We start from the raw sequence: 576,716 nt of genomic DNA, 5'->3' as shown, positions 1-576,716 counted from the left end.
TGCTGCAGGAAATATGTACTATGATTGTGATACAAAGTTATTTCCTTGAAATAATCTGTTGTAATGCTGAAAGTTTAAGACAAAAGAAAATAGAATTAGATGGTCATGCTGAGAGTGGTGTGACATGTACACCCCCATCCTTAGCCAATGAGAGACAGAGTTTATTCTCATACTGAAACAAATGTGGGTTGGACATTTGGGTTTTAGGGTATAAATGAGGTGCCAGTGGGTGAGGTTAAGAGAGGTAGCGGGAGATCGTTGCTGTTGTCTGTTTGCAGATAGAGGCCACTCGACTCTTCTTGAGGGGCCTTACTGCCCTTTGGCCGGAGGGGAGATTTCCCTGATTCTTACTTGGGTTAGTATAGATAATATTCTAAATTTGAATTTGCAAATGTATTTTGTCTTTGAAACCTTTCTCTCTTCGCCTATCCACTCCCTCAATGCATTCTTGATTTGACATGAGTTTGATTCTGTACATTACTAATACTTTTTCTCTGTGATAATCTATGATTTGCATTTGACGGTACTTGATGAGCATTTAATTCACATTATTTTTCGATAAACATTATAAATTACACACTGAGTCTGATATTATTTAGTAGTATTGATGAGTACATATTATTGCAATCAACTATTTAACTCCCAAAGATCTGTCGCCAGAAACATATACATTCTATAAGGAGAAATGCAGCTTCAATTGTGTATTTGGTAAAGTTGGGTATAAACTGTATCACACTTTTTTTTTTTTATTTTTTTTTTAACTGTATCACACTTAACCCAGTGTGAAGGGATTAATTGGGTAAAGTAAATGGGCCTTTGTTTGTGTAGGAATTCTGTTTTTTTTTAAACGTTTTTATTTGCATTTTATCATAACTTAACAGTACAATCATGTAATCAGCAGTATGCACATCCATATCCCCCACCCACCACCCTCCCCACATTACCTTTGTTAAATATATCATTCCGATCCTGCCCAATGTCCAAAGTGCTGTGTTACGGTTGTCTGTAGGTTTGGGACATCGGAGTCCCCGGGGTGTATTCATACAGTCATTTAATTGGCTACTTTTCAAGTCCCCCTCATAGCCCCCCATCCAAACCATGATAGTGTCTCCATTTTCCCCAGACCTTACGGAACTTCTTCGGGCATCCCCTTGCTTTGTAAGTGACCCTCTCAGCAGTCATATGTAGGTTTAAACCTCTCCTCCATTCATCCAGCCTTGGCGGTTGTGATGCGCCCCAATACTTGGTTATGTCTCTTTTGGCCACTACTAGCGCCAACACCAGAAAGATCAGTAAGGGGCCCGTTAGGTCCACATCATTGGTCATACCCAGGAGGGCCAACCATGGCTCCGGTTGGAGGTGAATCCCCAGCACCTCACTCAACTCCTCAAAGACTTTACCCCAGTAATCCTGTATCTTGCTACATGACCATATGGTGTTATAGAAGTCCCCTTCCATGTCTCTGCATCTAAGGCACGTCGTGTTCTCCGTCCTCCCCATTTTGTGTAACCGTACCCTGTCATAGTAGGTTCTGTGGAGCACATTAAACTGGATGAGGCCCAGTCGGGATTTAATTGCCACATCTCTGGGATGCATCAGCACAATGTCCCAGTCGATATCCTCCATGTCTCCCACCTCGGTCTCCCACGTCCTTCTAAGCTTAGCCAGATCGCCCAACATGTTATTTGTCAAGGTCTTATACGTAACTGAGACCGCCTTTTCCGGGATGCGCTCCTGTAGGAGGCGTCCCTCTAGAGGTGCCTACTCTGGCAGTTCGTTTGCCTGGACATCTTGGGCCTGCCAAGCATGTCTTAGCTGCGCGTATTTGAAGAACTGTGTACGGTGCAATCCAAAATCCGAACTTAGAGCCGTGAATGATTTTAACCCTCCCCATGCCACTATATCCCCCAAAGTAGAAATACCTAGGTCGTCCCATCTCTGGAAGCCCTTTAATTTGTTTAATTCTGTTAGCCATGTACAATACCATATCGGTGTCTGTCTTGTGGGTTTCCTTCCCCACCAGTGCGTTTCATAGCCTTATTCCAGATTTGCAAAGTAAGTCCTGTAGCCGGAAGTATCTGCCCCCGTCTGACGGGTGCGACGGAGATTTAATCTGGTGGCTCTCTCTGGAAGGAAACCATTTGGTTTAGTTGTACCAGGTCTGATATCACCGTGCGTAGCCGTAGTGCCAGGATTGTTGCCAAGAGTTTCGCCTCCGTATTCAAGAGCGATATGAGGCGCAGTCTTCCTGCGGTTTCCCTTCTTTATGTATTGGGATTATCGTTGCCGAGCATAAATCCGTGGGGAGTCTCCCATCTTGTAAAGCACCATCGAAAAGTCCCTTCAGATGGCGTGTCAGGAAATCTGCCGTGCGCTTAAAAAATTCCGCGGGGAATCCATTCGGGCCCGGGGTTTTACCCAGTTGCAGTCTGGCTAGGGCTCCCGATATGTCCTCTATAGTGATGTTAGACTCTAAGGTTTGCTGAGCCTCAGGGGTCAGGGCAGGTAGCTCTATTTGTTCTAAGTATTGTAGAGCCACCTTGCTCGTCCCCAGGTCCCTGGCCCGGTAGAAACATTCGTAGTGATCAGCAAATACCTCCGCGATCTGACCATCAGACCCAACAAGCAATCCCTCCGAGTCCCTGAGTTGCTCCACCCATCTGGCTGCGCGCTCCTTTTTACTGAGCCACGCCAACAGTTTGCCCGATTTATCCCCTACATCATAGAGGCGGTGTAGGGTGGCTAGGGCCTGGGTTCTGGCCTCCCCCGTTACTAGTTCTCTATATTGCTTCTGCTGGTCTGTTAGTTTCCTAAGTGTTCCATCGTCTTTTGAAAAATATGTGAGAAACCAGGACCCCCTGAATAGAAAATAAACAGATCCTAGGACAGGGAAAACAAATATGAGAAACAATTCCTAGGCAATCATAATACAAGTACAGGGAACAAGTATAGACTGGAGGACATAAAGGAACAAACTCTAAAATAAAACCATATAGTATTTAAAGGACAATTGTATTAAAATATAAATCTGGTCAAAATTCATATAAACCATACATAAATAATTATACTGTGAAATTCAAACCATAAAGTAAAAACAGAATTATAAGAAAAATACAGGTAATAATAAATGTGGCAATTAATAAAATCGACGCGGGTTTCGGCATTTGACAGAACGCCTTCTTCAGGAGCCACTTAATTTTTTTAAAAACAAATCCCAAATCTATTGGCAGTGCAAGGAAGAACATTAAGCCAAGCGAAATAGTCAGGGAAGATTCAAAATGATCCTGTATTCCCCTAATCTTTCACCTTTCGTATGGAAGGTCCAGTTTTATAGATAACGAACTGCTCACTATAGTGAATCAGGATAATTTGTGCACTATCCGAATAGTAGTTCTCCAAATAGTTGCAATTGGTATATCTAGAAGTTAATTAACGTCCATATATAGTGGAGAAGTTTTAAAATAGCTCAGAAATTGATGTTCGGAGTTGTAGTTAAAATGCTGATGCAGATCGCAAATAAACCGTCTCACTCGTTCAAGTTACGAGGGGCCAGACTCAATAAATACGGGCCGAGATAACGGCTGTATCAAAACCGGCGGGGCACTCATGCAGAAGGTAACCAGCAGCGTTTCACCCTGAATTACGATGATAACCATCGTCTTTTGAAGCCTGATAGTCCCTTTCCAGGTCTAGAATAGCCGCCTCCAACGCAGTGATTTCAGCGTGGAGCTTCCTCCTTTCCTCCGCCAGCCTGCATTGTACCCTGTCCCGCATCACCGTCTTTAGAGCCTCCCAGAACGTCACCCTGGAGGGGACCGTCCCTTCATTTTCGGCAATATATACTTTTACGTCAGGTCTCAGACCCTTGAGAACGTTTGCATTCTGTAGATCCCACGCTGTCAGTCTCCAGGATCCTCCCTTCTTATTTCACCCCAGTCCCACCATTGCTAATAACGCAGAGTGATCGGAAATCCCCCTCGCCTGATATTCCCCCGTGTCATCTACTGTCAGGTTTTGCAGAGACATAAACACACACTCCAGTCTCGAATGTACTTTGTGTGCCCCCGAGAAAAAGGAGTAGGTCTTTTGATCTGGGTGGAGCCATCTCCAAACATCCGTGAGTCCTACATTGTCCATCAGTACGGACAGGGGTCCGATCCCTGGACGCCATCCCCGTCCGGTCCAGTCCTGTATCCATCACATCATTAAAGTCTCCCCCAAGAATCTGTGTGGTGTCGGCTGTGTCTAGGAGTATCTCTGCCAGTTTCTTGAGCGTGTTGGCCTGTAGTTTTGGAGGAGCATACACTGACAATATCGTGTACGTGCGTCTGTTCCAAGTCCCCTTAACTCCTGCGGGTCTGTCCATGTTTGGGCTATATTGAACGGCGTAGTCTTTTTAATAAGAATTGCCACCCCTCTCGAGTCCGTGATATATCCTGCGTGTGCCAAGACCTTGTACTGACCCCTGGCCAAAAAGGCACAGTTGGCCCCTTTAAGATGGGTTTCCTGCAACAGTATTATGTCGGGGTGCAGCCTTTTAATGTATAAATTCACCAATCCCCTCTTTATCTTGCTGCCAAGCCCATTAACATTCCACGTCAGGACGCTGTATCCCCGGCGGTCTCGGCACTGTCCCACCTGCTCACCCGCCATCCTGGAGTGTGTGTCTCATAGTGTAGTCAGTCATCTGTGTATGAGGGTGTCTTCTGGAGTACAGAAGTGTGCGGCCACTGTAACATGATTGTCCCCCCCTCCCATTCCCAACTCCCCCCCTCCCTCTTCCCTGTCCATTCCCCAACTTGGCGCCCGCCCCAGCCCCCGGTTAACTGGAAATGTCCATAACTGCCCCCACACCTCCCACCCCACCTGCCCCCTTTAGTCTCAACTTCCGCAGAACCAAGACTGCTGGCGGAGTAGGCCTGTCACCCTCCCCTGTATTCCCCCCACTTAAGCTAAAGGAGGTATTTGCGCAACCGCTGAGCTTCCCACCCTTGCCCAATCAGCCCAACCTGTGAACAAACATAGCATAGGAATAAATTACACACCAAACTTAGAAACTGTGTAGGAATTATTTATCCCTGATCTCTGCATCAGTTTGGTAGCAGAGGATGGTTACTTATTGATTAGTTTGGCAATTATTGAATATTGATTTATTGGTTATTAATATGAAAAGTTAGTGTCTTCGTTTTATGTTGTCTGGAAGTATGGGTACTGAGTTGCCTAAGATCCCTGAATAATGTTATTTTAGCCTAAGTCTCCCCCATCGACTGGGAGACTGAGAGGACGCCTCAGGGAAAGCGGCTGGAAGCCCTGAAGATAGACAAACGTCACAGTAGGTCCTTCTACCTCTGCCCTCCCATGGAGCAAGTAGGCTAGACTATAGGAGTCATTTATTAGGATACTACACCAAGAGGGTTATTTGCATTTCACAGCTACTTCACACACCAGAAGCAGGTCCATATTTTCTGACACTAGGTGCCGGAAGGTGGAGCTCTAGGTAATAACCTCCCCTTTGGTCCTGAAGAATGCAAGTATCCTTCGGGGTCACGGAAGCAGAAACATGTCGACCCTTTGTAACACGGCGAAGGGAAATTAATGTCCCACATCACCGACCACTTCTTTTAAATACCATACGTTTGATTCCTGAATAAACTTAGGATATGGACAAGGGTAATGCTTTTTAATACACTTTTCACTCCCCCACGGCCATCACTTACATTTAGAAGTGCATCCCTGTCTCCGGGTGTATACCCGGCCGCTATCAAACCAAGTTTTTAGAGGGTGAGGACAGCCGATGATGAAGCATGACACCGAGCGGTGTGTGAGGCCAGTCCGTACATTTTTATGAGATGCCCCCATTGGCAACGTATCTCCCCCTAAATCTGTAGATACCTTTAGGAAAACATTATAGGGGCAGTCTTCTTTTGTGGATTTATTTTAGCCTAAGTGGCAGAGGAATAGTGTGGAAAGGTATCATTCTATAGAAGTACTTTGTCGTTTGTCATAATATCGAACAGTGGAAGGCTGTTGATGTTATTTTAGGACTTAGAAGATTGCATGAAATAGTGAAAGGTCCGCTTCTGAAACTTTGGCCTTACATCCCCAAAGGAGTACTAAGACCTCTTTCTGAAAGGAAAGTCCTCTTCCGAAACTTTGGCTAGTATCCCCAGAGGAGTACTAAGACCTCCTTTAACTTGATTGAGAGTAGAGTAGCGCTGTCATTATTTTATTAGAAATGAAAGAATCTCTTTTTGAATAATGAAACTATCTCTTTTACTCGTGGAGCAGACAAAGTAGCATTGTTTTGTGTTGTTTATAACAAGAATTTAGTTAAGAGAACTTAGAAATACATTGCCATTTTATTTTGTAAAGGAAGGATTGGTAGCAGGAGTAATGCTGAGGTCACAAACAAAAACTCGCTGACATTGGTCAGGCAGCGGGCGCTTAGAGAGCCATGATTGGTTGGTCGCTGTGAGCGGTGCTAGTATTGGCTAGTATAGTGGATACGTAGAGAGCTGTGATTGGTTGGTTGGTGTGAGTCGCGCTGGTATTGGACGAAAGCTAGCAAGTAGAATAAGCAAAATTATGAAAGGATTTTTTTTTGTTTGCTGAGATAGTTAGCGTAAATGAGTTGAAAAATTAAGATGGTAAAAAGAATAAAAGATTTCCTCCTCCAAGGTCGCCTGCTTCTTTTATGATGTTGAAACGTGGGTATCATATGTGTACATGGTTGGAAAATTGGATGAGTTATACGGAAGATGATGGAGTTTTAGCTTTCCCAGAACATACTACATTTAACATAAGGATTTTGGAGAATTTGAGGGAATGAATGAATTCCTAATAACCAAATCCTAGACCTATGCAGTATGAAGCGCTTTAGGAATGGGAACATGAGGCTTATAAAAGGGAGAGAGACAGGAATGGAATAAATTTCAGGAATATAACATCACGGTATTCTGAGGCTAGATGGAATGATCAAATGAAAAGATGGAGGAGAAATGTGATAGCAGATGGATTATATCCAGTAATAGTTGCTGAAGATGAGGCTGGAGGCAAATGTAAAGAGAAAAAGAATAACCTAGAGACTTCAGAACTTGAAATAGACCCGAATGAAATTGATGATGAGTTAATGGATAACATACTATCATAAAGACCGCCACCATATGAAGAAAGTTCAGGGGAAACAATTCCAAAAGCACCACTAATTGAAATACAAGTTACTCAGGTTCCACAAGCTCCACATTCCATAAGTTTCACAGGTTACGCAAGTTCCGGTAGATTCACAAGTTTCATTAGGTACTCGAGTGTTGCAGGAGAGTGAGATTGACATATTGAATAAGGCGAGAGAGGAGTTAACTCAGAGAATTAGTCAGATGAGTGTGAATGCAGAAGCATAATCGGTTCCAGTAACAATTGGTCCTATAGTTTCATTGTATAGTGAGAGTCAAAATATATCGAGAGTAGATGCATTGACAATTCCCGTGAATAATGTCAGGAATGTTAGTGGATCGGAACAAGTTGAGTTGAGTACTTCATTGATTGATCTTACAATAAGTGAAAATGTGACTGAAACACCAAAGAGAAGTGTATAGATGTATCCTAGAAAAATAGTGCAGAATGCCAGAGGAACAACTCCAGTGTCAGGGAATTCAGTGGGTCTTTCGCCAGAGGAGTTAGATGACTGGATAAGAGGAATGGAAAATAATAAGTCTAATTTGAGTATATATGTAGGTAGACTGCGAGTATATGTGGAAGAAATGATTATTGGTACAATAAGTCCAGAGAGATTGAGTAAGTACTGAGATGAAGAGTTGGTATTTTTGTGTAAGAATATTACATGGAAAGCAAAGAATCTGCTTGAGAAATTGGCAGAAGTTGCACAAGAATATGGAATGGACATAAAGAATTCTAAAGTTTTGTAAAAAACGTATAGACTGGATTTTAATGATAAAGATTTAGAGAGTTTAAATACGTCTGGCAAACAATTGCAAATAAAAGAATTAATGAATACTTTGAAGAAATTGGGTGATTTAGAATGGTGGACAGGTAGATGGGCGAAAAAGAAGGAAGAAATGCTTGCAAGTAAAAATGTGTCTCCGTTTCCATTAAAAGGAACAGGACAGGCTGAAATGGTAAGCCCGATGAGAGACGTTCCAGGTGGTGGATATGTTCACGGTTCTTGGTCAAGACAAGATATATTATCCTTTACAAATTATTTTCCCATGTTGAGAGAGAAACATGCTGAGTGGTATAAGCAAGTAGAGAGGTTTGCAAAAGTTTCAAAAGTGTTGTTGAGAGATTCAGATGGTTTGTTTGAGATTATAGCTCCAGCTGATTTACTTTTGATTGGCCTAAAGAAGAATATCCTAGAGATGTGAAAACAGGAGCACCTTCAGAAGAAGTGATGAGAAAATATAATCAAGTAATTACTTTCTTGAAAAATAAGATTTCTCAGAATGAAACAGATCGGGTTAAAATTGACACGACTACTCCGGAACCCAAAGAATGAGTACATGCTAATTATGAGGGGTTGTTACAGGTGTTTAAGCAGTATAGTCGTTTTGAGAGTATAGGTGACAAAGATATGGGACATTTTGTATATAGGTTTGTTTTTGGATTAAAACCTGAAATCAGTAACATGATTCAGCAACATTTGATTTGTTGGCAGAGTAAAACAGTCAATGAGATTCTGAGATATGCTAAATATTGTAGTGATGCTATTGTGTCAAGCATAAAAAGCTGAAAGAGAAAACTATGTGGGCAAAGGTGAAAGTGGCAGAACAGAAAGATGGAAACAATAGTTCTCAAGCAGGTTTTCAGATGAGAGGACAAAATCAAAATTCTGAGAATGACCAGGTACCAAATGGAGGTAGAGGTAAGATGAATAGAGAAGGATTGAAAAAGAAATTTCCTTTTCATGCGTGCGGAAAGTTCGGACATTGGAGGAATGAGTGTAAATCTTTGTTAAGAAATAATGGAATAAATCAAAATTTCCATCTGCAGATGCAGAATGAGATGGTTATGAATCAACAACAGCAACAATGGCAGCAGGTAGTTACATCACAGGCACAACAAGTACAGGTGCCTCATGTTCCTATGCCAAATAATGTGAATGCTCAAGTATAGAGATACAGTGCGAATACTGGATTTCATGCAAGTGAACAAGTTGGTAAGAATCAAAATGTGCAAATGGTTTCACAATATTTGTTGCAATGTCCTGAGAGTGATTCAGACTCATCTCAATGACGGTGTCTGAGGGGGGAGTAAGAGTGTGTGCTTGGCGGATCTCTAGAGGTAGATCAATCAGGTCCTTTTGTTGATGGGAAAGTGGAAGGTAATGATGTTTCCTTGTGGACACTGTTGCTACCCGTTCTACTGTGAGAGCAGCAGAAATTCCAAACGTACCCCTCTCGGGAGAAACTATCCAAGTTGTGGGAATTTCAAATAAATTTATTAGGACTCCAATAACAAGACCAATAGAAGTTCATATTGGAAAATTCAGAGACACGAATCGGTTTGTGGTATGTGATACAAGCTAGGGTGAACCTTTTAGGCAGGCACTTGTTATGCAAGAAGAATTGCACCATTTATTGTACACCAGGTGGTATTGCTTTTCAAACATCAGATGAGGATGTGGATTTTAAAATAATATTAGCAAAGCAAGGGACAGAAGAGAATGATTTGTATTCATTGCTTACAGAAGAAGATTTACCTGCAGAGTTGAGAAATGCAGTAATATCTGATATATGAGATTTAGCAGGAAAGAACATTGGTTTGATGAAGGGTGTGGACCCTATTCAGGTCAGAGTTAAACCAGGTGCAGAATATCCAAACAAAGCTCAGTACAGGATGAGTCCTGAAATCCCAGCAGGAGTGATTCCTATAATTGATCAAATGATTGAGCAGGGTATTTTGAAAGAGATACTAGGTAGTCCTTGTAATTCACCTATTATAGGGATTAAGAAACCAAGTGGAAAATACCGAATAGTGCAAGATCTGCACAAAATTAATAACCTTGTTGTCCAATAGTGCCAAACCCAGCAGTGATTCTTTATCAAATTCCTTGTGATGTGGAATGTTACACAGTGATTGATCTGTGTCAGGCATTTTTCTCGATACCATTACATTCAGATAGCCAATATCTTTTTGCTTTCTGGTTCGGAGACCGTGTTTTAGCATGGTGCCAAGTTCATCAAGGATATACAGAGATTCCTTTGATTTTTAATCCGATTTTGAGAAAATGTTTGGAGTCATTGATTATGCCAGAAAATTCAGTGTTAGTGCAGTTCATTGATGACCTGCTAGTGTCATCAAAAATACGAGAGGCCTGTGTGACAGATACAATTGCCTTACTGAATCATTCGGCAGAAGGTGGGCATAAAGTATCACTAGCAAAATTACAGCTTTGTCAAAAAGAGGTTCAATATTTGGGGCACAAAATTGAGAAAGGAGTTAGAAAAGTAATGCAAGACAAGATTACTGTGATTTAGCAAATGGGTCCTCCTAAGACTCACAAAGAAGTTTGAATGTTTTTGGGAATGGTTGGATACTGTAGACAGTGGATCAGTGGGTTTTCACTGATTGCATAACCTTTACAGAGGTTGACTCATAAAGGAATGGTTGATCCGATTGAGTTGGATGAAGAGTGTATGAAAGCTTATATTGAATTGCGCGATAGTCTTTGGCGAGCACCTGCATTGGGATTGCCAGATTACACAAAAGATTTTGCATTGTTCTGTAGTGAAAGAGATGGATGTGAACTTTCAGTCCTAACACAAAAACATGGAATGGCACGTTGTCCAGTGGCATATTTTTCTGCTACTTTGGATTCAGTAGCTGCAGCAATACAAGGCTGTTTAAAAGCAGTGGCTGCTACTTGTGTGAGTCTAGAGCAGAGTGAAGTAATTGTTATGGGTCATCCAGTGAAAGGATATGTACCAAAGTATATGTGCCACATTCTGTTGAGATCCTATTAACAAGGACCCGGACTCAGCATATGACATGTAGTCGGCTGACTAGATATGAAAGAGGGATTTTGGGTGCTAAAAATGTGACAGTAACGAGATGCACAACATTAAATCCAGCAACTTTATTGCCAAGTCCAAGTTGTGAAGAAGTGAAGAATGAAGCAGATCATGATTGTTTGGATGTGACAGAATTGTGCACGAAACCAAGACCTGACATAAAAGATACACCACTAGAAGAGTCAGATTGTGTGATGTTTGTGGATGGATCTTGCCTGAGAGATGAAAAAGGTGTATTGAATGCTGCTTATGCATTATGTACAGTGGCTATGGTTCTTGAAACATCCTTTCTAAAGGGGATACATTCTGCACAACATTTGTAAGCTAATTTCTCTGACTGGAGCATGTATAATTGGCAAGAATCTGAGAGTAACCATATTCACTGATAGTCAATATGGTTTTTGGGGTGGTGCATGATTTTGGTCAGTTTTGGATGAAACAAGGATTTTTGACTTCTTCAGGCTCCCTAATCCTGAATAGTAAAAATGTGAACGATTTATTGAATGCATTACAAATGCCCCAAAAGATTGCTGTGGTTAAATGTTCAGCACGTAAGTCAGGAAATGACTATGTGACAAATGGAAACAGATACGCAGACCAAGTGGTTCATTTCTGTGCACAAAGTTCAATTTCAATTAACAGAGGTATGGAGAAAAAAGATACAAATTGCCACTTGATGTTTTCTTTTTTGGATACATGGTAAGAAATTAGACAGTTGCAGGAAGAAGCAAATGAGGAAGAAAAATATATTTGGATAAAATCTGGTTGTAAAAAGAGAGCAGAACATGAAGTGTGGGTGTATGTTGATGAAAGACCAGTAATGCCAGATTGTTTGCTCTCACAAATGGCAAGGATGTACCATGGAATTGCGCATGTTGGAAGAGATGCTATGATCAGACTCTTCAAGCAGTCAGGGTACAATCCAAAGTTTAGGGTCATTGCAGAGAGTCTATACCAGAGGTGTATAGTTTACCAGCAGCAAAATCCTGGAAGAAAGACAGTCGTTAGTTGGGGTCAAATTGGAAAAGCAGCCGTACCATTTACTAGGCTACAGTTAGACTTCTTTGAACTTGAATATAGCATGCTACAATGCATGTAATCACATCGCTTTCCTTAACAACGTGATCGTTACAGCAACGCGTTGTTAGAACACAATGCCATTACTACACAAGTCATTACATCGACTTGCAGTAGATGGTGCTGTAACATTAGGAATAGTATAATTTACTATTCAAACTCCAGCCTACACAACAGTAGGGAAGATGTTGGAATAGTAAATTATATTATTCCTTTTGTTAAAGCACCATCTGCTGCAAGTCGAGGTAATGACTTGCGTAGTAATGGCATCGCATTCTAACAACGCGGTTGTTGTAACAACCGCGTTTTAAAAGGTATTGCGGTCTAATGACCGCATTGTAAAGGTTGTTTCCCTCAAACTTTCCCCTTGTAATGGACTGAAATATGTGTTGGTGGTTGTTTGTTTTCTCGTTGGGTAGAAGCATATCTAACAAGAAGGAATGACAGCTTAACAGTTACTAAATTGCTCTTAAGGGAGATTATCCCCAGATTTGGATTTCCAGTGTCTTTAGAAACAGATAGAGGAACTCATTTCAATAATGAAATAATTTGAATGATGTGTGCAGCATTACAAATTGAGCAAAAACTGCACTGTGCCTAACAACCTGAAGCATCAGGAGTGGTCGAACAAATAAGGGCACTATTAAATCCCGACTATCAAAGGTGTGTGCGTCTACAACACTGAAATGGCCAGACGCTTTACCCCTGGTATTGATGAGTCTTAAAAGCATTCCTGATAAAAAGACTGGATTAAGTCTTCATGAAGTTTTGATGGGGAGAGCCATGAGACAAGCAATTGTACCAGCAAGCAAAATAATGAATGTTACTGATGATCTAGTGCTTGATTATTGCAAAGGATTGGCTGATCTGGTGCGTTCTGTGTCTCATCAGGTTGGAGAAATTGCAACCACAACACAACTTGAACAAGCACATGATTTGAGTCCAGGAGAGTGGGTTCTGGTGAAGAAACATGTGTGAAGTCGTCTTTAGAACCCAGATGGAACACACCATACCAAGTAATATTGGTAAGAATGACAGCAGTAAAGTGTGGTGGCTTGCCGAATTGGATTCATGCAAGTCATACAAGAAGAGTCTTACGTCCACTTGAAAGACAAGAAGAAGAGCAGCAACTGGTAAAGAAAAGAAAAGAGCTAGAAGCTGAAGGACACAAAGCTATAGAATCTAGTGTTACACACTCTGAAAGGGCTGAACATGAGGAAGAACCAAACACAAGTCAAATAAAGTAGGCACCAGCTACTGAGTCTCAAAAGACTGCTGTTGAGAAGGTAAAAGAGAAAGTGATTGATGAAAATCAAGAGCAAGTACAACAAAGAAAAGAACCGAATAAAAGTACTTGTGAACTTGATAGTGAATGTGAAAAGCTGTTCAAGTTAAGAAAGCAAGAAAAGGTGATGAGTGGCCAAAAAGAATGAAAAGACTGAAATACACTCTAGAGAAGAAAACGCCAGATCCCATAATTGAAATATCAAGTCAAACTGAACAAAGTGACTCAGAAGAAGAATTGGTACAAAAAACAAAAAGAAGAAGCATTCCGAATAAGAAATACACAGCTCCAGAATGAACATGTGGTGTTGGAAGAAATTTTAAATACATGTCAAATCGAAGAAAAAGCTGGTACTTATCAAAACAACTAAAACGACCTTAAAAAGAACTGTGAAAATTAAGGTGTAACAATTTCAATGAAAAATATTTTGGAAGCGTCAAAAGACTTGAAGAAGAAGAAGATATAAAAAAGAAAAAGAAAAAAGAGGGGGTAAAGAAGAGAGGCATAAAGTGTAAGGATACACTACTTTAGATTGTTTTTGGATACGTTTTTCAAGTTTTCTGAATTTTAGGGTTTTTCCTTACATTTAATTTCTTTTTATATAGTATCTAGAATGGCAAAGGTAACAGAGACTAGACATCAAAATCATAGTTTTAAACGTAGCTGTATTAATGCTTGCTTATGTAGTGTTTTATTACTAATATTGGCGTGGTTAACACTGATTGTTATTGTGCCTGTTGTAATGGTGATTAATCACAAAAATAATACTAATGATATGAGAAAGGAGATAATGTATTCTATAACTAAAGAAAATGTAACCACCAATCTAGAAAAGATAGAAGACGATAGTATTTGTCATCATGATAAATCAATTAATGATTTTTCGTTAAATGTTTTTACTAAATTGTTGTATGAATATGTTAACATATTAAATGCTAGAGATTGTTAAGTGTGTATGCAATTACCATCATCTTTAAATTATGGTGTGTCTTGTAGTGTTTTAACCAGTTTGTTTCATGAGAGTTCAGAAATTCATATTAGGAGAGATTAAAAAATTGTTTATGGTCCGGTTTATGCAGCATATATGGGAGATTTTTTCATTAGTAACAAACCAATAGATACACTAAATGCACATAAAAATAATCTAACCTGTAAACTACGACACAAAGAAATAGAATTTATGAATATGGTAGAAGATAGAAGAGATTTCAAAAAGAAAGCTGCTGAGCAAAAGTATCATGTACCTCCATGGGCTTTCAGAGAAGGTGATTATAAAAAGGGTGAGACATATGCTACCATGACTCTAGATTTTCAACATAGAGGAAAACTTTGTGTGTTTAGAGAAAAGACTAAACTTAATAGTTACTTCATTGGTTCTAGTGAATGTGAAAATACTTTCTTGATAAAAGGAAGCTGGGGATTGAAAGGAGGAACTGATCCTGTTTTCCCTGGAATTTATTATCTGTGTGGTACAAAATGCCTATTATAGGTTACCTGCCGGTTGGTATGGATCTTGTTATTTAGGCATAGTTTTTCCTAAAGTGTATCATATAGACAAGAATAATAGAGTTAATGAAATAAAACATGGACTAACACGTGATAAGAGAGGAGTGAGTTATTCTGAAATAATGGGGGATATTTTTGGAGCCCTGATACCTTCAGTTGAAGTCATTTTAAATTCACATAAAATTAGAAAATTGGCCACAGTGGTTGATCGTTTATCAACAGATACTGCTGGTGGGTTCTTGATGATTGATACTGAAATGGTTGCGATTATATCACTGGTTTTGCAAAATCGGCTTGCCCTTGATATATTATTGGTAAAAGAGGGTGGAGTCTGTAGCATGTTGAAAATACAACAATGCTGTACTTAGAGTAAAAATCTTGAGGGAAATATTAGAAATATTACAGAATTTCATGAAAATGTGACTGAATTGAAGGTTGATGGTGCATGGGAGAATCTTGGTAAGAGTTTTTCCTCAGTGGGAAATTGGATTTCTACTTTAGGGAGTAGCCTAGTAGGAAAACTATTAATACCTATTACTTCAGTAGTTGCAATGATATCAATGATTATCTTGTTTTATAAATGTTACAAATTCAAATGTAGAAAGGAGGAGACATCAGATCTTAAACGTAGAGCTAGAAAAAGAAAGACAGAAGAGATAGAATTAGAGGACATGAGAGGAAATAATATGAGAATATGAAGGACTTAGATGGAAGAATGATAAAACAAAAAAGAAGTACAGGGTTTTTAATAAGTAGTAATTTGTATTTGTTGGGTATTTTGATGATGGCTCAAAAACGCCATCAAAGGGCGGATTGATGAGCAGGGTTTTGCAAATAAAAAGCCTGCTCGGATTAAACCTTCCGAAAGATTTATTAACAGTGTGCTGTGAAAATGTTATTAAAAGAAAGCTAAAATAAGGGGAAATGCTTTTGCGCATGCGTGTACTAATGCATGGAACTAGGCAGCAAATGCTTTGGCTTTATGAAAAATAAAGAACTAATGCTGCTTTTGTGCACGTTATTAAAGTTTGCTAGGAAATAATACTATGGGTTGTGCATGGGTTAGTGCAATGCTGGGATTGTGTGCAATGAAATTACATTTCATAAAAATAATAATGTTTATTTTTGTTTTCTGTAGAAAAGCAAGCATGGGCCTACTCTTCTGCATGTCAGTCTGGGGTTAATAATTGGTGAAGAAATAAAATGACCAAAAGAGTATTTCAAGAGAGAAGAGAAAGTGCAAAGGTTGTGCGTGTCCTTGTATGACTGCCGAGCTACGGAGTAAAAAGATAATCAGTGGAAGCGAGCAACTTCCTTCTCAAGATGACAGAGGCAAACAATAGAAGCATAGAGACTTACAACATGAAATGTGCTGCAGGAAATATGTACTATGATTGTGATTCAAAGTTATTTCCTGGGAAGAATCTGTCATAATGCTGAAAGTTTGAGACAAAAGAACATTAAATAAGATGGTCATGTGGTGTGACATGTACACCCCCATCCTTAGCAAATGAAAGATGGAGCTTATTCTCATATTGAAGCAAATGTTGGACATTTGGGTTTTAGGGTATAATTGAGGTGCCCGTGTTTGGGATTAGGAGAGGTGTCACTTAGAGGTAGCGGGAGACTGACGCTGCCGTCGGTTTGCTGTTTTAAGATAGAAGCCTTCTTGTTTCCTTATTCCTGACTTAATCTTTGCCACTCAACTCTTCTTGAGGGGCCTTACTGCCCTTTGGCCAGAGGGTAGATTTCCCTGATTCTTATTTGGGTTGGTAGATAATATTTTAAATTTGCATTTGCAAATGTATTTTGTCTCTTCGGCTATCCATTCCTTCAATGCATTCTTTATTTGACATGAGTTTAATTCTGTACTTTGCTTGCTAATACTTTTTCTCTGGGATGATCTATGATGTGCATTGTATGACTGTACTTGATGAGCATTTATTTCACATTATAAATTATGCACCGAGCCTGTTATTATTTAATAGTATTGATGAGTACATATTATTGCTATCAACTATTCAATTTCCAAAGATTCGTCACCACAAATATTTACATTCTATAAGGAGAAATGCAGGTTCAATTGTGTATTTGGTAAAGTTGGGTATAAACTTGTATCACACTGAACCCAGCATGCAGGTAATAATTGGGTAAAGTAAATGGGCCTTTGTTTGTGTGGGAATTATTGATCCCTGATTGCTGGATCAAAACTGCACGCACAAACTCTGTAATGGCAGGGCTGAGGCATGTTTAAAGGGCTACTGGGGTTGGTGGCACAATCAGAGTTGCAGGCCCACTAGTAGCATTTAATTTACTGGCCCTTGTCACATGTAGTGCACTTTTGTAGGAACTTATAAGTAAGTTAAATAGGTCAATTGTGGACAAGCCAATGTTACCATGGTTTAGGATAAGCCTGGACGGAGTCCGTGTAGCCAGGCTACGTGGAGTCCCACGGAGTTGGCAGCAAATTCCCTGGCACTCCGCGTAGCTCTGCTACGCTGCCCGCCTCCATATTATTAATATAACTTTAAAGAACATTAAAGCATATTAAAAAACTTACCTTTAAACCACGACATCCCCGGGCTGCCCTTCTCGTCTTTTTCGGCATTAGAAATACTGATAAGAAAACAGTGCATTCTTACGAGAAATGCGCATGCGCGGGCGTGCGCGCATGCGCAGTTTTCTTTTCAGTATTTCTAATGCCTAAGAAGGCGAGAAGGGCAGGACAGGGATGCCACGGTTTAAAAGTAAATCTTTTTAATATTCTTTAATTTACTTTTAAGTTCTATAAATAATAGGGGGGTGGAGACGGGTGATGGGCCAACTCCGCTCCGCTGCGGAGAACACGGAGTAGGCAAAACTCCACACACTCTGCGGGCGGAGCAGAGTTCTCCGCCCACGGTTAGTTTAGGAGCTGAACATCTGCACTTTAGCAGTCAGTTAAACAGGAGGTCAGAAAGCAAAAACGGCAGGGGAAACCATGCCAAGGATGTTAAGTCTAAAACCTCCCTAAAAAAATCTGGAAATCCAGCACCAAAGTATGGGAAGTAGTGAAGCAGGAGTACTCTTTAACATACTTATGTATGCCTTTGTAAAGTGCCCCAAAACATCCAACTCACTAGTAGTAAAAGTGCAAAAGATACAGTCCTTCCATTTGTACTAGTTTCATATGCTAAGCACCGGTACACTTCTTTGAGCAGCTGCTCACGCCATAGAAGAAGTATTTCATTCATTCATTCATGAATGTTCCATGAATATTCCCATTTTAAATATTAAGCATACATTAATTATATTGAAATATCTTCTAAATTTTCTAAAATGGTGGTATATATATTTTTCATTATACATTTAAAGTAAAATTGGTATTTTTGTTCTTAATCTAAATTCTAAAGACAATAATTGTCCATTCCTATTTTAAATGTTGTAGTTATTAAATGTATAACTGATATTTTTAGTATATGTGTCTGTAAGTATACACACACAAAAACACACAAAGAAGGGAGAGGTGTGGTCCAGCGGCCAAAGCGGCTGACTCCGGAGCACAGGACTCGTGGTTCGATCCCCTGCGCCGGCGGCAGCTTAGTTCAGCACCCTATGACTCTGGGCAGTAGTTCACTTACTCTCCCCAATGGTACCCAGCGCCTTAAGACCCTCAGGGGTAATTATTTTGCGCTTTATTAATACCGGATACACACAAAACGCAACACAATTGTTTAAAAGACAATATGGCATAAAACAATATTGCATTTTTAAAAGAAGAGAGTTTCCCAGAAAACCAGAAAGGACTAGGAACGTTTTTAACAAATGAAAATAAAATGTTGAGAGAAAGAAAGTCACTCTAGTGTGGTGTAATAATAAGTATCTGTACAATTTGTCTGTTTAGCTAGTAGTATAAAAACTAAAAGTAGACCAGAAGGTCACAAAGCGTAAACAACACAGAAAGGAATCTTGTTTTGTTATATAAAACAATATTGCATAACATCGCAACACAATTAAACAACCCCATAATAGCAATACTACATTTCAACATAATAGCAGAACAAACAACACAACTACAAAATAACACAACACCAGAACAGAAAGAATGAAAAACACAGCACAAATGCAGACAACACTAGAATAGCACAACACACATAGCACAATACTATGCAAAAGCACAAAATATCATTAGAGCAAAATAGCACAACACCACCACAACATAGCTTCACAATAGAACAGCATAATTCACTTTAAAACTCTCATTGTGCAGTCAGAAAAATATAAACAGCAATAGCCTGACTTTTGACCTCTGTCTTTGAAGCACTGCAAATGTGACAAAATAAACACAGAACGAAAAAAGCATCGTTATGTACTGCTTGGACTCTCCCGACTCACCAAAAATTGTCTTGCCACCCACAATTTGGGAAACGCTGACCTAGAGTGTCTTGCTGTCTGTGGCAGGTTGGCATCAGGTCCTTCGGCCAACCTCACTGTGAATAGCCTAAGCCTGTGCGCAGCAGGTGTTGGGCACACATGATGATTTTTTTGCAAGGCCTGGCTGTTGTCTAGGCCCTGCAATGATCTGCCACCTCTGAAAAATCTGCCAAGAGCCAAAGCAAGTTTTGAAACGGTTTGTAATTTTACCTTATTATGTAAACATTAATGATTTTTTCATAGGTCTATGTGTGTTCTATAAAACTTCAGGTGTGGCCATTTCTGTTTGCATTTACATCAATAACCATATAGATAGTAAAATGGGGAGAGAGCACAAAATGTGCCAAGATGCATTGTGGTAAATGCTGTGCTTAATAACACTCACTTTAGTCGAAAGTCTTCAGTATTCACCTTTGTTGGTGCAGCATGTGCTGTGTATCTCTAAACATGTATTTCATCATATTTGTCTTTCTTCAGTAGAGAGTAAAAGATACATTTGGGGGTGCTGGCAATGCTTCTCACAGTTGTTTCAGGTTTCTGTACCACTCTCTCCCAGAGCGCTGGTGCATCCCAATGAGCTTGTCAGCCAAATAACTCAAAGAAGCCAATGACAATAGGGTGGGGAGAGTCAATACAGGGATACAGAGATAGGCAAGGATATCAGCTCCAAATCTTACCCACAGTGCCGCACTAAGGACGATGTATTTCCCCGCTGATGTGAGGGTGAAATCACATTTAAAATGAAAGCTACAAAGATGTGAAGCACTCACAGAACTTTAAGCTGATTTATTGTAAGCAAATGCATTTCTGTGTTTCCTCCTTCTTCAGTGCTTATTAGCCCAGACACAAACATCGCACATGTTTAAATACCAGCAACATGATTTCACGGGTTAAGCGAAGGATCATGGCCAACGACAAAGTACTGCCACAATTGTAGTTCCCAATACAAAAATCACGGCTGCCATCTCTGCGTGTGCTTTATCTATTTCAGTTCTTAGGGTAAGTATGTTGTTCGAACAGCCAGGTCTTGAGAAGTCTCCTTAAGGTCAGCAGGTCCTGGGTCTGTCGCAGATGGAAAGGGAGGGTGTTCCATGTCTTGGTGGTGAGGTAGGAGAAAGATCTGCCGCCGGTGGTTGTCCTGTGGATGCATGGAAAGGTGGCGAGGGTGAGGTCAACGGAGCGAAACTGGCGGTACAGGGTGTAGAAGGTGAGTCTTTTGTTGAGGTATGCTGGACTGGCGTTGTGGAGTACTTTATGAGCGTGGGTGAGGAGCTTGAAGGTGATCCTTTTGTTGACTGGGAGCCAGTGCAGGTTTCTCAGGTGGGCTGGTTCCTGCATAGTGGGCATTGCCGTAGTCCAGTCTGCAGGTGACGAGGGCCTGGTTGACCGTCCTTCTGGTTTCAGTGGGGATCTATCTGTAGATCTTGCGAAGTAGGCAGAGGGTGTTGAAGCAGGAGGAGGAGACAGTGTTGACTTGCTGGGTCATTGAGAGCGATGATTCCAGTATGAACTTTAGGTTGCGTGCGTGGTCGGTGGGCTGTGTTGCGGTTCTCAGAGCGGCCGGCTACCAAGAGTCATCCCAGGTGGAGGGGGTGCAGCCGAGGATGAGGACCTCTGTCTTGTTAAAGTTAAGTTTCAAATGACTGTTCTTCATCCAGTAGGCAACGGCCTTCATTCCTTCATGGAAGTTGGTTTTGGGGGTGGCAGGGTCCTTGGTGAGTGAGAGGATCAGGTGTGTGTCGTCGACGTAGGATATGATGTTGAGGTTGTGTGAGTGGACGATGTGTGCGAGCGGTGCCATGTAGACTTGAAGAGGGTCAGGCTGAGGGACGATCCTTGTGGCACGCCGCAGGAGATCTTGGTGGCTTCAGGTCGGAATGGGGGAGGCGGACCCTCTGTGTTCTGTCGGTGAGAACGGAGGTGATCCAGTCCAGGGTTTTTTCACGGATCCCTGCATTGTGGAGGCATGTGCATAGGGTGTGGTGGCAGATGTTGTCGAAGGCGGCTGAGAGGTCCAGGAGGCTGAGGGCCGTGGTTTCGTCTTTATCCAATAGAGTTCTGATGTCATCCATGACAACGATGAGGGCGGTCTCAGTGTTGTGGTTGGTGTGGTCACGTGACCAAGCCAGTTCGTGTGGTGAAACGCGTTGTGATTACATTTCCATTGACTGTTCCTTGGACTGGTTGTGTTGTCTGTTCTGAGAGCACGCTGTATTTTGTGGCAAATTTTGAACATTTGATTGCCGGCATTCTCCTCCGGCGTGCGTGCCACTCTTCTTGGGTCCCATATATATATATATATCCACACACAGAGTGATATATATATATATATATATATATATATATATATCCAAAGCAAAGCACTGGGTCCTGCTGGGATTCTTCTCCCGGGCCAGGTGGCGCATAGAAATCGGCGGACCACAGAAAGCCGATACCATATAATCCAGGGATCGCCTCACGGCAACAAACATATGCGCACTCAGGAATCCATTTTTAGCATAAAGAATTTATTCTCAGGTTAACACGCTACGCGTTTCGACACAAATGTGCCTTGATCACACGTGAACCACCCTGCTCGGTGTGGTTAGTTATGCACAACAAAAAACATAGAAGAGGTGACTGTCATTGTTAACGCGCCAGGTCATTTTCACAACAAATGGTACCGCCATATTGGAATGGGGAACCACGCGCTATTACTCAGTTATGTCATAAGCATTGCCATCAAGTATTGCAGTACATTGTATGTTAATACGGCAAATTACACGTATAACTACATTTTTAACTCTCAATCTGGTGCAGTGCCTAAGAGTTGGGTCGGGTTTAGGTATAAACCAGTCTTTCAAAGAAAACTTTGTAAAGCAAGCAATCCATTCGGTCTAGTGCCCAAGGACTCTGTATTCACATCATACAGATTGTCTAATTCACCCCTAACTAACTCATATCATAGTGCAAAAACGAGGCCATACCAGCAGGGACAGAGTGCACATCTAGGTGAAATAAAGTCCGACTTTCATACAAGTGAAGGTGTCTTTCATCCAATTAAAAGGAAAAAGGTCAGGTGGACCGTGAGGTGACTGTGATGGAAGAGACTTCTCATTCTCATTTTCCTAAAAAAACACATAAAGAACAGTTGTTAAAATCTCTAAATAAAATCAAGCTTATCAAGAGTTATAACATATTTTCAGTTACGTCACACATGAATTTATCTAAACATTCTGCTACGAATAAATGAACCTGTTACTTTACACCTGGCATCTCTTGTATTGCTGGGGTAGGATTTTATTTTGTTTTAATTAATTTAAGGGCAGGTGGACATTTCATCCCTCATGGAGGTGTGTGGCAAGCTCCTCATCAAGGTTGTGCCTCCCGGGGAATTTCGTTTCGAGCTCCATAATCCATTTTGACTCTTTCTTCCTGAGAGCCAGTTCCCTATTTCCACCCCTTCTACCTATATTGACCTGTTCGATGGCAAAGTACCTAAGGAAGGAGTTGTTGGATTGATGGAACTCTTGGAAGTGGCGCGCAATTGGGTATCTGACATCAGCGTGTGTTATTGCTCTAAGGTGTTCCTGTACCCGTTTTTTGGCCATGCACGTCGTGCTTCCCACGTATCGGAGTTTGCAAGGGCATTCTAGGACATACACCACAAAATTGGTGTTACAAGTTAGGAACTGTTTAATAGGTCTGGGTTCCTTTTTACCTGGAATCTCAATATTTTTCACCATCACGCTTGATTTACAGGCTTTACAGTGGCCACAAGGGTAAAAACCCTTAAGGCCTTGGATATGTTGTTTTTTAGCTGTGATGTCACCTTTTACCAGAATATCACGAAGGTTTCTACCTCTTCTATAGGTGATGAGTGGTCTGTCATTCAGGAGGGGACCCACTGCATTGTCCGATTTCAGGATATTCCAATTATCGGCCAGGATTTTTCTGACTTTGTTGGACTTGCAATTGAAGGTAGTTATAACCCTCGTTTCATTAGTGGAATCTTTATCTCTGTCTTTTGGTTTAAGAGTGTCAGCCCTGTCTACTTGTTTGATTTTAGAGACAGCTTTGGAAAGAACCCCCTCCGGGTATCCTCTCTCTCTGAACCTTTTTAGTATTTCCTCTTGCTCCTTTTTATATCCTTCATTGGTGCTGCAGTTTCTTCTCGCTCTCCACTTTAAAGGATATGGGTGCGCGCTGAGAGCGTGGAGCAAACTGTCGGCAACAGTTTGCTCCACGCTCTCAGCGCGCACCCATATCCTTTAAAGTGGAGTATTCCATATGGCGAGCTTCTGAGAGCGAGAAGAAACTGCAGCACCAATGAAGGATATAAAAAGGAGCAAGAGGAAATACTAAAAAGGTTCAGAGAGAGAGGATACCCGGAGGGGGTTCTTTCCAAAGCTGTCTCTAAAATCAAACAAGTAGACAGGGCTGACACTCTTAAACCAAAAGACAGAGATAAAGATTCCACTAATGAAACGAGGGTTATAACTACCTTCAATTGCAAGTCCAACAAAGTCAGAAAAATCCTGGCCGATAATTGGAATATCCTGAAATCGGACAATACAGTGGGTCCCCTCCTGAATGACAGACCACTGATCACCTATAGAAGAGGTAGAAACCTTCGTGATATTCTGGTAAAAGGTGACATCACAGCTAAAAAACAACATATCCAGGGCCTTAAGGGTTTTTACCCTTGTGGCCACTGTAAAGCCTGTAAATCAAGCGTGATGGTGAAAAATATTGAGATTCCAGGTAAAAAGGAACCCAGACCTATTAAACAGTTCCTAACTTGTAACACCAATTTTGTGGTGTATGTCCTAGAATGCCCTTGCAAACTCCGATACGTGGGAAGCACGACGTGCATGGCCAAAAAACGGGTACAGGAACATCTTAGAGCAATAACACACGCTGATGTCAGAAACCCAATTGCGCGCCACTTCCAAGAGTTCCATCAATCCAACAACTCCTTCCTTAGGTACTTTGCCATCGAACAGGTCAATATAGGTAGAAGGGGTGGAAATAGGGAACTGGCTCTCAGGAAGAAAGAGTCAAAATGGATTATGGAGCTCGAAACGAAATTCCCCAGGGGGCACAACCTTGATGAGGAGCTTGCCACACACCTCCATGAGGGATGAAATGTCCACCTGCCCTTAAATTAATTAAAACAAAATAAAATCCTACCCCAGCAATACAAGAGATGCCAGGTGTAAAGTAACAGGTTCATTTATTCGTAGCAGAATGTTTAGATAAATTCATGTGTGACGTAACTGAAAATATGTTATAACTCTTGATAAGCTTGATTTTATTTAGAGATTTTAACAACTGTTCTTTATGTGTTTTTTTAGGAAAATGAGAATGAGAAGTCTCTTCCATCACAGTCACCTCACGGTCCACCTGACCTTTTTCCTTTTAATTGGATGAAAGACACCTTCACTTGTATGAAAGTCGGACTTTATTTCACCTAGATGTGCACTCTGTCCCTGCTGGTATGGCCTCGTTTTTGCACTATGATATGAGTTAGTTAGGGGTGAATTAGACAATCTGTATGATGTGAATACAGAGTCCTTGGGCACTAGACCGAATGGATTGCTTGCTTTACAAAGTTTTCTTTGAAAGACTGGTTTATACCTAAACCCGACCCAACTCTTAGGCACTGCACCAGATTGAGAGTTAAAAATGTAGTTATACGTGTAATTTGCCGTATTAACATACAATGTACTGCAATACTTGATGGCAATGCTTATGACATAACTGAGTAATAGCGCGTGGTTCCCCATTCCAATATGGCGGTACCATTTGTTGTGAAAATGACCTGGCGCGTTAACAATGACAGTCACCTCTTCTATGTTTTTTGTTGTGCATAACTAACCACACCGAGCAGGGTGGTTCACGTGTGATCAAGGCACATTTGTGTCGAAACGCGTAGCGTGTTAACCTGAGAATAAATTCTTTATGCTAAAAATGGATTCCTGAGTGCGCATATGTTTGTTGCCGTGAGGCGATCCCTGGAATATATATATATATATATATATATATATATATATATATATATATATATATATATATATATATATATATATATATATATATATATATATATATATATATATATATTCACACACGGAGTTACAGGTCCCAAGAGGTCCAGTAGGAGTAACTCTGTGTGTGAATATATATATATATATATATATATATATATATATATATATATCCACACACAGAGTTACTCCTACTGGACCTCTTGGGACCCGAGAAGAGTGGCACGCACGCCGGAGGAGTTATATATCTATATATATATATAGCAACTAATGAAGGACCATTTTTTGCACTTACCCTGGGTCCGGGTCCGTATTTTGGAGGCATCCGATTGAAGACGGAACAAAGTAATATCTATATCTATCTATCTATCTATCTATCTATCTATCTATCTATCTATCTATCTATCTATCTATCTATATATAATTCTTCGGTTTGCCTCCTTGACATTAAATCGCTGCCACAAGCGTGAGTGGTGTCGTCCGTTCGTACCTTCAAGGAGCAGGTCCGTAATATAAAGTACAGTGTTTCCCAGCAGGAAAGGACGACACCATGTGGGGTGTATCCACATCTTTATTTGGCTTATGTCGAACGCGTTTCGGAGCTCTTCGCTCCTTGCTCATCGACAAGTGAGTTTCACAGAAAACGCAATTTAAAAATCTGTCTCACGTGACCACCACCCAAGTATGAATAGTTAAAAAAAACTGCATTACAATTTAGGTTAGCGCAACTCCTTCACAATACATGACTTCATCGTATTGACAATTTGTCTCTTACGCAATTCAAAAGAAATATCGCTAATAAATCTATCTACAATATTTACATAAATTACATTGCAACGCCCAATTGCAAAAATTGTGACTCCTGCTATTGCTATTTAAAGCTTTCAAAAAGCATAGCTTCAGACTGTTTTTAACTTTTACCTTGCCGAGCTATTTACATGATTGGAATTGTTCAGGACCTGTGTCCAGTTTCTGCCATAACGTATGTATATGGATAAGTATACACATATATAAATATACATATATACAAATACTGCCCAAGTGGGCAATGAAGATCGCCAAATATAGCATTTCATTGAGGAAAATTGTATATACCATTACATGGACAATCTTTTCTCGGCATATATGTCATAGCCTATCACATTACAGATTTCATGACATGAGGTAATTCTTAATAAAGTCCAAGTGGGCATTTGCCTCAGGGGTCCTTCTGGAACTATTGCTTTTGCGCTTACCAGATTGCAAATTAACCCATTCTACCTTGTGCAACACGTAATTATCCTACCTTTTTTGCAGTTACTAGTTCCTATTACTGCGTGTATAGATCTTCTTACACATTCTGACCTTCAGGATACTTCGAATTCAGTTCGATAATACAGCGGAACTGACGTTTTCTAGATTTCTTTACTCTATTGCCACCGCGTTTATCTACTGGTACCGCATCAATCACATAGTAGGTCAGACCCTTACTATCCTTCTCATGAAATCTCTCAAAGTGTCGAGCAACAGGATATGTTCGATCCCTGTTTTTAATTGCTCGAACGTGCTGAAGCACCCTTTTATGTGCCTCCAAGATTGTGCTGCCTACGTACCTCAGGCCACAGGGGCACTGAAGCAGAGTAGTCTTCAGAGCTCTGAAGTGGATACAGATTTGGAAGATGACCACACTGTTAAAACCAGCAGATCAGTGCCAAAAGTAGTGGATGAATTTGCTTTTTTAAGGTAAGAAAGACGCTTCAATTTAAGACCAAGCCCACTAACACACACACATTACACGTGACTGCATTCTCGTGAGTCGGTTTCGACTTTAGCTACAGAGAAGCACATAACTACACAAAGAGATGCTTCAAATAATGTGGTATGCTTTAAAGATGAAACTTTGGTGTATTTGAAAATGAACCAGGATCACTCGCGACAAATAATTGATTGCATTTACAAACTTTCAAGTAGAGATTATGTCGCCTACAATGAATAGAACACTAGGACTGTCAATTTTGTTTTTAATTGTTGGTTTAGAGCGGTGCTCCTTAAACCTGAGCTGCTGCCAGGTGGGGTGAAGCACAACAACCACAACAAATGGGTGAGTGGTGTAAATGAGTGCAAAATGTATATTGCCCGTAATAGAATGTGATTCATGTACAATGACATTCCCTGCTGTATATGACATAGTGTGTCATTTACTATGTGTTTGTTTTTTATTTTTCTTATGCTCCTGCGAGTGCTGGGTTCACACTGCGGTAACAGTATGTGGTTGAACGTATGACCTGGAATTACAGGTGATATTCTGATTTTACCTTACTTCACATTTACAAAGCAGTAGTTGAACAGACATCTGGTCCTGACGAAGGCATTGGAAGTATTCCATTTTTGCTGAAACATGCTGACCGCTACTAGTCACAGATATTATTTCAAATCTGTGTTTGCACTTTGCTTTATAATCTTGGACAACTAGGGGAGCACAATAAAACTTTATATCCACCTAGTTTTATCCAATTTTACCCTTATCACTACACCTTCTTTACACTGCTTTTTCAGAAGCCACACTTAACTTTAAAACTTTCAAACCACCCTCTACTGACACATTTTCATTTTACATCTCAGAACGGCCACTATAACATCTAAGGGACTGTTCTGATCCACCTCCTGGGCAAGGAGTACCCAAATGATGTAACAAAGGGCGGTACAGAGTGGCATCTGATGGGAATTTTTCGCCCATATTTTTGAGTTTTCCCTTGTTTATCACACTTGGTTGCATGGTCTGCCTTTCCACTCTGTTACCCTAGTGGTGTTGGGACCTATATTCGCAGTTGAGCTGTAGTGTTCCACTGACCCCTAGGTACTTCTTGTGTAATGAGTATGAATATTGGGGTATGTACCTAGTTTGGGTCGTAAAACTTGCCCTTGGACCCTCTGATTAATCGGTTTGGTTTACACCAACACAGACAATCAAGCCTCAAAGAGGAAAAGGAAGAGGCAGAGGAAGAAGAGGCGGAAAGACGCAGCAAGGAGGAGAATCGCAAGAGAAGACGAGGAACAACAAATAAATGACAGTAATCCAGCCTCCATAGTAAATCTCACGAACATTACATTAACAGATCAAGAGCGAGAAATCCTAAAATCGGGGTTATCTTTTTGTCCAGAAGAAGACATTGATTATGTGCAAACAAGAATCGACCTATTTAAATTTGTACGAACTCTGAAACTACGCACACATTTTTTTAAAAATCCCATGAATAGACAACAATCAAGGGCACAAGGAGAAGGAACAACACAGGGAGAACTAACAGTGGATGATATGAACCTAATGCTGGAAATGAGAGAAATGGAAAGTGGCCAGCAACCTGAAGCACGAGACACTATAGCCCCCTTGATAGCACTTGAAGAAGGTGTAGAGATACAAGGAGCGGCTGCAACCAATTTTAGGCCCAACTCCAGGTTCACTCCATTAACTGGTAGAGACTCTACTGATGTGTATAATGAACTGGTTATCAATAAACTGAAAAAGTTATGTGTGGACACTGGCAAAGAAAAAAAACTAAAATAAAAATTCACTGAAAGCACAACAACGGTCAGCCTACTATGCTTTAACAAAAAAGCTTAATGATAATGACAACTGCATAGTGAGGAATGCGGATAAAGGGGGCAATGTTGTCCTATGGGACAATAAAATGTACCTAATGGAAGCATCAAAACATTTGAATAATAGAACAAGTTAAATTAAAGTTAGTAACACTGTAATGCTTGAAAGTCACTGCAGCTATAACATGTTTTTGAAAATAGATCAACCAGTGACACCAGTTTCTTTTTTGAAACCCACAATTCTTAAGGATATTAACAATCCCCCAGGTCGCCCTATTATATCTGCTATAGGAAGTGCGTATGAAAAAACTTCTAAATATGTAGATTCTTTTTTTATCAGAGTTAGTGCGAACTCTTCCTTCATTTATCTAAGATTCAAGTGACTACCTTAGAAAGATCTATGATCTCCCTTGGGAGGAAGACTATCTCCTGATCACAATCGTATGTGTCAACGCTATATAGTAGCATCAGGCACACTGATGACCTACAGGCGGTTAAACATTTCTTAGGCACAAGACCACTCAGATTGTGGTCACATACAACCATGATTTTGAGGATGACAGAGATATGTCTGAAAAGCAACTTTTCAATTATACCCTGTACCATCAAATCTGCAGAACTGCCATGGGCACCTGCTTCGCCCCCAGCTATGCTAATTTGCATATGGGCTGATGGGAGGAGCAGGTGATCCAGACGCAGTTCTAGGCAGAATGGGAGCATAATATAATGCATTGGAGTCGTTATATTGACGTTGTGTTTCTGGTATGGAAAGTGTCAGATAATGAGGCTAAACTCTTTATTGAGAAAATCCAACACAATGATCTCAATCTCAGTTTCACTAGTGAGATTAGTAAACATAGCATGAATTTCTTGGACCTAACAGTATACATCCATAATGGCAAGGTAGCGACAAAATTGTATAGAAAACCTACAGCAGGTAATAGGTTGCTAAATGTGACCAACTTCCATCCTATCACTCTCAAAAGAAGCATTCCTTATGGTGAATGTCTGAGAACCAAACGGAACTGTAGTGACAATGATGAAAGTAAAAAAGAACTTGCCCATTTGCATGATAGGTTCAGGAGTAGAGGGTACCCTAAAAATGGATAGATTAAGCTATGGTTAAAGTGGAGAAAAAGAAAAGGGAAGAGATCTTGTTTGACAAGAAAAAAGACAATGCACACAAAAAGGACAAGTCAGACCAGGATAACCAGTGTAGGTTTGTTACGAAGTTTAGTGCCCAAAAAGATAGGCTAAGAGATATTGTCTGTAAACATTGGCACATAATAAGGAATGATCCTACTTTGGGTAAACTTGTACCACAGAAACCGCAGTTTCGACAAGTGAAATCTTTCAAAGAACTATTGGTAAGGAATACCCTGAAACCACAACCAGTGAAAACTACATGGCTTGACAAAAAGAAAGGGTTCCTGAAATGTCCAAAATGTAAGGCTTGTAAACATGGAGTTAACACAACTAGATGCAGGTCAGGTCTATCTACAGAAATGAAAAACGTCAATGGCAAGTTCACGTGCAAGACTGATTTTGCTGTCTACGTGCTTCAATGCCCCTGTGGCCTGAGGTACGTAGGCCGCACAATCTTGGAGGCACATAAAAGGGTGCTTCAGCACGTTCTCGCAATTATAAACGGGGATCGAACATATCCTGTTGCTCGACACTTTGAGAGATTTCATGACAAGGATTCTAAGGGTTTGACCTACTATGTGATTGATGCGGTAGCAGTACATAAATGCGGTGGCAATAGAGTAAAGAAATTGAGAAAACTGGAGTCCCGCTATATTATCGAACTGAATTCGAAGCATCCTGAAGGTCTGAATGTGGAAGTAGATCTATACATGCACTTATAGGAACTAGTAACTGCAACTAATGGTATTAAGTAAGCTGTTTTGAATTTGTAAATAGGATAATCATGTGTTGTACAAGGTAGAATGGATTAATTTGTAATCTGGTAAGCGCAAAAGCAATAGTCCCAGAAGGACCCCTGAGGCAAATGCCCAATTGGGCTTTATTATGAACTACCTCATGTCATGAAATCTGTAATGTGATATGCTGTATGCTATGACCTATATGCAGAGTAAAGGTTGTCCATGTAATGGTATATACAATTTTCCTAAATGGAATGCTATATGAGGCGATCTCCATTGCCCACTTGGGCAGTATTTGTATATATGTATATTTGTATATTTATATATGTGTATATTTATCCATATACATATGTTATGGCAGAAACTGGACACAGGTCCTGAACAATTCCAATCATCTAAATAGCTCGGCAAGGTAAAAGACGAAAACAGTCTGAAGCAATGCTTTTTGAATGCTTTAACTAGCAATGGCAGGATTCACAATTATCTCAATTGGGAGTTGCAATGCAATTTATGTAAATATTGTAGATAGATGTATTTGTTATATTTCTTTTGAATTGCATAAGAGACAAATTGTCAATACGATGAATTCATGTATTGCGAAGGAGTTGCGCTAACCTGAATTGTAATGCAGTCTTTTTTCACTATTCATACTTGGGTGGTGGTCACGTGAGACGGAACTCTAATGATTTTTAAATGGCGTTTTCTGTGAAGCTCACTTTTCGGTGAGCAAGGAGCGAAGAGCTCCGAAATGCGTTCGACAGAAGCCAAATAAAGATTTGGATACACCCCACATGGCGTTGTCCTTTCCTTCTGGGAAACACTGTACTAGATATATATCCTACTGGCGATTGCCAGTAGGTAGGTATAGTTAGGACCTAGTTTCCATAGGAAAATAGTTTTTGGAATTGCCTATATTTTTGACGCCAATAGACGAATCTCCACAAAATTCTCCAACAAAAAGTGCATTGGTGATTCTAGTTGTGCTTGGAAAGTTTTGGTGATTTGTCAAGTGGGGGCTGAGAAAAAAGGGGTGGTCAAAAAATGGCCGTTTCACATAGGAATTTTGAACTCGGCTACAGCCTGAACCGCTGAATGGAATTACAACAAATTTGGCAGAAAGCTAGCTCTTGGTCCAGAAAGAGTGCTTTTTGTTATTTGGTGTAAATCTGTTCAGTAGTTCTTGAGATTTTAAACAAAAAACACATTTGCATATCTAGCAGATTTGTGAATCCACCCACCAACAGCAATGCCGTGATTGGCTGGCCGTAACCTGAGAGGAAAGTTGCGGTTGCCATTTTGTTCATCGGGACTCAGTTTCCAGCGTGGGAAATAAAGTTAAAAAGTGATAGAAGGGATCAGGTAGAGATACCGTGACCTCATGGGGCCAATGGAGGGGTCTGTGAGAGACCCCTCATGGCCGTTAATTTGTCCCAAACCCTATATATTTTAATCACGCGCAATCCGCAGATCCAGACCACAATTAAAAAAAAATAGACTCATTCACAGATCCCACACCTACTCACAAAGTCACCACAAACCCAGTTAACATAACACTCATTACTATGCGCATGTTGTTCGATGTATTTTGGAACTATAGGCTTATCAAGTCCGTGTACCGACCATTTGCAATGATACTTCACGGGCAGACATTGACCCCTTGCCGCCGTTCCCAGGGCCATTTTGCAATTTCTGTATGTTGGGGGGAATGAGCGTACATTGCTCATTATCGTTGTACTTGGAAGGGTTGCTGGTAATACTCGCACAGGGCAAAGTTGCATATTCTGCGTACTGGGTGAAACGAGCCCCTAGTGTTTTTCACTTGCCTGTACGAAGGGACCTCCATAGGCTTGGGTGAACGCAGGCAGGCGTACTAGGGACAGTTTGTTGACCGCACCAACAGACGACTATTCCTACTTACCTTGTGGCCTTACACCATTTTCGAGTGCATTATGCCTTAGTGCTGTTTTATCATTCAGCTACATGATTGCTCCAGCAGGATAGACAGTGTATCACCTTGCCTCAAGTAGGAGATACACAGATTTTCTGTAGCTCTTCGCATACGGAGCCCGTTATTCGCTGAAACAGCTAGCTTACTAAATCCAGACCTGCTGGTCTGTCTTCCATAAATTTTGTTTGGCCTTGAAAAAGTCCATAGGATGAAACACGTGTCGGCTGCCAGTGTTTATGTACTACTTCAAGAAGAAGGAAAGCAGAAAATAACGAGAAAAGAAAAATTGAAATGGACTTTTTGTGATTATTAATATGGTCCCTGCCTTTTAAACAGTATGGACTGCCTTTTGTGTGCCTCGGTATTTGTGTATACAAACATACCACTCAATACTAGTTTAGAAATAATATTAATTATACGTATGCAGCAGCTTACCATATATGTTTGTCTCAGAAACATTTATGAAACACTTTCACTCCCTGGACGATGTTATCAGTAATGTCATTTGAGATGGCATCAGGGATGTCATCAGTGATGTCACTGACCATGTCATGAGTGATGTAATATGTAAGATCATAAACAGTGTATTGTGGGGGCGTAAGCTATAGTTAGCTCAGGTAACTGTAACTATCGAATTTCTCTGGTTTTGTATGAGCAAAATCTGAGCCTAACTATACCGTCCCTGTAACCTTTGTTTTTTTGTACTGAGCTTCTAAGGTTTTTTCAATTCTATTTCCTAACTATGGCGTTCCTGTAACTTTTGTTTTTTTATGAGAATTTCTATGGTTTTTTAATGCTATTATCTAACTATAATGTCCCTGTAACCTCTGTTTTTTAACTCAATTTCTAAGGTTTTTTAAAGTTTATTTTCGTGGCTGTAACCTGTAACCTTAGAGGATGAGTGTGTGAGTGACTCTATGTGTCATAGAGTGGGTGTGAGTGGCTATATGAGTGTGTGTGTGGGTATGTGATTGTGTGGGTCTGTGAGTGGTGGTATGAGTCTGTGAGAAGGTGTGTGAATCACAGTATGGGTCTGCGAGTGGGTGAGTGAGTGTCTGTGTAAGTCTGAGAGTGGGTGTGTGAGTACTTGTATAGGTCTCCGAGTGTGTGTGGGAGTGCCTGTGTGGGTTTGTGAGTGGGTCTGTGAATGGCTGTGTGGGTGTTTGAAAGGGTTTGTGAGTGCTTTTTTAAAGTGTGTAGGTCTGTAAGTGGGTGTCTGACTAGCTGTGTGTATCTGTGAGTGGGTATATAAGTGTATGAGTGGGTCTGTCAGTAGGTGTGTTCTGGGTCTGTTAGTGTCTGAGTAGGTCTGTGAGTGGGTGTGAGAGTGTCTGTGTAGTTTTCTGTCAATGGATGTGTGAGTGTCTGAGGGGGTCTGTGAGTGTCTGAGTAGGTATATGATTGTCTGAGTGTGTCAGTCAGTGTGTGTGTGTGTGAGTGGGTCTGTAAGTGGGTATGTGAGTGGGTCTGTGAGAGGGTACATGAGCCTTTCATTAGCTCTATAAGTGTCTAAGTGGGTCTGTGAGTGTGTATTTGACTGTCTGCATGAGTCTATGAGTGGGTGTGCATGTCTGACTGGGTCTCTGAGTGGGTGTGTGAGCCTCTGAGTGGGTCTGTGAGTGGTTGCCTGAGTGTCTGAGTGGGTCTGTGAGTGGGTGTGAGAGCATCTGAGTGGGTCTGTGAGTGGGTACATGTGTCTCTCATTAGCTCTATGAGTGGGTGCATAAGTATCTGAGTAGGTCTGTGAGTGGGTGCATGAGTGTTTAAGAGGGTCTGTTAGTGGGTGCATGAGAATGTGAGTTGGTGTTTGAGTGGGTGTAATGGCCGGATTTTCTGTTTAGATGGGATCAGCCCCCAGGGGCCCCTGTGACCCAGCCAAAACGTACTCACCTTCCCTCCTTAGATCGTATTCACAATGAGTAGATATACAGATAAATGTACAGGTCGCACCTAAGGATGGGGAATGACAATATACATATACGGATTTTCTACAATATCTTATTCACATTAGTTGGTCTCGCGGTCACCCCGACCCAGACCGTTCAACCCTAGGGCAGATCTGACACACAATCCGGTGTGTCTACACATGGGCCTGCAGAACCCAATGCTCCCTTTTCCAAACTGTTCGCGATCCTGCGAAACTAAGCGTCAGTATCCTCCCTGGCGTTCTCACTTATTCAAGCCACAATCCAGTGGGTATCGGCACTGGTCTCCCACCCAGTGTTCTCATTAACGCCGCATATCAACGACGACCACATTCCTATGAACCATTATTGGGATGATATCTCAGCAATCTACTCGGGACAAAACTAAAATAATAACTTTGAATATGGTTCCAGATTGTATAGTGTACTCCCTGCTCTTGGCATCAAAGGTCCACTCACTCCCTCTTTATTCGATCACCATTTACCTGATCGGGGTTTCTCATCCGTTCACCTAAACAGCTTTCAACTAGAAGTGCGGTTTACCTAGATTGAACATGAACACCAGGTACACAATAATTCTATATGAATTAGGGTATTTATTAACAATAGACATAAATCACATTACTATGCAGCATAACATTTGCAAGAAAAAGGTAAAGATTAGAGTGCACAGTCTACGAGCAATGGACAGTCATCACCTGGTTAATATGAAGTTTGGACTCGGCAGTCATCTAGGTTCCCTTCTCGTCTCTGTGTCCTGGCTCGCCTTGCAGTCACCCTCAGCCGTCACAAGTACACGTCTGCACCGCTAGGCTCAACCTCGTCTGCTTCCCCTCAGGACCTCGGAACCTTGCTGATTATTGGCTACCGTCTCTCTCTCTCTCTGTATCAGTGCGCTCCGCGCCACTTCTCGTTCAGTCTATCTCAGAGAGTTTCGGTCTTAAATCTTTCTCGAACTTCAAAGATGGCGACTTGTCCACCATGAGATGAATAATGGCAGAGATGCTAACGGCTAGATGCCGCCTACGGACTAACTGACAAACTGACTAACACCTTCGCTAATATCAAAGCCCGTTCCGTCATGGAAATTCACGGCCAGTAACCTGCCGCCCACCAAATTCTTGTACCTCCCCGTACCAAGGACACTTTCCCAGCCGGCCGGCCTGAAGTTGTGTCTTCGGAGTGGAGAAAAATACATTCCTTCGATAAGGGTCAGCCTGAACCGGTTCTCTCCAAGCGAACAACAGCTTGAAACTAAAACATTACGCTTGACCTAGAAGGCCTTCTCGAGCTACCGGGCAGAAAGCAAAATGGAGTCTGTCTCGTTTAAGGCCTACGGAGCCCATAATATGCATGGCTCCATGAAAAACAGCTCAGCAGGTTAACAAATGAGCGAATCATGACTAATACTTATATATCTATCCCCTAACTTAAATTCATAAGCCTTACTCTAAGGAAAATAATACGAAAATGCCCTTATATATGTAAGACAGGATTCCTGTCTATCGGCCTAATCCCTATGCTATGGGGGTGATAGGCTGGAGTCACTCTCCATCATTCTCCTTCTCCAAAGAGCTAGCAAAAAGACAGCCATAACAGTGGGTACATGAGTGGGTGCATGAGTGCCTAAGTGGATCTGTATTCGGCAGCATGAGCTTCTCACTAGGTGAGTAACTGGGTGCATGAATATCTGAGAGTGTCTGTGAGTGGGTGCATGAGCTTGAGAGTGGGTGCAGGAGACTCTGAGTTGGTCTCTGAGTGTGTGCATGAGAATATGAGTGGGTCTGCGAGCAGATGCATGAGTGTTTGGGTCTGTGACTGAGTGTATGAGTCTTTGAGTGGGTCTGTGAGTGCATGCATTTGTGTATGATTGAGTGTGTGAATGTATATTTTTTAAACCAATTTCAGCAAGGTTCGCAAATCCACCATGGCATTATACAGTGGCCATGCTACGCATCACCATTAGTCCGTGACTCCAACCATGTGACAATAAAAGCCTGTTTGGGACATTTTGAAACTCCTAATGGTACCCTCAGAAGCCCCTAAAATGCCCGTTCTATACTTTCTAACCTTTTTTTACATCCCCGGGACCCTGTCCCACGTCATAAAATGGCAGCCACAAATTTCTACACAGGTTGCTGCCAGCCAATCACATCACTGCTCCTGGCACGTGGGTTTGCGAAGCTTTGCGTAAGCATCGCAAAGGATCCACGTCCCTAGATATCCAAATTTGGATTTAGTTTAATAAGTCTAAAACTACTGAATGGATTTACATCAAATATCACTCTTTCTGGACCAAGAGCTAGCTTTCTGCCAAATTTGATGTAATTCCATCCAGCGGTTTGGCCTGTAGTCGTGTTCAAAATCCCTATGGGAATTAACATGTGAAATGCACTTTTTTTGAGCCCCCCGCCATGTTTTTCAGGCCCTGCTTCATGGATCACCCTGAAACTCTCCATGTACAACTAAAATCACCGGCACACTTTTTTTTGGGAAAATGTAGCGAAGATTCGTCAAATCGCACCAAAAATATAATCAAGACAAAAAAGCACCTTTCCTATGGCAACTAAATCTCAACTATAACTACCTACTGGCAACGTATATATATATATATATATATATATATATATATATATATATATATATATATATATATATGTACGAAACACTTCGTTATCCAACGAAAAATGGACGGCACTCCAAGTCCAGCAAAAGAATTTTATTTGGCAGACCCCCTGCCCCCTCGACAAACGCGTTTCGCCACTAGGCCTTCGTCAAAAAAAAAAAAAATAATAAAAAAAAAAATTAAAAAAAAATATATATATATATATATATACACACATATATATTACCTACTGGCGGTCGCCAGTAGGTAGTTATAGTTAGGATTGTTTTCTATAGGAAATCCGCAACATTCTATTGGGAATAACTTTGGCGCCGGTTGAGGAATCTGCCTGTAATTTTCTTTAAATTTGCCTCGCTGCGCTCCGCTCCTTCCCTGAAAGTTTGGGGGGGATTCGTCAAGCAGGGGCCGAGATAAAAGGGGGGTCCCAAAACATGTTTTCCCCATGTTAATTTCCATACGCGGTTGGACTCACTTTTAGCCCGAACGGCTGAATGGATTTCCACAAAACTTGGCAAAATTGTAGGGACTGGTAGCCCGATGTGCCTTTGCTATGTCTCGAGATATGTGCTCCAGTGGATTTTGAGTAATTTAGGTTCAAAACAATATATATATCTGGGCGGAGCCTAACCACACATCTGATCTGATTGGCTGTCAGCACTTCATCCAAGAAGTGTTGGCAGCCATCTTGGGACCAATATAAATGATAGCACCTCATTAAAAAGCATTGTAGTTAATAGAAGGTTTTAGGACTTTAGTTACATTATAAATCATTTGTTGATGGTACCATACTCATTTTAGGAATTGTGGTGTGTTCTAAGGTGATTTTACCATGTGAAAAAGCCTTCTGCTGTGATATCATGAATCATGTTTGAAAGAAAACTAATATCTCATGATTTTCCCACAGTGGTTTGGAAGGAGATCTATAAGCTAAACTGAAAGCATATTTTCTGTAAATTCACATTATCTTTCTCAGTCATGTGAGAATGAAGTCTGACATTCTCAGTAAAACATGTACATCCAACAAGGACAGAGACTGTCAGTTGATTCCTTTGTGTTGTACTGCAGCCTCCTAGAGTGTTCTAAAGAACAACTAGAGCGCTAAAAGTCCTACTTATTACAAAGGTATAGCACACCTGAAGCCATCGTGATGGGAATAAAGTGGTAACTCTTAAAACATTTAATTTAAAAAGGAACAAAATGAGGGGGTATATTTTTTTTTTTCCCAACCAAGTGAGGGGGTATATTTTGCCATAGAAAGTATGATTAGTGCTTCAGAAAGAAAAATTAGGGATCATTTTGAGTGACTTTTCAAATCCTCTTCTATTTCATTAAAACAATTCTGACATGCAGACTGAAACATGCACTTTGAATACCAGCAGCAGACTTCCCTGGTGAGCAGTAGCTTTACTACAGTGATCTAATGAGCAACTAGAGTGCTAACATTCAGAATTTATGGAAAATGTGTGACACATCTGAATGCCTTCTTGATGGAACCAAAGTAAACAAGCATTGAAAATGCAATAGATCTCGCCCTCGTTTAAGTTAAAGCCATTCTGTTTGTAATGATTTGGCTTTTTAGATTTGCTTTTATTAGTGTTTTTTAAACTTTCATGTAAATAACATGCATCTGTATGCATATATGTATATGTATGCATGCATTTATATTTGTATTTATATAGATATACAGATTATATATGTTTATATATGTATGTATATATATATACATACACATACATATATATAAATGCATATATATATGCATATATATATGTGTATATGTGTGCGTGTAGAGAGAGGTAGAGAGGTAGAGGTGTAGAGGTAGAGAGGTAGAGGTAGAGAGGTAGCGGTAGAGAGGTAGAGACTAGTAGAGAGAGAAGTAGAGAGAGGTAGAGAGGTAGAGAGTAGAGAGTGAGTAATAGAGAGTAGAGAGTGAGTAGTAGAGAGTTGTAGAGAGCAGTAGAGAGAGTGGCAGAGAGTGAGTAGTAGAGAGTAGTAGAGTGAATAGTAGAGTGAGTAGTAGAGAGTAGTAGAGAGTGAGTAGTAGAGAGTGAGTAGTAGAGAGTAGTAGAGTAAGTAGTAGAGTGAGTAGTAGAGAGCAGTAGAGAGTGAGTAGTAGAGAGTAGTAAAGAGTGAGTAGTAGAGAGTAGTAGAGAGTGAGTAGTAGAGAGTGAGTAGTAGAGAGTGAGTAGTAGAGTGAGTAGTAGAGACTAGTAGAGAGTGAGTAGTAGAGAGTAGTAGAGAGAGAGTAGTAGAGAGTAGTAGAGAGTGAGTAGTAGAGTGAGTAGTAGAGAGTGAGTAGTAGAGAGTAGTAGAGAGTGAGTAGTAGAGAGTAGTAGAGAGTGAGAAGTAGAGAGTGAGTAGTTGAGAGTAGTAGAGAGTGAGTAGTAAAGAGTGAGTAGTAGCAAGAGAGTAGTAGAGAGTGAGTAGTAGAGAGTAGTAGATAGTGAGTAGTAGGGAGTGAGTAGTAGAGAGATAGTAGTAGAGAGTAGTAGAGTAGTAGAGAATGAGTAGTAGAGAGTGAGTATTTGAGAGTAGTGGAGTAGGAGAGAGTAAGTAGTAAAGAGTAGTGGAGAATATTCCAAAGTTTGGCACAGCACCACTTGCACAATAAGTCCATTCAAATCATATCACTTAGAGTCCTTATTGAAGCACTGAATCTTGGTGTATATTCAAATGCTTTTATTTTCCCTAAATTTATGTACCACAGCCAGCCGAAACGTTTCGTTCTGTACAACAGAACTTCTTCAGGGCGTTCTTATTTCCTTCAAGTTATGTCGGTATCCTGTTGTCATATAACTAGATATTTCTTCCAAATGTTAGACGAGACGTAAGTACATTCTTATTCAAAGTGACTAGGTGTCAATTTTACCCACACAATTCGGGCAGACTTGAGTAATTTATAGCATCCTCAAAGTCAGTCTTTCAAAAATTCCAAAGTATAGGACTTGATAATCCAAATCCGAATGTTTCTCAAGAAAAGTCATTTTCAATCGTTCGGAATATCGGTGTTTGGGCAGATATGACCCAGGGACCCCCAGTATGCAAGGTGATTTAGTCCCCCCTCTGCAAACGCGCCAGTGGCCTGCGTTGCAGAGAGGTGTAAAAAGGGGCATAGCCTCATTACACCTTTGTGCAATGCAGCCCCCTGGCGCATACTGGAGGTTCCAGGTGGGCTAGTTGGCCCCCAGGGACCCCTAGTATGCCAGGGGAATTAGTTCCCCCTCTTCAAACATGCATGGGGGCTGCGTTGCAGAGAGGTGTAAAAAAGGGTGTGTCATGAGTGATGTCACTGACCATGTCATGAGTGATGTAATATGTGACGTCATCAGCAGTGCATTGCAGGCGCGCAAGTTATAGCGAGTCCAACTAACTATAACGTGGGAATTTCAATGGTTTTATGTCCGTAAAATTTCCAGCTAACTATAACTGGTGTGAAACCTATGGTTTTTTCAGTGAATATATATATATATATATATATATATATATATATATATATATATCCACACAGAGTTGCCCCTTAGAAGATTCCACACATGAAGGGGTTGCTGCACAAATCATCGCAGGCGGCAGGTGTTACAGCGCGTGGTAGCCCCCTCAAAGCCAAACGCGTTTCGAGCATCCTGTGTGCTCTTGATCACTGGCAGTAACTGACATGAAGGCGGGCTGATTAGGAACAAACATTTTATTGGATTTCAGAGTCCCGCCCTAATGAGCGTCAGGAACGGCATTGTGGGTAATGTAGTCCAAATTAATGCCAACAGACTCCCAAGTTCATCAATCCCAGTGGAGATCACCTGCCAGAGTCAGTTTATCAAATAAAGTACCCAGTTGGGTGAGAGCGCTGCCCTCCACGCTGCAAGCCGGCCAATATATACCTTCGACTGAGGCCCCCTCCTTCCCAAAGCGTGTCCGCACTTTCAGACACGCAGGGTCCGCTTTGCAGGCGGCGGGGAATCTTCGCGACCGGGCCGGCCGCTTGAAATTATGTCCACACAGAGTTGCCCCTTAGAAGATTCCACACATGAAGGGGTTGCTGCACAAATCATCGCAGGCGGCAGGTGTTACAGCGCGTGGTAGCCCCCTCAAAGCCAAACGCGTTTCGAGCATCCTGTGTGCTCTTGATCACTGGCAGTAACTGACATGAAGGCGGGCTGATTAGGAACAAACATTTTATTGGATTTCAGAGTCCCGCCCTAATGAGCGTCAGGAACGGCACAGTGATCAAGAGCGTCTTGCTCGAAACGCGTATGGCTGCATGAAACGCGTGATGCCTGACAACCTTGCTGCCGCCTGCGGAGTGGTGTGTGCCCTGACGTGTGTGACTCCTCATCTTGGGCAACTTGTGTTCTTAATATATATATATATATATATATATATATATATATATATATATATATATATGCAGTACTTGCTGGCAGAGGCACGCCGAAGATAAATCACCAATGACTTCCACTTCAGGAAAATAGTACGCACTCACAGGATCTTGTGTTTCTCGATTCTTTTAATTAACCAGCCGTGTCCAGTTCAAGAAATACCGACGCGTTTCGTTACCAACAGGTAACTTGCTCCCGGTTGATATTACATTACATTCAAACCGCCCTATAAAGGAGTAGTAAACCAAACATGAGACTTCTGATGTCACTACATATTAAGTTGCAATGACTTATGGTATGGTGCTTGTAGTCATGATTACATGTATGTGTCTATATTATTTTTCAATACTCACAGTGGCAATGACATATTTCAAGAAAGACCCCCAAGCAGTACTGTTTTTACATCTTTGCATCAACCTATTTCATTTTGTCACGTTAATTCTTTCGTTTTGAGTTCGAATCGTGTCATTAAGACGGACAGGCATCCTTTTTCTATCCTTCACTGAGTTTTTATGTCAACAAAAACTTTATTGATTTATTTAACTATGTACATATTTGACACAAACAACTATGTGAGGTGATTATTACTCGGTCCACACGATGCCCCCACCCATCTGCATTTTAGAGGAATCTTGTGTATTTTAGTTAGGCGGAGTTATAATTTATACATAAACACTGCGCTTTACTATACGTCATTTTGACCTATTTTAATCGAAGTTCCGATTTAGGGCCTTATTAGGATGGCGGACGTCCGCCACCCCCGAGGTGGAGGGACCGTCCACAGGGGCTGCAGCGGTCCCTCCGGTGCAATTAGGATGTGACCGCCACCCTGGCGGTCACATCCTGGATCTTTAACCTTGCGGCGGGTGCTGCTTGTAGCAGCACCCGCCGCAAGGTTAAAAACGTGCGTACAAGGAGGTTTTGGGTCCAAAAACCTGACCAACCAGGACCTCAACAATTGCGAAAACAGAAAAGCAATTGGCTGGCCAGACTGCTTAGAGTTACAATTGGAACACACACAGCCAATAAGTGCTGCGTGGCCACGCCTTTTTCTTAGCAAAGCATTTATTTATAGTTAAAAGACAAATTTTCAAAGTTCATGAGAACATGACATCAAAGGAAAAACACACCGTCAAAACAGTTAAATCAAAAAACAAAAACATGCAATTGTGTGCACCATGAATACAAAATATACAGGCATGAATAATAAATCATTATACATTAAATAGACACCATAAAACAGCTTAGAATTCCATACATATAATCTAAATCAAATGAAAATGAAGAACATATAGCATGCAAAATCAAAACGAAACCAGTCCTTTGAATGGAATACCGGTGGACAGGCGGAATACAAGGTGGAAAACAACTGCCTGCCTATCCACAAAACCTGTGACTATTTGTTCTGTCTGGTTGCACACAAGGGCCCACGTCGGTGGGGTGAATTGATCCCAAGTTGCACACTTCCTTCTTGTCACAGGCTGGGGGTCTACGCGTTTCGAACCGACATAGTTCTAGGTTCTCCTCAGGACAGGGACTGGGTGGAGTGTTCACTGTGGGGACAGTTTAAAGGAATGGTGTCAAACTGGTGGTCTCACAATGTATAGAACCTCTCTATCTCATTGTATTTACATGAAAAGGAAAAGATTACCTGCACCACGAGCACAATGGGTTGCACTGGTAGCAGCAAAAACTGTAGAACAGGGTGATAGCTGTATATAAAAAATGAATGAGAGGGAAGGCAGTCAGGGCGGATGATTAGTAAGCTGGGCACACTGACTGAGCTTGTGTATAAACAATAATGGCTCGATTACCTGCACAAAAAGATCGGTGTCAGAGGTTCAGGGCGTCCGCCCAGCTGTACGCTGTTGTGGAGTGTGTCAACACTCACATCCTTTTAATATGCTGGGGAGAGAAATTCAAGGAGTTGTCAGTGCCCGCAGGGATCGACAACCACCAGACAGAACCAAAGTTAGCCACAATACAATGTATTCAAGTACGGCGAGAAGCCTACCTGAACGCCGTCTGAAAACGCGAACGGCTTCAAAGGTTGTTTGACGGGTGGGGCGGGAATCAATCTGCCGCAGGTACTCACTGTGAAAGGCGGAACCCGGGCATATTAGGTATTATATAAAAGAGCAGATGCTTGCTCTGCTGTGGACGCTGTCAGCATTCGACTTACATATTAGTTGAAGACCGAATCCGCTAGTGAAGGCGTTCCAGGAGTCCTTGGTGCGGGCTCCAAGGCAGAGTGTTAAATGCTCACTCGGTAGGAACCGGGAAAGCGAAAAAGGACACTATTGATGACCGGGGCTGTTGGTACTAGTAGTCCAGAGGGGAAAGGTGTTCTGTAGTCAGGCGGATGACGAGTGTACAGCTTAGTATGAAGAGCGGGGGTGATATTTGTATAGTGGTTTGAACATACATATCAGCCTGAACAGCACATATTAACACGCGCTTTTAAATTTCCTGCACCGGTTGGGGGCGTAGCCTGAGTGTGTGCGACGTTACGCCAATGCGGCATTTTAACAAGAACCACGTATTATGACATATTCTTTTTGAATTATTTTGAAAGCAAGGCTGGAGTGCCTTTCGACAGAAGTACACATCAGTGATAGCAATGGAAAGGTCAGGAGTGATGATTATCACAGACAGCGCATCAGTGCACCAGCCAAATGTGAATTCTATATACATACATGAAATATATTATTACATTTCATTTCAAGGTGGACTCGTACCATTATTTACAATGCCAGGATGAGATCGAAAAGCAAATAGGAGCAAGCCTCCAAGGTGCATCTGGTGTTATAGAGATTATATAGATTATATACAAGCACTCGCAACATTGTGTGGTTAGATGTACTTAAACAACATACAATTGGTGCATGTAGTTACAACTAAGCATAGCCACTGATGGCCAGTAGACCACTTCCCAAGGCAGAATGTAGAAGTCATTATAAGTATTGAAAATGGATTGGTTTATGAAAATGAGACAATTGAGAATCAAAATCCAAGCAGCACGGCTAGAGCTGAGCGCAGAAAAAAGGTTAGAATTGCAGATTACCAATTTCGGACATTTCGTTCAGCCCAGAGTTAGAAGTGTCAAATTTCAAAATGAGGTAAGCCTCTTTCTGAGCGAGGCGTACATCAGGGTCTCCAATGATGTACGCCTGTCTGATGACTGCAAGCACGGTCCATTTAATGTCTTTGGCTGAGTGTTTATGTTGCATGAAGTGAGAAAAGAGGGGGGCTGTCAGAATTTTGTTATTTATTCTCGATCGATGTTGGATGATTCGTTGGCAAACCTCTTGAGTAGTCTTCCTAATATACAACTTTTTGCACGGACATTGGATGGCGTACACTGTATTTTTGGTTTTACAATTCGTGTGCTCGTCGTGTCTCCAAAATTTTTTGCCATCTGTAAACAGGGATCCCTCCATAGTTAGGTCACAGACTGTGCATGTCCGCATTTCCGGTGTCCCTTCACAGGATTAGACCCGAAGATGGTGCTTTGTGGATCTTTTTTAATAGGTGGCCGTGTTGATGTAATCATCTGGCCAATGCTCCGGTTCTTTTTAAGAGCAAACAGAGGAGCCCCCACATCGGGTAGTACTTCTTCCACCAGGTGCCAGGACTTCTTGATGATTCTTTGGAGCTGGTTGGTGTGGGGTCCAAACGTAGAGACGCATACCATCCTTTGGGTTGCTGGTCTGGATCTTTTCTCAAGAAGGTGCTCCCTGGGCGTCCATCTTGCCCTTTTCATCGAATGCTTCAACAGCTTGTGGGGATACCCTCTTTCATGAAGTTTATTCACAAGTGCTTGGCCATGGAGATCAAACTGCTCAGTGGACGAACAATTCCGTCGCACCCGGAGGAATTGTCCGTATGGGAGGTTATCCCTCAGACTCCGGGGATGGTAGCTTCTGTAATGAAGTGCATTGTTTTTGTGGGTTTTCTTCTGGTACAGGGAGCATGTGAGTCCATCTGTCTTAGCTGACACCTCAACGTTCAGAAAGGGTAGCGACTTGGAATCATAGCTGAGGCTGAATTTGATGTCGGGACTTCTTTCGTTCAGCCAGGTGTGAAATTCTTCCAACAGAGCAGGGGACCCATTCCAGACACACCAGACATCGTCTATATATCTGAGCCATTGCTCAATATGGCCTCTGTAGGGATTGTTGGTATACACATATCTCTCCTCGTATTGACCCATATAGAGGATGGCCATTTCAGGCACAAAGGGGCAGCCCATGGCTGAACCTTTGATTTGCAGGAACATTACTTCCTCAAAGGTGAAAAAATTATTTTTGAGAGCCAATGTAGCGAACGAGACGATGAGATCTGTGGGGACCCTGTGTGGACGAGGTCTAGTCTCCAGATAAAGTTCAATGACATCAAGACCATCTTGCTGCGGAATCTGCGTATATAATGAAGATACGTCCATGGTGACGAGCAATTGAGAATTGGAATCAAATTTGAGACCTTCAACCCTGTTGATAAAGTCCATAGCGTCTCTGAGGTACGATGGAACTTGGACTCCAAGAGGTTTGAGAAAAATGTCCACGAATTGGGAAATTGGTTCAAATACAGAGTCGCACCCCGACACGATGGGACGTCCCGGCGGTGTATTGGAGTCTTTGTGCACTTTAGGGAGAAAGTACAAATGGGGGGTTCGTGGATATTTTTTCACCAGGTATTCGGACTCCTTTGGGCCAAGTATCCCTGCTTCTCTGGCAGTCTTCACCAGTCTGGTGACCTCATCAAGTATCTGGGCTGTAGGGTCATGTGTGATCCGGCGATGCCATTCTTGGTTGTACACATGGCTACGTCCCTCAGTTCGATACAGATCCTTGGACCAGAGGACTACAGCTCCTCCTTTGTCTGCAGGCCTTATAATAGCCTCCTGCTGGTTCTTCAGTTCACATATGGCTTCTCTTTGTTTCTTGGTGACGCTCCCAGGCACAAATGGGCGTCTCTTCTCAAGTATGTTCAGAGATGACATAACGGAACGCTCAAAGGCAATGAGATTCTTCGAGATGTTGTGATTAGGAGGGCAAAATGTAGATTTGTTGCGTAGCCCTGAGGCTTCTACAGAGACCTGGTCCGGCGACTCTCTGAAGAACCACCTAAGTCTTATTTTTCTGAAGAATTCCATCACCTCTAGTTTGATTTTGGTGAAATCCATAGCAATTCCGGGGACAAAGGAAAGGCCCAGTTCCAAGACTTCTTTTTCCGCTTGAGTAAGAATTTTTTCGGAAATGTTGATGATGGAGGATGATTTTACGACTTGTAATGCTGTTTGCGTGTCGTCATCTCCCACTGTGGTTTGAATCTTGTGCGTTTCTGCTGCTGGCCCTGGCCTAAAAAAGGCCTCTTGGGAGTGTTTCTATTTTGTTGGTTTCTGTTGGAAGGGCCTTCGCCCGCATCAGAGTCTTCCATTGACTCAGAAGAGGATGTCTCTCACAGTGAGTACCTGGGGCAGATTGATTCCCGCCCCACCTGTCAAACAACCTTTGAAGCCGTTCGCGTTTTCAGACGGCGTTCAGGTAGGCTTCTCGCCGCACTTGAATACATTGTATTGTGGCTAACTTTGGTTCTGTCTGGTGGTTGTCGATCCCTGCGGGCACTGACAACTCCTTGAATTTCTCTCCCCAGCATATTAAAAGGATGTGAGTGTTGACACACTCCACAACAGCGTTCCGCTGGGCGGACGCCCTGAACCTCTGACACCGATCTTTTTGTGCAGGTAATCGAGCCATTATTGTTTATACACAAGATCAGTCAGTGTGCCCAGCTTACTAATCATCCGCCCTGACTGCCTTCTCTCTCATTCATTTTTTATATACAGCTATCACCCTGTTCTACAGTTTTTGCTGCTACCAGTGCAACCCATTGTGCTCATGGTGCAGGTAATCTTTTCCTTGTCATGTAAATACGATGAGATAGAGAAGTTCTATACATTGTGAGACCACCAGTTTGACACCATTCCTTTAAACTCTCCCCACAGTGAACACTCCACCCAGTCCCTGTCCTGAGGAGAACTTAGAACTATGTCGGTTCGAAACGCGTAGACCCCCAGCCTGTGACAAGAAGGAAGTGTGCAACTTGGGATCAATTCACCCCACCAACGTGGGCCCTTGTGTTGTGGTAAATATTTTACCGAATCTATTTTTCCGTATAATTATCATTACAAGACAGCTCATAAAAATAAGAGGCAGAGTCCGTGGTATCTGAGTTTTACGGGGTTTATTAGAAAAACCTCGAGGTTGGAGATCATGTTCCGTCACCACTAGGGTTCGGGAAGGGATAGTCAACGTTTTATTAACATTACACATTATATATAGAAGAATAACGTCATTGAATCCTATACAGTAGGCGTAACAGGTGGAAAGAAGATGATAAGAACACATGTGCGTAACAGGAGGCGTGAAAGAAGGCGTGTAATAGGCGTACACGGAGGCGTGCACTGTACATGTCAGAGAAACGTCACAAGAATCGTCACATGTGGGTGGGTGCATAGAGAAAGTTGCAGAATCAGCAGAAAGTGTGGATGCGCGCGCAGCTAGCATGACGTGACATAGATGTGCAACTGGGGAGAATTTTAACACTAGTAGAAGAGACAGAAGTCTGGGATGTCAGAACGACCTGGACCTATAGCATATCTGGTATCTTATGTTTGGAGGACGTATTATCTGGAGTAAAAGGTCTCTCGGGCAGAGGCTAATCTATATTGAATGCTAGTGCGTGCATATGTGTCTGCGTGTCTACGTGCAGAGGCCATGGGCCTACTATGGTAACGGGAGCTGTAAATTACTTGCATGGAGACAGGAAAGCTTGCTCTTTGCTCTGTAGCCGGGGAGATGTTTACCTAAATCACTAGACAGGAATGTATTTTCGAGGAGGCTGAACAGATAACTTGAAGGCAAAATACTGTTTTGGCAGGCAGGCCAGGTTGAGCCAGGCACCGCTTCTCTTGGCAGAAAGTAAGGCAGAGGTCAGGAATACGCGTCCATGCTGCAGCTTTCAGAGGCAGGAGGCAGAAAGGGCTCGAAAGCAGAAATCAGGGCCTAGCTCGGCGGAGCCAGGAAAAACGAAAAAGTGTACCATGTAAAGACGTTGGCATGGTATGGTTAGGAACTGAATTATCGATCCATTCATGGTGGATCTGAAAGAGGACATGTTAACGTTGGACGCAAATGTATTTGCGTCTTCATATTTGGTCATAGAGGGAAATTACATGTACTTAAAGCACGTACACGGAGCCATTGGGGTACACGTTAGGGGACACACTTGACCATAAAAATTTCAATTACCTCATTCCCTCCTTGTCCCCTACGGACCCTTCATGATATATCAATCTTCATGAGTCCATCTATCTGTTCATATAACATCATTTGCTCATCTTTTTTCATTCAAGATTTGGAACGCGGACTGGGACTTGGATGGGGAAAACATGATGTGGCACACAAGCCACAAATCGCTGGCCCACATTGTAGACATAGGCAACAACTGAATACTATGAGGAGGGCTATTCCAAGGAAGGATAGGACTTTCCATCCCCAGGCTGATATCACGCTCCAGAGCCAACCGGACCAAGTCCAGGTGCCTGGATTCTGGTGTATCTGACTTGCAATCTTGTGGAGCCGAGTTATGGCTCTATATACTGACGGTGCGTTGTCTGGAATGAAAACACAACAACTGGATCCGATGACTCTACAAGCCCCGCCCCTATCTGCCAGGATGACGTCAAGGACGAGACGATTTTGAAGAACGACAAGTCTCATAGCAGACTGTTCGTCTGTTAAGTTACCTAGGGCAAAAGTAGTTTCATTCACTACAGCTTCGAGGGTTCTGGTCAATCTACGTATCAGTTTACTATTCGAGACAGTGCCTAAATAAGGAAAGAATCCTTTATTGAAATCTGTGTATTGTTCCCATGTTGTTTCAGTATAATCGACAATCGGGAGATCTCTCTTGGGTCTAACATGAATGAGATGTGAATTTCTATGGTAATCAGGTGGGGCTAGAAAAACAAGTGGCAATAAGAATGCAATATAACAAGTACCATCCCAGTCTGGAGGTAAACTTATATAAGCTGTATGGCCACAAATGAAATAGGAATGTCGGGAAGCTTTGAATGTAGACTTGCCTTCATCACTGAATTCAATAACTGTATTACAATCGCTGTGTCCTAGAGGTATTGAACCTTTCTTTCTAACGCATAGGTCACCTTTCACTGGCAAAACTGTAATTGAAGGTGAGTTCGAACTAGTTTCTGACTGGACATTCAAAATCATGAGGTTAAGTGTAAAATTTCCTAATCCATATACTTCATTTTCTAGATCGGTACCTGTCATTCGGGGAAGACCCTCCTTGTCAGGGAAACATGCCTTATGCATAACGGTATTCAGGTCTCCCCATATCCAATTACCTTGGGAAACTTGGGACTTACTATCTAATGAGGACATTAATGTAAACCATGCACCACATGAACCATTATGTGTAAACGGATAAGGGAAAAGAGGCAAGGCTCCCGTCATTTTCTGGTAAGGAGGGAGTCGGCCACATACCCAGCAATTAGTGGCATTGCTGGTCTGATGGGAATGGTGTAACATACGGATGAAGGAATTGTTACGCAGTGCAAGTCGGTAAGAAAGCTCATGCGGGGGCAGATCACTAAAGGTGTGGTCTGCAGAGTTATTGGAAAAAGAGTGTGAGTGTATAGGAAAATATACATGTAAAACATAGCTTAGGCATATAATCGTAAAACTCAGGATAAACATGACAATTAAAGTAACGATACATCTGCTTCGCAGATTCTTGCAATATTTCTGTTTCTTGATCTCCTGTCTACCTCTCTCATTATGGGGGTCTAGCTTGTACATGTCAGGAACTCGTCTAACCGCTTCACCCAGGGGGGACTTAAACAATTAAACTGTCTGACTTACTAGACCTCAATTTTGATTTGTACTCCTGTGACGGAGTTTTCTCTACCAGGCGGAGTTTAGTACAGTTTCTGGTATGTGCAAGTCTTGGGAATCAGTTTTTGGCGGAAGTCCATGGAATCGTTTGATATGACTGGAATGTACCCAGCCTTTCCTCCCCTCTATTTTCACTGCAGTCCTGGTTGTTAACAAAACAATCTTCGGCTCCTTCCAACGGGGCTCCAGAGGGCTTGATCGATCGAAATTATGGACCACGACGACATCTCCTGGAACCAGTTCATGTGGTTTCACCTCGGTGTTGTCTGGGAAGGCTGCTGCAACCTGCGAACGACATGATTGTAGTGCAGACATCAAGGAAGCAAGGTAATCTGTCAGCATGTTACTATCAACATCAGTTATTTTACGTGGCAGAGGCGTCCCCCACATATTCGGTGGTCGGCCAAAAACCACCTCATACGGGGATAGCCCTGATCTAGAATGGGCTACCATTCGCATATAGAAAAGAGCAACTGGAAGGGCTACTATCCAGTCTACCCCTTTTTCTGCACAGATCTTGGCAAGACGTGTTTTCAGAGTCTGATTGTGTCTCTCGACTAGGCCGGCTGCTTCGGGATGTCGGACACAGTGAAACTTCCACTGATATCCTAACAAAAGGGAAACTTGCTTCATGAGCTCGGACGAGAATGGCTGTCCGTTATCTGAATACACGACACGAGGCAAACCATACCTCGGGAAAAATTCACGAACCAACTGTTTGGCAATGGTCGGGGCAGTGTAATCTGGGACTGGATATGCTTCTGTCCATCGGGAAAGTGCACATACAACTACGAGGACATACTTGAATCCTCGGCTACGTTCCATCTGGATATAATCCATCTGGAAGACTTCAAAAGGGTGATCAGGAGGATGAAATCCACCTTGCTCTACGGGAATGCCTTTGCCTGGATTGAACTGACAACAGATCATGCAAGTACGCACTTTCTGTTTTGCTGCTGCTCGTAAATGTTTATTGAACCAGAGGCTTTGAATACTGTCTAACATAGCTTTTTCTCCTAAATGTGCAGGACTATGTGCTGTGTTAATGATAACTTGAACCATAGAGTCGGGGAGAAACCAAGTGGATTTTCCCTTCGTCATCCATCCCTGTTCTGTCTGGATCCCTCCTAGTTCTGTCCATTTCTTGATTTCGTCTGGGGTAGCATGTGTCTGTATATCAATTACATCTAGGGCCGGATCCCTTACTGTCATGCAATGTGTTGGAACTACTGTCTTTGTCATATCAGTCGTATGAGTATGAGTCTGAGCTGTATGCTTGGCTGTTCGATCTGCCAGGTCATTACCCTGGGAAATGGTATCTGTGACTTTCGTATGTGCCTTACACTTCATGATGGCTATGGCTGTAGGCAAATGTATTGCTTCTAACAGAGCTTGAATGAGGGGACCGTGCTGTATTTTGGCACCGTGGGAAGTTAGGAAACCTCTCTCTTGCCACAGGACTCCGAAGTCATGTACAACTCCGAATGCATAACGGGAATCTGTGTATATGTTAACTTTCTTGTTCTTGGCTCGAATACAGGCTTGGGTCAGAGCGATGAGCTCTGCTGCTTGGGCAGACAGGGTGTCAATACGATGTGTTTTTATGACTTCGGTTTCAGTGGTCACAGCATATGCGGCCACTAACTCTCCTGTACTTGTTCTCATACATGAACCATCCACATAAAGTGTCAGGTCTGATCTGGTAATGCGATATCTGTCAAGTCTTGTCTGGGCTTCGTCATAGTGTTAATGACTTCCACACAATCATGGGACAAAGGGTCTGTTGTGCTTACCGGTAAAAGTGTAGCAGGATTCAATGTATTGCAACGTCTGATTTCTATGTGTGGCTGGAACAATGTCAATTCATAACCTGTCAATCGTGCTATAGTTAAGTGCTGAGTCTGTGTACGGTTTAAAAGAACTTCCACCGAATGTGGAACTTGTACTGTCAATTGGTGTCCTAATACTATGGAATCACTTTGTCTGATTGCCAGAGCTGTTGCTGCAACTGATTTCAAGCACGCAGGCAAAGCCTGGGCTACTGGGTCTAATGTACTAGAAAAATAAGCACATGGTTTGTGTGAACCAGCTTGGTCTTGGGTGAGTACTGACAATGCAGTACCTTCGCGTTCTGTGACAAAAAGTGTAAAAGGCTTGTTATAACATGGTGTCGCTAGAACAGGTGCTTGACATAGGGCTTTCTTCAAGTCGTCAAAGGCATGTGTATGTTCCTGAGTCCAAGGGAGGACAGTCGATGTCGCTGCCTCCTGGGTTGTCAACTGTATCAGTGGCTTGGCTAGATATGCGTACTGAGGGATCCATTGTCTACAGTAAGAGGTTAGGCCTATGAAGGCCCGTACCTCCTTTTGTGTCTTGGGTTGTGGCATATGTACAATCAACTGGATGCGATCAGGTGTAAGCTGTCTCCCCCTCTTGGACAGCAAGTGACCAAGGTACACAACTTGCTGAACACAGAATTGCAGCTTCGAAGGAGACACTTTGTGTCCCTTGTCGGCCAGAAAAAATAGGACTGTCAGAGATGCTTGTTCACATTCTTCTTCACTTCGAGCGGTGATCAATAGATCATCGACGTACTGAAGTAGGGCAGTGTTAGCAGGCATGTGGATACTGTCAAGTTGTCTTTTCAGTGCTTGGCTATAGATACTCGGACTTTCCGGGAACCCTTGAGGTGCACGTGCAAATTTAAAGCTTCGGCCATTTAAACTGAATCCGAAAAGGTACTGGCTTTCCGGATCAATGGGGACACTAAAGAAGGCATTCTTCAGATCTATTACAGTGAAGAACACCGCTTCAGAATCAATAGCTGTCAATAGGGATGAAATATCTGGGACTACCGGGAACTGAGGTATGATACATTTGTTTAGTTCTCTGAGATCAATCACTAAACGATATACTGGAGGTGAATTTGGATCAGTACGTTTGAGAATCGGTATGATTGGAGAATTACAAATATTGGAGTCAGTTTCTACAACTACTCCTTGAGCAATAAGCTCGTCAATGATTTTCAATAAGGCTACTACAGCCTCGGGTGGCAATTTGTATTGTCGGATTCTGAGCAGAACAACTCCTGGCTTGAGTGTAACACGATACGGTGTAATATGCATGCAACCTACATCAGTAGGGCCTTGTGCCCATAAATGCTGTGGTACTTTCTGTAATCGGGGATCAAAATCTCTCAACACATAGTGACCCTTAAAGTCACGCAAAAACAATCTCACTCCTTCCGGAGAACAACATATTACAGCTCCTAGAGCCTTCAGCGTTTTAATACCTAACAGGTTTTCTGGACATGACTTCGTTAGCAGTAAATCTGTAGTACGGGACAATGGACCAACTGTAAGGGGAACTGGTTTCGATACTTCATTAACAATAGGTTTTCCTGAAAATCCAAGGGAAACATTCTGTGAGCCTGAGAGGGGTGCCCCTGGAACCTCGTCATGACTAATGGTAGTTCTGCTTGCCCCTGTGTCAATCAAAAATTTACTGTCTTTCCCCAATACCTGACTATGTACATAAGGACCATCTTGATCAACAGGAATTTCGATGAGAGGCAAACCCACTTCCCTCTCTAGGCTATTTCATGAATACTGTTGATAATCTGGATACTCTGACTGTGCATACTGGTACATCTGCTGTGTGACGTGTTGTGTTGCGGCAATGGGCTGGGATTGCGGAACAGCTACTGTCTGTTGCTGTGCATGTTGTGGAGCAGGTTGCGGATTCCGTTGAATATTTTGTTGAACATGTTCTGGCCTAGGCTGACGTGGTCTTTCTTTCGTTTTACCTGTAGCAATATTGTGTTTCAGAACGGCACAATCACTAATAAAATGACCTGGCTGTTTGCAATAATTGCAATTTCCTTTAACGGGACCTGTAGGGTGACTAGTCTGTGTGTTTTGCATGTTACCCCTCTTCTGACCATCTGCTGGAACAGACTGGGCAACTAGTACTTTCATTTTAGTGTCTTTCATGCGTCTTTGTTCATGATCGTGTTCCTCTCTGATTCTATTCTGGTGGTACTGTAACATTTGTAACATTTGGGAAGGCGTATTTGCTTGCCAAGTACTTTCGACTTTCAATACTCTGTTCTTAACCTGGGGTAAGGAATTCTCAACTAACTTGGTTACAAAAAGATGTGGAAATGATTCGCTACTTGTTTTCAGGCCACTATTAATAATAAAACATTTCTCGAATCTAGAATAAAAATCACTAGTGTCTTCGTCTGGTTTCTGTTTGCAGGCTGAGATTGCATCCCAATCTTCCTTTTTAACTGTCAATAATCTAGGCAATACTTGTACTAACAATCCTGGTAATGCTTTTGTTTTGTCCCCAAGACCTAAACCTGGGGTACGTCCTTTGTCTTCGTCCTCTAATTCGGTCCAATTAATCTTTTTATCTCCCACCTCCCAATCCTTTTCTTTTAGTTTCTCGTAAATCACTGCTGGCAACAATACTTTTAACATTTTAAGAATGTCGGTATATGTGTAATCGCCCATAAGTAACATGTCTTTTAATTCACGGTGGAATCCTGCAGGGTGTTTATCGTGACAGGGTACAATTTTCTTCATTTCTAATAATTCCATTTTAGTCAAGGGAGTGTATACAAACACACGTTCAAGCGTATCATCTGGTTTCCGAATTGGATGTACTTCTCGTAAGGGGTTCTGTCTGTCTAAGTGATATGGTTGTCTTGCTGGGGGTGGGACTGAAACATGACGTGGAGTCAGGAACGTACTATATTTGTGACGTTGTTCTAGAATGATGTCAATTAAATCGGTACCTAGGCCTCTCCATCTTCTCAGGAGCAAGTCTTGCAGTAAATTATACAGCGGACCTGGATCGGACTGATTGTTTTCATACTGGATAATGAGATGTTGGGTCATATATATACCAGCCAATCGCTGTTCTTCTGGAGTAAGACTTAAAAATGTTTGCACTACTAGATCATCTTTATATACACTGTCATCCTCGGCCCATTGGACTGCTGACCGGGCTAGTTCCTGGTCACGTAAGGTAGTGAGTTCATGATAACCTATTCTATCTTTCAGGATTTTGTCAGTAACTTGGAAAATATGTTCAAGAGAACATTGCTCCAGTATCGGGGAAAGGTAACGTTTCTTGCTTTCTAGACGAATGGGTCTGTCAAAAGGATTACCTAAAGGGTATTGTTTAGGAGGTTTCGTTCTACCTACATACGCTACTATATCTTGAGCTACTGTAGTACTCTCTGGTTCTTCCTCCTCTGAGGAGTCTTTATCGTTTGACTCTACTGCCCTATCGGCATTCTGTCGGGTATGTATGGCTATTATTTCCTTACGGATTTTTCTAGACATGACCTCTATACATTTCTCTTTGTCATGTTTACAGTCTGCAATATTCTTACTCCATTTAGTCAATCCATTCATCTCTTCTTGATCAAAACCTGGTCGGTCTCGTTCTCTTATCAAACAATTAATCAAGAAACGTAATATCAAAGCTTGTGTATAAACTTTCTGATATGCCATGGCTTCACGAACACATTCAGGACCTACTCCTGTCTGAATAAAATGATATATCCTGTCTAATTGTTCGGGCATTCCTGGTAATGTAACCAAAAAGTCTGCAGCACGTCTTAATCGTAACGATGCTAGCATCATAGGTCCGGTTTTGCCAGGTACTGAATCATATCTACAATCTGTAAGATATTCTTTAAGCTTTTCGGCTGGGGTTGCTTTCGGGGTACGCAGCGTAGCTAATTCTCTCAGTGTCACTCGCTGTATTTGTGGCGGGGTATGATAGGGACCTCCCGTGGCACCTCCTGAGGCGGAAGCATGGGCATAACCTGACTGTAGCGGGATTGTACCTGGGGCCGCATCCATCGAAAAAGGATTAATAGGGGGAACAGTAGGGGAAGTGATAACAGGTGCGGGAATTTGCTGGCGTGGAGGGGTCGTGGCTTGGGCTTGATCAGCAGGAATATGCTGTGGCGGATTAATATTAGTATGACGTACGTTGGTATATGCGGGAGCTACATCATCTAAATAGGAAGAAAGGAAAATATCTGCTGCGGTCTTATGGTGACGTACTTTAGTCGGGACCAATGGTGGTGGAAGGTTACTGGGTACTTCCGGGGTCGCCCTGGGCAGGCCCTCGGCAAGAACTGGATACATGCCTGTAATAAGTGCATTTCTTTGACGATCTAATTGTTCTGATCTGACCTGTTCTCCTTCTTCTAGTAACTCTTTTTCTTTGGCTTTTTCGGATTCTTCTCTACTTCTATCTGCCTTTCTGAGTGCTTTCTCTGTTCTTCTATGCGATTCTTTACGCCACAATTCTATGGCATCTTTCTGAGATTGTCTGGCTTTCTTTTTCCATAATGCTTCTTCTACTCTCATGATGCATTCAGCATCCCATGTCCCTGAGGCAGGCCATCTAAACTTCTCTTCTAAGTGCTTGGTGTAGTCCACCCATAAATCTAAATACAACACAGCGTCTAGGCCGTGCTTGTGGTACATAAAATACCCTGGAGTGTCCCTAGGCGGGACAGGCACTGCTTCCTCGAGTATCCCTTTTCTAGTTCCTATCTGGCGTAACTTAGTAAATAACGGCATTGTGACTCTAACTCGAACACGATAAACACAGTAATAAAAATCAAACAGTCATTCATACCACGACATGAAACACATTAAACATTTCGAATAGATGCTATCTAGTACATAAAACACAATACTGGGAATCACGAAAAATAATACTTGAAGGCTTGAATCACTGAATCACTGAATTACTAGATGCACTGCTAAACAGTACAGACCGGTCCCATAAAGAGACACATCATACCGCGCTCACCTAGGTGAACACGTACGGACCAGGACTGTGTACCCGGACCTGTCTTGACCGGACACAAACTAATGCACCCGTCTAGATGCGTCCCTAGCAACGGTACTCACCAGGAGCAATACTTGAACTTGAACTTGAAGGCCTCGGACTGGACTGGACTTCTACTGGTACTGCTACTACGTATGCGCCTCGTCACATCGGAACAGGTGGGCCTCTGGATACCTCGGACACTGCTACTCTCGGCTGGGCTCTGGTCGGGATCCTCCGCACTCCTCACCGCCTCGTCTGGATGTCGACCGCAGCCTCAGTCACCTCCGTAGGCCTGAGGGAGATACAGGAAAACCTGCAGATGCGCATGGATGTCCGTCACGGCTGTGGCAGGGGAGATAACCTGCGACGCATCTCCGGCACGTGGGGTGGGGGAGGAGTCCCTATTCGAGCGCCAAATTATGTGGTAAATATTTTACAGAATCTATTTTTCCGTATAATTATCATTACAAGACAGCTCATAAAAATAAGAGGCAGAGTCCGTGGTATCTGAGTTTTACGGGGTTTATTAGAAAAACCTCGAGGTTGGAGATCATGTTCCGTCACCACTAGGGTTCGGGAAGGGATAGTCAACGTTTTATTAACATTACACATTATATATAGAAGAATAACGTCATTGAATCCTATACAGTAGGCGTAACAGGTGAAAAGGAGAAGATAAGAACACATGTGCGTAACAGGAGGCGTGAAAGAAGGCGTGTAATAGGCGTACACGGAGGCGTGCACTGTACATGTCAGAGAAACGTCACAAGAATCGTCACATGTGGGTGGGTGCATAGAGAAAGTTGCAGAATCAGCAGAAAGTGTGGATGCGCGCGCAGCTAGCATGACGTGACATAGATGTGCAACTGGGGAGAATTTTAACACTAGTAGAAGAGACAGAAGTCTGGGATGTCAGAACGACCTGGACCTATAGCATATCTGGTATCTTATGTTTGGAGGACATATTATCTGGAGTAAAAGGTCTCTCGGGCAGAGGCTAATCTATACTGAATGCTAGTGCGTGCATATGTGTCTGCGTGTCTACGTGCAGAGGCCATGGGCCTACTATGGTAACGGGAGCTGTAAATTACTTGCATGGAGACAGGAAAGCTTGCTCTTTGCTCTGTAGCCGGGGAGATGTTTACCTAAATCACTAGACAGGAATGTATTTTCGAGGAGGCTGAACAGATAACTTGAAGGCAAAATACTGTTTTGGCAGGCAGGCCAGGTTGAGCCAGGCACCGCTTCGCTTGGCTGAAAGTAAGGCAGAGGTCAGGAATACGCGTCCATGCTGCAGCTTTCAGAGGCAGGAGGCAGAAAGGGCTCGAAAGCAGAAATCAGGGCCTAGCTCGGCGGAGCCAGGAAAAACGAAAAAGTGTACCATGTAAAGACGTTGGCATGGTATGGTTAGGAACTGAATTATCGATCCATTCATGGTGGATCTGAAAGAGGACATGTTAACGTTGGACGCAAATGTATTTGCGTCTTCATATTTGGTCATAGAGGGAAATTACATGTACTTAAAGCACGTACACGGAGCCGTTGGGGTACACGTTAGGGGACACACTTGACCATAAAAATTTCAATTACCTCAGTGTGCAAACAGACAGAACAAATAGTCACAGGTTTTGTGGATAGGCAGGCAGTTGTTTTCCACCTTGTATTCCGCCTGTCCACCGGTATTCCATTCAAAGGACTGGTTTTGTTTTGATTCTTCATGCTATATGTTCTTCATTTTCAATTGATTTGGATTATATGTATGGAATTCTAAGCTGTTTTATGGTGTCTATTTAATGTATAATGATTTATTATTCATGCCTGTATATTTTATATTCATGGTGCACACAATTGCATGTTTTTGTTTTTTGATTTAACTGTTTTGACGGTGTGTTTTTTCTTTGATGTCATGTTCTCATGAACTTTGAAAATTTGTCTTTTAACTAAAAATAAATGCTTTGCTAAGAAAAAGGCGTGGCCACGCAGCACTTATTGGCTGTGTGTGTTCCAATTGTAACTCTAAGCAGTCTGGCCAGCCAATTGCTTTTCTGTTTTCGCAAGGTTAAAAAAGCATGTTTTACATTTACATGCACAAAGCGGCAGGCACCGCGTGGTGCCTGCCGCTTTGTGCATGTAAATGCAGGGGGGTACCATAGGTACCCCCCATGTGCACCACCCACCCCCCCTTCACCCTCGGGGCCCACAACGGGCCCCCAAAGAAAAGACTGTATGCCTTTTCGTGGCGGCATTGCCGCCGCGGAAAGGCATGTCCCAATGCAAATCCTAATATGGCTGGCGGTGTCTGATAGACACCGCCACCATATTAGAGCTTTTCCGCCGCGGTCGGAAGGCGACTGCGGCGGAAAAGCCACGGACGGGTTTCCATCCGCCGATGACCCCCCAACCATCCTAATCTAGCGGGGGGTCTTAAGAATCACCGCAGCGGTGAATCCGTATCCTCCGGGCTGGCGGTGGCTTCCGCCGGCCCGGAGGATGCGGATTCACCGCAATCCTAATCAGCCCCTTAGTACCTATTTTTGTCTATTATAAACGAAGTTTCCCAAAAAATCCGCTTTAGGGATTTTATGGGTGTGGAAACTCATAACCCATATTGATAATGTTTAAGGATTATGACTGACATCAACCTCAGTTTTCTATGTTGTCCTGTAATTATGCCCTCTAGTGGGCTTTTCATCTAACAGTCGTCTCATTTTGTTGTAAAGACAAGAACACTTTTTCCTGTTCCGACTGCATGGCTATCTCACCTTTATTGGCTTTTATTCTGATTTAGGCCCTCTAGTGGGCTATTGTACAAAACGAAGGAGAAAAAACATTTTAGAAAAAAGTTTTTCCTTAGCGGTGGCTACAGCTCGAACTGCTGAACGGAATTACACCAAATTTGGCAAAAAGGTAGCCCTTGGTTCAGAAAGAACTCTTATTGTTAAATGGTGTAAATCCATGCAGTAGTTCCTGAGAAATTTGAAAAAGAAAAAATATTGATATCTGGGCGGAGCCTAACCACACATGTCATCGTGAGATCTTCATCACTTCATCCTGGAATTGCTGGCAGTCATCTTGGGACCAATATACATGATAGTACCCCATTGAAATGCTTTGTAGTGAATCAAAGATTTTGAGGGTTACCAAAAGGAGAACTATAAAGGGTGATAACCGACTTTAGTTACATTAGAATTTATTTGTTGATGGTACCATACTAATTTCAGGAATTATGGTGTGTTCTAAGGTGATTTTACCCTGTGAAAAACCTGCTGGGTTATCATGAATGAATGATTCCTTTGTGTTCTACTGCAGCTTCCCAGAGTGTTCTAAAGAACAGCTAGAGCGCTTACAGCCTTACTTATGACAAAAGTATGGCACACCTGAAGCCATCTTGATTGGAATAAACTGGTAACACTTAAAACATTTAATTTAAAAAGGAACAAAATGATGGGGTTCATTTTGTCATAGAAATTATGATTAGTGCAATAGAAATAAAAATTAGGACGTTTCAAGTGTGATATCAAATATCTTCCTGTTATATTTCAACATGAGCAGCCTGTCAGTTGTTGCTTTTGTGTTTTACTGCAGCTTCTCAAAGTGTTCTAAAGATCAACTAGAGCGCTAACAGTCTTACTTATGACAAAATTATGGCACACCTGAAGCCATCTTGATTGGAATAAACTGGTAACTCTTAAAACATTTAATTTAAAAAGGAACACGATGAGGGGGTTCATTTTGTCATAGAAATTATGGTTAGTGCTGTATAAAGTAAAATTAGGACATGTTTTAAGAAAGATCTTAAATATCCTCCTGTTATATTTCAACAGGAGCAGCCTGTCAATTGATGCCTTTGTGTTCTACTGCGACTTCCCAAAGTGTTCTAAAGAACAACTAGAGAGCTAACCGTCTTATTTATCACAAAATTATGGCATACCTGAAGCCATCTTGAATGGAATAAACTGGTAACACTTGAGGGGGTTTTGCCGTAGAAATTATGGTTAGTGCTGCAGAAAGAAAATTTAGGGCATGTTTTAAGTGAGATCTCAAATCCTCTTCTATTTCATTAGAAAATTCTGACATGCAGACTGAAACAATCACTTTAAATACCAGTAGTAGACTTCCAGTTTACTCCCTGGTGAGCAGAAGCTTTACCACAACGATCTAATGAACAACTACAGTGCTAACATTCTGTATTTATGGCAAATGTGTGACACATCTGAATGCCTTCTTGATGGAATCAAAGTAAAAACCTGAAAGCATTTCCTACTGAGGAGACTGCAGTAAATGAGGAAATTAGGAAATTTCATGACAAATAAGTATCCCAAGATGGCCACCAGAGAAAAAAGAGCCCAAACGTAGCACAAATATCACCCAGATGTAGCACACATATAGCCCAATGACAAAAGTGTGCAAAACACTTTTTATTTTTAGTTTTTCTGCAGTTTTATATAGTGCAGACTGGTCAGGTATTGGAGCGTTACATCTTACTTGGACGACTTATTGCGTATTTTGCATGAAGTACATGAGATTGATCGTGCAATACATTGAACTTTACGATTCTGTTAAAATGAAGCTGCTCTGAGCTGGGCTTTGTAACACCCGTTTTTACCAACTGGTTTTAACTAATTCTCACTGTATTGTATTAGGAAAGAGGATTTACTGTTTTTATGTACACTTTTATAATCTATGTTTCTAAATCAGATCGAATAAAGTTTAATGAATTCTATGGCAGGACAGAGGCGAGGATTATGCATATCTTTCCTCATTTTATTTGCATAGCAGTTCAAAGAAAACATAACACAACAAATATTAAACAAAAGACTACACAACCCATGAACCATTAGGGGGGTATTCTCCAAGGCAACTATAGTCCAATCATATTACAATCCATCGTATATAATATTGTGACGTTCTTTCCGCTTCCTCTTTCTTCACTGCTCGTCAGTTAAGTGCATTCCTTACATTCTTGGCCCAATCTGACGTTGTTGCTGTTTGTATAGCGGTTTCTTGTGCACGTTATTAGCCTTGGTATTCTTTCATATCCCCTGCGCAGCAGGCAATTGCCCGAGCACGTTCTCCCCCTCGCAGTTTCTCCCAATGTGCGCTCTGCGTGCGGTGAGATCCTGTCAGACACGTCTGGTCAGAGCGAAGCAGCTCTGTCAAGAGCTCCTGCTGGTCTTTACGCGCGTTTGGGAATCCAGTCACTCCTTTAGTGTCCGCTTGATTCCCGACCAACGCTCACCTAATTTTAACACTGCTACGCAGTGATTTCCCCACCAGGCCACATTAGTGACCAGCGCCACTTGGTGATGGTAATTGGTATTGTGCCTCAGTCTATTTTTATAACAGCTTTAGGTAAAGCCCAGCTGTTGGAGCACCGGTGAGGGGGCTGCCTTAAGGATTTTAAGGGCATTTGTTCTGTGCTCACACACTCTGCTATCATGTCTTCTCCAGAAGATCATTTTTACTCCTCCTACCAGGAAGTGGAGGAGGAATGGCCCCCCAACTTCTCCCTCCAGCAGTAGACCAAGCGCTCTCTCTGGCTATTTCTAGGGCGCTGGCTCCTCTTAGGGATCAGGTTGATAAGCTGGCGAAAAGCATCCCTGGGGTGTTCAGTGACCCAGATCTGGTGGTGGCGGGTCCCAGTAGCTCCCAGATGGGGAATAAAAGGGCCGTTAAGCATAACACGGGGTACTTGGAAGGATTTGATAAATTTACGGATACCTTCCTCAAGAGTGCGCGAACGCTAAAACATGCACCCTGCTGGGAGGAGGAGGAACCCGGAGAAAATTGCGGCGCTGTTACCACTATTGTAGACCCCGACGGCTGGTTTCCCTTAGAGGGAGAGGTTGTATCGTACGACGATTTCTCCTCCGCAGAGGATAAGGACTTAGGGTGTCCCTGGCATCCAGAGTCCCACTCCTCTCAGTCCCCGGTTGGGGACGGGGTCCACTCAGACATATTGGAGCCTACCCAAATTTACCATTCTAGGTCGGCGGAGTGGGACCCTGACTCCAAAGAGGAAGAGTATGTGGTGGGCAAAATCCATCAACCCCTTGAAAGGGAGGTCAGGAATAGGATGAGGAGAGAATGCCCCAGGCAACTCACTGAAGGGGAAGGTGGCACACACGCCTGAAATTGATGAAAAACTATGTACCTTTTTCTCCAAGTATATGAGGGATCCCAAAAAAGGAATTGATAGGTCTTGGACGTGGTAGGGCCCTTGACTCAAATTATTCAATTGGCAGAGCGTTCAAAAGAGTCAGGATCCCCTTTGTCCATGGATATTGTGGCTGGTTGGGCGCACTACCCTAAAGCCTAAAACACTACCCCCTCCACCACCAAAACACCACTGCACTACCCTAAACCCTAAAACACTACCCCAGCACGACATCCTACACTACCCAAACATAACTGCACTACCCTAATCCCTAAATCACTACCACCAGCACTACTCCCTACACTACCCAAACACCACTGCACTACCCTAAATCTACCCGCAGCACAAGCCCCTACACTTCACAAACACCCCAGCACTTCCTTAAACCCTAAAACACTACCGCAGGACGCACCCCTTCACTACCTAAACACAACTGCACTACCCTAAACCCTAAAACACTACCCCGAGCATGACCCCCTTCACTACCCAAACACAACTGCACCACCCTAAACCCACAAACACTACCCCCACATGACCCCCTACACTACCCAAACACCACTGCATGACCCTAAACCCTAAAACAACCCCCTACACTGCACAAACACCACTGCATTACCCTAAAAAACTAAAACCCAGCACGACCCCCTACAGTACACAAACACCACTGCACTACCCTAAACCCTAAATCACTACCCCAGCATAACTCCCTATACTACCCAAAGACCACTCCACTACTCTAAACCCTAAAACACTACCCCCAGCACGACCCCCTTCACTACTGCACTACCCTAAACCCTAAAGCACTACCCCAGCATGACCCCCTACACTACCCAAACACCACTGCACTACCCTAAACCACTACCCCCAGCACGACCCCCTACACTACCCAAACACCACTGCACTACCCTAAACCCTAGAAAAGAAACCCCCACCCCATGCCCAATCCCCCTTACCTCTCACTCCTCGTGGTTCCTCTCTCTTCATTGTTCCTGCTTCACGTCGTCTCTGAGGGGCGGTGCACATTGCTGTGAGGAAACGGAACAGCCTCTGTTTCCTTACAACGACGTGGATCATCTACATGTTTTTTAGAACGCATGGTCATTTACCATACATACCTTTACAACAAAATTTGTTGGAAAGGCATGCGTGGTAAATGACCATGCGTTCTCAAAAAATGCGTAGTAATGACTTCGCGATGTACAACACATGCGTGGTAATGCATGCATTGTAATGGTATCGCGAAGTAAAAAAGTTGTTGTAAAAGCTGTTTACCGACCGAAGCTGGCCCCTGTTCTTCAGTGAGACGTTTATTTGATTAATTAGGAGGAAGGAATGTGTTTTTTTTACCGAAAAGTTGTTGTATCGTGAAAGTCCGCGTGGCCTGGTTTCACTTCCGGTGAGAGAGTGAAGGAGTCTGCTTGGATCTAAAGGAGTTCTGTTGTTGGACAGGCCGGCGCGACAAGTCATCAGAAAACATAGCTAATGGAATGCGTTCTCCCTGAAGTGCGGAGCAGTGCCATGAGAGGTCAACGAGTGTGCGTCCCACCGCAGTATGACCGTACCGCGTGACCCAGTGTACGGGAGGCAGGAGCAGCATTGCAGGTCCTCTTGAAGACCGTTGTAGCACTAATTCTACATTTTGGTACTGGGTCATTTTGACTTTGTTGTTCCTGCCAGATACAAAAAGAAGATCCTGTGTTATTCAGTGCCCTAGTTAACTTTTTTGTGGGTTGTGATGCTTGTCACTTTGCTGCCCTGCTGGTGCACATGACTCATGTGCCATCTGCAGGGCCTCTGCCCTTGGATCACTGGTTTCGGTTTCTGGAAGGGCAACATAAACAGTTGCTCCCAATGGACTAGCCTGAACACTTAGGTGAATATCCCCTGCACCAGCATTCCACGGAAATTCTTTCCTAGCTCTCCCACTTCAACGAGGACATCATAATATCAGAGCTCTGCTCGCGACACCGTATGACGTCATCGGAGCCATAAGAGGACCTCATTGGCGTGCTGACGTCAGTTCCACCCATATTTTCCGTGCCACCGAGGCAAACAAGCGGACTGAGACATTTTCACATGTATACATAGTATAATAAATATATATATATATATATATATATATATATATATATAAATATATATATATATATATATATATTCACTGAAAAAACAATAGGTTTCTGGCACGTTATAGTTAGAAATTAGGATTTAAAAAACCTTGGAAATTCACTGAAAAAACCATAGGTGTCAGGCACATTATAGTTAGAAAATAGAATTTAAAAAACCTTAGAAATTCACTGAAAAAACCATAGGTTTCAGGAGCTTTATAGTTAGTTGGACATTTCACTCGTACAAAACCATAGAAATTCCCCAGTTATAGTTAGTTCAGCTAACTATAACTTGCGTGCCCGCAATGCACTGCTGATGACGTCACATATTACATCACTCATGACATGGTCAGTGACATAACTCATTACATCACTGATGACATCTCAAATGACATCACTGATGACATCATCCAGTGAATGTCTGTTTTTCTGAAAATTAACTATGTTTTATATATGTATATCTCAAGGTCGATGGAAGAATAAAGGCAATATATTTGATGATCAAGGCACTTGGACCCCGCAAATACATGCTAAAAGAAATGTCTTGGCCAGATCCACATTTGCAGTCCTAGGTTTTGCATGCAGGTAGGGGCCAGACCAATGCAAGCTCTCTTAAAAATATATGGAGCCAAATGTATTTCTCTCGCAACGTATGGCGCAGATATTTGGGGTTTTAGAAACGCAAGGGAAATTCAAGTAGCTGAGAATAAGTTTTTAAGAAATCTATTATCGGTCACACAATCCACGCCAGCTTACATAATTCATCAGGAGACTGGGACCGGTTCTCTGGAATATTTAATTGCTATAGCACCTCTTCTGAAATGGATTTTAACTTGGTTAAACCCCGAATTAGAGTTGAACCGTGAAGTCATGAGAGATTGCCTGGCTCTAAATCAAGTGAATCGTATCCCCTGGTTGAGTTACGTCCATAGGCTGGCAGTGACATTGGGACGGCCAGAGTTATTTAACTCACCAGACAAGCTAGTAAAAGATGATATGAAATGAGCGAAGGAATCTTATTTGGTCATGGCTTCCATGGAAAGAGAAGAAAGGGAGCTGGCAAAACCAACGGTACGTGCTCACCAATTGTTAAAAACATCCTGTGCAATTGAACCCTATCTGAATGTAGTATCCAATCCTAACCACTGTTTTCTCCTTGTAAGATTCAGGTTGAATCAGCTTCATTCCTTTCTTGCTGATCCCCCGGGATGGAAGATGGTGGAGGATTTGGGGGTATGTTCATGTGATGACTTTTCTAATCAGGACACATTGCACTTTATCTTTTTCTGTGAGCACTCTTTGCACATTCGGAAGCGTTTTATCCTCCCAAACCTAAAAGATAAAGGTTTCTTACAAGTTAAACCAGCACTTTTGCACTTACAGCTGCTATCTAATGTTTGGGAGATTTTTAGTATAGCTAGCTTTCTTACTGCAGCAGTTAGAATAAGGAGGAAAAAATGTAAATGATTTTTATGATCTAGTTTACATCTATTAATTTTAAAAAAGAATCTGAGGTTTTTATAATGTAATTGATTTCTTCTGATGATTATTTAATGTCTGATATTTTTTGCTGCTAATTACTGTTTTAATAATCTAAATTTGTGTATAGAATGCTTTTATGTTTTTTAAATTAACCGATTAAAGTATTTTTGACTGACTGGGTATATAAGTGTCTAAATTGATTAATTCTTTTTTGTAAAATTGATTGTATAACTGACTGATTAAGTGTATCTTAGTGAATACATGGGTTAGTGAGTAATGTATAAATATGTAAATATCTGTATCAGTCTCTCACTTTGTGTATAAGTGGCTGCATGGGTTGGTTAGTAGCTACATGAGTGTCTATATGGGTTATTAGTTTTTTTTTGTATCAGTAGGAGTGTCTGAGTGTCTGCATGGTTCAGTGGGGGTATTACATAGTGCATAGATGCATGAATGAGTGACTCACTGTATGTGTTGAAGACAGCATGTGTGCAGGACTGTATATGTGGAAGATTGTATATATGGGTGTGTTAGTGAGTGAATTACTGTCTCAATAGTGTCTTTATGAGTAACTACACATGTTTTAAACTAGTATATGTGAGTATTGGTGTATATGTGAGAGTGAGAGATTGGAAGAGTTCCTGTACAAATAAGTAGGTGTTTCTATAAATGATTGTTTAAGAGAGTGAGTATGTGTACGTTTCTGTAGAAGTAAGTGTGGTAGTGTGTGTATAACTGTATATGCAAGCAAATGGATGTTTCATACTTTGTTAGTATGTGTGACTGTGTGTGAGTAACTCTAAGGATGAGTCGCGCTGTATAACAGGATGTATAGGTGTATGAGTACATATGATGAGTGAGTACATGTATGAGTGACTGTATAGGGACTGTTGGTGAATGAGTGGATGTGTGTTGTAGATCCTGGAATTACTGAATAGGTGTGTTGTAACTGGTATTGATATGTCCATTGTTTTGAAAATGTTAGTTTGTATTTTTGAGTTTGTGTATCGAAGGTTATATTAGGGTGAGAGGAGGTCTGCCACTCTATCACAAGGATGATGTCATCAGTGATGTCATTTGAGATGTCATCAGTGATGTCATGAGTGATGTCACTAACCATGTCATGAGTGATATAATATGTGAAGTCATCAGCAGTGCATTGCGGGCGCGCAAGTTATAGTTAGCTGAATTAACTATAACGGGGAAATATATATATATAAATATAAATATATATATATATATATATATATATATATATATATATATATATATCAAAACACGGCACTTTCCAGTTGAAAGAAGGTGAGCCGCACACAATTTCATCACTTGGAACCCTTTATTTCAAGTTGCAGCGCGGCCAGAATTCCGATGCATTTCGGTCGATTCACTTCGACCTTCGTCAGGGAAGGGGGCCAGGCTTCACACAGGCTTAGCAGTCACTATTCAGCGCGGCTCCTTTAAGCTCACTTTGCCATCCAGTGGCCACCCCCACGGGTTGTCTGCGCTTAATGGCATGCTGGATCTTGTAGTGATGTGCTTGTCATAATGGTGTTACCCTCAGGTGGGTGAAGCCTTTCTTATTGTTGCTGCAGTTCTGAGTGATGTAAATTTCCTGGCATCCACTTTACAGTTGTCAGGAGCCTTGCCAAAGTCCGGTCCTTGGCGGCTGCCATCTACCCTGGTGCTTGCGCGGGAACAGAGGTTTGTCCTTTGAAGTCGGGCAGTTTAGGCGCTCTTGCAGGCGGTGCGTGGCTCGAGGCAGGACAGCCTCTTAACATCAAAACACGGCATTTTCCAGTTGAAAGAAGGTGAGCCGCACACAATTTCATCACTTGGAACCCTTTATTTCAAGTTGCAGCGCGGCCAGAATTCCGATGCATTTCGGTCGATTCACTTCGACCTTCGTCAGGGAAGGGGGCCAGGCTTCACACAGGCTTAGCAGTCACTATTCAGGGCGGCTCCTTTAAGCTCACTTTGCCATCCAGTGGCCACCCCCATGGGTGGTCTGCGCTTAATGGCATGCTGGATCTTGTAGTGATGTGCTTGTCATAATGGTGTTACCCTCAGGTGGGTGAAGCCTTTCTTATTGTTGCTGCAGTTCTGAGTGATGTCAATTTCCTGGCATCCACTTTACAGTTGTCAGGAGCCTTGCCAAAGTCCGGTCCTTGGCGGCTGCCATCTACCCTGGTGCTTGCGCGGGAACAGAGGTTTGTCCTTTGAAGTCGGGCAGTTTAGGCGCTCTTGCAGGCGGTGCGTGGCTCGAGGCAGGACAGCTTCTTAACATCAAAACACGGCATTTTCCAGTTGAAAGAAGGTGAGCCGCACACAATTTCATCACTTGGAACCCTTTATTTCAAGTTGCAGCGCGGCCAGAATTCCGATGCATTTCGGTCGATTCACTTCGACCTTCGTCAGGGAAGGGGGCCAGGCTTCACACAGGCTTAGCAGTCACTATTCAGGGCGGCTCCTTTAAGCTCACTTTGCCATCCAGTGGCCACCCCCATGGGTGGTCTGCGCTTAATGGCATGCTGGATCTTGTAGTGATGTGCTTGTCATAATGGTGTTACCCTCAGGTGGGTGAAGCCTTTCTTATTGTTGCTGCAGTTCTGAGTGATGTCAATTTCCTGGCATCCACTTTACAGTTGTCAGGAGCCTTGCCAAAGTCCGGTCCTTGGCGGCTGCCATCTACCCTGGTGCTTGCGCGGGAACAGAGGTTTGTCCTTTGAAGTCGGGCAGTTTAGGCTCTCTTGCAGGCGGTGCGTGGCTCGAGGCAGGACAGCCTCTTGAAATGAAGTAAAATCCCTTGAACAATAGTGATTAAGCTCGAATTAGATATTCAAAACGCTTGCAATTTCTCAAAAGAACAGCGCTATGAAAAGGTTCAAATAGGCTCAAGCACCCTTAAGTTAATTCAAAAGTAAAATCGCCAATAAAATAATTGGTATATTTACCAAGGTAGATAGATGTAAACGTCCTTTCCAGTCCATTTGAGATAGAACAAAAAAAAAATAATCAAGTTTAAGTAAGTATCCCACGTAGGTTCTGCTCTTTGAATCCCGTCGCCAGTGAAATGAAGATAAATTCAAGGAACTTAAGGTAGATCCTTTATTCAGTCGAAGAGCACAGTACATGTAATCCAGCAAGATCAGCATCAAGGAATAACTGTCCTTTACAAAGGATGCACATCAATGTGACATGTATAACATTCTACATCCAGTAATGACATAACTAGAATGTGTATGATTAAAGGAACAGTACAATAAGTAAGCAACACAACACCTCTTAACATCAAAACAAGGCACTTTCCAGTTGAAAGAAGGTGAGCCGCACACAATTTCATCACTTGGAACCCTTTATTTCAAGTTGCAGCGCGGCCAGAATTCCGATGCATTTCGGTCGATTCACTTCGACCTTCGTCAGGGAAGGGGGCCAGGCTTCACACAGGCTTAGCAGTCACTATTCAGCGCGGCTCCTTTAAGCTCACTTTGCCATCCAGCGGCCACCCCCACGGGTTGTCTGCGCTTAATGGCATGCTGGATCTTGTAGTGATGTGCTTGTCATAATGGTGTTACCCTCAGGTGGGTGAAGCCTTTCTTATTGTTGCTGCAGTTCTGAGTGATGTAAATTTCCTGGCATCCACTTTACAGTTGTCAGGAGCCTTGCCAAAGTCCGGTCCTTGGCGGCTGCCATCTACCCTGGTGCTTGCGCGGGAACAGAGGTTTGTCCTTTGAAGTCGGGCAGTTTAGGCGCTCTTGCAGGCGGTGCGTGGCTCGAGGCAGGACAGCCTCTTAACATCAAAACACGGCACTTTCCAGTTGAAAGAAGGTGAGCCGCACACAATTTCATCACTTGGAACCCTTTATTTCAAGTTGCAGCGCGGCCAGAATTCCGATGCATTTCGGTCGATTCACTTCGACCTTCGTCAGGGAAGGGGGCCAGGCTTCACACAGGCTTAGCAGTCACTATTCAGCGCGGCTCCTTTAAGCTCACTTTGCCATCCAGTGGCCACCCCCACGGGTTGTCTGCGCTTAATGGCATGCTGGATCTTCTAGTGATGTGCTAGTCATAATGGTGTTACCCTCAGGTAGGTGAAGCCTTTCTCATTGTTCTATAGAATGCTTTTATGTTTTTTCAATTAACCGAATAAAGTATTTTTGACTGACTGGGTATATAAGTGTCTAAATAGATTAATTATTTTTTGTAAAATTGATTGTATAACTGACTGATTAAGTGTATCTTAGTAAATACATGGGTTAGTGAGTAATGTATAAATATGTAAATATCTGTATCAGTCTCTCACTTTGTGTATAAGTGGCTGCATGGGTTGGTTAGTAGCTACATGAGTGTCTATATGGGTTATTAGTTTTTTTTGTATCAGTAGGAGTGTCTGAGTGTCTGCATGGTTCAGTGGGGGTATTACATAGTGCATAGATGCATGAATGAGTGACTCACTGTATGTGTTGAAGACAGCATGTGTGCAGGACTGTATATGTGGAAGAGTGCTTTAGCCCACTCTGCCACCCCAGTTCAGACATGGCTATATGCAAATCAGTCTGACCCTGTGCCTCATGGGAACAGTCCAGCCCGAACTGCCAAGCAACGGTGATGGATTAAACCCAGATCTTTTGACTGCCATGAGGCACAGGGTCAGACTGATTTGCATATAGCCATGTCTGAACTGGGGTGGCAAAGTGGGCTAAAGAACGGTGATGGATTAAACCCAGATCTTTTGACTGGATGGGAGTGTTTGATTGATTCAGATGCTCCGTCCATCACCACCCCCTTTTGTACCGCTTTTGGCCGCCATAAGTGTGGCAGGGTACGCTCAGACATGAGTCCCTTGCTCACTTTGCCACTGGATTCAAGCAAGCCGGGCTGAAGACGGCTGGAATGGCAAAAACCGGTCCTCGGAAGCTTGTTTCCGGTCCAGGGAAGACATGGCTTGGCAGTTCGGGCTGGACTGTTCCCATGAGGCACAGGGTCAGACTGATTTGCATATAGCCATGTCTGAACTGGGGTGGCAGAGTGGGCTAAAGAACGGTGATGGATTAAACCCAGATCTTTTGACTGGGTGTGAGTGTTTGATTGATTCAGATGCTCCGTCCATCACCACCCGCTTTTGTACCGCTTTTGGCCGCCATAAGTGTGGCAGGGTATGCTCAGACGTGAGTCCCTTGCTCACTTTGCCACTGGATTCAAGCAAGCCGGGCTGAAGACGGCTGGAATGCCAGAAACCGGTCCTCGGAAGCTTGTTTCCGGTCCAGGGAAGACATGGCTTGGCAGTTCGGGCTGGACTGTTCCCATGAGGCACAGGGTCAGACTGATTTGCATATAGCCATATCTGAACTGGGGTGGCAGAGTGGGCTAAAGAACGGTGATGGATTAAACCCAGATCTTTTGACTGGGTGTGAGTGTTTGATTGATTCAGATGCTCCGTCCATCACCACCCCCTTTTCTACCGCTTTTGGCCGCCATAAGTGTGGAAGGGTATGCTCAGACGTGAGTCCCTTGCTCACTTTGCCACTGGATTCAAGCAAGCCGGGCAGAAGACGGGTGGAATGCCAGAAACCGGTCCTCGGAAGCTTGTTTCCGGTCCAGGGAAGACATGGCTTGGCAGTTCGGGCTGGACTGTTCCCATGAGGCACAGGGTCAGACTGATTTGCATATAGCCATGTCTGAACTGGGGTGGCAGAGTGGGCTAAAGAACAGTGATGGATTAAACCCAGATCTTTTGACTGGGTGTGAGTGTTTGATTGATTCAGATGCTCTGTCCATCACCACCCCCCTTTTGTACCGAAAAAGTATTCTTTTGGCAACAACACCATGATTCGCCACATGCAACGCCGGCACCCAAACAACTATGCTGCGGCAGAGGTCAGAGAACTGACCAGAAACCCTCCCCAATCTTCACTCAGCACCTCCCAAAGTAAGCAACCCACTCCATCGGGTCCAGAGACAAGTGAGATGGTCCCAAACATCCAAACCCAGTTTGGAGATTTCAGAATTGTTTGCAAATTTTGTGGAAGGACAATTTGCTATGGAGAGCAAAGTATTAAACTGATTAACCACACCCCTTTTTACACCTCTCTGCAACGCAGCCCCCGTGCATGTTTGAAGAGGGGGAACTAATTCCCCTTGCATACTGGGTGGCCCTGGGGGCCAACTAGCCCACCAGGAGCCTCCAGTATGCGCCAGGGGGCTGCATTGCAGAGAGGTGTAATGAGGCCACACCCTTTTTTACACCTCTCTGCAACGCAGCCCCTGTGCATGTTTGAAGAGGGTGAACTAATTCCCCTTGCATACTAGGGGTCCCTGGGGGCCAACTAGCCCACCTGGAACCTCCAGTATGCACCAGGAGGCTGCATTGCACAAAGGTGTAATGAGGCTATGCCCCTTTTTACACCTCTCTGCAACACAGGCCACTGGCGCGTTTGCAGAGGGGGGACTAATTCCCCTTGCATACTGGGGGTCCCTGGGTCATATCTGCCCAAACACACAATTGAAAATGACTTTTCTTGAGAAACATTCGGATTTGGATTATCAAGTCCTATACTTTGGAATTTTTGAAAGACTGACTTTGAGGATGCTATAAATTACTCAAGTCTGCCCGATTTGTGTGGGTAAAGTTGATACCTAGTCACTTTGAATAAGAATGTACTTACGTCTTGTCTAACATTTGGAAGAAATATCTAGTTATATGACAACAGGATACCGACATAACTTGAAGGAAATAAGAACGCCCTGAAGAAAATCTGTTGTACAGAACGAAACGATGCGGCTGGCTGTGGTACATAAACTTAAGGAAAATAAAAGCATTTGAATATACACCAAGATTCAGCGCTTCAATAAGGACTCTAAGTGATATGATTTGATTGGACTTATTGTGCAAGTGGTGCTGTGCCAAACTTTGGAATATTCTCCACTACTCTCTACTACTTACTCTCTCCTACTCCACTACTCTCAAATACTCACTCTCTACTACTCATTCTCTACTACTCTACTACTCTCTACTACTCTCTCTCTACTACTCACTCCCTACTACTCACTATCTACTACTCTCTACTACTCACTCTCTACTACTCTCTCTCTACTACTCACTCTTTACTACTCACTCTCTACTACTCTCTACTACTCACTCTCTACTTCTCAGTCTTTACTACTCTCTACTACTCACTCTCTACTACTCACTCTACTACTCACTCTCTACTACTCTCTACTACTCACTCTCTACTACTCTCTCTCTACTAGTCTCTACTACTCACTCTACTACTCACTCTTTACTACTCTCTACTATTCTCTCTCTCTGCTACTCACTCTCTACTACTCTCTACTATTCACTCTCTACTACTCACTCTCTACTACTCACTCTTTACTACTCTCTACTACTCACTCTCTACTGCTCTCTACTACTCACTCTACTACTTACTCTCTACTACTCTCTACTATTCACTCTCTACTACTCTCTACTACTCACTCTACTACTTTCTACTACTCACTCTGCTACTCTCTCTACTGCTCTCTACTACTCACTCTCTACTCTCTATTACTCACTCTCTACTCTCTACCTCTGTACCTCTCTCTACTTCTCTCTCTACTAGTCTCTACCTCTCTACCGCTACCTCTCTACCTCTACCTCTCTACCTCTACACCTCTACCTCTCTCTACACGCACACATATACACATATATATATGCATAATAATAATAATAATACTGTTTTTTCTATAGCGCGAACAGCTACCTCAACTAGGAGGTGTCCCGGCGCTGATATGCATATGCATTTATATATATGCATGTGTATATATATATATATATATATATATATACATATACATACATATATAAACATATATAATCTGTATATCTATATAAATACAAATATAAATGCATGCATACATATACATATATGCATACAGATGCATGTTATTTACATGAAAGTTTAAAAAACACTAATAAAAGCAAAGCTAAAAAGCCACCTCATTACAAAACAGAATGGCTTTAACTGAAACGAGGGCGAGATCTATTGCATTTTCAATGCTTGTTTACTTTGGTTCCATCAAGAAGACATTCAGATGTGTCACACATTTGCCATAAATTCTGAATGTTAGCACTCTAGTTGCTCATTAGATCACTGTAGTAAAGCTACTGCTCACCAGGGAAGTCTGCTGCTGGTATTCAAAGTGCATGTTTCAGTCTGCATGTCAGAATGTTTTTTAATGAAATAGAAGAGGATTTGAGAAGTCACTCAAAATGATCCCTAATTTATCTTTCTGAAGCACTAATCATACTTTCTATGGCAAAATATACCCCCTCATTTTGTTCCTTTTTAAATTAAATGTTTTAAAAGTTACCACTTTATTCCAATCAAGATGGCTTCAGGTGTGCCATACCTTTGTAATAAGTAGGACTGTTAGCGCTCTAGTAGTTTTTTAGAACACTCTGGGACATTCTGTCATTGGGCTATACTTGGCTACATCTGGGTGATATTTGGGCTACATTTGGGCTCTTTTGTCTCTGGTGGCCATCTTGGGAGACTGCATGTCAGAATTTTTTTATGAAATAGAAGAGGATTTGAGAAGTCACTCAAAATGTGCCCTAATTTTTCTTTCTGCAGCACTAATAATACTTTCTATGGCATAATATACCCCCTCATTTTGTTCCTTTTTTAATTAAATGTTTTAAGAGTTACCACTTTATTCCCATCACGATGGCTTCAGGTGTGCTATACCTTTGTAATAAGTAGGACTGTTAGCGCTCTAGTTGTTCTTTAGAACACTCTAGGAGGCTGCAGTAGAACACAAAGGAATCAACTGACAGTCTCTGTCCTTGTTGGATGTACATGTTTTACTGAGAATGTCAGACTTCATTCTCACATGACTGAGAAAGATAATGTGAATTTACAGAAAATATGCTTTCAGTTTAGCTTATAGATACCCTTCCAAACCACTGTGGGAATATCATGAGATATTAGTTTTCTTTCAAACATGATTCATGATATCACAGCAGAAGGCTTTTTCACATGGTAAAATCACCTTAGAACACACCACAATTCCTAAAATGAGTATGGTACCATCAACAAATGATTTATAATGTAACTAAAGTCCTAAAACCCTCTATTAACTACTAAACGCTTTTTAATGAGGTGCTATCCTGTATATTGGTCCCAAGATGGCTGCCAACACTTCTTGGATGAAGTGCTGACAGCCAATCAGATCAGATGTGTGGTTAGGCTCCGCCCAGATATATATATTTTTTTTAACCTAAATTACTCAAGATCCACTGGAGCACATATCTTGAGACATAGCAAAGGCACATCGGGCTACCAGTCCCTACAATTTTGCTAAGTTTTGTTGAAATCCATTCAGCCGTTCGGGCTAAAAGTGAGTCCAACCGCCCTATGGAAATTAACATGGGGAAAACAAGTTTTGGGACCCCCCTTTTATCTCGGCCCCCGCTTGACGAATCCCCCCCAAACTTTCAGGGAAGGAGCGAGGCAAATTTAAGGAAAATTACAGGCAGATTCCTCCACCGGTCCCAAAGTTATTCTCAATAGAATGTTGCGGATTTCCTATAGAAAACAATCCTAACTATAACTACCTTCTGGCGACCGCCAGTAGGTAATATATATATATATATTCACTGAAAAAAACATAGGTTTCAGGTCATATATAGTTAGGTATTAGCATTTAAAAAACCGTGAAAATTCACTGAAAAAACCATAGGTTTCAGGTCATATATAGTTATGAATTAGCATTTAAAAAACCATTGAAATTGCTCCTATATAGTTAGTTGTACTAACTATATTTCGCGCACCCGCAATCCTGTGCTGATGATGTCACATATTACATCATTCATGACATGGTCAGTGACATCACTGATGACATCTCAAATGACATCACTGATGACATCACTGATGACATCATCCAGTGACTGTGTGTTTCTGTAAAGTTTAAATATGTTTTACATATTGAAGAATGAGTGGATGTATAAGTGTCTGGATGAAAGATTTAGTAGGTACATGACTGAATGTATGAGTGAGTGATTAAATGTGTCTTACTGAATGCATGGGTTAGTGACTAAACTGTCTGAATGTGTGCATCCGTATGTCTGTTGTTGTGTAAGCTACTGCATGTGTTGATCAGTAGCTATATGAGTGGCTATATGTGTTATTGATTGGTTGCCCGAGTATTTGTATGGGAGACTGAGTGTGTGTGTGGGTAGCTGGCATATATAAATGACTATACATAAGAGCCACTGATTGTGCGAGTAGCTGTAAGGATCATTGTGCACTTGTATCAGTAATTGTATAACAAAGTAAGTATGTGTTAGTATATGTTTGAATAAGTAAGGTGTTGTGTGTATAACTGTATAGTTGAGGAAGTGTGATTGATTCTTTGCATGACTGACTAGATGTGTGAGTAACTCCATGGATGAGTGGCAGAGTGTGAATGTCTGTATAGGTGTTTGAGTGCAGATGATAGTGTTGTATTGATGAGTGACTGTATGTATTAGTGATTCTATGGGTAAATGATTGGATGTGTGTATATTAAAACAATGGGGTTGACCCAGTGAGTCACAGGACCTGGGTAACAGTTTTTATATAGAAACAAAGTGGTCCTTGACACAACTCAAAAAAACAATTAATGTAAATCTTATTTTTAGAATAAACAGATTAAATCTGTAGCTGGGGAGAGGAGATGTATTATTTGTAAAAAACTGTATTAATGCAACAAACCAACACAAACAAATCAAAGAACAGTTATACTTGATCTCTCTTTTATATAACAAATGTATTTACATATTCCTAAAATAATTGATCAAAAGAGAAAACTGCAAGATGCAGTAGGCAAAAAAGAAAGAAAAGGGGGTGCTCAAGTGAATTTAAAAAGCGAAAAATAGCTCAAAGGACAAAGTTAAGATAATTATGTACAACTAAAAATACAAATTTTCCAGTTGAACAACCAAAAGCCTACCCATACACTTATATATACATAGTTTTACCATACACAAGAGGGGGGGACAATGGCAGGGAAAATTAAAGGTGTAGGCCTCAAAATAATGGCGGCACAATCGTAGATGTTTCGACTATAGCGCAAAAAGGGGAAATTCACGGCCTCTGCTGCGGGCCTTCTTCAGGACTGGGGTCAGAAGGGAAGGGCAAGGGGACCGCAGGTAAAATGAAGGGGTCACGTCAATGCGACTGGACGGGCCACCTATTAATGATGTGTCAATGAATATCCAAGGATGGATTGACAAATTAAAAATGAGTTCCTCAACACCCACTTACTTTTAAAAGATCAGCAATACATCAAAGATACAGTCCCTGGAATTGGAAAAAATGGAGAAAAAAAACAGTGGGGCAAAATACGATGTCGGTCGGATCACACTTGATGGCCTGTCAGTTGCGATCCGACCGACATCTTTACATGCGGGTCGTCTGCCACATTATGATGCGGCAGTCGGAGGCTGGGGGCGGAGGGACCGACCGCTGCCTATCCGACAGCGTCAAGGAGGCCATCGGGGCAGCGAGCGGAAAACATTCCCCTAGAATGGGACGGTGCCTACTCAGGCACAGTCGTAGGGATTTCGATGCGCATTTCAGGCAAGCTTTCAATGGTGGTCCGACCGCCATTGAAAGACTGTCGGAAACTTACTTTAGGGTCCCTAGCAGGGCTCCCGTCCCTCAGAGGCCTCCGCTAAGAGGCCTAGGGGCACCGGTGGTGCCCCACAAACATCAATACCCACATGGTGCCTGGCTCACGATGCATGGATGTTTGAAAACATCAATTTTCCTAATGCAGGTTGTGCAGCAACCCTTTTCCGCCTGCTGCACAAGCCAAGAAAATTGATGTTTACAACTGCCTTATGGGTGGTCATATCTAAATTCATTGGATTGAACTGCTGACTACTTGTCGGCCGGTTTCCATTCCGACACAATGCCGGCCGGACACTCGTCCAACCGGCATCATAATTAGGACCAGTGTCTTTAGTCAGAGGAGAAATTAAAGTGGAACTGTGAGTGCGCAAACAAGGTCAGGAGGCTACATACATTTCTTTGTTGGTGGGATTTTTCAGGTATGTTTCTATTGTATTTTGGTGCAAGATATCCTGGTTGGTCTCTAAATATCGCCTCTGACCCTATTTAAAGCATTGTTATTTTGGCATTCAAAATATTACATGACAACTTCCCACTCTGGACATGGTTGTACTAGCTCCCCTTCAATGGTGGGAAAGGGACCTGGTCGTCTCCAGATCTGGGATGAAAAAAAGAAAGGAAAACAAGCATTAATAAAGATATTAGGTCTGGTGCTCTCTGCCATCCTCTTTCGACCTTGGCAATAATTCTTTTTTTTCGTGATTTTGGTAACACATTATTGTTGGTGGAATTGGTGAGCACTGGTCAATGTTAAAAAAAGAATTGGCTAAAAGTCTATTTTTGTCTAAAAAATCACTGTATGCCATGGTAGTCCTGACATCGAAAGGATCTATTATGAGGGTGTTTGTGCTCCTTGTGAAAGAGAAGAATGTCATATCAATTAAAGTGGAACTGTGAGTGCGCAAACAAGGTCAGGAGGCTACATACATTTCTTTGTTGGTGGGATTTTTCAGGTATGTTACTATTGTATTTTGGTGCAAGATATCCTGGTTGGTCTCTAAATATCGCCTCTGACCCTATTTAAAGCATTGTTATTTTGGCATTCAAAATATTACATGACAACTTCCCAATCAATTTTTTTCTATTATTTTTGATATGTATAAAAAGGTGAAAATATGTACTATTAATATCAATGGTCTTAATGACTTAAAGAAGATCGCTATGTTCCGAACAATGCTCCAAATTCTGAATATCGATCTGCTATGTATTCAGGAAACTCACATTTCATGGGATAAACGTTTTCTTCTGAATAATTTGGGATTAGAAGTTCTGATTACATCTAAACAAATGGGTATTAAGAGAGGTGTTGCAATCTGTATGCGAAAGGGAGTAGGGAAATGCTTAAAAACACTCTCTGATAAATGGGGCAGATGGGGACTCGCTGAGTTAAAAATTGGAAGCTGCAAATTTACCTTATGTTGTATTTACGGTCCCAATCTGGACGATGCCGAATTGTTTAATACTATGAATACAGAGTTATCCATCTGGACACAACCGATAATAGTCTGTGGAGACCTAAACATACATATGTCAGCCGACTGGAACATCAAATCAGGGAAGAGATATACGGGTCGAAAGATAAAAACTTATAAAGCACTTAGAGACCTGGTACTAAGTAATGGGTTAACTGATGTCTGGAATAAATTTCATTATAATGACCCCGGATATACTTTTTTTTCTATTCCTCATCAAAAATGTGTCCGTTTAGACTATTTTTTGTATCCTCAGTTTTTTTGGAGAAAATTCGTATTGAGATATTACCACAAGTCATCTCAGATCATAATCCTATAATTGCTGAGATGCAATTTTCTACTGATTGTCAAAACTCCACTAGATCCTGGTCATTTCAAAGAAATTTATTACTAGATGAAGATTACCTTCAATTTATGGTTAACATTATTAAAGATTACTTTCTAATAAATAACGATACTGCCTCCCCACAAGTAGTTTGGGACTCTTTCAAATCCATTGTACGGGGCGAGACAATCAGCTTTGCAAATTATAAGAGGAAAAAAAACCAAACAGATCTTAGGGATAGGCTAAACAAGATAAGGCAGGCCGAGCTGGAATTATCTACCGCATGTAAAAACAATGTTAATATAGAGGATGTACAAACACGATTAACCATTGAACGCTCAGGTCTTCGTACACATATTGCTGAAGAAGTAGCTGCAAAATTTAAACAATACAAAACGGAACGTTACGAACTTAGTGAACGTACGGGAAAATTTCTAGCACAGCGTTTACGACAAAAATCTTCTTTTAACGAAATACAATGTGTTAAAGATACAAATGGGGTCCCTCACGAAAGTAGGGAAGGAATATTAGAGTCATTTCATGGTTTCTACAAGATGCTGTATAACGATTATAACAATGAAATTGACAAGACTCTTAATCCCACAGATTATTTACAAAACATTAACCAACTTTCTTTGTGTACAGATGATATAGATTTATTTGCTAGGTCAATAAGCTGGGAAGAGATTGAAAAGGCTATTACGAGTCTTGCAGCTGGTAAAGCTATGGGGCCCGATCAGATTCCCCTTGAATTTTATCGGACATTTAGACATTTGCTGAAACCAGAGCTGCTTAAAATTTTTAATGTAGCATTCCAAGACAAATCTCCTGATTCTTGGTCCACAGCTACTATAGTTGTTTTTGTCAAAAAGAACAAGGATCCAAAGGAATTAGGCTCGTATCGTCCCATTTCCCTTATTACAGCAGATAGTAAGATTTATTCTAAAATTCTTGCAAATAGACTAAACGATGTTATGCCAGGTTTGGTTTCTCACACTCAACACGGGTTTATTAAACACAGGGACACTACAGATCACGTTAAACGCGTTATTGCACTGTTGGATTGGGCTCAAGCAAAGGAATCCCCAGTCGGAGTGATCCTACTCGATGCTGAAAAAGCGTTTGACAGAGTAGACTGGGGGTTCCTTTGGTCTGTACTAAAATGGAAGGGTTTTCCATCACAATTTATTAAAGCTGTACAGTCACTTTATTCTAATGCAAAGGGTGTAATAAGACTAGGCACGGATATCTCCAGACCATTTTCAATTACCAGGGGGACCAGACAAGGGTGCCCCTGCTCTCCACTTTTATTTGCACTTTATCTAGAACCCTATCTGAATAGACTAATTATAGAACCTGGCATCCCACCTGTCCGAATCCATGAGGTAGATCACAAAGTCTTAGCATACGCAGACGATGTGGCCATTGTAACCTCTGATTCTTCTTCCGCCTTACCTAAAATAATAGAAGTTGCTAGTGAATTCGGTAAATTCTCTGGATACAAATTAAATATCTCAAAAACCCAAATTGTACATTCCAAAACTGGTACACCCACTGATATTCCACTAAATGCTACTGCTACATACCTTGGTGTAACTATATCATCTAAAATAGATGACATTGTTGGACTAAATCTGGATCCTCTACTCATATCCACTAACAGAACTCTAGAAAGGATAAATAATTTACATTTATCTTTATTTGGACGGACCAATGTCATTAAGATGTTGATTTTTCCAAAATTTCTTTATTTTTTTCGCACCATTCCCCTATTTTTCTCTATGTCCTTTTTTAATAAAATAGATAGGATGCTGTCCAGATTTTTATGGGGGTATCGCCGCTCAAGAAGATCTTTAAAGTGGTGTACCCTACCGCAGGGACGTGCTGGGTTGGGATTTCCGAACTTTAGAATGTATTATTGGGCTATAACTCTTAAAACAATTAAGGTTTTATTATTTCATGATCACGTTAATGAAACCTTTATGGCACCATCTATTTTTGAAATGCTTATGGGTGCTCATGTGCGCCAATGTTTATTGATATTTATGGAGCCGAGTTATTACAAAAAAACTAAATTTAAGGTTCTTCTCTCTGCTTTTTTGGTTTGGAGACAAATTAATAAAGCTTTACGGATAACCTCAAAATATAATTTTTATACACCTATCTGTTGCAATATTTCATTATCTGGTATTTCTCAAGATATCCCCACGCATCGATTCCGTCTGGGACAGATTCATTCAATTGGGCAACTGTACCAAAATGGGGTTTTAATGTCCTTTTCCGAACTTCAAGATATATTTGGTCTCTCCAGAAACGAATTTTTTAAATACTTACAAATTCGTAGTTTTCTGGAAAAAAAAAATCTCTTATACAGTGACGCAATGGAGACTAATGATGTTTTGGAGAGCGGTAGGAGGGATAGTCGCATTGGTACAATCTATCAACTAATGGTTAACAGGTTGCATGATGACCTCGATCAACAAGCCCAGAAATGGGAAAGGAAACTGTGTATAGAAGGGATAGATCTGGCAAGGGCGTTCGAGATTAGCAATAAAACATTAATCAACAGCTCTCTCAAAAGTCAACATTACATGGCGTCTTTAGATCTTTACTATACACCTGCAAAACTGGCTAAATGGAAAGCTACGAAAGGTATCAATTGCAGTCGTTGCGGAACTTTAGCAGCAGACTCATGTCATATGTTTTTTAGCTGTTCTAAACTAATTGTATATATAAATAGGATAGAAAAGTTTTTGACTAACTTGCTTAATACTAATATCAAATTATGTCCATCTGTGACTATTTTTGGCTTATATTTTCCATCCGAGAGCTTATCTGCTGATCAAGAACATTTTCTTTTCATTGGAATGTCCATTTACCGTTTATGTATTACCTCAAGATGGTTAGACGTTGACCCACCATCATTTGAGCAATGGTTGGGAAAGCTGTTAAATGTTTATAGAATGGATAAAGCAGTGTACAAATTGAAAGGACAGAGAAAGAAGATATTTGCTAGGAAACTATGGTCTCCTATTGATAATTGGATCTAATTCAATAACGACCACATCTGTAAAAAGAGATATCTTATGTTTTATATGTCGTATCGGTTTATCTTTTTTTCCTTTTCATTTATTTTTTACTTAGTTCTGTTATTATGTATTAGCAATTATGCGAATGATTGTCATTGTCTAAAATGTTTTTTCTCATCCTTGTATTTTGTATGCCTCTGCCATTGAAAATAAAAAAAAATTTAAAAAAAAAGAATGGGACGGTGCCTACTCAGGCACAGTCGTAGGGATTTCGATGCGCATTTCAGGCAAGCTTTCAATGGTGGTCCGACCGCCATTGAAAGACTGTCAGAAACTTACTTTAGGGTCCCTAGCAGGGCTCCCGTCCCTCAGAGGCCTCCGCTAAGAGGCCTAGGGGCACCGGTGGTGCCCCACAAACATCAATACCCACATGGTGCCTGGCTCACGATGCATGGATGTTTGAAAACATCAATTTTCCTAATGCAGGTTGTGCAGCAACCCTTTTCCGCCTGCTGCACAAGCCAAGAAAATTGATGTTTACAACTGCCTGATGGGTGGTCATATCTAAATTCATCGGATTGAACTGCTGACTACTTGTCGGCCGGTTTCCATTCCGACACAATGCCGGCCGGACACTCGTCCGACCGGCATCATAATTAGGACCAGTGTCTTTAGTCAGAGGAGAAATTAAAGTGGAACTGTGAGTGCGCAAACAAGGTCAGGAGGCTACATACATTTCTTTGTTGGTGGGATTTTTCAGGTATGTTACTATTGTATTTTGGTGCAAGATATCCTGGTTGGTCTCTAAATATCGCCTCTGACCCTATTTAAAGCATTGTTATTTAGGCATTCAAAATATTACATGACAACTTCCCACTCTGGACATGGTTGTACTAGCTCCCCTTCAATGGTGGGAAAGGGACCTGGTCGTCTCCAGATCTGGGATGAAAAAAAGAAAGGAAAACAAGCATTAATAAAGATATTAGGTCTGGTGCTCTCTGCCATCCTCTTTCGACCTTGGCAATAATTCTTTTTTTTCGTGATTTTGGTAACACATTATTGTTGGTGGAATTGGTGAGCACTGGTCAATGTTAAAAAAAGAATTGGCTAAAAGTCTATTTTTGTCTAAAAAATCACTGTATGCCATGGTAGTCCTGACATCGAAAGGATCTATTATGAGGGTGTTTGTGCTCCTTGTGAAAGAGGAGAATGTCATATCTCAAAGCATGTAAGTCAGTGGTTTAAGTGGACTGGTCCACTGATCCATGCAGAATGCTGCAGGGGCGGTAAAGATGTGATAACACAAAAACAGACTAAGTTGATGAAGAGGGCTAGCTGAAAACCACTATAAGTAGATTATACATATATTTTTAGTAAAATAAAAAGTTGTTAATTAACACCTAGCCCTAAAATTGTACAATTGCACATCAAGATGTATACTTATTCATTGAATAAATAGGACCCTGAGGATCATGCCACATGACATTCCATGTAGGATGTCTTGAAAACTGCGCCAGACGTAGGCTTTCAAGCATACTACAGCTCTTAAATTATCAAGTACAGCAAGTCTGACTGTTCATATGAGTGCTAATAAAGGTGTAGATTAACAACTTTGCTTTATGGCTTAGGCCTTGAATGTAGAACTCCAGCTATTAGTACGAACAAATATAAATCTTCTATATTAGAGGCAAAAACATCCTACTTCTCCCGCAAAATCTTGGAGTCGGCCTCCAAAGCCAAAGACATCTTCTCGATTGTCAATGAGCTCTCCCTTCCCGACCGCATCACTCTCCCCCCTATGCCCACCCAGGCCTTGTGTGACAAGCTCAATGCCTTCTTCCAGGACAAAATCTCCACAATCAAAAACAATATCTCTCCACCCTCTCCCTCCCAATCATTCTCTCTCCCCTCTGAAAACCCCCAGCAATTTAATACTTTTCCTCCCATCTCCATCACCAAATTCCACAGTCTTCTGCATAAAGTTAGTTCCGGGTCTCCCAAAGACTGCTGCCCCCCCCCCACATTCTTAAAGAAATCTTTCTGACCTGCCCTGATCAGGCCTTGGCTCTTCTCAATACCTTCTTAGCCACTGGAGTAGTCCCAGTCTCCTTCAAGCAGGCCGTGGTGCTACCCATTTTGAAAAAGCCCAACGCAGACCCACTAGTTTTGAGCAACTATAGACCCATCTCCCTTCTCCCTTTTCTGGGAAAGATCTTAGAGACCTATGTAACTAGGTGTCTGAGCACTTTCATTGAGAATTCATCTTTCTTGGACCCCCAACAGGCTGGTTTCCGCCCCCTCCATTCCACCGAGGCGGTGATCGCGGCAGTCATGGACACTTTAAGAACAGGAGCTGATAACAACACTCCCCAAGCCCTTGTACTGTTGGACCTGTCGGCGGCTTTTGACACGGTCGATCACACCATACTGATCAACCGTGTCATCAACGCCGGCATTCAGGGTGTAGCCCTTGACTGGGTTCGATCTTTCCTTCAAGGCCGCTCCCAGGCAGTCCACCTTTCCACTTTTTCTGCTCCTCTTTCCCCCCTCTCCTGTGGTGTCCCTCAGGGCTCGGCTCTATCCCCCCTTCTTTTTAATTTATACATGCAACCCCTTATGGTTTCTCTCCGCCACTCCCCTGCCACTATCTATAATTACGCAGACGATCTGCAATTGATCTTTCCTTTGGATACCTCACCTTCTTCCCGCACTAATTTCCAAACCACTATGCTATACATCTCCGATTGGATGGCTCACAGCCAGCTCAAGCTGAATCCGTCCAAGACGGAACTTGTTCTGGTGGGTGGCGCGACCAATCCTTGGGATGACAATTACTGGCCCCCCTCTCTTGGCATCCCCCTTCGCCCGGTCAGCTCTGTGAAAAGCCTTGGAGTGGTCATCTCTGATGATCTATCTATGAAATCGCAGATCTCGGCTGTAACATCTTCCTGCTTCTTTCAGCTGCGCAGGATCCGTAAGATCAGTCGATTTCTTACCAGAGAGGCACTCATATTAGTCATCCTGGCTTTGGTCATCTCCAGGGTTGACTTTGCAAACATCCTATATATGGGGATTCCTGCCTACCAGCTCCAAAGACTCCAACTAATCCAGAACCAGGCCGCACGCTTGGTGTTCCACCAACCCAAACACCAGCATGTTTCCCCTCTTTTGGGGAGCCTTCACTGGCTTCCAGTGGCCAAACGGTGTTCCTTCAAACTCGGATGCACTATTTTTAAATCTCTTCATAACCGTGCACCCGCTGTCATCTCTTCCAAGCTAAAGCGGTATCTCCCAACCCGCAATCTCCGCTCCTCTGCTGACAATCTTCTGTGCATTCCATCCAACCGCCGTAAGAAACATGGCGGCCTGCGCTTCTCTTTTATAGGTCCTTCCTTTTGGAACTCTCTCCCTTCCTCCTTTCGTCACTGCCCCTCTTATGAGCTTTTCCGAAAGACTTTAAAAACTAATCTCTTCAAAGCTGCCTTTGAGTAAACCACCTGCCCTGGTCCGCTATGTCTCTTATGAGCGCCAAGAAACCGTTTCGGTGTACGTGCGCGGTATAAGCTTTTTAACATAACATTTAACATAACATCATATTTCTGTGCTGTATCCACAAGTAGTACTCTTCGTATTGCAAATCCATTTATTTTTAGCAAATGACATGCAGCACCTCAGATTTAGAGATGCCCACCGGCCCCACTGACATCTCTTATGATTGGGAGAAACCACCACCATGCCATCACTCTATCGCAACAGTGATGAAGTACCTACTCTGCCAAACTCTAACTCTGCCCTGTGATCCACAATGTGCACATATTATTGAATATGATGTGTTGTTACACATATATTCACTCACATGTGTTCTTATTTATTCACATGGTGCAACCACTGATAATTTCTGGCTTAGTAAAATGTATTTGGTGGTGCCCTATGAGTTAGATAACTTTTATCAGTATCTACCACATGCTGTTTCCAGGATCTATCCACAATCCACCAACCTTTAGGCATTATGCAATGTGTCCATGAGACTTATATAGTTCATATCTATCCATAGAGCAATGAAGTACTCTGCACTATGGAGAGTTTACAGTTGGCTGTGAAGACGTGGAGGAGGACAGGGCACAGAATTGACAGAGAGCCTGGGGCTGTGTTACAGAAGTGCCCTGGATAGCACAATGTGCATTCCACCCTTCTTTGCACCTTTCGTGGCACTTTTGTACTACAAATGTCGCAGTCAATGTTTGTCTGACCATTTCTGTAATATTGATAACAGTGGCACACAGTTTTCAGTCATTTAATCTCACAAGGGTGTGTATTACTTTACATGGAGCTCTGAACCCATGGAAATGAAGGAATGCCTTTTTCCCTTCATCTAGGCTATATTACAATTGTAGGCTCAGGAGTGAAAAAGACTTTCATAAAGTTTTAATTTTGATGCATAATTTTCATAGGGAGGTTCGGTGATCTTCCCCAAAAAAACGTTAAATTTCAAAAGCACAGCTGGGCTGGGATTTTGAATTAAGCAAGTTTGATTTAGATAACAACAAAAATTCAAGTTCCGAAGAAACATTTTTTTTTTTAAATGAAAGTGACAACGTGGTGATTTACAGCACAACTCGTTTTCATTGGAAGAGTTCGAATTATAAAGTAATTGGGAAAACACGAAGGAGCTTAACCAAAAAATAATGACGGCTGAGCATATTTTTCTTATTATGCAAGCTTATGTTTGCATAATGAGCATCACACGTAATTTCTGTTTTTCTTCATGGTTAAGCTGATCCTAAATTTCTCTCGCGGCAACTGTGAAATTGCGTGTTCCACGGCCTCATGTGCTGAACGCGGAGCGTTCACCGCATGACTGTACACACTCAATGGACAATACGTTGGAGCTGTTATCTCGCGAGTCTTGCTTACGTAAGAGCGCAGCTCGTGAATGATGATCACTCAGATGACCATAAGTGTACAATCGAATTATGTGTATTTTGCGTGGAAAACAAAAACATTACCACGTTTCTACAACCCCTAAAAATGGTTGCAAAATGAGTGAAATGGTTACATTCTAGATCACTTGTCGAACCCGAGTGAAAGAAGATTAGAATTTAGTCACATAACTTTTATTTTGTTACTTTTTTTTATTTAATTAAGACTCGAGAAGTTCTGTAAAAAAAATGGCGCCATTATATGCACATTTGGCAATTATATCAGTACAAGGTGGATAGCTCGTGGGTGCACTTATGTTACTAAGCCCTATTAGTGACTGTAAACTGTTATCTGAAATGTCCACTATGACTGAGGCTCCTCCAACTATCTGTCAGATAAGTGATGATGCGGCATAAGATAACTAAACAAGCTGGCCACACATTTGGGGGGGAGACTTACTAACATGTGCATAGGTGCGGCAATGGCCAGCAAAATTGTGCGCGGACCATTTGGGCCTTTGTATTGTATAGAGGAGATGGGCCAGCAGTGGAAAGCTCTGACTGGAACCACATGCCTGGCTCAGTGTTCGATCGGAGCATCAAGTACAACATATTGCGGGCAAAAATATCCAGCACCAAAATATTGGGAAGGTGAGTACATGTTGGTAGTATATCTTTACTTTATTTAACTTCACATATAAGTACTATCAAAGTTATATATCTCTTCCAGGTACATAGGTGTGGAGCTAAGAATAACTGAAAGCTGGAGTCTGGCTGTAGTCAGATACCTGGATTGGTATCCTATGATCACTCCACATGGACAGCTGTACAAAGTAAATCTGCCCCTTTGTGTGTCTGGCCTGGACTGTTCTGAGCTGCTGCTGCTACTGGCCAGTAACTGCTGCTGTGTAGCCACGCCTCCTCTGTGAAGTGCTGACTGTGCAGACAACTATGAGTGGCCTATTCTTCTCTCGCTTGATCACCTCTCCTGCTGGCCTATAAAAGGCTTAAGTGCGGTATATCTCTGGAGCTGCTGAATGTGGTTGGCAAACATATGTGACTATAATGCCAGAGATGTTCTCATTTGGTGATTGATCAGGGTGTGTGTCCTGGAACAATTTGGTAAATGCTGAAAACTTGGCAATACATGATCATATAATTTGCTTCCAAAGATGGTGGTGATGTTTGTACCCTCCCTATTAGTGACAATCGACAGCACAGATTCTGGCTTGTTGTTCAAATCAAGTGCCTTTCCCAATTCTGCTTTGTATATGATAAAACAACCAAGCATGCCCTTTACTTGTACCAGGATAGATCACATTTACAGCAGAGCTTTTGTTGAACGAATAGCACACCTCATGCATGAGCGTGTGATGAGGATGGGGGAAGCCAGGCATCTGCCCTTGGAATTTGCACAGGCCTGCATTTTACTGAAGGGCCTGTGTAGCTTGAAGGATACTGTGTAGTTTGGGCCTGGCCCCCTTTTTGGAAACATTTATGGAGATACCCATCGCCTTAAGAGGTGTTGAATCCAATCGTGTTGCAAACAAAGCATAATAAACTTTGTCGGGGTTTTGATAAATAATGAACATATTCCTGTTGTTTCATGCTTCGTAGTGTGGTAGATCAAAACTCCTATATACGTGCTTGGTGTATTGGGATTTCAAGCCTTCGCCCCAGCTCTGCGTCCATCACCCACAGCACATGCTTCCATTATGCTACCTCTGGAGGTGTGCGTCCTCGCTGGTTCATTCTAGGGAACATTCTGAAGTTGTGCTGCCCTTTTGCATCAGCTATGGGTTTGTACCTTTTGGGATGCATGGGTGTGACTCTCACCGGACTGCTTGTGTCTCAAGGAGTGCTCCCAGCTGAGGGGAGTGATCCACCGTCTCCTAGTGGAGACTTTGGTAGGGCTGGAGGACGATGCAGAGCTAATGGCCACAGCCTCCCTGGTACTGTGCTTATGCATGAAGAGTGAGGGACCAAGGCCCTCATCGAGGCAATAAGAGGTGCAGGGGACATCAGAAACCTTGCGTAGAGTCAGAGGAGCCGGCCATGAGAGCGCCAGGCAAACCAAACAGGGTGGTGGGGGAGCAGTAATGGTGTATGCTGGCTGGCAAGTGTCAATGAAAGGACAAAGGATGATAAAGCCACGGAGAAGAGTAGGAGAGATGGACAGAACACGACGGTTGTAGAAGATAGCTGGAAGGCAGAGACAGATGGCACTACAATTGGCACTACAAGATTACCCTGCATGGGCCTAGCTGGCTGTAGGCTAGCATAAAGGAGAACATCTGGGTTTGTGATGTGGTGTAATTTACAAATACCGGCTTCACAAGTTCAGCACAAAGCGGCTTTCCAAGATGGGAGTGACTGAGATATGCTGAGGATTTCAAAGTTAGGAGAGTAGTGGACCCCACAAAATCATGGGGGGACATTACAATGAGTAGAGACTACAGGACATGACCCTGACCAGACCTATACCAGCAGTGCGCACTGTAAGCACATGTGGATAGGCAAGTGTCTGGTGCATACTCAGTGCACTACTATGCACTTTTTATGCAGACCCAACTCTCAGTACACACTCAAGGCTCCTTAGGCGAGTATTCCGATATGTTTGCCTTGCAGAAAAGCTTTAAAGGTCTAACCGATACCTGATCTATTGTGGGCAATCAACTAAATATCAGTTGGTTAGTCTCTGCTAAGCATGGTCTTTAGCAGTGCACAACTATTCATGGAGAGCTGACCCTTCCACACATCCCAGACCCATTAGAGTCCAAGAATGTTGCAAAGGTTTACACCCAGTAGTAGTAGCAGGCAATAGAAAATTAGGTCAAGTCATACCTTGCAGTATGATAAGCAAATATCAAATTGTCACACTCATTAGATGATGTCATTAGTGATGTCATTTAACATGCTATAAGTGATGTGATATGTGAGGTAATTAGTGCAAGTTATAATTAGCTTGCTGAATTATAAGTTGTGGATTTCTTTTTTCAAAGCGTTCGTTTTCTTGCATTTTAACACCTATCTTTAACATCACTTTAACCTAATGTAAGCTAAGATAGTATTACCATACCTAATCATAAGGCACTTTAACCTTTGTTTGCCTAGGGTTTTTTTTTCCAGTGAATTTCTATGGGTGTTTGGAACAAACTCTGCCAAAACCTCTGCTGCACATATCCTTTTCCCATTCACAACTGGGGGTTGGAACAGTCTGGTGGCCAACCCTAGCCTGCTCTTCGTGTTCAGCTTGCTGATCTTGCCCTGCTCTCCTACTGCTTTCCTTCTATTTTCCATCTGTGTGCCCTTGTTCCCAACTCCTGTCCTCCATGGTTAGCTTGCTCCCTCTGTCCATCTCCTGCTTGCCCTCTGTTCTCCCTTTGTATGGACTGGATGCTCCTGCCTGTCATCAACTTGCTGCCCCTGCCCCGTCCACACTTCTTTATGTTGTTCAGTGTGCTGCCTCTACCCATGCTGGCATGCCCTCTATGGTCAGCTTACTACCCCAAATCAATGTCCCTGAGTCCTGTAACGGCTGCCACATCATATTGTTCAGGTTGTGACCAATCAATCAGAATTAACTTGTCCCCTTTAAAGTGGCCAATCAGAGTATACCTGGACACCACCTGTCTATAAAATCATACATTTTGAACCTTAAATTCTCAAAAACAACTGAACAGATTTACAACAATTCACAAAAATCACGCTTTCTGAGTATAAATCTAACTTTCTGCCAAATTGGTTGGGTTTCTGTTCAGATGTTTTTTTTGTATATTGTCTAAAATTACCCATTGAAACTGCATGGGGACATTTTTGGGGAGCCCCTGCTCGATGGATCACGCTGAACATTTCTGTTAAGGAGCTGAAGTGGATGAACTGTTGTTTGTAAAGTTTCGTGAAGATTCGCCAAATGGCTTCAAAGTTATTACTGAACCAAAAAACGTTGAACTACACAGTTGTGACATCACTGGATTATATATGTGACATTAATTGCACACCGGATCTTCTATCATCTATCCATTTGAAAAAACATTTTAAAATCAGTAGCAAAAAAATTAAATAAAACTGTCCCACGCTGCACATTGTTTTTCTCAATGTCAGGGTAATACAAACAAAACCCAGACACCTTAAAATGACTGCTTTTTTATTGCATTACAATACTACTTTATATTTAAAATGTGATATAATAATACACATTTTATTCATCACCACATTATCTATTTTCAAACAAAAACGCACATTTTTCACAGCTGCCTGAGATTGCATTCTTGACAAAAACTGTATATTAAAAATGAAACTGAGGATAACACTCAAATGCTCCAAATTTTGCTCAAGAACACTAAATCAATAAATAAAACATGTAATATAATACACAATTAACAATTCACATATATGTGTAATATCGTTCTGTGGTTCCATCTCAATGTTCAGCTGACATTTATAAACCAATCGGTCATGGGAAAATAAAATACAGGAGAAGGAGAAAAAGTGTATCATCCCCATATTATTTTAACCCCTTTGCTGCGGCGGGAATTCCGCCGCAGCGCTAAGAGGGCGGGGGGATCGAGCAGGGCTCGCATGCTCATTACGGAGCCGCTCCGTCACGAGCCGCGGTTGAGCTGTGCTCGTGACGGAGCGGTTCCGTCACGAACGCGCTCGCTCAATGGAACGTGCCGCGCAGGCGCGAAATTCGCCCCGCGCAGGCGCGCCGACCGGGCCATGACGGAACCGCTCCGTCATGAGCACAACTCAACCGAGGCTCATGACGGAGTGGCTCCGTCATGAGCACAGAACAGGTTAAAAAGAGAAGGGGATCCAGGAAACCAATGAAGGGGAAAAAAGACAAAGGGCTCTATTCCGATGTGGTTAGGAAGGCCGCCTAACGGCATTTACTCTGCCCGAATCGGATTGGGAACGTGTCTTTTCAACCAATTTGGAAAGGTTTCTGACTGACCGAATACAATGCCAGTTAGGCTTTAGGAATATCCCAATCAAAACCTGATGGTATTTGGAATGACCGAGCCGTTCGGAGCAGAATCGATTGTCAGTACGGGCCGCGTTTCTGAACGACTAAGTACGATGCTGGATTCAGACAGCCTATCCGAATCATGCCGTCTGACTGGAACTGACAGCCGGAATCAGACTTTGGGGGCCCTTAGCGGGCCGCTCTGCACCCAGAGCCATCCCAATCGGACCTGTGTGGGTATCCATGAGTCCCCCTACCCAGCCATTCACAGTGTGGCAGGCACCAGGGGGTGCCGGCCACAGGGTGCACAATTTTTCCCAGCCACCCCTTTCTTCAATTGGAGCCTATGCATTTGAACATAGGCTTCCATTGAAGTCAATAGGTGTCCGACCAAATCGGATCTGGAAGCATCCAGATGCATCGTATTCGGTCGGTCGTAATCTCCCGATCCGAGTTGGTGGGAAACCATTCTCAAACCCATTTGGTCGGGAATATTTCTAAACCGCATCGAAATCAGGCTCAAAGATGGAAGGAAAAAAAGGTTGGGTGCAAACTGAAGCGAATTTGAAGGCATGACTACAACCATTGACAGACACCTACATAAATTCTTGGGATTTCTTTAAACTCTACCTAGATTGCCCTGGATAAGATTTACACTATGGCTGGCCGTGTCTTGGCTGGTGCAGCATATTAAACTAGAATGCCCTGGAAGCGTTTGTACTGCATGTTTGTAGTGTCCATTGTCCTGTACGTCACCTCCTCTGCATATGAAGACTTTTAGGTCTCTTCTAAATTTGTTCCTCAGGTAACCTGCCAGGAGTGTAGACAGAGTGCAAGTTGCAAGATTCCACAGAACTCAATTGAGACCATCAATGGTGGTAGCCATCTTGGATTCATGAAGTATAAATTCAGCATGTTTCAGAGTGTTCTTTGCTAGGCAATCAAGATACTTAGTTGCTGCAGCCAGATCCTTGTTGCCAGCTTTTGGAATTTAAAGTACTATGGGGAATATTCACAATAAAGTGGCAACACGTGTCCTTAATCCAAGAAGGCTAACAACACACTTCGTCACTTTAGAAACGTAGGGCTGCACCATATTTACTAGAATATGGTGCAGCCCTGCGTTCCCCCCTGCACTGGTGCTAACTTTAGCTGCCTAGCGCCAACACAGGTACCCTTGCACCACAAAGCAAGGGTTCCTGTGTTGAGGGGAAGATTGTTTATGTGCAGTAAGGTCCCCCTGTGTTATTGGAGAATTTCAGGGCTATTTTGGGTCAGTGTTTTCACTGACCTATAACTAACTTTTAACTGTTTTTTTTAGTGAGTATTAATATGCCTCAAAAATATACATTATTTAGAGCTACTGCATATACTAAAAAACACACATTCTCACACATTCATTACGATAATGCAAAGGCCAAATTCCTTTTTAACATCATAGTATTACCCGATTGACACTGTTTTATTGCCTTGCAGATTGCATTTACAAAAATCCATCTGGCCAAGGAAACAAAGAACTCTGCTAAAATTGATATTTTTTTTTCTATAATGCGATTTGTCTTCATTGCATCAATGTATTCTTTTTCATTCTATTTCTGTTTCCTAATGTTTTGCAAAATACATAGATTTAAAAAATATATAGCTAATATAGCTAAAAAGATGCCATGATATAAACCATATATGTAAAAGTGCATTGTGTAATCAGCTTTTCAATACCATTGTTGAGTGATTGGAGGAAAGTCGACACCCCCATTCAAAAATGGTTATAAATGGCTATTACATTCTGAACATTTGTAAATGCACATATGCTGTGCATAGCAGCGGTTGGTGCATTGTAGGTATGATGCTGATGTCGCTAAAGGCAAAGTCCAGTGGTGCAAACTGCTGGCTGTTACTGTAGGCCCTGTGTAGCAGGGGTTGTTGACTACAGAAGGATGTGCTGTATATCATTAAGAAACCCCAAATTGTCACTAAAAAAAATATATGTTAATGATAAGTAATGGTTTCTTCGGATCATAAAGACCCTATGAAATTCTGTGACAGTAGCACAGTTAAGGATATGTTGTGGCTAGTAAACCACAACAAAAACTGCTAACCAGTTTGGTTAGCTAAGCAAACTATAATTTTAGTATAATGTGGTATTGTTGGGATCTATTACTTACTGGTATAATCACTGCAGAGGCCTGTTACAATCTGGAATGATATATTGAAATGCAAGTGTCGTACTTTGCTTTTATCATGGTAATTAAAAGGCATCATATGAAAAGAATAATTGGATTGCGTGAGATGCGAAGTCTAATGCCTACGTGATGCTGAAATATATTAAAAAACTAAAATTGTCGCTTGCTGCTTAGCTGAAAATTATTCATGGCAGCGTTCAAATTTGAATCACTTCTTGCAGCCGAATTGATTTCTTCAGTGCTCGACAATTCTGTGTACAATAAATCCTGAATCGTCAAAAGAGACTGAGAAGTAGATATTCAGGAAATGGAGAGGAAAGGAGTAAACAATCGCTGTCTAAATAATTTTCTAGACATTAAAGGCAAACTATTTGCTGGGATTGTCTTTCATGTTTAGAGGAGTGGAATGGGGAGGACAAAAAAAGCTCTTGTCAGTAGGTGAAATAGTATGCCTTGCCTGATTCGTCCCAAAAGACAAAATTGTGGCCTTGAACATGCCACGACCAAGTCTTTATTTCCTCGAAAGAGAAACGTTAATAAGTCTTGCAAGGCACGCTTTGGTGCTAACACTCCTACAGTGGGATTATTATGGTATCAGGATGTAAGAAGGCCCTCTGAAGTTCTTTCTCTTAAGATTACAGCGCTAAGTCATCAAATCAGGGGTACGTTTAACCCCCCCCTCACACACCCGCCAACACAGCAGAGGCACCCCCCCACATGGTCGCACCGCCCGAATCCCAATAACTTCAGACCACACAAGTTTCTGTTTTATGGAAGAATTGAGGCCGCAGTTTATTAGGCTTTTCCAACTTACAAGCGATCCTTTACACACCATTATTTTTTGTCTGGCGAGCCTGTGTCCTTACCCCATCAACTCTGCACTGTGCCCTACACCCAGTGCAGCTATCTTCACCAAGGTGACCTATCACCGTCCTTAACTCCCATTTGCTCTGCACTGTGCCCTACAATCAGTGCAGCTATCTTTGCCCTGGTAACCCATCATCTGTGGATGCACCCTTTCCTTTCACTCCGGGCAAGCTTCTGCTTCCAGCCCGACCGGGTAACCTTTTACCTCCGGTTGCCACGCACTACTTGGGTAAGCGTCTGCTTTAACCCAACCGGACGGCCCTTTTGCTTCTGCTGCCCACTCACTCCCTGGTAACCATAGGGTTCCCACCCGACCGGGTGACCTTTCACTTCCGGTGTCCACACATTTCCTTCCGGGTAAGCATTTGTTCCCACCCCCGCCCGGTTCCTCTTCACTTCCGGTGTGTACCCTCTTTTTTACCTAGGCAAGCCGATGTGCTTCCCGCCCGCCAAACCTGATTTCCTGTTCCCCCACCCAGGCAGCAGGCAGCGGCCAGTTGACAGAGTCGGTGGATCCAAGGCTTGCGTTGCAGGGCGAGATGGTGCTTCGATGCAGTGCTTGCAGCTTGCGGTGCGGCAACAGAGCCGGAGTTCTGGAGCTGGCGTCGATCAGTCCAGACAGCGGTGCGAGGCGGTGCCCCACTCCGGTGCAGTTACAGGACTCAGAGTCAGCAGCAGGGGCCTCCTCGGTCAGACCAGTACGAGTCGGTGTAGCTAGGCTTTGCACATCGCGGTGTCTACCAGTCGTGTGCAGGCTACAGCTCGGTGACGGCGTCAGGATGGAGTCGGTGAGCGCAGAGCTTTCTTTGTTTGAGGCGTACGTTGCTTGATGCGGTGCCTAGAGGACACCGGGTCAGTCGTGACAGTCAGTCACGACTGACCCGGTGTCCTCTAGGCACCGCATCAAGCAACGTCCGCCTCAAAAGCCACTGAAACAGCGTTTCCAGCAGCAATCCACAAAGGCTGGTGAAGTTTACTGGTCCTGAGACTTCAGTCAGGGGGCAAGCTCTCTTCTAAGCCCTTGGAGATCTTTTCACAAGTTGAAAGAAAAGCCCACAAAGTTCTTTCTCCTCTCTTTGGCAGTCAGGCAACCACCTCAGGCCAATCCCCCAAGCGCACTTCAGCTTGGGAATAGTCTCTCCTCAGTTTCTTCGGGTTCCTTCTCCTCAGCAGAGTTTTCATTTTGTAAGCTCAGAAGTGATCTAATTTTATGGGATCAGGGTCCCAATACTTATACCCCAAAATCCTTTGTTCTCGGAGGGGAGAGAGGCCTGTGCCCAGTTCAAGCCAGTTCTGAAGCACTCTGTTTACCAGACTTCTCCTTTCCTTTCACAGCGCAGGGCAGGTACATCAGACGCCCCCCAGGAGGTGGAGCCAGAATTGTGGAAGGCAAGTACAGTCCGGGAGCACTTTGTTGAAAGTCTTCCTTCTCTTCTATCAGTGTGCAGGGTAGACACATCAGACGCACCACAGGAGGTGGAGCCAGCATTGTAGAGGGAAGCCCTATTCAGGTCCCAGGTGCAACTCCTCCCTCCCTTCTAGATGCAGATCTCCCTATTCACCACCGGGCTGCCCCAGCCTGTTTCTTGGAATCCCCCAGCCCTGTCACTCACAAAACCAGACAAAGGAATACACAACCTCGCAGAGCAAGGCTCAAATGGTTAGGCAAGCAAATACCTACTTTCTAAAAGTGGTATTTGCAAACACAGAATATTAAAATAAACTTCACAAAAATATGTATTTTATTATTCTGAGTCCAGGCATACTAAACTCGAATTTCTACCATGTTATCTGAGTCTGCTAGGATTATAAACATGTAATAAATAATCTAGCAGCCCATTCTGGCCTATGGAGAACAGGTAGCGTTGCAAAAGTGAAAAGTGAAAATGGCTGTAATTTACTATTAGGACATGCCACACACATCAGGGCTTGTCCTACCTTATACTTACAATGCACCCTGCCCATGGGCCTACCATATGGGTGACTAATATGAAGTCAAGGGAAGGTTTAGGGACTGGCAAGTGGGTGCACTTGCCCAGTCAGTATGACAGTACCAGACTGCACGCAGGCTCTGCAATGGCAGACCTTAGACACATTTTACAAAGCCGCTTCTGTGGGTGGCACAACCAGTACTGCAAGCCCACTAGCAGCATTTGGATTTACACACCCTGGGCACACTCAGTGCACTGTACTAGGGTCTGACAAGTAAACCAAACATCCAATCATGGAACCACTAATCAATACATCAATTTACAGTAGGGAGCACTCGCACTGTGGCACTGAACAGCAGTGGCACAGTGCCCAAAGCATCTAACACCAGCAGAAAAACATGAGGCAATAGCAGCAAAGGGAAGGGAGACCCACGCCAATGGTGCCAGGTCTAACAACGAGGTAGAGGGAAGGTCCAGCCCTATTCAGGTCCCAGGTGCAACTCCTCCCTCCCTTCTAGATGCAGATCTCCCTATTCACCACCGGGCTGCCCCAGCCTGTCTCTTGGAATCCCCCAGCCTTGTTACTCACAAAACCAGACAAAGGAATACACAACCTCGCAGAGGCAGGCTCAAATGGTTAGGCAAGCAAATACCTACTTTCTAAAAGTGGTATTGCAAACACAGAATATTAAAATAAACTTCACAAAAAGATGTATTTTATTATTCTGAGTCCAGGCATACTAAACTCAAATTTCTACCATGTTCTCTGAGTCTGCTAGGATTATGAACATGTAATAATCTAACAGCCCTTTCTGGCCTATGGAGAACAGGTAGCCTTGCAATACTGAACAGTGAAAATGGCTGTAATTTACTATTAGGACATGCCACACACATCAGGGCTTGTCCTACCGTATGCTTACAATGCACCCTGCCCGTGGGCCTACCATAGGGGTGACTAATATGAAGTCAAGGGAAGGTTTAGGGACTGGCAAGTGGGTGCACTTGCCCAGTCAGAATGACAGTACCAGACTGCACGCAGGCTCTGCAAACGCAGACCTTAGACACATTTTACAAGGCCGCTTCTGTGGGTGGCACAACCAGTGCTGCAAGCCCACTAGCGACATTTGGATTTACACACCCTGGGCACACTCATTGCACTGTACTTGGGTCTGACAAGTAAACCAAACATCCAATCATGGAACCACTAATCAATACATCAATTTACAGTAGGGAGCACTCGCACTGTGGCACTGAACAGCAGTGGACAGTGCCCAAAGCATCTAACACTAGCAAAAACACATGAGGCAACAGCAAAAAATGGAAGAGAGACCCACGTCAATGGTGCCAGGTTTAACAACGAGGTAATGCAGTTGCAATGCACAGCTTTAGGGATAGATCAGAGATTCAATTGCAGTTACAGACCAGAAGCTTCAGGCATGGTAAAGAGACTGAATAGAACTATCAAGGTAAAGATGGGCAATGCCTATGTGTCCACATCTCTTAAATGTTCTACTTGACTTCCTCTGATATTGATGAGCATTCAAAGAACCCCCTGTAGATGGTCAGGATTGTCTCCCTCGAGGGGTTGATGGAAAGAGCAATGCTTATCCATTCCGTTACCGATGCTGCCCTTGTGAATGTCACAGATGATCTGGTTTTCAAATACTGCAATGGATTAACTGATGTGGTGTGTTCTAGCTCTCATTAGGTTGGAGCTGTCACTCTAGCTGGGCGAGAGTCTCCAGGTCACCATGACTTCAACCCCGTCGGTTGGGTCCATGTGAAGAAGCATGTCTGTAAATCACGGTGATCCTGTCCACCAGCACTGCTGTAAAGGGTGTTGGTCAGCCAAAATCCCTGTAGCTTTTGAGATAGGGTATGTACAATAAGGCAGAGATAGAAGGAGTAGTACCTTAATCTGGAATAACACATATTTACCTGGTCTGATTTAAGCTAACATGATGCAGAGATGCTGCAAAGTATTACTTGTACTTTTGGCAACTGCCATTTATGTCTCTGTAGTTGGGTGGATGTTAGATGTTCATCAACTGTGTGAAAATGTTTCCAGTATTCCTGTAAACACAACAATTAATCTTGAGGTTAGTTAAACAGTGTATGGAGGTTAGCCTTCACATGTTCCTCATGCTGAAAGTGTTTATAGCTATAACATTTATTTTTAACTGTTAGCTGAATATGTGAAAATCATGCAGGTAGAGGAATGTTTTGTTTGGTCTTATCTCCTGGCCTCTGCGGCTGAGGCCGGGTGCCTATTTCCACCTGCTTTGCCATATTCTTACTTGTGTTGTTTTCCTTAATCTATCAGCAAAACGTAATTCATTTGTTCTATACTGACTATCACAGACTCTTAGAATTTGTGCTGATAGTAACTGATACATATTTGTGGTCTGTTGTGCACTGACTATCTGTTTTTAGAGTGACAAGATCTGGGGATGTGCATCCAAGGAGAAGAGCTGGAGAAGCTGTAAGGAGAAGTACAACCCCATTGCTGTGTGGATGCTTTGCTAGGTTAGCATGCAGTGTCTACTTCTGCCAAGGATAGGACAAAGACTAAACTGGGCTGTGTATCCTGGTTGACGAAGATTTCAAAGGGCTTGGTGTAGATCTTGCTTCCTGTTCTGAAGTCTCAGAGAGTCAGAGAACTTCACTCCCTCTGTCCTCCAGCACCTGGAACTGTGGTTTTAGCTGCCACAGAGGAAAAAAGCAACAATAAAGCCAGCGAGTGATGGTGCGACCTGCAACAAAGCTGTGGGCACTGCTCATGAAGTGCACGACGCACAACCCTGACTTGCACCGCTGCCCCGCCACCTGCCGTTGCACAATTTTGACTCTGATGCCATCAATGAGGCTGCTGCCTGCACCAGAGCCGAGGGCATCGCTTGTGACACTCACGATGCACCGCTCCGACTCACACCGCAGCCCCGTCCTCACCGACGATGATTCTTCATCTTCACAGACCCAAGACCTAATGTGGGTGGCCTCCTGAACCCATCAACATCACACTGTAATAAGGAACCACCGCCTCGCCACCGCGATGTCACCCTCTCCTGACAAAAGTAAGGAAGCGACTCCTTACCTCCCCTGCATCGCAGTAAGGCAGCGACGCTTCACCTCTCTTGGGGTAGTAAGGAACCGACACCACCCAGCGGCAGTGAAGCATCACCTCCCTGATGCCGTGCAACATCTTTGTTTTTTTCCGGCTATGCTTAAGAAAAGCAATTACAACGAGGACGGTTTTTTGTGTACATTTTCTGATCCTAAGTTTTTATTTATTTATTTATTTATTTATTTAAAACATTTATAAAGCGCAGCTGTCACCTTGCAGGTATCCTGGCGCTGAAGACAACTCTCTAAGATGAATGCAGTCGGAAATGAGCAGTAAAGTGATTGGCATTTTGGATAGAGTCAGGTTTTAATCCGTTTCCTGAAAGGGAGAAGTTCTGTTATTTGGCGGGCATCCAGAGGCAGGCTGTTCCAGAGTTTTGATGCAGTAACCCTGAAAGAAAGTAAGGTTGAAAATCTTGCGGGAAGCGGCAGAGCTCTGGTATAAAATCAGGAGAGTTCTAAAGATTTCTTATTATGGATATAGGGCTCCTATTTGGGATGCCACAGGCTCACGCCCCTGGTCTCAGGAGGCATTGGCTACTCCGCTTAGAGCAGCAGGTTTAGAGTGTTGGGGAAATCTATTTCCGGGCGGAAAATTGATTGACTGGGGACAAGGGGAAGCCACCTGGGGGAGGGGGTCTTCAAAATTCAAGTATTTACAGATAAAAAGCTGGGCAAGTAAAACGGATGTTGTTGTTGGCCTTCAGAACGCTTTCGAAGATAAACTCTTTTCAAATCAAGTCTACAAGAAAGAAGTTGCTCTTTGGTATTGGGCAATGTTGGAGACGGAGGATGGCCTGTTTCTGCTTCCAGAGGCTCTGTGAGGCGATTGCTTGCCGGACTTCGCCAGGGAAGATCAATGGCAAGTAACAATGACTATGCTATATAAAATAGTTAAGTCTGCAAATTTAAGGCAAAATCTTTTGTTCACTTTCCACAGAGCATATTGGTCTCCCCGTAGACTCTCGAAATTTAAGGCTGGTGGTTTGGTGGAATCTCCTAAATGCAGAAGTATCAACGCGGATGATTTACATATGTTTGTGGACTGTCCAAACATTAGGAAGTTCTGGGAGGCCGTAAGTAAAAGCTTGTCACGGGCGGTGGACCTGAATATTGAGGTAAGCCCTGAACTAATTATTACTGGAAGATATGATTTGCAGAGCAAGAACATTAATGATAACGTTAAGCTGGTGTTTTATGGAGTCCTGCTTGCCCGCAGAGAAATTTGTAAATTATGGGTGTCGCCTATATCCCCAACACTTCTGGAATGGGTGAAAGCTATGAGATATTTTGCTAAATTAGACTCTATGGATCGGAAAAGGAGAAAGCACAGATTTTGGTTATCTTTTTTACAGCACTTTGCTTAAGGGGGGGGAACAGGGCTGGGAATAAGGCCTGTTAATAATAATCAAATGATTAAGGTCTTGGCCTATCTCGCCGGCGGTTCCCCCCCCCTCCTTTAAGAGGGATAGACAGACAAGTTAGCGGCTGCCAGGGGGTCATGGCCTCGGAGTCCTCGGCTAGTACGAATTGAGAGGCTTAGTATTTGTTGGTGAGCTGCACAAGCCTTGGTCTGTAAAGCTGGTATATGAGATAAAAAGCCCATGGAGGGTACCGTGTCGTTTTTTGAATATGGGTGGCGAAAAGGCTAATGAGGATAAAAAAATAAAAATAAAAAAAATTACTTTGTTTTCATTGTTGGCCAAGGTACTGTTCTTAGTGGTCCATGTGATTCCGGGCCTGTCACCGCACACCTCGAAGTCGGCACCGTACTTTGGGATTTTCATCTGTCATGATGTCGTAATAGCCCCAGGTGGAGCTATTTGTGGCTACAAGCTTTATTTTTGTGAATAACCAATATATTTTTTTTTAAGACTATTTTTATTGTTTTCATTCAACACATAGGCAGTGATGACAGAATGCAGATAATCACATATTTCAGTTAGGTTACATAATTTCTGATACATTTCTTTGATGAAATCAATACTAATCTGAATATCCCAGAATAATCCCTTCGGCAGTTCAATCCACACGTATCCCCTATCCACCCCTTTATTCATCATCAAAGCTATCTTCATCAGATTCAGGTATCGGATCACAAATGTCTCCCCGGTACACATTCCAAGCCGCCCATATTTTGGTCCATTTCCCGGGGCATCACCGATTTATATATACTGTCTTTTTAGTCACCATAGTAAGGTCCATATCTCTACACCAGGTTGCCAGCGAAGGCAGTTCCACTGCACCCCACTTCTGTGCTATATTTTTTGTTTCGCTACCATGAGTCCCAATGTGACCCATGTTTGCCTATGACGTTTGAGATCGTTAGGTTCCCATATGTTGAGTAAGCATCTGCGCCGTTACGGTAGAAATGACACTCCCACTGTCTGTGATATTGTTCCCAGTACCTTCTGCCAGCAATCCGCTATTGCTGAACAGTCCCATATTGTGTGGATAAAAGAACCCTCTTCCCCACACCCTCTGAGGCAATATGGATGCTGCGCCCTCCCCATTTTATGTAGTGTGGTCCTGGTATAATATACTCGGTGCACTAGCCGAAGCCTTGCGGGGATTCCTACCTCCTTGGGCGAAGCCAGGGCTTCCTGCCATTCTGTGTCATCGATGCCTCCCATGTCTGTCACCCATTTGCCCCGTAAAGAAACTGTTGGGTCTGGCTGATTGTTGATCAGTTTGCAGTACGTGAAGGATGTGGCGCGTTTCGGCATGTGGTCAGTAAGCAGTCGGTCCTCCAGTGGGGAAGCTTCGGGGACTTCAGTGTCTTGTGGTAGCACCACCAGCAATGCATGATGTATTTGTGTGTTACCTGAAAGCCTCAGTCGGGCCCAATTCGTATTGTTGCTGGAGCTGGTCAAATGGCAATACATTCCCTCCGTTCCACAAATCCCCCACAATGGAGATACCTATATTGTCCCACTGTTCAAATCCCTTGCTATTTCGCAGCTGTCCTACTTGTCTAGTGTCCCAGAGTGGGGTAAGTTTGGTAATGACCCCCTTCCATCCCAACCGTGTCTGTGCTGTGTGCCACAGCATGGCCGTATGCTTTGTGGGACCCTCCAGTTTCACTGCTTGCCCTTTGTTATATAGGACTGTGAGCATATTACCTGTTCCTAGTTTGGGTCCTATCTGCCCTGTATGCTGGGTCATCCTGTGGTGCGTGTATCCATTGGTTAATGACCTTGAGGTGTGCGGCCCAGTAATTCAACTGTATGTTGGGGAGCGCTATTCCACAATCATACCAACTTCTATGTAATTTTGCTTGCGCTACTCGTTCTGGCCTGCTACCCCAGAGAAGTGTGGACACCTGTGCAGCTATTTGTTTAAAGTATTGGAGCGGGACAGGAAAAGGCGTGTTATCAAGTGCGTATAGAAACTGGGGCAGGGCCATCGTCTTGTATAAAGCTGCTTTTCCCAGTAGTGTCAGGGGTAGGGATGCCCAATGTATCACGTCTCTCTTTAAGCGCTCCATAGGGGGTGCCAGGTTTTTGGAGAAGAAATCTGCTACATCTGTTGCGATATGTATACCTAAGTATTTAAATGAATCCCACGAGACCACAAGTGGGCAATCATCAGAAAGCTGTGGTGCGGGTCCCTTCAGTATATATAAGACCGATTTGGACCAGTTTATTGTGTACCCTGACACATTTTTGAAGTTATTACTTATGTCAAGGAGCACCGGTATTGAGTGTTCCGGATCTGTGAGGTACACCAGTATGTCATCAGCATATAAGGAGAGACTGTCTTCCCATCCCTCCATCCATCGGATTCCTTTTAATAATGGAGCACCTCTAATCAGTGTCGCTAGGGGTTCTAACACTAATGCGAATAGGAGCGGTGACAGGGGGCATCCCTGACGCGTCCCTCTCGCCAATGGTATTGCACCTGAACTTTGTCCGTTAGCTGTTACACAAGCTAGAGGCCCCGTATATAGGAGGCGGATCCATGCACAAAATGTAGGTCCAAATCCCAGATGTGGAAGGACCGCAAAGAGGTACCGCCATTCCCCCATGTCAAAGGCCATCCTTGCATCTAGGGACATGATGACTGCCGGCTCGGACAGGGACGGCGCCTTGGCAGGCGTTCCATGTAAGCGTCTGAGGTTTAGCACAGTGTTTCTATTTGGCATGAAGCCAGATTGGTCCGGGTGAATTAAATGTGGTAGGTGTGTCATCAATCTGTTGGCTAGTAGTTTAGCCAAAATTTTAGCCTCCGCATTTAGCAGAGATATTGGGCGGTAGGAGGTGCACTCGGACGGGGGCTTACTGGGTTTTGGGATCGCCACTATCGTGGCTATTCGTTGGTCTAGCGGTAGTTCGCCTTTCTCAAGGCTGTCATTTCACATCGCCAGTAAATGCGGGCAAACAGTCTCTGCCGTCTGTTTTACCATTCTATTGGGATCCCGTTGGGTCCCAGTGTTTTGCCTTACTACAGTGAACGGATTGCTACTTGCAACTCGTCGTCCGTAAGATCTGCCTCCAGTCCCAGGGAAGCCTCCTGCGACAGTTTGGGCATTTCTATATTTATTAAGGACGCTGCGGCCCCAGCCTCTGATATTTCCGATGCCGGTGTATAAACCTCTCAGAAATACTAGGTTAGGTTACATAATTTCTGATACATTTCTTTGATGAAATCAATACTAATCTGAATATCCCAGAATAATCCCTTCGGCAGTTCAATCCACACGTATCCCCTATCCACCCCTTTATTCATCATCCAAGCTATCTTCATCAGATTCAGGTATCGGATCACAAATGTCTCCCCGGTACACATTCCAAGCCGCCCATATTTTGGTCCATTTCCCGGGGCATCACCGATTTATATATACTGTCTTTTCAGTCACCATAGTAAGGTCCATATCTCTACACCAGGTTGCCAGCGAAGGCAGTTCCACTGCACCCCACTTCTGTGCTATATTTTTTGTTTCGCTACCATAAGTCCCAATGTGACCCATGTTTGCCTATGACGTTTGAGATCGTTAGGTTCCCATATGTTGAGTAAGCATCTGCGCCGTTACGGTAGAAATGACACTCCCACTGTCTGTGATATTGTTCGCAGTACCTTCTGCCAGTAATCCGCTATTGCTGAACAGTCCCATATTGTGTGGATAAAAGAACCCTCTTCCCCACACCCTCTGAGGCAATATGGATGCTGCGCCCTCCCCATTTTATGTAGTGTGGTCCTGGTATAATATACTCGGTGCACTAGCCGAAGCCTTGCGGGTATTCCTACCTCCTTGGGCGAAGCCAGGGCTTCCTGCCATTCTGTGTCATCGATGCCTCCCATGTCTGTCACTCATTTGCCCCGTAAAGAAACTGTTGGGTCTGGCTGATTGTTGATCAGTTTGCAGTACGTGAAGGATGTGGCGCGTTTCGGCATGTGGTCAGTAAGCAGTCGGTCCTCCAGTGGGGAAGCTTCGGGGACTTCAGTGTCTTGTGGTAGCACCACCAGCAATGCATGATGTATTTGTGTGTTACCTGAAAGCCTCAGTCGGGCCCAATTCGTATTGTTGCTGGAGCTGGTCAAATGGCAATACATTCCCTCCGTTCCACAAATCCCCCACAATGGAGATACCTATATTGTCCCACTGTTCAAATCCCTCGCTATTTCGCAGCTGTCCTACTTGTCTAGTGTCCCAGAGTGGGGTAAGTTTGGTAATGACCCCCTTCCATCCCAACCGTGTCTGTGCTGTGTGCCACAGCATGGCCGTATGCTTTGTGGGACCCTCCAGTTTCACTGCTTGCCCTTTGTTATATAGGACTGTGAGCATATTACCTGTTCCTAGTTTGGGTCCTATCTGCCCTGTATGCTGGGTCATCCTGTGGTGCGTGTATCCATTGGTTAATGACCTTGAGGTGTGCCGCCCAGTAATTCAACTGTATGTTGGGGAGCGCTATTCCACAATCATACCAACTTCTATGTAATTTTGCTTGCAGTACTCGTTCTGGCCTGCTACCCCAGAGAAGTGTGGACACCTGTGCAGCTATTTGTTTAAAGTATTGGAGCGGGACAGGAAAAGGCGTGTTATCAAGTGCGTATAGAAACCGGGGCAGGGCCATCGTCTTGTATAAAGCCGCTTTTCCCAGTAGTGTCAGGGGTAGGGATGCCCAATGTATCACGTCTCTCTTTAAGCGCTCCATAGGGGGTGCCAGGTTTTTGGAGAAGAAATCTGCTACATCTGTTGCGATATGTATACCTAAGTATTTAAATGAATCTCACGAGACCACAAGTGGGCAATCATCAGAAAGCTGTGGTGCGGGTCCCTTCAGTATATATAAGACCGATTTGGACCAGTTTATTGTGTACCCTGACACATTTTTGAAGTTATTACTTATGTCAAGGAGCACCGGTATTGAGTGTTCCGTATCTGTGAGGTACACCAGTATGTCATCAGCATATAAGGAGAGACTGTCTTCCCATCCCTCCCTCCATCGGATTCCTTTCAATAATGGAGTACCTCTAATCAGTGTCGCTAGGGGTTCTAACACTAACGGAATAGGAGCGGTGACAGGGGGCATCCCTGGCGCGTCCCTCTCGCCAATGGTATTGCACCTGAACTTTGTCCGTTAGCTGTTACACAAGCTAGAGGCCCCGTATATAGGAGGCGGATCCATGCACAAAATGTAGGTCCAAATACCAGATGTGGAAGGACCGCAAAGAGGTACCGCCATTCCCCCATGTCAAAGGCCATCCTTGCATCTAGGGACATGATGACTGCCGGCTCGGACAGGGACGGCGCCTTGGCAGGCGTTCCATGTAAGCGTCTGAGGTTTAGCACAGTGTTTCTATTTGGCATGAAGCCAGATTGGTCCGGGTGAATTAAATGTGGTAGGTGTGTCATCAATCTGTTGGCTAGTAGTTTAGCCAAAATTTTAGCCTCCGCATTTAGCAGAGATATTGGGCGGTAGGAGGTGCACTCGGACGGGGGCTTACTGGGTTTTGGGATCGCCACTATCGTGGCTATTCGTTGGTCTAGCGGTAGTTCGCCTTTCTCAAGGCTGTCATTTCATATCGCCAGTAAATGCGGGCAAACAGTCTCTGCCGTCTGTTTTACCATTCTATTGGGATCCCGTTGGGTCCCAGTGTTTTGCCTTACTACAGTGAACGGATTGCTACTTGCAACTCGTCGTCCGTAAGATCTGCCTCCAGTCCCAGGGAGGCCTCCTGCGACAGTTTGGGCATTTCTATATTTATTAAGGACGCTGCGGCCCCAGCCTCTGATATTTCCGATGCTGGTGTATAAACCTCTCAGAAATACTCTGCTAATGTGTCCACTATGTCCCTGGGGTCCGTCGTGAGTCGCCCCTCTGCTGTCCGTATTTGCCGTATTCCCCTAGTACTATTTTCGCGCCTATCCAGCCAAGCCAGCAGTTTCCCTGCCGTGTCCGCTACGTCATATATCTTATGCCTTTGTGCTGCGAGGTTAGTCACTGTTTTATTTTGTAAGTAGTCTCTGTATCGTTGTTCTCTGAGGTGCAGAGTGTGTGCCGGGTCAGGTGAGTGATCACTGCTCCATCAGGATTCAAGCAAGCCGGGCCGAAGAAGGCTGAAATGCCAGAAACCGGTCCCCGGTAGCTTGTCTCCTTTCTGGTGAAGAATTGGCTTGGTAGTTTAGTCTGCCCTGTTCCCATGATGCACTGGGCCAGGGACAGACTGATTTGCATATAGCCAGGTTCTGAGCTGGGATGGGGCAGTGAGATAAATAACGGTGATGGATCAAGCCCTGATCTTTGGACTGGGTAAGAGTGGTCTGCTTAACTCAGACACTCTGTTCATCACCACCCCCTTTTCTAAATCGTTTTTGGCCACTATAGGTGTGGCAGGGTATACTCAGACATGAGTCCCTTTCTCACTGCTCCATCAGGATTCAAGCAAGCCGGGCCGAAGAAGGCTGAAATGCCAGAAACCGGTCCCCGGTAGCTTGTCTCCTTTCTGGTGAAGAATTGGCTTGGTAGTTTAGTCTGCCCTGTTCCCATGATGCACTGGGCCAGGGACAGACTGATTTGCATATAGCCAGGTTCTGAGCTGGGATGGGGCAGTGAGATAAATAACGGTGATGGATCAAGCCCTGATCTTTGGACTGGGTAAGAGTGGTCTGCTTAACTCAGACACTCTGTTCATCACCACCCCCTTTTCTAAATCGTTTTTGGCCACTATAGGTGTGGCAGGGTATACTCAGACATGAGTCCCTTTCTCACTGCTCCATCAGGATTCAAGCAAGCCGGGCCGAAGAAGGCTGAAATGCCAGAAACCGGTCCCCGGTAGCTTGTCTCCTTTCTGGTGAAGAATTGGCTTGGTAGTTTAGTCTGCCCTGTTCCCATGATGCACTGGGCCAGGGACAGACTGATTTGCATATAGCCAGGTTCTGAGCTGGGATGGGGCAGTGAGATAAATAACGGTGATGGATCAAGCCCTGATCTTTGGACTGGGTAAGAGTGGTCTGCTTAACTCAGACACTCTGTTCATCACCACCCCCTTTTCTAAATCGTTTTTGGCCACTATAGGTGTGGCAGGGTATACTCAGACATGAGTCCCTTTCTCACTGCTCCATCAGGATTCAAGCAAGCCGGGCCGAAGAAGGCTGAAATGCCAGAAACCGGTCCCCGGTAGCTTGTCTCCTTTCTGGTGAAGAATTGGCTTGGTAGTTTAGTCTGCCCTGTTCCCATGATGCACTGGGCCAGGGACAGACTGATTTGCATATAGCCAGGTTCTGAGCTGGGATGGGGCAGTGAGATAAATAACGGTGATGGATCAAGCCCTGATCTTTGGACTGGGTAAGAGTGGTCTGCTTAACTCAGACACTCTGTTCATCACCACCCCCTTTTCTAAATCGTTTTTGGCCACTATAGGTGTGGCAGGGTATACTCAGACATGAGTCCCTTTCTCACTGCTCCATCAGGATTCAAGCAAGCCGGGCCGAAGAAGGCTGAAATGCCAGAAACCGGTCCCCGGTAGCTTGTCTCCTTTCTGGTGAAGAATTGGCTTGGTAGTTTAGTCTGCCCTGTTCCCATGATGCACTGGGCCAGGGACAGACTGATTTGCATATAGCCAGGTTCTGAGCTGGGATGGGGCAGTGAGATAAATAACGGTGATGGATCAAGCCCTGATCTTTGGACTGGGTAAGAGTGGTCTGCTTAACTCAGACACTCTGTAAATCACCACCCCCTTTTCTAAATCGTTTTTGGCCACTATAGGTGTGGCAGGGTATACTCAGACATGAGTCCCTTTCTCACTGCTCCATCAGGATTCAAGCAAGCCGGGCCGAAGAAGGCTGAAATGCCAGAAACCGGTCCCCGGTAGCTTGTCTCCTTTCTGGTGAAGAATTGGCTTGGTAGTTTAGTCTGCCCTGTTCCCATGATGCACTGGGCCAGGGACAGACTGATTTGCATATAGCCAGGTTCTGAGCTGGGATGGGGCAGTGAGATAAATAACGGTGATGGATCAAGCCCTGATCTTTGGACTGGGTAAGAGTGGTCTGCTTAACTCAGACACTCTGTTCATCACCACCCCCTTTTCTAAATCGTTTTTGGCCACTGTAGGTGTGGCAGGGTATACTCAGACATGATTCCCTTTCTCACTGCTCCATCAGGATTCAAGCAAGCCGGGCCGAAGAAGGCTGAAATGCCAGAAACCGGTCCCGGGTAGCTTGTCTCCTTTCTGGTGAAGAATTGGCTTGGTAGTTTAGTCTGCCCTGTTCCCATGATGCACTGGGCCAGGGACAGACTGATTTGCATATAGCCAGGTTCTGAGCTGGGATGGGGCAGTGAGATAAATAACGGTGATGGATCAAGCCCTGATCTTTGGACTGGGTAAGAGTGGTCTGCTTAACTCAGACACTCTGTTCATCACCACCCCCTTTTCTAAATCGTTTTTGGCCACTATAGGTGTGGCAGGGTATACTCAGACATGAGTCCCTTTCTCACTGCTCCATCAGGATTCAAGCAAGCCGGGCTGAAGAAGGCTGAAATGCCAGAAACCGGTCCCCGGTAGCTTGTCTCCTTTCTGGTGAAGAATTGGCTTGGTAGTTTAGTCTGCCCTGTTCCCATGATGCTCTGGGCCAGGGACAGACTGATTTGCATATAGCCAGGTTCTGAGCTGGGATGGGGCAGTGAGATAAATAACGGTGATGGATCAAGCCCTGATCTTTGGACTGGGTAAGAGTGGTCTGCTTAACTCAGACACTCTGTTCATCACCACCCCCTTTTCTAAATCGTTTTTGGCCACTATAGGTGTGGCAGGGTATACTCAGACATGAGTCCCTTTCTCACTGCTCCATCAGGATTCAAGCAAGCCGGGCCGAAGAAGGCTGAAATGCCAGAAACCGGTCCCCGGTAGCTTGTCTCCTTTCTGGTGAAGAATTGGCTTGGTAGTTTAGTCTGCCCTGTTCCCATGATGCACTGGGCCAGGGACAGACTGATTTGCATATAGCCAGGTTCTGAGCTGGGATGGGGCAGTGAGATAAATAACGGTGATGGATCAAGCCCTGATCTTTGGACTGGGTAAGAGTGGTCTGCTTAACTCAGACACTCTGTTCATCACCACCCCCTTTTCTAAATCGTTTTTGGCCACTATAGGTGTGGCAGGGTATACTCAGACATGAGTCCCTTTCTCACTGCTCCATCAGGATTCAAGCAAGCCGGGCCGAAGAAGGCTGAAATGCCAGAAACCGGTCCCCGGTAGCTTGTCTCCTTTCTGGTGAAGAATTGGCTTGGTAGTTTAGTCTGCCCTGTTCCCATGATGCACTGGGCCAGGGACAGACTGATTTGCATATAGCCAGGTTCTGAGCTGGGATGGGTCAGTGAGATAAATAACGGTGATGGATCAAGCCCTGATCTTTGGACTGGGTAAGAGTGGTCTGCTTAACTCAGACACTCTGTTCATCACCACCCCCTTTTCTAAATCGTTTTTGGCCACTATAGGTGTGGCAGGGTATACTCAGACATGAGTCCCTTTCTCACTGCTCCATCAGGATTCAAGCAAGCCGGGCCGAAGAAGGCTGAAATGCCAGAAACCGGTCCCCGGTAGCTTGTCTCCTTTCTGGTGAAGAATTGGCTTGGTAGTTTAGTCTGCCCTGTTCCCATGATGCACTGGGCCAGGGACAGACTGATTTGCATATAGCCAGGTTCTGAGCTGGGATGGGGCAGTGAGATAAATAACGGTGATGGATCAAGCCCTGATCTTTGGACTGGGTAAGAGTGGTCTGCTTAACTCAGACACTCTGTTCATCACCACCCCCTTTTCTAAATCGTTTTTGGCCACTATAGGTGTGGCAGGGTATACTCAGACATGAGTCCCTTTCTCACTGCTCCATCAGGATTCAAGCAAGCCGGGCCGAAGAAGGCTGAAATGCCAGAAACCGGTCCCCGGTAGCTTGTCTCCTTTCTGGTGAAGAATTGGCTTGGTAGTTTAGTCTGCCCTGTTCCCATGATGCACTGGGCCAGGGACAGACTGATTTGCATATAGCCAGGTTCTGAGCTGGGATGGGGCAGTGAGATAAATAACGGTGATGGATCAAGCCCTGATCTTTGGACTGGGTAAGAGTGGTCTGCTTAACTCAGACACTCTGTTCATCACCACCCCCTTTTCTAAATCGTTTTTGGCCACTATAGGTGTGGCAGGGTATACTCAGACATGAGTCCCTTTCTCACTGCTCCATCAGGATTCAAGCAAGCCGGGCCGAAGAAGGCTGAAATGCCAGAAACCGGTCCCCGGTAGCTTGTCTCCTTTCTGGTGAAGAATTGGCTTGGTAGTTTAGTCTGCCCTGTTCCCATGATGCACTGGGCCAGGGACAGACTGATTTGCATATAGCCAGGTTCTGAGCTGGGATGGGGCAGTGAGATAAATAACGGTGATGGATCAAGCCCTGATCTTTGGACTGGGTAAGAGTGGTCTGCTTAACTCAGACACTCTGTTCATCACCACCCCCTTTTCTAAATCGTTTTTGGCCACTATAGGTGTGGCAGGGTATACTCAGACATGAGTCCCTTTCTCACTGCTCCATCAGGATTCAAGCAAGCCGGGCCGAAGAAGGCTGAAATGCCAGAAACCGGTCCCCGGTAGCTTGTCTCCTTTCTGGTGAAGAATTGGCTTGGTAGTTTAGTCTGCCCTGTTCCCATGATGCACTGGGCCAGGGACAGACTGATTTGCATATAGCCAGGTTCTGAGCTGGGATGGGGCAGTGAGATAAATAACGGTGATGGATCAAGCCCTGATCTTTGGACTGGGTAAGAGTGGTCTGCTTAACTCAGACACTCTGTTCATCACCAACCCCTTTTCTAAATCGTTTTTGGCCACTATAGGTGTGGCAGGGTATACTCAGACATGAGTCCCTTTCTCACTGCTCCATCAGGATTCAAGCAAGCCGGGCCGAAGAAGGCTGAAATGCCAGAAACCGGTCCCCGGTAGCTTGTCTCCTTTCTGGTGAAGAATTGGCTTGGTAGTTTAGTCTGCCCTGTTCCCATGATGCACTGGGCCAGGGACAGACTGATTTGCATATAGCCAGGTTCTGAGCTGGGATGCGGCAGTGAGATAAATAACGGTGATGGATCAAGCCCTGATCTTTGGACTGGGTAAGAGTGGTCTGCTTAACTCAGACACTCTGTTCATCACCACCCCCTTTTCTAAATCGTTTTTGGCCACTATAGGTGTGGCAGGGTATACTCAGACATGAGTCCCTTTCTCACTGCTCCATCAGGATTCAAGCAAGCCGGGCCGAAGAAGGCTGAAATGCCAGAAACCGGTCCCCGGTATCTTGTCTCCTTTCTGGTGAAGAATTGGCTTGGTAGTTTAGTGTGCCCTGTTCCCATGATGCACTGGGCCAGGGACAGACTGATTTGCATATAGCCAGGTTCTGAGCTGGGATGGGGCAGTGAGATAAATAACGGTGATGGATCAAGCCCTGATCTTTGGACTGGGTAAGAGTGGTCTGCTTAACTCAGACACTCTGTTCATCACCACCCCCTTTTCTAAATCGTTTTTGGCCACTCTAGGTGTGGCAGGGTATACTCAGACATGAGTCCCTTTCTCACTGCTCCATCAGGATTCAAGCAAGCCGGGCCGAAGAAGGCTGAAATGCCAGAAACCGGTCCCCGGTAGCTTGTCTCCTTTCTGGTGAAGAATTGGCTTGGTAGTTTAGTCTGCCCTGTTCCCATGATGCACTGGGCCAGGGACAGACTGATTTGCATATAGCCAGGTTCTGAGCTGGGATGGGGCAGTGAGATAAATAACGGTGATGGATCAAGCCCTGATCTTTGGACTGGGTAAGAGTGGTCTGCTTAACTCAGACACTCTGTTCATCACCACCCCCTTTTCTAAATCGTTTTTGGCCACTATAGGTGTGGCAGGGTATACTCAGACATGAGTCCCTTTCTCACTGCTCCATCAGGATTCAAGCAAGCCGGGCCGAAGAAGGCTGAAATGCCAGAAACCGGTCCCCGGTAGCTTGTCTCCTTTCTGGTGAAGAATTGGCTTGGTAGTTTAGTCTGCCCTGTTCCCATGATGCACTGGGCCAGGGACAGACTGATTTGCATATAGCCAGGTTCTGAGCTGGGATGGGGCAGTGAGATAAATAACGGTGATGGATCAAGCCCTGATCTTTGGACTGGGTAAGAGTGGTCTGCTTAACTCAGACACTCTGTTCATCACCACCCCCTTTTCTAAATCGTGAGTGGTCTGTTTCGGCTGTGTGTAGATCTATCTCTAAGTCTAGTAGTTCTTTCTACTTCACTTGCTTATGCCCCGTGATAGATGCTATTGCTTGCCCTCTAATTACAGTCTTATAAGCTTCCCATACCATTGACGGGGAACTAACCGATGCAGTGTTTTCCGCAAAGACGTTTTTCGTAGCTTTACGGAGGTCTTTTCTGATATTTGGAATTTGGAGGTACCCGGGATAAATAGGATAAATCCTCCCACAAGACTTTTAGCGGTAGGAAAAAGTCAATACCACTGGTGAGTGATCAGAGATGCCCCTGGGTTTGATCGCTATATCCTCAACGTTTTGCAGGCTGGCATCTGGCATCATGAAATAGTCTATTCTGGACAGACTGTTATGTGCATTGGAGTGGACCGTGTATTGGCGTGCTGTGGGATGGGAGCGCCTCCAGGCATCAGCAAGCCCTATTACATCTGCGAAGCTCTATAAGTGAGAGATTCTTCCAGACGCATGTGTCTTAACCGGATATTTGTCTATGGTGGTATCCATTGTAGCATTGAAGTCCCCCCGATGATAAGGCCCCCCTCCGGCAGTGTAAGGAGAAAGTCGCTGAGCGCTGGGAGCGCCACTGCATGAAGCGCTGGGGGAATGTATACCGATAGCACCTTCATAAGTCTACCTTCCCATTGACCCTGCAGTGCTGCAAATCTTCCCTGGTTCTTAGTTTGGAGGACTATGAAGGGAGAATTTTTCCGCTCCAGGATGCCCGTTCCCCTGGAGCCCAACGAGAACTCAGAGTGTACTACCATCCTATACCCCCAACTGTCTAACGCCTTACATGCCGTGCCCGTGAGGTGCGTTTCCTGCAAGAGTGCTAATGCAGGGCCTTGGCGTTTCAGGGCCTGCAGTACCAGTCCCCTCTTAATCTTGTCTCCCAGTTCGTGGACATTCCATGTTAGTAGCACGAGGGGGGTTACTTGTGCTTCTTGGACCGTGTCCTGGGTACGTTCAGTTGGGGTGTGTGTTGCCATGGGTGCGGTGTGTAGATACTGTGAACTGCTGCCTAACTAATTGAAGTAACTACATTACACAAGAGTCAAGGGGAAACTCTGCATTTATTGACTGTATGTCTCCACAGCTTCCAGGAACTATCTTAGTTTCACAGAGGTTCAAACAGTGCCATTCTATCACTATGACAATGACATCATAAGGAGAGATAACTCCAAATGAGACTGAAGAGTTAACACATAGATCACTACACTAAGCCATGTGGAGACCTGCCGGTCAGTCGATAGTCTGCCCTGCCATCAGTGCTGTTACAAACTAGAACAAAGAAAAACATAATCCAAACTTCCCAACCCCTTGTCCCTCCCTCCCACCCTGACTCCCTGCTTGACGGACTCGAAACCGCCCCCACCCTAACTCAGCAGAGTGCTTCATCGCAAACCAGAACATTGTACTTGCTTGACGGGGGTAAGAAGTCCAAGAGGAAGCGTAGACCTTCTGAATAACCTATTTTTGATATCTTGATATATGTATGGTGGATTTTTGTCATTTTGGTCTTGTTTTGTTTAGATAAACATTTATTATTTTTTAAACTGATGTGGTGTCCATTTGTAGTGCTTTCACTGTTACTGAGTGTGCACAAATGCTTTACACATTGCCTCTGAGATAAGCCTACCTGCTTGTGCTAAGCAACCAAGGGGGTGAGCACAGGTTGTCTAAGGGCGTACCTCCCTTACCTTGACTAGAAGCAAGGCTCCCAACTTGGACAAAGGTGCAAACCATTGCCAACTAGAGACCCCCATTTCTAACACCCCCAAGTAGAGAAACTCTACTCAACTGCTGAGGCCCTTTGTAAATCAGGCCCATAGTGTAAAACCTATATAGTACACACAATGTTTTCTCTAAATATATGAACTAAGAAAGAAAGTAGCATATCCTGTTCTGATAATAAGACTCACCGCATCTAAAATTTCCTTTTATATTTCAATTTCAAACCTCATTTATGATGCTGGTTAGGCTTCAAAGAGACTGTTAACCCTAAAATGTGGCATGCAGGTTTCACGCCTACAATATATGTAAAATGCACGAGAAATACCCTTCAGACCGAGGGAATGCCTACAACGACCATATCACACTTACTTGGTATCCAAAGTAAAAAAGTACTCTCTTATTGATAGGCGCAGTATAAATTCAAATCTTTCTATAAATCACGTTGCAACTTTACAGCCATTAACATTTAGGTTTCAAAAGAGAGATCTAAATTTCTTTATACAATTCAAACTCCTAAAACTTTATTCTCACCAATTTCCAGAGTTCATTGGACTTTAACTCACCCTACCTTCTACCAAGCCCTCTATTTGTTGAGCGCCACCAAATTGTACTATGATGAACCAACTGCGTAGATATACTACAGTTCACAATCTCTCTGGAGTATATGGTTCCGCAGTGTTTCAACTTTAACCACTCACCCGTGCAATCCAGAAAGGGAGATCTGAGGGTTATTTATATATTTCAAACTATATTTTCCCTAGTCTACGCTTTTCAGCGTCCATTAGGCTCAAACACCCTCTAACCGATCAGGGCAACGTACTATAATCATCCATACCAACACTCATTCCTACACCAAAGTGAAAGGGGAGGAATGCACCGTATTTAAGCAATGTGGTGCATTCCTGTCCTTTCTGCCTGGTACGGGTGCCGTTTTGCCACCCTAGCACCAACATAGACAGCCTTGCACCATGGTTCAAGGGTGCCTCCGTTGCGGGAAGGATTGTTTTTGTACAAGAAGAGGCATACAGATTTCAAGCTTCCCCAGGTTTACATCATTTTGTAAATCTGGGGCAGTGTCAAATTCCATGGTGTTGCATTCGAAAACTCACCACAACACCCATGGAACGCCTTCTGGGTGCAGAGTCAGGTGATGCAGCTATTTGCGTTGTGTCACCTCACTCATGATTTATGAGGCCACACAAAGCCACGCAGGGCGGCTTTATAAACCCGAGCCCTGTGTCAAAAGTGATGCAGGACTCTCATAAATAAGCCACCGAGCAGGCAATAGCACATGGTCAGGGGGAAATACTTCTTTGGGAGGGGGCAATATGTTTCAGTTCCCTAGGGCTGGTTCGCCGGACTTTTTCCATGTGTTTTATTTTAACTTAATGACAATGTTTTCTGTAAGTAAGTTTCTTGGAAGACTAGACTCATACCAGCACATCCCCTCTGTCCTCCTGTTGGCGCTTAGTTATACAACTATTTACGTACAAAAACGTAATTTGCCACTAGTTTTCACACATACCCCTTGCAAAACAGAAAAGTAACTCTAGATAGAACAATTTGGTCGTCGTAGATCAACAGAAGGTCAGACTTTCATTTATAAACGCAATCATTTCAGCGGGGGCTACTGGTTGTCGTTAAAATGTGGCATTGTTGTAATCATTATAAAATAATCAATAAATACATATTTTGGCCAACTGTTTTATTCTTACACGGTTATCCTTTGCTAACCAAAACAAACAAGCACTGGCGTTGCCAATAGGTCTCGCAGTAGGAAAGTTGGAGCTATTGGTTTTGTAAATGACAAAGCCCTTTATGTATTTAAAATGATAACCAAAGTGAAAGGCATTGTTATTTGCAATTGTAATGGCTCCAACTGTCGTACTGCGAGACCTATTGGCAACGTGAGTGGTTTTTCGTGTGTGAGTGGCGTTGTGTGTGTGAGTGGCGTTGCGTGTGTGAGTGGCGTTGCGTGTGTGAGTGGCGTTGCGTGTGTGAGTGGCGTTGCGTGTGTGAGTGGCGTTGCGTGTGTGAGTGGCGTTGCGTGTGTGAGTGGCGTTGCGTGTGTGAGTGGCGTTGCATGTGTGAGTGGCGTTGCATGTGTGAGTGGCGTTGCATGTGTGCGTAGTTGAGTGGCGTTGCGTAGTTGAGTGGCGTTGCGTAGTTGAGTGGCGTTGCATAGTTGAGTGGCGTTGCGTAGTTGAGTGGCGTTGCGTAGTTGAGTGGCGTTGCGTTGTTGCGTGGTGTTGCGTAGTTGCATGGCGTTGCGTAGTTGCGCGGCGTTGCGTAGTTGAGCGGCGTTGCGTGTAGTTGCGTGGCGTTGTGTAGTTGCGTGGCGTTGCGTAGTTGCGTGGCGTTGCGTAGTTGCGTGGCGTTGCGTAGTTGCGGGGCGTTGCGTAGTTGCGTGGCGTTGCGTAGTTGCGTGGCGTTGCGTAGTTGAGTGGCATTGCGTAGTTGAGTGGCGTTGCGTAGTTGAGTGGCGTTGCGTAGTTGAGTGGCGTTGCATGTGTGAGTGGCGTTGCATGTGTGAGTGGCGTTGCATGTGTGAGTGGCGTTGCATGTGTGAGTGGCGTTGCGTTGTTGCGTGGCATTGCGGCGTTGCGTAGTTGCGCGGCGTTGCGTAGTTGAGCGGCGTTGCGTAGTTGAGCGGCGTTGCGTAGTTGAGCGGCGTTGCGTAGTTGAGCGGCGTTGCGTAGTTGAGCGGCGTTGCGTAGTTGAGCGGCGTTGCGTAGTTGAGCGGCGTTGCGTAGTTGAGCGGCGTTGCGTAGTTGAGCGGCGTTGCGTAGTTGAGCGGCGTTGCGTAGTTGAGCGGCGTTGCGTAGTTGAGTGGCGTTGCGTAGTTGAGTGGCGTTGCGTAGTTGAGTGGTGTTGCATGTGTGAGTGGCGTTGCGTTGTTGCGTGGCGTTGCGTAGTTGCGCGGCATTGCGTAGTTGCGCGGCGTTGCGTAGTTGAGTGGCGTGGCGTAGTTGATTGGCGTTGCGTAGTTGAGTGGCGTTGCGTAGTTGAGTGGCGTTGCATAGTTGAGTGGCGTTGCGTAGTTGAGTGGCGTTGCATAGTTGAGTGGCATTGCGTAGTTGAGTGGCGTTGCGTAGTTGAGTGGCGTTGCGTAGTTGAGTGGCGTTGCGTTGTTGCGTGGCGTTGCGTTGTTGCGTGGCGTTGCGTAGTTGCGTGGCGTTGCGTAGTTGCGTGGCGTTGCGTAGTTGCGTGGCGTTGCGTAGTTGCGTGGCGTTGCATGTGTGAGTGGCGTTGCGTAGTTGCGTGGCGTTGCGTGGCGTTGCGTAGTTGCGTGGCGTTGCGGCGTTGCGTAGTTGCGCAGCGTTGCGTAGTTGAGTGGCGTTGCGTAGTTGAGTGGCGTTGCGTAGTTGAGTGGCATTGCGTAGTTGAGTGGCGTTGCGTAGTTGAGTCGCGCTGTGTAGTTGAGTGGCGTTGCGTAGTTGCGTGGCGTTGCATGTGTGAGTGGCGTTGCGTTGTTGCGTGGCGTTGCGTAGTTGCGTGGCATTGCGGCGTTGCGTAGTTGCGCGGTGTTGCGTAGTTGAGCGGCGTTGCGTAGTTGAGTGGCGTTGCGTAGTTGAGTGGCGTTGCGTAGTTGAGTGGCGTTGCGTAGTTGCGTGGCGTTGCGTAGTTGCGTGGCGTTGCGTAGTTGCGTGGCGTTGCGTAGTTGCGTGGCGTTGCGTGGTTGAGTGGCGTTGCGTGGTTGAGTGGCGTTGCGTGGTTGAGTGGCGTTGCGTGGTTGAGTGGCGTTGCATGTGTCAGAGGCTAAATGTAGCACAGGGAGACCTCCAGTGGTAAGACAATCAAAAACAACTTAGAAAACATTTGACAGTATGAAGAGATCAAACTCATGAACAAGCGTGATACACCTCAGCTAAAAATCATGATAAATAACAACACACATTAGAAGTGAAACTGCAAGTACAGAAGGACCAGCTTTGCTTGTTTAAAACTCCCACTTCAGGCAGATGAGTGTAATGTGTAAAGCGTCTTGTGCACATGAGCAGATCGGAGTCTGGAAGCAAATACAAAGAAGAGGAATGACTGAGGCGCATTGGTGTGAAGCACATCAAAGGGCTTCTCCTCCCCTAATTAGCCGTTCTGGGGAAACTGAAAGTACGGCCGGCCTGCGGCCGGCCATGAATAATTAGGGGAGGAGAAGCCCTTTGATGTGCTGGGCTGGCTGGCCCTGAATGCGCGTGCATGTTATCACGTGGTTCACGGGCACTGCAAGAAAACCGCGGCTGAAAGCCCTTTGGTTTGAAGAGAAAATAGCCGACTTGAATTCTCCCCATTTCCCATTCCTGCGGAATGGTAAAGGCTCGACCTAAAAAACGGATAACTTTTACTGACTGAACTGCATCTCTTTTGAGGATTACATTTCAGACACCACGTGCTCCTTCAACCCCTCCTTTTTTGTGCATAGCTGTTCCCTAATTTATTTAAACACACATTCATTATTAATTAGTATGTTCATTTACAAACCATTTGAAAAGATAATAGGTGAAAAGTAGAAATGCAGTTTTGTTCGGAAAAGGCGTTTAAGGTAACTTATGCTAGCGTTGCAAGACTATGTACTTACAGTAGATGGCGCTGCTGCATAGTTAATGAGATAATTTCTTCCCACGTAGAAATGAAGCTGGCTAGTTGCTCGTAATGAAGATCCTTTGTGCTACTGAGATGCACATGACCGAGCCAGATTTAATTAGATTATACTTGGATAACTCATGTGACTTGGGCATAACTTTGAGGCGGGATGGGTATTCATATATGAGATCCCCCTGCTAGTAGACATTGTTTTAGTGACCGTGAGGAGGGTAGATCAAGTTGCATTCAGAATGCACTTTAAAATGGAGCAGGCGGCTGTAATGCTTCTGTGTCTGAACTTCGCAGCTTGCTCTCCTGCAGGACCTCTGCATGCCCAGTGCAAAGTGGAATGGTATGTACTGCTCAGTTTATGCTCATTTGTTCATGGCAATGCATGTTGTTATCATAAGAACATTCATTAAACATGTTTGTCCGGTACTACATTGTCAACCCATTTTAATTACATCAGAAAAAAGAGTTTAGATAATGTGTTAGTCCTGCCGTTTGAACATATTAAACTAACTTGAAATGAAAGCTGTTGATGTATGGATGTAAATGGTATTTCTATAGAGTGAACTTAGCCAAAAAGCAGAAGAGCGCTGTAACGGGTCAAAGAGAAGCAGAACGTCAAAGACTGACAGGAGTGGTAGATGGTTCTGGGTGGTTAATGCACTGTGATGTAATGTTCTTTAAAGAGGTGAGACTTCAAGTCTTTCCTTATTGGAGCAGGGTGGAGGCCATCCTGATGGATTCGGCTATGTTATTCCACGCACTGGGGAGCAGATTTACAAGCCCCTTGTGCCGCCGTTGCGTTGCGTTGTGACGCGGCAGCAGCGCAAAAGTTGCGCCATGGTGCGGGGTGTTTACAACGTGACGCATCTGGGAGATGCATCACGTTGTAAAGCCCTGCGCCATAAGGGTGCGTTCTGGCGTAGGGGGGGGGCGTTCTTGCGCAGGAACGCCTCCTAAAAGTGGCTGAGTGAAATCTACAAGATTTCACTCAGTCACTTTTAGGCCGATGCTCATCAAAACCCTGCGCCTGCTTGAAGCAGGCGCAAGGCTTGACGCAGCATTGGGGAGATAGGGCCCCCCAGAGCATTGCTGGAGCTGCGTCGCGCTTGCGACGCAACTCCAGCAATGCACCGCCTTTACAGCACAGATGCGTGATACATCTGTGCCGTTTTTGCCCCATGGTGCGCCGCATTGTAAATGCGGCGCATCATGGGTGGCGGAGCTGCGGCGCACAATTACTGGCGCTTCCCTGCTAATTTGCAGGGATGCGCCAGTAATTGTAAATCTGCCCCTGAATTCGTAGATGAAAGTCGTCTGCTGTCTTGTTTTCAGTTTTTTTTACACTTCTCAGGCTTCTGGATGGGGTTCTGGCTGTGCCGAGGACCAGCAGAGATGGTGAGCTTGTCTGCAAGATACGTGGGTGTGCTGATCGTGATGTCTTTGTAAATGATGCAGCTAGTTTTGAAGCTGGCGCCAGCCAGTATGGGGAGCCAATGGACTTCCATTAGGATGGGGTGAGGTGTTCATATTTCTTCCGGTCCTGCATAAGACATATCCCTAAGGGGTGTGAGTGTGGAGTCTTGGCGTGGAGCCGGGTGTTACCACCATACAGATGCCAGAGTATGAGGGCTTGAACAAGAGTTCTGAAGATGATGACATGCGATCCAGGCTCACACAATTCTTGGTGGGGCACAGGCCACACAACCAAATTTTGAATATAAATTGGGAAGAATTGCAGGTAGAATTGGAATGAAGTGGGGCACATGTCCAAATCTCTGCTTCTGCTCATTTTTGCTCACATACTGACCCTTCTGGTTCTGTGCCCCTTCTTCTGCCACACTGCTCCCTCTTTTCATGCACCACCCACTCCTGGTCTGTTCTTAACACTCACTGCTTTCCCCTCCTCTGCAACTTCTTATCAGACACTGTGAGTTCTGCTCCCTTTGCACACCGCACCCTTTGCTCCATGCCCAGCTGCTGGCTCTAACCCTTCTCTGGCATCTCTGCTCCCTGCCTCTTTGAACACTCACTGCCCTCTGCTTTTTGCTACTTCAGCACGTCCACTGCTCCGTTTGCTTTCTTTGTTTTAAGCTACACTATCATATTTTCTTCTGCATCTGTGTCGCATTAATTGGTGCCAAAATCCTAGATCATTAACTGACGTGAATTGTGGAGTACTGATGACCATCTCTCATAGGTTTTAGGGAGCAGACATGGGATTTGTTTTTAAGTTAGGCAAAACACTTCTCTAAATTTCAAAATTGTGAAAAAAGCCAATTTTTTCCAAACCACTTGCAGAGTGAACATGCGTGCGGTTCGTGAGATTGTGCGGTTCTGCCTAGCAGCCAAACATGGTCCATGGAAAACCACACGAACTGCATTCACTGCACAAACTGCCTACGAAATAGCAGTTCTCAGATAGTTTGCTGTTCCATCACGTCATATTAGACTAGAATAAGTAGTCTGCGTGACTTGTAAGATGGCGTCTATTGAATACAGAAGTGAGAAGATTAAAACAGTACTAGGGGCCCGATGTAGGTAAATCTCATTTACCGACTCTAGAATGCCGAATTTTGCCGATTCGGTATTCTAGATTCGGTAAATGAGATGTAGGAAATAATTTGGTAATTTTTACTGAATTGGTATGATTCGGTAATTACCAATTCGGTATTTACCGATTCGGTAATTGCCATTGAATCCTATGGGCCTTGAGGCCCATAGGAATCAATGTCAATTACCGAATTGTCAAGGGGGACAGGGTGTCACTTTGAGACCCTGTTGCACCCCTGATTCTGGCTTGTGTGCCATGTGACACACATACATGCCCTTAGGGCATGTATGTGTGCTACATGGCACAGGTGTACATGCACAGATGTGCATGTACAGTGGAATTCGTTATTTACCACAAAAAAGTATTTTGTGGTAAATAACAAATTCTTAAGGGCCTGTGGCACTGTTTTCAGTGCCACCTACATCTAGATTTACCGATTCGGTAGATTTACTGATTCAGTATTTTACCGAATCGGTAAATGTACCGAATCGGTAAATTTACTGATTCTGTATAATTTAAGGCCCCTACATATCAAAAAGCAAATATCGGTCGGTAACGGCTGAAATCGGCCGTTACCGACCAGTATTTGGTGTCCTACATTGGGCCCTAGGGCCCAGATGTAGGTAATAGCAAATTACCGAATGGTAAATACCGAATTTTACCGATTCGGTATTCACTATTCGGTAATTGCTATGTAGGTAAAATATTCTGTAAAAATACCGAATCGGTAAGATTCGGTAATTACCGATTCGGTAATTACCGAATCTGTATTTGCCATTGATTCCTATGGGCCTTGAGGCCCATAGAATTCCATAGCAAATACCGATTCGGTAATTACCGAATCGGTAATTTTACCGATTTTACAAGGGGGACAGGGTGTCACTTTGACACCCTGTTTCACCCCTGTTTCTGGCTTGTGTGCCATGTGACACACATACATGCCCTTAGGGCATGTCTGTGTGCCACATGGCACAGGTGTACATGCACAGATGTGCATATACACTGGAATTCGTTATTTACCATGGAATAGTATTCCATGGTAAATAACGATTCGGTAAGGGCCTGTGGCACTGATTACAGTGCCACCTACATATGGATTTACAGAATCAGTAAATTTACCGATTCGGTGTTTTGCAGATTCTGTAAATTTACCGAATCGGTAAATATACCGATTCTGTAAATATGAGGCCCCTTACATGTCAAATACCAAATACCGGTCGGTAACGGCCGAAATCGGCCGTTACCGACCGGTATTTGGCGACCTACATCTGGCCCTTGATCTTTTGGGAGAAAGTAAACATGACACAGACGCTTAAAGTGCTAATGCTTCTATTCCGACTCCAGTCTAATGAACTACCCGAGGACAGAGAAGCTGAAAGTGCCATTGCTTCTGTTCAGGGCCCAGTCTGTTAAACTGTTCTGTGACACAGGAGATTAAAGGGCCACAGCTTCTGTTCAGTGTCCAGTCTATTGAACTACCCTAGGACAGAGTAACTTAAAATGCCAGTGCCTCTATTCAGGGTCCAGTCTTTTGAAGTACACCTTCTGTTCAGGGTCAAGTCTTTTAAAATCATGTGGGCTTAATGTGCTAGTGCTTTAATTTGCCTCGAGTGTGTGAAACAAGCCTAGTAAACAGATACACATAGTCTGTCTTAGTAAACTTGCCTCTGAAGACACGTACAATGATGTAGGAGTCTGGCGAGACACAGATGTGTCTAGATCAGTTTTCCCAAACTGGGGGTCATGACCCACTGGTAGATCAAGAGCTGACTTTTTGGTGACTCCTGAAAGTCCAAACAATAAATAAAGATGCATTTAAATTACATTTGTATCTTGTAACATTTCCACACTTTCAGTTTAAAACAGCTCTGAATAGAAAAGTAAAAATCACATCTCTTAAATCTGACCAAACAGCATTTGCCAAAAAAAGAACATTCCCACTTGGTCCTTAGCAGTTATGATAGAAAAGGCCCACAAAAAACATCAACAAACCATGCTCCTCCTATTATAAAATGAAATACCTGCAGCTTCGGATGGGCTCTTTAGATCTGTCTCCACTATGGGCGGTTAACCCAGTCGAAAACAAGTCGACTGTGCGGTTTATTCCAGCAGTCAATAACTCACTTGCTCTGCATATGCCCTAAACTCCTGCAAGACCGCAGAAGATTGCTCCAGCATCTGTGGACTAAGGAGGGGACACGGACATTAACATTTGCCATTAGCATCTTACTGAACACTGCACAGCGGCAAGTGATTACCAAAGTGGTAAGATTCTGGGAGAGTATTGATAAGCAACTTAGAATCAACACAAAAGCCCAAAATGACCAAGGGGAGGAACCTTGAATCTTAATAGCCTCAAAGACTACCTTCAAATAGATACTTGATATATTGCTTCTTCATTGGTTTTTATCCAAGCATACCAAACAGTAATAACCAGCTATACACAGCAAAATTTAAACGAAAGGTAATACACAGCAAAATTAAAACGAAAGATCATGTTACCAAGCTATTAGTTGCTTATCGATTGCATTTAAAATGTTTAACAGTTGAGGAAACCTGCTGATGATCTATGGTTACCTGTCGAATCACCGACACTTTTGAAAAATGGTGACACTGCCTATCATCTTAATTCTACTGGGCACTAACGCACTTTGACAGACTTCATTTTCTAAATAAAGTATTTTAAAAGTAAAGTTGTAACATTTCCTTCGTTTTAAAGATAGAGGCCAAATGTGCGACTATGTCTTCTGACAAATTGTTATTTTTTAACATGGGGATTGATGTTTTCAAACCCCTCTCTCTTTGCAGTCAGAGAAATAAAAGTAAAGTGAATTATGCAGCATTACTTGTGGGGGTACAGGTGCGTGAAAGAAAAGGTTGTAGGGTGTCATTTTTTGCAACACACAATAAAATGTATTTACTTGTAAATGAACTATACACATACAGCAATTAGGAAAGCAAAAATGGAGCATCGTTTTGTAATTCTAAAGAGTGATGGAAACAAAGATTTTAATAGAATGAAAACAAATGAAGACACTAAGCTTGATGGTGCACAAATTATAAATGTTCACTGAAACCTGATTTTCACCACACATTATCCTTTGTGTTCACTATAGTTTTATCAGTAGAACTGTATATCTGTGAATTCAGAGGCCATTTTAATGGAACATTTGCTGTCTGTAAATGACAGTGCACTATCACACAATTATTTAGTTACATTAAAAAATCACCCTTCTCCGTTACAGCTAGGTGGGTCACGAAAGTTTTATCCTTCTCAAAATTGAGTTGTGATTCGGAAGCATTTGGAAACCAATGATCTAGTTTGCAACTTGAGGACAACTGTGTTTACATGCAACTTTTGGGTTTACTGCTGAGCACACCTCATTTCATCTGTCTTGATGGAGGACACGATAAAACTGTTCTACAATGGGCTTCTATTTAGTCCAATCCTAACTCTAGTCTGAATAGGGAAGTCATTTTCGATTACACAAAAACCGATAAAAGGCATACGATTCTGTGGCTAGAACATATTGGGGTTTTTACTGACATAGGATGGCCTAAGATGTTCTATAATTCAGAAAAGAGATAAGTGGGAGTTGTCTAAATGTTTTGTGAAAAGAAGAAGTCAGACCAGAGATCTAGTAGATGTCATGAAACCAATAGTTAGATATTTTTACTAATAACTACCACACAGGGCATGGAACTTTACTTCGACTTGGTTCCTAAATATAAAAATGAGATTTAGAGTTAGTATGCACCACCATCTTTAAGCATATCCTAACGTTGGACCTTTCCATTATTAATAATTTGTGTCCTTTAGACAAATGCTCAACACAATCCATGATACATTTAATGCTTTTTGCAATTGCAGGCACAAATTAACTATATTCCGTTACGGAAGCAAGAAAGCTTGACTATTTGTATGACAGCCTTTCTATATTTGCAAATATTATTTCTACATAGAGTCTGTTTTGCTATAGGCTACTTTTTGTTTTTAATTCTGAAATCTGAAAAGGTAAACTGAATACTGTAAGTTGTTGTGTGATTATTTTTTATTTTATGTAAGTATGCCATTTTACTTAAATACACTGTATGCTCTGAATTTACCCGAAATAACAGACAATGCACCCTCATTTCAACATTTTGGAAACTATTCATAATTTCAGAGAATAACACATGAGAAAAAGCAGTTCTCCCTAAAATGGTGCATCAATCGCTATTTGTGGTTCACCATTTTACATCAAGATTCACCTCTATTCCTAAACTCAGTGTGGCGCCAACAAACACATAGGGGCAGATTTACAAGAAGGTGAATCATTGCGTGCCGCAAGCCACTTGGCTGCGCTGCACGGAGTCACATTCAAAGCACAGGGATGCAACATATTTATAACAATATTTTGCATCTCTATGCTTCCCCTGGTGCTAGTGCACAAACTGCTGCCATGTGCCGGCGCAGGCATCCTGGCACCATGGTGCAAGGAGTCCTGTATCATGGGGAGATTGTTTTTGTTCAGGAAGAGTTCCTTTCTTGCACAAAAATAAATCTGAAATGCCGTTTTTCAACTTCTATGTGTGTTGCATTAGCACAAATAGAAGTTGAAAAACGTCATTGTTTTAATGAGTGTTCATGTGCAGGAAGGCACACCCGTGCAAAGGGGCCATATTTAAAAGGACAGGAAAAGTCATACAGGGTGGATTTTCCTTTTCTTGTAAATATGGATCGGTAAAATGCGCCGCCGGTATGTCACAAAAAGTGACGCACCAGTGGTGCAAGGGGCTTGTAAATCTGCCCCATAGATTACAACTAAAAACAAATATCAGCCTTTCTAAAATCCATGTTGCTTATGGAGAAAAATTGCTGTATGGTTCCACCTAACAATACAGCATCTATCATTTATGTAACCTTTCACTTATATGATATCATGAAAAAACAGAACATTTTACAAAAAGATCAAGAAAATCACAGTGAAGGGCACAGGTCTGGATTATAATAGCAATATATTTGAAGGGGTAGGTTGTTTCAAGGCTGTTTTTAGTCAGGAGTCAATACACAGTCAATGACTACCTGGTAGTGATCTCCTCCCGGGTCATTTTACCAAAAAGGCACAGTAATCATAACAATATACTCTACATTTAATAATAAACCTCAATTGTGTTACTTCTCTGAGCTGTTATGGTTGCTTTGTTGAGGAGCTTTGTGTGCAGAAGAAGGCACTGCATACACTTAACGGGCAAGCAGCCAAGACTTCAGACCTATTCATGATAATTTTCAGAACTACTGGCCTTGATATTAGAAACTTAATAGAGAAAAGAGAATTGTGGGCTGGGCATGGGAGAACTTAAGCAGCTAATCACAATTCAAAAGGCTTGTAACCTGGGGGCATAGGAAGATCAGGCATTAGTGTGACTTCAACTGTGACTGAATTCAAATGGTCAGTCATTAGACCAACCTGTATGCAGGTCACATCGGGCCCGGAACGCTAATAATTCCACCCACATGATCCGTAGCAATGTTGATTGCTTACACAGAATAGAATTAACGTTAATATGGTGTTCACCACTCAAAATGCAGGGAAGGCATTAAGACTTGAAAACATTTCAGAAGTTTTGTGTGAAGCTCAATTGGATATCTGGGTCGCTATATTTTGTACTCCATTCGATGCCATGTGGTAAACTGGTGGCAACCCATCCTCTTGAAAGGGAGTTGAGGGGCTACCCATTGTTCTTAAATATAAGAATCTCTCAGGCATTTACAGACTGATCTCAATGAGAGATATGTTGGCTAAAATAACCAAAACATGTATTTTACTCCATATTCATGAAAGCCTTCATGAAAAAACGATCATTGTCCCCCTCCAAACCGAATTTTAAGAGGAGTTGGCACTCTCAAACAAAAACCTCAGTTTTATTTACTGTATGTCATATATGACCAGCATAAATATTAGGTATTTTTCCAGGGCTTTGTATATCCTAGAGTGCAGTCTCTGAATTATTCTGCTGACAGCGTCTTTGTCCATATGGAACACTGGAGTGTGAGGACCTACGGTGCAGTGAAAAACAGCTATCCAAGCTGGCAGTGAAGTTTGGGTTAGTTTTGTACATGTTGAGGCCCTGTCCCTGTGGATCTTAAATGTGGCTTAGTGTGATAGCCATACTAAGGCTAAAACTCTCTCCTTTCCAATTAGACTTCCTCACTGTTAAACCTGGCATCTTCTGGCATGTTTCCTCTTTCTTTTGCTTTCTGACCTCCTGGTTTTGACTCTGTTTTTGCGGGTTTAGTGTCTCTGCTCACTTTCTCACCGCTGATCAGTGTTAAAGTGCAAGTGCTCCTAAAGCAAGCTACAACTGTTATAAGTATAAGTGCTTCATCTGGTCGGATCACTCTTATAGTCTTTAGGCTTCTGAACTCGAGGCATCAGAATCTCTTCAATTTCCATCTCGTCCAACTCTAGACCAACTGATCCTAGGACTTCACTTTCGGTCTTGTAGTGTAACATTGCATTTTCCATTGTTGAGGTATATGACAATAACTGTGCATAAGAGCCAGTGAATGTGTGAGTGGCTGTATGGATCATTGTGAACTTGTATCAGGGATTGTATAAGAGAGTAAATATGTGTTAGTATATGTTTGAATAAGTAAAGTTTGTATAACTGTATAGTTGAGGAAATGGAGGTGTGATTGATTCTTTGCATGACTGACTAGATGTGTGAGTAACTCCATGGATGAGTGACAGTCTGTGAGTGTCTGTTTACACTGATTGTATCTAAGGTTATATTAGAGTCTGAAGAGGTTCATCGTATTATCACATGAATGATATCATCAGTGATGTGATCAGTAATGTCAAATGAGATGTCATCAGTGATGTCATCAGTGATGTCATTTGAGATGTGGGTACATAGAGGGCAATTCTCCTTTATTGGTCTAAAAGCATAACATGCTGGAACTGGAATTCTGGAGGTGCTGAGTCCATATACCTCAAGATGACTATCAAACACAGACAGCACTCCAAGGTGGCCATGAAACGTCTACACTTTCCAATGTGTTCTTTTTCAGACTGTTCCTGCCAGGGGGTTCCTGTTCAGAGATCAGCCCTCCTAGTAATGTGGTTTCTTTCTTAAAAGTTTATAAAGTGCATCTGAGCGGAGTACCAATAAGCCACTTCTCCTCCAACTTGCTCCTGCTAGTGAATTTTTCACAAGTGCTCTGCTGCAGCTTTTGCTCTGCTCCAATCCTACAAGATCCAGCTCCTGTTCTGCTCCAGGCCTGCCAGCTCTGGCTGTGCTCCGGTCCTTCTCTTACTCCACTTCCGCTCCAGGCCTACCATCCTCAGCTCTGCTCCATTCCTGGTTTTACTTCACCAGGGCTCTAGTCCTGCACGTTTGAGCTCTACACAGTCATGGCGCTCTGCTGCAGGCCTGCCAGATCCAACTATTGGTGTGCTTGAGACTTGTCAGTTCTAGTCCTGACCTTGCACCACTTCTGATCTAAAATTTCCAGCTCCAGTCCTGGTCTGACTCCAGCTCCACCGCATGCCTGCCCAGCTTTATCTCTGGTCTAGTTCTGGTCTTACTTCAGTTCTGGTCTAGTCCTGGTCTTACCCAATTACAAAATATTAGCATTTCAAAAACTGTTGTACATTCAGAACCCAGAATGTAGAAGGCTTTTTGTGACTGTAGCTTTGTCCTCCTTTTGCTTTAAGGCACTGCTTGACCTAGGGCATATTCTCTTACAAAGGAAGAGAACTGAGACTGAAAGAATGACTTTCAGAATGGATTGCCCTTTCATCAGAGCCTCTAAGAAAAAGGTGTATGATTGACCTCTTGTGTCAGGCCCTTGAAGCATCTGTTTTAAGGCACTTTCTTTGGCGCATGCTGGAAGATAAGTATTGAGGTAAGATTAGATAGTCATTTTGGGGCCGAGGGTGAGGTGGTGCTTATCAAAGGCAAGTGACTGAGTGGCAAATCCAGAGCCTTTTTCCAGGAGAGCTCGGAGAGGGGACAGAGCAGCTTCAGCCTGATTAACTGTAGGCTTGCTCCTATGGGTGCTGCCCCAGTCCCTATCTTGGGCCCAATCTTGTGTAGTAGTCCTGGTTGGGGGGCACAGAGTGCTGTTGGCGTTGCCACCTCCTATGGAATTGATCCCCTGTTTCTTATGGTTGTGGGAGTAGGAAGAGGACACAGCATGAGTGCCACAGTCAAGATAGGATGATTTGGGGCTCTGAGGAGCTGACACCAGTTTTATACTGAGAGCAGGGGTGAACCGGGGCTTAGGAGCCCTTTTGCTATCTTAGAAAACCTCACTACACCTGGCGAGCAGAGTTGCCTCACTGGGCTGGTGTCAACACGGGCTCATTGGACAGCCCTGTAGTACGATCCGGACTTTGACTGCTCTTGCTGCCAACTAAGGCTGGTGGGCCAGGGTCTGCCACAGGCCCCCCCAGGACTCTCAGCGTACAATGAGAAAAGAAAAGGATAAGGGCACAGGAGCCGCCCGCCAGCAGTCCAGAACATGGGGAAGGCGGTGCGACTGTCTTAGGGGAAACCTATTAACTATACAGACAAGATACTGTCGATCATTGCTGCCTCCAAACCAGCTCTGGAATCACAAATTACCTCAGTGGCCATAGAGGTCACTTTACTCCACCAGAACTTGAAAAATGTAGTGGTATCGGAGGCAGAGACTCAGTCAAATCTATAACTGCCATGGGGCAATAAATTAAATGCCACAAACCATAAATTATGCTCAAGAGCGGACGGCGCAGAAGGGTGAGTGCGCTGCAATAATCTGCGACTGGTGGGATTCCCAGAAGGTATTAAGGGGAATGTACCAAAGCCTGTTTTGTGTCAGTGGCTAGATCTCTCCTCCCCTCGACAGACTGTTATCCTGTTTAATAATTGACCGAGCCCATAGAGCACTAGGAAACCGACCCCAGCCTGGAGTTCATCCCTGGGCCCTTGATTCCTAAACTACAGAGACAAGGATGTGATTCTATAATTCACCAGGATGCAAGGGAAGATGCTTTACAAATCCAAAAAGATCCTTATTTTCCAACATTACACTCTATTTGTGCAGCAATGTCGCAGAACATTAGACCAAGTAAAACTGAAAATGCATGTGATGGGTATCAGATACATGCTACTGTTCCTGGTCACAAGTTAAAAAGTATATATAATAGTTAATTTCTTATCATTGAGACACCAGAAGAGGCATGGTAGTGGGTGGAGGAGCACCCACAGTACATGCATAAACAGTTGGAGCAAGCTGCAGATTCAGATGGTGGTGTGGTTTGGAGGAGCACGAGAACCTGCAGACATAGTAGCGGAAGTAGACATTGCAAAAGAGGCTCCCAGTGGCCCACATTATCTGAATGTGCCAATACCCAATTGGCTCCTAATAATGTAATATCAGACTCGGAGAGTCCAGCAAATCTGTGTTACCCTGGAGACCGGAGGGAGGCTGCAGACACAGAAAAGTGGAGCACACTTTGTAGAACCTCCAGCTAACTTATTCTCTACTGGTCTTACACTAAAGGTGCCAGCGGTGGGCCCTTACTCAGCAAGCTAACCTAACATGGGGGAGTGGTGCAAGCCCGGCCACAAAACTTTCATTGTGCTATCTATACAAAAATGTTTTTGGCGGGTCAGTGCTTTGGAGTGACAGATACTTCTGGGGAGGAAGTGTGAGAAGAGGAGAGTGGGGGGAAATAGAGGTTCTGTGCTAGTCGTGTTGTTGTTTTGATTGTGTTGCAGGGGCGGTAGCTATCCTTGCCTTGCACTGTGTTGGAAATCAAAGTGGGAAGATTGTGGGGGAGGATAGAGCATGTGCAAGTCCATGAATACTTTCTTGTGATTACTAAATTAAGCATGCAGCAGTCTTGCTGCATATAAACAAAAAGAAACCCAACATTGTATTACTACAAGAGACCCACCTGCTGGGCAGCAACTGCACCTCCTTGGGCCGTCATGGCTGCACAACAGTGAGGTTTCAACAGAGGTTCCTGAATGGTTGCTATCCTCCTCAAAAAATCATTCTCACTGGTGGTGACAACAGCTGAACCTGATCTCTTGGGTAAATCCATAACATTAGTTGCTGGAGGGGGAACCATGTACACTAACCAAGGACACTCTTCAGACACTCACATTTGCTTTGGTATGCTCTACAACAGGCTGCACAGTGATTGGAGGGATTTTAATTTGGTGATGAACCCCTCTGTAGATACCAGTAACCCTGCTGCATCTACAAAACAAATATGTGTGAGACTGTGGACAACCTCTCTGGACTTGTTAGCTACATGGCACAGGACACACCAGAGACATAGACATTACATACAATACTCCTCCTTTGATGGTTCACACTCCAAAATAGAATATTTATTTCACCCAATTACAGACGCATGCAGATTTCACTCGACACAAGTCTGCTGTGAAGTTTATTAGACCATGCCCAGAAGAGTTAACAATGACCTCTGCGCCTCTTGGTTAGTGAGGCATTTGTCATCTAAATACTTGGTGGTTGGTGGATAATAGTCCAACATAACTCCTCCAGGATAGAACTGTTGAATACTTTGAACTTAATCTTGACTCGGTCTCTTCCAAAGCCAGTTTATGGGAGGCCTTCAACACAGATTTTTGGGGGTGGGACATGGCTAGGAAAGGGAAAATAAAAGATGGAAACAGGAAGATACAGGAGCTTTAAGATAGAACCTCTCACTTTGAGGGATGTCCCAAATGGACAGATCATCGGTTATCTCAGAGACAGTTAGTTCTTTGTAGGATCTAATAGAAGGGCCCGAGCCGCCCGACAGAGATCCTTCAGTATGGTTTATCAATTGGGGGACAAATCGTTGAATTAACTGTACTGGTTAACCAACAAACATTGTACATACCGACTAGTCTTCCCACATTACTCCTTGCAATGGTCCCATGATATTTTCAACATCAACGGTATTCATGCAGGAGCTGTATGCCTATGAGGTCTCCCGAATAGATCAGGATAATCCTATTTCGAAACATGTACTTATTCAAACGTTATCCATGCTGTGCTGAGAGGAGCTGGATGCCCCCATATGAGAAGGTGTAATCCAAAAGGCTATTCGCTAAATGGCCAGCAGAAAAGCACCTGGTATTAGCAGACTCCCACTAGAGTTCCTCAAATGCTACACCACTCTTCTAATGCCTCAGTTAAAGGATCTCATCTCTGAGGCGGTAGATAACACCCTTCTGTGAAATGATTTGAGGGCCACCACAATATCGCTTATATTGAAACCACACAAACCACCAGAGGAATGTGGTGCCTATCGCCCTAAATCATTTTTTAATATGGAAACAAAAAGTATGGCCAAGGTCCTATCCACCAGACTATCAAAATTATCCATACACTGGTTTGGGAGGCTCAAAATAGATTTATCCACTAGACTCTTCCCACGGTGTCTTCATGTGATCATTGCTAATAAGAGCAGGTTGCCGGACGAGAGAGTCCTTATTCTATTGGACATAAAGAAGGCCTTTGACATGGTCAATTGGTCTTTTTTCTTTTGCGTCCTGGAGCGTATGAACTTTGGTTTGTGATTTCTACACTATGTAAAAACTCTGTATACAGACCCATGGGCCTAAGTCAGGGTAAATGGAGCACTCCCAGCCCCATTTCCAATCAGAAGGAAAATAAGGCAGGGGTGACCGTAGTCTTATAGAAACAGAATGATACAGCACAACAGCTAAAGCAACTGATAAAATACTTTTTATATATAATGCAATAAAAGTGCAACTCATCATGTCTTCCACTAACACATCGTGCATGATAGCCTTGATGAAAATAAATGTTGGACAGATGTAAATATTGTCTTCTGGAACATTCTTCATGCAATTGGTTTTTGAACCTATATGTTCAGAGTTCAAACCTATCTACAGGTTAAAAAAAATACCAAGTATGCCAATTCGGCACTTCATAGAGCAATGATGCATTCAAAGAAGCAACTTGGGCCTCTAGTATCGTATTGGCTGCATGGGACTGCCCTGCACATATGCAAATATTCAAAAACAACAAGGTGATGGATGGAATGCTTAAAATAATCTCAGCCACTGGCACTCGTTCAGGCCGAGTCCCAATCCATCATTTTCGCTCACCATGCCATCTCAGTTTGGACCCAGCCATATGGAAATCAGTCTTGACCCTGTTCCTCAAGGGAACAGTCCAACCTGAACTGCCAGGCCCTCCATGAACCAGAACACACGCAATCCAGGACCGGTTTTGCCCTTGTTATGGGGTCTTCAGCCAGGTATAGCTTGGCTACAGATATCAGTGAATAATTACACTTTCCTTGTTCTTCATCTACCAAGCTATTTTCGACTCCAAAGACACATTTCTATTTATCAGAAATATTTCAACAGAATACTTGTATTTCCTTCTCCCTTTGTGAAACTCACAATCCGAACAACTTTATCGTCTCCTCGTACTTGCTTAAATGAATTTCACATCTAGAAACAGGGCATCCAAAAAATCACCCATCTTGGATGCCAAGTTTGCAAGTGGGGTTCAGGTGTATCTGTAAGGTTTGAATGAATGCAAATAGAAGTGCGTCTTCGGAATCGAAGAGTACACGAAGAAGAAGGAAAGTGTAACTATACACTGATGTTTGTGTTTACATATCTGGATGATAGTATTATTACCCCATTGGCCCCTCCTTGAAATAGTCTAATTTTTTGTGTGGTCCTGAAGAAGGTGTTTGGATAAAATTATTTTTCACACCGAAACGTGCGTCAACCATTTTTGAGGAGTGATTCCGGCTCACAAAACGACAAAGGTTAAAATCAAACAACTGTCCCCATTGTACTCTGTTTTGTGTATATGTGGGGTGGCTGAGCCTTGGTATATTTGGATTGAAGGATAAGAGGTGTGTTTTTTATGAATGTAGGAGTGAGTGCTCTTTCAGGGCCTTCAGGACTCTAAAATTGTGGACAGAGGTTTTGGATCCCAATGCTTTTCACAACCCCTTTTAACTTATTCTTCTTTTCCTAGCATCAGTGGTCTTAAACAAGTTTTGAACCTGTTCTCCTGCCAGCTCGTGATATTCTACTGACCTATTGTCTTCTTGCAGCTGCACCCCACATTCCTCAAGGTAGACACTCTACCTGTCTATACTTCCCAAGTACCACATGCCTTTCACTACTCCAACCTTGTATTGTATGTCCAGGAGGAGCCTTTATTCTCTCTTCCTGGGGCCCTTACAGCAAGAATAGGCCACTGATGTCCAAGAGGACTCGCTTTCTTTAGGCTCCCCAGCAAATCTTACAAGTGTCCTTCAGTTACAGACAGAGATTTATCCACACAGGCAGTCCATCTATTTCTTCTCTGTTCGCCAAAACCTCTTCTCTTGTGCAAAAATGAAGGTAGAGATTTCAAGAATGTGGAAGTCCTACCCAGTCTAGGGATGTGGCACCACCCAATCACACTTACAGGAAGGCACCCATGAGCTGCCCAATCTCTTACACAGATATTTCAAAATGGTAGTTTGAAATAGATTGGGAAAGATCTCAGAGATAGCCTCTTGCCAGTAGTTTTCTTAGGTGGCTGGTAGTCAGGTGACCAAAAATATTATTTACCTGCTGCTATTGATGTACGCTAGTCTTAGAGTCATGAAACCAACTCACTGTTTTTTGTTGTAGTTGCACTGAAGGTAAATACAAAACCTTCCCTTTATATAACAACCCATCATTCTCACCTCTGCCTTCCTTTCCTCTAGTCAAGCCTATTTATCAACATGCTTTCATTAGAAAAGTTTCAACAATGATTAAATCTAGAAAACGGTTGATTTGGGGTTCAACTGGCAAAATCAATGGAAGTTCTCATATAATCATGAACGGCAAAGTCAGATTTTAAGTCACAATTCCAATAATGCCACTTTTAGAAAGTTGCAAAAACCCCAGTTGATGGACATTCCAGCCGTCTTCAGCCCGGCTTGCTTGAATCCAGTGGTGTGGAGAGCATGGGACTCACGTCTGAGCATACCCATCCCACAGAGATCTGGGCCTAAATCCATCGTTTTTTTGCACTCCACACCACCCCAGTTCAGACATGGCCATATGCAAATTAGCCTGACCCTGTGCCTCATGGGAACAGTCAGTTGGCATTTTCTTGTCTTAACCATTTGGGGGCTTATTTACAAGCCCTTTGCGTCACTGGTGTGTCAATTTTAATATGGGACACACTGATGAACCAGCAGCACAAGGGGCTTGGACATAAGCCCCTTGGTGCCCACAACCTCTATCCTTGGCCAAATGACTGTAATTACCATGGTAGTTGACCTTTGTGTATTCCTCCCAGACAGTGAGACAAAGGGGGACTAGATGTTGGCAGGATAGGCCATTTGCCAGGATGGGAGGGACAGAGCTGTTCCGTGCCCTACACACATTTCAAAGAAGCTGAACACTCACCAATAACTTCACACCAGCCTTTTGTCACACTAAACCTCTGGAGCAGGGGCAGGGAGAAAGGAAATTCCAGAACCAACTGTGGGGGCGGAACTCTAGAAGTTTCTTCGACTTCAAAGCTGGCACCAGGTATAAATTAGACCCACTCTTCACTTCACTCCTGTACTGTGGAGGATAATTAGAAGGCCTACCTTGAACTTCAAAGTAATCCCCTGCTGCTTGAGGCCTGGCCCAATTCACCTCGTATATCCAAAACGCGCCAGGTTGCGATTTGCCATGACTTTCGACTTTGCCCCAGTCTCATGTACCTAGATGTCCACAGTTGGTGCTTGATCATTTATGCTCTAGTTTGTAATGAAAAAAGTAAAACATTTAACTCTGGTCCTACTTATTGCTGTTTGAGTGCTGCATACATACTTTACAAATTAAATTTAAGTTAAGCCTGAATGCATTTGTACCAGGCTATCAAAGGGGTAGGCACAGGTAAATTTAGTAATGTTTGTGGTTCACCCTGAAAAGGAATGTGGTTGTTTCTTGAGAGGTGATTTCATCCTGTCTCCATCAAAAACCTAATTTCTAACAGTTGATCTCTGTTTCATTAATTGTTTTGGTAATTTAGTTACTTTAAGTATTTTCACTATACCTGAAAATTCCATGAGTCTATTGTGAACCACTGTTTCTCTTATAAAAGTGTCTAAATCAGCAGTTCTTAATGTTTGACTTCAGTGAACCTGCAGTGATCCACTAATGCCGCCCGGAGACCCCAGTTTATGTTTAAATCATTTTTATTGTGCAACACAGAGAATTAAAATATACACTGCGTAGAAGGTGCAAGACCTCAAGAGTCCGAGGTGCCTTTAGTGTCACAAGTCTCTCCAAATGACATATCAAAAAGGAACCGATCAGCAAAGATACATAGATAGAAGCGGTGTTGCAAAAAGAGATTGAGCCCCCCCCGAACCCCATCTCTCCCGGACCCCCAACTCCCACAAACTCCCTTCCCCACCCACCCCCCGTCCAGTGCTTAGCTCTACCCCATTCTGTACTGCTGTGCCACTCTCTCTGAAACCAATCACATCCAAGGTCCACTCAGGAGGCTGTCCCCTCAGATGTCGTGAGTCGTAAGAGGCGAAGGTATTTGGGACAAGTGATTTCTCTGAATTCAGTGACCAATAGGGACTGAAACGGCTGCCAAAGGTCGTCAAACTGCTCTACATCCCCCGCTAAAGTGAGCGACATCTTCTCCATCCCCAACACATACCACAGCCTATGTAACCACCCTGTGATGGAGGGGGGCTCAGTAGTTCGCCAATGTGTAAGGATATTTTGCACTGCATCGCCTAAGGCAATAGCGATCTGGCGTCCCCTGCACGATTTCAGAGGATACATCAAGCGGTTCGGGAGTCCTAAAAAAATGTACGCAGGAAAGCCCGGCAGTTCGGTGTTGAAGTGAGTGTCAATCTCATCTATCACCTCCCTCCAATAAGAGTGCAGGATCGGACAGTCCCATAGTATATGTGATAGTGTGCCTATCTGCCCACAGCCCCTCCAACAGACGTTCTCCCGCTTGCGGTCCATTTCATGCAGTCGTTTGGGTGTATAATACCAGTAGGTAGATACCTTGGTCAGTGTCTCTGTGAGTCCTGTGTGGTATGCGGAGTGGCGAGCTCTGTGCGAGATCTGATCCCATTCTTTGTGACTAAGTGTCCTGCCCAGTTCCCGTTCCCAGCATTCCCTACCTGGGTTGTAAAAGTGTGAGGATGGAGGTTGCAAAAACTTGTAAAGGTCCGATATCAGTTTCGTATCGGAGGTACAGGATAATAACCACCTTTCGTAAGGTAAGACTTTCCTGTCCGCAGTTTCCCACACTTGCGGGTGCAGAGCCCAGTGTCGGACCTGCATGTAGCGTAGTCTGTCCGTCTCCGGCAGCGAGTACTCCTGCCTGATAAGTGGGAAGGGAGTAACGCCTTCCGGTCCATAAATGTGGAACAGAGTCCTGCATCCCGCTATCCGCCAGTGCGTGAAAGCCCCCATCTCCATCCCCGGAGTGAAGTCCGGGTTATTAACCAGGGGAGTAAGCGGCGAGGGGAACGTGGTGAGCCCCTGCGCGGTGTTAGTGGTGTCCCAAACTCGTAGGGGAACCTTTGGGATAAAGGAAGCATACAAGTTAGCAGGACGGTGGGCCTTACGCAAGAAGGGTATTTCCTGTAGGGGCCGACCGGCCACAGCCTGGTCCTGAAAGAGCCAGTGCTTGTCCGACTCCCACCTGCTCCACTCCACCAAGTAGCGTAAGTGTACCGCCTGGAAGTACTTGCATAGATCCAGTATCCCTAGTCCTCTGGCTTCCGGGGCTAGCATGGATAGTGCTCTCTTCAGTCTGTGCTTCCGACCCTGCCAGATGAAACGCGAGAGATCTGCCTGCGTTTGTTGGATCCACCCCACAGGTGGCTGAAGCGGAAGTGCCCTGAATAGGTAAAGAATTTGCGGCAAAACCGTAATTTTGACCGCAGCAATTCTCCCCAGCCAGAGAGAGTGTGCTACGGTTCCAGCGCCCAAGTTCCTCCCGGATCCTTCCTCCTAGAGCGGCATAGTTGGCCTGCACCATAGCTGGCAGGGTGTTGGCCAGCTGGATTCCCAGATATGGCACCTGGTCTAATGACCAGTGCAGGGGAAAAAGATCTTGCAAGTAGGCTTTAGTGGACGGCTTAAGCGACAGATCGAGAGCCACAGGTTTATCCACCTTCATCTTAAATCCTGCAATGGCGGCAAAAGTGTCTAATTCCGCAATGCAGGCTGGAAGGGCCGTTCGTGGGTTGTCTAAGGACAATATTACATCGTCAGCATAGAGGCTGACGGCGTGATGGAAGGCGCCAAACTTCACCCCCGTCGCCAGGGGATTCTGCCGTATCCGCTGGGCAAATGGCTCTATATATAGGGCAAAGAGCAGGGGTGACAACGGGCACCCCTGCCTTGTATCCCTCTCAATGGTGAAGCTCCGCGATCTATATCCGTTCACCCGCACTACCGCCGTAGGGAATTTATAGCAATTAAATACTAGGGAGCGAAACTTTTCACCAATGCCTACTTTCGCTAGGACCTGCTCTAGGTATGGCCAGTGCACTCGGTCAAACTCTTTTTCGGCGTCGACCGCTAGCATCATCCCCTCTCTGGGTATTCGGGAGGCTTTATCAATAAGGTGGATGATCCGTTTGGTATTATCCACCATCTGCCGCCCAGGTACAAACCCCGCCTGGTCCGGTTCCACGAGTCCAGGTAAATGGAGGGCCAATCGGGCTGCCAGTATCCCAGTATATAGTTAAGATCTACGTTTAAGAGCGATATCGGCCTATAGGAGCCGCACTTGGTCCTGTCCTTCCCTGGCTTGGGAATCACAGTAAAAGATGCTCGCAAAAGATTGGGTGGGATAGCGCCAGGTGTTGAGAATGAGTTAAACAGGCGGGTGAGGATCGGCACCAGCGTCGTGCAAAATGTTTTGTAGAAAAGGGACGTGTAGCCGTCTGGCCCAGGGCCTTGCCATGCTTAAGTTTAGCAATGGCTGAGATCACTTCCTCAATGCGAATGTCCCTTTCCAGGTACTCCGCCTGTGAGGGCGTCAGCGAGGGGAGTGTGACCGAGTCTAAATAATCCGCCGTCGCGGTATCGTCCGGGGGATCCCCAGTGTAAAGGACCGTATAAAACCTGTGGAAGGTATCTGCAATATGGGCATCTTCCGTGACTAACGTCCCGTCTGAGTCAGAAATCTCTTTCACCAGCTGCTGCTGGCGCGCTACTCGGAGTTTATGGGCTAGATGTCGGCCGCAACGGTCTCCTCCTGTATAGTAAGTGTGTCTCAGACGCAGTGCCGCGTACTCCACCCGGTCTATATCCAAGCCCGCGAGAAGTTTCCTCGCTCCTTTAAGTTGCTTCCAGATCCTGGGAGCCCCTGTATGCTGGTGCATTTGTTCAAGTTCATGTACCCGCTGGGTGAGCTTGTCTCTTTTGTTTTGCCGATCTTTGTTTTCTGCTGAGGAAAGGGCCAAAAACTCACCTCTAATAACAGCCTTCATGGCTGCCCATTGTGTCGCTAAGGATGTGTCGGTGTTGGCATTGTGTGATAGATATTCGTGGATAGCGTCTGTAATGTGCTTCACTACCGTCTTCCGGTGTAGTAATGTGTCTCTGAGGCGCCAAACCCTAGGTGGACAAGATGTCGGCGGTAGACTGAGTGTGGCGGAGAACGGTGCATGGTCCGGCAAGGAGATTACTCCCATCTCCGTAGCCGTAGCTAAGGCGCACACCGGCTCTGTGACCAGGAGATGGTCTAGTCGCGCGTATGTTTTATGTGCATTGGAATAGTAAGAATATTCCCTGTCCGCGGGGTGTGCGCGGAGCCAGAGGTCGTGAAGACCCAACCCCGCCATCTGTTCCTTACACCCATGGAGAATGCCCCTGCTTGTGGAGTACGTTGTGCGGACCTGTCCAGGAGTGTGTCAAAGACCATATTGAAATCCCCTCCCAGGATGATGTGTCTGTCTGGTGTGGCTGTAATGTCCATCAAGGCTGATCTTAAGAAGCGTTCCTGCTGCTCATTAGGGCTATATAAGGATCCAATCGTAAATGCTAGCCCCCCTATCCTGAATCTGTATGACAACACCCTCCCCTTCTGTTCCGCAAACTTGTATAATACCTCTCCTCTAAAATGCCTCGCCACTAGAATCGCTACCACTGCTGTCTTGGTGGTGCTAGATGAGAAAAATTGCGTTGGGAATTTGTGAGAGCGCAGCCGATGGCAGTGGCGAGATAGCAGGTGAGTTTCTTGTAGCAGGCAGATGTCTGCGTGAGTGCTTTCTAAGTGGGATAATACTGCACGCCGCTTAACCGGATTATTTAGGCCCCGCACATTCAGGGTCAAAACCTTAATGGTCGTGGCTGGCATTTAAACTGATGTGACCCATAGCGCTGAACCTCTGTCTGACCGAAGTGGTGTGTGTGATTGCTTCGAGGGTAGCTAAAACTTGAGCCCTGCACTGGATGGCCCCCCTCCCCTTCCGGTTCTATCCCTAACCCCAACTACTGTGTCCACAACCTTCCCCCCTATCCCCACCCCCCCTCCCTTGTCCTCCTCCCCCCTCCCTTCCCCCAATTCAAAACCCCCAATTGCATATCATAGTCTCGTGCCTGTCAACAACCAGGGCAGGTCTGTAGAAAGTCTTCATAGTGGGAAATGTGGCCGCAGAAACCCTTCTGGCTCCCCGCCCCTCCCCCCTCAATTAAGTAGAAGAAAGAAGGACTTCACCCCCCATAAATGCTGCTTAGGAAGGCTCAGAGGTGTCTCTAACCACCTCTTGGACGGCCACTGCCCGTTCCTGTGTAATTGTCTCGGGGTCGGGCTTGTGGCGCGCCCTTGTGCGTCGTCTTCTTCGGACCCATTGCCATCCATCGCGAGAGTGCTGTGTGGGGTCATCCTGAGATCCATGTGGTGAAGCTTCTCTGGATTTCGCTTCTTCCGGGAGCTCGAGCTGCAGCAGGGAACAGGTGTCACTGAGAGAGCGGAGCTGATGCAGTTTCCCCTGCCATTTAAATATAATGCGGAATGGGTGGCCCCATGAATATGGCACCTATTTGTCCTTTAGAAACTTCGTGACCACTTTGAATGTTCGCCGCTTCTGCAGCGTGATTGCTGATAAGTCTTGAAATAAGGCGATGGAGTCACCTCGAAACTGCAGCGGTTGTTTCTGCCGGGCCATCTGTAGAATGCGTTTCTTCAGAGGGAAGTTCGCAAGGTATGCTAAGATATCTGGTGGTGGGGCTGGTGTGCGTCTCGCCAAGCCCACTCTGTGCGCTCGATCAATACGGATTGCAAAGTCCGAGGGCTCCCCTAAAATTTCTCTAAAAAGGTCCTGCAGGTAGCAGGTCACGCTGTTCCCCTCTGCTTTCACTGGCACATTTCGGACGCGAATGTTGTTCCTGCGGGAACGGTTCTCCAGGTCTTCCGCGTGGGCCTGCAGGTCCACCTGTTGCTCCTGTAGGTGAAGTACCTCCTGTTGTAGGTGAACCAGCTCCTCATTGCGGGTATGGCCAGAGTCTTCTACAGCAGCCACTCTCTCACCCAGGCCATAAATATCTCGGCGGAGCTCCCTCTGTTCCCCAGCGAGATCTTGCTTTAACGTCTGGAAGTCCTCCCGGAGAGTGTTAAAGAGGGATTCTAGGAATGACCTTGTGATGGGCGCTTCCCCTTCTTCTTGCTGTTGGGCAGTGGAGTGTACCGTGGGAGATGTCGCTGTCGGGGCTTTCCCCCCCTTTGGAGTGTTTGTGCTGAGCATATCCGTGATGGTACGGTTGCCTCTTCGGCTTGCGTTGGCCGTGTTGCCACCAAGTCTTAAGCTCTCGCCTGTTGCAGAGGGTCGGGTCAGGGGTATACCACTGCGGTCCTTTCTAGATTTAATCGCTCCTCCGTCGTATCAAAGAGGGACGGCCTCTACCATGAAGAATCTACGGATGAATCTCCTGCACTCGCGTTCCTTGGTCTCCGGCCCCTGTGCCGCACCACCTCAGCTCGACCATAGCTAGGCCGTGGGTGTGCCCCGTTCTCTTGTGCAGATGGCGCAGTATTCCCAAGGTGCCCACAAATGAGTCCTGGCCCGTACAGCTAGCGAACGACAGCCAACCCTTCTTCTAGTACTGGCACGTAGCCCCTCAGTCCAACACCGCCGAGTCCTGGATCACGACTTGTCGTGTTGAAGACAGAGCTGGGGTAGATCTTGCTTAGGCACAAAGGGATATATAGATGCAACCTAAGTCCATTTTGTGTCGCAAAGCTGGGAATGCCCGGAGCACCTGCTTGGTCTTTTGCCTTCTCCTGTGCTATTCAGTGTAGTGCTCATCCGATCCTGAGGTGCCCCTAGCCAGTGCGTCTAAGTGAACCTCCCTGGCAGCGACAGTCCCTCCAGAGCTTGTAAAATCCCCGGGTGAGAGCAGCATAGTAGATCTCTCAATCAGCTGAAGGGGTGGCCAAATCAGTCTAGGTACTAGGCCGGCCTCTCCAGATCCTCACTTTACCCCGTCCTATGGCGGCACTCCACTAAGTAGGTGTGTAAGGCGCCCCCACTCTCTGCACAATCGATCTTCCCTGTCTCCGTGGCCAACCAGGCCCCCCCGCCGGGAGCTCGATTACGCTCCCCGAGTGTCTGCCGCAGCCACCTTCGGCATCGCTCCTCACCTCAGTCTGTTGGCGTGGTGCACCTCTACACCTCGGGCTCAATGCTGGACCGGGCTCGATCACCCGGGCAGTCCGCCTTACTGCTGCCTCCAAGGCCTTCCTCCTGTATCCAGAGGGGAGTGTGGCACAGCCCTGAGCTGCCGACTTTACTGCCCCCAGTGCATGCCTCTTCCCGCCAGTGTTCTGGGAGCCGCAATTTGCCTGCCGGCCTTATCCCCTCTTGTCCGTTGTGGCCCGAGCCGGGCCCGACCCTCCGGGCCTCGCCTCTTGTCCCTCTGGTGCCAATCCGATACCGGGCCGTCTACGCCCAGACTAGCGGTTTGGGCCTGAGTCCCCAATCAACCAGGGAGCTGGGCCCGGTGCAGCAGGCCTCCGCCTAGGGCCTCTATAACAGGAAGTCCGCTCCTTCCAGGCCCGACCTCGACCCTGGGTCGAGCACACACTTCGGGCAGGCCCAAAACCGGGTCCCGTTCTTTATTTTGCTGCTACCGGGAGTGTCCCGTACCTCACCGCTCCACTATGGTCTCTCCGGTGGCAATCTGTCCCGGGGCCGGTCCGCTTCCTCCCGCTAAGCTCCCCATGTCTTCAGATTTTCACTGGGCTGCGCCTCTCACAGCTTTAGTGCAGCCCAGGCAAGATACGGCGGGGGCGCAGGCTTTCTCTCACCACCAGGCCCGCGACTGGGCCCTCTAGTTTAACGCCTCCGGGGCCTCCGCTCTCCGCTCCCTGGGCGGACCGCGATGGTGGCCGCCAGTCTTTCAGCCCAGTAGCGGACCCGTTCTCCAAATAGCTGAGCTCCGATCCAGGCCACTCTGGGAGCCGATCTGCCTCTACAGCTGGGCTCGTCTGCGGCGCCGCGCTGGCTCCTCACTCCGCGATGGCCCGAAGCCGGGGCCTCGATTTTCGCGACCCCTTGCTGGCCCTCCGTCTCTCTGCCGGCTTGGTGTCAGCGGCCACCGACCGTATACTCCAGTTGCTCCTCTCCCAGTTTACAGGCGGCCAGCCCCTCGCAGGGCTGCTGATAGGGGCGACTCGGCTGGGACCTGCCCGATGCCGTCACAGAGCCCCTCACTGCTCCGTCGTGGCCGCCATTTCAGACGACGCGGCCAGACACAGCTGCCTTCAAAAAGTCACTCCGGGCGTTGCCTCCCCTCTGAAACATCTCTTGTGGGGTCGTACACGTTCTCTGTAACTTCACTGGTTAGGTGTGACTTTTGGGGGGCGAAGTGTGCTATTAAGGGCCTTTAGAGGAGATCTGGGCAGGGAGCCATTAAGACCTGCGTCTGATCAGGTCTCCATCTTGATGTTTCAGCCGCGGAGACCCCAGTTTAAAGAATTTGTGTGTTTTCAACCTCAAAACAATTCACAAAAATACAGAGACAAGTTTACTTCAAATAAATACATAAAATATTAATTATGTGTTTATTTCTTAAAGATGGAGTGATTTGCTAAATTCTAGCATATAACGTAGTCATTTTTGCTCTTAATGCATGCTCTCTTTTTGTTGGTGCATACCAGTGCTTCAATCAAGCCACCAGTCGTCCATACTAGAGTCTGTTTGCTGTACATCCTTCATATCCTACCATAAGAAGTGGTGAAGGCAGGGTATTCTAAATGTTCTCATAGAATTCTGAATTACATGCATATTGACCCACACGTTTATTATTCAGTGAAGGCACAATTACATTTTCTTTAAAAAATATTTTTTTCTTAAACAAGACAATCATGCTATACAAAGTCTGAAATGTTATTGCGAGCACACAGTTAGAATTCAGCATGTGTATTACATTATGAAGTGGTTGGAGCGCAACTTCTGAAAGGTTCATGGACAAAATTACAAAACCCAATTTAGTGTTGGGCGTGAGCCACCCAGTCACAATTTCATTTTCTGTCTTAAATTGTATGGGTTGCTAGCTGTTATAGATCTTTATGGGCTTTAATTTATGCGGCATGTGAAGTATGCATTTAAAAACTGAATTCACTGGGGGCGTGGCCAAGATGGCGGTGTGGTAGGATGCTGGTTGCTTCGCTCCTGCCTGCCGCCAGCCCAAAATCACTATTCCAATGGTGTGGGCTAGGCACAAAGGGATGAATTCCGCAGAACATCATCCCCAGATAGGCCCAGAGCTGTTTGGGCGACTTTGATGCAGCAGAAGCGGCAACGCAGAGCAATTACTGGGTAGCGGAGCTGCCTCAGCCAAACGCTGTAGCTGGAGCGGGCGTGGCCACTGGCTTGCGCAGCCTGGAAAACACGCGGCCTGCACTAACACCAGAGGCCCGGCGCCCGGCCTGGCTGCGCTACACAAATGGACCCACACAGAAGGAGGAAGAAGGCACTGCCGTATCTGGTTCCCGGTAAGGCCCGAGGTGAACTGAGCGATACCGCGGCAAGGGAGACAACAAAGATGACTGCCCGAGATAAAGCGGCGCAGACGCTGACTGGACCTGCAAGGAGAGAGTGAGTGGTCTGCTGATCCGGTGAGCAGTCTGGGACACATCGGAGAGATAACGGCCCATCCCGGCTACCAACAAGGTGAGTGGCATGAATCAAACACAGCGAGGGCTCGAACTGTGGTGAAGGCAAGACCACACAGCAATTAGAAGAGCGACGAGATGAAGGCCCTGATTCCCCCATGGCAGCTGAGGCCCTATAAGCTGTCAGGAAGAAAGAACATCTGTTACTGCGCACCAGGGGCGACTCCAGAGGCAGTTCTTTTCTGTGCCCCCTTCATCACGCAGTGGCGACCACCTCTGGGCCTCCACAGCAGGGCTCAAACAAACGTGGTCTTGGGATCCGGAAGCAAGAAGAGCACAGGTACACTGGGATCACAGCAGGCAATAGTAGCCCTCTGGATCCACTCTGAGGGTTCCGAGTGCGACCAATAGCACTTACAGACTCCAGGACGATCCCCCCAAGGCTGCGGGATCACCGACCACCCTAGGCCTCACCCCTTCCCAGCGGATGAGCTAAACTCAGTGAGCAGAGGCAGCAATGCATTACTCCTTGGGAGGGAGTCACAGAGGAGGGCACTGATTACAAGGATCACGGAGAAACAGCGGGAACCCACAGGTACTCGAGTGGAGGCGCACTTGGAAGACACGGCCAGTACTCTCACGCCCTAGACCTGGGCAGCCCCATGACGCATGGAGGACCGAACTGACCCAGGGAAAGAGCTTGTGAGAAGAGCCAATATTAGGCCACAGCATGCAGTAGCTCTGAGACAAGTGGATACCTGGACCGGCTGGGATTAACAGTAAGCAGGGTGAGCAGCAAATCAACCCTCATAGGGGCCATGGCAGCCTAGATTGGAAGAGGACTATGACCTCCACTCGAGGGAAGAAAGATAAAACACTGAAAGAAAAGAATTGTTCATGCATCCCCAAGGAGGTAGCACAATGGATCTCCAAGTGAGGAGAATCAACTAAAACCCAGGTTGAGAGCACGAAGGAGGAACCAGTGACTAGGGCTTTTCTGGTGTCATTGTTCATGATGCTCCGTGAGGATCTCCAAACGGTGAAGCGTGACCTAACGTCAGAAATTAAAGACATTAAACGTGATCTCGACGGGATTGTGGAACATGTGGCCGCACTGGTGGATAAAGGAGACAATAGAGACACCAAAATGGTGGCCTTACAGCAAGAGGTAATCCGTCTCCAGGATCAACACATAGATCTGCGGTGGAGAAGTGTGGCTCAATGATTAGAGCGGCAGACCCTGATGCAGAGGTCTAGCCTGGGACCAGGGTTCAATTCCCCGTCTCGGCGGGTCTTGGGCTCAAAATTCCTCGGTGCCTATTCCAATCATAGAGTCCCACTCTGAAACTCAGGGCAATAGCTTGCTTAATCTCCACAACGGCCCCCACAACGCTAAATAGGCCTGGCCTCCACCTTGGGGGTGCCCAGGAGTGGACGCCTCACAGGGAAAGCCAGGATGGGTTCCACAGCGGTATTCGTACAAGTGCCTTGAGACCCTTGCGGGTGAGTAGTGCGCTATACAAGTATCAATTTACAATTTTACATTTATCTGCAGGCATATCTTGAGGATCTTGAATACCGTTCCCGTCGACCCAACATTCAGATTAGTGAGGTGAAAACTAATGCGGAAGGAAGCGATATCATCGACTTCACGAGGGACTTGTTCAATAAAATCCTTGGTAACCCTCCCAACACTGATCTCAGATTGGATTGAGCACACAGAGTGGGTCCGCCTCGCACTGACAAAGCTCCACCGGCAGACATATTAGTCTGTGTTCGGGACTTTCAGACAAAAGAAGAGATCCTTCATAAAGCTAGGTCCATGCTCCCTATCACCTTCAGGGATCAGACACCAATACTGTACCAAGATCTCGCAATGCTTACTGTGCAAAAGTGAAGAGACTTCTAACTAATTACTGCACACCTGCGCCAGCAGGGTCATCTACTGACTAGATGGTAAACTCTGTGGTAAATAAAATTTACCGGACCATTTTTCATGCATTAAATAAACAAGAGGGATAGCTCAATCAAATGAGAGGCAGAGTCTGTGGTATCTGAGTCATACGGGCTTTAATAGGATACCTCGAGGCAGGGGACATCGGGTTCCATCACCACTAAGGTTCAGGAAGGGACAATCTCATAGTTTATTAACATCACACAATATATATAGTAAAACAGTATAATTGCATAGAATACAGTAGGCGTGACAAGTGAAAAGTAAGAGATAAGAACACATGTGCGTAGCAGGAGGCGTGTAATAAGGCGTACAAGTGGGCGTGTACGTGACATGTCAGAGAAACGTCACAAGAAACGTCACAAGTGGGTGGATGTATAGGAGGATTCTGCAGGGTCAGCAGAAACTTATGACCTAGATGCGCGCGCAGCTGGGATGACGTGTAACTGGGGAGAGCTGGGGGCTTTGACTTTAGTTCTAGTAGAAGAGTCTCGATGTCTGGGATGTCAGAACGACCTATACCTATAGCCTATCTAATATCTCATGTTTGGAGGATGTAGTGTCTGGAGTGAAAGGTATCTCGGGCATGGGCCATACATTACTGAATGCTAGGGAGAGTATACGTGTCTTGGTACAATGCGCGGGGGCCATGGGCCTACCATGGTAACGGGTGCTGTAAATTACTTGCATGGAGACAGGAAGGCAGGGCCCTTTACTCTGCAGCCGGGAATATGTTTACCTATTTCACTAGACTGGAATGTGTTTTCGAGGAGGCTGAACAGATAACTTGTAGGCAAAATACGGTCTTGGCAGGCAGGCAGGTCAGGCCGAGCCGGGCACCGCTTCGCTGGGCAGGAAGTAAGGCAGAGGTCAGGGATGCATAGCAGAACGGCAGCTTTCAGAAACAGAAGAGACTTCGGAGCCTCAATTCAGGGCCTAGCTCGGCAGAGCCAGGAAAACATGGCTTCGCGTTAAAAGTGCACCATGTAAAGACGTTGGCAACATAGGTTTAGAAACCAGATTAATGTTGCTTTCTTGGAGAACTTGGTAGATAACATATTAACGTTGGACGCAAATGCATTTGCGTCTTCATTTTCGGCCATGGAGGGAAAATGCACGGAAGTCATGCATAGACATGGGACGTTGGGGTACACGATAGGGGACATACCTGGTCATATAAAATTTGATTTACCTCAACTCCACCAGCTAAGATCACTTTCAGCGGCAGGACGATTGTTGGGCATGGAATTCCCTGAAGAGGATGAAGAAAAGGAGAGCCTTACCTTAGCACTGGCGATCAAATCCCCCGATGGCGGCATCAAGGCGACATTCGGAAAGACCTAACCAAGCAGAGATCACAAAAGGGCAACAAGCTGCATTGGTGTCTATTCCGGTGGCCCTGGCAAAGACACAGGCTGTGTGAGCATGCAGATGGATGTTAATCCCTTTTTCATTGTGCAAGGGTGGGCGGCAGGTAGTGCAGAGACCCGGCACTTGGCCACACTATGGACACTGTAAAGACATCCTGTCAGTCACAAATGGCTGATGGACTATTCTTTGAATTCCTATTATTTACCTGCATGCATGTTTTGCTAGTTCAAGGAGCGTTTTTGTTTACTGGGGTTCCTCATTCATTGTATCATTGCACAAAGTGGTTTCACAACAAGACACAGGGGTTCACTAGAGACAACGGTCATGAACAAGTACGAAGGCTTAGCCATAGACCTTGAGCTATAAACTCTGCCACTGGGCCCTCAAATTCACCCCACTGATCTCAAGATCCTCACACTGAACAGGAGAGGTCTCAATAACCCGATAAAACGTAGGGCGATTGTATCATACTTTGAAAGCCCCAAAGCTGACATTTGCCTCTTACAAGAGACACACCTCCTTACATGCGACTGCCACCGGCTCCAGTCTTGTATGTTTCCAACAGAGCTATTCTCATCTGGCCCCACTAAAGCTGCAGGGGTGGCTATATTGGTATCCCTGTCCTTCCAAGGTAGGGTGGTCAAGAAAGTGGCAGAAATTAGAGGGAGGCTGTTATCTTATCAGTTTTTAATTGGGGGTCAAACATTGATAATCGGGTGCTGTATTCACCAAATGAGAGTCAAGAGAGATTTTTTCATGAGGCCCTGACAGAGACAACAGCGACGACTGAACGTAAGATACTCTTGTTGGGGGGACCTCAATCTAGTACTCAATAACACCCTCGATAGATCAGCCTAGCAGTTTGGCCAGATGGGAGCGCTCTCGGCAGAAGGGTTGGACAGGAAGAGAGAACTGGGCTGGGTAGACCTATGGAGATCCCACCCTGACCTCAGAGAATATTCCTTTTTCTCAAATGCTCACAAAACCTACTCCAGGCTTGCTTATTTAATAGGCTCTAGGGTGCTAAGTGACCTCACCTCAGAAGTCAAAATCCTGGTGGTGTCCCTATCAGACCATGCCCTGGTCGTGGCCCCACTGGCACTTCTACCCATACATCACCCTGCGTCGCAGTGGCGTCTTAGGGACACACTCATACAGCGCTTAGACATAGTTGTACAAATCCTGCGTTCCATCGACGACTACCTCCTACACAATGATGATCCAGATACACTCATATCAAAACGGTGGGAGGCACTCAAAGCTGTGATTAGGGGCAAAGTAATCGCAATATCAGTAGCAGATAATGCTTGCTGTAGAAAGAAAAGAGATGACTTAGCTCAGAGGATACGAGAGCTGGACCAAAAGCACCAGAGGACGGGGGCACCTCGAATTTGGCATCAACTAAATGCAGTCCGAGCACAACTAGCAGCCATTGACCAAGACCGAGCAGAGTACACAGCCTTGAGACTGTGCCACTTATTCTACGTCAGAGGGACAGATGTGGGCTCCTTCTGGCACATAAGCTACACAAGAGTAGACAACTACAAGGAGTTCAGGATGTGCTTGACTCAGCAGGGAAACTGGTGTTTGAAGATGCAGCAATAGCTGTGACCTTCCCGGAATTTTATACCCAGCTATACTCGGGACGGACGCTCGATAGCACGGACGGGGACACTTATTTAGCAGAAGCGCGTCTCCCGACACTAACCTCAGAACAAGCAGAACACCTACAGAAAGACATATGAGTAGAGGAGGTCATAGCAGCAATTTCCTGACTTAAATTGGCCAAATCTCCTGGGCTGGATGGCTGTACAGTGGCCTTCTATAAAACCTTTTTTATGTGTTAGCCCCTCTATTGACCAGGCTTTTCAACACATTTGCAACTCCAGGGGTAATCCCAACGTCAATGCTGGAGGCTGCTGCTGGGGTCATCCTTAAACCTGGGAAAGACAAGGCCAGCTGTGGTTCATATCGCCATATATCTTTCCTAGATATAGATCTGAAACTATATACAGGGATTCTGGCTCACAGGCTCACCACATACATTCCCAGCCTGATTGACCCTGATCAGGCAGATTTTATCCCCCAGTGACAATACTAAGCAGGTCCTGCATATTAATGAGAAGGCCTCAAGGACTCAGGGAGAGTACATGATTGATTGATAGCTTTTATTCGATATGCAAGATATCTTATAAGCGTACACACAATACAGCCATTTACAATTTACAAAAAGCAACATTTAAGAAGGCAATATGAATGCTCCTCACCACTGACGCAGAGAAGGCCTCCAATAGGGTCCATTGGCCATATCTTGAACAGTTATTGTCACTCGTTGGCCTAGGCAAGAAAATGAGGACACAAATCTTAAGTTGCTATGGCTTTCCCACAGTGACCATCAGAATCAATGGGCATACATCGACCCCTTACCCCATAGGTAGAGGCACAAGACAGGGGTGTCCTCGTTCACCCCTGTTCTTTGCATTATATATGGAACCTCTGGCAGAAGAGTAAGATCGCACCCATATATTACTTGGGTCCCATTTGGAGGGGACGTAAACAGTATTAGCCTGTATGCGGACGATATAATGACTGATCCAATCACTGCACTGGTGTAGTGTAGTTCCTATTTTCCCTATAGGCCCTGCGCATTGGAAAAACATAAACAGCAGTGTAGACGTGGGACTGAGGTCTTCTAGGTCTCTACTGACTATGTTAGACTTAATTTAGGTTTGCGCCAGCTAGCTCAGAGGTCACTGGAAACTTTCTTGACTGAATAGGAAGTGATCAGCTTCCCTGGCTCAGACAAGAAGGGATTCAGCTTCCGACAACCGCATAAACATGACAACTTTGCTCCCTCAGAATAAGAGCCAATCTCTAGAGTCGTGTGAAACAATAGACAGCTATTTCACTCAGTCAGTTGTGCAGATTTAATTTCACCAGGGTGCAGAGAATAGAGAGACGGGCGTTTTCAATAAAAGGTATTATTTATTGAGCAGTCTACCTTCTCATGCAAGAGAAATTAGTTGCCACAATTGCAAGACTTGTTATAACGAAAAGTGCGTACAGTAAAAGGAGTATTACGAAATAATACTGTAAAAGCATTGATATGGTTTTTTAGCCATAAGATAGTTAAAATGAATAAAATATATACATATATACATTGGCTAACGACCTCAACTGGTGCTTCTAACTACGCCTACCCCGGTGTACCTGACCTAAGCCTAATTCGTGGGAGGGAGTAAGTAAGTAGCAGTTTAAGTTAAGTTGGTTTTGCCAAGAGTTTGATTCAAGAATTCTCTCTAAGGGTTTAGTCAGCACCGTACCTCTGGAATAGAATGTAGGAGGTCTGTTATCTCTATCCCAGTCACCCGCAAGGGTAGGCTGGAAACGCCGGAGCTGGATTTTCTCAGCAGGAGAAAAGACAGCGTCTTTCTCAGCGCGTCAAAGAGGAGGGGCAGCGTCCGTGGGCTTCTCGCATCTGCTGGGCTCTCTGCAAGGGGACAGCTGTTCTGCTCCAGTATTCACCACCACCGTGTGTTTGCTTAAGGCAACATTGGTATATTTATACCTGAAAGGTGCTGAGTTTGACGTAAGTTTTGGACATAAGACGTCAATAAAGATGTCACTAAGAACTGGTCGTTCTTATAGTGCTCGCAGGAGTTCTATTACTAATCAAAACAATGCAAGCGGGGCTTTCCCAGGTTGCTGGGGGTTTGGTGTGTCGAAAGAACTCAGTGTGCTCTCTAGGAATCTAAGGAAGTAGCTTCTGATGTGTCATGGACTGCAGAGGCGAGTTACTGAAATATGGCTCTGATTATTATGCCATTATAGGAATATTTATTGATTATAGCCGTATAGGGGCATAAGGTCACAATATTGATCGGGTTCCTAGATAAAACACATCACTGGGAGTCTTCCTTGCAGAGTTGGAATCCTTTGCAAAGGCCTCTGGACATAAGGTGAACATTGAGAAATCTGTTGCGCTTAATCTTTCCCTACCACCCCAAGTTCTGACCGATTTGCAGAGCATGCACCCCATACAGTGGACGAGTGGCACAGTCCTATACTTGGGAATCCAGTTAGTGATCACACTACAGGCTATAGCTTTGGTTATTTTATGTCATAAAAGATTCCCTTTGGGCACCTTAATATAGAGACACCAATTCTTCCAACCACATACACAAATATAACTTAAAACATAAAAGCCTATCTATTGAAGCAATATACAAATTATAGTAACACAACTCTATAACAAGAAATAAATTCAGTTTGTACAGTTTATTCAAGTATTATTAAAAAACAGTTAAAAATAGAAACATAATTAAAATAATTAAAATTGGGAACACAGACAATATATAAAGGAACAGGAAATATACAAGAAATCATATACACTTCCTATTGCTAGAAAAAGGGGAGGTACAACATAAGAATTAATGTTCCGCAACCGTCAGACCAATCCTTAATCAATGTGCATTGTACTTCTCCCTTTATTTCAACGCGTTTCGACTGACAATTAAATTATAGCCGCCTTCATCAGGAATATATTAGCTGTCTTCCCAAATACTTCTTACAAGCAAGACTGCCTTTACGCTAGGAGATTAAAGCATCCTTTCTTGATAAAAAGATCACGAACAGTGCGACACCTAGTTTCCAATTAGATTGCACAAAGATATCCTATTGATATTTCCACTAAAGTTTCATTCAAATATTTTCAGCCAAGAAATGGGTGGATATGTGAAGATCCTTATCGCGTATCAATACTTGGTATTAGTATCTGGCATTCCGTGGCTAAAACGTAGTCTGTGATTATATAAAAATGACACTTTAAAAAGTGTTATATTATGGTAAATGTGTATGCGGTACGATGGCCGTATGGGGAATAGAAGGCGTGTTAGGTATATCTACACACGTCTCATCATTCAAATGCCAATAATTAAGTTTAAATGAAGGATTCTGAACTTGGAAGATAGAGAGCTCTATCCAGCCTCTCAAATCTGTATAGTTAGAATTTATAGCTTCTCAAGTATGAGTCCACCAGCATCCCACGTACAGTCCCGGAAATCTTGACTAAAGAAAGAAAGCTTTGGTTAACTATTGGAAGGTGCATACCCAGGTCCACTCATCTGTGTAGGTGGAAACACTATCCTATTTCATGGCTAGCGAGAATAGCCGCAATCAAAATGACGGTCCTTCCAAAGATCTTATATCTATTTCAAACAATCCTCTGTGACCCCCCTCTGGTCCGAGACATCGCATACAGACGAAGGTTTCAAAATTTATTTGGCAAGATCGCAAACCACGCATGAAGAAAGCCATCAATTTCCTGCCACCTGGTGACGGCGGGTTGGGGATCCATGATTTCAAGCTTTTTTACTACTCAGCACAAGTAAGACATCTAGTGGAGTTGAACCTCACCGAGTCTGAAAAGCATTGGTTATTTCAGGATCGGGCGGTGGCAGGCACGTCTTTGCAGAAGATCCCATTTTTAAATAAATCTCGTAGGCCCCCCAATCTATACGCATCCCATATAACGCATACAACACTATCGGCATGGGACCAAACTAGCATTAAATATAATCTGACCATCTTCCCCTCCCCCCTCACCTTCTCGTCGATAACCAAGAATTTGGCCAAGGGATGGGTGAGACAGCTTTTGCGCATTGGCGCTCCTTGGAGTGCTGTGCCTTAGGACAAATCTGATTACGAGATCCTTGAGACAGAAAGGCTATGCTATTTACAACTTCGACACTGGGTACTATAGCCACCTTATATACCACAGGTGCAGAGACATCTTACACCTTACGAAAAATGGCTTATAACTAGAACTTCGAACAAGAAGCTAATGTTGGACCTCTAAACAATGTTTATTACACGACATACACACTCATACAACGCAAGCCGCACCCGCTGGGAGAGAGACCTAGGAAGGGAACTGAGCAGCATGGATTGGGAGGGGGTATACCATAGGGCACAACACACAGCGAGCAACATGGGACTGACCGAAACTTTGTCGGAAGTAATTACCTATTGGTATTACGCTCCAGAGCAAATACATAAGGTAGACCCCAAACAAAGTGCAGATTGCTGGCGAGGGTGTGGACAGCTGGCGAGGGTGTGGAAAGCAGGTAACACTGGTTCATATCTTGTGGTAATGCGAACACCTACAACAGTATTGGTCTTAGATACTGTATTGTATTGTACTGTAAGAACACTTATAAAGCGCACTGTAACCCTAAAGGCATCCTAGCGCTGTGATACATAAATGTTACCCAGAAAAATACTAAACGGTCATACTGAAGGATTATACTCTGGTGAAGAGCCAGGTCTTGATTTTTTTGTGAAACAGCATCAGATCCTGGACCTGTACTGGATGAGATTGATACGCATCTAGATACCCAGCTGCCGAGATTATCAGACTAAGTAAGTACTTCTAGGGGTACCAAACCCATTACCGCATCCCCTTAAGCCCAGGAGAGGTCGCCAGATTGCGATAGCCTTGGGCACAGCTGTTCAAAATATCTTGACTTACTGGAGAACTCCCCGGACCCCACTCACACGGGTTGGCTCCAACGCTTATGGCACGTACTGGGGATGGAGAAAATAACTCTCAAATTGTCAGGGAAAGGTTCAATGTTTGGGGATCATTGGCAGCCGTTCCTGTCACTACTTACACCGTGAACTCATGTGCCCTAAATACTTACCCTTATTGCCCTTACCAGAGACTAACGCCTCTGTGGCCACGTTCATGGACCAACAAGAAGCGTTACAATCCTAAGCAATAGAATTTCAGACGTTACAGTGAATGTCGGGGTACTATGTTTTCTTTTCCTTTTTTTTGTTTGATTTTGTTCTTATGCTAATTGTACAGGGCTATTTGTTGTCCATGACAAAGAATACACCTCAATGTGGCATTGTTTGTCTGTTTATCAATCTCAATAAAAAGATTTAAACCTCAAAAACTGAATTCACATGTAGAAACTGATAAAATATGATTGGTTTTGTAACGAATTTCCTAAATTATCTCTCCATAATACCTCAACCTACCCCCCCCTGAGTTTGCTACATCAACAGGACCAACCAACATCAACAGGACCAACCAATATGGTTATCTGACCCAATTAAGCGTCTAGTCCTTGGATGTCCAATGCTGTATTATTGGTGACTCTTGACGATATGAATATTATGTTGCAATGTTTAGGTTGTTCCCTGTTGTAATACTATGTCAACGATGAATCTTTTTGTAATGCTATGTAAAGCGCTCTGATATCCTCGGGTCTAGTCAGCGCTATATAAAACTCTCCAATAAATAAATACATAAACAATAAATAAATAGGTTACACAGAACACAGTTGAGCTACAATATACAGAGTTATTTTGCACTGTTATTCTTTTGCTCACGAAGCGTCTTTCCCAATTCAGCTATAACTTATAACATGTTTATTTTTTCTTCTGCTGGTACATTGAGATCTATTAATCCACAAAATACTTGATTGATGTTGTGTCATATTCTTTTCTAACATTTCCTGATGACTTTAGTATACAGGTTGTTGAATAGTTATTCATGAAATGGGATAGTGCTTAGGTGTGAAGGCAAAATGACTTTCATATGCTCTAGTTAGCTGAAGAAGTGACACTTTGTTCACACCATGATTCCTTTAATATGTAAGAATAAATAACAAAACCACTCAATTTTGGGGTGAGTCAGATTTTTAGGAGTATTCCTTGATGCTGTCCGTTTTTCTTTTGATTTTGCTATCCTTTTGCATACTCTGTATATCTCTGCATCAGAGAGACTTTGTAGCATTTACTCTGTTTCATTTTACTTCTGAATTTTGCAACAAAACCCTTTAACTTTTCATTGATCCATATCTTAGTTATTTATTTATTTTTTTTATTTTTATTTTTTTATTATTTTTTCTTTTTTTTTTTCTTTTTTTCCGTCCTCATTTGCCATGTCCTCAATGTGACCGATACCAACCATCTAGCGAGTCCTTCCCATAAGGGTCCACTCCGTAGTGGTTTTCCGTTGCGTCCTTCCTTTACCAGAACTCGAGATATTCTATGGGTGGGAGATAACAGCCAAAACCGTGAGGGATTTGAGCTGACTCCATCTAGGTGTTTTTCAACCTGTTGGACCATTATCGTATCGAGGCTAGACCCGGTCCAAGGAGTATTATCGGCTTAATCATAGGACCCGGGGAAAAAAAAGAAAAAAAAAGAAAAAAAAAAACGGATTCTATTTCCACTGGGACAACACATCCCAAAAAGCCAGATTTCGTTTGCTACATGTTCTGTTGAGGTCTACTTTAGATGTCTCGTATAATGATGTGAGCCATGCCGAATGTGAGGGGGCTGTTACCTCTGTCCAATGCATGCAAATTTGCCTTCTTGCCAGCAAAATGGCATAAAAAAGGAATGATCTTGCTTTGCCAGTAATGTTATCTTCCAGCCCAAAAATAATGAGTGGTAATGTTATTGAAAGTGATGTGTTCATAATGGAGTTTAACGTAGCCTTCACTTCTTCCCAAAACCGACTTATAGCAGGGCATTCCATGCACATGTGGACATCAGATGCCCCCGTGAGATTACATTTGTTACATTTTTTATCAGGGAGAAATTTGGAAAGTTTAAGTGGCGTGATATATGCGCGGTGTACTGAGAAAAGATGGTTTCTTCTTAACCATGAAGGTTTTACAATCTTGTGTAAAAGGGCAAAAGAACTTAGCCATATCTCTTCACAGCGAAGGCCAGTTACTGACCCCCACAGTTGGTCTGGGAGAGTAAAGTCACCATCTATTTCTTCAAGAATCTGTCAATACCACAAAGCTACCTCCTTTCTAGCCACTGGTTTTTCCACTAGTTGTTGTTCCAAGCGGCTAACTTTCCCAAGGTGTTTATCTTTTCTACCCTGGGCTCTTATCCAACTGTCCAGCTGAATATACTTAAATCTGGACATTCCGGGACCAATGTGTTTGTTTAACTCTTCCCATGTAAATAGTGATCCTTCCTTTACTAGTTGACCCCATCTTATAATCCCTGCATGCTCTAGTGTGACTGATAAGCTATCCTTCATACATAGTGGAAGCCCAGGAGATTCCCAAATTGGGGCGTAGTTTGAATAATAGGACAACCCCAGTCTTTTTCTTATAATAAGCCACGTTTTAGACCAAGATTGTAGTATTTTAAGTTAAATTTTTTTGAAAAACTTCTGGCTAGCAAATTTGAACATAAACCCATCCACTGATCAGTTTGCCCCGATTAACATAGGCCCCTCCATTGCGGTCGCTCACCCTGCACTCGGCTAGCACTACGGAGGCTTCTCTTCCAGCTGCCTGCCTGTCCTGAGACCTGCTGCCTGCCTGTCCTGACACAGCGCACTGCGCTATCTAAAGCGCCTGGTATCGTTATCAATCATTTTAAAAACGCTGTTTATGCTACATTGCACGCGCGCGCTATCGCTCTATCTAGCATTTAACTGATTTGCATACAGAGCATTGTAGTGAGGCTAAGGAGCGGGACTTTATACTTTATTAGTATACCTCACTCGAACTCGAAACCCAGCTCTGCCCCAGTTTCGATTTTAACAGCGAACGGCCATCTTATTGTTTATTTTCATTGGCCCGTGGCTCCTCCCCGCTCCCCGCCTCCCAGCTGACCCTCCCACACAAGGATAGTTTACTATCGCCCCGTCCTCTCCTTCCCTGTGACCACCTGGATCCCCTCCATTGCGGTCGCTCACCCTGCACTCGGCTAGCACTACGGAGGCTTCTCTTCCAGCTGCCTGCCTGTCCTGAGACCTGCTGCCTGCCTGTCCTGACACAGCGCACTGCGCTATCTAAAGCGCCTGGTATCGTTATCAATCATTTTAAAAACGCTGTTTATGCTACATTGCACGCGCGCGCTATCGCTCTATCTAGCATTTAACTGATTTGCATACAGAGCATTGTAGTGAGGCTAAGGAGCGGGACTTTATACTTTATTAGTATACCTCACTCGAACTCGAAACCCAGCTCTGCCCCAGTTTCGATTTTAACAGCGAACGGCCATCTTATTGTTTATTTTCATTGGCCCGTGGCTCCTCCCCGCTCCCCGCCTCCCAGCTGACCCTCCCACACAAGGATAGTTTACTATCGCCCCGTCCTCTCCTTCCCTGTGACCACCTGGATCCCCTCCATTGCGGTCGCTCACCCTGCACTCGGCTAGCACTACGGAGGCTTCTCTTCCAGCTGCCTGCCTGTCCTGAGACCTGCTGCCTGCCTGTCCTGACACAGCGCACTGCGCTATCTAAAGCGCCTGGTATCGTTATCAATCATTTTAAAAACGCTGTTTATGCTACATTGCACGCGCGCGCTATCGCTCTATCTAGCATTTAACTGATTTGCATACAGAGCATTGTAGTGAGGCTAAGGAGCGGGACTTTATACTTTATTAGTATACCTCATTCGAACTCGAAACCCAGCTCTGCCCCAGTTTCGATTTTAACAGCGAACGGCCATCTTATTGTTTATTTTCATTGGCCCGTGGCTCCTCCCCGCTCCCCGCCTCCCAGCTGACCCTCCCACGCTCTGCCCCCTCCACCATCCATTTATGGCCAATGCCCCCACGCGCAGCGTCCACGCGCTACGGCCACGCCGAAGGTGCGCCAAAGGTAAGCCCGTCTACGCCCGTCCGCGCCTGGACCGCGCCCAGCGCCTGACCCTCTGCCTCTCGCGCTGCCCAGCCCTCCCGCATTACCTACGATGCCACCACCCTCCTAGCCCTTAACCCCGGCCGTTCCCCCAACTGCGTCCAAGCCGCTCCTGGACACACCCATGGACCTTTCTCCTGCCACTCCTGCAAATTCATCGGTACCAACAACATCTCCGCTACGACCACAACACAGACCCCTGACCCCAACCACCTACAGTGCATCCTTCTCAACACCCGATCAGTCCACAGGCACGCCATTGACCTATGGAATCTACTAGACACCATCTCTCCAGACGTCGCCTTCCTAACAGAAACTTGGATGAACGCCTCCTCCGCCCCAGACATCACCATTGCCATCCCTGAAGATTATAAGATCATTCGTAAGGACCGCACCGGCCACACAGGAGGAGGAATCGCTATCGTCCATAAGAAGTCAATCCGCATCTCAACCAGCTCTGACGCCAATCTCACCAACTCTGAACACCTTCACTTCCAGATCCTCATCGACCCCAAGACCACACGTAGAGGCACCCTCCTCTACAGACCACCAGGACCCCGCGCAAAATTCAGTGAAGACATCACGGACTTCATCACTCCTCACGCGCTCCCCTCCAAAGACTACATCCTTCTGGGAGACCTCAACTTTCACCTTGAAAAGATCAACGACCGCAACACCACCACCCTCTTGGACAATCTCGCCAACCTCGGACTTAAACAACTGGTCACATCCCCCACCCACATCGCAGGTCACACACTCGACCCCATCTTCACCTCCAGCAATCATGTCTCCTTCAGCCACACTACGGAGCTCCTCTGGACTGACCACAGCTGCGTTCACTTCACCTACAACAAACCAAAACCCACCAACCACCTCCAACCAACTCTGCAAAGAAACTGGAACAAAATCACCACAGACCAGATCTCCGCATCGCTCCTTCTAAACACCCCAGCCCACTCTTCTAACGCAAACGAAGCCGCCGCCAACCTCACCCTATGGTTATCCAACACCGCCGACACCTTAGCACCACTGAAGAAACGTCAAAACAAACCTGCCAGCAAAAAGGCCTCATGGTTTAACGAGGATCTTAAGAAGTCCAAGAAACTCTGCCGCTCCCTCGAAAAGGCCTGGAAAAAAGACCCAACTACTAGCACCAAGGACGCCTTCAAAAACGCCACCCGCACTCACCACCAACTAATCCGAAAGGCCAAGAAAACAGCATTCAAGGATCGACTAGACAACAACGCCCACAACAGCAAGGAACTTTTCAACATCGTCAAGGAATTTTCCAATCCCTCGGCCAACTCCAACGACATCACCCCCTCTCAAGCCCTCTGCGACTCCCTAGCCTCATTCTTCCACAACAAGATTGCAGACATCCACAACAGCTTCGACAACCAACCCGGAAACCAACCCACCCTACCTTGTGCTGAACATTCTCCCCCCGTGAACACCCTTAACGACTGGAACCCAATCTCCACTGAGGACACAATCCGCCTGATGAATTCCATCCACTCAGGATCCCCCACAGACCCATGTCCTCACCAAATCTTCAACAAAGCAGACTCCGTCATAGCACCGCACCTCCGAGACGTCATCAACAGCTCCCTCAACTCCGCCACCTTCCCGGAAGACTGGAAACACGCTGAACTCACCGCCCTTCTGAAGAAACCCACAGCGGACCCCACCGAACTCAAAAATTACCGCCCCATCTCGCTCTTTCCATTCCCGGCCAAAGTCATCGAGAAAGCTGTCAACAACCAACTCGCCGCCTTCCTCGAAGCCAACAAATCCCTCGACTCCTCACAATCTGGCTTCCGAGCAAAACACAGCACTGAGACCGCCCTCATCGCAGCAACAGACGACATTCGAACTCTACTGGACAATGGAGACACAGTCGCCCTCATCCTCCTCGACCTCTCTGCAGCATTTGACACAGTCTGCCACAGCACCCTTTTACAACGCCTCAATAACATCGGAATCCAAGGAAAAGCACTTGAATGGATCACCTCGTTCCTCACCGGAAGAACTCAGAAAGTCCGCCTCCCACCATTCAAGTCGAGGCCACTGAAGTCATCTGTGGCGTACCACAAGGATCCTCACTCAGCCCCACCCCTCTTCAACGTATACATGAGCCCCTCGCGACCAACGCCCGCCAACACAACCTCAACATCATCTCCTATGCGGATGACACTCAACTAATCCTTTCTCTCACCAATGACCCCAGCACCGCCAAAACTAACCTACACGAAGGAATGAAAGAAGTTGCCGAATGGATGAAACAAAGCCGTCTGAAACTGAACTCAGACAAAAACAGAAGTCCTCATCTTAGGTACATCCCCCTCTGCATGGGACGACTCCTGGTGGCCGGAAGCCCTCGGAAAGGCACCCATCCCGACAGACCACGCACGGAACTTAGGCATCATACTGGACTCTTCACTCTCAATGAATAGACAAGTCAGCGCCGTATCCTCTTCCTGCTTCAACATTCTTCGCATGCTGAGAAAAACATTTCGCTGGATCCCCACCGAAACAAGGAAAACAGTCACCCATGCTCTGGTCACGAGCCGACTGGACTACGGAAACACCCTCTACGCAGGCATTACCGCTAAACTCCAGAAGAAACTCCAACGAATCCAAAACGCCTCAGCCAGGATCATATTAGACATCCCACGCAACGAACACATCTCCGGTCACCTTAAAGACCTCCACTGGCTACCCGTCAATAAGAGGATCACTTTCCGACTGCTAACCCACGCACACAAATCACTCTACGACATCGGACCAGAATGCCTCAACTCACGACTGTCCTTCTACACCCCCTCCCGCCCAACTACGTTCTTCCAGCCAAGCCCTCGCCACTGTACCTCGCATCAACAAGACCACCATGGGCGCAGATCCTTCTCATACCTGGCTGCTAAAACATGGAACTCACTCCCCGCTTACCTTCGCCTTACCCAGAACCACCTAGCATTCAGAAAGCAGCTTAAAACGTGGATATTTGACAAGTAATCTTCCTCCCCCCTCTAAGCGCCTTGGGACCCTCTGGGTATGTAGTGCGCTATATAAATTCTCTGACTTGACTTGACTTGACTATACATTGATCCAATCGAAAGGTTGGTTGGTGTTTTTAAAAGCATCCTCGAATGTGTCATCTGAAATGCCCAAGCATAATATAATAAGTCAGGTAATGCAAGGCCTCCCTTCTCTTCTTTCCTCCTCAGCTTTTTCCAAGACATTCTCGAAGATTTATAGTTCCAAATAAAGGAGTTGATTTCTTGTGACTTTTTTCAATTGCTTTGAGATCAAATGCTGAAGGAATAGCGTTAATATAAACGTGTATTTGGGGAGGATACACATTTTGACTAGGTTTACTCGACCTGTTATGGATAGTGGCAGATGTGACCATGATCTCAATAACTTTTTACATTCTCTATCAATTCTATCCAGGTTGCTTTGACCAATATTACCCACATCCTGGGTGATTCGTGTTCCAAGATACTGCATGGAAGATGACACGTTTATACCCAAATGTTGTTCTGGTATATTCCAAGTCATTATTTCAGTCTTACTTGAGTTAATGTTGTACCCCAAAATAAGCCCAAATTCTTCTGCTCGCTGTATAACTACAGGAAGTGTTGTTTTTGGATCAGCTGTAAAAATCTGAATATCATCAGCGTAAAGTGCTACCCGCCTCTCCCACTCTCCAAACCTAAATGATGGAATGTTCGCCTCTGCCCGCAAAACCTGAGCGAATGGCTCGATATATAAGTTAAAGAGGAGTGGGGAGAGCGGACAGCCCTGTCTTGTACCTCTGGTGATATGAAATGCCTCCGTCAAGACACCGTTGATCAATATCCTGGCCGAAGGAGCACTGTATAGTTGGAATATCGCTCTACAGAATCTACTTCCAAAGTTAAATTTTTTAAGAACATCCTCGAGGTAGGGCCAGTTAACTCTATCAAACGCCTTGGTTGCATCTAGCGTGAGAGTGGCCAGAGGTAAAGAAAAGGCTGATGCAATGTCTATGGCTCCTATCAGGTCGTGTGTTAATTCCGATAGTTGTCGGCCTTTAATAAAGCCCTTTTGATCTTTGTGTGTTATATTACTTATTACACTACTCAATCTTGTTGACATTATGGTTGTAAAGATTTTATAGTCGTTGTTGAGCAAGGATATGGGTCGATATGACCCACATTCCCGAGGCGATTTGCCTGGTTTCGGAATAAGCACAATTGTAGCTTCCCCCCATGATTTAGGTGTTGGATTTCCTTCTATTAAGATGTCATTAAATAAAACCTTCAGCACCGGAGTGATAACATCTTCCAGGGCTCTATATATCTCTCCTGGGAGGCCATCTGGGCTGGCCGCCTTCCCTTTTTTGGATTGACGTAGAGCTTTCCTCACTTCATCCTCTGTTATCTCACTCTCCAGAGCTTTATTCTGTGCTGTTGAAAGAGCAGGGAGCAGAATGTCGTTGAGCCAGTTATCCCTAGTCTGCTGGTCGTTGGGAAGTTCTTCTTTATATATTTCCTCAAAGAAATCATGGAAGGCCTTACCTATCTCTAAGTTTGATGATCTTACTGTAGCCTCCCCCTCTACCTGGATCTCTCTAATATATTTGAGAGCTTGATCTGACTTAATTTTCCAGGCCAGAACTTTCCCAGCAGCTTCTCCAAATTCAAATTGGGAGATCTTACTTGCTTCCCATCTTTTGTTGACTCTTTCTTGTAGGATATTTTCCAATTCTGCCTTTTTTTCTGTTAGCTTTATCTGCTCTAGTGAGGTTACCTGTAGTGTATCAATTTGTTGTTCTAATAATCTCATTTCCTGCTCCAGGTTGGCTATTCTTTCTCTATATATTTTATGCCTGTAAGAGGCCCTGTTAGTAATCTGGCCACATCTTAGTTATAGAGTGAACCCAATCTATTTCAATTTACATTTTTACATTGTATTTCTCCTGATTTTGATGCTTTGGGAGGCGCCTTAACGCGGTGACACAGTGCTTCATGGAACTGGAACTGAGGCTTAACACTCTCTTCGATCCAGCAATTCTGGAAACACTGTTCTAGGTAAATATTGGGGTGTCTTGATTTTGGGGGAGAGTGATAGGCTCCCACAGTGCTACTACTATTGCTTTCAATGTACAGACGGGCCATTTGCAAAGGATACGAGTCTATTTGAGAAGATAGTGGACATAAATCCTTCCTATTAAGACGTCAATACTTCTAGGAATTATTTTCTCATACCAAAATATTCTGTTATAGTTAGATTATTTTTATCTCTTGCTGGCTATGCAACTCGTGGTTTCTATTACGTCACTATTAACTAATTTGCCTAATAAACATTCCTTTCGATTTTAATGCTCAGACTTCGAAGTGGAAACTGACCCTATATTTTTAGTTTCTAAATGCAGTAGGAGATGCTCAAAATAAAGTGTGGCTGTTGAGAATCATGAAGAGTGTCACCCCGAATGAGACGGCGAATCAGTTTTCCAGGCATTAATTCCATTCAGACTGGCTTTGAAAACTCTCTTGTGCCAAGCCTTCAAAAAACCTTGGCTGCTCTTCTAAGGGCAGTGTCTGGGTGAAACCAGCTCCCACTGCTTGACTGTACCACTTTCCCCCAATTTGTCAAAGTAGACTCCTCCATCTGGTGCATTAATCTTTCGTCAGCTGTGCACTGAGAATTTGGGGCACTCTACCCTCTGAACTATGGCTGTCATTAACCTGCATCTTCTTCTGTAAAGATCTAACTTCTATCTTATTCAAGAGGGCTCACACCAGTATGGTCTAATCTCAAGGACCATTTCATTCCTTCTTCCACAGTACAAGGAAAAATACTCATGGGCCAAGGATAAAGACCTACTGAATCGCAGCCCACTCACATGCTAAAATACCCTTACACCCTGATGCATCAGGGTTGATACCCAAATTTCTGTGGAAGCCTGTCCGCTAGGCTCCTAGAATAGTCCTGTAGTCCCACTCTTCATAGACCCAGCAGAACCTTCTTACCATGCTGTTGGCTTTTGCAGTATCCAACCCTGACACTGCTCTTGCCTACAGCATTAATATCACGTTCTGCTGCCTTAAAAAATAAATACTGAAAGAGTAAACATAAAGCGTATCATATACACATTCACATCTGCCTGAAGTTAAGAAATGTTTAGAAATATTTCATTTAGTTACATAACAGAAAAATATCATATGTAATTCATAGCTAATGAATAAATAATAAAAACAATAAATATTATATTGCACATCTTCCTAATTCCCCCTTTTACATTAACTAAATCCTTTCAATCCCAGAACACCCTAAAGACTGCAGAACTTCGCATATGAACCTGATCTTAAAGCATATATTTTTTCCAGTTCTTTGACTCTATTTAGTTTCAACTGCCATCGCTGAAATGTTGGAATTATTTCGATCTCCAATTTTGTACACTTATTCTCGCAATCAAAAGAAAAATATAAGTTATTTTTCTTTCCAAAAGGCCCATTTTATATCAGATGAATACCCCATCTGGGTGTCTATAAACTGAACCAATTCTAGAACGTGAAGGCAGTATGACTCTATCTCATTCCAGTATGACCTGATACGCGGGCAACCAAAATATGTGGGCCCATGTCCCTGCCCACTCCTTCTTACACTGAAAACAGTTAGAGGATATTTCAGGGTTTATTCCTCATAAAAATACAAGAGTTCTACAAAGCAGCCATTGTGAGAAAAATTGCATTCCCCCAAAATGGACCCCTCTTATCGGAGTAAAATATATATTTTTTTAACGGAATTTTATATAGCACAAACTTGATCCGTAGGTATTGGGTATCAGAGCGCTTTACACAAGCAGTTGCATTACATGAGGACACATTTTTTTTTTTCATGCACAGGGAGATTAAGTGATTTGCCCAGAATCACAGGATGTTTAGCGTCATTGCCCAGACTCGAACCCGGTTCCCCAGATTTGAGGTCAAGCGCCCTGGCTGTTAGGCCAACTCCTCTCCCCAAAATTCATCCATCTTATTCCAGAAGCGTTGCCTCTGACCACCCCAAAATTCATTCATCTTATTCCATAGGTCAGGCAGAACATCAATATTTTCTTTAGTTTGCACACTTATTTTGTGCTTTGTCGTACACCATTGCACTTTTGTTTTGCCCATCCACTGATCGATCTTTCATTCTAGGTTTCAGCAATTTTCTAAGCTAGCTCCTGTATTGCCTGTATTCCGCGTGCATCTAAATCCCTAAAAAACTGGCAATAAAAATTAAAGACCGCTGTAGTATATTTTTATGAAACCTAATACCAGGTTCTACATATCCCCAGATCTTTCATGCTTTTCCATTTAAGAAATCTGATATCAAACTAAAACCCTTACATTCTCACTTTGAGACAGCATTCTTTTCTAAAAGGGGTCTTACCCTCTTATAAACATCTGTTAAGAGAGTTACGTCATTAATAATTGGAATTTCATAATGTTTAAATATCTGTGTTTTACATTTTATATGCCACTGTAAAGTCTTATATCTAATTTTTTGTTTTTTTTTGGTAAGACGTAAAATGTCTATAATATCATATTCTTTACAAAGCATTCCCCCCAAAAATCATTAAAGCCATAGCTGTTTAGGGGCTTGATGAATCTAAACATGCCATGTGCAAAATTTGCAAAATAATACATTTTTAAATTAGGAAGAGCTAATCCCCCTAAAGCGTCTATTGCTAAACAAGGTGCTTTATTTGCCAAAATAAAAACTGTAAACATGCTCCCTATTTCCTTAAAAAACTTTGGAGACCATTCCGATGGCGGGCGGACAAAGTCTGCCCGCCACCGTAAAAGTATGCAGGGCTGCCCGCCAGGGGTGCGGCGGTCCCGCTGTGCCAATTACAATGCACCCGCCACAGTGGTGGGTGTATCATGCATATTTTACATTGCGGATAGCGGTGGTGCAAGCAGCACCCGCCGCAATATAAAACAGCATATTGTGCATTTGCATACAAACGTGACAGGCACTGCGTGGTGCCAGCCACCTTGTGTATGCAAATGCAGGGGGGTACCATAGGTACCCCCAATGTGCACCCCCCATGCCCCAACTCCGTGGGGGGACGCTACGGGCCCCCAAAAGGAAAGAACGCATGCCTTTCCAAGGCTGCCATGGAAAGGCTGATCTCTGCCAACATCCTAATATGGATGCCAGTGTCTTGCTACACCGCCACCATATTAAGCATGTCTTCCGCCCAGTCGACGAGTCAACCGGAGGAAAAGCGGTAGACAGTCCTTCCTTCCGCCGCGGACCCCCCAGCCATCCTAATATAGCGGGGGGTCTTTCTGGTTTGGATGGCAGGCGGTTCACCCCACCAAGCCAGCGGTGTCTACCGCCAGCCCAGCGGGGGCGAACCGCCCGCCATCCTTATGGGCCTCTTTATCTGGAGAGCCAAGGGAATAGCAGCAAACAAGAAATTATACAAAGTAAAACAGACATCCGGATTAAAGCAGTACAACCTATTACAGGAAGAGGTAACTTGTTCCATCTAGTGAATAATCCCTTAACCTTAATAAATCAAATTAGTTATTATCATTATCTGTGAAATATACCCCCTAATATCGCTTGGGTCTAGAATTTATTCATGGAAAAAATTCATATAATAAAGTGTATTGTGTGCAATTACATAATAAAATCTCTGTTTTGGACTTCCTAATCTTGATCGCAGAGTTTTTTTGCTGAGAAGGTGGCAAGAATTTACTCCACCTTCCGAGACAAGGCCGTAACGGAGGGGGAGAGGGAGTGGATCGGCTTAGCTTTGAGAAGGCACAGCGCCCCTCCAGATTTGACCACCCATCTTACCACAAGCTTAAAAACACACCTTAGGCATAAAGTCTGGGTCACCAAGGGACCCTACGAAACCCAAAACCCTGAGAGGTAGCATGAGGATACTGATATCATATATGGGACACCTCCCTAAACTCTCCTTTGAATCAGGGATAGTCCCAAAGCGATGGAAGGAGGCAGTCGTCATCCCGATTAAGAAAAAGCCAGGGGTGAATGCGAGCCAGTCAGATAACTACCGACCAGTCTCACTCCTGCCATATTTTGCTAAAATTTCAGACAAGGTGGTCAGCACTCAGCTAACCACGCACATTAACAAGCACAACCTACTACACCCCACACAATCGGGTTTCCAGGCTACTTATTCTACTGAGTCAACACTACTCCAATCAACAGAAACAAGCCGCAGACATGTAGATGATGGCCAGACAGTGGGTCTGGTACTGCTGGACCTCGGCACCTCCTTTGACACCGTTGCCCACCCATTGCTCCTACAGCACCTCAAAAGAGGTGGACTGGACGAATTGGCCTTGGAATGGATGAGATCCTTTTTACAGGATCGAAGCTTTCAAGTGTCTCAGAGTACGCACTACTCTAAAAACATTAGGCTGGTGCAAAGGGTCCCCCAGGGCTCTATTCTCAGTCCCACCCTTTTTAATATGTATATGCCCCTCTAGCGGACCTGATTGCAAAATACAATATTAGTATCGTATCATATGCGGATGACACGCAACTAGTGGTGTCACTATCCCAATCCCATGAGCAGGCAGGCATCAACTTTTCCACCTGCTTACAGGAACTAGCTCTTTGGATGGCAAGTAATTGCCTCAAACTGAATGGCAGCAAGACAGAGGTCCTAATAGTAGGCAAGGCCCCTTCCATATGGCCCCACCCCTTCCCCCAATGAACAGGTTAAGAACTTGGGGATGTGGCTGGACTCGAGGCTCTCTTTTGACCACCACACCAGGACTGTTGCCGGGAAATGTTTCGGTATAAGGAAGGGCCTGCGGAAGACGCTAGATGTGCTACCCGAATCTGCCAGAAAACCCCTGGTCCATGCACTGGTAACATGTCGCCTGGACTATGGTGCACTCTATATCTTGGAGCAAGTGGGAAGTGTATACAGAGACTCTAATGCATTCAAAATGCGGCGGCACACCTTGTTTTGATTCTGCCCAGGAGAGCCCCGTCCAGGAACGCCCTCGCAGCCCTACACTGGCTCCCGGTGAGGGAAAGAATTCTTTTTAAAACACTATGTATCAGTCATCGCATCCTGCAGGCAAGGTGACCTAGCTTTAAAGTCCTATCTTAAGTGTGGAACACACTTAACCTCGATGAACTGTTGCTATATGTGGTTCAAAACGAACAACACTTGATTTAAACAATTTTTACAAAAATAAACATCAATCTTTTTCTGTTTAAACTCATCAAATTTACTTCACAGAATTACAATAAAGACTCTCATGTAACATTCCAACATCAACATAAATTTATTTCCAAAAAATTATCATATAGCGATTGTTAGACATCCAAAGACGGTAAATCTTCTCTGTACCCAATGCATTTCGAGCTCTAGGAGCTCTTCATCAGGGACCTGAAAATATTCCAAAACAACAGCAATCAGTATCCTTGGAGTCAACTGAACGGTGTATTGAACTTAAGGATCTTCAGCCAGAAATAATGAGCGCTTACAACAGCCGTGATCAGCAAGCTCTCTCAACTGAATCAAAAGACTTCTCCTGTTTGCCCTCGTGTTGTCTTAGCTATCAATTTACTTTTGTAAAAATTGTTTAAATCAAGTGTTGTTCGTTTTGAACCACATATAGCAACAGTGCATCGAGGTTAAGTGTGTTCCACACTTAAGATAGGACTTTAAAGTAGGCACGGTCAGGACAAACGTGCTACCTCAGTTGCACCCTTATGTTAAATAGTATACAACTTGACTAGTTGTTTTGAAAATTTCTTAAAAACAAAGGTGTGCTCCTCTTAGCCATTCAATACAAGGTGACCTAGCTACCTACATAGCCTTCTGGACCCTTACATCCCTACCCAGGCTTTGAGATCCTTGGGGACAGGACTGGTGAAATTACTGGCAATCAAGAGAGCAAGAATGGGAGGAAGTTATTTCTGTTGGCTTGCCGCTAAACACTGGAATGGCCTCCCTCAGTCACTTAGGTCAGAACCTTTGGAAAGGACTTTCCTAAAATAAATGTAAAACCTGGCTCTTCCACATATAGTTTCTCTGAGCCTATAGGAGCGTCCCATGTGACCAATACAAATTGGGAGGCTAGCTGCAGCGCGGGGAGATACTAGTTAGTATAACCAGGCACTTTAGAAACTTATTTATTATATTATTATTATATTAATCTTGTGACACCCCAAGACTTGACGTCTGAAAATTGAAAAAAACCCTTTTCTGGTTTTCTACATCTGGCTGTAAAAGCAATACTATATAATCTGCATATAATTTAATGGGAGTGATACCGCTTACTGGCGGATCTATATTTGGTGTTGCATGGATGGCAATACCTAATGATTCTATAAAAAGAGCAAAAAGTATAGGTGATAGGGGACAACCCTGTCTTGTTCCCCTATTCAATGCACATGTCCAGATGCCTTTGGCATTTGTAATTTTTGGGGCTTTTATTCCCCTACATAAGCTAGATATTAGCTGAATCCTTCTAATAGGGAATCTGAATTTTTGAAGAATAGTGAAAAGACTTTATCAGCTTACCAAATCGAAGACCTTTTATACCTTTAAAAACGTCACCTGTGCAGGTATGTTTTTCTGGCAAAATAATCTAGGGCTACTTTAAAATGATTGTATTAAAAAATAACTGTCTTCCAGGCACAAAGCTGCAATGATCTGGATGGAAAACTGTTCCCATAACTTGACTGAGCTGATTAATTAAAGGTGTTGTGATGATCTTGTAGTCTACATTTAAAAGACTAATGGGCCTATATGAATTGATGTTTTTTTTTCTTTTTGTTCTTAATGAAACTTAAGTACTGTTGTTAAGCGAAACGTAGCCAGAATTTCACCCTCCTCCAGAACATAATTTGCCAATTTTAGCAATCCTGGATTTAATACTGATGCACATCTTGTTTTAATCTTGGGATATATAATTTATTTTAAAAAATCATTCAGCGCCCTGGAATCATCCTGTTTTGGAGTTCTGTATATGGATTCATAATGTTTAAGAAATTCCTCCTGAATTTGCTCAGTGTCTTTAATACTTCTATTTGTCACTGGATCTTTTATTAAAATTATCTTATTTTTCTCTTGGTGATCTCTCGTCTGCCAGGCCGGAGCTTTCCCCCATACTCACTCTCTCCAAACATCTTTTGTAAATATGCATGGTTAGCTGTGCATCCTCATGCATAGTAATACTCCTGCATATGCAATCTAGCTTTCCTAAGTGCTCCCTTATTAGCTATTGTTGGTATATATTGTATGTTTGCATTTGCCTTATTTAATTTTGTCCCCAACTCCTCCCTGATTATCGACCTTACCCTACTCTGTGCAATCTCTTTAGATGTAATGTTTCCATGTATTGTAGCTATATAAGCCTCCAATATGTTCTCAATACTGGCCAAATTAATATTTAAAAAAATAAATAATTGCCTATCTCTCTTTGTATCTCATTACACCACTCCTCATCCTCATGATGTATTTTGTTAGAAATCCATCTTCCATTCCGCCTCTCTCCCATAATGCCTGTTATTTTTATTTTTACTAAGGCATGGTCAGAAAACACATTTTGAATATGGGAGCATGTTTTTAGTTGTATATTTTGTGTAGGGAAAAAAATCAAGCCTAGCAGCTGACTTATGTGGTACCGGAGGAGGAGTAGTATTCAGGATTATCTTGAATTTGTCTTCGCATAAATCTAATAGGAATCCTCCCTTACATTCTAACATGGCAGCCTCCTTTCATGATGTTTTCTGCCTACGCTTCTCCGAGGATGAATCCAACTCTGGGTGTTGTAGAAAATTAAAATACCTCCCTAAGATCAAAAACCATGGAATATCAAGCAGGGCATGATAAAAACTTGTAATTGTAGTTGGGCCACATATATTGTTGCAGTCGTAAGTTTGTCATTATTAATAGAACCAATAATAAGAGCCCATCTTCTCTCAGTGGAAAATGTTTACTCACATATTATGTGCTGCACTTATGCATGATCAACGTTGATATCCGGACCATTGCTCCAACATTTTAAAATGTGGTTCCCTTTTCTCAATGTAATGGGTTTCCTGGATAGGCACTAAGGGCCCAATGTAGGTAATAGGGAAAACCCGATTCCTAAATACCGAATTTTACCGATTTGGTATTTAAAAATCGGTATTTCAGATGTAGGTAAGAATTCAGTAAAAAAAACAGAATTCTTAATATTCGTTATTACGGAATCTGCAATTGAGATTCGGTAATAACGAATACCTACCCATTCATTCCTAGGGGCTTGGAGGCCCATAGGAATGAATGTGAAGACATTCGGTATTACTGATTCAGTATTATCGAATCTGTAATACCCAGAGGTATTTCAAGGGTGCCAGGGTGTCCAAAGGACACGCTGTTGCACCCCTGAAATGTGCATGTGTGCACATGTGGCATACATGCATGCCCTAAGGGCAAGGATGTGTGCCACATGGCACATTTCAAAAAGCAAAAAAGTGCTTTTTGAAAGGAAATCGCTACTTACCACCAACTTGAAATTGGTGGTAAATAGCGATTCCTTTAGGCTGAGGTGCACTGTTTTGAGTGCTACCTACATTGCATTTAAGGAATCAGTATTACCGATTCTTCAAATGCAAGGTCAATAAGGAATCAGTATTTACCAATTCCTTATTACCTATTGCTTCCCTACATCCCACATGGCTTAATTACGGTCGGTAACTGTGAAATATAACAAATTTCACTGTTACCGACCAGTATTGTCTCACCTACATCTGGCCCTAAGTCTGGAGAATGCCCTCTCACCCATACATCTATGGCCCTAGCCTTGTCTTTATTATTCAAACCATTAACATTAAGTGCCACAATCCAAATAGATTTTCCATATTCTGCTATTGATTTATCATACTAATATATCTAGAATTTCTATATGGAATCAGTCTCTCCCCTTGAGTGACCCCGTCCCTACTTATTTGTAAAGTTAGCATTTGCCCCCGAAAGATGGAGTGTGCCTGTAAACCAGATTGTTTTGTTGGTTTTTCCTTTCCTAATCATTGAAAAGAAGGAGGGTATCACTTGTCCAGTATGTTAAATAAAGAGCTGCATGTAGCTTAAATGTGCAAAGTGCTTATTTACTACATTTAGCTTAATACTCTCTTGTCTGATCGCCCTTATAAAGCACCTCAGAAAGCACCTTCCTTCCTGTTTTATAAAAGTGTCATAAACAACTAAAAAGTGCATTGTGCTCAAAAACTGTACCTACGTCCCATATAATGACTAAATTAATTCTTATATTTATGAACATTTTTCCATGTATCGTGCCTTGCTGTCTGTTCACTACATTGCTGTTAAATAAATATACCAAGAAAAAATAACCTCCATGCAACCATTACTTCAAATCTCTTTCATTTTCCATTGCCACCTCTCATTGCCCTCTTCCCTCCAAAAATCTCTAAAGCGAGGATTGCCAACACTCTCCCCCTCAATCACCTTGGGTGGCATGTTGTTGTACCCTAGTGCACTCGTGCCTATGGACTGTCCAGAGGACCCTCGTGCCACTCTGATCTCCAACTTATAATATATCTCAATTCATTAAATTCGGCAGAAATGCCTGCGCTTCTTCTGTGACTGTTAACAGATGAAAACGGCAAGAATTTTGAGTTTGGACTACTGTATAATTGATGCTTGACCACCCCTTTCTTTAAATGGGTCAGTCATTTTAACAAAATCCCTTTAGCTATGTGCAAAGATAGCTGACATACCTGGAACAATGTTAAATGGAGTTAGACCTGACATCCTTGGTGTGGTGGTTTTTCCCTGTATTTTTGCCTTTGCCTCCTGTGTTTTTACTGTGTGCTGGATTTCGTTTTTTTAGGTCTAGATGCTTTCGGCACTTTGCCACTGCTGATCAGTGCCAAAGTGCAAGTGCACGATCTGTAAATTGTGAATACGGATTGGTGTTTCCATGATTGGCTTGTTTGACTTACTACTAAGTCCCTAGTGAAGTACACTGTGTGTGCCCAGAGTCTGTAAGTCAAATGCTGCTAGTGGGCCGGCAGCACTGATTGAGCCATCCACTCAAGCAGCCTTTCAAAAGAGGTCTCAGACCTATCACTGCAGTGTCTGCGAGCAATTGTTGCTACCATGCCGACCTGACAAATGCACCCACTTGTCAGGCCCTAACCTTCCCTTGAATTACATGTGAGTCACCCCTAAGGTTGGCCCAAGGTACCCCTGTGGGCAGGGTGCAGTGTATGTGAAAGGTAGGACATGTACTGATGAGTGTGACATGTCCTGAGAGTGAAATACAGTGTATTACATTTTTCACTATTGCAAGGATATCTGTCTGATAGGATAGATTGGGAGTCTGTTTATAACAACTTTTAAGTATAAATTCCTTTTGGGACTAGATAGAAAGTTGGAGTTTAGTATGCCTGAACTCAGAATATAAAAATACATCTTTTAGTAAAGATGATTGTAATATTGTGTGTTTGAAAATACCACTTACTGTGTGCCTCTGCTAGGTTGTGTATTGACTGCCTGGATTTGGAGTGACAGGGGCTGGGGATGTGCATCCACTGTAGACAGCCACTATGGGGGTCGAGGTGTGTCCTGCCTTTCCTGGATAAATCAGGGCTGGGCTGAATAGACCTAGTAGTAGGGGGAGGAGATTTCCTTTCACTTGAAAAGGCCTGGTCTGTTTTACTCAGTGCTGTCTCCACCTCCTGCTGGGAAGCCAGACCAGAGAAGACAGAACTCGTTTTGACTCAGCAAAGACCTTCTCTGCCACATGAGAACAAAGAGAAATGCTTTATAAATATAGGGGCCCAGACCTCATAACTTTAGATTACTTCCGGACTTAAGAGGACCCTTTGCCGAGGAGAAGAGCTGGGAAAGATGAAGGAGAAGTACTGCCCCTTTGCTGTGTGCTGACTTGGGTTGGCCTGTAGTAGCTGTTTCTGCCAAGGAAAGGAACTGTTTGTGTATCCTGCTTGTGGAGTGTCTCCAAGGACCTGAAGTAGAGCTTGCCCACTGTTCAATAAGTCTCAGGAACAGCAAACACTTTGCCATCCCTCTGGGAACTGCCTCTGGGTTCCAGTTACCCCACCGGAGAAGAGTAGCTGCCTCTGGCGCTGGCTCTGTTTCCTGTTGGCACCGCAGAAGACACCTCCACACTTTGGACCGCAACCTTGGTCTCACCGATGCCGTTGGACAATCGTACCCAAGCTGATGCTCGTACTGTGTCATGTGGGCATCACACTCCGCACCGCCTCAATTCACTCTGCCGCACGGACCTCACTGACACGTCACTGCCTGACTGAACATCGACCGGCTCTGTCACCTGCACCGTGACCTGCCAGCACCGCATTGAGTGCAGACTCACTCTGCATCATAGCCCTGGTCTTACCGACGCAGCTGGACAACTGTCACTGAGCCGCTTCATGCACCGCGCCTTGAGGGCACTGCACGCCGTACCACTTCACTTCACAACGCAACAGCAATGGTTTGTCTTACCGACTCATACCAACGTGATCAGCCGCAACCAAAAGGTACAGTTTAAGAATCTGCCAACACCTCGACTGATGCGGTCAGACGCAACTGTTGAATTCTTCTGTTTTCAGCACCTACAACAACATTTTAATACTTGATGATTTTAATTTCTATTTCGATTAATTTACTTCACCATATACCCATAGATTTATGAGCAATGTAATTCCTCCAGTAAGTTCAACAAGTTCTCTTTCTGATGTATTCAATTTGAAATGTACTGTACTTTATGGTCTGGTAGTTTGTGTTTTATTTCCCCTCCTCTGTGGCCAAACAATTTTATTTCAAGACTCAGCAAAAAGCACTAGTCAATTACACTTTGGATGCTTAAATTCCAGTCTGACTGGTATTCAAATCATCAAGTCCAGAACTGATTCACACATAATTGCATTATCTAAATCACTATTAAAACAAAGGATAGTGAAAACCTGACCATAGATAGCACTATGATCCAGAGGTAGAGGCGGCCCACCAATGAAATTAAAAAAGCAACAAAAGTATCATTAATCAAGTAAAAAGTGCATAACATGAACAGAAAAAAAATCCACTTCTCCCCAAAAACTATACTGACACATTTTAGACACACTTCACATGAGAACTATATTATTTGGAAACTCAGTCTAAAGCACTTTATGATTCTATTGAATCAGTTTTCCTAGTTAGAATTTGGACGTTTTAGTCCAAACTTGCTTCATAGGGGAGCAAGCCCTTCTCCTTGGCTAGTCAAGCCTTACTGGGCTGAGAGGTGTCCCACACCTTTTCTCTATTGACAATTTGATTCCATCATCACCAGTACCAAAACCAAAGGCTCATCAAGGGATTCCTGCCATAAACATATATTTAAAGAGCTAGTGTGACTGCTTTACCTCCCTGCTCTTCCTGCTTTAACATTTCTCTAGCTTATCTTATGTTCCTGATTGGGTCTTTTCAACTCCAATTTCACAACTACACCAAAGGCTTGAAATTGATCTTCTAATAACATCCGTCCTATAAGACTCACACTCAGGGTGTGCAGCAAGGGAAGTTGACCACTTTTGTTAAACGGACCCCCCTACAAAGACTGTGATACTGGTAATAGGGGCCTCAGTAGCAACCAATTTGTTTGAAATCTCACTCACAGAAATGGAAACTAGTCCTAAACCAATTAATTATATGGGCATAGTCCTAGGCTCTGAGGTTTCCGGGTATGTAATTCTCCCAGTCTGTCAAATTGGTCTTCTTCCTTCAAAACCTCTCAGTTATTAAGATGCATTTCCCATAAAATGACATATGACATGATAAGTCATACCAATGTCTTGTTGTTAAAGGCTTTTGTCTCACCATTAAGCGATGTGTTTATCTTAATAGACCTTACTTAATTCAATCTTTTATCCTGTGTGTAGTATGTTGTCTACCCTCCTGCATGCTCATCACATGTTCTGGTGGTCTAAGTATTCCCGTAGTCTTTTGACTGGCAAAACGGGATAGGTTCTTAGACCACAAGCACCTCCAAAATTTATTGTTAATTGCATGTACAACGTAGTGTAGGTACACACTACTCTTTGTTCATTAGTTTAGCTCCCTGTGTGAACACATATCAACTGTCACATGGCTCTCTCTCTTGCAGTACTGTGAAACAATAGGTTCCTGAAGGAGTCACTTGTATGTTTACAGAGTTGAGATGGTATAACAATCACACTTATGAGATATACTTCTAATAAGGCGTGCCAAAAGTGAATTGTGCAAATGTTTTCTTTCTTTATATAAATAAGATTTCAGCAACACATATCAATACATTGTAAATAATCTATTACATCAATTTTAAATCAGGGCCCAACCTAAAACATTGTAAAGAGCACAGCTAACCAAGATTAATTACAAAAATCAAATTATAGTGTATTTTGTAATGATCAATGAGGATCGGTATATCCACCTAACATATTACAAACGTTCTGACCATAGTCCATTCACAGTTGAAAACATGGTTGCAAATTATCAAAGTTGACTAATGGAAGTGAGGGAGGGTGTACTGTCGATGTTTCGGTCTCAAATGCCTAACCAGCTGCTAGATCATCATCAGAACTGAGTGATGCAAACAAAGCCAAAAGGGCAGGCCCCTGGGGAACCGAGCAGAATACATAAACATCAATAAACCTTAAAAAATGAGATAACTGGACGGCAAAAAAAACCCATTAAATGTGGATAATGTGCTATCCAAAACCTAAAAAAATATCTACAAGTGTCTGTAACTAATCAAACATCACTGAAAATATGCCTACATATCCACAATGCATAACTATATCACCAGCATAAAACTTGCAGAAAATATCACTAGACATTAAACCGTGATCTATATATAAATATATCAGTAGAAGTCCCGAATCCAAAATAACTTCTCTACCCTGAGAGGAAATCACTGCTTACCCCAATGTATGTACGTTTTATGCCTTGAAAAGTTCTTCAGTCTTCCAGTGGTCTAAAAAATATAAAGATACGAAACTCAGGACTGGCAAGCACCATAAATAAAGTAACCACTTGGAAACCACTGCTTACTTACACATGCGGTCACTAAGAATTTAACCAGCGCTTATCCTAATCAATGGAAGAACGCCGTGTCAACTCGAGTACAAGAGTGCTATAAAAGCGTGCACCGGTCGGAAAGAAACTAATCATGTGACATGCCAGGAAAATATGGGCACCATCTTAGAACAGTAAATATTATACAAAACCCCTATACTTGCGATGGACACAAATACGAAAAAAGGTTAAAAAAAATCAAAACATCCCAATGGAAATGGACCATGAAAGAGAAAAATGTCTGTTTCAGCAGATACCCCATAAAAGAATCTACTTCGTTTGATGAGCACAATATAAAATGTGCTAAGGAATAATGCCTGACATATTAATGAAAATCATACACATAATCTGAAGACAGTTTAGATTGACACTCTATATATGTATCAATCAAGAATCCAACATATGTTCTCAAAAAGTAATATTATTAAAAAACGTAAGACTCATAAATGTCATAAGAATACCCAGAAAATCTCAAAGTTATTATACTAAGAGAAAATCAATAAGCAGAAAAAGACACTAACTTGAAAAAGGACCTCACAACAGGATGATCAGCACACACTGTAGCCAGAAATTCTAGTTGAGTATTAAAATTCGTCTTTCACATTCCAATTAATCACAAACAGTTTCATGGAGACATATTGTTACATTTTGAAATCCTTTATTCTTTTTAAATCTTCAAGACATAGCCTATGTGAAACTATTTGTGATTAATTGGAATGCGAAAAACGAATTTTAATACTCAACTCAAATTTCTGGCAATAGTGTGTGCTGATCATCCTGTTATGAATGCATGTGCGAATTTTATTCACTATTTTGGGAAATAGGAGTTTTGCTTCCTGTGATCCTTGCACCACATAGACAATATCCCTACAGCGTAACAAATGCCGTACCGTATGTCTAATGAAAAAGGACCTGTTTATCCAAACACCTCGGAAACAGACAAAACCTGCTATCTCATATCACAGAAAGAGGTATGGCCATGTAAAAAAAACAAGCAAAACAAAGGGCTAACAAAGACTACCATTCCACGTGTTGGTTGAGAGCTTTCTTAACAGTGTTTGCTTGGCAAATCCATCGATCCCCTTCAATGTGAGCAATCAATCCACATCATGTCTTCTCATGGTACGACCAATCACGTCTAGTACAAACCATTCCATTTGATTGACAGCATGTGCACGTTTGTTTATAGTGCTCAACAAATGGAGCATTCTGAACATTACATTGAATTCTAGATTGGTGTTGTAAAATATGATGACAAGCTTCCCGAGTCATTTTATTGATATACTTAAGGGTACAAGGACCCTCAGTGCCATAAATTATATTATTAGAGGCACATTGTGAAAACTGTTTGCCATGTTATTCCATTCAAAACACATGTTTTAACAATACTCAGGGTGGCAGACGCAGCACAATTTCCACATGGATGGTGTCCGGCAACAGGTCCAAGTCCCATAATTGTATCAGTGTAGTTGTTTGAAATTCTATATGTGTCTTTACCAACCTGTCTCTTATGTTTCTGGTCCTATTAAAGGAAAACATAGATATTTCCAATGTACAATTTTCAGATCCCGCAATTGATTGATTCATTTATTTTTGATTTCATTAATTGATTTATAAATTTTACATGTTAGAGATCATTCGTTTTGATACTCATAAATTATATTTACAAGTTTATTGAAATATTTTGAAATAAAATCCCTTGTAGTCACCTTTACCTGACAAAACTTTTAGAAATTTGGCATTTTTGGTCCCAACCCTTTGTGCCTTCTGCCAGTGTCTTGGGTCACATGACTTAATGGCTCTGCTGTTGTGATTTGTGTATTCCCCAAGACAGTGACACAAAGGGGACGAGGTGTGGGCAGGAGGTGTCATCCTGCATTGATGGTTGGAGGCAGAGCTGTTCCCTGCCCCACTTACACTTCAGAGGGCTTGCCTCCAGCACTCACACAACAGAACCTGACACTAATGGTTTTCACTGCAAACTTCTTGGAGCCTTGACAGAGTAAACAAATAACCTTCCAGAAACAGATGTTGGAGTAGGACATGGCGTATTCCCCACACACAAAGGCTGGCCCCAGGTATAAATATAGGATCCTCAGAACTATTCTTAAGTACACTTCAAGACCTGTGGAAAATTCCGAAGGACTGCCCAGCTGCTTGAAGGAGAGCTGGACTATCTCCTTGAACCCAGGACCACCAGAAGTGACACTAAGGGCTAGTTGCTAGCAACGTGTATGGCCATACAAAGGTTCTGAGGCCTTGAATTCTGCTACTGGCCTCTGCTTGAGTGAGTCCTAACATCCAAAGTGGTGCCCTCGGTTTCCTGGACCCTTGGTAGTGGTGTTGGTGTTACTTCTCCAAAAGCTGGTACTAAGAAAATGTTTCCTCCAAAAACATTTCTGGAGGACCGACTGAACACCATGACATACTTGCCAGATGATAGGTGAATTGCCCACCAGCGTGACTTTGTGGCTGCTTGTGCTACCTTCTTCTCTGCAGCAGCAAATGATTTTAAGCAGGGCTACCCAGCACTGGTATCTGGCCTTGTGGAACTGTAACAAAGATTAAAGTCTCCAAGTTGAACAGGCGTGAACTGATTGTCCGTAGAACAAGCTTATTCAGTTAATCAAGATAGGAGAACAATCACAGCCATCTTCCTCGCAACTGCTTCAGCTCCTAGTTTGAACACAAATATTCTTCCTTGGAGCAGCTCTTGCATAATACATTCTGTAGAGTAAGATGACATCTCAACATTCCATTTAAAGACCCAGATACCACACACCTCCCTTTTTTATAAACACAACGCGGCGATCCAGGCTGCGCATGCAGGCTTTGCTGTGTCCTTGCTGAAAAATCGTAAATCTTTTAAAAAGCACTGCTGATTTACCAGCACGCTGGTCTTATTATTTTTAAAACGCTAATGTGATTTTCCTGTTGTACTTTATGCTGATTTTAAAAGCACGGTAACAATTTATCTCTGCTCACATTGCACTTTGTTTATGAGACACCTAAGGGCACTCTCACCTGCCTGTTAACCCCTCGTGGCCCCGTTCCGCCCCGGCTTGTGCCGTTTGTGCGGAGGGTCAGTTCGAGGCACCACACTTCCTGGCAGTGTCATCACTTCCGCCCTGCACTGAATCCTTGCAGGTCAGCGGTCTAGTGCTGCCGAGCCTTCCACCTATTTAAAAACCTGTTTACAGCTTCACCTCATTGATAAAACGCGGCGATCCAGGCTGCGCATGCAGGCTTTGCTGTGTCCTTGCTGAAAAATCGTAAATCTTTTAACAAGCACTGCTGATTTACCAGCACGCTGGTCTTATTATTTTTAAAACGCTAATGTGATTTTCCTGTTGTACTTTATGCTGATTTTAAAAGCACGGTAACAATTTATCTCTGCTCACATTGCACTTTGTTTATGAGACACCTAAGGGCACTCTCACCTGCCTGTTAACCCCTCGTGGCCCCGTTCAGCCCCGGCTTGTGCCGTTTGTGCGGAGGGTCAGTTCGAGGCACCACACTTCCTGGCAGTGTCATCACTTCCGCCCTGCACTGAATCCTTGCAGGTCAGCGGTCTAGTGCTCCCTCCCCTCAGTTTTTAATGGCGGCATGGAGGATGCGCAGCGGACGAGCGCAGCGGGAGCACCGACTTCGCGCCGAAGTCGCGCACAAGTCAAGCCCGTCTGCGCCCGTCCGCGGCCGACCAGGCCCAGGGCCCCGTCGTAATGCCGATTTGATTTATTATACCCCTGCTGACCTAAAGAGCTTTAATCACGATGGCCCCATTCCCGCCCGAGCCGCCAAGGCGGCCCTGACATGTGGCATTCTCGTTCCTTCTGACCTCTCACCAACGGTTGGTTCGCACGACCCCACCCCCCCTGCTCCTCAGCCCACCACCTCTCTATTGATCTATTACCTCAACACCCGCTCCCTCATTCGACACCAGCTTGAAATTTTTCAACTACTGCACCAAAGCTCTGTCCATATCCTCCTCTTAGCAGAGACATGGATCACCGAAGACTCCGCCCCCGATATTCTTGCTGCTATCCCTACGGGATATTATATCATGCACGCCAACCGGCCTGCTGGAAAGACCGGAGGCGGTGTGGCGGCTATCATTCGCTCTATCCACACCTTCTCGGAGATCACGATGGGTCCCATCCCTAAAACAGAACACCTGGCGCTACAATTCACCTCCCCTAAATCATCTTTTGTCTGTGTCATTGTCTATAGACCCCCTGATCCTATGCCTCTCTTCCCCAAACTCTTCAGTGACGCTATCGCTCAACTGACTATCAACCATGCCAATATTATCGTAATCGGCGACTTCAACTATTGGCCAGCGGATGTCCATGAAAGCCACTTATCAGTGGAATTCACTGAACTTCTCAAAGGCATGAACCTTTCACAACATATTCACTCCCCCACCCATCTGAAAGGTCACACTCTAGACCAAGTCTGGACATCCAATCTCGACATCTCACCCCCCTCAGTTTTCCCATGCTCTTGGTCCGACCACCATGTCATCTCCTTTCACCTTCATCTTTACACCTCGTGTCCTTCCACTCGCACTAAGAACAAGATGGCTCGTAATTGGAAAAGGGCTAACCTTCCCGATTTCCACGCCTCACTGGCATCCTCGGCACCATTGCCGCTATCCTCAGTAGAGAATCAGGCTGAGAAACTCAATGAATGGTTACGCCTGGCCAGCGATAAAGCTGCCCCCCTGAAAACAATCAAAACAATGCGCCCCCACGATGCTCAACGCTGGTATACGGACCAACTTAAAGCAGACAAACTCACCCTGCGGCAAACAGAGCGCCGTTGGCGCCGCCACTACGACCCTCAACTTAAACTCATATACATTGAGTCCTTAAAATCCTATAAAAAATCTATTCTGGAAGCCAAGTCAGCTTACTTCTCACAAAAAATTCTGAATTCGAATAATAAAACAAAAGATATCTTTTCAATTGTAAATGAGCTCTCCCTTCCAGATCGAGTCACTCCCCAACCTCAGCCGTCACAAGCTCTATGCGATTCACTTAATTCTTATTTCATAGAAAAAATAATAACCATAAAACATAACATCCCTACCCCTGCATCTCCTTCGCCTCCTCCTCTGCCTCCCCCCAACACTAGCACCTTGACTAAATTCCCACCGATCTCTCTACAAGAATTCTCATCACTTCTTCACAAAGTGAGTTCGGGATCCCCCAATGACTGCTGCCCCCCGCAGGTCCTCAAAGGAGCCTTTCTTGCTTGCCCGGGCCCCCCGCTAGCATTACTCAACAACTCTCTTGCTACCGGAGTGGTCCCATCTTCCTTCAAGCAAGCTGCCGTTTTACCAATTCTGAAGAAACCTAATGCAGACCCTACCATACTCAGCAATTATAGACCTATTTCCCTCCTCCCCTACTTAGGCAAGATTCTGGAAACTTATGTGACCCGCTGCCTGAGCTCCTTCATAGAACAATCATCGTTTCTAGACCCTCAACAAGCTGGATTTAGACCCCTCCATTCCACCGAGGCGGTCATAGTGGCAGTCATGGACACCCTCAGGAAAGGAGCTGACAAGAACATCGCTCAAGCCCTTGTCCTATTGGATCTGTAGTGTAGTTCCTAGTTTCCCACTAGGCCCTGCGCATTGGAATAACATAAACAGTAGTATCGACGTGGAACTGCGGATATTCCAGGCCTCCACTGACTATGCTAAACTTAATTGGGTTGTGTTACCAACTAGCTCAGAGGTCACTGGAAACTTTCTTCTCTGCATAGGGAGTGATCAGCTTCCTTGGCACAGACAAGAAGGGATTCAGCTTTCCAACAACCGTGCAACATGACAACTTTGCTCCTCAGATCAAGAGTCAATCTCTAGGGTCGTGTGAAACAATAGACATAGATTTCACTCAGTCAGTCTAGTGCAGTTTACTTTCACGAGATGTAGAGAATAGAGAGACGGGCGTGTATCAATAAAGGGTTAACATTTATTGAACAGTCTTTCTTCTCGTACAAGAGAAATGTATTGCCACAATTGCAATAATTGTTATTATAAAAAGTACGTACAGTAAGATAAGTATTGCGAAATAGAACTGTAAAAGCATTGATATGGTTTCTTAGCCATACAATGGTTTAAAAGTAATAAAACATATATACAGTCATATATAAATTAGGCTAACATACTCAACTGGTGCTTCTAACTAAGCCTACCCCAGTGTGCCTGACCTAAGCCTAACACGTGAGAGGAGAGTAAGTAAGTAGCTTTAAGTTAAGTTGGTTTTGCCAAGGTTTGTTTCAAGAATTCTCGTCTAAGGGTTTAGTCAACACCATACCTCTGAATAGAATGATGGAGGATTGGTATCTCCTTCAGGGGTCTCTCTCGATATCCCAGTCACCCGCGAGGGTAAACCGGAAACGCCGTGGCTGGATTTCTCTGCACGAGAAAGGCAGCGGCTTCTCTTCAGCGCGTCGAGGAAGGAGGGGGGACAGCGTCCGCGGGCAGCTGGAATCTGCTGGATGTCTTCGCAGAGGACGACTGTTCAGCTCCTTAAGCGTACTGCACCATAGTTCGCGCTGTAGCGGCGATAATGGTAATCAGCAGCTTCACCACCACAGGATAGTAGGCTGCCGCGACAGAGTGCTAGATTTACCAACACAGGGTCATGCAGGCAGCTGGCATCAGCAACAGGCAACGAACTCGCATTGCTTAAGGCAACGTTGGTAATATTTATACCTGACAGGTGCCGGGTTTGACGCAAGTTTGCTGGACATAAGACGTCAATTAAAGATGTCACTAGGAAGTGACAGTTATCAGTTGCTCATTAGAGTTCCATTACTAATCAAAACATAGCAAGCGGGGATTTCCAGGTTTGCTAAGTTTTTATCTTGTTGAAGAACTCGGAGTGTTATCTAGGAATATCAGATAGTGACTGCTGCTCTGTCATTGCACTAATTGGTCGCAAAGGAAGTAGCAGAGAGTCATGCTGGAATGTGGCTCTGTTCGTGTGAGGCCAGAGATGACTTTTCAGAAAATCGCACTTGAACGGTTATGCCAATATAGGGAATAAATGGATTTATAGCCGAATAGGGGCATAAGGTCACAGTATCGATCAGGAACCTAGATAAGCACGCAACACCCACTCCACGTTTTCATGTCCATCAAAATTACTAAAACTAAAGCAATTAGATGCATGTGTAACATTGCCCACCCCAAAATACATAAATGCATTCGAAATAGGCGTACTTGTAATACATGGAATTTAGGTACTGTACGTTTTTTAAAGCATAGTAATCATTCAAAAAATTATTGCATATGAAATCAATGAACGATTATGCAAAAGGAATTACACATGAAGTATCTCTGACAGAAGAAAGGCCAGATAAATCATCACAAAAAAATGCATTGTAATAACATGTGTGCTAGAGGCTGGTGTTATGATGTTATGTCTCTAGATGTGTTTAGAAATAGAAGTGTGAAGCTTCTGTTCTCTAAGAATAGTTTTTACGTCAAGCAAAGAATTGTTCGTGCCAAAAAAAGGTCAATTATTAAAAATGTCCAATTCAAAAAAAAAAAAATGTTAATGCTTGAACGGGGAAACATAGAGTTCCAAAGCTTATTGCAGTCTTTGTTGATCAAAACTGAAGGCCGAATTCAGAGTTCATGGGAACGCTGTGTGTCGGAAAGCTTTTCAAAAAGATATTGTTTCTCTGTGGGTGAGAACATCGTATCAGACAGGCTCTCAAAGAATTGGTCTACAAATTCAGGTGATAGTTCAACCAAATTAGATAGCGCTGTAACTTGGCAGGTGTGAGAATGATTGCTGTCATCGAAGGCAGGACCAGCAATGCTCACAGAACGTTGTACCTGGATGATGTTGCTTTTGTCACTCGCTCCACTGTTACCACTTGGCTGTAGTACAGGAGTCTCCACGAATGCCGTCATCAGGATTGGTAGCCGCTGGGGACAACACAATGCGTGAGCCGTTATTGGACTGAGCAAAGTATCGACGTCCATTGGTACTGCTGATGGAAGTGAAAGACAGATGTCCAACACGCATTCATCGCCGCAAAGCATACACCGTAGCACAGGTAAAATGCAATTTTGCCATATCGGTCTGAATGAAAGGAACCAGGTCATGTTTAGATCTCTCAGCCTGGCCAATCCGAGGACGTTAGTTATCCTGTCCCGGTAGCGCATTGCTAGGATTGTCTCTTCCATTCCCATGGGAGCTATGTCTGAGCCGAGGCTTGCCATAACGTAGCAGGAGGGTCAAAAATAGAATCCCTGCAACGAGTCCCAAAAATAGTGGTATGCCGCCAAAAATGGAGTGCACAAAATTAGGAAAGATTCCCAAAATTGCCTTGAAGGGTGTTAGCAGTCCCGTAAAGACTGTCTTAAATATGCCTGGGATGCTTGTTGCACTAGACATGTTAAGGAGTTGGCTGAACATTTCTACGAAATGCACGGGGCAATTTGTTGATAAAAGGTCATGAAACTCAGTAGCCGTCCTTGCGACTAGAAGATCATACGTCTCTTTAGATGACGTTATAGGCACTGTTGTCTGTAAAAGTACAGATTTCATTTTGCTTAATGTATCAATTCGTATAGAATAGAGATTCAGACGAGGCCAGAGGGGAGTCACTATGTCTGGAGGCCCGCTCGGGAACAATGCTTGCATACAACATTTGACCATGGACGTAACTTGTATTAGATAACTTTTCCCTGGCGTCAGGCCACAACATCTGTGATCCGTTCTAAGAATGTAACTCCCGTTTGCGAGTTGCATAAAGAAGGGCTCTATCTGAGTTGCAGGTGTGACTAGCTGGTGGCATGAAAGGTTGTTTGAATTTCCATCACATGCTCCGTGTAAATTAATACCCTGACACAAAAGTATACCGCTTAGTGAGTGTTTACAATTGTCACCACTAAGAAATACATTTTTGTCACTGTCACTATAGCAAGAATGAGTGTATGGTAATTTCCATTCGGATTTTACATATCCCTTACCCAATTGTTCATATTGGCCAGCAGGTATGTACTCAAGGCACTTTTTAAATCGGAAAGTTGTTATCGGAATTGTGATAATTCCGTGTATTATCCATTCAATGACAGGACTCTCTGACATTGTCAATGGTAATCTCTCGAGTTTTTCGATGCTCAGGATTGTATAGTCTGCTCCTTTCTGTGCCAAACTGATCTGTTTATCAGTAAGGTTAAAACTGGAAAATAATGACGTTGTGTTGATTAAACGCCAAGGAACATAGCCTGAACGAAGATTTTGCAGCGTCCCTTGGGTGCGGCTGCTGAGGGGCGCCGAAACGACGGATCATTCTGCAGCGCCTGGAGGCGCATAAGTGGCAGCCGCCCCTGCTGCTGAGCGGGGGTATTTTGCTGGCGGGGGCTCTTACCTGTGGGGGCCCAGCTCCTCAACTATCAGCATCACACCCACTGCTGCTGCACTCGCTCTCCCCCCCACCGACGCCGCTCCTGACATCGCGGTCGCGGCGGGGAGAGACCAAAGACTTCAAATCCCGGCATCCCCTCACTACCACCGGGGGCGCCGAAACGACGGATCATTCTGCAGCGCCTGGAGGCGCATAAGTGGCAGCCGCCCCTGCTGCTGAGCGGGGGTATTTTGCTGGCGGGGGCTCTTACCTGTGGGGGCCCAGCTCCTCAACTATCAGCATCACACCCACTGCTGCTGCACTCGCTCTCCCCCCCACCGACGCCGCTCCTGACATCGCGGTCGCGGTGGGGAGAGACCAAAGACTTCAAATCCCGGAATCCCCTCACTGCCACCGGGGGCGCCGAAACGACGGATCATTCTGCAGCGCCTGGAGGCGCATAAGTGGCAGCCGCCCCTCCCGCCTCGCGGGACGCGCGCGGGACCAGCCGGGCTAAGCCCGGGCAAAGGGTGGGCCCTCTGTGGCCCTCGGAGGCCAAAGGAGGTCGGGACGGGCCACCCATCTGACATTTCCTTGTAAGAGGTACCGAAATTTCATTTTTCATATTGTGACTTTCCTAGCCATACTGTTTTTTCATTATGTCCTTCTGGGAGGATCTTAACGCACTATGTGGAACCAATTATATACCGGACACACTGCCCACCATAAGCAAGGACACCAGTCCAGATGATGTAAACGACACCCTGCTGGATCCACTGCTTCACTTGACTAAACACAAAACCATAGCCATTACACCTCCGGCGGGGTCTAACATCCGCGATGGCGATATTGTTAAAGAGAAGCAAGCCAAAAATCCAATTGTACGTACTTGTCCTGCTCTTCTGCCCTCCAACCCAATTACACCGATGGGGGAGACGGTGTATGGAAAAATAGAAAACCGTGCATCACCACTTCAACCATCTTTGTTGGCCGAGCTTGAACATTTGCTAACATCTCTCATATCACCACTGGTGACCAAAATTAACGATTTGGGGGACAGGTTATCCAGCATTGAACAAACAATGAAAACGCACATTTCACCAAGTATAAAACCGGTATTTTCCAACTGTCCTATCCCCCTCACTATTCCGGAAATACCTAAATCAAATTTCTGTAAGAACGCCTCCTCGCAAACATTGTCGCCTGCTACAGGCCTCAAACCGGCCAAAATTCACCCGCTGATAAAACATACTGAGGCCAAACCCGAACCTGTAAAAATGCTACGAATTGACTTGCCACCTGAAGCCGCCCCTTATGTGTCAGTCATATCTGGGGTCCCACCTTCAAGCCAGGGAAAATATGAAACACGTCAAGACCTTTTAAACAAGGTCATGCCCTGGCTACAGACCAACAGACCCCTGCCACCTAACTTGGATGGTGGAATTTTAAGTGTCAGGAGGGTGGGGTGGCTGGGCGCGCTGCCAAAAACCATCCCTGGGGATTTGGTGCTAATTAAATTCAAGCACATGAACATAGTCCCTTTTTTACGATCATGCAAGCACAAAGAGTGGGATGGCCCAATTCGCATCTGGGATTTACATGACTTTTATCCGAGCATCCCACCTATTACGTCTTCAAGAACAGCAGTAAACAATTATAACGTCTGGGGTGGGGGACCATGTGTACCTAGTGCCCCTAGCTTCCTAGCTCTTAACAGATTCGAACCTTTGTTCAAAAAACGCACTTTCCGACCTAATAGCACTGTGTGTCCTAGAGGTGTTCAATTTGACAGGACATTGTTTTAAATTGTTTTTCTATTGATTAGCTGTTCTCTCTTATCAATTTAATCGTGTTTTAGAAATTGATATATATTGTTGTATTTATCTATGTTTTGTTGTTGCTTTTATGATTTTAAATTCAAAAATCGAATAAAGCTAATCTGAATCTGAGTGTATTTTACATATCCCTTACCCAATTGTTCATATTGGCCAGCAGGTATGTACTCAAGGCACTTTTTAAATCGGAAAGTTGTTATCGGAATTGTGATAATTCCGTGTATTATCCATTCAATGACAGGACTCTCTGACATTGTCAATGGTAATCTCTCGAGTTTTTCGATGCTCAGGATTGTATAGTCTGCTCCTTTCTGTGCCAAACTGATCTGTTTATCAGTAAGGTTAAAACTGGAAAATAATGACGTTGTGTTGATTAAACGCCAAGGAACATAGCCTGAACGAAGATTTTGCAGCGTCCAGCCTAATTCTATAATAGAGCGTAATTGAGACTGGCCATGTTGTAACATTAGCAAATCTCTGTCTATCTCATCAAAGGCAGAGGATACAATATTGTCCAAAGAATATATTCTGGAAGACAGAGTCGTTAACCCATTGTCTACCACAGAAAGTGATTTCTCCAAATTAATACGATCAATTTCTCGTATTTTTTCAGCAGTTTCAATTTGCTTTACTTTCCAAGCCTCGTTGTAAGCAGCATAGATACTGGTCGCTATGAAACGCTTTTGACGCTGTTTGCGTGGTCCCAGAATGAAATCGCGCAAATCAGCACCATCTTTTAGTAAAGACAAGTGTTGCTTAATTTCAGCCAGTGTGGACGAAGTTAGCCATTCTAGGCAGAGTTTCCCTACACTGTATGTTGTTATAATCCCTGGATGTTGTCTCTGGGAGTATCTAGGGTCTAATCTGGTCATTTTTAACCCCTGTGTTTTATTCAGGAACCTATCTTGACAGCTATTTGTGTCTGTAGGCCAGATTAACCACTTTTTCCAATCAGGATGTGTTCTGTTGAAATGTAAAATTTGTGACACGTCTAACTCAATATCAGCAGTTGCATTTTCAGGTATTGGCTTTGGTATAGACGGTGTTTTAAGGTCTTTGATCTTAGCTAGGCCAAGACAAGATGTTTGGTGTATTGTGTCATTTAAAAACAACATTTGTTCAGGTATCATGCAGGTTCTAAATAGTGCTTCAATGCCTTGCACCTGCCAATCTTTTGTACCCCAAATTGTTTTCGTTTCAATATTATTTTTCCAATAATCAAAACCAAATGTCATCATTTTGTCATAAAATGCTTCTGAATATATCAATTTAGAATTTGTCAGCATTGTTTTCATTCCTGTTTTATCTAACAGTTTATAATAAAACGTTTCTGCATCACTGGTGTTAAACCCTGAGAAGTATTTGAATTTCTCAAAGAATGCTTTAGAACTGCTTTTAGGTGGTGTAGCACAATGTTCCCATTGATTATACATAAAAACATTTCTAGGCTGTGCAGATTTATGCAAGTAATGATCCCCATAGTGGGTGTAACAGAATAACTGCTCATAACTAGATGAACCTTGTAAATAATCATGATCTGTGAATCTAGCTGACATTACTAAATCAGACATCATGTCATTAATACTGTTAAAGTCCCAATCATCAGAGAATGTACTTGGTGTCACAAAGTCACTTAAGGAAACCTTTAGTTGATGTGGATACTTCAGGATTTCGACCGGACCATATATCTCATAGTCTGTTTTCTCCCATACTACCCCACCAGGTATTGGAATTGCTGTGACATTTACTGTTGACAGTTCTCTTTTCTTCACGTGGGATGATCTGTGTGGTTTCAGGACTAGGTTGATGTTCTGACTTGCTGTGTCCATTGTAATATATTTTCCTTCAATGAATTTTCCCAAACAAAGTACCATGATGAGCCAAAGCAGGAGGAAAAATACACCTAGACCGAACCAGAACTCTAGCCAAGGGGAAATTAGGTAGATTTCCTTCAGTTGATGAAAGAGTTCCGTTGCTTTTTCTTTAAAAGACTTTTTTGTTTCTGGCATCACTTCGGGGTCATTTAAATCTTCAGAGAAGTTGTCGAAGTTGATGAAATAACCAGAGGCAGTTCTGTCAATTGATGGGATTGTTCTTTCAATCTGTCTCTCGGTAGCACTTTCTGATGCCACATCATTGTAGACTGGTGTTGTTTCTTGACGAACTGTTTCAATGTGTGTTTCAAGAGGCATGAGTTCCATGGCTGTATTGCATAGTCCTTCATTGTGCACTGCAGGCTGATCGAATGTGATTAGTCTTTCAGTTTGAACCTCTTGGATTGTTGCAAGTTTGGGTATTCCGTTGTTTCTTGGGAGTCCACTGGGCCTACTGTTGATTATAGGCCACATGCTTGTGGTTTTACCAGATGATAGACACGACTCTGTTCTCCTTTTTACCAGCAAGGGGCGGTAGCACAACTGATCTTGTTCCGGTGACTGCCAAGACAGGTACTGCTTTTCTGTAAGAAGGCCCAAATTCCTTCTTAACCGCGATCTTTTCTCTGACTAGATCCCCAATCTTTGGAATCCAGACAGGCCTTGCTGGGGCTGTTGTGGGTGATGCCTCGTCAGTGGTACTTGGCTGTTGCTTTAACTTTATGTTGCTTAATGATTTTCTTGTTTCATTCAGTTCCTGTAAAACAGCCAAACGGTCTTTTACATCAAAGTGCGTTGTTTCTTCTTGTACCACTGACATCTGACTATCGAGGTCCTGAACGCGCATTCTAATTCCGAACAATAGTTCGTATGGGCTGAAACCTTTTAGAGAATGTCTTGGCATGTTGTTAAGACTAGTCTGGACACTTATTAAATGTTTGACCCACCCAGCGCCTGAACCTAATACCTTCGCTGTTATAGATTGCTTTATGTCACGTTTTTTTCTTTCTACCACACTATTCCCTTCGGGGTGCGACGGACAAGAATACCGCAACCCAATTCCCATGCTGGCCATGGCCTCCTTATAAGCTCGAGAGCTGAAAGCAGGACCCTGATCAGAATGGAACGTGGTAATTGCGTATATGCCGATATTGACTCGCAAATCTTTTATAACCGTTCTAGCGTCAGCCGAGCGCTGGAGGCCTCATTTTTTAAGTGCTTTTCTTCTTAACGGTGTACACTGGGAAGCGCTTCTCTTCTTTGATTGCGCAGATAGACCGCGTTATGCAGTCTATCAGGATTTCTGAAACTATACTTGCCGGTTCATCACTGCGATCTCTGTTGCAGTCTGGACAGTTCTTTGCGAAGTCATGAATTCCTTCACTCATGTCCGGCCACCAGTACTCTGATTGCAATTCTTTCAGAGAGGCTTTGATTGTTTGGTGTCTCAGACCCAATCCCATGTGTGCTTCCAGTAATAGGAAGCCCCTCCTGCTCCTGTTTGGAATTACTCTGTCCCCCACTCCAGGGATTCGAGCAAAAGGAACGGAGTTTGCATCGATTATGTATGCATAATTGAGTGGATAGTTTACGGGTAGTGCTGCACAGTCGCCTTTTACGGTCGTTTTTACTGCTAGCATGGTTTCCCCGTCTATGTACTTATCTGTACGCTTTTTTGTGGCTACGGAAGCCGGTTTAGTTGCTTCCGCTTTGGCTGTATTAGCCAATGAATTCCCTGCAACGTGAACGCCATCACGTTGAAGACTCTGTGCGTGAATCACGTGAGTCTTTTGTAGTTCTTTGTGTAAAAGAGCTACCTGTTTCCAGAGCAATTTATGCTTTATTGTGGCACCTGTGTCATCTTTGTAGTCGTTTTTGATCCAACTCTGCAGTTTATTGTTGTAAGAGTTGACGCAAAAATGAGAATCGCACACTATAAGTGTCGGGAATTCGCGTTCTGCATTTTCGAGCGCCATCTTTAACGATCTGATTTCAGTTCTTTGAACCGAACAGTTTCTTACAGATTCAGTTTTTGTTACTTTCGGTCTGAATTTACCGCACAGCCAACGACCTTTAATGATCGCACATGCTGCATCGTAGGATTTTCTCTCTACGTTGAAATGCTGTACAAAGCTATCTGTATAGATTATACAGGCATATTGTGGGAGAGGCAGAATTTCGATTGGCAGAGGATATTCTTCTTCATATTCTAAATCATTCAGTTCTTCAAATTGCGGAGCGAAATAGTATTTCACGTCTTCCGCTCCTAGAGAATCTATGCACTGTATCCATTTCGAATCCAGTGGCACTGTAGGCAGGTTTACTGGGCTGAATAGCGCTTCGAAGGCGGATTCCGCTGTAAGGATATTAATCCGTTTGCCGTGTGCTAGTTCTCGTTCATTTGCTAATGCGATTTGCACTGCTTTCACAGTTCTTTCTGTGTGACTGAATGCTTTTTCTGCTTCTGTGTACAAGTGAGATTTAATTGAAATAGGTACCTTTTCTCTCTCATTAGAGGTCAGGTACGTGAATCCGCATCTTCCTGGGATGACTCGGATTACAAGATCGATCGTGTTGTCACGTGTATCTAATTTTGTTTTTGCTAACATGTCTGTTTGCAGTGATCTCAAAATCTCTGTGTGTTTTTGAGTCCAATTGATTTGTTTTAAATCAGGTTTTATTAGTTCGTAGAGAGGTTTAACCCTCTCTGCGTAATTTAGGATGTAAGTTCTTCCGAAATTCAGAAAACCTAGTATGGATTGTAAATTCTTCAGCGTTTTTGGAGCTTGGAGTACAGCGCACTTCTCTAAGAATTTGTTCGCTAGGCTTTTCCCTTCACTTGATAATTCGTACCCTAAAAACAGTACTGTCAGATGGGCAATTCGGGACTTTTTAAAGTTGAATTTGTAACCCTCTGCTGCGAACCCAAGTATAATGGTGTTCACTCTTTTCAAGTGAGTATCCAAGTCGTCGTCTGTGAGATAAATATCATCTACGTAAGACAATGCTTCATCATCATAGATTTGTAGTAACTTTGTTACCCTAGCTGAGAATAGTCCTGGGCTGTTCTTGAACCCCTGTGGGAGTCGACAGAATTTTTTCTGTGACCCAAATGCGGAGAAAGCGGTCAAATATCTGCTTTCTGGTGCAATGTTTTGACAAAAGAAACCATTAGAAATGTCTAATGTCGTTTTGTATTTTTTCCTAATTATGTTATTCATTAGGGCTGCACTATGCGAGTTTTGTACTGCAAAAGTTTTGCAACATGTATTAAGATGTCTGTAGTCCAAAACTAGACGATATGAATTGTCTGGCTTGGAGACAGGAAACAAAGGATTGTTCATTTGAGAGGTGCATGTTTCAATCACCCCCTGGTACTCAAGTTGATCTAAGATCTCCCTGACCTGTTTTTTAGCTTCTTGCTTTATGGGATACTGCCGTTGGGCAGTTGGTTCACTTTTTAGTTGGATTTTGTGAGGCGGTGAATCCTCATCCCATCCTACATGATTTTTATACAATGCAGGTGCCTGGGCTACTGCCCATTTCCTTGCATATGTATATTTTTTGTGAATCGGAATGTGATTCGAGAAGGCAGGCATAATCACTTCTTCGCCACGAGGGCACTCCCTGACAAACTCTGGGGGCCAATCTTTTTCAGCTAACAGAATATCATAGCCTTTTGAGAGCTTATCCCAAAATAGACCCTTAATTTTCCTAGTCTTATCACCCTCTATACGCAATGTTATTTCGTATATTTTATGGGGCTCGCTAAGTCTGGCGTCGGCAGTTTCAACCTGAATGTATTCATTCGTGTCCACTGTCTCCAGATGACTCATCAAGATCTTGCGCGCTATACTGATTTCTGCTGCACTGTCCAACATTGTCAATGCCCACTCCCCGTTTTTCAACTGTGTCCTCAGTATTCTCGGCATGGTTGATTACTCTAATACTGGCTACCTTCTTTTTCTGAAATTGAGATTTTTTACTCTGAGCAGGTTCCTTGTCTTTGGACTTGGTGTGCTCTCCTGGGTCTGACCGTCCTCTTCTTTCCGAATTCTGTGGAAGAGATCGAGAGGGACGTGTATCAATACTTTGATATCTATCAGGTTTTTTCAGATTATCCCTATTTCTAAGGTTATATCTTTTCTCAGAGGGCTCCCTCTGGGGAGACTGGCGTTCTCGAGTCGGAGTTCTTTCCCTCCGTCGAGGAGACGTTCCTCTGGACTGGAAAACTTTTTCCTTGGGAGTGGATTGTTTATTTCCATCCCAGCTCTTTTTAGGAGTGTTTAAATTATTTTTAATAAATAATTTTTCAGGATTTTCGAGCAGTTGGGGCTTTACCGGTTTTCCACCCAAGCTGTCTCTACCTAATTCTTCATAGCATTTTTCTATGATTTTTGCAAGCTCAACAGGATCTTTTATATCTGTTTCCTTCAACTTCTGGCGGATCGCCACAGATGCTGCTTCTCCTCTAATGTTGGCTAATAATATAGCCGAGACCTGCTTGAAGTCTTTCAGTAATTTCATACCTAGATTTAAAGCGGGCTCTGGACCGAATTCATTTTGAATGTGTTTTAGCACTTCTGGTATTACCGCCATAGACGGAACACCGTGTGTTTTTGTGTAAATGGAAGCAAAGACTGTACCCCAAGTGTCACAGTCCTCCACGTGTGGTGCGATTCCCATAGGAAGGCAGATGGTCAGGATTCTGTGTTTCTCAATAGGGGTAGTATCAGGAAATACTGCCTCTATTTGAGTGATTTTCTGGGCTAACCAGAAAGGAATTTGTTCCCGTTTTACGGGTGTTTTACCAAGACATGACTGTATGTTCTGTGGTGTAATTTTATTTGTGTTCCCCTGATGAGGGGTCAGCTGGTGTGAATTAACAGCTGGCTGGACTGTTGCAGTCCGCATTACATATTGGACTAATTGCCTATGTATTTTAATTAGTGTTTTGAGCTGTACTAACAGCTCTTCCTTAGACATTTTTGCAATGTCAGGATGTGGTGTGTAGCTGGCTAGAACCGGCCACGTGGCTCCTGGTCTACCTAGTGGACCGAGCCTAGTTATTTGATCAGTATGTTTTAGGGCGCCATTAAACCAGAGCAGGTGCTCTTGAAATTTAAGTGGGATTTCAACCTCCTCGAAAGGAGCGTACTCTCCCGGAGGTTCCTCTATTTTGTAATAGTGAAACTCTTTTGTTCTAGCGTTTACTGCTGGAAAGTTTATCCATGAATAGAATACCTCTGTCTGCCGATACTCGTGAGCCTCTATCACGAAAATTACTGTACCACCTAGAGGTGTCAGTCCGTTTTCTATAAGTTTTAACGTTATAGATCTTCTTAAATGTGCCGGGATGATTATTGCATCCGGGTCTGTGTATTCGGGACCTTGCTGAGTCGCATCTGCTGCGCCCCCAGTGGTTCCGTTATTTTCTACTGACATTGTATAAATGCAGGTTTTGCAGAGTAGGTCTCCAAGGAGACAAAGATTAGGTGCACAATATTTTGGAACACTGTATCCTTCAACGTTGAATAAACCAGAGAATTACATAGGAATCTCTTCCTACTAAGGTCGGGCGGATTTTAACCTTTCACCCACTCCAGACGTCTATTGGAGTATTTACGGGAGAAAGGGGTGTGAAATATGCACGACTGAGTTACTCTAACTGTCTTGCGTTAGTTTATCGCCTTACCAAACGGTTGGGCGCTATGTAGTGTAGTTCCTAGTTTCCCACTAGGCCCTGCGCATTGGAATAACATAAACAGTAGTATCGACGTGGAACTGCGGATATTCCAGGCCTCCACTGACTATGCTAAACTTAATTGGGTTGTGTTACCAACTAGCTCAGAGGTCACTGGAAACTTTCTTCTCTGCATAGGGAGTGATCAGCTTCCTTGGCACAGACAAGAAGGGATTCAGCTTTCCAACAACCGTGCAACATGACAACTTTGCTCCTCAGATCAAGAGTCAATCTCTAGGGTCGTGTGAAACAATAGACATAGATTTCACTCAGTCAGTCTAGTGCAGTTTACTTTCACGAGATGTAGAGAATAGAGAGACGGGCGTGTATCAATAAAGGGTTAACATTTATTGAACAGTCTTTCTTCTCGTACAAGAGAAATGTATTGCCACAATTGCAATAATTGTTATTATAAAAAGTACGTACAGTAAGATAAGTATTGCGAAATAGAACTGTAAAAGCATTGATATGGTTTCTTAGCCATACAATGGTTTAAAAGTAATAAAACATATATACAGTCATATATACATTAGGCTAACATACTCAACTGGTGCTTCTAACTAAGCCTACCCCAGTGTGCCTGACCTAAGCCTAACACGTGAGAGGGGAGTAAGTAAGTAGCTTTAAGTTAAGTTGGTTTTGCCAAGGTTTGTTTCAAGAATTCTCGTCTAAGGGTTTAGTCAACACCATACCTCTGAATAGAATGATGGAGGATTGGTATCTCCTTCAGGGGTCTCTCTCGATATCCCAGTCACCCGCGAGGGTAAACCGGAAACGCCGTGGCTGGATTTCTCTGCACGAGAAAGGCAGCGGCTTCTCTTCAGCGCGTCGAGGAAGGAGGGGGGACAGCATCCGCGGGCAGCTGGAATCTGCTGGATGTCTTCGCAGAGGACGACTGTTCAGCTCCTTAAGCGTACTGCACCATAGTTCGCGCTGTAGCGGCGATAATGGTAATCAGCAGCTTCACCACCACAGGATAGTAGGCTGCCGCGACAGAGTGCTAGATTTACCAACACAGGGTCATGCAGGCAGCTGGCATCAGCAACAGGCAACGAACTCGCATTGCTTAAGGCAACGTTGGTAATATTTATACCTGACAGGTGCCGGGTTTGACGCAAGTTTGCTGGACATAAGACGTCAATTAAAGATGTCACTAGGAAGTGACAGTTATCAGTTGCTCATTAGAGTTCCATTACTAATCAAAACATAGCAAGCGGGGATTTCCAGGTTTGCTAAGTTTTTATCTTGTTGAAGAACTCGGAGTGTTATCTAGGAATATCAGATAGTGACTGCTGCTCTGTCATTGCACTAATTGGTCGCAAAGGAAGTAGCAGAGAGTCATGCTGGAATGTGGCTCTGTTCGTGTGAGGCCAGAGATGACTTTTCAGAAAATCGCACTTGAACGGTTATGCCAATATAGGGAATAAATGGATTTATAGCCGAATAGGGGCATAAGGTCACAGTATCGATCAGGAACCTAGATAAGCACGCAACAGATCTCTCGGCGGCATTCGACACGGTCGATCACACCATCTTGATCGACCGTGTCTCCAACGCCGGTATCCAAGGAGTGGCCCTTGACTGGCTTAAATCCTTCCTCCACCAGCGCTCACAGTCCGTCCACCTTTCCACCTTCTCTGCGCCCTATTCTCCCCTTCACTGTGGTGTCCCACAAGGCTCGGCACTATCCCCTCTTCTTTTTAATTTATATCTCCAACCACTGCTAGCCACTCTCCGTAACTTCCCGGTCACAATTTACAACTACGCTGATGATCTGCAGTTAATTTTCCCTGTCGATTCCCTCCCTCCTTCTTGCACCAACTTCCAGTCCACTATGCTAACTATAGCTGAGTGGATGTACCACAGCCACTTAAAGTTAAACCCCACCAAGACTGAGCTCGTCTTGGTGGGTGGCCCCAATCACCCATGGAACGCCTCCTTTTGGCCTACATCTCTGGGGACGGCACCAATTCCCGTGAGCTCTGTCAAAAGCCTGGGGGTGACCATCTCCCAAGATCTTTCTATGAGACCCCACATCAACGCGGTAACTTCTGCTTGCTTTTTCCATCTCAGGCGAATTCGCAAGATCAGTAGGTTTCTGAACAAAGAAGCCCTGACCCAAGTAGTCATTGCTCTCATCACCTCCAGGCTTGACTACGCCAACATCTTGTACGCAGGAATTCCCGCATGTCACCTTCATCGACTTCAGTTGGTGCAGAACCAAGCTGCCCGCTTGATTTTCTGCCAGCCCAGACACCAGCACGTCACCCCCCTACTCCGCAGTCTGCATTGGCTCCCTGTCTCAAAACGGTGCATCTTCAAACTGGCATGTACCACCTTTAAGGCCCTAGAGGACGCAGCCCCTAAGTTCATTTCATCAGCCTTATCCCGTCATATTCCTGCCAGAGCTCTACGCTCAGCATCTTTGAATCTTCTCGAGGTCCCCAGATTTAAAAGAAAAAGGCATGGAGGCCTGAGCTTCTCTGTTCTGGCTCCCGCTACTTGGAACTCCCTACCCCTCTCTCTCCGTCTCTGCCCTAAGTACAATAGCTTCCGTACTCTCCTAAAAACTCTGCTCTTTCAAGCAGCATATGATTAATTCCCCCTTCCTGGATCACCGCTATCTTTATCAAGAGCGCCAAGAAACCGAAGGTGATAGTGCGCTGTATAAATATTTTTAATAGAATAATAGAATAGAATAGCTCCTACCCACAAGGAACATTATAAGTAACATAAGGAGTACTTTAACAAAAAAACTCATAACACTGTCATGAATAGGGGGAAAATGTACTGTGTAGAAGAATAAAACATAAGCGCCATATAGATAAATCCATTTGTATGTATGAAAAAACTGAAAGTCAACCAACCTAATTTGAGGGTTATGTACCCCTCATTTCACTCTACTATGAGCTTCTATATACTTAGGTGCCCGTACAACTGTTTGGCTCCTTCTTGCTTCCAGCCAAACTCCTTTTTCATCACTTCACTTGCCATCATTCCCATCACACAGTGTCCCCATTCTTTCATTACCTCTTACAACAACCACTCTATTCAAGTTCCAAACACATGAATCTGACATGTTGACTGCCTTTAACAGTTTAACCAATCTTATGAAATTTGAGAACCTCACTCCCTGAACGATCCCAGGTTTTCTCATTCTCATCCAATCACCAACTCACACATTTGTCACCTTCACCCTTTTTTATCATAGAACCATCTCTTTCTCTCATACATTTTCCTCGCTTCTCTGTCTTGCCAATTCTCATCACCCTTCCTCTCACATTTAGCATTCACCCACAATGGAGACATCAGACTGCTCAGCTTCCTCCCCTTGAATTACTCAAATGGGCTTTTGCCCGTTACCAAGTGTGGAGTTAACCAACACACTTCAACCATTCTGCACACCTCAACTTTCCACTCCAAACCACACCTTTTAGCAACTTGTATAGTTTCCTTCAAAGCCCTATTGAAATTCTCAACCATACCATTGGCCTTTGAATGATATACAGCATATTTCTTTTGCCTAATGCCATTTTTGACAAGAACATCCTCCATCTCTTTGGAGACCAACTGGATTCCAGTATCTGTCACTAAAACATCCGGTACCAATACATACATTATACCGGCTGTATATCTCCTTTTATACTCAATCAAACCCACAAAATATCCTTCCAGTCTTATAGGTTCACCCCATTTCATGATGTCAGGTTTCTGCTGTTTTACCTTCCCTACAAGTCGTTCATTAAAGAAAATGTTGGACACCAAGGTTATTTGTGCTCTCCCCTTCCACCAAGATCTCATCAACAGGACTTTTCCTTTTTCCATTTTCAATCTGTAATACAATCTGACCACAGTCAATTTCAGTGTCACTCCCTTCTTTTTATGAATCCACTTTTTTACCCTTTCCTTCCCCTTCTTACTCTCACATTCACTTTGAAAATGACCTCTCTTCCCCCACTTTATACACTCAGCTTCTAAATTTGTGAATTTACTGATTCGACAGCTAGTCAAATTTAAAATCTGCTGTGTCATCTATAAGGGCTTGATCAAATTGGGGCCCACGTATCTGCCTGAGAAGTTTGTCCCCTACAATCCCATTCGCACTCTTCGTTCCAGCAATCAGTCCCTGCTTCAAATTCCTCTTATCAAAAGGGCGAGACTTGGTGGAAAGGCTCTTTCCTATTTGGGCCTTTGTCTCTGGAACCAACTGCCCACCACTCTTAGACTCTGCACCAGCCATCTGGCATTTAGGAAATTATTGAAAACTTTCCTGTTCCAAATATAGCTCCTTCTTCACTCTTGAGAGCCTCATTTTCTATCTGCTAGGCGAATTAAGCGTAGAGATACTCCTTCGGGAGTCGATTCTGCGCTATATAAACCTATAAATAAGTAAATAAATTAAAAAAAGGCAAATGGCTCATCCTTCCACATCTAAAGGATTTATTTTGAACCTTCAGTTTATTTTCCTGAGGACTGTACTTTTGTTTACCCACACTAACTGGTTGAACTGAATCATTCTTGATGCCATCCACACATCTCATAGAATGTTCAATTTTCTTAGCTATTATTAACACCTCATCCAGTGTAGGGTCATCCTTCTGCCACAACTCTTTTCTAACTTTATCAATATTGCAACCCAGCATGACTCGATCCCTAATTCTCTCTTCCAAAGTTCCTAAGAATTTATACAATGATGCCAGTTTTCTCAAGTCGCTGATGTAGTCTTCCACAGATTCTTCATTCCTTTGCACCTTCTTCTCAAAATCATACCTTTCAAAAATAGAAATAACGTTTAGTAAATTTTGAATGTCCAGTTTTCTAATGCACAGCTTATATTCATTTAAATTCAAAGCATCACTATCAGGCACATCAGGCAGATGATCACAAATTGTTGCCTTTCAGGACCCAAACAATGCAGCAAAAAAGCTGTTTTCCATTCTTAGTCTCAAAGAGGATCCACACATTCTAGCATATCTTTCAACCACCTTTTTCCATTTAGCCCATTTTATGTTGGACTTACCAGGAACTGGCAAAAGAAATGGATGCAATGTAACCTTCTACATTGTGAATGCAATAGCATCAATAAAGCAGAAGAGAAGAAGAAAGAATAACATTAGCAAAAATAAACCAAGAGACAACGCAGTGCAACCAAATTATAGAAGACATTAGACACAATATGTGGCAACACCGGCACCAGATAATGTGCCCGAATTCTCCCCTGCAAAAAAAGAAACTCACATAACTACTGCCCCAAATGTCTGAAAATAGGTGTGTCCATCACTGCATGTAGTTGATGCAGGCACAATTCTTCAAAGGTATGCCTATCACTGTATTTTGGATACTGCTTTTTATCTCTTATCAAATGTAAAGTAATTTCAATCTTCCAATATAATTAGTTCCCCCAATGTAACTTACATAGTGTTCACTTGTGGCGAAGTGCCCAAACTCCCAAAATAGACGAAACCAGGGCTGCGTCTTTTCCTGAAGGTGATCCAGCTTGCTTTAAACAACTCAGTAAGAATGCAGTCAGCCCAATCCTCCAAAATGATTGATACCAGTGCTGTGCTGTGTTTGATTGTACAGGGAATTCAGGTTGTTTCCACACAGCTATGATGACAAGGTAACGCACATGCCAGTGCACAATGATTGGAGCTTCTTTATTCTTAACCTTAAGACAACAGCAGCAGCGCGAGGTAAGCACATGCCTAATAGCGGTTGCCCTAAATGTATTAGGGGCCAACAATATGGGACAAAGTGCTCCAAGCCAGTACACACCTAACCCCAACACACTAATAATAGCACAATCTTTGATAACTACCAGTGTGGTAAAGCTAAATGCAGACCACAAAAGCTTGGGCTGCGACTCAGAACGCCCGAAGTCATCTCATCTCAAAGTTGGGATGAATACTCTCACAAAAAATCCTTATTTTCCTCTTCGCCTGTGTAGGAAAAACTAAACTATGCAAATTGAACAGGCATAACCTGGTTGAAATCCGTAAATACGTTTAGTCAGTTAATCAAGATAGGATAACAATCCCAGCCATCTTCCTCGCAGCTGCTCTAGCTCCCAATTTGAACACAAACATTCTTCCTTGGAACAGCCCCTGCCTAACACATTCTATAGAGTAAGATTACATCTCAACATTCCAGTTAAAGCCCCAAATACTACAGATACCTTTTTTAGCTACAGCTCGCTGGACATTTAAACTTCAAAAAGCTGTGCAAGTCCAAAGGAAAAAATCTTCACCAGGCTCAACAGAGACCGGCTCCCTATCTATGAAGATGACCTCCTCAGCCTGGAAATCCAGCATCTCCAACAAGGCTTCATCCAGTGGGTTCCCGGCATCAATCACCCCCCCCCCTCAAACACAGCCTGCTGCCTTGCTGATCTCTACTTTCTCAGGAACTTTTCTGCCGCCATTTTTCCAAGTCGGGAGGCAAGCTGGGTCTCGGCCCAATCCAACCCTTGTATCCGATCCTCGCTTGATCATGGTCGACCTTAACTTTTAACTTTGACCTGGTTTTACACAAATAAATACCTGCTATTCGGTGCTTTGATCTTTTAGGTGCTAGATTTCAGCAACACTTAACAAATTCAAAACTGTAGCTCTACTGATTGGATTTAATTTGTTTTGGAGTCATTTTATTTATTGCAATTTACTCTATTTTTCTAAATTGGGCTGGGACTTTTTTTGTGTCTTACTATTTGTGTGCTACATAAATACTTTACACATTGCCTCAAAGTTAAGCCTGACTGCTTTTGTGTCAAGCAACCAGAGGGTTAAGCGCAGGTTAATTAGTGACTTTTGGTGGTTCACCCTGACAAGGATTGTGGTTGTTGCTTGAGTGGGGTTACCACCCAGCTCAACCAATACACCAAATTGTGTGCAGCAATTGCGTACTAAGCGCTCTCATCCTAAATTAAATTATATTATTATTTCAATTATTTAGAACATACCATATAACATGCTGGAAATGCTATATGCATGTTACAAATAATATACCATTATCTGCCTTGATAGATAAGCTGCAGATGAGCACCTCATTGTGATTTGATTATGTAATACACTAATTTGCTTGTTACAACCTGCAAAGGTTAATCAATGATCTGGAAACTACAATATCAGAATCTGCAAGATATAGGTTATGAAGTACAGCCTATTGCCAAAGAGAAAGCTTTCCTCAAATTATACATAATGTTAATGAAAATATGTAATACATATTCTCGCGTTAGAGAGGTCATCGTGTTGTCAGATGCACAAGCTTTGCCTTCATCTCATTGTATGCACAGAAACTGTATCTCGCTAGATATTTGTTGCAATGCTAAATTAAACAAATTGAACTTTTTTACTTATTTTTAAAAGTAATTTACAATTTGAGACATAATTATAAACAACCTGTCAGTTTTTACTTCTTATGTCGTTGGTCATTCTTTTTTAAATAGGGACTTTTCCGTTGTAACAAAAAATTAGTTAATTAACTTATAAAGTACTAACTTTTTTAGGTCTCCCATTTAGAAAATAGTTAGCAGAATTGTAAAAGTTGAATTCAGGTAGCTGGATTCTAGTAGCCGGTGTTGACTGATGCCGGCTGTTCTGAAATGATTAAATGTCTGCGATGGAATATAACATGACATTAGAAGTCAAGACGCAGGGCAAGCGAAAATATTCTAAGCATCGGCAATGCCAGAGCACGTCTGAATGTAATTCCAGTGAGGGTGTTATCTGACACGAATGTTTAATGTACTTCCGCACGCCTATGCCAGGTACTACAAATTCCTGTTATACCATGGTCGTCAATTCACTAAAATGCCTGGGGTAACGGAATCGACATCATGTGCCCTTTGACCTCTGAATGACCAGCAGGAAATGACATCATATGGCCCTTTAAGACGGTTACATAACTGGAAGCAGTATTGTGTGACCTTTAGTAATACTGAATCACAGCAAGTGCCATCATATAAGTGGATGGGAAAATCTCACTTAAGCAGGGATGCACTAAAAACCTTAAACACACAAAAAATGCCACAAACTTAGCTAAAACACAGGTAGTACCTGACAATATGCGTTGCAGGGAAAAGCAGCCCATCCTAATTTTGTACGATTTACATGGTATGGAGACTTTGATTAAAAACTCTGATAAAGAGGATAAGAAATGTCCAGTCGCATCTTTTGTGAAAAGAAATCACATACATGCCAACTCTCCCGGTTCTGGCGGGAGTCTACCGATTTAAGGGCTAGTCTTCCGCCTCCCGCTTACTGCATGCAAAAACCCAGTTCCTTCGTTGGCTTCATCTGACAGGCACTGGTCTTGTGTGCACGTCATTTTTGTTATGTATTCTCTGCCTGCCATAGCGCTTTCTCTGTGCTCCTGACAGGTAAGGAAAAAAACGTATATTTGCATTTCTCTTTTCAGAACCCTTAGCAGCACACTATCAAGTCCAATTCGTGCCAACAATCGACCGGAATCCCACCTCAATAGAAGTCAATGGGAGTAATACATTCTCCTGATTTTTTTCCTCTTCTAAAATGGTTCACTAATAGAAAATCAATGACATAAATATCGATGCTAAAAATACTGAATAAAAAATATAGACTACAAAAATATTGACTCCCATACCTAAACAGGAAAGTATAAAAATATTGAATCAAAAATATTGATGTAAAAATATAGATGTAAAAAAATTGACTTAAATAAATATATAAAATAAAATAATATATATTAAATATATTAAATAGTAATATTATTTTTACCAAAATAAATTACATGTGATGTACATGAAAAAATATAACAAATACAATTATTTAAAAAAAGATAAACACACAAACATAAAAATGTATACATATATACACGAGATAACAGACTTTACATAAGGTAATTCCAAAGGGGCAACATTCGTGCCCCTGCTGCTGCACAGCGACAATGAGGAAACTTTTTCCAGCATAAACCATGTTTCTTCCAATAATCAATATTAATCCATAGTAAACCAGTATAGTAATCCAAATAATCCCAGTTTATCAAGTCACTCCGGAGACAACCAGATGGTGCTAGAATGTTTATTCTGCATTTTCAGATATCATATGTCACCAAACTTGCTTAAACAATGATACGTGCTTTAACATTCCTTCGAGCCAGCACAGTAAAAAGCCCAATGCATTTCGAACTCTTCTAAATTCTTCCTCAGGGGCACTGTAATCAATCAAAAAGAGCTGTATAAACAATCAGACTGAAGCGCAAATTATACTTTACATAAGAGCATGAAATATACATATGATTGTCACAATAATTAAGTGATGGTGGAATTTGTGGAGAAATGGTATTATAATATGAGCCACTGTTTAATTTGATACACTGTACATTATGTAATATGCCCATACAGGGCAAGATATCAAGCCTCATAGTAGAGGAAGTACATGTCTTAATAAATATTTTCTGATGACCTAACACAAGAATTAACTTACTCTGTAGGTCTTGTAGAAACAGTGTTAGCATGTGACATAATGTTTGAATCTTCCATATTGTAAATATTTCTCACACAACGCCCATTCAGGGATAGAGTCCCACATAATAAATTAACTAAGAATCTGCATGTAATAAGAATCATGTGTAATGCCCTTCAGATTTACACTATATACCAATGCAATGCAAACTGCAACGTAATGAAGTTACGATGTAGCCACCTTGTAAGCCGATATGTGCCCCTCGCTCTGTTTACATTGCTTCCTTCGTTTATTTTTATGATTGTCAGGTAATGACGTATGTTGTTCCGGAAATACTTCCTTGTTTAATGAATTTAAAAATGGTGATTTCTTTTGTCGACGTTCTACAGCAAGAAAAAGGCGCAAATTCGAAACGCTTCCTGTTTGTCTTTATTCGGAAATAAATACCGTATATCCACTTCAATCACGAGTGCGGTCTCTTCTCTTGCTTGCAGAGGGAATTTTTTACTTTACTTTTTTTAGAATTAATAAACTATTATCTTTAATTTATTTGAAAAGTTTGAAATTATATACAAATAAGATATATATATCACCTACTGGCGGTCGCCAGTAGGTATATATAGTTAGGACCTAGTTACCATAGGAAATCCCCTACATTCTATTGGGAATAACTTTGGCGCCGATTGAGGAATCTGCGTGTAATTTTCCTTAAAATTGCTCCGCTCTGCTCCTTCCCTGGAAGTTTTGGGGGGATTCGTCAAGCGGGGGCCGCGAAAAAAGGGGTGTCCCAAAACATGTTTTCCCCATGTTAATTTCCATAGGGACCTTTAGACACAGCTACAGCCCGAACGGCTGAATGGAATTACACAAAACTTGGCAAAATGGTAGGGCCCGGTATGCAGATGTGCCTTTGCTATGTTTGGTGAAAATCCCTCCAGTAGTTCTTGAGAAAATTGAATTTGAAATTTTTCAAACGGCATTTTCTATGGGACCTTTAGACACGGCTACAGCCCGAACGGCTGAACGAAATTACACCAAACCTGACAAAATGGCAGGGACAGGTATGCAGTAGTGCCTTTTCTATATTTGATGAAAATCCCTCCGGTAGTTGTTGAGAAAATTAAATTTGAGCAAATTATACATCTATATGCTCTCAACATTCTATTGGGAATAACTTTGGCGCCGATTAAGGAATCTGTGTGTAATTTTCCGGAATTTCGGCCAGCTCCACTCCGCTCCTTCCCTGAAAGTTTCAGGGGGATTCGTCAAGCGGGGGCCGAAAGGGTTGGTCCCAAAACGTGTTTTTCCCATGTTAATTTCAATACGGACCTTTAGACACGGCTACAGCCCAAAGGGCTGAATGGAATTCCACCAAACATGGCAAAATGGTAGGGCCTGGTATGCACATGTGCCTTTGCTATGTTTGGTGAAAATCCCTCCAGTAGTTCTTGAAAAAATTGAATTTGAAATTTTTCAAATGGCATTTTCTATGGGACCTTTAGACACGGCTACAGCACGAACGGCTGAACGGAATTACACCAAACTTGGTAAAATGGTAGGGACAGGTATGCAGTAGTGCCTTTTCTATATTTGGTGAAAATCCCTCCAGTAGTTGATGAGAAAATTGAATGTGAGCAAATTATATATCTATATGCGCTCACCGTACGCGTACCGAACGCACATGTGCGCGTACTCTTACATGCGCGAGCGAGTTTCTGATTGGCTGGCAGTCGACTGTCAACATTCCAAACTTTCCAAACTAGGAAGTGTTGGCCACCATCTTGTTTTTCAGGAGAACTGAGGCACAAGAGTGCCCAAAACAAGAGTGGAAAACACGAAAAGGGGACAGGGTAGAGACCCCCCAACCCTCTAGCCCTTCTCAGGGGTCCCATAAGGACCCCCAAGGGCAAAAAAAAAAGAAAACCGAAAAAATCGCGGGGTACGCGCACCGTACGCATACCCTGCGATTTAAAAGAAAAAGATTTTTTTTTGCACTTGGTGGTCTTTCTGGGAACCCCTGAGAAGGGCTAGGGGGTCAGGGGGTCTTAACCCTGCCCCCTTTTCGCGTTTTCCACTCTTGTTTTGTGCTCTCTTGTGCCTCACTTCTCCTGAGAAACAAGATGGCTTCTCAGGTGGTCCCTGAAGGATAATAACATATATAAACGTTATCCGCTGATAGAATTAACATTTACAAAACCTTTGAAATTATTGAAAAAAATATAGGTTTCACGCCTGATATAGTTAGGAATTAGCAATTAAAAAACCTTGCAAATTCACTGAAAAAACCATAGGTTTCAAGCCTTTTATAGTTAGGAATTAGCATTTAAAAAACCTTGCAAATTCACTTAAAAAACCATAGGTTTCAGGCCTTATATAGTTAGGAATTAGCATTTAAAAAACCTTGCAAATTCACTTAAAAAACCATAGGTTTCAGGCCTTATATAGTTAGGAATTAGCATTTTAAAAACCTTGCAAATTCACTTAAAAAACCATGGGTTTCAGGCCTTATATAGTTAGGAATTAGCTTTTAAAAAACCATTGAAATTGCTCCTATATAGTTAGTTGTGCTAACTATATTTCACGCACCCGCAATCCACTGCTGATGATGTCACATATTACATCATTCATGACATGGTCAGTGACATCACTGATGACATCACTGATGACATCTCAAATGTACCAAAATACAGAACATTAATAAACAAACGATATTTTCAACAACTATATTTTTGCAAACGATATTAAACACTTCAATTTTTTTAAAATCGATATTACTTACCTTACTATATTCTTGACCACAATAGTCTTGCTGTTGATATTTCTGAAGCACAATATTTACAACTCGATATTTGTGCAACTTGATATTTTTTATTTGATATTCTGTCTCTGCACCTTCTAAGATGCTGACATGTAATCATCTTTGCCTCTGGTAGCCAATGCCAAATATCATAGCATGCAGCAGAGAAAATAGTATGTTTATTGTCCAAAGCAAGACTCCGTTGTTTTGTTACAACTTTGTATAGACCCTATTACGTATAAATAGGTAAATAGTGACTCTCTGTGCAATACTTTAGTTGATTACACTATATAGCAAGGACAATAATACAATAGTTTTTCTCTCTGAGAACTGGGTCCATTCATTATGCAGAGCAACAATACTGAAAGAAGCATGGAATAGAAGTCTGCTCATTTAATTAGCAAGGACATACCGGTTCAGCATTGCACAGACATGGAAAGGTCTGATTCCACAGGATATAATGCAACGAAAAGGGCTCTATTATTTCAAACGTTTGCCATTTTAAATTTAATTTTTTGCGGAATAAATATGCATATAAAACATTACATCAGTCAGTTTTCCAAATATTGTCAGAGACTTCATGCGATCTCTGTCTGAACTAGATAAGCCCAAGACTGTACATCCAGTTTCTGATATATGCACGTAAAGCACAAATTCGACAGCATATTCTTTTTAATAGTTATGTGCTAGATGAAGTTTAAAGAAGCTTAAAAAGTATACCCCTAGAAACTTGTGTGGATCGAGGTTCCAAAATGTGCAAATGTTGCTAGGGGTCTGCACACACCTCCTCTTTTGCCCTCCTCACCAACACTTCTTGTCGCACCTGAAAATCCCACTAACCATTCAAAAGACAGATTGGAAGTTTATCTCTAACATATGCCTCTTTGTGCCTCGAGTTTTATTCCTGTGCTCTTGTCTGTGCCTCTCTTCCCCATATTCCTACTTACACCGCACACTGGCAGTCTCAGAGAGGAAACAGACTTGTTTTATGGTGCCCTGTAAGTGGCACCCTCCTTCATTGGCTGTTTATTTTTAGTAGACAAGGCCAGTGCGCATCAAGAGGAATATTTCTCTGACGTTACTCACGCTATAACTTATGTATCATAAGCACTCAGTGCTTGCACAGCAGACCCTCCCCTAAATCAAACTAGGTATTTAGAACAGAAGAAATAGCTATCTGCACAGTACAAAAGGAGGAGCCTGAGTGTTCAAGCTGTTTTGATTTTATGGTTATCCAAGAATTCTGGTTTACCTTTTATACTACTGGGCAGGAACGCCCACTCATAGGGGCCTATTAGTATGGTGGGCGGACCTGAGTCCGCCCGCCATCCTAGCGGAAACGAACGGGACTGCCCGCCTGCCATGCGGCATTCCCGCACCCCTGATCATGATGGGACCGCCACCGCAGAGGTCGCATCTGGCACTTTAACATTGAGGCGGGTGCTACTGACTGCAGCACACGCCGCAATGGTAAAATGCCATGTTGTTCATTACCATGCACAACGTGGCAGGCACAGCGCAGTGCCTGCCACCTTGTGCATGGACATGCAGGGGGGTACCATAGGTACCCCCAAGTGCACCACCCACCCCGGGGGCCCACAACGGGCCCCCAAATCAAATACCCGCCAGTCTTTCCATGGTGGCAACGCTGCCATGGTTAGGCCTTAATATCTCGCCATCATAATATGGATGGCAGTGCCTGCTAGGCACCGCCACCATAGATGTGCTCCAGCTCTGTCCGGCCGGCAATCGTAACAATTGTCGACCGGCGGAAAACTGCGGCGGGGGGCAAATCACGTTGCAATGGCGTGATGGTCATCACTGCCTGCATGGTAGTGGTGATCGTTACGCCATCATAATCACACCCTTAGAATGAATTGGTGGGGCAGAAGGAGGTATCAACTTGTGTGATTTTGTTCCCTTTTCTCCCTAACTCTGGGACCTAAATGTACTTATAGGGGGTACCTTTTGTGATATTCGGTGCAGGAGGAGGTAAACACTAAAAACAAGCAAATATAAATAAAAAAAGGGAAACTTAACTGCTTCGGCTGCCACCACCTTGCTTCCGATCCTTGTGCCCTTGCTAGGTGCCTGCTGCACACTGCACAGGCTCCCAGCTCCCAATCCCAGCGCTGCTCACATGCTGGGAATGCTAGTCCAGTGCTGAAATTGTTCTGAGTACTTCGGTTCGGAGCTCAGACATATATAGTAGGAGCCTGTGTTGGTTTCTCCAGCCAGCTGTAAAACGAAGCTAGGGTGGAGAAAGGCTAAGGGAAAAATTACGATGTGGGGCGTGCTTAAGTCCGCCTGACATTTTACGGTCCGACCGACCAATTAGGATGCAACCGAACAGTGTCCGGTCACACTCCTATTATTTACAATGGGAGCTTGAAGTCCAACCGAAATTCATACTCTCATTGTAAAACAAAGAGGTGCAGTTCATCCCTTCACCCCGTGGCAGGCATGATAGGTCCCCCCTCAGCCTACAACTGGAGGATGTGCATATATGGGGGCCCGCAGGGGGCCCTCAAAGTCAACTTCTGACAGCTTTTCTGTCTCAGAAAGGCTGTCGGAATCCGACATTGTAGTCCCTCGGGCGGAAAGGGCCGCCCGGAAGGAGCCACCCTTTGGATTACTGAAGTCATTCTGATAGGCAGATGGGCTCTCCTCCAAGCCCATCAGAAGCCAGTCGGAATGACCGGTTGGATTCCTTTCTGACCAACACTATCAAAATAGGTCTGTCGGAAAGGAATCCAACCGACTGATTATGATGCGTTAGAAACTGCTCCGACCGACGATCAGAGCCATTTCCCAACACATCGTATTTAGCCCCTAAGGGCGTAAGATGGTATGTCTGACTCAGAGGGCCTGCCAAACTGTCATGAGCACCAGGCAGTACCCAGCACTCCCCCCTCCTCCCTGGTGCTGCAGCTGCAGCATCGGGATGGGAGACCACAGCCCTCCCTCGCAACATGCACGTCTAAAAATACAATGATAATACAATTTTTTTATTATCCTATTTTTTTTATCCTGACTCCTTTGCCTCTGCTGGCTTTCAGCAGGGGTGGTGACGCTCCTCTGCCGTATTGGAGGAGCCGCCCCTGATACTGGAGTCACAGACAACATGCCAGGAGTCTGATGGTCAGAGGTTGCAGCTGCAACCTCTGGCCACCCCTAAATGATATCCATGCACGTGAAAAGAATGGATGCAAAAAGATTGGCTAGAAAGCTAATGATGAGAGTACAAACATGACTGATTGATAAGCGTGGCTCAAATCCACCCGAGTGACTTACCGCACTCACCTATAGGTATTCTGTAGAAAGTCAGCCGGACAGTGGAGAAGAATAAACAATAGTCTTTATTAGGCCAAACACACTCATATGAGAGGGCCCTGTCCGACCTCACTCCTAGGAGTGCGAACGAGAGGACTGACTCTCTGCATCACAGCAGTACATTATAATGCAACACAGTACATTGGGGTACGCCCCTTCTGGAAAATTACTGAAACCCAGACGGAGGAACAATGTCCTCATACAGTAGGCATCTGCACCTGCAAGAGATACATCGCTATCTTTACTCAAGGTCGTGGAGCTAGGCTTCAGCGTCTCTGGGGTATGAGAACATTACTGATAAAGAGACTTGTTAGTTTCGGCCACCGTTAGCTGAGAAACGAAAACTGCTGTCTTAGTGAATTTCTCTATTCCTACGGGAGGGGCAGATGAGCGAGTACGACTCGCAAGCTCAGGGGGGTATACAAAATGGAGGCACACAGGCTAAGCTAAGGAACTAATATCGTCACACATATAAGTGAATAATAATGTCAAAAGCAAGAGTAATGTATCAGTTAGTCACATGATGCTAACTTGCATATAAAGATGGGGATGAGTGAGGCATCGAAAACTCAATTCTATCAGACCCTCCTTTTAGCATCATTGGCTAACTGTGTGCCATTCATTTATTTGCCAAAAGGTAGCGCCTTCACAACCATTCTAAGGGCAGGGCATCATATTTATTCAAAAACATCATCAGCAATAAGCATCAACCAATGTGCATCAGGAAGTTCAGTAATAATAGAGGCAGTATATTGACCTGACACCTTCTTTTGTTGTCGCAAATTTGTGGCACACATTGAGCAACATGGGGGAAGACAGTATACACAAAGGCAGCACGTCAGTAGGATGCTCACCACATCAACTAAACCCATCAGTATTTTCCAACCCCAGGAGGAGAAAACACCCCAGAGCCACCCCTGTAAGGACCATGTCCCGTTATCTTGATGAAGTTCAGTCGCTAATCTATGGAGTTTCTGTACAGCTAAATTAACAGTCGGTGCTGAGTCAGGAATATAAACACAACAAGACATCCCGATGACGCGACAGGCCCCGCCCCTATCTGCCAGGATGACGTCAAGCACCATCCTATTCTGGATCGTAAATAATCTCATAGCCTGAATCTCAACAGACATATTTGTCGCAATGTCTGCCTCAGTAAGGACTACTTTTTCCATCACTCTGGACAGTCGTCGAATGGCCCTACTATTAAATATCGGACCCCAAAAAGGCAGGAGACCCTTAGAGAAATCAGTCCATTGTTGTAGAGAAGTGTCTGTCTGGTCAACGTCATCTACTTGAAGTTCCCTCCTTTTACGCTGCTCTTGTGGACTGGGAAACCTACGATGAGTCTTGTGATAATCGGAGGGTGCCACATATACAGGCGGAATCATATAAGCTAGGTAGCATACCCCACCCCAACCTTCAGGTAACCATAAGTGTCCATTATCTCCGCACACAAAATAAATGCTAGGGGGAGTAACCAAGGATGGGCTGAGGGGCAAACGTATTGATGCTGTCACGTTACAAGAACTATTGCCGACCTTGATGGGACCCCTACACTCTATACAAAATAATGGTGGCGGACCCACTACAGCCAAGGGTATCAAAGACTTAACACTGTCATTCCCCTTTGGTGGGTGTCTGTAGGACAGGGAGGAATTCAGCTGTAAGAAACTTTCTCTAACTTTGTCAGTATCATTTGGAATCAAAAAACGGCCCACCTTTTTCTCACACGTCTCTATGAATGTCTGATTAAAACGTCCGTCAGTATATATCCGTCCAAGGGAAGAGGGGGGCATAGGGCGAACTCGCATTGTCATTGTCGATCCCCTATTCTGCAGTCGAGGAGTCAGAAAGTCTGGCTGTTGAAAATATTTAACAAGACCTATGAGAGTGTACCACCCCACACAACTATTCACAGGTGTCAAGGGGAGTGCTAAAAATCTATCCTTTTTGTAAGCAGCAGAAGGCAGGAGCCCACAGACCCAACAATCTGTTAAGTTTGTGGTCGCATGAGCATGGTGCAAAGTCTTTATAAAAACATTTTCTTTGTAACCTCGTCTAAGCATTCGTTCACCATAATCCACAGTAACAACGTTATGTTCAGGAACAGCAGTAGGTGTGGGTGCAAACACATGAACGGGATAGGCTTTATCCAAGAAAAACAATATACCAAGAGTCACTAGGAAAGCAATGAGCACTATAATAAGGAGTACTATTTTTCCTTTCCTGGAAAGGGCCAACCAGGGAGAATCAGGCAAGGGTCTTGGAGGAGCCGCAAAGGGCTGCTCCTCATCAGGAATGGGGCGGCCAAAAGGGTACATGTTCAAATTGCAAAAATATATAAAAAAAATGAGAAAAAGATACTCTAAAAAAAAATAGTCCCAGACAATCCTGAAAAACCGGCCAGAGGGGTTCTTCAACCCTAAAAAGGGATCTTCTCCCTGTGTCCTTCAAAGCCTCACAGGCAGGCTTTTACCGTCCATACCTTAATCCCACGTCGCTTGACACACAGCAATTGAAACAGAGGAGCACTTAATCTGGGCCCCGCACCACTCTATAGTCTCATGGAACACAATCTTCGGCTAAACACCAGGGCTCTTACAAGTCCATCCCTACCACTAAATCTTCTTTTATGTCAGAATGTCCACTAAGCCCTTCTTCCAGTGTTTAGTCCAGTACACTTTCACTTTTTCCGGGGCCGCAGATTATAGCGAGTGCTCCCTCGCACTTCGGGGTCAGTGAACAAAACAGGTGTATCCGTAGCATGCACTGAACTCTCGGAATCAGCTCCACTAGTAGCAATGGGAGCAACGGAGCCCTTTGAAGCACTTTGTTCTGCACGTGACTTTAATTTTGTCTTGTCACCTTGCTCCTCTCCCCTCAGTGAAGCATCCGAGAAGGGAACATATCTGGGTATTTGCTCATGTTCCTCATCAGCAATTCCTTCTCTTACCCACTTGTCGTAGGGTAGCGGCAGTGGGACCCTTTTAACGTGGGAGGCGTGCGTCCACGCCTTCCTGCCCTCCACTCGAAGTGCGGTACGCGTCGTCAAGAGTACCTGTCGTGGCTCTGACCACCTGGGCTCCAGACAGGATTTCCGCTTGTATCTTCTTACGAGGACCCAGTCCCCTGGGTGAATGGAGTGTCCAGGCCCCTCCGGCAGAGGCTTCAGGGTGTCTGCTACCTGCTGATGAATAGAACGAAGATCTTTAGTCAAAGCATACAAGTAGTCTATCAACAGAGGGTGCTCTATTTCAGAAAAGCATTTGGGTCTGGGTACTCCCCAAACGTTGGCCGGGCGGCCAAATATCACCTCATAAGGGGAGACCCCCGTTTTGGAATTAACTGTCACTCTGGTAGAAAGCAAAGCTAGAGGAAGGGCATCTGGCCAACGGAGTCCCGTACTCTCCTGTATTTTGGCCATCTTCAATTTTAATGTCCCATTAAACCTTTCCACAAGTCCTGCGGCCTGAGGGTGTTGGGCCGCATGGAACTTTTGGGAAATCTGTAAACCCTTGCATATCTGCTTCATCAATTCAGCATTAAAGGACGTGCCATTATCACTCCAGATCACCCTAGGCAATCCAAAGCGGGAAAAGTACTCCTTAATCAACATCTTTGCAGTAGAAATGGCTGTACAATCTTTTGTTGGAAATGCCTCCACCCATCTGCTGAAAGCGCATACAACCACCAGTACGTATTTCAAATTATTAACCCTTTCCATCTCAATATAGTCCATCTGAATCACCTCAAAAGGGAAAGAGGGAGGTGCAAAATTTCCCACTGGGACAGGGGTACCCTTTCCTGGATTGTGCCTCAAACATACCATACACTGCTGGACCAAGTGAGTCGCCACTTTGGAGATATTTTTATTGCTCCACACTGGGTCCAGCAGCTTACATATCCCTTTGGCGCTAATATGTGCAGGCCCATGAGCCATCGTCACCACTGGGAGGACATATGCGTTCGGAAGTAACCATCGTCTCTTATCGGTCACATCTGTCCAACATTCATCAGCATCCAATCGTCCCCCACCATCTTTCCATGTCCTCAATTCATCCTCAGTCGCTTTTTCTTGTATGTTTTTTACACTCTGTACAGTATCTGCAAACATGTTAACATCTAGTACCCATCTAGCTGGGCCTGCCACAAACATCCGTGGTAATTTTGTCCGAGCAGTCTCTTTTGCCGTTTGGTCTGCAAAGGCATTGCCTCGTCCCACATCGTCTACTATTGTCTTGTGCGCGCTACACTTTATCACAGCCAGTCGCTTGGGTAACGTCAATGCTGTTAACAAACGTAATATCAGCGGACCATGCTGTATGCGTTGTCCATGTGAAGTCAGAAATCCCCGTTCTGCCCACAGTCGCCCATAATTATGAGCCACGCCAAAGGCGTATTGGCTGTCAGTATAAATGTTCACGTCCAGTCCCTCACTCAGTTCACATGCTCTCAGTAAAGCTATAATTTCTGCAGCCTGAGCCGAATTGTAAGCAATTCTAGAGGTCTCCACTACCGTCTGTAATGTCGTTATTGCATATGCTGCTGTCGATGTACCATCTGCAAGTTTGAAACAAGACCCATCCACATACAACTCCCCATCCGGCTCGTCTAAAGGCTTGTCCGTCAGATCCACCCTCCCTTTTGTCTCTTCCTCTGTCCGAAACAAACAGTCATGCATGTCATCGTCCTTTTCATCAGTGGGGATAGGTAACAATGTGGCAGGATTCAGTGTAGCACACCTTTTTATCGTCACATGGGGTGCAAAGAGGGTCATCTCATAACCAGTAAGACGAGCACTAGTTAAATGCTGCGTCTGTGTTCTGTTTAGCAAAATGTCCACAGCATGCGGTACCATTACTGTGAGGTCTGAACCCAATACGAGCCCTGCCGATTGCCTTATAGAGACCGCAGCAGCCGCCGTGGCTCTCAGACAACTCGGCAGCGCTCTTGCCACATTGTCGAGCATCGCAGAAAAGTAAGCGCAGGGTCTCTGCTTCCCCCCGAAACATTGTGTTAAAACAGACAACGCGCAACCTTCCGCCTCGTGTACATAAAGCACAAAAGGCTTCTGGTAATCAGGCGTTCCCAGAACGGGAGCAGAACATAAAGCAGTTTTTAGTGACTCAAACGCTTCCTGACATGCAGGGGTCCAGGGCAGGGGTTTGCGCACTTCTTTAGTAGTCAGGTACAATAGGGGTTTCGTTAGTAATGCATAATTAGGTATCCACTGGCGACAATACGATGTTATGCCCAAGAATGCGCGCACTTCTTGCTGCGTGTTAGGTACCTTCATGCTGGTTATCACCTTTATGCGCTCTGGCGTCAATCTCCTCCCCACTTTCGAAAGGAGGTGACCTAGGTAAGTAACCTCTGTTCGACAATATTGAAATTTTGGAAGGGACACTTTATGCCCCCTTCTGGCCAAATGATGCAGTAATTTTATCGTAGCATCTCGACAACCTTCCTCGTCATCTGATGCTATCAGGATATCATCCACATATTGCAGCATAACGTTGCCAGGTGGAAGTTTCAATTCGTCCAATTGTGCCTTCAGTGCCTGACTATATATGCTCGGGTTTTCTGTGTAACCTTGGGGAATTCTCTTAAACCTAAAGCTTTGGCCAGCCAATGAGAATCCGAAGAGATAACGGCTGTCTTCATGTACTGGGATACTGAAGAAAGCATTCTTCAAGTCCAAGACAGAAAAATACTTAGCCGATGGGGGAATCATTGTCAATATCGTAGTGATGTCCGACACCACCGGATATTGTGGCTCTACTACTTTATTCACATGGCGCAAATCAATCACAAACCTATAGACATCAGGGGTATTATCTGCAGCATCAGGTGACCGTCTTTTAAGGATCGGCAGTATGGGGCTGTTACATACGTTTGAGTCCGTCTCCTCCACCACTCCTGACTGAATCAAATCTTGTATTATCTGTAATAGGGCCTTTTCCCCTTCCCTAGGAATTCTATACTGTGGTACCCTGGGTAATTTCGCTCCCACCTTAACCTTTATTGTCACTGGGGCTATATCCATCTTTCCTACATCTGTATCATTGGTAGCCCACAAACTGTCGGGTATTCCTTTGAATTCGGGTGGTAGCGGATCATCTTTAGAGAAGCATTGCAAAGGGCGAGCAACAGTCGGGCCCAGAGTGAGGTACACGCCGTCCGGGGAACAATAAATGGTGGCGTGCAACCTTTTCAATAAGTCCAAGCCCAGTAAATTTTCTCCACAATTTGAGGTCAATAAAAATGGTGAATCAACAGTGAAAGGACCAATCGTTAGTGTAAGAGGTTTGGAAATAGGGCTAATCACCGGGGTACCTGAAAAACCCACAGAGATATTGTTCTTGCCAGACAGAGCCGCCCCCGGGACCCGAGAATGAGCCACTGAACTTTTCATTGCACCTGTATCCACTAGAAATTTTTGCTGAGACCCCAACAAGTCTGCCTCGACATAGGGTCCCCTCTGATCAACTTCCACAGGCACTGGTCCCTCGCTCTGTCCTACGCTGTCCTAGTTATGGGAGAACCCTGTCAGATCGTCCACAGAGTAGTCATCATTATAATACTGACCACCGCCCCTTTGTAGCTGTTGCCTGTCCGCACCGTGGTCAAAGTAATTGCCTCCTGGCCTCCCGCCCCCATCTGATCGCGCATTCTGTCTCCCGGAGTCACCACTACCTCTTCCTCGTCCTCTCCCTGCACCGGCATTCGACTGAAACAGAGGGCAATCCCTCCACCAATGCCCCTCCTGCTTACATTTCGCACACTGATTCGGTCCAAGTCTTTCTCTGCTTTCGCCTCTGCCATAACCGCCACCTCCTCGTCCCGGTGCAGCGCCTCTCCCTCGACCCCTCGACACTTGCTGTAACAAAACCCTTGTCTTCAAATCTTTGGCCTTCTTTTTCTGCTTGTCCTTACTCTCATTTTCTCTGTGTTCATAATACTGAGCCATGCTGAGAATACCGGAAGGAGAGGACGTCGTCCACGTACTCTCCGACGCTTGCAACCTTGCCGAAATCTCTGGTAATAAGTTCGATACGAACCTATTAACAAAGAGTCGCAACCCACCATCCTGTGACACATCCTGCCCACTAAAGTCCAGAAACGTCTCTTCAAACCTCGTAAAGAAGTCCGAGACTGCCTCATCCTTTTTCTGCTTGCAAGCTGTTAACTTGTCCCAGTCTATCTTCTTCGGGGGAATGAGAGAGTTCATGTACTTTATTATTCGCCCCGGCAACACCAGAATCTCAGCTTTCGGCTTCTCCCCTGGCTTACGTTCCTTATCCCAATCCTGTAACTCTTGCCACGTACCACCCAATTCTTCCGAATGATCCGTACCCTTCACCTGTCGCCATACATCAACTGGGACCAGAAGCCCAAAAAACAGTTCAACATCAGCTAAAGTCATCACAGTGGAAGACGCAGCTTCCGTCAACTCTTTATAATATGCAGTCGGGTTCTTTCTAGAATCCGGCAACTGGGCCTTTAAGGCCAGTACCTCACTTCTCTTCCATGGTGTATACACCCATTGCTCCTGGAAATGTGCATCTATCCTATTCCTGGTGACAGCCTTCGTGACCGGATCTACCACCTCGGGTATCTCGGGGTGAAAGATAGGGTGCACCTCATGCATTGGATGTATACCTGGGAAATGGGGTGTACCTGCAGAGGGCAATTCATTTCTATACTGTAATAAAGCGCGTAGACTGCGCATCACCTCCTTCACTCCAGTATTCGTTCTATAGGCTCCGTTTTGTATATCTCGTAAGGTCGCCGGAGCCACACCTCCATACCCCTGCTCCCACAATGATATCAGTACATTCGACATGTGCCATAAAGCATGTTGTTGCATCAAAGGCTCAAAATCTTTCATTGTGGACCAAATGTCCTCAAACGAATAAATGTTATTCCTAGCCCACTGGCACGCCTGGTTGGCTACTATACTTTTCTCATCCAAACCAACTGTAGAACGCGTGAGCAACTTCCGTACTTGTGAGAGCAGTCCGCTACCTGCGCCGCGACTCGGCGTTGACATCTCCTGGCTAGGGGTGGTGCTAGCGGAAACAGTAGGGAGTGCCAGAGAAAATGGGGAGGGGGCAGGTGAACTGGCCGAAAGCGAAGAAACGAGGGGCGCCGATGTGGAGGGAGGGGAGGCAGAAATCGCTGCGCCTAGCGGGGAGGGGGCACTTGCCAATGGACCCGGAACCCCGCTAGTAGAGGCGGGAGCTGGTAAAGAGGGATACAATGACTGCGGGGCATAAGGAGGAGGGGGTCGAGTACTCAAAATGTCCTCCATCTCATCCTGTTCATCCTCTCGCACTACGTAACTTTTATTTTCTTTCAATCTACAAAGCCTATCTGCGCGCTCTAAACGCTGCTCATTCTCATTCTTGGTGTGTTCTCTTGCTTTCTGCGCCATTGTCTGTGCGGACCTTTTAAGAGCCGCTTTCTCCTCTCTCAACTTACGTTCCCTGACTTCCTTCTGCCATACTCGTAAAGAATCAAACATACTTTGACGGCTACGCTTAGCAAACAATTTATCTTGCAAATAGTCCAATTTAGCTGCCTCGAATGAGCCCGTTAAGGGCCATTGTAAATCCACATTGTCAGCAGTATATCGGTGCCATAAAGTGCCAAACAAGATCGGGGGCAGTCCATGCTTGATATACATATCAAAGTTTGGAGTGCCCTCAAGAGGTGCAGGCTGACTCTCAGCCAGCCTAGAGTCTGATACACGACAACAACACCCAAAACATCGTAACTTACTGAAACACAGCATCTCTACTGTAATGAAAAATAAAACACTTCTCCACAAAATTCGCTACCTTGATTCGCTAACTCGAGCTCATTCACGCACATATAATATACATTAGGGAACCACACATACACATACACATATAAAAATTCTTCCAAACACGTGTTACCAAATGGGACAAGGCCCGTCGACCAAGTCCTGGGGAACCTGGACCCTACCGCAGACCGAACAGTACACTCGCTGTTCTGAGGGTGGAGAACACATCCGCTCCCCGGGCGGCACTATGGATCGCTGCGCACTTTACCACGGGAGACCCAGGACTCACCTCAACTGAACCACCACTCTAGGAGTTCAGGGTAAGTTCCAGAATCCACCCGTAATGAGCCACGCCTTCACCACAGTACCACCCGGTCGGATTACTACAAACAATATATCCAGATATTCTCCCAACCTCGTCAAGTCTCTCAGAGCGCCTGCTCGCACTCTGAGTTCCCCGGAGCACACTAGCCCCAGGAGCACACCGGCTCCTCAAACCACCGGAGACACCCTAGTCTCCCGGAACACTCTAGTTCCTTAAACAATCACAGGTGGACCCCTCACCTTCTGTACGCGGTACCGACCTCTACCGTTCTACACCTCCGGCTGCCAGGACCAACACGGTCAGCTCCGAGTTCCGCCTTCTGGACCCCGGCGTAAGATCCGAACCGGGACCTCTCCCGATCAGCAGGGTGGGGCAGCGCTGCGAGAACCAAGCTCGGCATCAGATGGGTACCCGGGCCCACCGTGCCGACCAGCGGGTCCCCGGTCTTCTGCTACCCACCTACGGGTGAGAAAGATCTTTATCGCGGGGTCCCTATTCGGGCGCCATCTGATAAGCGTGGCTCAAATCCACCCGAGTGACTTACCGCACTCACCTATAGGTATTCTGTAGAAAGTCAGCCGGACAGTGGAGAAGAATAAACAATAGTCTTTATTAGGCCAAACACACTCATATGAGAGGGCCCTGTCCGACCTCACTCCTAGGAGTGCGAACGAGAGGACTGACTCTCTGCATCACAGCAGTACATTATAATGCAACACAGTACATTGGGGTACGCCCCTTCTGGAAAATTACTGAAACCCAGACGGAGGAACAATGTCCTCATACAGTAGGCATCTGCACCTGCAAGAGATACATCGCTATCTTTACTCAAGGTCGTGGAGCTAGGCTTCAGCGTCTCTGGGGTATGAGAACATTACTGATAAAGAGACTTGTTAGTTTCGGCCACCGTTAGCTGAGAAACGAAAACTGCTGTCTTAGTGAATTTCTCTATTCCTACGGGAGGGGCAGATGAGCGAGTACGACTCGCAAGCTCAGGGGGGTATACAAAATGGAGGCACACAGGCTAAGCTAAGCAACTAATATCGTCACACATATAAGTGAATAATAATGTCAAAAGCAAGAGTAATGTATCAGTTAGTCACATGATGCTAACTTGCATATAAAGATGGGGATGAGTGAGGCATCGAAAACTCAATTCTATCACTGATGGCAAACGAGAGCCGGATGAGGAAGTCTGTTCTAGAGTGCTGGATGTATGAGAAAACATGAATGGGGTATTCAAAATTAGCAGAATTCATTCCTGCATGATTAGGCAACATTTCAGGAGAATTGTTGGAAATTATGCATAATTACAGAAAATGCAAATGCATTGTTGTAGTGTTATATTTTGTGTGAAACATGTCTTTGCATAAATATTTGACTGAGGCTTGGGTGCATTTAGCTGTAAAAGTACAAAAAAGCTCAAAAAACACAATTGGCATGAGAAACAGCTGCTCATGTTCTGCCTGTTTACGTTATAAGCACACCAGGTAGAATATTTTTACATGCCACAATTCTTGAGTGGGCAGCAGGGCTTCCAAAGTTGTGGGGGCTTCCTTTAGGGAGCACATGATAATGAGAAGAAGTGCCAAACGGCAAGGTTTCCCCAAGCAGGAAGCTCTGGATGCCGTTCTGGACAGTGAGGCACACTCCTGATCAGGCAGTAAATCCTGGCACTCAGCAATCAAAACTAAAAAAAAACTTTTGCAAGGTGCAGTCCTTCAGGGTCTGATCTGAGACTGCTCGGAGCAGACCCTTTAAGGAATGCCAAAAACCAGTTGCTTGGGGGGTGCAGGACCGTGTTGCAGCTTCGCTGTTTCAGGCGGCTGCAGTGCTTTGCAGCAGGCTGCACTTCTTAGAGGGTTGCTGGGAAGGGGCTCTGCAATCAAGGTGCTACTCACCTGATCTCTTCTGTAGTGCAGGGAGGTGTGGCCGGACAGCGATGGTAACCCTGCGAGTCCCGGTAATGCAGAGCGTAAGTCCGTAGAGAGACACGATCTGGGGCACAGGAAGGATTCTTAACAGCCTGATTCCCTCTCTTCCAGCCCACAAAGACCATTTAGTATGTAGATATAACCCTGTAACACCCCAACCTCCCAAAGTAATGGCTGTCTCGAAAGTATGCACAAAGCCTAGCTGTCACTCTGTACTAGATGTGTATTGGAGTCAGGCTGCAAAGCACAAAGAGTCATAAGTACATAGAAATTCCCACTTTCTAAAGGTGCAAAAGAAACAATTGATGGACGGAATGCTGGACAATGCAAACATTCACCTCCAGTCACAAGGATTTGGGTTAAATCCATCATTCTTTTGCTCACCACACCACCCCAGTTTGGTCCCAGCCATATGCATATCAGTCTTGACCCTGTTCCTTGTGGGAACAGTCCAGCCCAAACTGCCAAGCCAGGTCCTCCCTGGACCGGAAACAAGCATCCTGGGACCGGTTTCAGGGCATCACCCTTCATCAGCCAGGTTAGCTTGAATCCAATGGTGTAGTGAGCACGGGACCCACGTCTGGGCATACCCTTCCCACTTAGGGCAGCATATGCAAAAAAAACAATTGATGGACAGAATGCCGGACAATGCAAAAATTCACCCCCAGTCACAAGGATTTGGCAGTTCGGGCTGGTCTGTTCCCAGTGGGCGCAGGGTCAAGACTGATTTGCATACGGCTGCAAAAAAATGATTGATTTCGGCCCAGATATCTGTACTGGGTGAATGTATAACATTGTTCTGCATTCTGTCCATTAATTGTTCTTTTTGCATATGTTACCCTGAGTGGGACAGGTATGCCCAGATGTGGGTCCCATGCTCTCCATGCCACTGGAATCAAACTATCCTGGCTGATGAGGGCAGAAAGCCCGAAAACGGTCCTAGGATGCTTGTTTCCAGTCCAGGGAGGACCTGGCCTGGCAGTTCGGGCTGGACTGTTCCCATTGGGCGAAGGGTCGACTAATTTGCATATGGCTGGGTCCAAACTAGAATGGCATAGTGAGCAAAAAAACAATGGATTTAGGCCCAGATCTCTGTACTGGGGTGAATGTATGACATTGTTCTGCATTCTGTACATTAATCGTTCTTTTTGCACTTTTTAAAGGTGGCATTTCTACAATAGTAATGAACAATCCACCTAACACCAATAAGCAGGATTTATCACCACTACTTCAAACATACCAAAGGTGGCAATGATACTCCTTTCAGATCAGAAATGACCACTAACAAACATATAAGGGAATGCCCAATATTAACCTATGAGAGGAGTAGCACTCACTGAACTGAACAGGGTGGAAGGCAAAACGTTTGGGGCTAACCCTGTAGATAGGGCCAGGTCCAAGACAAGTCTCATTGGAAATGTACAAAATTATGTGAATTAGGCCAGTGTAATTTAGTTAACTTAAATTTCATCCGGGCATAAACATTAAATGGATATCATATGAATATACTTTCCCACCAGGCACCTAATGCAGAAAAGATGTATATAGGTCAAATCAAGCAGTGCATAGGAAGTTAGCATAGATGGTAACCCAAGAGAAGGTAGAAAGACACTATAATACTAATACAGCTTATGAGGAATTAGGTTATTAATTTAGGAGGATGGTATCTCAGCAAATTAATAAGATAATATCTTGCTAGGTTGACCTTGCTACTTCCTTCAACTGTATTGGAGCTGGAGGTGCGTGTCTGGGCTTATAGAGAGCTGAGCTGGGCTGGACTTATGGCCCCATCGAACCTGAGGAATATGACAAAGTCGAAGTGGATCAGCAAGTAAGGGATAGGGGTTCATGTGCAGCAATAAGATCCTGAGCCCGACTCCCCTTTATTTATACTCTGAACTTAGCCGCAGTTAGCACTTTCCTGCCACAGTCCCTGCGCACCCGCAGGCTGTTGCATGTTGCCTAACTGTTGTTGTTGATATTAGGTGCGGAGGAGAGATCCCTGGTCATTAGTGAGTTTGGGCCTGATGAGGTACTGTGGGGGTTGCAACTTGTGAGAAGTTGGCCTGGTATATAATGCTCACTAATTCTTAGTGATCACTTTGTACCATGCCAAGCAACCCTTATGATGATGGTTGTAATTCAACCTTGTAGACCAGTTATCCTAGTGGTAACGTGGACAAAGCAGTCTTAGGCTAAACTCTGAAAGGCATGTGAAGCCAGCTGTTATACCATACACAACCCCCTTGAATACCAAATGAAAGGGACACCACACAGATATATATTGAAAATATATATTGATTTATTAACTATTAAAATCCCCTGGACTCTTTATGAGCACAGAAGCACAAGCGTTAAATCACAAGACAGTTTAAAATACACAAAAGTTGCACAATATGGATGAGCCCTAGGGGCCACCTAAACCATATACTAAGAAAGTGGTATAAGAGATACCAGGAGGAAAGTGAAGAGGCCTAGGGCCTTGGGAATCGCTGGAGCTATTCGAGACTAGCAGTGACTAAGTCGGGAGAGGCCCACGGGACTCGGGTGCAGTGTTCAAAGTGCACGCACTTTCCAATGCAAAGTCTATGGTGCGTAAAAAGTACAAAGTTAGGAAGTTAGGAACCTTCCGAGTGACCTACGGAGTTAAAACTTAAGACACAGGCCCTTGGGATGTGTACCAGTGCAGGAGCACCGGCGGAGCTGAGTTACCTCACCCACAGGAAGCGGGTGCACAGGGTCGAAGTAGTGTCGGGTTTCGTCACGCTGGTCGATGGTGCTTGGAGCTGAAGATGCTGCAGGCGGCTCGATGAGAAGGGTTCCGGTGGATCCAAGGGTGGATCTGAAGATGTGAAGACCTGAAAGCAGAGGGGACAGTGTTCAAAGTCACTAGCCAGTGACTACCGTGGAACCAGATTGGAACCAGGCGATGTCGGGTGCAAACAGGCGTTGTCGGGTAGCTTCTTTCTGCAGCCACGTGGATACCCGGGGTCGAGGATGTCCAGGAGTCGGTCACGAGCTGTCCCACGCAGGCTTCTCGCTGTTGGCGGTGTCGGCACCTTGATCGGAGCAAACAGGCCTTGGCAAAGGCAAGCCAGGCAGAAGTTGAAAGATGCTTAACACTCGGTCCAGCAAGGTCAGAGCGGGTGCTCCTTTTCACAGGAGCTTGGGTAGGTCTGGAGCAACCAGACCTGCTGTGTAAATTGTCGGGTTCGTCGCCAAGATGGCCGCTGACCACGTGGCTAGTGGCCGGGATGGCGCGTCGAGTGGCACAATGCAAAAGGGCCCCACGCAGATCGTGGAGATGCTGGAGGGCTGATCTTCGGTGCAAGGGCTGCTCGGTGATGGGGGTTCTCAGTCCCTAAAGCACAACGTCGAGGATGCTTCAGAAGCTGCGCAGTCAGCTTTTCGAGTGTCTTCCAAGAGGTCCGGTCCCACGTCACTCGGTGCCTCCACGGGTCCCTTCTTTGCAGGGACTGTGGATCGGGCTCTGAGAGGTCTGGGAGTCTGGTTCTTGTCGGGCTCTGGGCTCGGGCTCCGGCGGGAGGCGGCGGCAAAGCAGACGTCGAGTTGCTGGTTGGTACCTGTGTTCACAGGGTGGCCACTCCTAGGCCACAAGGGAGATTCTCTTCAGTCTTCTGTGCAGCAGAATGTCGAAGTCCAGTCTTCTTCTTCATGTAAAGTTGATTCAGGATGATCTGCTGTGCAATGGCACTGCTCCCACTCTTATTCCCAATCTGAGGGGTGGATCACCTACTAGGTCCCTCCTCTGGGAGGAACCAGGAAGGGGGGCGGTTACACCCCCTTTCCTTTGTCCAGTTCCGCGCCAAGCCTGGGTCTGGAAAGTCCCAGGACCGGTTTGGACTGGCCTATGCACGGGGACACCTTGTGTGCCCCGGGCATGTCTGATTCTATTCAGCCCTGTCCTACCCAATACACAAAACCCTGTCTGGGGTGGTGCTCGCACCTCCCCAGGCAGGAAACCCTTTGTCCAGGCCACCATCTGCCGAGTTTCGGTCAGCAGCAGGAGGCCAGACTCGTGTCTGTGGTGGCAGCATCCATTTTGTGATGCTGAGGCTCTGTTTAACTTTAACCGGGGTTAAGGCTACACACATGTCGTGTCCCTCTAGAAGGGTGGAATGCTATCCCCGTCTCCAGAATTGGTGAGGGGATAGTATTCCAATTCGTATGACACCTTACTCGACATGTTTTGATAAAGCCAAACCAAAGATAGCAAATAACCGCGAGGATTATAATGCACTTAAGAGTATATGGTATGGCAATATCCCGGAACAGCTTAGGGAGTGGTTCCCGACAGCTGCAGACAGGCTCAGCTCATGCTAGAGCACCATCTCATATATTTCCAAGCACTCTGCCTCCAGGATTGATGAGGCCTTCCATAGGAGTGGCTGATAGGAACATATGTGTCCAGTTTAGGGTTAAGCGCAGACATACTGTACCTAAGTAAGAGGTGGTTACACCGACTTACCCCAGCTGAGTGATCAGCCAGTTGTGTCAAATATGGAGGCCAGGCCAGGGGTGGCACAATACATGATGCAGCCCCTGGTAGGCCTTGGATACACCTATGCCCTGGGCACCTAGGGTGCACTAGTACAGGGGCTCATAAGGTGAACCAGTTCCAATTCGTAATGCACCTAGAGTGCATTGGCAGTAATTTAGAGAGAGAACAGCAGGCTGTTGGTCTGATTAGCAGGCCCACAGCCACATTAAGTCAGAAACCAGTGAAGCAAAAAGCAAAAATTTGGGGTGACCATAGGATAGCAGACCCTACTCTCCTACATAACCCCCCCCCAAACGCAGGGACATTAGACTAACCTTGACCAGTTGTGTCTTCATGTTCTAAGTGGAAGTACCTGGAGAGACCATCTGCGTTTCCATGGTCAGTCCCTGGGCGGTGCTCCACTGTAAAGTCCATCCCCTGTAGGGAAATGGACCACCTGAGTAGTTTGGGGTTTTCACCCTTCATCTGATTAAGCCATAAGAGGGGCTTATGGTCGGTCTGAATCTTGAAGTGAGTACCAAACAAGTATGGCCTCAACTTCTTCAGGGCCCACACCACAGCAAAGGCCTCCCTCTCTATAGCTGACCAACGTTTCTCTCTGGGGGTCAGCCTTCTGCTAATGAAAGCAATGGGCTGGTCCTGGCCATCTACATTAAGCTGTGAAAGCACTGCTCCCACTCCCAACTCAGAAGCATCTGTTTGGACAATGAACTCTCTTGAGTAGTCAGGACTCTTCAGGATAGGTGCAGAGCACATGGCCTTCTTCAGGTCATCAAATGCCTTTTGACAGATTTCTGTCCACTGAACCTTTTTGGGCATCTTCTTAGATGTCAGATCATTAAGAGGAGTCACAATGGACCCATAGTTCTTAACAAACTTCCTGTAGTACCCAGTCAGGCCCAAGAAAGCTCTGACCTGAGTCTGGGTAGTTAGAGGGGACCAGTCCTTGATGGTCTGGATCTTACTCGCCAGTGGTTGAACTTGGCCTCCACCTACAAGGTGGCCCAGGTATACAACCTTGCTCTGCCCTATCTGGCACTTTGTTGCCTTGATAGTGAGGCCTGCCTTCTGCAGAGCCTCAAGCACTTCCTTCAGGTGGACCAGGTGATCCTCCCAGGTGGAGCTAAAGACAGCAATATCGTACAGATAAGCTGCACAAAAGTCATCCAACCCAGTGAGGACTTGATTCACCAACCTTTGGAAGGTGGCAGGTGCATTTTTCAAACCAAAGGGCATCACCACAAACTGATAATGCCCACTAGGGGTAGAAAATGCTGTCTTGGCTTTAGACTCCTTAGCTAACCTGATTTGCCAGTAGCCAGCTGTCAAGTCAAATGTGCTCAAATATTTGGCAGAAGCCAACTTGTCAATGAGCTCATCTGCCCTTGGAATAGGGTGTGCATATGTCCTGGTGACAGCATTGAGTCCTCTGTAATCCACACAGAACCTCATCTCTCTCTTGCCATCTTTGGTGTGAGGTTTGGGGACCAGAACCACTGGGCTAGCCCAGGGGCTCTCTGAAGGCTCAATGACACCTAATTCCAGCATCTTTTGCACCTCAGTCTTTATACAGTCCCTGACGTGGTCAGGTTGCCTGTAAATTTTGCTCTTTACAGGAAGACTGTCACCAGTGTCCACCACATGTGTACACCAGTTAGTCTGACTGGGTGTCAATGAGAACATATGCCTGTATGCCTGTAGAACTTGTCTGCAGTCATGTTGCTGATGTTCAGTGAGGCTGCCACCTAAGGCCACACCATCAACTGAGCCATCCTCAGGGTTCTGAGTGAGCAGGTCTGGGAGAGGGTCACTCTCTTCCTCCTGTCCCTCATCTGTAGCCATGAGCAAGCCCATGTCTGCCCTGCTGACATATGCCTTCAATCTGTTTACATGGAGCACCCTGTGGGGGCTCCTGGGAGTTCCTAGGTCCACCAAGTAGGTAACCTCTCCCTTCTTCTCCAGAATTGTATGGGGTCCAGACCATTTGTCTTGGAGTGCTGCTGGGGCCACTGGCTCCAACACCCATACCTTCTGCCCAGGCTGAAATTCAACAAGGACAGCCTTTTGGTCATGCCAAGCATTCTGTAATTCTTGGCTAGCCTCAAGGTTTTTGGATGCCTTTTCCATGTACTCTGCCATCCTGGAGCGGAGACCAAGTACATAGTCCACTATGTCTTGCTTAGGCTTTTTGAGAGGTAACTCCCATCCTTCCTTCACTAGACACAGGGGTCCTCTTACACGGTGCCCAAACAACAATTCAAAGGGGCTGAAGCCAACCCCCTTTTGAGGGACCTCTCTGTAAGCGAACAAAAGGCAGGGCAGTAGGATGTCCCATCTTCGCCTGAGCTTTTCAGGTAATCCTTTAATCATGCCCTTCAGGGTCTTGTTAAATCTCTCAACAAGCCCATTGCATTGTGGGTGATAAGGAGTGGTGAACTTGTAGTTGACACCACATTCCTTCCACATAGCTGTCAAATATCCAGACATGAAGTTGGCACCTCTATCTGATATTACCTCCTTAGGAAACCCCACTCTGGAGAAAACTCCAAGTAAGGCCCTGGCCACAACAGGAGCTGTTGTGGTCCTAAGTGGAATTGCCTCTGGGTACCTGGTGGCATGATCCACTACCACCAGTATGAATCTGTGCCCAGATGCTGTAGGGGGATCCATTGGACCAACAATATCAATCCCCACTCTTTCAAAGGGAACCCCCACCACAGGTAGTGGTATCAGGGGGGCCTTTGTTGTTCCACCTGCTTTACCACTGGCTTGGCAGGTTTCACAGGAGCGACAAAACTCCTTGGTGTCTTCAGACATGTGAGGCCAGTGAAAGTGAGGGACAAGCCTGTCCCAGGTCTTGTTCTGGCCTAGGTGTCCTGCTAAAGGAATATCATGGGCCAAGGTGAGTAGGAAGCCCCTAAATTGCAGAGGTATAACCAACCTCCTGGTAGCACCAGGCTTGGGGTCTCTAGCCTCTGAATAAAGGAGTCCATCATCCCAATATACTTTATGGGCACCTTGAGCATTCCCAGCAGCCTCAGCAGCAGCCTGCTGTCTGAGGGGTTCAAGAGAAGGACAGGTTAACTGAGCCTGCCCCAAGTCTGCCCTAGAAGGTCCCCCTGTCCCCAGAAACTCAACCTGATCAGGTTCAAGTTCTTCAGAGACAGTTCCTTCAGGGGTCTCAAGATCAGTTTCCTGTGAAGCCTGATCCTCACTTGTAGGCAGTTGGGAAGGCGCAGCCTTAACCCTCCTGTTCTTCTTCTTGGAAGGTACTTGGTCCATTGTTCCAGGATCCAAGACCTGAGGTTCAGAGAGGCACTTTTTGGCCTGTGACCTGGTCACAGCAAGGACATGTGATGATATCCCTAACATCTCTGGATGAGTCCTGTACTCAACTTCTGACCACAGAGAGTTCTTCAGGTCATTGCCCAACAAACATTCTACTGGGAGATCAGCACTAACCACAACTTTCTTTAGGCCAGTTACCCCTCCCCAGGAAAAGTTAACAAGTGCCACACTATGTGTAGTAGTGACATTGCTGGCATTGGTCACCAGGTAATCATCGCCTGGCATGTATTGTCCAGGGTCCACAAAGTTAGGTGTCACCATAGTGACACTGGCACATGTGTCCCTGTAAGCTTGAGCCACTTTATTGTTGATCAAAGGTGTCTGTCTGTATTTGCCCAGGTTACTGGGACTTATGTCAGGGGTCAATTCTATGTCCCCTTCACAAACCAGAACAGCCTGTGTGAGGGTTCTGACTAGGTCAGAATCTCCTTCAGTTCCCAAAGTGATACCCACTAATCCCTTGGCCTGAGGACCAGCACTGCTAACTGTACTAGTGGGTGCAGGTGCCTTAGGGGCTGCAGTGCTGGGGGCTCCACCCTTTTTACACTCACTTGTCCAGTGAGAGGTGTTCTTACAAGTTTTACACCAGGGTTTCTTCTGACCTTCTTTCTTCTTCTTCTTGGAAGTTTGGGACCCACCCTCTGTCTCAGTTTGGGGCCCTGTTGAAGACTTCTGGTCTTTAGCTTTCTGCTCCCCACCCTTCTGGTCTGTTTTCTTCTGGTCACCACCCTGGTTCTGGTTCTGGTTCTTTTGCTTAACTCTGGTTCTTACCCATTTATCTGCCCTCTTTCCCAATTCTTGGGGAGAGGTCAAATCTGAGTCAACCAAATGTTGATACAACTGCTGGTTCTGACAATTATTTAAAATTTGTTCTCTCATCAGCAAATTATACAATCCTTCATAGTCTGTAACCTTGCTTCCCAGCAACCATCCCTCCAGAGCCTTTGTGGCACACTCAACAAATTCAGACCAGTCCTGAGTCTGTGTCTTCTGGGTATCTCTGAACATTAACCTGTACTGTTCAGTGGTTAAGCCTAACCCATCAATCAGAGCACTCTTCAGGACCAGGTAGTTTCTGGAATCCCCATCACTAACTGTGAGGAGTCTGTCTCGGCCTCTACCTTCAAAGGAGAGCCACAAGATTGCTGCCCACTGCTCCTGAGGGATCTGCTGTACTCTGCAGGCTCTCTCCATTGCAGTAATCCATTTATGGATGTCATCCCCAGCTTTGTAGGGGGGCACAATCTTACTCAGGTTTCTGTTATCAAAAGACCTGTCTTTATCCTTGTGGATATTGCTGCCACCAGTGGGTTCTATTACCCCACTCTCTCTAGGCTGTCTTGCTCTAGCAAGTTTCTCTTGGGCCTGGGCAATTTCTACCTCTTGTCTCTGGACTCTCAATTCAGCCTCTCTAATTTGAGATTCTCTCAATTTGGCCTCATGTTCCCTTCTCTGAGGGCTAGTCATCTCCCTTCTGGAGTGACCATGAGAGCCTCTAGAGACATGGGAGGTATTGGATTCACCTGAGTGATTCCTCCTCCTCCTATGCCCCTGGTTAAGTCCATTTGGGTGGCTGGGCAAGGTCAGCCTTGCTTCAGTCCCAAACACACTTAAGTTACCCTGGTTCAGTCTACTGACCAGCACCTGACTATCTCTGTCATCATCTGACTCACTGCTTTCCACCTCCTCCTCCTCTTCCTCTTCCTCTTCCTCTACATCTACCTGAGGAGCTCCAGTGGTGGAGGCTTCCTCATCTACCAGGATGATAGGGGCAGGGGTGTCTACAGTGTCATCCTCTGAAGGATGGCCTCCTTCAGCATCCCCTGTGGGGTTTGCCTTAGAGGGCTTTAGAGTCTCAGACTGGTCTAAGAGCTCTCTTAGGTGGTCTGTAGTAGGGGAAGGCCCTGTCTTCAGACCCCTTAAGACACAAAGCTGTCTTAATTCCTTAAAGGAAAAAATAGCAAATTTGGATGGTGCCCTTGGAGGGTCACTCTCAACAGGAGTAAGTCCACTGGACCCCTCTGCTCCAGACATTGCTCTAGTGTGGTGGATGTGTTGCAATCTACCTACACTGGTGTTTACCTACTAAACCTATCTAGTAGTTGTAGCTAGGGTGTGCTACTCCCTTTACTCTACAACAACTAAGTTCAGTAGAACTTATGTATACTAGTCTTGTTTTATATGTACCTAGCAGGTACCTGTATGATCTTTCAGATGATAATCTCAAAGATTGCAATGGTAAAACAACAGCAAGCTCAGATCCCACCGCTGCCACCAATGTGAGAAGTTGGCCTGGTATATAATGCTCACTAATTCTTAGTGATCACTTTGTACCATGCCAAGCAACCCTTATGATGATGGTTGTAATTCAACCTTGTAGACCAGTTATCCTAGTGGTAACGTGGACAAAGCAGTCTTAGGCTAAACTCTGAAAGGCATGTGAAGCCAGCTGTTATACCATACACAACCCCCTTGAATACCAAATGAAAGGGACACCACACAGATATATATTGAAAATATATATTGATTTATTAACTATTAAAATCCCCTGGACTCTTTATGAGCACAGAAGCACAAGCGTTAAATCACAAGACAGTTTAAAATACACAAAAGTTGCACAATATGGATGAGCCCTAGGGGCCACCTAAACCATATACTAAGAAAGTGGTATAAGAGATACCAGGAGGAAAGTGAAGAGGCCTAGGGCCTTGGGAATCGCTGGAGCTATTCGAGACTAGCAGAGACTAAGTCGGGAGAGGCCCACGGGACTCAGGTGCAGTGTTCAAAGTGCACGCACTTTCCAATGCAAAGTCTATGGTGCGTAAAAAGTACAAAGTTAGGAAGTTAGGAACCTTCCGAGTGACCTACGGAGTTAAAACTTAAGACACAGGCCCTTGGGATGTGTACCAGTGCAGGAGCACCGGCGGAGCTGAGTTACCTCACCCACAGGAAGCGGGTGCACAGGGTCGAAATAGTTTCGGGTTTCGTCACGCTGGTCGATGGTGCTTGGAGCTGAAGATGCTGCAGGCGGCTCGATGAGAAGGGTTCCGGTGGATCCAAGGGTGGATCTGAAGATGTGAAGACCTGAAAGCAGAGGGGACAGTGTTCAAAGTCACTAGCCAGTGACTACCATGGAACCAGATTGGAACCAGGCGATGTCGGGTGCAAACAGGCGTTGTCGGGTAGCTTCTTTCTGCAGCCACGTGGATACCCGGGGTCGAGGATGTCTAGGAGTCGGTCACGAGCTGTCCCACGCAGGCTTCTCGCTGTTGGCGGTGTCGGCACCTTGATCGGAGCAAACAGGCCTTGGCAAAGGCAAGCCAGGCAGAAGTTGAAAGATGCTTAACACTCGGACCAGCAAGGTCAGAGCGGGTGCTCCTTTTCACAGGAGCTTGGGTAGGTCTGGAGCAACCAGACCTGCTGTGTAAATTGTCGGGTTCGTCGCCAAGATGGCCGCTGACCACGTGGCTAGTGGCCGGGATGGCGCGTCGAGTGGCACAATGCAAAAGGGCCCCACGCAGATCGTGGAGATGCTGGAGGGCTGATCTTCGGTGCAAGGGCTGCTCGGTGGTGGGGGTTCTCAGTCCCTAAAGCACAACGTCGAGGATGCCTCAGAAGCTGCGCAGTCAGCTTTTCAAGTGTCTTCCAAGAGGTCCGGTCCCACGTCACTCGGTGCCTCCACGGGTCCCTTCTTTGCAGGGACTGTGGATCGGACTCTGAGAGGTCTGGGAGTCTGGTTCTTGTCGGGCTCTGGGCTCGGGCTCCGGCGGGAGGCGGCGGCAAAGCAGACGTCGAGTTGCTGGTTGGTACCTGTGTTCACAGGGTGGCCACTCCTAGGCCACAAGGGAGATTCTCTTCAGTCTTCTGTGCAGCAGAATGTCGAAGTCCAGTCTTCTTCTTCGTGTAAAGTTGATTCAGGATGATCTGCTGTGCAATGGCACTGCTCCCACTCTTATTCCCAATCTGAGGGGTGGATCACCTACTAGGTCCCTCCTCTGGGAGGAACCAGGAAGGGGGGCGGTTACACCCCCTTTCCTTTGTCCAGTTCCGCGCCAAGCCTGGGTCTGGAAAGTCCCAGGACCGGTTTGGACTGGCCTATGCACGGGGACACCTTGTGTGCCCCGGGCATGTCTGATTCTATTCAGCCCTGTCCTACCCAATACACAAAACCCTGTCTGGGGTGGTGCTCGCACCTCCCCAGGGAGGAAACCCTTTGTCCAGGCCACCATCTGCCGAGTTTCGGTCAGCAGCAGGAGGCCAGACTCGTGTCTGTGGTGGCAGCATCCATTTTGTGATGCTGAGGCTCTGTTTAACTTTAACCGGGGTTAAGGCTACACACATGTCGTGTCCCTCTAGAAGGGTGGAATGCTATCCCCGTCGCCAGAATTGGCGAGGGGATAGTATTCCAATTCGTATGACACCTTACTCGACATGTTTTGATAAAGCCAAACCAAAGATAGCAAATAACCGCGAGGATTATAATGCACTTAAGAGTATATGGTATGGCAATATCCCGGAACAGCTTAGGGAGTGGTTCCCGACAGCTGCAGACAGGCTCAGCTCATGCTAGAGCACCATCTCACATATTTCCAAGCACTCTGCCTCCAGGATTGATGAGGCCTTCCATAGGAGTGGCTGATAAGAACATATGTGTCCAGTTTAGGGTTAGGCGCAGACATACTGTACCTAAGTAAGAGGTGGTTACACCGACTTACCCCAGCTGAGTGATCAGCCAGTTGTGTCAAATATGGAGGCCAGGCCAGGGGTGGCACAATACATGCTGCAGCCCCTGGTAGGCCTTGGATACACCTATGCCCTGGGCACCTAGGGTGCACTAGTACAGGGGCTCATAAGGTGAACCAGTTCCAATTCGTAATGCACCTAGAGTGCATTGGCAGTAATTTAGAGAGAGAACAGCAGGCTGTGGGTCTGATTAGCAGGCCCACAGCCACATTAAGTCAGAAACCAGTGAAGCAAAAAGCAAAAATTTGGGGTGACCATAGGATAGCAGACCTACTCTCCTACACAACTTGCGGCCATGGTGGATGCGTGCAAATATTAACGGCCATCAGGGTGCTCCGTCTGGTGAGCGAGAGGCCCTGAGGTGGGTAGGCAAGGGAGTTTGCTGGATATGCTTGCCTTTGAACTGCTCGGTTGGCAGCCCTATTAATCCCGACCCTGGTCCCCAGCTCCAGCTTCAATCCATGGCATCTGTCCTTGCACTTGACCTGCTCTGTTGGGCAGAAGGCAGAGGATGATAGTCTAGGGATAAGAGGAGGTGTATGGCCAGTCCTGGTGGATAGATTCCGTGGGTGGAGGGTTGAGCCCAGTGAAGTGAAGAGGTTGTCAAGCCTAGGTACCGGTGCTACTCATGCTCCCAGCATTTTCCTGGCCCGCACCCTTCCTAGAACACTCTCTCACACCATTTCCTCTTTGATCGAAACAAATTGACAGCAATTCGATATAGCGTATTGTTGCAGTCATGCAATCCTGTCAACTACTCTCCGCTTGCCTGCTGCTTGCCCCTTCTTGCCCGTGCTTGAAATGTCTAGCAAGGCCTCTGTGACTAGGGTCTATTTGGGTTGTCTTTTGAAAAGATGTGGTTGACAAGAATGAGAAGGTGGGCTAGAGGAAATGGTGCAGTTGGTCAATTCCTCATGTTGACAGTGATCAATGTAGTGCATGTTCTAAGTAATTCTATTGCTGTTATTACTGCTGCTATGACTATTGCAAAGCTGTTTGACTACACCTTCATCCTCAAGAGATCCCTACAAATATATAATAAACTATTGCCAATACTGCCAAAGACTTCCAGTACTTCCAGAAATAGCTTAAGACCTGGCTCTTCTGATCCACTCCAGTGGATATAGCTATGCCTAGGGTGGCCTATTTGTGCAAAGGTCTACTTCCATTAACTTGTGTACGTCACTGCCTTAGACATTAACAGAAAATTTGGGGCAAATTACGACTCTGGCTAGCTTTGACTGCCAGACTTGAGATGGCACAGCAGTGGTAGTACTGTTGCTGTCCTACTTCGATGCGGCCATTCAGACCACCACCGCTATACTGGTTGTGCCAGAGAACCACCATTTCTTGGCAGTGGCGCAACGGACGGGTGAACACAATATGCAAGGCAGGATCACCACGGTCTGCTGAGCATATTATGAGTTTCCTCCCCATCAGCCTTTTCATGGCGGTGAGCCTGCCCTGTAAAGGCTGGTGGTTTGGAAACAAAGAGGCCCCTACAGGGCCCCCATGCCCCTGCCGTCAACCAGATGCATTCACGGGGGCATAACATGTGCCCCCCTGTTTGCATGCGCCCCAAGTTCAAGCACGGCATGGACTAGCTGTGCTGGAACTGCTTTTCCATTCCCATTGCGGTGCCCATTTTCAGGGCACCGCCATGGGAATGGCAAAAGAAAAGTCTGCAAGACACGAGATGAACTCATAATCTGGCATGCGGATCACGCACAGCTTTGGCAGTGCGTGATCAGCACCGCCAAACTTGTAATCAGGCCCTTAGCCTTTTTGCCCTAATAATTACACACTACCAGATGTTCCTACTAAATTGATGAGTATTGGGACGAGTATACCTCGCAGCAGTATTTCACCAATTATATTAGAAAGACTAACAACTGCCAATCCCCCTGTGAATAACACCACATTTATAAATCAACATCCTCTTTGCTAGCAGAATTATTAGTTTTCCTGGCTGAGAACATGACTACTGAGACCTTATTTCAAGACGTTGTCTGGACTTTATAGTCTCAATATCCCTGTATTCCCTCAAACCGATATCAAGCTCTGTGCTATCATTATTAGAGAATAAAGTGGAGGACAATGATCACAACGCCTACTTATTATGGCTCATACTGGAAGCTTTCGCCCTGAAAACGATGAAAGCGGATATATCAACCCAACCTACTGCTTGCCAGTTCATCGTCCATTTTAAGCACCAGAGAAAGTCGCTGTACCATCCTTAACTCTCGAAATGGTGTAGGGCTCGTCACACCATAGGAGACAAAGTGTTGATTCCTGTCAAACCCAGCACCTCAGATTACATCAAAGCAGAACAGACCAATACCGATGCCAACAGCGAAGAGGCTGCGGAACATAAAAAATGAATTCCTCTGCATTTAAGCGGCAGCATGAATGAAACCAGTGCAACCACTAACCAAACCATCAGGGATATCTTGCGGGGTATGCAATGTGTTGCAGGCGGGAGAAAAAAGGTTCAAACCTTGAGTCATGGGAAGAGGCACCCCAAAAGCAATAAGCTAGCTGCAGCCAGTAACCAGATACCCATAAACAGAAAAGTATCAGCTATTAAAGAGAAACAAAAATAGAAAATGTAGCAAAAAAGTGAAAAGGGAAGATGCCCTGAACAACATTAGAACTGATGCCAATGATATTACTTCCCTTTAAGATCTATTCAAAGAACCTGCCAAAAGTTACAGGGATGGCAAGAGGCTTTACCCAATTATTAGAAGAAAAAACAAACCTTAACAAACTTTACTGTGATTAACCCAAACGTCGAGCCTGCCCCGCAAAATGTAGCCAGTGCAAAAGGAAAAGAAAATCTAATAAGAACAAGGTATTACTTAAGCGCACAAAAAAAGGAAAACAGCCAAGCTCAGAGGCAACCCCAGCGGGAAGCATTTTGCAAACACGCTCTTTAATATCTACATACAATCTCTTGCGGTGGTGGCAAAAAGCAGAGGACTGTCATTAGTGTCTGATGCAGTGGCGTAACGAAACTTGAGGGGGCCCCCCTGCAAACTACATGGAGGGCCCCCCCCCATTCTCCGTGCCAGTCTAGAGCTCTCAGGCCAGTGACCCGCCATACTGCAGGAGATGCGGGTCGATCGTTACGCCACTGTCACCAATCCAGCCTTTATAAGTAACACTGAATGGTGGAGGTAAAAATTGGGCTTAGTCTGTCCGCAGGCTATCAAAGGTGGTGCTCCATTCATTACAGGGCCCCTGCCATCAGTAGGCCGGGGAAGTTTGCCCAATTTTAGGTGGGTTTCCTGATGCAGACTCCTGTCTTGATATACAATATCGGGCCCACTCATCGTTCAGTTTTGACAAAAGTGCATCCACTGCTCCTTCTCGTTTCCATTTTAAAACATTAGACAAAGCGACAATGCAGTATTTCAAAAGCAGATGTAACTACAAAGAGCACATTTTGATAATACATTTTTATTAGTAGGCAATAGCAATCTAAAGAGGCATTGCATAGCTTCATACACACTAGGACCCCAATTCCATCACAGTCTCTCTCTCTCTCAGTCAGTCAGTTTCTCTCTCTCTCTGTCATTCAGTCTCTCTGTCAGTCTGTCAGTCAGTCAGTCTGTCAGTCAGTCTCTCTCTCTCTGTCAGTCTCTCTATCTCTCTCTTTCTGTCAGTCTGTCAGTCAGTCAGTCTCTCTCAGTCAGTCAGTCTCTCTCTCTCTGTCAGTTTCTCAGCCAGTCAGTCTCTCCATCAGTCAGTATTCAGTCTCTGAGTCAGTCAGTCTCTACTCTCTCCACTCTATCTCTCTCCATTCTCTATCTCAACTCTATCTACTCTATCTCTACTGTTTCTCTCTCCACTCTCTCTCCACTGTCTCTCCCTCCACTGTCTCTCCCTCCACTGCCTCACTCCGCTGTCTCTCTCTCCCTCTCTACTGTCTCTCCACTCTCTCACTCCTTCTACTCTCTCTCTCTCTCTACTGTTTCTCATTCTCTCTACTCTCTCTCCACTGTCTCCCCCACTCTCTCTCCACTCTCTCCTTCTCTCTCTCTACTCTCCCTTCTCTCTCTACTATCTCTCCACTCTCTCTACCCCTCCACTCTCTCTATTCTCCCTCTCTCCACTCTCTCTCTCTCCTCTCTCTCTCCACTCTCTCTCTCTCCACTCTCTCTCTCCACTCTCTCTCTCTACTCTCTACCTCCACTATCTCACTCTCCTCTCTCCCTCCAATCTCTTCACTCTCTCCACTCTCTCTCTCTCCACTCTCTCTCCACTTTCCCCACTCTCTCTCCACTCTCTCTCCACTCTCTCCACTCTCTCTCCACTCCCTCTCCCTCTCCACTCTCTCTCTCTCTCCACTCTCTCTCTCTCTCTCCACTCTCTTTCTCTCCACTCTCTCTCCACTCTCTCTCCATCTCCACTCTCTCTCCATCTCCACTCTCTCTCCACTATCTCTACTCTCCCTCTCTCCACTCGCTCTCTCTCTCTCTATCCAGTGTCTCTCTCTCCACTCTCTCTCTCCACTCTCCTTCCACTCTCTCTCTCTCCCCTCTCTCCCTCCACTCTCCCCTCTCCCCTCTCTCCCTCTACTCTCTCCACTCTCTCTCTCCACTCTCTCTCTCTCCACTCTCTCTCTCCACTCTCTCTCCACTCTCTCTCCACTCTCTCCCCTCTCTCCACTCTCTCTCTCTCTCCCTCTCCACTCTCTCTCCCTCTCCACTCTCTCTCCCTCTCCACTCTCTCTCCCTCTCCACTCTCTCCACTCCCTCTCCACTCTCTCTCTCCACTGTCTCTCTCTCCACTGTCTCTCTCTCTACTGTCTCTCTCACCACTGTCTCTCACTCTCTCTACTCTCTCTCTCCACTGTCTCCATCCACTCTCTCCCTCCACTCTCTCCCCACTCTCTCTCTCTCTCTTCCCTGTCTCTACTCTCCCTTCTCTGTCTCTACTCTCTCTCTCTCCACTCTCTCTCTCCACTCTCTCCAATCTCTCTCTCCACTCGCTCTCTCCACTCTCTACCCACTCTCTCTCTCCACTCTCTACCCACTCTCTCTCTCTCCACTCTCTACCCACTTTCTCTCTCTCCAATCTCTCTCTCTCTCTCTCCACTCTCTCTCTCTCACTCCACTCTCTCCATCACTCCACTCTCTCTCTCACTCCACTCTCTCTCCCCTCTCTCTCACAAAGTAGTGTGTGTTGCCATGGGCGTCCGCAGAAATGTTTCCGGGGGGGGGCACATTTTTTTACTTCATCACCATCCTCCTTGCACTGTACTCCCCCTCCCCCTTTCACCCTTCTCACCATCCCCCTTGCACCCTTCCCCCTCCCCCTTGCACTCTTCTCCCCCTCCCCCTTGCACCCTTCTTCCCCTCCCTCTTGCACCCTTTACTACCTTGCACCCATCTCCCCTCCGCCTTGCACCCTTCCCCCCTCCGCCTTGCACCCTTCTCCCCTCTCCCTTGCACCCCTCTCACGTCCCCCTTGCACCCTTTTCCCCTCTGCCTTGCACACTTCTCTACTCCACCTTGCACCCTTCTCCACTCGGCCTTGCACCTTTGTCCCCTCTACCTTGCACCCTTCTCCTCTCTACCTTGCACCCTTCTCCCCTCTGGCGTTGCACACTTCTCCCCTCTGCCTGGCATCCTTCTCCCCTCTGCCTTGCACCCTTCTCCCCTCTGCCTTGCACCCTTCTCCCCTCTGCTTGGCATCCTTCTCCCCTCTGCCTTGCACCCTTCTCCCCTCTGCCTTGCACACTTCTCCCCTCTGCCTTGCACCCTTCTCTCCTCCGCCTTGCACCCATCTCCTCTCTGCCTTGCACCCTTCTCCCCTCTGCCTTGCACCTTTCTCCCCTCTGCCTTGCACCTTTCTCCCCTCTGCCTTGCACCCTTCTCCCCTACCTGTTGCACCCTTCTCCCCTCTGCCTTGCACCCTTCTCCCTTCCGCCTTGCACCATTCTCTACCTTGCACCCATCTCCTCTCTGCCTTGCACTCTTCTCCTCTCTACCTTGCACCCTTCTCCCCTCTGCCTTTCACCCTTCTCGGCACCCTTGCCCCCCCTGCGGACGCCCACATGGTGCCTTCTAACAAGAGTGCTTACCTGAGGGCACCATTTTGCTGCCTCATCCCTTCTCATATGAGCTTTGCCCTGGAGAATGCGCTCTCTGGGGGCCCCCACTCCCACCCTTGTCAGGGTCCTGAGCAGTGCTCTTTGCTGCCTCCTGCTCTCTAGAGCCCCCACCCCACCCCACCCAGGGTCCCAGCAGTGCTCAATGCTGCCTCCTGCTCTCTGGGGCCCCCACCCCACCCTTTTCAGGGTCCTGAGCAGTGCTCTGTGCTGCCTCCTCCTCTCTGGGGCCACCACCCCACCCTTGTCAGGGTCCTGAGCAGTGCTCCGTGCTGCCTCCTGCTCTCTGGGGGCCCCACTCCACCCTTTTTAGGGTCCCAGCAGTGCTCTGTGCTGCCTCCTGCTGTCTCTGGGCCCCCACCCCCACCCTTGTCAGGGTCCCAGCAGTGCTCTGTGCTGCCTCCTGCTCTCTGGGGCCCCCACTCCACCCTTGCAGGGTCCCAGCAGAGCTCTGTGCTGCCTCCTGCTCTCTGGGGCCCCACCCCCACCCTTGTCAGGGTCCCAACAGTGCTCTGTGCTGCCTCCTGCACTCTGGGGCCCCCGCCCCACCCTTGTCAGGGTCCCAGCAGTGCTCTGTGCTGCCTCCTGCTCTCTGGGGCCCCACCCCTGTCAGGGTCCCAGCAGTGCTCTGTGCTGCCTCCTGCTCTATGGGGCCCCCACCCCACCTTTGTCAGAGTCCCAGCAGTGCTCTATGCTGCCTCCTGCTCTCTGGGGCCCCGACCCCAACCTCTTTCCGGCCTGGCACCTCTGACTGAAGAGAAATAAAGTATGTTGATACTTTGTTTCTCTTCAGTCAGAGGGAGGGGGCGAGGGGCTTGGAGCAGGCTGCAGACAGCCTGCACCTGCTTCAGAGGGAGAGAGGCTTGCTTCAGCGCAAAGCGAGCCTCTCTCACTGAAGGGCTGAGGGGGGCCTGGGGCCCTCTTCATTTACTGAAGGGAGTGGGCCCCCCCCCGCACCGCGGGGCCTGCGGGGCGTTTGTTACGCCCCTGGTCTGATGCTGATGACACTCAGCTCGTTATCTCCTTTTCCAACAAATCTAACAACAACTTCCAGGATGATATGCTGGCTGTAGGGGAAAGGATGTCAGCCAACTGTCTACAGCTTAATGCCAGCAATACCAAAATCTTGCTGTTAGGAAAAGACACGCATCTATGGACAGACCACTGGTGGCCGAACGTGCTGGATTCCGCGCCCTCGCCTAAGGAGGCAGTAAAAAACCTGGGCGTCTAGGTTGACAGCGCCTTGTCCTTCAATGCCCAAACAAAAGCGGTACTTTGGGCTTATACGTGGACTCAAGGCTCTGTTAGGGTTTTTTTGACCCACAAATATGCCAGATCATAATGCAAGCCACAATCCTGTCCAGATTAGACTATTGCAATTCATTGTATCTAGGCACAATGAAATCTGGGATACAGCATTTGCAGAGGGTACAAAATGCGGCATCATACACTTTCTTTGCGCTCCCTAAGTTTTGCTCATTATCGAAACTCATTCCTAAATTACACTGGCTGCCGGTAGACATGAGTATTCATTTCAAGACCCTTTGCATTGCCCACAACATTTTCATCCACCAAGCGCCCCATATTCTATCAGATCTCCTCTTGCCTTGTACACCATGCCGCACGCTGTATTACATGGAGTTGCATTTAGCATGCGTTCCTTGAACCCAAAGAGCAAGAGTGGGGGGGAGATGTTTTTTTTTTAAGGCACTGGCATCAGCCCTCTGGAACTCCCTACCTGTGCCCTTCAGGAGTATCCAGAATCGTGTGGCTTTCAGAAGGGCCATAAAAACCTTGCTCTTGCCGTCGATTAGGTGGCCCTCATTTTCTCCACCCTGCAATGTTATTTCTGGCTTTAGCGCTGGGAAGCCCCGTTGCTGAGGCAGCTAAGCACTTTATAAATTTAGTAACATAACATAACAAATCAGCTCAAGCCTGTGGAAAACAGAGTGCTAGGAAAGGAGCATCTCCTCATGCTCGACCTTTGTTAAACCCACGTGTGAGGGAATTAATTCCAGAACCACCTGATTCACCAACAAAATAAAAATCTCTAGGAGTTTATGGACTTTCAGACCATAACAAAGTATACTTTTATAGATCTATTTCCTGACCCAATGCATTTGCTACATATAAACCAAGCTCGTCTACTGAAAGATTTCCAATCTGTTGCAGCACTCTGCTCAATGGCCTTGTGAGACATAACATTTGTAAATCTAAGCGTGTGTTATAACTTCAGTCCACAGGCTACTAAGAATGGGGTGTCCAGCGATGTGGAAATCGACACACCAGTCACTCCGAAAATTATCGTTGATCACATGGACCATTTGCATGTGATTGGAATAGGCATGATCCCACAAAGCAGTGGACGGATGTCTGACCCGTGGAAAAAAAGCTATACAGAACCATGATCGATGAATAGCAAGCAAGAGGGAGTGTCAATAATCCCTAAAAGACCAGAAGGATCATTTAAGGGTTAATGTATAAGAGGGTAAAACAAGACTAGAGCCATTGAAATCCATCGATGAGGTAGACAAGCGTCTACAACAGAAAGTGGTAGCATCTGGTCTGGTTGCCGCCTGCTTCGATTAGTTCCAAGACCCTGACGATCATCTCCTGAGGCGAAAAGCCGGGAGAAGCTGTATTCTGTGTTTTTTTAATACTGCAAACTGTTCTTTGTTTTTATATTTGCTTATTTGCACAAGCAGGGGCCGTGCAGCGGAATTAGCGCGGTCACGGGTCCCACTTCCTGGTCTGATCGCCTGATAGGCTGCTGGCCACGCCCACTCACAGGCCACGCCCCCTCCCGCCCTCCCGCCCTCGCAAGTCGTCAAAAGCGCTGATCACGAGCGCTCTGCCCTGACGATCATCTCCTGAGGCGAAAAGCCGGGAGAAGCTGTATTCTGTGTTTTTTTAATACTGCAAACTGTTCTTTGTTTTTATATTTGCTTATTTGCACAAGCAGGGGCCGTGCAGCGGAATTAGCGCGGTCACGGGTCCCACTTCCTGGTCTGATCGCCTGATAGGCTGCTGGCCACGCCCACTCACAGGCCACGCCCCCTCCCGCCCTCCCGCCCTCGCAAGTCGTCAAAAGCGCTGATCACGAGCGCTCTGCCCTGACGATCATCTCCTGAGGCGAAAAGCCGGGAGAAGCTGTATTCTGTGTTTTTTTAATACTGCAAACTGTTCTTTGTTTTTATATTTGCTTATTTGCACAAGCAGGGGCCGTGCAGCGGAATTAGCGCGGTCACGGGTCCCACTTCCTGGTCTGATCGCCTGATAGGCTGCTGGCCACGCCCACTCACAGGCCACGCCCCCCTCCCGCCCTCCCACTTCCCTATATCAATGTGCCACTATAGGACGCGCAGCGGACGAGCGCAGCGGGCGCGCCGTTTGCGCGCCGAAGGCGCGCCAGAGGCAAGCCCGTCCGCGCCCGTCAGCGACAGCTCAGCGCCGAGCGCCACAACCCCTGACCATTTTCCTCCCAATCACTACCCCAGGAGGATATACAGCCGCAACCATCTACTGAGCTGGAACCTTTTGGGAGGATCAGAATGCAGATGCATATTTTCGGGTAATAATATGCCTGATACGTCCAAGGTATGTCTAACATGTCATGCCCACCTACCTGCTATCTTGTGGACACCTATTAAAGACCTAAGTAACCCCTACCAGATAAAAAACGTTAGAGAAGAAAACATAATTAATTGCCTCCTCATTAATGCTAGATCACTGGTCAAACACAGTTCTGAATGTGCCGACCTGATCCTAGAAAAGAAGGCTAAAATCGTATTTATCACTGAGACCTGGACTGATGCGGCCTCAGGGCCAGACCTAGTTATGGCCACTCCAACGGGATACTGCTGTCGGGTACAGGACAGACCCGGTCAAAGGGGAGGTGGGATAGCCATTATCTACCACGCCTCGATCCAAGGCACATTTCAGTCACTGAACTGCCAGTTAACGGAGGTACTAGGATTTAAACTTTCTATCTCTAACCATAATACTTTCCAAGGTTGCCTCTTATACAGACCTCCTGGTCCTAAAGCCTCATTTCTCGTAGAAATAGGTACTTACTTGGAAGAAGCCCTCTGCACCAAATCATTCACCATTCTTGGTGACTTTAACTTTCACCTAGAGGAAAACTCAGACCCTCAGACGGCAATTCTGGTAGACTCCATGCTGACAGCAGGACTAACTCAGATGGTAAGGGGTTCCACACATATAAAGGGACATACGTTGGATGGGATTTTTACAAATAACCCTGACCTGAAGTTTAGCCATGCGGAGCCTTTAGCATGGACAGACCATTCAGCAGTCCTTTTTAAAATTCAACCGTCTGAGTCAGTCAGAGCAAGGAAGGAAAGGAAACCTGCCAAGCTCTATATGCCATGGAGGGAATTGGATGGGAAAGCATTGGAGGAACGTCTGGCAGCCTCCACCTTTACCCCTTCGATTGATGTAAACGAAGCTACGGAGAGATACACCAACTGGATAAAAGATGCATGCACATCTCTAATTAAGCCCAAACTATCTCGTCCAACACGTACAATACCATCTGCCCCTTGGTTCACCTTGGAATTAAGAGATTACAAAGTATCTTGCAAAAAACTCGAACGCCAATGGCGTACTGAATATTCACAGGCAGATAAACAAAAACTCAAATCAAGCCAAAAGATATACAAAGAAATGATCAAAAAAGCAAAAATTGAATATTTCTCTGCTAGAATTGAGGGAGCTAAAAACTCCTCCAAAGAACTTTTCCAGACGGTGACCACTTTGTCCAGTCCAAATTCTGTCACTGTCCCTCCTAGTCTGGAGCTTTGCGAGACCCTTGCCAAGTACTTTTTTAATAAAGTGGAGCAAATCTTCGCAGCCCTTGAACCTCATGTGGGGCTCACTCTTACCGAGGGAGCACATACGACTACGCCAACAAATCCACATAGTTTGGAATTCAGGGAATTTGGGCCAGTTACAACAGAAGTAGTAAAGAAACTACTTCTGAGAACCAAATCTGGCTCCCCCCGGGATCCCTGCCCAGTCTCAGTGGCTCATCTGGCAGCCGCCCCTATATCTGTCTTGCTAGCAGATTTGTTCAATAAAATGCTCAAAGAGGGAGCATATCCACTATGTTGGAAACAAGTTTCAATAGCTCCTCTGCTGAAAAAATCTAATCTAGACATTTATGACCCTAGTAGCTATCGGCCTATATCCAGACTCCCTCTACCGGCCAAGCTTATTGAAAGGATCATGAACGTTCAGCTCTGTGACTTCCTCCGATCCTCTGGGGGCTTGGACCCTGCTCAACATGGGTTTAGGGAAGGTCACAGCACCGAGTCCGCCCTCATTAAATCCACTGAGGAAATCAGGAAGGTGATGGATGCTGGAGGACGGGCAGTCCTGGTGCTCCTGGACCTATCCGCAGCCTTTGATACGGTCCACCATGACATTCTATTGGACCGTCTTGAGGGCTGCGGAATCCAAGGAGTCGCATTGACCATGCTGAAATCCTTCCTAGCAGACAGGATACAAGTGGTGGCCATGGGAGATTTTGAATCGAGCCCTTTTACCCTTCCAGGAGGGGTTCCTCAGGGCTCCTCCCTGAGCCCTACCCTATTTAATTTTTATGTTACCTCCCTCGCCCCGGTGATTCGTTCTTTTGGCTTCGAATTAACATCGTATGCAGATGATACTCAAATTGTGGTATCTCTGCTCCCGGGGCGAGAGGAAGGAATTGCGGCCAGATTCCAGGATTGCATGACGGCAGTAAGTTCATGGATGGCTAAGAACTGCCTTAAATTGAATTCCTCTAAAACTGAGGTTCTTCTCTTTGGAAATGTGACCAATCTCTGGACCCCTGACTGGTGGCCTCACGAAATGGGAGCCCTACCCATTCCAGCCACTACAGTAAAAAACCTGGGGGTAATTATTGACTCCCAACTCTCCTTTAAAGCACCGGCTAATGCCTTATCATCCTCCATTCACTGGATAATAAAAACTATTAGGAAAATTCTTCCTTTCCTCTCCAGTGATAGCAGGAAAACGGTGGTGACAGCACTTGTGCTGTCTCGCCTTGACTACTGCAATAGCATGTATCTGGAGGCCCAGCAGGGAGTTCTGAACAAATTGCAAACGCTACAAAATGCTGCTGCCCGACTGATTACCGGTCTACCTAAGTTTGCATCGGTAGCTCAGGAATTAAAAAATCTACACTGGCTTCCAATACGGAAACGTATAATGTTTAAGGCTCTTTGTATGGTATTTAAGGCAGTAAATGGAATAGGTCCATCCTTCCTTCAAGAACACCTCCAACTGTACAAACCAGGGCGACAACTAAGATCTGCTAATAAAAGCCTGGTCATGACTAACCGTATTAGGAAAGCCCGTTGGGGAGGCCGTAGCTTCTTCCACGGAGCATCTAACATCTGGAATGAATTGCCTCTCGCCCTAAAACAAAGCAATGATCTCCTGACCTTCAGGAAAAATATCAAAACATGGCTTTTTAACCTCCAGTAACTTTCTTTGCCTCTTGGAGATAATGTATCGTTTCAGCGCCAGGACACCGCCCGGTAACAGCGCGCTCAACAAATGGTAAAAATAAATAAATAAATAAATAAAGATCCCAAGCCCCAAAAATTGCCCCACCACGACCTCGTTGATTTAATTATACTAATGCCAAGTCTCCTGAGTACGCATGTCACATAATGCCTAATAGTAATACTTCAACTAATGCTGATGGAATTACTGATCTGTCATGGAACATAGCTGATATATAATCCAATCTCGAGGACAATGATTGGGTGGCATATGTAAGCTCTGAAGAGACTAGTGGGATGCGTATTGCTTCCTGAATCTCAGTGAAATTGGATTGCACAGATAATAAAGTTTCATAATCTACTACTTCTTTATGAATTCTGTATGTGAGATTGTCTAAGGTCCAAGGAAAATCGTAGATGTTAATAATAGACATTATCACCGTTTATCTCAATTCCAACCAGCATGGCAAACCTGAGGATCAACAAACATTACTGAAATAGAGATTCTGCAGGATAAATACTTAGGTGCACGCTAGTACAACGCATATTACGATAGTCTGTGGTAACTTCCATATACACCTTCCAGCATGCCTTTGGGATAATTCAATAAGTGAAGAGGAGGCTAGTTAGGGTATCCCAACACCATATTTTGGGAGTTCTATTCAGCTCAGGGGGTGCAGGAAAAGAAGGCTATTTGCAAGCTTTGTATGTGATCTGCAATTGAGTTTTCTAAATGACCAAACTACTTTGGACAGTCCTGCGTCTCTAAATTACTATACTAATAACAGAGTCAGTTTGATTATAGGCTATTCCTGAAGGGTTCACAGGATTTGGTCATGGACATAAAGGTAGTTTAATGGCCTTAGAGCGACCATGATCCGTTGTACTTTAGATGCCGAATTCCAGTCGAAGTAAAAAAGAAATTGCTCACTTCACCGCCAGCATCTTCTAAGCAAACACCAGAAGAGTTGTAAAATGGAACATGGAAGCATTCCTGGAAGGCAAGACCACGTTGAAGGATACCATAGAAGGCCATCTACATGGCATTTGCGCTGCTGGAAAAAATCACCATAGCATCATATCAGATGATTACCATGTAGCTACAAGAATTAATGTGATTCTGGTCTGCCCCTTGGCTGGCCAAACACAAGGATAATAAAAACATGGCGGCTGTTTCATCAAAGAATGCAGAACATCGAAGTCTGTCATCTATTACCAACAAATGAGGTAGCCTTTAATTCTGTGTGGAGAGAGCCTCAAGTCATACAGAGATATAAGAAACTACTGTATCTTTAAGCAATCTGGAAAGATCTGACAACGGCAGCAAAGGAAAAAAACAGCAGAAGTTGTTTAGAGTAGGAGCAATAGCCAAGATTACCACATCAGCACTCAGACTTGGATAGACCATTCCAAGACTGTGTATCACAACAATAAATCGCTGCAAACTGAAGTGTCTTTGATTCCCTAATGCCTGAACAATTAAATATCTCATCGCTGGAAGTAGATAGAGCACAGCACAAAAGATTGACCAGGCTCCAGTTCCTGACCATGTTCCAGTTGACAAGTTTAGAGCTGATCCCAATGTTTTGTCAGTAGGCTTGGCCAAGATAATCAATGTGGCAAAGAACTGTTAGTGCCCAGTGTATAGCTTTCCCTCTCGGTAAAGGCCCTCTCCCACCTGTCTGGCAGTTTAATCGCAGCTCAGGGTGGAATGGCCTTGAAAATGTTCTGAGTTGTGTAAGATATGAGAGTAGAAGTTTGTCTTGTATTTACGCTGTTCATCCACATCTGTTTGGAAAATTCCCCTTGTGGGCGTGTTATCAGTTGACCGTGCAATGCATATAATTTATCTTTATACTTACAGTTTCCCAGTTCCCTCTGTAACACTCTCTCAAGGCTGTAGATGGCGCCCGCTCCGAGTGTGTACAATAAATGTTTACTGGAGTATATCTCGACTGTTTTCTCTGACTCTTCGTTTGGCATGGAAGGCCGAAAGGTGGACAGTGGTGACCCGGGTGGCCATAATCGGGTCACTTCCCTCAGCACCATTGACCAAGATATAAAACTAAACAGTGTGTGTCAAGTATGTCAAAGCAAACGAGCTATAAAGTTCTTACACCAAGACTAAGGGCCTGTCTTTATTACAGAATTGCATGGGAATGCAGTCCCCATTTTAATATCCCTTCTTGCATTAAGCAAGGATATGTACTTGCCCTCTTGAAAGATGCTGAAGAGTTTCTTTGTAGAGAGAAGTCTGATTCCCCAAAGCTGTGTAATAAAAAGATAGTTATCCCACTCCATGCCGAGAATATAGTAATACTGTCATGCGTGCAAAACGAAATGCCCAAATCACTTAGTAACTTTGAGAGCTTGTGGCAAATTAAGGACTTGCATATCAAAAATAAGAATTATGGTGATGTCCTTAACCCACCTTTAAGAAGTTGTAAATAATAGAAAACATATTCCTAAGGTCCCTACTGGAACTTGGCCGGGGTACGCTGCGTCTCCCACTGCTTTTGGAGCTGGGTTTGGTATCCATCCCTGACATCGCAGTCCTGGCCCCTGTGACGTGGTGGCTGTGGCTACACAGGAACCATAGAACTTGTTATCTTAAAACGGTTCTTAAAGTATCAGCCTCAGGTAAATTGCGGTATATTGCTTGGTCACTTCATTAAAAAAAATATTTGAACAAACTCGGCATTTGCCATCTCTTTTCCAACCCAACCCAACTCACACAGCTTGAATGGTCAAAGACGCTTTCTTGGATTTACAATTTAAATTTAAAGATAGCATTGAACACACATGCTTCTCGAAATTGACTGTTGATTATCTCCAAGTCAAGCAATCATTTGGCATAGAAAAATATTTGAATGCAATCGCCCCTGATGCACGTCGAACTTCATATTTAAAATTCTGACTAGGTAGTTTTCCTACCAATTTCTACTAGGCTAAATTTGTAATTGATTAATCCACAACTAAACATTGTGACTGCGAGATTGGAGGGGCAGGAGATGCAGTTACACCATTTGTGATTTTGCACAGAAACCAAACATCTACATCGTAAATGGCTCGTGCCTCTGTTTAGGCGGTTTCGATAGTACCTTGCTACGATGCACTTGTATCCTGTCTTAGAACAGATGTTCCAACAATATACATATCAGTGGCAAGTTAGTATTGGACTACTTGGGTTGGCATGAGAAGGTATCTGACTGTTCTGTCCCAGACTCTAGGTAATCCTCCCAGCACTTTATATATCTATGGTTGCATGTGCACTTTTACCTCCATTGTCATCCAAGATGGACTATTGCAAGCAGAGACTGGGGGTGTAAGTTCTATCCCTTGCAAGAATGACCAGCATGTCAATCCAAACAATTTTTATATTATGAGCTTGGATCTGTCACTTGCATGCTTTAAAAAAGTGCACATGTTAATTGAGCGCAATCGGTTTTTGATAGGATCTTTTTATGTAAAATTAGCATGGCGAATAAGTGATTCCAAAGTTTTGTACATAATGCCTTTGGTCTTTAATGTTTGCATATTGATTACTGTATTGTTCTTATATTTATTATGTCAAATTTGCTGAAACAATAAATAAGAAATTGCTACTGATTATCTTGCTAGGTTACAACAAAGTTTGAGGGTAAAAGTCTTCCCAATCTCTGGCACATCTGCCTCAAGCACCACAAATGTAAAACGAGAAATAAAAATGAAAAAAATCAAGAAAAATGTAGAATTCAAAATGACACAAAAATGACTAAAATTAGATGAAGTGAACTGGAGATACCAAATTGCAGAAAATGATCCACTACCAATCAATGGCATCAAATGAAAAGTGGATCGGAGTTTAGCATTTCTCCCTAGCCCATTGTGATAGAATTTGCTACAGAAACTCACAGACCATAATCACCAGTTACCTCAAACAAGAATATTTGTAATACAAATGAAGTAACTTTGTATACACCTACTAACCTGACTTGTTTTGTGTCACTTCCATTGCCAGTATGGTCTGCACCCGCTTTAGGGAAGGTGTTGCATTAAATCACAAGCAAGCTGGCTTGGGGGCAGGGATTGATACAAGTCTTGGTTCTCGCTGTAGTTTTAAATCAAGGTGCTGAAAATGCAAAACATTTAAGAACTACTGTCCATGCAGGTGGAATTAAGTAAAGATCTAAGAGCATAGTTTTTTTCAACGTAAAGTAAGATGTCCATTGCTGTGTGAGGCGTGGCTTTGGCACCCCACCCCAAGCCTTGCACAACCTTCGGCTCACAGCAGGCTGGAAGTAGGAACAGAAAAGCGTCCGGTATTTAGCCTAGTATAGGGATTCACATTCATTTTGTGAACTGGCGCAGTTAGTCCCCAACTTAGGTAGAATAACTTGTGACTGGACAGTGCAGGGGTGCTATCACAGAGTGGGTATTTCATCTTCCCTGCATTGCACACCTCATCATTAGGAAACAACTGGTTTGCACATCGGCTAGTAGTGCCCAAAATTTACCAGTGCTAAAGAATGTTATGTTATGTTATGTTATAACAATTTATTATGCGCACAGCGACTCCAGCGAAGGAGCATCCCGGCGCAGAGACACGGAGCAGTCATAACACAACATGGAGATAATGCCACAGAAAAGTACTAAAACAGGGAAGCTAAAATAGGAAGGTTTTTATGGCTCTACGAAAAGACAGCAAGTCCTCTATCAGACATATTTTGTATAGAAACACATTTGCTGTTTCTTTGTAGACAGAATTTCAGTGTTAAATTCGCAAAACAGTTCTGCATACAATATCTTAGTATAATTTGTACATAATTACTAAGCCTGGGCAGAGTGGACCTCCGCGAAGTGCAAAAAAAACCTATACCGGAGCTCCGGGAGCAGCGGAGTGCATTAGATAAATGTCATTCACCTTGATTTTCGGTGCTAGGTGTGCACTCATCGCAAGCGGCACCATGCACAGCGCAAACGGGCGCTGCTTTCTTTCTGCCACTCTGGTAGATTTTTACTCGAGCAGCAACTTTCTCAACGTGAATAGACTGTTTCTCAACGTGAGCAGTCACGAGCATACGTGACCACTTGCAATGACAAAATCTGACCGCCTGCGTTGAGAAATCGTGCCGGGAGGTTGATTTTCCATGCTCGCGCTCGTCAACTTGAAGTTGAAGATCCGAGCAAGGAAAAATCCTGCCGGGAGGTGGATTTTCCTTGCTCCCTCTCGCCAACTTGATGTTGATGAACGCGAGCAAGCAAAAAAACTCTGCTCCGTGTGGGCAGAGCTAGCCGGCAACCGAGATGGCTGCCTGAGTCCGGAGCTCCTCCGCTCAGAACGACAATCCTGCAAGAATCCTGCTCAGTTGCGGCATTACGAGAGGTGGACTGCAGCGCCGGAGAGAGCGTGACACCCGAGGTCTTGCCTGCGGTGTCTCTTGTGGAAATCGCGGCTTGTGAGGACGAGCTCTGGTGCCTTGCATTGGGGCGTGCGGCGGGCCTAGGAAGCAGCGGCCTCAAGTTTCGCGTCAGCCGCTGTTTAGGACGAGGCCTGGGGCACGGAGATCTGCGTGCCACCGCGCTTCGGATCGTGACGTGAATCCCCGATTGCGGCAGTAAGCGGGGTGCGAGGTCTGTGTGGAGGGTTGCCTATTAGTCCTGTGGGGAGCATTGACACTGGGGTGCCCCTTCCCCTCCCCCCCCTCCCTCCGGTGTGGAATTACGGAGTGCCCGCATTGGACCTGGGGTGCTGTGCCGCTGCAGACTACGGGGGATCGGCACGCCGGGAGGCGCACGGCCATAGAGGAGGCTTGTGGCTGGCCCTCGGAGAGCGTGATACTGGCGGTGCTACCACTGAGGAATGTGCGAGAGTGCCTGAGGCGACCCCATCCTTCCTCATCGATACGGCGTGCCACTGAGGGGCGGGAAGCTGCGGGAGCCGTCTTTCCTCCCCCCGTGGCTTTCTATTGACTGTTGCGGTGGCGATCTCTTGGCGGTGAGCGCGCCGTGGGGTTTGGCTGAAGCTCCTGGCCCACGCGCACCCTGGTTGCCACTATCCCTGCGTGAGGAGACTGTTTCCTGGATTCCTGGCCTTTCGTTGTGCGTGCTGGTGCTGCTTTTGGGGGTTAGAGACTCTGTGGACTGTCTGCCTGCGACTGGAGGGCTCTGCTCTGGGCATTGCCTATTTCACCCTGCAAGCGCTTGACTATATCCCTGGGACATTGCTGGGCGCCTTGGGACAGTGATACCTCCTGCTTCTCCTGGCTGCGCTGCCCCACCTGCGTGGCTATTGCTCCTCCCATAGGGTGCTCGAGTTGGGAGTGGGCTTGGTGGGACACCCGAATGCGGCGGCTGGCTTTGGGGTGCACTGTGGCAGTGAACCTGCGACTGTGGACCGGAGGTGTTCTCCTGCGGCACTATGGGGCGCCCGGATAGGACACAGCCCAAGCTTTCCTTCAGCCACAAAGGCTCGAAAGCAGTGGACGATGCCGGGGGTAGTAGTGCGGTGGATAAGATCACGACGGACGAGACGCAGCAGCAGGACCTGCGTGCGATCCTCCTTGCCATGGAAAAAAACCTTCAAGGGGGTATGGCTAATATAGGCACGAAACTGGACGCTCTCACCTATCGTATAGTTTGCATGGCTGAGTGGCTGGACAAGCATGCGGAGCGACTTGATATGTCGGAGTGCCGGCTCACTGAAGTTGAGGAGGCCCCCACCACACTGGAGTCGGATAACAAGCAGATTCGTAGGGCCATGCAATCTCTCCTGGACAAAACTGAGGACTTGGAGGCCCGCTCGCGCCACTGTAACCTGCGTGTCACGGGCCTTCCGGAGAGTACCCCGACGGGTAACATGGAACTGTTCATGGAGGGGCTCCTGAAGAAATTGCTAGGCGACAAGGCGTTCTCACCCATGTTCATAGTGGAAAGGGCGCATCGGTCTTTGTGACCACGGCCCAAACCGGAGGCCCCCCCCGCGGCCCATCATTGCCAAACTATTAAATTACAGAGATCGAGATGTTGCTCTGAAATTGGCCAGAGAAAAGCAGCCTCTACAGTATGGGGACTCAACCCTGTCCATATACCCTGTCTTCACGGCTCGGGTGCAGGAGGCCCGGAAGCAGTTTGCCCCTATGAAGCGCCAGTTGCGTGATCTAGGCGCGGATTACGCAATGCTATACCCAGCGAAATTATGCGTCAACAGACAGGGGAGATCCCTGATCTTGACGGACCCCAAGGCGCTACGAAAGGCTCTGAGGGACTGGCAGAGGGAAAAGCGTTTGCCGAGGCCGGAAGAGGATGCTCTGGAGGGGGGATCCATGGAGGAGCAGGACTGAATGCTGCATGCTGCGAACTTGCTGATGCCCGGTCGTCCCCCTCCAGGTTTTGTTGATTGCGTGTGGGGGTGACTGGAATGCATAGCCTCTTTCATTTTTGTTGGCAGGTATGTCTCTTCACCTAGTGGCCTTGACGATGCTGAAACTGGAGGGAACGACGCCTACTCTTCAGGTATTCGTTGTTATATTCTGCTAGGCTCGTGCCCTTCTACCTTAAGACTCTTTGTGATGACATTCTGTTTTCTGTGCCATATAACGGTTTGCTATTTGTCTTTTTTTGCCTCACTTGGCCTGTTGGAATTTGTTTGGCCTTCGCAGTATGGCCTGCAACCTTTGGGGAGGCCTGATTTGGTGTTTCTTGGATGTGTATGATCATTTATGATGGACAGACCTTTTCTTTTTTGCACCTGAGCATGGTGTGGTATTGACACCCCTTTTATTCTTTAGAGTTCTGGGGCGGGGGGTGACGGTGGGCATTGTACGTGCTATTGTTGTTGAGTGTCCTTTGCACTGTTATTGTTGGCTACATCTGCCCCGTGTGATTACCACTGATTCCAAGGTTCTTTTTCCTGGGGGGGCGGGGGGGATTTGAGGTGTGTTTGAGAATGTTTTGCTGATGGGGTGTGAGTGGGGGGTGGGAAAATGTCTGTTGGGGCGGAAGGATGAACGAGGCCTAGTTGGGGTAGGGCAGGCGTGGGAGGGGGGACGGGACAGAGATTTCATGGGGATTGTTCATATGTACTGTTTTGATTTGGTTCTGTTATAGGAGGCAAGTAAGTGGACTGGGCGGGGTGACAGTGATGTGCACACGATGTTTCGAATATTTGTATTATATTATACATGGCAGGTACGACTCTTTCATGCTCACTATGGCGGGAGACATGACAGTGGGAGCTACCACTCCTGACACACTACGATTCCTTACCTGGAACGTGAGGGGTCTGAACGTTCACCGCAAAGTCCGTAAGGTCCTCCAGTACTTCGCCAGACACAGAGTAGACATTGCGGTCTTGCAGGAAACCCACCTCCCACCGGATAGCCCCTTCCTCCGCTATAGGGGGCTCCGCGGTAATGTCCATGCTGCAGATTTTACCACTCACGCCAGAGGGGTCCTCACTTGGTTTAATCCAAAGTCCTCCCTAGCTTGAACGCCAATAGAAACTGATAGGGATGGTCGCTTCGCAATCACAGGCTGCTCCGGCAAGGGTATGGACATGCGCATAGTAAATACTTACGGCCCCAACTTCGACCTCCCTAGCTTCTATATGGCCCTGGCGCAGAAGGTACACACGCATGCTGGCAAGACCACTTTTTTGGGGGGGGGATTTTAATTTGACTCTGCACCCTGCGCTAGACAGGTCGGACAGCCCAACCCAAGCACCTTCAGCCTCTGCGTGTACGCTATCTATGCAACTTACAAATCTCGATTTACCTGACGTCTGGCGTCATAGACACCCGGCGCAGGGTGGGTTTACGCATTACTCAGCCCCTCATAACATACATACGAGGATAGACTATTGGTTTGTATTCTCCTATTTCCTTCAGAATGTACGCGTATGCGAAATCCTGCCGCAAACCTACTCGGACCACTCGCCACTTTTGCTTTCTTGCTCCATGCCTGTGTGGCGGATCCCACCTTTTGCCTGGCGCTTTCCCCCTTACTCCTTTCTGGATCCTCTTTTTAAGGAGGAACTATTAACGGCACTGGAGACTTTTTTCGATTCTAATGTGGGCTCAGTGGACTCGTTCCAGTCGGTCTAGGAAGCATTTAAGTTATGTACTAGAGGGGTCCCTATCTCCAAACATGGAGGGGTGTTGAAATCAATCAGGGGTCGCCTTGAGTTGCTGGAACGAAAGCTTAGAGACTTAGAGACATTGAGATTGCAGTCTGGAGAAGACTCCATTGACCAGGAGATTGCTGGGGTCCTTCGGGAATATAATGACGAGGCGGATTTGGAAATTAAACATCTGGGGAAGTATGCTACTGCTAGGACCTACTGTGAGGGCGAGCGTCTGGGCGCTGTCTTGGCCCGCTTGGCTAAGCGTGGTAGGGAGTGCACTTCCATTCCAGCGATGAGGTCGGAGGACTCCGAGCTCCCGCTCTCGAACGACACGATTGCGGCGCGCTTCAGGGACTATTATGCCGCCTTATACGCTTCACGGGGCCCTGCTCCAGAGGAACGTATTGTGGACTACCTGTCACATATAGAGCTTCCGTGGCTCTCCGATCTGCACCGCGAATTTCTGGCTCGTCCATTTGATAGAGATGAGGTGGTGCTGGCGCTATCTTCCATGAAGAGTGGGAGTGCCCCAGGCAGTGATGGTCTTACGGTCGCATTTTATAAGGCTTTTTCCGATCTTTTGATCCCTCACTTGCTTACTCTGTTCGACGACATAGCCAATTCGGGTTCCATGCCGCCCTCCATGCGAGAGGCTATTATTGTGGCGATTCTTAAGCCTGGCAAGGACCCGAATGAATGTGCCTCGTACCGCCCACTCTCCCTTATGAACGTCGATACGAAATTCTTCGCTAAGCTGCTATCTAATCGCTTGCAGCCTCTGGTCACATCCCTGGTGGCCCCGGAACAGTCTGGTTTCGTCCCAACGCACAATCTTATTTATAACATCAGAACTGTCTTTGCCGCTTTTCAGCACACGCGCCCGGAAGTGTCGGCTGTCGCAATATTCTTAGACATGGAGAAGGCATTCGACTCAGTGGAGTGGGCATTCCTGCACCACGTCCTGAGCAGGATGGGAGTAGGCCTTCTATTTTTACAACTTTTGTCGGTACTGTACTATATGCCAACGGCCCGCATACCTATTGGCCCGCTGACTTCGGACCCCATTGCGGTGGGCAGAGGTACGAGACAGGGATGCCCTCTATCCCCAATACTCTACGCCTTAATGGCCGAGCCCCTTGCATGTGCTCTACGTGAATATCATAGCCATTGCGGTATCCGCTTTCCCACGTATAATCTTATTGTTTCTACATGCGCGGACGACACGCTCCTCTATGTTAGAGACCCCGCTACTCATCTTTCTCCGGTCTTGTGGGAGGTAGTCCTATTTGGATCTCTTTCTGGCATTCAGGTTAACTGGACGAAATTGATCATCTTCCGGCTGACAGCGGCTACGGAGGAGTTTGAGCCCGAGTATCCACTGCAGTGGACTACTGAGGCGGTTTGGTACCTTGGTATTCGTCTCCACACAGACTCAGAAATTGTCCTCCGGGAAAACTATGGCTGTGCTATATCTAAACTAGAAGACGATATTGAGAAATGGATTTCCCTTCCGCTATCACTATTGGGATGCATCGCGTTAATGAAAATGGTGGTGCTCCCGCGCTTTCTCTTCCTATTCAGTACCATCCCTATGGTCCTCTCCATCCACTTTTTTAGTAGACTGCAATCCCTGATGGTGCGCGGGCTTGGGCAGGTAAACAGCCTAGAGTTGCTTGGCATATTTTAATACGGCCGTATGCGCCGGGTGGCCTGAACGCTCCGGACCTGGAACTCTAGTACCGCGCGGCGCAGAGTGCCCACGCCTACTCGTGAATTCACAGCCCGCTGGACGCTCCTTACGTTCGTATCGAATGGATAGTTGCTGACCCGACGCCCCCACCAGCCTTATTAACGCAGTTCCGTGATCGCCATACAGGCTTGCTGGATTCCTTACTTTCGGTGGTCCATGCGCGGCACTTCATGACGAACGCACAGGCATGTTTGTCATTGTATTCCCCGAGTGCGAAGCTCGAGTGGTGCCATTGGTTGGCTCCCTGTAGGGAGAAAGGTGTAATCTTAGCCCTTCGCCAACTCGGCATTCAAACTATGGGCGACTTGTTCGCAGGGGGCATGGCGCGCACATGGGACGACGTGGCCCTCGCGGTGGCAGATCCCCCCTTGATGGCGCGTTTCCAGTTCCACAGGGTGCGTCACGCCCTACGGGAGCTTCTTGGGGCTGACATGGAGGAGCCGGTGACGGTTGCTACCTTTAATTATGTGATTGCTGCCAAATCGCCTCTGAAATTATTATCTAATCTCTATCGGGTAGCCCAATCTGAACTATATGCTGAATATACGAAGCCGCAATTGGCCTGGCAACACGATCTGGGCACTGACATGAATGAGGAGCTGTGGAGCTATTGCTGTGCTAGTGTTAGTGTTAATGGCCGCCATAGTCTCACACATTTTAAGTTCCTGAACAGGACATATTACACGCCGGAAAGGCTCCATAGATACCGTCTTCGTGAGTCCCCGGAATGCGAGCGATGCAGGGTCCCTCTGGCGGACTTCCTTCACGTTGCTTGGTCATGCCCCACGGTTTTCTCCTTTTGGCAGTCGATCTATGGTGAACTTAATAGAGTTATGAATTTGACCTTAGTTCCGGACCCGTTGTTGACCCTTTTGCGTTATTCAAAACCCTTACGGCCTTCACAGTGGAGACTTGTTGATATGGCGTTCCTTATGGCTAAGCGCTGTTTTGCAAGGGCCTGAATGAGAGGCCCTTCCCCCACTCTTAACGTATGGAAGAGAGAACTGGTGTATTGCTGCACACAAACTGAGTTATACAATGATCTGATGCCTCCTAAGAACAGGCCTAAGAACTTCTCGGCTGCGATACTGGAGGGTACGTTTCTACCAGACATGCAGGATGATGCTGCTGAGATTGATGATGATGCACGGGAGGGGGTGAATGGGGTTACAGATGACGCTTCAAGTGCCGAGCCCAATACGACAGAGGGTACTGAGGAGTGTGCTATGATGTGTTGACCCGGTTGGGGGGGGGGGGCATAGCGGGAAAGATTGGGCGCGACTGGTGGTTTTTCCGCTCCAATAATATGTATCTACTGTAATGACTGATATGGTGCAAATGTCTCCAGTGCCTTACTGCCATTTCATGTACTGCCACTGCACTTATCCTGTTGATTGTCCTTTTGCCACTTGTGATTGCCTTATTCTTTGTATTGTTTTGGTTTCTTTTCTTGTTTCTGAAATCGCAATAAGCAAATTAATTAAAAAAAGCAAAACAAAACTCTGCTCCGCTACGCGAAGCAGAGTTTTTCAGAACTCCGAGGGATCCATGTAACGCGGAGTGCGGAAAACTGCCCAGACTTAATAATTACTAGTGAAAATGTATAGTTTGAAACTATATTAGGAATTGGTTTTATTGCTTCCATAATGATAACATAAATGGAAGCTGAGACACGAAGACAAAGTGAGGCTGACTAGTGACCCTATGGCACATTAATAACTTCTTGGTGAGTCCTGTGCACTGGGAAACTGATTGTCCGAGTAATATAGTTCAGCAGTAAATTAGTTTTCCAAAATATTTGAGACCTATATCAATCTACGATGGAGTGTTGCTCCTTGTATGAAGAACCTGTAACTCCTAAGAAGAATGCATAGTTAGATAAGACAGCGAGATTGCAAAGTTTTTACTTCCAAATAAGCAGCAGGCATTACTCATACAAAACAAACAGTAGTTTTCATAAATCATACTAACACTACCGGAAGCTTACAATTAATTATTGAAGAACAACCCAAACTACCATTTAACCATCCAAGTATAAAGCCGTATTTAAAATTCCAGTTATGCTCTTCTTGGAATTAATAAAGAATGCAATACCACTATAAAAATGCAACTTTTTAACAGCTTAGCTACAGCGTTGCACTATGAAGTAATACCTACTGACATTTAGAAAACTGATGTTTAAGGTTGCAGAATTTCTCTCCATGGTTTCATTAAATTACAGAAAATGTCTTTAGAGAAAACTTGAGAGAATGAAAGTTAAACGTGCAACTTGGGAATTATTATGTTATCACACGGTTTAACAATATAGACATTGTAAATATTGAGCCTTTATAGAACAAAGAGGTGCACACAAAGAAGTCTTTTTGAGAAAAATATTGTACAGAGTATTTCAGAAAAACTACTCTCAGAACAGTTCTATAGATTTAGAAACCATAGAAATCTGTTTTAGAACAAAATAACCTTACCATGTCTCTACTCAAAGGAGCAAATGCACCCATAAATATGTGTGACAAATTCTGACATCTTCACCTACAAATCCGAGCAAAGCACCAACAGCACAGCACAATAAGGAGAACAGAAATATACATATATGGGCAGGTACACGAATAGATCCAGAAAACATACACAAAACACAAAATTTGGCTTGCAAAACGGAGGACCTGATTATGACTCCTTTGTTAATCCAGTTTGTGCTACTAACCAGCTGAGGAGTAGCTTAGACAGTGAAATTCCAGGGATGTGAATCTCATATAGTGCAAATGACTGGGATCAGAGAGCGACAGATACAGGCCAGGAGTGGAGAGAGCGTGGCAGCCATCTTGGCATTGATAGAAGGTATCATAAGGTGGGGTAGTAGATATGGAAAGGAGTTTACTGAGGCGGAATTAAAAATTGTCTACAAAACACTGGTTATACACATTTCTACTGCAAAGGATTTGTTATCATATCAACTACACAGGGTTCACTATCATATACAGAATCAGGAGAAAATCACAAGATAGAATCGGAATTTGAAGCTAATTAAAGCATATTAGTGGATGACCAGGCAGGGTACAGAGTGTCTGAAGCACACAGAAAGGCCTACTTCTAAAAGTGGCATTTCTCAAATAGTAATAACAAATCAGCTTTCACCAATAAGTAGGATTTATTACTACTATTCCAAAAATACCAAACATGGCCCCGCTACTTTCATATTAGAAATTACCACTGAAGCGCATATCAGGGAATTCCCAATGCAAACCTATGAGAGGGCAGCCTCCCAGCGGTGAGAAACCAAATAGGCTATTTGTCACTGCCAGGACGTGCCAAGCAGCTAACACACCCTTTAAATGCCACGTCACTGCAGCAGTAAACTGCATAGGCAGGCCCTGCAGTGGCAGAGGCTTGAGACAGGTTTAAAGGCTACTTTGGTGGGTGGCACAAGCAGCCCTGCAGGCCCACTAGTAGTATTTAATTTACAGGCCATAGATATATGGAATGCCACTGTACAAGGGACTTACAGGTAAATTAAATAAGCCAAACACGTGTAGACCAATATACCAAGTTTACAAGAGAGAGCAGATGCACTTTAGCACTGATTAGCAGTGCTAAAGTGCCCAGAGCCCTAAAATAAAATAAAAAACACATCAGAGAAAAGGCAGGAGGAAGGCAAAAAGTTTGGGGATAACCTTTCACAAAGGGCCAGTTCCAGCAGCATATCTATTTAAATTATTGAGCAATGCACCCTGCATCTTGGTCTTTTTTGTACTTTGTATAAGGAATCAAGAAATCGGTTTATTAAACCTGTTTTGCTGGATACTCGACCATGTGATTACAGGGAGGGATATAAGTATTGGATGTCATTGTCCACTGCAGCTATATGCAGTGCTGTGCTTAGCTTTATTATGCTAGTACTCACTATTAGAAGACAATATTGAGCAGTATTAATGGAAACCCTGCATGCCTATTTTGATAATTAAAGCCACAGATGATTTTGTCTACAAATGTAGTAGTTAATTTTGATTGTTAAACTTTGCAGAGCTAATGTGCTGTACTTAGTCCCTGCTGTTTAATAGCACAAGCACGTTTTCATTTTAATTGTGTATGCCTACTCTTTCCTTTGATTGACCGTAACATTTTAATATGGAATTTAGATAATTCTGTGTAAACTTGATTTTTAAAAATTGTATACTTTTATGATTCTGTTGACGAATCGAAATAACGTTTAATGAACTGAACTGAGCAATAAGTGTGTAATATTGAAGTGAACCAGATCCCCTCAGTGGGGTTGTTACTACATGTACAATTCAAATATCTGTGCCTTAGTAACCTAATGTAATACATCCATGCTTATTTGAACTGAAATATTGCAGACAATAACCAAGGCATTCTGCAAATGAGCCAGTCAAATACAGCTGTGAGACATTATAGGAATTGTGCAAATGGTACTAGCATAGTGCTGTAATAGGTGGAACAGTTGAAACATATTTTGAGACAAATCTTAATATGTTTATCGTTTGCAGGCATAGTACAGTCCTTGCAAAAGAAGGTGCAGTTAGTTGTAGTAGTAAAGACTTTATTTCGGTTTCTGTACTAACCATAAAAGTACATATACAGTAATAAAACATTTTAAAACACATTCATTGGAAACATGTCAGATAAAGTTCCAAAGGTGCAGGGATGTGCTATCTTCCGTACAGTAGAAAAAAAGTAAATCATTCATCACAGGGGACCATTACCGGTCCATACAAATTCTCAGCCTCACAGTCAATTTTAAAAATTTGGTAATTTGGAGAATACTGTCACTATGTAAAAGTTGTAAATACATTAATGCCGGTCTGATCTGAATAAAATTAAGTTTTTTAAAAAGGGTAACCAGATAGCGCTTGCGTGGGAATTCATAAAACCTACATAAAAATATAAAATGCAGCATATCCTGCAGAGACTTTCCATCGCAGCCTCAGGGTGCTGCAAATTTGTTAAAAATATCAGTTTTTGGCCTGATCTGCAGATGATGGAAAAGATTGAACCTAAACCTTGTTAGCAGGAACTTTTCATGAGAGGTCAGTGAGCCCAGCAAATACGGCTCTGTAGTTTCACACGTTTTCAACATGACAAATGTTCTCACACTTTGTTTATGGAGCTCCACACCTTCCCTCTGGGTCTTCCTGTCCATAAGAAAGGCCCGTTTAGTTAACTCCAGATCCCCTTTTACAATCTGACTTGGGTGTTCAAACAGGTCCAGATGGCCAAGCCTGGCAAAGCTGGATTTCAGGTATTTTATCCATGGAGTGCCCATTGCCTTATCCTGGATAAAATAATTCCTCACAATCAGATGTGTCAGCTGTATATCCTGATTCAACCCCAGTTTTAACCAGCAGGTCAGCGGGCGTAAGGAAAAAATGTCACTTAGATATTGTGTCCCTAGCTCTTTGTGTACTAGAAAATTTGACGTACCTGCAGGGACACACAAGAGGCGCTTCATGAAGAAATTTTCAGCAATCTGCAACTGCTCACCGGCAACATACCCCCAGATTTCACTACCATATATAGCATTTGCCACTGATTTTGCATTATAAAGTTTCAACATGGCACTGGCAGGTTTTTTTCCCAGTTTCGATGCAAAATTAAAAATCGACCCATTAACCCTAACCAGTTCCCCTTTCTTTTTTGCAAGATGAGGTCCCAGGTAAGTTTAGTTTCAAAAAGAACCCCAAGATACAAGAACGTTTTTGATATGGGGATTACTGCATCATCAATTTTAAATGAAAAGTTCCTTCTTGGTTGTTGACCAACTTGCATAACAAATGATTTCGAATTGTTGACCAAAAGGTCTCTTTCCGTCATAAAAAGTTTAAAAGCATTTAAGAGAGCCTGAAGACCCCTCTCAGTTCTGGAGATTAAAACCGCATCATCTGCGTATAAAAGTACAGGGATTCCCCGCCTGCCGACTCTGGGGCAGTCAGCCGGCACATTCTGCAACACGCTATCTAGCTCATTAATATAAACATTTAAAAGGAAGGGGGCCAAGATACATCCTTGGGGAACACCCTTTCTAATGTCAAAATTATTTGTTGTACTCAGATCTTGAGAATAACTCACATTTGCTCTAGTATTGCTATGTAGATCGACAAGAAAATTAACAATTCCACTATCTGCACCCTTCATGGACTGCCACAACTTTCCTCTGTTTACACAGTCGAAAGCTGAGGGCAGATCCATGAAGGCCAGGTGGATGGTACCCCTTTGAGCAACAGTGTACTTACTTAATATTAAAAAGAGGTTAAGGCACTGAGTTATTGTTGAACGACCACTGCAGAAACCGTACTGGGAGATGGACATGATGTTGTTTTCCATCGCCGAGTCTGAAAGTCTCTGCAGTAGAATTCTTCCTACTATTTTAACCATAGAGTCTATTAGTGAAATAGGTATATAACAATGTGGGAAACCTTTGTCCCCCTTCTTGTAAACTGGGACAATCGTAGGGACCCCCCATGATTGTGGACAGCCATTTTTCACAGCAGCATTAAAAACAGACTCTAATATTGGTGCCCAAAAATTTGCCTCAGACTTAAATAAGTCTGGAGGAATCCCATCGGGACCGGGAGCTTTCCCGGCTGTTAGTCCTACAAAACCCTCAGTAACCTCACCTCCATCAAAACTAATTATTTCACCATTATTGCAAGGAGAAGGTTTGGATGCTTCATCCATCATGCAGCAATATAGTTGCTTAAAGTGTGCTTCCCACTCCTCCTTTGGTATGTAGCATTCCAGACCGTTACCCGGCTCCTGGACCAAGAAAGGTTTCTTCATTACCGCCCAGAATCTGGAGCTACACCGCAAGGTAGTGGGATCAAGGATCTCTCTCCATGCCTCTTCTCTTAGGGATTCCTTATGTTTGGCAATGGTAGATTTATAAACTTTCCGACACAGCTGAACTGTCTCCTTTATTCTTGGTTAGGCTACCAGTGCCAGCCTTAGATTTCTTCCTGCTTTATCGCAATCGTGGTTAAACCATTTCGGTCCCACATTCTCATAATTCTTTGCAGGAGCAGACAGCAGCTGGGAGACCTTGTCCGATAGATTTGGAATGCACTGAGGACCTTACACGGCTGCGACCCTTCTTGAGTGCAAACCGTAATTTCATCTGCACAGATGACTTTAATGTCTTTGTACAGCAGATCTGGGCTGATTTTAGACCATCTTAGTCGGCGTCTCCCATCAGTTGTGCTCACCCTACCAGTGATATGATTCGGTCCTTCTTTAGCTATCCATGGACTCCTCAGGGGAAAAGTGAGCGGGTTGTGATCACTAAATTCACTTTCTTCGATAGTGAAAGAATCCACAAAGGACTGCATTGGAGATGTAAGTAATACATAATCAATGAAAGTTCCTCTCCCATGTCCCTTAAACGTCGGGGTCTCAAAACACTTGGTAGGATCCATCAAAGCCATGGTCAACGTCAAATCCAGATCATTCAATAGATCATTAAAGAGTTCCCCCTCTGTCGTGTGTTCCAAATGCAAACCCTCGGATCGTGCACAATGCAAATCCGAAGTATTTTTCAAGAGGGGGTCACCACAAGGGTGAGCATTTAAATCACCCATGATCATAAGATTGTGGAGGCAAACCTTCATAGAATTACTGATAAAAACTTTCAATGCTGAAATTTGACTCGAAACTGAGCATGGATTGACAACATTATAAAAATTGACCAAGCTGGCCGTACAGTTTTCTCCAGTTAAAATAAACCAATGATTCCAGAATTGCTTGTTAGGACTCTACGTACTTTACAAGATAGTGCAACAGAAATGAACGTGACCATTCCCCCCTTAGGTCTTCCCCTAGTTGTTGCTATTGCAGGGACATAAAATGCCTTATACCCTTCAAGAAAATTGTCACATTCAACTGACCAAGTCTCCTGCAGACAGATAATTTGATACTGCTTAATATACCTGATCCAATTGCAGTCCTCCATCTTAGCACCCAATCCCGCAATGTTCCATGAGATTACATTGTTTTGACTCATTTTTACCCGTGTGATCTCTGTACATCCCACTTCAGACAATCTCTCCTTTCCCTGTCTCTCAGGTTCCTCACTTCAATCGCACGCTTCCAGACCCGAGAGTAAATCAAATCTATTCTGCGTAGCAACATTGAACCCATTCATACAGTGGTTATCAACATTATACAGATATGTTACTTCAGGGGCCGGAGGTTGAATAGCAATAAATGGTCTGATTTTCCTAGGATTAGGAGGGGCTTTAATTAGATGAGTGTAGAAATAACGAAGTGGGTGTACACATACACTGTTCACATTGTAAACCAAGGAGGCCGCTCTTAGTAAGACTGTCGCAACGTGTTGGGGATGCTTAAAGTTGACAATAATACAATCCCCACTAACTGTCTTTCTGGACGGACCAATCGAGTTCACCCTTCTCGTTGACAATATTTGATCAGAGTATGTGATTGGAAAGCCACATCTATTATTTAACCATGATACTGTTTTATTTTTTAGTGAATCATTGGATTCCTCATAGGGATGAGCAGAATGACAAACAGTGGGCGGGGCATTTGTTAGTACAACCACATAAGGTGCACAGTCAGGAGGAAGATTAATGTAGCGACATTTCTTTACTTGTCTAGTATCCAGGTTACCCTCTGGATCTACTGTAGCCTGTTTATTCTGACCAATTGGTGGTGTAAGATCAGGTGAGACAGTTTCAATTACAGTTGTTTGCTGACTAGTTTGCTGTGAGTTCACTCTAGCAGCTTCCTGCCCCTCTCCAGCAGAACCCTTGTCCACAGCCCTAGATCTTTTGGCAGAGGTTGAGGCCAAGTGTGTTGCTATCAATCCACCTAATCTATTAACTTCTAGGGCCACAGTATCCAATTCAGATGTCAAGGGTTTCAGCAGCTCGTCTATCTTTGCCTCTATCTTAGCTTCTATAGTACGAATCAATAGGGCAAATTGCTCCGAGTTTATGTTTGTACCAGCTACATTTTTATCTTCATGTAAGTTTGTTCCAATAGCACAGCCATTTGGGACTAATTGAGCTGTTTTTACTCTTTTTTTTACTGTACTTCCCCCCACGTTTGATTTGTAACTTTCTACGATTTCTCACTGGTCTGGGGGCAGGCGGTGGCTGCTCTATTGCCTCAATAGGTATAACAGATATATCAGGTAAATCCTCATTCAACTCGGCATGCACCTGCACTTCAGCCGTTATGACAGCCCTATCACTCACATCAAGAATATCAACCACGGCTGAATCCACCAGTGGGTTAGGCATAACTTCATGTAAAACAGGATTAGTCCATCGGCCTAGCGAGGCCCTACGATCGTTATTAATTTGAATCACCATTTTTACTAAATAATTGTCTATGGTACCCAACCCAGAAGCAGTTTTATCAGTTTTAGATTTAGACATCGTCCAAACTTGCTTTAGTACTTAGGTACCAGATGGGAGAACAGAACAAACTTCAAAAGCACTTTATCCAGGCAACAAAGTTAAAGGTCTCACTTGCGTATATAGGTCCTTTGATGCAGGGCCAAAGTCAGTGGCCCAGCCCAGCCTCTTCCAGCCTCTGAGGGCCATAGAGGGCCCGCCCTTTGCCCGGGCTTCGTCCAGTTCGCCCGCGCGCGTCCCGCGATGCGGGAGATGTTCTGCGCTGTTATAGTGCCTGCGTGCGCAGCAGGAGCGTCACAGGAGCGCCGGGGTGCCGGGGCTGCTGGGGGATGTAGTCCCTCTGATGAGGCTGGTCCCGCTGTAGCCGTTCCCCTCACTGCAGAGATGTACTCGTTGCTGGCCGTTCCCCTCATGGCTGGAGTGTCGCAGGATATCGGCCGTTTCCCTCACGGCAAGGTAAGGCTGAAAGATAATGCCCCCGCACCCCGCTTGATGCTCTGCGCTGTTATAGCACCTGCGGGCACAGCAGGAGCGTCACGGAAGCGCCGGGGTGCCGGGGCTGCTGGGGGATGTAGTCCCTCTGATGCGGCTGGTCCCGCTGTAGCCGTTCCCCTCACGGCAGAGATGTACTCGTTGCTGGCCGTTCCCCTCACGGCTGGAGTGTCGCAGGATATAGGCCGTTTCCCTGACGGCAAGGTAAGGCTGCAAGATAATGCCCCCGCACCCCGCTCGATGTTCTGCGCTGTTATAGCGCCTGCAGGCGCAGCAGGAGCGTCACGGGAGTGCCGGGGTGCCGGGGCTGCTGGGGCTGCTGGGGGATGTAGTCCCTCTGATGCGGCTGGTCCCGCTGTAGCCGTTCCCCTCACGGCAGAGATGTACTCATTGCTGGCCGTTCCCCTCACAGCTGGAGTGTTGCAGGATATCGGCAGTTTCCCTCATGGCAAGGTAAGGCTGCCAGATAATGGACTGTGAGTCTGGCTAAAGAGGAGTCAAAATGGTTTCAGGTAAAAAGCTTGTGAGGCCAGAGAGCGATCTTGAATGTGGTGGCACGGCCAGGGAGAATGGTACTTTCTGAAGCCGAGTCCTGTGGTCACGCCCGCTGGATGTAGAAAGGTTGGGGCCTCCTTGACAAGTACCAAAATCGTCCGATCTGTGTGGGCAGCAGGCCTGGAGATGCTCGATCCGGTCTGTGCAGTTATATCTGAGTGGTCCAGTCCTCTGCTCTGTTCAACCTATTGTGTAGGGTGATAGTTTGAAGTATTCCCTTTAACTCTTTTTTATTCAGTAATTAATTCATATCTGTGCCTCTAGGTGGGGGCTTACCCACCGTGATCACTTGCCAACGTAAATCATTGGCCCCAGGGAGCATGCAAAGAGGGCCGACCTCTGGGTGAGTATCAGTGTCTGAGAAGGCACTGTGGAGTGATTCTAAGGAGGATGAATAGGACACGTTACAACGCAAACATTTACAGCGCATATTATCACAATGCATTTTTAGAAACTACATTTACAACTTATTCCATTACAACGCATACCATTACACCACATAATAATTTTAGGGCAACAGTAGGATAAGTGTTGGATAGTGTAGGGGTAAAAATTACTATGCCCACTCCAGTGAGTGCAACAGTAGGGTAAGTGTTGGATAGTGCAGGGGTAGAAATTACTATTCCAACTCCAGTGAGTGCAACAGTAGGGTAAGTGTTGGATAGTGTAGGGATAAAAATTACTATTCTCCTTTACTTACCTTGTAATGCATTGTAATGGCATGTGTTGTAGTGCTATTGTAGTGACAGGCGTTGCAATGGCTGCGTTGTAATGGCATGCAATGTAAAGGCAGTTGAGTTGTAATGACTGCGTGGTAAATGTAGTGTGTTGTACTGACTGATTTGTAATTGTAAATTGATACTTGTATAGGGCACTACTCACCCGCAAGAGTCTCAAGGCGCTTGTACGAATACTGCTGTGGAACCCATCCTGGCTTTCCCTGTGAGGCGTCCACTCCTGGGCACCCCCAAGGTGGAGGCCAGGCATCCTTAGCGTTGTGGGGGCCGTTGTGGAGATTAAGCAAGCTATTGCCCAGAGTTGCAGAGTGGGACTCCATGATTGGAATAGGCACCGAAGCGAGAATTATCAGGTCCGTGGAATTTTGAGCCCAAGACCCACCGAGGCGGGGAATTGAACCCTGGTCCCGGGCTAGACCTCTGCATCAGGGTCTGCCGCTCTAATCATTGAGCCACACTTCTCCTGGTTGTTTCCTGCGGGGAAAGGGTTTTCATGTCCCTTCTAAGTTTAGGAGGGGAGATTTTGGTAAGTGGAGGTCCAGGGTGCCCTATGTCCAGCCCCAGAGTTTAGATTGCTCCCAAAGGGGATAGGTCTGTGATGAGACCATCTGCTGGTTGGAGCTTCACAGTGTCAGGACAGCTGAAAGAGGCAGCCGCCACAGGCGCCCCACCAGTTCTATTTGCTGGGGTTTACCACTATATATCGGAGGGTGCAGAGGCCCAGATGGAGGAGCAGGAGGTGGAAACAGTCCATAGTGGGAGGACCAGTGAGTCAGGGGTTACCAGCACTGAGAACAGAGCACCCTAAGACTGACCACGGTAACGCCACTTCTTTAAAAAAAAAATCTTTTTATTATTAACAGTGCTCATAAGACCATACAATACAGTACAATGTACAAATTGCACATTGGGGAACAGTTCAGACATCATCTGGGAATTACACAACAGGGAAACACAAATGTCTTTCATTAATACAATTTGACTATTCCTACACGAGGGCTCCCGCCTCTCTATATTTGCGCCATGGTGCCCATATTTTCTTCCATTTGTGTGTGCACCCCCTGCTTTTTTATACCGATTCTTCCGCTTTTTGGCATCAGTCGAGGTCCCATAGAGGGGGCGCCCACACCCCCCAGGCCCTAGCAATATTACTTTTCGCTACCGCTGCAGCCAGGGCCAGCCAAAGCTCAACATACCTCGACCAGTCACCGTCCCCTTGGATCATTAAGAAAAGCCACTTCGGGTCCATCGGGACCATCACCCCAGCTACCCTGGATATAGTATTCATAACTTTCACCCAGAATGAACTGATTACTGGACACTCCCACACGATATGGAAGAACGAGCCCACTTGTTGACAACCCTGCACACAGAGCGCCGACTGACACCTTCCCCATTTATACAGATGAGTGCAGGGATAGTATGTGCAATGGAAGATTTTGAACTGTACAAGCCTAAACCTAGACCAGATGGCGATTTCCCTGGGTCCCTGAAACGTATCCTGCCAGTCATCTGCATCGAGGCTCCCAAGGTCCTGGGCCCAGGCCGCTCTGAGACTAACCAAGAGATCGGGTATATTGTTTATCAATTTCTGGTAAATGGTGGACGTAGGTTTCTCCTCAATGGGGTAGAGTAACAGACAAACTTCCATTTGGTAGTACTCCTGGATTACTGTGCCACTTGGTATGTGGGAGTGAAGGCGTGCTGAAGGCGTATTTATTGATATCTCTGTGAGGTATGTAAACTGTACACCTTCTCAAGATAATCAAAAGTACGGATTCCATCCCCCTTCCAGACGTCCCCCAGAGAGTCAATACCTATTTGCTGCCATCCCTTAAACCATGTTAACATCGCCACTTCCCTCAAAAGGTCCCCCTGCCAAAGTGGAGTTCTCCTGGTTAGCTTGCCAGCGCAGCCCAGCCCAGGAGCCGATTTGCCACCTGCCAGCAGTGGATGACTACAGTAGTGTGTTCCGGCCATACCTTCTGAGGTCTACGGGCATACAGGAGAGACTCACAAGTGCCCCGTGGCATAACCATTCTGTCTGCTCTATAGGTGGGTTTGGCCCTGTCAGTGTACAATCATTAACTACCTGCAACTGTGCCGCCCAGTAGTATAATTTAACATCCGGGACCGCCAACCCCCGTCGTACACCCCCCTGTACAATATGTGTAGCGCTACCCTAGGGGACCGGCCATCCCATAACAAGGTCCGCACCGCCTGAGAGATCCTTTTGAATATACTCGCAGGTATTGGATATGGGGTGTTCTGCAGAGCATATAGTAGCCTCGGTAAGGCCACTTCTGACTAGGGAGCTCCATGCAATTGACAGGGACAGAGGGCTGAGGACCTGCACCAGGCAGACTCTTGCATGACTCAGACAGAGTGTATCACCCTTGAGGGGGGTGATTGTTCCCCCTGGAAGTCCAAGCTCATCAGTGCAGTACAGTATAAAATACTTTTATTTGATTTCTTTAAAATCAGAAAAGGGTGGAACGAACCACCTTGGTACATGAATTATCAAACAATTGTTCTGGGTTGAAATTAAGATAAACTCATTTGTAAAAGTGGTAAAATAGTGTTAGGACTATTTCCATATAATGACCGGCTCTGCTAGGGAAGAAAGCTTCTTGATGAGTTGGTTAAAACTGTACACAAGCATGAATATTTCTCCGGGGTATAATAAAGTGCTAGTGCTAAGGATGTATGAACTGCAGAATTTAAATTAATGAACAAGGCAATTCTGCCTAGTCAGGTTCAGTTCATCTATCGTTCTTTTCTAGTTCTTTTGCTGCTATGTTAAAAAATGGTATTGCCTTGCAAGACAATTGGACAGACGAGCCTCCCAGGCATTTTATAATAGCTGCTCTACAGGACCTTATTTGTTTTCTCCTCAGTGTTGGCCGTGAGTTTTCAGAATGTTTATTAGCACTGGACAGATGCATAAGAAGTGGAGTAGTGACTCTTCTCTGTGAACACAAAGGCAGGATTCCTTTCTCGACCAGGTCCGTTTCCATTTTGGGGTAAGGTCTTTCAATGGGATTCTGTTCTGAAAAGTGTTCTAGCAAATACAATTGAGGTTTCAGCGATTCATAAGATGGCATTACTGCCCACGAATGTATTTTGAGTGCCAAGGAGGCTTTATCTATTAAGAGTGATTGTAGCTTGATGGCTTTGTTGGCTAATTGTTTTGTGAGCCAAGCTTCCTTAAGACTGGGTACACTGACTTGCTCAACCTGGATTGCTTTTCGACCTCCAGCCAACAGTGGTAGGCTAAGGTATTTTCCTCTACTGCCCTCATTCTCCAGTAGTATTTGACCAGAACTCCTTGTCTTGTTGGCATCTGTTCTTTAAATCTTATCTGGGCTTTAGAAATGTAACATGGAATTGAGAATAATTACTTTAAAAGGCTAGATAGTGCTGTGTTTAAATCTGTTGCGTCCTTAGTGTTTAACATTTCTGAACCATATGAAATGGAAGGCAGGAATTTTACTACTATGACTTTTAATAGATGATTTGTTGAACAATGTCGGAGTTTTTTCTGCAACGTTTTAAATGCATATAGCGGTTGTTTTTCTTTTACTTGCCCTAGGTCCAGGTGTTGCTTATAGTTGAGCTGGTGGTCTAGTTGTACCCCCAAATATTTGTATGTATCCACCTGGGACAAGACCTTGTTGTTTAACGACAAAGAGAATATAGGGCATTTTTGGGGGTACTGGAAATGCACAGGACCTTCGATTTTTGAAAGTTGATTACTAATTGAGCTGAGATAGTATATTCTGCTAGTTGGATGATCAGCCGCTGCAAGGCTTGTGACGTTTGCGAGAGTAGGACAATGTCAACCACGTTTTGGAGGCTTAATATTGGGACTTTACCCAATTTTGGAGGGTCTCCTTGTGTTGAACGAAGGTTGTTCTCTAAATCAGCTGTGTAGATGTTGAATAGACTGGGGGCCAGGATGCACCCCTGTTTTAAACCGTTGGTGGTCGAAATGTTATTAGTTAAACTTCACCCATCCCCTTTTTAAATTGGACCCATGTTTTTTAGTAAAGATTGTTGTTTGACTCTAATAATTTTGTGGGAACTCCCCATAATTTCATTTTTGCCCATAGCTTGAATCTGAGCACTTTATCAAAGGCTGCTTTGAGATCCATGAAGCACTCATGAAGGGCTTTGATTTGGCGATAGCTTGATTGTCCAAGCAGGTGACTGCGGATATGTTTGCTAAAGTGCCAATCCCTGCCCGAAATCCTGATTGTGTTTTCGGCATTAGATTTGTGCTACTGACCCAGTTCTCAAGGTCTGTTAACAAGTTTGAAGCATAGCTTTTTGCCTCAACGTCGATGAGAGCTATCAGTCTATATTTGTATATGGGTTGTAAGAGGTTTCCTCACCAAGAGTCTGGAATGATGTGAGTCTCTAAGGCATATGTGAACAGAGAAATTATGTGGATGGATGAAAAGGATGGATATTTTCTAAATAAGGCGTTAGGCAGGCCATTTGGCCCCGGGTCCCCCCAGGTCTCAGCTTTTTTATGATATTCAGTACCTTCTTTTGTGCAATCAGTAGGTGGTGTTCCATTGGGTCGAACCTTATTGTTTCCCGAACTTCTGGATGCGATTTGTCATCTGTTTGATTTTTGTGGTGGTAGGGTGGGTTTTCCGATAATGGTGAGCAGATTTTAGTATCTATTTTCTGGATGTTTCTGGGTTTCGGGCCTTTGGACTTGTTGTCTGAATGGCGAGAATCCCGATCGATTTTAAAGCTTTGGAGATGTTTGGCACACCTGGGATTGACGTCATGTTGTATTTGACTTCTATGTGGGCTCTCTATGTGTGTTCTGGTATGTCCGAGTTGAAATGTTGATTTTTGCCATTTAATAAGAAGTTGATGTTTGCCCAAAACAGTTTGGATTTTTTTTGCTGGCTGGCGTGGAGCATTTCATCCAGAATTGTTCATTGTATGTTCGCTTTGTCGCCGTGAATTCTTTTTTTTGGATCTGTTTTCATCTTAACTGTTATTGTAACGGTGTGTTGTGTGGGTTGTGAGCCCTGGGATTACATTGATTTTAGGTGTTTGTTTAGTTTTTTTGTGTGATTGCTTTCTGCTCTTTCCTTTATTTGGAATTTGGGAATAAAAGGAAATAGATTGGGGTCCACCAGGGAGAAATCAATGGTTGTGCCTGTTTTATTAGGTCTCGCCCTGGAATTCGCATCCGAAGGATGCGTCCAGGGTCGGAGACTTATAATTATCGGACACGGGGGAATGAGGACAAGAAACTGTCACAAGCTTTTGAAGGCAGATTTGGGTGCGCGAACGCGCACGTTCTGTCCTGCGTCGCACCGTGCACTTCCCTCCCATACTCCCAGCAAGTCAGCCTAACGCGCATGCATGCACACACATGCGCACACGCACTTACACAGACACGCAGGCACCCAGACAGGCAACCCCCCCCCCCCCCACAGTCACACACACACACACGCATACACACAGACTCCAAGACACATACACACACACACGCACGCTCACACACATACACAGCCCGCCGCCGCACTCGCGCGCGTGCACACACATGCCCCCAGCCCTCGCAGCCCAACAACAAGGCGAAGCCCCACTCACCGGCTTCCTTGGTGCAGCGGCTCTCACCGGCAGCAGGACTCTTCCTCCCTTCTTCGGCACCGGGGCGCAGGGTAGGCTCCTGCCTGCTCCGGTGCTCCAAACAATCGCGGCTCTTCCGTGGGAGGCGGGGTAGGCTCCCGTCCTCCTACTTCCTGTTTCCGGTTGTCCCGCCCGGCCTGCCTGACTTCCTGGTCGCAGGCCGGCGGCGGACTGCAGCACGCGCTTAAGTTATGTCAACAATCACAGATCCTGCTGTCATGCTTGGTCCCGAGGTTAGTATCAGCCTCATATTTAAGGGTGTGTGGAGAAAATGTTGTGAATTATTAATAGAGGTTAAGAAATTTACATATTGGTGCCCGCAGGTTGTTAGTTTAACCTATTGAAGCTTCTCCGGAGGCGCCCCAAAATGTGAGAGTTGGAAGAATCAATTGTTCGTATGCATGGACAGCCGAGACTCAGTTTGAGGATGTTTCTAGATGACTGTGGATTGTATCTTATTAATGTGCTACGATATGCTTGTTTTAGAAGTCCACATGTTCTGCTTTTGAAGTACCTACTTTTTGCTGTCATGTTTGAGCTTGAGTTCTCATTCTGCTACAGAAACGAGAGCTTAGACACTTAAGCAGTGTAAACAGAATGTGGCTATGTTGTATATTATGTATAAACAAATGCAGTTGTAATAACCACTTGGAGGGAATCTCCAAGCTCTGACAACTGTGAGTGATGTTGCAACCCCAAGTTATGTCATTACTTTTATGTAAAATGCTGGGGCACCCCAGAAGGGGTCCCAGTGAAGAGCTAGATTGTCAAAGCTTTAAAAAAGGACAAGACCTCCCAAATTCTTCTCAGCAAAAAGACTGAGGGTTGGCCCAGGCACAGTGAAAGAGCACCCCCGTTCCCACCCTCAGATTAAATCTAAATGTAAGGTTTTTGTGGGAATAGGACATGGTGTGAGAGGCCGAATATCTGGTACTAGCCCAGTCTTGTTGCTGGTTGTCCTCAGCTGGTTAGAGCTCCCCACACTGAGACCCCCGTCACACATTTGTGGATGGAGTCACAGAGAGCCTGGGCGGTATCCATCTTGGCAGCAGGTGTGTTCAGGATCTCACACTGATCTCGTATTATTGCGCTCTCTGATACACTGAACATAATTTCACAAAAGTTCTTTAGAAAAGTTTAAGCTATTGCCATTATAAATTACAATAACTTTTATTTAAGTATTAGTTATTTAAAAAAATTAAACGCCATTGTTATTTGTAATATCAATACATCTAAGTCATGTAAATACAAAACATATTGCATTACAAATGCTATAGGTATCACATTTGCGAAAGTTATAACTATTGGCATTGTAAATGACAAAGCTATTAATTTAGGTATTTAAAAAAAAAACATAAATAAAAACTTTGCCATTTACAATACCAATAGCTCAAACTTTCCTAATGCGAGACCTATTGCATTGCAAATGCTTGTTTGTCACACTAGTGAATGCTCCAGGACTAGTCCATTTAATGTGTACAGTGAACGTTCATCCAATAAATCTCTTGCTCTAGGTTTCACGTCTGCTTGTGTTGCCCTGTCCTGCGGGTTTAGACCCTACTAGGTTTTTTTCCCTGACCTTGCAATAAGTTCATATTACAATCCCCGGACAATATGATGTTGGCCTATGGATGAGTGAGTTTTAGAGTTTTGAGTGCAGCTACCAGTTGCTGGATCTTATGCCCGTTTGCTTGGGGGTTGGATGGATGTAGATGTTCAAAATGAACAAGCTAGTCAAGGGCGAAGCTACGAGTTTGATACATTGCATCCAGGGGAAGTTGAGGTCAATGACTACCTCTTTATAAGGAATATCCATCGAGATGAAGGTCAATAGGTTGCCTTTTGTCCTTCCATGCTTTGCGTCCTTTATGGCTGGATTGAGGTATTCTTTGTAGTCTACAATTTGTGAGTTAATGGTCTGCCAAGTTTCTTGGAATAGCAGTATGTCATACTGTACGATGAATTCTACAAAATCAGCATCTTGGAGTTTTGAACCTAAACAGTCCATGTTCCATGAGCTGATCTTGCAACCCTGAGCTTTTTTAGAATCCTTACATACTTTAGTTCATGCAGCTCCGTGATTTATAGTTGAGGCTATTGCCTGAGGGTTGTCCTCGAGCTTTTCAGCTACGGAGTGTGATATTGTGATCGTAATTTGCCTAATTGTTTGGCCATCACCTTTCATTATGCTCAACTCGTCAAGTCCTTTTTCTCCATTTAAGACACCCACAGTTCAATTGGACTGTTGTAACAAGCTTGGGTAGCGGGATGCTCCACTTTTTTTTAGCTCAATACCCCATTTAGTAAAGGACTCCCTGTACCGCAAGATCTGTTCTATGAAGGAGTGATTTGTCCAGGTTGCTAATGTGATTTCTTGGCCGCATCGATTAGGATTGGATTTGAACTCAATTTTTTCCAGATCACTAGATTTCATGTGACTCAGGGCTGCGAGTGCTTCTAGTAATCTTAATATTGCTCTTCTGTTCAATATGTCATGGGCTCCCCTCAAGATGTTACGGATTCACGGCGACAAAGCGAACATACAATGAAACCAGCTCTATCTTTTTGTGACCTATTCTTGGAGAATCAGTTTTTTGTTTTTTGGCTCTGTTGCTCGGGGTCTCTGTTGTTGCCTCGGTAGGTTCTAGATACTGTAGGGCTACGTTTGCATGATGTCATGTACTGTTTTGCTGAGTGCTTTGAGGGTTTGTGGCCATTTTGACCTCGTGTCTCCCGAGGGGTGTGCTCTTGTTTTGACTTCTTTGTTGTAGCACCTCTCCTCTGAGACAGTAAACCTGTTGATGTCAGCCTCCTGTGGGCTGAGTTTGCTCGCTTTTGTCATTGTACCTTGAGGGATTGAAATGATGTTTGTTTTTTGGGTGACCTGGGTGGTAGTTTTTCTTGGTTCCCTCCTATCCAAAGGATTGAATATGCTATATATTTTCCTTGTTGGTGGATTTATACTTTTTTGTTGCGTGGGGCTTCCTGAGGTGGCAGCCTCTTTCGTGAGCGAAGTAGAGTGGTCCAATAAACAGACAGCATTCCTGATACTTTGTTCATTTTTATCCCTCTCAATTTCTTTATTATTGGTGGTGAGCGTTATATTTTGTGATGGCGGTGCATTAGACCCATGTTTATTTAATTTACTTTTCCTTGCTTTCCTCAGGCATTTCCGCTCCCTCTTCGTGAAGGAAGTTGTTGAGTTTGTTTGTTTGGGGCTTTCGTCTGCAGTCAATAGTGGATTGTGATGGTTAGGTGACACATCTGGTGCTCCTGCTTGAGATTGTATGCTCGGGTGCTCGAGCTCCTTCACGGCTTTAAGAATGGGTGAGCTTGCACAGGGGCCTTGTTGGTCACCTTGTCTCTTAGGATGTGGCTCCGAGGGGTCTGGGGACTCGCCGGCTCTTGCCAGTTTGGAATTTGTTTGAGGTTCCCTGACTGCCCCCAACAGCTCCGCCATTAAAGTTAGGTTCCGATGCCAGTTTGTCAATTATTTGGGGGACTTGACACTTATGGTATGTAGTGTCCCGTTCTTGCTGGACCTTCACTATCATGGTGTTGAGAACATGCAACTTTTGTTCTATCCCCTGAATGTGGATGGCTAGGATGTTTAGCAGCTCGACCTGGGTGTTTAGCTTGTCATCTTGGTATGTCATTACATTTCTAATAGTTTCCATGGTGTTTAGCAGGTGGGGCCATTTGAAGGTAGTTGGTGAGCAGATCGATGCTTTCATGTGGGATCGGTCTGATTGGTCCGATTGGTCCTTGATCTTACTTGGTTGTTCATTTTTGTGTAAAGCATTGGATGCAGTCGACAGGCCTTGTCTGGGCTTTTTCGCTTCCTGTAGTTAACACCCGCTTAGGTTCTGTTGAGGTGCTTCCTGGTCCATTTGCTGTAAAGTTTTGTATAGTTTAGGTGATAGGGCAAAGGTATTGCAATCTTGTGCGCAGGCTGTGGTAGACCCCGGTAGTTCCAAAGGTTGTGGGGCTGTCAGTGAGAAAGGAGAATGGGTTGGTACAAATGGACTTAGTTAGGATGCTGTCTAGCCAATTCGCTGAGTCGTCCTCGGTTTTTGGGTTGAAATTTGAGGTTGCTGTTGGACTGGTTGGAACATTTGACTGATTAGATTAGTAAACCCAGCTCAAATCTGGTTGAGTACGGATTAGAGCCTCTCCTAGCTGAAGGTGGTGCCTTTGAAAATTGGCAGCGAGTTTAGGTCATTAAGTATTGGTAGATCTTGAATGGTTGATTGCATGCTTAGGTCTTCTCTGATAAAGAGAGGAGATCATTTTGTTCCCTGCTCTGAATTTCTTTGTTTTTGTTGTAACAACTGCTGTGTAAGGGGCCTCAAGGCCTTCACATAAGGGGTCTGTATTGTTATTAAAATTGCAACATTCTATTCCTAATAACTTTGGCGCCGATTGACGAATCTTTGCAAAATTTTCAAAACAAATCCTTTGTTGATATCAGCGCATATGTTGAAAGTTTGGGGGTGATTCGTCAAGGGGTGCTGAGAAAAAAAGGGGGTCTCAAAACATGTTTATTTGGTGTAAATCTATTCAGTAGTTTTTGAGAAATATCGAAATTTACAGATATCGATTTTTGAGAATTCTGCCATCTGATTGGCTGAGACATTACGAGCACGAGCTTGCTGCTTATTGGCTGCGAGCAGTGAGAGCGGTTGCAACTAGGAAGTGTTGGCTGCCATTTTGTGATTCCTTTGAAGCGAGTAAGGAAAAAAAGGGCAAAAAAGTGGGAAATAGGAGAGTAGGAGCACTGTAACCTCTGTGGGGTGTTTAGGGTGTGCTATAGAGGTGGTGTGAAGTGAAGTATTCTCCCCTACTGGTGTGAAAGTGGCAGGTTATGGAAATTAAGTGAGGTATTGCCTAGAGTCTGTTGCTGCTAAGGTGGTATGGTGCGGAACTCAGGGATTAAAGCGTGAGCTCAAATTGTGTGTCTTATGCTGTGAAGTCATGTGCCGCAGCACTATACCTGTGGAAGTAGTGTCAGCATTTGTTTATGCCTACTAGGACGAACTACTGACCCATTCTGGCCTGAAAGTGCTGAGGTACGGAACATTTGTGAGAATTGTCTAGAGTCTCATGGTGCTGGCTGAGCTGCTGCCGGAATCGGGATCAAAGCATGAGCCTAAACTGTGTGTGCTATGCTGTGCCATACCTGTCCAAGGCATGTAATTATAGCTACTTGGATGAACATTTGTTTTGAACATTGTAGCTTGTGTATGGTGCTTAGGGGGGTGTTATAGAGGGAGTGTGAAGGCAAACTTGCTCGTATCAAATCAATTCGGTATTTGTGAAGTGCTAACTACTCACTTCTACGGGTCTGATGGTGCTGGGGGTGTATGCTGAGCTGCTGACGGACTCAGGGTAAAGCCGTTGAACTACCGACCCCTACCGATCTGAAAGTGCTGGGTACGGAAATTAAGTGAGTCATTGCGTAGAGTGTCATGCTGTTAAATTGAGCTGCTGCTGGACTTGGGGATGAAACCTTGAGCCTAAACTGTGTGTGCTATGCTGTGAAGTCATGCGCTCTGTGCGCTGTGCCACACGTGTTCAACTTGTTTATGGTGCTTAGGTGGTGTTGTATAGGGAGTGCGAAGGTTATTCAATACGCTATTTGTAAAGTGCAAACTACTCACCTCTATATATCAAAGCGAGAGGTCTGTGCTGCAAAGTGAGATGGTCTGGCCGCTGCGTCACAGCTGTGTGGAGAATACATTTTCATGAGGGTCCGGAAGTTGCCGTTATCTGGCCCTAAAATAGTGGACCTAAGTTGTAAGTTATAGGGTGGCTCTATAAAGAGACCTTGGGTTCATTAGTTCGAGCTACATATAAGTGCGGATGCACAGCGTCAGGTTATTCAGGAAAACTCGGTTTTCCTGATCTGTGAAGTGTACTCCATCACTTCTATATATATCCGCCATATCAAAAGGTATGTTGTTGTTGTAGTAGATGGAGCCCATTTCATAGTCTCTGAGGTATGCAGACAGAGCTTTGTTGACTTTCTTCCTAGATTTTTCAATTTGAGGACAAAATTGTTTGAACCATTTCCACTTTTGTCTTTGGCATATATTGGAATATACAAAGACAGATTGAGGCAAAAGTAACATCAATTGTCCAAAGGTGTCCTTCATAAGCATTTCCAAACCTACCCCAGTCAATGTGCCTAGGTCGTTTCCACCACAGTGCACAATCATGAGGTCAGGGTGTTGGAGATGCAAACAGGTTTTAACCAAAGGCAACAATTGGTGCCACTTCAATCCTCTCTGTCCAAACCATTCAATGTCCACATTTTGTAAACCTAGGTCTAAGTCAATACGTCTCTGTTCTATATACCTCATGCACCAGAAAATATAGCTATGTCCTACGATGCACACTAGCATTTTGAAGGTATGGCTGGGAGGTATGGAAAGATGTCTGTAGCTCATGCAGTTCCTTCGTAGAATAAGAGATATGTTTAAAGATGGTGAACTCTTTTCACATACATAACGGTACCTGATTGGGAGATGAAAAGCATTGTTTTTTAAAAGTAGGGTGCACATTCGTTTTATGGAAAAGCATCTTTTTGATTGATTAAGAAAAAGCAGTTTGAACGTGGAGTGCATATTATAGGATAAAATTTGATCAACTCAACCACACCTGCTACTTGCATTTAGAATGCAGTGTTCGAACTTAAAACAATTGTGAACTTTTAACCTGCATGTGTCGTTAAATGTTTGAGAAAATGCTGCAAAAAATATTGTTAGGTTTAAAAAAATTGATGAACTTTTAACCTCCATGTGTTGTAGAATGTTCTAGAAAGTGTGTTGATAGAATACGTTGCATTTCTGACTTCTATGTGTACTTGAATATTAATAAACTTGTTTACATGGAAAATTAGAAAGACAGTAATAGAGAGAAGTTTTGAAAGTTAAAAGAATCAAGGAACTATTCTAATTTGTTCTTTATTACCTACAGGAAGGTTGCCAGTAGGTAGTTATAGAGTTAGCACGAGTTTCCATAGGAAGAGCATTTTTTGTTTTGCTTTTCAAATTTGGAGACATTTGATGAATCTTAATGAAATTTTAAAAAAAGTAATTCTTTCTTCATAGCAGCTCCTATGTTGAAAGTTTGGGGGTGATTCATCAAGAGGTGGGCCGAGATAATAGGGGGGTCCCAAAACGTGTTTCTCCAAGTTAATTTTCATAAGAAAGTTTAGACAAGTCTATAGGTCGATCGGGTGAACTGAATTACCCCAAATTTGGCAGGGAGAAGGGTCTTTGTGTAGGAAGCACGCTTTTGTTTATTTGTTGTAAATCCATTCAGTAGTTTTTTAGAGATATCAAGATTTACAGATATCGATATTTGGGAATTCTGCCATCTGATTGGCTGAGGCGTTATGAGCAGGATCTTGCTGCTTATTGGCGGCAATGCTGTTGCAACTAGAGGTGCTGGCCGCCATTTTGTGATTCCTTTGAAGCGAGTAAGAGAAAAAAAGAGTGAAAAAAGTAGGAAAGGAGGGTAGGAGCACTGTAAGCTTTGTGGGGGAGTGCAAAGCAAAGTAGTCATTGTACCGGTCTGAAAGTGCGGTGTTGCACAGAGTGACAAGGTGCTGATATGATATGGTGCTACACTCAGGTATAAAACCGAGAGCCTAAACTATGAAGTCATTGCTGTAAAGTGATGTGGTCTGGTGTTTGTAGCATACGTGTGCAAGTAGTGTTAGTAGGCGTTTATACCATACAGGGAGTGAGAAGCGAACTACTGACCGCTACTGTGTGTTGATAGTATAGCGGAAGCGGGAAGTGAAGTACTCACGCCTACTTGTGTGAAGACTTGGGGATGAAACCAAGGTGATTGCTGTAAAAGAATGGGCTCTGGGTGCTGTAGTATACATGCGCACGTAGTGTTAGTAGGAGTTTATACCATACAGGGAGTGGGAAGAGAACTACTGACCGATACCGTGCGTTTATACTATACCAGAAGTGGGAAGTGAAGTACTCACGCCTACCGGTGTGAAGACTCAGGGATCAAACCAAGCTGATTGCTGTAAAGTAATGAGCTCTGGGTGCTGTAGGATACTAGCCACTTTAGTTTAAGTGTGTAAGTATTCTTAGTATGTGTTTATAGTATATAGGTTGAGGGAAGCAAACTACTCACCCCTACTGGTGTGAAGACTCGGGGATTAAACCGTAAGCCAAAATTGGGAGCTCATTGCTATAAAGTGATGTGCTGTGAGCGCTGTAGCATACCTTTGGAGGTAGTGTTAATTCGTGTTTTTACAATATAGGGAGTGGAAAGCGAAATCCTTACCCCTACCAGTCTCAAGACTTGTGGATGAAACCATGAGCTCATTGCTGTAAAGTCATGTGCTCTGTGTAGTATTCCAATGTAAGTCATAGTAGAAGTAATATGTAATTCTACTAGAATCTAAGTATTTAATGTTAGAATGTAGGGCTGTCATGAGGGGAACCTTGCGGAGTTTGTACACGGTGCTGGAGAAGACGGTTGCCTTGCTATCTGCTCCTGTTGGTGGCTGTTTCAGGTGTCTTGTTTTCCTGTAATAAATCTACTTATTGGATTCACTGCCGTCTGCCTCTTCACTAAATAAATTTGGCGACAAGCGGGAGAAGGTAAAAAGAAGGCACCACTCACCAATATTTCAAAATTGCTTGCGTTGTGCTGAAGACCCGTTTTCTTCGTGGAGCTGTTTCTACTCATGCTAGGGTCGTCGGCTCATTGAACTATGTCATCCGAATTCTGGTAGGATTTATATTTTTAGATTTTGCACTTCCTCTGCTTCTTCACTACATTCTGGTCGCTGTACTATACGTGTGTAAGTAGCGTTAGTATGCGTTTATACTAACAAATGCATCATGGTCCTAGGGATGGTGACCTGTCAGCTCATACAATGTCCCGGGTTGTGCATTCGCGGGACATTTGTGTTTGCTATTAGAGGGCTGGTACATGGCTTCCACCCTGTGATAGCAAATCCTTGTTTGACAACTTGAAGCCAGAGGAGGTAAACCTTGTATCCCTTTACTAGAGGGGGTATGGATGGTAAAAATGGAGAGACAAAAAGCAACAAAAAAAAAAGCGGGGTCTCACCCGTTCATTTAAATGAGGCCCCTGATGGGTAATGTTCAGTGGAAAATCCAATTATTATATTGCGGGGTCTCTGTAGGACATGGGATCTTAATGTCACATGTAAATTAGGCGCGGAAGGGCACAGAGACGTTTTTCAGCCTAGGGGACCACCAGCTTCCCGGGTATTGTTCACTAATTGTTCAGGGGGTTTGAGGCCAACTGAAGTCCGGGAATCACCACACTCCGGGGCTTTATTTAAATATGCAGGGTGGGCCTCGGCAGTCCCTGAAGCCTCGGTGGTCCTAGGCAGTGCCTTATTTGTTCTGTAAACACACAGGCAGTACTTATGGTGTTATAAAGTGATACACTCGTAGAACTCTTGCAGTTTTAGAATTACCCAGGCTTCATTTGTGTAATAGTCGGTTAGATTATGTTTGGTAGGTGCACTGTAATATTAGAAAGGTATGCCCTTAAAATCTCCTATAAACAAGTGATTTTCACAATAAATACTAGACAAGTGTTGTCAGAAAAAGAAGACCTGTACACTCAGTTATTTATTTGAAAAAAAGTAACCTTCATTAAAACGCAAATAAATAGAAACATACTTTTAATAGAACACTTTAATATAAAAAACATGGGTTGGACTCCAGTGGAACCAGCGTAGGAAACCTGCAAGACAAAAATGAAACATAAGTATGTGTGCTATGTGGAAGAGGTAAAGAAAGGTAGTCCGAATGAAAGGACGATAGTGAGAATGGGAGGGAGGGGGAGTGTGTGGAAGGGAGAAGGGGAAGGAGAGTCAAAAGAAGAGGGGGAGGAGGAGACAGAGCGTCGGCCTACTGCACCCAGTCTTTAGTGTTTACCCTCTCATCACCCGTTTGTCTAGGACGCTGGGGTCTGCGAGAAAGAGTGTGGTTCAGCAAGTTCTTAAAATGAAACACATGTGACCAGAGATTATGGGCCATATTATCAAGGAACGGCGATAACATTATTACCCCTTTAGCGGCAGGAAACTGCAGCTAAAGTGGCGATAAAAGGTTGATAATATGCCCTTGTGAATTTCCATAGAAGCCCAGGTTCTGGTATGAATCTGGCCTTCTATGGGAATTCGCAAGGGCATATTATCAAGCCCATTGTCGCCGCTTTAGCGGCAGTTTCCTGCCGCTAAAGCGGCGATAATGTTATCGCCGTTCTTTGATAATATGGTCCTACATTATTCGCTACGGGAAAATCGCCTGCCTGCAACCTGTGCACCCAGGGTGCTGCACCCCAGTCCCTTCCCTCACACTGTGCTCAATTGTAGGTCTTGCACACGAGGCTTCACTGCTCACATGCCACCACTGGTCTGTCCCACTACGTTTTGGTGCAAGCTCCGAGTCCGTGGTACGTTTGTACGGTAGGAGACCTGGTCTCCGGTCGGGAACGGTGTCTTGATACCACGATAGAAGGTGGCAGAATGCCCGGGGCATCATTGCGGGGTGAGCTCCCACTCCACCCTTCTTGAACCAATCAATTGAATGTCTGAATAGGGAGAAATAATTTAGTGGTGGAAACGTCTGGAGGTAAATGAAGGTTTATTTCAAGCTTGGAGTTGAGTGCATCCTTCGTTTTTGAAGTACGATCTACCAACTGTTAGTGGTAATTGTGGTTCAAAGAGGAGCTGGAGTGCTCGAGAATTCACAAGGTTAAATAATATTACGTTATACAAAGCTTCATATAGAAAGCAACAGAGTGCATGCTAGAAGCATAATGTGGGTGTGTAATGCAGTGGCGGAAGGCTATGTGCATGTACACTTAGTAACGAGCTCACTACAGTACCCTAAAAGCCAACGCCATGTGTCTGTAGGGCAGGGCTGCCCGCTGGCTCAGGCCTACAGTATGGTACAGCAGGTCCTTAAAATAAGGCAGATGTGACTGAATGAGGCTAGAGATCACATCAATTCGCACATCAACATCGCTTTTTGGTATGTGCGCACCCACGGTGATGCACCCCACCCCTCCCGCAGCATAACGCCCAACAGGTATCCGTAGGGCAGCCCTGCCCGCTGGCTCAGGCCTACAGTACGGTCCAGCAGGTCTTTAACATGAGACAGAGAGGAGACTGAATCAGGTCAGAGATCACATCGTTAGGCACGGCAACATTGTTAGTTCACATCTGCGCTGCCAGAGTGATGCATCCCACCCGTCCCGCTGCAGTGCGCTCAATTGGAGGCCCTGTGCACCCAGGCCGCTCTGCTTACCTGCTGTTATTTTTGTGTGAGCAAATACTATGGGCAGCAGTGCTCACAATTCAGATGGAATGATGATTGCAGGATGGTTTACACCTCATGGATACCTTTCGTAGACGACGGACAGTAGGGCTCACAATTTATAGCCCGTGTTGATTGCCAGAGTGGTGTACACCTCATGGATCCCTTTTTTTTTATTGCGCATTGTGATATGCGAGGTCGATGCGGCTATATCACCTGAGGCAGTGTGGAAGAAGAGGAACGTGCGTCGTCGTGGTTATGCTAATTATACATACGCAAAGTGGGCTGGGCTTGCGTATACCAGGCCAGTGTAGGTATGTGAATAATTATTCCAGGGACCTGGGCGTTTTTCAGTTCCTGTCTGGCCAGGAAATGTACTTATGTGTGTTTCTTTTGTAATTTTGGCCTCGCAAAGTGTGCAATTTACATTAGAGTAGCATGTGTCAGGAGGGCAGCAACTATCGTTAATAAGATGGTGTTTGAACAGATTGAATGGCGAACATCACATGTCGTTGTCAAGGTTGTGGATATGCGCTGACACACATGTCAACGGTGTGCGGTATTATTGAAAGTGTTGCTATCGCGAAGCGTGCACATGTGAATGTGGTCGGATGGAGGGAGGATCAGCAGGGAAGATACGTCATACAGAGTGATAACACTCATTACAGTCAAAGAATACATGTCTAATGTGAATCTGAAAGTCTCACATATAACACACTAGTATATTGGTAAAGCCTGTCAACAGAGCGTACAGCAAAACAAATTTACACATTGCTGTTTACTGTTTGTCACATGTGATCTAGGATGTGCACTCTGTCCCTGGCTCCTGATACTTCTTAGAGCCACGAATACCCAGGCCGAAAGGGAGCACAATAATGTGCACACACACACACACACACACACCAGGGGCATTGTGTAACACATATTTGTTTTTTGATGGAACGTTTGAGATGCATGGCAATCACACGTGAAAGGCTAATGTACAGACCATGAATATTGTTTAAGATGATCGTTGCATGTTGTGTGTAGTATAAGATATGTGTACACAGCAAAAAAACTTTTCAAAAATGCTCTCTCAGCAGAAGAGGTGTCTCTCATCAAACGCTGTAGAGAGAATGAGTAAAATGGGTGAGGTCATCCAACTGTTACAATGGGAAATGTTATGAAGCAATCAAATGCTTTTTTTAAGGTCACATGGCAATCGTGCACCGAGCACGCTAGGAGGCCGCGCCTGACTCGATTTTGACAAAATATATTTATTATAATATAAGTTTATTACAGTTAGAAATAGATAAATGTTTGTAATATTTTAGATTATCGCTTGCTCTCATATACTGTTTAAAATTATTTAGATTTACTTTTAAGACAAAAAAAAAACAAGGGAAAGGCTTACCTGGCGCAACACTATATGTCTGTGACATAACACAGGGCCTGGCAGCGTGTACTTGTCGCATACGCAAAGTGCAGCAGGCACGACCCCATATACACATGACGTAACTCGTGACTTAGTACTGTGTACCCGTCCGATACCAAATTAGCAGCTGGGGTGACTTCATGCGTATATGAAGTTACGTGGGATGTGGTGCAACGAAGTTGTCAGATACGAAATGCACATCATTTACGAGTTTAGCAATATGGCGGATAGGATTCACGTGGTAATGGAGCTTAGTACGCCACCGGTATGAGAGTGCAGTTTTGTCCGAAAAAAATATATATACATATTTTTTGGGGAAGATATAAAACATTACATCAATTTTAAAGTTATAAAATAGAAGTATAATAGAGTTTCAAAATATTTTTTTTTTAAATTGAAAAAATATAACTATTCCCCCAGAATGCCATGCCACTAATGAAGGACTTTCCAAAACGCGTATGGCGTATATGGCACACGTTTGCACCGTCTTGAACCGTTTCCGGAACCTTGCTGCAGCACAAATAAAAGAAGGTGAAAGTGATTGCTGCCTGGGTGACCCTAACTGCGAGCAGTTTTGTTTAGATATTAAGTGGCCGCGCTCTGGTCACGGGGACCACCCCACTGCTTTTGCGGGTCCATGCGCTCCACCAGAGGGGCGCGGAGAATGGAGCAGTGTACCTGTTTGTGAGGCGTGAGGAAAGCAGGGATCGTGCTACGCTGATGTGGTGCCCCGATGGAAGTGTTACAAAGGAGGGAAGGAGGCTAAGCGGCACCCATTAGGGAAACAATACTGTCCTGGACTACTGATCCCAGGATACATTGCGAACTTACCAGCCCAAAGGGGGCGGAACTGAGACCTTATAAACACTTGCAGTACTTTGAACGCTTTCCCTCAACTATGCCCCCAGAATGCCATGCCACTAATGAAGGACTTTCCGAAACGTGTATGGCGTATATGGCACACGTTTGCACCGTCTTGAAGCGTTTCCCGAACCTTGCTGCAGCACAAATAAAAGAAGGTGAAAGTGATTGCTGCGTGGGTGTCCCTAACTGCGAGCAGTTTTGTTTATATATATATATATATATATATATATATATATATATATATATATATATATATATATATATATATATATATAAAGCACAGCATCATATTTTTTGTTTGTATTCATATTTTTCAAGTGTACACATTTTGCCACAGAAAATTCATATTAGTGATTTACAAAATGTAAAATTACTCTCTAATAGGATGTAGTTACTGTAAAAATTCTTCCAGTATGGCAGTATTTTCCTTGTCAGTAAAGTTTCTCACATGATCAGGCTGTGGGTCTTCATTAGGATGAGATACATGTAAAAGATAATGAGCACCTGCACTTTAGTAGGTTTTTGGGTATTCACATAACTTTGTAGGTCCCACCTCAAAAACGTTTGCATCCTGTAAAGGGTAGGGGTAAGTTAGTTTTCAGGGAAACTTAAATAATTTGTGCCAGGGTGCAAAGTTTTGCTCAGATACCAGGACCTTGTATCTCAGGACTGCCAAATACAACGGCTGCATTTTCTTGATTACATCTCATGGCTCTTTCATTCACCACCAGACACTCCTTGTGCCTTTATCTCACTCTTGCAGGTTTTATTTCACCTCAGGTTTCTCCGTGGGTCACAGTTTTTCAATCTTTTTCTTGCTCTGGGTGAAAGTTTGATCAGGCGCAGCTGGCACAGGTAAGAGCCTTGGGGTGGAGTGTTAGGCAGGTAGTCGACAGACGACAGGATAGGTAAGATTAAATAAAATGAAAAAAATAATACTTTTCTTGTGCTTGCGATGCAGCGAGCACAAGGTAAGTGGTTTTATTTCTTTTTTATTTAATTTCACCTATCCTGATGTCTGTCGGCTTCCCCCCACCGCCAGCCCAACCGCTCTTACCTGTGCCTGGGTTTAATGAGGAAGAATAAATGCCTGTTCACAAAATTGAGTATACTCCAGCTGCAACCACTGGCTTACATTAAGCACTGAGAAGGAAGTGGAACACCACCATAAATGGTCAGGGTGACTTCTACATGGTAAAACATATTTCTCTGCTGGACAACGAAATTCCCTTTTTAATTTTCCATGTCCGTAAATACATATGCATGTGACTAGCTCAGAAAAGCTGCCGTAGAGCAGCCTTCTGGTAGAATTCCTGTAATGATGTACAATTTTGATGATAGTATGCAAAGTATAGGCAAGAGGATGTAGCCTTACTGCTACAGCAGTTGACCTCGAAACTGGGGAACCTGGTTTGAGTTTCTGCAATGAAGCTCAACATCTTGTGAATCTGGGCAAATCACTTAGGGGGTAATTCACAAGGACTTAGCTATGATTTATCCCCACCTTAACGCATCAAAAGTGGAGATAGATTGAACACCCCATTCACAAGCTGGTGCAAACTGCAGGCATCGCCTGTATTCCTGAAATAACTGCCCCAAAATGTATCTCCACGGTGGACACCACCAACTAACCCTAATGAGATGCAGAGTAGGCGTTCCCGTGCAAAAGCAAATGAAAAAAACACAACACCACTTTCACAATGACCTGCCAGATCTGCGATGCAAAACAAAAACAGGCGATAAGTCGCAGTAGCAGCAGTGAATTAACACCTGCCTTTTGCTGGTGTTAAGCAGGACGACTACCCACAGCATGAAAGGGAGTCCAGCCAAGAGCCACACCTGAAGACCCACAGATGCCATGGAGACAATGATCATGCAGCTCCGATACCCATGAGGGCCACAACATCCCCCGCCACCACCCCCAGCCCCCACCTCCCTGACATACACATACTGTGCACAACACAACAGCCACAACAAACGCATGGTGCTGCACACTGCTAATATAAATACACACATGTGTGGCCAGAAGAATGAGTAACAGTCACACAGCACTAAAGTAACAATCAAAAACTTTATTGAAACACAGCACAAAACACCATTGCGGAAGACTCCTGTCAGGTCTGTCAGGGATAATCTCGACGTAAAAGCCTGGAAAATAAAGCACAAAATCAGGATGCGTGTCATGCGCACATCAAAGGAGCGAGACACAGAGAAACAGAGAAGGAAAGTGAGCCCTAGAAAGAGAGAGAAGAAAAGGAAGGGAGAGAGAGAGAGAGAGAGAGGGAAGGGAGAGAGAGTGAGAGAGAGAGAGAGAGAGAGAAATGAAGGGAGAGAGATTGAGAGAGGGAAAGGTAGCAGAGTGAGAGAGAGAGAGAAGGGAGAGAGAGTGATAGAGAGAAGGAAAGGAGGTGAGAGAGAGAGAGACACCGCCACCCCTGCGCACACAGGTCCCACTATTCACCTTTTGCCACCGGTGTGTCCATCCGTAGGCACACCACGTGCCCGTGCGAGCTCGAGGCCCCGGTTACGCCACCATAGCATGGTCCACATCATGCGGGCACGCCCTGCGGCCCAGCAGGTTCCACTCATGCGGCTGAGTCTTGATTCATCAATGGCAGAGACCACATCAGTGAACACGTCATCATCGCAGGCTGCACACCCGCTTAGCAATTACGGGTGTCACTAACCCTGTACAATGGGAGTCAGCAACACGTGGTGGTAGGCCAGTGACAGACGCAAGGCCTCGGGTGCCACTAAACCTGTGCAACGCCAGTATGCGCCATGTGGTGGGAGGCCAGTGACAGCTGCAAGGCCTCTGGAGCCACTTACCCTGTGCAATGCCAGTCAGCAACAGGTGGTGCTAGGTCGGTGACAGCAGCAAGGCTTCGGGTACCACTAACCCTGTGCCAACAACTTATGCGCCCTTTATGATTGCGCACTGTGGAGCGTCTTTCATCCAGGCACCACCGGCAGAGGGGAATGTGACGTTGTCGGCCCCTCATATTTGCGGGGTCACATGGCCTGTGACACCTGTGCTGGATGGGTGTGGTGTGTGTGCAAACCTGCCCTAAGGGAGTGGCAGTGAAATGCTGACAGCTAGACCAGTGACCTGCACACCACCAGCGAGTACGCCTGCGACAGGTAGCTATGTGGGCCCCACTCAGAGCGTAAGCAGAGTGGTCTGGCCAGGCATAGGAGGGACCAGCGCAGGGCTTGAAACAATGACTCGGGGGTTCTGGGTGTGGTTCATTTCATGTCTGGACAAGGAAGTGACTAATGCGTGTGTCCCTGTTGCAGTTTCCACGGCACCCCGAACACAATAGACAATGTAGCATACGGTGACTGGCATCCCACTTGATAAGCATCATTGACGTAAGGGAAATTATTGTCCCTACATTCATCCAAACATTCATATATGAATGATGAAAGACATGACACAGCAGTGCGTCACTGGATGTTCATTGCAGTGAGTGTTGCAGCTGGAGCGGTACAGGGCCATGCCAAGCACACCACACAACATGGGCCCGTGGAGGGCCTGCCAGAGTCCATCCAGGGAAGACAGGTACTGCGGAAGAGGAAGGGTACAGTCCACAGTCTGCTCTCCATATCATTTGCCATCAAACAGGACATGGCGGTCCAAGGTGAGTGCAGCAGAGTGTATCGGGGGTCAGTGGAACGTCATGAGGCCATGTGCGTCACCAAGCAGAAACAGGCCAGGTAGTGGAAATTAATGCTAGTGCCTCCTTCTGAACACAATACCATCCACGTCCTCGGATGTGTGCTCTGCCCCACCTGTGGGTGTTGCAGTACCGGCTGCGGTACTGTGTGCTGGAGAAGGATTGTCGCCGCACTGTGTGGCAGTGACACATCAGGTGCCGGAGTTGATACGCCTGCCGCACTGTGAGGCGCCGACACACCAGGGGGCGGAGATGTGGATTTGTAGGTGCAGCAGCATTCATCAGTGTCACGCCTTGTGGCAGCAATGCCATGATGAGGATCTGCAGGGCATGCTAGATCCCAGCTACATTTTGCTGATGTGCTGCCATCCTTTCTGCCTCCATCCGCACCAGGTCCTTCATTAGCCTTCGCATGTGTGCCAGCTCACAACTGGAATCTCTGAAGCCAGTCTAAGCGGACAGGTGTTCTACTCTCTGCGTCATGACTCCAGCGATGTCAGTCAGGGCTCATTGGACACCATGGAGTGGGCCCTGGGTGTCCGTTAGGGAGTGGAGCTGGTCCCTAATGGGACCTAGACACCCATGGATGGCGTCCAGTTTGGTAACCTTGTGGCCGAACCCCACCTGCACCTGCTCATCCGTCTCCATCTGGCCCTCCTGCACACAGCGTTAGAAGGCCATGGTTTGTGCCTGGGGGTCTTGGATGACTGCCAGGGCTATGTGTGCCTCCTGCTGGGTGGTTTGGGTAGTCGGTGGAGTCTCCTCGATGCAGCTGGGCTGCCCTGATCCAGGAGGTGAGTTACGGATGATGTCCATGATGTGTTGGAGGGCTTGGGTGTCGATGCTGGTGGTGTCCTCCTAGTCATCAGTGAAGAGTGACTGGGACTGCTGTGCAGGAGGTGTTGATGGTGCCTATGCAATGTGAAAGGGAGATGGTGTATTACAATGTGTCCACATGTATGTAGCCGCATGGGGCATGTTGACATACAGACGGCATTGCATTTTACAATGTGACAGTGCGTAGATCAGGCCCATGACCCAGAGTCATTGTGGGTGTACACTGTGCTCTGCTTAATTGTGCATGTGTGCCATTGTGGCTAACTCCACCCGTCCCCTCAGTACCAGGTGGTCACTCATCCTATTGTGGTTGTGTTGTGTCCTGTCCAGCAGTGTCCTTCCCACCAACTCCAGACATAGTCTCCACACTGATGACTGTCGACATCAGCTCCTCCATGTCATCCAGCACGTGCTGTGGCACTGGGTTCCCACCTCCAGTCTGCATTGCTGCCTTCTAGTTGGCTGCAGGTTTCTCTTTGGTCTTTCACTTGATGTCAATCCATCGCCTCTTGTCCTCGTACATTGACCTCTTGTGCTCTCTGACGACATTCACCTTGTCACAATGTTCCAACATATCCCATTTTTGGTTCCCAATGACACATTGGAGATGATGAACAGTTGTTGATGGTGTTCCAGCACCTCCGTATTCAGGATCCTATTTTCAAGCGGACTGAACTTCATCTCCCTCTTCTTCTTGTCCTTGCCCTTCCCTGTCCCCGAGGTCCCAGGCTGGTCATCCGGGGTGCTTGGGGGGTTGCGCTCGTCCTCTGCGCCTGCTCCGCTGCCCTGTATGGTGCTTGGGTATTGGTCAGTTTGTGTTTCTGTGTTTTTTCTACTTTTATAGTGATTTTTCCCGCCTGCCATGTGTGTATTTCAAGCCTGGCGCTGCTTACCGCTGATTTCAACATCATGCTTTGGCCCATCGCATGTTTTTACGCGTTTGTGTTTTTATCTCCGCCGAGGTGGTTGTATCACGAACATTGGCCACGGTTTCGGCAGACTATCACATGCTACCGCCTTGTTGTGAATTCCATGTTAACACAGGGTTATTTTTCTGCGATAGGCTGCGATGTGTAAAGGTGCGTTAGAATTTTTTGGTGATGGTTAGCACACGTTCTTGTGAATATACCCCTTAATCTCTTCGTGCCTAAAAATATGAATGTGTCCTTCTCTAACTGGTGCTCTTGTAAAGCCCTCTGATACCTGATGTCGTGGGTCTAGTTCGAAAAAATAGGCGTAATGCTATCTGAGTCTTACAACTTCCTTTGCAAATCAGGCCTTAAGTGGCCATTTGAAATACAGCAGATCACTTAAAAATCTAAATCATCTACAATAAAAATAACTATTTGGCTTCTGTTCCGCTGATTGCAAGTGGTGCAACTTTATTTGTTTAGCTTGGTCAGATCAGAATCTTTGCAATACCAGCTCATATTGATCACCCTGCACTGTTAGCTGTAGTTCTTTTTTCTTCATAAAGGTTGACAGTTACTTCACCTTGAAACAAATTAGTGCGCAATTCTAACAATAAATAATCTTTGTCTTCAAGGAATTTTGAAGTCCCATGCTGGAACGTGTATGTTGCACTGGTATCACAAATAAAACTGTGGTCAACGGCGGATAATTGTCAACAAGGAGGGGAAAAGTGCTTATATACAGTAAGTTGAAAACATTCTGTGTACACGCTGATTGTTAATGGTTAAAATTTTGTTTAAATTTATGACACAGAAAAAGTATTCAGTACAGCTTTTCATATTTTAATTTAATTTAGGGCCATTAGTTTAGAAAATTAAACCTTGAAAGATGTAAAGAACTATATATAATTAAGTCTTTTATTAGCATTTGCTATAATTACACTTATAAAAAAAAGAAAAAGATGAATTAAGACAATGAATTATAGGTTCTCAATTATTTTGCTTTCAACCAGTATTGATAACAATGCGATTATATATCCGTAGCTTAATTGGGCTGTTGCGTTTTTTGATGTTTAATGTTATCAAAGTCAGTTTTGCATAAAAAAATCTTGCAAATCTAACTTAGCGAGCGAGTTAACCCTATGTATCATGCGCTGCAGTCCGAATGACATCTAAGTGCTCCGTGACTGTGGAAGTGATATCATGAGAGTTGCAATAGATGAACACATCATAGTATACACCTACTGGGGGCAGATTTACAAGTCCCTTTCACTGCCAGTATGTCACTTTTTGTATTTCCTTGCACCATATTTACAAGGACAGGAAAAGCCACCCTGTATGGCTTTTCCTGTCCTTGTAATTATGGCCCCTTTATACACAGCACTTTGCGTGAAAGGGGCGTTTCATGGGTGTTGCTTGGGTCGTCCCACGCAACACCCATGGAACCAGGCACATTTCCAGATTTACTGTGGGTGGCACAACAAGGAGAAATGTTTCCATTTGTCCTCGTTTTTTCCTCTTTCAATGTGTACTGCATTCTGTATAATGCATTGCAGGACGAAAATGCCTGTAGTGATTGTTTTTCTAAAAGCAATCTCCCCATGGCGCAGGCATGGTGCAAGGGTTCCTGCGCCGGGGCATGTCAGCTGTTTGTGCGCCAGTGCAGGGGAGAGCACAGGATTGTGATATATCATTGTAGATATGTCGCATTACGGTGCTCTGAAAGTGCCGCAGCATGGCGCAGCCAAAGGGCTTGCCGTGCCGCGCTGCGGCACTTTCTGGTAGATCTGCCCCACTAGTCTTTAATAAGATCTTGTGTTTCTCTGTGCAGGGTAGGAAGGTCCAGTGTATATTCTAATATCCATTGTGTTCAATGTCCACCTGTCAGATGTTTAGAATCCTGATGACTGATTGGCCAAAACTGAAAGACGCAGGATTAACATCCATGATCCTCAACCTGCATTTAGGTGCTCATATACGTATTTAAATAGTACCATATGTGCATTTTGTATTTAATAGTCCAGAGTGTCTCCTTTCCTTGTTTTAATCTTTGGCTGATGAGGTGTACTATCAATCTTCATTTGCTCCGTCCTCATCACCCCCAAATGCAATGCTCACGCCAGCTGGCATCCTTTTGTAGCTGGCTGGGCTGGAACCTGAAAGCGACTCATTCAGCTAAGTTCTCCCTTCCCACAGAGCGCACAGCCAAAGATCTGTATATGTTCAGGGATCCTGATTTGTTTTATATTGATGGGGGCAGTTAAGCTGCCCGTCAACTAAGATGTATGCTTACACTTCTGAGGCCTTTTTTGGGACTTCCTTTATAATGGCACAATTCTGGCATTTGTGTTTCTTCGAACAGAAACATTGACATTTCTGTACATTTAGATTTAATTTGGACTAACATTATAAAAATTGCGTTTCCACATGATGTTCCACATTTGTAGGTGATGAGTCAGAAATGTCTTTTTGATGGTGCAAATAGATATATAAATGAGATGCACGGAGGTGGCATACCATTTTCTGTTACCACTTCCTTGCAAGATTGGTGAACCCTGCTTTCCTCAGATTTGTTAGCATAACTAGCATTCTGGTGCCTGCTGTCCTATACAGCCAGGAACTGGCATCTTGACATCGGGGGCAGTATTACGTATACAGTGCATTTTCCTGGTTAGCAAAAGGTGCGCCCAGCACTAACCAGGAAAATGCGCCGCATTATAGTGAATGTGCTACCTCCAGGGCAGCTGCGAACTCGCGCTGCCCTGGGGTCAGTGCATTCAGGTGAAAAACAGAGCAGTTGCTTTGAGCCCCCTCTGTGTTCACTGTGCAGGCAGCAACCCATCTGCACTTTGAAGGAGGATTAGCGATCCCCCTGCAGGCCGGTGCTGTGAGTGACTGAACACGCCTGCAAGAGGATGTCTGGGAGGGGTCCATGGGACCCCCTTTCTCCCTCCACAGGACTGCTATCAAGGGGTGCACTGACATTGCGCCTCCTGACAACTTCTTTGCCTCTGCGCCCAGGTCTGTAATAAGGTACAGGCGTAGAGTCAAAGGGATTCCCTCATTTCTAAGGGGCCACGCCACCCATGAAATGAGGGAACGCCCTCTGAAGATAGCACTGGTGCTTTAAGTGTACTAGCCCCATCAGTATTAGAGAAGCGGACGCACAAGCATCTGCGGCCCCTTCTGTTATACTAAAGGGACCTGCGGGCGCGCAAAGCAGGCACAAACACCTGATGTGCCCGCGGGGTACTTCCATAATACGTCCCCAGGTATCTTACACGCTCTTATTTTGGCTCTCAGCCCAACAGCAAGAAACACTCTCCAGATCTAATAGAATATTGTACAGCACTCTATGCTTTGTTAATTCACATGCAGTGCAACACACTGCCACCCCCATGCTCTAGGGCCCTCCTCTGAATCCTGTGTCTCTCAGCTCCTGAGGAATGCACTGATTCAACTTTTAATTAGGTAAGAAGAAAATCCAATTATGAGCTTAAATAGTATCTGGTGACTTTTAAAATGGAGAACACAGTCTGCATTTGTGCACTTCTTTGTAAGGGACTCCTTTTGAAGTAATGATGGGCCTTTCTAATGGCAATACAAAAGCAAATATTGAGATAAATGACATAATCATTCTTGATTAGAAAGAGAGAATTGGGATACATTCACAAATATTACAGAAAGGAAAGGGGTTTGGGACAGCTCACAATAATTTTTAAAATAGTTTATTGTGAGTAGAAAGAAAGAATAAATATTTACAAATCTTTACAACAGCCATATTTTGCCATATGTGTCAAATGAGAAGGACGCTGACCATTTAAAATAATTTACAAAATGTAGATTTCGTGTTATGTATCCACATCTTCCCTTACATTTTGCCATTCCTTAGCGTATCAATATTACTATTCCTGGAAATCACCACATCACATTCCCTTCTAATGGCAGCTGGCATTCACAAAACCCCTCCTTTGGAATCGCTTTTTGTAGGCCTCAACTGCTTTTTAGGTTTAGCACATCCAAAAACCTTTTTCTTACTCTCTGTTATGCATTAGGCTTGTTGGTGTATCATTCTGCCTCCTACCGAGTGTTTCCATTGCAATGCATGAAGTCCACAGTTTTCAGGCACAAATTAACAATCCAGCTATCTTGCCAGAAATATGTGGCTCAAGCTGAGACTTCAGAGGGGAATAAGGGACCCAACGCGGTACCAAAGCAAGCAATTCACATAATAACTTTGGCTCCAAAGGCAAAATACTGTTTTGTCATGTATAAAACCCCTTTAGTGAAAAGGGAATGCCTTCCTGACTCATAAAAGTAGTTCTGCAACTCATTCCAAATTACAATTGAGAGGGGACATGAAAGATACGTCCCCTCATAAATATGCTTCCCAATGACATGTGGTAATAATCTGTATCTGCAATTGTGGTTGTAACGTCACATACACCAAAGCTGGTGTGACAACGGATTCACAAAGGGGAACCTTTTCCCCTGGGACAATCGGCACTTTGTTAATCATATTGAGTGGTCTTGGCGCAGCAGACATTGGTCCTGTGGATAACTGCTTTTCTCTGGAGGTGCATCTAAGATCTGGAATTCCATCCCACACTCCCTACCTTCTCCTTCATCCCATTCTATTTTAAGAAAAGAACTGAAACTTTTCCTGACTCAATGTAATCTGCAATCCTGGTTATTAAAGAACTGTGATTCAATACTGAAAGGTTTAATCTACATCACCTTATTATCTGTTTCTTGTGCAGTGCTTTATTCTCTCATGTGATAGAAAATATCTGGTAGTGCAATTCTCACCACTCTGTATGATAGTTGCCCTATGTAGATAGTACACACTATTCTCTTTTGACTAATAGTCATGCAAGACAGTATTTATTCCCTTCCACTGTTCCACTGTTATGTTTTAAACCCTATGTAGTTCTATTCTGTAACATGCCCCCTCCACAAAAGAATCAGTTATGTTTTGTTTATGTACTTCGTTGCATCATTTCTAGGTGAAGTGGTCTGATGACTGACCATTAGTGGAGAAGTGTGGCTCAATGGTTAGAGTGGCAGACCCTGGTGCAGAGATCTGGCCCGGGACCAGGGTTCAATACCCGCCTCGGTGGGTCTTGGGCTCTATTTCTTCAGACCTAATAATTCTCGCCTCAGTGCCTATTCTAATCATGGGTCCCACTCTGCAACTCTGGGCAATAGCTTGCTTAATCTATACAACGGCCCCAACAGCGCTAAGGAGGCCTGGCTTCACCTTGGGGGTGCCCAGGAGTGGACATTTCACAGGGAAAAGCCAGGAAGGGTTCCTAAGCGGTATACGGACAGCGCCGGGACACTTCCGTTGGAGGTAGTTGTGCGCTTTACAAATGCTGGCATTTACAATTACGAGCTGCACTTTACTGGGGCCTATTTTCCACAAAGTAAATTGTGCATGCACATTTGTCATATCCATGCAGTAAATCCACCTAGAACCATACAATTATGAGTTAAACCACATGGAATGCGGAACTATCATGTAGGACCAATTTTTCCAGCTGTACAACCACATGGAATTTGCAATTCCAATGTGGTTCTTATGCACCTGCTCAGAGCTAGTGTATGGGATGTGAGAGTAGGGGGAATGGGATATTTTTCTAAGCAAGGGGAAGTATTGTATGATTCTTTCTGTTAAAAATAAAAAGGAATGAGACTTGACTGATGCTGCAACCAAAGACAGCTGCGATTTTTCCAGCCACTTTTACGAACAGAAAAAAGCTAAACAGAAAAACTGGGTGTGTTAAAACCTAAATAGTAATCAGATGTAACGAAATTGACATATGATACCATGCCTTCATTTCGTCCTGCCTGCCCAACACAATTTTTACTTGAGGAATATTATTTTCCAGTGGAGGGAACAAGTAAAAGTGTAATTGCAGTCATTCAAAATTGATTTTTGTATGTACCCTATCCTATGTCCAACTGCCCTTGTGGAAAGTTCCAAACCTACACACAAGTCGGAAGTACGAAACATTTTCCAGTGGTAGACCCTGAAATCGGCAACTGTTACATGTTCAATTATTACTTTTGGAGAAGTCTGTGGAGACCTACAATTCAGAAATCGTAATCCATGCAAGTGACTAAGCTTGCGGTACAGATTTCTTTTGAGACTTGAGCATTACGGGGCAGATTTACAAGCCCATTGCGCCACTTTTGCGTTATTTTTAACATGGGAAAAGTGATGCAAAAGTGTCACAATTGGCTTGTAAATCTGCCCCTATGTATTTTTTTTAATTAAAAATGGGGGTTGCCTTCATTTATGGTCAGCACTGCTATGTGCTCGGCAGTTTTTGTCATTGGACATATGTAGGGGGCAGCTGCATTCTTTGTTGGCCCTTTATAGTACACTGGATGCCAGATACATTTGCTCTAAATCATTGACTTTTTATGAACTTTTTGTGGGTTGCTGCTGTGTAGCTTTCAAGGCGAGCAGGTGGGTGATGACAGATTTGAATGGGCGGAAGATGATAGCTCTGTTACCATACAGACAGGTGCAACTGACAATGAACATAGAAGACGGAAGAACAGGACAGGAAGGAAAGCACACAAGTGTACCCTGTACACTTTATACGTTTTGTTTGTATTTAACAGTTTTGCAGGACCAGTGTGTGATTAAACGTTTGATCCAAGAGTGAGGCTGTTCTTGCATATCACGGAAACGTTATGGGGTGTATTGCTATTACACACAGCTAGCAACTCTGCTTAATCATAGTACACACTTATTTGAGTCATTATGAGGGTTTTTTCATTACTCATAGAAAATGAAGTATGTTTATTTAAAACTATACATTTATGTTACAGATGGAGTCTGCAAATATACATTCAATAACAGCAAAGCACACTACGCTAAGTGATAAACGCGTGGAAGATATCATCTTAAAGCTGATTCCTTTTCATGGTAACCAGTCCTGCCATGTTTCCGTGAGTAGAGATTAACATTTCATCTCTTTTTTTTAATAGACAGGCTGAAGTTCTATTGATGCGTATGGCATTTTCAGGCCCAAAACATTAGTGTTTAGGAGATATTTAGAAGGAAATAAGCAACGAAATCGTATAAGTGGCACCTTTCCAAGCTTAGATAATACATTTCTTTATATGGGATCGTTTTAACATTTTCACAAAATGACACCGAGGCTTCAGTTCTTTAATCAATACCTTCGTTTAAGTTATGTTCAAAAACATCCTTAGCGTGTGGGGGAAGTGCGATAACTTCTGTGGCACTCTGTTAGTGAGGCGATTTGAGGATATCACGACATTTATTATTAATGCACACATTTATATTGCTGAACATTAAACATTCTTGGACATGACGTTACTCAAAAAAAAAAGTTGTGAGGAGTGGTTAGTCTCATGTTTTTATTTTTAAATAGTTATTTATTGTTTGACTTACTTGCTTCAAAGTGGCTTTTGTGGAACCCTCACCTAATATGTCCTCTGCAGTAAAAATGACAACATATTTCTGACTGTGGGGTGCATGTTTCCAAAATTGCATGAAAACTGTGACTGCAAATGTGAGACATCAGTATTTCTTGGGTGGACATCAGCCTGGGCCTTGCAGGTAACAGGGGGAGTTCGAGGGACGATGCAGAGGGAAAATTAAATAAATAATTAATTTTCCCTCGGCATCGTCCCTCGAAATCCCCCTCCACGCGGCCCCACCGCCCCCTGGCTGTTCACTGCATAACTGCAGCTGAGGGACATAGTCAAAATGTCGCTGTCCACCATGAGCAGGAACCTGGTTTACTTTACAGTGGATAGACATCCTGGGTTGAGAAAGCTAACCTGAAACAGCGTACTTCTTTTCTAGCCCAAACCAATGAATTGTCTGTCCCTCGGGAGATCTGAATCTTCAACTAGCTAAAATCATTGTGCCCACCCAATTCTTCTGCTATTTCCGGGTTTACCATTCAATTTAGGTTGTATATTATTTTCAGACTAAATTTATTATGTGCGTGTTTATCATCGGGTCAAGTGTTAGGCTGAGTACTAACACAGGCGACAAAGACACAGCAGTAGAATGAACCATTTTCTCAAATAGTGTAATGTATTTTAAACATTTTGGAGCACAGCATTGCATAGTAGCATTTTTTAATTCCATCTACTCTCATTTTCTTTATTCCAAGCCTCTCCTCCAACGTCCGAGCTACCTCTTAGGAAGGTAAACAGAGTGGGATAAAGGGCACCTCTACTTTTCAAAATACAGCTGGTTTTCATACTGAACTTTAAGCACCTCTTTCACATGCATCGGGACAGTTTGTAAGCAATGAAGTCCTTATCTAAATTTAGGGATAAAAGAAATTTATAATGCCCAAGTAAATAGATTAAATACAGAAATGCTGCTTATGCATTACATTGTCCAAAATGGATGTACGTTGTTACCACGCGATGTATTACATCGCGGTACTTTACAACGCGTCTTTTACAACGCAAGTCATTACCATGACTTGCGCTGTAGGGGTGCTGGACTTAGGAATAGTTAAATTTACTATTCCAACACCAGCCTACGTACAGTACAGAAGGTGTTGGAATAGTAAATCTACTATTCCTTAGCCTAGAGCGCCCTCCAGCGCAAGTCGTGGTTACGATTTGTGTTGTAAAAGATGCGTCGTAACTGCACTGCGGGGTAACATCCGCGTTGTAAAGGATGTTCCCCTCCAAAATACCACCATTTATACTCTTGGGAGATGATTCAATAGTCCTTCTAAATCCATGCATAACATTAAGTATTGTATTTGACCAGTGCATATATAATACAAAATATTTTTATATTCTCAAATGGCACCTTGTAGGCATGGGCCTATAAGCCCAACTCAGTGAGAAAGTCAGATTTTTAATAAAGATTAAAGAAAAGTAACTTTTAGAAAGTTACCTTTTCCCTGCCTAAAGCTCCTGGAGGCTAATAATTTACATTCAATTTCCAGCTGTAGCTCAGTGAGTGATTAGCCCTGATGAGGTGTGAAATCTGCTCCTAGAGCAGAGAAGACCTTGGTGTGAGAAAGTGTTTTTCTGTTCTCTGGCAGCAAGACCAGTTGGGGAGGACCTAGGAACTTCATTTATTTCAAAGGCCCCCTCCTTGTTACAGGCGAATGTTAGCTGACACCTGTGCAACCACCCCTTGCCCTTTTGTTTTTCCTGTCAGGAAGGAACCAAATCCAGTGGGAGAAAAACTGTTACCAAATGATTTGGGGTGACCAAGGAGGAGGGAAATGCTCATTACCAGGTCCACTACTCTTGGTGGACACTGCATATGGGGAGAAGGGTTTCTCCATCTTGAAATTAGAGAATGAGATGTTACAGTGGATTGTTTGCAGTAGGTCAAATAGGGTAGGGTTAACCCTAGGAACTTTTACAGTGTTGTTAATGGAGGGGCTGGTAGTCACCACTACCTTCTAGTTAGTGGCCGGCATATATGTGGCACCCCATGGCACCTTCTTCAGAACACTCTGGACTTGAGGAAGAACAGAATGGCACTTACTGTTTGAAGCGGTACAAAAGGGGGTGGTGATGCACGGAGCATCTGAATCAATCAAACACTCACACCCAGTCAAAAGATCTGGGTTTAATACATCACCGTTCTTTGGCTCACTCTGCCACCCCAGTTCAGACATGGCTATATGCAAATCAGTCTGACCCTGTGCCTCATGGGAACAGTCCAGCCCGAACTGCCAAGCCATGTCTTCCCTGGACCGGAAACAAGCTTCCGAGGACCGGTTTCTGGCATTCCAGCCGTCTTCAGCCCGGCTTGCTTGAATCCAGTGGCAAAGTGAGCAAGGGACTCACGTCTGAGCATACCCTGTCACACTTATGGCGGCCAAAAGCGGTACAAAAGGGGGTGGTGATGGACGGAGCATCTGAATCAATCAAACACTCACACCCAGTCAAAAGATCTGGGTTTAATCCATCACCGTTCTTTAGCCCACTCTGCCACCCCAGTTCAGACATGGCTATATGCAAATCAGTCTGACCCTGCGCCTCATGGGAACAGTCCAGCCCGTACTGCCAAGCCATGTCTTCCCTGGACCGGAAACAAGCTTCCGAGGACCGGTTTCTGGCATTCCAGCTGTCTTCAGCCCGGCTTGCTTGAATCCAGTGGCAAAGTGAGCAAGGGACTCACGTCTGAGCATACCCTGCCACACTTATGGCGGCCAAAAGCGGTACAAAAGGGGGTGGTGATGGACGGAGCATCTGAATCAATCAAACACTCACACCCAGTCAAAAGATCTGGGTTTAATCCATCACCGTTCTTTAGCCCACTAAGAGTCAGACTGATTTGCATATAGCCATGTCTGAACTGGGGTGGCAGAGTGGGCTAAAGAACCCTTTTGTACCACTTACTGTTTGAAACCTGTGAGGAGACCTGAAGGGCTGGGCATTCTCCCACTTGTACTCGGGATAAATAAGTGAACTCCAGTAGTCATTTGGCTGTCCTCCTTTGTAAGTGACAGGCTTGCAAGAGGTCTATTCTCCGAAGTGCCTAGCTGACCAGTACCATCTGTACATGACCTGTACCCTGCTGGGGCTGCTGTGGGAGTGAGTCTTGGCCCTCAAGATATATTCCTGGGGTCCTGGGACCCTTGACAGTGTCTAACTGGTCTTCTATCACCGCTGAAAAGCTGGGACTTAGAACCTTTTTGGAGCCAAGACTTCCAGGAGACCTGGACTAACTTCCACAATGCATTCCCTAAACCTCCAACACTTTGATGGGGGCAGGGTGGTAATATGAATGGCCCAATTTCAGGTCTTTCAGAATCTTGTTGTGGCAGACGATTCTTGGCTTAGAGAGATTGGTGACTATAAGAACCAACCTAGGCAGAAAGAAATCCTTGTAGCCAAAAGAAACCACAAAAAAAGACTGGAGTAATTTCCGGCCCTTAAAGAAACAAGTAATCTAGTGAAGGCTTCAGAAAGAGAGATCCTAATGCCACTAGTAGATACAATGAGAATGGCAAAAGAACCCTGCACTGTAAAACAGACGTCCATCGTTCTTCCATAGCACAAAGCATCCAGATGCGACACATAGGGGCTCATATATCCAGAAACACAAACAGAGACTTGAAAAAGGGCAGCAAGTCACAAAATGAAGAGTAAGATGGCTCTGATACATGACTGAAGAAACTTGATCAATGTTAGATTATACAACTCCACAATTAAACACTCATAGTATTCTCTAGACAATGTCTCACTACTTCATGGATAAAAAATGACTGTAAGGAATTCTGGCACCATGAGCAAAGTGAAACTTTGACACCCCGTATGATTTACTTAAGCAGCCATGCAAAACTTGTTTGCACAAGGCCCCCTTTCCTGTTCGTCCCCCTTCAAGGTTTAGCAGTTGTGAATACACAATATGAGCTGCTGTGGCAAGACAAGAACCCAGCATGCCCCTGATTTGTCCTTAGTGTTAATGTATCCAAGGGTGCTCTTTCTTCTTTGACTCACCTGCTATGTTCAACGCTGCAACCATGTGTAGAGAAAATGCATCAATCCCATTGAAAGTGAGTAAACTCCTAAGAACAACGAGTTGACAGAAATTCAAGTGTCCAATTAAAAGTCCTCCTTTATTTTTCATCCAGCAAAAAAAAAAAACACACAATAACAACCAACGCGTTTTGTTACTTTAAGTGCTATAGAACTTCTTCAGAGCAAAAGCAAGTAAAAATCTATCATGGTAAAGTCAGCCCTTTCCAGCACTTCTATTGTCATGGTAATTTTGAGGATCAGTCACATGACAATGGCACTATGTCTCTAGGTATGATGTCCATGGCATCTTCAATACTGTTATTTTCATGTGACTTATCATCAAAAATCGACACATCTGTCTATCTATCTATCTATCTATCTATCTATCTATCTATCTATCTATCTATCTATCTATCTATCTATCTATCTATCTATCTATCTATCTATCTATCTATCTATCTATCTATCTATCTATCTTCACTTCTTCTTTTTCCTGTACTCCAAAAATGTCTCATTGGGTGTCCTGAAATCATGTGCATAGGTTTCGTAAATCTTCTAGTGCTTATTTGCATACTCATGAATTCCCTTATTATGCACTACTTTAGTTCCAGTATGCCAGTAATGAAGTGTTCAATGCCTCATGCAGAGGGATGAAGTAGGCTCTTTCGTATGGCAGTCACAGTATATTCTAGCACAGGATCCCTACCCAATTGTAATGCACATACGAAACATTCCCGCTTTGATACAATCGCATAAGAAGCGCGGGCTCCCGAGAGGGTGAGCTATACTGAGAAAGGAAACCAAGCAAGTACAGATATTAATTCAAATGTGCTTTGTACAATAATTCATAACTTCCACGCCACGAAAGTTATTATCACAAATCAGAGATAAACTCCACTACAGTCTTTCAAGACCCAAATGCCGATATTTTATATCTGGTAACTACCACACCACATATTAAAAACCAGCCTCTAGAGGAAACATTCTGCTTTTAAAACACGCTCAATAATTAATATATTTAATTCATAAAGAATAGCCCTGATATTGTTTCAAACAGCACTACAAGTGCAGTATATCAACCCCGACCCTCCATGACTGATATAAGCACAGTTTATTCGGTAAAGTAAGCAAACAGGGCCCCAAAAGTCAGATACAAACTGCTGTGTGAGTGCGTCACGGAAACCCCATCATTCAAAACCGTTACCTTTTATTTTATTTTTTAATAAATAAACATTACCTTTTATTTAATAGTAGCTCTTATTTTTAACATTGTCCTACTAAATAAACCAGACTCATGACCTTTTTCTGTTGTACTTTTAATTAAATATCTAAATATCAGTAACTTAATGCCCACATATTCTATTAATATCCTAAAGAATTGCATTTCAGAAACATATTTTAAAGTTATATCAACCTGGCTACTGCGTCTTCGGAGTAGGCTCTTTAGGCAGGAGATAGAATTCACTGGACATTTGAGATTAATCTTTAATTCTGTTTTTATCTTTTACTCTCATAAACTATACCGATGTTAGCATACACACACTGGGCTGAAAATACTCAGAGAACGGCCTTATTTCCCCGCTTTGAAATACACCACTCACAAGTTTACAAAATTCAGCGGGATCCACATTTCTTTTAATTATATGTAAAGTACATACATAGATCTTGTATGTCGTATTACTCAAAGAAAGCCGACGGGGCTGGACATGTACATAGGTCATCCCACGGTATAAACCCTTGCCTACAATTAAAGAAATAGCACTGTGTTGTTTTAAAGGGCGCACACAGAATTAGACATGTGCTTGCAAAAATAATTACACGTGCTTTTAAATAGTTCAAGATGTTATCAAAAAGTGTGGCAAAAAGTAGGGATGCCGGTTACTCTGGGCGGAGTTTCACCAGGGATTACAAGTGGGGTCGACAGGCTCCCCTGAATGATGAGGAATAATTTGGGGAATCTATAATCCCACATCCGATTTTTCTGTCAAAGCCTAATTCCATCAGCAGACTCCAGCAGCTCTTAACAGGTGATTGACACACTATATGCAGAGCTACTGCTGATCTAGTAATCCTGATGGGGCCAGTACATCCCTTTAGTGGTTCCCTCTAAACTAAACTGTCACTCGGAATGAGGACCATAGTATTTTAAGACGTATAGCTTTAAATCCATGTGAGCCAGTGCTTTGCGTGCTGGTGGAGTTCTGGACTTTTTGGTACTGTCCAGAGGTGTCAGGGACAACACCCGAAGACCCCTGAGTTCTACCTGTCTCAGTGCACAAATAAACAGAAACACAGGCTTCTCGATGGTGGCGTCAAAGACCAAAGGTTTATTACTGCAGGGACACAGAAGTCACAGAAACTACACACGGGCAGAATCTAGGAGCCTGTTCGATTTGTACAAAGTGGGTTGCTCCTTAAATACGAAATTATCAGCTTGGGGCAACATTCTTCACATGCTAGTACATTTCTAAACCTTCATGTCCTAAACAATAAATATTTGGTGTTTCACAAGAATCGTCCACAATATCTGATGTCAAAACATTACGAACGAGGGGTTCCCACTGTTCCATCATAATCCCATGTCAACTTTTCATTCAAGAGCCGGACCGCCTCATCGTAAATTTCGTTACCTCCCCCTAATAAAGGCCCAGAAGGAAAGGAGCAGAGCCAGGTGCAGAAGATAGAAAAGCAGGATAAGAGATGTTTGTGGGTCGTAAATGGGCAAGGCTACCAGCTTCGGCCGCCTAATCATGATCAGGCCAACGAACACGAGAACCAGTATAGCAGGACTGGCCTCAGGCTAGGGAGGCAGCTTCTGCCGAGTCATGCGGCCACAGCGTTTCTGTCCTAAGGTGCACGTGTCACTAGCAAGGTGAATCGTCGGCTAAAGCTTACGTGTTCTTAAGTGAAGTGAATTGATCAGAGGTCACTGTGTGTCCATTGACTATGTGAGGGCAAGAATACAAAATGGCTGCCATAATCTAAGATGGATGCCATGGGTAAATCAGAAATGTGTTTATAACAAGAGTGCTCTTGCTCGTAACATAGCGAAAACACCAGGATATGCTAAATGGATCATTTGCGGTTCACTGGTACCAGAATTATGAGTTTACGACAATGTTGAAAACACGGGTTCAAATCGTCACGGAACCTCAGACCCTCCTTTTGCCCTTACATAGGCAATTACTCAGTCTATATCAGAGTCTATCTCGATGTTCATCAGGTCAGTGATATGTTGTTGTATCATCATCCTTTCTCGTACCTTGTCTCCAAACACAGGTGGTTTTCTGAAACAGGTTGCAGCACAGAGGCTACACAGAGCGGGACCACATTGGATAATAAGGCAGCACGAGAACAGGAATACTAGGATAATACCAACGACCATCAGAACCTTCCATCCCCACGCTGATAGTAGAGTCCAAAGCCATTCCATTAAGGACCAGTTTCCCTTGTCTACGTGAATAGAGTCGGAAATCTTGTGTAGCTTAGAGATCGCTTCGTATACAGTCGGAGCATTATTGGGAATAAAAACACAGCAGCTCGATTGGATCATTCTGCATACCCCACCTCGATCTGCAAGTATTACGTCAAGAACCATACGATTCTGCAACGTCATGAGACGATCCGCCTGGAGCTCAGCTGTTAAGTTACTAAGGGCACCAGCAGTTTCTGTAATAGTAGATTCAACTACCCGTGTTAGCTGACGTAGATTTCTACTATTGGCCATAGGCCCCCAGAAAGGAAGGAAACCTTTGAAGAAGTCTCCGGCTTCCTGACCAGCGGTATCTTCTTTGCTGAAAACACCTCTTGCTACTCTGGTCTTGTGATAATCTGGGGAAGCAGTGTATGTTGGAGGCAATAGTCGAGCAATATAACATGAACCTGAAAAGTCAGCAGGCAGCCATGTATATGCTCTATCCTGACAGATGAAGTAGGTACCCTTAGCAGTTAGGAAGGCAGGGGAGGAGTTCGACGGATACACATAAGTCTCAACACAATCACTCCTCCCTAGCCGAGCTCTTGGATTTCTCCCATTTCCTTGCAAGCAGAATTGACCTCAGTGAGGTACGACCCAGACTGGAGTTGAGCTTTTACGCTTGCTTTCACTCAAACTAATACTATACTCCGTAGAATTCCAACTCAGATAAACCCGTAGTTCATCTCTAGGGACAAATGGGGAGTTATTGACGTCTTTAATCATGTCAGTAATTCCCTTTATCAAGGCTTTATTAACGGATGTATACTTAGCGGAACGTGGAGGACGCGGGGGATAGGTTTCGAGAGCATAGACAAATACAGTTTGGAAGGCCCGACATGATCCATTATAGCTAAAAGGCAAGACCAGATAGGGAATGCCTTTATCCATAGTGTGGGGTATCAAACCACATACCCAGCAGTCTGTTGTGTTAACTACTAGTTGGTGTTGATGCAAGAGTTGTACAAAAGTGTTATTTATGAATTCTGAGCGTCGAGCTTGCTCATGTTCAGGGAACGAGTGAAAAGAATGATAAGAAGCAACAGTAGAAGAAACAGGATCAAGGGGAGGTACTGTAGTTGTTATCGGTGTAAAAATTAAATGTACACCAAAGACGATTCCACCCACCAACGTTATTAAAACAATCAAAAACGTAATTGCACATTGCATCAGAAAACATTTGTTATGAAGAATCTTGTAAAGTCTATTTCTGCGAACATAAATTACATTCTCTCGGTGCAGCCCAGGAAGCTCCATCTTCTACAACCGCTCGCGACCACTGATGATATGTACGTAGTTGAAAATGCCTCTATCAGCCCTGGGAGTTCCCAGAACTAACAGAAAGACCGACCTTGTGTCTGGCCCCCGCAGATTCAACTAGGCACAAAGCCACGACCCTACGGCTACCCAGACGGCAAGGCAATTAGAACAACAAAATATACATAGAGAAATATAAAATTTTAGCAAACTTCCTGGCTGGAGGCAATGTATCGAATTGAAATATGAAAAATAGGCAGTTTCCTGCTTTATTAGTTCTTAGAGTGAGACCGTAGGTTGTATCTCAATTTTCCTGGAGCAGTTTGATCCGAAAACAGTCTATCTTTAGCAGGGGTTACAATGTTCGAGTTCGCAGATGGCAAATGTTCGTTTGATGCTGAGGACAAATGTTCAGTGTTCAAGGGAGCAGTCTCAGAAGGGGAGTCAGAGTTCGGTGAATCAGTAATCAGTTCTGCATCGCTGAAAGGAATGTATCTAGGAACTGGTTCGGTTTCAGAAGCACCAATTCCTTTTTTCACCCAGTTATCATAAGGAAGTGGAAGGGGTACACGCTTTGCATGCGTCGCATGGACCCAATTCTTTCTGCCAGCCACACGTATAGCAGTCCTCATCGCCAACAGGACTTGAAATGGTCCGACGAATTTGGGTTGTAGATTTCTGGTTCGTCCAAAGTTTCTGATGACGACTTGGTCGCCGGGTTTCAGCTGATGGCCTGGACTCTCCGGTGGATTTGGCAATGCATCGAAAACCTGTTGGTGAATGAGACTCAATTTAGCAGTCAAGTCAAAAAGGTAATCAATTAACATTGGATATTCCAGCTGCTTGAATTCCTTCGGTCTAGGTACCCCCCAAACGTTTGCAGGTCGACCGAACACAATCTCATAGGGGCTAAGCCCTACTCGAGAATGTACAGTCGCTCTTGTGGATAACAGAGCCAAAGGTAGTGCGTCTGGCCAGGACAAGCCCGTGGAGGCTTGTATCTTGGCCAGTTTCAGCTTGAGGGTGCCATTGTAGCCTTCCACTAAGCCTGCAGACTGGGGGTGATTCGCACTGTGAAATTTTTGTTTTATGTTTAAACCTGCACACACACTCTGCATAACTTTCCCTATGAATTCACTTCCGTTATCTGACCATACAATCCGTGGCATGCCGTACCTGGGGAAATATTCCTTGAGAAGGATTTTGGCAGTGGACAAGGCAGTATTGTCCTTTAGTGGATATGCTTCGATCCACCTTGAAAAAGCACAGACTACCACTAGAACGTACTTGAGATTGTTGCAACGATCCATGTGAATGAAGTCTAACTGAATCACTTCGAAGGGGCAAGAAGGAGGAGCAAAGTGACCAGCGGGTGTGGGGATTCCCTTGCCAGGATTATGCATCAGGCATATCATGCAATTTCTCACCACTCTTTCTGCACACTTACTAATTCCATCATTCTTCCAGACTGGAGCCAACATCTTACAAATCCCTTTAGAACTGATGTGCGCTGCTCCATGCGCCATCGTTACCACCGCAAGCACATACGCATCAGACAACATCCAACGCTGCTGCTCCGACAAATCAATCCAACATCCATTCGAGTCCAATTTACCCGTATTCTCTTTCCATGCAAGCTTTTCCTCTTCAGTCGCCTCTTTCTGAATTGCTTTCACACTTTCCACTGTATCCTCACACATTCCTGAGTCAGTAATCCATCTTGCAGACGTCGCAACATACATTCCACTCATCGTATTCCTAGCTGTCTGTTTAGCGGTCTCATCAGCAAAAGCATTTCCACGACCAACATCATCCTTGATTGCTCGATGAGCACTGCACTTCACAATCGCAACTTCAGTCGGTAAGGTTAGAGATTCCAACAAGTCATTGACTAGCTGACCATGCTGGATCTTAGTCCCATGGGACGTAATGAAACCTCTCTCCTTCCACAATCGGCCAAAACTATGCGCTACGCCGAACGCATACTGACTATCTGTGAACACATTCACTCTCTTTCCCTTAGCTAAAACACACGCTCTAGTCAATGCAATTAATTCTGCAGCTTGGGCAGAATTCTGACTCACTCTTGCAGTCTCCACAATCGTACTCAGAGTCGTTACTGCGTAAGCAGCTGTTACATCACCATTCTCCAATTTAAAACAAGACCCGTCAACATACAACGTGCCATCTGGATCTGGTAACGGAGTGTCTTTAAGATCAATCCGACCTTTTGTCTCTTCCTCGGTTCTGAAACAACAGTCATGAGGTTCAGAATCACTCGACTCCTGATCAGTCGGCAACAATGTTGCTGGATTCAATACATTACATCTTTTAATCTGAATATGACTCGCTAGCAGTGTCAGCTCGTAGCCTGATAATCTCGCACTAGTAAGGTGCTGTGTCTTGGTTCGGTTCATGAGCGTGTCCACGGCGTGAGGAACCATGACCACTAGCATGTTGTTCATGACCAAACCAGCAGATTGTCGAATGGACGCTGCAGCTGCTGCTGTAGCTCTCAAGCAACTAGGCAATGCTCTGGCTACCGGATCTAATGCTGATGAAAAATACGCACAAGGGCGTTGTTTATCACCAAATCGTTGCGTCAGAACACTCAACGCGCAACCTTCTCTTTCGTGGACATAGAGTGTAAAAGGTTTACTGTAGTCGGGTGTTCCCAACACCGGAGCTGAACACAGTGCATTTCGTAACTCAGAGAAACTTTGCTGACATTCGGCAGACCATGGCACCGGACTCGGAACACCTTTCCCAGTCAAGGCCACCAATGGTTTTGCCAAAAGAGAAAAATTTGGGATCTATTGCCTACAGTATGAGGTAATACCTAAGAAGGCACGCACTTCTCTCTGTGTGCTAGGAACATTCATCTGCGTAATTGCTTTTATTCTCTCTGGGGTCAACCTTCTTCCCTCCTTTGACAAGAGATGACCTAGGTAGGTCACTTCTTGACAACAGTATTGCATTTTGGAAGGTGACACCTTGTGATTTAAATTAGACAAATGATGCAATAGGGAAATTGTAGCTGCTTTGCAAGTTTCCTTGTCATCGGCAGCCACTAGAAGATCATCGACATATTGCACTAAAGCAGAACCGGGAGGAAGTACAAAAGAATCTAACTGACTTTTTAATGCCTGACTGTAGATGGATGGGCTTTCACAATATCCTTGTGGAGCACGTTTAAACCTGAAGCTTCGGCCTCCTAGAGAGAAGCCGAAAATATCTCTGCTTTCTTCGGCTATTGGAATGCTGAAAAAGGCATTCTTCAAGTCGATAACTGAAAACCATGTGGCTGTAGCAGGAATCAACGTTAACAATGCAGTAATGTCTGGAACCACAGGGAACTGTGGTATTACAATTTTGTTAACCTCTCTAAGGTCGATTACAAATCTATAGACTGGAGGTTTTGAAGGATCAGTGCGTTTTAAAATTGGGAGTACAGGACTGTTACAGACATTTCCTCTAGTTTCCTCTATTACGTCTTTCTTGATCAAATCTTGCACAATCAATAAGAGCGCACGTTCACCTTCACTAGAGATTTTGTATTGTGGGATTCGTGGAAATTTGACATTTGCTTTCAAAGTTACTACATATGGTGGAATTTCCAAAAGACCTACGTCGTTAGGACCAGTCGCCCAAAGAGTATCAGGGAGAGAACGCAGCTCCAGGGGGAGCGCATCCATTGATAAGTACATCGGGGAGATTATTCTTTTACCCAATGTAAGCTGTACTCCTGACGGAGAACAGTACAAAGTCGCGTACAGGCGTTTTAACAAGTCTAAACCAAGCAGATTTTCATTACAACCAGTCGTCAAAATCAGAGGTGCTTTTAATTGACAAGGTCCAACAGAAATAGACAAAGGACCAGATACTGGGTTGTGAACAGGGGCGCCTGAAAAACCTACTGAAACATTTGTTAAGCCAGACAAAGGTGCGCCAGGGAGTTTCGCATGAATGATAGAACTTTTTGCTGCACCAGTATCCAAGAGAAACGGTTCGACTACACCTGATGTTGCTACTGCGACATAAGGCCCACTCTGATCTACTGGAACTGATACTACTCTCTCTCTTTGTCCATGGCTGTCCTAGTACTCGTTTTGCTGAAATTCCTCGCTAACTTCACAGTAGTCTTCAACGTGATACTGTTGAGATCTATTTGGCTGGGCAGACTGTCCGTTTCGCTGATCAAAATAATTAGAAGGTCGATCATTCGTTTGTGGAGGCATAGCACCTCGTCCTCGACCTCTAGAATTTTGCGTAGAACCACCACGTCCTCTCTGAGCTGCTGCAGCATTATTTTGTGCTAATACTGGACACTCATTTTTATAATGACCTTCTTTCTTGCAGTAAGCACACTGATTCCATTGGTATTGTGGTCTCTGAGAACCATAGTCTGTCCTCTGATATGGCCCTTGCTGTGTATTCGTCTGATTCGTGCGAGGCGGATATGCCTGCTGCAAAAGAACTTTAGTTTTTAAATCTTTTGTTTTCTTATCTGACTTTTCCTTTTCTTCTTTATCCCTATTTTCATAATACTGAGCAGTTGCAAGTATTTGCGCAGTCGTAGAGACAGCCCACGCACTTTCAGAATCTTTTAATTTATTACTGAGCTCTGGTAACAGATTGTGCACAAATTTATCAACAAATAGTCTCTGTCCTCCTTCCGTGCTCATATCTTGACCACTGTGATCTACGAAAGTTTCTTCAAACCTTGTGAAAAAGTCGGAGACACTTTCGTCCTTTTTCTGCCTGCATGCGGACAACTTGTCCCAGTTAACGCGCAATGCTGGCATCAGAGTTTTCATTAAATCGATTATTCTACCAGGCAAATCAGCAATTAGAGGTTCGGGTTTAGAACCACCTATTTGTTGACCATCTGCCGCTATTATAGCTGCCCAATCACCACCTAGGGCAACTGGATGATTTTCTTTACGAATTTTAGCCCAAATTGGTTGAGGTACTACATTGCCAAATAACATGTCAATGTCCGCTAAATTCATTACGCAAGCTTCAACTGTTTGCGCCAACTCTTTGTAATATCCAGCTGGATTTTTACGCGGATCTGGCAAGGCCTGTTTTACTGCTAATACTTCGGCTCGCTTCCACGGAATGTGTATCCACACTCTCTGGAATTGGGCCGGAGCGGCTGCAAAACCATTCACTGCGTCAGCTTGAACAGCTTCGCGCCATATTGGAGGAACCTCCCTCATAGGATATTGTCGACCTTGTTTCGTACTACGTTTCTCTAACTCTCTTGGTGAACGAAGAGAAGGATCGAATCTAAAATCTAAAATTAATTCCATTGCTTCTTTTATCTCCTGACCAACTATCATACCTGCAGCAAATTTTTGTTGAACTTGGATTAATTCATCCGGTACCTGTTCAGATTCGCTCTCTTCCCATTCTTCACGTAAAAGGGAACACATGACATCAAACACATAGCGCTGTGTCAGTTCCTTCCATTGCATGAATGTATCTAATACATCTCGCACACTATATCTTCCAACTTTCGAAATCCACCTAAGGGCAGTAGAGTCTAATATTCCACGTTCTTCACTACTAGGGAGCTGACTACGTCTTTGAACGGAGTCAGAGACAGGACTCCTAATCAAAGTTTTGTAAAAGGGAGATAGAATATTAGTGACAGAATCAGTGATTCTCCGACGAACAGAAAGCGGAGTCATATCGCTTGCAGAAGTTTGGAGGAGAGTAGTAGTAGGGACAGAAGAAACAGCAACAGTAGGGGTAGCAGGCAAAGTAGCTTGTGAAACAACAGGTATCAGTGGTACAGGCATAGGCAGAGGAGCTGGCAACCCTGGAAGAGGGGGTGCCGGAGGAACATTAATATTGACCACAGGAGGTACAGGAGCTTGATTCAGGGGAGCAGGAGCAGGTATACCAGGCTGTCCAGCAACCGGTAATTGAACATTCGGTAAAGGTGGAGCTGTAGCACCCTGTGCATACGGTGGGGGTGACCTCAATAGGTAAGACAACAGGGGATCCTTTTCAGGGTCCTCTACTGTCTTAGCTGTACTCGATGGCAAGGCGGGATAGCACTTATCTATCGCTAAATTACGCTCTCTATTGGCCACCTCTATCGCTTTCTCAGATTCATTGAGTTGCAGCTGCTTAGCAGACTGTTCTAGAGTCAACTCTTGCTCTCTTTGCTCTTTCTTTAACTTTTTAGTTTCTCTCTGTTTGGATTCTTTTCGCCAGCAACGGAAAGAATCAAACATTGCCGGCCGGGCTTTCTTCTTAAACAATTTCATTTCTAAATTATCAAGAATTTCGGGTTCAAAACTACCATGTAGTGGCCAACTAAGGACACCATCTTTCTGAGTGTATCGGATCCACACCTCGTTATAAGATATAGGACCCACACCGAACTTACAGTATAAATCATAAAGAGGAGTTCCAATCGGAGGAACCAGACATGAGTCCTCCAACCGGGAATCCTTGTTGCAACCAAAACACGACACCATACAATTTTTCCGACTTACCATTTTATAATCCGGAACACAGAACAAACAAACACAAACAAAGGTGCGCACTCGAACCAAGAACTTAGGCCTACCAAAGCGAACAAATGTATCGATACCAAAACTAGACCAAATGATTATCGTAACTAGAACAACCAGTGATAATCTTACGAAAGCAAACCAAACCAAGAACTAAAAGGATGATCCAAACAGGAGCAAACCCTTACGAAGTAACCAAACAACTAGCAATCACTTAATACTTAACTGAGGCACTGAAGACGTCACCAAGGAGAAACCCGTCTCGTCTCGCCGTACTAAGGTCTGCACCTCGGGTCCAAGACAGGGCGACAGTCAAGGCAGCGGACCACTGCAGCCGTCCGAACGGGAACCCTCGTGGACGAGAACGTCGGGCCACTTTTGCGATATGCCGGGATCGATGAAGTGGGGCGCCTCCCTCTGGAATCTTCACACGAAGCTTCTCGAACTCTTCAGGCTTTTGGACCGGTACCGAATGACGTCGCCCCACGTTGGGCGCCAATTGGAGTTCTGGACTTTTTGGTACTGTCCAGAGGTGTCAGGGACAACACCCGAAGACCCCTGAGTTCTACCTGTCTCGGTGCACAAATAAACAGAAACACGGGCTTCTCGATGGTGGCGTCAAAGACCAAAGGTTTATTACTGCAGGGACACAGAAGTCACAGAAACTACACACGGGCAGAATCTAGGAGCCTGTTCGATTTGTACCAAGTGGGTTGCTCCTTAAATACGAAATTTTCAGCTTGGGGCAACATTCTTCACATGCTAGTACATTTCTAAACCTTCATGTCCTAAACAATAAATATTTGGTGTTTCACAAGAATCGTCCACAATATCTGATGTCAAAACATTACGAACGAGGGGTTCCCACTGTTCCATCATAATCCCATGTCAACTTTTCATTCAAGAGCTGGACCGCCTCATCGTAAATTTCGTTACCTCCCCCTAATAAAGGCCCAGAAGGAAAGGAGCAGAGCCAGGTGCAGAAGATAGAAAAGCAGGATAAGAGATGTTTGTGGGTCGTAAATGGGCAAGGCTACCAGCTTCGGCCGCCTAATCATGATCAGGCCAACGAACACGAGAACCAGTATAGCAGGACTGGCCTCAGGCTAGGGAGGCAGCTTCTGCCGAGTCATGCGGCCACAGCGTTTCTGTCCTAAGGTGCACGTGTCACTAGCAAGGTGAATCGTCGGCTAAAGCTTACGTGTTCTTAAGTGAAGTGAATTGATCAGAGGTCACTGTGTGTCCATTGACTATGTGAGGGCAAGAATACAAAATGGCTGCCATAATCTAAGATGGATGCCATGGGTAAATCAGAAATGTGTTTATAACAAGAGTGCTCTTGCTCGTAACATAGCGAAAACACCAGGATATGCTAAATGGATCATTTGCGGTTCACTGGTACCAGAATTATGAGTTTACGACAATGTTGAAAACACGGGTTCAAATCGTCACGGAACCTCACTGGCCTTGGATTGGGTATCCCTGAGCAAATATGGCGTGCACCCTTGGAATTCCTCAAGCACAGCTAGGTACCATTCTTCAGTGAGACGGGTCTGGCTCCTGATCTTGGCCTGGCTAAAACAATGAACACAGATTTTTTAAAGTTTACTACCACCTTTGAAAATGAATGAGCTCAAATATAAACCTTTATTGAAGGGCCTGTCACTCAACTGTATTCACCTCACATAGTTCTAGGAGAACCAGATCCATGCAGATGTTTCAAGATAATCACTGGAGTACATGCTTTATTTTCCTTTAGGTCACATGCTTACCAATTTAACTCAGATTGAATTATCAAAGAACTAGTTTACCCTGGCTTTATTTTGACCATAATTGCTCTGACATCCACAGTAGGATTAGTTTAACATGGTTATAATTGCATCTTTTTTCATCATTGTAGACCGACTATAGCCCTCATTATTAGTGGCCCAGAGTAATGTGTGATATTTTCGACACCTGAAAAATAGAAGCCTCGGACATGTGGGCAGTCCCAAGGGATTGCTAGTGTAGGAATTGTAGTTGAAGTTTGCCAAAGGGAAACTAGATTTGGACTAAATCCATCTTAGTCTCCTTTGCTAGGCTGGATGTTGAAGACATGGCTGCCTTGTTTTCCAGTATGTTAAGTAAAGGCAATGTACTGTCATCAATGGGACCAAGGTAGATGCTCTGAGGGATACGGGAGCCAGCATGACCACATTGGTTGACTCGCTGTTTTGCCAATAGCAAATTATCCTAGATAATCTCCAAAGGGTAGCCTGTGCTATCAATGAGGTGACATTTCCTACCAAATCGATGGTCACCTTTGAGTTGGGAGGGGTTAAAGGCTCTAAGAAGGTTGCTGCTAAGCTTGTCATTCCAGAGTGTCTATTGGAAAATTACCTAGAAACCTCAGCTTGGGCTGAGGTGGAAAGGAAGACTGATTTAGAAAGGCTGGGTATGCCTGAGTGGGTGTGTGTGGCCACAAGGGCCAACAGCCTGTCAGGCAAGTGAAGGGAGTCTGTAGTCTAGAACAGTGGCCCAGTTTCCCACAACCAAGAGGAAGGCCAAGTAGCATTGGAAACCAGCCTCAAAACTACCCACAGCCCAGAAGGAATCTGAAGCCTAAAGGGGAAGAAGTGTGGTGCGGTTTCCACTTTCTCAGTGGGAATTGTTTGTTTGTTGGACAATATAAACGTTGGGATAGTGTCATACTGATTCTATGACCCCTTCAGGAAATGTTGACCTATTGTTCTGCTAGCTCACAGTGCCACCATAAGTACTCCTACACCTATAAGGGTAACAAATGGATTGGGCAACCTCAGAACATGACAACCCCAACTACCCAAAGAAATGTGCTAATTGATCTAGAACCTTTTGGCTCAGTCACTTGTGGATACTTAGAGAAATACACAAGAAATATATAAAGAGGTGTTGAAATATTTATAAATATTTATTGAACCATTGTGATTCTTGTATAAAATATATGCGCTGCAATGGTTAATAGAAATAGATAAAAGTGATAAACAGTATGAGAACAGTGAAAAGGATAAAGAATTCCACCATTGTGCTAAAACAGTATATATATATATATGCTGGCATATAAGTACTATGTATAGTGTACTCCTACTATGCACTCCCTGACCTAGTTGCCTAGGACTGGTGATGTGCCAAAATCCCCTACTGGATGATCTAATTCTCCATTACCTGTGGGTGAACATGTTCAGGCCCCTGTCTTGATAACAATTTGGAAATCCCTCCTGATATTCAAGTTTTTTTTTTTCAAGTTTAAATACTTTATTCGACAACATGTGTCATAAAAGCTTTCATCCCTATCTAAACTTAATAAATACTACTCTAATAATAAAAAACATATTAAATAACATGCATTAGTGCATTGCTGTCGAATAAGAATCATTAAAATTTACACATTAAGAAGTATCATCACAGACAAAGGGTAGATCATACAGTTCATGGGGGTTTTAAAGTGCGCGTGCGTATTATCCAAGCCCATCCTAGGAATTTGGCCACTGCAATTGCAAGTTGAGGGGCACAATTTGATTTCAGGACCCTGAAGGCCTCAACACATCTCCTTGTGCCCAGATTTTTACATGCCGGTTTCAGCCACCTATTCCTTGGGGCAGCGTATAATGGACATACGAATAAAAAATGCAAAATGTCTTCTACATGGGATTTACAATAAGAGCAAGTGCTAACATTACCAGGGGACCATTTGACAGTAAAAGCATTTAGGGGCAGGGTGCCAACTCTGAACTGGAAAAACAATTTCCTATCTAGAGGCTTGGAGATCAAATCCCAGTACTGTTCAAACATAGGGAAAGTTTTTGTCTCTAAGAACTGGGATGTCAAGGCAGGAGATTGGCTGGAGACCAATGCGGCATTATTTATCATTTCCCAGTATAGCTTTTTTATTGTGTTCTTTGAAGGAAAGTCATCTGGGTCAGTTACGGACCACAAGTGTTCAAGGTGCAGTTTTTGAAGTAGTTTCCTCACTTCTTTTAACCAGACTACTTTGTGGAAGGTATTAGAGTTATCAACATCCAATAAGGCAGCAGCATAGTGGCTCAGCTCCGGGGTAGTTTTTATGCGCCTCCAATATAAGAGGGGGCGAAGTGTAATCATGTCCGCAATCCTTTTCCTCCCCAGATCATAAAGGAGAGGAGTGGAGGGGGTACTCTGTGGGACCCCGATTAAGCCTCGCAGGAATTTATTTTCTGCCACTGATAGTGCATTCAAATTGGTGAAACCCCAAAGTTCTGACCCATAAAGGCATGCACCCAGCACTTTCATGCCGTAGATCTCCAATGTTGGCTGTATTGGTTTTGTAAATGAAGTTTTATGCTTCTTGGCTATTGCCCCTGCCAACTGATGATATTTTAACATTACAAAGTCCATGTGAGATCTCCAATTCATGCTAGCGTTCAGAGAGATGCCTAAATAGGTGAAGGCATCCACTTCTTCCAAGAAAGCCCCGTTATGAACCATTTTCCCCTTGAATTTCTTGGAGGGATGTAGATTAATAAATTTTGTCTTTGATGTGTTTATTTCTAGGCCCCGGATCCAGCAGAATTCTCCAAAGGCGTTTATTGTCTTTTGCAGACCACTAGGGGTCCACGAGACCAGCAGAGTGTCGTCCGCGAACATAAGTACTGGGACTCGCTTCCCATCTAGTAATGGAGCGTCCGTCGGAACTTGCTTCAGGAAATCCACAATGCCGTTTATGTAGAGGGAGAATAGCGTGGGGGCCAGGACACAGCCCTGTCTTACTCCTCTCTCCACAGGGAAGGTTTCCGTGGCCTCCCCCTGGGCTCCCCACCTAATCCGGGCATAGTTGTTCTCGTGGAGTCTTACAAGCAAAGTTAATAGTTCCGGGCTTATTCCTAGATCCCTTAAAACATCCCAAAGTTTTTGACGGGGAACTAAATCAAATGCGGCCTTTAGGTCGACAAAAACAGCGAACAGGGGACCATTTAGCAGGGTGACGTTCTTCCAATATAAAGTTAAAAAGTGGAACACCTGGTCAACAGAGCTGGTTAAAGGGCGAAATCCGGCTTGATAAGGCGAAAGAATATCCTTGTCAACTATCCAGGCTTGTAGCTTGTTTTGAACCAGCCTACCCATCAATTTTTGGGCACAGTCGATGAGGCTGATTGGCCTGTAGTTGCTTGCTAGAGCCTTATCTCCTTTCTTGTAAACTGGAATTATTTCTGCTCCTTTCCACGTAGTGGGAATCTTTGCCCCCTGTGTGATAGCATTCCCAAGCCATACGAAATATTTACACCAGCTATCTCTGTCTAATAAGAAGACGTCAGCCGGTATACCATCAATGCCTGGTGCCCTGCCTCTGGTCACTCCATCCATTGCCTCATGTACATCTTTTAATGTGAATGGTCCATTGGCAAAAAAAACCATATCTGGAGGAGGGACTGCCTGGGGGCCTATATTGTCAGCGTATTGGGGTTTAAAAAAGTCAACCCAGGACTCCTTCGGGACATGGTTTTTTGGGCATTCCGCTACACCCCCTGAGCCCCATTTTAATATGGCCCAAAACTCTTTCTGATGTTTATCAGCACATGCCTTCTTCAGATCTAACCAAAGATTCTCATCCCATTGCTTTTTTGCCTTTGCCTGGGTTTTTCTATATTCATCCCTGGCTTTCAAAACTCCCATTTTGGATCTAAGAGCATTACTAAGGTTATGCCTTGCTACTCTACATGATTGGTCATACCAACCCTTTTTTGTAGGTTGTCCGTTACCCTTCTTCTTCTTGCCCGCTTTCAAGAATAACTTCTGGAGGTTAGCGAAAAACTTTGGCTGTGACTCTTCAATTTCCATTTTAAAATTTTCATCGTTCATTAAAACCTGCAGTCTGGCAACTTCATCAATGACTAGCCCCTCAAGGACCTGCCTATCCTCTGCATTGGCTACTAAAGTTGTCCATCTAACATGACGAGCGTTGTTTGATGAAACAACGTCTGAGGTCATAAGGTTCCTAGCTAAATTTTCTGTCATTATTTTTTGTTCTAGGTTAAATATTAAAGACAGAGGATTGTGATCACTCTCCAGCCTGGATATGACCTGCATATCGATCACTTTGTTCCAGACTCTAACATCTATCAGAATATAATCAATTCTACTACTTGATCTTAGGTTGTCAAAGGTATGCCTACCCTGAGCATCAGAAGGAGTACGGCCATTTACTGCCCTCAATCCTCTGGATAGGCATAAACTTTTCACCTGAATAGCCACTTGTGACCATTTTTTAACCACTGGAATGTCCAGCTGAGGAATTCCCCATTTGGTGTCTTCTTCGTAGGTCAGATCATTGTCCTCACAACCTAGGGGTTCGAATGTTGTGTTTAGGTCGCCTCCTACTAAGATGTTGTACTGGGTAGATAACTTCTCTAGGTCAACGTCTAGATCTACTACTATATCTGAGGGTATACCCCCTAGGGTCCCCCTAGCATAGATGTTGTATATTGCCAGCTTGCAACCATCGTTACAAGTAAGCAGTATAGAAAGTAGGTCACTATTAGAAATAAGGTTCTGCTTAGTGGTGCATTGCAGAGCTTGCCGTATCCAAATAATTAAACCCCCTGAAGGGCGTCCCTTTGCATTCTTCTTCGCGGGCACATGAAAGTTTAAAAATCCCAAGCGAAATACTGGTGACACTGACCAGGTCTCTTGCAGTAGTACAATGTCATAAGAGTCTATAAAGTCACACCATTCCGGGGTATCAATTTTATGTTGGATACCTGCAATGTTCCAAGAGATGATCTTGATGGGACTTCCTCTTTCCATACTCCTCTTATTTAAGGGAGTAGTCAGGTTAGAGGAAGGCTCACCGGGTGGGGACCTTACTTCAACCAGTTTAATACCTGAATGGGCAGCTGGTAAGCTATTCTCCACTGGTTTAGTGGTGCAGCCTCTAGTGACGAGTATCCTACGATCTATTACTTCTAACATAGTAGGACTAGGGTTCCCATGCTGGACCTCTATAATCTTTGGTTGCCCTACACTCATCTGGTTATCCAGTCAATCACATTGGCTCAATCCTGATATGGCAGAAAACCTATTTCCTAGCGAAATTCCCCAGTTACTTTTATTTGGCGGGTATTTGGTTTTTCTTATAACGGGGTTCCATTTAGTTTTTAACAGCGTTGGATTTATGGCATTTCCCTTTTTTATATAGAAGAAATCCAGCGTTAATGGCACTATTTCTGTAGATCTTCGCTGAGGGGGGTATATATTAGCTAGTATGTTTGGTAGAACTTCGGGGTCAGAGAGGTGCAACGCCACACAATCCCCCCTAAACTTTTTGATGCCACCCCCAATCCATTCGACCCTTCTAGCTTTTACTACTTCCTGTGCCAGCTGGTCCCTGCCTCCTGGTTTAAAAGCCATATTCTTTGATAACCAATGGAGTGATTTGTTTATCAAAGAAGGGATGTTCTCCTCTTGTCCTGGCTCTAATTGGGGAACGTTTGCTAGAACCAGTATTAGTGGGGAAGCTTCCACTATTAATTCTACAGGACCCCTGCCCATGTTCTCTAACTCGTTGGTATTTCTGGTAACAGGCCCTGTTGAATCCTCAACCCTCGGAACAGGATTTATAGTTCCCATCCCTTCTCCCCCTTGACCAGATTGGTGCATGATGTTTTGAGAAGTGCTTGCGGCACTATCTGGGCAAATTATGGTTTGAGTATTTTTGGGGGCTGCCATTGCCAAGTTTGTTTGGACAGACCTAGATGTTTCTGTTATAGTTTTTTGTAGAAGCGATCCCAGTCTAGTGACCTCTGCTGTGAGCAAATCAATTTTACTTAAGAGTGGTTTGGTAATCGTTTTAATTTTGTTATCAATGGCATTCAGTAGCTTTTTGAATTGATCTTCGTCTAGATGGATTCCACCTCCCCCATTATTCCCAATGTCGTCACTATTTTTATCCTCTGCGGAGGCCTCAGGACACTTTTTACCTGATCTAAGTCCACCCCTTTTTGGTATGTTTTTACCCTTGTTCTTCGTTACTCTAGGGGCTGGCACCGGTGTGGGGGCTTCCTCCTCTAAGGTGTTACTTTCAATGTCAATGGTACACTCCGGAACAGGTTCGTTAATTTCAACTAGTAATTGGGTCAGTGAGTTAGTATCAGGAATTTGAAAAACCTCATTACTAATATCAAGAACTGAAACCGGTGGAGGTGTGTTATCAATAAGCATGTCCGGCGAATAACTAAGACCCAAAGATGACCTCCTATCCTGATTGATTTTGGCAACTTTCTGTACCATGTAGTTTTCTATTGTATTAATTGGAGCAGAAGATGCTTTGGCTTTAGACATATTAGTATCAGCAAAGGTAGTCCTTGGGATGACAGACAATGTGAAGATCCAGACGAATACAGGAGTAAAAGGGTGACAGCACTTACTTAGATAGAAATGGACAGCGTTCTTGGCCCTGCTCCTGCCTCTTCGTGCCGATGAGGGCCGTAGAGGGCCCGCCCTTTGCCCGGGCTTCGCCCCGGGCGTCCCGCTCGCGTCCCGCGAAGCGGGTAGCTGCGGCGCTTAAGTGCGCCTCCTGGCGCCCTCGCGTCGTCAGAACGCTCGCCGCCGCGTAGGCTGCCGGGAATTGTAGTCCCGGAGCGGCGGCGCGTGGAGTCAGCAGGACTTTGACTCTTGGCGGTGGCGGCGTGCTGCAGGGCTTCCTCGTTGCCTCACAATGACTCCTGGCGGTGGCGGCGACTGTCAGGTAGGTGCTTGCTGGTCTCCCCTGCTCCGCCGGTAGCTGCGGCGCTTAAGTGCGCCTCCTGGCGCCCTCGCGTCGTCAGAACGCGCGCCGCCGCGTAGGCTGCTGGGAATTGTAGTCCCGGAGCGGCGGCGCGTGGAGTCAGCTGGACTTTGACTCTTGGCGGTGGCGGCGTGCTGCAGGGCTTCCTCGTTGCCTCACAATGACTCCTGGCGGTGGCGGCGACTGTCAGGTAGGTGCTTGCTGGTCTCCCCCGCTCCGCCGGTAGCTGCGGCGCTTAAGTGCGCCTCCTGGCGCCCTCGCGTCGTCAGAACGCGCGCCGCCGCGTAGGCTGCCGGGAATTGTAGTCCCGGAGCGGCGGCGCGTGGAGTCAGCTGGACTTTGACTCTTGGCGGTGGCGTCGTGCTGCAGGGCTTCCTCGTTGCCTCACAATGACTCCTGGCGGTGGCGGCGACTGTCAGGTAGGTGCTTGCTGGTCTCCCCTCCTGATATTGTTTATCCTCTTGTGATAGCTATTTCGCTTTACGAATAACTAATAACTATCAACAGCATTTGCACATTTGCACAATGTACATTTAGGCCTTGTACTAAATGCTCAAGGTATCATCTATAGTGTATCTATAGTGTACTTATGAAGTGGAAATGAGCACATGACCTGGGGTACACAACAGGCTGGGGCCAACATGAAATTGGTCCAGATAACGGGCGGCATCTCTAGGATGACGAACTCATCACCTTATCGCCCACTAGGCCCTGTCATCCAGATCTATAAATCCCAGGCAAGGGAGGCAGTTACTTATGGGGGTGAGTTGTGGGGCCACACCGCTGCCAAAAACTTAACAAGTACGGAAAATAAATTCATCAGGCAGTTGGTAGCTCTTCCACCAAGTACCCCGCTACTCCCATTGAGAATGGATTTGGGTATTAGACCAATTGCAGATGAACTGGGTCTAAAACCACTAACTTTTTGGCGGCGTTTATGGAGCAGCCAAGATCTTACCAACTACAGAATGGAGCTCCAGGAGTTTTTAACTCTACCAAAAGCCTCCAACATCCCATGGCTTGGATACATAAAAAGTTCCTGTGAGAGCCTGAACTTATCAGAACTTTGGACTGACCCGGCTAACGCAAGCGCCAGGATTCCACGCAAGGCATTGTCAAAGGCTTACTATGACCAAAAGTTGGCTAATATTTTGAACACAGTGCGTGAGGGATCTCTAACGGACTCATTTATCCAAAGCAAATACTTTTACCTAGTGGAATGTGTTCTGGATGGTATAACTCCTGTGCTGCCAGAAAGTTATTTTTGCAATGGAGATATGGCACACTCCCCCTTAGATCATTCACTAGCTCATGGTCTTCCCCCCCGACTATTGAGCACTGCCCGGCATGTGCGCATTCTAAAGAAAATGACTTACATGTGGTCTTCTTTTGCAAAGCCTACAAAAGAATTAGGAGATATTGGCTAATCCCCCTTTTAAAAAATCTGGGCTTCAGACAGTTCTTTCCTGCATACAGAATTTTAAAAACCGAAGTGTCCCCCCCAATTGTGTTCGCAGTGGCAAAGTACCTAACAGCTATGTCGTTTACTCGCAATCGTCTCTTGAAAGCAGAACTTGCTTTTTAAACAAACTTAATTTTACCATTAACTTTTAAATCTCAATGTGATGATGAATTGACTAATGTGTAACAGTGTATTTTGTAAGAATGTTTTATAGGACTCCGAAATGTTTTATTCTTTGTACATCTTTGATGATCTGTAGATCGAAATAAAGATTGAAAATGAATGGAAATGTAAGCAATGTGTTTTCAGAGAAACTAATCCTGCACTGTCACACAAGCAAATGTGTGTCAAAAGTCATCATGTAGAAAAGAAGGCAACTTAAGAAAGATATGCATGTAAAATGGCAATGTTTCATCCTGGGCCTAACCCAGCCTTGTGACAGGAGAGCCTACTCTAAGAAACCCGTCAGAACCATCGGATTTACATGGGGCAGAAGAACCCTCAAGGGAGGAATTTTGCCAAGCGCAGACAGAATTCCCAACCCGGAACTCAAATGATCTACTGGGAATATGACCTCTTATATAGGAAGTTTAGGGACTTTTAGTGGAGATGACCCATGCCACAAGGTACCCTGAAGCCATAGCACTGAGGACAGTAACTGTGCCTGTGGTTGCAGAGGGCCTTCCTTGTATTTTTTACTAGAGTAGGACACCCCAAAGAGGTAATCTGAGATAGGGGACCACACTTCATGTTTGTATACTTGAAGGAATTGTGGGATAAGTGTGGGTCAATTTACACCCCGTATCACCGTCATACCAATGGGCTTGTATAGAAATTCCCCAAGACCTTAAAAGGTTTGATTATGGGGTTGTCTGAGAAACTCTGTAAGAAGTTTGCTGTCCTGCTCCCTTGCCTACAAAGAGGTAACACAAAAGGGAGTGGGCTGCAGCCCCTTAAACCTTTGTATGGGTGCTCTGTTAGAGGTTTCTTACCACTTGTACGAGAAAGATGGGACCTCAAGGAACCCAAACAGGAATTTGCAGACTAAGTGCTGAGCCTGAATTCCTGCACGGCTTAGTACATGAAAAGGACTAACCAACACTTGGATGCCAGCCTAGAGCTTATGAGGCACTGGTATGCCTGTAAAGCAAACTTGGTGGAATACAAGCAAGATTAAAAAGTGTGGATGGTGGAGCCTGTTGTGTCCCTGGCCACTCCAGTACACATGGATTGGTTCCTGTACAGTACTTGAGACAATGGCTGAGGTCACCTACCTGGTGGATTTTGGTACCCTCAGGCCCCCTCAACAGGTGATCCATGTCAACCATTTGAAGCCCCACTTTGTTAGGCAGATATAACCATGCTAATGGAGGAAAGGAAGAGGGGATGGAATCTCTCCTTGACTTCTTATCTCACAATACCAAGGATAGTTCAGAAGAGGAAGTAGTGCTTTCCCCTTCACTGTCAGAGCAGCAACAGAGAGAGGGTCACCAATTGTTGGGGTAGTTAACTGGTCTGTTTTCTCTGACACCTAGACTGACCCAGTAGTGTGTTCATGACTACATCACTAGTCACAGCATACTGGAGTTCTGGACTTTCTGGTACTGTCCAGAGGTGTCAGGGACAACACCCGAAGACCCCTGAGTTCTACCTGTCTGGGTGCACAAATAAACAGAAACACAGGCTTCTCGATGGTGGCGTCAAAGACCAAAGGTTTATTACTGCAGGGACACAGAAGTCACAGAAACTACACACGGGCAGATTCTAGGAGCCTGTTCCATTTGCACAAAGTGGGTTGCTCCTTAAATACAAATTATTTAGCTTGGGGCAACATTCTTCACATGCTAGTACGTTTCTAAACCTTTATGTCCTAAACAATAAATATTTGGCGTTACACAGGAATCGTCAACAATATCTGATGTCAAAACATTACGAACGAGGGGTTTCCCACTTTTCCATCATAATCCCATGTCAACTTTTCATTCAAGAGCCGGACCGCCTCATCGTAAATTTCGTTACCTCCCCCTAATAAAGGCCCAGAAGGAAAGGAGCAGAGCCAGGTGCAGAAGATAGAAAAACAGGATAAGAGATGTTTGTGGGTCGTAAATGGGCAAGGCTACCAGCTTCGGCCGCCTAATCATGATCAGGCCAACGAACACGAGAACCAGTATAGCAGGACTGGCCTCAGGCCGGGGAGGCAGCTTTTGCCGAGTCATGCGGCCACAGCGTTTCTGTCCTAAGGTGCACGTGTCACTAGCAAGGTGAATCGCCGGCTAAAGCTTACGTGTCCTTAAGTGACATGGGTTGATCAGAGGTCACTGTGTGTCCATTGACTATGTGAGGGCAAGAATACAAAATGGCTGCCGTAATCTAAAATGGATGCCATGGGTGAATCAGAAATGTGATTATAACAGGAGTGCTCTTGCTCGTAGCATAGCGAAAACACCAGGATATGCTAAATGGATCATTTGCGGTTCACTGGTACCAAAATTATGAGTTTACGACAATGTTGAAAACACAGGTTCAAATCGTCACGTCACCTCAATACCTGTCAAAAACAAAATATAAAGGTTGTCAGACCAAGTAATGGCCAGCATCAAAAAGGAAACACCAGAGGGGGATTGAGCCCTCTGGTAGTCCCTGGACCAACCAAGTGGTGCTGGTGCCAAAGGCTAACCTGAAAGGCGTACCTAGAACTCCGGTTCAGCTTAGACTAGAGAGGACTTAATGCCCTCACACAGACTAATGCGCACACCATTCCCAGTAGGGAGATGAGCTCATTGACCTTTTGGAGGCTGTCCAATATCTGAGCATATTTGATCTGACTTCTAGATACAGGCCCTGACTGAGGGAGTAAAGGGGAGAGCAGCATTCTCAACTCCTAAGGTCCACTTCCAATTTTTCATGTCAGGAATAAGGAGGTAAGGGAAATTGAAGGCAATATTCTTCACTATGATGTATTGAATAGAGACTTGGAGTCAACCCGGCGATGAGGCAAATTCATTTAGCAGAATATACCTAAGGGTTACATCATAGATGTTCACTCTTTTCCTCCATGTTCAAGGTTCTTTTAGATCCCTTCGCCCAAAGACCTGTTGAAGAAGAGAACATTACACAAAAGTATCAACTTTGCTGCTTTTAAAGAGAGACATTTTTCCAGTACCACATCAGGAGAAGGGCTTGCACTGCGTACAATTGTGTTTTTCATACTGACATTATTAGGGTGTACAGGAGGGGGGGCGTGGCTAGCAGCCTAACATGGCAGACGTGAAAGAGTAGAGCTCTGTCCACGGGGCCTTTCTCATCCTGATATTATCCTGCGAGGTGCTTGATCCTGGCACAGAACACGCAGGGTTAGTGAGCGGAAGTGCACGATTAAATAGAAAAAATCACCCTGCCAAACTTGATAAATAGTGGTCCCAGGTGGGATCCAATTCTGATTAAAGGGGGAGCAATATCCAATGAATATCCGAGACCAAGGGAGCAATTAGACCACAATCAAATCATTCTTTATGGAAGATATATGTTTTTTTTCCAAATTATTTTATTTAGTTTAGTGCATATAGTCATCTTAGCAAGATAATCAGAATAAGGTGAGTACAAAAGTTAATAAAATCAGTAGTACAGTTCATCATTTCATGGGTGGAGATAAGTTAATGAGAAATAATACATAAAAAAAATATATATACAGTGTTCCACTCACTCCAAGGGGTAAAGGCAGGGGGCTCAACAGGCACTCATATCAAGCAAAACTCATTCATACTCTGACATGTTCAGTCACTTCATACGGGTAATTCATAAAGGCCTGCAACAGAGAAAGAGTGGAATTAAGGTTGCATGGACGCGGGTGCAGCTTGGGGAAGGCAAGAAGTTGGAAGGTGGTTGCCGTTCCTGATGGTAATGTCGTAATAACGCCAACGCGTGTTTCGGTGTGGAGCACCTTCATCAGGGCTGGCAAGGATGAGGGAGGAGGGGAACACACAGGCTGCGATAAAGGAAGATCGTGATTTTAAAAGGAATGGTCCTTTCTGAGGGATCGAGAAGAGAAGAGGCGAGAGTTCCGGGTATAAGGAAGAGCACTGATGAACTGATCGGTGGAGAATCGCCAGCAAGATTTTAAATAGATTTGTTCAGGCTACGTTTTCAATGTGGAGGCTTCCAGTAATAGAAGTGCACTGGGTATGCTCACGGATGTGCTACTGAACGGTATATGGAGGACTGGTTGCGGACGCTTCTGCCAACTGGAGTGCTGTCTCCGCATTTCGTGGTGGAAAGGGCACATAGGGTGCCGGCGCAAGCCCAGAGGCCTGGAACTCAGCCCCGTCCCTTCCTTTTTAACCTCCTTAACTACTGAGACCGTGATGCGGTGCTTCGCAAAACACGGAAGATGGGAGAGATCAAAGTGGGCAACAGTCAGGTGCTGTTCTTTCCTGACTATACGGTGACAGTGCAACGATGGCGTGGCTCCTATCTGGCAGTGAAGCGACAGCTACGAGAGTTGGAGCTGCTGTACTCGCTACTGTTCCCCTCCCGTTTAAGAGTGGTCACCACGGAGGGCACGCATTTCTTTGAGGCCCCGTCGGAGGTTTGGTACTGGCTGGAGGAGACAGGGCGCTGGTCGGGGACAAGGCCGTCTGGTCCGGATGAAGGCGGATGGCAGGAACAGCGATCCCGGAGGTGGAGGAAGAGGAGAGGGTCCAGGTGGGGTGCGGGTCCGGGACGGGCTGCCCCCAGTCCAGAGAAAATGCGGCAGGAACGGCAGGAGTCCCTTGAGGTGGTTGGGACGGTGGGAGCAGTGAGCTCAAGCAATGACCTGAGCTACGGGCACCTGAGCGAAGCACACACCAGCGGTTCATCGTCACCGTCTACTGTAGCGTCGGAGGACGCTGTGATGCCTGTGGTCACTCCTCAGACAGCGGACTTCATCATGTGACCAGAGGTGGACTTAAGACAGTCTGATATGCTACCTGTGTTAAATACACTGGTCATTGTATCCTTTATTTGATTGTTGCACCTTGCTCTTTTAGTTGACTGTGAGCGCATGTGCCCCGCGGAAGTTTCGGTCCCGGAGGCGTGCCGTAGGTACACAGCTGCGCCCTGCGTAGGGAGGAGTCAGGTGTTTCCCGCGCGCATTGCTCCCGGGGGACGCCGTTGGTTAGACCCGGTGCGCCTTCCTGATCAGATTCTACATGCGCACCTCAGAATCTCTACGGGCCCTGGATGAGGGCACGATATGCTACACCACCAGCAGCGCGCTTCGCCACACACCCTTGGGTTGCGGACACGTCACTTTGAAGAGTAACCACTCTAATTAGTTTGGACGCTTACCCCGTTGGGAAACCGCCATTTAACTTACAATGTTAGTATTGGTTTATATGTTTCAGACGTGTATACGCCCCATAGACCCAGCCCACGGCCTGGTGAGGCGACCCCTCCAACCCCCCGAGTAACTACATTGCAACACACACCATGGCGTGCACCAACATTATGACCTGGAACATCCGCGGTATGCACAACCCGTCGCGCAGATATGCGGTCTTTGCCTACATGCAGCGACACCGGGTGGGGATCGCACTTCTCCAAGAGACACATATGTCCCAGGTAGAGCTGAGACGACTCCGCAGCCGCTGGAGAGGGCAGATCCATGGCACCACCTACTCAACACAGGCGCGGGGCACCCTGGTATGGGTAAGAGCTGGTGTCCCCTTTACATGCACTGAAGCGCAGGTGGACAATGAGGGGAGGTACACCTTTGTTCGGGGGAAGCTTAATGGGCAGGAGATACTGCTGGGTTCCATCTATGCCCCCAACGCGGACCAGCCCACTTTCCTGGTGACCTTAAACCCCATCCTTCAGCAGTACGCGGGTCTTCCCTGGCTGATCGGTGGTGACTTTAACATGGTCTTGGACACCCATCTGGACCGCTCCTTTCCGCTCCTTCACGCAGTGGCAGCAACATCGATAGCACAGGCCTTTAGGGATCGGTTAGTCCACTGGGACATCTATGACCTTTGGCGCGCACAGCATCCTGTGGATAAAATATACTCTTACTACTCAGCAGTACACGACCTACATGTCCGCCTGGACCGAATAGTGGGTTCCCAGTCTCTGCTCCCCCTCCTGTCCCGGTCAGAATACCTAGGTAGGACACACTCGGACCACAATCCCCTGTGGTTCCAGCTTAGTTGGGCGGCGGATAGACCCCCAGTGTCCACATGGCGGTTACAGCCTGCAGCGTTGGAAGATGATGAGTTTAGGTTCTCCTTGAGCATAGCCATTCTCTCCTATTTTGAAGACAATGAAGATACAGTGAACGACCCTGGGATAGAGTGGGATGCCCACAAGGTGACCATCCGTGGCCACTGCATGGGTGCCACGTGGAATTTCCACTTGCAGGTGTCTGCATCTCTAGCTTGCATAGAGTCCGAGCTCCTGCGCTATGAGAGGGACGGGGAAGGGGCTGGCAGGCATGTGCGCAAGCTGAGGGACCTACGTGCCGAGCATGCAGTCCTGCTTGAACGCCTGAGGTGCCATAACTACACGGTGCACACTGCCAAGACGCACGCCAAAGCCGATAGGGTTAGCCGTCTGCTAGCCTGGTTGGTGCGACAAACAGAGCGCATGACTCCGATTTGTGCCATTCAGGCGGAGGACGGGGTAGTGGTCTACACGCAGCGCGAGATCCACCGGGTGCTGACCGATCACTATCGAGAACTCTATAGGCCGCGTAGCACCGGCCACACGCACTCGCTGACCGAATTTCTGGAGTCGATCGCACTGCCGTCCGCCACGGAGAGTCAGAATGAGGAGCTTGGCGCTCCGCTCACGCTGGAGGAAGTGGGAGACCTGATCCAAGCGCTGGCGACCGGGAAACCACCGTTGCCGGACGGCCTGCCGGCTGAGTATTATAAAGCCAACAGAGACATTCTGGCGCCTTAGCTCCTTCGGATGTACAGGGCGTTGATAGATGCCGGGCAACTCCCGACATCTCTGAGGGAAGCGTTCTTAGTGGCCCTGCCTAAGTCCGACAGAGACCCCCTGTCCTTGAGCTCCTATCGCCCGCTGGCGATGCTTAACACTGATTATAAGGTATTCGCCAAACTCCTTGCAGAGCGCTTGGCGCCAGTGGTTCCGCATTTAGTACACCCTGATCAGAAGGGTTTCGTACCAGCGAGGTCCACCTCCCTGAATCTTCGGAGGTACTTTAGGGTTGCGGCTGAAGCTGTGGGGGCTTGGCCCAGGGCGGGGTGCCTGGTGCTTGACTTGGAGAAGGCTTTCGATTGCCTGGAGTGGGGATACCTGACAACGGTGTTGGAGGCATATGGACTGGAGGCAAACTTTCTGCAGATGGTGAGGCTCCTGTATCATAAACCGGTGGTTCATTTCCGGATGGGACTGTGTGTCTCGGATGCGGTGGCGGTAGGCAGGGTTACTCGCCAGGGCTGCCCCCTGTCGCCGCTGCTCTTCACTCTCGCCATGGAGCCCTTGGCTGCGGCCATGCGGCAGCTTCTAACAGATGGCATCCCGCTAGGGGACGGAATTCATCAGGTGTCCTTGTACGCCGATGACCTGTTGGTCTTTGTCCGTGACGTGGGCCGCATACCGGAGCTGCTGGCCTCACTGCTAAGCCATTTTGCGGATCTCTCGAGGCTCCGAGTGAACGCAGGCAAGTCATGCCTCTATGCATTTGACAGTGCGGTACCCGACCCGGAGTATAGCCTCCACGGCACGCGAGTCCAGTGGCAGGCGACACGTTTAAGTATCTGGGGATCCAGATCTACCGCCAACCGACGGCTCTGCTGGACGGGGACCTAGGCAGAGCAGTGACGGCGCTCGGAGCCCAAATTGGCTTCCGGTCCACACTTCCCCTGACGCCTACCGGCAGAGTGGCTCTCGCCAAGATGGTAATGCTCCCTCGCCTTCTATATTATTTTGCGAACTTGCCACTGTTCGTGCCTGCGTCGTTCTTCTCTAATCTTAATAAGTTGCTCTGAGACTTTGTTTGGGGTGCGTCAAAGCATCGTCTGGCCCTTGGGAAGTTGTTCCTGCCCACTGATAAGAGCGGGCTAGCTGCCCCCTGTTTTGAGGACTACTACCTAGCGGCGCAACTCCAGTGGGTTGCCCGATGTTTGGCAGACAGGGTGAGAGAAGACACAGCCGCGAACGATCCGCCTTACACGCTAGAGCGGGTCACTGTGCTCTTTCACCCGTTGGTGGCGCCGGTGCGCCCTACCCCGCTGCTGCTTGCAGTGGCATATAAATGCTTCTGTAGGGCATTGTATCTCATGCGCTCGGTGTACCCTTATGCACCTGCGGTGCCGCTGGAAGGCTCGCCCGGAGGTGGGGGGGGGTGCTCACACACTCTGTGCTGGAGCAGTGGCATGAAGTGGACGTCCGGACGCTGGGCGACCTGTACCAGGACGGTGCGCTGATACCCTATGAGACACTAGTTGAGGACGTTGGACTCCCACCCGGGGGTTTCCTCCTACACCGATCTCTCATGGCTCACATGGCGGCTTGGTGGGGAGATGTTGTGGAAGAGCCAGCGCAGCACCTGACGGTGCAATACTTGCATGTCATGGGCAGGGGCAGACACCTAATTAAGTGGTTTGCGGCGTCCCTACGGACGCACACGGAACTGGACCTCACCCCACTTAGGGGGCAATGGGAGTGGGATATGGGGCAAGAGCTGGCAGACAGAGAATGGGAAAAGATCCTTAAAAGCCCGGTGCGCATCCCTAGAAATATGCGATTTCGCCAAATCCAAGTCTATGTAGGGCATAGGGCTTACCTCACTCCCGTCCTCATCAACAGATACTTTCATAGGGCGGATGCGGCTTGCCCCAGATGTGAGGAGGTCAACGCGGATCTCCTCCATCTTTTGTGGTGCTGTCCAGGCCTTGGCACATACTGGAGAGACGTTCATGCACTACTTGCACAATGCACCGGTCGCACCATCCCCTGTAACTGGCTTGAATATCTCTCACATCACTTCAAGAGGTCGCCCAAAGCCAAAGCGTCGTCTCGTTTCCTTGATCTGGGGATGGTCTTCCATCTCCTCACTAGGAGATGGAAAGCGAGGGACTCGCCCAGTGTAAGAGCATGGGTTCTGTCTCTTTCGTCGTGGGCTCGCGCAGAATTGACAGCCATCCGGCGGGAGGAAACAGTGGGGCTTCGGAGGGAGCCTTTGGCGGACAAATGGGAGCACATGCTAAACCGTCTGCAGTCGGCAGGGAGTGCAGTGGACGTGGGGGGGGGGCGGGGCATTAGGCTGACATACCAGGTGAAAGGGAGGGAGTGCGCAGCGGTGGCCACGCCTGACACACGATTTAGTACATGGTGCAGTAACTAGGTGAGGAAGCATTAGCCAAGGTGATGTGCGTGTCCTGAGCGTATGAGTGGGAAAGGGGGGGTTCGGGTGGACTGGGGGGGTTGAGAATGGGGGGAGTTTTGTAATGTACTTTGATGACAGTGTCGCAGTTAGTTGTTCCTGTTACCGTTTTGTTGCATATGATCATTATCAGGATTGGGATGCACATGTAAGGCCTGTTCCCTCGTGCAGGGGGGTGGGGTGTATTGAATCTTAATCACCATTTAAAGATGCACCTGGGCGCTCATGATTTTCCTGCGGACTAATTGCATGTATTGCTACGGCGCCTCTAGTCGTGACCTGTTGTCGGTACACTTCTACCCAAGAACGGCCTCTAAGATGCAATGTGTGAGATGGAATGCCTAATGTAATGTTCATCTTTATAAATCAAAATAAAAAGATTTGACAAAAAAAATTATTACGGTGTACAGGATGATAATAGGCCTTAAGTTATTCTATAGTTTTATTCCGACTATTCATTACAAGATTCACTGTCTTCAACAACTTTCCTGATTGCCGGAACAGCAGCTATACCAGCCTCAGAGCCGACGAACCACCCACCAAGAAAGATCCCAACCACCTCCGATGCATACTACTGAACACCCGCTCCGCACGCAAGCATGCCGTCGAGCTCTGGGACCTGATCGACACAACATCCCCGGACGTCGCCTTCCTGACAGAGACCTGGTTTAATGACTCCTCCACACCCGACATCGCCATAGCCATCCCAGATGGCTACAAGATCACCCGCAGAGACCGCACCAACGGAGTCAGAGGAGGAATCGCCATCATCCACAAAAACAGCATCAGGGTCTCGACTAGCACCGACGACGCGCTCAGCACCGCCAAACACATGCATTTCCAGATCCACACAGACCCTAACTCCACCCTCAGAGGCACCCTCGTCTACCGACCCCCGTACCCCGCCCCCAGTTCAGCGACTCCATTGCCGACTTGATCAGCACCCACGACCTGACCTCCACTGACTACATCCTCCTCGGAGACCTGAACTTTCACCTTGAGAACAACAACGACAACAACTCCACAACCCTGATCAACAACCTCGCCAACCTGGGACTGAAGCAACTCGTCACAACGCCCACCCACTCCGCTCGACCCCGTCTTCTCCTCAACCCTGCACGTCTCCGCCAGCCACACCACCAAACTCTTCTGGACCGACCACCGCTGCATCCACTTCGCCTTCCAGAAACCCACCACACCCAACCGATCCCCGCCGCTGCTGGAGCAAAATCACCAAAGACCAACTACACACAAACCTCGCTCTCAGCCCACACACCGAGCCCTCCAACACAGACAACGCTGCCCACAGCCTCAGATGCTGGATCGTGGACTTCGCCAACACCCTTGCCCTGCTGAAGAAACCCCCCACAGAGACACCAGCAAGAGGGCCAGCTGGTTCACCCCAAAACTCCTAGCCTCCAAGCAAGCCTGCCGGAAACTAGAGAAGAAATGGCACAGTGAACAAACTCTGGACAGCCACGCAGCACACAAGTACGCCATCCGCAACCACCAGCACCTCATCAGGGTGGCCAAGAGGACCTCCTTCAAAGACCGCCTCGACAACAATGCAGCCAATAGCAAGGAGCTCTTCAACATTGTGAAAGTACTCTCCAACCCCAGCTCCAACACCAACAACATCCTGCCGTCGCAAGCCCTGTGTGACTCCCTCGCCACCTACTTCCACGGCAAGATAGCAGACATCCACGACAGCTTCAACACCCAGATTGCCCCAACAAGCAGCAACACAACAGACCCTCCGCACACCATTGACACAAAACCCCTGCTAGCCTGGGCCAGCGTGAGCATCGATGACACCATCAAGACCATGCGCACAATCCACTCTGGCTCTCCATCAGATCCATTCCCTCACCACGTCTTCAACAGAGCAAGCAGCTCCATCACACCCCACCTGCGCTACATCATCAATCTCTCCCTCAAAACCGTGACCTTCCCAGAGATCTGGAAACACGCCGAGATCAACGCCCTACTCAAAAACCTAAGGCAGACCCAAGAAACCTCAAGAACTTCCGGCCCATCTATCTGCTCCCCTTCTCGGTCAAGGTCATTGAGAAAACCGTCTACAGACAGCTAACCCGATACCTTGAAGAAAACAGAATCCTGGACCCTTCCCAGTCAGGGTTCCGCAGCAACCACAGCACCGAGACTGCCCTCATCGCTGCCACCGACGACATCAGGACCCTGCTGGACAAAGGCGAGACCGCAGCACTCATCCTCCTAGACATCTCTGCCGCCTTCGACACCATCTGCTACCACACACTATGCGCATGCCTCCACGCCACAGGGATCCAAGACAAGGCTCTGGATTGGACCACCTACTTCCTCTCCGGGAGAACCCAGAGCGTCCGCTTCCCCCATTCCGTTCCAAAGCCTCCGAGATCATCTGCGGCGTACTCCAGGGATCCTCCCTCAGCCCGATGCTGTTTAACAATTATATGGCCCGCTTGCACAGGTAGCCCGACAGCACGACCTCAACATAATCTCCTACACCGACGACACTCAGCTGATCCTCTCCCTCACCAAGGACCCCATCACCACCAAAGACAACCTCCACGAAGGAATGAAGGCCGTCGCCGACTGGATGAAGGCCACCCATCTGAAGCTGAACTCGGACAAGACGGAGGTCCTCATCCTCGGCTCCAACCCTTCAGCCTGGGACGACTCCTGGTGGCCAACAGCACTGGGGGCAGCCCCGACACCCACCGACCACGCACGCAACCTGGGAATCATCCTCGACTCAACGCTCTCAATGACCAAGCAAGTCAACCTGCTCCTCCTGCTTCAACACCCTCTGCATGCTCCGCAAGATCTACAGATTGATTCCGACAGATACAAGAAAGACAGTCACCCAGGCCCTCGTCAGCAGCAGACTCGACTACGGAAACCACTCTATGCGGGAGCCCCGACCAAGCTCATCAAACGACTACAACGCATCCAAAACGCCTCAGCACGACTGATCCTCGACGTACCACGCCACGGCCACATCACCCCCCCCACCTGAGAAACCTGCACTGGCTCCCCGTCAACAAGAGGATATCCTTCAAGCTCCTCACCCATGCACACAAGGCACTCCACAAGACCGGCCCAGTCTACCTCAACAGACGGCTCTTCTTTTACATCCCCAACCGCTAGCTACTCTCTGCCGACCTCTCACTCGCCATCGTCCCGCGCTTCCGAAGAACAACCACCGGTGGGAGATCCTTCTCCCACCTCGCTGCCAAGACATGGAACACCCTCCCACTGAGCTTACGACAGACCCAAGACCTGCTGACCATCAGGAGGATACTCAAGAACTGACTGTTCGATCAGTAGCACCCCCCCAGCGCCTTGAGACCCTTGCGGGTATGTAGTGCGCTTTACAAATGATTGATTGATTGATTGAGAGGGTAATTAAATGTGCTCTACTCATAAAATTCTTTGTATTTTTTCCTTTATACCATTTTTCTTTTGTATAAATGTAATAAAGCAATACCCGGGGATGTTGTGTCGAGCAGGTCCCAGAGCTCGACGGCATGCTTGCGTGCAGAGCGGGTGTTCAGTAGTATGCATCGTAGGTGGTTGGGGTCTTTCTTGGTGGGTGGTTCGTCAGCTCTGAGGCTGCTGTCTCTGCAGTTCCGTCAGGTGAAGGATCCGTGTGTGTCTTTCAGGGAGACCTTGAAGCAGGTGTGGCTCCGTCCGGAGTTGAGAGCGTGCAGAGTGCTGGCGTCGTAGTGGCGACGGTCATCGTGGCTGGTGCAGGTGTTCTGGCGCTGGGTGCGGTCCAGGCACGGACGGGCGCAGACAGGCTCGCCTTAGGCGCGCCTTCTGCGCGCCAGCGGCACGGCCGTGCAGTGGCTGGCATATATGGGGAGGTGGGAGGGAGGAGCAGCTGGGAGACGGGGGCAGCGAATGGGCAGTGGGCAGTCAGGGTGGTGGGGCCACAGGGAACGCAGCGGCAAGGGCGGTGAGGGACACCAAAGGTAACAGAAGGAAAAGGGGCACAAAAATCGAGGTTAAAACTAATGGCACAGAAGGCAAAAGGGCACAAAAAAACGAGTGGAACAGAAGGCAAAAGGGGCACAGAAACAAGGTAAAAACGAGTGGCATAGAGGGCAGAAGGGCACAAAAAACGAGTGGAACGGAAGGCAGAAGGGTACGAAAAACGAGGGAAAAATGAGTGGAACAGAGGGCAGAAAGGCACAAAAAACGAGGGAAAAATGGGTGGAACAGAGGGCAGAAAGGCACAAAAAAACAGAAAAACAAGTGGAACAGAGGGCAGAAAGGCACAAAAAACAAGGAAAAAACGTGTGGCACAGAGGGCAGAAGGGCACAACAAAACAAGTGGAACAGAGGGCAGAAGGGCTCAAGAAACGAGGGGAAAACGAGTGGAACAGAGGGCAGAAAGGCACAAGGAATGAGGGAAAAACGAGTGGAACAGAGGGCAGAAAGGCACAAAAAACTAGGGAAAAACGAGTGGAACAGAGGACAGAAAGGCACAAAAAACAAGGGAAAAAACGAGTGGCACAGAGGGCACAAAAAATGAGTGGAATAGAGGGCACAAAAAAACAAGGGAAAAAACTAGTGGAACAGAGGGCAGAAAGGCACAAAAAACGAGGGAAAAACGAGTGGCACAGAGGGCAAAGAGGCACAAAAAATGAGGGGAAAATGAGTGGAACAGAGGGCAGAAAGGCACAAAAAACGAGGGAAAAATTAGTGAAACAGAGGGCAGAACCGGCAGAGAGGCACGGGTGCAGCGAGGGGAACAGAAGGGAAAACCGGGCAGAGGCACGGGGGCAGCGAGGGGTACAGAAGGAAAGACCGGGAAGAGAGAGCACGGGGACAGCGAGGGGAACAGAGGGAAGAAAAAGGGGCACGGACCACGTACAGGCAGCAGGGAAAGACAGACAACAGCAGTCACAGACACAACAATGAAAATACAGGCAATACAATAAAATCAATAAAGCGGAGTATGAACAAACCTACCTATGGCCTACCACTGCCCACCAGGGATGAGGCGCAGGTGGCAGCCTGCAGGTGGTGGAGGGCCTCGAACTTCCTCAGCAGCGGCAGTTGGGGCAGGAAGGCACAGGCAGTGCTGCGCGGAGGGAGAGCGACCTACTTGGTGGGGTCAAGGGTCGCTCTCTACAGTTATTATTATTCTTAATGAGTGTATCAAAATCTAGTTATAACATACCCAAACAATGGCTTCTAATCAATGAAGAAGAAAAAAAAATGACATATATCACCACATTCTATACATCAACAAAAAAAATTGCATAACAAAATTATTCTCACTAGTGTCTCCTTACAGTTCTGGGCGAACGACTTAGAGGTAGTCAAAATGAAATACCTAAGGTTTATATACTAGTTATACTAGCTCTAGTGTGACACAACACTATTTCACAGATCACTATAATTTCAATGACTCCTCCTTAGAAGTGCTTGCCGAATAAATAAGGTGAAATCAAGCGTTGGGTGAGGTGTCTTCACTGTGGGAGCAGTTTGTTTTGGAATATATGTGGCCCGCTCTGGCCACGAAGATAACCCCCCTGCCTGTGCTGCAGGTCCGCGTGCCTCGAGTGAGGGGCATGACCACGGAACAACGTACCTGTTCGGTAGGCGCAAATTCAGCAGCAGGCGGCCCGCTCCCTTGCCAGCAACCCGATGGGATTTTAATTCAAGAGATGAAAGTGGGAAGTGGTTTCTACTAAAGGATTCAAACAGAAGGACTACGTTAACCAGCATGCGTAGCAAGTACACGCCTACTCAGGCTCTATTTAAAACACCTGAAAACAACACAAACATTTCCCTTCATTCTAATGTCCAGCCAGTGACAAAGGAATGGAACTTCCGAAACGCGTATGGCAACAATTGACGAAAGAACTTGTTGGTGTGGCACGAGTCATCTTGCTGCTGCTTGCCGAATAAATAAGGTGAAATCAAGCATTGGGTGAGGTGTCTTCTCTGTGGGAGCAGTTTGTTTTGGAATATATGGATATATATATATATATATATATATCTATATATAGCAAATTCTCGCCATACACACCCTTCCATTCACGGAAAAAATGACGATGAGTGGAACCATGTACTGGTACAATCCTCAGTGCTTTATTGGTGCATAAAATTTCGCCAGCAGTCCGCCATGACGCGTTTCGCCTCCACCCAGAGGCTTGATCACATGACGATTCATAGACATAAAGGAGGGCATTTAAAGTGCAAAAGGTGCACGAACAGGCTGCTCAATCAATTAAGAGCTCATAATGGAGACTGAAAAAATACTTATGCGTTTCATGACATACATTTGAAATAAAAGACATGGTGTCTAAAAATCAAATTGATCATAATACAAAAATATATACATGCTTATTTACACGACAATAAATAAATATATATCAATATATCAAAAAGTCCATCCAATTTGATGCTTTCATTTCAAAATTGTCAAGACGCATTATTTCCCTATATATGACTTATGTCAGCCAATTTTTTGACGCCGCACAAACAGTCAATTTTATCTCCATAGAAATAAAGCCCCAGTGGGCCATATTAAATATTGAGCCGGCTAATAATAAGCTTATGTATTTTAGCATTCTTAAACTACCCTCCTCGGGTGGTGTGGACAACATAGACATATTAATCTGTGCAAGTGCATAATAATCATAAAACCCTACAGTACTTGAACCGTGTAAACATATAATTAACTGTGCAAATTTAAAATTAGGAAATGAAGGTATCACATTCTCCTAGTTGATATACATTTACATCCTAACCTTCTTTCCAGGCACATCTTCATAGCATAACGCAATCCCTCCAAAACAATAATCTCCAGATTATCCAGTTTATTTTAAAGACCGGTGTATAAGTCTTTGCTGGCGTTCAATCCACCCGGGTTCTTACTATCTAGCTCCAAAATATATTGTGTCTCAAGGAGACGTAGTCTAGCTTCCCTGTCTCCTCCACATTTTAGTGGTAAAATGGTATTGATTAAAAAATATTGGAGATACTTGGGGTCACTATCATGTTTTAACTCAAAGTGACGCGCCACAGGGTAAGTCTGGTCCTTTCCTGAAATGGCTCTAATGTGCTGCAGGATCAGTTTGTGGGCAGGATGACGAGTGTTGCCCACATATCTTAGCCCAAACGGACACTGCAGCACATAGACCGCATAATCAGTCTTGCAAGTTAGTCTCTTATTAATGGGTATTGGTTCGCTCTTAAATGGACTGGAATAGTGGATCTTATTGCAGCCAAAGGGACAGGCCTTACATGATGGACATTTCTTAAAACCTCTACTTAATCCATCCATGTATTTAAAATCGAAGCTTCAAGGCTAATACTGACCAAGGCATCGGCCATAGAGGGAAATTTTCTAAAGGTCAGTTCCGATTTATTAGTCACCAAACTGCCTATCACAGGGTCCCCCTTCACCAAATTCCAATTTTTATAGAAGATTTTCCTGATTTCGGAATGCTGTCTATTAAAAGTTAAAATGACTCTCGATTGAATTTCTGTTGCAGCGACCTCAGATTTGGCGATAGTGCTTTTAGGGATTAAGCCTGTTGTCTCATAACCATTTTTGTGCGAGCAATGGCTTTATTGATTGTCTCCTCAGAGTAACCCCTCTCCAAAAAACGCCCTTTGCTTGCCTCCTGGGCACTCAAGCAGTCTGACTCAGAACTGCAAATCCGTCTGATGTGCAGCATCTCCCCATAGGGGATGCTGCGGATCAGATGGTGCGGATGCTGACTGGCCGCATGTCCATTAATTTTAATGGGGTAACCCAGTGATCCTCAGTAGTATGCAAATAGTGGTTCTGTCGGATTTTACTCAATTTCTTTGCTCAATTGCTACTTTGCTTAGTATTTGTTCATATATGCCTTTTTAAAAAAAAAAAAAAAATGGAAATACTTTTATGAAAAATGCACACACCAAACGTTTTTACTGTAAGCAAAGTTGTAATTATTCAGTCACTTTGCAAAGCTTTTTTTTCCTTTTTTTTCAAACATTAAAAGTTTGGTTGTCCATACAGTTTGAAAATGAAATAACAATAAAAAAGTGCAGCAGTGAATAAACGTGATCTGTGATTAATGGTGACTGTTGTAGTGATACAGTTTCATGGAAATGTAATTAGAAACACAGGTCCAGCAATAACTTCAATTTCCTCAATCAGTATAGTTATTCATATTTTTCTGTTGAGATGCAGTGAGGACCAATTGGTAGATTAGCGTCGACGTTTCGACCCAGCGGAATGGTGCTGATTTATTAACAACCGTTTTGGGTCTTCATCAGGACAAGAGAGGGGACAACCTTATGGATAGAAAATGAGGCGTCTTACTCGTAGCCTCCGAGGGGTGATTAATCCCTCCTATATTGAAGCGTGGTATCTTTGTAAAATAATTTATCACCGTCCGGTGAAGAATTCGGGTTTGAAGTGCCGCAGCCGCGATCACTTGAGGAGCATGACAGCAGCCGTCTGCATCTCTCTCCCGTTCACGAATGGCCGCATGTAGCACAGTATTTCCTGCGGTTGCTTTTCTATGTAACCTTGTGGCTAAGCTATTATTGTCCACAAACACCTCTACATCAAGAAAGCATACTGATTTCAGATTCATTTCCGATGTAAATTGCAACTTGAAGTTGTAGTTATTTAACTCCTTCACAAAGGTCTCAGCACAGCTTTGAGTACCCTTCCAAACCATAAATAGGTCATCAATATATCTCAGGTATAATACAACATTATTCTTCATTCAGCATTCGTGTTGGTCCATGAGGACCCGCTCCTCCCACAGCCCCATTTGTAAACATGCAAAGCTGGGGGAGAAGCAGGTCCCCATATCCACACCACTTATTTGTTGGAATACCTGGTTATTGAATAAGAAAAAATTCTGCTCCAAACGTAATTTCAACATAGTCAAAATCATCCTATTATGGTTAGTGAAATTCATTGGTCGTTTGTTTAAATAATGTTCTACAGCTTTCATACTGTCACCATGTCTAATTGACGTATATAAAGAGGTGACGTCTAGAGTACTTAATAAACAATCCGAACTCCAGGCCACTTCTTCCAATTTACTAATAAAATCCGTAGTGTCGCTAACATAAGAACTCAAACTTTTTACCCAATCTTGCAAAAAAAAAGTCAAAATACTTGGAAATATTTTCAGTTGAGCTATTAATGGCTGAAATTATTGGCCTGCCAGGTGGTACCTCAATGTTCTTGTGAACTTTTACAATCAAATAAAATGTCGGAATCAAAGGATGTTCTTTTTTAAGAAAACTAAATTCATCATCTGAAATCAGATTGCCACTCCCCCATGCCATCAACTTCGAATTTTGATCAGCCTATGCTGCCTTAATAGCCGTGATGTTACACCTCCTATAACATAGTAAATCCCCCAGTTGGGTTTCTGCTTCTTTTATGTACATATTGCGAGGCCATAGGACAATATTCCGACCTTTGTCCGCTTGCCTCACAATTATGTTCTGGTTGGATTCCAGCTTTTTAATCATGTTTCTATAGCATTGTTTCTGTTTGTTAATGGCAAATTGTTTTTTGTTTGTGGCAATATATAATTTTTTCAAATCATGCGTAATCAGTTCCTGGTAGGCATCAAGATTATCATGTGTCCTGATGGGTTGAAATACTGATTTTGGTTTGAATGGAGTCCTAAAAATTCCCACATCTTCCACCGAAGTAGACGCTAACATGTTGTCAGAGTTAATGCCCTCCTGTTGAAGTGACCAGATGTCATCAAATACCGGGCGTTCTGCTGCGGTTAATAAAGAAGGGCTCTTAGGTATTTCAATTTGTGTTTTCTTATGTGGTTGTAGGTGATAAAACATACTAAGTTTTAACTTCCGTACAAACCTGTATGCGTCCATTCGTGTGTTGGCATAATTAAAGTCACTCGGTGGACAATAAGTGAGTCCCAATCCTAGGACTGCTTCATCCCTTTGTGATAACTTTATATCCGTCAGATTGATTATTGAGTTGGTGCTGATGGCTGGGGTCGATTTTGAAATCTGTTCCATTTGCCCCGCGTTACTTTCTTTCCTCCGCTTGTTTTTTCTCTTGCGGCATTTACGTCGCTGGAACTGCTTGTAGTTGGCCCTTTGATGTTTGGTTTGCTGCCTGATTGCACTCTGGGCCTAAGCGTGTCCCGACGATTTTGGCAAAGGCAGCTTACCTCTTGCACCAGGGATAGCTTGATAAACCCCACCCGCTGTGCCTTTGAGGGGTCTTCCTCTGGGTTGCTTTCAGCTGCTGAACTGAGGTCTGTGGAGGAGGCTGACATAGATACTTCATCTCGTGGTTTTTGTCCTGATTTCCCCACCCAAGATTTGACAGTATCATATCTCCGGGCAAATGTAAATATATGTCCGTTCAGATAATCCAACCGATCACGTTCAAATTTAAATGCTTTACTCTTCTTTATGACCTCTTCATCCTTTCCCAATCTAACCATCATTTCCTCTCTCATTTTTTTGGTATGGTCATTTATTTCCATTTTGCTTAGTTCTGTTTCCACACCATCAATCTCCATTTGTAATTTCACCCGATCGCTCTCCGCATATTTGACTAAAATACCCATCAATTTACTTGAAGATTCTAAATTAGCTTCCGCCCATTCGGCCAGCATGGCCGGATCAGGGTTGTCGTAGCTAGGTGCTAGAGTAATGCGGAGGCCTCTCGGTACTCTCCCCACCTGTAAGTAGCGGGATAATGACTTGTTCTCCCACCACTTAGCTTGCTCCTTACGCATTCATTTCTCCAATTTGCAAAATATTTCCCTCGCATTGGGGTTGCCATTGCCTGTCTCGATATGCCTGGAAATGGTTCCTTCCCCAGGCGGGGATTCAGCCACCTCCTCCCTATGTCTAAACACGTCCACGGACATAATTGCTGCTTTATAATGGCGTTTGAGCACTGCACTCGAGAACCGAAAATTAGCGCTAGGTTCAATGTCCACGCTTTCCTTCGGGCACACTTTTCACTGCGATATCTGAAAATTGCCTACCTGGACTGGGCTGTCTGCATCTCCCTCGGTATTGCTTGGTAGACGCTGACTCCCTCTGTCCTGGTAAGCTTTGTACACAGCTCGTAGGGGCTATCGGCGGCTTCCTCCAACCGGAGTCTCGTTATATATATATATATATATATATATATATATATATATATATATATATATATATATATATTTAGTAACAAAGGCAAGGACGAAGCACTCTTCTGATCACGGTAGATTTATTTAGGTCTCAGCAAAACTCCTACGCGTTTCGAACAAACGTTCTTGGTCACGGCAGTGTTCTACAAGAGTCCCTTTTCTCTTTCCACCCTTTATACACGCTCACTGCATATTACCCAGTGAGGGATTGTGGGCCTTGTGGTTTTTACAATAAATGCTTCTTACATCATTTTTATCAGCACCTTACATTTATCATTTTAAATGGTCATAATGTGGGTAACATTACAAAAGAGATCATCATGTATACGAAATAAAATAAACGTTATATTCATAAATTAAATCGTATACCGCTGTAGGCTTTCTATGGAGTCTGGTTTGGAGTTTCCCCTCCTGGACATAGATCTCAACGTCCAGAAATTGGATTTTCTCCTTACTGATTTGTGATGTAAATTTGATATATCGCGAAGCTTGTCACTCAAGGGCAAAGAAATGCCGAAGTACCAAGTAACAAAGAGTCGACCCAAAAGTGCTGGTGCAAAGGTGGTTTAATTCAGTGAAGCCAGCGCTGCCGCCATGACGCGTTTCGCCTCCGAGGAGGCTTGATCACATGACAAACTGCATAACAGTGAGCAGAGCATTTAAAGTGACAGTGCATTGCGGTGTATCATGAAAGTGGAAGAAATACTATGTAGTATAACGCCGCGTATATACAGTCAATCGAGAGTGTCCAAATGGCACACATAATTTATACCCGATAAGATTGCACAGTAAATAAAATCATATATACAGATTTTATAAATATAGGAGCATTTTTACAAGGCACACATTGGTAGAAAAGGCACATCACTATATATACATGATAATTAATTCTATCTATGTACATTGTGAGTAGACACTCGTTGTATGTTAAAACCAAATGTGATAAAAGTTTGAAGTAAAATGGTCATATGTCAACCAGCAGCATTGATCCAAGAATCATGACACAATGATTATACACAATCTAAATAGAGCCCAAGTGGGCAAGTCACGATATCTGCCTAGAACATGAAAAGTGCTTAAAGTGATGGTGCAAATTTAGCAATAAAGTGCAAATTGTATGGCAAAAAATTCCAGATTATAAATTAAGACCTAATAATTTTAAAAATGGAATGTGAAAGTAGTGTTGTTAAAAAATAATTCATCAATATATACAAGTTGGAAACATCATATGGGAACATAAGTTTTTTCGTATATCCGGACAGGTCTATGGGCATGCTGATTGATCCTACAGACAGGTATAAAGGTCTTCCCTGTTGTTAAGTCCATTAGGATTTTTGGTGTTGAGCTCCAAAATGTATCTCGTCTCAAGGAGACGGAGTTTGGCCTCACGGTCACCTCCTCTCCTTGATGCTTCGACACAATCAATTAAAAAAATTGGAGTTTATCAGGAATGCCCAGATGTTTGTCCTGAAAGTGCCTGGCAACCGGATAATTTTGATCATGCCCAGATATTGCACGTATGTGTTGGAGTATCCGTTTGTGGGCGGGCAGTTTGGTGCTGCCCACATATTGGAGTCCACACGGACACTCCAACACTAGGTTCAATGTCCACGCTTTCCTTCGGGCACACTTTTCACTGCGATATCTGAAAATCGCCTACCTGGACTGGGCTGTCTACATCTCCCTCGGTATTGCTTGGTAGACGCTGACTCCCTCTGTCCTGGTAAGCTTTGTACACAGCTCGCAGGGGCTATCGGCGGCTTCCTCCAACCGGAGTCTCGTTTTGTATGTATGTATATATATATATATATATATCTATATATATATATATATATATATATTATATTCCCGCTTCAAGTCTGACAGTGCTCCCGCACTCACTAGCGGGTACACGGTGCACGAGGACAGTCTTGCCGTCTGTATCAACGCTCCAATAAGAATCACCAGGACTCGCGGGGGTATAATCCTCCTTTGGATTTATTTGCACACAGTGAACAACAAACGTGTTTCAGCGGTACGCCTTCCACACTGAGGAAGATGTACCGCGGAAACGCGTTTGTTATTTATTGTGTGCAAATAAATCCAAAGGAGGATTATACCCCCTCGAGTGCTGGTGATTCTTATTCAAGCGTATGTATATATATATATTCACAGAAAAAACCATAGGTTATAGTGGATATATAGTTAGGAATTTGCATTTACAAAACCTTGAAAATTCAATGAAAAAACCATTGGTTTTAGGCCATATATAGTTAGGAATTAGCATTTACAAAACCTTATTTTACTCGCATAAAACCATTGAAATTCCATATATAGTTAGAAGCGCTAACTATATATCGCGCACCCGCAATCCACTGCTGATGATGTCACATATTACATCATTCATGACATGGTCAGTGACATCACTGATGACATCACTGATGACATCTCAAATGACATCACTGATGACATCACTGATCACAACATCCAGTGATTGTATGTGTCTGTAAAGTTTAAATATGTTTCACATATTGAAGAATGAGTGGATGTATAAGTGTCTGGATGAAGAATTTAGTAGGTGCATGACTGACTGTATGAGTGAGTGATTAAATGTGTCTCACTGAGTGCATGGGTTAGTGACTAAACTGTCTTAATTTGTGCATCAGTATGTTTGTTGTTGTGTAAGCTGCTGCATGTGTTGATCAGTAGCTATAAGAGTGGCCATATGGGTTATTGATTGGTTGCCCAAGTATTTGAATGGGAGGCTGAGTGTGTGTGTGGGTGGCTGGGAGGTGAGTGACTCTGTGCATAGATGTGTAAGCAGTTGATTCACTAGGAGTATGAGTTCAAGAGTGCATGTGGAAACAGCTATATGGGCGGTTGACTATGCATGGGTGTGTTGGTGAGTGAATGGATTTCTCATTGCTACATGTGCAAGTAAGTACGTATGTAAAACACAATACATGTGAGAGTTGAGATATATAAATAACTGAACATAAGAGCCAGTGAATGTGTGAGTGGCTGTATCGATCACTGTGAGCTTGTATCAGGGATTATATAAGAGAATAAATATGTGTTATTATATGTTTGAATAAGTAAGATGTGTATAACTTTATAGTTGAGGAAATGGAGGTGTGATTGATTCTTTGCATGACTGACTAGGTGTGTGAGTAACTCCATGGATGAGTGACAGTCTGTGAGTGTCTGTTTATACTGAGTGTATGTAAGGTTATATTAGAGTCTGAAGAGGTTCATTGTATTATCACATGAGTGATGTGATCAGTGATGACAAATGAGATGTCATCAGTGATGTCATTTGAGTTGTCATCAGTGATGTCATCAGTGATGTCATTTGAGATGTCATCAGTGATGTCATTTGAGTTGTCATCAGTGATGTCATTTGAGATGTCATCAGTGATGTCATCAGTGATGTCACTGACCATGTCATGAATGATGTAATATGTGACATCATCAGCAGTGGATTGCGGGTGCGCGATATATAGTTAGCGCTTCTAACTATATATGGAATTTCAATGGTTTTATGCGAGTAAAATAAGGTTTTGTAAATGCTAATTCCTAACTATATATGGCCTAAAACCAATGGTTTTTTCATTGAATTTTCAAGGTTTTGTAAATGCAAATTCCTAACTATATATCCACTATAACCTATGGTTTTTTCTGTGAATTTCATTGGTTTTTTAATAGCAAATATGAAAAGCTTTAAAATGTCAAGTACGTGATAGATAAAAACATTTTCGTATTTATGCACGCTGATGTGCTTTGAACGCTACACCCCCCCCCCCTCTTTTGTCTTAGTAGTACTCTCTCTTTGCAGATACTGAAGGGTAGTTAACGCAGGCCTTTACCCCCGTTGTAATCCGTCGTGCCTCCTTGTCTCTCCATTTCATTGATTGTTGTCCAAGCATTTACTGTTTTAGAATTGGTTCTCTTTGGATCATTCTCTATTTACAAACAAGCACAAAGTCGCAATACTCTGTTTAGTCTTTGCAGATAGTGAAAAATCGTGTAAAAAAATAAAAGTAATCGAGCAAAATCAGTAGGCCACTAATTGGATCTCTTTTTGACCTCGCTAAAATAGAAATATTAGGAACAACCCTTCATGAGAAATACGAAAATAGTGAGATGAACTGAGCTCCACACCATGAGGGCTGCAAGACAGCTCGGCTCCATCACCCATCCCGCACAAAATAACGACAAACCCTATGCAAATATTAAAAATATAGACAACACACCAGCAAAGAAACAGGGTAAAACATTTTATTAAAAAACTATTTACATAACGTTGGTTTATAAGATGATGTCAGTAGTGGACCGATGTGTGAATAGATCGAAAACAGCACAAGGCTCCAAGATCCGGATGGCAAGCTCCTGGATGTTGGGTGCCATAGTTTAGAGTTCTGAATTTCAGCCTTTTTCAATGCCTGTGCTTTGTTGAATCAAAATGGCGGCTTGACACAAAGCTGACTCAAGCGTTGCTACTGATGCTATGCAGACCAAAACTGGTTTTCAGTTTGTACATTTTTCTAGATTTTTCAATCCAAGTTTGGTTGACTTTGTAGAACGATGGCTTCAGATTTTCAACATACGGTGTGGTGGCGCTGACTGGGAGGGGGCGCTTCGCTCCTGCCCCCTCCCCAAGTAAGATTTTCATACGTGAAAGTACGTTAATGGTTTTGGTCCCTGAGATGCTTCGATGTCACTACCATTCTCAAATAGCATAAGTTCTGGATGTTGGGTGCCATAGTTAAGAGTTCTGAGCAGTGCTTGTAACACTGTCTGAAGCTTATTTCCACCTACTGCAGCTTCACTATTCTCAAAGTAAGTGAGTGTCGTTTGTGGACCTGACTGCATTAGAAAACAATGTGATATGTTACCTTCCTAAACAGCTTGACGGAGGCCCCTGAGGGGCGGTGTGATGGCCATGGACTCGGAGAAGACGCTTGGCTCCGACACCCTCCCCAAGTCTTATAGCACTGGTGTAGCCTGAGATCGCCCCCGACATAGGCGGCCGGCTCCCGGGGTCCGGCGGAACTTTTTGCCTTTTGATGACTCTTCAATTCTGGACCTTGTCCCACAATCCGTTTGACCTGAAGACAAGCTGTAGTGGGGCGCCCCTTTATCGTTTTAGTTGCCATTCCGCCCGCTTTTGCTACACTGTGCCTCTTCCGCCATTCAGCTGTTTACCGCCCGCTCTTGCGACTACAGCGTCTCGCTCACCATGTAGTTGAGATGCGCCCGCTCTTGCGGTGCAGCGATAGGCGGCTGCCACAGGACTCTCAAAATGGCGGCCGGCTCTTCGGTTTTGGGCCTGGTCCACTAAAATGGCCCTGGGACACCTTGGAACTCGGACGCTTGTCTGCTAGGGCTTGGGTCCCATTCTCGAAAAGCGTCCCCTCAGCCGTGAAGATTCTACAAAAGTCTTGGGGGCCTCCGACTCCCGCAGGCTTCTGGTGGGGAGCGGCTGCCATGATTGCTCGTGGAATGGCCACGACGGAGCTACGAGATGGTAGTGGTCTCATGCTGACGCCAGCTTTAGTCTGAAACATCCAGAAACACTATAGACTACCAATTCGATCAGTTCCGGTAGCGCCCCAACATGACCCGGAAGAGAAGAACTTGCCCTCCCCTCTTTGACTGATGGTTCTTGTTGCCTGTCCCCTCTGTTGTCATTTAACAGAACTTTTTGGACTGCTGAAAGGGGTTGTGTTCTGAACGCTGGTTGGTGGAGACATTTAGACTATATTCTTGACCTACGTTGTCGCGTAATGCGTTTTATGACACGCCGCGTTAGCGCACCCGGAAGTGATCCGAGGCGCGGCGCGCAGCGCGTAACGTAAGCATAACAGGTCATGTGACTTGTTAATAAAACTTTTCATTGGTTTATTTTACTTTTGTTAATTTAATGATGAAAAGCTTGGTCATATGACCTAAAAATTACGCTTTTTATTATTTTCGAACAATATTTTTTTTTCAAACATATGTTATAATATTCCAGGCTAATGTACTTTCCCGGAAAATTTACAACTGTCTTGCAAGTAAATTATATTCCTTTTTCGAGAAAAAGGGCGTTTCTTCCTTCCATGACGGAGCCGTTGAGTAAAAGAGATTCGGCCTGCTGTCTTAGTCGCCGATACGCCTGATTATCAGATTCTTATCGATCACTTTATGTTGCAGACATGAAAAACACAACTGCCCTTGACCATTTATCTTTACTGCGTTCCTACATATTATACCTTTTATCCGTCATGTAATTGGACTGCTTTATTTCACTTGCCTTTTACTGATTCGAAAACAGTCACTAAAAGTAAAAACTTTACAAATGTAAATACTACTACCGTGTTTTGTTTTAAAAACCTTTATTGTGAAAATGTCAGTATACAAATACGGGCCTATAACCACGTGGGCCGGCCACGGAGCAAACTGAAATCGTATATGATGAGGAGACATTTACACTGTAGAAGAACGTAACGAGCGGGCCATTAGGTGACAAGAACAAAGGTGTCTAACAGTTGCGGAATCGGTGGACGTACATTTTGTAATTAAAATACGACAGGGCCACTTACAATAACATTTTCTAGATATACATTTGCGGGCAAGGAGTTACGAGTCCCATTTATACCGGCGCCATTTTGGGCGAGGCCGGGCAGGTCCAAGATATAGTCAAAATGTCTCCACCAACCATCGGCCAGACCAGAACCCCTTTCGGCCCTTTATGCTACAAGATGGTGTCTTCCATTCAGAAAATATTGGTGGCAGCATTTTGAAAGGAAACAGAAATAGCCGTTCTCCTAGTGAGTTTCACATTGTTACATTTAGGAAGAATGTTGAAGAGTAGTATGTGGAAAATCTGAAGCCATTTTTCTACAAACTCTCAATCAGACTTGGATGGAAAAAAAAAACCTGAAGAATGTACAAACTGAAAACCAATTTTTGTCTGTATAGCACCAACAGTAACGCTTGAGTCAGCTTTGTGTCAAGCCGCCATTTTCATTCAATCAATAGCGTCCCCCTGCACACATTCAGGGACCTGGTCGTGTCTTCAGATGAAACGCATTGTAGGAAAAGAAGCAGAAAGGAAAAGGAAAAAAGTTCCGCCGGACCTAGTGAAGCTGCAGCAGGTGCAAATAAGCTTCAGACAGTCTTACAAGCACTGCTCAGAACTCTCAACTGAGGCACTCAACATCCAGGACTTGCCATTCGGATCTTGGCGCCTTGTGCTGGTTCCGACCTATTCACACATCAGTCCACTACTGACATCACCTCATAAGCCAACGGGGCACCCCACGCCGACTTTCGGCGCAGCATTGTAGGATGGCCACACCAGTGCGGCCACTTGCTGGACACCACCTCGGTGCCATCCGGATCTCGGCGCGTTCGAGTCACTGTGCCGGAAGAGTGACCGGAACTCAGCTGAACACGCCGTCTTTCGGCGCAGCATTGTAGGATGGCCACACCAGTGCAGCAACTTGCTCGACACCAACAAGTGCCATCCGGATCTCGGCGCGTTGTGCTGCCTTCGGCCTATTCGCACATCGGTCCGCTACTGACGCCGCCTCACGTGCCAACGGATTTTCTACGCTTTTTGTAGCCCTATGCCACATAACAGGTCATGTGACTTGTTTATAAAACTTTTCATTGGTTCATTTTACTTTTGGTTTCCTAAAGATGGAAGGCTTGGTCATATGACCTAAAAATAACACTTTTCATTGGTTTACAACATTTTTTTTTCCCAAACGATGAAAGCCCCACCTTGTTTCTGGATCATTCAGACTGAAGCTGGCGTCAGCATGAGAGCACCACCATCTCGTGGCTCCGTCGTGGTCATTCCGCGAGCAATCATGGCAGCCGCTCCCCACCGGAAGCCTGCGGGAGTCGGGGGCCCCCAAGACTTTTATACAATCTTCACGGCTGAGGGGACGCTTTTCGAGAATGGAGCCCAAGCCCTAGCAGGCAAGCGTCCGAGTTCCAAAGTGTCCCAGGGCCATTTCAGTGGACCAGGCCTAAAACCGAGGAGCTGTCCGCCATTTTAAGAGCCATGTGGCAGCCGCCTATCGCTGCACTGCAAGAGTGGGAGCAACTCAACAACATGGTGAGCGAGACGCTGTGGCCGCAAGAGCGAGCGCAACTCAGCTAGATGGCCGCCACCTGGGGAGGCCCGTTCACGCCGGCTCCCCCACGCCCCCCCCCGGGCCGCCGCACGCCAATTTTCGGAGCAGCATTGTAGGATACCAAAACCAGTGCGGCAGTTTACTGGACATCACCTGGGTGCCTGTCGTACATGTTGTGTCAGCCATGTGACACTGGACACAGACCGCTACTGACGAGGCCTCCCCCCGCACCACCCGGGACGCCCCACGCTGTTTTTCTGTGCTGCATTGTAGGATCCCTAAACCAGTGCGGCACCCAGGCGACATCACCTGGGTGCCGTCCAGAACTCTGCACGTTGTGCTGCCTTGGGACTATTCGCACAAAAGACAGCTTCTAACCATTGTTGCTTTTTGTGTTGAGAAATGTTTAAATGTTTTTAGTTTTTGTTCCGTTCGTTAAAGTTAGTAGTTAATAAAGTTTTATAACCTTACTTTGTTGGAGTGTTATCTATTTTTTTAAAAACGGGTGAATGGGGCCTTGAATCGGGTTATTGTCATGTGTGGGCTTTGGAAGTGTGCTGCTGCAGGATCGGACATTTCAAACTCAAATGCACGTTCTTTTTCTTACCTTTCCGAAGCATGGAGCGCAATAGCAGGCAGAGAAAGGGTGATGCACGTGTTGAACACTACCTGACCTGGCAAGTTGCTGGCAGTGCCCCCCCGCCCGCTCCTGAAAGAGGGCACACACACACCGCCGCCCCGAATACTTCACAAATCTTTAAAAGACCATGCGCTTGTTCATGAGGCTTAAATGGTTTATCACCTCTTCTAGAACCCCTGCATCGACCCTCTGATGTTTCATGGAAAAATTACCATGTAACACAATACCAAGCCCTGTCAGCTGAAACCCCCAAGGAATCGTGGGGCATATTATCAAGGGGGTTTATCTCCGCTTTTTTGGCTTTAAAAGCCATGAAAGCGGAGATAAAATTATTTCCCTATTACCAAGCTGTCGCTAACACCAGTTAGTGACAGCTAAAAGGAGATAGCGACCATCTTGGGCCCCGCTTTGCATGTCAGTGATACTTATCACTAATGACATGCAAAGTGGCGTGCCAAGATGTTAGCGACTGGAAACAGTCCCTAACATCGCTACCTTCTATTACCAACTTTTGGAGATATTCGCGCTAAGCGCGAATATCTCCAAAATCTAACACCTGCCCTGAGCAGTTCTTAGCCATGTTATCCAATGGGAGGTGGATAACATGGCTAAGAGCATTAGGTCGATAATACATGAATATCGCTGACTTTTCTGCGATAATAGCAAGGTTTATCTGCGATAAAAATCGCCGATGTGCGGCGATAATTTTTGTCTCTAAACAAGTTAGAGACAAAAATTATCGCTAGTTGTTCGTAATATGCCCCCGGGTTTTTGCTTGCAGAAATCGGGAGGCGGGAGACTAGCACTGAAATCAGTAGTCACACGCCTGAATCAGGAGGATTGGCATGTCTGAATTCTCTACAGCTGGGGCCATAAACTACATCCGCAGGGTTAGGTGATAGCCTGGGACCAGCCTGGCATCTAAAATGGCTGCCGTGCACGACAAAATTGTGGCATTCGAAAAAAGGCAAGATGGCGCAGCCGCTGGAAGAGATGTATCAACATATATCAGCCTCCTCAGCCACCCTCAGGAAACATAGGGGATTAGGATACGTCTCCCGCACCCCCTTATACCTAGTACTTTAATTAACGAAGCACAAAATGGCGAATTCCCGTTTCGCTACCAGTTTGCGGCCCAGTTCGCGGCCCGTGAAGCGCTTCTACCGTGAAAAATCATTTTTTTTTATTTTCCCCACGGGACCCTTTAATAACCCCAACAACATTCCTAGGGGGTCAAGAGGGGGATACCTTGCCCCCTTTCATTAAATTCCCCCTTAGTTTTTCACCTTTTCTTCTCTCTCGATCCTACCGAGAGACAAGATGGCGGCCGCTCCGGACTGTCACGCAGCAAAAAAAAAAAAAAGCTCACGCACAGCCGCTGGAAGAGATGTATCAACATATATCAGCCTCCTCAGCCACCCTCAGGAAACATAGGGGATTAGGATACGTCTCCCGCACCCACTTATAACTAGTAATTTAATTAACGAAGCACAAAATGGCGAATTCCCGTTTCGCTACCAGTTCGCGGCCGCGCTTCTACCGTGAAAAATCATTTTTTTTTTATTTTCCCCACGGGACCCTTTAATAACCCCAACAACATTCCTAGGGGGTCAAGAGGGGGATACCTTGCCCCCTTTCATTAAATTCCCCTTTCGTTTTTCACCTCTTCTTCTCTCTCGATCCTACCGAGAGACAAGATGGCGGCCGCTCCGGACTGTTTAGAATGTTGACAGACACCGGAGAGCCAATCAGCTTTCTGCGCGCAAAGTTCCGTTTCGCGAAAAGTAAGCGGACCGGATCGCTGCCCAGAGCGCTGTTACAGATATATATCTTGATTTGAACGTTAATTTCTCAAAATCCACTGAAGCACATATATTGAGACCTAGCAAAGGCACATCGGGCTAACAGTCCCTACAATTTTGCCAAGTTTCGTGCAAATCCATTCAGCCGTTCGAGCTAAAAGTGAGTCCAACCGCCCTATGGAAAACTCAATGCAAAAAACGCGTTTTGGGACCCCCCTTTTTTCTCAGCCCCCCCTTGACGAAACCCCACCAAATTTTCAGGGGCTGCTCAGAAACAAAATGTGCCATTTTCCTGAAAATTTCAGCCGATTCCGTCCACAAACGCCAAAGTTATTAGACATAGAATTTTCAGAAATCCCATAGGGAATTAATCCTAACTATATATACCTACTGGCGATAGCCAGTAGGTAATATATATATATATATATATATATATATATATATATATATATATATATATATATATATATATATATATATATATATATATATATATATTCCTGACAATGAAATCTGATGGAACAGAGATCAGACGAGCCCACAGATCGATTAAGCAGGTAAAGTTTTAATCCTGGCAGCTAGGGATGACAAGTTTCGACTACAGCCGTAGTCTTGGTCACATAACAATATATATATATATATATATATATATATATATATATATATATATATATATATATATATATATATATACACACACATATATAGTTATATATAAATATTTATAGTAAAAAAATCATAAATGTTTATAGTCAATGCAAATATTTGTTTGGATATATTGTTATCAGTTTAGTCATATATTTTTTATTGATGTTGTTTATTAAAATTTTGGTGATGTTATAGATTTTTTTAATTCAAACGTGTATATACTGTTTAATGTTTGCTTTAAAAAAATATATTTATTATTGATAATGTAATTATTTTTATGCTATTATTCTATTCGATATTGTGTGAACTTATATTTTTGATCTATGATAGTGTGTGTTTATCTAAAGGTGACAATATTTTTGTTTACTATATTTGTGTTTTCGATATACGTACATATGTATATTTTTAACAACAATATTTATGTTGTCGATATTTGTGGTTATATCACTTAAGTATAGGAAAGTGATATTTTTGTTAAAATATTTTTTCTTGATATTTTTCTGTTTAATATTATATGCATTGATAATATTTCAGTGATCCTTTGTTTAAAGATCAGCAAGTGTAGGGAATGGGAAATATGTTTATGTGAGAAGGGGTGGATATTCTGAGGCATTTACAGACACATAACTATGCACATGGCCACAAAATTAAGTGCTAGAGTTTAGAGCCTTCATTTAATGTGTACCAAAGTTTACTTTGCTTTAATCCTGAAACAGTGCACAGGAGCGTTTTATAAGGTAGCACAATTACTGTTGTTATTTCATTGGGTTGGAGGAGACGGAAATGTCTGTGTTGGCAATTTAAACTTAAATAACTCTGAGACATGATAGAGGCAGCGCCAGTTCATAAACTACAAGTACACTGCTGGTGTTAAACTAGATTGCAAGGACTGAGTTTTGGACTCCCATGTGTGATCCTCAGAGGAAAGTGCTTTTTCAAGGCTCCGTGCAACAGAGCAGAACAAATTGATTTTATAGCACAAACAAAAGTAAAGAGTCTGCTAATGCTGAAATATTAATATATTTTCCAAATCGTATCTTTGCAGGGTTTCTCGGTTTCTGAGACATGGTATCTTATTCTGGATTCTGGAACAAACTACTGCAACCTTCATAACCTCGTGGAAGGTAGGCTGCAATATTTTAACATAATTGGAAAAGTGAAAGTGCTGATAGTAAAGAATGTCACATCGTATCTATGCAGCCCATTAATACTAATAGTGTTTGTTCTGCTTCATTGGTAGGTAGCGGCTTGGACAAAGCTCCGGGATATGCCGAATCAACTAATGATTTCAAATGCACTCAGTTCTCTGCTGCTAATTGCACCATCTACTAGCCAGGATGACTGCAGCAATATTGTGAGGATGACCGAAATCGGCATGCGGAATGGTTCAAGGCGACAAAGTGCAAGACCTTATAAGTGGAAATATGCCTTTTCTGCTTCCTTTCTTTTTTTGCATCAATTCGCTGGTAGGAGTGTGTGTAGATTAATGCAGCTCTGCGCTCACGTGCTAGCGCCCGCTCCCGGGTCACAGAATGCTGCCTTTGCAATTTAAATACGTTCAGATTTGTCCTGTCAGCATATGTCATACAGGATGAGAAAACAGTTTAAAAGTCATGCTTCCACGCCATATAAATATCATATAAATATTTTACTTGGCCCCGTTTCTGTCACATATCATTCTGACAAACATAGCCCACTTTTCTAAATAAACTCAGAAATGAGAATGGTTTATCGGAAAATGTATGGAATAAATCTAAATAATATTCTTTAGTATTGGTGATGTGTTTTTACTGTTCTTCACAATGTTTTTGATAATAAAAAAGCAGATGTTTTTCATAATGTAACCCTTACAGCATGGCCAATAGTTTACAGAGGTTTTGGGTATCTGTGACACGCCAAGTGCCAAATACCAATCTGGGTCTTTAGTGATACCTACAATTTTAAAGTGCCTATCAGAACTTTAGGTGGATGTAGATGGATAAGCATTGTATTAAGCTTGTGTGGGACAGGGCACATAAATATTTTGAATGCCTTGCCAGCCTTTTGTGTCTGGGTAGCACCCTAGGAAGAGAAAGAGCGGCAGTGGGCCAGCCCTCATCATCCCATCATCCATTGCTTGTTGCAAGTGTCAGTCATATTTGGGATCAACCCAGAGGACAGTGATTATGTGATGCAAAAAGATTTTTGTTTTCCAGAGCAATCAGCAATGTTATTTGTTCACTGAGTATATGTATAATCATAGTTAGGTAGACATGGCCTGCCAAGGGAGTCAGTCCATCCAGCGTGGCCCGCCACATGACCAATGAAGGGAAGATATGGAGGAAACACATCCAGCAACTCAGTGAGTACTTCTGACTCAGGGGCAGGGATTCAATTGGCTGCTGCAGGTACTGCATGCAATGATGTTACTTCTCTTTCTCTGATGGAATGGGCTACACCCGCTGCAGGTCAGTGACTCACAGAGCTTGTCCTTCAGCTGCATTTCCTGCTACAAGCCATCAAAAGCCTCGCAGGGGGCCGATGATCCTCCTGCGTTTCCCCAGTCACTGATTTATCCACATTCTTTAAGGAAGGGCGTATTCAGGTGTTGGAAGGTTAAAGGCATCAACCGCACTGACCAGCAGTTTGACTGAACTCCGTGAGAAGAGGCCGGGTGGCACTTGGCATGTGATTCGAGGATAATTATAGGGAGAGATACACCATCCAATGTGAGGGCCTGTACGAATGGTGGTATCATGCCCAGCCACCTAACAGAACCACCACCATCTCAGAGCAGAGTAAGGCCAATTTACTAATATCTAAAAGGGAGTGAGTCTGGAACAAATAGAGTAACAGTTATTTAAAACAAAAATAGCTCAATCCATTTTAGAGTGTTTTGCTCTTTGTTGGTTTCTTTGCCATCAAGTACCTCACTTTGCATTGGTACAAAAGCCCTGCTGGCTACGCTTTCCGAGGCTTAGTGCTGTCTAGTAAATCTCAACTGATCTTCCTTATGACTTTAAAATAACAAACACCATAGCCAAGAAAATAGTGTTTATATGTTTGTATTGCAAGCTTCTCCAACAGGTCTTCATCTTCACCCAGAATCACCTCACCTCCATATGATAAAGATGGAATCAATTTTGATTTGATCACTGTTATCAACACCTTTACGTTATGGCACCACAGACTTTTCCTCAGGTTTGAGAGGGCGAAGTTTAGGGCCTCAGTTTTTGCAATGATATGCTAACACCCTTTAGGCAGATGGTTCAAAATGCTGTTGCTCTTTTGAAACTTAATTTACCATACCGAGCACGTCTCGCCTCATTTGAGAAGTTGGCATTGGCCCTCTGTGAACAAGAGGAGAGCATTTAAGATCCTGCTCCTAATGCACATAGCAATGAACCACTTTGGTGCAAAATACTTGTCATCTAGGAAACACCATAACTTACCTGGGAGAATTTTGTGCTCATCCGGTGGCCACTTGGCTGCCATTCCTACGGTCCGCCTTACCAATCAGGGGGCAGATCCTTCTCAGGCCTGGGACCATAGGCCTGGAATAGGCTCCCAGTAGAGTTGTGTCAAATGGAAGAAAAACTATTTTCAGAAAGAAACTCAAGATGTAGCTCTTTACACTCTAGCCTCCTTTTTCCTCCCTTGATTTTCCTCTTCTCTGCCTAGCGTTGGGACACTCTTTTTGAGTAGACATGCGTTTAACATATCTTGTCATTCTTTCGTTCATTCATATGGATATAGAAAGAAGATTGAATTTAAAGGGACAAAGACTTGTTGGTTGAAATGCATTGGCGTTTTTCACTCCTTCCTATGCCTTATTAAATCTATCTATCTATCTATCTATCTATCTATCTATCTATCTATCTATCTATCTATCTATCTATCTATCTATCTATCTATCTATCTATCTATCTATCTATCTATCTATCTATCTACCTTTGTGTGTACATATGTGTGTACATCTATATCTTTATATATATTTATATTATCTTATGTTAAAAAAATCTATAGAATGAATGCAAAATGTTAGTATTCCTTTTAATGTTATTAATTTATTTAATACACTTACATTTAAAAGAAATTAAATTACATATTTAAAGAGGCTGACAATCATTAAAACGAATTCAAAATGTAACTGAGAACCACGTTACAAATTAAATAAAAGTGTTAGTGAGGGTGGGTGATTTGAATTGCATTGTTCAACGTATAATATTTAGGAAAACAAATGTATTTAAAATAATTTACAAAGTCAATTTTAAAAGCTAGGGTGCAGTTTATTTTTTCTTAGAGAAGACTTAGGTGAATGTTATTTACTTCAAATGATTTTGCATTTATTTTATGTTTTTTGATTTCCCTATACATTCTGATAGACATATCTCCACAAACAGGCGGAACATTCCTAATAGTAACTTTACACAGATAAGTAATTCGTAGGAGTCTCCACTCCTTCATTTGAGGAGACGGAGACTCTAAAAACTAGATCTAGGTGTAAAACGCAATTCAGAAATTGTCAATAGGAAAACAAAAATCATGATTTACATCAGGGTGAACGAGTAGATCTACATTCGAGTAAATAATCACATGCAAACTTACTTTTGTCAACCTGGCCACTTATGTCTGAATTGCAATTTTGTCTCTCCAGTAGTATTGCTGAATTTCATAGCTCATTGAAAATTGAAGGCTAGTCTCATCACACAATACATTCTTGCCTGAGATTATTAGAGCTAGTACTTCTTTTGTCAACAGTGCCATTTAGACAACCGAGCTGATAGTTTTCTCAAGACCTTGCTATTCAACTTTTAAAGGCATTGGATTGAAATATACCGTGAAATACTTGTCAGCAAACTTACATACTTTTTGAAGGTTATCAAACTGCTTCAAATAGGAGTGTGCTACTAAGAGAAAATAATTTGTCCTATTAGGACGTGTTGGTATTGGGGTGTCTGCAAAAAAACAGCAGATAATTAATGAGCCATGCTCGTAGTGCCAACACCACAAATAGAGGTGGAGGAATTGCTTTGTTTCTGATGGTGGAGCCTCTTTTTGCCTAGGATGATCACCTATGCCCTGATGGAAAACTCCCAGTGCATCATAGGCATTGATTTGTTAATTCTTTAAATATAGCCCCGCATTTACGGCATACCTTTAAAAGGCAAATAAAGTGCTGCCTTGTCCACCATGCTGTGTGCCATTTTGTTCCCTTCTTGTAAGTGGAATCATTTTATTTAAAATGTCCTTTTATGTAAGGGAAATTACTTCCCATGAAACTTGCTGACTTCCAACCTCCCAAAGTCTCATGGCTGCTAATATCCTTAAAAAATGCCTTTTCTACCATGTTTCTTTTGCTTTCTCAGATTTGGGCCTTCCGCTTCTGGGAGGCTAGGGGATATTTTGAAGTTTGTATGATCTTGTTTTAAGTCCCTTTGTAGACGTTTTACCACTAGCCAGTGCCTTACATAGCAAAGACATGGTGTGCGTTAAATGTGTCAAAAGATAAAATAGTTGATATATTCATTGCTGTTGCTAATCAGCAAATAACTCTAAACTGAAAAGATGGCATAGAACTGTTATATATTGGGGGGGCGTGGCTTGGACGGCGTTGGTGATGGCCTGTTCTCTGCCGCACAGGGGAGCGAACCTTTCGTCTTTTAGGGACGGAAAAACACCTCTTCAGCCAAATGGACAGTGGAGTTGGGCTTTGGACCCACTAAGGCACACTCGGTGAGAGATTAGGCGCCTATTGCCGGCGGGACGCACCTCTTTGCCGACATGCTGCCACGCTACTGGTAGTGAGCCCGGAGCGGAGCGCTGACAGCCTGTACGGCACCTGGCGGGAAGCGGGAAGCGGCGGATCTGAGAGCCGCACACTGAGGGAAGGTGAGCCTTGAGGGATGCGCCAAACGTTGCATGGCTCGCAGTATGCGAAAATAATTAAACTAACCGGCGTGGTTTGTGATAGCCGGTGACTCCGTGTGCCCGCCTGCCTGTCCCTAAGATGGCCGCCCACCAGCTACCTCGCTCGTAGTGCACAACAAAGGCGCTAATATTACTGCAAATACCCAGCGGAATGCTCCAACGGCACAGTGTCTCTGCCCCACGCCTTCCTGAAGGAAGCCCCTGATAGTGTGAGCGCATTTCCAGCGGGGATACAGCTGAAAATAGTGAGAGCCTACCTTCACTGGCGCCTGACCCCAAGATGGCGATTCTGTTTAATTTTTCCACCTCTTTTTCGGCGCGAAAACGGGAAAGATGAGCAAAAACAGTGATCTGTGCACTTTAAACAAATGGGAGGTTTGCTCAATCAGCCCTGCAGTCCCAAGGTGGCAAGGTGGCATAGCCAAACCTACCACTCCTAATGGCACATTACACATTATCTCTTGGAGGTGCAGCCACAAATGAAGTTACAGCCACTAGCAGAGCTTGACATATGAACATTACAGCATTAAGTAAGCCAAAGGTCCAGAGCAAGAGATCCAGACCTTATCTGGAGCGCATCAACACTTTCTGCCAAAACTCTGAGCTTTAAAGTCGCAACCTGGGGGTCTCTGTTCGAAGACCTAACTCGACCAGCGCTTTGACATCCTTCAGGCCACCCTGTCCTTTCTCGCAAACTGGAAGGCCGTCGTAATAGCATCCACCACACACGAATCTCCTTCAAAATGGTGGACAGAGATGAGAAGAAGAACAACAAGAAGGTGAAACCGGAGCCCTCATTGTCGGACTCTCCTATTAAATCGAGGGCGGACGTCAGCAGTACCCTAGAGGTAATCCTGAAAAAACTGGCAGAAGTACACGACCTAGCAAAATCAACCAAATCTAACACTGACTCTATGCAGCTGGACTGCAATTAGAGCCGACATGAGCTCTGTACACAAAAGCATAGATGAAGCGGAACAGAGAATTAGTGACTTAGAAGACAAATCTAATACTTCATCCACTTCCATACAGCAACTCCAGGGATCAACGGACCAACTCAGACGCCAGTTAGCGGAATTGGAGGACAGAAACAGAAGGGGCAACGTTCGCATTTTTGGAATCCCAGAAAATGCAGAGAAAGATGCAAATTCCTGCGTAGACTTCCTAGAAGCTTGGATTCCGAAGATAACAGGGATATCCTTCCACCATGAGTTTGAACTCGACAGAGCCCACAGAGTTCCCAGCTACATCCCTCACGGATACAGAGGTCCGCGTCCACTGATATGCAAACCACTGAGGTACCAGCACACGGAAGCTATTCTCCAATTCGCAAGACGCAACCACAAAGTCACTTGGGAAGGCCATAATATAACTTTCACCCAGGACTACTCGAAAGACACACTCGAAGTCCGGAAGGCCTTCCTGGCCCTGAGAGAAAAACTTAGATCGAAAGACATTCAGTACTCCTTTGTTGGTCCGGCGAAATTCAGAATCACCATACAGGGCAAACCGAAATTCTTCACGGACCCCAACGCACTGGCACAATTCATCGGAGACTCCCCACCTCAGAACATGGACTTGTCCAACGGCTCTTCAAACAAACGGAAGACCAACTCGCAAGAAAACATAAACTCGGGTACTGGTCATGGGTGACTCTAACAGGTCAATCTCAAGCCTCTAACTTGAAGCTGATAGTGCTCTCATTGTTCAGTATCTTCTACAGTAGATAATAAGTCGAAATAATCTTCACCCGTGAGCAGCCGAACATTCTGCTGTCTCTTCCGTTTCAGTTTCTGTTGATGCTTTGAATCTGATTGACTCCGTCAGGTAAGACCGCTCAGTGTGCATACCGAGGTCACCTGTACATCCACTAATATCCTTGTCGAATGGTTTAGAATGGAACTCGCTTTGTGCTCCCTAATCCAAAATCGGGGCGTATGCTCTGCTCTATCACTTTTAACACCGTGATCCTACCAGAGACTAAGTTGGTCCTCAGAGACTTTATATGTACCTGTAGGAAGTCCCCTCATGTCATCTTGTCTTCTGGTTGCGCATACCTTTTGTTTACGCATGTCTTACACGTATGAATGCACACAGTATGTGTGGCTAAATGGTCATGTTCAGGTACCTTTTCCTCATCACTCTTATTGAATATGTTCTTAAACTTCACTGCTTAGTTAAGTTTCATGTTTACACGTTTTATCAGTGTCTCAAACACTACTAGTTACTGCTTACTAAATACAGCTATCGAATGTTGTTAGTTACTTGCTCCCTGTTACACCCACCAATCTAACCCCTTCCTGTGCCGCAGATGGATGGCAATGCCGTCGCAGTTCCCAAGTTCTTTTGAGAGGGGAGGGGGGAGGGGGGAGGGAAGGAAAGGGAGGGAAGGAGAGGGAGGGAAGAAGGGGGGAGGGGGAAGGGGGTAAGGGGGGAGGGGAAGGAAAAAATCTGGTTTTTTTCAGCATGCTTTTTTTATTTGAGGTTAATGCTCTTTCTCAACTATATGTCAGCAAAAGGACTGCTTTCCGATAGTTCATGGGGGCTCTCGCAGAGCACACACAGAGATCTAACCTTTAGTGCTACTAGCCTGCCCACAGTACTAGCCTACAGTACCACGTTCACCACAAACCCGAAATGCGTCTGCTCAATCAGCACTATTGTAACAGCATTACACGCGAGACAGTACAGAACCAATGAAGCAGCTTACTCATTCATACTCATCACACGCCCACCACCCTCTAACATACTCTTCAACAATATAACGCCTGAACAAGAGCGACACCATAGTAACCAATGACTCGTAATACATCTATCTCGGAGGGCCTTAACATTGTTTCCCTCAATGTCAAAGGTCTCAATCATCCGGTCAAGAGGAGAAAAGTTCTGGAGTATCTGGCCAAATCCAAGGGTGACATCCTACTCCTGCAGGAGACTAAACTGTCGAAAGATGACGCTGACTTTATAAACCAACATTGGATATCTCACAATCTTTGCTCTCCAGCGGTTAGCAAAAAAAGGGGGGTTCTCACACTAATAGCTAAGAAATCCAACATCTCCGTAGTTTCACATACTCACGATGATAACGGCCGCTTCATCATGGCACACCTTCAGAGAAACGAAGATCATATCCATGTCTTGAACGTATATGGCCCCAACAATGACGATCCAGAGTTTTGGGATTCACTAGCCCCGACCCTAGATTGTATCCCCCAGGGTGAACTACTAATTATGGGGGGTGATTTCAACCTGCCACTAGACCCAATCACCGATCGACACTCCAATTGCGCCTACCACCCCACACACTCACATACTAGTTTACACCGCCTATGCTCCAGATTCAACTTACACGACTCATGGAGACTCCAACACCCTGACGGCCGTGATTACACCTTCTACTCGCCTCCTCACAATTCCTACTCGAGGATAGATTATATCCTCATTAATAGCCCCTTCACTCACCTCATCGAAGAAACCAGTATTGCCCCTAAACTGATTTCCGACCACTCAAGCATACAGACCAAACTAGTGGGTTCCAGTTCCATTCTCCCCCCTAAAAGATGGAGATTTAATGACGAAATATTTTCCGAGCCGGAAAACAAACGAAAGATCGAGGATGCCATCCTAGACTACCTCAAATTTAATGACACTCCCGACTCAGACATAGCGAATGTTTGGGAGGCTCTCAAAGCCACTCTGAGAGGAGTAATAATAGGCATTCGAGCCCAAGCTAACAAAAAATTAAACAAAGACTTGTCCACTCTGGAAGGTAACATCAAAAAGCTGGAAACCGCCCATATGGCAGATCTCCAAAACTCGATGATTTTAAACGACCTCACCAAACTCAAATATGAATACAACTCGATACTCAGTAGAAGGGCGGGGGTCTGGGTCAATAAGTTTAAGGCTCTAAGAACATGTGAGGGCAACAAAGCTGGGAAGATCTTAGCGTCATATCTAAAACATAAAAATAAGCAATTCAACATTGCCTCAGTTAAAGATAGCAACAATGTCATCCAAACAAAGCAGAACCTAATTCTTAATACATTTAAATCATTTTACCAAGACTTGTACAAAAATAACCTAGACTTTGACTCGGAAGAGTGTAACAGATACCTAACCTCACTGGGTCTTCCTAAACTCAACGATACTGACAAGGACACACTGAACTCTCCGATTACCCTACAGGAAGTATCAGCGTCCATTAAAATGCTTAAATGTAAGAAAGCACCGGGTCCTGACGGGTTCTCAGCCAGCTTCTATAAAGAACTCACGAACTCCCTGAGCCCAACTCTCCTGAAACTATTTCAATCCTTTAGCGTAACTAAGGGTATTACCAATTCAATGAGTGAAGCTACCATCATAGTCATACCTAAAGAAGGTAAGGACCCTCTGCTAACCAAAAATTACAGGCCAATCTCCCTAATTAACTTAGATTGCAAAATTTACGCAAAGATCCTCGCCACACGTCTAAATTTACAACTCCCAAAGCTAATTAGTACATCACAAGTAGGCTTCATGAAACAGCGCATGTCTAACGATAATACTAGGATCCTCTGTCACGTCATTGAAAAAGCCAGAATGTTTGCAGCCCCGGCCGTAGCCATTACCCTCGACGCAGAGAAGGCGTTCGACAGAGTCTCCTGGTATTTCCTCAAGAGCTGCATGTCCGCCTTTAACCTGGGAGAACCATTCACTGATTTGGTTATGGCCCTATACCGTTCACCTTCCGCACGCATTGCTATAAATGGTTCATTGTCGGACCCCTTTCCCTTAGAACAAGGGACAAGACAGGGCTGCCCCCTCTCCCCCTCACTTTTCCTCCTGGCAATGGAACCCCTAATTGCACATATAAAAAAAAATGAAAACATCAAAGGTGTGAAATTCGGAGATAAGTGCGTCAAACTTGCCGCCTATGCGGACGATATCCTGATTGTAACGGAATCACCAGAATCTTCAATTACTGCACTAATGACCACCATAGATAAGTACTCTTCCCATTCAGGATACAAACTCAACCGGGATAAATCTGAGGTCAAACCACTCAATATTTTGACCACCAATGAGGTGCTGGGAGACTCAGGGCTATGTTGGCAACCCAAGTTTGTGAAATACCTAGGTATCGAGTTCGGTGACTCCCTCATGGAGACCCTCCATCGAAATGAAAAAATCACTTTAAATAAAATCAAGACACAACTAGAGGGGTGGTCCCCCCGTTTCATTACTTGGTGGGGTAGGGTGGAAACCATCAAGATGATGATTTCACCTCTAGTTAATTACCTCATATCTATGCTCCCACTAACCCTCACATATGACTTCTATCACAAATTAGATATGGCCATCTCTAATTTCCTATGGAAAGGGAAAAGAGCAAGAATCAGCATAAAAAAACTTCGCTTAGACAAAACCGCGGGTGGGGTCAATTTGCCAGACTTTAAAAGGTATGAGACCGCATTCCTAGCCAAACAAGGAGCCTACTGGCTCGCTCCCTCACCTGACTATACCCCAGTATGGCTAGAAATTGAGGAGGAAATTCTTGACGGTATCTCCCCTAGCGCGACCCTCTCATCTAACCTGAACAAGCTGACCCACTCTAAATCAATATTTCATAACACAAAATCTGCTCTCTTGAAGTTTGATAGAATCCTAGAAAACAACATCCGGGGCTCACGATGGGAATCCCTTTGGGACAACCGCAACATTATGTACAAGGGTAAACCCATGCACAACGAGACATGGATCAAAAAAGGCATACTGTTCCCACACCAGCTGTACGCGGGGGCATACCCTATTCCCTTCAGTGACCTACAAATCAAATACGATCTTGCACCAATTGAATTCTATACCTTCCTAAACGTAAAAAAGGCTTTGTCCAAAACCAAACTCTCCCCGTCACCACCCTCACTCCCGCCATACCTTGCCAGACTAAACAGACTAGGACACCAGGTTTCCTTTCTCTATAGACTCAGCCGTCCGCAACAATCTGGCCTTACTGCCCCAATTACACAATTCTGGAATAACCTTTCTTCCTGGCCAATCACAGACTCAGATTGGACCAACGCATGGATATCTTGCACGAGACACAAAATCAGCCCTACACTATCACAGACAAAATACTGGCTCTTACATAAGGCCTTCTGGACCCCAGCGCGATTATTTGCACACAACCTCACCCCAGATGCCTTTTGCTGGAATTGCAAACGCGCTGAGGGTGACTTGTCACACATCATCCTAGAATGCGACTGCGTGGCGCAATTCTGGGGGAAGATTTTCGACTTGATCTCAAAGCTATTCCACATCTCACCGGTAAAAGAGCTCCCTTACCTAGTTTTCGGGTTCACCCAAGACCCATCCCTTGATGCAGATGATAGAGCATTACTTGACCTCCTCCTCTCGGCGGCGGTTAAGACAGTCCTCAGCAACTGGAAGGATACCAGCAAGGCCAATTACGCAGGGTGGCTGAATTGGATAATCAGCTTACGTGGAGCAGACAATATTACACTCCTTCAGACACCGTGGCGCCCTCCCACGAGAAAACTATGGTCGACTCTTGATAACTACTTCACGTCACATAAACCACCTTAGATCGGCCCACACACCGTCCACGACCCACCAACATATGCTCCCCGACTGCCTTCATTGCACTATTGACTACCGTAGAAAATTGGCATTAATGAATGAGTGAATTGCTGTTGAAATACAATGTCTGTTGCTAGATTGTTATTGGGTAGGAGATACGTGCTCTACTGTTCTAGGCTAGATGCCAGCCATGTACTTTTGTACTGACATTTACTTGAAATTTATGACTCATATTACGCTAATGGATTTGCTTTTTATATGTCTATGCTGAAACAACCAATAAAAAACTTTTGAAATAAAAAAAAAAAAAGAACTGTTATATATTGCATGGCAGACCAATATTAGCTTCAATAACAAAATTAATTGATTCAATGATATATCTCCACAATTATCAATCTCTTTCAACAAATAATCGTTACCTCTCCTCAGCATGTAATAATTAGGAATTGACAAGGAAACTTATATTTGTCAAGCCCTCTCAAAAGATGGGTATTTATTGTTGTGCATTATATATCTATGTTTATTAAACTTAGGGCCTTATTTCGAGTTTGGCGGTCCATAGGACGTCCGAACCCGTTGTGGCGATTCGACTACCGCCACACTCTGGGACTACCCGCTCTATTATCACTGCAGCAGTCGGTCCACCACGAGACAGCCGATACTTCTGGGAACAAGGATCCCGCTGGGCCGGAGGCCTTTCACTGGAAGGAATATGCTGCAGATGGCTTCGCAGATCACATTCTGAGTTGCCATTTCACTGCCCTTTTCAGATCGGTGAAGCCGCCATGAGAAGGGTGGTGGAATGGCAACAACACGGCACCTTGCCGGATTTGGGGCTAGGGTTGCATGCGGGGGGAGCACACGTAGTGCTCCCCTAAAATTGCACACACCCTTTCTTCACTGTGTGCATATATGCCACACCGCGCAGGAAGGTGCAGTCAGAGCTCTTGCCAGACCAGGATGTAACTCCTAAACTGGCAGGCGGTCACACCATGGCTTTGACCGTTCTACAGCGGATAGTGCAATGCGAAGTCCACTGAAGGACCACCAAAGTCTCAATAAGGCCCAAAGTGTTACATAAACTATCCATCTGTAAATTCATTTTATTGATTTATTATTGCACTGGATCTATTTAAAAATGGGTCTGTATTGTACGATCAATGAGGTGGTGCAACTTAGACAATACCCAAAATTGCTACTGTCCATAAAACGAGTCCAGCCAAAAATCCAATTCAGTCATCAGCATTGATTTAGGTGGTACAAACAGAGCATCATCCAGCCAGTGGGTTTCGTTCCAATCAGTGGATAGTACTTCATCAGGGCTATTGATCGTAAACGTCCACATGTAAGTATTTCAAAAGCGTCAAAGGCCTCTTGCATAAAGAAACTGCATAGCAGATAGATACCGCTTATGATATTGCAGTGGTACAACACTTATCTAGTGTCATAGAATGAGGGGCCACATGATAATGGCTCATGTCTGATAACCAAGCTACAGATGCCCATCCACATACACAACCAGCAAAAGCCTAAAAAGAAAATGGTGGGCAATAACACACTTCTTAAAACAGTGAGCAAGGAACACCTACATTTTATCATTTTGTATAGCCCTATGTTATTTTTGATTGGAGCATTAGTTGGACATTGGGATTTATTCCTATAAATTGCTGCTATTGACTTGAACTGCATCTGCATATCGCTGGATAGGATACTGACCCTAAAGTATTCCAGCTTGACCAAACTATGTGACTCTGGGCAATTACTTTTCTTGCATCTGCCTCCTTCTCTTTGATTTTCACATTTGAGAGCACCTTGAAATAATTCAGTTCAGGATGTTCACTGTACAAAAAAACTCCCTCATATATGGTGTAATAGACCATAATTTTACTTCCCGAATAACAACGATGAACGCGTTGCATAAGTGGTACTAGACAACTGACTTGCCTCTTGGGTCATCATCCCATCGCTTCCAGTGCCGGAACATTTCTTTTAGAAGTATCTGTGCGCATAACAAAATTTCATTCATTCATTCACTAATAGTATTGTCATTAGGTCAGAAGGAGAAAGGATGTGATACCTTTTTAGGATTGGAACTGCACAATGTCAAATCAGTAAACCTGGTCCCAATCCTGACTTTCAAGCTTGATCAAACAGTGTGACCCTAGGCGATGACTTTTCTTCTTCTCTGTGCCACCTTTTCTTTGATCATCTCATCTGAGAGCAACTTCAAGTAATTCACTTGTACAACAATTTCTCTTGTTATGGTATAATAGGCCCTAACATTTCTCCATAGGAGAAACAAGACAACTGCTATCCTTCTTGAGTCATTAATACAACTGTCATGGTGAAAATGGCGTGGTTCACTAATTCTAATAAAGGTAACTCGGGATAGTACTATAATCTAAGGTGATAAAGTCAAACAATCCAAAATACTCTTTTTTATGTAAAAGTTCACACCTCAGCTATAAATAAAGTGGCAATCAGGGACATTTAGAGAAGGCTAGGGGGTCCAGCATGAGCTAAAACCTGCAATCATCAGACTCCACTGCACCACCAGGAGTCATTACATGTGTTGCTGCTGTTGGCAAAGATCAGTTCTTCTTTCTTGTCTGTGTTCAGCTGCAGGCAGTTGTTCTTCATCCAGTCAGACACAATTGTCATGCATCTGTGGAAGCTGGTTCTGTTGGTGGTGGGGATATAAGTGAGTGAAAGGATGAGTTGGGTGTCGCCTGTGTAGGAAATTATGTTGAGACTGTGGTATCTGACGATGTTGGCCAGCCGGGTCACATATGTGTTGAAGAGTTTGGGGCTGAGGGATGAATCCTGGAGGACACCGCAGGTGATCTTCTTGGGTTCAGAGGTAGAAGGTGGATCCTCTGGGTTCTTCCAGTGAGGAAGGAGGTAATCCATCTGAGTGTTTCCCCTTGGATGACAATGTGGTGGAGTCTTTCTATCAGGGTGATGGTGGGATACAGTGTTGAATGCTGCCGATAGGTTGAGGAGGATCAAAGCTGCTGTGTCTCCTCAGTCGAGGATGGTCCCGATGTTGTTGGTGGCTGTGATCAGGGTGGGTTTGGTGCTGTGATTGCTGCAGAATCTGGACTGGGAGACATTGAGTAGCTGGTTCTGCTCCAGGTGTGTCATGAATTCCACACCTGGAAACTGGCTTTCGTAGCCTCCAGGGTACAGAAACCGCTCTCATCACGGTGGTAGAGGAAACTAGGATAATCCTCGACAACGGAGGTAATGCTGCAATACTTCTCTTAGACCTCAGCGCGGCTTTTGATACCGTGAATTATAACATCTTGCTCCAGAGGCTAAAAGAAGTAGGGGTTGGGGGCCAGGTACTTAACTGGCTTTGTTCCTTCCTAACGGAAAGGACCTTTGCAGTCTTTGAGGACAATGTGTTCTCCCCTCAAATGTGTCTCCAGTGTGGTGTTCCTCAGGGCTCTTCCCTCAGCCCCACCCTTTGGCTGAGGTGGTTCTGCGGTGGGGAGTACAACTGGTGACATATGCAGATGACACACAATTGATCATCTTGCTATCATCTAAGAACGCCCCCTATAATAACCTCTCCTCTTGTCTGGAAAACATTCATGCTTGGATGGTCAGTTCCTTCTTAAAATTGAATGGTGCCAAAACGGAGGTGATGCTTCTGGGACACAAGCCCCCGTCTAATATCGATGATTGGTGGCCATTATGCCTTGGTCAGCCTCCCCCGCCAAGAAACCAAATTAAGAGCCTTGGGGTTTGGCTCGACCCCGCTCTTAACCTCGGAGTACAGGTTCGCAAGGTAGCTGGGACCTGCTTTGCCTTGCTGAGACAACTCAGAAAAGTCATCAAACTCCTCCCATTCGATTCCAGGCAGATTCTGGTACAAGCCTTGATATTATCACGGCTTGATTACGCTAACGCTCTCTACTTGGGAGCCCCGCAAAGTACCTTGAAAACCCTTCAGACTGTGCAAAATTGTGCCGCACGTTTATTGCTGGACATCTCACGGAGAACATCCGCCAGACCTGGGTTGCGCCATTTACATTGGCTACCCGTGCAAAGGAGGGTAGAGTTTAAGGCTTTGATCACTGTACACAAAGCATTCTATAAGACTGGCCCTGGACTAATTCAAGCCATGTTCTCCACCTACCTCCCTTCACGGACCCTCAGATCTAGCAATAAAAATCTGTTAGTGGTCCCAAAAACAAGGAGAGTACGTACGGGCGGAAGACGCTTCTCCCTTCAAGCGACGAACCTCTGGAGCAACCTTCCTGACTCCATCAGGTTGGAATCCAACCACCAAAAATTCAGTAGGCTGGTAAAAACTCACCTGTTTGCCTAATCTATTGAATGAGTGAGCGAAAAGGCGCCAAGATGCCTTCGGGTAGCTGTGCGCGGTACAAGTCCGTAATTCATTCATTCATTCATTCAATTGATTGTTGATGATCTTTTCCAGTACCTTCCCTGGGAATTGGATCAGGGAAATTGGCCAGTAGTTTTTGAGTTTGCTGGGGTTGTTGGAGGGTTTTTTGAAAAGTGGTCTGACTTCGGCATGTTTCCAGGAATAGGGAAATGTTGCAGTGGTGATAGAGGTGCTGAGTAGAGTGGTTAGTTCCTGGCCAATCCTTCGATTTCCCAGGTTGAAGATGTGGTGCGGGCATGAGTCTGTGGGAGCTCCTGAGTGGTAGGATTTCATGGTGGAGGTGGTGTGCTGGGTGGAGAGGATATTCCAGGTGGTCAGTGTGTGGTTCGTGTCGGTTATGGTGGGGCATACCTGTTGAGGAAGTCCATAAGTGTGGGTTGGTGTTTGAAGTTTCTGTATATGGCTGCGATCTTGTCATGGCAGAAGTAGGTGATGTTACACAGCTCCTATGAGGGTGTAATGTTGTTTTCACTGGCAGCCGGGTTGGAGAATTCCTTAACAATGTTAAATAGTTCTGTGGTGTTATTGGGAATGATTTCCATGTATGTGGCAAAGGGATATATTCTTTGTTGCCCTCATCAGGCAGTGGTAGAGGTTGAGGGAGATCTTGTAGGCTGCCCTGTTGAAGGTGTCCTTGCTGGTGCGCCATCTCATCTCCAACTGTTTGCTGTCTTGCTTCGCTGTTTTGACTTCTTTGGTGTATCAGCTGCCTTTTTTGGAAGATTTTCTCTGGATGCTGCTCTTGATGGGGACAATGCTGTCTGCTCAATTGGTGATCTAGGTGTTGAAGTTTTTCACTCCCTGTTCGGGGTTGGTGGCACTAGCAGGGTTGGAGGTGTTGAGGGCGTTCACCCAGCTGGTCCCTGAGATCTTGTTCTACCTCCGGTGGGGGGTGTTGGTGACCTTGGGGGTGGCAGTGCAGGGGCTGGAGATGCTGAAGTGGATGATGGAGTGATCGGTCCAAGTGAGTTCTGTGACATGGCTGTATTTGACGCGGTTGCTAGAGGTGAAAACTGGGTCCAGTGTGTGTCCTGCTGTGTGTGAAGGGTCATGGATGATTTGGGTCAATCCAAGGCTGCTCATGCTGTCAGGGAGGTGTGTAGTATTTTTGTCATTGGGGTCATCGATGTGGAAATTCAGGTCACAGAGGAAGGTGTAGTCCTTGGGTCTAGGATTAGGGACTCACTGAAGTCTGCAATGGTGTTCCAGAAGCTGGAGAGGGGCACTGCGGGTCAGTATGCAAGGGTGCCTCTGATGGTTGTCTTATCGTCCGTGTGGAGCTTGAAGTTGAGATATTCCATAGGGGTGGTGGTGGTACATTGTGTGGTCTCTTTGTGGATAATGGCTGTTCCTCTTCCTGGCTTGTTGTTGAGGTGAGTGATGTTATATTTTACTGGGGCGGATGTGCAGTTGAGCCAGGTCTCAATGAGTAAAATGGTGTCGAGTGCAAGGGTGGCGATGAGGTTCCATAATTCAGAGGAATGCTTGCATAATGAGTGTGTTTTGAGAAAGGCACATGCGAGTTGGTGTTTTTGTTCAGGTTGTGTCGGTTCGGGGTGGGGATGGTCAGTGGGCTGGTATGTGAGCAGTGGCAGGTGAAGAGGTAGTGGGTGCAGGTGAAAGGTCCTTCCGTGGAGTGTGGGTAAGCATGGTGGCAATATTTGTTGTGGCGTCCGGGGTCGAGGGTGTAGAGCTCAGTAATGGTGAATCTTCTGGGGTTGGAAGGCCATGGGCCATGGTGCTTGGTGTGGTCCAGGCGTGGACGGACACAGATGGGCCTAGTTTTAAGGAGGTCCTGGGGTGGGTAGGGCTTCTGTTGGTGGGAAGAACATTGAGTGGGAGAACCCCAATAGGAAAACTCTGGCCACTGCAGTGTCATTGGGCCAGTCTGAACAGGCAGGAACTGTAGGCCATAGGCAAGCGGCAAGCTAGATGCCCAGGTGCCTGTTTAAATAAGTGCGAGTGAAAGATTAAACCCTCTCAAAATATGTGAGCAGAGTTTACTTATGAATTTATGTATGAAATAAGCGTTTTCTTTTTAAATGGAGTCGTCGTCTTTGTAATCTTTTAAAACATAGCTGACTGTAAATTTTTTAAAATATAGCTGCCAAGTGGCCAATTCTGGGATTTTAGCCAACAGCACTTTGTATGATGGGGTTTTGAGCCCATGCTGAAAATGTTAAAAGCAAAACAACAAACCCTGAAATGCAGTAAGCTGTTGTTGGAAAATAAGACAAACATAGATTATGGTAGCCTCTGTCCCTCTGCAAAGATGAAGAGTTGTGAAATGTAAAATAAAAGTTAGTTGCTGGCTTTCTTGCATGTTATGAAGGGTTAAACAGCCCAGTGGAAGAGAGGGCAGAGATAACCGTTCAGATGCAATTGAGCATCTCACTCTTAATTTGCTAATATTAACGGTCTTTAGAAAACCTGAAATGAGCGTCATTTACCAAAACAATGCAAGCAGCAACAGTTAGATGTGTCTACAGATACTTAGACAGAAAGTATTGTCCTATCAACGCTCTTCCCGAAAACGTCCTCTGCCTAGAATGAGGTGGGAGTAAGGTGGCACGTTTACAGCACTCCAGTAAATTGTCCTGCACTGAAGAAGTGCAGCACTGCAAGGGCTGACAGTGGACTCCACTCATGCAACTCTTCATCCACCTCAACACAGGGAACACCATTTCCACATCAGACACCCCTGGTATGCCATCAATGTGCAAGTCATCCTAGATATCAGGGGTATTTCACTGATGTGTACCCTGTCTTTCCTAGGAATACACACAACAGCTATGTATTTTATTAGTCACCGCTTGAACATTGGTTACTTGCTGGGGATGTGTGGAAATACCTGGCTTATAGGTCAGTCATTACGTCTCACACTAGTGCTGCCTGGGCATCTGGGGAAAGGCATTTCAAACATTCTCACTCATTACTGAGTACAGCATAATAGACACTAGACACACATGACCCTAACAGCGACTGCATGTTTGTATAGATGATGTAGTACATTAAAAAAAGAACCACATCTTAAGAAATATCACATGTCTTTGTTGCTGGTGATGCTGGGTATCGTCTCTCTCCCCAGCGCCTCATAATTTTGCGATATCCAGCCACAGAGCATCAACAGAGGTGCAGTAGGGCACACACATGTAGAGAACCATAATTGAAAACAGTTTTTGTAGCCTTAAATAGTGATTCAAATGTCTTGCCTGTACATGGGTAACTGTTGTCCTCCCTGGAAGTTATGTGCAAGACGATAATAGCCCGCTGGATGTTGCACAGTATTGGCAGACGACAGGGCTTACATATAAACATCACTCCTGATCTACAGCCCCATCCAGGATCCCAGGTGTTAGACCTGGCATCTTTGGCGTGGTTTTCCCTGAATTTTTGCCTCTACCTCCTGTATTTTTGACGCTGTGCTGGATTTTGTTTTGGCTGGTTTAGATGCTTTGGGCACTTTGCCACTGCTGATCAGTGTCAAAGTGCAAGTGCTCCCTGAGTAAATTGTTATTGTAATCGGTTATCAATGATTGGCATATTTATATTACCATGAATTTTTTTAGAAAAGTGCACTGAGTGTGCCAGGGCAGGTGATTCAAATGCTACTAGTGGGCCTGCAGCACTGATTGTGCCACCCACATGAGTAGCCCTAAAATGGTGTCTCAGACCTGCCACTGCGGTGCCTGGTTGCAGTTGCTAACTGCCGTGCTGCCCTTCCCTTTCTGTACACATTGGACACCCCTATAGAAGGCCCTAGGTACCCCCCCCCCCCCCGGGCAGGGTGCAGTGTATATGAAAGGTAGAGCATGTACTGGTGTGTGTGACATGCTCTGGTAGTGAATTACAGCCGTTTTCACTATTGAGAGGGCTCTCTTGCCCATAGGCTATAATGGAGAATGCGGAGTATAATGTTTACCTACATATCTTCCCATAGGAACAAGATAGAAAATTAAAGTCTGGTATCCCTGAACTCAGAATTTAATAACACATCTTTTAGGAAGGATGGTTTTTAAATCCTGTGTTTGAGAACAGCACTTTTAGAAATTATCTTTTCTCTTGGCTAACCTTTCTGTGTGCCTTGGCCTGTTTGTGAATTGACTGTCTGGTTTGTGAGTGACAGGGGCTAGGGAGCCCCCAGGAGGCTGGATGAGTCAGCCCTAGGCTGAATGACTGCATCTGCATCCTGTCACCAGGCAGGTCATTCCCCTCACTGCCGCACAGCCCCCCTGTGTGCCCTGTGTCCGCTGCTGCTGCCGCACGTATTTTGGTCTGTGCCCCGTGATTGGTTTGTGCATGTATTCTTTTTTGTGACCCACTGCTACTTCTGTGTATTTCCTGCTTTCTGCTGTTTTGCCCAATTTTGCCTGTGACTCCCTTGTGCCCCGGTTTTGCAGGTGTCCCCATTTGCCTTCTGTGACCCCCGCACGCCCCCCCTCCATGTTTCCCCCCGCTGCGTCCCCTGCGGCCCGCCCCCCTGTATTCCCATTGGCCACCCCATTCCCACCTCCCAGCTGCTCCTCCCTCCCAAGTCCCCTCATATGGAGGCCACGCCCATCTGCGCCCATCCGTACCTGGACCGCGCCCAGGGCCAGGACCCCTGGACCCCAGAGACGCCACAACACCCGACTGCACTAAGATGCCAGCACCCTCCACGCACTCAACCCCGGCCTAGAACACACCGGCTACCGGGCAACCCCAAAGCACATCCAAGGACCCTTCTCCTGCCAGAACTGCAACTTCACCAACATCCGGCCAGCCAAAGCACCCACCATGGAACCCAACTACCTCAGATGCATCCTCCTCAACACCCGCTCCGATAACAAACACGCCATCGAACTCTGGGACCTCCTCGACTTTACATTGGAGAGGTGTGTCTCAATGGTTAGAGCAGGCAGACCTCAATGCAGAGCTCTGGCCAGGGATCAGGGTTCGATTCCTGCCCCGGTGGGTCTCGGGCTCATTAATTCCCCATACCTGATATTCTCGCCTCAGTGCCTATTCTGATCATGGGTCCCAGACTGCAACTCTGGGCAATAGCTTGCTTAGTCTCCACAACGGCCCCCACAATGCGAGGGATGCCTGGTCTGCACCATGGGGGTGGCCAGAAGCAGACACTTCACAGGGAAAGCCAGGAAAGGTTCCCTTGCGGTATTCGTACTAGCGCCGGGAAACCCACTGCGGGTAGCTGTGCGCTATACAAGTACAAAAACATTTACATTTACATTCCCTGACGTCACCTTCCTGACAGAGACCTGGCTGACCCCACCTCCCCACCCCACATTGCCATCGCCATCCCGGAATTATACAAGATCACGCGCAGGGACCGCACCAACGGAACAGGAGGAGAAATTGCCATTGCCACAGGAACACCCTCAGAGTATCAACCAACACCGACGACACCCTCAGCACCACCGAACACATGCACTTCCAGATCCACACCGATCCCAACACCACCCACAGAGGAACCCTCATCTACAGACCCCCCCGGACCCAGACCCCAGTTCAGTGACTCCATCGCCGACTTCGTCAGCACGCACGCCCTCACCTCCATGGACTACATCCTCTTAGGAGACCTGAACTTTCATCTCGAGAACAACAATGACACCAACTCCACCGCCCTGCTCGACAACCTTGCCAACCTCGGCCTCAGACAGCTCGTTATGTAGTGTAGTTCCTATATTCCCAATAGGCTCTGCGCATTGGAATAATACATTCAGCAGTGCAGACGTAGGACTGAGGTCGACTAGGTCTCTACTGACTATATTAGACTTAAGGTTTGCCAGCTAGCTCAGAGGTCACTAGAAACTTTCTCGAATAAACGAGGAGGAGTTTAACCTCCCTGGATAGACAAGAAGGAATTAGCTTCCGACAACCATATAACATGACAACTTTGCTCCCTCAGAATAAGAGTATATCTCTAGAGTCATGTGAAAACAATAGACAGCTATTTCACTCAGTCAATTGTGCGTTCTTAGTTTCACCAGAGTGCAGAGAAGAGAGAGAGGGGCGTTTTCAATAAAAGGTATAATTTATTGAGCAGTCTTCCTTCTCATGCAAGAGAAATGAATTGCCACAATTGTAATACTTAATATAAAGTAAAGTGCGTACAGTAAAAGGAGTATTATGAAATAATACTGTAAAAGCATTGATATGGTTTCTTAGCCATAAAATACTTTAAAATGGATAAAATATATACATACATATATACATTGACTAACGTACTCAACTGGTGCTTCTAAAATACGCCTACCCCGGTGTACCTGACCTAAGCCTAATACGTGGGAAGGAGTAAGTAAGTAGCAGTTTAAGTTACGTTGGTTTTGCCAAGAATCTGACTCAAGAATTCTCTTTAAGGGTTTAGTAGCACCGTACCTTGGGAATAGAATGTAGGAGGTCTGGTATCTCTTTCCTCAGGACGCGATATTCCAGCAACCCGCAAGGGTAGGCTGGAAACGCCGGAGCTGGATTTTCTCGGCTGGAGAAAAAGACAGCGTCTTTCTCAGCGCGCCAAAGAGGAGGGGCAGCGTCCGTGGGCTCTCGCATCAGCTGGGCTCTCGGGCAAGTAGATAGCTGCACTGCTCCAAAACCACCACCGTGTGTTTGCTTAAGGCAACGTTGGTATATTTATACCTGAAAGGTGCCGGGTTTGACGTAAGGTTGGACATAAGACGTCAATAAAGATGTCACTAAGAACTGGCCGTTCTAACAGTGCTCGCAGGAGTTCTATTACAAATCAAAACAAAGCAAACAGGGATTTCCCAGGTTGCTGGAGTTTTGGTGTGTCGAACGAACTCGTTGTGCTTTCTAGGAATCCAAGGAAGTAGCTTCTGCCGTGCCTTGGACTGCAAGGGCTATTTACTTAAATATGGATCTGATTCTTATGCCGTTATAGGGATATTATTGATTATAGCCGTACAAGGGCATAAAATAGCAATATTGATTCAGGTTCCTAGATAAAAACACAATACCCACTCCACGATCTAATGTCCATCATTACTAAAACTAAGCAATAGTAAACATTTAAAGGTGCATGTGTATTTCAACCCACCCCAAAATACATTTTTGCATTTGAAATGGTGTATGCGAAATACACGAAAGATTATTGGTACTGTACGCTTATCAAGCAGTGTAATCATTCAGTAAAAAAGTATGCATATATATTTAGCTGAACGATTTGCGAAAATTACACATGAAATGTCTCTTAATACAGAAAAGAAGGTCGAGACTATTCCATCACATATAAATACAGTTGCTTGTAAATGTGCTAGAGGCTGAGGTAATATATTGTCTCTAGAATTACTAAAAATAGAGGCTCAATTCTTTAAGAATAGTTCTACTTTAAGCAGAGTACATGTGCCAGAAAAAGGTAAATATTTTGGAAGTTGAAAAAAAATAATTTCGTTTTCAGGGGAGAAAATAGTTCCAAATGTTTTCAGTAGCTTTTATTTATCAAAGCTGAAGGCCGAATTCAGAGTTCAGGGGAACGCTGTGTGCTCGTTGCTTAAAAAGTTATTCTTCATTTCAGACAGATGTGCAAAAAAGCAGTCTACAGCTTCAGGTGAAAGTTCGACCAAGTTTGAAAATGCTGCAACAGTGCAGTCATGAGAATGATTGCTATCATCGATGTCAGGATCAGCAATGCTCTCAGAAGGTCGTACCTGGGTGATGTTGCTCTCATCTCGTACTTCACTGCCACCTAATCGTAGTGGTGAAGTCTCAACAAATGCCGTCATCAGGATTGGTAACCGCTGGGGACAACACGATGCATGAGCCGTTACAGGACTTAGCAAAGTATCGATATCCATTGGTACTGCTGATTGTAGTGTAAGACAGGTGTCCAACACACATTCTTCTCCGCATAGCATACATCGAAGCACAGGTAAGATGCAATTTTGCCAGATTGGTCTGAATTAAAGAAACCAGGTCATATTCAGATCACTTAGTCGGACTAATCCAAGGACTTTAGTTATGCGGTCCCGATAGCGTATAGCTAGGATCATTTCTTCCATCGTTGCTGGAGTCTTGTCTGCGATTTGGCTTGCCATATCGGAGCAGAAGGATCAAAAATAAAATTCCTGCTACGAGTCCCAAAAGAAGTGGTAGACCGCCAAAGACAGAATGGACAAAATTGGGAAAGATGCCCAGAACTGTTTCAAATGGTGTTAACAGTCCCGAAAAAATTGTCTTAAATACATGTGCAATGCCACTGGTATCTGACATATTTAGAATTTGTCTTAGCATTTCTACGAAATGCACGGGGCAATTAGTTGATAAAAGTGTATGTATCTCTGCTGTTGACCTTGCAACTTGCAGATCATACGTTTCTTTTGATGACGTTAAAGGCACGGTTGTCTGTAAAAGAACAGACTTCATTCTGCTTAAAGTATCAATTCGTATAGAAGAGATATTCAAAGAAGACCAAATCGTCGCCTCTGTATCTGCAGTGCTGTTTGGATACAATACTTGCATACAGCAAGTGACCATGGAACTAACGCTTACGAGATAGGCTTTCCCTGGCACCATGCCACAACAGCTGTGGTCCGTTATTAGAACGTAACTCCCGTTAGAAAGTTGTCTAAAGAATGACTCTATCTGTGTTGCAGGTGTGCCGCGCTGGTGGCATGAAAGGTTATTTGAAGTCCCCTCACAGGCCCCATGCAAATTAATACCTTGGCACAGAAGTATACCGCTTAGTTATCGTTTACAATTGTTACCACTAAGAAATACATTCTGTTTCTTGTCACTATAACATGTGTGTGTGTGTAAGGTAATTTCCATGATGACTTAATGTACCCTTTACCCAACCTTTCATACTGGCCCGCTGTCTTGGCAGTATTTAAATTGGAAAGTTGTTATCGGAATTGTAATTATTCCGGGTATTATCCATTCAATGACAGGTCTTTCTGACATTGTCAATGGTAATCTCTCAAGTTTTTCAATGCTCAGAATTGTATAGTCTGCTCCTTTTTGTGCCAAACTGATTTGTTTATCAGTAAGGTTAAAGATAGAGAATAATGACGTTGTGTTTATCAAACGCCATGGCACGTATCCTGAACGCAGATTTTGCAGCGTCCAGCCTAGCTGTACAATAGAACGTAATTGGGACTGACCGTGTTGTAACATTAGTAAGTCCTGATCTATTATATCAATAGCAGATGATACAATACTGTCCAGTGAATATATTCTGGAGGACAGAGTCATTAGCCCATTGTCCACAACAGAAAGTGATTTTTCCAAATTAATACGATCAATTTCTCGTATTTGTTCTGCTGTCTCAATTTGAGTTACTTTCCAAGCTTTGTTGTACGCAGCGTATATACCGGCCGCTATGAAACGTTTTTGCCGCTGTTTGTGTGGTCCCATTATGAAATCGCGCAAGTCAGCACCGTCTTTAAGTAAAGTCAAGTGTTGCTTAATTTCAGCCAGTGTGGATGTCTGTAGCCATTCAAGGCATAGTTTCCCTACACTGTATGTTGTTACTATCCCTGGATGTTGTCTCTGGGAGTATCTAGGGTCTCGTCTGGTCATTTTGAACCCCTGTTTTTTGTTCAGGAATCTATCTTGACAGTTATTTGTGTCTGTTGGCCAGATCAACCACTTTTTCCAATCAGGATGTGTTCTGTTTTGGTGTAAAATATGGGATACGTCTATCTCAATATCTGTAGTGGTATTACTATCAGGTACTGGCTTTGGAATAGACGGTTTGTTTAAGTCTTTAATCTTAGCTAGGCCAAGACAAGTAGTCTGTTGAATGGTGTCATTCAAGAAGATTATTTGTTCTGGGATCATGCAGGCTCGAAAAAATGCTTCTAAACCTTGGACCTGCCATTCTTTTGTACCTCAGATGGTTTTTGTTTCAATGTTGTTTTTCCAGAAATCAAAACCAAATGGAATCATTTTTTCATAAAATGTTTCAGAATAAATCAATTTAGTATTTGTCAACATAGTTTTTATCCCTGTTTTATCTAACAGTTTATAATAAAATGTTTCTGCATCACTTGTGTTAAACCCTGAGAAGTATTGGCATTTCTCATAAAATGTTTTCGAACTGCTTTTAGGTGGAGTTGCACAATGTTCCCATTGATTATACATTTCAAGGTTGAGCAGATTTATGCAAATAGTGGTGTGCAAAGTGGTTATAGCAGTACATTTGTTCACAGTTCGATGAACCCTGTAAAAAATCATGTTCTGTAAATTTTGCTGACATTACTAAATCTGACATCATATTATTTATGCTTTCAAAGTCCCAATCATCAGAGAATGTACTTGGTTTTACAAAGTCACTTAGTGAAACCTTGAATAGATGTGGATATTTCAAGAGTTCAACCGGGCCATAGATTTCGTAATCCATTTTGTCCCAAGCTACCCCACCGGGTATTGGAATGGCTGTGACATTCACTGATGATAGTTCTCTTTTCTCGATGTGAGATGACTTGTGTGGCTTTAGGACCAAGTTGATGTTCTGACTTGCTGTGTCCATTGTACTGTATTTTCCCTCAATGCATTTTCCCAAACAAAGTACCATGATGAGCCAAAGCAGGAGGAAAAGTACACCTAACACAATCCAAAATTCAATCCATGGAGAAATCAGATAGGTTTCTTTGAGTAGGTGAAAGACTTCAGTTACTTTATCTTTGAAAGTTTTTGTTGTTGGCGTTTCTTCAGGTTCGCTTGGATCTTCAGAAAAGTTATCGAAATTGATGAAGTAGCCTGATGCAGTTCTGTCAATTGTTGGAATTGCTTCCAAATTTTTTTTCTTTTTCAATTTTTCTGTCATTAGCATAGTCTGAGGCTACATCGTTGTAGACTGATGTTTCTTGATGAACTGTTTCAATTTGGGTTTTAAGAGGCACAAGTTCCATGGCATTGTTGCATAGTCCTTTTTTATTCACTGCAGGTTTATCAAATGTGATTAGTCTCTCAGTTTGAACCTCTTGGATTGTAGCAAATTTTGGTATTCTGCTATTTCTTGGGAGTCCACTGGGCCTACTACTTATTATTGGCCACATGATTGTGGTTTTACCAGGTCGATGGATACAACTCGGTTCTCCTTTTTACCAGCAAGGGGCGGTAGTACAACTGATCTTGTTCCGCTGACAGCTAAGACAGGTACTGCTTTTCTGTAAGAAGGCCCAAATTCATTCTTCCCAGCGATCTTCTCTCTGACCAGATCCCCAATCTTTGGAATCCAGACAGGCCTTGCTGGGACAGGTGGTTTATCTTCAGTGGCTGTTGGCTGCTGTTTTATCTTTATGTTGCTCAGGGCTTTTCTTGTTTTATTTAAGTCCTGTAAAACAGCCAAACGATCTTTGATGTCAAAGCATTTTTTCTTATCTTCTACCACTGAAGTCTGACTATCTAAATCCTGAATATAAATTCTAGTTCCGAACAATAGTTCGTACGGGCTGAAACCTTTTAGAGAATTTCTTGGCAGATTATTAAGACTACATTGGACACTTGTTAAATGTTGGACCCACCCATCACCCGAACCTATTACCCTTGCCGTTATAGATTGCTTTATGTCCCGGTTTTTTCTTTCCACAATCCCATTTCCCTCAGGATGGAAGGGACAAGAGTACCGCAATGCAATGCCCATGCTGGTCATGGCCTCCTTATAAGCTCAAGAGCTAAAAGCAGGACCCCGGCCAGAATGTAGCATGCCAATTGCGTATGTGCTGATAAAGACTCGCAAATCTTTTATAACAGTTCTGGCGTCAGCCGAGCGCTGGGGGCTGTATTTTTAAGTGAATCTAGTCTTAAAAAGAAATTAAATGGGACGCTGGATTTTACTTATAGATAGCCTTATGCTAACTACAAAAATGGCAATACTCCGGTCGGTTCACTACTGCGATCTCTGTTGCAGTTTGGACAGCTCTTTGCAAATTTGTAATTTTGCAGGCTCATCCCCGGCCACCAGTATTCTGATTGTAATTCTTTCAGAGATTCCTTGATCTCTCGGTGCCATAGACCTTCACCCATGTGTGCGTCTGCTATTAATAAGACTTTCTTGTTCGTGTTTGGAATTACTCTATCCCCCACTCCAGGGATTCGAGCAAAAGGAACGGAGTTTGCATCAATTATGTATATATAATTGAGTGGATAGTTCACGGGTAGTGCTGCACAGTCGCCTTTTGAAGACGTTTTTACCACCAGCATGGTTTCCCCATCTATGTATTTTTCTGAACGCTTTTTGTGGCTACGGAAGCCGGTTGAGTTGCTTCCGCTGTGGCTGTATTAGCCAATGAAATCCCTGCAACGTGAACGCCATCACGTTGATGACTCAGTGTATGTATCACGTGAGTCTTTCGTAGTTCTTTCTGCAAAAGAACTACCTGTTCCCAAAGCTTTTTATGCTTTATTGTGGCACCTGTGTCATCTTTGTAATCGTTTCGAACCCAGTTCTGCAAGTCTTTATTGTAAGATTTGACGCAGAAATGCGAATCGCACACTATTAGTGTCGGGAATTCACGATCGGCATTTTCAAGCGCCATCTTTAAAGATCTGATTTCAGCTCGCTGAGCCGAACAGTTTCTCAGTGATTCAGTTTTTGTTCTGAATTTACCACAGCGCCAGCGACCTTTAACAATCGCGCATGCTGCATTGTAGGATTTATTATCCACATCGTAATGTTGTGTAAATCTGTCCATATAGATTATACAAGAGTACTGTTGAAGAGGCAGAATTTCGATTGGCAGAGGATATTCTTCTTCATATTTTAGATCTTTCATTTTTTTCATGTTCGGGTCAAAATAGTATTTCACGTCTTCTGCAGCAAGAGAATTTTCCCACTGTATGCATTTTGGATCTAATGCCACTGTTTTTAGATTAACTGGGCTTAATAACGCCTCAAGGGCTGATTCTGCTGTAAAAACAGTTATTCTTTTGCCTTGGGCTTGGGCTCTTTCTTTTGCTATAGCAGTTTGAACCGCATTTATAATATTCTCAGTAAGACTGAATGTTTTTTCAGCTTCTGTGTACAAACGTGATTTGTAAGCTATTGGTACTGTTTCTCCCTCATTAGAGGTCAGGTACGTGAATCCACATCCTCCTGGAATGACTCGGATTACAAGGTTGCGTGTGTTGTCGCGAGTTTGTAATTTTGTTTTAGCTAACATGTCTGTTTGCAGTGATCTCAAAATTTCTGTGTGTTTCTGAGTCCAATTGATTGTTTAAAATCAGGTTTTATTAGATCACTAGCAGCCCGTCTCGACCTTGTCAGGGAGCAATCAGGCTTCCCGGACCCCCGCCCGCCCCGACATTGTGCATCAGCAGCCCGGCCCCCGCCCTCCCCGACATTGTCAAGCAGCCCGGGCTCCCGCCCGCCCCGTCCCGTCCCCCACCAGCCCCGTCCCCCGCATGTCCTGACATTGTCAAGCAGCCCGGGCCCCCGCCCGCCCCCCCGCCTGCCCCGACCCCCGCCTGCCCCGACCCCCACCTGCCTGAAGCCTTACCTCACCCGCCGCTCCTCCCCCGCGCTCCTCATTTCACAGATCCGCTGCTCCTCGCCGCTTACCTCTCCTCCTGCCTGTCCGCCGGTCCTCACCGACATTCCGCCGTTCGTCATCGCTCCTCCCCCGCTTTGTCCGCCGGTCCTCCTCGCGTTCCTGGACGCCGCTCCTCCCCGCGCTCCTGACGTCAGCACGCAGGTCGCGGCAGGTGCTAGTTCGAAGGGACTACTTTTTTTTTAATGTTAATTTTTTTAATAACGCATATTTTTTATACTTTATATAGCCTATGTCCATCTGCACACCCTGACAATTACAATGATGTATCCGGTGTGTGGATTGGCGCTGTGGTTCCCAAGTTTACCCGCCTCAAAGGTGCAAAGTTCTTCCTTTATAATAGTAGTATAGATAGATAGGAAGGTTAGAACTTCTCTGCATGCTTTACCACTTGGTTTTTTCTAGTTTGTATTAAACTGACTTTAATATTCTTTTGCAACAAATATCTAACGCGTTTTGGTGTGATTAATTGTGGATTACAGGTTCTGCTTTTATTCTTGGTGTCTGCAAACTTCCTGTCTCTTTCATATGAAAGAGCAACATATCAAGAATTTAAGCAATTTGTGGAAAGAGAGATGGTGTGACCATGTTTGTTATGGAATAAAGTACTGCCTAGCTGACATCATAAAGATACTGCAAGCCACCTTGGACGTCCATGACTTTTTAAAACCTTGCTCCTTTAAATATTCACAGGGCACCTCGGTGACTTGCAATATCCTTAAAATGTGCACAGGGTGTGCTTTACCTCATATGTAAATATATGCTCTTTTCCAATCACAATTGATCAGACAGTGCCACTGAGCATGCGTGGTAAATATGCAGAAAGTTCTGGCAGCTCTGGTGCTCTGCTTTGAAACTGATCATGCCCAGTGTTGCTGAGTACCCATGGATCAGCGGCTATGAGAGCGAGAGTGAAAGGCAAAGCCGAGCACACCCGGGCGTCTGGCCTCATTCTACCGGAAGTGGGCGGTCATCCGTTCACCAGCTCTGCCAGCTGGCCACAGTCGAGCCTTGGCATCAGCCACGACAGGTGTCCTGGGCAGGCTCCAGGAGAGGCCGAGAAATGACGGATCAAGGGATGAGGGGCTTCATTTTTTCTAACATAGGTGATGGTGTCAGCATCTTTGTAAATGTGCGCTGTCAGTTAAAATGCATTTCAAAGACCCGTGGATTGGTCATCAGTTGTAATCTTGTTTGACAGTTTTTTGCGTTTTAATTGTGTGTATATTTACAAACTTTACTGTGCAGTTTGCAAACTGCAAGCACTCAAGGCACTATAAACTCTCTAAAAGGAGAGTTTATAGTGCCTTTATAAAGAAAGCAGAAAGTGGAAGAGATTTTGATGACAAAGGAAATCTGAGTCCTGATCTCACAGGAGAACCTCAGAGGAGCTTCAGTTCCTGCATCTACAGGTGGACATGTTACAAAGAAGCTAATTTCGGATTCTGACGCTGTGCCCTGGTGGATCCGAATGGATTCCAGGATACGATTCACAAAGTAAAAAAATGTCGTCCCGTGGGTTTCTGCTTACATTTGGCAGAAAAGTTTGCCTTTTTTTGGAATTCACAAGAGAGTCCACGGAGAGCCTGGGAAGCTGAGCAAGTCGAGTTTCCAGGAGCATTCCAAGAGTAGTGAGCACATCAGAAACAGTATTACATGTTTAAATGCCCTCTACAAATGTAGTGGTGAAGTATGAATTAAGTTGGCGTCATACCCCTTACGACCCCTGGCCTGCCCTCTGCGGCCCCCAGACTCCGAGATTGCAAGGGCAGACGCAAGAACAGAAGGGAGACGGGGCTCAGATGAGCCCTGTTTGCTTTGTTTTGCTTGGCCCGGACTGTACATTGGCGCATGCATCACACACAAAGGGTTTATTTTGCAGGTAGATGCTGTGCATTCAAATGTCTCTTTCTGATGATGGATTACGTCATTACGAACAAACTGGGTTCATTTAGTAGCAGATTTTTTCACTCCCTCTTCTGCTGCTGAAAGTCCGATTCACCCGTCCAGCGCCCGCTCTCTCCCCTGCGCCCGCTCTCTCCCCTCCGCCCGCCCTGGAAAGCAGAGACGAAACCAAACTGGGCGAACAGCAGGTTGTGAAGTGCTTGGCTTGCCTGGGACCGGGTACGGAGGGCAAACCTGCCAACAGTCTTTGGACATTTCCCGTTTTAAAACCACTAATTGACAGAAAAGAAACCACATAACTTTAACCCAAGATGAACTTACTGAAAATCGGCCTATACGACATGAAGCCCTAATCAATAACCATGTCCGCCCGGTCTGCTGCTTCTCACCGGCCGCTCGTCACCGCTCCTCACCCATGCCATGTCCTGACGTGAAGACGCAGGTCACGGCCGTTACTACTTCTCAGGGACTATTTTGTTTTTAATGTAATTTTTTTTAAATATAACATATTTTTTTACTTTATATAGCCTATGTCCATCTGCACACCCTGAGGATTACAAAGATGTATCGGGTGTGTGGATTGGCGCTGTCGTTCCCGAGTTTACCCGCCTCAAAGGTGCAAAGTTCTTCCTTTATAATAGTAGTATAGATAGAGAGGTTTAACCCTCTCTGCATAATTTAGAATGTAAGTTCTTCCGAAATTCAGGAAACCTAGTATTGATTGTAAGTTCTTCAGCGTTCTTGGTGCTTGGAGTACAGCGCACTTCTCTAAGAAGTTGTCTGCTAGGCTTTTGCCTTCACTTGATATTTCATATCCTAAAACAGGACAGTTAGATGGGCAATTCGTGACTTTTAAAGTTGAATTTGTAACCCTCTGCTGAGAACCCAAGTATTATGGTGTTCACTCTTTTCAAGTGAGTATCCAGGTCATCATCTGTGAGATAGATGTCATCGACATAAGATAATGCCTCATCATCATATATTTGTAGTAACTCTGTTACCCTTGCTGAGAATAATCCTGGGCTATTCTTGAATCCCTGTGGGAGTCAACAGAAATTTTCTGTGACCCCATTATTGAGAAAGCGGTTAAATACCTGCTTTCCGGTGTAATATTTTGACAAAAGAATCCATTAGAGATGTCTAATGTTGTTTTGTATTTTTTGCGAACAATGTTATTCATTAGTGCTCCACTGTGTGAGTTTTGTACTGCAAACGTTTTGCAACATGAGTTAAGGTGTCTGTAGTCCAAGACTAGACGATATGAGTCGTCTGGTTTGGAGACAGGAAACAAAGGATTGTTCATTTGAGAGGTGCATGTTTCTATCACTCCCTGGTATTCAAGTTGATCTAGGCTCTCCCTGACTTGTTTTTTAGCTTCTTGCTTAATTGGGTACTGTCTTTGTGCAGTTGGTTGACATTTTAACTGGATTTTGTGAGGAGCAGAGTCCTCATCCCATCCGACATGATTCTTATATAATGCTGGTGCCTGGGCTACTGCCTATTTTCTTGCATATGTGTATTTTCTATGAATTGGAATATGATTTGAGAAGGCAGGCATAATCATTTCTTCGTCATGAGGAAACTCCTTGGCAAACTCTGGTGGCCAGTCTTTCTCAGCTAATAGGATGTCATAGCCTTTTGAGAGGTTATCCCAAAACAGACCCGTTACCTTCCTAGTCTTATCTCCCTCTATACGCAATGTTATTTCGTATATTTTATGGGGTTTGCTAACTCTGGTATCTGCAGTTTCCACCTGAATGTATTCATTCGTGTCCACTGTCTCCAGATGATTCATCAGGATCTTGCGAGCTATTGTCACTTCTGCTGCGCTGTCTAGCATTGTCGGGGCCCACTCGCCGTTTTTCAGCTGTGTCCTCAGTATCCGCGGCATGTTTGATTATTTTAATACTGGCTACCTTCTTTCTTGGAAATTGTAATTTTTTACTTTGAGCAGGTTCCTTGTCTTTGGACTTGACGTGCTCTTCCCTGTGTTCTGACCGTCCTCTTCTTTCCGATTTCTGCGAGGAAGTCTGAAAAGATCGAGAGGGACGTGTATCAATATCTTGATATCTATCAGGCTTTTTCAAATTATCCCTATTTCTAAGTTTGTATCTTTTCTCAGTGGGCTCCCTTTGGGGAGACTTGTGTCTTTGGTCCGGAGATCTTTCTCTCCGCCGAGGAGACCTTCCTCTGGACTGGAATCTTTTTTCTTTGGGAGTGGATTGTTTATTTCCATCCCAGCTCTTTTTTGGAGTGTTTAGATTATTTTTAATAAATATCTTTACAGGATTTTCAGTTAGTTGGGGTTTTAACGGTTTCCCGCCCAAACTATCTCTACCTAGTTCTTCATAGGATTTTTCTATGATTCTGGCAAGTTCAATTGGTTGGTCTGTTATATCTTTTTCTTTCAATTTCTGGTGGATCGCCACAGATGCTGCTTCTCCTTTTACGTTGGCCAATAATATAGCCGAGACCTGCTTGAAGTCTTTCAGTAATTTCATACCCAGAGTTAAAGCAGGTTCTGGACCGTATTCATTTTGAATCTGTCTTAGTACATCTGGTATTACCGCCAGAGACGGAACACCATGTGTTTTTGTGTAAATGGAAGCAAAGACTGTGCCCCAAGTGTCACAATCCTCCACATGTGGTGCGATCCCCATTGGAAGACAGATAGTCAGAATTCTGTGTTTCTCACTAGGGGTAGTATTCGGAAATACCGCCTCTATTTGAGTTATCTTTTGTGCTAGCCAGAATGGAATTTGTTACCGTTTTGCGGGTGTTTTACCAAGACATGATTGTATGTTCTGTGGTGTAATTTTGTTTGTGTATCTCTGATGAGGGTTCAGCTGTGGAATGTTAATAGCTGGTTGGACTGTTGAAGTCCGCATTACATATTGGACTAATTGTCTATGAATTTTAATTAGTACTTTTAGCTGGGCTAAAAGTTCCCGGTCTGACATTTTTTTGATGTCTGGATGTGGTGTGTAGCTGGCTAGAACCAGCCACGTTGCTCCTGGTCTACCTAGTGGACCGAGCCTGGTTATGTGATTATTATGTTTTAGGGCGCCTTTAAACCAGAGCATGTGCTCTTGGTAATTTAGTGGGATTTCAACATCCTCGAAAGGAGTGTATTCATCCGGAGGTTCCTCTATTTTGTAATAGTGGAATTCGTGTGTTACAGCGTTTGCTGCTGGAAAGTTTATCCATGAATAGAATACCTCTGTCTGCGGATATTCGTGGGCCTCTACCACGAATATGACTGTACCACCTCATGATGTCAGTCCATTTTCTATAAGTTTAATAGGTATAGTTTTTCTTATGTTGACCGGAATGAGTATAGCATCTGGGTCATTCTGTAGGTGACTCGTGTCATCCTCTAGGAGTTGAGCTGCTATTCTAGCTGCCTCCCTATTGTCTTCACTTTCCACCATTTTTACTGGCAGAAAGGTTTTTGTTGCAGATCAAGTTTCAAGAAAACAAAGATTAGGTGCGCAATATTTTGGAACACTGTATCCTTCAACGTTGACTAAACCAAAACTCTACATAAGAATCTCTTCCTACTAAGTTCCGGCGAATTTTAACCTTTTACCCACCCCAGACGTCTTATGGAGTATTTACGGGAAAAAGGGTCTGTGTGAAAAAGCACAACTGAGTTACTCTAACGTCTTGCGTTAGTTTTATCGCCTTACCAAACGTTGGGCGCCATGTAGTGTAGTTCCTATATTCCCAATAGGCTCTGCGCATTGGAATAATATATTCAGCAGTGTAGATGTAGGACTGAGGTCGACTAGGTCTCTACTGACTATATTAGACTTAAGGTTTGCCACCTAGCTCAGTGGTCACTAGAAACTTTCTTGAATAAACGAGGAGGAGTTTAACCTCCCTGGATAGACAAGAAGGGATTAGCTTCCGACAACCATATAACATGACAACTTTGCTCCCTCAGAATAAGAGTATATCTCTAGAGTTGTGTGAAAACAATAGACAACTATTTCACTCAGTCAATTGTGCGTTCTTAGTTTCACCAGAGTGCAGAGAAAAGAGAGATGGGCATTTTCAATAAAAGGTATAATTTATTGAGCAGTCTTCCTTCTCATGCAAGAGAAATGAATTGCCACAATTGCAATACTTAATATAAAGTAAAGTGCGTACAGTAAAAGGAGTATTATGAAATAATACTGTAAAAGCATTGATATGGTTTCTTAGCCATAAGATACTTTAAAATGGATAAAACATATACATACATATATACATTGACTAACGTACTCAACTGGTGCTTCTAAAATACGCCTACCCCGGTGTACCTGACCTAAGTCTAATACGTGGGAAGGAGTAAGTAAGTAGCAGTTTAAGTTAAGTTGGTTTTGCCAAGAATCTGACTCAAGAATTCTCTTTAAGGGTTTAGTCAGCACCGTACCTTGGGAATAGAATGTAGGAGGTCTGATATCTCTTTCCTCAGGACTCGATATTCCAGCAACCCGCAAGGGTAGGCTGGAAACGCCGCAGCTGGATTTTCTCGGCTGGAGAAAAAGACAGCGTCTTTCTCAGAGCGTCAAAGAGGAGGGGCAGCATCTGTGGGCTCTCGCATCAGCTGGGCTCTCGGGCAAGTAGATAGCTGCTCTGCTCCAAAACCACCACTGTGTGTTTGCTTAAGGCAACATTGGTATATTTATACCTGAAAGGTGCCGGGTTTGACGTAAGGTTGGACATAAGACGTCAATAAAGATGTCACTAAGAACTGGCCGTTCTTACAGTGCTCGCAGGAGTTCTATTACAAATCAAAACAAAGCAAACTGGGATTTCCCAGGCCACACGCTTGACCCCATCTTCACCGCAAGTCCCCACGTCTCCTTAAACTGCACCACCGAACCCCACTGGACCGACCACCACTGCATCCACTTCACCTTCAGGAAGCCCACCAAGCACCACCACACCCAACTGCTGCCCGACGATGCTGGAGCAAAGTCACCGAGGACCAGCTCATCACCACCCTTGCCCTGAACCCACTCACCGACTCCACCTACCCCGACAACGCCGCCCATAACCTCAGACAATGGATCGACGACTGCGCCAGCACCCTCGCCCTGATCAAGACACTCTCCAACAGCCACACCAGTAAGAAAGCCACCTGGTTCACCGAAGACCTCCAGGCCTCCAAAAGAAAATGCTGAAAACTGGAGAAGAACTGGCTCCGCGAATGATCACCGGACAGCTACACAGCCCACAAGAACGCCACCCACAGCCATCACCAACTCATCAGAGCCACCAAGAGGGCCTCATTCAAGAACCGCCTTGACAACATCGCACACAATAGTAAGGAGCTCTTCAACATCGTGAAGGAACTCTCCAACCCCAGCTCCAATGCCAACAACATCCTGCCTTCGCAAGACCCATGATACTCACTGGCTACCTTCTTCCACTGCAAGATCACCGACATCCACGACAGCTTCAACGCCACAACCGCACCAACGACTACTGCCCCCATCACCACCAAACGCACCAACCATCTACTCTCCTGGACAAGCGTCAACAACAAGGACACCAGCGAGATCATGAAGACCATCCACTCCGGCTCAACGCTAGACCCATGCCCCCACCACATCTTCAACAAAGCCAGTGCATCCATTGTACCCCATCTCAGCAAGACGATCAAAATCTCCTTCAAGAAGGCAACCTTCCCGGAAAGCTGGAAACACGCGGAGATCAACGCCTTACTCAAGAAACCAAAGGCGGACCCCAAGGACCTCAAGAACTTCTGGCCCATCTCCCTGCTCCCATTTCCGGCTAAGGTCACAGAGAAAATCATCAACAAACAGCTGACCCGCTACCTCAAAGACAACAACATCCTGGACCTATCCCAATCTGGTTTCTGCAGCAACCACAGCACTGAAACCACCCTCCTCGCCGCCACAGATAACATCAGGACCCTGCTAGACAATAGAGAAACAGCAGCCCTCATCCTCCAGGACCTGTCAGTTGTCATCAACACGGTCTGCCACCGCACCCTACGCACACGCCTACACGATTCAGGAATCCGAGGGAAGGCCCTGGACTGGACCACATCCTACCTCTCTGGCAGAACTCAGAGCGTCCGCCTCCACCCCTTCCACTCTAAGACCATAGGATCATCTGCGGCGTACCCCAGGGCTCGTCCCTCAGCCCAACGCTGTTCAATATCACTCCCCACCTGAGAGACCTACACTGGCTCCCCGTCAACAAGAGGATAACCTTCAAGCTCCTCATCCATGCACACAAAGCTCTCCACGACACCGGCCCAGCGTACCTCAACAGACGACTCAGCTTCTACACCCCCACCCGCAAGCTCCGCTCTACCAACCTCACCCTCACCGCAGTCCCCCGCATCAGAAGAACGACAGCCTGAGACAGATCCTTCTCCCACCTCGCCGCCAAGACCTGGAACACCCTTCCCACCAACCTACGGCAGACCCAAGACCTACTGGCCTTCAGAAGACTACTCAAGACCTGGCTCTTCAATCAGTAGCAACACCCGCCCCCCCAGCGCCTTGAGACCCTCACGGGTTTGTAGTGCTCTCTACAAGTGTCCTGATTGATTGATTGATTGATTGAGTGGTGGGAGGGGATAGCACCTGGGCCTGAATAGGGCTGTGCCTGCCTTCCACAATGCTTGCTCCACCTGCTACTGGGCGGATGACGACCCTGCCCCTCTCTCTGAGAGGAGAGGACAGAAAAACAAAGTGCTCAGGAACTGACCTGAACTGGTTCTGACCATGCCAAGGCCTTTCTGCCTCTAGAGAACAAAGGAAAGACTGGTATAAAAAGGGCTACTCAAACTACAGAAAATTAGATCATTCTGGAATCAAGAAGGAACCTCTACCAAGGAGAAAGCTGGAAGACTGAAGAGGAAGGACTTTCCTGCTGTGTACTTGCGGGCTGACCTGCAGTTGCTTTGCTGCCAAGGAGAGGGGAAGGACTTTGCTGTTGATTTGTCCCCTTGCTTGAAGAGTTCTCCAAGGGCCTGAGAAGAGCTGGCCTCTGTTAAGAAGTCCCAGGAACAAAAAGACTTCACCCCCAGCTTCCCCCTGAACTCTACTGAGAGAGTTCTGCCCTTCCTAGAGTGCCTGACCCAATTGTGGGGCCCCTGGAAGTTGTGCCTGCTGTTTGGGGAGCTGTACAAGGAGAAACTAAGACAATCTGCAATGTTCCCGCATCGCTCGCTTGCGGAGCGCATCCCCGACAGTGCGAGGAAATCCCTGCCGCCGCGACGATCGAGATCGTCGCAGCACCTGTTGCCGCTGGAAGAACTTGCGGAACGGTGTGGGAAGATTACTGTTGCTGTGAGTATCGTCGCAGAGCCTGTCGTCGCTGGATGAGATCGCCGCACTTCTTGCTTGCAGACCGCATCACGTTGCTGCGAATATTGTCGCAGAGCCATCGCATCGAGGGGCTGCGAGAGGAGAAGATCGAAGCTGCGCTGCACATCGCCGCCGTACCTGAGATCGTCACCGTCCCGAAGATCATCGCATTGTGCCTGTGTGAGACGTTTCCCACCGAACCTGAACACCGGAATCCATACAAGGTATCTCAACCCTCCCCATACAGACCGGATTCATCGCAACACGCCCGCTGCGTCCAGCTGGGCTGTCACACCGCCTCCCCAGGGTCTCAGGAGTGATGCATCGCTTGTTTTTTCAACGCTGCAGCTTCCATTTGGAACTTTTGTCACATCTACAGATACTTTGGGCTAAACGTGAAGCAACTGGATTATTTTCACGCAAACACTAGAAGTCTTTTACAATCATATTCTTGAACTGTGTGTGTTGGATTTTTGTCGTTTTGGTCTTGTGTAGTTTAGATAAAGATACTTAATTTTTCTAAACTGGTGTGGAGTCCATTTGTGGTGATTTCACTGTGTTACTGTGAGTGTTGATACAAATACTTTACACATTGCCTTTGATAAGGCTGTCTGGTCGTGCCAAGCTACCAAGGGGGTGAGCAGGGGTCTAAAGAGTGTATCCCCCTTACCCTGACTAGAAGCAAGGGGCTCTATTTGGACATTGGTACCTACCTCTGCCAACTAGGGACCACCAGATCTAACACCAGGGTTGAGCACAGACCAAAGGTCACGAGCTGTAGGTGTATGATTGGCTCATTGCCTTGTTTTTTGTTGAAGCTACTAGTTTATTTACAGAATTATTGTGGTCGGACAGTATCCTGTCACTGATGAAAGCTGGCTAATACACTGTCAATGGATACAATTATGAGTAAATACATTTGCACCACTATAATGGCACAATAAAACATGTTTTATTCAATTTGTTAATGCATTGATAGTTATCTTTTACAATCATTCTTTGCCATCTACATTTCTGCATGAAGCTAAAATCATTCAACTAGTTAACACGAGAATACATACTTGTTTTACCCTTTAAATGTTGTTTCACCTATTATAAATCAACACCCTTTAACATATAACCTTCTCTCTGATATTAATAGAGACCTGCACATGCAGGCTTGATCCTCCATGTGCTGGGATGTAACTTCCATTCTCGGGTTGGAAATCTCTGCTTACCTCTACAACTAGGACATTACATATAGTAACAGAAAGTTGGCCTTTTTTTCTGGTGAGTCTTAGCTATCCTCTCACCACAAAACTAGCCTTATCTATCCTGCTGCTTGTTTGGCATTGAAAACCCCAAAATGACTTACTAGCAGGGATGAAAAGGTCCCAGCTTTACTGCATAGCAACTGGATATTATTTTCAAGGGAGTCATCAGTTCTTTGGGAGTCTAGAGACCCAGCTGATCATGTCATCGTGGGCTCATATTTAGAGGGAGTTTAACATATCCTTCGAGGCACTGAGTGTCCCTATGCCCTCACAGAGAAGAAGGACCACAAGTATTGGGCTGATCTTTGGACTTAGCCCAGTATATGTTCAGCCTTTTATCCCAGCCACATTTGTGGCAACTGGCACCACTGCACAGAGGGGTCCTGGGAACATCCTGGAAGACCCTCCATAATAATAATAATAATAAGGGAGTCTTATAAAGCGCGCGGTTACGCTGGCTAGCGTGTCCCTGCGCTGAGACAGATAGAAACTCATATAAACGGGCCGCCGAGTCAGCTAAGTTTGTCGTGCATAAAGGTGTGTTTTTAGCTTCTTCCTGAAGACGGCTTCAGACACTTCAAGGCGGAGGTCCAAGGGTAGAGCATTCCATCCCTTCGCCACCAAATAGCGAAAGGATCTGCCTCCCATGCGAGCCTTTCTCGTCCTGGGTACGTATAATAGGCCCCCATGGGAGGAGCGCAGCGCTCGCGTAGGTTCGTATCTGGAGACCAGACTCTGGAGTGGTACTGGTGCCCTCCCATTAAGGATACGGTGGCAGGTACAGAGGGCTTTAAACTCCACCCTGCTCTTCACTGGAAGCCAATGAAGAGTCTGAAGGGCTGCTTTGGAGGCCGATCTTTTGGGAAGCTTTAGAATGAGGCGAGCTGCTGCATTTTGCAGTACCTGGAGACGATTTAACACCTTGCTGGTAGCTCCGAGGTACAGTAGGTTGCCATAGTCCAGGCGCGATGTGACGAGGGCATGCACCAGCGTCCTGCGGGCCGACATGGGAAGAAGATCTAATATCTTCCGCAGACCTCTTAGGGCGCTGAAACAGACCCCCGTCACACGGCCTATCTGAGGTCCAAAGGACAAATCAGCATCAAGCCAAACTCCAAGATTCTTGGCTTCCCGACAGGGAGTTGGAGCCTCGCCTAAACAAGAGGGCCACCATGCCGACGACCACACAGATGGACCACCCCCCACCACGAGCACCTCGGTTTTATTGCCATTTAATTTAAGGCAATTGGCGGACATCCAGGTTGCCAACTCCTGCATACAGGTTCTAAATTGGTCCGCCGCAAGACCGGGTGCGCGCGAGAGGGAGATCGCCAGCTGTGTATCGTCGGCGTAAGATACTATTTTCAAACCATGACCCTCCACAATAGTGGCCACCGGGGAGACATATAAATTAAACAGGGTCGGACTCAGGGACGAGCCCTGGGGCACGCCCTGTCCCAAACCGATCTCCCCAGAATAGCATTCGCCCTGGCGGACCTGAAAGCCTCTCCCCGTCAGAAAGGATTGGAACCATCCGAGTGCAGTGCCCGATATACCTCCATTATTCAGACACTGTAGCAAGGTGGTATGTGCTACAGTGTCGAATGCCGCACTTAGATCCAGTAGGATGAGGGCCATGGTCTGTCCCTCATCCACGCCCTGGCGAAGGGTCTCTACTGCCATCAGCAGCGCTGATTCCGTGGAGTGGCAAGGACGAAAACCAAACTGGGTGTCATGCAGGAGGGCAGCCTTCTCCACGAAATCCATCAGTTGTACATTAATCGCTTTCTCCGCAATTTTGGCCAGGTAGGGTAGAAGGGAGATAGGTCGGAGGTTCTCTAATTTGTCAAAACTGATGTTGGTTTTCTTTCTCAGGGGTAGAACCACCGCCTGCTTCCAGTCTCTAGGCACTATCCCAGTCTTAAATGACAGGTCTAGCAGGTGCCTGATGTAAGGCTCCAGCACTGGCAAGCTATCAACTAGCCTTTTAGGCGTAGTGGGATCCCGAGGGGAACCGGACTTAATAGATTTACATATCTTTAGGAGATCCTCTGGGGGCGGGGTAACGAAGTTGTTCAATCTATGTCTATTCCCCCAGTCCCTCGGGATTTCCACAAACTCAGTCCCTGCTGGAAGATGATTGGGAAAAGACGAGTAGATTTTGGTTACCTTCTCGGCGAAGAAATTCGCGATCTTATCACAAGACTCCGCCGAGCACTCATCAGGGGCAGTAGCTGGTGTCCCACCCGAGAGAGATTTATAAAGCAAGAAAAGCTCCCTCGTGGAGTTACTATGCTCAGCTGGAATAATTTGTGCAGCTGAGAGTTAGTAAGTGAAATATGTGTGTGATTGTATATTTGTGTGGATATGTTTTGAAAGTGTTGTCCAGCCATCTGCCCTGTTTAATGTTTTTTTATGTCAATGTTCCTGTACCATATATTGTTCTCGATTGAATGATTGCCATTTTCATGGTATATATTAATAAAATCTTTTATGTTTTTTTAAAACAATATGTTGGCACAATGGGAAAATATTCCAACCTTGGTATATTGGGGGCTAATCCCATCAGCTACCACAGTTTGAACATTGACTTGTGATGCATTTCTTTCTTTTGTTAACATAGGTGTATGTAAGGCTGATTTGTAACTATAAATCACTCTCCCACCAGCAATATAAAAAACCTTTTTGTTTGTGGGTCTGAATTTTTTTTTCTGTGTATATTTACATTGATATGTACCAAGAAAACTAAAGAAGCAGTACTCTTATATGAATAGTCTTATTTCTAGCCCTGTGCCCTCCTTTTAATGTTTATCTGCTTGTGCACTGTTTGTCATTTAAGGCATTGCATATAATACATACTGCATAATGGATGCTTGTTATTTATGTTATGTCCATTTACTATATAACAATGTATAAGGTGAGAGTGTCTTTCAAATGTTTAAGTTGTATATTGTTCAGTTATATATTTATATTTTGAGTGCCGGATGCCTCCCTCAAGAAATAATAATACTATCCCATTGGGGTGAACTCCAAAAGTCACTAAATTAGCTTGCGCTCAGCCCCCTGGTAGGTATAATGCAACGCACCAAGTGGGTTTCTCTTGGTAAAAGATGTTACCTTCTGACTCAGCCTTTTATGGAGCTCAAAAACCTCCAGTGGTGCAAGCTTGAAGCTGTATCTGATGAAATGGCATCGAAATCAGACAACTTTGCCTGATTTGATGGTTATGGGGGGATTGGAAGTACAAACATTATCTAAGTGTAAACTTTTCGGGCTTTCAGGACTGCTCATCTGGGCTACCTTTAAGGCTCCCAGGGCCTCAGGGACAGCAGTTAAGGGCTAGGATTCACTCCAGAAGAGGCTACCAGCATGGTCCAGGCCATGACCATTTTGTACTGCACAACTAATTCACTTCAGAAAAAATGCCTCTTGCAGCTTGTTGCGTCCCTCTAGCCAGAAAAAGGTCAGGCAACTGACCTTTGGAGTTCAGTTCGCCCTCAGTTAAGAAGGAGTCCGTCATGCCCTTCAGGGCTCCTCTCAGGTTATGGACCTAGTCTAGCGGTTATCGCGCAAGACAATTTCAATGGATAGACGCTTACAGTGGGTGTTACTTCATTAGAGGGTCTCACAGAAGAGATCCAAAATTCAGGAAGTTCAAAATAAAATAAAATATTATGTGGGGTTGGTTGCTATGTTTTTGGGTCAGAACCCACTTCGTCAAACCCAGTATATTCGTTAATATTTTTAAAAAGTGTGATGAAGACAGCTTTACCAAAAAATCATAAACACAAAAACATGATAGCAGAGTAAAACAAATTAGCATGAAAAGTTGTTAATGAACAGCACTACTTAATTAGCAGAGACCAGAGCTCAACCTCAAGTACTTCGTAAACAAAAAAAGCCATAAATCAGCAATTACAATGTAGGTTTGCCAGCAAATCAAAATAATTAAAGAGCACTCATCTGCTATCTTAACAAAATACCTACTTGCGCCTCATGATCAAAACATAATGGTAACAAAAATAGAGCAATGTAATCTCCACAAAATGCCATGACCTACATGGACTTCCTACCAAAGCTGTTGCAAAACATGAAAAACACATAAAAACCAATGGCTGAAGGGGGCTGAACCAAAGCCCCCTCTCACTGTTCTTCTTATTGTACTTCATTGAAGATTTGCTGACATAAGGTCTACCAGAGGACTAGAGCTCTCTGGAGTCAGCCCTTAAAAAAGACACAAGACCAACAAATTGTCAAACTCCAAGAAATATCAGATATTTTGTAGCAACAATGTCATATAAAATGATCTAAGAAAGACGATTTTCACCTGACAAAAATCTCAATATATTTTAATTGCAATTATTGAACAGCCCATTCCATTGCACTTCTTCCATGGCTGTCTTGCGCTCCGAGGGAAACATTGTAAGTTGGTTACACTAAGTTAAGTATAATCTTTTGCGAAAGAACACTGACTAAATGTAATATTTTAGTCTTTGCAAACATGTTTTGCAGGATAATTAGACCAAGTATGCTGAAGAAGACATCTGTTTATGAATATTTTTACTAATTTTAGATATGAGCAGGTTGATTTTTTGGGCTATAAAAGTATTAAGCACAGAGCTTTTTGGCACACGACCACAAGAATCAGTTGAAACTTATATCTCGGCCGACCAGTTAAAGTCATACTTTTAATTATGTAGTGAAAGCGTTTAATGCAACTTTATTGGAAAAAAAGAAATGTACTGAAGTGAAAACTGCAAATGTCAAAAGAAAACATGCTCCTAATGAAATACTCTGCCTACCTATGGGTGCCTGAATAATTTCTTTTTTTACATAATGATACATACACAGTTTTATTTTTTCTGTTCTATGTAAATAGGAATGTTACCGAGGAACAAACAACCTTTTTTGTATACAAATTATCATTGCAAAATGGCAGAAATCATGGGCCAAATTGATCAAGGATATGCGCTTGTGCAGTGTCACAAAAAATGTGGTGCAAACTAGACTCAAGGCTTGAAAGTGCAAATCCTGTTTTTCGTTGGACAGGGAAAGTTGCCTTAAAGTTATGCAAAGCAGCTCTATGAACTACTTTGCATCAAGGGGACGTTCCATGGGTAGTACATTGGCAGTTGTAAACCCATGTTTTTTGGATATAAAGACCCAGGGCCAGATGTAGGTAGACATTTACCGACCGGTAACGGCCGATTCGGCCGTTACCGACCGGTAAATGGCTATTCCAGATGTAGGTGGCCTCATTTACCGATTCAGTAAATTTACCGAATCGGTAAAATACCGAATCGGTATTTTTACCGATTCGGTAATTGTGAAATGTAGGTGGGACTCTTTTGAGTCCCACAGGCCTTACCGAATCGGTATTTTACCACCCAATCCAATTGGGTGGTAAAATACCGATTCCAGGTGTGCATGCACATGTGTGCATGCACACCTATGACATGTGACAGACGGACATGCCCTTAGGGCATGTCTGTGTGCCACATGTCACACATGCCTTAAATCGGGGTGCTAGAGGGTGTCAAAGTGACACCCCCTGCACCCTTGCAAAATTCGTTATTTACCGAATCGGTAAATACCGATTCGGTAATGCCCATTGATTCCAATGGGCTTCAATGCCCATAGGAATCAATGGGCATTACCGAATTGGTATTTACCGATTCGGTAAATACCGATTCGTACAGAATCGGTAATTCAATTACCGATTTTCCCTACATCTCCCCCCTTCTATTTTACCGATTCTTAAATACCGAATCGGTAAGATTCGGTATTTATGAATCGGTAAAATATACTTACCTACATCTGGCCCCTAGCTACTTAAAATGACAGACAAGGTTTTGCATCAAAAATATATGACTCCTCAAGGCAGTCGTAATATTCAAGAAAAGATTTCCAATCTCTAACTTTTTTCAAATTGACATGTGTGGCATAATGGACAGCACACATACCAACTTGTCTAAGCATAGCATTTTGTACTGGAAGGGTACTGGATAGGTGCTAGTCAGGTTATTGTGATACCAGTCACTTAGACTGCAGTTGCTGTGAGAAGCGGACAGGGGCTACTCTTGCCTTCACTACAGACAACTCCAACACACGATCATCTCTTTGGCCGGACTGCAGGTAGGTAGGTTATACTACAAAACGTTTAATGTTGTTATTGTATCCTTTTCTAGGAAATCCTTCTCCTAATATTAAAAACCACTGCTTGACAAAGTCAAAGAGATTCGGCAGGCAAACTGTTCATCTAGGCTGTACACAGATAAGCGAATATCATATAAAAAATTTTAATTAAAAAAAAAACTTTTTCAGTCAATGACCCATGCAGAGACCCAGAACAAACAACAGATTAAAATAAAAATGCACAACAAAAATCGCTCCTGCACGTACCGGTCTTTTTTTCGTAGGCTAGCTCACCAAGAAGGTAGCTGATTATGTGCAGATGGGTGGCTACCTTCCCCAATCCCACAATATGAGCTCATACAGTGGAATAGAGCAAAATTCTATGTTCATGATCTCAATTTTACTCAGAGATTTTCCAAACTGCTATGGGGGTAATTTATCTCTAAACCAAGGGTTAAACTGTAGTTTTTATGTGCAATTTAATGCAGCACTTGAAAAGGTAAGGGATCTATGCATGTACTGTGGGAAATAAATTCTAGTGCGAGGTTTAAGCTGCATAAGAACGAGAAGCAGTACTACCATGCCACAGCTTCCTCACAAAGTGCAGCACTGCATTCTGATGGAGTGCTGTCATGGTAAGAGTTTAATAAGTTAAAGAGAACTTGTAAAGGCTCTGTATTTATATAAGATTTATGGATTGTGCCTTTATATCATCTTTATATTTTTAAACTGCCTGTTGATACTATGTTTTAAGTAGGCTTAACGATAGTATAAAGTCCATGCTTTATCTGCCACTGTAGATTCTACATTTATAAATTAAGAAACCTTTTTTCTATGCACTGAACAGCTCTCTTGGACAAGTGTGGCTCAGTGGTTAGAGGCGGCAGACCCGGAAGCTGGGATCGACCGTGGACCAGGGTTCGATTCTCGGGCTCAAAATTCCACGGCCTCGACAATTCTCGCTTCGGTGCCTACTCGACTCACGGGGTCTCAGTCTGCAACTCTGGGCAATAGCTTGCTTAATCTCCACGACGGCCCCTCGCGGCGGGATGCCTGGCTTTCACCCTGTGGACACCCTGCCGGGGCCTCTCACAGGGGAATACCAGGACGGGTTCCCTATGCAAGCGCCAGGATGCCCTTTGGGTGACAGGTTGCGCTATATAAATACACCTACATTTACATTTACATTATGCAGCTTGAAGAAAGGGTGCTTGCCAGGAATCATCCCTCGTTGCAAAACCGGCCAATTCTATGATCATCTCATATGCTAGCAACCATTCCGCATACTCACGTGATACCCTGATATCTGAAAAAGCCAGAACAAGAGAAAGCAGCAGAAATATTAATAAATGGCTACCTACAAATGGTTGAAGACTCAATCACAGATAAAACAGGACCCACAAATGGTATGGGTGTCTTAACTGATGCCAAAGGCAAAAAGAGACAAAGTGGTAGATTGACAAAACACAGGTCTTGGGTAATCGCTGGGCATTCCGAGAAACCTCTAATCATTTTAAGTAACAATTGGGCTTACTTTGTTACAACCTGAATGTATTTACTAAGGCACAAAAAGTGACAAAGTGGTCAATGGATGTGAGAGGGAGTTATTTTGGGAATTACCAGTGTAAAATGCTGTGATTGTTACTCGATAATAGGATTTGTGACCAGCCATTCATCTGTGCAAGAGCCCATAAGTACATAAAGAGGGTGTGGGAACTTTTTCCTAGGAGGTTTTTCAAATGGTCATTTAGGACCAAATACCCCAATTTACAAATTTTGTCCTTTGGAATTCATGATGGCTTCCTGACAGGTAAACGGACCTTTGCCACCGTGGTTCAAATGGAGTTTGAACAAGAAATGTAAATCATGCATATATCAACTGTCAGGTTCTTAATTAATGTTCAGTCAATGATGGGAGGTTGATAGAGATGACAAGACCTTTATTTATCTTAAAGAATTAGTATGATTTGTCATCTTAATTCAGATTAGTCCAATTTACAGAAATATCGAAGACATTATTGATCAGTGACAGCATACATCAAACACAGAGTATTCCTTAAAGGAAAATGTCACTAAACTAGTTAAGAGCCTAATCTACCCTATGTAGAGAAACCCATGAAGAGTCCCTTTTTTGGAAAGAGCAGGATTTCAGAACATAAAGAGAACTTCCCATAAAGAGTCATTCTGGAAACTCAGCCGAGTTCCCCTCAGTTGCAGTAGCAACCGTATGAATATCAATGATATGAGACTGATTGTATCAGTAGCATAGATCACAGGAAGAAGAAAAATGAAAAAAGTCACCTTTATCAGTAGCTGCCTGTAACAAAAAGTAATAATAATGGTGCTGAATGAATGAAGGAATGAAGGAATGAATGCTAACTCCCTAGGAATGCTCATTAATATCAAAGCACATAATAATGTAGCAACATAATAATCATTCTACGCCTTTAAACAATGGAAACCGCTCATCCGATTGTGCCGTCAACTTCCTTTGCTTCTCCACCTGATTCCCATGGTAAACATTCACGCCGGTGTATGACAAAACAATGTATCATGCACTGGCAACATGGAGGAAAGTCCTCATGAGAACCTTCTTACCTAAGCTAAAGCTGTGTTCAGTGTTCTACTGTGAAAACAATAGACATAGTGAAATGCACGAAACAAATCTATCAAGATGTTCTAGTTGAGCCTATATAAAATATATCTAAATCATAGTTCATTTTATCAGTCTATTCATTATGCATAACAGCCAGGCTGATTGCTATACAAATGAAGTAATATGGTGTGATGAAGCTAAAGAAACAGAAATTTAAAGTCAGCACAATCTATAACAGGATGTTGATACTAGATAAAATGCCGTAAATAAACATCTATTGAGCTTAGAGAGAGAGAGTAGAAAGAAATTGGGGTTTGGCCTACTAAAATGGTACATTTAAGAATGATAGTTCAGTATAAGATATTTTCTAAGCGTCATTTTCATATATATTTAGATTAGCACAGTTCTCCTGCTTATAAGTAACGACTAGATTATTTTGCGACAATAATAATGCAGCTTAGAATTCTTTCACGTTATAAAGCTAGCACATTTTTCCTTTGTGCCATTGTTTTATTATGAAAACATTTTAGCAACAGTTTTAATACATTCTAAGGTGCAATTCTAATATGGGTTATCAGTCGGAATTTATTTTTTAAAGTTATTCCCTTCAAAGTTATGCAGTCTGTGCCAAAAGTATTTCTTTGAGGACGCTATTGAGATGAAGGAGAATGAGAGGATCAGTGTTTATTAAATGGAATCCCACTGGCTGGACCCATGCAGAGTGTAATCAGGTCTAGTTGAGAGGGTGCTGCTTGTGAGACAAAAATCTCCAGAGTGGATCCCCTTTGATGCCTATGATGGTCACCATCAGTCTAGACTTAACAATGACAAAAGTCCATGACCGTCTGTGGAGGGTATCATTACCCACCATTTTATTATTTGTCTTGGAGGTTTTCCTGTATTTGTTCATTTTGTACACAGCTTGGTGAGCTCCATTAGCCTAACGAACCACAGGGCTGCAATTCCTATGCTCCTTAGGCAGACCTTTGGAGTCCCCTAATATCGGACAGACCGTAAATTAGATTCCTCTTCTTGTAGTCACAAGATCATAGCACCCTCAACCCCTTTGATCAGGCCCTGGTTGGTTGCACTGTCTATTGCATTTGGTGGTTCACTAAGTGCACCCATGTGAAATATCAACTTGCCTCACCTGTAAATTAAGTCCAGCCAGCTGGAGAAAATAGACTACTTCATGTTTGTTTTTAATCAATGTTGATGATTGCAAACATTATGTGCTTAGGTTTTGCAGTAAAGATCAGAAACATTGCAACATATGTGGATGGCATTTCCTCGCAATCACCTTTGGTGAACCTGCAATTATGGTAAACCCTGGATCATCTTATTTAAAAAAATATATATTTCTATAAATATTTCTATGCAGATAAATCAACATTTCATCAACTACATCAATAAAATCTATACACATTGTTATATTAAAACAATTTTTCAGTGTATAAGGAGGGGTTCCGATATTTCTACCGTCCCTCTTTCTAGGGCATCCTTTACTCCCATTCACTGCTTTTTCATCCAGCATACACAAGTCAACATCTTTCTTCCAGTCATTTAGGGCTGGTAGCTCTTTTACTACCCACCATCTGGCAATATTTTGCTTTAGTAGAATTAGTATCAGTGCAATCCACAACCATGAATACTTTGGGACCTCATCATCTCCTAATATATTTAACATTAACAGCTTAGAAGGGACCTCAATTATGTGTCCCGTTGCCTGTTTCATACATTCATCACGCTCTCTGCAATAACACTGTATCTCAGGGCATGCCTAAAGCATAATGAACATTGTTATATCCTCTTCCACATATCCTCAAGTTATTCATTCCCGTCTTGTGCAGGATTACTTTTGAATAGTAAGTAAGAGTTGTATGAGTCTAAACCCGGAACGTATCACTATTTCACTGGGGCCCTCAATGCCCATTTCTCCTCATAAAACTCCCCCACATCTATCTCCAAGTCTATCTTGAGTCCATCACACGGCTCTCAACTGACATGTACTTCTGTGCAATCTCCGTCACACTCCACCCATGAAGGTATATCTATGGTCTTCTCTCATTCACATGATGAAAAGAACACCTCATGGTGAGGACCAAGTATCCCTCTTTCATCATTCTCCCTCTAAAACCACCCAGATGGCACCATGATGGACAATCTGCTGGCCATGTCAGACATCCACTCATGCTGTGGTGGTGGGTGACATGGTCTAATGCTGCTCGCTGGGAGAATAATGTATTCAACTTTCCAACATCAGTCTAATCTACAGGAGGATAGTCAAGCAATGGGGGTCCTCTCTCTGAAACTGCTTTCTCCATTAAAGGACTCACTCAGGCGATTGTGTGGCAGACCTGAACTTTGAATAGTGTTCTGAAATATTGCCAAGACACAGCACATATGTACCAAAACCATATTCAACGTGTTTTATGAAAGAGAGTGCACAGCAACATGCCTTCGCCATGAAAATGATAGCGGCAATTAGAAAAGCATACCTGTTAGAAATTGGGTTACTGGTCGACTGAGGTGTGAGTCCTGGTCAGGCAACAACCACAATCCTAGTCAGGATGGGCAAAAGCAAACCCCAAATTATCCTGTGCTCAACTCGCTGGTAGCTTGGTACAGAGCAGCCAGGTTTAACTTAGGGCTGGGTAAAGTATTTGTGCAACACTTCAAACTGAAAAAAACTGTCAAAACACCACACAAAAAGTATCCCACACCTGGCTAGAAAAATAGAGTTTAATTTAATAAATTGCAAAAAACACTGAAATGACAGATATTCATTCAGTAGATGTGAGTTATACATTTTTAAAGAATAAACTGTAGAATAGTGCCTAAAAGTATAAAGCGCCAACCAGTCACGCCAGACCGGAACAAAGTCACAAGTTCAGGCCAACCATGATGGAGTCTAGGCTGGCTACAAGGACCCAGCTAGACCCGCTGAACAAATCCTGGTTGTGGAGTGTGGCATAGGCCAGCATCGAAGTTACACCAGGCAGCCAAAGAGATGCGTCGGATCCAAGATGCAGCAAGGCTGCGATGCAAGGTCCTGTTGCGTCATCATTGAGGGTCCTGGCAATAAGGCTTGTCATGTGAAGTCCAGTGTTTGAGATGTGGTGCACAGATGACGATGTATCAGTTCTGAAGAGCCATCAGACTGCTATGTGATGAGGAATCTGTCATCTTTGTCAAGGCTGCAATATTGTGGAGGCGATACAAGTCTTTGTGAAGGGTCCAATCCATGCAGCAGCAGTGGTGCATCAGTTCTGCTCGGAGATGCACTGCTCAGAAGAGGATATGCATCGTTTCAACTCAGAGATGCACTGCTCGTCAGAAATGCGTTGGTTCCACTGGCAAGCACCTTATGCAAACCTCCAAGGGTCCAGGACTGGGGGTGGCACCACTTGGCAAGGTAGACCCCTAGATGGCGGAGTGCAGGTGCAAGGTTGCTGGAAGCTTGTTATGTTACTGAGGCTTCAGATCAGGAGACCAGCCACCTAGCTCTTGGAGCACTCTGGGTTCAAGAGATGCAGGCCCAGTTCTTTTCCCCTAGCAAAGACGGCAGTAGGCAGCAGTTTCTTCAGAGCAGCTGACCTACAAAGTGTTAGTCCTTCACTAACACTTTGTGTGGTGACAGGACACAGCCTATATACGGGTGGACCTAGCTACTCAATCCCATTGTGTCAGTGATGACCCATTCAATCACACCTGACCTTACGGTTTTGTATGTGGCTGTCTAGGATGACTACACAAAACCCAACAGCCAAATCCTCCCAGTCATGTTACCAGACAGGCTGCAGGCACCAGATGGCTAAGACAAGAAAATTCTAGCCTTCTAAAAGTGTCATTTTAAGAATTGTAATTTAAACTCCAATCATGAACCAGTTTTTTCTTCCCATTTGGAAATTACACTTATAAAATATAAGGCAACTCCAATGTTATCTTATGAGAAAGATAGAGTTTTTTGCTATCTGGATATGTAAAACTTAAAAGTTCTTGACTAGCGTTTTAAAAACATTGTATCCTCCCTTGGTGCTGTCTAGGGTCTTAGGTGTAACGCATATGTATTAAAAAAGATTTGGGCGTGGCAAAAAGTTTATTCTGTCAGGTCGACATGGCAGGTTAAAATTGCACATACAGGCTCTGCAAAGGCAGTCTAGAGCCATTTTTTAAAGGGCTACTTAAATGGGTGGCACAAGTAGTGCTACAGGCCCACTATTTGCATTTAATTTACAGACCATGGGCACATGCAGTGAACATTACTAGGGACTTCTAAGTAAACTAAATATGACAATTGTGCACCAGCCAATGTTTTATGGTTTAGGGAAATAGTACAAGCACTTTAGCACTAGTTAGCAGTAGTAAAGTGCGCAGATCCCTAAGACCAGTAAAAAACAAAGTCAGCAAAAACAGGAGGTCTGAAGGCAAAACATTTGGAGGACAGCACCCTAAGGATGCCAGGTCTAATAATACCAACATAATTGTTCATGGCCAATGCATGTACAATATTCGACAGAGGCACCTCAATGTAGGAGGGACACATCACCTGCCTACCTCACACCTCTGACACAACCACTTGCACTATCTCTACCACCAGGGCAACCACTGACAAGACAAGTACACTCCCAAATAGTCTCAAACCCAGTATTGTGTAGGCAGGGTAGTAGGATATACCCCCAAAATGGCTTTTGTTTTGCAATATTTCTCAACTATTCCTCACATACTCACTGAAGACCTTTTACAACAATACATGACTGTATACATTTTTTATATAAAAAACCTGTTTCTATCTTTCATCTGTGTTAAATTTTGATGTTGAATTTACTACATAGGAAGTGTTATTTATATTCTGTTTTGTGTTTACCTTTAAAGTGTATTGAATGTAAAAATGTCATTATGATATTTAAAGTATCTCCTAAATAGCTAAACAATTCTTTTGTGTGACATACTTTGCATTAATCTGCAACTATTTTGAAAATCAAGAAAGTCATTATTGATTTCAATGTTAGATTTTTGGGTAGCTAATTCAAAAAAGGACTTTTATCAACAATATAATTTTAGGGAAAATTCATTAAGAATGAGTAAAATAAAATAAAATGGAGTAATGCAAAGTTGGGGCGGGTGGGCAAAAACAAACACATTTAGAAACCTCAAAAGAAAAAGTCTATATTCAAATGGGACCAATGAAAAAATGATCCATAGTCCAATAAGTCAGTCCATAAAATGAATACTTAACCTTTTCCTAACTAGCTTGGAGGCATCCAACACACAAAAGGTGATGGGAGCAATGCTTGCCATAAGGCTAACAACTGACAATCGCTGGGTGTAGCATTCCAATGCCTCATTCTTTTGCACACCAAGCCACCTCAGATTCGACCCAGTGATATGCAAATCGCTATCGACCTTGTTCCAATTTGGACCATCCAGCCTTAACTGCCAGGCCAGGTCATCCCTGAACCGGAACACACACAATCCAAGGCCGATTTTGCCGAGACTTGGGTTCTTCCAGCTAGGAATGAGGAGATGGCCAAGTTGCCCACACTGATCTCAAGACCCTTCTATACAGTGGTGTCATGAGGGGTTGCCAAGAATGGGGCTGGAAACACAAACCCAAAATGTTCCCACTTTTAATCTCAGACCTACTGACAAATATCCTCCCAATTCTTGTTGCATGGCTCTCCCCGCAGATGTGCACTCCCACTGCACTGCAGTGCATGGCAATTTCTCTCTAATTTGGACCCTCAATATTTTGCTAAACTGGATTACCGGACCCTCATAGAATTTAGGGTACTTTTGGAAGGCCTTGGGAGGACACCTCACAATTAATATCCAGTTCTTCATTAGTAAATGGAGAGGGGCCGCTCATCTTTTCCCTCAGTAATGTTGGGGGTTTAAAAAAAGAAAAGGATAGCACGATGGAAGATGATGCTGTGGTGGTGAAAGCTTAGCTCAGAATGACCATGGCTGAAACCCTCTTTTTGTTTGTTGCGGTAGAAGGAGTTCTCTACCCTTTGTATGCAGATATCTGCATGTGGGGTGGAGATTCTGCATATTCAAGGAAACCCTCCACATGATGGAGGCAGAATCCTTAATATGGAAAATCTCCTATAAAACTAGAGAATGCCAAAAATTGTAATTGAGAAAGAGGAAAGATTAACCCCTTCCATGCTGATGACGGCCGGGAGCCGTCATGGCACACAGTGCTCATGTGCTGATGACGGTTCCCGGCCGCCATGACCGCACCCGCGATCGAAATGTGCCGGACAGGGGCAGAAGCGTGGCTGCGCCCAAGGGGTTAATAAACACAATCACATAAATAGAGAAGATAATAAATGTTTGATATGAGTTCATTTCTTATGTGTGAGAAGGGTTGTTACTGGGCGCACAGCTGTTTAGTAAAGTTTTCCTTTTTGTAAGGTGCTCCAGAGAATCGCCTTCTGGCTGGAGGCGTGGTAAATATGGGGGGGTAGCACTCTCAAATTTGAGAAATGTCCTCCGGGCTCCTCAAATGTCCTTATATAAAGGTTTCTTTCACAGTTCATGTAGAAAAAATATCGAAGTTCAAATGTTGATGATGCTCAAATTTTTAATCATATGTTCTTAATGCATCTCGTTGTATTCACAAGTATACAGTCAATGATATCATCACAGTTCAATAAATGCACTCAAACTATCCCAATGCATTTCGGCATTTAGATCATGCCTTCTTCTGGGGACATGTTCTGTTAACAAAGAGAAATATGGTTGTACTCAAAGTATTGAATGAGTAAAATAAATGGTTAAAAATGCTAAACTGCGTGATAAAGAAAACGTGCAGATTAAGGTTGGTAGAAAAGTGTGATTGGTAAAAATACATTATAGCGTGATTTATTGTGAAGCGGCGTATGTTGCGCGTTCAGAAGTAACTGTGTGGTTAAACGAAGTGCGGTAAATCAAAAATACACAGTGCTCCGGTGAAACTGTGAGCAAACAAGGTTACAAGCACATGCTGGTAGCTTACTGAGGGAAGAGGGTGGTACGCGGCGAAAGCCCGCGATTGAATGAGAGATGCAGTGACTCGAAATACGATACATGCGAGGTGCTCTGGTGCGAGTATGAACGAAATGGGCATCAAGTGCTTGCGAGAGAGAGAAGGTTAATTCAAAGTAGTACGCGGCTTACGTGCAAGAAAGCTGTTAGCCGTAGGTGCAATGGTTCTCGGCCGGGTTTGGGCGTGACTAGACCCCGGATGTATTTAAAGCCAGGGGGTTGCAAAGGAACGTTGGGCGCATTGTTAAAGGTGCAGTGTGTCGATTAAGTGACGCTAGTGGAAAACTACAAAATCTCGGTGAGAGTAAAAATAAAGAATGGTAAACGGAAGAATCATAAAAGCAAATGATAAACTTGAAAAGGTGGAAATGGTGTTATGCATCAAAATAATTCTATGAAGGTATAACAAATCGAGTACATTTGCAAGGGTGACCACAAGGTATGTTGAATGGAACTAAACCACCAATAAATAAGAAAATGAAAAAGACATTAGGGTAAATCTTAATCTCATCTCCAATACTAACACAATAAGGAATAATCAGTGGTATATATGAATAAAGCAAATGAAAGAATATTGAGGGGATGTCAAAAAAATAGGTCTCATCAATACTAGCACAATGAGATGTGGCTATAAGGTGACTGAGCTAGTCACTATTCGCATTCTGGGAGCTGTAGGATGAAAAAACAGCGTATTACAGATAACATAAGTATTCCACACGATCATTAAGACCATGTGGTTTCATGCTGGACAATGTAAAAATCCAGTAATTCTCTCTTCTAAGCAGTTCAATGTGGTTGTCTTTGCCTTCTTGTTTGGTGACTGTTTCCAAAACGCAATATCGTATTTGGCTGATGCCGTGACCTGCTTCTAAGAAATGCTGCGCGTCAGATGATTTGGTTTGTTTGGTTCTAATGTTGGACTTATGTTCATTAAGTCGTATTTTTAATTTCCTCTCAGTCTGTCCAACATAAAATTTGCCACAAGGGCACTTCAGCATATAGATGGCATTGGAGGTATCACAAGTCGCTGTGGCTCTGACCTTGATTTTATTACCCTTCATAGGGTGGTTGATGGTAGCTCCTTGAATTACACTGTTGCAGTGATTGCAATTTCTGCATGGAATTGTTCCTTTAAACTGATAGTGCGATTAGATGTTTTTAGAAGTTCTCCTAGATTTTTAGCTCTAGTGTAGGCAAAGATAGGATCATTATCGAAGATCTTGTTGAAGTCAGGTTCTATCCTGAGGATCTCCCAATGTTTTTTGATGATCTGCTTAAATTTGTTACTGGCTGTAGAATATTTAGAAACAACAGTGATTGAATCCCTTTTGGGTGTAGTTATGTTGAACAATAATTCATTTCTGGATTTTGTCTCACACCGTTGTTTCGCCTGCTCGAGGACTTGGTCCGGGTACCCTCTGGTTTTGAATCTCTGTATGGTGGTTCGAACCTCTTTCTCGAAATGGTCGGCGTCAGAAGTAATCCTTTTTGCTCTGATCAGTTGACTGTATGGCCAGTGATTTTTCAAGGGTTGTGGGTGAAAGCTTGAATAATGTAATGTGTTATTCCTGTCGGTTTTCTTACGGAATAAACTGGTCTTGAATCCTGTGGTGGTGTTGGTGACTTTGACATCGAGAAAAGTTATAGACTCTGTTTGGATTTCGTGGGTGAATTGGATGCGCTGATCAATGGTATTGAGCTGAGACAATTCTTCCTGCCAGATGTTTTGTGGGCCCTGCCAGATTAAAAAGATGTCGTCTATGAACCTTACAAACATTTTCAGGTGATCGGTCCATTCAGTCTTATTGAGAATGTGATCTTCTTCGAATCTGTGCATAAAGATGTTTGCATAGGCTGGTGCTGCCGAATTGCCCATAGAAGTTCCGGTCATTTGTTGATACCAGTTGTCTTTCCATGTGAAGTAACTATAGAATAGGGTGAATTGTAGGAGTTCCATTAAAAAAAGTTTTAGGTCATTGTCCAATTCAGTTCTCAACAAACAGTATTCAATAGCTTCTATGCCCATAGAGGGGGGGATGGACGTGTATAGAGATGATACATCCACTGTGCACAGTAATAGCTTGCTGCGATCCTCTTTTTGCACTTGGTTGAGTTTATTGAGAAAATCTGTGGTGTCTCTAATGAACATGGGTAAAGAGATAACAATGGGCTGTAAGTATTTATCTAGAAATTTTCCCACAGGATCATGAATGCTGTCACATGTAGATACTATGGGCCTGCAAGGGGGTGTTTGGAGATTCTTGTGTATTTTGGGAACCAAAAAGAATTTGGGACTTTTTGGATGTTTAGTGGTGAGGTATTTGGTTGTTTTGTCAGTGATAACTTCATTTTCAAGAGCCGAGCTCAGTATGTTGTCAAGTCTTTCCTTAAACTGAGTGGTAGGATTGTTTTGTAACTTCAGGTATGTGTTGGTGTCTGAGAGGTGGAGGGATGCCTGATCTTCGTAATAGGATGTGTTGAGGATAACGATAGCACCACCTTTATCTGCCTTCATTTCTTATGTGGTCATTATCGATAGAATTGGTTGGTGGTAAAATGTGTTTCACTTGTAGATGGGTGGTGGAGTTCATAATAATCATTCCTTGAAGAAGCAAGTGTGTTGAAGTGTTGTAAGGCCTGTTTATACAATTCAACAGGAATAAGGTTAAAAATATATATTGGTATTACAAACGTGTAATTAAATTACACAGGGTTACTGGATAAACATTTTTGGATCTTATAAAACATAAATGAATAGTTATTGGTTGTCTCCATTATTTTCCAAGAGAGTATGTTCAAGCACCATTAGTTGGCAATGTATCATGCTAGACTTACTCCAAGACTTACCTGGAATACATTTACTTTTCGTTCCATTTTAAACTGTATTAACTTTAGAAGTACAGTTTGTGAATTGCAATGGACTTACTCTTTTGTGGGTGGATTTCTGTCTCTTCCTAATACCCTTAAGCCATTTGTATTCCTCCCCAAACCCCTCCCACACCAGTAGTATATATTACCCACATTACAGACACATTTAGATCAAAAACCTATGTGTACATGGGATGAAATATTCGCAACTGAGTCAGAGATCTCTGCATAGAAAAGAAATGAGTGTAGGAGGCAGAGAACTCCAAGCATAGATTACTGAATGGTGTTTTGTAGTTTGTGAGTGCAATTACTGTGATAGTACTAAACATACTACAAATTACAATGATTTTCCCAACCCCCATCGACCAAGTAAAATACATCAGAGCACTCTGCACTCCTTCCCCCTCCCAGGTCCTGTTCATGGCAACTGCAACATGAATGTGTAACAGATACGTGCTGCAGGCATGCCACAAGGGAAAGCCTATCTGTGCCCCTCCATGCCTGGACTGAACCCAGCACCAGGAACCCTGTACCGACCACCACCCAACAATACTCCGCAGCACTCCTTAGGCCGCTAGACCCTGGACGCCATTCCCCCAATAGCTGCTGCCCCTAACATCACGGTAGGAGCTTTCACCTTCACCCTACGGGTTCTCCAATAGCTACCCACCCATATCCCAGGTAAATACTAACAAGACCCTCAAAACCCACTCCAACACACATTCTACACAACCACCAACAACGCCTACACCCCCACCTTACCTCACAAACCACAGTAAACTAGAATGTCAACTCCCACTTGCATGCACACTTCTTAACACATGATCCCTCAGCAAACACACAACTGAAATATGGGACATGCTGAGCCGCAACATACCTGGCATCCTCTTCATCATTTAGATCTGGCTCCGCCCCTCCTAGTCCCCTGATATTGTCATGGTAATCTCAGTGGGCCTTCACAAGCCAGGAGGAGGACTTGCTATCATCTACAAGGAATCCATCAAGTGCACAAAATCCACAGAAAATGTTCATGGTACACCTGTGCTTCAACCTGCAAATCTCTGAAATCTTCACAGTGAACAGAATGCTCGTCTACTGACCATGAGCTACCTTTACCAACCTCATTATTGACTTCATCCCTACACTCACCATTGACTCCAGAGCCTATATTCTCCTCGTTGTCCTCAACTTTCACCTGGAGAACCGAAAGAACCCCTGCTCCACAGCACTCCTTGAAAGCTTTAGCAACTTCGGACTCACCTAGCTCATTACAGAACCAACACACACAGCAGGACATACACTGGGCTCCATCTTCCTCACAAGCGACAGCATCAAATGCAAGTCCACCACACCGCTCACATGGACTGACCACTCCATCATTCACTTCCAAATCAATACACCTCAAGTCAACATTCCTACCAGGTTCAGCATTCCAAGCTGCAGCCTGGGCAACATCACAGAAGCAGACTGGCTCAGCACTCTCAGCAGGGATGAGCCTAGCCTCACAGACAACCTTTACAAGAACATCAACAACTTAACAACTGGATCAAGAACTGTGTGGACTCCCTTTCACCCATCAAACCCAACAAGCCTAGCAGATCAAAGAAGCAGGCCATCTGGTATACACTCTGTAGGAGAGTAGGATCTGCTATTATGGTTACCCCCACTTGTTGCTGATGTTTCGCGTTTTTTGTTTACTTTAGTCTGGTTGGGGCCCTGCTATCCAGGACCCCCAGCTTAGCTGCTTCCTCTCTAAATTGATCCCAAGTATTTCAGGTACACTCCAGTTTGGTTACTGGGGTACCCTTATGAGTCCCTAGTATATGGTACCTTAGATACATAGTGCATAGGTACCCCATAGGCTTTCCAGGGCCTGCAGCATGTATTATGCCACCCCTGGGAAGCCTTCCAAAATTACACCACAGGACTGGTACTGCAGCCTGGGTAAGGTGGTGCATGCACCCCTTACTTAGATATAGGACACCTATATCTACCTTAAATCACTACACACATAAACCTATCAGTCAGAAGGCAGGGTGCTGGGTTTTGTGTGAGTGGGTGCCCATGCATGAGCAGGGCTCCTCTGCAGCCTTTGGAAACTATTCTCTGGGGCTATTCTGTGATGCAGCCAGACCATATACTCTTAAGTGCCTTATAACCTTGCGGTAAATGCTAACTTTGGAATGGCTGCACGGAAACATATGTTTAGTGTCAAACACTTTGGAATCATACCCCCCGCCAGTCCTGGCGGCGGGGGTATGATACTAACCTTCTAGAGGGAGAGACATGTACACACCGGTACACCATTTTAAAAGAGCCCTGGCATCACAAAATGGTTGCTGTAGCCACAGATACGAGTTTGGCCTCCTGCTGCTGGATGAAACTCCAGCAGGGGAGGCCTGGACAATAGGTTTCCTGTCACAGGAAGGTGTAACCACCTCCCAGACAGGCTTTAGTGTACTGGGGCTGGGAGGGTGCACTCCAAGAGTGCTTTGAAGTCTGAACCGGCGGCCAAATTAGATGGGGTTCATGTTATATACATTACCACACTTAATAATTGTTTAAGGAACATAGCGATAATAGGCCGCGTGTGCCGAGACCATCACTGATGAGAAGTTGGAGGGCGTTAGTTCGATTTGTTTTTTGAAAATAAATTGCCAAGACGAGCGTGTTGCTAAACTACCCCATTCCACGATGGCGGCGGCTATAGACGCGGTGCACGCTGCACACGTGACCGCGCCGGAGTACTTTCGCAACATTTAAGTTGAGTGGTTGTGGAAGGAATTGGGGCGAGATGCTGCGCTCGCCATGACACATATCGGTGAGGAGTAGGTGGCAGGGACGTTGTGAGAGATACTGGCACTGTGTTTATGTTGATCTGTGAATGTGATTGAATTACCCTCCGGGCGGTGCAGCTGGATTGAGATAACAGGCGGTGCAGTTCGATTGAGATAACTGTGTTGAGTAAGCAATGCTAATGGTTGGTGGTATTAGCACATATAAAGCCCACCCTGCGGGATGAAATATAGCACCCTTTTTGGTTTTAATGTTTCACAAGGAAGTTTGTACTTGCTATGATACTGAAGATTCTGGTAATACCTAAGGTTGCAGAAGATGCTTCCTGAGTGAAGTACATACCGGTGAGATGCCAAGCAATAGGCTGCGCAAACTTTGAAATCTATTTAATTTGTATATGTAGTGATAGGGACTTCTTACCTATGGACTCAGGTTCCCCTGCCTCTCTTTTTTAATTATAGACTTTGAAATATAGTATACATGTCGTATTTCTTGTTCTTCTCTTTCCTATTAATGCACAGATTGACACAGCGATCAAAGGGTCATCTGGATAGAAGGGCTCACATAAGGAGCTTTGATGACATAAGCATTCCCTCACAGGCTGGTATGAGAGAAAATAGCCAAATGAGGGTAATTTTAACTATGGTCCATTACAACTTTGTGCACTCTTATGAGTATATTGGGAACAGTAAGGCAAATGTACATGATGTTGTGTTGTCTTCTTCCATTTGACAGTTTTTCTAGAATGATGTGTCCAACTTTGGTGCTGTGACGAGCCGTCTAGCCCTGAAGAATTTGCCGAAAAACTGCAGGCAATGAAACATGTGGGCATGGCATGTGAAATGGGTATGCATGTTTAGCAACCTGTACACATTTTTAATTTGACAGTTCTCTCCTAGTGAATAATAAAGTGTTGTGTGATATGCGTGCCTATCAATTTTAATCATTTTTTCGTCATTAGAGAGTGTACTTATTTGTCACTCTGTTTGCACTCACACTGTTTTTGTTTGTTCTGACAAATGTTTGTTATTAGACAAAGTGACTACCAATGATGAGAACAGTGGGCTTATCTGGCGAGCACCTGCCAGTTACCCCTTTGGTGGTTCGCCCGTGAGGGGTCATTTTGTGTTTCGCACATTTTTTCACGATTTCTCAGATTTGGTGAACACTATTTTTTTATAAACAGTTTTGGTAGATTGAAACAAATAATCACCAGTTGTTTTTCTTTTAGAAAGACTGTCAAAGGAAAGGAGAGGTTTTTTTAGAAATAGAATTTTTTAAGGCATTAACATGTGGCAATTAACCTAAAGCAGAGTTATTCAAACTGTGGGGCGTGCCCCCCTGGGGGGGCGCGACGCCATCTCAGGGGGGCGCGCACTCCACCAGCACCATAAAATTTCACCTTTCGTTGTTTCGCACAGCGGCGAGGCAGAGTGGAGCTGCAGGGGCCCTAAGAAGGGGTGAAGACTATCAACACCTCATTAACATGTCAAAAGGTCTTTAAAAGATGGAAACACCCATTACATCGATGTAAAAAGATCCCGGTGCCATCACACCATGACTTTGACATCGCAGTATAGTTTGAATTGCATGCATTTACTATGCATGCGACAACGGCGGTGTCAAATGCCAAACACAAGCTTGAGGCTAGATTCCTGCAGTGTCAACTTATTGTAATGCACAAGAGGTTCCTGCTTTGGTCGAGGCTTTGGAAACATGCAAGTACGGCATGAAAAACAAGCACGAGGCTTGGGGAAATAACAATAATTATGCATGAAATAAGTATAATTCTGCATTACATTATTGTGTGCCAAAAGGTTGGTGGTGGATGTATGGGTGATGGGATGGATGGATGGATGGATGCCTGATGGATGGATGGATGGGTGCATGATGGATGCATGGATGGATGATGGATGGGTGGATGGTGTATGGGGATGGATGAATGATGGAATATATGGATGGATGGATGCATGATGGATGAATGCATGATGGGTGGATGGATGAATGATGGATGGATGCATGATGGATGGATGGATGGGTGCATGATGGATGCAGGGATGGATGATGGATGGGTGTATGGTGTATGGGGGGATCGGGGATGGATGGATGGATGGATGAATGATGGAATATATGGATGGATGGATGCATGATGGATGAATGCATGATGGGTGGATGGATGGATGGATTGGTGGGTGCATGATGGATGCATGGATGGATGATGGATGGGTGGATGTATGGGTGCATGGATGCATGATGTGTGGCTGGTGGATATATGGGGGATGGATGGATGGGTGGGTGCATGATGGGTGGATGGGTGCATGATGGGTGGATGGGTGAATGATGGATGGATGCATGATGGATGGGTGCATGTGGATGTATGGGAAATGGATGGATGGATGCATGATGTGTGGCTGGTAGATGTATGGGGGATGGATGGATGGATGGGTGCATGATGTGTGGATGGATGAATGATGGATGGATGCATGATGGATGGATGGATGGGTGCATGATGGATGCATAGATGGATGATGGATGGGTGGAAGGATGGGTGCATGGATGCATGATGTGTGGGTGGTGAATGTACGGGGGATGGATGGATGCATGATGGATGGATGGATGGATGAATGATGGATGGATGGATGTATGGGTGGATGGGTGGGTGCATGATGGATGGATGGATGGATGGATGGATGGATGGATGGGTGGGTGGATGGATGCATGGATGCTGCGATGCCAAACACAAGAACGAGGTTTTGAAAACATGCAAGTACGGCATGAAAAACTAAACATAAGCACAAGGCTTTGTTCCTGAGGTTCCTGCGATGCCAAACACAAGCACAAGGCTTTGGAAACATGCAAGTACGACACGAATAAATGAGGTGACATAAATGTAACTCTACAGTGCTTCTCAGTGGAGAGCATATCTTTGAATGGTACTTATTTCATTGACCACAGAAGTTTCTTTGAGGAGGCTTTGCAAGAATTAAGTGGAGAACCCGTTACAATTTGCACACATTTTATCTTGAAAAATGTAGTTTTGGACTGTGTAGTAACCCTCTGTCATTTCACCGCACCAACTCGCAAACCTACAGTTTTCTAAACACTCTTACTGTGTTTAACATTATTAGCCAGATATGGACTGGGAAATGCGGATGACGGTCGATTATGTAGAATACCAGGTTCCAGAATTTTTTGTCAATTGGTGGGGGGGCCCGACATCTAAATAAATTCAGATGGGGGGGCTCAACCTACAAAAGATTGAAGACCTCTGACCTAAAGTAAGATATAGGTTAGTGTGCAGAAAATTTGAAAGTTTGATGATGTATACATTCCATATAGTAGATATTTAAAGTGATCTGCATACGTTATCCTTTGCCTTGGGGAACGGGTTTTGTTGATTATTGTGATTTATGAGTGGAGGGCAACCCGTTTTTCTCCGTTATACCCTCTGCGCTCCTTGTTGTAGATATATGTCCCTGTGCATAGCCCAGTTCAAACTGGTTGCAGGGGCTACCAGCCCCTGCTCTGGCGTGAAACTGGACAAAGAAAATGGATGTAGCCACCCCTCTTTTTAAACCCTCCCACAGGTAGGTCCCCAGAGTAAGTCCAACCCCTTCCTTGGGGATAAGAAAGGAAGCCCTGGCTACAGGACTTGAGATTACACCTAGACAAAACTCTGCTACAGAAATCCTGGAACTTTGATGATCTAATGACTGAAGAATCTCCCTTGGAGTAAAGGAGTTACTCCCCTGCTTGGCAGGCACCAAAGAAACATCTGACTGGTTTGCATCTCCAAAGCTCCCACCGGACTCCGAAGAAGGTGGATTTCCAGTCTTCCCTGAGGCCAACCTGCGTTCCCAGCAAAGCTGAGGCCCGTAGCCTTCGTGGGTAATGTGGAACCGGATCTCCTGGACACCGTTCACATTTGCAAGTGTATTAGCTTCTCGACGCCCCTTGAGGCTGTGCATTGGGTTACTTACAGCCCAGACCCGAGCACCTTTTCCACTGAAGATTGCTTGCCTACACTCCACAAGGGTTCCTTGAGCTAGCCCTTTGTGTTTTCGCTTGAGGTACCTTCACGATCCCTGGTCCGTTGACTGGTGGGTCCCTGAGAAGGCAACTTTGACTTTCACTGGGTTTCTCCTGGTTGTTCCAGATGTGCCATGTTTCTCCACTACTTGGTGAGTCCCTCGGACCTTGCTGGTTTGCACCAAAGCATTTCTTTTCTTTCTGCGTAGGTTGCTGTTGCCAAGGTTTATTGGGTCCAATCTGGTCACCAAAGCCGCAGCACTCAACATCCTTTGTGGAACAGCTCAAATCCAGCTCATGGTCATCATCGTCACCTCCTAGTCCTCGTGGCTGCAGGGTCAAGCTTCACCTCTTCAACCTGAAATCACCCGACATCGGTGGGCATTCGTCTATCGTGCCCCTGGTCACTGGCAAGTGACCCAGACTCTGTCCTCTCTGCTTTCAGGTTCTTTTCATCTTCGATCCAGGCTTGGATCACATCAGACACTTCTCTTCTTGATGGCGGCAGCACCAAAGAAACGTTTGCACCCGGATTCCCTGGGTGTGATAACTCGAGTACTCTGATGCTCCTGTGGGCGTTGGCCCTAGAACCCCTTAAGTCTAAAGGAGTTTTGCTCAAAGTCCTCTCCTAAGTGTCCTTAATCATTAAATATCTCACACTGCACGCATCCCCCTTGGGTCCCCTGTGTCACTACCTTGGGTGGTTCCTTGTGGTCCCAGTGATTCTACAGGCTCTAGGCATTGTGTCTAGTCAAGTCGTGGTTCTTATACTACTTTCTTAATATATGGTTTGGTGCGCCCTTGGGCTTAACGTATATTGTGCTAATTTACTGTGCTATATTAAGTGTAACATATGTGCTTCAAACTCGAGCCTCATAAAGAGACTAGTAGGGTGTGTTTAAAATAAATACATATATTTTATATATATACCTGGTGTGGTTGTCCTTTCATTTAGTCAGTCAAGAGATCATAGACTGGTAAAAACAAGCTGCCTTACATTCCTTCAAGACTTAGCCTGAAGGCTTCTCTCCATAGCTACCACTAAGATAGCTTTCAAATAAGGCTGTCTTTAACCTATCACCTCTAAGGGGTTGTTTGGACTGGTGCAAGGTGCCCACTGTAACTAGTGGACAGTGTATGCCAGGCCAACTTCTCACACACTCCAAGACACCAAATGCCTCTGTAAACAGCAAGGAAGGAAATGGAGATCCATCCATGACACCACCAACAGAACTACCTACAAGGCTGCACTCATACGCTAACACTAGCAAATGAGAAACACCAAGAAAAAAACACATGGGGACTGCATCGAAGGAAGCTCCAACAGTTGCAAGGCGATCTTCTTGATTGTCAAGGATTTCACAGTGACCTCTGCCACTGTCAACAACATTGCTGCCTCCCAAAAACTCTATGACAACCTATCCCCTTCCCCTTGAAAATTGCAAACATCTACAGCAACTTTGCACACCAACCCAACCCCAAAAAACTCATTGTTATCATACCCACCACCAACCAAGACAGCCACCTGAATGAATGAACAACCCTCACCCGAAATGACACAGCGGCAGTCATGTGGATATGCACTCAGGTGTCCCAACTGACCACTGCCCCCACCACATCTACAACCTGGAAACATTACCAATCAGTACCACCCTGACCTACATCATCAACACCTCCATCATGTTACTTACCTGTGTGAATGAAAACCTGCAGAAATCAACACCCTCCTCAAGAAACCCACAGCTAACTCTAATCAACTGAGCAACTTCCAACCCATTTCCCTGCTCTGCTATCCAGCCAAAGTGATTGAGAAGACGATCTACAAGCAACTCACAGCACACATCAAACGTCACCATCTTCTAGACAACACTCAATCAGCATTCAGAAAGAACCACACCACTGAAACAGTGCTCATTGCGGCCACAACAACATTGGAATCATCCTGGACCAAGGAGACACAGTGGACACAGTGGACTACGAATTGCTCTTTCTATCCTTGCAGACTTTAACACTGTGTCTCACAAAACCCACAGAGAATACTCCATGAGATTGGCATACAAGGATCCACTCTCAAATGGATCTGACCCTTCCATAATGGAAGTACTCAAAGGGTTAGGCTGCCACCCTTCACAGGATCCACAGGGATCGTCCTTTAGCCCCACCCTTTTTAACATATACATGACAATGCTCACCAACATCATCCGATCAACATCATCTTCTATGCCGTCTGACACCTAACTCATCCTCTCCCTGATGAACAAGACAATCACCACCAGAACCAACTTCCCCAACTGCATGACTATGGTACCAGACTCCATGCGAACTAACTGTCTGAAGCTCAACTCCAACAAGATGGAAGTACAAGTCTTTGGCAACAAGACCTCTGTATGAAACTACACCTGGGGGCCACCGGACCTAGGACCAACACTTATACCCACAGACCATGAATGAAATCTAGGGATCATTCTAGACAACCAGCTCAACATGACAGCTCAAGCCAATGTAGTCTGTACCTCCTGCTTCCACCTCCTACTCATGCTGCTAAAGATCTTCAAATTGATGCCTGAGAACACAACCGACAGACAGTAACACAAACACTCATCAGCAGCCGGCTGGACTACAGCATCATCCTCTATTCCGTAACTCCAACACAGACTCCAGAACACCCAGAACACTCAAGATTCATGGTCAACTTCCCAAGCCGCACCTACATCACATCACACCTAAGGAAGATTCACTGGATTCCCACGCTCACATTTAAAGCCCTACACAACATAGAACAGCTGCATACACTTTCACTAATCCACCAGACAGCCATGCTCTGCCTCACTCTCACTCGCACATATGCCCTGCATCCCCAAGAGCAAAATAAAACTAGAGATCACTCATTCCCCTACATCTCACCCAAGATAACAAACAACTTCCCTCTACACATCAAAGCCTCCTCCTCACTTCTTGAAGTCCTCAAGAAGCTGAAGACCTGCCTCTTCATAGAATTACCTTGGGGACTACACATCTACACACCTACCTAAGTACCTGGGTACCCTCTCAGATGATTAGTGTGCTATACAAATCAACATAACATAACATAACATAACATAACATAACATAACATAACATAACATAACATAACATAACATAAAGTGCAGTATCTGACTAGGTCCCCGCATTTACATTTATTAGAATCACGCAGCAGCTTGTACCTGCTTATTTTGTTACTTCACAGTAATCTTACTCATCTTCTCTATCATAGGTTAATTGCTGTAGAATTGCTCGATATCCTCACTGTCTTTTTGTAAACCTGCACATTGTCAGTTCACATTGGTACGATATTATCAAGCTTGCGTAATAATAGTAATGATTTTATAGCTACATACCAGGAACCATGACATTACATTTAAATTAAATAGTGGTATTGTTAGAAATTGGGTTTATGGTTGGCAGAGGTATGTACCCTGTCCAAGCAGGAACCACATTCCTAGTCAGGGCAAGTCAGGTATCAGCTTGGCACAGAGCAGTCAGGCTTAACTTAAAAGGCAATGCCTAAAGTATTTGTGCGGTAAAAAAGGGGGTGGTAATGGACAGAGCATCTGAACCAATCAAACACTCACACCCAGTCAAAAGATCTGGGTTTAATCCATCACTGTTCTTTAGCCCACTCTGCCACCCCAGTTCAGACATGGCTATATGCAAATCAGTCTGACCCTGTGCCTCATGGGAACAGTCCAACCCGAACTGCCAAGCCATGCCTTCCCTGGACCGGAAACAAGCTTCCGAGGACCGGTTTCTGTCATTCCAGCCATCTTCAGCCCGGCTTGCTTGAATCCAGTGGCAAAGTGAGCAAGGGACTCACGTCTAAGCATACCCTGCCACACTTATGGCGGCCAAAAGCAGTAAAAAAGGGGGTGGTAAAGTATTTTTGCAACACTTAAAACAGTAAGACATTTAAAAATGCCACACAAAAAGGCACCATGATTGGTTTAGAAAATAGAGCTTAATTTAATGAGCAAAACAAGAACAAAAGGAGAAGAATCCAATAAGTAGAACTTGCTGGGGATTTTGAAAGAATTAGGTGAAAATAGCACATAAAAGTGCAAAGGGCCAACAATGGTCATGTGGCCGCACCAGACTGAGACAAAGTCACAAGTTCGGGATGACCACGTTGGATGGGTATGCCCAGATGTGGGTCCCTCGTTCACTGTGCCACAGGATTCAAAGTAGCCTGGCAGATGAAGGATAATCCTCAGAAACTGGTCTCAGGATGCTTGTTTCCAGACCAGGGAGGACCTGGCTTGGCAGTTTGGTCTGGACTGTTCCCATGGGGCACGGGGTCAAGACTGATTTGCATATGGCTGGGTCTAAACTGGGGTGGCTTGGTGAGCAAAAGAACAATGGATTTAACCCAGATCTCTTGACTGGGGGTGAATGTAAGATTTATTCAGCATTCCTTCCACCATTTGTTTGCGCAACACATCGGAGCGTGGGCTGGCTACAGGGACCCACCTGCACCCACTGAACACAATCCCTTACATCCTGGTGCATGGTCTGCACATAGTTGCTCTGCAAGGCTGAGGGCCATATTATGAGCAACCCTGGGCGGAGTTCCCGTAGCTGCGCTACGCGGAATTCCGTGAAGGTGTAAAAAAACTCTGAGACCTACGCAGAGTTCCGTGAGCGTGCTGAGTTGCTTGTTCCACCCATTCGCGATGCGTTTTTGCTGTTCGGTAACGCATATTCGGTGCTTGGGGGAAACATCGCAGAACTTCACGCGGCCGCTGATTTGCGAGGCCATCTTGTTTATCATGTTTGCTATGCTTCTGGGCCTGTTTTTCTATCCTCCCTATATCTTTCTGATCCTTTGTTTCTAGAAACTTTTTGATTTATTATCTATCCCTCTCTATTCCTGATTGTATATTTTGCGTTTTTTTCAACTTTTTTTGTATTTTTTACTGCATGTTTCACTGTTTTTCTCTTACTTGAATTTTTTTTTTTTTTACTTCCATTCTTACTTCCTACATTTTCTTTTCCGTCCCGCACCCCAGAACTATGGTGAAGAGTCCGAAAAAGAGTAAGGGCCAGGGGAAGAGGAGGAGCGAAAGCCGAGACGGCCTTCCTTGTCGAAGGCGTCGCCGGGGAGGGATGCAGGCCCGGGCCTTGTTTTAGGAGGTGAAGGTGGCTGTACTGGTTTTTTCTGTCCAGCGCAACCTCCCTTTAACCCTGGCAGCAGGCGGCATGCCTGGGTCCGGGCTCCGGGAGCATCACTGGCAGTGGGAGAGGTTGACCCCGGCAGTGTTTCCTTGCTCTGGGATCCTGCGCACCAATAACCAATTGACGCACCGGTGGTCAGACATCCTGGACAGGGAGCAGGACCTGCTGGACCTGCTAGATGTTGAGGTCCTGGGGCTCGGTGAGTAGCGAATTATATTAGTATTGTGCTGTTCTGTTCTGTGTTATTGGGTATATTTTTTTTGAGGGGTCAGACTCCAAGGCAAGCAAGGACGCATGAATGGTGGTTAACCGCATCGCTGCGGAGGCTTTTCCGCTATGTGCGGCAGATTTCAAAAAGCTGCTTTACATGACAAGCTCAGCTCGTCCTCAGCACACGACCACCGTGGCTGATGACGAGCTGAGCTCGTCATCCGCAGCGAAGAGGTTAAATATGACAATTGTATGTTGTCGGTGAAAGGTTTATGATAGCCATGTTTGAATGGATGGATCCCTGGATGGCATTATAGTAGGTGAAGAGTCCGACTGGATGAAGAGAATGTAAAAGAAAATTAAACCGTGCCAGGGTACCAAAGCCAAGAGTGAAGAATAAAATAATGCTAGAAGAGCAATTAAATAATAAATGAAACAAGCCCTGGGAATAATAAACAAGAGCTATTTTTTTACAAGGTTTTTCATTCAAAGGTTTGAGGTTGTATTTCTGAATGGAATACTCCGTTGACTCACAGTAGTTTGCAAGCACAACATATATATTGTGCATGACTATGTATTATGTAGCCTACCCACCCATCATTAATCGCCTCCATCTGACTCCGATGCCCACTTCCGCTCCAGTCCCTTCCAATGTCATTTTGACTGTGTTAGCCATGGGTGGCCTATCAGCTGCATGGTTAACTACTTACAAATCAGTATGTCAGCATAATAGCATAAGTGATGTGACGTTGTGCCGTATATCATCATCATTCATAAGCATATATCATGTGCCTTGTTTTAATAGTCAGGGTGAAATTTAAATTGAGCATTTGCCATTGATTTACCAAAGTATGGCCGTAATGGAAAAATAGATCATTGTTTAGTACAGCTGCCCCACCTGCAGACAGTAGTAAAGTAATGTGAGCCTGCAGCACGAGTGTGTCTGTCTTAAGCACAAGCTGACTGAGCTGGTATGCCTACAAGATTAATTGTGCTAAACAAGAGAGAGAAGACGAGAACTTGTCGACTCCATAGTGCCTAATGCTGAAAGTCTAATCATCAATCATCACATCCAAATGTTAGGGGCCCAGGAAGTGAGGAGGATAGATGCCAAAACTGCTAGTGCTACTGTGCCACTATAATGTTTATGTGTATAATTTTGTGTTGCTGTTTTGCTAAGCTTATTGGTTACAACTGTCTTTTTTCTTTCTTGAGATAGCTACTCCTTCCCAACCCAATAGGCAGCAGTTAGCAGCAAGTACACAGCAACAAAAGCTGGAGGCCATCCGGGACGAATATCGCTGGTTGGTTCTCCTGGCAGAGGAGGAGAAGGCGGCCGCTGCATCTTTCTCCAATGCCCCGGGCCCCAGCCAGCCCCCCGTGCCTTTGGTGGTATAGTGCTATGTTCTGGCAGCCGCCCGCTGCTCATCATCATCAACCACTGCTGCCCACCCCTGTTGTTCCTGCATGAACTTTCAGAGACGCATGCTCATCCGGATGGCTTGCCTAGAGGCCAGGCTGGAGGAGGTCCTGGAGTGAATTACTCAGCATGCCCGCCGCTAGACCTCAGTCTTCGAGCCTTGCCCCTTTTTTAATCATTATTTTGGTGGGTGTGATGTTGGGAGTTGGGGGCACTTTGGGTGTTCTTGGACATTTGGACTTCTGGGAGTGACGTGAACAATCATGGACATTTAATTTACTGGACATTGGTTGGGGTTAGATAGAGGGGTGGGTCAGGTGTTGTGGGTTTCTTCTTCTAGTTTATTTATTAGGGTAATACATTATTTATAGTTTTACAATACATATGTTGTAAATCTTTTCTGGGGTCGTTACACTTTTACGTCACCTTGTTTGTTTCCTCCGCTTGCTGCAGGGCCGCAGCCAGTTTTTGAAATCTGCAAATAGTGTATTACAGATAGATGCGGTACCCTCACTTGCCCTACTACTGTCAGTCTCTCCTCCTAGTCTATGCATTCTGCAACTAAAACCCCTATATAGTATGTACTCGGAAGGATGTGGATGTGTGAATTAATTAATTTCCATGGTAGATACATTATTGCCTCCTCCACACTTCTTCTCTTACCTGTGATTGATGTTTAGGCGAAACGATGGCTGCATGGTGATGGTTTGGTTTGCCAAGGAGCCATGGTGGGTGGTGGTAGCAGTAGTGGATGGTTGCACTTGCAAAACAAGAACATGAGACAGTCGGTCACCTGAGGGAGACTAGGGAACGAGTAGTAGAAGTACAGTACGCAAGAAGAAGACTACCAAACAAGATATCATGATGATGATAAGCCATGCTAAAATAAAATAAAACATAATGATGGAAGAGATAGCCTAGTACAAGTTACAAACTGAAGTTGACTCGACCTATGAAATGGACATGCGTAACCTGGTAAGAAAGTGTGAGTTGTTTCTCCCAGTATAGTGTAGTGTAGTTCTTATTTTCCCAATAGGCTCTGCGCATTGGAATAACATAAACAGCAGTGTAGACGTAGGACTGAGGTCAACTAGGTCTCTACTGACTATGTTAAACTTAATTTAGGTTTGCGCCAGCTAGCTCAGGGGTCACTGAAAACTTTCTTGAATGAATAGGGAGGGACAACCTCCCCTGGCTCAGAAGGAATTCAGTTTCCGACAACCGCATAAACATGACAACTTTGCTCCCTCAGAATAGGAGTATAGCCATATGTATGAACATTTTTTCCCATAGACACAGAATGGGTAAAACCCTTTGATACATATGGCCCTATATCTCTAGAGTCATGTGAAAACAATAGACAGCTATTTCACTCAGTCAGCAGTGCATACTTAGTTTCACCAGAGTGCAGAGAAATAGAGAGACAGGCGCTTTCAATAAAAAGGTGTTATTTATTGAGCTGTCTTCTTTCTCATGCAAGAGAAGTGAATTGCCACAATTGCAATACTTAAAGTAAAGTAAAGTGCGTACAGTAAAAGTAGTATTATGAAATAATACTGTAAAAGCATTGGTATGGTTTCTTAGCCATATGATACTTTAAAATGGATAAAATATGTACATACATAAATACATTGACTAACGTACTCAACTGGTGCTCCTAACTAAGCCTACCCCAGTGTACTTGACCTAAGCCTAATACGTGGGAAAGGATGAGTGCGTAGCAGTTTTAAGTGAAGTTGGTTAAGATAATTTTGCCAAGAATCTGCATCAAGAATTCTCTCAAGGGTTTAGTCAGCTCCGTACCTTGGTAATAGAATGTGGGAGGTCTGGTATCTCTTTCCTCAGGACTCGATATTCCAGCAACCCGCAAGGGTAGGCTGGAAACACCGGAGGTGGATTTTCTCGGCTGGAGAAAAAGACAGCGTCTCTCTCAGTGCGTCAAACAGGAGGGGCGGCTTCCGTGGGCACTCACATCAGCTGGGCTCTCGGGCAAGTAGATTGCCGCTCTGCTCCAAACCACTGTGTGTTTGCTTAAGGCAACTGTTGGTATTTTATACCTGAAAGATGCCGGGTTTGACGTAAGGTTGGACATAAGACGTCACTAGGAACTAACAGTTATTTCTGGACTTCAGGAGTTCTTGTTCAAATCAAAACAAAAGCAGGGGGTTTTCCCGGGCTGCTGGAGGCTTGGTTTGTTTAAAGAACGCGTTGTGCTTTCTAGGAGTCTATGGGAGTAGCCGTGCTGTGCTTTGGATTGCATGGGCTATTACTGAATATGAATCTGATTCTTATGCCTTTATCCGGATATTATTGATTATAACCTCACAAGGGCATAAATCGGGAATATAGAATTAGGGTCCTAGATATGAACATGACAATAGCAAGCCAGCCTGTAAGTGTAGATGGAAAAATGAAAGGGATATTGAAAAATCAATGCGAAAAGTTAAGTTAAACTGCATAAATAGAGGAGGAGTGCAGCAAGAAAACTTTCAGAGGCGGCATGGCTAAACCATGTCTACTCTGTTTCCAGCCCTAAGCTACAACAACAACAGGACAGAGCAGGCCTGCAGCACCCACCCAATATCCACTTAGCTTAGATTTTGAGCCAGACAGCACTGAGCACACATGCACAGCAACTTAGCATTTTCCAAATAAAGTAACTAAATCAATGCACCGCTGTCAGTTATACCACTACACTCACCTCCACCACTTCATGAAAAGCCCCGAGTTATTCCATAAATTGTCTCTCTCTTTTTAAAAAAATTATATTTATTGAATTTTCCAATAAAGAGACATACACTATATTGCAATAGCTATAAGGGAGACAAAGCTTAAATAATCAGGAGTACATTTCAGTGACATATCTGGATATACAAGAATAGCTGGTCATGCACATAATAAAGTGTTAGAGGGCAATGCAAACCACTGCTGGAATACAACAGATAGGTAAGCAAAACAGGGCATCAAACAGTTACTGTTACATTCTGTACCAAAAGATAACAACAGAATAAAGAAAAAAGGTCAGGGATTGTTACAACATGGTGGATCACTACAATGGTCAGGCAAGAGATGTACGACCAGTAGATGATGTGGATGTAGAAGCTGGTGTAGGCAGCTGTCAAGGGGTAGCCGCATCTGCAGTGGGGTGTTCAAGTAAATATGTCTGCAATGGGTCCCAAATATCCCGACGGCGTGAGGAGCAGGGGAGAAGTTCTGCATAAGTATTAAGTTGAGTTTGCCATAATATTAAATCTGATAACCAGTCCTTAAATTTAGGAGCATAGCCCCTACCCCAATGACAGGCTATGCGCCGCTTAGCAACTACTAGATAAAAGGACACAAAGCACCAATATTTAGCAGGGAGTTGCTCAGCATAACCTAAGAGCACCAGCTTTGGAGATCTCGGGTTCCATCAATCATCTCTGATCCTACTGACTGACTGCGAGTTTGGTATGGTCATGATGGTGTCCAACTCTGTAGTGTACAGAGTGAGTCCAGAATAAAAAATGCAATGGATAGGATTGCAGTAGTACAATTTTGTAATTGAAAAACAAGAAGGGAAACATTGACTTGAGTCACTTTTTTGTGTGCAGATTAAATACTAGTAGACATCATGCACAACAACAACACAAACACCAATCACTCAGAGTCAGCGTCCTATGCATGCCATCATTTACCTGTTCTTAAGGGGCAGTTTGGCCCATAGTACAGTCCTCCAGGCTGACTTCACGTGTGAAGAGCTCAAAAGGAAGTAGCATCTCTGTCAGGCATTTAACTAGGCCCCATTGGTCCATCTCAATCATCATGCCTTTCACAGTAGCATCACCTCTTTGCATGACATATTCATTGATTGGTCTGTACTGCTCTAACAGACATTCAAGCATGTAATAAGTTGAGTTCCTACTTGCTGGATGAGTGCTTTTACTAGCATTCTATGCTCATGTTGAATGATCCTCAGCTGCTTCCGGGCTTTAAAGGAATGGCTGAAATGTGTGAAGATTCTTTTGCAGGTGGTGAGTAAGTTGCTGACTTGGTCTTCTTTTTTCAGAAAGTCTTGAACAATGATGTTAATGCAGTGCGCCAAACACAGTCCTGTGAAATAGCCACCATGGGACATGGCCTTAGATATATTACTGCCATTATCCATGGCAACAAAACCAATGTTAAGCCCTCTTGGAAGCAGCCATTCAAAGACCTTAGTGTGAAAGTCTTCCAAAATGTTTGCAGCAGTATGAAATTTCTCCTGGCGAACATGGTTACAGTTGCATGTTTCCGAGTGGCATTAAAAATATCAGCTGTGTCAACAATAGCTACTGCAGATATCTTTTCTCTAACCCTCACAAAAAAGATCCAGTGTGCAGTGATGCAAATGTAATCAGTGGCTTGGCAACTGGTCCACATGTCTGTTGTCAGGTGGATAGTGTGAACAGCACTCTACTGCAAAGCTTGTCCATGCAATTCCAGCACATCGTGATGTGGTGCTGGAACAGCAAATGTGGCGAAATAGGACCAGTTGAGAACCTTCCATTTTGGGCAGATGGCGATCACAAATTCAAAATAACCTACCTCTTCCACAAAAGATAAAGGGAGGAGGTCCAGCGCTATCATTTTAGCCAGCTTGGCATTGTACAACTGTGCCGTTGGGTGGTTGATTTCGTACTGCTCCTCTTACCTAAACATGCTCAGAATGGTAGCCTGAATTTTTGTCTTTTCTTGTGCCACTGATGCAGGTGACCTTTTACCGCCAGATGTTGTGAGGCTAAATGCTCGTTTTGTTGCTGTACTCTCTTGACTGTGACCCCTTGGTGTCTCAGCCTGACTCTTACTCTTGTGCCACTGCAATGTTGCTGTTGAGGATGTGGGCAGTACCACTGCACTGCTGGGGACAGGGCTACTTCGTGTACCAGAGAAAATGTCTCCCTCTTGTTCACCGACCACATCGATCAGATGTTCTACTTCTTCATCCCCCCAACAACAATGGGTGCAGTTTTTTGGCCGCTAAGGTGCGCCTCCCACTGGATCAAGTGGTGGGTAGTTTGGCATCTGGTACCGTAGTTTGAACCAAGCTTACCCTGACTAATACCAAATCTACAAATGGAGAATATAGCAATGTTCACCTCCTTAACTCAAAAGAAGTTACAAACTGGGGAGGTCAACTTTCTGGTGCTGCTGGTGCCACTTGCAATGCTGGATGAACTGTCAGGTGGGCGTGAAGTTTGACGCTCTGCAGTACCTACTTCTACTGAGGAGGTTGTGGTAGATGTAAGTGGCCACTGGTGAAATATGAAAGTTGTAGGTGTTGTTGGTGGTAAGATCTGTGTTGGTGGTATCCGTGCCACATCCCTCACAGCAATTTAGGATGGGGTAATGTCGGTCTCCACTGGGGCTGGACTAATGTCTATGATGACTGGCTTGTCACCATCCTCCTCTTCTATATCTACCTCCATAACTCTAAGGCTTTCTGGAACCTTCCTTTTCCCTAACCTTGTCTCACTCTCAGACTGAGGTGGGATCCAAGTGGCATCTAGATCATCAGATGGAGGGCTTGCAGAAGAAGTTGATGGACTAACCCTCCTTTTCCATGCTGGGAATCTGGAAGACAATTGATCTTCTGAAAGAGAAGGACTCTTCTTTCACTGCAGGAAGCTCGATCTCCTGAACTGCCCATACGTCGGGAGGAACAACTACTATTGGGAGCGGTTGCAGCTGTTGTTGCCCACTTATCTCAGTTCCCTCCATTGATTGGGTACTACTTTGAAATAATGCTTAGTCAATTTCAACATCACTGCTCATCGGCGTTGTGATTAGAGTGGCTGCCTCTACGACAGACATGGGCTTGGGCCTAGGTTGGTGGGGTGGGTCCAGTGATGCGGGGTGCTGCTCCCAGCTTGCTCCCCGCATACTGCTGCTGCAGGCACAATTTTCTATTTCCCAAAAAAGATCTTGGGTGACATACCAGGCTTGGTAAGTGGCAGTGCCTTCTTCTCACTGGCATCTTTCTTGGTGCTGGAGGACCTGGTACCTTTCTTTGGGGCCATCTTTCTTGAAGATGTCAGCAGCACGTAGTGGTACAAGTTGAAGAGATGTCTGTGGTCACACGTCACATGCCGTAGTGCGCAGCAGAGCTTCTCTTTGGCAGTACAATGGGTGATGACGTCTCCTCCTCTTTTGTGCACCTAAAAGCAAAGAAGCAAGATGAACATCAGTGAAATGTGGTATTCATTGTTGGGGTTCAATTACTACTAGTGCACACAAACAAATATAATATATAACTTAGTGTATGGTTACAATTTTTTAGTGTTATTAATATTATTACATTTATTACCTCAGTTATTTAAAAAAACATAACAATACTGTGTAGACATTTGTGAGACTTTGCCACAAACAAGGGCCTTTATGGTTGGACCTACCAAGTCCTCCCCTCATCATTGTTCCCTGCTTTTGTCATAATTCACAAAATGGCCGCCAGCTACATGGCCACAACAAGAAGTAAAGAAGACATGCATGTCTATGGCAAAAGCACTACCGCCAAAAGAATTCCCTTTCAGGTGAGCAATTTTAGAGTGTCGCTGGTGTTGAGAGTGCTCTATACTGGAGCTGCTTTCCACTTAAACTGGAGTACTAACTAGAGTTCTCTGCTTCTTTTTAAAAGCACTACCACCACCACAAAATGGCCACCAGCCACATGGTCAGTCACTCACAACAACAGCAAGCAGGAGGCCTGGAAAACAATGAACCCAAGCAGGTCTATATGGACACAGACTTTACAAAATGGCCCCTGGTCACACAGGGAGGCCCAGACAAGGCAAATGCTGGCCCACTATTACAAACACACTCACACACTTGCCAGACAAAGGAGGCAGGCTAAACAACACAGCTTTAATGCAACAATGCCAAAAATGAAAATCCACAGGGCTAAAAAATGTTTGTAAATTTCAACTACACACATCCAACAAAGGTATTTATTTAACACACACAAAAAAGTGAAATACCAAAAAAAAACCTGTTGTTTCGTGCACCCATGAGTAGCTCAGGGCCTACTGGCTGAAAAGGCCTGCTGGCAGACTACTGGGCAAGTGAATTCAATAAATATTGCAAATTGATTTCAAAGGTTGGAGAAAAAGTAATGACATTTTCAACATGTTTCCTTTATAAAAAAGAAGAAGAATTACTTACAAAGATACAACTAGGCCCCTACTGACACAAAGAGGGATCCTTTGAGCACCAAATCCAAATGAAAAGTGAACAGTAGATGAACAAACCACTGGGAGGAGCCTGCTGGACAGGATTAGGAAGTTGGAGACACTAGGGCACTTCCTTCCTCTTAAAAAAAAGGAAAAAAAGAAAAAGGACTCCTTGCACAAAAAAGTACAGCCAATGTCAATCAGAGGAGTTTTCTTTATCCAAATCATCATTTCGAGAAGGTTTTGATGCTGCTCGAGAGAGATTCTTCTCCAGACTGCAAATTCTATGTGTTCGGGATCGCGATCTTCACAAAACTTCAGCCGGAAATCCGTTGGCATGGCCGAATGACGTGTTCGCGATTGCACACTCTCGCGGGACTGTGCAGCTGGCTACTAAATCTTGTGGCGCTCGCAAACTGATGGGAAATCTCATCGGTGATCGCAGGCATCCCGGTAAGTCACTCCCAACACACCAAAATGGATTTTGAGCACGCAAACAAAAAAAAACTCCGCTCCAAGGAACAAGGAGTTGCCAAAAATCCACAAACTCCGTGAGCGGAGTTTTACGCCCAGGGTTACTTATGCGTTTGGTGGTCCGATGGACTGCCAAACACACAGCCTATTTCAAGTTGGGTGGTCAGACTGCCATGGGATCACTACTGCCACCAGGGATCCGTGATTCATGCTGTCTTGTATCTGTTAGTGCCCCTAATATGCTACACCGCCAAGCTTATTAAGAGTTTCCTCACCTCCACAGTTTTCATAGTAGTGAGCCTGCCATGAAAAGTGTGGCGATGAGGAAACAAAGGGCCCCTTATTGTCTCTGCACCGGGGCATGCATGCATGGTGTGCCCCCTGTTTGCATGCACCCCCAGTTCCTGCAAGGCATGGACTTGACAGTTCATGCCCTGCAGGAACGTGCAATGGCTTTCCTAATGGGGGGCATTGCTAAGGCTCACGTATAAGCCTTAGCACTGTACCCCCCATGGGCCAGCTGCAGCAGGACTACCTGACCTGGATTCCAGTCAGAATCAGGCAGGCAGTCTCAAAATGGCTTTGGCTTTGTGGCAGGGGAGGCACTGGTGTGGTGGGCCGCTGCCACACCACCAAGGTCATAATAAGCCCTTAGCGTCATCCAGCATTGGCTCCCAGAAGGACTACAGAAGGCAGAGCATCCTAGGCTCACTTCCAATGTCCAGGACTGGGGTGGCACTATTTGGCAGTGTAGACTCACAGATGGCAGAATCCAGGTACTGTAGCAGGTGAGTTGGAAGTCTTTTGTGTCCCTGAGACTTCAGAAAACATGAGGCAAGCCAACAAGTATTTTAGTCACTTTGGTTCTGGGTTGGAGAGATGCAGGTCCAGTCTATCTCACTACCAGGCAAGGAGGGCAGCAGGCAGCAGTGCATCACAGCAGAGCAGGAGAAAAGCAGAGTGACAGTTCTTTCAGAAGCACAGCAGTCCTTCTTCCTTGCAGAGTATCCAGAGGTCCAGAACTGTACTGCAGGGGTGGTGTCGGAGGGACAGTATTTATAGTTTTGTGTCCTGGTGATGGAAGAGGAAAGTGGAAGGTGGAAGAAGCCTCTAGACAATGGCTTTGAAGTGCAGGGAATCCGCTTCCTCACCTGCCCTGGCTCCAAGCTGGCTGGAGTTACAATACAGTTATGGCTAAACTTCCATTGTGTGTGGCTGTCTGGAGGGAATGCACGAGACCCAACTGTCACCCAAGCTGATGTGTATTCAGAGACAGGCAGAAGGCACAGAATGATTAAAGTAAGAAAATGCCAACTTTATAAAAGTGGCATTTTCAGACTTGCAGCTTAAAATCCAATTTTACCATAAGTTGTGATTTTAAATTGTGAGTCCAGAGACATCAAACTCAAAATATCATTTTTTTTCCTCAATTGGAAATTACACTTATAAAATATAACAAGGTATTCCCACTGTTAATGTATGGGAAAGCTACGCCTTGCAGTAGTCAAAATCAAATTTAAAAGGTTTTCACTACCTGGACATGTAAAACCTAAAGGTACATGTCCAACTTTGTAAATACACTGCACCCTGCCCTTTGAGCTGCCTATTGATATAAATAAATATTAAGTCTCAGGTTCAAGCACTATACAAAGGTGAGGAAGAGTACCACAAGAACTGTGACTGCTTCTCACACCTCATTGTTTTGTTTATGTCTCTCCACATGGATATCTGTATTTTTCATATGCTGTTGTGATGTTTTATACCATGCAGTTCATATAAAGAATGTTGAAGGGGGTGTGGGGTTTCTTTGCTGTCTCCCCCACACACGTGTACTGTGGTGCCATTTTTGTTAATATTTTGACAACTTTAGGCACACTCTTTTTATTTAGAGTGTACACTCGTAGGTGACCGTGCAGCGTTTTTAAATCATAGGTTGCCTTTAATATGGTTTTTGTCCACTCACTCTTCTAGCTTAGCGCCCTGATAATCGTTATATTGCTGTACGATAGATTTGATATGACCGTAGTTTTCCCTAGACGTGACTATCACCATGTAGCTATTGCACAGGGGCTGAGCTCTGTATTTGCCGTCCATTGCATGTTGGGAAGTGGAGTAGAGGACGACTTTTGATTTTTAGAATCTCCTTTGTGTCAGTGGTTGGCCGGACGTGACGTAAGCACGTGTACGCCATGTAAACAGTGTTGGAAGAGTCACGTACACTCGCTGTTTGGAAGCTAGCAGTTCGAACGTATTTAGACCTGGTGTCCGTGACGGGGACCCCGGTCTGGCAGGTAATCTACCTTGGAGGGCCTTAGTATGTTGCGTTTTTAGCGAGCTCTTGATGCTCCACGCTACTTGTTGCAGTGTGGTAAGAGGTTTACCCTAATCTTTTTCTTTTCCCTTTTTTTCTATTCCCTTTTCTTTTGGGTTTATTAGGAATTGAGTGCCTGTATATATTTTTTTCGATCACATTCTAAGTGAATAATTGACTTCACATCACACTAGTGGAACACAGCTCCCTAAGGGAGGACTGAGGCTCTATGCATGAGGCTTGTTTTTCGAAGTATTGAGAGTGCCTCTGTGTAGCCTTTTTATGTCACTTAGTACACCAGGGGCCCGATGTAGGTAATTCTAATTTACCACTTCTAAAATACCGAATCATACCGATTCGGTATTTAAGAAGTGGTAAATTAGAAGGGGGGAAATGTAGGTATTTCAGATTCGGTAAATACCGAATCGTTAAGATTCGGTATTTACCGATTCTGTAAATACCGAATCGGTAAAGCCCATTGATTCCTATGGGCATTGAAGCCCATAGGAATCAATGGTCAATACCGAATCAGTATTTACCGATTCGGTAAATACCGATTTTTGCAAGGGTGCAGGGGGTGCCACTTTGACACCCTCTAGCACCCCGAATTCAGGCACGTGTGCCATGTGGCATGGCACAGGTGTGCATGCACACATGTGCATGCACACCTGGATTCGGTATTTTACCACCCAATTGGATTGGGTGGTGAAATACAGATTCTGTGAGGCCTGTGGGACTCAGAAGAGTCCCACCTACATTAGGAAGATACCGAATCGGTATGAATACCGATTCGGTATTTTACTGATTCGGTAAATTTACCGATTCGGTAAATTTACCGATTCGGTAACATGGGGCCCTACATCAGGAATGACCATTTACCGGTCGGTAATGGTCGAAATCGGCCGTTACCGGTCGATAAATGGACACCTACATCGGGCCCTAGGTTTTAGTGGCCATTCGGTCCAGGTGGCAGTGGGATTGGTCCCCGTCAGCCATTTTGCCTAAGAGAGCCCGATTTCTATTCAGGTATTTTTAGTTAACTGTATGTGTGTCTATTACCCCACCACTTTTGGTGATGGCCTTGCTTCTGTGGTGATGGCATTTCTTTAACTGACAGTTCTGGAGCATGTCTGACTTAGTCAGAGGTTTTTTCGGTCTTAGATTTGGGGGCACGTTTGAGTGACTGCTTTCCATTCTCCCACAGGGTCCAGCACATGTCTTTATCTGGCACTGCACGGTCACTGAGGGGTGAGTTAAGTCTTGGTAGTTGGTTTGATTCGATTAGATGCAGAATTTATTAATTATTATCATTATTGTAGAGATATTGATCCCCTGTCCTGACAAAGCCAAAAGGAATTATTGGCTGAAACGCGACCGCGCCTGCGTCGACATTTGCAAAAGAGTCCCATCATTTTGAGTTTTGTGAACGAAGGAAACCTACAGTTTAACAGTTCTGAGGTGTTATTCCTCAGGCGCAATAGGGACTACCTTATAGTGTACTATACTGAATTAAGAGTGTACACTCTGATTGTTTTGTTCTCAGTAGGGGAATTATTGATTGATCTACTTGTTCATGATATGTGTATGTTTTTTGATATATGTTGTATATGTTGTATATATTGCATATATGTAGTGTAGCATATATATGAGCGTGTTTTGAATGTTTTGGTAATGAAGTGCATATTGTGTATGTATGAAATTGATATATATTAGTTTGTTGTGATTAGATTGTGTTTTGCCCTGACACATACACAAGTTGAAATAGTGGAAATTAAGTTGCCATAATTATGAATTGGGACAATCAGAGTAATTAATTGTACTCTGTTTGTAAATAAATGTTGTGATTGATCCCTTTATACCATTTTTCTTTGACTTCACATCGATGATGTTTTTTGCTCAGGTATATGAGGGTAATTTGGGCATGACCCCTGCTGTATTTGTACCTGCTTGGAGCTGCCTAGGGCCAACGTTAGGGGTAACTTATTTGTATTGAAAAGGAAGGTTTGGGCCTGGCAAGAGGGCTAACTTGCTGGGTCGACATGGCAATTTAAAACTGCACACACAGACTCTGCAATGGCAGACTTGAGACATTTTTAAAGGGCTACTGATGTGGTGGCACAATCAAAGCTGCTGGCCCTCTAGTAGCATTTAAATTACAGGCCCTGGGCACATGTGCACTTTACTAGGAACTTATAAGTAAATTAAATATGCCAATTATAGTCAATGTTACTATGGGCCTGATTACGATGGAGGCGAGAGTACCACCACCATTGGAACCACCTTCACTGCCCCCCACATTAGGATGGCGGGCAGTGTGATGGTGGTCGGAAACACCATCTGCATCGCATCCAATGGGCTCCTTGAGCCCGCCGGTGCGGCGGAGGGCCTTGTAATCCCTGCAATGGTGGCTGTGCCTATCAGGCACCGCCATAGGGATTATGATGTCCCTCCCAACCAGCCTTTTCATGGTGATTCACCCGCCATGGAAAGGCTGGCAGAAAAATACATTGGGGGCCAATAGCAGGCCCCCTGACCCCTGGCACTCTGCTGTGGGCACTGGCGGCACCTATGGCCCCCCCGTATATGTCCCTGCACCATGTTGAAGGCACCATATGTCAAGTGACCCCTTTTTGTATTGCGGCATGTGCTGCAGCCAGCATCACCCGCTGCAATACAAAAGATAGGCATTGCGACCGCCGTGGTGGCGGTAGCATCATAATTCCTATGTAGGGACCACCAACGGTTTGTCAGGCGGTCCCGATTTCAGATAGGGTGGTGAGGAGACAAGTCCGCCTGCTATTATAATCAGTCCCTTTGTTTAAAGTAGAGAGCACATGCACTTTAGCACTATTTAGCAGTGGTAAAGTGCCCAGAAAAACTAATTCAGCAGAAAGGAGGGGAGGAAGGCAAGAGGTCTGGGGATGACTCTGCAGAAAACGTTAGGCCCAACAGGTATCAAAAAGCATAACCCTGGAGCATAGCACAACCAGCACCTGTAGCTCTGAAGAACCGGCGGCGTATCTAAAATAGATGCATTAAGTTGAACTATTACAAAATTTATTTCTTTTGGGTGCTTCTATGATGAGTGGCAGCAGCTGCAGGCCAGGTTTTGCAATACTTGTTTTGTGCACCAAAGAAAAAATTTTGCAAATGGAATATTATTCATTGACATAACTCGTGAAAGGACAACTATATTTGTATTCAACTCCTTGCTGTCTAACTTCTGGTTTTAAAACTTTATTAGCAGATTACGACATATTTTTGTGTGGGTGTAAGGAATAGCAATTTTAGAATGTCTATATTTGGAGGAGTTAGACATCTGTGCTTCATTTTCTAGTATGGTAAATTTTCGAATAGCTATAAAAGGTCACTTTTAAACATTCAGTTTTTTTCATTTTATCAAGAAACACTAATGAAACAACACATTATATTACCTCAACTATTTAGCAGTTTCAGACCTATTAACACTTTGTATTGATCATTCTCTTGAGAAACAGCTATGTGAAACAGCCAAGGCAGCTATTAGGATGTCAGGTGAATGAGGGACCATATCATGGTGCCATTTTCTGTGATGCCCCAGCGCAGAAGGTGTCTGTGAACTTCTTTTTGGTGTCTCAAGCTCATACATTTACATTATTTGCATTGGAAAGTAGCCCTAAAGAAAAGCACAAAAGCACTATGCACTTCATTATGTCAAGGGCGCGTTTTTCAGACACAATATTGAAAGAAATATTGTGTAAAATAAATATCATGAAAATCATGACACATAAATATTGTTGTCTTTAATATTGTTGATAAAAATATCATTTTTAGGTGTTGTATTTAATATCGATGTGTTTAATATTTCTGTATTTAACATTGTTGTTTATAATATATATTTTTAAGTAATAAATAGTGTGTTATATAATCTTTTATTGTTTCTCTATTTTTTTAAATTTATTGTAAATGATTATAAATATTTTAATAATTATTTTAAGAAGATTGTTTTTTAAATACATAAATATTTACATTTAGGGAAAAAAAATTAGTGGATGGATGTTGGGTTTATAGAGGCTAAGGGTGGAAAGTATTTTTAAATAGATGTATTACTGTATATATTTTAATGTTTTTCGAAAATTTTTTGAAAAAAAAGTAAAGGTAATAGGAGCTAGATGTTGGGTTTATGGGGGATAAGGATGGGAAGGCTTTTATAAAGTTGAGTATTATTGTGTATTTTTTATATAAATTTAAAAACTAATTAGGAAACATTTTTAAAAATCTAGATGCAGGAAGTTAGGTATATAGAGGATATGGGTGGGAAGTATTTTAACATAAATGTATTAGTGTATACATTTTAATGTTTTTTTTAATTATTTGAAAAAAAAGTTTAAAAAGTACAAGCAGGGTGTTGGGTTTATAGGGGATAAGGGTGAGAAGTATTTCATAAAATTAAGGCCGTAATTATGACTACCGTAGCCATGGTGGTGGTCCTGCCACCACCACACTGCAGCACCATGCACCACAGCACTGCTGCAACTGCTGGGGATCAGTGATCCCGCAGCGATAGTGCAGCGGTCACAGGCTGCAATATGCTGGCAATGCCTCTTCGGCTCCGCTGAATGAAACAGAACAAATTGGTCACATGTGGGAATCATAGTTGTCCAACTTAGCCTGTAAGCTTATTAATCAATCACTGGTCTGGTAAAGACTTCCCAAGTATTATTTATTCATCTTTTTACGAAGCGAATACCCAAACTCATAAACTGGGGTCTAAGAAGCAGTGTATCTACATATCACAATAACACAACAAATACTTATTCACAATACACAACAAAACATACTTAAAAAAACATATATACATAGCTCTGTAATTAACTGCAAAAAGCAACATACATCAACAAATACAAAGTGACAAAACATACATGCACTCAATGTCCCTATAGAAATAGGACCTGCCTCTCTTCCAAGGATTCTTTATACAAATGAATGGATGTAAGTTCTATTTTTGGGGGGTGTCCCTTGTTAAATATAACAGATTTAGTTTTGTTCGGACTCCTCTAGTGAAAAAAGAGGTTGATGCGTTTCGGCCCTTATTGTTTTGGGCCTCTTCAGGACATAGGAAGTAGAGGAACCTGCAAATGTATGCATATGCACATTTATTATTTAAACAATGCTGCTCGAATAATCATAAGTCAGCACTAAGGATCCCAAATCTGGATTACAAAAATGGAATGGAAAAAAAATTACAATTTGTTTTAGAAAAACACACGTTTTTTACCTGAACCAGCACCCTGATAGAACAACTGGAGTAGATTGGTGAAGGAAAAAAATTGGTGTATACAAGAATTCTCTATGGTATAGTGGCACTGCCTATTGAACTGAATTAAAATCCATGTGTGTGGTTAGTAAATCAGTGCATAGTCACCACTGTGCATACCCCTTAGCACCCTAAGCATACTAGCCCACAGTGAGCCATACTCTTTTTTTACACAAATTTTATTAGGCATCAGGGTTTGCAAGTGAGTATTACATTACAGATTAGAACTTTTGACATTGTACAGATAATGGATAAATGTTCTTACAGGGTAACGTAAACAGCTGGAAACAATTTTGTCAGTACATACGTATTATTCTTGCCGACAATGACTGTATTTGGGCACTGACAAACAAACTTCTGTCTAATCGATTAAAATCAAGATACTTTTAAAGAAATTTTTAATCCCTCCCAATAAATCCCCTCCCACTAAACGTCCCTCCCAAAAACATTCCCATTAACTTTAGCCATTGTGATCTAATATGTCTTGCCATGCCCAGTTGGGGTAATAATTCCGGCACGGGGGGGAACAAACACATATTTGTGCTTCGTTGTATAGTTATGAATCGAGCACTACATATAGGGCTTGTGGTGTGTTCTGATAATCCGTAGCAAACACAAATGTCCACGGGTCTAGCACCCTCTCCAAAGAAGAGGTGAAAAGCACAAATCAATATAAGCAAGTAATCATATACTCACATGGAGTGAGTCCTATTTAAGAGGAAGGAATCCCATCACCCACCGAGGTGGCATGCTTCATCACCTGGGATCTCCTCTTGGTTGCAAAACCTAGTGCTACCATGGGCTGCAACTACCTCACTGTGATCAGTTGTCAGATCTCTTAGGATCAATAAATCAATCATGGACATTTGTATAGCGCGTTACTCACCCGGAAGGGTCTCAAGGCGCTGGGGGGGGAGGGGTCCGCTACTGCTCGAAGAGCCAGGTCTTGAGGAGCTTCCTGAAGGAGAGAGGATCCTGGGTCAGCTGGAGGTGGATCGGGAGGGAGTTCCATGTCTTGGCTGCCAGTTAGGAGAAGGATCTTCCCCCGGCGGTGGCTCTGCGGATGCCTGGTACGGCGGCGAGGGCGAGGCAGGTTGATCGTAGCTGGCGGGTGGGCGCGTAGAAGGTCAGGCGGTTGTTGAGGTACTTGGGGCCCCGGTCGTGGAGGGCCTTGTGTGCGTGAGTGAGGAGCCTGAACGTGATCCTCTTGCTGACGGGGAGCCAGTGCAGGTCTCTCAGGTGGCCGGAGATGTGGCTGTGTCGGGGGATGTCCAGGATTAGTCGTGCGGAGGCGTTCTGAATGCGCTGGAGTCTTTTCTGAAGTTTGGCTGTGGTTCCGGCGTAGAGGGTGTTTCCGTAGTTCAGTCAGCTGGTGACGATGCCTGGGTGATCGTCTTCCTTGTTTTGGTGGGAATCCATCTGAAGATCTTACGGAGCATGCACAGGGTGTTGAAGCATGATGAAGAGACGGCGTTGACTTGTCTGGTCATCGAGAGGGAGGAGTCCAGGATGAAACCCAGGTTGCGTGCATGGTCCGTTGGTTTGGGAGTGGTGCCCTGGGCAGGGGGCCACCAGGAGTCGTCCCAGGCGGAGGGTGATGATCCATGGATGAAGATTTCCGTCTTGTCTGAGTTCAGTTTCCGGCTGTTCTTCATCCATTCGGCAACGTCTTTCATCCCTTCGTGTAGGCTGGTTCTGGCGGTGGCGGGGTCGTTGGTGAGGGAGAGGATTAGCTGGGTATCGTCGGCGTAGGAGATGATGTTGAGGTTGTGTTTGCGTGCGATGGCTGCGAGAGGGCTCATGTAGACGTTGAACAGGATTGGGCTGAGTGATGATCCTTGTGGTACGCCGCAGATGACTTCAGTGGCCTTGGATCTGAAAGGGGGGAGGCGGACTCTCTGGGTACTTCTGGCGAGGATCTGTGAAGCATGAGAATATTTCTTGTGGTCTGTGTTTGCAGTGCAGAGAAGGGTGATGAAGTGAAGTAACGTTAAAATTGACTACCAAGCAACAGAAGTAATTTTAATAGTTGACTCTTGGTGTCAATGGTTAAAAAGCAGTGCAGGCGCGATCTGAAAAAACTTGTTGAGCGCGTTGGTTTATATAGAGGGTCTACAAGTTTCAGACATTGTGATCGGGCTTCGATCGTGGCCTTCCTCAGGACCTAGATGATACCGCTACTGCAAATGTATGTGTACAAAACAAATTGGAGTGATACATCCTACAAAAACCTGTTGTCTCTTCATTGAAGAATCTACAGGATGATTGTTGTCACCTGTGAAAAGAAAAACATAGTGACATAGTATACCATGTTGGAAAGAATAAAAACTTGCTCAAGCTGTATATTGTGCTTTTAAAGAAGAACGTCACGTAATAATGTTTCTAACTTAGTACATAATGCCACTTGCATTTGAAAAAGTAATTTCTTTACCCGTATGTGTACTGGGGAACTCCTCATCACTTCTGGCAACAGCTCAGGGCGTGAGGCACCGCTCTGTTGAAAGGAAAAGCTGTGGTCATGGGTCTTGCAAGCGTGCCATACAACAGTTTTCCATTCATTTAAAGAACAACTCTGACTATTCAAACCAGGAGAAACAATAGAGAACCATACTAGGCTGGAGGTCATGTGGATACCTACAACTAAAAAATAGAATGTTCAGTTGTCTACACTCCATAGATTGTATTGCTGGTAGTTTTGTATAGCATGTAATTGTACCACATGTCATCATGTGGAATAATGTCTACCAGAATTTGTAGAAGGATTTGCAAAAAAATTGTTTGTAAATTATATAAAGGTACCAGCATCACATCTCCATGTTGTCAAAACTGCGGAAAATATTGATTAACTAAGTAGACCAGTTAGCTCGACATATCAACCACATCCACGCAGGTCGTTGAACTTCTCTTAGACCCTTAACTCACCTTGTGTTTTGTGTGTTCTGATAATCCTCAGCCTCTTCGCCCAAATCTGATCTAAATTGTTCTATCAGTTGGGCCCAGTTCATGGAGATCCAGTCCATGGACATCAACTTTTTCCTCAGTCCTCTATATTCCTCGCGCTGCAGCGCCTCCCTTTCAGCTGTGGCCCATTTAAATACTTCCTCCCTCCACCTACCCTTGCGTGGGGTTGTGGGGGATTTCCAACGTCGTGTGATTAGTCTTTTAGCCAGCATCAGTAGAAGTCCAGCAAAATGGCGCAGGAGGGCTGCCTTCCTTGGAAGAGAAAACGGCCCAATAGACAGGCTTCTATGGTGGACCAAGGGGAGCATTCGGTAAGTTGGGTGAGACCCCGGGTGACCTCAGACCAAAACATTCTCAAGGAGGGACAAGCCCACAAAATGTGAATAAAGTCAGCATACGGACAAGAACGTCTTGGACAGCCCAAAGAGCAGTAGGTTACCTTTTCTGTATTGTCAATGGCATGAGGTAGGCCCTATGTAATATCAACAGCTGTATTGCTTTTAGTCAGAAATCACTGGAGACACGCTTAAGATGTTCTAGGGCCAAAGCCCATTCTCCGTCATTCAATTTCCTAGCTAACGCTGTTTTCCACTTTTGATTAAGGGCCAGTAGGGGGTGCACAGATGTGCTCTAAATCCATGGTATAACCACCTGACCAGGTGGCTCCCGTGACTCATGATGTGGATAGCCTGCAATAGTTGAAAGGTAAGGGGTTCCTTTTGGTCTAACAACCAATGCTTTCAAACAAACTGAGTAAAAATAAGTCCCCCAAGTCTCTGTTCCAGCCTGTGCCCAGCTCCATATTCTAGCAGTTGACAATAATCCACGCCAGGTGAGCACGCCACAGAGTGGACTATTCGGGGCACAAGAGGTAGGTATTTAGACATATTTTAATGCCTGCTTCTAGTAATGTATTGCAATATGTAGGAGAAAAAGAAGATCTCTCACCCTATCGGTTCTGGAGCATACAAATGCCTGTAGTGTTCTGAGCTGCAGATGCTCAGTGGAGTAACCCATATCGAACTGATTGTGGCCAGCCAACCAGTATGCCAGCCATGGCAATTGTCCAACAATGCAATGCGCCTTAAAACCAAGGAGCGCCATACCTCCTGTGGAACTCGGCAACTGTATTTTTGCCAGAGCTAGTCTATGGCGGCCCGTTCCCCAAAGTTAAGATGCCAAAAAGGTGTCAAGTGTTTTAAATATCCATGCTGGGTGCGCAACAGGGAGATTCACAAAATGTTATAGGAGTCTGAGCTGCATGACCATTTTAGACACTGCTAGATGGCCAGCTATTGTTAACGGCAAGATAGTCCAGAACGCTACCTGTGAGTGGAGGGAGTTAATAGTCCTAATCACATTGCCATCTATGGTGTCTGTGCTGGTCCTGTAAATGTGTGTTCCAAGGTACTTGCAAGTAGTGGGCTCTAATCTGAACTGTAACAGGCCAAACTGCAGACTGGGCCTGTTAAAAGTGTCATAAAAGGAGTATTCCACGGACTTTAAGGCATTAAACTAACCTGGCAAGCACTGAGCTGCCTCTAGAGTGCCTACTATGTGGCAGGCTATTGGGTAATGCTTCTATGGTAGCCAATCGGATAGTAAATCATAAGACTAACCTCGCTGCAGGCCCTCCTAAGAGAATATTTCGGGCAGGCTCATTGAACTGTAGATCTCTTCCCAGGCATGCAGATGACATACGGCTGATGCTCGTGGGCTCAGAGTGGGATGCCTTATTTCTTACAGAAACCTGGCTGAAAGAAGATAATCTGGCCTCTATTCACCTAGCCGTCCCTATGGGTTTTAAAATGAGTTTTTCTAATAGGGAGGGAGACAGAAGGGGTGATGGGGTGGCTCTTATTTTTAGTGAAAGCTATACTTTAACGTCTTCCATGCCCATTACTATAAATCTGATTTTGTCACATATTGTGGTATTTCAGAAGTCCATAATTTTGGCAAATGGTGATGTCACACGACTGTAATCAATTGTAACTTTCAGTTTTGTGTGTGTTGCCTAAGTATAAAGAAAATATAATAAGAAAACGTGAATACAAGAATAAAACTTATTTTTTGATACAGTTAGCTATTTGCATTGGTTGACTGTTTCCTGCTCAAAGTCAATTGTTGATCACGAAGGTGACATTGTTTTCAATAATTACATTGAATTAAATGATTCCTCGAGGGGCAATTGAATTTTGTCATTACTATAAAATGCATTGAGGGTCTTTACTTCTGCCTTCAAGTCAACCCTCAGCTATCATTAGCCGGGCTGATCATCTACAGCCCCCGGGATTGCTCTCTAGAAAGCACTTGTGAAATATCTGACTTTATTGTGCAAAGATCCCTAGCTCACCCTCACTTTGTAGTACTGGGCGATTTTAATGTTCATGCAGATAGGCCGAGCTGCCCCCAGGTCGCCCAACTAATTACTAAGCATGGGCGGAAAATCTGTTCCGCTCGCGGATTTTGCGGGTTTTCGGTAAATTTGCAATCCGCGAGATTCGCGAATTTCCTGCAAAATCTGCGAGCGGAACGGATTGGGTCAAAAGTTCAAGCTGACTTTTGGAACTCTTTTAGAATGGCACCGGCAAGCTGCCAGAGCCATTCTAAAATAGTTACAAAAGTCAGCTTCAACAGGAAGCTCTAATAGAAAAAGTAAAGCAGGTGCTGCTCAAATTCAGTTACACAATCATTAATCACCCCATTATGTAACTTAATTTGACCTTCAACTCGAGCACCTGCTTTACTTTATCTATCAGTGCTTCCTGTTGAAGCTATTTGTAGCTATTTAGAATGGCGCTGGCAGCTTGCCGGCGCCATTCTAAGTGGGGTTGAGGGCAGAAGGGCACAAAAGTGGGACAGAGGGCAGAAGGGGACAAAAAATGAGTGGGGCAGAGGGCAGAAGGGCACAGAAACGAGTGGTACAGAGGGCAGATGGGCAGAAGAACGAGAGGGTGGCAGTGATTACCCAGGCAAAAAAAACCCTGCGAACACGCAAAGCATCCCGCAAACACGCAAAGCGCCCTGCGAACATGCAAAAATCAAAAAAATCCGCAAATTCGCATGAATTTACGAATTTTGCGGATTGCGAATTCGCAAATCCGCAAATTCGCGGATTGCGAATTCAAAAAATGTGCCCATGCTTACTAATTAGAACTTTGGAAGCAGCTAACTTAACACAAATAATCGTTGATCCTACCCATAGGGCAGAACACACGCTCAATTTGATTTTTTCAAATATTCAGGAAACAATAGCAGAGACTCCTCTACCATTGGTCTGGTCCGATCACTACCTGATCTCTTTCTCAATAAAATTAGCTTCTCGCAACCAGGCCAATGGCAGACGCTTTTTTAAACGTAGGCAATGGAAGAATCTATCAGCTGATACCCTAGGCCCTGCCGTGGCAATTAATCCCCCAGCTTTGACTACAGACTCAAACCTAGATGCGGTGGCGATGAATCACTGGATATAAAAAGCGGTAGAAGATATCGCTCCAGCAAAACTCTCTATATCACGTAGAGAATCACCATCAGTCCCCTGGTTTTCTAAAGCACTAATAGAAGAAAGGAGTAACTGTAAAAGATTGGAGCGATTATGGCATGTTATTTTATTGTAAGCCAGCCAAAACATGCTATAAAAAAGCCCTGAACAAATTCCATAAATTAATCAAAACGGCCCAAAAACATTTTATTGCTACTTCCATCCAGAAGGCTGAGGAATCGAGCAAAAAAGTTTTTAAGATAGTTCGGTCCTTCTTTAAACCAAGAGTTACTGAGACAGAAGTTACCCAGTCAGTGGCTCTATGTGAAGATATTCTGTTTTTTTTATAATAAAATTTAAAAAGTGTATGACACCTTTTCAGACTCCGCGGCAACATTGATGTCGGATTCAGTTGAGGCCAGTGCGCCTGTTCTGTCTTTAACACAGTTTCGGCCTATCTCACAAAATGAGGCACTGGAAGAAATACAAAAATGTAAATCCGGGGCTCCGGATGATCCCTGCCCTCCCAAGCTAGGGAATATGATGTCAAGCTCGCTTGTAAAAACACTCTCACAAATCTGGAACACCTCTATTGCTTCAGGGGTGTTTCCTGACTGTTAGAAACATGCCACATTACTCCCTTTGAAAAAAAAAACTAATGGAGCCTCTGAGGACCTTAGTAATCTAAGGCCTATCTCTCTACTAGAAGCTCCAGGAAAAATGCTCGAGAAACTGGCACAACGCCAACTGAATGGTTTTATTGAAAATAACATTATTTTGCATGAAACTCAATCGGGTTTTAGATCAGGGTTCAGCACCGAGACTGCCCTTATTGAGGTGGCAGAGTCGATTAGATGGTCGTTAGATTCAGGGGCATCAGCAATGCTGGTGCTCCTGGATCTATCTGCTGCGTTTGATACTGTCGACCATGCCAGACTCTTGCAGAGACTAGAGGCCTGAAAGATAAAGCACTAGCCTGGCTACATTCCTACTTAAGCGACCGTTCCCAGAAAGTTGCCTTAGGCCCTTTCTCCTCTAAACCAAAATCCTCTGGTGTGGAGTCCCCCAGGGATCAGCACTTAGTCCCTTACTTTTTAATGTCTATCTAGCTCCACTTTTTACTTTAATTGCCAAATGGGGGGTCAAAGCGATTTCATACGTTGACGACACTCAGCTGGTTTTACCCTACTCAGAACTGTCTGTGGAAGCATTAAGCAAGTTTAAAGGTTGCCTCCGCGACATTGCTATATGGATGAATACCAACAAATTAAAATTGAACGCAGGTAAGACGGAGGTGGTCTTCTTTGGAAAAGGCTTGCGGCCCCCGCCGGATCTGTGGTGGCCGTCTGAAATGGGCCCTCCGCCTCTTCCCAGCCGTAGTGCAAAAAACCTGGGGGTGAGTTGGAATGATAGCCTTTCTTTTTCCGCCCACATCCAGCAGGTATCAGCAGGATGCCTAAGCAAACTTAGGAATCTCCGAAAATTTCTTGATCTGCTACCGGAAGTCCATGCGACTGTCACATCGAGGCTGGACTACGCGAATGGCCTCTATCTTGGCTTACAGAAATATTTGATCCAGCGTTTACAGACCGTGCAAAATGCAGCTGCGAGGCTGATAAAACATATTCCTTCCAGATATCATGTCTCTCCACATCTGCGCGGTCTGCACTGGCTTCCAGTGGCTAGCAGGATCAAATTTAAGGCTCTGACCCTGGCGTTTAGGGCATTACGGGGTAATTGTCCTAACTACCTTAAATTGCGACTTCCCCCGATACAGCAAGCTAGGTCCCTCAGATCAAATTCACTGAGTCTGCTACATGCCCCACAAGCCCTGAAGGCTTGACTTGGGGGCAGGACCTTCTCCGCTGGAACGGTAAAACTGTGGAATGACTTACCGATCCTGATCCGATCTGCAAGTTCAGAGACCGGTTTCAGGAAGCAATTAAAGACATGGCTGTTCACTCAAAAAATCTAAGTATCTTCTTCTCCCGTCACACTCACTGCTCACTTAGCGCCGGGACACCTCCATGCAAGGTAGCTGTTCGCGCTTTAGAAATATCAGTATTATTATTATTATTATTATTATTATTAGGATAGAAACCAGACACTTCAGCGAACTGTGCAAATAAGGTGGCCACAGGGTGCATGTCCATATTAAGATCTTTAAAATACAAAAACATGTTGTTGGCGTTAAGTGAGACAGAGTGGATAGTTGCGCCTGTCGGGAAGCCATATGGGGCCATAGTGCGACATAAATGTTGCGTCAGGTGCTCCAAAGCTAGGACAAACACCGGGGTGACAGCAGACACCCCTGACGTGTCCCTCGGAAGGTTTCATATGCCGAAGAGATCGTGGCACCCATCTTAGCATGAGCTGTTGGATCTGTATAAAGCAATTTCACCCATTTGCAGTATTCCAGGGGCAATCCAAACTTGGCCAGAACGGCCAGCATATATGGCCAACTCAGGGTATTGAACGCTTGATGTATGGCTTGAATCAGGGCGTGATGATGGCAAATATTTAGCGAGATGCTGCGTTTGGGTATGAACCCACATTGATCTGTATGTATTGGTTTGGGGAGCAGGGGAAGCAGTCTCGACTCTAAGAGTTTGCTAATCAATCAATCAATCAATCACGTCATTTGTATAGCGCACTACTCACCCGGGAGGGTGTCAAGGCGCTGGGGGAGGGGAAGGTTACTGCCCGAACAGCCAGGTCTTGAGCTGCTTCCTGAAGGCAAGATGGTCTTGGGTTCGCCGGAGGTGGGTGGGGAGGGAGTTCCACGTCTTGGCTGCCAGGTAGGAGAAGGATCTTCCTCCGGCGCTGGCTCTGCGGATGCGTGGTACGGCGGCGAGTGCGTGGCCGGTCGATCTTAGCTGGCGGGTGGGCGTGTAGAAGGTCATGCAGTCGTTGAGGTACTCGGGTGCCAGGTCGTAGAGAGCCTTGTGTGCGTGGGTGAGGAGTCTGAACGTGATTCTCTTGTTGACAGGGAGCCAGTGCAGGTCTCTCAGGTGTCCGGTGATGTGGCTGTGTCGGGGGACGTCGAGGATGAGTCGGGCGGAGGCGTTCTGGATGCGTTGGAGTCTTTTTGAAGTTTCGCTGTGGTTCCGGTGTAGAGGGTGTTCCTGTAGTCTAGTCGGCTGGTGACGAGTGCCTGGGTGACGGTCTTCCTGGTTTCCGTGGGGATCCATCTGAAGATCTTGCGGAGCATGCGCAGGGTGTTGAAGCACGAGGATGCGACGGCGTTGACTTGTCTGGTCATTGACAGGGAGGAGTCCAGGATGAAGCCCAGGTTGCGTGCGTGGTCCGTCGTTTTGGGAGCGGTGCCCAGGGCCGGGGGCCACCAGGAGTCGTCCCAGGCGGAGGGTGATGATCCCAGGATGAGGACTTCCGTCTTGTCTGAGTTCAGTTTAAGGCGGCTGTTCCTCATCCAGTCGGCGACGTTTTTCATCCATTCGTGTAGGTTGGCTCTGGCGGTGGTGGGGTCGCTGGTGAGGGAGAGGATGGGCTGGGTGTCGTCAGCGTAGGAGATGATGTTGAGGTTGTGCTGGCGTGCGATGGCTGCGAGGGGGCTCATGTAGACGTTGAAGAGGGTTGGGCTGAGTGAAGATCCTTGTGGTACACTACAGATGACTTCGGTGGCCTCGGATCTGAACGGAGGGAGGCGGACTCTCTGGGTTCTTCCGGTGAGGAACGAGATGATCCATTCCAGCGCTTTTTCTCGAATTCCGATGTTGCTGAGGCGCTTCACTAGAGTACGGTGGCAGACGGTGTTGAATGCCGCAGAGAGGTCCAGGAGGATGAGGGCCGCTGTTTCCCCATTGTCGATCAGGGTCCTGATGTCGTCGGTGTCTGCGATCAAGTCGGTCTCGGTGCTGTGATTGGCCCGAAACCCGGACTGTGAGGGGTCCATTCGTCTCGAGGAAGGCGGCCAGCTGTTTGTTGACGGTCTTCTCGATGACTTTGGCCGGAAAGGGAAGGAGCGAGATGGGACGGTAGTTCTTGAGGTCGGTGGGGTCCGCCGTTGGTTTCTTCAGGAGGGCGGTCAGCTCGGCGTGCTTCCAGCTCTCCGGGAAGGTGGCACTGTGGAAGGAGGAGTTGATGGTGTCTCGGAGATGGGGTGCAATGGTGGCGTCGGCTTTGTTGAAGACGTGGTGTGGGCACGGGTCGGTTGGTGATCCGGAGTGGATGGAGTTCATCGTGCGGGTGGTGTCTTCGGTGCTGATCGGGGTCCAGTTGCAGAGGGTGGTGGTGGCGGGCGTTGGTTCGGTGGTAGGGAGCGTGGTCTGTGCGTCGAAGCTGTTGTGTATGTCGGCGATCTTGCGGTGGAAGAACGAAGCGAGTGAGTTGCAGAGGTCTTGCGAGAGAGTAATGTCGTTGTTTCCGGCGCTGGGGTTGGAGAACTCTTTGGCGATGCTGAAGAGTTCCTTGCTGTCGTGGGTGTTGTTGTCCAGTCGTTCTTTGAGTGCCGTCTTCTTGGTGGCGCGGATCAGCTGATGGTGTTTGCGGATGGTGTGCTTGAGGGCGGTCCTGTTGTCTGTGGTGTGGTCGAGCCGCCAGGCTTTCTCGAGGGTGCGGCAGTTCTTCTTGGATTCCTTGAGTTTGTCGGTGAACCAGTGGGTTTTCTTGCTGCCGTGTCTGCTGGGAGGGTTCTTTAGTGGTGCGAGGTGATCGGCGCAGGCAGTCAGCCATTTGGTGAGGTTTCTGGCTGCTTCGTTGGGGTCCGTTGTGCTGGTGGGAGTGTTCTGGCTGAGGGAGGCGGTGAGCTGCTCGGCGGTGATCTTGCTCCAGCATCGGCGGGGGACCTGTTGCGGGTGGTGGTGAGTCGTAGTTTTTTTGAAGCTGAAGTGGACACAGCTGTGGTCGGTCCAGTGGAGTCCGGAGGCATGGCTGAAGGAGATGTGCTTGCTGGATGAGAAGACTGGGTCAAGCGTGTGGCCGGCGTAGTGGGTGGGGGTGTTCACCAGTTGCTTGAGTCCGAGGTTGGCGAGGTTGTCCAGCAGGGCGGTGGTGTGTCTGTCGTTGTTGTTCTCAAGGTGAAAGTTTAGGTCTCCTAGGAGGATGTGGTCGGCGGAGGGAAGGGCGTGCGGGCTGATGAAGTCTGCGATGTCTTCGCTGAATCGTGTGCGTGGTCCCGGTGGTCCGTAGATGAGGGTGCCGCGGAAGGTGGTCTTGGGGTCCATGTATATCTGGAAGTGCAGGTGTTCGGCGGCAGTGAAGGTTTCGTCGGAGTTAGTCGAGATGCGGATGGTGTTCTTGTGTACGATGGCGATGTCTCCTCCCGTCTGGTTGATGCGGTCCTTCCGGGTGATCTTGTATCCGTCCGGTATGGCTATGGCGATGTCGGGTGCTGAGGAGGCGTTCATCCAAGTTTCGGTGAGGAAGGCAACGTCCGGTGCTGTAGTGTCGAGCAGGTCCTAGAGTTCCACGGCGTACCTGTGGATGGAGCGGGTGTTGAGCAGGATGCACTTCAGGTGGTTGCTGCTGGTGCAGGGTTTGGCGGGGGCCGTACCGGTTCGGTGGCAGGAGAAACGGCAGGCTTGGCAGGCGAAGGGCCAGTGGGTGCGTCTTGGGGTGGCTCGGTAGCAGGCAGGGTTCCGGCCGGTGTTGAGTGCGTTGAGTGTTGCGGCGTTGTAGGTCCTTCGGGTCGTTTTGCCTCGGCAGGGTCCAGGGGTCCTGGCACTGGGCGCGGTCCAGGCATGTACGGGCGCAGACAGACTTACCTTTTGTGCGCCTTCAGCGCACAATCGGGGCGCCCGCTGTGCGTCAACGCTGCGCGTGCGGATGGTCGCCATTTATGGCGAAGTGCGAGGGAGGGGGGAGAAGCTGGGAGGCGGGAGCGGGGAGGGCACAGAAGGCAAAGGGGGCGTGTCCTCGTTCACGGCGGCGGGAAGCGGGGAGCGGGGCAGGTGGGCACCGGGGTCAGCGACAGGGAAAGCAGCACAGGGGGGCTCACAAACACAGAGGAAAGGGGCAAGAAAACCAAAATAAACAAAAAGGAATCACAATATTCAAGAGAAACTACAGTTAACGCGGGAGATCACACAGAGCGACGGCGGGGGTGTGGTCAGCAGGCAGGCTCAGCGAGGCTGAGGGCAGCGGCAGGCAGGGAGCACACGCTACAGCTGGTGGCCATGCGGCGCGGGGTGTCCTAAGAATAGGTCACTAAGTATTTTATATTCAGTATTGAGAATTGACAGGGGTCTATAGGACATAAGGTCAGTTGGGGCTTGTTGGGTTTCAGTAAGGAAGTCACTTTTGTCTCCCTGGTCGTGGGAGGCTCCGTACCCTCTGTAAGTGAGGTGGTATAAACTTGCAATAATTTCGGGACTAATGTTGCCGTGAAAGTTGAATAGAATTCAAAACGTGAGCCCATCTGAGCCTGGGGACTTATTATGGGCCAATGCCTTTATATCACTACGGATCTCTGCTGAAGTGATCGGGCTGCTAATTCCTCAGCATTTGAATCGGAATTTGTAGGGAGGTCTATAGTTCCAAGAAAGAGAGCGATTGCACCCGTTGTGTCAGGGGGAGGAGCTGTGTAAAGATTTGTGTAATATTCCTGAAATGTCCTGGTTATTTCAGCTTGGGAAGTGATCAAACTGCGGTGGGTATCTTGGACCGCCAGGATTGGTGTGGGCGTTGTTTGTGGTTCGATCAGTCGCACCATTAATGTGATGGCCCTATCTGCTTCAGCATGTGTGCGCAGTATATAAGCATTTAAGTCAATTGTTCTAATAGCTCGCTATATTTTATCCTAGCCTCCTGTAGGTCTCCGGCTCCCTTTATGTCTGCCTGGGCAGCCAGTTCCAGTGCCTGCAAAGTATCTTTTAATCCTGCTATGTCTCGGATTACCTCCCGCCTGGCACTCACCAAGGTCCCCATGGAAACCCTGCGTATCGTCACTTTAAAAGCCTCTCACTCCAGTGATCTAGTCGTGGCAGTGCCCTCCTTCTTGTCGAAATATGTGGTGATGGTAGTTGCTAATGTATGACGAAACACCTGATCTTCCAAGTGCAAGGGCTGCAACCGCCTCATTGGAATAGGTGTGGGAATACGGCCCCAACTGAGTGACAATTCTATGGGATTAAGGTCAGATATGGTCTTACCCAGAAAGGTACTCTGTTTGATTGCTGGGAATAAGTCCGGTGTACAAAGGAAGTGATTCAAACGGGTATGCAAATTGTGCTGGTGGGAATAAAAGGAATATTCCCGCAAAATCACATATTGCAACCTTGAGACTTCTAGTAAACCCCATGCCTATGCCCATCGAGTCAGAGTGATGGCTTGTGTGGTAGCGTTAGTGTTCGGTAGGGGAGGGTGGGATAGGTCTAAAAATACTGCATTAAAATCCCCACTCAATATCCAAGGGCATTGAGTCCAGTCTGAGAGAGCCTGTGACAATCTGGATAAGAAAGTATGCTGGTCTACATTTGGAGCATAGATGGATCCCTATACAACTTGTTGGCCATTTAGGGCTCCATGTAGAAACACGTATCTACCTTGCTCATTAATTCTGCTCTCGGTGAGGGAAAAGGGAACCCTGGCCTGAAAACAAATTGCAGCCTCCTTGAGAAGGTGGAATACTCTATTGCATAAAGCTGGCCCCTCCAGTGTCTCTGTAATTTACACATTTCAGATAGTATTAAATGTGTCTCTTGGAGATAGACTATTTGGGCTTCATGCGGTGTAACTGCGCAGCTATTCTATGGCGTTTCTGAATTGCCCCTATCCGCCGAATGTTCGAGGAGATAATAGTATACGTTTTGGTGACCAAAATCATTTAAAAAACATAGTTGCAAAAGCATACCCAACGGGTCCCCTGCCCTTCGGACCACAACCCCCCAAACTGCAATCGGACAGTGCGTCAAAAATTTAACTGATACAATCTTATCCCAATACTGGGTCCAACGATTCAACTTTGCTCAATCAACTGTGCAATAAAACTTAACATGGTACATAGGAAACACAGTTTTCGCTTGTGGGGTAAGCTGCATATAGAACATTTGCGATAAGTGGATTTGCCCAGGACAAGCCTGGCCACGGGACTTGTCAAACCATTCTTTTCATACCTCTCTAATGCTATATCCATACCATTACATGTACTGCCTATTAACACCATTTGTGGACTGATTGTAGGGCATGCATACAATGTCTAAATTACGTGGAGGTACCTCCCCTTCATGTGCATTACTAGGTCAACCCAATGGATCAGTACTTAGCCACATGATTTCTGATAGGAACAATGCCACACTCCCTCCTGAGTCCGAGTCAGAGTTCACCTCATCAGAATGACTAGTGCTGATAGGTGGACAGAAAGTTCGGAAGGCTGTGGCGGACCAGAGTGCCTCTTGCCTACCCTCCATGACTAGTAGGGGAGGTGGGAGACTGAACCCCATGTTCGGTGTCAAAAGGTCCTTTTGTCACCTCCTAGTTCCCGCTGCGATTTTGCCTGTGAGGTCTTTGGGCGTCTGGCAGCCAATGTGTCCTGGAAGTTCCTGTCCAGCTAGTCCCATGCATTATCCAGCGTGTCGAAGAATAAGGAGCGTTGGTTATGAATGATTTTCAATTTCGCTTGGAAAAGCAGTTCAAATGTGAGGGCTGCTGCACAGACCCGAGCCTTGACTTGCATAAACGAGAAGCGTTTACATCGGACCGCTAGCGTATAATTCGGGAAAATGGAAATACTGGCATTATCTACCTGTAGTGTGCCATTATCCCTTGCTGCCTGTAACACATGGTCTCGATCCCTATAAATCAAGATCCTGGCCAATATCGGATGGGGGTTTGCTCCAGGAATAGGTTGACGTGTTGGGACTCGATGGGCACGTTCAACAGTGAAGTGCGCGGACAGGCCTGTAGGGGCCACACTGGATTTCAGCCACTCTTCTACATAAATCGTTGGGTTATGGCCCGCTGTTTCCTCCGGGAGGTCCACGATTTGGAGATTATTATGCTGCGCCCAGAATTCTGCATAGTCCGTGCAGGCCTGTAAGGATTGTATTTGATGGCGCATGTGTTTCCACTGCTCATTACGTTCTTTCACCTGGGGCATTACCGTGTCAAGTGCTTGCTCAGTGGTCTTGACTTCATCAGCTACTTTCAAGTGGTTTTCTTTGAGCAGATTGAGTTCCGCCAAGATCGTGCCCAATTGGTTTTCGATCACAATCTAGAATCATGGATTTCTTGCAGGATCATATCCAGCTTATCAACTGGGGGAGTGGATATGGCCCCTTCCTCCGTCTGCCAAGAGCACACAGACGAGGTCTTCGACGGTGGGGAGCAGGACCCAGCCCTTCCAGATCTTGAGGTTGTTCTAGGTTTCCCTCTGTCCATGGTTACAGGTGTCTGGACCGGGTATGTGTTATGTGTCCACCCTGTGGGACACGTCGCCACTTAAAACGCTGAACCCATCGACTCTTGAGTGTAGTTATAAATTAAATCAAGGCCCATAAGAGTAGCTGAGTGGTGTTGATAGGGGCACAAAGACCCTTTTATAATTCACAGCTTGAGATAGGTGCCAAGTGACCTTGTGCCGTTCATGGTGGTGGGGCCTAATGGTTTGTGCAAGTTCCGCAAAGTGTTCAGTTGTGTCCATGCACGGAATAGTTGTATGACAGTTTACAAAGGCAGCCATTGGGGGACGACGACGGCCCTTCACATACCTTAGTGTTCACGTGGTCCAGCCACAACGTGGGGAGGGAAGCTGTTACCTCCTGCTGCCACCACCACCTGCCTTGGAGTTACAGGGATCGTTGCTGGGGGGAGGTATGGGGGACAAGGACATACAATGCCACAATCGCCCCACGGAACAGGTGCATTTTCAAAATGGGGTGCAACAGGTTTGTACCCGGGTTCCAGGCCCATCCGACGCCCTGTAGTTGACCCAGTGTGCAGCAGGCCGTTGTGGGGACCCACCATCTCCTAATGATGTCCACGGATAATCATGCCAGAATCCTGGGTCACACTCATAGGTGCTGTACACCGTGCTTGTGACCACCCATCTAGCACTAGTCTCAGGAAAGGTCACTGTCCCAGCTTCTGTCCCCCTGGCGAAGGCCCGTCTCATCACCAAGCCTCTTCACAGGCTGGAACCCGGCCGACAACTCACAGCAGCCTTCCTCAAGGCAGTCCTGCATTCCCACTGAGGCCGATCACCTACAGCTTGCCGGTGCAGCGTCCCCTCTGCACGATCACAGTGTTCTGGCCAGGCAATACATTCTGGCTGGAGCACAGGGTCCAAGGAGGTCACATATAGCGTGAGAAGGTGAATCAGTACAGGGCTATATGCATTGGAAGCCCCGGGAGGACACCTCATCGGTACCCTGGTCATAATCAGGGAGAGGAGAAAGAGAGACAATCCCATGATTGCCCCACAGGTCTGTCACCACTGTGGAAATAGGGCCGCTGTAAGTGCTCCAGCACTGCAGGGGTAGCCACCTACCCAGCAGGTGTCGCGAACCTCGGCAGGCCGATGCGGTGCTCTTCCGGCACTTAGGTCCAGTCCGGCACTTCAAGGCCGGGGTCCGATGAGGCCAGAACATGGGCAGCAGCCCACCATGGCCCCTTGCAGTGTCCTCTTCAGAGCCCGCCGGCTTGCAAGTAGCCACGATGCCGCAGCCAGCAGTTGAATAAGGGTGAGGTAACAGATTCATTATCAGATTAGGTGCCCCGGATGCGACCATAATCTTGGGCTGCAAGCCACACCCCTCCACAGTGAGCTTTACTCACGTAATTCCTGAACTGTTATTGGGCTATTGGCCATTTAGCACATCAAGTGACGGGCATGGGCTGTCAAATTCTCCTTCCACAAGGTGGAAACCAATTCCACTATGGACAGACCATGTCCTTGACTAGCCAGTATGGTGGGGCCAACTTAGTTAACCCCCCGCCTTGATTTATGAGGGGACGGAAAGAGGAAATGAATGTCAAAGTTGCTGGCATCCTATAGTACAAGTATAAAAAATATACTCACTGAAAATGTGCAGATATGGTTACACCAATCCTGGGGCAATTACTGCTTTCTAAATCCTCCTTCTGGTGAGTCGTCTCTTGAAACAGGGCAGCCCGTATCCTGGACCAGTTCTGGGAATACGGGCACATGCGTGTATGTCATGGGAATATCGGCAGCACAATGTATCTCACCCATGAAAAAATAACTCCAAACGCACCAATAACTCATTGTTGGCCATCTTAAAATGGTTCTGTCCTCGTGTAAATAGCATATTTCCTAGGTCACAGACAGTCAGAAAATTCCAGTAATGGATTACCAGGAAAGTGACGATTGTTAATATAAATACAACACAATGGTGCCTAAAGTGCCTGTTCCCAGCCGTCTTAATAGAGAACTCATGAAAAGTATATAACAATTAATCCAGACAATAGTTTGGACAGTGGAGCGTATGTCTACCATCTGAGAGTGCCTAGAGTGATGAGGCCCCTGTCCTGTATTAAAACCTAAATACTTGTGCAATTTATTATTGGTGTACATAGGGGCTGTTAATCACATATCAGATCCCCAACGGCTATAAGCATAGACTCCACTTTCTAGTAACATCTCATGAAAAATGAGGAGGCAGAAAGCCCGGCCCCTTTTAAAAGACTGTTGGGTGCTAATTTTCAAGCAGTGATTAATCAAAAAATGTGCACCGCTGAGCATATTATGACTTGCCTCCCCACCATCCTTTCCATGGTGGTGAGCCTGCTAAAGAAAAGGTGGCAGAGAGGCAATCAAGCCATCTGGGACTTAGAGTGCATACAGGGGGGTACATGGTGTTCAAGACATGGTGCATTCCTTACTATGCAGGAACATGCTGCGGCCGTCCCACGGCAGTGCCTTTCTAAGGCTCTTGTTTGAGCGTTTTAAAGGCACCACCGTGGGACTGCCACAGCACCGTCAGCCCGACCTGGATTCCAGTTGGAATTCGGCAGGTGGTGTCACTACGGGTTAGGCGGGCTCCCCACAGACCGCTGGCTTGGCATCCCATGGGAGGACCACCAAACTCGTAATTTGACCCTAAGTATTATTGTGTATCTTTTTATGTATATTCAAAAAAAGTTTAGATTTTTTTTATTTTAGGAGTGGGATGTAGAGGGCAACTGTGGGGAGTATTTAAAAAAAATATTTATTAGTTTGTGTTTTCGGATGTGCATTCATTACATTTAATAAATTAAATTTAAAAATGTTTTTGTAGTGGGGTGTAGAATTAATATTGGATTAGGATGTGTATATTTTTTGCTTAGATTAAAGTAATTTAAAGAAATTATTTTATGAAACATTTTAGATTATTTATAAAAAAAATGTAATTTCATTTATTTTTTAAATTGATAACCAATTGTTAATTAAAAAAAAAGTAAGTTGTTTAAAATAGCGTTAGGTGATATTTGATGAGAAATTATTAATATTAGTTCTAAAAAAATATTATTGTAAAAAAATAAAACAGTTTGTACAAATGTTAATAAAATTGTTATGGATGTATATATATATATATTTACAATTATTAAAGTACATTTGAAAACATTGTATTTAGTTAGAAAACAAATGATGCAAATATTTTATTTTAATAAATTATTTTATAAATACCAAAAATATCAAAACGATTAAGGCATTGCAATTGTTTTAACATAGATTTAATCATCAAACAAAATCTGTTATATATTTGCAAAAGGTTTTTTAAACTACATTATTAATAAATATGAACATAATTTTAATTACATTTTCATTAAGTTTTCAAATATTGTACTGTGTTAAATTTATTCATATATGCATATTTTATGTAATTTTAAATTAAATATATTTTTTTAATTGTATTGATAATAAATATTTAAATTATGAGGTTTATTTACATGTTTGATCATCTTGTTGATATCGTGGTGGATATAGTAAATGTGAATTTTAGTTTAGTTTAGTTATTTTTTCTATGCAGGGTCTGATTACGAGTTTGGCGGTGGGGTAGCGACCATGGTGAGATCGGCGGCCTATTATGAGTTGGCTGAGAGAAGACTGCTGCCACTCTGCTGTCACTGTCGCTGGCCTCAGAGCGATGGCAGATGGTTCCAATGAGGTTATGGGACGCTCAAAACGCCCGTCAAACCGCCTGCCATATTGCGAGTTGCCCCACATTCGGCAGTAGTGTGGCAGTCCAACCCTGCACTAGATGTGGCAGAAAGGGAGGGATATAAGGATGAAACTCACTTCTACTCACCTCTACACATCCTGTGCTACTATGGAGGCAATTCTACCCATCATGGCCCTGGCCTACCTTCTCGATCACAGTCAAAACAGTCACTGTCGCAGACGACATCACTTGTAAGTCACACAACGTCATGTTCCCATAGTCTCCTCTGCAATACGATGTGCTGACATGGACGAATCAAAGGAGGAGTGGGTATATCAGTCGTACACAGGGACCTTGCATGAATTTGTATATTAATGATATTCTGATTCAAAAGCATAGGGTGCTCTTGCAGCCTCATCTATTGGTACAACACAGGCACACCATACCCAAATGGACCTGTATCAGTATTTAATTTAAAGTAAAAGCGATGTCTGCATTATTCTGTGATCCACAACAGCACCTCCTCCATAACATCACACTGATCAATGTCTCACACACACACACACACACAACTTTTCTTCGTACTCACTTCCCAGCCAGGTCACTGCTGATCATCACGAGTCGTGCAGCTCACCATTTCACAGGTCTCGACAGAGTCACATTGAAATGACAAGAATTACCATGAGGCCTTGGCATTCTAACTCAGCCCAAGATGTCTCAGTCAAAATGACACGACCACAATGCACACATCCCTGCTCCTGTTGTTAGCTCAAACAAACATCAGTATGGAAGTGTCCACAAACTCAAACACACCTTCTCTTCTGCAAAGCTGTAGTTGACTCACATATATATCGCACATCAAAAGGCAATGCTACTCAATGGCATATCATAGAAGCAGTTAAAAAAAATGTGAGGGCACAATCTAAACACCATTTGCTGTATACCAATGCCACCATCAGTGTAACTATTAAAGCCTGGGCCAATGGGCCACAGTACAACTGGCAGATTCCTGACAAACTACATGAGCGCTGGACCTGAGAACTGACGGTTGTCAGGGACAACTAATAGTATATCAAAGTGCCACACATTTGTAGGCAATGGCTTAGTGAAACTTAGGAAAGCATACAGCACCCACAGCATCTGGCAGACATCTACAGGAAGTAGCTGAAAGGTATACACTGCTCAATGGACACATGTCCATGCAGAACCACACACAGGCATGGTAAGCTGACACCCTCCATGTGTGGAAACACAAATATCTTACTTCAACTCACCTAACACATACTCAATATACATCGTTGGGAGAAGGGAAAGCTACATGTGGTGAACAGTGGTCAAGCTCAAATACTTACCTCATGCTAACCCACATAATGCTGTTCCACATACATTTGGTCTACATCCAACATATAAAATCAATGAACATGTCCCCTTGTCCACTGGAGTTCCAGAACAGGGCCAAGTTCAAATCACGCTAACCACTTTGAAAGGACCACCAATCTGGCTCAAACTCACACATATGTAGTAGCATGTACCGAAGAAAGCCAATACAGCAAATTGCATGAAAAGGAATGGATGGACTAAACTGCCAATCAAAATTGAGCAGATTTTATTTACAAACTTAAGAAATAAGGCCAACGGTCAGTCCAAAATCCAAATGTGGCTCAGCACATTGCTGAGTAGATTGCTGATTCCTGTCCAGTTCTTGCAGAAGACCGGAGTGAGCATGTGATCTGTAGCAGAGGCGGCAGTGGCAGCGGTGGAGCGGAGCGTCAGGAGGCCTGGGAAACCACGAACCGCAAGCCGCTAATAGCCCAAGAAACACGCTGAGAGCCTCGAGCCACTTCAGGTCAGCAGAAGACGTTTTGGAGTTTGCGGTTTTGCCTGCTTTCCCTGTAGCGGCGAGGTTGGGAGCAACGAATCACAGAGGGACCGTGGCAGGAGCCACACAGAGGCTGTGGCTGAGCCGCGCAGAAGGCTGCGGGGGCCTGCAACGGTTACAGCGACTGCAGACACTGGAGAGGGCGAGGTTACTGAAATATATAATCATAATATTCATAACCCCTCAGAAACGGTTTCAAGAGTAACCTGCAGACACACAGATTACGTGAGCTTTGCTGAGAGTCTGTCAGGCTGTGGCAGCCATGGCTCCCACAGGCTCCAGGAGGCTCTTGAGGCTGGGAATCTGAGCAGCAACCCAGACAAGCGGATAAACCTCATGGCAGGGAGCAAGGAAGGAGCACTCAGAGTCCCTCAGTGGTGCATCTGCACCTCTGCTTCTTTGCGTTCTTGAATCTTTGCACCTTCATATCTTGAGGGAGGACAGGAACGGAGTTTAGGGCTGATTTGCCTACTAAAAACAGCCTGAAGCACAGCGGAGGAACACTGCTGCAAAATTCACCAGACCCGGGCGGACCCGGGCAGCGAACCCAGTATAGGCAGTGAGTGTGGGGGCAGGGGGGTGGTCTGAGGTAGTCCGAGCCAGCTAAATTGGATGAATCCACCCACCCCCCCTTTTTGCTTCAGACCCTTCCGCACTCTACACACAGCTCAAAGGGGGAAATTGTGACACTGGATACTGGACTTTGCACTCTGGATACTGGTTAGACGTTCAACAAAGCCCATCACACCATTACACCACTTCATCAAAATTCTAGCTTAGCCAGGGCACCAGGAAACGATAACCAGCAGAAGACCGAGGCTGTGCTAAATCGGCTGCCGACCTGCTGACCTGCTGCACACAGGCTAAATGAGGTCCGGTAGAACAAGAGAGGCATTGCCACTCAGGACAAGGGGAAGAAAAGGCAAGAAAAAAAATCACGGAGCCGAGCAAAGTGCTGAACTAAAACAGCAACAGAGTGAGATGACAGCACGGACGGGACCCAGTAGTGCTACAAGCTCTAGGAAACCTAAGATCTATATGAAATTCAACTTTCTAAGGGATTCAGGGTCAGCCCTCTTTTCAAGCACTGCAACCCTAAAAGTTCTGCAATCTCCGGTTACCTCTGTAGACCCAAGCTTTTATCCCAAGCGCAGAGCTTAAAGAATCCAACCATGAAGGCAGGGCATCAGACCAACTAACCCAGCAACTCCCAACCATGCTACAACCTCAAGGGGCGCAAGTGCCAGAAACTGCAATTCTTGTGAGCGCCTCCGGGAACTCAGGACTTTCCCCAACAAATATTAGTCAACAGTGTAGACCTCAAGAGATCCCTACACCACTGCCACAAATAGACTCGAGGGAAGAGGACTGGGCTACCAAAAAAACGAAGGCTGCGAGTGACACTAAAGAAGCTTCAAGGAGGGCAGACTCTGAACAAGTCAGCGTAATTAACGCTAGTCTTAGAAATAATATCTTGTCCAGCAACCACAGCACCCCCATCAAAAGAATGGACTTCCCAAACACTAAATCACCTACAACCACACCACCCCTGACCAAGGGTGTCTACTTATACAAAACAGAGGAACAGGAGCGGGAGCATGGACACTGGAACCAAACCAGAAAGAAGAGGGGAGGCCGTTTATGTCTTACTTGAACACACAAGAATTGGAGGACATGCTCGCAACCTATTCACCAAACCATGAATAAGAACAAAGGGTGGACACCACCACAGAACCCTCTGGGTATGTTATGTTATGTTAAATTTAATTTCTATAGCGCACGGGTACTCCGATGGAGTGTCCCGGCGCTTTATATTGGCAGTTCATAAAAAGAAAAACATAACAGATGAAGGCATTCATTAACAGCAGAGTGACATATACTAAAGGGTAAAAAGCCAGGTTTTAAGGCCCTTCCTGAAAGACAGCAGATTAGAAGTACTGCGTAAGGCCAGTGGCAGAGTGTTCCAGAGCTGTGGTGCCCTCAGACTAAAGGAGCGCCCCCCAATACGGGCTCTCTTTACTCGGGGAACCGCCGCAAGAGACAAAGATTCAGATCGCAAAGATCGAGCCGGGCGATAAAAGACAAGCCTACGCTGAAGATATTTTGCTCCCGAGCAAAAGAGCGCTTTATGAGCCAGGGTCAGCGCCTTAAAAACTATCCGCTTCCGGATAGGCAGTCAATGGAGCGACTGCAGAAGGCCGGACACTCTGGCTCGCCTGCGGAGGCCAAAGATGGCACGTGCAGCAGAATTCTGCACGACCTGCAGCCGCTGTACAAGATAATCCGGGAGACCCAGATACAGGACGTTGGCATAGTCCAATCTGGAGCCAATCAAGGCTTGCACCGTAATTTTCCTGTGCTCTTCTGTGAGCAGAGGGAGAAACTTCCGGAGCATCCCACAGAACAACCTAAAAAGGGTGCAGAAAAGATTGCGCAAACAAATGACAAAATGCTGGCCCCCTACTAAATACAATACAATTGGCCATCAATACACTGCAATTTCAATCTGATAACATGGCGATCCAATTAAAACTACTGAATACACTGGCAGTTTTTACTGCCGACATTGACGAAAAATTGGGATATTTAAATGGTCTAATAACAAGAGCACAATCCAGCTCCCAACTCAGATGCAATTGCGACCAGGTCATTGATAAATTATCTACTCTGCCCTCAATTCTAAGCAGCCTGGTAAAGGACATTAAAAGCGTAACAGCAGGGAAAACAACAAAATGCCAGGGTGATCCTAACTGCTTGGAGGGAACAATCAATGATCAAACAACCAGCAATATGCACAGAGGAAACGTCAAGGTGGAAACTGAGGAAAAGGGCAGTCCCGGAAACGGAGAATCATCAAACCTTAATGCAAAGCAAAGCTGCCAATTGAAAAGGAAGGGGCGCAGCCAAAAGCCCCATACAAAAGCAACAGCTTACTTTCCGCTCTCTCAGACCCAGACAACAAATGTGGTTTTAACCCAGCTGATGTAAGCTCTGTAAAACAAGCACAACTGTCTCCAATCATCTCCAAACATTTCCCGGATCAAGAAGAAGCCCTCAATCAGCCTTCCGCAATTAGGGCACATTGGGAAATTGGAGAAGATAATGGACAAAGAGTCACATCTAGGGCCATTATGGAATATAAAGAAGCGAAAAAACAAGATTTCACTATCACTCCTTTAACAACCAAACTGGACAGCGGCCACAATAATCAGCAAATACAATGCCAGGATATGAGGGGAGGGATAAGGGTTCCACCTAACAAACCTGCACACTCACAAGAAACAAGGGTAGAAGCGTGCAATGCCAAAGCCCAAAGGTGAATCAACATAAAACATAAAAACACCAACACGAGCTCAAACAACGGGCCCAGACGAGAAGGTTGTGGAACGACAGATAGGCCAGTTGGGCCAAGCCAACAAGAACCTTAAGGGCCTATCATACTGCCTAATGGTAGCTCCAGCTGTAGGTTCCCAGACATAGGGGTACAGCACGAGGGCAAGAAACAAAACATACCTCCCCCATGTCAAGAAAACATAAGCTCATCCCTAGAAACTCCACGGCTAAAGTATTCAGCATTAAACTGGAAGCACAGTCCAAAGAAACAACCAGCAGTATATTCCAATCTGAACCATTGGCCACAGCAAACTCACTGCTGTCAGCAAAACAAAGAAGACACCAGGAAGCAGAGGGTCTGGTATTGTACCCTCTATATACCTCTATGGGCCATCAGGACACACTAAATCGAGGTGACACCCTAAGACTAACAGCGTCAATACCTAATCTTGCTGGCATAAGGTCACCGGATCTACTCTCTAAAGAGTTCATACATACCACCAACCATCAGTGTACAGAGGCCACAAAAACAATGTGGACAACAAGCTAAACTGCAGAGGAAATCACGGCCAAATTGGGCATATTTCAAAGCTGGGGCATTGATATTGCCCCCTTCCAAAAACCAGCCTATCCATCGCCATTACTAAGTAATGCAAGCACAGAACCAAAAACACGCCAAGCACACCTAAACTGTGTACTTAGAGGAGCACGGGGAAGATCTTGCCAACAGAGTGCCAGCACCGACTGGGACCAACAAGAAACGGTTCCATGGGAAGCTGTTAGAACAAGCCAATGCTTTAACAAAGACTTTATATTGCGTACCATCATCTCACACAAAGAGGAGCATTGACGCAATCGGCGAGACAAAAGACACAGCAGAGCTAAGGAGTCCCTTCTCAGCTATGCTTGTGGAATATAAATGGCTTAGCAACTAAAATTGAGGATCCAGATTTCCGGCAGTATGAAACAGCTTTTGATATAATTTTCTACAGGAAACCTGGCTCTTGGCTCCTCAGCATATTGAGGGCTACACCTGCTTTGCTACTCCAGCAACAAGGATGGGCAGATTTGGCCATTGCTCTGGTGGGTTGGCAACCTAAGTCTCTACAACAAGCATATCTTCATCAACTCATATGGACTCGATGTAAAACGTAACAATAGCAGTTACAATTTCAATCCTTCTCGAAGACGAAGAAATGGAGGTGTGCCTAATTAACTCATATGTCCACCCCAAACGTCAAGCGAAAGATTCCACAGCACTTGTAAACCAAGCAGCAAAGTATGCTACAGTGATGAAAAACCCAATCTTCATTTTGGCAGGGGACCTAAACCAATATCTTGTAGGTTCGTCACAAGGAGAGGAGGTAGATGGACAAAACGAAATTCACAATACCTCTATACAAAGTCATCCACCGTACAGAAAGAAGAAGCACTGCCTACTTGCTGATCTAGAACATCTAAATCTTCGAGCTTTATAAGAAGATTTCCGCACGATACTCCACCAGTTGACTCTTATTATTCCCCTACAACAAGCTCTATATTGGACTATACCTTTGCAAGTCTTGCACTCTTCCCATATATATCTGGGTATAGATTGGGGGATAAGGGCGACAGCAACCATCGCCCCCAAGATTTCCAAATAATAGCGACTGTAGCAAGACCGATCAGCATGGACGCAACTCTAGGGTGCATCTCCACTTCCAACTTAAGAAGGATCAAATGTACAATAAACTATACAAACTCTAAAGCCGAAGCAGCAATCCAACTCTTCAACTCGCCAGCATTCAGCCTAGAAGACAAAATAGATCACTGGGAACGGTTCACTGCCAAGCTACTAGATCGACATGCAGAAATCTTTGCTATTAAAAAGAATTCCCAGAAAGCATGGGAAAAAACTAAATTTCGAAGGATCAAAGATAACAGTTGAATCATTCCAAAAAATCAATAAACGCAACTCTGCGCAGGCTGAGAAGACTCCCAGAGAACGCCACTGCATGAGCCTCCTTGAATGAGCAAAGGGCAAAATGAAAAAGTCTGAAATGGAACATCAACATCGAGCGTGAGAAGATATTTTGGGCAAAACTTCTATATGATACAAACAGCAATAACAGTGCCCGCTTCTGGAAGACGGTGAACGGGATCATCCATCCACACCACAAGGGTATTGGGTCACATATTTCGGAAGCAAACTCGGTTAAATTCCTTACCACCCACTTCAATAACCAAACAGACAGTGTTGGAACTCAAAGGGCCAATAGTAGGACATCTGAAGAACAAGTTGGAGCAAGAAAATGAGGGACCAGGAGCAGCCATACAAAGAAAAAAGACCATCACGCACAGATAATCGCACTCTGCCCCTCTTATTCAAAAATCATATTGCCAAAGGGAGGAAGGAAGGGGCTCCGAGACCGAACAGAATTCCACCTACCCTGTTTAAAGCAAAGAGTGAAAACTGGGCTGATATCCTGCAATTTCTATTTTTGGAAGTCAGGCGGCTAAACAGAATATCTGAATCATGGAAGGGCTCAACAATAGTGCCATAAAAAAGGTAATAAGGCTGAGCCCAACAATTATCGTCTAGTAGCTCTAATAGACAATGAAGCAAAATACTTTGCTTGCAATACACTAGAGGAGCTGACAAACTGGGCGGAGGCGAATTCGATAATACCGCTGAGCTAGATCGGCTTCCGCAAAAGGCCCAGCACATCCATAAACATCCTCACAATCTAACTAATAATCGATGCAGCCAAAGCCTCAAAACTACCTTTAAATTTATGCTACATTGACTTCAGCGCTGCTCTATAACGTAGAGAGGGGTAAACTGTGGGGGAAATTGGCGCAATGAGGCATACCACAGCCTATTCTAAACATGCTGAAACTTCTACATACAGATACCTGGGTGCACGTAAAACTAGGTGGCGGCACCCACATCTCCTCGAAAGTTCCCTCAACAAAGGGACTGAAACAGGGTTATGTGCTTGCACCGACCCTGTTTAATTTATGATTGGCTGACCTTCCAAAGGCGCTCAACGCCTTTAATTCCCATTCGCAGAGGATAGGAGGGAAAACATTGTCCAATCTCATGTACACAGACAATGTAGTTCTGCTCAGTCACACTTACGTTTGTCTCCAGCATCTACTGACAGAAATGCAGAACTACGCCATAGAAAACAACTTAAAAATAAACTTGAGCAAGACACGGACAATGCCAATAAACAACAAAAAGAACCTCCATAGAAGCTGGCTCCTTGGTGGCACAAAACTTGATCCAGTTCAGAGATACAAGTACCTTGGAGTTACATTCGACAAGGAAGGGTCGTTCTGGCGCCAGAAAGAGGAAGTTAGAAGGAAAGGTCGGTTGATTGCCCTAACAATGAAAAATCTCCCAAATAAACTGATGGGGCCTACCCTGACTCCGCTTTTGAAGGTAGTTCAGGCTAAACTACTCCCCTCATTTGCTTATATTAGTGAGGCGATGCGGGGAAGAGATGCAAAGGAGCTGGAAAACACACTGGTCAAAGCCTGTAGAATCATGTTCAGCCTTCTGTTTTACACATCACCTGCCCAAATAAAGCTGGAGTTTGGCCTCCTACGACAAGATCTAGCTAGGCATAGTGCTTATATCATCTGCTTGCACAGGATTAGAAGAGCCACCACAAACACGTTAAACTATCTGCTGTGGCAGGATATACAGCAAAGGGAGCACTCACAAGCCAGATGCTACCTTCAGCTAGCCCTAGAATCTACCCAACTCACAGAACTCTGCGATGCACAAATTGGCTATCCCAATTTAAAAAAACTGGCCCGGAAAACCTTAAATCAAATCTCTTTGGTGGAGGACAAAGCAAGCTTCTCATACAGATCGCAATCTTGGATGACCTTTAACTCCTATACATCACTGTCTCCACAACCATATTTCAACCAGGGTTACCCGAAGTCCATGAAAATGAACTTTTTGAGGCATAGGAATGGAATCTTTCTGTGCACTCAGCATTTTCCACCATGGCAAAGGACACTAGCACAAGAGCTGTGCAGGTTGTGCAATACCAAACAAGGCAACGTACTACACCTAATCTGCTTATGCAAGGATCTGCACCAAGCACGTCAACAGAACCCTTCAAACAGAAAGGCATCTGCACCAAGAGGCAAAGCGATGCTAGCATGCTTAAACTTGGAAAATAAACTAAACTGCAGATTGGTAAAATTCCTTATGCTGGATGAACAAAAAATCCCCAAAACAACAAAAACTGAACCAGGCCTGGGCACTGCAGTACACCGCTAACAGGAACATGTCCCAAACCAGACCATAATAAGGACATACTGCCAGCAGTAAAGGGATAATCCTCGCAACAAGTGGAGAAAATTTGACTAATACAAACACGATGACATGTAAAAAGAAATTCATGGCTGGTCCAAAGTAACAAGAGTTTGCAAATTACAGCATCCAGTTATATAAGGACACATGCTATGTCTACAAATAACTCTGATTTTATATTTGCGAAGATGTATCCAATAATGGGTCTTAATTTGGTTTTAATCTGAAGATTGCCTTTCATAAGTCAAATAAACAAAAAAAGGTAGGGAAAATGGAGAAAATCATACACACATTGTTGAAAATTAAAAATATTTTTTGTATTTTATGCAGTAATATTGCAAGGGTTTTAAGTAACTATGCAGGAAACAAAGAAACTTGAAACATGAAACTGCACTTGCTTACCATAGCACTAACAGGGAAGCCTCCTCAGGCAGAGGCATGTAGTGGGCAGGCCAGGTACCTCAAAAAAGAAACTAGGGAGAGCTTGGTTCTGTATTGGGAGTAGTTGGGTCAACATTGGAAGGGGGGCAGTGGTTGGAGTGGAGGGAAAGCCAAGGGGAACCCAAGGGACTTCAATGGGAGCCTGGGCAGATGGGATGACAAAGGGTGGGCTTTGGGAGGTAAAGGGAGTGTCTACTGCGTCATGGGTGTGCCTGTTGTTGGTGCTAATGTCTGCGGGTCTGATGTTATCTGTGTCTGGGCTGTGTCTGTTGGTGCGGGCTCTGTGGGTACGTGTATGTTGGGGATGGTGAGAGTGGTGTGGGTCAGTTCAGTGGGTGCATGTTTGCTTTTTTTTCCTGCGATTTAAGAGTGGTGTGGGGCATGTGGATATTGGTGTGTGTGTGTGTTTCTGTTTGCGTCTGCTTGGGACAGGTATGGTTAAAGGGATTTGGGAAGGGGAAGAGGCAGGAGGGGGGTTGGAAGACTGGGTTTGGGGGAAGGCTGCTATCAGTGAGGAGACCAGAGGCAGAAACAACCTCGGTAGAGCAGACATAATACTGTGAATGCCCTCCAGGAACTCCAGGGTGTGTGCCATTACACTGGACTGACCCTGGAGGGCCCTCAGCAGTGCACTGTGCCTACAATAGATGTGTTTCAGGAAGTCAATAGCTGGGCCACCGGGATATGGCTTGAGGTGCCTGGACCAAAGGAGATATTCCGCTATCCCACAGGAGTGAAGAGGGACACATTTGTGAGGTGCAGCAGGGAGGGTGGAGAATGGAGGGGAGGTGGCATACAAGGCTGGTGTGAAGACAGGTCCTGTGGGGTCCACCACCGCTGCGGAGCTGACACAGGAGGCTGACTCAGAAGATGAAGATGTCGCTTCTTCCTCCTCCAGGGAATGCTCTTCACCCTCTTTGCCAGCCAGTATTCTGCCCGGAGCCAGTCTGTCCAGCTGCAACCCCAACATTGCAAACACTGTCTCCTCTGCTTGCCTCGGTTGATGCTGAAAATGCAGTTCAAATAGGTGGAAGGCATTTTCCTAAAATCCATGCACAAACAGCTCTCAACATTAACAACATCAAATGGCCACAGAACACTCCACCAACAAGGGCTCCTTCAATTTGCATGGAAACAAGTCAAACTACGTTTTCCTGGCAACAGCTGCACAAATAAATACCCATGGTGTCAACAAGAAATGTTTCCTTTGGTATGAGCTCAAGAGCTGAAACTATTCACTATGTGACCTTTTACACACCAAACTTGCATTCATTCAAGTTACTGTCACACATGGAGAGAGCAGTATAACTGCATGCCCAAAACCCTTTGCTTACTAGTGTTGCAAATAAATATATCACTTTATTAATCAATTTCATCCAGGTTTATGTTAAAAACAAATGAGCTTAACAATTGGTATATTATCAAGATTTCCGTTCACTCAGAACATCATTTATATTAAAAAAATCAAATGTATACAATTAAAAAAAAACATATAACACATAAAAAGAGGGGGGAGAGTACATACACTAGACACAACCTATGTCATTAAATGGCCCACATGCGTGTTAACTTGATCTTAGGGCTGGGACCCGATACCATATAACTGATTAACTTTGATGACGCCAGAAGTAACATGCGAGGACTGAGCAAAGGCTATTTAACCCTAATTATGAGAGGGTTTCATCTTGGTGCAACGAACAAAATATATAGTGCACCAAAGGCCGTATAAGACCAGTCCTATTTCTGCCTCCTTCTCGACATTCAGAGTATTCCGAGAATTACCACAACCACCAGAATGAGATTAACCACGTCCATGACCCGTGGATGTTTACAACCCGGGTGCCCCACAGAAAGGCAATTAAAAACACATATTTTAAGACAATTTACATTCCTCCCATGTGGACCAGAGTAAAAAACACGGAAGCATTTGCTCCTGAATTCCAAGAGTATTTCAGTATTTCAAAGAGTTTATTCGGTTTGCAAAATAGAAAACCATAAAAGATTACAGATCTCATAAAAGAACAGGACATATCCATATCCTAAGCATATTACACATCAATCCCATTGAATACAAAATAAAATATATAAACAACATATATAAAAATTATTAAAAAACAACTATAATTACAGAGAGGGTGGGCCATCCAGTTGATCAAAGGAAACGTTACAGATGAGTAAATTATCGGTTAAATAGGCCATGTGGCCTCAACACTGTGTTACAGAAATAACAGCCATCAGTTAGAAATTTACTTTCCATACATTTTCTATATTTCAGTGAACATTTAAAAAATCCAACCACAAATGGGATGCATTCAGGCTTTAACATTTGTAGAAAAATAAGGGCTGGGCGCACTTTAGAAATGTTTTATTTTTTTAAGTGATTTTAAAAAGAACCTCCCGGGAGCGTCATTGAAACTACAGAAGAACATGAAGTGCAGCAGGTCCTGTGGAGACACTCAGTTGCAGCCACAGGGTGCTAGCACTTGTCCTCTATGGCACCCCAGAGGGACAGCAAGTAAAAAGTGGAAATAATCCATTCAAAACCTGGTCAATAAAAAACGCTCGTGGTTCGACAAAGGCAATTAAAGACAGGGCTCAGTATCTGGAGTAGTTTTGAGCATCACGAATTTCCGAACGCTGGTTTTTGATAGTTCTACCCCATCTCTGTTTACTTTTTTGAGCAAGATAAAAGATTTCTTTACAAACACCACGTCTTCTGCTGTTATACAATCAGGTCTGGGCGCCCCAAGTCTCCAAATCATATGGTCCAGACTCATTACTTCTTTCAATAGCTCATGATTAAGGCTTAGATCTTTATACAGCCAACAATTGAGCCAGAAGAGCGATGGACGTATAGCCAGTGTGCCACAAATAAATGCAGTCCCTGTCCCTGTCCTGTCATGTACTATTAGATTAGAGGTACCTTTGGGTACCCCCAGCAGTTGTTTTAAGAAATTATTCTCAGCCACCTGAATTCCCTCTAAGGCTACATATCCCCATAGTTCACTTCCGTAAATGGCAATTGCTACGCTTTTTGCCTGGTACATTTTCAGTAATGCCACAATTGGGTGCTTACCCATTTTTGTGGCAAAGTTGAAAATAGATGCATTTACTTTTGTCACCTCCCCCTTCCTTCTCCTAGCCAGGGCACTCCAATCCAGACAATCATCCATTAGGACGCCCAAGTAAGAGAAAGTTGGGGTTATAGGCACCTTCTCCGCATTCACCCTAAAGGAATACTGCTTCTTAGGGCGTAACCCAACTTGCATTGCAAATGATTTTGAGTTATTTACTGACATATCTCGATCAGCCATAAAACTGCAAAAGGTGTCTAACAGGGTTTGCAGGCCTCTTGGAGTCCGGGCTAGGAGCACCACGTCATCCGCATAAAGGAGAACGGGCAGACCCCTTCGCCCCACATCCAAAAAATCAGCCCCTGTTTCTATCAAGGTCCTATCTAAGTCATTAATATAAAGGTTAAAAAGAAACTGGGCGAGGATGCACGCCTGTCTTACACCCCTTTCAATACTGGAATCCCTGGAGACCCCGAGGTCCTGAGCAAACCTAATATTTGCCCTCGTATCACTATGCAGATCCCTCAGGAAGTCCACCAGGTTGTCCTCCACCCCCATGGCCCTCATGGACTGCCACATCTCCCCCCGATTGACACAGTCAAAAGCGGAGGAGAGATCCATGAAGGCCATGTAGATTGTCCCTTTTCGGGCAACCGTGTACTTCTCGGGGATCAGGTAAAGATTGAGGCACTGGGCTATAGTAGAGTGCCCTAGGCGGAACCCATATTGAATATCTGAAATGATCTTGTTATCTTCCGTCCAGGTAGCCAGTCTATTCAGTAAGACTCCTCCCACAACCTTTACTATGGAGTTAATAAGGGAAATCGGCCTATAGTTCAATGTACTATTTGGATCACCTTTTTTGAACACTGGTACAATAGTGGATGAGCCCCAAGACTTTGGACACCCGACTTTAGCCGCATTAAGTACACCCAGCAAGATCGGGGCCCAAAGTGAAGGATTTGATTTAAATAGGTCCGGCGGAATACCGTCCGGACTTGGCGCCTTGTTACATGACAGACCAGCAATGTCTTTCTCCACTTCGCTCTGGGAAAATACAACCAAGGCATTATTTTGAACGCTAGCTTGCGGTTGAACTAGGGATAAATCACTCTTAAAAATACAGCTAAAATGAGACACCCAATCCTCTTCCGATGTGTTGGTACCAAGACCTTCATCCATAACCCTTTCAAAAAGAGGTCTATCAATGATGCCCCAAAATTGTGCGCTACTGCCTAGCGTGCACACACACTGGATTGTGGTCACTACTGGGCTCTCCATAATTTTAATACCCTGAAGGATAGCCTGAAAGCTAACAGAGATCAAAATATGATTTGTAAAAAACCCTTTACTACACCCTTTAAAGGACGGCAAGGGCTGTTTACTAGATGGTAACAGATCATATTCCTTAAGCAGATCATTGAGTACATTTCCCTGCGCTGAGTGCTTGAAGTGGAGACCCCGTATCCTGGCACATCCCATATCACCCATCTTAGTTGATTCGGGATCACCACACGGGTGAACATTAAAGTCTCCCACTATCATAAGGCTATGAGAAACATGAGAACAGTGCTGCCTAACAAGAGCATTCAGCAGTGTTGTCTGGCAGACCTCCTGTCTATTCAATGCATTATAAAAGTTTATTAGACACACACTAAAATTTCCATGCTTTAATAGAATATCTTGGGAGTCACTTTGAGCAAATGGGAGGACCTTAATCCTGCAGTTTAAAGCTAGAGATGTAAAAATAACTAGACCACCCATAGCCCTTTCAATTGATGAAGGGGCGGCAGGGACATAAAAAGCTTTGTACCCCTCAAGATATAGGTTGCAGTTCACCAGCCAAGTCTCCTGTAAGCATATCAGGGAGAATTAACTGATAAACTGCACCCACATCGGGTCTGCCATCTTCTCTGCCAACCCAGCAATGTTCCAGGACAGAACGTTATAGTCCACTAACCTGGGTGAATCATTAGATGATACAATGGGAAAAACCTCAGGTGACTTTGGAATAGGGAGCTCAAACGATGACTGTATTAAAGACCCCGCACCTATAAGAAATGAATGAGCTGGTTCTAAGGTCTGAACGGTTGATGCTTGGGGCTTTAAACCACCAAACAGTCAATCACAGTCGTCCAGCCTTGAAAGTACTGCAAATCTGTTTGGGCCCTGCGGAATGGAAGAAAAATGGCAGCTCCCCGTTAATTTAAACCCATCACAGACAAATCTATCACTAAAGTTTCCAGGTAGAGATCGCTCTTCACATCTCATTCCCTGCTATCCAGAGTTCTCCCTACTCATTGCGGTAGTATAAAAGTAACTAAGATCAAAAGGTTGAATAGCGGATCTCACATTCTGCTTAGACCCACCGCAAATATGATGCACTGTCCTGCTATCGATAAAATTAATAATTATACAATTATCCTCTATATCCTTTGTTCTGCGTCCTATCCAGCTTACCCTGCGAACAAACAGGATTTTACTGTATTCATTCAAAGGGAAGGGTCTATTAGTGTTCAACCAATACACGGTTTTGTTCTTTAAATTAAATTAAATTAAATTAAATTAAATTAAATTAAATTAAATTAAGAACTTATTTTCCGAGATGTGCAAGGCAGCCACCTTCTCGAAACCCCATAGCTCAGCACCATATAGTGCAGAACCACTATGGAAGGTGGATTGCTGTGGCTCACTGGTTAGAGGCGGCAGACCCGTAAGCAGAGGACGGCCCGGGACCAGGGTTCAATTCCCGACGCGGCAGGGTCGTGGACCAGGGTCAGCGGGCTCGATAATTCTCGCCTCGGTGCCTACTCCAGTCAGGGACCACACTCGGCAACTCTGGGCATTAGCTTGCCTCATCTTCACAACGGCCCCCCCAGACTGCCGGGGATGCTTGGTCGCACCTTAGAGATACCCATTAGGGACCATCTCTCAGGGTGAGCCAGGACGGGTTCCCCAGCGGTCGAAGCGCGGAGATACTCCTCCGGGAGTCGATCCTAGTGCTATATAAACCTGCAATTAAATTAAACTCACTATAAGACTCCACCCTACCCCTGGCTAATTCTGGTACTCCTGTCGGCACAACAACATAGGGTACAGACTCAGGGGGTAAATCAATGCGTGGCAACAAATTCTTTTGATAATCAATAGAGCGTTGTGGTCCCATCAGCCCTCCCTGCTGTTTATTGCCATTCCCCCCTCCCGACAGTTGTTGATGGGCACTCTTTCCTTGTGAGCAGTCTTTATTTCCCTGAATTCTATCTCCAGCCATTATGCCTGGGCCGGCTACAATGTTCCTGGCCGAGTTGCCTGGAATTAGGTCTGAGGTGAGCATATGAGATGAAGGAATAGTGCTCGAACTGTGCCCTAAGCCATTTCTCGGGAGCTCTTTGGCCTCATGACACATTGGCGAGATATTCTTGATAAGAGAAGAATTTTTTGCAGATAACTGTTCTAGTTTCATCAGTCTATCCTCAATAGTCAGCAGGTTATCATATATAGGCTTAACGGAGGCTGATTTGAGCTTGCCTAATTTCCTCCAAAAACCAACATCAGTCGAAGGCAAAGGTCCATCTTGTAAAATCAGAGGGAGACTATTTAGAGATGGATCATTCTCGCCTTGTTGCCTTGGGCTTGAGGGAACCACATCCACATTTACCAAGTTAACCGTGTTGTTTGATTCCGGCATCTTAGATTTTTTCCCTTCTGTGCTCCCCCTCCTTTCTTCTTTTTAGAGGCCGCTCCCGATTATTTTTTTGCGGAAATAGTGAGGACTTTTGGGATGGCCCCTGAGAAAGCACGGGCGGCTACCCCGTACTCCACCTTATCCTGGTCTAACAACAAAACCTGAGGGGACCGGACACAAGTTTGGCCAGAGTCCGTGGGGAAGACGGCTGCAGAGTTGTGCGGCACAAGGCTACGAGCCAGCGCCAGGTCCCCCAGAGAAGAACCTTTTTCAAAAATCGGGTCCTGAGACAGTTGGCGCTCAGTAATTGCTATTTCCTTTGCCAGAACTGAAGTAGCCCTGGTAATAAACTGATCTAATGTCCCGGCTACATATCCACCCGTAGCTGCTTTCCATGTCTTCCCTTCACGGCCGGCCATTTAACCCACAGATAGTTCTCAAAAGGTAACAAGAAGGATGATATCGGATTTTACACTAATATACAGGTCGTAAACTGGGAGGATTACCTTTGCAGGATGACGATGTTAGAGCAGGGTCCCGGCCCGACCTCTTCTGTCCTCTAACTGGTTCAAATGGGCCCGCCCAAAGCCCGCGCTGTGCCCGGCGCGCGCCCGCGCGCGTCCCGCGAAGCGGGAGCTGGGAGCAGCTTTATCTCCCCCGGTGAATGCAGGCACAGGTGAGGGCAGTTGGTACGCGCTGGCTCATGGGACTGCGAGTCCACGAATATCTTAGGCAAAGTGTTGCTGCCACGCTGCGCCTCCCGCGAAGCGGGAGCGGCGAGCAGCTTTATCTCCGCCGGTGAATGCAGGCACCGGCACAGGTGAGGGCAGTTGGTACGTGCTGGCTCCAGGGACTGCGAGTCCTCGAATATCCTAGGCGAAGTGTTGCTGCCATGCTGCGGCTCCAAGAGTACTTTTATACCTGGAGTGTCCCTGTTTTCACCTGACTACAGCAGCAGGTGGTACTACCAAATGTTCTAGTTTTTAACTTATATGTTTGTGAGAGTTACAGTAAAATCTCAGTCTTGATAAAGAAGGTAATATAAAGTGCCCATCGAAACGCGTTGACGCTTCGTTAAAGGAACACAATCTGTGAAGAGACTGGGACCTTTGAGTACTCATCAGTTATATGGTATCGGGTCCCAGCCCTAAAATCAAGTTAACACGGATGTGGGCCGTTTAATGACATAGGTTGTGTCTAGTGTATGTACTCTCCCCCCCTCTTTTTATGCGTTATATGTTTTTTTTGTAATTGTATACATTTGATGTTTTCTAATATAAATGATGTTCTGAGTGATCCGAAATGTTGATAATATACTCATTGTTAAGCTCATGTGTTTTTAACATAAACCTGGATGAAACTGATTAATAAAGTGATATATTTTTTTGCAACACCTGCTTCTGACTAGTAAGCAAAGGGTTTTGAGCATGCAGTTATACTGCTCTCTCCATGTGTGACAGTAGCTTGAATGAATGAAAGTTTGGTGTGTAAGAGGTCACATAGTGAATAGTTTCAGCTCTTGAGTTCATTCTAAAGGAAACATTTCTTGTTGACATAATTGTATAGCACCCTATTCCTTTGGTATAAGGGGTCCTTCTCAGCTTTTAACAAATATCCCTGGTACCACACACCACCTCCAGCTAGGGACATCCCCACTCCACATTGGTCTTGGTGGCAACACCATCTTCAGTTTGTATCTCTACAACTCAACTTAACATTGGAAGGCCTAAGTTATTCAGCTAAGCTCCAGGCAATAAATATGAGGTGTCACCTGTGGCCAAAAGTGGAGACACATTACACTACCCAAAATGATTTGCACACACAACAACATGCCATTACAGTGTTCAAACACCCTCATTTGACCACAGCAAATCTGCATGCCACTCACTCATGCATGTCATGAGTCAGTGAAAGAACCTTCAACAGTGGACACATGTACACCACATTACTCCACACCTCCACATCAATACTGTCTAAGAACAGTTTGTGTGACACTTCACAAACCATCATATACATAGCTTCAACAGGTGGACATGACTAAGATCCCGAGATCCACTGCAGAAAGTCAGCTGACTTTCTGCAGCGGATCTCGGGACCTCCGAGCCAGCGATCTTATCCGTCAGTAACTGAATACGGATCTTCTGAACAAGTAGCTTCAGTCCCAGAGGCGAATCATATGACCTGATAATTTAGTGGACTGTTGTGCAATATACTTCTGTCTTGAAAAAGACCCGCCGCGACCTTAGACACGGGCGCAGAAGGGTCGAAACGTCGACACGCATCATCAGGCCATTGACATCTAGGAGTTTAAAAACCCAAAGAAACACTGGAAATTCTCTAGACATTTGTCTAAAATGGCCTGTAAAAGAAAAACTGTGTATATATGTATATATTGATTGTATAGATTTGTATCTCACTGTATATAGATAGGAAATCTTTCACCACTTGAGCACTATTCACCATTGTCACCTCGTTGCACAATAATTCACCTTGACAGTCTTTTGCACTCATGAAATAACTGAATGACTTTAATTCATATAAACATGAAAATGCAATGAACAAGACCTCGAGTCATTTATTGTGAGGTTCCGAATTGTGTTGTCATAAGAGGGGGTTCTTCTGACATAATAAGATTATTGTATAAATCACTCTTGGTTTTCACCACCCCTTTCTATCAGTCATGTTGAAGATACAATGAACCAGCTCCCCAAATGCTGTGAAATGTTGGTATGAAGTAGCATCTGTATCTCGGATGAAGACCTTGCTATTTGGAGATCAAACCTCTCTCTGCCCGGAAGTTAAGGTCGCAACACTTTGAAACAGCATGGCCTTCAGTGTGTTTAGAGTATCAAAGCTGCTGGAAACATTTGCCTAAGGCCATAGCCCTGCCCCCCTAACGGTGGGGGCAGGTGGAAACTGAACTTGTGTGCATCAAGTTACAATGTAATTAACTGTCACCACATAAGTGATGCCAGGTTGCATTCACAAAACAGCCTTGACCATGAGGAATCAAATCAATCAATCAATCAATCAATCAATCAATCAATCAGAGTACTTGTAAAGCGCGCTACTTACCCGTGAGGGTCTCAAGTCACTGAGGGGAGGGGATGCCGCTACTGCTCGAAGAGCCAGGTCTTGAGGAGTCTTCTGAAGGTGAGTAGGTCTTGGGTCTGCCGTAGGTGGGTAGGGAAGGTGTTCCAGGTCTTGGCGGTGAGCTAGGAGAAGGATCTGCTGCTGGAGGTTGTTCATTTGATGCGGGGGACAGCGGCGAGGGCAAGGCTGGCAGAGCGGAGCTGCCGGGTGGGGGTGTAGAAGCTGAGTCTGCTGTTCAGGTAGGCTGGTCCGGTGTTGTGGAGTGCTTTGTGTGCGTGGGTGAGGAGCTTGAAGGTGATCCTCGACGAGGAGCCAGTGTAGGTGTCTCAGGTGGGGTGTGATGTGGCTGCGGCGGGGGACGTTGACGATCAGTGGGGCGGAGGCGTTTTGTATGCGTTGTAGTCGTCATAGGTGTTTGGCTGGGATTCCTGTGTAGAGTGCGTTGCCGTAGTCCAGTCTGCTGCTGACTAGGGCCTGTGTCACCGTTCTTCTTGTTTCGGTCGGGATCCACTTGCAGATCCTGCGGAGCATGCAGAGGGTGTTGTAGCAGGAGGAGGAGACGGCGTTGACCTGTTTAGACATAGAGAGGGAGGAGTCGAGGATGAATCCTAGGTTGCGTGCATGGTGGTGGGTGTTGGTGCTGTTCCCAGTGTGGTCGGCCACCAGGAGTCGTCCCAGGCTGAGGGGGTGGGTCCGAGGATGAATACCTCTGTCTTGTCCAAGTTCAGCTTCAGACGGCTGTTCCACCTCCAGTCGGCAACGGCCTTCATTCCCTCGTGGAGGTTGGTTTTGGCGGTTTGCGGGTTCTTGGTGAGGGAGAGGATGATCTGGGTGTCGTCGGCATAGGAGATGATGTTAAGGTCGTGTTGGCAGGCCACTTGTGCGAGGGAACTATGTAGACGTTGAACAGCATCGGGCTGAGGGATGAACCCTGGGGGACGCCGCAGATGATGTCGGTGGTCTCGGATCGTAAGGGCGGGAGGCGGATGCTCTGGGTTCTGCTGGAGAGGAAGGACGTGGTCCAGTCAAGGGCCTTCTCTTGTATTCTGGCTTCTACTTGAAAGTTACGTGAAAGGCAGACGACTCACATCCGCTGGGGAACTTCTCAGGTGGCAGGGCATGTTTGCTATCCACATATCTTACATCAAAAGTCCAAACCCTGTGCAGACAGCTGGATGAGAAATCAAAATGAAAATATCGGTTGGTGTCTGTTAGCATATATTTTTTAGCAGGTGTAGGTGCAAGCATATAAATGTTTTAGGCTTGGTCTAATGTGTTTAAAACCAGAAAAAATAAGGACACCTTAGTTGAACATTTTTATGAACTACCGCACACTCCAAAAACTGTAGATAAGCATAGGGAAGTGGATGCAATCCAGGAATGGTCTGTGCCAAAACATAGGTCACAATTCTATTGTGAACTATACAGAGTAAATTGCTGCACTATCCATGACATTAATGTGTAAAGTATGGATTTACAAAATTCAAACTTTTACATCTCATATTACACACTGGACTCCTAAGCACCATCTGAGCCTGGAAACAGGAAGCAATGCAGTACAACAGAGTGAAGTAGATATGTGAGGATCATACCTGCTCATCTGGTGAGCCATATAGCTGCCCATTGTGTGAATAGAAATATTCATAGGACACGTCTGTGTGGAAGTAACAACTGAAGGATGTACAAAATATTCCATGCTCAAATGTACATATGTGGAGGCCAGATAGGTAAAATCTTGGTAAGCAAAGTTGTAAGTCAGCAAAAACGTGGATGGATGTGTAATACTGAGAATTTTTGTACTGTTTGTGCTCATTATGACTTTTGGTTGTCGCCTCGCTGATGTCACACCTGTCACTGAGATCCATGTCAAGATATGTGTAGACCACACATATAGAAATATTTGTACACTAGCTAGACCATAACTTCCACTACACCTACCATGCCCAGTACTCAACATCAAGCAAGTAAGAAATGTCAAACTTTAGGACACTATGAAAACTAAGTCCCCAAACATGATGGCTCTTTTACCACCACATGTGTACTGACAGCTTGAGGGCCGGGCCGACAGTCAATGTTGCACATGGCTCTAAATCCCTAAGCATTGGCTTAGCTGTCACTTAATCGTTTACATAGGGCTATGTCTAGTCTTTACCAACAGACATGCAAGCTATGGAATTGTGTAAGTGTAAGCTGGCTCAGCAAGCACAGCAGAGGTTGTGTGATATACACAGGGAAAATAGGCATGTGAAAGGCCAAACCACATATGTGCACATACGCACATTAATACTCTGTCAATATTAGGCCTTCATGTATACCTTCAAGGGTGGTTATCCAAGATTGTCACTCCAGCACATTTGCCTTTTATGCAATCTACACCGAATCAAGAGCTTCAAGCAAAAAGAGGATCACTAGTCCAAGAGGATTATACATACCCACCATATGTCCAACCACCTTAGTACATGTCAACCTACATGTCCATCCATCGAACAATTGGACATCTCCAGTGCTATTCAATCACTTGTGCCATTTACTGGATCACTTATATCTGCTATTGGCACAGCAAACACATGTAGGAGCCTAAAATGGCAATACACATCATAAAACCATGACAAGTACACATTTTGATCAGAAACAGTGGCAGGACCCATGTGTATATAACAAAGTTAGAAATATTTATTATGTGCAACTAGAACTTACAATGACACATCCAGCCATTGGGCGGTCCATGACTTAGATGGTGGAGGCAGGTGACAACTAGTAATCCCACCCTACTAACCTACTCAACACTGCAGGAGGGGCATTAGGTGCACAACACAGGCACCTCAAGGATCTCATATGGGATTAGAGGGCTAGGTCTTGGAAGGGGTGGTTCATTAGGTGAAAGGATAGGGGATGGAAATGGAAAAAGTGGGCCTGGGTTAGGGGGGAGGGAGATGCCCTCCTGGGCAAAGTCCAATGGAAATGAAGTACTGGTCAAAGGTAAAGGGGGTGGGAAAATAAGAGGTGTGGTCAGGTTTGGAGGTAGAGGGAGTGGAAGTGTCTGCTGGAGGTGGCTCTGATGTGGGTGCAGGTGAAGTGGCTGGGTTAATGGTGGATGTGTGGATGGGTATGTGGGTGCAGGTGGTGTGTTTTGGGTGATGGTGGGTAGTGTGGATGGGTGTGTGGGTACAGGTGTGGTGTATTGGATGTTGGTGGGTGGTGTGGATGGGTGTTTGCTGAATGTGTCTGTTTGGGTGGGTACATGAACAGGTGTGTGTGTGCTTGGGGCTGGCAGAGGAATAGGTTCTTTGGATGGGGATGGGGTAGAGGAAGGACGTGAGGAAAAAAGGCTAGGGTGGGTATAATGCTGCCGGTAATGAGGAGGTCTGAACCTGAAACAAACGATTCCTGTAGGGCACACATACCAATGTGAAATCCAGCCAGGTAGGCAACCATATGACTATGCTGTTTGCCCAGACTAACATGGCACTCTGCCCAACAAAGATCTGTTTCAGGAGGTCAATAACCTCCTCACCAAGGGCAGCTGGGGGCACCAGGGCAAAGAAGGAGGTACCTGCAGCTGTGAAATCGCTCCCCTCTTAAGGTAACGGGCACAGAGAACTGGGTGGTGAGCAGCAGGAAGGGCGGAGGTGGAACAGGGTGGCGGAGATTGATGGCACTGCACTAGGTTGTGTGGGGTCTGCAACCACCAAAGAAGGGCCAATGGAGTCTAACTAGCTGGATAAAGTCATGGGATCTGGTTCCTCTGTGGCACTCCTCTAGCCCTCTTGGTAACTGTGTCCATCTGTATCTATGTCCCAACCGGACCCACTTGGGCCAGCTGCTTTTCCAACATCGTTGGTCCTGTCTCCTCCACTTGCCTGGGTGGATGCTGAAATGACAAAAGAGCTAGGTTAAATTTAACAGCGTAGACACTGGGAGGAAATCTTCTGTACACATAACACTAAAAGTTGTGCCGGTATCACACCACCTACTCGGAATGCCAAAATGACTACACCCTTAGCAGGAGCACATGCATGTATGCAACATGAGTTTGTAACTGTCGGGATCCAGCTGAGGCTCCTGCCTAGACTGTTAGGTAAGGACGAAAACAACGGAGGACTACAGGTCCCAGAATGCCTAGAGGTAGGGGGAGGTTATATGAGTGATACGTGTGCACAAACCAGCGCACGTAATTTTGGATGTTTGAATTCAGCGGGTCGGCGAGGAGTCCGCCGACATTGGGATTCCTGTGTGCACTAACAGGAGAATCAAAGTTCAGCTTCGCGTTCCCTGACTCCGCTCGCTTCCGAGGTGAGCAGCTGGAGAGGTCAGGGGCCGTGGTATTTATACGAAGAGACTTCAGCTTCATTTATGAGAGAGAGCGGCTGCTCTACTCTCAGTGACATTGCCGATGCAGATTGCTGCTTACTTGGCGTTCTGATGGTTTCCTGTGCGGCTGCAAGGGGTCAGAATGGTGGTACAAGTGTAACAGAGCTGACAAACGGCATTTGGGGAGAACGCTCCGTGAAGATTGAATGGAGAGTCACTGTATGAACTTTTCATTTTTGGCATTTCCTCAGACTTACCAAAAGCGTGTTGATCCCCTGGAGAGGGGGAGCGCTTGGAATCAGGACTTGGCATTCACCCTGGAAATGCGTGTTGATCCCCAGAGAGGAGGAGCGCCAACGTGTTGAATGGCAAAGACCTTTCCAGGACATCTCGGATTACTGAGGCACACGCAAGTAAAAATAGGGGAAAGACCCGTAGGGAACCGAAATAGCTACTATACTGTAGAGCTTTTGAGCTCCATAACATCAAGGAGGGATAAACAATTGGGACTGATGAAGTAATCAGTATTATTTGCAGGGTTGTTTTCTTTGCACGGAGGTGCGGTCTTTTGAAGTGTTGGGCGCAGAGGATCTGCAGTTAAGATCCTTTGTCCCTGCTGTCCCTATCCCGTCCTTTGTCCCCTGTCCGATCTGACCGTAACTCAGTGATATTCATAGTGAGTTCGGAACGATCGGGAAGTGGAACCCTTATAGCATCACACCGATCCTGAGGAGCCAGAGGAGCATAACAGTAACAGCTGCATACAAGGAGGTCTGGACCATAGTCTGCCACGATTGAAAGAGTCAACTTGTCACTACTTAATCTCCATATATGTTGAAGCGTCTGATGTGACCCTGTAATATTTGTCCACTTTCAAATTCTTCAGTGACCATGTGACTAACTAGAATGGCCATGTTTACATCATTCCAACTCATTCCATACAAGGACCTGCATAATCTACTATACTGTTGTGAAACCCTTTTCCATATAAACTCATGTGAGTCTGCTAAAGGTATCTCCCAGCAAGATGTCTAGAACCAAGGAGATAGTGTCAAAGAAAGTGCCAAGTCAACCCTGTTGCCACAACTACTTTTACATTTCATCATATGTTCACTATCACAACACATCTAAATATATAATAGAAGGTTTAACATACCTACGTATCATGTGTCTTACACCAGAGTATCCTGGAAACAATGCGGCTCAACTTTGGTTGACATGTCAACACAGATATCTATATGACCGGACACCACCTGGGCCTATGTACCTCCCCACTCCATTTTTGTGGTAACTTCACACCCATCTCTGATTTGCATAATATGTACCTACTACAACAGGTAAGAGTGTTGAGGGAAAGTGAATGCTCAGTCCGTGTAGATTATGTCATACCTATAGACAGTAGGGTAGAGACATCATAGCACCACAAATATGTCTCTAACATATATCCGAAATTGTTGCTGAGTGTACACACTCGCATATCCACCCAACAAGTCAGATTTGCACTGCCTGCAAATTGTCAGCAGGCAGTTACAGTTTCTCCAAAATGTAACATGTGTCTGTGACATACATGTCTACTGACCCCATACAAGCATTGTATATCACATTGTGAGACAGTGCTGTCAGTCCTCAAAACCTTTATGTAATTCCCATCATAGTTGCCTCAGATATTTAGCAATGACTCATGTGAATAGGTGTGTGTGACAAACCCACCCTGGTCCACACACCCCTGTCTGTCATGCAACATGCAAGTCCTTGACACCTTGGCTACTGTTAGATTTCTGGTTGGCTAAGGCTTGCGCCAAAGCCAGGCAGAAACCACCACTCTAGTCAGGGCAAGGGAGTCACACGCCAAGATAACCCCAGCTCACCCCCTTGGTAACTTGGCACGAGCAGTCAGGCTTATCCCGGAGGCAATGTGTAAAGCATTTGCGCAACCACACAGCAACAACATCCCAGGCACACTACAAAAGGGACTCCACACAAGGTTATATAAAAATAACTTTTGTATTCTCAAAACACATCAGATAGTAATCACACAATATACATTGTGCCAACTGGCACTGGCAATATTCCCAAGGGATTATTTACACAGGACAGGGCCACGTGGGCCACTGTCAGGATCAAGACTTAGCAGAATTTGGTACAAGTAAAAATAGATCATAAACCTACAACCAGTAACTACTGGTAATCACTGTACTGAAACATAAACTACATTATTTACTGTCACCTCAGGCGCGAATTACATTCTGCGCCAACTTCACCAGCATAAACACATTATGCAATCTCTCACTAGTCTAAACACATTAGACCCTGCCTCCTAAGAATAACTAACATTTAGGGGCGCAAAGCACAGAGTGAAGTATCATCTCACTAGCATAAACCATAATATGCTATACAACCTCATAATCATAAACCATTGTTTAGAGGTATAAAACACAGGGTGTGACAAACACACTAAATGCATTACATTGCCTAGCACCACATCACTCTAGCACATAGATCACATTTAGGGCCTTGCGCCCTATCCACAAACCAGCCCCCTGGCCAACTGGCCATCCCAAGAAGGGGCTCAAATGCCCTGTGTCCAGAATGTCAGGGCGGGCTGCCAATGCAGCGCCAGTCAGGGGTGCGCCATCTTCGCAAGCCTAAACGTTGCAGCTGCCCACTACTTGCTGGGCAGCTGATAACAAGAACAGGCCTAAACGCAGCAGCTGGCACTAAGTGCTGCACAGCTGTGGAAGGTCAAGGTAGGGGCGAAGGAAGTGCGACTCACTCCTAAGTTCACCAAGAACAGGTCCCCTGACAGAACAAAAATATAAAGGTATACACGAGGGTCTAAGGGATAGTATTTATTGACCAACTCAACTCCATACCCCTAATGTAATACATATACAACATAAGGGAGAAAGTCAGTCTATTAAATCAGACAAGACAACCTTCTTAGTGCTCAGAAAGAAAGCCCACCACACTCAGATCACTTTCCCAGCAGTCGGCATAAGTGTGAATTCCATCAGCCCACCCTTTTGGTGGAGCCTTGTCATCTGGAAAACAACGGAGAAGAGTCTATGCAGCCAATGTTGCCTGCAGGCTAACAGTATTGGATACTTGACTTCTTACTCCAGATTAACTCAGCCAGAATGCTTATCAAAGTATGCGAGTGCTGATGGTGGGCAGTGCTATTGTGAATGTGAAAGTAAAAATTACTATAAGGACGAAAATTATGTTTATTGAAGATCGTCCGAATGTCATGAATAAAAACAACCTGATAGTATGGAACAAATTTACTATCTCTTAACAATAGGTAAAGTCGAAATGTTTCAGCCGCTATGGCAATGGTGCCCGGCTTTCTTCAGGACTTAGTGGATGTAAAATACTACTGCATCAGAATAACATATGTGTTAAAATGTTACAAAATATTTCAAAATGAATGAGTACGTCAGTGGTCAGCGACCACCCTACCAGAACTGGATAGTGTGTCCATGTAAGAGAGTACGTACTCTTCTTTTCCTAAAAAAACCAAGAAAAGTGAGACTAAACAAAGGTGAGCAAAACAAATTCTGAGCACAGAGGTTATGAGTCAAAAGTCAATTTAATCAAATAATTGACAATACCAGCCCTTTCAGTGGCTTTGTTGAAAACACTATATAAAAGTAAAAGAGTGAAACATTTTTTTAATCTACTCACCCAACTTGCTGTGGGAGTATGCCTCACCTCACCCGGCAACAGCTCGGTGGTTGAGACCCTGCTCTATTTGTAGGTGGAACAAGGGAACAGAACGTGATGTCATCATACATCACAGTCCCTTAGTTTCACTTTTATATCAAACTAGCAGCTCGTCCCGACATTGTCCGGGTATGAATTGCTTCCGGCCAGTAGTATATTGTTTTGTAGGATTTTGTTTTGATAGCAGTTCTTATATGTGAAAGGCCTGTGAAACGCTCCGATTCACAGTGCACTGCTGATGCACTTAAGAGTGCGCGTTCAGTAGTGTGTGAACTCGAGTTTCCCGAATTTATTTTTCCTTGCAACATTATATAGCGCGAACTCGACAACATGGCATGAGCACAATTTACATTAGAGAAGAACACTTTCATTTGTGGGAGGCATTGGGAGACAAAGCGAATTGCCTGGAATCACAGGATGTTGAGCTGATGCCGAGATTTGAACGTAGCTCCCCATCTCTAAAGTTCGTATTTCTAGAACTTGTGGTGGGAGGTGTGTCTAAAAGTGTATGTCGGTGCTGGCTGTCAATGAGAGAGACCTGTGCATTTTTCAAATGGGTGGTGAATAAAATATGAGTATGCTGCTGGAGATGTGGGCCGCCGTGCCACCAATGTACTTATCGGGGGAGGGTAAACACCCATTATTTCGCAACTTTCTTTCCGCATACCATCACTCCGCAATGCCATTATAACGCATGGCATTACATTTTATATGCTTTTACCACGCATACATTTACAACGAATTTCGTTGTAAATGCATGATTGGTAAAAGCATGTTTTTTTTAAATGTTTGAATAAGGTAAGTATGGGTATAGGGGTATATGTTTTGGGGTACTGAGGTATATGTTTTGAGGTGTTTGGGTATTTTAAGGGTTTAGATATCGTTTTGGGTTATGAGGTGCAGAGGTAGCTTTAGGGTTTAGGGATAGGTATGGGTTTTAGGGCACAGGGGTATTTTTAGGGTTCAGGGCTAGGTTTGGGGGTATAGGGGTATTTTTCGGGTTCAGGGCTAGGTTTGGGTTTTGAGGTACAGGGGTATTTTTAGGGTTCAGGGCTAGGTTTGGGTTTTGGAGTACAGGGGTATTTTAGGGTTCAAGGGTAGGTTTGGGTTTTGGGGTACATGGTTATTTATAGGGTTCAGGGCTAGGTTTGGGTTTTGGGGTACAGGGGTATTTTTAGCGTTCAGGGGTAGGTTTGGGCTTTGGGGTACAGGGGTATTTTAAGGGTTCAGGGCTAGGTTTGGGGTACAGGGGTATTTTAGGGTTCAGGGCTGGTTTTGGGGTACAGTTGTATTTTTAGGGTTCAGGGCTAGGCTTGGGTTGGAGGGGTATTTTTGGGGTTCAGGGGTAGGTTTGGGTTTGAGGTACAGGGGTATTTATAGGGTTCAGGGCTAGGTTTGGGTTTTGGGGTACAGGGGTATTTTTAGGGTTTAGGGATAGGTTTGGGTTTTGGGGTACAGGGTATATTTATAGGGTTAAGATAGGTTAGTGTTTAAGGGTGTTGGGGTATTTTAAGGAGTAAAGGTGGGTTAAGATTATGGGGTGCAGGGGTATTTAAAGGGATCAGGGTGGGATTAGCACACGATATGAGACATGGCATGAAGGGCGGGACGTACCACACGCCCCCAGCGTTTGTCACGCCCCCAGCACACGCCCACAGCACAACGCAGACACGCCCACAAGGGACTACTTTGCTGGCACGGTTCTTTTACCTTTTAAATGTATATGGTGGGCATCTGCATAGCCTATGTACTTCTGCTGCAACTGCCCTTTCCAACGCTGTATTGGGTGTTGTGATTGGTGCTGTGGTTCCTAAGATTACCCGCCTCAAAGGTTTGGGCTCTCTCTTTATTATATTAGTATAGATGAATTATGAACCTAAATCAAATATAAGATCTTATCATTCAAACACCAGGCTATAATGCAGGTAGGCCTTTGTTCTAGTAATTTTTGGATCATTCCTATTAATTATCGCCTTGGGATGGAGATTCATACCAAACAGAATGAAGAAAAGACTAAGAGATATATGGCCGCTCTAACTACTAGATATAGCATTTTTTTTAAAACTAGTCATAGATAGTTTAAAAGTCACAGTATCACTGTATGTGCAAAAGGAGCATTAGAAAATAGCTCAAGTACTAATGAGCAAGATTATAAGGGATTGAAGCCCAAAAGAACAATTAAAGAGATATTTAAAAGAAGAAAGAAGCAAATAAAAAGAGCATTCGCCCTCCGATTGTTCCTCCTTTCATGTCTGTCGGTACCACGTATCAAGCTCTGAGCTGAAGGGGAGGTACCTGACGGTAGGCAGGTGCTGCTTTTTATAGCGTCCTTGAGTAGTCAAACCAGCCCTAGTATTTCAATTATCCCGTGGAAAGAGCTGATCGTGTTAAGTGTGTAGCGCCCGCCAATCGCACAAAGCAAACTTTGCTGTGGGGTGTTACTCTCGAATTACGTAGCGCATCTAATGGAGTCAGTAACCTAATTACAGAAAGTGCATGCGCGCCCGACGGTGTACCGGTTCTGCACATGCGTTTTCGATCAAACAGTGCTGTATCGTGGCAGGGACAGCACAAGGCTACGCCACTCGGCCTTGATATATCGGGATCAAGATTGATCATTAAAATCTATGGAAAATGATCTACCTCCCGCAACAGATATCGTCATGACTTCTTTAGCCTTACTGGGTAGTGATTTCGGTGCAGAGCAGGAATATCGTCGTAAAAATATCGACTAACCTTAATATTGCCGCAGAAATATCTACAAGAAGAAATATCAATGTCAAAAATATAGTTTGACCAGAATATCGACAGACAGGTAAGTAATATCGATAACATTAATATAGTTGTAATAAATATCGTTTACAAAAACATAGTTTACAAAAATATTGTTTTTTAAATAATTATAAGTAATTTAGTGTTTTTAATGAGTATTGGTTGTCAAAGTAGTATTTTTTGTAGTATTTTATTAGTTAATAATGTATTTTATGTTGAACTTAGTGTTAATAGTTCCGTAGCGGGTTGTGGGTTTATAGGGGAGAAGGGTGGGAAGTAATTTAAATATAATAAAACAATTGATTAATTAATGTGTTAATTGAATATAAATAGTGTAATAAATAATAGTTAATTAATTTCAATTAGTTAATTGATTAATAATTATGTAAATTATTTATGTTAATTGTTTAATTAATTTTAGGTGAGTGAACTGGAATTTTTAAGGGAAAATGTAGTAAATTAATTACATTTTAATTGAATAATTATTTAATTAATGATTAATTAAATAAAAAAAAAGAATTGTTAATTTTTAAACGAGTAAATACATTTAGTAATTTTTACCCCTACACTATCCAACACTTTCCCTACTCTTGCACCCTCTGGAGTGGGAATAGTAATGTTTACCCCTACGCTATCCAACGCTTTCCCTACTGTTGCACTCTCTGGAGTGGGAATAGTAATTTTTACCCCTACGCTATCCAACGCTTTCCCTACTGTTGCACCCTCAGGAGTGGGAATAGTAATTTTTACCCCTACGCTATCCAATGCTTTCCCTACTGTTGCACCCTCTGGAGTGGGAATAGTAATTTGTACCCCTACGCTATCCAATGCTTTCCCTACTGTTGCACCCTCTGGAGTGGGAATAGTAATTTGTACCCCTACGCTATCCAACGCTTTCCCTACTGTTGCACCCTTTGGAGTGGGAATAGTAATTTTTACCCCTACGCTATCCAACGCTTTCCCTACTGTTTCACCCTCTGGAGTGGGAATAGTAATTTTTACCCCTACGCTATCCAACGCTTTCCCTACTGTTGCACCCTCTGGAGTGGGAATAGTAATTTTTACCCCTACGCTATCCAACGCTTTCCTCTACGTTTGCAACCTCTGGACTGTTAATAGTAATTTTTACCCCAACGCTATCCAACGCTTTCCCTACTGTTGCACCCTCTGGAGTGGCAATAGTAATTTTTACCCCTACGCTATCCAACGCTTTCCCTACTGTTGCACCCTCTGGAGTGGGAATAGTAATTTTTACCCCTACGCTATCCTACGCTTTCCCTACTGTTGCACCCTCTGGAGTGGGAATAGTAATTTTTACCCCTACGCTATCCAACGATTTCCCTACTGTTGCACCCTCTGGAGTGGGAATAGTAATTTTTACCCCTTCGCTATCAAATGTTTTAACTAATAATATATTGTATATTTTAATTATATGAATGTATTATTGTTGTTATATAAAGTAATGTGTTAAATATATGTATATGTACACATTTATTAAGTTTATAATGAAAAAGTGTAGTTAATTTGTTTTAAATAGTCAAAAAATAAAAGTAATGTAATGTATTTTGTTAATAGTACTTATATTTATTTTTTATTTAATGTAATTTTAATTAATTTAAAAAGTCGATATTTTTTACATCTATATTTATTACAACAATATTTTTGAGTAGATATTTATGTACTTACCTGTTTAGGTATAGGGTGTCGATATTTTTGTAAACAATATTTTTACAACTATATTTTTGTAATCGATATTTCAACACCCTACCAGTGATTTCACTTTGTCCACACTAGTTCAAGAACAGGGCTGCTATGATATAGTGTAACCTTTCCTGAGCACGCTGTTCTGATAATACACTATGATACACATTGTCTGTAACTATGTGACGATATCTGTTGCGGGAGGTAGATAATTTTCCATAGATTTTAATGATTAATCTTGATCCCGATATATCAAGGCCAAGTGACGTAGCCTTGTGCTGTCCCTGCCACGATACAGCACTGTTTGATCGAAAGCACATGTGCAGAACCGGTACACATTCGGGCGCGCATGCGCTTTCTGTAATTAGGTTACTGACTCCATTAGATGCGCTACGTAATTCGAGAGTAACACCCCACAGCAAAGTTTGCTTTGTGCGATTTGCGGGCGCTAAACACTTAACACGATCAGCTCTTTCCACTGGATAATTGAATTACGAGGGCTGGTTTGACTAATCAAGGACGCTATAAAAAGCAGCACCTGCCTGCCGTCAGGTACCTCCCCTTCAGCTTGGAGCTTGATACGGGGTACCGTTGGACAGGTAAGGAGGAACAATCGGAGGGCGGATGCTCTTTTTATTTGCTTCTTTCTTCTTTTAAACATCTCCTTAATTGTTCTTTTGGGCTTCAATCTCTTATAATCTTGCTTATTACTACTTGGGCTATTTTCTAATGCTCCTTTTGCACATACAGTGATACTGTGACTTTTAAACTATCTATGACTAGTTTAAAAAAAATGCCATATCTAGTAGTTAGAGTGGCCATATATCTCTTAGTCTTTTCTTCATTCTGTTTGGCATGAATCTCCATCCCAAGGCGATAATTAATAGGAATGATCAAAAAATTACTAGAACAATGGCGTACCTGGATTATAGCCTGGTGGTTGAATGATAAGATCTTATATTTGATTTAGGTTCATAATTCATTTGATATAAAAGTGAAACTAAGGGACTGTGTTGTATGATGACATCACGTTCTGTTACCTTGTTCCACCAACAAATAGAGCGGGGTCTCGACCACCGAGCTGTTGCCGGGTGAGGTGAGGCATACTCCCACAGCAAGTTGGGTGAGTAGATTTAAATTTTATTTTACTATTTTACTTTTATATAGTGTTCTCAACAAAGCCACTGACAGGGCTGGTATTGTCAATTATTTGATTAATTTGACTTTTAACTCATAACCTCTGTGGTCAGAATTTGTTTTTGCTCACCCTTGTTTTGTCTCACTTGTTTTTTTTAGGAAAATAAGAGTACGTACTCTCTTACATGGACACACTATCCAGTTCTGGTAGGGTGGTCTCTGGCCACTGACGTACTCATTCCTTTAGAAATATTTTGTAACATTTTGACACATATGTTATTCTGATGCAGTAGTATTTTACATCTACTAAGTCCTGAAGAAGCCGGGCACCATTGCCATAGCGGCTGAAACCTTTCGACTTTACCTATTGTTAAGAGATAGTAAATTTGTTCCAAACTATCAGGTTGTTTTTATTCATGACATTCGGACGATCTTCAATAAACATATTTTTCGTCCTTATAGTAATTTTTACTTTCACATTCACGATAGCACTGCCCACCATCAGCACTCGCATACTTTGATAGGCATTCTGGCTGAGTTAATCTGGAGTAAGAAGTCAAGTATCCAATACTGTTAGCCTGCGGGCAACATTGGCTGCATAGACTCTTCTCTGTTGTTTTCCAGATGACGAGGTTCCGCCAAAAGGGTGGGCTGATGGAATTCACACTTATGCCGACTGCTGGGAAAGTGATCTGAGTGTGGTGGGCTTTCTTTCTGAGCACTAAGAACGTTGTCCTGTCTGATTTAATAGACTGACTTTCTCCCTTATGTTGTATACCCCTGACAGAACAGCCTGAACGGTGCAGCTGCCCACTAATTGCTGGGCAGCTGTAGAATCAACACTGCGACGCGGGCCCACACTGGACCTCTGAACAAAGACTGCGCCCACTGCTGGAGCACTCTGGCTCTAGAAATGACATTGCCCACTTTTGGAGGCCTCTAGGTTCTGGAAGAACCTGTGCACCGCGTTGGAGCCCTCTGACTCTGAAACAACTGATTTGCCCCAGGGTGCCATCTAGGCTTTAGCAACAACTTCTGTGGGGCATGGGAGCAATTGAGGCTCTAAACATACGTGTCCCAAGTCCCTTGTGGGGACTCTAAGAATCAATGGGGCCTTGTGGGAGCCTGCAGCTTCCTTAAACAAATATGGCTGGGTTGGAGCCTTCGCGGCTCTGTAAAATGGTGGGGCGGCCCACTGCCATCCGGGGCCGCCCTAACAACACATATGCGGGGCGTTGGAGCCATAGAGGCTCGGTAAAATCGTTGGGGCAGCCCACTGCCATCCAGGGCCATCCTACATCCCACCAACATACTGTGCCTCGCGCTGGCACCAACACCCGCCTGGTGCCCCCAGCCCGTTTCCACTCACCAGGCTGCTGTCCTCCGGCGGGGCTCCTCAGGGCAGGGGGCAGGACATCTACTGTGCTCGCGGTGGGCGCAGGCACCGGCAATGTGCCTTACGCCCCCTCCGCGATGTACTGCTGCTGGCTCGGGCATCTTCGGGGCAGCGCTTCTCTCTCGCTGCTGGCAGCCCCGGGGCTCTCCACAGCTCACGGGAGCCCCGGGCTGCGGGAGGACTTCTCTCCTTCTCTCTGGGGCTCAAGGAGGCGGGGTGGGCTCCCGACCTCCTCTTCCGGCCTCACTTCCTGGTTGCCGCATCACTTCAGTCCGGCGGCCCCGTCCACAGTCAGGGTGGGCGGGCGGCGGCGCCACCATTCGAGGCATTTCACAAGGGGTAGGCACCCTCGAAGCATAAAATAAATGTAGAAGTGGGGTGGGCACCCGCTAAGGTGCACATAAATGGGGTGGGCAACCGTAAATAAGAATAAAATCTAAATGAAGACGCAGGGTGGGCTCCTGCGCACTCAGGGCACAAAAGGGCAGGAGTGCTTCCCTCGGGGAAAATGCCAGCACTCTGCCCAGGAATAGAAATAAAGCGCACACGAGGCGCTGGCGGCACAGAAAGCACCAAAGGCCCCAGAAAGGACCCCTACAACAAGGAGGGTCACAGGAACACAGCCCCCATAGGTGAAGAAGGCAGTAGGGTCTCACAAAGACATGGACACCAAACGATGGAGCAAGCAGCTTTCAAGAAAAAGGAAAGTCCTCCAGCATCCTAGTCCATCAGCAATCCAGGGGCTGGGCAGGGCCCAGGGAGGCAAGCCTTCCCCTGGGCCCCAGCGGCAGCACACCCCTGGTAGATTCAAGTAGGAACACACAAACATTTTCCAGGAGGTCACAGCCTCTTTTTTTATTCACACAAATCCTTTGTCTCCAAAGTTACAGGCAAGGGGCGAACCAGATGCAACTGTTTCCTGAGCACTTTGTTTTGCTCAGCCCCTCTGCCTATTCACAGGGTGGGTCAGGGACATCAGACACACCACAGGGGCGGAGCCATCATGTGGAGGGAAGGCCTAGCCCTATTTCGGCCCCAGGTGCCCTCCTCCCTCACATCAACATGCAGATCTCGCCATTCACCACAGGGGCAGACCCATCCTGTCTCCAGGAGACAGGCACACCAGCCAGCTCCAGCCAATCACAAGCCAGCACATTCACTGCACAGACACACCAACTTCTAGAAGTGGCACTTCCACACTAGACACATTAAAGCCACACACACCATCGCGCAGCATTCAATCTCACGAGTTTGCACATACCAAACTCAACCCTGCAATCCCCACACATCAGGAACTACCATGAACACACATATTCCCCATGCATTTCTATGGGGGGGAGGCCAATCTCACACACGCACTCAGAGAGCGCACGCACTTTACACTGGACCACTGTGAAAAAGTGCGCAGAGACCTAAAATCACCAACACCACGTTAGAGAAACAGGCTAGGCAAAAGCAAAAAGTTTTGGGGTGAAACTGCCAAAAGGGCCAGGTCCAACAGCTACAACCTTAATTTGTGATGGACACAGATTTCATACTATGTAGAGCCATAGATCTTGTAGCATACACTTATTTATATGGTGGTACAACACAAATATGTTAGCAATGCCAAACAGCATTACACATGCAATTACTCTGCTTTATGGATTAGTATTAGTCATGCTCCACATTGATTTGTTTGCAGGTGCCTGTGACAATGAAGAGCAGGTCAGCCATTAATCAGATTGTCCAGACCATTACTCACCCCTTATAGCTGCTGTTGAGCCCTCAATTGCCCATCAAGCACTGGGTAAGTCATCTTCCAGGATACAGTCCATTAGGGGAGTCATGGTCCATCCCGTACCCCTAAGACATGCGGACGACTTCCCCAGCTGGGCTTCAGTAATGGTTCGGCTACAGTGTCTAAGTTCCTCCTACCTCTTCCAGCAGTGGATGCTGTGCCAGCAAAAGACTTCAAGGGACCGCAATTTCCAAGTCATGGCTTTCCAATGCCGCCACTTGAGTAGGGCATTGACCTTGATGGATGCAATAGATGACAAAACTGAGTGGACATGCAAGACAGAGTTTATCTGTGTAGCGGTTCAAGATGTTCTAGACAGCCATCATGTTCAAATAGCACTTGACTGTATTTCAAACCTTTTGACACCATTGATGGACATGCACACTGACATGAGGCTACATTACACCAATCACCTGACAACTATACCAAACTCATGTTGTTTTGGCTAAACCCCATGCCAACCTAACTACAAATCTAAGGCCAGTGCAATTACTCATGGGCTGTTGATTTAGACAAGAGGTACCACTACACACCACTGGAAGAATATGACAGATTAGGAATATCTGTATGACTGTACAGAGTGTAACAGTCCTGACGTCTGACTCTGTACATCCTGTCCACAACATGTCTGTTAGCACCAACTATGATACATCCCAATACCCTGGCTCAACATGGAAGGTGCGCCATGTGTCACACTTTGTACTCACAATCAGCAACATGGTGGCCATGTGTGTTTCTCTATGTGAAATACAGGTCTGACTCATTAAGCGTGTGGCCCATATCCTAGCAGCAAAGGTCACCCATTTCGGTATTGCAGGCACTGTGACAAGGATGACATCAACATACCATTTGACGTACTGTGTGGTACCTCCATGTGACACACCTGGCGATGCTATGTTGAACTGAACTGCTGTATTCAACAACTATTTGCACAGTGCATGAATCTAGATTGCAGTTACTCTACCCAATGAGAGCAAAATTCTGGGAGCTGTTACCATACAATTGTAAAGTGAGGGGCCTGTCCTAAGGCTGTGCAACACATTTGAAATGGGAATTAGTGGCAAGTACACTCAACTCTGTAGCTCCAGTCAGGTATAATGGTATATGTTGTTTTACTGTGATGTCTTCCGACAAACAGTTGCCCATTTGCACTATTTTTAACAGTGCGGCTGGATCTGCAGATGTCCTGGGAGAGAACTGTAGTAAGATTTCACATAAAGCTTTGCACATCTTGGCACTGAGTGGAAAGGTATAATTGGCAAGATTGGTACAGTGATCCCACAGTAACTAGTTGTGCATGTAATGGTCAAGCAATTCAGGACTAACAACATTGTATTGATCATAGAACGAGTTTGTGATGGTCCGTCGCTCCCAGCTAAGTGGTTGGTGCGGACTGATAAGTGCTGGGCGATGTGGAGGACCATTCACACACCTGCATTCATCTATTGCTGCAACTTCCCTTTTCCCTCCACTGGTTAGGCATTGCTACATAAAAATTCCTTGGCAGATTGAACATGATTCCCATGTGAAACCCATATTAGTCCACATTGCAACATGCATGCGTAGAATGTCCATGGCACAAGGGTAGGATATGGTGAGACTCCAACATCATGACGGACGGTGTTTCCAGTCAATGTACAGTGCACCATCATCCAACACATCTCTGACCAAAATAGGGATAAAAGATCCTAAAAAATGTGTCAGTGCTTTCACTCTGGGACTGATAGGTACATAGTCTGGCATGGACATGCTAAGATAGAAACACCACTATCCTTCATACATCATGCATGCCTTACCTGTTCCTCTGGTGAGCCATAGAGCTTGCCATACAGGGGAATGACCACTAAATGAGGGTCTCCAGCTTTTCAGTTGTGAATGCAGGAGCCCTTGCAACCAGAGGTGGCACACAGCAGCTGATGGCGAGGAGGTGTCATTGCATCTACATCCGTTCACACACTTTCACACTACATCTGTTTCAATTACCACATTGGACTCTATGGGCCATATGTATCGAGCCATTTTCCCGTTTGAAAATGGACAGATTCTCAGAATCGGCCTGTTTGAGAATTGGAAAAAGCCTTTTGGGATGTCTCATCCCAAAAGGCCATAGCAAAATAGAGAATTGGTAAATTTGCGATTCTCTATTTTGCTAATGCAATTAAGGAATTGCAAATGGCGAATCCTTAAATGCAATTCTGGAAGCACCAGAAATTTGCTATTTGGCCTTAAGGAATTGCAAATTATCACCAACTTCAAGTTGATGGTAATTTGCAATTTTCTTTAGAAAATCGCTTTTTTGATTTTTTAAAGGGCCATATGTTGCACATACATGCCCTTAGGGCATGTATGTGCGGAAAATGTGCACACATGCATATTTCAGGGGTGCAACAGGGTGTCCTTTTGGCACCCTTGCAATCTTGAAATTGCAATTTCAAATTGCGAGTCTCTAGTTGGTAATCGCAAATTGAGAATGTGTTCCCATTCATTCTTATGGGCCTCCTCGCCCATAGGAATGAATGGGAAGGTATTCCTTATTTGCGAATCTCAATTTGCGATTCGCAAATAAGGAATATGTAGGATTCGCAATTTATTTGCAAATACTACATACATTGCATTTTGCGATTCTCTAATTGCTATTTGCTAAAATTCGCAATTTTAGAATCGCAAAACTCTTTTTTGATACATATGGCCCTATGCTTCTCCAATCTACACCACTCCAGTGTAAGCTATTACACTCTATGCCACTCCACTCTGTCACTCCGCTATACACCACTACACTGTACACAAATCCACTCTGTGTCACTCCACTCTACTTTACTCCGCTCCACTATATGTCATTCCACTCTACACCACTCTAATGCACGCTATTACACTCTATGCCCTCCATTCTTTGACATTCCAGTCTATGCCACTTCCCTGTATGCCCCTCCGCTTTAAGTCTCTCCACTGTGCGCTAATCCAATATACATACCTCCACTCTATGATGCTACACTCTACGCTATTCTACGTCATGTCTCTCCAATGTACACCACTTCAGAGTACACCACTGCATGCTATTCTACTCTACGCTACTGCACTACATGTCTCTCCACCATACGGCAATTCAGTGTATGCTATTACACTGTACACAACTCCACTCCACTCTACGCCACTCCACTGTACGTCACTACACTCTTCGCTACTACACTCTAAGCTATTCCACTGTAGGACATTGCATTCTACACCACTCCATTCTATACCACTCCACTGTACTTCACTTGACTCTACAACAATCCACTCTATGTTACTCCACTCTACACCACTCCACTGTATTCTATTCCACTGCCTGCCGCTCAACTGTAACACACTTCACTGTACTCAATGACAGTACTTTGTACGACAGAACTCTGTAGAACACTTTCCTCCACTCTACTGTATTGCACTCCACTTAATAACACTCCACTCAATGACAGTAAAATCTACAACATTTTAAAGCATTTTATTAAAAACATTACAAAATTGAAATTCAAAGAAAAAAACAATGGCAAACATTTGCTATATTTAGGAAAACTTTACTTAATATTTCTATACAAACCAACCTTAAAACATACCAAACATTGCATATTCTAAAGTTATAGCTACACATTCAATGTACACATTACCCACACCTTTAGTATGAAATGTTTTATTAAATGAAGATTATTCTTTAACTGCAAGCCAAACTTAAACTACACAAACATTGAAAATGTAAAGCTTCTACTTATACCTTTAATTTATAATTTATGCAGCATCTTCACATTTTTATATCTCCTTCACCTACATTCAGAGTGTATTTAAGTTGGTGGCCACACTACATGAAATTAACTTGTGCCTTTTCCATGCACTGCTTATACCGATTTATATTTTATCACTTATATCATTTAAATTAATAGCATTTATAAAAATAGTTATACTATTGCAAATCACATATTTTAGGAGAGCACAGTTTATGCTACAGTGGTGAGTTATTGGTCATATAGTGTGGCTACTGAGTTAAATACACTATGTATGAAGGTGCGCAAGTTATAATAAAACTTGGAAATCTATGTGTAAAAGAAGGAAGTCTCCTTCAAAACATATTAAGACATGGAAGCAATGTTTAGGAATTATCTTCATAGTTTGGGATTATTTTAGATGTTCTCTCCTAACTATTTCTTTAATTTTGCTTCTTTTTTATCACTTGGCCCTTCCCTCCAGGCTAACCTTTATCCTTTTTATTTGTTGGTGGGTTTTCTTTGTTATTGTTACAGATGTCCATATTTCTATGTTGAAGTAGGATATGAAAGTATGAGTTTTTACACAGTATAATTTTAGTTTTCCACCTTAATTTATAAAATGTTACTCTTCGAAATTTAAGTCCACCTGTCTATTGTTTTTATGAAAAAGAATGAATAAACTACATAATTAAAAAACTCACAGTGGTTGCAAGCAGCAACATATGGGCAGCACTTGTTAGTCCCCTCCAACCATAAATGACAGCCAGTCCTGTAAATGTCCTAGGTAACAGATTCCAAGAACATGTCTTCAAAACCCTTATATTGCACAAGAAAAGAATGTTTTGTGAAAATCAAATGATTATCCAAAAGATTATCTTGTTTCACACATTAAAGCTGGAGTTCAGAATGTAAATAATAAGCTAACTGAGAATTGAGTTGGTCCACATAAAGTATAAACACGATCAATCACAAAAAGTAAATTCTAGGCAAAACTATTTGGTATTAATGAAAAATGTGATTAATTCTAAGTCTGTCTGAGTCTAAGTTAACAGTATGAAAGATAGTTTTAAAAGAAAGTTAAAGGTTGATGAGTGCATATTGACACAGTGCCTATCTATAGAACTACCAACTGCCAGCATTTTAGTCGATGCGAAAGCAACAATTAATAAACAAATATAAGAAATAAATTATTCAAGAGGAATAATTGTCTTGGTTAAAGACATTTTTCTATAATATTTAGAATGCCAAAAACATATTTTAGATTGCATGTTGTTATGGAAATAAAATGAACAAACAAGATAAATGCATCTATTTGACTTACTAAACCTGGATCTGTTATGAAAATGACTTTTACTAACTAAGTTGAAACTTAGAACGAGAAATTGTCAAATTCAGCTTCAGCACATCTGTGCAAAGTACTTTACTTTACTGTGTTTCAAATGTTTATAATGTGATTATGCAGTAACCAAGGAATATGTTTACTATCATTTCATGAAACGCAGCTCAGCAAGAGAACTTGCTGCGCTGCTTTGCTTGAAAGGGACAGCAAAAATACTCCATATTTGCAAAGATGAGGAGGAGCATTTCTGTTATCTCCTTGCACTGAATTACATTACATTTCTAACAAAACCGTGCAAGGTGGAGCAAATTGTTCCTTGCCGGGCTGAGGCCAACCCAAGGAAAACTGAAAGGCTTAGTAAATATGGGCCTAAATATGCATTGCAACTTCCCAATGTATGTACACATCATTGACAGTACCTAATGCTTGAGATGATACTGCTACATTGTTTATTGTGCCGTGGTATGCTGCGCATTTGAGCAGCTCCAGTTTGCATTCAATAGATACTTAAGAGGAAAGGTTCCTAGGAGAGCACCAGCCTGTGCACCTTCATCTTCCAAACAGGTACACTTTGCACAACAGATTTTAAGGAAGGGCCAAATCAGATGTAAAAGTGCAAACCATCAAACTTGTGAACATTGACTTAACAAATTAAATGTTGCCATTTGTGAAATGCTACCGTATAATATTAAAGTGGGAACAATCAGGTGTTAGCTCAGGGTTGGGATGGCCTTTTGGGCAGATTTCCACACGGCCCAGCTTGAAAGGCTCAGTGTGTGGGCGTTCTTTTTAGTCCTGTGGGCTGTGATGGAACTACAACAATGAGTACACTCAAGGCCTTTTCTAGCATCCAATCTGGCAGTGCCAAACTGCCCAAAAGGCCAGCCCAGGACAGAGCAAAGTAGATTTTAGCGAGTCTGTAGTACTCAGGCTCTCGTAGCTCTCCATCAAAGCTACAGGTTTGTATCAGAGTTATCTCTGTTGTCAGGTTTCCATCTGAAGTTGTAGGGCCCCTCAGAACTATGAATGGTGTGAATGCATACGTTGCTATCAAATCTTTAAATTGTGCATGTGGCCTAATTAACAACGGTGTACTATATAGTTGTTAGACCTGTCAGCCCTAGGGTGGTCTTACCCCTTTTTTCCCTTTTCGCCTAATTTTTGCCATCATCTTTTTGTTGGATCTAGGCCTCTGGGCACCTTACCACTGCCAACCAGTGCTGAGGTGCATGTGCTCTCCCCTAATGATATGGCTGCCACCGGCCTCTGCTACTGCGGAGTGGCCATTGTGCATACACGCACCAGTAGTTAGGATCAGGCTGGGACATACTGTTACTGTATCCTAACCGTCCGGCCTTTTTGTCACATAGACAGACATGGTAGAAGCCCCTGGAACTTTCCAGCCCAGGGAAAAGTTACACTTTTCCGCCTTTCAGGAGGGTCACCTGACCTAGGGGTATAAGAGGAAAGGAGGGAACCTAACTAGTCAGTTGGGGAATCACTGGACCTGGGGGAACCTCTGCCGGAGTATAGGCGGTTGGGCCTAGGGGGGAACCTACACTACTGAGTCCGACTGAGCTTAGGCCCTGCTGCACCCAAGATAGCTGAGGGGCTCTGTCAGCCTTTTGACCTTGCCCAGTGAGGGAGAAACCCAGGAGACCAACTTTAGTGTGCTGCAGGGAACCATCTTGCCTCTCGTGCCCCCCCCCCAAATGCAAATACCTACTACAACTAAGACCTGCCATCCACTACCAGCGCTGAGACTGGGAAGCACTGGGAACCTGATGCCTGAAACTTCCCAACCAGCGCTGTGGTCCCTAAGCGCTGAAGGACCTGCGATTACTGCAGCTGCGGGGAACCACGAGGTGAGCGCTGTGCTAGCGTGCTCACGCTTTGCCCCCTCCGCGCGGAGACGAGGAGCACGACCTGCCCAGGTATCTGCGACTAAGCGCTGCATGCCCCCGATCACCGCCGCAGCCCGAGTACCTGGGAACCAATCCTGAGTCTGCAGGAGTGCTGTCTCCATTGAGCAGTGCGTGCGAGGAGACCGGGAGTGCTGAGAAGCCCAGGATTGCGACCGCCACCCTAGCGTCACAGCGCCAGAAGATCCAGACGTTCTCCATTGCTGTTGCGGCCCCCTGAGTGGGGGGAGGGCCGCCGCTGTGATCACCGAGGCCGCGCTGGGCCTAGGAGGTGGGGATATGAGTCCCGCAGCAACTGGGGCAGCCGGCCAAGGAGTAATCCGCCCCCCCCCCGGCCAGCCAGAGCCCCTAGTGGTAGGGAGAAGCGGGCTGACTGGTGCAGAGGCGCTCTGCATCAGCCTGGGCCGGCCTGCCTATCACAACGGAAGACCCAGCAGGAACTGTCCCAGTGAGGTTTGGGGCTTTGGGGCCTACGCCCGCGTGGAGTCCCCTTCCGGTGAGCAACAGGGGTGTCCCCAGGAGCTCCTGGCGACCCGAGAAGTTCACCATAGAACCCCTCATGAGAAGAACTGCCTACAAGGGGGAGCCTGACTGTGCCTGTAAGGAAGGAGAGCTGGTCTCACAAATAAACTGCAGGGGATAAGTTGAATGGCTTCGATATCAGCCCTGCTTAAGAAATGTACCCCGAGTTAACCCTTACATAGGGACTGTTACTTTTAATGTGCACCTGGTTAGGAGACGTTACTGGTCTTGAATACGTGCCCACAAAGTGTTGCCCTATGGGAGATGGGCAGAGGGGATGTTACCTTTATTAATGTTTGCCTTGGGAATGTTTCCTATATTGTCCCTGAATATGGGAATTGTTACCTGGATTGAATTTATGCCTAAGAAATGTTGCATACATTAGCCATGTGCCTAAGAGATTGACCTCCAGAGAACATGTACGCAGGAAGTGTTATCTTTAAGGAACAAGAGCCTAAGAAGTGTTACCTGCATTGATCTAATGTTATGAGAACTGGTTACCCTGTTTCAAGTGAGAACCTAGCGTTACCTACCTGAACCAAAAGTAGATAAAGAGTCTTGTTTTATAAAACAGCCTGGTGTGGTGTCTCTTCATTGCGTGCATATTACTGAGTCAGTGTGAGTTTGTGCTGCACCACTGCTTAACACATTGCCTCTGGGTGCCTTCCTGCCTTGCCCCAAGCTACTGTGTCAGAATTGGTGACCCCGGTTCTTACAATAGTCTTCTTGACTTTGCAGAAAAACTTGAGCATACAGTCATGGACTTCAGAGACCTGGGTAAAACTAAACTAAACAAAGGCAACCATCAGTATGGGACTGAATCTACAGCTCTCGAAATATTGTCTCATATTCCAATAAAGTTCAGATGTTCATCCTCAAAACACAAAAATAAACATTGACAAAGCTAATAAATTTGGCTTCTGTATACTGTCTGAACACACGCTGGAACATGGACAGCTTGACAAGAAAAATAGAGAACAAGAGAGAGGAAATGAAGAAGGAGCCATGTAATTGGCATGGTCTTCCCTGAAACAGAGGATTAAAAAGTAGTCCATCGTTGGCATCTCTTTTCAAAGTGGAAGTAGGGGGGAACAGAGGCTGCTGGAGATGAAGGGGGGCAGGAAAAAGTAAAAGGTGTAAATCAAGAAAGAAGAGCAACTGGGCAATGGATTCAAATCTGATGTTTAGAAGGTTAGACTGTAAAAGAGATGCCAGGGCAAGTTGGGAAGAGACCAGTACCCATGCCCCCAACCCAAAATATAGAGGCCATCACAACAACTACAAATACATGAGTACATACTGACCCACAGAACACTTGGGATCAAACAGCATACAAGCAGGCACACAAAGAGGAAAAGGAAACAGGCAGAAAGAAGAAAGGACAGATGTTCCCCTGGGCCACTAAGATCGTGGAGGCTCATGTTAACACCACTCTTACCAGTGTCTTAAGCATCAACAACACTCTGAATGACACTCAGCACGGATTCCGTGCTGGCCATAGCACAGAGACCGTGCTCCTGGTTATGACGGAGCACCTTCGGGCCTCCCTCGACCTTGGCCAAACAGCGGCACTCATCCTATTAGACCTGAGTGCCGCGTTTGACACTGTGTCCCACCAGATCCTGCTTCGCCGGCTTGAAGAGGCTGGGGTTACAGATATGGCCCTTGCCTGGTTTCATTCTTTTTTAACCAACAGGTCCTTTCGGGTGTCCACTCCACCTTTCCTTTCAAAGGCTCACTCAATTGGACAGGGGGTTCCGCAGGGCTACGCCCTGAGCCCCACCCTGTTCAATCTTTATGTCCAGCCGCTGGCTGCTGTCGCCAAAGCGTGGGACCTTAACATCGTGTCCTACGCTGACGACACACAGCTAGCCGTTGCCTTATCGGATGGAAATGATATGGACCCTTTCAAATTTAGTTCAGGCCTGGCGGCTGTAGCAGAATGGCTCACGGACAACTGTCTACAGCTCAATGCCTCAAAGACGGAGGTATTACTGGTAGGAAAAAACCCGGAACGGTGGGGAGATCGTTGGTGGCCCTCCAACCTGGGAGTAATTCTTAAACCGAAACTAGAAGTAAAAAACCTGGGAGTCTGGATAGACCCTTCCCTTAGTTTTATTACTCAAACTAAGAAAGTGGCCGCCGTATGTTTCGGAATTTTACGGAGCCTAAAAACCATTCTGAAATTTTTTGACTCTGATACCAGACAAGTTATTGTCCAGTCTATGATATTGTCTAGATTGGATTATGCGTCCTCTCTGCTCCTTGGGACCAATAAAGCAGAAACGGCTCGCCTCCAGCGCGTCTAGAACGCAGCTGCAAGAGCTGTAGTAGGCTTGCCCCGCTTCAGTTCCACCTCAAATACTATTCGTAAGCTTCATTGGCTCCCAGTAGCCCAACGAATACAATTTAAAGCGCTATGCATCTCCTTTAAAATCTTAAGACATCCTAATCCTAGAATGCTAAAACCACTACTAAAGATGTATGTGCCTACGCGAGCCCTTCGCTCAGCCAACCAGAATCTGATTGAAATCCCCCGGTTCAATCGTTCTAGAGCTGGGGGACGTTCTTTCCGGTATCTAGCAGCCAAGCTATGGAATGCTCTACCTTCCCACATGCGAGAAATAAATGATTTGTACCAATTGAGGAAGGCCATCAAAACTTTTCTGTTTCCTTAAAATTCCGTTTTTTTCTGTTTTCTGTTGTGTTTTGTTTAGGATCAGCGCCGGGACGCCCCTTTGCTGGGGCAGCTGTGCGCTCTATAAAACCCATAACATAACATGTATTGAATGAAGTAGCATGTTGACTTAATATTTAAACCCTTTTCTGATATTCCAGGTAGAAATTTCTTTTTTGGCAATGGTCATTCAAACAGTGGCCTCTCCTTGGAGAAATCATGCCTATTTGGTGACAGCATACTTCTGTCTCTATGCCCAATCAAATATTTCACTTGGTTACTTTTTGGAGTTCCCTCTGTGATGCCTCAGAAAATGAAATGGGCACCACAAAGTGAACATCAAAAATAGTTCCTGCACAGCATGGACTGAGAAGTCCATGCTGTGCAGGAACTGGGGTGCATGCACACAGGGGAGCAGATGTTGTGCCCCTCTGCATTCATCCCCATACAGAGGTGGCACAGGGGGGCTGCAGTGCCCCTTTGTTTCCTCCCCGCCACAGATTCATGGAGTAGGAAACTCCATGACACAGTTGGCGGGGAGGCAACTTGTAATATGCTTGGCGGGACCACGGCGGCCTCCTGACTGCCACAAAACTGCCAGGGAATGGTGATTCCCTGGCGCCGGCCTGGGGCATTGGCAGTCCGAGCGCCCTAATGGTAATAGGGCAGTCTGAAGCCTGCCCTCCCGCGCTCCCCCATGAGTCTTGCAGTCCGTGGATAGCCAGACTTGTGATCAACCCCATGGAGTGCACAACCCAGGTTTGTGATGTACACCTTTAACTGCACCCTATAACATATCATTTGTATTTGCAAAGCACACGATCACTTAGAAGAGTATCTTGGTGCTAAATAGTGGATGTTTATTCTTACCCAACTCAATGGTACTCATTTTATTGACCTCAGAAGGATGAAAGGCTGAGTAGACCTGCTGGGATTTGAACCTGTGACCATGAGGTCGGACACAGGCCCCTACAGTGGATGCATCTGTCTACTAAGCTGTAGGTAACAAGGACCCCCTGATAAGGATAGATATCCTGGGACAGGGAAAACAATATGTGAAAAGTAACAATCCCAGGCATACACTGAGGGAAGTACACAATAGATACAACAAACAAACTAGTTCAGTTAGAAAAATTATTAATTTTTAATTTGATAAAATAAGGGAATAAAAAGTAAGTGCATTAATCACAGTTGATAAAATTAATGATACATATGTAGGGTAGTAAGAAAAATCCGTGAAACAACAAAAAGAGCATTAGATAGAAAAATAATAACCAAAAAAGAATATGAATTCCTAAATACCTCTCAAGGAAAACTAGCATGCATTTATGGTTTGCCCAAAATGCATAAGAATCAACAGGATCCACCTTATCGACCAATAGTTTCTACTATTGGTACCCCCACAGAAGCGATTTCTAAATATGTGGATAATATTTTGAGACCCTACATATCATTATCTCCGTCCTACATCAAAGACACTGGAGAAATAATAGCAAAGGTAGAAAACTTAGCATTTTATGAAAATAAAGATCTCCTTGTAACGCTTGATGTTGAAGCGTTATATAGCAATATCCCACAGAAAGGAGCGCTTGATGCCACCATGTGGTTCATAAACTTACATCAAATACCGTGCAACAAGCAATTCGTCTCCGAGTGCTTGTCCATAGCATTACAGGAGAATGTTTTCCAATTTGGAAACCGGATGTATCAACAGATCAAAGGTGTGAGCATGGGGGCAGCCATGGCTCCTTCCATAGCTAATATCTATATGGCTCTCTTCGAAGCACACAATATATATAATGAGATGGCCCCATTCTACGAGTCTGTTTCCCACTGGCACAGGTATATTCATGATATTTTATTCATCTGGACCAGTGGGGAACAGACTCTTACAGAATTCTTGAAGTGGATAAATCTTGCAGATGAAAACCTCCACTTCACTGCTAAGTTCAACGCCACCCAAGTGGAATTCCTAGATGTATACATCAGAAATGAAAATAATAAATTAGAAGTGGACCTGTACACCAAACCCACCTCAAGAAATACCCTGCTCCATTTTTCGAGCTACCACCCCAGGAGCCAAAAGGATGTAATACCCTTTTCACAGTTTCTCAGAGTAAGACGAAACTGTACAAATATCAAGGACTACGATACTCAATCTGAAATAATGAAGAGAAAATTCCTCGACAGAGTATATCCCCATCGATTAGTCCGACAAGCTTACAAGAGAGCCCGATACTACGATCGGGATGCACTCTTGAGACCCAAAAATGAGGCGCAGGAATCAAAGTTGGTGTGTGTCACACGACACTCAACCATGAATGCCACGATTAGACAAATAGTAAATGCGAATTGGCATTTACTCAATATAGAGCCCTCCAAACCTAAACTGAAAAAACCGATGTTTGCCCATCGAAGAAATAAGAATCTTAAGGACTTTATAGTAAGATCCAGACACGTAGGTACCTCTGAAGAGCCACCCTTCGTACAAAAATCGATACGAGGTGCGAATCCTGTGAAAGGCACCTCAAGATGTGGTTCCTGTATATCCTGTAATGATATTATAACAGGAGAAACACTTCAACTAAATGGTTACAACATCAAAGCCAACGATTTATGGACATGTAACACCAGCAATGTCATTTATCTGCTCCTATGTCCTTGCAATTTGGGATATGTGGGCGAAACTTCCAGACCCATAAAAATCCGGCTGACAGAACACAGGTCAGCAATTAAGACCAAAAAACTGTCTGCACCCTTAGTTGCACATTTTATGGACTTCCAACATGCTCCATCTGATCTGCGATGGCGTATTTTGGAGAAGATCAGCATCCCTAATAGTAAGGGAGGAGAAAAGATAAGAAAGAAACGGGAATTTTTTTGGATCTTTTCCCTCAAGACCTTCACCCAGGGCCTCAACAATGAATTGCCCTGGGAGAATGCTATCCTATAAAAACTGTGATCTGTATGATTAATAAGACCCCTATAATGGAATTAGTTTCACCGTTCCCCCCCCCCCTTTTTCTCAGCTTGTGTAAGTATACCTACACAAATATATCTCGTATTAGCCTTTACATAAACTGAATCCCCATTTTGATTCAATAAACTACACCGTACAATGTAATTATCTGCTACCCACACCTATAAAATAGCTTCTATTACTCTAGTTGATACAATACAGTCCAGATCAAATATAACATCGGGTATTAGCATTGGTTTACTTTTAAATTAGAACGCGGTTTCTCATTTACCGCCTTCTTTTAATATTACTTTATATTATGTTCACTGTGTTAGTATCAGCTATAAATACATATATATCACGTCAAATAAATAAGTATTGCCCTTCAAAATGCATAGGTGATAGCCTTACTAATGCGATATATGTCCATATAAAAGAACTCCTTAGACATACATCATGTGAATAAACAGTATTGCCCTTTAAGATGCACATGTGATAGCCCTTCCAATGAAATATGCCCGTATAAAAGAACGCCGTAGACATCCAATCGGAGTCGTTCTTGCTTGCAACCTGACCCGTTGGCAGACACCCGGATGCAGCTGGTTTCCCTAGCGCTCACGGTAAGCGAAAGCGGATGCGGTATCTACTTAGAATAGTTTAAAGCATTCCCCTTTTCAACCATCCTTTACGCTAAAACGTTCCCCTCTATGCAACAGGAATTGCGTGCGCATAGAAGGATTTTCATGCGCTTTGAATCCTAGCCGTACTCACATAAAGCCAGCTTTAAAGCTACTCTTTTCGAACCTTGAACATCGGACGAGCGAAGCGTGCACACCATTACAACGCCTAAAGTATCCTCACAAAGGTATATCGTTGCATCATGTTCACTTATTCCTGTGAGTTTAAGTCATAACATTTACCCATTTTTCGAATGGGCATCATGATAACAGGCTTTGAATACCTAATAGTGACATTCATTTTCTCCATTAGGAGCTATCACGCCATCCTTGGCTCCACACGAACGCCCCCGCCATCCGATTTTACTCGTTACTAGAAATGGTGGTTCCCACTCATTAACAACGTTCACTTAACCCTTTGGTAAGCGGTGATTACGTGCATTTAAATTTAAACCATAGATTACTGCAAATCATCCCATACTGTGCATTTTTTCCTTTTGATAGGTTCCTAACACTGCATTATATATTCTCATGGCACTGGCCTGCCATTTGACTGGAACCCACATTCTGAATATAAAAAGTCGATTTTAATGGTAAGAACGTTTTAGGGATGTCTTCCCCCTCTCTTTATTAAACTGACAATAGCAAGGAGAAGTGTATTAATATAACCACATGATTCATCTGTAGGTTGTGTGATCACACGTTGGACCCCTCTTTGTTTCTATACCATAACCTAAATAGAAGAAAACGCTGCCCACGCATGCAAGTATTAGGTAAGAGTACAGTAACTTCGTGAATGTTTATTAGGTCACTACCCATAAATAGGACAAATCTTATATTGTGTTTATTAAAACTTAGCAAACCCCCCCCTTTTTTTAGGCCAAATAATCTAGCAACCACTAGTAAATCTAAAAGACACAGCGTATTTACTATTATCTATCTGGTTTTTTCTTCGATCCATCTTTTCTTATACCTTTACTGTCTTAACAAGTACGACTAAATTAGTCTTTCTTATAGTCTAGAAGCAGCCTTATGCATAGATTTCTGTGAATACGTCTCTTGCAAATTGTATTTTGAAACTGAATACATAAAATGGTCTTTTACATCTGTAATAACATCTATCCGGATATGGTGGCAAACATGTATTAATGACTATAAGTGAAAAATAATTCTCATTCTTGATATGTATACAAAACAGTAAAGCTTATATACATACCCCCGTGGCTGTTTGGTCCTTAGTGGAACAATAAAATTTGGTGTCCCTTATGAATAGATTATCATGTAACTTACAGGTTCTGTGAACAAAATTGACACCATGTCTTGTTTCTGAAATCTATGCTACACCCTCTAATTAAGTCATTTGTTGTTTCCGAGACCAACGTCTTTGCATAGCTTGTTTAGCTGTTAAGTTGTTTAATTAAAGCGGTACACCATGAATTTGGAATGAAGATTATACTTTTACCAATAGAATGCAGTAGCAAACTGTTAGCTAGTTCAGTTGTAATTATGTCACGATAGGAATCCAATAATAGTAATATTATGCTATGATTATGTTTTACAGAACTTTTGATGGTTAAAGTCCTGAGGAAGGCATATTGTATATGTCGAAACGCGTCGACTGGATGCCATCTGACCTCTTTTTAATTCATTTTATGAATACATATGTATCATTAATTTTATCAACTGTGATTAATGCACTTACTTTTTATTCCCTTATTTTATCAAATTAAAAATTTATAATTTTTCTAACTGAACTAGTTTGTTTGTTGTATCTATTGTGTACTTCCCTCAGTGTATGCCTGGGATTGTTACTTTTCACATATTGTTTTCCCTGTCCCAGGATATCTATCCTTATCAGGGGGTCCTTGTTACCTACAGTCTATTACCCACGGTTCTCCGTGTGGGACCAGTTTTTTTCCCTTGTCTATTATTTTACCGCTTGTTATATCTATGCTTTAGTGGTCTCTATTATTATTATCATTATTTCTGTTTCTATCTATCTTTACTTATTTACAATTCTTCTTTATCTAACTCTTTACCCTTGACTGGTAGGATTAAGTATGGCTCACATGGAAACTTTTGGTTTTTCCGACGATGAATTTGCTACCCTGGTTGGCACTAGTGTACCATCAGGTTCTAACTTTATGTCGAAACCACAGAGCAATAGCGATCTAGTTAAGCTGTCAAACCTTAAAAAGAAACTAATAAGGATAGAGGCTCATGGTGAGTTTATGTTAAATTACCTCAAATCTGCCATCATCCCCTTAGGTTTACGTGTTAGAAATATCCCCGGACTGTTTGTAGATATAAAGTCATTCATACAGAAATGGAGCATGATAGCTAGTAGGTGCTCAAGGGACCTCATGATCCTTATCATATCTACTTCCAAGCAGTTAGCATCGGAAATTAAAAAAGAAATAGAAGAACTAGAAAACAAAATTAAAACTTCCACAGTACTAACAGATGCAGATAAACAACTTGAATCCTTGAATAATGATATTTTATCCTTTGCTGAATATCTAACTAAGAGAAAGCAAGAGAAATTCACCAAGGATAAAAGGTTTTATACCTTAGAACGAGCATATCCCTATCTAGGTGAAGGCTTCTATAAACCTGACAACCAACAGGGTGAAGGAAACTATAATCATCAAAGAATAAATAACTTTTCCGACTCCTCGGATCCTGAATCTGATAATGAACAAAATTACCAGGATGACGGTCACTACAACCCCCAAAATGGCCGTAGAAATATACGCCAGCCTTTTTTAGGCTACCGAGGAGGGAAACGGGGACGGCAGAGGGTACGCTTCCAACCGTCGACCCGGGGTCAACATCAGTCCTATCAACATCCAATGGAACCCCAGCCCCAACACTATCTGGAGACTCGCAGCAGGCAGTACCAGAGACAATGGATGTGATACCTATCTTCAATCTTTCCAAACATAACCTCAAAACCTCAGACATATCCTTACTCTCAAAAGGTTTGACTTTTGTTCCACATGCGAATGTCAATCTATTCGAAATGTACCAGGATGTACATGCATTTTTTAGAAAAATAAGACTACAAAAATTCTTCTTAGATAGAGTAGAAATGGAACAGGAAGACATTACAAATAACATTGTAGCCTTACCTTCAACATTCACACCATCTTTGGACCAATTGGGTCCGGAAATGGCGATGTTTGAGAAAGTCGTCCTGGCAAAACTAGCTCACGCCCTAAGATTTGTCCCCAAATCAAGATACAACATTACGAAAGAGGAACATGACTCATTGATTGATCTGAAAAATGATAAATCGCTAATAATAAAAAGTAGTGACAAGGGGGGCGGCATCGTCCTCATTGATTGTCACACATACGAAACTAACATGCTTAATATGCTGAACGATCAATTATTCTATAAGGAAGTTATGAACAATCCAACCGATAGGGTAGTAAGAAAAATCCGTGAAACAACAAAAAGAGCATTAGATAGAAAAATAATAACCAAAAAAGAATATGAATTCCTAAATACCTCTCAAGGAAAACTAGCATGCATTTATGGTTTGCCCAAAATGCATAAGAATCAACAGGATCCACCTTATCGACCAATAGTTTCTACTATTGGTACCCCCACAGAAGCGATTTCTAAATATGTGGATAATATTTTGAGACCCTACATATCATTATCTCCGTCCTACATCAAAGACACTGGAGAAATAATAGCAAAGGTAGAAAACTTAGCATTTGATGAAAATAAAGATCTCCTTGTAACGCTTGATGTTGAAGCGTTATATAGCAATATCCCACAGAAAGGAGCGCTTGATGCCACCATGTGGTTCATAAACTTACATCAAATACCGTGCAACAAGCAATTCGTCTCCGAGTGCTTGTCCATTGCATTACAGGAGAATGTTTTCCAATTTGGAAACCGGATGTATCAACAGATCAAAGGTGTGAGCATGGGGGCAGCCATGGCTCCTTCCATAGCTAATATCTATATGGCTCTCTTCGAAGCACACAATATATATAATGAGATGGCCCCATTCTACGAGTCTGTTTCCCACTGGCACAGGTATATTGATGATATTTTTTTCATCTGGACCAGTGGGGAACAGACTCTTACAGAATTCTTGAAGTGGATAAATCTTGCAGATGAAAACCTCCACTTCCCTGCTAAGTTCAACGCCACCCAAGTGGAATTCCTAGATGTATACATCAGAAATGAAAATAATAAATTAGAAGTGGACCTGTACACCAAACCCACCTCAAGAAATACCCTGCTCCATTTTTCGAGCTACCACCCCAGGAGCCAAAAGGATGGAATACCCTTTTCACAGTTTCTCAGAGTAAGACAAAACTGTACAAATATCAAGGACTACGATACTCAATCTGAAATAATGAAGAGAAAATTCCTCGACAGAGGATATCCCCATCGATTAGTCCGACAAGCTTACAAGAGAGCCCGATACTACGATCGGGATGCACTCTTGAGACCCAAAAATGAGGCGCAGGAATCAAAGTTGGTGTGTGTCACACGACACTCAACCATGAATGCCACGATTAGACAAATAGTAAATGCGAATTGGCATTTACTCAATATAGAGCCCTCCAAACCTAAACTGAAAAAACCGATGTTTGCCCATCGAAGAAATAAGAATCTTAAGATCTTTATAGTAGGATCCAGACACGTAGGTACCTCTGAAGAGCCACCCTTCGTACAAAAATCGATACGAGGTGCGAATCCTGTGAAAGGCACCTCAAGATGTGGTTCCTGTCAATCCTGTAATGATATTATAACAGGAGAAACACTTCAACTAAATGGTTACAACATCAAAGCCAACGATTTATGGACATGTAACACCAGCAATGTCATTTATCTGCTCCTATGTCCTTGCAATTTGGGATATGTGGACGAAACTTCCAGACCCATAAAAATCCGGCTGACAGAACACAGGTCAGCAATTAAGACCAAAAAACTGTCTGCACCCTTAGTTGCACATTTTATGGACTTCCAACATGCTCCATCTGATCTGCGATGGCGTATTTTGGAGAAGATCAGCATCCCTAATAGTAAGGGAGGAGAAAAGATAAGAAAGAAACGGGAAGTTTTTTGGATCTTTTCCCTCAAGACCTTCACCCAGGGCCTCAACAATGAATTGCCCTGGGAGAATGCTATCCTATAAAAACTGTGATCTGTATGATTAATAAGACCCCTATAATGGAATTAGTTTCACCGTTTCCCCCCCCCTTTTTCTCAGCTTGTGTAAGTATACCTACACAAATATATCTCGTATTAGCCTTTACATAAACTGAATCCCCATTTTGATTCAATAAACTACACCGTACAATGTAATTATCTGCTACCCACACCTATAAAATAGCTTCTATTACTCTAGTTGATACAATACAGTCCAGATCAAATATAACATCGGGTATTAGCATTGGTTTACTTTTAAATTAGAACGCGGTTTCTCATTTACCGCCTTCTTTTAATATTACTTTATATTATGTTCACTGTGTTAGTATCAGCTATAAATACATATATATCACGTCAAATAAATAAGTATTGCCCTTCAAAATGCATAGGTGATAGCCTTACTAATGCGATATATGTCCGTATAAAAGAACTCCTTAGACATACATCATGTGAATAAACTGTATTGCCCTTTAAGATGCACATGTGATAGCCCTTCCAATGAAATATGCCCGTATAAAAGAACGCCGTAGACATCCAATCGGAGTCGTTCTTGCTTGCAACCTGACCCGTTGGCAGACACCCGGATGCAGCTGGTTTCCCTAGCGCTCACGGTAAGCGAAAGCGGATGCGGTATCTACTTAGAATAGTTTAAAGCATTCCCCTTTACAACCATCCTTTACGCTAAAACGTTCCCCTCTATTCAACAGGAATTGCGTGCGCATAGAAGGATTTTCATGCGCTTTGAATCCTAGCCGTACTCACATAAAGCCGGCTTTAAAGCTACTCTTTTCGAACCTTGAACATCGGACGAGCGAAGCGTGCACACCATTACAACGCCTAAAGTATCCTCACAAAGGTATATCGTTGCATCATGTTCACTTATTCCTGTGAGTTTAAGTCATAACATTTACCCGTTTTTCGAATGGGCATCATGATAACAGGCTTTGAATACCTAATAGTGACATTCATTTTCTCCATTAGGAGCTATCACGCCATCCTTGGCTCCACACGAACGCCCCCGCCATCCAATTTTACTCGTTACTAGAAATGGTGGTTCCCACTCATTAACAACGTTCACTTAACCCTTTGGTAAGCGGTGATTACGTGCATTTAAATTTAAACCATAGATTACTGCAAACCATCCCATACTGTGCATTTTTTCCTTTTGATAGGTTCCTAACACTGCATTATATATTCTCATGGCACTGGCCTGCCATTTGACTGGAACCCACATTCTGAATATAAAAAGTCGATTTTAATGGTAAGAACGTTTTAGGGATGTCTTCCCCCTCTCTTTATTAAACTGACAATAGCAAGGAGAAGTGTATTAATATAACCACATGATTCATCTGTAGGTTGTGTGATCACACGTTGGACCCCTCTTTGTTTCTATACCATAACCTAAATAGAAGAAAACGCTGCCCACGCATGCAAGTATTAGGTAAGAGTACAGTAACTTTGTGAATGTTTATTAGGTTACTACCCATAAATAGGACAAATCTTATATTGTGTTTATTAAAACTTAGCAAACCCCCCCCTTTTTTTAGGCCAAATAATCTAGCAACCACTAGTAAATCTAAAAGACACAGCGTATTTACTATTATCTATCTGGTTTTTTCTTCGATCCATCTTTTCTTATACCTTTACTGTCTTAACAAGTACGACTAAATTAGTCTTTCTTATAGTCTAGAAGCAGCCTTATGCATAGATTTCTGTGAATACGTCTCTTGCAAATTGTATTTTGAAACTGAATACATAAAATGGTCTTTTACATCTGTAATAACATCTATCCGGATATGGTGGCAAACATGTATTAATGACTATAAGTGAAAAATAATTCTCATTCTTGATATGTATACAAAACAGTAAAGCTTATATACATACCCCCGTGGCTGTTTGGTCCTTAGTGGAACAATAAAATTTGTTGTCCCTTATGAATAGATTATCATGTATCTTACAGGTTCTGTGAACAAAATTGACACCATGTCTTGTTTCTAAAATCTATGCTACACCCTCTAATTAAGTCATTTGTTGTTTCCGAGACCAACGTCTTTGCATAGCTTGTTTAGCTGTTAAGTTGTTTAATTAAAGCGGTACACCATGAATTTGGAATGAAGATTATACTTTTACCAATAGAATGCAGTAGCAAACTGTTAGCTAGTTCAGTTGTAATTATGTCACGATAGGAATCCAATGATAGTAATATTATGCTATGATTATGTTTTACAGAACTTTTGATGGTTAAAGTCTTGAGGAAGGCATATTGTATATGTCGAAACGCGTCGACTGGATGCCATCTGACCTCTTTTTAATTCATTTTATGAATACATATGTATCATTAATTTTATCAACTGTGATTAATGCACTTACTTTTTATTCCCTTATTTTATCAAATTAAAAATTAATAATTTTTCTAACTGAACTAGTTTGTTTGTTGTATCTATTGTGTACTTCCCTCAGTGTATGCCTGGGATTGTTACTTTTCACATTCTGTCTACTAAGCTACCAGATCCCAGTACAGGTGCATGTGTGAGTCTGTCCGGGGAAGAGCACATTAGTGAAAGATGGGCTGGCTATTTAAAGCTGCCAATCCACTTTTCACTGAGGTGGTATAACTGGTCTCACATTTGAAGATTGGGCAGGAATTTCACTGATGATGGGTAATGTGAGTAACTGTACCACTCCAGACAGGAATGCCTTCAGAGCCTCTGGGACACCTGTTTTCAGATCCCATTTTTGTGATGCACACTCAGTAAGCCTTGTGGCAAATTTATTACCTCAGAACTTTGTGTGTAATATAGCACAGGTGCAGAGGAGACAGTGTTTGTTCGTTTGCATGGAAGGGAACACCCCATTGTATTTGAATGGGTGCACAAATGTGAGTAGTTGCTCTCCATACTACAACAAAGTGCCCCAGGGGCCCAAGAAGACATCATAAATGACAGTTAAATACCAAGACACTTTTTGGAATATACATCCGCTTCTGAAAATGCATGTTATTTTATATGTACATCTAAAATTTCTGATATTTTATCATTCTTTAAAATGATTGTACTTGCTGCATATGTATGGTAGGCCTGGGTGGAGTTTGCGAAGTTGCACTATGCTTAGCTCCGCAAAGTCGCAATACAAGTTTGCCGTGCTATGTGGAGTTCTGCTAGCGGGTGGAGTTTGCTACCGTGCCCGTTTGCATTGAGATGGAAAAAGGGACTGCGTCCCTGCATCGCAAATCACACACGAACAGCACCACACGGTTCTCAAGTGTGTTCACGCATTCTAAGTCAATGGCACCATGCAGTCCGCATGGGTGCAGCCATCTTGTTTTTCAATTCTCTGTAGGGCGCTGGGCCTAAAATGCGGTCTCTCTTTTATCTGTGTATTCCTCCCCCTTTAAAACTAATCACCCAGTATTTGCATTTTTTATATTAGCGTGTCTTTGTGAATTTAAATTTTTTGTGAATTTTCTTTGTGTTTTTCGTGACTTTTTGTTTATTTATATCCCCTTGATTCCTTATCTTTCTTTGTTTCTTTGCATTTCCTTTTTTTTTAAGAACACACCCAGTGCCATGGAGATGCAGGGCGGTTACATTGCTTGTGGCAGAGTCCCGGGCGATCTTTGGTAAGGAGGAGGTAGCAGCACTTGTCTTTTTGTGCAATGCCACCTCTCCTCCATGCTACCAGCTGTCCCGGTAGTGGATACCCCCTGCGGGAGCTTTGGCTGTACTAGGGGAGGGTGTGCTTGTGCGTGCTGCACACCAGCCAGGTTCAGTGCACCGTCCGGCAGCTGACACACCACTGGGCAGTAATCCTGGACCAGGAATAGGAATAGGACCTGCTACGTGTCCAGATTCCAGGGCTCAGTGTGTATTATTTATTTGTTATGTTTGTGTTCTATAATGTATTTTTTCCCGAATAGACTGCTGCTCACACTCAGAGGTAAGTTATGTTTAGTTGACGCTGGTATATTATTGTGTGATCCAGTTTCTAGTTGCTGCTAGGCAGGTGATTAGCGCTACTTAATTGTACTCATCTTTGCAGCTCACTTTGGCTGAATAATTAGGAAGTCATTGCAGACTGTTCTCAGTGAGTAGTGCATTCTCTCTGTGACTTTGTTAATGTAGCTCGTACAGCTCCAAGTTCTTTATTTCACGGCCAAGTGTAGTATGCATCTATGCATTGCAAAAAAGGGAGACTGAGTTGGTCAATCAAGGGGGTTGAGAAATGGGGCTAGAATAAAAGATCATTCACTGCAATGTATTAGTTCCAAACATAATTTTTGTTAAGGAAATTTAGAATAGGGATTTCAGGATTAGTATTGGCAATTCAATGATAGTCGATAGACTCAATTCAAAACTAGTACTATAGGCGATCTGTTTTAGAGAAGTTCAATGTGACTGCATTTGCTTGTCATAAATAAATTGTGAATGTTATTAACTGAATCACTAATCTATTTTTTGTATCTTATTCACTTCGTACATCAGTACCCAATGGCTAGAAGAGGGACGTTCAGGAGAGAGGTCTGGAGTAGCTGGTCAGCCAGCGCCAACCACCAGTGCAGCTGCCAAGGGTTCTGCAAACCCCAGTAAGTCCTATTATTTATTAATATTACTTCCCTACTGTGGGTTTTATTAATGTTCCTGACTTAGGGTAGAATCTTTGGTTATTGGAATGCAGGTGCCGTCTATCGTGAAGATTGCAGGCCCAAGTAAGCTAGTATTATAAATATATTTCCCAATGCATATTTGTCGAGAGAGTTTTCTTTTTCCTTCTCATGCTTTAACACAGTTGAGTTCATGAGAGTGGTCATGGTCATCATGGACCAACCTCCACCAATGTAGTGTTCTGCTGTCTCATTCATTTATACACTATACCAGCAGTTTCCCATGACAGTGGAGTATGGCTGGAAAAAATGTGTGAGGTCCCAATCCCAGTGCATTTGCCAATCCACACAATAGGTCTTTCATTAACTATTATTGCACCCTCAGCTTGTCTAACTTTGTAAACCAATTAAATGCCCAGAGTGATACTTTTGTTAGAAGATACTACAGTGCTAGCTGGACTATTGTGCTGTACTGCAGTTGTACTTGGTGCGGCATATCTGGCATCTAAAATATTGATAATGTTTTTTTCTAGCCACACAGAACACCAGTGATGCGGCCTCCACTGCTGCTGCATGAAGAAATTCAGACGAGTCAGTTGGAGGGGGAGTAGTGACAGCAAGGACAGGCGCTGGCAAGTCACATCATTTCTCGCAATTACTATAGCCACTAGCTAGTAAGAGGTCATCGTCAAAACGTAACCGTGAACCCCCCAGCTTTACCAGCTGAAGCACTGGTTGAGATATTACTATGACCTCTTCTATCTGCAACTGAAATCACCAAAAGCTCACATAATTAGTGATAATGGCTTGAGGGAAACATGAAAGAACAGTAGGTTAAAAGAAAGGACATGGGATATGAGTGAAAAGGTGGGTGGGTGAAAAGTTGCATGGGTGGGTCAAAACTAAAAAGGGATGTATGGGCGAAACAATGGTTAGAAGATAGGGTAGATAATTGAATGGATGGATAATAGACTGGACATTTTGGTGAAAGTCTGAAAGAGAGAAAGTAAAGCCTAATCATGGTGGCTATTGATGAATTAGAAAAATGAAAGGATGAGTTAATATTTGGATTGTTTGGATGATTAAGCAAGGCAGTTCTTCTCATGAGGAGCATGGTGCTCACCTACTTTGCTTACTTTGTTTATGTACGGTTGTTAACACTATGGTTAAAAGTGTGGGCATTTTTTTATTTCTTTGTTCTACTCCCTTGACTCACTGTATTTGTGAAGTGAGAAAGATGTATCCCACCCATTGTTCATCATCACCCCCTCTCCACGCCTATGGCATTTTCTTGCCACTTATTTTGAATTGTAGTTTGGGTCAATTTGTGACTGCAGTGTTGACTGTGCAATGGGCATCTGCTCAGCTTCAGGTAATGCAGCGTTTACAATGTTTTCAATGCATTGCAAACTGAACACACAAGGTAAATTGTTTCTCTTCACCCACCCAGTCACGTCTTAGTACTCCACTCCTTTATTTTTTCCTAAGTTCTCCTGTCCCAGCCTACCAAATTGTAAAATCCATTCAATTCTTGGCATGCGCCACATTTAATTTAATAACCGTGTGAAGTGAAGTGATTCCAGAATATATTCCATGGTTTCTCATAACAGATTTAATTTACACCTGTTCAGATTTCATTTTTCCCTTTTTAACTTGTACAGTGACTGAATAAGCCAAAGATGATGAATCGATAATCAGTGTAGTAGCCCCTCTACTATCTATCCAAAAAGCTTTACCTTACCTGTCTAATACCTCTACCCTAACCCCTGCAGTAGAGTTTCCTTTACTTGCTTACTGTTCAGTGAATTGATTTGTTGAAAATATGTGGTGGTGGGCAATGCCTCAGAGTAAAGTGGGAGTCATTGGATTATTTGATGTAAAGTTTGGCTAATGGGATTCACTCTATACAGCCCGTTTCTTTCCCGTCAGTGCAGGCCCTCAGATTAATCTTCCGCAACGTCTAATTATGGAATACAGCTCAATGTTAATATCTGCATTTCATATGTGAGCTGTGTGATGTAGTATCTTGTTTATTATTCATTTACCTCTTTGGAGTCAGGATAGAAATAGAAATACATTTGGAGAAGAACAGGGCCATTAGAATTAAAAATAGATAATTGTCAACTACAGCTGTCCCAGCTGCAGACAGTAGGAAACTACCTGGTGAGCTGCCAAGCAATGAGCATGGTACCATTATTATAGCACAATACACAACTTGTACTCAATAGTGCATAATGCAGTATTCATTACTAAGAGGTAATTTACTTTTCAACTTAAAGTGTCTGTTTCTAATTACTTGAAAAGCCTTTAGAAGAAAAAAAAAAATCAAATCGCTGTTTTTTAAATCAGTGTTATTCTGCCTTTTAATACTTTTCTGTCACACAGTAAGTGATTTTTATGCAAGGCTTGCATGGGTAAAATATAAAAGTGGCCTTGTGACTCTCCTGATCATATTCACATCAAAGTCCAACAGCCCCAAGGGACCAGCAATATACTGCTACTGTGCAACCTAGTAATTTAAAACAATTACTTGCACAGCACATTATTTACAGTTTGTCTTTTTTGTTTTTCTCAAAATAGCTGCTCCCGCTGGACCAGCCAGATCACCCAACAGGCAGAAGAGAGTGGCCCATTTGCGGTGGCGGAGGCTGGAGCATATCTTGCAAAAGTACTGGCAGCTGGTAGCCCTGGAAGAGGAGGAGGAGGAGGAGGAGGAAATAAATGCCTCTCAGTAGAGTCTCAGTGCAGATGATCCCCCTCAGCCTCCAGCTTCCCAGCCATCCTATTGCTGGCTCTGCCGCCACCTTCCATCAACTACTGCCACCCCCTCGCACACTGACAACACTACCAGGCAATTGCTGCACCGCATCCTGCAGCAGATGCACTCCAGTGAGAGATGGCTCACCACAATGGAGCAGAGCCTGGGCCAGCTCTGGACCGACATCCACAATGACCTCTTCTAGCACTTTTTAAAAAAAAATTGTTTAGGTGGGAGAATCTTATTTGTTGGGGCTTGGTGGGGAGGGTTGGAAGGGAGTTGGGAATGACTTTCTTTGGACAATTTGACTTTTGGGACTTTAGGGCTTGGGTCAGTTTTGTTTGGGGAGTGGGGTGGGCAAGTTGTGTGGGTGGAAAGGGTTTGTTTTCTTTGTAAAAGAAATAAATGGGGAAACCATTTTATTTAATCTAAATTTATGCCTGAAGTAGTCTGTTTTACTTTTACTTTTTAAGTGCAGCACTTGGTTATAGAGTTGTTCTTCTCTAACTATCTTGACCATTGGGGAAATGCTGCCATGACCTATTTTGTCAACAGCAACCTAAAAGTTGCAGTTGGGTACTTACTTACTAAGTTAACTAGTTCAGTTCCGCCATACTAATTGTCTTACCTGAATATAGATGAAGCAATAAGAAGGAAGACATCACAACATCACAAGTGAGGTACCACTTCCAGTTCCACTCAGGCAAGCTCCAACTGTAGGATTATTCTGAATGAATGATTATCCATCACAAGCAACCAAATGGAAAAAAGACTGAGTTAGTGGGTTTTATTTTATCAAAGCTTTACAAAGAATTTACACCTGATTCCTACATGATGACACAACGAGAATGCCTGATAGTGCTAAATAAAGAAAATACCATTACTAGTAAGTTTTGGCTAATGGGGAGCAGGTAGTATTATTTGGGAAATAAAAAATGGACTCAAAGTCTGGAGTGGAGGAGCTTAGGTTAGGCGTTTATGGTTATGCAACACAAGGCCTGAGTGATGATACTGATGACTGATGTTCTTCAGTCTATATCTAAAATATGGATAACTTTTCATACGCAATTGGGTAAATGGGGCCAGTGTGGGCTATTTCTTAGAAGATCCTGCAGTAAGTTGGTGTTGCTTTCACCACATCTACCCCTCCAAATAGTGATCCATTGATGGCATAAATTAAGCCACACCTCAATAAATCACACTGCCCAGGGGACAAGGGTTAGGGTTTGATGAATGGGTGGGAAAGGGGATTTGGGGAAAGGTTTGACAAAAACAAACACTACACAAGGAAAACATTCATCTGGGGAATGAGCAGCAAATCATTCGTCATCAATCTGTTGTGGAAGGAAACAAAGGAATGAGTATGACAGAGTACAGATAAATGCATTGCAAACAGTCCTTCTGCCCTTAGAGCCAAGTTATCAGATATCTAAATGTTCTGTCTTCTAAGTTGGGGAATGAACCCACAAACCCAGTTCTCCAAATATGATTGTTAAAAGAAAAATTATACTGTATTGCAAAATCGGGTGGTACATCTGCTTTCTCCTCTGGAATGTCCACTCCTGTGTGCCTGTCTGGACTGGCCCAGTAGGTTAGCAGGAGTGTTGTTAAGCTCAGCATTTGCCTTTTCATTCATGAACAAGACTAGAAGAAGGCATGTGGCTTATAAAAGAGAATCTGTATTTTAGGGTGTCAAGGAGAAGGACAGAAGGAAGGTAAGTTTCATGATGAATGTATCAAGACGACTCATAGGCAGAGCAAAAAAGAAAATGGGAGACTGAGAGTTTCACTTTTGCCACAAGTGCAACACACACACACACCCAAACACAGCAACATTTCATATACCCACCTCTCTCCATTTAACATAGCTGAGTTCTTGGCATCAGACTCTTGGTTTACCTTTGAACTGTAGTCGATAAAATCTTGCTACTGCCCTAAGATCTTGCATCCTCCCCCTGAGTCCTGACTCCGAGTAACTCCAATTGTTGTTATGTTATAATGTTTTGTAGAGAACACAGCTGCCCCAGCGAAGGGGTGTCCCTGCGCTTACCAACAGAAAGGAGAAGCTGCAGAAAATGGAAGACCTACAGTAGAAGGAAAAGATGGGTCTTGATGGTCTTACGAAAAGCAAGGTAGTTGTTAATGGAAAGAAGCAGTGAATTCCAGAGTTTAGATGCCAGAACATGGAAGGAGCTCCCACCAGCTCGCTCCCTCCTTACTCGGGAAACAACCACCAGATGGTGACCAATTGAGCAGAGCTGGTGAGTGGGAAGATAAGGTGACACCAAATTGGGCAAAACACCAGGGGAAGCAAGATTTAGAATTTGAAAAGTGATGCAGAGTGCCTTGACCTCAACGCATCTAGCCACTGGCAACCAATGTAGCCAACGGACAACATTAGTGGTGGAACAAATTCTACACCAATCATCATCATGACCGGAGCAAGATAGACATGTAGTTCACTGATGTTGAAGAACAAGTAGAGAAACAGATTTGCAGTATTTTGCATAGTTATTTGTTTGTTAACTAAAGTGATGGTTCTGGTCTCTGAAGAACTAGAAAAAAGGAGAGGACCCTGCAATTAAATCTGGCTAAGTGTGAAAGGTTATCTGTTGGAATCCAAGCACAGTGGTAGGTACATTATCTCCCCTTTGATGCAAGCACCAGATTTCGCAGTCTTGTAAATTAAATGATTACCTGGGGCAGCCATCCTAGATGAAGAAAGAAACAGAAGGATCATAGGAATGGACCATACAGGTTAATTACTTTTCCCTAAGTAAGAGTAAGTTTGTAAAGGCCAATGACCTTCAGGGAAAAAAGATCACCCATCTCCCAAGCCCCAAACAATGCAAAGCACTCATCTCAGGCAAAGTTCCCACATTACAGTTCAACACCCGGCTTTTTACACAATGCTAATTCTAGTTCAGCTCTCAGATCACTCTACCCAGCACCAAGACAACTAGACATAAGTGCGCTCTACAAATACCTTCAGTCAGTCAGTCAACACCCTCCCTCACTGTCTGTCACAACATGAATCATCAATGATCATCATCACTCACTCACCGTTGCAATAGTTGTAGTTACCTCTTCCAATCCAAGCATGGCTAGTTTAGGTATTAGGTATTCATCTTTGATGCAGGCACACATTGGAATTTGGTATTGGCAGGCAGTCTTGCAAAGAAATGATCTTTTCGGGCAGACCTACTAGTGCTTACTGATGTAAAAAAGGATAGGCAATAGGCATGGGAGGGGGCAGACATTCTCCCCAATGTCATGAAGGAATTGTGGAGGCTTCTTCAATGCACACTGTTTTTTTTGTTTACATTTTTTTTTATTTGCATCAAATGGATACACAAAATGAAAACAATGATTAAAAAAAATCAATCTACAAGAAAAGAAGTTTTTCAGTAACAGCAATGAACAAGCATTAAACATTACATAGATCATAACCAATAAAGAGGTCATACAGAAAATTAGAATAAAGAAGCGAAAAAAGGAGAAAAAAGATTTTAAAAAAATGACAAATACAATTATTGAGACATAAGTAAACCCCAAATTCTATCAATTTTTCGTTTAGCCTGTAGACCCCTTGAGGCAGCAAGGGAAGTCTCCATATTATATGTTTCCTTAACTAGGCTCCACCATTGCATAACTATTGGTGGTTTTTTTTAAATCCAAGCTGTAGCAATAGTAAGTCTTGCACATGTATTTAGAATATTCAGCAGATCTCTGAGTGCGCTATTACCCCCACATATACCCACCAACACATCAATAGATGAGAATGAAATAGGTTGACCAAGTCTATCTGCAACCACCTTTATTAGTCCCTCCCAATACTCATTAAGATGCGGGCAAGAAAAGAACATGTGGACAATATCAGCACCACTCAGATCACATTTAGGGCATTTCGTGTGATCACCAAAGTTATTATTCGTTGTCCATTTAAGAATTCTCTCGGAAGTATGGTATAATTGACAAACAGTTTTAAACATTTGCAGTTTTAGACTAGAAGATTGAACTGACAAGTTTAAGCTTTTAAGAGATGAAGTAATTAGATCGAATGGTACAGTCAAAGCCAATTTTCTATTCCATTTCTCAGTTAATTTTATGACATCGCTAGTGTTGAAGCCAGAAAGAATCTTATATCCTAAGCTAATCATGGATTTGTCTGCTTCTCTATAAATACAGTCCCACACCTCAGAATCTAAAACCATGGTAAATTCTAATTTCTTCACTAAATAGTCTTTAATCTGATAACATTTAAACCTTGCCATAAATCCCTGATGATCATATAAATCTCCCAAGAATCTGATACCAGAATCTAAGAGTAATCAGCAAGTTGGATCATGAAAAATTAAAGGAAAGCCAGGATTACCCCATAACGGTGTTTTATAGTGTAGATGAGAAGCGTTACACTTAACCATAATAGATCGCCAAATATTAACAGTATCGCGTATCGTCTTGAATTTAACCCTTTTGAAGTGTTTAGGGTCATTCAGCCTGTAAAGAAACATATTAGCATCCGGTCCTAGTAAGAACCTATGAAAATACAAACATTTATCAGTGACTGTTAGACTACGCAGCCGAGTCCGAAAACGCCGACCAAAAATAGAGCTTAAAGTCCGGGAGCGCCAATCCCCCTTGATTGAAAGGGAGTTTGAGTGATGAAACTGCGCACCGGGCTTTTTTATATCCCCATATAAAACTACTAATGTTTCCCTCTAATCTAAGAAAACAAGAATTATTAACCCGTAAAGGAATTGCTCGAAACAAATATAAGTACTTAGGCAAAATGTTCATTTTAATTAAGTTTATTCGGCCAATCATACTAAGTGGCAATTTATGCCATTTCTTAAATTGCATAGCGGTCTCTTTTAATAAGGATTGGTAATTTAATGCTATAATAGAATCAATATCTGAAGAAATTTTAACGCCTAGATAAGTTGCAGCGCAACAAATTCCAAGGATGGGGGCAGGTGGGTGATAATTCATAACAATTTGAGTTTTGGTGGTGTTAAGTCTATAGCCGGAAACTTATCCATATATACCTGCTTCTATTATAATGCCTTTCATGGCTTGAGGCACATCCGAAGAGAAAACTGCAACGTCATCCGCATAGACCGTTATATCAAGTTTATTTAAACCGTTAAAAAAAGGACAAATTAAAGCCTGATGTTGAAGTGCAATTAAGAAAGGCACCATACCTAAAGCAAAAAGCAGGGGTGATAAAGGACACCCCTGTCTTGTCCCCCTTTTAATTGGAAACATAGTAGAGCATTTCCCCATATAAGATACCTTACCCATGGGATTATCATATAGCGATTGAATCCATCTCAAAAGTTGACCGCTGATGCCAAATGCTTGTAAAGCCGCCCATAAAAAACCCCACCCCACTCGGTCAAATGCTTTTTCTGCATCTAATAGAATCATACCGAGTGGGACGGGTTGAATCCGTGCAGCATCAAAAGCAGATATGGCCATATTGATATGCGCTGTAGTGTCTCGTTTTGGAATAAATCCATGTTGTTGGGGAGAGACAAGCTGGGACATGACTGGCGCAAGCCTAGTAGCCAATATTTTGGCAAAGATTTTGGCATCACTGTTGATAAGCGAAATTGGCCTATATGATCCTCTCTCTTGGGGTGCTTTACCCTTTTTTAAAAAGAAAATAATTTGTGTTAAATTCCAAGATTTGGGTGCTTGTTGCCCAATACCTATAGCACGGATCACATCAGTAAATAATGGTATCAATTCCTAAGTACAGTGTTTATATAGTTCCAGAGGAATAAAATCCTCCCCTACAGCTTTACCCATTGCTAGAGATTTGATAGCATCCCTAATTTCTATTGCTGTAATGTCTGCCGCTAATTGAACAGATTGTTCCGGCTCTAAATTTTTAACCTTGTTTAACTTTATATAATTCTTAATACTATCATCTGAGATTGCAGTTTCTGGTGTATATAGAGCATGATAAAAGGAAGCAAATTGTTGTAATATTGATTTTGAGTCACAAAATAATTGATTATTATCCCCTTTAATTTCTTTAACCGTATTTTGGGATCGATCTTCAGCAACTTTGGAGGCCAGAGGTTTACCAATTTTATCACCATTTTCATATTGATCTAGTTGATATTTCTTTAATTTGCTAATACTCTTAACCCTAAGAAGATCTTTTAATGCAGCTTTAAGTTCAATTAGTTTAAAGTTTAGTGCATCTAAGTTCGAAACCCAATTAGAAATAGCATCTGGTATTTGGAGTTCAATATCGCAAATTTCACCAAGCCTTTCCTCATTTAAATTTCGATGTTCTTTATTTTGTCGCCAAATGTATTGTTGGGTGAATCCACGTATACTAGCTTTACAAGAATCCCAAACTATCAAGGGTAAACTAGATTGTATATTTATGTCAATGAATTATTTTATATGCTCTTTGAGTTGAGTTACAAACACAGTGTCGGTGAACAAATATCTTGGAAATGAGAAAAGACGAGGAGAAAACTCTTCAGTTGCAAGCTCAAATGTTAAGGAGATCGGGTTATGGTCCGAGTCTACCCTTGGATATATAGCCATCGAACAATTACCAAGAATAAAGTCTGAAACCCATATCATATCTATACGTGAGCATACCTTATGAGCAGCGGAGTAATATGTATAGCCAGCTAATTTGGAATTTAAACTTCTCCAAGCATCCTTTAGAAAATGAATAGCAGCTAAATCCAGAAATGCAGCTCTAGTTTTCCTCATTCTCTGAAAATATTTTTCCTGGTAGTGTCCAAATTATAGTTCATAATACAATTGAAATCACCCAGCACAATATATTCCCCATCCCATACAAGCAATTCCATATTAATCTGATCAAAATTTGTAGGCTCGTCTTGATTTGATGCATAAACCCCACATATTGTATATTTTCGGCTTTCCAGCTTTATCTGTGCTATGGCCCATCTGCCAGCTTTGTCAGTTAATGTCTTAAGTATCTCACATTTTAATCCTTTGTGTTTTAAAATCGCTACCCCCGAATTGAAGCATTAAAGTCAGTGCAAACTATAATATCGTATCCTAGTTGCATAAGCAAATGTTTATCTTTATAAGCTATATGGGTTTCAGTAATAACCACAATTTGGGGGTTATACATCTTAAGCTACTCATATACAAGACTCCGCTTTATTTTATTATTTAAACCTGACACGTTCCAAGTTAAACATTTTATTTGATGCATTTCAAATTATGTATGTCCCTATCTATATGACCTCTATAGCAAATCAAATCAGCCTTATAATTACTCTTATTTTTGTAGTTTTTGTGTCCTTTGATGCATTTTTTACCCCAAAGCATATCTTCCCCTTCCCCACCCCACACTCTACCCCAACCTCCCCCCACCCAGTAGTTACCTGCAGGTCCCCCCCTTAACTCAGCTGCCGCTATATTGGCAGCCAACAAGCAGATTTAGCCGCCTATAGGATCCGGGCATTCAAAATAGTCAAAAGAAACGCCGTGTTTTATGGTCATCAGTAACTAATATGATCTGTTCCCACCTAGTCAAAAAGTTAGACCAGTCTAGAAATCAATTGGAATGTATAACAGTAGAACAAAACAATGGGAAGAACATAGCATTAGTCAATATCCAATTCATTTTTCCAATCTCCAAGTAGCAATAGCAGATTCAACCTCGTTCTCTTCCAAAAAAAAGTAAGACCGACCATTTCTAAGTACTTTCAGTTTTGCTGGTTCTTGCAAAAAAGCTTGACATCCCAACTCCTTAATTGGATCAATAAATTGTTTCACTTGCCAGCGTCGTTCCAGAGAAAGTGTACTTAAATCAGATCGAACAAAAAATATTACTGAGTCAATGGTAACTGGAGTATTTGGCCGTGCTTTTATTGATATGGCTTGGCGGAGCAGATAGTTACCTAAACAGATCAGAATTGGACGAGGAAATGTATCACTCTTATTCCTTTGAGCTAAGGGTAGCCGATGGGCACGTTGAATCTGAGAGTCCCAATCCGATAAGTCAGGAAAAGCCTTCTGAAACAGTTGGACAATAATTGCCCTAGGGTCAGCTCCCTCGGCTCCCTCTGCAATACCAAAAACACGTAGGTTCTGTCTCCATTGTCTATTTTCTAAATCTTCAAGTTTGGCTTGCATCTGAAGAAGTTGAGAAGTAGGTTTATTCACAGCAATCTCAGAACGGTGTGATTTTTCCTCCATTAGAACCGCTCTTTGCTGTAGTTCCTCCACATCTTGGGAAACAGCCTCCAATTTACATGACAGTTCTTGCAAAGAGGCTTGAGTCTTATTGCTGTCTTCCCTCATCTGCTGGTAATGAATCTTGGCTTCTTGTTTCTGTTCATTAAGTAACTGTAATATCATCTGAAATGATGCAGACACCTCCCCTTGAAGGGTCCAATCTGCTGATAAGATAGACGGGTGATCCGGTCCGTCTGAATTATTCTCTTTTGTTGATTCTGCCATTGGAGCCGGTTCGATGCCACCCTTTGTTACTCTTACTATACTAGTTGTATCTTGTATTGAGGTATTGTTGTTAGATGAAAGTGTAGGGGTATAGCCCGTAGGTGTTTTCGGTATTAAGGAAGGCGATTGCAAAATTGTTAGTGGAGGAGAGGGAGATTCTTCTAGAGGTTCGTTACCACAGCCAGATAGTTCCTGTCTTTCCATTAAATCCGCCACAATTTCTACATTCTGAACTGCTGTGGGTATTTCAATTGGTCGTTGGCTAGAACCCATCGATCCAGGTGCGTCCAACATTAATTTAGAAGCATTAGCATCGTTGGTTACCATACCCAGATCAGTAGGACTAGTACCAGAGAGTCTCATTGCCATTGATTTAACACCGCCCTTAGCTTGCACCCATTGTCTGATAGGACTGTTTCTGCAATAGCTTTCATAGTGCTTGGTTTAGATTTGCTAATAGTCTTTTTGGCTTTATTCTTAGTTTTGCCTCTAAGCTTTTTGATGTTAATAGTTTTATCTTTATCTTTAGTCAATCCTGATGGTGTGTTGTTCCCATGATCATAAAGGTCAAAATATTCCTCATCTGTCTCAATGCCATCAGCATTATCACCTCCTTCAGCCCCTAGCACTCCCATTTCAGCAGAATTAACGTTTAGGTTAATAGGCAGGTTAATAGGCAGCACTTGATTGATTGTTACATTTTCCATACAAAGAATTTCAGACTGTGTGGGGGTTATACTGATATCAGTTATTAAGCTAACATCTTGATTAGTCAGGACAGGAGAACCAGTAATTAAGCCAGTATTAACTTCAACCGTTAAAACTGTAGCAGTGTCCTGGTTCCGTACAATAACATTGTTGCACGTAGACTCGAGCAATATTGACTGAGCTCCCACATTTGAAAACATTGTATCAGCTTTTGAACCACCCACAGTTACACCTGGCTTCTCTTGCCTAGCAGAAAGTTGTTTGTTCGCATCCAGCACAGAAGTCGGTAGATTAATAGCAGGGTCCCCCATAGAAACTGGATTGTTGGAATTAGTAGTCGTTAACATCGTTAACATCACTGGCGCTGGCGTTTGTTTCCTAGTTGCTGCCGTGGTCCGAGTATTCCTTGCTGAGAGTTTCGGCGCCATCCCTGGATAACCTGTCGTCGTCGACGAGGAGGAGAACCGCCGATAGACCCGCAGACCGAACCAGCTAATCGCCGACCAACCCCCCGTGGGCTCAGGGGTCAGACGCGGTAATCGAGTGGAGCGCAGCAAGCTCCGTACTCAGCTCTCAATCAGCCGTAGTTTCAGCATTCAGCATTCAGGTAAGCTCTGATTAGCAGCGTTCTGCAGTCTCGGCACCAGCACTTGGGCCTACACCCAATCCGCTATAAGATGTTTTAGGACACGGGGGAGCCCCGCTCTAGTTCCTTGAGTAAGTGTAATCGCTGTCAAAACCAGCGGCATAACCTGCTATGTTGAGTCGATGTAAAGAAGCCGTTAATCCAAAAAGTAGTCACTTTTAGAAGGTGAGGTCAAACACAGCATACACAGCAGAAGCGTAAGCCCGGACCCGTTCAGCGCTCCTCCGCTTTGGCGGTGTCAATCCGCCATCTTGGACCCAAGTACCTTCCCAATGCACACTGTTCCAACTGCAATCTGGCAACATATGTGACAAAAGAAATGGCCGACCAGCATAAATCTAACACAGAAATAATAATGTTGCACTAGCTATTTTTTTGCGAAGATAGAGTTTCATGGAGGAATAATTAAAAGATTCACCTGGGCACTGGCATACCTTGTCTGAGAAGTAGAGTTTATCCTCAAACTTAGGTGGTTCACGCAGCAGTTCATCAGCCAACATATTTGATTCGATTTTAGACCAATGACTTCCCTCCTCCTGTGCTGCTGTTTCAAGAACAGTGTATTTGTGTGGTATAAAATGTTGGTTCATTTTGATCATAGTCAGTTTCTCCCCATTTTAAGGCGAGAGGCTGGTCCTTCTCACTGTAAGAACCTCAGCAACTGCACTTAACACTGGCTCAGCAGATACACTGGAGACAGGACAATCCAGATACTTTATTGCCAGCCTGGTGTGCTCTGGTCTTTGGTGCATATTCCCATACCAATACATAAATGGATTTTGATCCACAGAGATCTCTTTTGGATCATTCAGATTCTCCTGGAACATCCTGTGGATGGTCATTGTTGTTGCTACTTGCTCAACCTGTTTTGCCATCGCCTCTGCACTGGACTTGAGCCCTGCCAATTGAAACCAATAAAATACAGAGGTTGGGTCCGGGTCTTCTGTTGCTGTTGTTTCCAGTGTTCTGGTTGATGGTGTTGTTTGCTGCTGTGAGACATCCCTGCCCTCTCTGGAAGTTGAAGGTGGCACCCTAGAACTGCTGGTGGGACTCGAAGTTCCAGCTGTTTTTCTTCCTAGTCTACAGCTTGCTCCACAATCCCACTCTTATATTTTAAAACATCCCTTTCAGAAATAGGAATGAAAGTGGGCAGAATATGTTTGTACTATGATCAAGTAGTGTGGCACTGATGAACTCTTTTGACATGATGATGCCACGTTGCAGCCTTTTATTACAAGCCAAGTGAATGATTATGGTCTCTTCTTCTTTGAGGAAGTCTTGCACCACCAGGTTGATGCAATGGGCCAAACAGCGATCCATGAAATAGCCTCTGTCTGACATGGCCTTGACTATGTTACTGCCATTATCTGTGGCAACAAATCCAATTCTGAGAGCTCTAGGTCACAGTCATTCATACATCTTGCAGTTAAATTCCTCCAAGATGTTTACAGCTGTATGTGATTTCTTCATGGCGAACATGGCCACTTTTGCATGCCGCTGAACACTCTTAAAACTTTCTTCAGGGCCAAGACCTGCAGATATCTTTTGCTTTACCCATGCAAAAGAGATCCAGTGTGTAGTTATGCACATGTAATCAGTCTCCTGACAACTGGCCACATGTCTGTCATCAGATGGATGGTGTGAACAACACTTTGCTGCATAGTTGTACAACCAATTACAGCACATCATGATGCAGCACTGGAACAGCAACTCTGTCACAATAGGTCCGACTTGGTACTTTCCATTTTAGGCAGATGGCTGTCACAAATTCTAAGAATCCCACTCCTTCCACAAAAGAAAAAGGGAGGAGGTCCAGCACCAACATTTGTGACAGCTTCTCATTGTACAAACTGTTTCAGGATTCTGCTCAAGCGCAGCACTGTGCTTGGGACCATAGACCATTAGAAGATAGGGACTGAGTCACCATACCACCTTCGGACCATGAGGCCAAATCCAACTAGCTATAGTGTCTCACTTGCCCTCCTACTAATACCCAGAGAGAAAAGTGAATTGACACTCCAGAACACAACACTCTAGACCCTCTCAGGGATCGCGATGACAGGACACTCCCTTTTGCTCGTACACTCATACTCATCCTTAAATAAGATATGAAAGAGACACAAAGTAAGTTTGAAATGTTTATTTAGACTATTGTGCTCTTTAATACAGTTTACCTGCCACAATCAGAAAACAACTGCCTAGCAAAAATACCATCAGCTTTGTCAATAAACCCTATATTATAAAAAAGCCCTATCATATTACACTACAGAATAGCCTACCCGATGTAAAGAATGGAAGTAATCATGTAGCCGAGGTCGTATGTTGAAAGTAGATCTTTATTTTAGTTTAGGATATAAATTAGAGAACCCCACCAGGAGCAGTATGACCTCTGCTCAGCCCGAACATCAACTGACATTCAACACACCTTTCGAACATTCATGCAATCAACATTCATACACACGCGCACAGGCTGAGGAGCACTCTACATCCTCTCCCTTCTTAACAAAGAAAAGATGACACTTCACAATATAATTATAAGATGTTACTATACAAAGTACTAAGCAAATATAAAAATATAATTAAGAACATTTGTATATTCAATAGATTTAAAAACAAGTGAAGAGGTGGAGTGAAACCCTTAAATTGTAAAATACAGTAAAACCATTTTCTGAACACGCAACAAGGACGTTGAAACAACACAACCCCTCTTCCCCCTTTTTACGGAGACAATAGGTGAGCTAAAAGAGAAAAACGCAGAAGGAAGAGATACAAAGAAATGAGAAGAAAAATTAAAGCAAGCGGTGCAAAGATCACTTGAAGAGAAATAAATGAGAAAAAGAGTGGAAAAAAAAATAAAAAAATTTGCGCAGCAAAGAAGGCGCAAAGACACAGCAGAGAAAAAGTTAACACAGCAAGAACCACCATGACACACTGATTGGCCAGACCAGAGCGAAGGTAGCTTGAATATTGAAAAAGAAAAACAAGTGCAGAATATAGATGACAAATACCACATAAAAGAAATAAAACATGCATGCAAAATGTGGACATACCACATAAAGGAAGCAAAAATTGCATGCATGCAAAATGTACATACCACATAAAGGAAGCAAGAGATGCATGCACGCAAAAAGTGGACATAACATTAAAGAAGCAAGAGATGCGTGCAAGATGTGGAGGTACCACATGAACCTTTGTCATTCTCCCGCAAAGCAAGATGGAGAAAAAGGCGTGGGAGGTACCCACACGGCACATATAAAATACATAGCTTAATAAATAGGTGTGACTATATAATCATTTGATGATTATTAAACATTTTAGAGACAACCAATTTTAAGTTAAACCTTCCTCCTTCAAATGCCTCTTTTGAAATTTAAAACAAACTCCCAAACTTTAAAACACACAGCACCTATGAAATTCTAAACATTCTCCCTCAAAACACGTTGGAGAGAAAGGCGTGGGAGGTACCCACACGGCACATATGAAATTTAAAACAAACTCCCTCAAACCAAGTCGGTAAGAAAAGAACACACCTCTTGAAAATAAGAACATACATAGCTTAATAACTTGGTAAGACAATTGACAATATAATCATTTGATGATTATTAAACATTTTAGAGACAACCGTTAAACCTTCCTCCTTCAAATGTCTCTTTTACACTTCAAAATTGTCTACAAAACGTTGCACTTTCAGAATATTCTTTAGTCTTTTGTGCTCAAACATGCTTGCCAATAAAAATATGCTTTACTTTTATCCTGAAAACATGACTCTCAGTGTATTTTTCTTTTCAAATATAAGAAACAAATGTAATACTAGAATACTCTTTTCAAAAATGTTAATGGACAGCTGTAATGACGTTGCAAAGTCGTCACAGTGGGAATCCATGAAATGAAGACTTGATGCGTGAAGATGCCTCGCGCTGACTTTAAAAAAAAAAATGCCAACATAACGGTAAGGGCGCGAGCAAGTATGACTTTTGAAATAATAAAAGAGTATAATTAATAAAATGCTCACGTTAGGACTTGAAAGACTGGTGCTGAAAGCCTGCGCCTGATACTCCGCTGCTGAAATAAATGTCGTCACCAGATGTAAAGAATGGAAGTAATCATGTAGCCGAGGTCGTATGTTGAAAGTAGATCTTTATTTTAGTTTAGGATATAAATTAGAGAACCCCACCAGGAGCAGTATGACCTCTGCTCAGCCCGAACATCAACTGACATTCAACACACCATTCGAACATTCATGCAATCAACATTCATACACACGCGCACAGGCTGAGCAGCACTCTACACCCCCGCCCTCCTACAGAAGCAAACTGTTTATGCAGCAAAGTTCTCTGGGTTTAGTAGCGGACCACATTCCTTAGCATACATAGATGGACGTTCTACATCTCCATTACCGTTGTGATCTCCTGTCAAGAAATGTCTCTCTCTTTCTGTCTGTTACCTTGCTGCACATACCTATCTGACAAAGTTTACATGTTCATAACCAGCAGCTGCATTTCTGTGTTGTGTCTAGATGCGAGTGCCTGACCAGAACAAAATAACAAAGGACATTGTTGTTTGCTTTTGTCTGCTGTTCAGACTTAATATCAGGAAAGAACAGAACGAGTAAACAATTGGTTTGACTAGGCAAGGATTTCCATGCTGAGTGTATATGTTCATGCCAGTGGATTCATTGACAGACTCACACAGCTGCACGTTGAAGTTGTCACAATTTGGCCATAACACAGTTACTCGCTCCAAGTAATATGCCATTTCCAAAGCCTAAGGGATATGCTAGAATTTCTGTACTGCCTGAGCCTTTTGGGGAAGCCTGCATTTATTGATAATGATACTTGGGCCCTTACGGAGAGTTCACACTCCATCAAGATTCCAAGGTGATTGTTTTTTTATGGGCAGGTGTTGTTCTAGGGTCTAATGCATGAGGAAAGATTTCATTTACCAAAGTGGAGTGAGTTCATTCACTGGCATGGCATTAATTTAATTTCCTGGTTGGTATTTTAGATGTCTTGCTCACTCCATCTATCAACATTAAGAGGGTTGGGTAAGAAATCTCATCTTTCCTCTGGGGTAGAGGGTGTGATTTTCATAATAATTAATATTTCATCTGGATAATGTAAAACAGGTTATTTGATAACTTTAAATGCACCATTAAGGAATTGAGATTGATGGTAAAAAGGTGCAATGATAACACAGTTTCGTGGGGGCACACCAACTGACCAGACTCCATTTCAAAGTTTATATTTTAAGTCTTACTGCTTGTGTTCTCCTTGGCAAGAATGCAGTAAACCAGGCAATATCCGAATCCTACACCCACAGCTAGTCAGTTTACAATGTAGAATAGAGAAGCTGAAAGTGTCAAAAGCCAATGATAGATATATTAGGATCAGGGTTCTTCCAATTTTACCATCCATTACGATTCTGAGGTCAATCACTGTTGCTGGGTTGACACATTCAGTGCTTTGCGAAGGCTTTCAGCCTGCTTGATAGATATATTAGGATCAGGGTTCTTCCAATTTTACCATCTATTATGATTCTGAGGTCAATCACTGTTGCTGGGTTGACACATTCAGTGCTTTGCGAAGGCTTTCAGCCTGCTCAGCATTGAAAGTAGGTTTTAGACACTGTATCGGTTAGAGACTGGGCTCTCAATTCTTGCTCTAGAAAATTATACAGTTATGCAATATAACAAATTGAACTACAATTCAACGATTGCTGGATGGGCCGGTGGATCCTTAAGGTGGGGTATTTTTAAGGCACTAAAGAAAGTCGAACTGCTTCTTCTAGAAAGTGACTCTTTGAGCCCTTGTATTCTTGCATCTGGTGTAGCAGGGATGTCTGCTCATATACAGACCTGTGCATAGAGACTTGGAACCTCAGTGAATTAGCGTGTGCTAAAACTCACCTCAGCATCCAAAATCCCCTGCTACATGGCGCCCAACATGGGGCGCCATGTAGCAGGGATTTCTGCTCATATACAGAACTGTGCATAGAGACTTGGAACCTCGGTGAATTAGGGTGTGCCAAAACTCACCTCAGCATCCACAATACCCTATAAGACTAGCTATCAGTGTCTCATTGGTATTTACAAAACCCCAATGATTTAGACAACCCAGAACATGGACTTAGAACACCTCAGGTAACGTGGAACACATGAACACTCTTTCGGTATACTAACATATCAATCCAGAACGAGGAGTCAATGAGGACAAGTGCGAGTTTGAAATGTTTATTTCTAATGCAGTGTTCTCAAACGCAGTATCTTAGCTAGTACAAGGAAACATATTATAAGGAACAAGGTTAACAGCATGGTTACTATTCCATAAAATACAAAGGGTGAAAGCATGTAAAAATGCTAAAGGAAACAGGTCTAAATAGAACCTCGGTTTACCCTCCCTAGCTAGTATATTATATTATATCTACAGAAGGTTTCTTTGGGTTTAGAAGGGCGGGACCATACCTTTGGGTTCAGTGGAAATGGATCACATCCTGCATCAACTCTTTGCATACGGATATTCATCAAGAGTGTGTCTCCTGCCTTGCGCAGTGCATTAATAATCGCACCTAAACTCAAAGCTGGCCACAGCTGCCTCCATATTATGTCTTCTCTGTGCGCTGATCAATCCAAACAATAAGCGCTGTGTTGAAACAACCTTGAGGCCTCGGCACTCGCTGTACAGACATAGCTTACCAAGCAAAGCTGATTATTCTCGTGTAAAGCAAAACACCTAACTAGGCGAAAAGCTGTAATAACAAAATGTGTTGTGTGCAGAGGCAGTAGAAAAGGAAAAATGGCGTTTAAACTTCTGACCAGCTCATGCTAACTTAACACAGTGCAAAGGTGAAACCAATACACAAGACACTGGATGGTGGTAATGCCCTACTCCATGGCCTCCCACACACAGCATGCGCAGCCCTTTGCAGCATCCTACAAGTTGCAGCATGTCTCATCCACGACCTGAATAAATATGATCACATCACAACCATTGTGGTGGAACTCCATTGGCTTTCCCTGCCGACCATCACCATTTTCAACACCAGCTGCATCATTTACAAAGCCATCACAACTTGCACCCCTTCTCATCTTGCAAACAAGCTCACCATCTCTGTTGGCTCTTGCCGCACCAGCTGTTAGGACCCTATCGGATTGCAGACTACCAATTGAAAGAAAGAAAAAAAACAAGCCAAAAGACCTTTTCCATCAATGCACCCATGTTCTGAAACAACATTTCTATATCTATCAGGACCGCCTGAATGCTGCATTAGGAAAGACTTGAAGACTCGCCGCTTTAAAGAGCCCTACATGACAGTGCAATAGTCGTGCACCACCCAGCTTTATCTCCTATTAATCATTGATTTTAAGCTTGTATTCGATCATGTGCAGCGCTCCACTGCATGTTGGCTCACTTTGCACTATAGAACTACCATATACACATATATACAAACATCCATACATATTTTCTGCTCTAAAACTACTATTTCATTCATAGAGACAGGTTAATTGTCGATCTGTCAACAGGAATGACAGCAGGAAGGAGTACATTTTCCTTCCAAATTGTGTTTAGGGAAACTGTGGAAAGATTGGATTTACTATTAAAAACTAAGGGTGTTCCACAAAAACTGAGGGGCATATTACCAAGCAATAGCGATAATTATCGCTAATGCTTGGTTAGAGACAAAAATTTACAGCTGAGCTGCGGCGATTTTTACCGCAAATAAACCTTGGTGTTACCAAGGTTTATCGCAAATGCGATAAAAATCGCCGCAATGCATGAATATCGCTGAAAAGTCAGCGATATTCATGCATTACCGAGCTAATGCTCTTAGCCATGTTATCCACCTCCCATTGGATAACATGGCTAAGAACTGCTCAGGGCAGGTGTTAGCTTTTGGAGATATTCGCGCTTAGCGTGAATATCTCCAAAAGTTGGTAATAGGAGATAGCGATGTTAGCGACTGTTTTCAGTCGCTAACATCTTGGCACACCCACTTTGCATGTCATTAGTGATAAATATCACTGACATGCAAAGCGGGGCCCAAGATGGTCGCTATCTCCTACTAGCTGTCGCTAACTGGTGTTAGCGCCAGCTAGGTAATAGGGAGATCATTTTATCTCCGCTTTCTTGGCTTTTAAAGCCAAAAAAGCGGACACAAACCCCCTTGATAATATGCCCCTGAGTTTTTTACATTGACTTCTGCTTACATCAACCTAAGTGCAGATCGATATAATTGACTTCAGTATTTTGACTTACATGGCACCAAAGTGACGGAATTAACCGCACATGGTACACCAAGCTTAAGTTAAATTCTGTGTGTGTTTTGCTTATTTTACGATGTAAAAATGATCTATTTCGTTACATGGGGTTTTGTGAAGTCGGAAAAAACGATTTCTTCTAGTTGGCATTACACTGGTTCACATAGCATTTTCCAGGCCTTTCTCTTTATTTATTTATTTATTTTTTAAACTTATAAAGCGCAACAAATACCACGAATGGTGTCTCAGCGCTGGGCAGACAGAGAGGCACCTCTGAGGACAAAGAGTTATGGCACGTATCACATTGACTTGAATCCTGCTCCAAAGAGCTGCTAAGAACATATACTCATGGGTGAAACCTTAATTTTTTAAAGACCAAGAAATAATGTTTCTACAGCTTCTAGGCTCCTTAAATTTAGAAGTCCCATCCTTATTTTAACTTTTGAAGGGCGGTGCAGCCACCAAAAAGTGGCGGATTTCCGGTTTGCCATATTTAATGCATCATTTGCATCAATGCCCTCTTGATATGGAGGATGAAACATTTGCTGTTATCAGGTGTCCCGTCTCCGCCCAACTCTATCTATCTGTTCATAGAGACAGTCTTTCTCCTGTCCGAGGTTCTTTCATTTTACTCTCCTTATATTCTAAGGCCGCACAAAGAATCAAATTGAAAATACAAACGTGTATGTTCTGGAGAGATGAATGTTCTTGTAACCTTCCCGAGGATGCTCTTAATTAAAAAATATGCTTCCCAATAAAGCCTGCAACTGTCGCTAACATCAACACTCTTCTGTTATTAATAGACCCGGAGAGAATGCTAATTCCATCCGTTTCATTTCATGTCAGTGCCTCGTGAGCCAGATGGTTTCAGGGCTGAACCTGTCAACAGTTGTTGCAAAAGGGAATATAAGTAGGGGCAAGAGAAGGAAATGTCTTTTTGTGTTAGAAATAAAATTTCTGTAATGAAAATTGCATTAGGAACTTCTCCTACTGCAGTGTTTCAAATAAGTGTGCACGTGAAAAGTCTAACTCTATTTTAATTTTCTTGTCATTACATTTGTCACGCCACATTGCATTAAACCCACATTGACTAAACATAAGTACTTTAACCTTGAGGCAGGTGCCTAGTCTGTGAATCCTAATATGGCTGAGAGCCTACAATTCTCAAAAGCAACATTCCAAAATATATTTAATAGAAAAAAGGTTACAGCTACACCATTGCCTACATGTTCCGAGTTCCACATGCGATTGAAGTAACTCACTACAACAGTCTAGCTTTCTAAATTGTGACAGTGCAGAACATCATTATAGGAAAGAGGTGCATTTCTTAGCACAACAGAACACCTTGTGATTTGCTGGGTTATTTTCACATCCTTTGCAATCACTCCTTGCATGGAAGAAATATCTGAGTTTTTCCATATGGCATCTTCTCTCGTGCGACACTGGTAACAGCATATAAATAGATGTATTTCTCACAATATTTTTACATTGGAGAAAAGGGAGATGCAAGATATACCACACACATATATGTATATATATATATATATATATATATATATATATATATATATATATATATATATATATATATATATATATATATATATATATATATGTGTGTGTGTTTGTGTGTATATATATATTTATATTTATTCCTGGCTTTCTTGGAAAAAGCAATATTTCAGTCCAGCTGTTGAAGACTTTTTTTCAGCTTTTTTTGTAGGACATTGACAAGGACAGGTGTATCATCCATAGCCCCCACATCCCCATGATGTGAGGAGATAGAGGTTTATCTACCCTCGAAGGTTCCTCCAGGCACCTCTGCATTATGTGTGTAAAGGTATGCCACTGGCCTGCAGTCTTGCCCTTAGGGGAATTTTTGTATTGCGCCTTCGAGCAGAAACAAACTTGCACAATAATAGATTAATTGTTACTGATGCAGAGCGAAAAGGAGAACTATGAAAAGAGGAAAATGATAGGTAAGAGATAGACTAATTTGATACAGTTGAGAGTTACTGCATTTTGATTAGATTGAATTCGAAGTCTGTGCATTTATTCTATTTTAATGACACCATTGAAGCTGTCAGTCTTAAGTATTCTGCATCTGTCATTTTCTAAGCTTTATTTGTTATTGTAGTTAAAGGTAGATTTTGCTATTTTCTTGAACGTTTACTTTTACTTTCCTCCAGCTGTAGTTAAAGATGTATATTGTAAGTGTTCTTCTGCGTTCAAGTGTTGACCTTAATGTCTCCATTTATTTCGAATGTTGTTCTAAATCTCCCCATTTATATAAACAATGCAAAAGATGCCCTGGAGTCCTTCTTTGTCCTTTTTGTCTTCTGCTCACATCCACAAAGGATATGCAAAGTGTAGAAGAACTGCCTTTTCTGTTTGGTCACCCCGGATTTACCACAATTTTCTGGACCCTATTTTTGCTAGTCCTGTGTCTATGCACTGTGACACTGCCTTTCAGTGCCACTGCGTGTGGTACTGTCCAAAACTGATCTCACCCGATGTGTTCATTTATCCTGCCTTTAAGGTCACGGTAAACGGTGCAGAAATTACGTTAGAGGCGTCTAAGTTAAATATCATGTGCTAGCTGCAGTGTTCATTTACAGTACTCCATATACAACAGAAATATATGGCATCCAGGAGCATCACTGTGCTGTTGCTAGGTTGCAGTTTGAAAACATTACAGTGACTCATGGAAAGGAAAACTTGCCTTTGCAATATAGGAAAACATATTTTTATATATTAGTAAATGCACCTCCATGGGTGCTTTGTGAGCCAAACAAGGCTGGGTGCTTAATATATAAAAAGTGGCATGCGTCATGTCAAACAGCGTTCTCTCATATAGACTGTGGGCCTGATTCACAAAGGTAAACTTACACCTTCTTGTAAGTTTACGATAGTTTGCTAATCACAAAGGGATTTAGTAGAATATTTACAAGTGCAGTGTCTCCACACATAAAAAGACTCTGCTTTCATAGAGATACTACTCGTAAATCCCGAATATGTGATGTTACAACGCATACGATAAATCGCATGCCATTAAAACTCAGGGGCATATTACCAAGGGCCCTTATCGACGCTTTAGCGGGGCTTTTTCCCGCTAAAGCGTGATAATTTTCTCGCCCAATTACCAAGCTGTCGCTAACACCAGTTAGCGACAGCTTGTAGGCGATAGCGAGCATTTTGTGGCCCGCTTTGCATGTCTGAGATATTTATCGCTAATGACATGCAAAGTGGGCGTGCCAAAATGTTAGCGACTGAAAACAGTCGCTAACATCGCTATCGCCTATGATCAAGACAGGCGTAGCATTGTGAATATTCGCGCTAAGCGCGAATATCTCAAAAAGCTAACGCCTGCCAAGAGCAGTTCTTCGCCATGTTATCCAATGGGAGGTGGATAACATGGCTAAGAGCATTGTCACGCTAATGTGTGAATATCGCTGTATTGACAGCGATATTCTCGCATTTCGCCTGATTTTTATCGCTTTTGAGATAGACCTTGCTAATAGCAAGTTATCTCAGCGATAAAAACAGGTGAAGAGCGGCGATAAAAGTATTACCGCTAACCCTACTTAGCGATAAATATCGCTGTAGGTTGGTAATATGCCCCTCAGTCTTTACAATGACCACGTTGTTACATCGCATACCATTACAATGCAAGTCATTACAACGACTTGCTGTAGGGGACGCTGGATGTTGGAATAGTAAGTAGGGAAGGTGTTGGATTTTAAATCCAACACCCTCTGCCCCCTACAGCAAGCTGTTGTAATGGTTTGCGATGTAACAACCCAGTTGTTGTAACAACCGGGTTGTAATGGAATGCTCTGTAGTGCATTCGTTGTAAAGGGTGTTTCCCATAAATCCCTTTCTGAATAGCAAACAAGCAAAAACTTACACAAAAGTGTAAGTTTACCTTTTTGAATCAGGCACTAATGTCTGATAGAAGAAGGGGTTAGCCATCTTTGGTTTAGGACTACTGGGAGTTTTTATAGTAAAGCAAGGGGAGTTTTTGAGAAATAAAATATTGCTACCCTTGAAAGTAAAACTTTCTGACCAGTGCACTGTGGCAAATCTATCCCAGGAGCAAAGCAACCTTAGTGGCAAAGAAATCCCAAACCTGTCTCACTCTGATGTTTTAGTGCCAAACCCAATAACTTTGGTGAAAGCTCGACAACAGTGTTTTCAAATTTGAGGGAAAATTGCCACTTTCAGTCTTGGGCCTTGCCCCACAAGAGTATTCCAATTTGTGAACATTAGACTAATTCAGAAGGTAAAATCTTTGCCTGGGATAAACTCTTGGAATATCCAACCTTTCCACCTTTGTAGTTGGCCTGAAATTGTGCCTAGGTCTAATTTAATCGGGAACTTATATTTTTATGCCACTTTTTCTAGGCACGTTTTGCCTCAAACTGAAAAAAATCTGTAGTTCCCCTTTATAGATTTTAATATTTTGCTGTTTTTTTCTCATTAAATTTTTCGCAATTTTTCTGCATTGATCCTGGAATATTATTGTGTTGTTTTCTTAACTATACAATTGGTGTCCAAGACAGTATTCAAGAAGGGATTCCACAAAATTCACCAACCTTGATGCTAGACAGCATGCAAGTCAGGATGCCAGACAGGTTGCCACAAAGGATGTTAGATCACATGCCATATGGGATGTCACATCAGATGCCTAACTTGCAGAAAGTCCAGACGTTCATAATAATGTTTGGCCCAGTCAATTTATCTGCCTCATCAAATTACCTCATGTACACTAACTTCACTTCATTTCTCACAGAGTTACAACCCTTCTCAGTAGTATTTTTAAATAGATTTGACTTATTTGCATTCCTTCATGGAAAAAAAGGAACACATTTAGGTTGAGCCCAATCCTGTAGAGGACCATGTATGTTGTAGATATTGCCCACAATAAATTAATCATGTTAGGAGTACCTGTTAAACTGTATTGCAAGGGGGCAATCCTGCAAGAGTTTGGAGGCGTACTTGTAAACTGTTGTCAACAGACTGAGGTCTTCGTATTGTTCACATTTTCTTACATTTCGAAAATAAAGTTACAAAACCACAAGAACTTACAGAGGTTGAAAGAACTGTTGAGGTTGTTGGTTATAAATATGGATTGGCAGGGAATTTTAGACCAATAATACCACTATGCAATGTGTTAGAAATTAGGGTTTCTGGTTGGCACAATATACACCCTATCCAAGCAGTCGCCACAATTCTAGTCAGGGTAAGTCAGATACACAACCTAAATTAACCTGTGCTCACCCTTTTGTAGCTTGTCACAGAACAGTCAGGTTTAACTTAAGAGGCACTGTGTGTTTTTGTGCAACACTTAAATTAAAGTAACACACTCAAAACCCACAGAAAGTCTCCACACCAGTTTAGAAAAATAGAAAATATCTAAGTAAAACAAGACCAAAAGAAGAAAAATCTAAAAAGTAGAACTTGAGATATGATTTTTTTTAAATTAAGGCCCTCAATATGGTGTCAGTCAGACCATTAACAAAAGGCTGTGCTGGCAATCGGAGTGCAGTGGTCAGGGAGAAAGACTGCTCAAGGAACCCATCAGGGGGCGGTTGTACTGCAAACCCTACAATAGAGGTGGTGCCTGCGCAGGCACCTCCTTCGCAGGCCCTGCCTCTCCATAGGGATTATGATGTCCTTTTCCCTCAGCCTTTACATGGAGGTCCTACCTCCATGTAAAGGCTGAGGTCTTATTCATCATCCATGATGTGTGGTCTTATTCATCATCCATGCTGCATCTCTCTTGTGCAACTTGCTGACTACACGCTCATTGCATGTGGTTTCCGATTCACAGGTTGTGACCCTCGAATAGAGGGTGCATCCTTAGTAGTGCCTCATTCAATCTTGTGTGGAACTATTGAATTTGTGACTGTGTGTGGGACCAGATTGTCTGGTGCAACTCATATCATCACGTACTAGATGTTGTGCCTGATTTCAGGGAGGTACGACAAACCCGACTGTGGGATTATTTTAACCGGATTGTCTGGTGCGACTCATATCATCTTGCATCAGACGTTGTGCCAAATTCCAGGGAGGTACAGCAAACCTGACTGTGAGTTTATTGTACCGGACTGTCTGGTGTGACTCCTATCATCACACACCAGACTTTGTGCCTCATTCAATGGAAGTACAGCAAACCCGACCGTGGATTGGTTGGGACTGGATTGTCTGGTGCGACTCACATCGTCGCGCACCAGATGTTGTGCCTTGTTTCCAGGGAGGTATGGCAAGCCCAACTTTTGGTTCATTGTGACCACATTTTTCTGATGCCACCATATGCTGTGAATACAACAAATAAACCACCACTGGGTCTGGGCTCCAAATGGCACAGCTTGCAACAAGCTATAATGAACAAAAGAGGTGCACGTGACGCTATTTACTTGACCTAAACTATTTTTTCAAAACATCCGAACTAAAACACCATGTTTTGTGTTTTTATTATCACTTCTTTTATTTGTTTTATGTTTTATTCAATAATCGTCAATTTGGTATATAAATTTTCTAAATTTACATTTGTTAAGACCTTTCAAATATACAGTTCGAAAAATTCATCATTCAAGCCATCATTCATTCATCTCTCATACCATAACAGACAACAAAGCAATATTCTTTTAAATGAGTGCTGGAATAAAATTATTCACAGTAAAGCCATCAACAGTTATTATTCTCAAAAGGGAACCTCCTTATCTTACCTCCATATATTTGGTATTTACAGGTCTCTCTCCCTTCCTACAGTGGGTTTAGAGACAGGCAGTGGCACAAGTTAACACGACACTGAGAGAAAAAAGAACGAATTAAGTGGTGAAAATATGTGTTTCTCAGAGTTGTTATCAGTATGAAGTGTGGTGGGATACGTGATTTTGTGATTCTCTTCCCAGATTTTTGTACACGTCGGGGACAACTCCCCTTCCTCTATGTTTTGATAAGAAAGAGGTAAGATAAGGAGGTTTGCAGTAAATGGATAAGGCAACCCTTTTCAGCAGTATTGTATGACCTAAAGAAAGCTTTCTTTCTTTCTTTACAGACAATGGTCCTGATGAGAACTGCTAAATAATGCAAGTTCGAAACGCGTAGACTTTCTAAAAAGCCAAAAATAGAAAAAGGTTTTCCAGAATTGCAAAAAATAGGTCCCTTTTGAGAATAATAACTGTTGATGGCTTTACTGTGAATAATTTTATTCCAGCACTCATTTAAAAGAATATTGCTTTGTTGTTATGGTGTGAGAGATGAATGAATGATGGCTTGAATGATGAATTTTTCGAACTGTATATTTGAAATGTATCTTTTGTTATTGTAAATATGAATGTTGTTTTCTTTGTGTACATAAGGGCTTAACAAATGTAAATTTGGAAAATTGATATACCAAATTGAGGAGTATTGAATAAAACATAAAACAAATAAAAGAAGTGATAATAAAAACACAAAACATGGTGTTTTAGTTCGGATGTTTTGAAAAAATAGTTTAGGTCAAGTAAATAGCGGCACATGCACCTCTTTTGTTCATCATATGCTGTGCCTCATTTCCAGGGAGGTAAGGCAAGCCCAATCTTTGTTTCATTGTGACCACATTTTTCTGGTGCCACCAGATGTTGTGTATCACTTCTTGTGGGTTGCGAGTATAGCTGCACCCCCATTTACTGCCTGTTCTGTCTTGCCCTCAGTGTTGTGAATCAACTTCCCTCTCCTCACCCAGCCCAGTGACTTTGTGTTGCCAGGTATTATCGTCCGATCTGGCCTGGGTATTTAGAGTAAGTGACTAGGCTGAGGAACACTTCATAGAGCGATCAGAAGCGGTAGAGAGACAGCTTGATTTCCCTGTCCTTCGCAGAACTGGACTGTTGCCAGAAGGCGAATTGAGGGACCTCTTGATTGAATTGGGACAGCCTCTAACCCGTTTCTCCTCTGCATAAATTGGGTGAACTCCCTGAGTGGAGGCCAACCTCCCATTTGTCGACTGCTGCCTGGTTACCCTGATTGTTACTCCAGCCTTCTCCCAAGGGCCCCTGACTAAGTGTGACTCCTGACTTACATGGGTATAGTAAGGGCTGAGGGTTTGTTTTGACTTTAACCTGTGGGCAGCGTAGTGGGGGGGGGGGTAACTGAGAGGTGTGGGAGTGATTGTGCCATGGTATCCACATTCATATTATCAATTCAATTCAATTTAAGTTGCTTTATCCGACAGCATGTATCATAAAAGCATTATTTAATGTTTGTACAATAGAAATATGTGTTGAATGATAAAGCGATCTTAGGATACAAAAGGTTATTTTAAAAGTCTTGCTGCACCAATTTTGGCAACAAGTTGTTGTGCAAGGATGAAACAGACCACTAAAAACAAGTATCTGGAAGGGCATGCGTACCAATTTCATATCAATTCTTACCCCCTCAGATACTTAATAGTTAAATAGGAATACAAGAAAACAAGATAAAAAGAGTACAATTCATCACAATCATGTTTATATAAAGTGCAGTTGCTACGTTCAACTCAAGAGATAGTCTAGGTTAATAGAGAAATCCCGATGTAATCTATGGTTTTAAAAAGTGCAAAGGTACAGGACTTTGTTGACTTCCTCTAGAGTCAAAGAAGCCTATGTTTAGGTCACCCCACGTATGGCTTTGATCCTAGATAGCCATGCTTGGCCCAGAAACTTAGCCAACCCACATGAGAAGAGAACGTTTGGATCAGATTTTAAAATATGCAGAGCAAACTGGTGAGTGCGGGTACCCATGTCACTGCAAATTGGGTTTAACCATTTAATCCTAGCTTTGCTATATGCTGGGCAAGCAAACAAGACATGAGCAACACACTCCACCGGGGCTCCACAGCATGGGCAACTGTCTGTTCCGCTCTCGCTGTATGCCACTTTGAAATAAGGGTATTAACAGGGAGTGTGCCGAACCTAAACTGAATGTACAGGGTCCTATCCCGTGGAACTTAATCACATCTAGATAAGGCTCTAGGCTTCTATTTTGCTTAAACATTAAATATTCCTCTGTTAATCTTCCCAGAGTTGGCTTGCTGAGCTCCTGACTATCAGTCGAACCCCAGTACAGGCGCTTAAGTTCCGCCTTGCCTGGTGGAATTTGGGTGTCTCATGATTCTGTAAGGCCAAATAGTATCATGGTTTTCTTCACGTGTGATGTCCACTTGACCCTAGGGTCCACATCCAAATTCATTACCTTCGTTAGGGCTCTAGAGTAATTGGTAAGCTCTGTGGTGAGTCTTAGACGGGCCCAGAAAAGCAGTGGGCGGAGCCTAGCAATGGCTCTAAATGGCCGCCAACCCATGTAATACATTAGAGGTGTTAATGGGGTGTTACAGCAAAGCATGACCAAGTCCCTCAAAAATGCATGTTCAGACCTGCCGATCTCGTCTGCGTTTTCAAACCCCCATAGCTCAGCTCCATAAAGGGCCAAGCTAACTGCTTTTGCAGCATGGAATACGAGAGCCGGGGTGACCGGTCTGCTATACGACCAACGGTTTTCTTTGGTTAGTGCCCCGGTCAAGCATTTATGGTTCAGAAGCATTTTGGCTAAATGGGGCCTTCAATGCATTTTATCAGAGAGTCGAATACCAAGATATTCAAAGGTCTCGACTCTCTCCAAGGGAATACCATTCAGTGTAAAATTATTCCTAAAAGATTTATGGGGGTTAAAAACCATTAGCTTTGTCTTTTTAGTGTTAATAACTAGGCCCTGTGAGTCACAGAAAACTTGATATCTGTTCATTAATTTTTGTAGCTCTACTGGGGTCTTAGACACCAACAAGGATAGGGGTGTCAGCTGGTTCATCTTGTAGGAACTTCACCACCCCATTCACACATAAAGAGAACAGAGTGGGAGCCATGACGCAACCCTGGCAGACTCCATTGCCAACAAACATCTGCTCTGTTAGCTGACCTTGGGCTCCCGATCTTACCTGGGCATAGTTTCCCTCATGGAGACAGATTAGTAGGTTAAGAATTAGAGGTGAAATTCCCATGTCTTTAAGGATCTGCCACAATCTGGCCCTAGGTACCAGATCGAATGCGGTCTTTAGGTCTATAAATGCCAGATAGAGGCTGCCTTTTCTAATTAACACAACTTTCCAGTGTATGAGCATTAACCTAAATACCTGGTCGATTGTCCGAGTGCTGGCTCTAAAGCCCGCCTGCTATTGGGAAAGGAAATCCTCCTCCTCCGACCAGAATTGCATTCTCTGTAACAGGACCCTACCTAGGACCGTTTGCATAACGTCCATCAAACTTATAGGCCTGTAATTAGAAGGGTCTTTCCTATCACCTTTTTAATAGATAGGGACCACTACTGCGCCTTTCCAGGAATCTGGGACTGAGCATCCTGTAGCTATAGCATTAAATAGTAGCTGAAAGTAACACGCCCACCCTCTAGGATCAGACAAAGATAAGTCTCCTGGAAGACCGTCTGGGCCTGGGGCTTTAGCGGGACTAGTTTCATAATCGCTGCCTCTATTTCAACCCTTGAAAAAGGATCACTTACATCTCTATGGGAGAGACGTCTGTGGAAATGCATGGCTCCTCCAGACATCTGTCCTCTAAAGTGCAATATTGTTTCTCAAGTGGTCCTGCCATTCTTGGCAGGTAATATGGTTGGCCATAGTGCCAAAGTCCCTGGTATTTTCCTGACTCACTAGGGACCAGAAATGGTTTGTGTTCTTTCCAAGGCTCGCATCCTTCAACTCCTGCCAGCACTGTTCGTCCCACTTGAACTTTGCTTTGTTCAGAGCAGCCTTATATTCTTTCATGGCCGTTTTGACCTCTGGGCAGTTTTTAGTTCTGAGTGCTAAGGTTGAAGCCTGTTTTTTGAGCTTGTAGTTTTTAGTGAACTATGGATGTTGTTTTTTTGGTGAACCTGTGAGATGTTGTACCTAAAAGGTGCCTGAAAATAAGAGCTTAATATCTCTACAGTGCAAGAATGGATGACCGGGACTGTTTCCCTCACAAATGTACCTGCAACCACAGCCTGGAGTTCTACAGTTTTCTTGGTCAAGATCTTACGAATGGCCACTAAGTTTGATTCATATGTTGAAACCTTATGCCATTTTAGATGCATTTTGCAGTTAGAGGGGACAATGTCAGTTGTATAGTTATCTACCCGTCTAGTCTGAAGGTACAATCAAAGGACTCACGGGTTTCTCATGGTCTAGCTTAACAGGTTATGATCACTATCAGTCGTAGTGTCAACAAGCATATCAGTCATTTCATCTCACAGATTTACATCAACTATAAATATAGTCTATTCGTGAGGGGCAATTGATTCTGTTGAAAGTGCTAGCCCCCTGTTTGTCCGAAGGGGTTCTGCCGTTGGTTGCTCTAAGATCAAACTCTGTGGCTAATGCATTGATTTGAATGGCTAAGTTTGTCCACTTTTCGATGGGAGGTATGTTAAGTAGAGGGACTGCCCCTATACTATCAACTCCCTCATGCCCCAGCATATCTTCCAAGCTCAAAGGATCAAAACTACAATTAAAGTCCCCTGAGATCACAATTCAAGTGCCAGACGAGCAGCGGGATATAGCTTGTTCTAAAAGCGTAATCTTAGGTGATGAGTTACCCTCCTTGGTTCTTCTAATATAGCCATTAAACAGGTCTACAATATCCCCACCATTCGCACCGTTAATAGCAAGTCTCAAAATATCATGACTTAGGATTCAGTGAGAGTGGATATGACAACCTAGAGCAATATTCGCCCAAAAAATCAAACCCCCTGAAGGATGCCATCTCCCCACAGTATGTTTAGGAAGGTGAGTAACCCAATATACCCTTGCGGGCTCGGGCAGAGTTTAGTATAATATGAAGTGGCCAGCAAGGGATTTTATTTGTATGAAGTTTCAGCACTGGTTAGGACTTGTTGGGGGGTAATCAAAGTACCTAAATCTGAGTTCAATCAGAGGCTGTTCAATTAAATTAAAAAGTTTCTAACAATGAGAAACAAAGGATGTTACCACACTAACATCATGGGTACAATAAATGAATAATAAAACATGAAACCAGGATAATTTGTTTGTCTGAAAAGTTATTATTTTGGATTCAAGACAAAGAAAAATTCTGTACAAAAAATGAACAATAACATAAGACAGGGTACATACAAAGATATACTATGGATATTTAAGGTATTGGTTGCTTTTCCTATAATATATCCAAGAAAACAGTCCAGACTGCTAGGAAAAGGTGATAGCTTGATTTCCACTATCAATCAGGAGAGAATCAAGAGTCGATACAAATCATACTGTGCAGAATTGGACTAGGTAGGTCGACGTTTCGGTCTTATCTTGATCATTTACAAGACCATCATCAGGACGGATTGATAATATATACAATGGTTGACCCTCTGCAAGAAAAACAACATAACATTACGGTGTATTCAGTTACTATTAAATACCTGGTTAGCTAACTAAAAAACTTTTAGAATTACATCTTTATTAGGCAGATTTAAAGACATTACAACAATGTAAAACAGTCGGTGTGGCGACTGGAGTAATACAAGTACATTCGAGAATGGTAGGACCCCAGATATTCAATAAAATGGTTCCTTAGTGCTATTAAGCATACACTCACTTTTTAGTTCCGAATCACGACACTTTTAGGTTTAAGTGACGGCATCCGCTTATTTCTTTTAGAGGCGGGCAATGTGCAAACTCAGTTTTGAGTATCAAGCACTATTGGAGGAAAAGAAGACACTTTCAATTTTTATCTTTTCTTTATAGTCTGATACATATATATTGACACTTTCTGTTTTTCAAGTGTTTACCTTGTGCATACAGCGGTATTGCAGTGAACAGGTTCTGGTAGTTTGTTCAATTCAGGGTACTGTTCCAAGGCGTTCACAGTTATCTAAATGGAGAGCAATGTATTCATGATTTAAGGGACTAATATTTATTTATTCATTTTTTGAAAGAACATATTAATGTGGTTTTAATTATTGTTTATAAAAGCTACAGAGTTTTAAGTACTTTCCACAAGTATGGGGCGCCATGTTCAAGATACCTTGTATTTGGTATCAATAGTGCTACATCTTTTATTTAGACACCAAGTTTATTTGTTCGCAAAATTAGCTGTTTTGCATTTTTGAGACATTGCAGTGCACATATTATATAGGTAAGATATTAGGAGTTAGTGGTTCACGACCCATGCATATGTAATTTATAGGGCGATAAACGCAACCAAAATGAATCTTTCAAGAGGAATTTAACATTCAATGGCGGAGATACGTCCTTAAGGGGATAAGTAGTTTAGACGCATTCCCCAAATTGCAGTGCACAGCAGTATTATTAAAATAACAGAGTTATTGGTTAAAAGCCTATAGTACATGCAGGCAACAGTGCTAGTTTTACAAAGAATTAGACCACAAAGGATCTACATTTTGCACGCATTTTCCGCATTAGAGCACAGGTTCACTTACTTGTCAGTTACGCTCACGGGACGTCAATTACGAGCAGTCCGGGTAGTAACATTGTTGCAGTATGAACCCGTTTAAATACCGGTGTATGCCAGGTCGTGGAATGCGTAGTCTCGCGATGTTATGCGTTGGCGTTTTGGAGAATCAGAGTCGATTCAATCCAAGGCGCCCATCTTAGCCTAGTTTAGATAGTATTGTATTGGTGGTATAGGTAACACAACACTATATTGTTTGTTATTTATTTAGTTGTTTGAAAAGGAGGTTTTAATATTACGATTAGTTCGTAGTTGCAAGCGATAATTTCAGATTACCAAATCTGTATATCGCGTACCAGATCAGTATGTCGCAGAATCTCGACAATGAGTTAGGTATTTGATGAAGTAAAGCAATATAGTATTGTTTGCCTGGTATTTACAATAGACCGCTCGTAAACCGGTGTCACGATTTTCGCTGATGGAGTGGGGCCCATTGAAGGTATAAAGGCTTGGGGGCCAGCCATCTTAGATTGGTGTTTGTTTTAATGGAAGTCATCCTGTCCTTTCTTTATTTTGGATTATATCAGGTTAAGTCTCTATATTCGAACAATCGTTGGCATAAATACACATGCTAAACATCAAATTGTCGCATTATGTGTAGGTAGCAAGTCATATTACTCTATACAGCAAGTAGGATTTACATATAAAAGTCATATATTGGACAAACAGTGTATGATTTAGGGGTACTTTATGGCATTATCATCATTTAAAAATCAGAAGCTGAAAGTACAACGTGCCTATCAGTGCTGTCACCAATTGGGTGCTCACACTCTATTCAAGCCTGATATACATCATAGTTAGTTTGGATATATACAGTCTATATTAATGTATATGGCTAGGGGAATCAATGAACTGATCAGGTTAGACAAGCAAGGGTGTGCCATTCTGTGCATACATTCAATCCGTTGTTGACACTTTTGGCTACCTCAATCCAACGGTTCTCCTTGATGATTAGACTTTTATCACAGTTTTTTTGTCTAATAGATGGTTTGACCACATCTATCACCCACCAGATCATGTCATTCTCTGAGTGTTTAGCGGAGGAGTAGTGTTCAACTAAGGGTGCATTCTCCACTTTACAACGAATACGTGATTGGTGCTGCAGGATTCGCTGCTTAATCATTTGGGTAGTTTTCCCTATGTACAGTTTGCCACAAGGGCACTGTATACAATAGATTACATTGGTGGTTCGGCAGTTAGAGAAATGTCTGATGGTGTATTTACGTGCATTGATTTCAAAAGTTTTGATGTTTTTAGTTGTTTTGCAAGCCATACATTTGTTACATTTATAGTGACCCACGATCGGGGATAGCTGTCTCATGTTGTCCACTACGTTGCTTTCTTGTTTGTCATAGGCATGCACCAAGTGGTCTCTGAGGTTTGGCCCACGTTTAAATGAAAACATCGGTTTTTCTCTAAGTTCTGGTAACTCCTGTAGAAGGGACCAGTTTTTTGTCACAATCTTTTTTATTTTTTGACTGTATGTCCCAAAAGTAGTCACACATACCAAGGGTGCCTGATTGTTCTTAGTCTTAGTTTGCAGTAGGATTTCTCGATCATTATACCAGGCCCGTTTCATGGAATTCTTAAGAAGTTTGTTGGGGTAGCCTCTTTCAAGTAGCTTGTTTTTCAGGATTTTGGCCTCATGAATGTAATCACATCGCCTGTAGCAGTTCCTACGCAATCGTAGGAATTGCCCAAAGGGTAGGCCATCACGAAGTGATTTTGGATGGTGACTGGTATATTTGAGCAAGGTGTTGCGAGAAGTGGGTTTTGTATATAAGGTTGTATAAATTGTGTTATCCTCACTTGCTCTGATTGTTAGATCTAGGAAGTTCATTTCGTGGGCATGGTAATCCAGGGTAAATTGTGGATGTGGATTTCTTTGGTTGACCCATATATGGAATTGTTTCAGTAGGTCTTGTGAGCCTTTCCATATGAGGAACACGTCATCTATATATCTTAGCCAACAGGATATGTTGGCTAAGAAGGGATTAAGACTGTTATAGATGAACTCGTTTTCGAAGTGATTGACGTAGATATTAGCTATGTCTAACAACTGAGCGACCAGGGACTAGAAGGTGGCTGGCTAAGTACCAAGGAAGCTGCCTTCCTTATAAATGATTCACCAACTGTGCCAGCCATATACATCTTACCAAAAATTCATAAGCATGCCACTAAACCACCAGGGAGACCCATTGTGGCCGGGTGCAACTCGATTCTTAAACCCTTGGCCCAATACGCAGACGTCTTCATTAGACCCTTTGTCACTGGAACAGAAACATACATCAGAGACACTACTAGTGTAATTATCAAACTAGAGAATCACAGCTATAATCCTGAGCAGGAATATCTTGTAACTATGGACATAAGCAGTCTATACACGAATATTCCACAAGATGAAGTTCTAGAACTTATCACAAATCTTTTAGACAGCCGTGACAGACCACATGTTGTTCCAAGTGAATTTATAACCGAATGTATTAGGATCTCCATGTGCCAAAACTTTTTTCTCTTTGAGAAAAAGTTCTACCAACAACTTAAAGGAGTAGCAATGGGGGCAGTCTATGCTCCGGACATAGCTAATATCTACGTCAATCACTTCGAAAACGAGTTCATCTATAACAGTCTTAATCCCTTCTTAGCCAACATATCCTGTTGGCTAAGATATATAGATGACGTGTTCCTCATATGGAAAGGCTCACAAGACCTACTGAAACAATTCCATATATGGGTCAACCAAAGAAATCCACATCTACAATTTACCCTGGATTACCATGCCCACGAAATGAACTTCCTAGATCTAACAATCAGAGCAAGTGAGGATAACACAATTTATACAACCTTATATACAAAACCCACTTCTCGCAACACCTTGCTCAAATATACCAGTCACCATCCAAAATCACTTCGTGATGGCCTACCCTTTGGGCAATTCCTACGATTGCGTAGGAACTGCTACAGGCGATGTGATTACTTTCATGAGGCCAAAATCCTGAAAACAAGCTACTTGAAAGAGGCTACCCCAACAAACTTCTTAAGAATTCCATGAAACGGGCCTGGTATAATGATTGAGAAATCCTACTGCAAACTAAGACTAAGAACAATCAGGCACCCTTGGTATGTGTGACTACTTTTGGGACATACAGTCAAAAAATAAAAAAGATTGTGACAAAAAACTGGTCCCTTCTACAGGAGTACCAGAACTTAGAGAAAAACCGATGTTTTCATTTAAACGTGGGCCAAACCTCAGAGACCACTTGGTGTATGCCTATGACAAACAAGAAAGCAACGTAGTGGACAACATGAGACAGCTATCCCCGATCGTGGGTCACTATAAATGTAACAAATGTATGGCTTGCAAAACAACTAAAAACATCAAAACTTTTGAAATCAATGCACGTAAATACACCATCAGACATTTCTCTAACTGCCGAACCACCAATGTAATCTATTGTATACAGTGCCCTTGTGGCAAACTGTACATAGGGAAAACTACCCAAATGATTAAGCAGCGAATCCTGCAGCACCAATCACGTATTCGTTGTAAAGTGGAGAATGCACCCTTAGTTGAACACTACTCCTCCGCTAAACACTCAGAGAATGACATGATCTGGTGGGTGATAGATGTGGTCAAACCATCTATTAGACAAAAAAACTGTGATAAAAGTCTAATCATCAAGGAGAACCGTTGGATTGAGGTAGCCAAAAGTGTCAACAACGGATTGAATGTATGCACAGAATGGCACACCCTTGCTTGTCTAACCTGATCAGTTCATTGATTCCCCTAGCCATATACATTAATATAGACTGTATATATCCAAACTAACTATGATGTATATCAGGCTTGAATAGAGTGTGAGCACCCAATTGGTGACAGCACTGATAGGCACGTTGTACTTTCAGCTTCTGATTTTTAAATGATGATAATGCCATAAAGTACCCCTAAATCATACACTGTTTGTCCAATATATGACTTTTATATGTAATTCCTACTTGCTGTATAGAGTAATATGACTTGCTACCTACACATAATGCGACAATTTGATGTTTAGCATGTGTATTTATGCCAACGATTGTTCGAATATAGAGACTTAACCTGATATAATCCAAAATAAAGAAAGGACAGGATGACTTCCATTAAAACAAACGCCAATCTAAGATGGCTGCCCCCCAAGCCTTTATACCTTCAATGGGCCCCACTCCATCAGCGAAAATCGTGACACCGGTTTACGAGCGGTCTATTGTAAATACCAGGCAAACAATACTATATTGCTTTACTTCATCAAATACCTAACTCATTGTCGAGATTCTGCGACATACTGATCTGGTACGCGATATACAGATTTGGTAATCTGAAATTATCGCTTGCAACTAATCGTAATATTAAAACCTCCTTTTCAAACAACTAAATAAATAACAAACAATATAGTGTTGTGTTACCTATACCACCAATACAATACTATCTAAACTAGGCTAAGATGGCCGCCTTGGATTGAATCGACTCTGATTCTCCAAAACGCCAACGCATAACATCGCGAGACTACGCATTCCACGACCTGGCATACACCGGTATTTAAACGGGTTCATACTGCAACAATGTTACTACCCGGACTGCTCGTAATTGACGTCCCGTGAGCGTAACTGACAAGTAAGTGAACCTGTGCTCTAATGCGGAAAATGTGTGCGAAATGTAGATCCTTTGTGGTCTAATTCTTTGTAAAACTAGCACTGTTGCCTGCATGTACTATAGGCTTTTAACCAATAACTCTGTTATTTTAATAATACTGCTGTGCACTGCAATTTGGGGAATGCGTCTAAACTACTTATCCCCTTAAGGACGTATCTCCGCCATTGAATGTTAAATTCCTCTTGAAAGATTTATTTTGGTTGCGTTTATCGCCCTATAAATTACATATGCATGGGTCGTGAACCACTAACTCCTAATATCTTAGCTATATAATATGTGCACTGCAATGTCTCAAAAATGCAAAACAGCTAATTTTGCGAATAAATAAACTTGGTGTCTAAATAAAAGATGTAGCACTATTGATACCAAATACAAGGTATCTTGAACATGGCGCCCCATACTTGTGGAAAGTACTTAAAACTCTGTAGCTTTTATAAACAATAATTAAAACCACATTAATATGTTCTTTCAAAAAATGAATAAATAAATATTAGTCACTTAAATCATGAATACATTGCTCTCCATTTAGATAACTGTGAACGCCTTGGAACAGTACCCTGAATTGAACAAACTACCAGAACCTGTTCACTGCAATACCGCTGTATGCACAAGGTAAACCCTTGAAAAACAGAAAGTGTCAATATATATGTATCAGACTATAAAGAAAAGATAAAAATTGAAAGTGTCTTCTTTTCCTCCAATAGTGCTTGATACTCAAAACTGAGTTTGCACATTGCCCGCCTCTAAAAGAAATAAGCGGATGCCGTCACTTAAACCTAAAAGTGTCGTGATTCGGAACTAAAAAGTGAGTGTATGCTTAATAGCACTAAGGAACCATTTTATTGAATATCTGGGGTCCTACCATTCTCGAATGAACTTGTATTACTCCAGTCGCCACACCGACTGTTTTACATTGTTGTAATGTCTTTAAATCTGCCTAATAAAGATGTAATTCTAAAAGTTTTTTAGTTAGCTAACCAGGTATTTAATAGTAACTGAATACACCGTAATGTTATGTTGTTTTTCTTGCAGAGGGTCAACCATTGTATATATTATCAATCCGTCCTGATGATGGTCTTGTAAATGATCAAGATAAGACCGAAACGTCGACCTACCTAGTCCAATTCTGCACAGTATGATTTGTATCGACTCTTGATTCTCTCCTGATTGATAGTGGAAATCAAGCTATCACCTTTTCCTAGCAGTCTGGACTGTTTTATTGGATATATTATAGGAAAAGCAACCAATACCTTAAATATCCATAGTATATCTTTGTATGTACCCTGTCTTATGTTATTGTTCATTTTTTGTACAGAATTTTTCTTTGTCTTGAATCCAAAATAATAACTTTTCAGACAAACAAATTATCCTGGTTTCATGTTTTATTATTCATTTATTGTACCCATGATGTTAGTGTGGTAACATCCTTTGTTTCTCATTGTTAGAAACTTTTTAATTTAATTGAACAGCCTCTAATTGAACTCAGATTTAGGTACTTTGATTACCCCCCAACAAGTCCTAAACAGTGCTGAAACTTCATACAAATAAAATCCCTTGCTGGCCACTTCATATTATACTAAACTCTGCCCGAGCCCGCAAGGGTATATTGGGTTACTCACCTTCCTAAACATTCTATTTGCGCAGAAAACCTCTGTTGTGAGCCATTTGTTCCAAAGTGGTAAAACTGTCAGTGAACAGTTCAATTTCCTTTTGACTTTTCTATAACTGTAAGTCTATGTCTGAAGCCGAGACTCTGTCATACACTGATGACTACATTCAAAAAATTGCCTCTGGACCATCCCTATTAGGGAACAGAAGCACACCAGTAAATTCACCACTTGAGTCTGACTTGAACCAACTAGAACGCCTCAAGAAAAAACTAGTCAGAACGGAACTCCATGCGAAGTTTCTGACAGACTGTCTCAGTGCCAATATAATTCCCACTGGGCTACAGATTCGAAACATTCCCATCATCTTTACCGAAGACGGTGAATTCAAGGTTAGTTTTAGCCACGCAGCCAATAAATGCTCACGCACGTGGATGGTGCTTAGCATTGAGACTGCGGCTAAACAAATCAAATTACTTCTAAAAGAGATTGAGACACTGGAAAATAAAATCAACAGTGACTCAAACATTACCAACGCAAAGATCCTTTTGGATAAAATAACACAAACAATTAAAGAATTCGAAGAATTCAACTCTATGAGAAAAACAGACAAGCTCCAAAAGGACATTCGTAAATATAATAAAGAAATTACATATCCGTATTTGAACAAAGACTTTTACCAGGCTCAGAATAACCCCAGAGGTCAGAACCCTAACCAACCACAACAGAAAAGAGCTACCTTTTCTGAAACTGGTTCAGAGTCTGACGGTGACCAAATACCAACAGGTCACTTCAGACCTGCATTTGACCAACAGCCCTCAACCTCACGCCCTATTTTTTTAGGCCAGGACAACAGGAGAGGGAGAGGGCAACCTCCGAAACCCAGAGGGGCGAAACGAGGATGGTACAGAAATCAATACACGCCAGGGCAAAGACAAACCCGCAACCAGTTCTACCAATGGTAGACAGCCCTTTGACCATACCAATATTCAACTTGTCTAATCACATCTTAACAGAGGCTGAAACATCTGTCCTCACATCAGGCTTATCCTTTGTTCCAACCTACAGAAATAATCAATTTCTCACTAAGTGTGAACTTTACAAATTTTTTAGAACAATTAGATTGAAAAACTTCTTTGCCTCCAAAGATAGTATTCCTGAAAAGAACGTAACTGGTCTCCATCCACCATCAACTTTCTTTCCAATGAACAACATGGTCTCAAAGAACATCTTGACCTTCGAAAGCGCAGTTCTAATTGAAATTGACACTCTATTTACTCAACAAATTTTCTGTAGAAACAATCTCAACAAAGAGGAACATCTAGCTCTCAAAAATCTTGAATCCCTTAAAGATACAGTAATTAAACCCGCCGACAAGGGTGGAGGTTTGGTACTTTGGGATCGGCAAGCCTACAGGGAGGAAATGCTGGAACAACTGTCTGTACCTGAAAACTACAGATTACTGAAATCTGACCCGACACCCGACCTAGAGAGAAAAATCAAACAACTGAGCGACCAGGGACTAGAAGGTGGCTGGCTAAGTACCAAGGAAGCTGCCTTCCTTATAAATGATTCACCAACTGTGCCAGCCATATACATCTTACCAAAAATTAATAAGCATGCCACTAAACCACCAGGGAGACCCATTGTGGCCGGGTGCAACTCGATTCTTAAACCCTTGGCCCAATACGCAGACGTCTTCATTAGACCCTTTGTCACTGGAACAGAAACATACATCAGAGACACTACTAGTGTAATTATCAAACTAGAGAATCACAGCTATAATCCTGAGCAGGAATATCTTGTAACTATGGACATAAGCAGTCTATACACGAATATTCCACAAGATGAAGTTCTAGAACTTATCACAAATCTTTTAGACAGCCGTGACAGACCACATGTTGTTCCAAGTGAATTTATAACCGAATGTATTAGGATCTCCATGTGCCAAAACTTTTTTCTCTTTGAGAAAAAGTTCTACCAACAACTTAAAGGAGTAGCAATGGGGGCAGTCTATGCTCCGGACATAGCTAATATCTACGTCAATCACTTCGAAAACGAGTTCATCTATAACAGTCTTAATCCCTTCTTAGCCAACATATCCTGTTGGCTAAGATATATAGATGACGTGTTCCTCATATGGAAAGGCTCACAAGACCTACTGAAACAATTCCATATATGGGTCAACCAAAGAAATCCACATCTACAATTTACCCTGGATTACCATGCCCACGAAATGAACTTCCTAGATCTAACAATCAGAGCAAGTGAGGATAACACAATTTATACAACCTTATATACAAAACCCACTTCTCGCAACACCTTGCTCAAATATACCAGTCACCATCCAAAATCACTTCGTGATGGCCTACCCTTTGGGCAATTCCTACGATTGCGTAGGAACTGCTACAGGCGATGTGATTACTTTCATGAGGCCAAAATCCTGAAAAACAAGCTACTTGAAAGAGGCTACCCCAACAAACTTCTTAAGAATTCCATGAAACGGGCCTGGTATAATGATCGAGAAATCCTACTGCAAACTAAGACTAAGAACAATCAGGCACCCTTGGTATGTGTGACTACTTTTGGGACATACAGTCAAAAAATAAAAAAGATTGTGACAAAAAACTGGTCCCTTCTACAGGAGTTACCAGAACTTAGAGAAAAACCGATGTTTTCATTTAAACGTGGGCCAAACCTCAGAGACCACTTGGTGCATGCCTATGACAAACAAGAAAGCAACGTAGTGGACAACATGAGACAGCTATCCCCGATCGTGGGTCACTATAAATGTAACAAATGTATGGCTTGCAAAACAACTAAAAACATCAAAACATTTGAAATCAATGCACGTAAATACACCATCAGACATTTCTCTAACTGCCGAACCACCAATGTAATCTATTGTATACAGTGCCCTTGTGGCAAACTGTACATAGGGAAAACTACCCAAATGATTAAGCAGCGAATCCTGCAGCACCAATCACGTATTCGTTGTAAAGTGGAGAATGCACCCTTAGTTGAACACTACTCCTCCGCTAAACACTCAGAGAATGACATGATCTGGTGGGTGATAGATGTGGTCAAACCATCTATTAGACAAAAAAACTGTGATAAAAGTCTAATCATCAAGGAGAACCGTTGGATTGAGGTAGCCAAAAGTGTCAACAACGGATTGAATGTATGCACAGAATGGCACACCCTTGCTTGTCTAACCTGATCAGTTCATTGATTCCCCTAGCCATATACATTAATATAGACTGTATATATCCAAACTAACTATGATGTATATCAGGCTTGAATAGAGTGTGAGCACCCAATTGGTGACAGCACTGATAGGCACGTTGTACTTTCAGCTTCTGATTTTTAAATGATGATAATGCCATAAAGTACCCCTAAATCATACACGGTTTGTCCAATATATGACTTTTATATGTAATTCCTACTTGCTGTATAGAGTAATATGACTTGCTACCTACACATAATGCGACAATTTGATGTTTAGCATGTGTATTTATGCCAACGATTGTTCGAATATAGAGACTTAACCTGATATAATCCAAAATAAAGAAAGGACAGGATGACTTCCATTAAAACAAACACCAATCTAAGATGGCTGCCCCCCAAGCCTTTATACCTTCAATGGGCCCCACTCCATCAGCGAAAATCGTGACACCGGTTTACGAGCGGTCTATTGTAAATACCAGGCAAACAATACTATATTGCTTTACTTCATCAAATACCTAACTCATTGTCGAGATTCTGCGACATACTGATCTGGTACGCGATATACAGATTTGGTAATCTGAAATTATCGCTTGCAACTACGAACTAATCGTAATATTAAAACCTCCTTTTCAAACAACTAAATAAATAACAAACAATATAGTGTTGTGTTACCTATACCACCAATACAATACTATCTAAACTAGGCTAAGATGGCCGCCTTGGATTGAATCGACTCTGATTCTCCAAAACGCCAACGCATAACATCGCGAGACTACGCATTCCACGACCTGGCATACACCGGTATTTAAACGGGTTCATACTGCAACAATGTTACTACCCGGACTGCTCGTAATTGACGTCCCGTGAGCGTAACTGACAA

The 576,716-nt window shown here is 44.3% G+C and overlaps 1 protein-coding gene and 1 pseudogene across 1 annotated transcript; one reads left to right on the top strand and one right to left on the bottom strand.

The window, feature by feature from the left end:
* Positions 1–121,957: 121,957 nt before the first annotated feature.
* Positions 121,958–365,535, top strand: LOC147688885 (uncharacterized). Its single transcript, XM_086939982.1, has 5 exons — positions 121,958–122,113; positions 299,650–299,758; positions 305,858–305,977; positions 364,816–364,894; positions 365,011–365,535. The coding sequence occupies exons 1-5, from the start codon at positions 122,013–122,015 to the stop codon at positions 365,100–365,102; spliced, it is 501 nt and encodes a 166-aa protein (XP_086796108.1). The 5' UTR covers positions 121,958–122,012; the 3' UTR covers positions 365,103–365,535.
* Positions 268,084–271,101, bottom strand: LOC147688886 (uncharacterized; annotated as a pseudogene).
* Positions 365,536–576,716: the final 211,181 nt, after the last annotated feature.

Source organism: Lissotriton vulgaris, chromosome 10 (genome assembly GCF_964263255.1).
Source record: "Lissotriton vulgaris chromosome 10, aLisVul1.2, whole genome shotgun sequence".
Classification (NCBI taxonomy): Eukaryota; Metazoa; Chordata; class Amphibia; order Caudata; family Salamandridae; genus Lissotriton; species Lissotriton vulgaris.
This window is presented reverse-complemented; position numbering and strand designations above follow the sequence as displayed.

Bases quoted from the DNA above. Each gene is read 5' to 3' on its own strand.
- LOC147688885 (XM_086939982.1), top strand. From the start codon at position 122,013: ATGCACTTTAAAATGGAGCAGGCGGCTGTAATGCTTCTGTGTCTGAAC. The intron at 122,114-299,649 runs GTATGTACTGCT...TTTGTCTTCAAG, and splicing joins GCCCAGTGCAAAGTGGAATG to GAATTTTGAAGTCCCATGCT. The intron at 364,895-365,010 runs GTAGGCTGCAAT...CTTCATTGGTAG, and splicing joins CCTTCATAACCTCGTGGAAG to GTAGCGGCTTGGACAAAGCT.